At 40.2% G+C, this 514,856-nt stretch overlaps 4 protein-coding genes and 2 long non-coding RNA genes across 8 annotated transcripts; 3 read left to right on the forward strand and 3 right to left on the reverse strand.

The window, feature by feature from the left end:
• Positions 1 to 635: 635 nt before the first annotated feature.
• NAXD (NAD(P)HX dehydratase) lies at positions 636 to 48,349 on the reverse strand. Of its 3 annotated transcripts, none has more exons than XM_084515191.1 (12): positions 48,322 to 48,349; positions 46,581 to 47,387; positions 45,167 to 45,538; positions 41,666 to 41,816; positions 40,285 to 40,330; positions 38,435 to 38,523; positions 26,363 to 26,471; positions 13,564 to 13,614; positions 13,379 to 13,483; positions 12,891 to 13,011; positions 3,033 to 3,153; positions 636 to 1,167 (listed from the first exon to the last, which is right to left on the reverse strand). In XM_084515191.1, exons 1-12 carry the CDS (start codon positions 48,332 to 48,334, stop codon positions 1,017 to 1,019), a joined length of 2,136 nt encoding a protein of 711 aa, XP_084371317.1. In that variant the 5' UTR covers positions 48,335 to 48,349; the 3' UTR covers positions 636 to 1,016. The 3 variants fall into 3 exon arrangements, with proteins under 3 accessions (XP_084371317.1, XP_084371316.1, XP_084371318.1); XM_084515190.1 differs by lacking the exon at positions 48,322 to 48,349 and adding an exon at positions 47,937 to 48,298; XM_084515192.1 differs by lacking the exons at positions 636 to 1,167; positions 3,033 to 3,153; positions 48,322 to 48,349 and adding exons at positions 5,084 to 9,871; positions 47,937 to 48,298.
• Positions 48,350 to 81,871: 33,522 nt separating this feature from the next.
• Positions 81,872 to 106,410, forward strand: RAB20 (RAB20, member RAS oncogene family). Its single transcript, XM_084515306.1, has 2 exons — positions 81,872 to 82,113; positions 105,321 to 106,410. The coding sequence occupies exons 1-2, from the start codon at positions 81,942 to 81,944 to the stop codon at positions 105,839 to 105,841; spliced, it is 693 nt and encodes a 230-aa protein (XP_084371432.1). The 5' UTR covers positions 81,872 to 81,941; the 3' UTR covers positions 105,842 to 106,410.
• Positions 106,411 to 110,874: 4,464 nt separating this feature from the next.
• Positions 110,875 to 246,341, reverse strand: COL4A2 (collagen type IV alpha 2 chain). The gene is made up of 47 exons (XM_084515166.1): positions 246,079 to 246,341; positions 245,853 to 245,940; positions 208,956 to 209,036; positions 160,896 to 161,030; positions 160,769 to 160,813; positions 158,541 to 158,657; positions 157,787 to 157,858; positions 156,186 to 156,221; positions 156,025 to 156,087; positions 153,662 to 153,697; positions 152,950 to 152,991; positions 152,325 to 152,399; positions 151,168 to 151,212; positions 149,900 to 149,959; positions 149,051 to 149,095; positions 146,417 to 146,470; positions 146,077 to 146,143; positions 145,169 to 145,270; positions 144,611 to 144,766; positions 142,912 to 143,004; positions 142,450 to 142,616; positions 140,314 to 140,386; positions 140,122 to 140,228; positions 138,801 to 139,002; positions 137,969 to 138,028; positions 137,130 to 137,192; positions 133,541 to 133,648; positions 132,642 to 132,863; positions 130,232 to 130,393; positions 129,501 to 129,671; positions 128,237 to 128,380; positions 127,510 to 127,635; positions 126,977 to 127,158; positions 126,133 to 126,196; positions 125,693 to 125,767; positions 124,973 to 125,080; positions 123,905 to 124,012; positions 122,535 to 122,606; positions 122,003 to 122,128; positions 120,409 to 120,525; positions 118,707 to 118,868; positions 118,486 to 118,584; positions 117,706 to 117,852; positions 117,002 to 117,118; positions 115,997 to 116,188; positions 115,363 to 115,649; positions 110,875 to 112,620 (listed from the first exon to the last, which is right to left on the reverse strand). The coding sequence occupies exons 1-47, from the start codon at positions 246,120 to 246,122 to the stop codon at positions 112,366 to 112,368; spliced, it is 5,172 nt and encodes a 1,723-aa protein (XP_084371292.1). The 5' UTR covers positions 246,123 to 246,341; the 3' UTR covers positions 110,875 to 112,365.
• A 155-nt stretch (positions 246,342 to 246,496) lies between these two features.
• On the forward strand, positions 246,497 to 374,480 carry COL4A1 (collagen type IV alpha 1 chain). The gene is made up of 52 exons (XM_084515177.1): positions 246,497 to 246,698; positions 294,991 to 295,041; positions 319,297 to 319,386; positions 319,476 to 319,520; positions 321,110 to 321,154; positions 321,255 to 321,317; positions 321,417 to 321,470; positions 321,620 to 321,646; positions 322,572 to 322,655; positions 322,770 to 322,832; positions 323,858 to 323,893; positions 324,419 to 324,460; positions 326,055 to 326,144; positions 326,737 to 326,772; positions 326,911 to 326,970; positions 328,289 to 328,333; positions 328,539 to 328,592; positions 329,086 to 329,127; positions 330,014 to 330,107; positions 330,765 to 330,800; positions 332,343 to 332,507; positions 335,105 to 335,200; positions 336,152 to 336,235; positions 336,937 to 337,007; positions 341,523 to 341,714; positions 342,400 to 342,568; positions 342,792 to 342,884; positions 342,979 to 343,083; positions 344,556 to 344,653; positions 344,922 to 345,072; positions 345,405 to 345,518; positions 345,913 to 346,080; positions 346,661 to 346,750; positions 347,363 to 347,515; positions 349,790 to 349,888; positions 349,981 to 350,070; positions 350,989 to 351,128; positions 352,008 to 352,134; positions 352,241 to 352,321; positions 352,995 to 353,093; positions 353,590 to 353,640; positions 355,187 to 355,372; positions 356,061 to 356,194; positions 359,421 to 359,493; positions 360,177 to 360,248; positions 360,617 to 360,745; positions 362,162 to 362,260; positions 363,750 to 363,962; positions 365,246 to 365,423; positions 368,243 to 368,357; positions 369,347 to 369,519; positions 371,390 to 374,480. Exons 1-52 carry the CDS (start codon positions 246,636 to 246,638, stop codon positions 371,469 to 371,471), a joined length of 5,010 nt encoding a protein of 1,669 aa, XP_084371303.1. The 5' UTR covers positions 246,497 to 246,635; the 3' UTR covers positions 371,472 to 374,480.
• On the forward strand, positions 299,386 to 301,939 carry LOC311434812. Its single transcript, XR_014691743.1, has 2 exons — positions 299,386 to 299,485; positions 299,998 to 301,939. It is a non-coding gene; the product is annotated as an uncharacterized lncRNA (long non-coding RNA).
• A 126,736-nt stretch (positions 374,481 to 501,216) lies between the features above and the next one.
• On the reverse strand, positions 501,217 to 508,664 carry LOC311430107. Its single transcript, XR_014688568.1, has 3 exons — positions 508,537 to 508,664; positions 508,205 to 508,341; positions 501,217 to 501,624 (listed from the first exon to the last, which is right to left on the reverse strand). It is a non-coding gene; the product is annotated as an uncharacterized lncRNA (long non-coding RNA).
• Between the last annotated feature and the right edge of the window lie 6,192 nt (positions 508,665 to 514,856).

The raw sequence follows: 514,856 nt of genomic DNA on the forward strand, positions 1-514,856 counted from the left end.
TGATTTACAACTGCCTGTGTATCACTAAGAGCAGACAGATGCGTGCTGTTGTCTGCCTTTTCCTTCAGTTCCTGCTGGTTAATAAATAGCCACCTCTGTACACGTACACTCGTGCTCTGAGCTCCAGTCCAGCAGGCAATCTGACTTTTAAAAGCACCTCGCTCTGCCGCTATCCCCGCAGCCTGACCAGCTGAGTTAGGTGGCACTACACTCCTTACCCACCTAGCACCTCTCCCAAGGATAATTTCACACAGTTCGTCACGCTGAGCTCCAGGTGAGCTGAGACCAGCTAAAGGAATTCAAAATAGTTCTTCAGGCAAACACAATCACTGTTTCCTGCTAATATACCTACAGCGTGTCCTTATTCTGCAACGGGGGGATCTTCTCCCAGAAAGCAAGACGTGGCAGGCAGGGGTGTGCTGCTGGGAGGAATGCTGCCCCTGGGACTGGGAATGGAAAAAGGCAACTAGTTACATTCAGAATCTAAAGCAACTTCATGCGTTCCCTTTCCAACGAGGCTTAGTTTTGCTTCTTAAAGTAAATACACTAGCATGGCAAAAAATGAAGTGCAACAGTTAACTCTAGACAGACGGCCTAAGGATGAAATCATGACAAGCTTGGTGCAATCCAAGAAATTCAGTTGAGCTGGTGGAAGAATTTTATTCTTATCTAAGTATCAAGTGCATTTATTATTTATTTTTTTTTGCTGTTCAAACTTTAGTTATTGCTCAATAACTATCAAAAAGAACAGAGGAATACTTTCAGTTTAGTTTTATTATATTATAACAGATCTGCAACTACAGCTTATTTCAGCCAAAACATTTTCGTATTCCAAACTCTTAGAAAATATCTACATTAATCATATTTTTCTATTCTTAAAAATAAAAAAAAAAATCTACCTAGCATACCAATGCTGCTACAGCACTTGAAAGGGTGCATTACTTATTTCAATTCTACTGTAAATGCAATTACTCTTGCAGTCATTGTTCTTCCTCTTCTTCTGCGCTGCTTTGGCTTCAGGTTTCAAAAAGTTTGTTAAAAGCTGTTCCAACTTCTGAAACCATGTCAGAGGCAGTCATTGAACGTCCAAATTTTTGGAAGGCTTGGTTGTTACACTGCCTCGTAAGAGAGCAAGCTCCAAACGCAGCCACCAGGAAGGGATTTTGACTAAAAGGAAACAAACACAATTACAAACCATATCTGAACACTGCTTTTCTAAAGCAGCTTTGTGTAATTCGTAAGGTGGCAGGCGTAACCTTTGTACCCATAAACGTTTGTCAGCCCTGCTGGGAAAGACTCTTGAGAAAAAATCCTGCATTTCTTAAACTCTTGTGTTGCAGAGCATCCTTGGCTGGGAATTTTTTAACACACGCCTCTCTTCCCATGGCTCAGCACATGACTAAGAAACAACAGTGCTGAAGGATGCAAAAGGAAAACACATGTGCTCAGGAAGTGGGTCAGAAGGTGTTCCATGGCCACGGACAACCAGGTGGCCCCTCACGGACTCAGATCATGTGTAAACACCTCACTGACTGCACTGGGAGCCATCACGTTTCATTATATCAGCTTACAGAGAGTACGATGACAGCTGTGGGCCACACCAGAAATTAAGGCACACTCTCTTAATGCTTTCTACGTTTATGAGCTGCCTGACAGAGCATCTCCGTCCCCATCGCTCAGGCACTGAACCTCCCCTGGAGAAGCACAGACCTGGCACCTCCAAAGCACCTTTTACAGGCCATGGGAGCCACTTCTGCTGCTTTTGCAGTCCCGGAGAAGAGGAAAACAGCAGAATAATTCAGCAGCCAGCCCTAGGGGACAAGGAATGCTACTGGAATTTAAGACACCAACTAGAGAAAGCTGGGACCTGGAGCAAGGCTCTGGTGATTACTGCAGAGAGCCACGCTCAGTGGGGCAGCCCAAGAAGGCAAAACTCATGGTCAGAAGCTGCAAAAACCAAGAGCCCAAACAAAAACCAGGGAGGTCAGCTACATGCCTTAGCTCAGCACTGTGTTTAGCCCTGGACATCTTGTCTCCAAACAAATGCCCCTGAGACTGAACAAGGTCAAACAGGATTGAAGAGATACCTAGAAAACAACGGACTCCTATAGGAGGAAACACTGAAAAGAAAAGCTTTGGCAGAGACAAACAATGAGACAGTAATATCCGATTTTTTTCAGCAGAAGAAGTGGAGCTCTCCACATTGACTTCTCATATAATCTGTGATCTCATACAGTAGCAAAGGGCGTACTGCTACTACTGCTACTGGACTAGAGGGGCACGCAGTCACAAGAGACAACGTATCTGAAAGGTGTATGGGGAAATTTCATTACTTCAGACTGCAGTCTACAGTTCATAGCTCATTACTTACTGGGAAGGGACTGCTGCTCCCTCACTACTTGTCTTAAGGTTCCTTTCAGTGTTATTTAAAGAAGCTACTTTCACAGGAAGCCTACACAGCTATAGGGACCAACTAGTCAGAGTGGAACTGCCACCATTTAACACAAGAGCCAGCAGCCAGCTGCAGGTGGGTGTTGGCTTTATGTACGAGCAAACCAGCCTGCCCCTTGGCCTTAAGACGGTCACCCTCTTTGAAATTGTGCTTTGTTTCCCAGTTTCAACTTACCTGTCCCTCTGCCTTACTGCGGTACAATGCAAGGTAACTCACCGAGTTACAAAAACAAAACTAAATGACCTATTTTTGAATTACAGAAACATTACTGTGAGTGACCATCACTTATTCTTCATATTTTTTGCCTGCATTTAACTGTTTTGAAAACATATACTCCATACGTAAGTGTCTTTGGGAATTGAGCCAGGATCACACTTTTCTGCCTCAAATGTGGGAGATGTTAGTTTTTCTTACTGTAACAGTAACCAGGGGACTGCACTACAACACACTTACAGTTTTAAAAGTACACGGGTATTTTAGTCCCAATTTTATCTGAAAAGTTCTATGGCAGGTCTACAACAGCTGCCATAGGGGAACACAGACTAACGAGAATTAATAAGTTATTAATTAATATTCATACCCATTTGTTTTCTCAGCTCCAGCCATAAATGCCCAGTGTGCTAAGACTCCCAGAGAACCAGAAAGGAGGTCTCCCTGTCCTCCGCACCTCCGGCTGCTTCCTTCATGGCTGCACACCAGCACTGTGAACAGACAAACCAAAAACAGTCGTGCGTTTTTTCGTCCGTTCACAATAACAACGCTGTAGCTGCGAGGGCTCATCTCGGAAGAAATTCACAGGCAGCAGTACATGCTGAAATACACCACTCGTCAAAAAAAAAAAAAGTGTTAACATTTAAAAAATACTTTTCCAATTACTTTTCAGTCTTTACTAAGTAACAACACAACGCACACACCTTACGTTTTCCATCTCAGACATTCAGTCACTGATTCCTGTTGATGTACACTACTGATGCTGCCACAACATGCACACAACCCAAGCTGGACCACATCCCTCCACCAGCCACAGCACAGACGCAGCTCTCCAGAGCCTCTGACCTCCAGTGTTTCCAAATGTTAAGGCAAGGTGTTTCACAAAGAGCAAATGCTCTCTGAACTCAACGGAGCAACATTCTGAAGCCTCCTTCCATGTCCATCAGAAAGACACCACTCAAAGCAGTCTTTTCCTGAGGCTTTGTAAGAATACAGCCAAAAAAGGGATCTCTTTTTCTGCCAACCAACAGCACCCTGAGAGCCCATGCCTTTCCGTCAGCAGTGTCACCGCGGACAGGCTCTGTCAGAGTATCAGATGTTCTATTTCTGTGTTAAATATACAAAGGTCCTTTGTCAAACTGATCTCTGCGGAGCTTTAACTACAAAGAACATGCAAATATTGTCACTGAATGTAACTCCCTTGCTCTCCACTCTCAGCAAGCCCAAGGAAGAAGCCTGGAGGATCCGTAAGGCACGGAAAAAGAGACCACCACCAACTCTGCTACCCTTCTCCAAACTCTCTTGTGGGTATGTATCTGCCCTTAGCTCTCCTTGCTAGGCTCTGGAAGGAAAAAAAAAAAAAAAAGAAAAGAAAAGAAAAAAGAGAACCTTCTTCTCTCCTAGGAGAACAGAAGAGCTGATAATATCAGTAGTGGCCATGTAGCAACGTTTAGGATCTCCAGGCAGGTACTCGGGAGCTATGGGCTCTGCACATCATGGATTGTGCATTCCTGGGCAAGCTACGTACACAAGCAAGTACTTCAAGCAAGACACTGCTGGGACAACAGCCTTTACCCCAGTTTCCTGCAGTCACCTGGGCTGGGTTTCTCCAAGACGTATGAAGAGAGCAGCACAGGCGTTTTAGAGGGAATGCTATTCATATTTGTAGAGGGAACATGTCTCTGAGATAATGGGAAAAATCTGAAGGCCTTGCAGGTAAAGCCTTCTTAAACAGCGAGATGTTAAAAAACTGCTCAGCACAAGCAAGCCCTATCCAGTTGATCTGCATAGCTCATTTCTGCTTGCTGTTACCCAGCACAGCAGAGAATTGCACTTCGTTTCCATTTCCTACCCATTCTTCCAGCGGGAATTGCTGGGCTCGTGGGGCCAGGCAGCTGTGCACTTCTGCTGCCACTGGGAGGGCAAAGAGCCATCAGTCACCCCGCACACCACAGACACCCCGGCAGCGTTCCCCGCAGCTAATTTTCCCAATCACTCCTCTCCTCTCCCCTCCCCCCGTCCCAAATTAAGATGCTGGCTGTGTTCCTCGGTGAGCAGTAGTTAATGTCAAATTTCACAAGCGTAATACACTTCGGAGTTAGGTATCTGAAAAAAAGGTATGCCCTTTTAGGTGGATTTTTTTTTTTTTTTTTTTAATACAGCGCTTTGGAGAAATTACCTCTAATTCTGCTACTTTGAAGATGGTATCTCACAGGATTTTCACTTTGAGGTCTTGAACTCCTGGCAGGAGGCAGGATGGAAATCCTCTGTTCAAAAGCTTTGAGGCCTTCTGACTGACAGCCGAGCACAAGCCCCTGCTTATTAGCTGTATGTCACCATCTGCCACTATTCTGTAGCCCCGCAACCTTCCAGCCAGTTTTGAGCTGTGTAGGAAAGTAAGATCTCCTCAAACTAGGCCAATTATAATACCCTGCTACAAAAAGTGGTCTTTTGTTTGTGTCCCTTTTTTTTTTTTATGTAAGTAAGTCTCAAATATGTGCAGACTACCTCACAGGCAGCAACAAAGGCAGACCTTTGTACTCCGCACAGAGATGCTGGAAAACAAATCCATGCAATAGCTTCAAAGCAGCAGAATTACAGGAAATTCACTTGAATGAGGGGGGAAAGGTATAATGCTTGGCAAGTTCTTGCACAGAGGCTCGGTTCCTCAAAAAAATACCTCAAAATAAAAGCATGATGAACGACACGCAGTGTGGAAAGGAATGAAAAAGTCCTTTGAACAATCGTCACTGCTGAGAGCTTTTAAAATAAAAGAAGGAATCCCGCACTACCGTCACGACACAGTGGCGTGCTGCCAAACCCACAAAGGACAAAGTCTTCGAGATGCTTTTCTCAACTTTCTCCTCGAGCAATAAAAATGAACTGTTATCTTCCTCACTCTCAGCACCAAAACAAAATCCCTGACCAAATAAATGTCTGTGGCCCACTGGATCGAGCATTTATTCAGCGACCACGTGGGCGACCCCCCGATGTGTTGCACCGAGCAGCAACCACCAGTGGCAGCCTTCCAAGACCTCTGTTAGATGGGCACGATGGGATGTTCAGCGGTGATGTAGGGAAGGCAGATAGCTCTTCCCTGGAGAGATGAAGAATGATGTGTTCGCATGAGGATGAAGCATTTTTCTGCCCACTGCTCTGTGAGGCTAGCGATGAAGACTGTAAATGAGAAGGCCTAGAAAGCAAGGTTCATCTAATTCTGGAAGAGCTGAGGAGACCAAGACAACCAAATGTTGAACAGCAGGGACACTGGGAAGAGTGAAATCACCACTACTTGTCAATGCTGAAAGACAGCAATCGGGGCTACTTAAGGTCAAGTAGTCTAACATCAGTCCCAATCAAAGTAATGGGGAGGTTCACCTATAGTCCTACTGACAGGCCTTTACAGTAGGAACAAGCAGCTAACACCAGCCAAACCGGCTGCTGGGGCAGGGAGTCTGCTTTTGTTTCTTAATAGGTCCTGGCAATCAAATATGAAGGCTTTATTTCAAAGGGTGAAAAATTGAAAAACTAACTCACTATAACTAATAGGTAGAATTTTAATGAAAACCAATTTATGCCAAGCGACTTCCTGAAAAAAAATCCACAACCAACAAAGCAACAACTCCCTACCACCTATCCATGGAGCATCCAGAGACTGTAGTACGAAAAGGCCAGCTGAAATAAAATTGTTATCACTTGATGAAATCGCTGAATGAAATATGGTAAGAAAGGTCTGCTGAACTCAGAACAACCACAGCCCTATTTCAACAGTTTCAACATAGTCTCAGCGATTAAACAGCACATAAATATTGCCAGAGCTGTGTGCAGCAAACCCAACATGTTGGTCATACAGTCACCCAGATTTCTTGCTTTGCCTAAGTCCATTAAAACAATTTGTACTGAAATATGAGTGCCACAGAAACAAAAAATAAAAATAAAAATGAAGGCTGTCATGCTGACAGAATACTGGAAAGTAGAAATTTCTAGAGTTTTACGTATTAAAAAAATCAAAATTCAGCCCCAAACTTTAGGGGTAACAATGGGCAAGTTATTAAGTAGCTTCTATATATACGTAACGTACTTCAGGACATAGAGTAAGTTATCATCACTCCCTTTTCAACATACCTTGAAGATAAGATAAAAACTAGCATTTGGGCAAGCATTCAGATCACGGCTTCTTGCTTACCTACACCGCTGCCAGCAAGCCAAAAGTGCCAACAGCCCAAACTGTGCTGGCAAGTCAAGCCCCAGAAGCATGACAAATTTATGGCTATTATACATTTAATTAATAAAACAGCCTGTGATGTAACTGAAAATAGCTGTCTTGTGAGTTAAAAAATAAATAAATGAATGTAGTAGCTTTGCTGAGATCAAAGGCTGTGAATTAAATGGAAAGCATGAATTTTGATACAGCTCTGTACAGGCAGCCCTATTTATACTAGCTACTAAATGGGTCGCAGCTAGAAAACTGAAGGCTCATGTACAGTGTAAAAAGTAACCTATGTCTGCAATATTCTTGATTCACAATATTCACGGTAGTGGAAAAAAACACAGGCAGCTAATTTTTGATGTTTTTATTTAGAGTACAGACTGTGAAATATGGGAATGCTAGTTAAGGCTCAACACTTATTGCTGCTGATGATAATGAAGGCTAAAGAGTCCGTGAAGCACCACATTTTACTGAGTCTGCAGACCAAAAGACAGCCTGGAGATTAAAATTTTATTCATGATTTTCAGACATCCTGAACAAGTCCTCTGCACTTGTTTTCCTCTTACAAAGCAAGAGAATTGTACTTATCCTAAAGGAATTAAGGATGTGCAAATGAAAGGTACAACCATTCTGACTCCTCTATGACTCATCAGCTACCTCACAGAACAAATAATCTCATTTAATTGGAATGTTTTATGTTTCTACTTTCTATGCTGTATCGGGTGGCAAGGTTTTGATAGCGGGGGGCTGAAGGGGTGGCCTCTGTGAGAATCCAGAAGCTGCCCCCGTCAGATAAGGGCCAGTTTCAGCTGGCTCCAATGGGACCTGCCGCTGGCCAGAGCCAAACAAATGTTTGTACCTCTGTGAGAGCAGATTTAAGAAAGGGGAAAAAAAAACTTACTACACAACAGCAGCTGGGAGAGAGGAGTGAGAAGCAGCCCTGCAGCCCCCAGCTGAGTGCAGTGGGAGGGCAGGAGGTGCTCCAGGCACTGGAGCAGTTCTCCCATGGCCTGTGGAGAGGCCCCTGGTGGAGCAGGCTGTCCCCCTGCAGCCCATGGGTCCCACACAGAGCAGATCTCCACACTGCAGCCCCCCTATGGGTGGAGGAGCCCCCGGTGGAGCAGGTGGATGTGGCCTGGAGGAGGCTGCGGCCCATGGAGAGCCCCCGCAGGAGCAGGTCCCGGGCCAGAGCTGCAGCCCGTGGAGAGGAGCCCAGACAGGAGCAGGGGTCTGGCGGGAGCTGCTGCCCACCTGTGGGGGACCCGTGCTGGAGCAGTTTGCTCCTGGGGGATGGATGGACCCTGTGGGACAGAGCCGTGTGGGAGCAGTGCTTGAAGAGCTGCTGCCTGTGGGAGGGACCCCACGTGGAGCAGGGGCAGAGTGTGACCATGAAGGAGTGGCAGAGACGAAGCGTTAGGGACCAGCCGCAGCCCCCATTCCCTGTTCCCCTGCGCTGCTCAGGGGAAGGATGTAGAAGAGGGTGGATGGGGGAGGTGTTTGTGGTTTGTTGTTGTTTCTCAGTGTTTTAGCTAGTTAGCAATAGGTAATACATTTCTCTAACATCCCTATGTTGAGTCTGTTTTGCCCATGATGATAATTGTTGAGCGATCTCCCTGTCCTTACCTCATCCCTTGAGCCTTTCCATCACATTTTCTCCCCCTTTCCCTTTGAGGAGGGGGAGTGAGAGTGGCTGTGGTGGAGCTTGGCTGCCTGCCTGAGTAAAGCCACCACATATGCAACATAATGTAGCCAGCTATCAAGAACCACTTTGTTCCACCAAATGCAAGATTCAGGTTTAGACCATTACCAGATCTTTAGTAAAACCTTTTACCAACAAAACCATAATAATAAGAAATTTATCTTTTTCCTTTTGCAAGTTAGTTCACAAAGCTATGTAGCTGGAGACTGGAGACTCCCAGAAACACGTTCCAGACTGCATAAAGACAGGGCAACCAATATTAATGACCTGGGCTGGAGAAACCTCACTCAACTGATGTGGAAAATGTAAGTTGGCTTTTATATAAAGGGTGCTTATACTTTTGTATTCCCTAATCACACTTTTAAAACTTAGCTAGGTCCTTGAGTGCAAAACACCAGGCAAATTAGGTTGAAAGAAAATCTGAATTTTATATTCCTCTCCTTGGATAGGTGCAGGAGCCAGGGGATGGATGTGATAACAGACGAGTACTGCCAGGGAGGCAACAGGCTGGGCCACGCATGCAGTGACAAACAGGGTGGGATAGTGGACAGGAACCAAGACCTCCCTGTTTTGTTCAGTCTGCAGAAGCAGGAGTGGAGCTCAAGGTACTAAAATCTAGGCAGAATCTGCAGGGCAGCTGGACACTGTAAGAGCTTTTACCTAAGGGAACCAGGGACTGATGCACTGAGTAGCCTTATTTCCAGCTGTATGGCAGATTAACAGCAGAAATTGTAAGTACTGCTTGGGGATTTAGTGCAAGAGATGGCTTTTTACCCCATACTCAGTACTCAATACTTCCTCTCACATGCTTCTTTGCTTCTCTTGACCACAGCTGCAGCTGGGCAACAGGAGGGAAACACTGACTACTGGCTCCAGGTAAAAGTAGTCAGAGGCAGCAACTGGTTGGTTACCCATGAGGTCTGCCTTTTGGAAGGGAGGAGAGGACAAACACAGGTGCTGGGGAAAGTACAGGAAAAAACTTATTGTAACGTTAAAAAATAAATAAAAAAAGAGAAAACAACCAATAAAACAAATGATCTAATTCAAGGACCTAACCAAATTTTAAACATGCTAGGAACTATGACTGGTATAACCACACTTTATTATTGACCAGTTCTCCGATGATTAATAAAAAGAAAACCTTAGAGAGCTGTGCCGTAGTGAATAAAAGCTGACTTACCTTCTACCCACAGGCTGAGTACTCATTCCTACCCTGGTCAGTGATGGCACTGATATCACCTACCAAGAGCATGGTGAAGCTCATCTTTGTAGAGCAGGGAATCAACAAGTGTAGACCAAGCTATAATGTGAAATTGCAAAAGGAAAGAGAAAAAGAGTATATAAAACTTAATTTAAAATCTTGCTGATTACGTTTACAGGGCAGTTGGCAGCTCGTTACTGAAAGTGAGACATTTTAGAAAAGCCTCGTTTGTAGTGGACGGCTGTTACTGATTTCACAGAGGCTATGTATGTGATTCGGTTCTGATTTTAAGGCCACAAAGAACCACTTGGATGTGGCCTGTAAAAAATGTGATCTGTAAAAAACAACCTCAGAAGTGTCTTTTTTTTTTTTTTTTTTTTTTTTTTTTTAAAGTTTGGGAATTTATCAAGGTTCTAGCTATGCTATTCTAAGGATAATTTCTTTGACTCTTAATAAAATATGCCTTACTTGTCATCTGAATTGTTGATACCTCAGCTTCCAATCAGAGTTTATTGTGCCGGTTTGCTCAGATTAGAGTTGTTTGCTAACAGTAATCCTTCACCAACACCTTTACTTCCAGCCCACTGTCAAATCACTTGATAACCTTTCTGGTCTTAAACTAACAGAAGTAAACCTTCTACTCAATTTCCTACAGATACATGTACAAAAGTATTATGGCAATAGCCACTACAATCACTCGAAGCCAAGAAGTATTCACCAAGACACGGATTTCCCAGCTGCAAACCCTGCATCCTCAGAAAGTTTTCTTTCCACAACAGCCAAGCACTGCACACCAAAGATACATAGCTGGGTTTGCAAGTTTTGTTTTTTCTGGAGAGCATTCAGACTTCATTTTTCAGAAAGTATGCATGCATTATATGCCCGAAGGAGACAGTTTAGAAGTGACATCTGGAAACTGGAGTATCAGCGTGCTAAGCATATAAGATCAAACAAAAAATGCCTGAAAATAGGTAAGGCTTAAGCACAATAGACAGGTGACAATATGAAAAATAAGAGGCAAGAGGAGTACACAGATCTTTTCATAATGTTTCATTGTGCTCAGAGGACATTGGCCTGATCCAAAGATCTGGATTTCGCTCACATTGGAATCATCATTTGTGTTGTCTCAGCTGAAAAAAAATGACATCAGATCAAAAGAACAGACAGATGAAAAAAGCAGAAGTTAAGAGCGGAAAACCTGGTAGAGAATTCAAGGTCAGTGACACGACAACATGTTCTGCGTTACAGCCCAGAGCAGACAGTAGGATCTCCTTTCTCCATGTAATTTTGCATTTGAGCCTTTCAAAAATTGACCAACAGTAACTCCCAGACCCAAGGAACATTCTTCTTAAAAGGAAGCTGATGTCTTTAATTTCTGCAAAATTCTCAGGAACTTTCTTACAAGCAACACAAACGCTAAAATCAGTGTTTGTAGTCGACACTGTAACATGCATTAAACCTGGCAACTGCTTTCTTATTGCTCAGTAATGCTACCTGTAATGTCTGTAATCCAGGAGAGAGAAAGCATCAATCACAGAGCCAATGTAAGAACACAAAAACAGCCTATAGCTATATCAAACAATTGCTATAAAGCCACAAAATTGTTTTTTATTTCAAATAAAAAGCCACTTAACTAAGAGAAAAAAAAAATCAGTACACAAGACAAAGAGGAGGAGGGAAGGGGTAACAATGCAAAGCCCCCAAAGCACACCAGGCATACACCAAATTTGTGCCACGCCTGACCGTTCAAAATTGGAATTGCAAAGACTTTCAGATGCTTCCCCTTTTTGAATCCTGCGTGACAAGAGACAATGGATACTGTCGCCTTTCTCCTGCAAGCAGTGGGGGTACACTTATCTCAAGAATAGCAACTCAAAAGAACAGAGAGATGTGCTCGGTCTAAGGTGTCACCAATTTTCCTGACATTCATTACGAAGGCAACAAACCTGCATAAAAATAACCCAGTTGACACAAAAACACAGCAAGAAGAGATGCCACAGTGCTCTAAAGCTCTCTAGCTGACGTAAACTGGAGCTAGGATATTTTCTCCTCTGGCAGAGTTCATTCTCCCTTCAGCACGGACTGATGTCCAAGGTTACAAACCAAGCCTGCCATTGGTGCACACACGACAGCAGACTTTATGCAGAGCTACTTGGGAACTGCATGACCTATCGAAGCCCTTCACCACATAGGCGTAACTACATCATTTCCAGTCCCAGCGTGCTTCACAGTCTGCTACAGTGTCTGTACTAATGGGGGGTACCTGGAAGTGGCTCTGCTCAAACCAACTGTCATGTTACATGTTTTTTTTTTTCTCTTATAAAAGACTCCCATGGCCCCAAGTAATGAAAAATTGACTGCAAATACAAAAAGATTCTGAAAACGCATAAACGTTTATCAGAGATTAGCATTTCAAGTAATTAGGGGCAGAGCTGCTGCTTGTTATGTACGTGAAGTAATGCCATGTAGTCAAAATGGGATGAAGGCACTCATGAATTAATTTTATACTTATCACAGCAAACGATCTTAGCATCAGATAGGCAGCAAATTTAATTAAGTATACTTTAACCATATTAGTAAGTGACTGTTTTAAAAAGTTGTAATGGCAATCTAGAGCTAAATTAAAAAAAATATTGTCAGGGCTAACATATGAGTCGTATATACACACACACTAGTCTACAACCCCACGGTGGACAATAAGCAGTCCATGAATCTCAAGAAATCTTCATTTTTCAGACTCGCCAATATATGGTGAAACACCACTATTATTCTTCATTAGTTTAGCAGTGACATCTGCACTTAGACCAGCTCAGCTAAGGATTTTTAAACAGCTTATAAGAAGTGAGATTCTCAGTATGTGTTTAGTGTAAAACATTATTACAGTCATTTAAATGAGAAATACAATCATTAACTTTTTCGGCAACTAAGTTGCACTCTTTTAAAATATCAACTTACATAAAGCATTGAAAGGTTGATATTTTATGGTTTTTAGACAGCCTTCCCTCCCCTTCGATCATCAGGGGAACAGTCAACCAGTTACTATACAATCCAACCACTGGACTATGTCTGAAAGCAAACAAAAAAAATCACATTGCTAAAAGCAAAAGGTTTCACTTACCTTTATCTCCATCTGAAATAAGATCTCGTTCTCCCTTTTGAACAACTGTCAAATTCCCCATGGCTTGGCTGAGTCTTAATACACATCCATGATGATCACTACTGTCTACGGGGTCTCTAAGCTACAACACAAGAATTCCATACACAGTACGTATTTTATTACTAGAACAAAATATTCTAACACGTCACTTCAGCATGTGTAGGGAAAAGAAAAAGCATCACCATCAGCCTTCCCAGGTATTTTTATTCTATACCCATTGCAGTGCCAAAAATACCTTAAAAAGGGTCTTCTGTAAAAAAAAAGAGTTCTGTTTAAGAATATGCATTGTTGTGGCAATTATCCCCTGGAATAAAAACCCAGACAATGCTCATCTTGCATACGAGGAACAGCACATAATGTTTAGTCCAGTAGTAATGTGTTCATTTATATAAAGACTACAAGACTAAACTTGCACATACTTTAATTGAAAAAAAAGGAAAATAGCTCACCATAGCTTCATATAGTCTACTAAACTCCATATAGTTTGGAGTAAGAATAGCTCGCTGGTAGCCTTGAATAATGGAAGGCTGCTGGGAAATAAGCCACAGTCCATCCTGCAAAAAACAGTAAGAAGTACACTTTCTGAATAGATTCTTAAATGTCAAGCCACTGAATGAATCAAAAATGTACTTACAGCATCAATAATGATAGGAATTCCTTTGAGTTTCGATTTTTCTATAATACCCTGCAAGAAAAAATGTAGATAACTTTAAGAAGCTTGCTAATTTAAAGCTTGTAACATCCAAAATAAATTCTGCATTTTCTTCCTGTCTAGAAGGTAGGTGCTGTACAATAAATCTGGTCATATAAGTTGCTTTTTCAGAGTGAAATAAAACATTCAGTTATGGTCATCAAAGTTAGAGAAGATGTTTTCATATCAACTGGTAATTTTACAGCTGCTTTGGTCTCTCCCAGTCTGAAGCAGTGACAACAGGGTTTCTACAACTGACACCCTGATGTTGACATGCAAACAAACAAACAAAAAACAATCCAACTCACTCATCCTGATCTAGAAGGCTATATGCTAACTGGAGTCGTACATAGCAAACATATCTTTCCGAATTAAAAATAATAATAATCCAAATAAGTAATGTCATAATAAAATTCTACCCATAACTCTAGTACTAATCTTAGCTGTCTTTCTGATGATGCCCTCATTGCAGTACTCAAGTTCACATACAACAAACACCCCGAGACAAGCAGTACATCATACATGTCATTCCACTCATGACCCCAGAGGTTTTATGCCTTCAAAACAAAACAGAAAAGGTCAAGAGAAAAGACTGTTTGCAAAACTGTTTTTCAGCAAGCAATATGTACCAGCAGACTGCCTGCCCTTGTTTTCTCTCCTAACAGAGCAGTGGCAACAACTGATACTCAAGATTTTTAATGAGCAATGAGTGATAATCGAGCTTTTTTGGATGGTGGTCATTACCAACTTCTGTTGTTGAAGCTGGAGAGTTTATCTCTTCCCTGTATAAGATAACAGAGAGTGGTATCCATCCAGAAGTCTGACAGTTTTTGTACATTATTAGGCTTTTCAGATCAGCTATCATATGGCACCGAGCTCCACAGGTTATCAAGAAATTAGGTAAGGAAGAAGGAAGAAGCATTTAATTAACTTCCCAGGTATTGAATGTACCTTTGTTCTTGTATTGTGGTCAAAAACACAGCCCATGTTGCTTCCTGTACATTATTAATGATGGGATCTACATATCCTCACTCCTACCTGACTTTTTTTTCTCTTCAGTTTCAGTAGAAACGTTTCCCTTCTGTTTTTAAATGGATGACCAGAATCTAGCAGCAGGCTTTAACCCAACATTACTTTTGTTTGTTTTCATGTCCTAAGTGTGAGAGTGAAACACTACCCACTGCAACAAGCCTGAGGACATCTCTCAAAACACAGCTGCAGCTAAACTGGAAGCCACTACAGAATATAATCCTTTCCATTACATGCACACACGTGCACAGGTCTCATCTTGGGCGATGTTTCACAGCCCACTAGGTGTCCATCCTTCTTGGGTCTCCAGGGGATCACCACAAGTCTTTATATTCAGCTACTTAAAGAATTTTGAAGCAATAGCAAGTTTTACACAACCCATACTATCAAACTACTACTAAATTATTCAAATTTACAAATAAGCATATTTAACAGCTGTGCAAGGAGGAAATCTTAGAACGTACCTAAGAACTAGTTGTGGCATATTGAAAACTAGGCAGCCTTCCTTTCAAAGATTTTAAGAAATTTATGAGATGGAGTCATTTCTTTATTCGTTAATATTAATCAGCACAGATGTGCACAGCTCAGTTTTCCTTCACAGAAACTGTACCGCTTTGCCCCTACTGTGTTCATTAACAATTACACTTAATTTGACTCATTTGGTTATATAAAATAAGGCTGTGGATATGGCACCCTGTTTTTTTTCCTGCATAAATGAATGTTATACATCCAGAAGCCCAATTACTTTTGAAATGTCCTAGGCTCTTCTGATTAGATATCACACTGCACCGAACCCCAAAGGTTAGCAAGACACTCTGTAAGAAAGCTTTCAGATCAGCCCCCAGAATTTTTGGCGACACAAATGCCATTCACTGCAACCTTATTTTATAACCAGTTTTAATTAGACGGAATATTTTTGCTCATTGGCAGCTTCCCCAAACCCTTTCAGTACACTTAAATGATTGCTGTCCCATTTCCAATTAATACGACTCCTCAGTTTATTCCACTGTGTCGGTTTCAGTACGCCAATCTTCCACGACAGTTTGCTTTTTTAAAACCAAAAAAGATTTCCCCTAATGAAGCCTGATGCAAGACACAGATCTCAGAAGTCAATACCCATCCAAATGACTCTCCTAACTTCATTATGATCAATCCAGTGAATTAATTTGGCCAAATGTTTTCTGTTTCTGAAACAGTTAAAGGTTTGGCTGCTGCTGTTATCGTCTGGCCCCTTTTCATGTTTTCTCACAATTGTCATTTTGCCTAGTGGTTGCAATTTCTCTACATATCTAACAATAGGCTAAATCAATGACTTCTGAAGATCCACTCTCTACCTGAAGATTGTATGCTTAATTAAAAAAAAAAAAAAGTGGAAGCCACAAAGCACAGAAGTATATGTACGGGTAAATAGCTTCTGGAAGGTGAGGTCACTGGTACCTTCTGGAGAAATAAGGCATTTCTTCCTAATGATGTTTTGTGCTCTCACTTCTCTAACATGCCCTCCACGGTCTGTGAGAGACATCTGACCTCTACTCTGAAGAAAAAATTCATCTTGTTAAGTAAAATCTACTGGCCAAGCAACTTTTGTTGTGTACTGAGTCTCTGAGGTATCAATTTCTAATCTAACTTACTGAAGCGATCTTTGCTTTCTCTTTCTCTCCAAATAATCAGGGGATACAAAGTCCTTTGCCTTGTTTAGAAAGCTCATTTCTTATTCCACAAACACAAATCCAAAAGTAATTGTTCTCCTTTCCTCCTGTTCCTTAAACCCGGACAGAAGCTGCTTGGAGACAGACGAGGAACCTCAGAGACAAAGCCTTAGGGAGAGAGGGAGTAACGTGGTAACCATAAAAATGGAGATAAGAAAGCCCCCATAAGACAACCACCTTTTGAAGGACACCACAATCATTGGGGAACCTCTGCTTCATATTGACTGGGGACAGGACTCACCTCCTGCCATTTAGGGGTGAAATGTCTCACCATGAGAATGCCATTGGCTTAGGCACTGCATTTAGGGTGGGATGCATCACCAGCAGACGAACCTGTCCCTCCTCAGTTATCACAGAGAGGAGAGAAAACTTACTGCTCTGTTTCTAGACATCAAGAATTAGGTGAAACGAACCCCGCTTTTAAACACTATTACTGCAAATACTGCATACAGTAGTTATTTGAGTAAGAGGGGTACAGAAAATAATGGCTACATCCTCTTCTATTTTATTTATGGAAGCACAATGAATTTTCAGCCAAATCTGTCTCTTCATATCTGGCACGGACTTTCCTGTGTTAATACTTGTGGCATACAGAAAAATCTTCTCTGCTAATTGTATAATTAATACAGCTCAGACTAGCTACTTTCACACCAAAATCTATTTAATGGTTTCTAATGGGACTCTTTGTATGAGCAGGAGCCATCTGTTCACTTTTATCCTGTGTAACAATTACTTATATGCAGAAGGATATGGAAGAGAACATTGCTAATTAAAACTACTAAGAAATGCTACTAAGAATGCACCTGGTATCAAGTTAAGGCAGGTTTCCAAACGCCAGTCACATAAGTAAACAGCACCGCGTACAGGTATCAAGGACAAAACCACAACACTGCCCCTTCCCCTCAAATGGCATTTTGAGCATTAAGACTTTGGAGATTCGAGCTCCAAGATGTTCCAGTGGACTACACTTCCTTACACAGAAGCTATTATTCTGCAACAGCAGTGGTTCAGCTTTTTTTTTTTTTTTACCTACTCCCACTGCACTGTTGAAATATGTAGTTCCCTGAAAAATCTTCGTTCTGTGACTGGGCTTCTGGGACTTGGATGCAAGCAACCTACGCAGTAAGGACTGAGAAAGAAGTTGTGCCATAGTAGGAGTCACTGCTCTGTCTGGGTAAAGGTAACTCTTTACTGTGATCAGGAAAATTTGCAGAGTAAGGGCAAAGAATTTCTGTGTTTTACTACTTTTATTATTATGGATTAATATTTATTATTATTATTTCCTGAAGAAACACGAACTTAAGAGGGGAGTGGAGGGAACATTTTTTGGAGGGGGAATAAATTTCTCTGGATCTCCCAGGTACAATAAAAAACCCATCAACCAAGGAAGTCACAGAGCACAAGGCTCAAGTCCTGCTGCACGTGGAGCAGACACCAGGCAGCACAGTCCAAGTGAGCCTCCACAGCCTCGTGCAGAACTCTGCAGTTTGGACACCTCCCTGCAAGCCCACAAACCAGCAGCTACATACATATCCTGTTTACTCTGCCTGTGTTCAACAGTATACAACCTGGCCCTCCACGGCTCCTCGGAGAAGACAATTATGCATTGTTTTGCCTACACCTGACTTAAATATGTTTTTCAGCTTTTTTAATTAGACGTGGATTGGCGGCAGAATGCCTGCAATGATTTTGGACTTATTATTAGCCGTATCGCTCCTTGTGGCTTTCCTGATGAACTGGTTTAGCCACACAATAACCTTGGCATTCGGTATCTGCAAAGGGAAGAATCAGGAAATTGGAGCCAATGGTTTTAACAGAAGATTGAATTTTAATGAAATAAGCAGCAAACCACAAGAGCAGCATATGACTCAACAGCTATCCCACAGCGGTAATTAATTTTCGCTAAGGATACATCACAGCCATCTTTCTACCTTGCACAGGAGAGAGATTGTGGCCAAGGCTTCCTTTACTGACACCAGCAATGAACGCTGCATTTCCTAGGTCCCTGCTAAAGAGTCACGTCTTGGCTCACTCTTGGCAAAATTCCTTACCCACGTGTTCAGAAAGCAGCTCAAGCCTCAGCATGCTGGATAGCACTGACCACAACGACATCCAAACACTTCAGTAAGCAGCATAATCTTGCTCTCAGCTCACCAAAATGTATTCTAGTGCAATCTGCAAATGCCAAGCACGTTGTGAATTTTTCTGCTAGATGCTCCAAACAAAAGACAAAATGCATTAGGAGGGCTGTTAAGCAGGTGAGGTCCTTTAAACAACAGTTTGCAGGCCCACAACTTGTCAATAACCAGATTTCTAAGAGAGATGGCAGGCCCATTCCCTAAAAGCTCAGATACCACTTCTGAAATACTGGTTACACTGAGGTCCAGCAGTCCAGCAGTACGTGCTGCTGACCTGACACCGGGCTGTCCGACTAAGCTGGAGCAGCCAGACTCGAGGCAGCAACAATTCCTAGCTTCTGGAGTGGCAGGGACATGCAAAAGGGCATAATCTTGCCCTGGGTATGTATTGTACAACCACAAATGATCAAAAAGGCATAGCAGCCCCCTTTACAAATAAAACACTACTGGAAGTTGCTACCGTCTTCCAAGGGTCGGAAGGTGCTGCTGAAATGCCTTCTCTGTTTGCTTGTGTTTTCCACATGGACCCAACTCTCATCCACCAAGCCTAAATCCATAGTTTCTTCTGGGAGAAAGAGGTACAAAGGAAGAAATAGGCAGAAACTTCCCTGTAAATACTGCAGCTGGAAATGTTTCTGCAGCCCCCACCTCTCACCAAGGTGCCTGGGAGTTAAAAACAAGTCCCGCCCCAGCACACTGCACACCAACTCCTACAGAGAGGCACTAAAAACCCGAGGAAGCATTTCTGTGTTCCTGGCTTCAAACCTGGCATAATGCAGAGGTAGCATGGCCTCGGCTGCACAGAGGTCAGGATGCAGCTCTGTGGCAGAGAGGCTTGCAAAATGGGCTTGGCAAGCACAAGTGTGTAATCTTGCACAGCGAGGGGTAGGCACTGATTCCAGGTCCAAGCTGTGCTCAGGGCTACAGCCATGGTTGCTGGGGGGAAGGCAGGGAAAGAAGCTTCCCTAAATAGAGTAGATTTGATACAGAAGGTTTTGAAAATTGTTAAAACTGGAGTTTCTCTGCTTGAGGCTCTTTGCACTGGAGACACCTTTTCAGTAACTTTGAATGATCCTGTTTTTGCCTTTGTTACCTTAGTGTCACCCACAAAGTTAAACAGGAATTGCTCCTCCTTTCAAAATTCAGCATCAATCAGAATTTAACTTTGTAGCCAAGATCTATATAAATTACCTTTAGTTAGCTTAATTGCTTCAGTTTTCCTTAATAGGTTTCTGTATGTGTAACTATCACTGGCTCATTAATCATTCTAAGCTCTCAAACCTCACATACAAAATGATTAACTACTAACCACAACTCAGACCACCTGAATGAATCATTTAACAAATATCCCTTCATCAACACAAATAGCATCTTTATCTCATCATTTAAGCTAAATTCAATTTATCTGTGTCTTTTGCCTTTTACCTGTATTATCGTATGGCTAGGCCCCATTTTCCAAAATCAATTTTGAGGTGCGCAGGAAAGTATTTCTTTTAAGCCAGTGAAACCAACGGTGAAACCAACTCAAGAGTTGAGTACCCCAGTACCTCGGGAAATGTTAAAAGCTGTTGTTGCAACTAACAAAGCTGAAAATGCTGTAAGATGTTGGTTAATCAAAACCGTTCTGTTCCACATTTAAAAAAAAAAAAAAAAAAAAAAGGTAAGAGTGATCCACTTCTGGATTCTCTGTTTGAATTCAAGGCAGACCAGTTGCTGACTTGGAAGAAAACTGCAGCTTAATGTCTGCCTCAATCATATGTTAAATTTTAAAAGAAGTGACATAATCGAACATCACGTCTGAACACAAGAAGAAACACAAGAAAACAAAGCAAAAGCCTCTGAAGTGCTATCCCAGCTACGCAGAAGACAGAGTGCTCCTTTTTAGTTACCCCTTGTGAATTCATGCACAACTAGATACCACTTGGGAAGCTGTATTTATGTATTCCCACCCCTAAACCCATCCAAACCCAGTTTAAGCAATAATCCTGCTTACTCCAATCCAAAGTGAGAATTGTAAATCAGAATAAACGAATGCACTGAGTTTCCACATGCCGTTTCATCCACTGAACATTCACACTCCCACAGCAAACTCCTTACGGTTTCCAATTTATGGTTGGTTATGTTAATGTTAAATTTGGCTTGGGATATTCATGGTGAGCTGCTGGCGTTTTGTCTTAAAAAGAAACAAATAAACTTAAGTTGAACTGCAGAATTTATCACTGCCAATTTCTTTTTAGCCTTCTTAGCTGAATACTGCTCAGAAAGTTGAAAAGGTATTCAGTGCCAGCATTTTGCTTACAAATGCTTTTAAGAATCAAAATCAAGTTAAACAACAATATAAGCCTGCACACAGAAGGCAAATAAACATCCCACTTCACTGTGAATGACTTTCATCAAGACCCATTACATACATTAGAAAATAAATTCTGCTTGCAAGCTGCATAAACCTGTATTTAAGGTCCCGTTAGCATATTTTCAAACACTGTTCTTCTAATCAAGACATTTGTGAGGAAGCCACAGAATACTAATAGTTCTGAGCATAAGCAGTTGTAATTCGTAGCGTAACCAACAGCACTTTTCTGCTTAGAGCTGGTGTTCCCAAGCTTGATCTGCACCAAAAACAACTGCGTCAGACCCCAGGAGCTGCCTCACCTTAGGTGAAGATCTCCATGGATTCTGACTCTCATCAGGCTGTCTGAAAGCAATGACTCCTGGCTAGTTAGAAAGTATTTTCTCACTGGGTACTACCTGCAGTATATGCATCCATCTTAGGGGCTGTGTGGGGGCTGAGAAAACGATTTACAGATGTATTTTCACAGTGGATGCACATACATGCCCTCTGGTTTTTGTCTCAGCAGTACCACAGGCATAAGACTCCATCCACCTCACCTCCTCCTAGCTGAGGGCAGAAGACAGAAAGCAGCACGTCCTCGGCGCTACTCATGTTCCCTACGAACTGCTGAATCCCCACCGCAGGAATCTCCAGAGGATTTTGCAGATGACATAAACAGGGCGGGAAGCACATGCTCATGTTACACGTAGCAAAAAACTAAGTAAATAAGTAAAAAACTAAGTCAATAATTTTTCTGCTAATTTGAGTCCACACGAGCGGTGTTCCCAGAGAGGAACGCATCCTGCTGCTCACACTCACACACAGCAGTAGGCATCGCAGACAATGCTGATCTAACAACCACAGCATTAGCCTGGGGTGCTTCTCAGATACCTTTTAATAAATACAAGCAGAATCCAGTGTGTTTAGGTATCTGCTCAGATAGCAAGAGGAGAGCGCTTCTCAAAGCCCGTGGAGGCAGATTTACCTTAACAGACTGCTCTGACAACAAAGAGCGGCTCCATATTCTGTAGTCCTTTTCAGCTTGTAAAAACCAGTGCAGACAGAGCATACTGAAGCACCTGGTCCCTTTCTTACCATTTATTAAGGCTGTGAAGTGTTGAGCAAATCCTGAAGGCATGAAGGCCCAAAGGCAGGAAATTAATCCAAAACAACAAAAAACAAAGGCAGAAAGGCTGAAACCTCGTTTGAGGTGGGACTGAGAATCCATCTAAAATGGACCCTCTGGGCACACCCCACGGAGGTGACCCATGACAACGACCCAAACCTCTCTCATGCCTTGCTGGAAGTAATTAAAAGCAAGGAATTTCCATGCAACCATAACTAGCTAGTTATTCAAGAGGGGTGGAAGATGAGCTGTCTGAAATTTATGTCCTAGCAGATAGCAGAGATCTTCAAGGAGAAAATAATATTTGAATGACTGTCTCAGGAGCCTCAGGAGCTCAAGCCCTCGTCTTGGGGTAAGGAGGCTGGGGGGAGAGGAACAGAAATATTATCTTCCAACAGCAATGGGCAGAAATAGAAGCTAGGCAGGGCCTCAGTCAAAAGAAGAACCCAGGCTGGTATCCAGAACATTTTCTTGGAGCTAAAACAAAGATTGAGAATTGAGTAAGAGGCACAAGCGTGTGCTTTGAGAACCCAGTTGATCTTGCTATTAATCATTACCTCTCCTGCAGGAGGAAAGCAAGCAAGCTCTGCTGAAAACAGCTATCTACCTTTGCTGCTGCAAGACAAAACACAAAGAAGACCGGAGTGGCCAAATGCAGGATTCACTGCTACCAGTTCAGGGGAAGAGGCAATGAACCCAGTGACAACAGAAGATGATTTCAATGTCAAAGTCATGCTTCGATTAAGGATAAGGCTCTTCACAAGGCTGAAGGCTTTTCTCTGCCTGCTTCTAATAGTAACCACTACACAACAATTCCAATTCTGTATTGGTCCATCTGACCACAGGGCCAGTAATGTACCCCATGGAGATTCACCAAACTCAGAACCAGAAAATTTGACAGGAGTATCACATTCATGCCAGGAGGAGAAGGGGAAAGGAGACGACAAGAGGCTGGAAACTGATACAGGAACAGCTAAGCCCATAACTTCCTGATTACCAGGCAGCAGGCAGAATACAGGAACAGCCTGAAGCATTAGGGAGTATCATCTACCCTCCCAAAAGGCTCTGCAAGGAATACAGTACTCCTTTCCAAATTCTTCTAAGGAACTGCACTCATCATCCTGCAGGGCAGGAACTTGGTTGGTGGTACAGCTGAGGATTCTCCTGGTTCCAAACCTCAGGCTACAAGAAAATCAGATCAGACTAAGACCAGAAGTGCAATCATCATCCCTGGAATGGCTGAAGGAAGTGCTCTGCAGTGGGGACATATAATATGGGCACAACACCTCTTCTGTGTGAAATAAAAAGGTGAGTAGACAGTAGCTTTGGAAATATGCTGCCTCTAAGTACTGACAGAGGTCAATCCCAGGAACCTTGGCCTTGTTTGCACAAGACAGCTGAACTGTCTCAGGGTCTAAACCACCAGCAGCTTGCATACCAGCTGAGGTGAACACAAAGAAGCAGTGGTAGTGTCACTGCTGGCCAGGATCAATCACAGACAATGAAAAACAGATGGCCTGGTATTGCCTACAAGGAAGCTGGCTGTGGCTTTCTCTTTCTGGAGAATAGCCTGGAATGCTTATTTGCTCCAGAGTTGGAAGGTCTATTCATGCCAAGTCTAGAGCTGCCACACCTGCATGGGATCCAAACAAAAAAGGACCCAACAGAAGCTTTCTTTGGTAGATTTTTCTGAACCTGTAGCTCCTGGTCCTGCAAACCTGTAACTAGGGAGCTCTGACAGAGCATCAGACCTCATCCAGGTGACTGAGGAACAGTATGTGAGGGGGAATAAAACTTGTTGAGTAGCTTCTTGTAACAAGACTTGCAGATGGAATTACAGCCAAAAGCAGACAATCACAGGAAGCCAACAAGGACATATTCAGAGCACCACTCCACTCAAGAAAAAAAGTAGGAGGAAACCACTCACAAAGTGCTTCTTTTCCATCAGACTGTTGGAAAGCCCTTAAATGCCACAATGCATGCACATTAAGCATGAAGGAGGCAGATGATACCATAAGGACACTGAGAGAACAAAGGGTCCTGGTTGAGAAGATGCACCACCTGGTCAGCAAGTACACGATCTATCACTCTGGCCATATACCAGAAACTGCAGGTTGCTGCCTTAGTGCCTTGGTTTTGCAATGCTCAGAGGAGAAAAGTAGCCTGAACACCTGACTGTTTAGACAAACATATTTGCTGGCAATGTGCTGGCACAGTTTGGACAAGACCCAGACAAGAACAGCGTCAGAGAGGTGACAGACGGCTAGGCCTCATCACCTAAATGGGGCAGAAGGAGGAAGAGGAGAAGCCTCCTCCTGTTGTCACCGCCGCTCTGATACAAAACCCTGAAACAAAAGCAGACACTGATCTACATCTCAGCCCTGTGTTCAAATGACAGCATGCTGAGGTTAGCTTAAAGAGAGAAAATTATATACCCAGTCAGCCTCTTAGAAAAGTTTAAAATAGCAATGCTATCATCACTTGCTTGTTTTTTGGAAGGTGAAGAGTGATACAAAGCTTAAAATTCACTGTCGAAGCAAGAGGGAGGCTCAGACTTTCCTCAGCACAGAGAAACACCAGCCCTCCTCAAGCAGGTAACCAGAGTTCACTTTTCCCAATTACATGGACTTCTTAAAGCTTTTGGTTGAACGAAGAATTTAGAAGATTATGGTTGTTGGATTAAAAAAAAAAACAAACAACACACACACACATACAACACAACTGAATAACTAATGAACATTTACATAATTATAGTGAAGACAAAGAACTTGAGCTTTAATGTGGCTCGAAATTAACAAGGTCAGATCTACAGCTCACATAAACATGGCCCTAGTATGGAAGAGCTCCCAAACAGCTTGTCTTCTTGACTGGGTTTGTTTCTTTAACTTCATGAAAGCTCACGCAGGACACCCAGGCTGAAGTAAAAGTATGATTGTAATTCACCAAGAAAGCAAAAATTATTTTTAGCAATGAAGAAAAAAATAAAGGAATCTTCCACATACTATCTTACAGATAAGTACATGACAGATACTTAGAAAGCCCAGATGGACTGAAGAAGCTTATGTTAGATCTTGTAGATATTCTAAACAAAGCCTTATTTTCTTTTGTTTAAAGTTAATTTCCTCTAGGGGGAAAAAAAAAAGTAAAAATAAAACAAAAAGGAAAAATCAAATCTTTTTTTTTCTGCAAAAAGAATTCGAAGGAAAGTTTTCAAAAACCGTCTTTGCTGAAAGTTTACATTCATCATCAAATTTTATTTCTTCATCAGCTATAATAATTTTATTTATTGCCACTCTCCAAAGCCATGTTTTTTGTTGTTTTTTTTTTTTAGTTTTGCACCTCTACATCATAAAACAATCACTTTTTGAAAGCAGAAGGAGAATTAAAAGAGTGAAGAACTACAACAGCAACTTTCTCTAACAAAAGCCTAGCAAAAATGCCCTTATCAACCTCAAAGTATTCTGAATGTCTTGGATGTCAATGTGGTCTCCAGTCTCTTTCCTCCTCACTTGTAATTTCACTGTGCCACTGTTAACATTTCTGTAATTTCTATTAATTGCACTTGTTAGTAGCACTGATTAATTCAGTAACAGTCCTCAGAATTCTTTCTTACATTAGTGTCACTCTAATTTTGTGCAAAGTGAAATATGTACTTTGAACGTGCAGAGATCTATTGGTAGTAATACAAGACATCATCTGGAAGACTGTGTAAGTTCCTGTTAGTTAGAGCACAGAGCTATCTAAGCTCCTGTTTTCAGCTTTCCACTAAGACTTGACAGAAAATAGGATTACTTCTTTATCCAGAGTAGAAATCTGCAACATTTTATAATTAAGACTATTATTTCTTATTGCAAGGGGACACAGTCTCTGTTCTTTGGTCCCTTTCCTTTCACAAGCTGTCAGACACAGCTCCTAAAATTAGAAACTGAAATTCATATTTAGGTTCTTACAATACAGGTGCTCGGCACCTAGGAAAACACAGAGCCCTTCAGAGGTGCCAACATCTATTTCTTAATGAGCAACTTTCACAATCAAAGCAGAAGCAAATCAAAACAACTATGTGGGTGCCTGAACATAAAGCATCGCTCTTAATTTTAATAATGAAGACCATAATTAACAGCTGCAATTTTCTGTCAACAATATCCAATTAAACTCTTCCCTTTAAATTATAGCTGTTACAATAAATACTAACCACTCATAAAAAATAAAGTCTTCTTAAAAAAAGTAAAATACTTTCTGTAGTTCATTCTTATCACAGAGCCCCCTTTCAATCATGGAAATATATTGCAACAATTTTACTTAATCTGTTAGTTGTTAACCAGAAACATCAGTGTGATCACATAGATATGGAATTGGTTAATAAAATTCAACGTGAAGACATAGAATAAAATAGCAGGAAACATATTACCTTTGCGTTCTCAAGTAGAACTTCATCTCTACCTAAGCCAGGTCCTATGACAACTGAGTGCAGTCGTGGCAACCACTTCTCCACCTCATAGACAGCATTCGGACTATCACTAAACAAAATTAGGGGGAAAAAAAAAAAGCATGTTCAAAAAGGCTTCATTTTAGTATTCTCAAAATCTGAGTTCCAGGTGCAAGACATGAAGAGCTCTCTCATATCCTGAGTGTCAGGCAATTTTATCCTTCAAATTACCAAACATTTGTAGCCCAGGAAATGTGGCGTGGTTGTCCAAATAGCTAAAATGAAACATTTCTCTCAATTCATTCCTTAAGGGATACCACATAAAAATGAGGAAATAATTACAAGTATCCCCCAAAGCTATTACAAAATATTAAAAGAAAAAAAAATTAGAAGAAAAGGGCGGGGAACCAACAATTATTACAGTCTGTCACAGTTCCCTATTTAATGTTTCCCTGTAGAGATTACACCTGGGAGAGAGATCCACCATCTCACAAGTGTATACTGCAGCTTGCTGGGAATTACGCAATTATTTATTATTCTATATAGCAAAATGATAAATCTAGTCGTTTGCTTTTTTTGTCTGTTGTTTCACAAGCATTTGTTCCAACTGAACTGCAGCCAAACCGTCCCCTTTCCCAAAAGGCAAGAGAAGCAGCAAGCTGTTCGCCACGGGTATCATGGGGTCGTAGTGTTTAAGATCTCTGTAGTGTTTAGGTTTTGCCTGTGTTGGGAAAATGACATGAATACCCACTGCCAAATGCAACCACTGCAATCCAGCAGCTCACCAGAACCGTTTATGTTGTTTTGATTGGTTTTGTTGTGTAAATAGGTCAGAACATTTTGAAAGCACAGCTGGACAACGCCAAGTAAATCCTCACTGTCAATACGGAGGGGAAGTTTAGCCTCCCTCCCCACCTCCGGCACAAGTGGCTGATAACAGATGAACATTTTCACCCAAACATGGGGGGCAAAAGCTCCCTGCAGTCTAAGCCAGGAGGTGCTGCTAGATGACAGCACTCCTCAGGATATTTTCAGCTTGCGATACTTCGACAGAGCTCTGTGACTGCGGACAAAAGCCCCTGCATGTTTTTCATAACCGACAGCTGTACCGCTGGGACACACCACTCGGGAACAAGTGTTTAGCCCGGCTCTGGCAGAATCAGCAAATTCCACAGCGATTTCTGCAAGTGCCAGGCAGGAGCCAGCAGCTTGTGCAGCTGCGGCAGGCGAGGCGGCCTGCTCGCGCCTGGCCGCGGCCCAAAGGCCTCACCACCACCAAGGGCCGCTGCACAAATCGCCACACTTTTATTTATGTATTAACGTATAACGTAGAAACTGGTTTTAGCTTTAAGACCAGGAGAGCTGATCTACAGCAAAGCCCTGCTTCCCTGATGAGGATGTTTGAAAGGGCTGGATTCAAACCAGCTTTGGGTAGCGGAAGACGAGTACACAAAATAAACGTTACTTTAAATAGAGCGAGGATTATACCAAAACTTCCTCCGCAAATAATAAACTTTCTCATGCAAATAATCTCAAGGTAGAAAGTTTACTACTTTATTTATATTCAGACTTCAAATAAGATAATTTGGTCTCCAACCCAACTGATAATGTACGCTCTTCAAAACAAAGCCATCTCTCGGGAAATGAGCAGTCCAACACCAAGCCACTCCTGCTCACTTTGCCCCTGGTAATAATAAAAACCTACTGTAGAGCTTTTCATCTTCAAAGCATTTTACAAACATTACGTTTCACATAACTCCTTCGCAATTCCGCATCGAGAAGCAACCCAAGGCACATGAAGGGCCAAGAGATTCAGAATGGTGATAATGACTATTACACTGCAAAATCAGCTATTAAAAACATGCCGAAAAATATCTGATGGAATTTTATTCTTTATAAAAGGAAGCAGAATAAATACTGCCTCCTCGTAGCACCACACCACCCTCACTTCAAGGTACCGGATGCTCACAACAGCTGCAATTACGCACCTAAGGACACCTTATAAACTCTCTTGGCTCTGCTTGTCTGGAAGTGGAAGGGCTTATCACATCAGGTTATGGCTTAGTCCCACACACAGACATCAAAGCAGCAATATTTTAAAGCTGACAGAGTAAAAATGACCACCGTGTAACTTTCTTCAGGAAGATGATAAATGGGTATCATCTCCAACTTTCCTGACCACAGGATGTAGCATAGAGAAACTCTTTCAGCTCTTAACACAGCTACAGTCTACACACAATATTTAAACATCCCCAGATTGGTTTTCTGATGCAGAAGTCAACCAGCCCCTGTAAGGAGCCCACTGTAAGGCTTTAGAGCAGGGTTAACAACCAAGCTGCCTACCAGGCACAGCCCCTGGACTGTAGTAATTCCTCAGCAGTGGGAGAAGTCACTTAGGAAAAGCTACATGGCGTGGGCCAAAACCTTGCCCAGGATCATTTGGCAGCATGGATAATAATGCTTAGGTAACTGGGAATAAATATGCCTTGGCTCTGTTTAGTTTACTACTGCAGACAAAGCCAACATGTATTCTTGTTTCTCTGGGGATTAAAAAACAAACACAGAATATTTCAGAAGTACCAGCACAAAACACAAATCATATCATCAGCTGTTTGCTGGGTGCTGTACTCACAAAAATAACTGTTACTTCCTTTGTCCCTTCATGCCAATTGCTCTGTCTGATTCCTAACCTGATTTCAAACCACTCCATTTAATTATCGCCTCCACTGCCAAAGACATGCACATACAACTTAGATTAGCACCGTTTTTTTAAGCATCTATAAAAGTATGAGGTATGAAGATGATGTCCCCTTGATCAAAAGAGATGTAATCTTTAGTCTTAGATAGAGAGGGATCGAGTAAACAAGAATCATTATTGTCTTCAGGGGTGCAGAGCCATAAGATAAAGAATCATGGATTCTTTCCAGAACACGAATCATAAATGCAATACTCCTACTCTGAAGAGCAGAGCTAACACTAATATTAAAGGAAGTCAGAAGATCTATTGGGAGGCCCCAAGACAACAGCATCTGAACTTCTGAAAAGAGTGAGAGAAAGAGCTGTTATCTTCCCTGATCAAGACTTTGATTAACCAAAAGTTAGTGTTTTCACAGAACTACAGACTAGCCAAGGCTGGATGGGACCTGTGGAGGATATCTGGTCCAACTTCTGCTCAAGCAAAAGGAACCCAGGCCTATCTCCAGGCGGCTTTTGAAGGCCTCCAAGGAGGAGACCCCACAGTCTCCCTGGGCAGCCCGTGCCAGGGCTCTGTTACTCACACAGCACAGAGGTGCTGCCTGGTGTCTTGATGGAATCTCTTGGGTTTCAGTTTGTGCCCATTGACTCCTGTCATATTTATTTCCCAATTTTCTCTTGTCTTTTATTTCCCAAAATAATCTAACACAATGGGAATAATTTAGGAAGCTGAATCGAAGCCGTAACACTAGTAAACATGGATAGAGAACTACAATACCATTGTGCAGATGCATGCAATAAAACATTCTGGTGACAGATCACAGTTGCAGATTTGCAGGCAATGAACAAATCTTTAAAGAGCTATCTAATTTCCAGCTAACCACTATTATGTGAAATGTTGTCAGATACCATTTTGCAGGAAATCTAGATTATGACAGCTCACTGTTGTTCAAGCAAGCAACTAACCAAAACCCTTCCAAAACCCAAAGGCTTTGTCAAAGTCTTAGCTTGTCTGGAGAGCAACTGATAAAGCTCTGACTGCATACAGAAAAGGACTACTTACTGCAGCATAAACACGAAAATAACATCTGCAAGACAACAGAATTATTGTTTTTCAGGCAAACAGAAGAAGCTTGCATAAGCCATCTAATTCCTGTGAAGGCCAGTAGGCGAGGAAGAGTCTAAAGCTAGTGTCAAGTGTCAGAAAGATAGCCTCCTGTCAAACAATTAACTTTACACATTGTCCATTAGTCAAAGCAGAGGTAAATAAATAAGCAATCCTACAGTCTCACAGTGGGGCACACTATGAAAAAGGGCCCCACACATGTTTCTCTGATCGATCTTCCCTTGGCTGTTAGTGAGAGGCTGAGGAGACAAAGCCTCGCTCAGTTCATGAGGAGAGGACTGCAGTCTCTTGGGAAGGGAGACACAACAGCTTTATCACTTGCCTTCCTTGAACCCCCTCTGGAGACAGGGCCAAGGCATGGTGTTCAGAATCTTACATGTTTATCTTTTTGCTCTTTTTTTCTGCCTTCAGAATGTAGCTTTCATGGAAAATCCTAAAGAGATAATAGCTTCCCTTCAAATTTAAACACCACCTAGTCTCTGAAATGGTGAGGACAATTTTTGTGAATTACTGGTAACTTTAGATAACTTCTACCAAACTAAAATCAGCACATGCTGAAAAAAACATTCTCTTGGCTTTCCACTCAAACTGTTTTTACGTACAAGAACAGCACCGGTTTCGTTACTGTGCTTATGACAGTAATTGCTAGATTCAGTACTGCCAAGTCTCATTGTTGCCTCTTATCTAAATGCACAGCCTCACAGCCTTTTATATCTTTTGGTTTTGAACTGGTAATAAGGAAAATAAAAACTTTAAGCTTTTTGCTCTTCGGGACTCTTCTGTATTTCACTATCACACAGTAAAAAATGATATAAGACAGTTCTGTAGATCTTTATCTTGGTGAAAGTTTGCTGTAATAACCTTTCCAAAAAAAACAAAGAGCTTGAAAATAGATGGTGACTATTGCCCTAAGATCACCCACAGTTTCTAAACATCTTCCAGAGCAGTTTGTAACAGATATTTGATAGTTGCCATCTGCTTGAAAGTCTACTCGAGCTGGTCACTGTCCAGAGTTGGAGAACACTTGACAGCTAGGGCCTGAAACATAACTCCCCTCTCCAGCCCCCCAAAACAAAAAGAATTTTGCTGTATGCTGTATCTTATTCAAAGGGTGGCTTTCACCCAGTGATCAAAAGCTGTCAAGGCAATAGCTTTAAATTATCACAGAAAGGTCTAAACACAGCAGCTTTCCCCGTGAATGACAGTTACTGTCATTGCTTTCTAGAAGAGGGAAAAGGAACAACGATGAAAAGCTGCAGCCTTGTCAAATTCTACACGGAAACAAGAAACTGAAGCAAAGTCAGCATGGGTATAACTGGGAGCTACGGAAATAGTAGATAACCACAAATGACAGCGCGTACAGGAGGCAGCAAGACAGCAGCTTTTCACATTTGTTTTAGGCAGGTGGAATCACCTAGGTAATCCGAGTAATCTTCGGTTTGGGCTTGGTAAAATGCCAACCAGTGGGACCTCCTGCTAGAGAAGGTCAAGGGACACGACTGCTGTCACCCGATCAACCACACGGCTCCTCACAGGAGAAGGTATTTTTTTAAAATTCTGCTCATTATCAGTGTGCACGGGGAATGATTGAGCCCAACTCCAAATGCATTAAAATGTATCGTTGCAAAAGTCTGTTATGTAAATGCAGACAAAGACATTTTAAGTGGGCAGTTTCAAAAGCCAACCTGGAGTCTTATCTTCAAAGATGAGAAAAAGTCTCTGATCTGAGGATGAAAGAGTTTTGGTTTTGTTTGTCCAAGCACTGCAGGTAATTATATTAACGTGAATCAAATGCTAGACCTGCTGACATTTAGATCCTGTCATATTATAAAGTACTTCAAAAGAGCAAAAGACAGGACATAATGTGTAGCTCTAGAATTTAGGTGGTTATCTCAGAAAGCTAATTATTAACTATTGTGGTAAACCTCAGGTGAAGTCATTATTGGAAAATGGGCAAATAAGATAGGGAGAGAGATTATTCTCCAAAGGTTAGGTCAAAGGAATTACAAGCAAAACCAAACAGTGCAAAAAATGAGCATAAAATTAAAATAATCATATATTCCCAGAGTAGCTGTATTTCTTCATGTTTAAATCACTGTTCTTGTAAATTAACTCCAAGCTTCCAGAAGCCCAAACTTTTCACGTGGCATCTCTCAGCCCCTTGAACAGAACTGGAAATAACAGCTTGTTCTAGGAAACCTCATTGATCCCACAATCAACTCATGGGATCCAAGCACTTCTGCCAGGCAGAGTCAATCTCAGTGATGAGAGTGGTGTAAAGTTGGTTGGATGCAATTAGAGACCAAAAAGACGTATTTAGAGAAGTAAGATTAAAACGCCTAAAACAAAGTGACAGGGAGGAAAGTGACAAAAAATGAAAAGCAAAGGCCCTAATGAGGAAGGGATTGAATAATATTAAAACCAATTATTCCTTTTCTGCTACTGAATAAGCAGGCATATGTGATAGGCTTCATTCACATATTAACAGCAGGCAAGAACAGCAAGCCAGCAGCCAGGAGAAGCAGTGGTATTCCAGGTTCACGGCCAGAGACTGCCCTTTATATGCAGACACCACAGTCTTCACTTGCTGTATTCCACCTTCAAAAGAGCGCGAGGGTGGATTACCTATCAAGGTACGTATTTGGAAAAATGCCTTGGTTACCCTATCATACCTTTCACATTGTAATAATGACGACAAAACCCCAAACATAATCCAGAACTGCTACACAGACACCAAAGACCCTCATTTCAGGCACAATATCTGTCTCACCAGGCACTGGGCACGTACATTGTCAACACACTATAGGCATTGGAGCCAACCACAGCCTCATTAATAACAAACCTAAATACATTACACAAACAGGGTCACCTCTCTTACGCAGAGCAGGGCCTCATATCCTGCGAGAAAGAGCCCCAAAGGAGAAGCAGCTATCGCTTCAATCTATTTTCTGAGATTTCTCACACAGACATGACGACAGCACTCAAGGGCAACCTCATCCGGCCTCGTAAAGACACCACAAGTACCAACACAATTATTTCATGGCCTTCATTTAGATATATCCAAACCTTCAAAGCAGTTATAGTACATTTCAATCTCAATCACATTACCAATGTAATATTACATCACATCACCAACGTGCGTTGCAGCGATCCACCCCAAAAGTATCATGATAACCAAATGTCTCAACTCAGCTGTTTTCATATTTCAGAGTTAATGGAAGCAGTCCTGCCCTATTAATACTCCCTATAACTGACTTGGTAAGTAGAATCTGTCAAAAATCCCTCCAAACAGACTGCAATCAACCCAAACCTGTGATTTTAAGTGACAGAATGAAGCTGGGATGACAATGTAACTTTCCTCAGAAGGAAGCAGAATTAAGATGTCCCGGGAAAAACTAATGCATGTTATTTTTACTATGTTGGCTGATAAACAAAGTGACAAGTTTATATTACATTGATATCACTCTCTAGTTTACATTCTGCTCTTAAGGTACAGATGATAGTTGAATCTGTACCTGGAAGGCTTGAGTACTTCAAGTCAGCTCTCTACACCTGAAAAGACAGAACAAGTCTCAGCCCAAACATGTTTTGGTGATTGTCAGCTGGAAAAAAAGAATGAGATCCTAACAGCTTCAAATAATAAAGAAAAGCAAATACCATCATGCCTTTCTTTACTCAAACTCAAGAAAAATTACATACCAAAGAAATCAAATCGCAGTGTCAAATCATAGCAGCATAGCAAGTAGGAAGAATTAGCAAGAAGGATGAATTTGACCAGGACCTAACCTGAATACAATGCACCTACACATGTATATTTCTTTTTCTGACATATCAAGATACAGCAACAGCAGAGCGACCCCCCACAGTGCAGTCAAAAATGTTTTACTACATCTTCCATTTTGAGGTGATAAAACATCTGTAAGTTTTCATCTGGGATAAGGAGCACTGCCAACAACAGGGAGGAGAGGGGCTATAGCATGAGGTGAACACATCTCCTTTCTTTTACTCACTTGGCAGCACAAAGCAAAGAAACAGCAGCTTTTTTGAACAAAGTCAGTTTATCAGGAGCTCACTATCCATGATTCACTTTCACGTTTTTTTCCAATTATCAGATCATGGACAACATCAGGTAAAAACAAGTAAATACGTCCCAGCAACCACAGCCTAAGCTAAGCTTCTTCGTTAATGGTAACCGGTCTCATGAGTTTTATCCTCAATCATTTTTATTTCAAAGTGAGAAAAAAAAAATAAATCTTTTTCAAAATCCAAAGCAAGAGTTGAACTCTGCAATTAACTGTAAGACTTCTGGTAATTCTGTCAATCTTTCCCAGTCCATATAGACCCATAGCTATGACCAGCTGGGAGAAAGGTATTAGACCTAAATCTGTATTTTGTTTAAGGAAGTTTTTTTTGTTTTGTTTTGCTTTTTGTTTTTTTGAGAATGGAAAAACTGCATGAGTTCTTCTGGACCACAAGAAATGTATGACCTGACACCTCAGACAGCTTCTCTGATAAAACTCTGCGGAACAAGGAATATACAACTATTGACTTCACAAATACATTTGACAAGAAGGTTATAAGTGGGTTACTCAGTAGTATCTTGTTCTTTCTAGGCCTAGGAAGAAGGAAAAGATTACAACAAAAGTCCTCGTAAGAGGACTTAGAGGTGAACTAGCAGCATAGATTTACTCTTACCTCATTTTAAAATATAGCCAGCTCTGTTCGTATAGCTCATTTAACTCTGTGATCACTGACCTATCAAGACAGTATAAGCTAACCCAAGACACGTATCCAAGCAGGCTACTCAACCTGACCCAAGGCAAGGAATTAACAAAGGCAATATAAACACACTCCTGAAAACTGTCTTCTAGAAAGTTCCAAGCATTAAAGCAAGGAAGTCTGTACACATCTGCAGCAAAGATCCACACAGAAAATGACTGCCAAAAAAACTTGGCTTTTGCATTTCAATAAGTTTTATCTTGTCTGTATTTGTGTAGAAGTTATGGTAGGAGCATGCTAACAGAGAAAACGGAGAAACGTAGCACAAAACACAGGTGGTGGTGGCAGGAGCAAGGCAGCCATGACCAAGCCTTGGTATACTCCACTATTCGAAAGACCCTGACTTCTGCAATACATATTTCTCAGTTCTCCACTGGAAAGCAAAAAGTCAGTCAGCAGAATTACTGAACTGGCTAGCTGGTTAATTTTTAATTAATGCTTTTATTAATACCGTCATTGCTGAAGGGACAATAATGCCTTTGAGAGAACCCCTGACTAAGAAGGAAAAGCTGCTATTGATAATATTGACAACTCATTGTCCCACGAAATACAGCTATAATTTTTCAGCTCAGGCAGTGAGGACACAGAGCCAGGTGTTAAAGCTTCCTCTTCCCAGATCCCAGGCTGCAACATGCAGTTCTGGCTCTCTTACCTTCAGAGAATGAAGTCACGAGATAAAAATCACACAGAAACTTGCATTCTGGGTGTTTCTAGCATGGGATGTTACACTACAAACGAATCTCAGAATGATCTGGGGCTGCAGCCACACGGAATTGCCCTGGTAACACTGCAATGTTGGATGCCCGTTTTCATAACCCTTCTGCAATCCTACTCAATCCTCCTCACAAAACACTCTTCATATCCTCGAAGTGACAGACGTATGCCAAGGACCTGAAACACAACCGCACAACTTGTAGCTCTCACACGCCTCTGCTAGTCATGTTGTCACACACTGGCTACTGCAGCTCGAAGGAGCCCCTGCGTTCAGAGGTGCTCTCTCCTTAGGGCGATCCCCCCTGAGGCGAAGGCAGATACCCCCGAGAGGTAGCAGCAGCCAAGTCACCGAGGAGATGATAAAATGTCAGACTCCTGGCTGTACAAAATGGCAGTTGAACCCTGGCAAGGCGCCAAGTCGCTCAAACAGCGAATTGAGAAGTCCACAGGGCCATAATTATGATTAGCATAATAAGAGAGCGCTACAACAGCTACCTTGTTACTCTGAAGGGTCACGGAAAAATTATCACAAAGCAAAGTTTTAGGGAGGGACACAAAAGACAACAATGACGTAGCTGGGAGGTTTTTACCCGGAGTTTCTCCCATGCATGAAGCGTGGCCCGGGAGAAAGTACAAAGGCTGTGTAAGAGATCAGGCTCTGAATCAGGAGCAGCCAGCCATGCGAACACAACTCCAACTCCTCTTCAACTTATAAAAGATCATATGAGAAACGTGACACGGAAGACAAAAGGATTTCACCAGAAAAATAGGCGGCTTGTGTAAATTTGAATTAAATACGGGCTCAAGACAGTCAGGCAGGATTCTTTCCTTTCTAACTAAAAAAGGCTATTTTCTCCTTTCTTCAGATGAAACAGAAGAGATAAAAATAACAGAAATTTAACTGACAAAATTTGAACATTCTGGTATTCACATTTTTTCACTCTGAATGTCATATAAGCAATATTTACAGAACCACTGATTCATGCAATTAGCCAGCTGTCTGGGTGAAATTAATCAGTTATAACAAAAGTGTTAGACATTATCATTGATTTTCAGACTTAATGCTAAATGGCTACGAAAATTTTTAGATTCATCACACTTTGTACAGGAATTTATAGAAGAGCTGAAGTTTAAACTCAAAAGTTCTTTTTGCAAACAGAAGAATAAGGGTTTTCATTGAGATCTGAATTGCACAGAAGACACTGATTGAGAATCTGCATATAAAAACGCACATATTTAGCAGACACAGTTTGGTCCCGACAAGCAGAAATGCTACTGTTTACACGGTCACTTCCACTTTTGATTATGCTGCTTCTGTTTTTCCTGTAAGACTTTTCCCTTACCACAGATAGCTCAAACTAAAAATGCTTCTTGCGAGGCAAGGTCAACCATTCCCATAGAAGGCAACTGTACGCTGTATCCCAAGTGGCACTCACCAAGACAGCCTAAGTTACAAGCTAATATACTGCCATTAAGATTTTCCATCCCATTTGTTATGATATGGTATCAGACAAAACATCAACTCAAGATCTGCCTTTTGGATTTCAGAGGCTAAAGCAGCTGGACTTGTAAAAACCCTACCCTGCTATCTTCCCCTTGATCTCAAATTCCCTGTGTAAAATCCACAAAGTCAAGGGTTTTCTAATAAAAATAAAAATCAACCCTTGGCATCTGTTTGACTGACCTCTTTCTAAGCACCTTGTTCTACAGACAGGAAAGAAAACCACCTTTAGACTGTAATATACTTCTTTCAACTGCTACAGCTTCCAATTGTAGGCATCCCCATAAGGGAGATATTCTACTTCTCACACACCAAAATATTGCTACTGTCATAAACCTTTCCTGACAGAAATATCTGGCAAATATGGTTTTAAATATGTTTTTTTTTCTAGCTTTGCTATGTACACCAATGGACTTTAACACACACAAGCTAAGCTCAGGGCCATAAAGGTAAGGCACACATCCTAAATCTCATTTACACTGTTCACTGTATACCATTGCTACACCTCATTGAAACAATCTAGCCTGTTAAAATTTACCAACTGGTAGCACATTTCAGAATACAAATTCAGGGAAGTGCATGCTGATTTTCCCAATTAGGACAGCCGCTTATCAAACCTGTCATCTTCACGTTAATAAACCTTTTATTTTAAGTAAGAACATCCATTTATTCCCAGAATTGCTGCGTATCTAATGCAAGATGCTTACGAAGAAACATGCAAACAACTGCCCCTCTTGCCCAGTAATGTCAAGCAAAAGACTATAGACAAAATAATGAGAGGAAATATACACTACTGTTAAATATTTTTTGGACAGAAGAAGCAGGAGAACATACTCTATTTGTCTTTCAAATGCAGATTCTAAAATGCTGACTTGTAGTGAATCTTAGCTCTGGATTTTGCTACTGCTCACATTTAAATGCATTACAATCACAAAACACATGTCAGCAAGTAGTGGAAAGCAACATCGGATACTACTTTATAGTACTGATAGTACTCTGATAGTAATGAAAAACTTAACAACTGATTCAACTGATTGTTCTGCAACAAATATCTGTTTTTAATGAAAGGACAAAAACAGGCTTTTTTTTGTACTCTCCGTCTCACTCATACTGTAACTAAGAAAAAGAAATGACATAAACTAATGATATCAACTGTCAGACTGAAATGTTCAAACTAGTAATCTATACTTGTTCATTATATATATATATACACTCATTAAAAAAAAGGTAAGTCACTTACAGGACAGGATGAACAATCAGCTCTGGACTATATGATTTGATTACTGTTGCTGCATCTTTGGTACAAAACACGTGGGATAAATCTGCACCCTAAAAAAGAAAAAAAACAAAAACCAAATAGAATCATCAATTCTGTACTTAATAACAACTTAGTCATTCCAAAGCTTACTCAGTAAATAGTTCATCTACTATCAAATTCCTACTTCTTGGTGGTTGAAGCAAACTTTTTGTATTTTTTCTATTTTGGCTTATCACACCATGCAATGTTTTGGAGAAAATTTATACAATTTTTTTGCATCTACCTTCCAAAATGTGGTGGTTTTTTTTTTGTTTTTTTTTTTTTTTCCTGTTTCTCAACAAAAGGATGGCCAAAAACACAGATCTTGAACTTTTACTCGCTTGAGCATCGTTTCTCATTTCAGATTACCAAAGACTAAAACAGCACATGTACAATAGGAAAAAAAGGCAGGAGAACATAATTGAATAAGAGATAAGCTGCACTAGAGAGGAAAAGTAATACTGTAATATACTTGCAAAATATAGCTGTAACAATCTACAAGTACTATTCCAGTCCTACCATTTTTACTCAACAGGCCAAATCCACGGCAGATAAAGGCTGGCACAGTTTCAACAGCTTCCCTTCAGTTAAATAAAGCTGAGGAGTTTAGCCTCAAACTTCCACTATGAACTCAAAAAATCCAAAGTACACTTAAAAATTATGTAAGCAGTGACCAGAAAGCCTTGTCTGCTATTTGTCTTCCATGCTGCAATTTCACAAGGTTAAGGAAGTGTCTCCTCTGCTTTACTTCTACACGTTTAATATTTCAGGTTTCTATGCAATTCTTAAATTTGATCCTATGGTTCCTCCTATGCAGATGTAATGAGCTGCGACCACGCAACTTCAGTAGAAGACCTCCTGGTGTACTACTGTATTTGCACTTAGTGAACAGAAAGCTGAGTGCTTTAGCATTTTATAAGATGCCAATTTAATAGGATTATTAAATGATATCATTTCAGTTTTAGGATTTTTTTAAATCGTTGAGGAACTGCATCTTTTGGGGGGAAAGAGGGGAGAAAAGATCGAAACATGCCTTCAGAAGGAATAAACATATGCAACGAAAAGGAAGTACTGAAAGTGCTGGTACACAAATAGAATATGTGTATGTGAAAAGTAGATATACACTATATAAGCATGACTTGTTTATATTTGTATAATCACAAATGTATTTCAGTAGTATGCTGTAAATATATTTTTAGCCAGTTAATATGTCACTAAAATCACTTATAGGAAGAAAAAACATTGGGAAATACTTCTGCTAGAGCTTATAATGTAAATAAAATGTACTACTAAAAAATACATTAAATTTAACCAACTATGGTCAGACTTACAGCATCCAAGAATTTTATTAGCTTAAAGCTCTAAGTTTTGAAAGAAAGTTACTTCATTCAACACACTTAGCAAGTATGGAAAGAAATTCTGAAGATTTCTGACTGCCACACTGAAAATGTAACTTTAAACACTCATCTAAAGATATTTGAGAAACTATTTCAGTAACTTTTCAGATTTCCTATCTGAGCCTCTGATAAAACAGTTCTGCCCTAAAATCTTCATTTTTTTTTTGACTTAGCTCTAATTTTACCTTATACAGAGGAAATACTTCCAAGAAACAGCAAGTGACACACACTTACAAAATATTTCTACAAATCCAGAACTAAGAATTTTCTTTGTTAAACAGAAGACCTTTTAGAACTCCAATTTCAAGTACAGCACAGAGCAAATGCTTTTTAAAAATGGCACTAAGCCAACATAACTGATGAAAAGTTCACTTTGGATTGGTGTAGAACACGTACCGCTTTGAGAGCTGTAATTGCAGCAAAATATGGTGCTCCCGTGTATCTAGAATGAAATACAATTTAGGTTAGGAAGCACATTCATGAGGTTAGATAATCTGGAAATCACTCTGCCATAATGAAATCTCAAATTCAAGGGTAAATTAAAAAACAAACAAAAAAACAAACAAACAAACAAAAAAAACCAAAGCTTTCTCTTTTGTTTGCTGTCAAAGACAGACTAAATCCTGCTATACTGAAGCCAATCTCAAACCTTGCTTTGATTTGAAAGTAGCCAGGATTTCACCTTGGACACCTGATCTTTTCACAGAAATATTTATAAAGATTATGCCATAAAAAAGCAAACTCTTCTCAGACAATCATCTTAAAAGTTTAGAGACAGACAAACAAAACAATAGTTGAGCACTGTTTGTGAGCCAAGTCTGGGATCCTTGACCTAGATCAATCCCATCTGGTTTTAGATGCTGAACTGAAGTACCTAAACTGGGACTACAGTTGTCCTGAATTCTCTTTATGAAGACTGAAAAGAGGGATATGGGCAGAATCATCCTCCAGAGGTGTCTGCTTCTACCACCAGATAAGAACCTAAGTCCAGTAGACCAACAGGAAAACTAACTCCTGGCTAATCAACCTGGCTATAATATAGCACGTTTGCTCGTTATAGAATGTTTATTAATGGCAGATCTCCAGCAGCAGATCTCTTTTACAGAAGATGCCACCTCTATTTCAAAAGGGGAAAATGGAAAACAGGAAGGTATAGTGGTTCGTGCAAAGCATTGTGCTTTGAAAGTGACCAAGAAACTGAACAGAGGTTTTATTTCTTGGTCAGTACAACATTTAACTGGTATACATTGTATTTATTTATTTTTTTTTGAAACATTCTATTTCTAGCACTCCAAAACATCATAAATCAGGATATTGATAGAATCTAGGAAACACTACAGTTCATCAAAATAAAAAGCTCACAGTGACACAACATTCTATTCCTCATTTAAGAGATCCAGTTCCCAAGATACCAAAATACAACAAAGATCAGCTGTGCCACTGTCTTAGTCTATTTACTTCTACAACCTCATCACGCAATGGGAAAAGACATTAATACTGAAAGTAAAGACTGTTAGGGTAGTCAAAAAAGACTGAGAGGGTAGACACAGACACCAACCGCACTCAAATTTCAACACAAGTTTCAACCATATTCCCTGCCAAAGTTTTGCATCACAACCTTAGGGCAACGAGCTCTTTCATAAGCATGCACGGTCACAATGATGGACTAGTAAAGCCCTCTAGAAAATTCTCCTAAGGTGAGCTTGAATGGCTTCCAGAAGCAGCAGTGATATCTACAACCTCTTGAAAACAATGCTCAGATTTCTGTTTAACTTACTCTTGACATCCTCCAACAATGCCTATCCGTCCATCTTGACCTTTATGCCTTTTTCCTGTTAGAGGAGGGATAACGTTGCGCACCAGCTGAAAAATATTCTCCATATCCTTCAGAGTGTGTGTTCGGTGCAGTGAAAAGGTTCTCTCTATAACTGAAAAAGAAAGAAGTCTTACTGTAAAACATGTTCTTTTTTAAACTAACATGAGCATTTAAGTACTCAAACACCAATAAAGTCACTCGAAGATATACAAATGGACGTACTTGTAAAAACCAAAAGCGTTACCACCTCAAAGCCTTTAAAACACCAAGTAAATAGGGAAGGTGATCATTTTTTAAAATGAATTTAGCGTCAGAGGCGGCGAACATTCTCACTGCTCACAGTCCTAGCTTAGAGCTCAAGTACAGAGAGAAACAACAGCCCAAAATAGTTACATGTACATTTTGCAACTCAACTATCGTCAATCTGAAATCACTTCCATAATTAAGCTCAACTGAAATAGGTACACTCAGTAAGGACTAAGCACATCCAGACACGGAGCAAGCACAGAACAGCTCAAACCACATTTTATATTTATACCCTACCTTATTTTCACTTCCCCTTAAAGACTTCCACACCTCAGCAGAATCGGGGCCTAACTCACTGCTCTCATTTTGGCAGGTGGCTACGAAGCATAACGCAAAGTCTTTCTGCAAAACTATAATCCATTGCACTAGATGCAGCAAGCATTACAAAAATAACACAAACAAGTTTGAGCTGTAACGCAACTACTGATCTCTGATGCAAGGTTACATTTGACACTATGTATTAAAACAGCTATACACTCCAAATGCTGTATGCTCAAATTACTGTTTCAAAAGACTACGAAAATTGAGCAGAAAATAGTGTATCAGCAATTACAACTAAAGCAAATTAACGTTTACCTATCACGGGACAAAACAGAAGACCAGTACTTACATCAATGACGGTTTAACTATAAATTGCAGTAAATAAAGAATAAACTCCTGTATTTCAACAAAACTCATTTACTGTACAAGTTTGTTGAGAAGAGTGGTTTATTTAAACATTATATTTTACTTCTTCACTTTATCCATGTTTCTTTTTTTTTTTTTTTTTTTTTTTTACAGATCTCCAGAAGTATTTCAAGGAACTGCTGCATATTTATAGAAAATTACATAAAAAATAGCTCCCACAATTGTCCTGATTTCCACTTGCACAAAATTTAGTAATCCCACCCCTCAACCCCAAAAACTGGAGGAGAAAGAAGAGAAAAAGATGTGCCAGAAAATTTGGACATAATAATGAAAAAAAAAGTAATAAGCAAGAAAACTCTATCTGCACGCTATCAGCAGAAAGCATCTTTTTCTCCATCCTTCACAAAATCTAAACCTAAGCCTAATCATCAGCAATAAAATGCTTTAGTATTCAATAATAATAAACACTCCTTGCTATCTTTTGCTTCTAAAATCCTCCTATAATACAGGCATTCTGCTTCCACTGATGTAAAAATATTTATATATATATATACACACATATATTCACGTGTTGGATTACGGCCAATGTAGCATTGCAGCAACCCCTAGTAAAACAAAACACTCATCTCCTCTGGAAATAGGGCAGATTAATTTCTTTAAATCACACCTCGTACATTAACTGGTTTTCAACCTCACATTAAACATCCATATCGTACACCTTAGGAGGACTTGAGAAACTCCTCTGTTCCTTTGCTGCTGATTTTTGTTCGTTTGTAAATATAAAGTGATTATGTAATAAACAAGAAGAAAAGGGAATCATGCTGAAAGACATTCTTTGTGGAGCCCCACTTACCTACATAAACACTAAGGCATATTTAGCTATCAACAACTGCAATCCTAACTTCTTCAAAGATGTGTTGCCTGAAGCGTGATTTTTCACATTACAAACACTTTCTTTCACCTTCACCATTTGAAAGGTTAGGAACCTGAGTTTCTCATTACTATGGTTAAATATACATAAAGCATTTTTGCACAGTGTATTACAGCTGTACAACCTGTATGGTGAAATCCAGCAGGAGAAACTAGACTGCAGTTTCGATCCCATACAAATGATAAAACTCCTTCAACTTTTGGCAAGAAAAAGAAACATTTTAGAAGCAATGGTAAAGCCTTGTAGGTACCATCACCCCAGCTGAGCACCTCAAATAACTTCCTTGGAGATTTTCTAAAGCACTTTAGGTTTCCTTTCCTTTAAAAGTAAAAGCAGTGTTTGAAACACAAAATCCATAAACACGCTGTAATTTATCAATAAGTCTTTTGACATAGAGTATTGCTACTGATCAACTAGCCGATCAAGAAGAAACACAACTGAGTCACCTAGCCTAAACCTGTACAGGCCTGAACACACAGTTCCTGATCAGTTTTACAGGGAAATGCTAGAATATTTAATATAGAACTGAAAAGGTTTCAAGGTCCTCTCAAGAATCAGAGCATGCCCTTTATGTTCTGATGTGCAGGATTATTATTCTATGCTGTGGATTTGGGTGTTGTTTTTTTCTTTTCAAACCACAATTTCTCTTTCCAGCAGTGTGAACTTCAGAATTAGAACGAGACTTGTTCCAAGACAGCAGGCTACAACCACTGAGTCCCAAGCTGACTCTGGTTTCAGCACTGACAGAATACCCGTTTTCCTCCTGCCCATGAAGTCTACCTCCACACACAAAGAGACTATGATAAAGAAAAATGACACAGAACCACAGAGCTCAGAAGTCTGTTAATGAATGCTAATATCTGATTATCAGCTTCTGGGCCACATGTAAGTTACAGAAGAAAAGGTCTGTGCATAAACACCAAGTCTAGAGTTCTTGCTTTGCCTTCTTCTCTAAAATAAATTCAGGCCCCCAAAGAGTTTATAGATGAACTGGTATAGAATAAAAATACATGCCAGTATTTCCATCTTGTACTGCGCCTACTACAGTAATATGGTGTTTAATTAAAAGATAGGATTCAGAATACATATTTAAAGAAATTTATTTTAAAGCTGGACTTTAACATTTGGCTTACTTGAGCGTAAGCAAAATTCAAGTCTTTTCCCAACCCTGGAAAAATGTATGCATATCCTTAATTTCACACACTGAGTTAGGCTGCTAATTTCAATAGTAGCAGAATTTCTGCTACAACATATCCATTTCCACATCCTTTTCAGCAAACGTACTACTTGTCTTTTATATATAAAACTTCTCCTAACTTTGTTTTACAGACACGTGAATGTGGAAAGAACTCCCCGATGTTTACAGGGTTTCAGAAGTGTTACTTCACTCATTAGAGTTTGTTATAACTAACGCATCTATGTTATATAATCAGTACAATGGTGCAAGTGACAATTTCGCTTTACATCAGACAGACACCTTCACCACGGTATTAAATAATTCCAACTACCTTTTATTTTGAAAAGCTGCTTACTAACAGGGCTTTCACATCGAACCTTTAAAAAAACACAGCTTTTATTTATGCTATAGAAGGAAGTACCTATCGGTGGAGAAAGTGCTGCTGTCACAGCATTATAATTAAAGTTATCCCCATATGAGCGATGGTTTGCCCTCTGAGGTGGACTCGCTGGTATAGATTGTGACCTTTGTGATACCGTAGAAGAAATTCCTGCCAACATCTGTCCCAACATCTGTAACATCTGGAGCTCTCGAGCATGCTCAGCTTCACGACGCTTGTCCTCAATTTTGAGCCTCTGCTCTTCGTATCTGTAAAATTTCTCTTCTGTATCCACGCTCTGTTGCAGAAATTTTTCCATCATTTTATCCAACGTTAAATTTGCATGGCGTTTTTTTGATCTTTTGGGCTGATTGAGAGGTGGAGTAACAGTAGGAGCACTTATTTCTTTAAAGCCTAAAACAAGAAGAGAGAGAATTATCTTTCTGGAGGACTAAGAAGAAAGCACCCAAAAAATCTCCCTGCGAGATGTGGACCTAATGTGTCACTAAGTTGTTATTCTTCTCAGTGAGAACTGTAATTATTTCAGATATTTGTATTTCAGAGTACCAAAGCAAAAAACCTCAAGCTTCTACAAAGTCGCAAAGGTAGCACAAAAATCACGCAGACATCTTTTAATTGTTGTAGTACTAAACTTCAACAATGGGAGTCTTTTTGATCTCGTAAAAAGGTTTAAGTGAAGGCTATTAAACAGTAGAGGCTCATTTGTGCATTGCAGGTAATTACATTAATCTAAATTGAGTTTCAGTCTGTTGGCATTCTGGATTTGCATTTCAAAAGGACATTAGTGTAAACAACCCTTTGATGGGGTTTATGTGTAAAAAGAAGGTTGGTTAAACGTCAACCAATTGGCTGATTCCTCAGTGATGTCAACTGCTGAGGACAGGTTCACGTTTGTATTAAAAACACGGCTCTAATCTAGCTTCAAAACAAACAAATAACGCTGCCCCCCCACCTCCACGACACACACACAGAGCCGGGGGGGAAAGAAGGAGAGGGGAAGGGGCAGGCTTTATCTGAAGACTTCTCCTGTCTGCCAGCAGCCTGCTGAACTTGGAGGCAGGCTTTCCGAAACAACCCAAGCCGTTAATTACGTAAAAGCTACCCCTAGCTCTCTGGCCCGTTTCTGCCACAATAAGCAGATTTTTTCCAGGCATTATCTTCATCATCATCGTAATGCCGCTTAGCGGGACCGCACGTCAGCCGAAGGGAAGGGGAAAATCCTCCGGTGAGAGGCGCTCCCTGACGCCTCGCCTCACCTCCGCTGCCAGTCGGCTTCCCCCTGCTCAACCCCAGCCAAACCTCCTCTCCTCGGGGCCTCCATCCCAGCGGCGTCTCCCACCTGCTCCCCTCCCGGGCACCCTTGGGAGGCCTGGAGGAGGCGGCAGGTTCGGGAGCGAGGCAGAAGCGGCCGGAGGGGAGGCCGCCCGCTACTCACCGTCGCCCGGCGGCACCGGGATGGCGAAGGGGGGACACTCCACCTTGATGGGGTGGTCGGCGTAGGACGAGCACTCGCCGGAGTCCTCGGTGAAGTTGTCGCGGGGGGACTCCAGCTCGCCGTCCTCGTCCAGCTCCGTGTCGACCTCGCGGCTGTTGTGCGGGGTGCCCGGCGTGGGCGGCCCGCCGTGGGGACCCAGGGGCTGGGGGCCGTCGGGCAGCGGGGCGGCGGGGGGCTCGGGGGCTCCGTCGGGGCCCCCCCTGCAGCTGAGGATGCGGTCCATCTCGTCGTAGTACTTGCAGATCTTGCGGGCGTGCCCGTTCTTCTTCAGCCCGTCCCGGGCCTGGTAGTACTGCCTCTTGAGGCCCTTGATGCGGATGCGGCACTGCTCCGGGGTGCGCTCGAAGCCCAGCTCGGCCAGGCGGCACGCCACGTCCCGGTACACATGGCTGTTGCGAAAGTTGCCGTCCAGCGCCGACTGCACGTCTGCCTCCCCCCAGATCTCCAGCAGCGCCCGCGTCTCCAGGTCGGACCAGAGGAAGCCCCGCGTGTTGGTGATCATCCTCGGCCGGCCGGGGTCACCGCAATGGCCGCGCGCCGGGGAGAGGAAGGCAGGGAGAGGGAGGGACGGAGGGGAGGAGGAGGAGGAGGAGGGAGGGGGCTCAGCGCCCGCTCGCCGCTCGCCCAGGGGGCGCCTGCACCAGCCCCGGCCCGGCAAGCGGCGGGGAGCCGAGCCCCGGGACCCGCATCCCAGCCCGGGCCGCCGCCCGCACGCCAAACTTTTCCCGGCGCCGCCGCCGCGGTCACCTGCAAACAGGGAGGGAGGGTTCCAGGGGGGTGGGAGTGGGATACAAAAATAAAAAAATAAAATAAAAACCCCCTTCCCCCGCCGCTCGCTCGCTCGCTCGCCCTCCGCCGAGAACAACGAGGGAAGAAAGGAGGCGCAGCCGCCGCCGCCCCGCTCAGCCCAGCGCCGCCGCTCCCCCGCCCCGGGCTCCTCCGGGAGCAGCAGCAGCAGCAGCAGCAGCAGCAGGACGGCGGCGCTGCCCGCACTCGGAGGCCCGGCTCATGGCAGCGCCTCCCTCCTCCTCCTCCTCCTCCTCCTCCTTCCTCCTCCTCCTCCCCCCCGTTCCTCCCCCTCCCTCCGCAGAGGAGCGCGGCTGCCCACACGGGCACGGCCACCCTTGCACACGCCATCCCCTCGCACACCTTGCACACCGGGCTGCCCGCGGGCACACGCACACCCCCATTTTACGCCCACCCCCATCCCATCCCATCCCAGCAGGTGCCCTCCTGCTCCGACCCGCTGCGGGGACACCGCAGCCCCGCGCCCTCCCCCGGGGGCTCCCCGCTTACCTCGCCGCAGCGCGGGGCCACCACCACCGCCACCACCGCCACCACCCACCGCCGAGCGCGCAGGCAGGCGGCGCACCCAACTCATGGGCTCGGCTTCCGCCTCCGCGCCGCGCCGGGGCCGGGGCCGAGCCGCACCGGGCAGGGCAGGGCAGGGCCGGGCTCCGCGGCCGCCCCTGCCCGGCTCCGCTCCGCGCCTCCCCGCGGCGCCCCGCGGCCATCCTGCCCCCCGCCGGCGGCAGCCAATGGCGGCGCGGGGCCGCGCCGAGGCGGTGGCCGCGCCGGTAATGGCCGCCCGCGGCCCGCTGGCAGGCGGCTGCCTCAGGGCGGGCGGCCGGGGCGCTGCCCGGGGTTGTCTCCTCAGCGGTGAAAAACGCAGCGGAATTACCGTTTTTATTCATCGCCGCCAGCCTGGGGAAGCTCCTCGCCACCCTCATCTCCCCCGGCTTTCCGGGGAAACCTCCGATTCGGGAGCGTGATACGCGGCGGGGTTGCTATCTATATCCCAGACACGTCATCTTAGAGCAGGGTTCTTGTAAGATTTTCTTTAAAACGCGCCCAAGCCGGTGGAAATACCCACTAGTGTTCATCTCTGGTCCTACAGCACCTACATAGTCAGCGCAATACATCAAAATACAAGAAAAACCGAAATTTTTAGGCACGAGATACCTGAAACATTAAAGCTCAAAATATTCCTAATTTCTGCCCTACGCTTCTGGGTATTCCCAGCAAGACTGTTGTTAGTAGCTCAGAAGAGCTTCTGGCCTAATTAGAAGTAAGATGTCAACGTCTCGATCAATATTTTGCTAGGATGAAGACAGACAACATTGTCTTTTACAATTTTTCTTTACACACAGGATGTGGACAAACAACCTGCTATATTTGCCTGGACCAAACCCAAACAAATGATTTGTGCCCTTCAGCTTTGGAGGCATCGTTTTAAAAAGCCATGCTGTCTGCAAATTGCAAGACAGACGAGCTGGGCTTTTAATAATCCAGATCGGACAGTAACACAGGTACCGAAGCAGAAACTTGGATGACTGACAAGTGCACTGTCAAGTTTTAATTTGTTTGCTGAACAAACTCTTCTATAGGTCCCGGTATCTGATATGATTTTAAAACTAATACCAGGCCAGTGAAACTTGCCTTGTATTCAGTCAAGCACAAGTAATGCTTTTTACCCTTTGGTTATTTGACTGTACCACAAACTAAAAGATAGGTTCAATGGCAGATCATGCTTAGCTTTCACATGAATTCTAGCCCCCAAAAGAATTACCAGACTGTTGAACATCACGTTTCTTACACACATTTTGATTCCAACTAGAAGAATGAAGGCAAAGTAGATTTCCTGTAATGCCAGCACCAATTTAATGTCCAGGAAAGAGGGGGAAACGAACAATGCAGATGTCTTTTTTGATCCCATCAAGTATTTCTAGCTCCACTAAAAACATGTTTTGTGCCCAAAAAAAAGAAAAAAAAAAGAAGAGAGATAGAATTGTAATGTTGTTCTTCACTGTCTTCTCTGGTTTCCTTCGTAGCAGAGTAAGTTCTGATGTTTTAGAACCCTTACTATTTTTTGGGGGATCAGTGGTGTTTCTGGGACCCAATTCTCAAAGTGGAGAAGAAAACCTAAAGGTTGTACTATGTGCTTCCCATATGCCAAACTTGTTCATGCTGTTATACACAACCCTTAACATCAACTAATCTAGTCTCACCATACTTGAACTGTGCATTAGCAAACACGAGTGTAAAACCTTTGAACAAAACGTATTGCCACTCTTCCAACATTCTACTGCTCTGCATCTAACTCTAGTTACATTATTTTCGTATTGTACTGGCTGCTATTTCCATACATTGTACAGTGTGAATCCACAATTACTAGTGCCATCTCTGAGCCCAGCATCAGGACTGTTACTTAACTGGGGGATGAGGCAGGAAAAAAGAGCCATTTATAGAACTACAGAAGATAAAAGGTAGATGAGGTGAGAGTTCACATGCCCAACAGAGAGAAAATGCAACTGCAAGAGGCACTGATTTCTTTGGGTAAATACTGTGTGTGTGTTTTTTTTTTTTACTGAGTTCCCTTTTCTGACAGGTCCGTCCATTTGTCTGCTTGTTCATCTCTCACATGAAGGAAGGGAATGACTGTGCAAACTTCCCTTTCATACTTTGGATTAAAATCCTTCTTGCTTCATTGCTGGTTTCTCTGTTGCTGGCCCCTAGCTCTTGATGTCAGCTTTCAGTTCCAGCATTTTATCCCTTTTGTAGCTGCACTGTCACTGCAACATAGCTTTCTCATTAGTGGAATTATTACTGCAAAGAAAAGCTGGACATCATTGGCCTACCTGAGAATTTCCTACTCCTGCCAAAGCAGACAAGCAATTGGAAGTTTTACTTAGTAGTAGGTGGCCATGGTCGCTGACAGCAGTTGCTTGCTGAGAACAGAATGTATATACAGAGATGAGGTGAAATATGGGCTGTAAGCTAGATGTAGAGACCCCCAGATCATGATCACTCTGGACCATTGTTCTCATCTGCAGGCTCCTGCTGAATCTCCATTCACAACTGCTTTCTTTTTCAGGTCACTTTGTGCCTACTCAGTCCTTGCCATTCATTTGGATCCTGTGATCCTGCCTACCCAAGCCAATCCAAGGTGAACGTGGACAGCAGGTGGCAACAGCAGAGCTTGCAACATCCTTTGATTGCATTCTCCATTCAAATAAATGTCAACCTGTATTGCAATCACCGCTTTAGGTCAGAAAAGCATATCCATGTTAATAATTGCAACAGAAGGTTTAATTGTTTGTGTGGAGTGAGGGATTGGATGAACTCAGAAGTAGTAAGTAGCTTGGAGCTGCCCATAAAATATGACCTAAGATATTTTTTTTTGTTGGAATGGGAATGTGAAAGCATTTTTCATCATGAAAAACGTGAAAAGTCAAAAGGTTTTATTTCATCTGAATGTTTACCTAGTTAAATGAGGGGTTGGAATTGACAGTAGTAATAGAGAAGGCAGCAGTGCTGCAGGTGTTACGATAAAGAAATAAGGGGCCAATTCTGCAGGTGTTATGATCAGTTAAATTTACTGCCATGAAAGTGAGTGGAATGAGCATGTTTTACAACAAATGTTGTGGTTTTCTTAGTACAGGACAAAATGGATTTTTATACCGTTTAATTTTATTCTCTTAGTTTCGATGTCTCTCTAGGCTGTGAAGAAACTAAATGTTTTTAGTTGAATAAGACAACCTGAAGCTATAATTATTCCCACTATACTTCTGTGTGTTCTTATATTCAGGAGAGAGGACAGCAGCAAAGAATTCATGACAAGCACTTACTATAACACAACATACTTTGGTTTGCCTGCAACATTTACTGAACAGGAATACCACATGGCCTGAAGAGTGGAAAGGAAACTGTAAATGGGAACAAGTTTACTCACACTTGATTAAGTAGTTTGTAATAATTTAGTCTCTACAGTTTCTGTAATTCTTCATACTTTTATGAGTGGTACAGATATTTCTGCTTTTAGACATATTGAGTATGATAACATTTTGAATCCTGTGCATCACTAGATATTTTTTGTTTTATACAAAGTGGACAGTAAGGTCTTTTCATTTTACTAAGTGTTAATGGTGAAAAAAGCAGGTAACAAGGAAACTGTAAAGAGAGTATTTCTGTTTTTTCTTCTTCTTAGAGCAGTAAATATGAATGACCTATGTACTGCAGTAAAAGTGAAGATGTTTTTTGGGGGCTTACCCAACTGATTCAAACAAGTTCCTGATACCTGGTGCAAACAAGCATACATACAGTTGCACGACTCTTAAGCAACATCCAAAAAGTTAAAGCAAATGGTTTATTTTGGTAGCCTTCTATCATGGGGTTACAGCATTGGTGGATAAGGGTTGAGCAACTGACATAATCTACCTGGACTTGTGCGAAGCATTTCACACTGTCCTGCACCACATCCGTGTCTCTAAATTGGACAGACATGGATTTGATGGATGGACCACTCAGTGGGTAAGGAATTGGCTGGATGGTCCACTCAAAGAGCTGTGGTTAATGGCTTGATGTCCAGGTGGAGACCAGCGATGTGGTGCTCTTCAGTGTGGGAGTGTGGCCGTGGGGATCAAGCCCCATGGTTGGTGATAACATCAGGCTCTTACTGATGAGGCCATGAGGAACTTAAAGAGTTTAGAAGGAACAAAGAAGGGTGATTCAGGAGATGCCTTGCTCTCTGGACTGCTTGTTCTCCAGCCATTAAGGCATGGAAGTTGCTGAGTGTTTGCTGTTGCCAGGATGTGGGCCTGTGCAAACCTCATGAAGTTCAACTAGGCCAAGTGCAAGGTCCTGCACTGGGGCCGGGACAATCCCAAACTCAAATACAGGCTGGGCAGGGAACGGATTGAGAGCAGCCCTGAGGAGAAGGACCTGGGGGTAGTGGGAGACGCAGCAGAAGCTGTCAATGTGCACCTGCAGCCCAGAAAGCCAACCGTATCCTGGGCTGCATCAAAAGCAGCATGCCCAGCAGGCCAAGGGAGGTGATTCTCCCCCCCCCCCCGCCTTTCTTTTGTGAGACCCCACCTGGGGTCCTGTGTTCAGCTCTGGGGCCCCCAGCACAAGGAGAGCACAGGAGTGTAAGAACAAGTCTAGAGGAGGGCCATGAAGATGGTCACGACCTGGAGCACCTCTCCTATGAGGACAGGATGAGGGAGTTGGGGTTGTTCAGCCTGGAGAAGAGAAGGCTCCAGGGAGACCTTACAGCAGCCTTCCAGTACCTAAAGGGGGCTACAGAAAAGCTGGGGAGGGACTCTTTTTCAGGGAGTGCAGTGATAGGACAAGGGGGAATGGCTTTAAACTAAAAGAGGGTAGGTTTGGGTTGGAAGAGACCTTAAAAATCACCCAGTTCCAACCCCCCTGCCATGGGCAGGGACACCTCCCACTAAGATCAGGTTGCTCAGGGCCTTGTCTGTCCAACCTGCTTTTGAACACCTCCAAGGATGGGGCATCCACAGCTTCTCTGGGCAACCTGTGCCAGTGCCTCACCACCCTCTGAGTGAAGAATTTCCTCCTAACATCTCTTCTTCAGACTGAGCCTGATAGCTTAGCTTGAATATTGTACATACAGGAAAGTAAACCCCTTGCACAAAACGCAGTTTTCTGCGCCTTTAAGAGAGACACAGATTCTCAAAATGATGGACAGATTTGTAAAGTATAAATTGGTTTTACTTTAACTGACACATTTCACTTCAGCCTGGGAAACACAGAGTATACATTGAACATAACTGCTAGGAGAAGACTACAAGCTATATTCACAAAGGGATTTGAACACTGAAAGGTTCCTCTTTCAGGTACCTTGCTTTCCATTTTTTTTCCCTGTAATATATTGCTAGTCATCTCACACATCCAGTATATCAAATTTAGTGGTGTCCCCAGGTGTTTCTGGAGACTTTGTAGTAGCTTTCCGCATAATGCCCTAAACCTTGCATTTGTTGTCAATCTCAGATTGCTGCATGCCATGGGTGATGTCTTTGCCTCCAGCTGCTTCTAGAGCTCCGCATAATCTTGTTGCTCAAAGGGAAAAGCTGCAGTTCTCTTTTCTCCCTATGAAAGCTCTTCAGGTTACATATTCCTGAGATCTCGTACATGAAAAATATACTCCAGTCCTCAGTAAGTCTTCTCTTCAGTATACAAGTATTATAATTTAACACGTGTTCCTGAATTTGATTACAGCATCCTTTACTGGAAAGGTAGCATATATGGATGTGTATTATTTCACTCTAGTTGCCACAGCTGTATAAATGCATGGCTAGCAAAAAATCATTTTCTCAATGCTGAGGCCAGCTCTATGAGTTTTATTGGTATAATTAATCCTACTGGGGGAAGGGAAGGTCATTTAAAAATAAAAGCCAAAATAGGGCGAAAGTTGTAGGGTGCATGTAACTGTTGCTATAAAGACAACACATCAGAGCGATGATTTTCCTTGCTATATGGGAATAACTATCCCAGCATAAAGCACTTTCGTACAAATATGACCATAGATGTATTAGGAAGTTGGGATAGGAGGGGAATTTTATTACTTTAGATCTGTCATGATAATTAAAACAGTACCTGTTTCTGACAGATGAGCCCCAATTAACCTATGGAAATTTTAAATTACTTCATTTGGCCAATGCTTTTCCACACATCCCTTCCTGTGAAGTAAAATCAACTTTTCAAAAACACATTTCCATTTTCTGCCCTTCACTACCATTAACGCCTTTCCTAGGAAGGTGTACTGTGTCAGTGAACAGTGCTTTTCTGCTAGTACATTTGCACAAAGAGTAGATAATGAGGGTACAGCAAAGACCAGGAGGGGCAGAAATTTTGTGTGTAAATGTGGGAAGGAGAGTGTTGAAAGATGGTTCCCCAGAACTAGGGCTGACAAACGTCAGGTGTCCAGAAAGCTGATGTGTGGCTGGAGAGGAAGGGAGGTGGGTAGCTGCTCAGCCTGTGAGCTGCTGCTGCCGCCTCTGGGTTCACATTAGAAGTGATCAGGCAGCTCACAAAGCCCGTGCCCCATTCCAGGGTCATCACTCCTTACCAACTACCCTCCCTGCATTGTGCTCTCCCACTGTCTTTAAATGCTTTCCACCAAAATTGGCCTTGATCACAGGTTGAAATAAGATTATTAATTTTATTTTTGCTCTCAGTAAGTAAAGGGGAGAGGTCTCTGCATGAAATCTTGCTGCCTGAGGCCACCCCATGGTGTTGCCCAGCTCCAGAGCCTTTCCTCTCCCCGTGTGCCTGCCCACTCAGCCCTTTCCCTCGCTGGCCATGCTGCCAGCTGGCTCCAGCTTCTCCTGCCACACACTGAGGCTGTCCACTTTGGCCTTCTGGTCAGACTCTCCCCATGCAAGAAATGGCTCCAGCTGCAAGGAGTACAGCATAAACAGCCCACGCTTAACCAAAATCCACCAAGGCAGGACTCTGATGGCAGGAAAACATGGGGTGCATGCAGCAAAAAACAGGTGGTAATGGTCAGAATGTCTTGGGATGCTGAGGCTAGATCTCAGCTAGGGATGCAGAGCTCAAATAATTGCCAATACCATCATTTATCATCTTCAGTCTGCAATGTCAGGTGAACTCCTATCACACTTAATACATCTCTTCAAACCCACTCTCTTCTCCTTAAAAAGGAAGAGGGCTAAAAGCCCTTTTCAGGTCCCCCCACTCTGCAAACAAGGCCCCCAAGACCTCTTACCTTCTTCCTTCTTTAATTACACATCCCACTTCCTCTGTCTAGAGCTCCTAACTTTTGCATCCCCACCCTCTCCTTTTTTTCTGCTGAGTACTGCTGCCTCACTGCAGTGCACAATTGGTTCCCTGTTCTGCATTTGTATTTCTTTTGGATATATATATTTTTTTTCATTTATGTATCCTTTGGAAAATGGATCCCAGCACTACACTGAATGTGAGGGAACACCTTGCAGCGCAGCGGGTGCTGTGGCTGGGCGCCAAGGCTCACGCACTTTCACAGGACTGCTGTGCATTTCCATACAATACACTGCATGTGCCACAGGTGGGCCGTTTCTGCAGGCCACAGAAGAGGGCCAAAGAAATAGTCTGCAAGCTGCCTTCGTCCCAGTTGTCAGATGGTGAGTTACCTGCTGTAAAAAAAGTCTTTTAAAGCACTGCTTTCCAAGTGGCCATGAAGGCTTCCTCCCATTATACAGAAAGCAGATTATTGCTGAACTTATTTGATCCACTCCCAGGGAGCAATAAAAAACACATTTTTCTCAGTAAAAATTCCATCTGGTCTCTGAGATATATTGGTATGGCAAGCTTATGCCTTCCACCGTTGCTGCTCGCATTCCCCATCCAGCCACTTATCAGTTCATCTGTCAGAAGAAGCAGAAAGATTCCCCTTGCACAGACAAAAAGTCACCTCCCGGCAGCCTCTGGTAACTGGTTCTGCATCTATTCTGGCAACTGAAACAGCCTGATTTTATAAGGTTGCAACAACCTAAAAAGGACTTTAACAGGCTGCCCGTTCTGTTCAGGCATTCAGAACTGTCTCTACAAAGAAACTATGGGGTGGGGAGGGAAAGCACTGGAAAGAAAAATTAATCACCCTTGTGTTTTGCTTTTTGTTTGTTTGTTTGTTTCCTGTGAGAGGTCTTTTGTAATGCTTCACAGCAGATGGGAGTTTGCAGTTAGGAAAATCAGCAAACTGAATGCTATTCTTTTGAGATAAAATCTGATGCCTTTCATTTGCAGCTGTGCACACAGTCTTAATCCACCCGGTGGTTATCAGGTTCAGAAGCAGCTTTATCAAATTCACTGAGGAAAAAATGAGAGCCATCGGTTTGGGCCTAACTCCACTCCTGATACCTGTGGGTCAAGTTTGAGACCTCAGGTCTTTCCTCCCATTCCTGTGCTAATTAAAGCTGCTGACCCGTTGCAATTCATCGCGATGACACAAGTGACACAGTCACCTTTCAAAAGCATCACGTTATTTCCAGATAAAAACCACTGAAGAGTATTATCATTCTGGTAAATATTGGATGGGAGAAAAAATACTGTTTATCAGGTTTAACAGATGCTTGAGGTTATTAGTTCTTCTGCCAAGTGCATGCTTTCTGCATGTGCTTCCTCTAACCCTCTTCAGAGGTGCCCTGTTTCTGTGCCCTTCTCCCTCCCTGGTTTTTGTCCTGTTGAGCCAGAACTCACCAGTAATTTTCTTGAGGGCAGAAGGCCTCTCAGGCTCTTTTACCCACCCTAAGAATAATGTTAACTACTCTCCAGTAATTCTGTGATCTCAAAGATACAAAGGATGCCTATTGATGCATTAGCCTATGAACATCTCATGTGTGCACAGTCTGGAGATACAGACTTTTTTTTTTTTTTTTTTTCCTGGGCTTCCAAAGTCTGTTACAAAGCCTCTTAGCCTATTCAGTGTGAGTAAAAAGACTCAGAATTGGAGGTCAAAGTGACAAGGATGACCTAATTGTGGAGGTGTGTGAGGACTGTTTCAGAGTAGCGGAAAAAGTGGAAATAAAGGAGGTCAAATAGTTTCAGAAGATGCTTCTGGCTGAGTATTTTTGCCAGGTCATGAGCTGTGACGGGAAATATGGAGTGTAATTCAGCTCCAGATTGTAGACCTCTAAATTTAGCTGTTAAATGTAGGTAACTGCCTGTGAGCCACATACCTAAACTTCCATTTCAAGGAATGGAGATCAAGTCCTTAGAGTTATTGGGGCCTGGAGACCTACTGAGCTCATCCTAAATTAGACATCTTCCAGGCCAGTCAGTCAAAGACCTGCTCCTGCTGCTGCTACGGTACTTCTTAAACTTCGTCAAGTCTATTTGGCACTTACCCAGATACCTAGGGTACCTGAGGATATGCTGGGCTCCCTGAAGCCAGAGGAGCCACATGCAGCCCTCTGGTAACTGTGTTGGCAAGGGGAAATTATGTACCCTTTTGCCCACACAGGAGCATGCCAGATGGTTGGGACAGCTGAGTGTAATGCATCCTTCAGCGCAGGCCTCCTTGAATGTCCCAAAAGGGCATGTCCCAAAAGCTGCTCGTTTATTTGCTTGGTTTACATGGCAAACACAAGAAGGGGTAAACATGGCATCAGCTGCCCCTGGAAAGCTCAAGGGCTTCTTCTGTTCAGAGTCTTTCAGCCAGGCTGACTGATGTGGCTATGGGCTGGAGCTGTGGGACTCAGGGCTGTTTGATAAGGGTATCCAGATATGCAGCCACTTTAATCTGCAGTAAACAATATTAACTGAAAAGATGTGGCACACAACCCTGGCACCGTATAGGTATGGAGAGAAAGGGCAGTCTCATGTATTTCTCTTTTATCTTACTCTCTGCTCAGCCTAAAAGGTAAAAAACAATCATTCAATCTAACAAACAAACAAACAGCCCAAAGAAACCTACAGTGACATTATCACAGCTTATTCTTATCTATTCGTTTGCTGCCTTTGCTCACAGATTACAAATCTCCTTGATATATTACACAAGGAGTACAACAATTTAACTACTAATGGATTTTCACAGTAGAAGAGGAGTACAGAGCATTTCTGGAAATACTGTATGTTCATGCAGAAGAGGATATACACACAGACAACTGACTTGCACTTCATGAAGAAGCTTTTGGTCCCCCGCTGGTCATTGCCCGTTCCCTTCACAAGGTGTTCCTGCTGCGCATTGGCTTTAAAAACATTATCAGCTTTGTCTGTGCCACTGTTTCTACACAGTCATGTCCTTCCTTGCTGTTGTTAGGCTTCTGTTTGCAACTAAAGGCTGTTACTTCCATCTGCTCTGGGCAAAAATCTGCTTCTGAAAGACTCTTGTTGTCCTTTGGCAGCGTGCCACAGAAACGTTTCTTCACAAAAGCAGTAGCTGTCAGTTCTGGATTTTAGGGACTGCAGGATCACCTTCAACACGCAGCAGCACGCTGTTCAATTAGTTGTCATCAAGTCCCCCCCCGGAGATGAATTTTCTGGGCCTGGACACATACAGACAGCCTGCTGTTAATGCAAACTTTGAGCAGCCCAGTAAGTGGCAGTGCTATGAATCTTCTCCTTCCTTTGCTCTCTCTTTTAAGCAAGAACTACTGAAAGAGAAGTGATTCCTCTCCTGTAACCCACATCTGTCACTGTGCTCTGCTGTTCACCCAACAAAAGATTTCCTTGCTCCTGTGCCCTTTGTAATCATTATTGACAGTGCAATTCTTCTGACTGTTGATCAGATTTATAACTTGGGCATCACCTCCAGGTTGAACTTCGTTTTGAGTTCCTTCCATCTAAACTACACTTAAATCTTGCAAGTAATTTTTGCCTAACATTGAGAGGAAGTGAGCCTTCCTATCTGCTCACTCGAGCAAAAAGCTTGTTAAAGACAGATACAGCAATACCAGAAAAACAGTAAAACTTGCTGCTTTTGGATTTTTTTTTTGTAAGAATCCTTATCTGTAATTACTGAATTACTGGTGTGCTAGAAGCCCTACTTACTGATCAAGACTCTGTTGCATTAAGAACTGTGTAAAAAGGACAGGATCCCAGAAAAATGTTAAATCCATGTATACCGGGCAACAAGCAAACAGGAAGATGCAGAGACTCAAGAAGTCCTTATGGGTCAGCATGGGGGTGACAGTACTTACAACATACCTGTAGCAGAATTGTTTTAAGATCTTTGCTTGAAAGTTTTGAAAAGCAAAGTGTGTTCACTGTATACATGTTTATGGCACTCTTCTCCCATATGTGATGGCTGAATAGGAGGAAGCACCAGGCATGCTAGGAAGGTCCTTGAAAATGAAGACAAGGATATATTTCACGATAAAAAAGAGCAAAGAATAAATTGGGGTTCAAAGATAAGCTGATGGAGAGGAAACAAGAAACTAATGATCGACAGAAGTTGTAAGGATGCAACCTTTAGCTCAGCAAGTCTCTAAGATGCAGACTGGGGGAAGAAAGAGAGGAAGCCTCTAAATTTCTGGCTCTCTAGCTTGTGCACTGATTATCTCTGGGACTGCACAGGTGATTTTGAGGAGTGTGGGATAAGGTAAATGTGACAAAGGTCTTGCAAGTAAAGTTAGGTAAATATTTTGGAAACTGCACTGTCTATATATTATTCTCCTTAAATACACCTAATGACCAAGGTCATCAGTATAGATGCTATGCTTTTGCTATCAGGACAGAAGAGTGAAGGAAACTCAGCACCTCTTGCACTATAGCCCTTTATCCCTGGAAGGTCTCTGCCTTTGAAGCTGCTCACTTCATCTCAGCCTTTCTCAATAACTTTTGTCTGCTCATCTGAGAATCATTTGTGTTATCCTTAGCACAGGTTAGAAGTGGAGTTGCTGAGCTCTTGGTATTTTTGCAAGTTTGGAACTTTTCCTGTTTTGTAATAGAATAAAACCTGAGGGTTGGAATCTTTCTGCTAAAGGAAATACTGGAAACAGTTGTAATGGATCGTTTTTGGAGATATCATTTTCCAACTGCAAAATTCTCCCTCTCCCCAATATAGAATAAGTTTTGAAACAAACATCACTTACAGTGAAATTCCTTTCAGCTAACTCTTGTAATTTAAAAGATAGCCTATTCATCTAAAAGTCAATCTACTCATTCAGCTCTGGGTGACTGAATCCAGAGAGTGGTTCACTTCATCCCTTGAAAATAGATAGGCATTTACATTTTCTAAGATCAGATTGTAAGTCCTTTAAGATAAGACTTCAATTTTTCTTGACCTTGATATCAAAATGGTGGGTCATGTGTACTCCAAGGTATATCCTGGATTGCTAGACACCGATTGTGCACATTGAGGGATCTGTTGGCCTACATCATTGCCCCCTCAATTCTCATGTATCTAGATATTCCTTGGATTGAAAAGAGACTCTGGGGAGGAAAAGGAGCACAACCACCTGGCTTTCCCCCTAGTATACGATCAGGATAGAGAAAGAGTGTGTATCTGGGTCCAGATGCTCTTTAATCTATGACAAATTATACCAAAAACTTAATCTGTGACGTATCCTACCAAATACCCTCTTTTTATGATTGTTATGTGAAAGTGGTTGTATTTTTTGAGCTGTCAGACATGGTATGCAAATCTGCAACTATTTTACAAAGCAGTTCAGACAATCCAAGAGGGGGAAGAAGGTAATAGGATTGTGTTCAAAGGCCTTTGGCAGCCACTTCTGTCTAGTTCCTGTATCTTATAATAATCTCTTAAAATGTTATGAAGTTGTTTTCATATGTGTTTTCCCCATTTATTTCTTGAGAATACTTATATGTCTCTACTGAGTTGTTCATGGGTCTGGGTCTGGTCTTCTCACGATTCTTCTCATTTTTTAAATGTTCACCAATATCTTTTTTTTTTTTTTTTTTTCTTTCTCAGGAAAATAGCAGTGTGCGCAATAATTTACAGGCATGGTAAACTTCAGAAAAGCTGCTCAGGTTTCTGAGCTCTCAGTTTTAATGCTGTCTGTCCCTTTAATGTCAGCTGAACACTTATTACTGATGAGAAGACAGCTGGTTGCTCAGACATGGATGTACAACATCTGCTGGCTGCTGTATAAGCACGAGATTCAGAACAGCTTCCACTTACTGTGCACCTGACTTTTTTGAAAATGGTCCAGTTTTTGTGTTTATGAACTGATTTTGTGTCTTTATTCATGGGAGGGCTTCTCCTCATCCTTTCTTTATCCATTCTTGAATCTGTGCCACATCATCTGAAAATAACGATTGAAGAACAGCTCTTGGTGTTTAGCTTTTACACGGTTCTTCAAATATTTCTTCAGTTAAAACAAAAAGAAATGATTTTTGGAGTGCCTGCAAGCCTGTGTGTCTCTTTGTCTCACAGGTGGCAGAAGTGAGAAAATAAAACACCCAAATTTTCACAAGCTTGGAGCTGTGGGCAAGGGGCAGCTGAAGAATCTCTGTAGGGGTGAGGAGTCTCTGGTTCCACAGCAGCTGACCTATGAGGTCTCTGAGAGGAAACAGATAAAGCCTGTGACTAGTAAGTGTGACAGACAGTTGAGTTAAAACAGCAGCACTGGAAAACACTCACTATAAAGAAATTTAAAGAGCATCTGGGTCTGTGATTGTAGTTAAGTGAGCATCCAGCTAGGAGAAACCTCTGTAACCAGCATTCAGAATGGTACCTGTCTTGCTGGAGGCTTTAAGCAGAAAGCCGTAAGACAGTCTGCAAGTACTGAAAATGCAAATGTACAGATGGTGGCTTTCTAATTCTGTGAATTGCTTTCTTTCCAACACACAGTACATGCATGTCATTCTGTGTTGGTGTGAATGTGCTCATGCAGTTTGCTAAAATCATCCTTTACATGAAAGGGAGAAACGGGGAGATGGGAACTCTACTTACCATCAACACAAAAGTAAGCGGGGATGTATTTCATTGCTTATTTCCATTCCATCTCAGTCACTTTACCATGACAGAACCTACATGGGCATATGCATTCACTAAGAGGGTGGTCGGGCACTGGGACAGGATCCCCAAGGCAGTGGTCATGGCACCGAGCCCACTGGAGTTCAAGGAGCATTTGGACAGCACTCTTAGACATAGGGCTTGATTTTTTTTGGTCCTGTGTGGAGCCAGGAGTTCGACTTGATGGTCCTTGTGGGTTCCTTCCAATCTGGGATACTGTGTGATTTTATGAGCTGTCTAACTTCAAGCATGCAAATAAATTTCCAGAGTGGGTGGGAAGGTGTTGATATGCTCAAAACTCAAGGTTAAGAATTTGTAGACCCAAAGTTGTCCTCCTAGGCAACTGCATATATACATGTTCAACAGTGTGTTCTTACCCCGAATTCTTGCAACCATGTTTTGTGTCACATCACTTGGATATCTCAGTTATGCTTAATAGCTATGGCTATGAATACTTCATGAATGTGTCTGTGCATGTTCTGGACTGAAGTTAGCTCCCTGGAGTGTGGGTGAGGTGAGCTTGCTGGAATAAGTACCGAGTACTATCAAGTGTTCAGCACAGGAAGAGCTTTGGTCTTGCTCCAAACCCATATGTAGTATTGCTGAAGAAGCAATACCTTTTGCAACTTTGTCAAGATGTAAGAAGATTTGATGCTTTTTAAGGAAAGAGGGAAACTGTTATTTAGGGTTTCAAAGGTCTGTACAAAAGAGATTTTTGTTCTTTGTTGAGGCTTTGCATATTGACCCCTTGTTGAACTATATTCTTTGGATCATTGCCTAAGCTCTTTCCAAGCAAAGTTCATGAACAGTGCCATGAAGTGTTGGCATTTTAGGTCTCTGACTCACCTGCACTGGACCAAATAGCTATGGTGATTTAGACTACAACCATTCAGCAGCTGTCTGCTCCTTCTCTACGCCGAGGAGAACAGAATTTCTTCTTCTGTCTGGGCTACTCTAGCCGATAGGTCACGTTGGCAAACCCAATTTATCCACATTTTAGCTACAATAAAGTCTGAACTGAAACACTTCACTTCAAGTATGTGCTTGATTATGCTGTTATTTCTCTGTGGCGGTGTGGATGGACAGGACATTTTTTTGCTGACTGTGGTGTCCTCGCCAAGTCCCTTCTCCACAGATGCCTTATGAGGAAATATGGACACAACAATCTACATTTTTGATTGTAGACACAATCAGACTTGAACTTACATCAAGTGTCTTTTCTTGTGTACATGCCCCAAACCTCTTGTGAGGTACATTTCTTATGGTTAAAGGTAAGAAGAGAACTCATTTGCTTTAATTTAGGTGTCAAAAAGTAAAGTTTTTAACCTCAGATTTTCATTGTAGGCTCCTTTTATAATCAATAATGACCAAGCAAATGTACCATCAAAGGTGATAGGTGTAATCCTAAAATGAAGGAATGAAGGCCTGTGAAAAGTTAGGCAATTGAGAGAAAAGTCCTCTGTTTCTTTCCATTATGTTTAAAGAGAACTAGCACAGTAGGGTACTAGCTCAGACTTTTGCTCTCAAAGGTTGGTGGCAATAATTTAATGTTTGCTGTACTGGACATACCTCTTTGCAGGCAACAGAAGTAGAATATGATTCTGAAGGCATACAAGTAAGTGTCAGAAGGACTTGGGATAGACATTTGCAGTAACCATCAGGACTGGATGGCTCTCATCAAGGAGTGGTAACAACTGACTTGTTATAAAATACCCGCAAGCGATCATCTCACATAGGCCATGCTGAGACGAAACCCTAGCCCTGCCTAACTGTAGCCCTAGAAATACCAGTTAAGTTATAGATGTTTTATCTTGGCATTATCCTGAACAGAAATACTGACACTCTATTTGCTCTAAAGAATTTCAAGAGAAATACCAGCCAATCTATTCTTATTACTGAGAATAATTATTAGCAAATATTGAGAATGATGAAATCTTTAGATGGTTATGATTTGAGGGCAAACGGACATCTTTCATGAGGATGAGTTCTGACTAATTTTGTGTCTTTTCTTTTGGTAATAAATGAATAAAAGAAGGGATGAAGAAAACCACGCAAATCATTTACTGGCTGAACTTTCACACAACAGTCTGTAAAGGAAACTTGAAAACCACGGGATGGGAGGAACAGTTCTGTCATTAATCAAAACCTGCAGGAGAAAGGAAGCAAGGGATAATAGTATCAGTCTGGAATGAGTTTAAATCTGAACTGTTCCAGTGAAGAGTACCTGGAAAAGTTTCAAGTGTACTGTCATCAAGCAGATTTAAAAAGAACTAGCCCAGTACCTTAAAAAAAATGTGTATATTTAATTAGCAAAATGTTATAGTTCTGAAACATTATTTCAGGTTGGAGATTAGCAACTATTTTTCTCGGATTTCACTTTACCAAGCTATGCTGCAAAATCTTCTGACAGTGTTGTGCTGTTCAAGTGTCTCTTAGAGTGAAGGAGGATCCAGTTTCTTCATTCAAATCCCTGGAATACATCCATTTGCTAAGTTTCAGGTTCTGCATTTTTTGGTGTCCATGGAGTAGGATGGGAGTGCAGCTGGTCACAGTTGCTCATGCTTTATACCTCTTGACATATAAGAGCCTGAAAAAAGGCGGTGAGCAGGCCATCATGGGTATGCTGGCTTGAACATTTGGCCAATGGCATACAAAATGTAACCCCTAAGGTGCAACCCCAGCAAGTAAAACACACCATACTGCAATACTGCTACAGAGGAAAAAGAAAATAACCCTTAAGGTAACACTAAGCCATGGTAAAAATCTTATTCCAGCTTTAAAACTTTCTCTGGATTTTTGCATAGGTTCACCATCCGCTTTTTTTTTTTTTTTTTTTTTTAATGGACTGGTGGTAACAGAAGCTCAGCAGAACTGCACAGGGGATCTTATTCACTGAACAGTTGCACTGGCCAGGTGGTCCTGTGAGGTTGGCTGGGGACACAGAAGCTTCTTTTTACACTTTCTAGGAAGTGTCCGGATGCAATTAAGTGAGCCAGGAAAAAAATCTGTTCTTCATTCCTTGGAAAGCTGAGGGACTACGGAATAAATGCTTTGGGTTTTCCAGAACACATGCCTAAAACGGTTTGGTGGAGAAGCATGACCAAACACAGACAATCCAGTATTACGTGTTTGGAGGGGTCAGTGTAAGGGGGAACGATTCCTGTAATGTGGACACAACCTGAGGGTACTCGTTGTTGCCTTCTACACCTTGCGAAACCACGAAGAGGTGGGAGAGAGTCTGTCACCAGTAATCTTCCCACACCCTGCAGAAGCAGTTTCATTTACCTCTCCTCCAAACTGGCTACTGGGATTGAGTGGAGAAGGTCTCAGTGTGGGCTAACTTGTGCTAAAACTACTACATTGCTCCCAAAGATGAGAGCAGTTGGTCTAACTTGGTTTGACACACTCTTAGCTTCACTTCAATCCCGTTAAAGACAGGGTCTTTATCTTATCCATTCTTTTTACACATTTCCATTCTTCAAAACTTGGAAACAAACTGCAAGTAAAATTTAAGGAATATGATCATCATTTGTTTGTTTCAGCAAATCATGAGTTCGTGTGTTTCAGCAAATTTCACTAGAGATTGTGAAACAAAATTTTGAAGATCGGGACTGTATTATTCTCCTTATTGGAGACATGAACTGAGAGATGAAACGGTGAAGGAATATGAATAACAAAGAAGAAAGCCAATCCTAAGGTTTTGATCAGGCAGGCATATTCCCAATGAGTTAATGAAGACTTTGCAATAACCCTTTCTTATTTTTTATTTTATTTTTTTTTTTTTGCCTTCAGCTCAAAATGCCAGCTGAATGAATCAAAATTAGGAGTGTTCAGCAGAGCAAAAAAAAAAAATACTGCAGGGAACTGTTCCTGCTAAAATTAATAGAGATGTTCTGGAACCCACCCCACTCAGATGCATAAGCGAATCTGTAATTTCAGCTATCAAAAATTTGTTATATATGTAGCTCTGGGAGATTTAACAAGCTGTTTGGAAGACGGACAAGTATAAGATAAATGAAAAACAAATTAAATATGTTAGTTACAATATCATTACTTCATTTTGCCTTCAGAAAGTGACATGTATGATTTGGCTGAGCAGACATACAACAGTTTCTTTTGATCAGTCTGAATTACAACACGTTTTGCCTGCTGCAGCTCTCTGCTACTCCTTTAGCAGCTCAGGTTGCACACAGTTTGATTAATGTACATGGTTTACATTGGGGTCATTTTTTCTGTTACAGCCCCACTCATGATTATGTAAAAAGAGATTATCTATTCTGGATCAGAATTCCCTTATTAGAGAAACACACACACAGCCTTTTTTTTTTTTTTTTTTTTTTTCCTCCCCCCTGTATCTTTGCTCTACAGTTTTCAAAGAAAATAATTTTGAAGCTCATCACTTTTATTCTTCAATGAACATATGAATTTCTATTGGTCTACGGATCAGGAAGACCAAAACTCCAAAACTCCAAATAACTAGAAATAATTATCCAGAGTCTCTTACAGAATACTGACTTGACAGCTATAAATTTGGCCTGATGGATCACGTTTTTAATAGGGTCTGTCTCATTAGCCTTACAAATCTGATGATCTAATTTTAGGTATCCAAGTAAAAACAGTTATCCTGAACTATTTAGTATTTTTTGTTTATCCTGAACTTGCTATTGATATATTAGAACGAGTGTAGTGGAGGGCCACAAGCATGATCAGGGGCTGAAGCACCTCTCCCATGAAGACAGGCTGAGGGAGCTGGGGTTGTTCAGCCTGGAGAAGAGAAGGCTCCAGGGAGGCCTTACAGCAGCCTTCCAGTATCTAACAGGGGCTACAGGAAAGCTGGGGAGGGACTCTTTGTGAGGGATTGTAGTGATAGCACAAGGGGGAATGGCTTTAAACTGAAAGAAGCTAGGTTTAGATTAGATTTTAGGAGTAAATTCTTTACTGTGAGGGTGGTGAGGCACTGGCACAGGTTTCCCAGAGAAGCTGTGGATGCCCCAACACTGGAGGTGTCCAAGGCCAGGCTGGATGGGGCTTTGGGCAACCTGGTCTGGTGGGAGGTGTCCCTGCCCATGGCAGGGGCTTGGATATAGGTGATCTTTAAGGTCCCTTCCGAACCAAACCATTTTGTGATTCTGAGATTTATTTTATTTTATTTTATTTTATTTTATTTTATTTTATTTTATTTTATTTTACTTATTGCAATTGGAGTATGTGCAGTTGATTGTCAGAATACAAACCAATGGGATATTATTGTGCTAATATATATACACCACTGCTAAAAGACATAGCCTGGCTCCAGGCTATAAAAAGTTCAATTATCCCATTTCAATATGGAAAAAAACAAATCTTGTTTTGTAACTTCCCAAAAGCTCATGCAAAATTTAATTTCATCCAGACTTCAGAGATGTTTTGATCGTCATATAGATGTAACTCTACTGGCTTCAAAACACCCCACACAGAAGTTACTTAACTTCCAGAATTTCTGTAGTTGCATTGAAATTATTCAGGTTGTATAAACATTTACAGTACTGAAAATGGTGTCAGACTCCATCTGCTTGAAAGTAAGTCAACTTTTCAGCTAGTCACTTTATTTCTTTATTTCTAATGTCTTATAAGAGCGCACTGTATTACTATTACAAAGAAGTCTTGAGCCTGTGTTCAGTTAAATCCAGCCTTCTGGCTACATCCGAACCTCAAGTAAAGCAAAGTATCTGATTAAGAATCTCCTTTCTCTAATATTTCCAGTTATTTCCTTGAATGTCTTAAGACTGTTTGGAAAGCAATGATTTTTCCTGTCCTGCACTTTAAAGCAGCAGAAGTAAAAGTGGCTCTTCTTTTTAATAACCCCTTTACATGCAGTGTCACTGATAAATCAAAAAGAAGATGCCTCACTGCTGGGAAAAGCATTTCAAACTAACCGCAGATAACAGAGTAATGCTCACTTTGCAAGTGCTGCTCCCATGCCCAGAGCTGGCAGAGCCCTGGAGCAGCTGTGGAGAAGTTTTTACTCAGCCAGAGTAACATACACCATTAAAATACGTTTGAGAAACCACACATGACCATTAAACTTAATTAAAGATGGGGGAAAAAAAAAACACCTAAAACTCCCAGCACCACAGTTTGCGTCAAAGGAGATCTGGAGCTTATTTTTGCTTCCAATTGCTCTTTCTTTATTTTGACTTTTGCCATGCAAGTTACGCATTCTGGTTTGGGTTAAGACACAAGGATATTTCGACCATGGCTAACTCAGAATTATTTATATGCTTACTTAACATGCAGATGGCAGTATTTTTTTCATGGTGTCAGAGTACTTGATCCAGTCAGAAGGTAATTTCCTAGGTAGGTGAGGAAACAAAAAGTATGGGCGTTTTGTTACTCCATATACACTGATAGCGTGCATGAATATAAATCACAATTTGGGAATGGGGGATGTAGAGGTGAATAAAAAACACTGATTGCTGGCAGAATATCTGGGAGCTCATGATGCCTTTTGGTCCCAGCAGCCTATTTCAGGATGCCTGCCCATTCCCACAGGCTGCATAGGGTAACAATGCAGGGGAATAGGGCAGAGTTCCTCTTCCCAAAGCCACAAACACTGCCAGAAGTGAGGAACAGTGTGTGCTTTAAAGGAAATTACTCATTTTCACATCTTTACGGGATGCTGTCAGTCTCTATGCTTGTCAGAAACAAATAGCAAACAGGTTTCCCAGAAAAGTGAGTGTGATCTTAACAGTGTCTGACTGCACATGTGAACATTTTCTGAGTGCAATGACATTTCTATTGCTTTTTTATGTAAAGTATCCCCGGGAAGAGTACTCCGTAACAGAGAACTTGCTGTAAAAGCAAGGCAAAAAAAGACTGAAGGATGGAAATCCTCTCATTGCAGTGCCATAAGCACGGAGGTGGCTGTTGGCATCCTGCATGAAACCCAAGGGATCTTGCACTCGGCGCTCTTCAGTGTGGCATCCATTTAGAAGGGGTGTAAAGAGGGGTCTCACGCTGGTCCCCAAATCCCAAAAACCAACAGTCCTTGTGCTGTCATGACAACCACAAGCCTGTGGTGGCTGCCTCCGGATGCTTGTGCACACACCTGAGCTGCTGGCAGTGGGGTCTGGGACTGATCCTTTAGCATTAGCTGAACAGAGCTTCTTCCAGTTCAGAGGCCACGAGAAGTCATTTCCACTGGGCTGGTTATTCCTATTGCTGCCTTAATGGTACTTTTCTGATTAATGGTACCAGGCTATTCTGGGAAATAATGAATCAAATGACCTTTTTATCTATGGTCTAAAAAACCCTACGCCCTTCTTTGTTTCCCAATTTGGCAGTGGCCCCTAAACCTTTTCCTTCCTAAGTTCATGGCCATTTGTGATTATTACAGTGGTCGACTCTGGCCTGTGACAGGGAACAAGAGCAGCAATATCTAGAGCATGTCACCATCTCAGCATAGTGTGACAGCAATACAAATGGTTTGTGGGCTCCTGCTGTGACTATCCAGGGGAAAAAGCTCTCCATCTCCACCACAGTACCCTCAAAGGTCTTATCAGCAGAGCTTTTACCGAGGATGGACAACCTGAGCAATCTCAATCATAAATCTTCATTAAGTATTTCTTGCTGTGATAAGCTTTCTCTTTAATTCATGGATGGGGTCATTCATATTCAGAGTGGTGGTAGCAGAGCTGTACCCAAATAGGATAAAAGCTGGTCCCTACTTGCCATGGTGTTCCTGCAGCTCCATGATGCTGTTGTTGGGTTGGATGAGGGGGGTTAAAATACCCAATACTTAGAGGCAGCCAGTCTCCTGGGCCCTTGGAGCCAGGGGGCTTCCCAAGCTTCGAGCCCTGTGCCTGTGGGGCTAGCCACCTCTCCTCTTGGGTCATGGCACATGCTTTTCCCTTAACTGAATGGCTAGCTAGCAGTCATGGGCTTTTCGGAGGTCAGATCTGACTCTGTAGGTTTGCATCCAGCGGTGGGTCTGTCCCACTTCTCCTCACTCGCTTTCCTGTTAGCTCAGCACTCCAAGCACACAAGCTTGCAGGTGTGGTGGAAAGCTCTTCAGCCTCCAGGCTGGATTCCATCAAAGTGAGACAAACGGGCTTATTGTGAGGGCCCTGCACAAGGTCACAGGTGTGCCATGAATTTCCCTAAAGCCATTTATATTTGGTGTCATGCTTAAAAGTGAGTCTACAAAAGTGCATCAGAACAGTGTGGGCAGCTTGGCTGTCCCCCATTGTACCACCGAGAACCACTGGGATTCTGAACGCAGTTTATTGGCACACTCAAATGAGTGAGCAATAAATAAAACACTTGTTCCAGGTGACCCCAGCAAAAACACACATGAATCGTGCTGCTGAGTAGATAGATGTCCGGTGAACACACCTATGGACCTTCTCCTCTGCATTCACTCACACTCAGCCCTTTGGCCTGTCTAATTTGCTCCAGGCTCAAGGGGAACTTGTCTCGATTCCGCTGGTACATCTGCTCTGAAGTCAGGAAACCTGCACTCATATTAATAAAAACAAGGCTGGAAAGAAGGAAGGGTCCAGCAGAGCAGAGCCCCGGAACATCAAACAGAGCATCCCGCGCTGCAACCCCCACGGGACGCTGCCGGAGGAGCAAGCCCTCGATTATTAATTAAGAACTACCGATAACGAACGAAAAAAGCCTGAACGCTGCCTTGGCAGGAGCGCAGGAGCCCATAGGAGAATGCCTGCTGCCACCTCGCGGTGCCTGGGCTGGAACAGCAGCTCAGCCCCGCTCCTGCTCCTGCGGAAAGCCCCCAAGAGAAATCCCAACAACCCCGGAGGGCAGGGACCCAGGGCTTCGGTTTTTATTACAACGCGTCCTTATGCTGCTTCCCCTGACATCAACTGCCCAGGTGCCCTCATGGCCAGCAGTAGTCACCTCCAGAAATCATCTTTTAAACTTATCTGTGACCACACATGCCCCAAGTATTCATTTAACATGTTTTATCCTATGTTGTAACACAGATACACGTGTAAAGCAGATAACACATACTACGTGTTTGACAGAGGTGATTTTTAAAAAATGATGTCTAAGAGAAGTGGTTATCACTTTTTTGTCTTTGTAGGAGCTTGTTTCAGAAGTAATTCCCCCAGTGTAGGCTGTGCCAGTACTGCTGGTGTTTCTGTACTACATGGTGTCACCTGCAGTCTTGATTTCCCTACTTGTCCAGATAAAGGCACCTGTCCAGGTTTGCTGTGGAAAACCTTTGCTTTGTGGTCCTCCTGTCTGAACATCAAGTTTTCTTATACATGGGAAAAAGGACAGAAAAGGGGCATGTATGGTGTTTCAAGCTTGGAATCAGGACAAGAAATCTTAAGCATCCAAATTCGGCAATAGCGAGATGCTCCCATGCCCCATAACGCAGCCATATTCTCAATGTCCACCTGTGCTTGGACCAGTTTGTGTTTCAGGACATGACAAGACAAATTCACAAAACCCCCATGTAAAGTCCCCCATGTGTGGGACTATGCACCAATTTATGTTGCAAAGGGCAGCCACTACAAATCCCTTAGAAGTGCAGAAAGAGCATTTCACATCACCACCGAGGACGTAAGGGTCACAGTCACCAGACTCCCATGACTTTGGACAAAACCCTGTGTGTGAATTGTAAGCCATCTACTAGGGGTGGCATGTGTGAGTGGAGAGCTCATGCTTTCAGCTTCTGATAAAAAAATGTTCTTAGTCAGAGGGAGGAAGTTGATGCAACACATTGAAATCCTCACTTTCTTAGCCAAAATAGAAACGCCTCTATGGGTATGCCTACATTGCAGCCAAATTCACGAATGCAGCTCCAAGTAGTTCAGACTATCATAATTGCCACCCACAGACTTCTGCTAGCAGTAGTAAGGGGTAAAGATATATTGCCTCAGCTTTCCTCTCTCTGACATAATTTGGGTCACATGGAAAGCATTTTTTCCTTCTTCTCACTTACTGGAAAAGGTGTCAAGGAAATGACCTGGAACGTTCAACCCTGAAACTACAGTATCATGTGCAAATTTTTATCTCATTCCAAATTAATATCTTGCTGTGCATTTTAAACAAAAACATCTGGGAGTTCAGAAGTGAAACACACACTCTCAAAGGAAAAAATGCACAACAGAAATTAATAAAACCCCTACTATATTTGCCTGGCTTGGCCCCTGATTTATCCTGTATTTTTGATAACCTCATATAGCCAATCTTATTAAAGTCATTCAAAAACATTCAAAAATTTAGGCAGCCTGGTTCACGCTGGTACCTATGGTACAGGACCCTTTGTGGGACAGTTTCCATTGTGAGGAAGGCTAGAAAGATGTTCTGTTAATTTGGATAGACATTATCAAAACTGAAGGCTAGACTGCTACTCCCTCAGTACACACTGTTGAAGAGTTACTTCTACCACTACATTTGTGACTATATTATATTAATGCAGTTAACATGCACAAACAGTCTATGGATAATGAAGAGGCTATTTTATATATGTATATATATATATGTAGATATATATATATATATATATATATATATATATCTGCTATCAGAAACTTAGTTTGTCAAGGTCACAAGTCATTTTGCTTCAAGGCAATAGCTGATCTCAGACTGACCATACCAGCTTCCATCTACTGGTTAATAGTTAATAGTTCATTTCAAGTGCCAGATGAATTCTGGGTCAGAACGCCTGAAAACATCTGAAGGCTCAGAGTTAATGTTTATTTTAGCAGAGTGAAAATATGAGCCACTTATTTCTGTAGCCTCTTGTGATTTGATTTTATTTCCAGTGTGAAACAAGTGGGGCACAAGCAGCCACCTGCCTTGCCAGGGAGACCTAATAAAAGAGCTGAACAGAAAAACCTCTCAGAAATAGAAGACCAGGTGGGAGGAAGCTACAAAGACCAGAACAACAAGTTACTACTGCTATCACACAGTTTAGGATATAAAAGACCAAGAGCATTAATTCACTCTCTGACATTCTAGCATTGTTCCCTACTGTTTATTATTATTATTATTATTATTATTATTATTATTATTATTATTATTATTATTTTCATTTCTAGTTTTAAAGGAGATTTAGAAGAGTTTAAGGTCTCTCCAAACTGGAATGGTACTCCACTGATTCAGTTGTTGGCCCTCCTGCTGAAAGACTTGGAGGTATTGCTTCTTTAGCTATCTCCCCCAGAGAAAGTGGGCAAACATCTACCCTCATGCAAGTTTTTGCAGGACCTGTTCAATTCTATCATTCTTAAATATTATCTCTACAATTCTTTGCTTAATTCTGCTGTATATTATTCTACTTTCATAAATCTACACTACTTAATTTATTCTTTGCTTTCACCTATCTGGATCAAGTAATCATAAGTTTTATGACCCTTCCAGCTGATAACTGAGAAGCAAGAGAGCTTCTCAGTTATCAGATTGCTATTCAAAAACTCAAAAAATAAAGCTTTTGACATCTGGTAGCAATCAAGTGGCTCTAGTTTGTACTAGAGATGAGCTAGTTCAGAATCCAGGAGCCCTCTGTAGCTCCCTTCTACAGTCACCTCCTACCCTGATCACACCACTAAATCTCAGTGTCCCACAGAAGGGGCCAATCAGTGCTCATTTCCACCTCCTGACATGCCAGATTTTAGGTTGATGCTTTAAGACAAGCTGACCCAAACTTCAGGTTGTGTTTATATATAACTGCAGAGGTTTAGGGGCTGCTTCATAAAACCTTTCCTTTCCCAGAGGTGAGGATGATTCAAGTTCGAATGTGGGTGAAAATATAATGTGTATACAGATTCTCTTGCCTGGTATGTCTGAGAATCAGGGGTTTGGGGACTTTCTGATTTCCATTACTTACTTTGTCTAACCTTTTATAAACCTTTGGCTTCCACAAGGCAAGCAGTTCTGCAATGTAATTATGCACTGAGAAAAAACAACTACTTCCTTCTGTTTTAAACCTTCTACATCATGCCCTCAGTAGTGCTAGCTCCCAAGTAGTGTTTTTTTTCACCCTTTATATTGGCAATTTTAAGAGCGGAGGCAGTGAGATAAGTGTTTTACCTGGAGAACAAATTCACTTCCATTCCCTGGACTGCCTAACTTTTTTTTCCAGTTTAAATAGAGCTTGAGTTTCAAGTTGTCACGGTTCTTGTGACAAGAAAGGTTTATTACAAATCTTTCATGATCACAAAATGTACTTAGAATGAATATAAGTACATTGTGAAATTGCACGCCATATCCATCCAAACACAGACTTTGACCTAAAGCTTGCTGAAACTGATGGATTTTGTTCTTACCAGCTCTGAAGAACACAGCCAACAAGTGTTCTTTTTGATTTCTCCATTTGTGCAGTTTTTTTTTTTCCTTTTGTTACTATCCATTTTCTGCTTGTCTAAGAGTTAGCTAATGCATAACCCTAATAAAAACCTCAGAATTTGAAATCAAGGACATCCTTCCTCAGTGAGTAATTTTAGCATATGCTTTTAATGTTTGTATGCATTTGCTTAGATATGCTTTTAACTGTTAACAGTATTCTTAAGAGCAGAGAAAATACTTCTGACCAGCTGACTGTTAACATGCTATGAAATCAGGTCCCAGCTTGACACAGAGAATGGAAATCCTTTTCTATATTCACTGATGTCTTTCATCCACTGTGGATATTCCTAGTTATTTTTCTTTTACCCATTTCCATTCCTACTTTCCATGCACATATTCTACAGTGAAGCTTTCATTTTACGCTGTGTATCCTCTCTCTTCACTTTTGGATAAAACCTCTTTTGTTTCACCTTTTAATTTCAATTATTTCTTCCATTCAGTTTCATCTGTCTACATTAAATTAATTTTCTCCTTTCTCCTTTTTCTGATTTAAGAACAGCAATCTTGCTATGCTATTTTATAGTAATCTCCTCTGAGCTTTACAGAATTACAAGCATCTTTATTGGAATTAAATAGGAATGGGCTCACTCCAATAATAATATCTTCCATTAACATCTCCAATATGTGCTAGAAGTGTTCTTTACTTTTTGTTATTTTTACTCTTTAAACAGACCAGCTTTGACACAAGCAGGTGTTTGAAGTCAATTAGATTATATCATATTAAATTTGGAATGAGTTCCACCCAGAACTTCTGCTTAAATTAGGGATTTAATTTAAATATCAACACGCATAACAATTTCTGCAATTTCCTTTCACTTGTAGAAGTACAGAAAAAGATGTTTTCTTAAAAAAAAAGTTAAAAGGATCCACGTAATTCGCTGTCTATGAAAAATTATCTCTTAACGGAGTGTAACTTTTTCCTCAAGCATTTTGCTTCTTAATCCCCCCCTCCCTTCCTTCTTCCACTCAATTTTTGGACCCAAAATTTTGTGTCCCAATGGACCCAACTTTTCCCTCTGAGTTGAGTTACTTTCCCTGGGTGTGAAGGGAGGTTGGGATACCTTATACTCAAAAGCTTCTGGAACCAATCAATGACGTCAGGTGAAATATGGAACTGATTTACTCCCATAAGCCATTTTAGCAACATTGCAGTGAAGTTGGCATAGGTGTAAACTAGCACAGAACATATGGCCACAATTCTGCAGTGCTCTAAAAATGAAAATGTCATGAAAATACTGTGTTTTACTAATAATTAAAGAGCCAAAGAAAAGCAAAGTGCAATTATGTTTACTTCCCAATTGGCATTTCTCGCACATGGAAAAATAGCAAGCAAACAATTTTTCAAATCAGACTTTCAGCTCTGAAGCCCAAAGAGGAAGTACCAAAGCAATTGCTTCAGCAACTTGCTTGTATAAATGAAATCGCCAGCAACAAGTTTCATTTCTAGGTAATTTCCCAGGCTCCCAAGAAACACAGCAGAATCTACAGTCTGGAAAGATGTCAAAACAGTAGCATGCAATTCATTGCAGCTCAGAAACAAAGTGCCAAAAAATACACTGCATGAGCAATCATCATTTGTATCAAATTTTCCCATAGCAGAACTACATAGAGGATAATTGTATTATAACAGCAGAAAAAAAATTAAAAAAAATTCTGTGTCAGCTGCAAACAGTAGGCACTGTTTGTCAGAGGAGATTTTAAATTTTTTTGCTCTTGAATTTAGAGCAGGAATATATCTAGATAATTAGATGGGAGGGTATTTCTTCTGAGGTGGCCGAAGGTCTAATTCCATCACACTTATTTATATCTTTGCTATGAATAGTTCCATTGATCTCAATAAGATTTCCAGTGGGGTCCTCAAGGTGAGTGATGATGGAAAATACGGCTATAGAAAAGAAAGGGCAAAAGCAAAATATTACAGTTTTATAAGACGCATTAACAGCAAATTCATACACGCTGAAATTGAAAATGCTCTAAAGGCTGACACAGAAAGGAATTAAAAAAAAAAAAGGGATGTAAAGGGATGCACTCAGGAGTGGTGCATTTTATGGTAATTATAAATACACAGTTAAAGACACAGAAGACTAGGAAGAACTGAATGAGCTTTTATCTTTATAAAAGTTCTCTACAGGGTTTTACAGGGTTACAAAGGTAATGGTGTTTATATGCTTATGCCTTGTTTGAAACTATTTTAATAAACCTTGAAGTTGTTTCAGTAGGCTTTAGTGCAAATATATATTGTCTGTATAGTGAAAGTCCAACAAACTAGGTATTAATCCAATTATATTTACATATTCAAAATCCCACTTTGATCATTCCTCTTTCTCCTAATCTCCTATTTCTTCACACATACAGCTAAATCATTAATCTCTTTATACTTCTCACTACATTCATATTTCCTTTCTAAAAAAATCCTATTATTCGCCAAGACCTGGTGCATTCCTAACCCAAAGGCCAGACCTAGGTGGATGAGGCACAAACCCATGAATGGCTTCCCTGATTTTAGGAGAAAGCATTGCCACAAATTTAATTTCACAGTGATCTCTTTACACTTTGACGGTTACCACATTATCTTTCTATGTAAAAAGAGGGCGGCTGTTCTTTCCTGCCAGATTCAATCACATCCTTTAGACCTTTAGCAAGTGCCCAGAGGAGAAGTCACAATTACTGCCACATACTGCCCATCTGGGCTGGGAGGGGTTCAAAGAGGAAGGAAAAAAGGGATCACAGTGACTCCTCCAGCCCAGGGGTGAAAAAACAGTGTTAGCAACACGTCTAGAGGCAGGACAAAGCCTAACTGCTGACTGGAGCTGGGTCTGCCCTGAGGCTTAGACCATGACTGCCTTCAGTGGTCTTTTCAGCCCGATCAGAGCAGTACTGACAAGCCTGGCACCATGTGAATTCTTCATAGGGAAGCGTGGTGGCTGTGGCTCAGAACATAAAGGAATGAATTAAAATTGGGGTAAAACAATAATATGTGTAATAAGCATAATATGATGGCATTGCAAATAAAACTAAAGCTTTTCTGAGTGCTGCAAACCTGGATTGTGAAAATAACTTCACATTCAAAGGCCACAAGCTGTATTCATTTGGGCTCATGTGTCACTATTAGTCACTGGGCTTGTGCCATCTGATTCTGCCAGGCCTGCACTCAGCTTCATGTCAGCATGCTGCCTATGGGACTTTACATACATACACCTTAGACCTTTTTATCATGAACAATATACAATAATCTTCAAGGCTTTATAGCCACTAGAGCAAATTCTGTTTTATTGTCAGCAAACTTGATTGCTTGTATGATGCTGGAAAGAGTAAAAACCTAATAAATCTTTTTATAGGCCATAATTCTGTAGCTTCTCATCGGCATATGGACATCCACACGCGGTGCCTTGTTAAATTCTAGAAGAATAATATAATAAGGTAGGCTTGGATTGTTATGTGTTGATGGAGTCTGATTAGACTTTAATGTTGCAGTCAGAAAACAGAAATCTAAGGAAAGTTTGGACCTGGTGCTTAGGGACACGGTTTAGTGGGTAACTTTGGTAGTGGGCTGATGGTTGAACCAGATGATTTTGGAGGTCTTTTCCAACCTTAATGATTCTGTGATTCTATGCCAAACTTACATGATGTACACTTACCTGAACTGCTTGTTTTGTGGTTACTTTGAATCATGGTTTCTTACTTTCTGACTGAGGCCCTGATTCTCTATTGCCATGTGGTTAGGTGGGTACACCCCTGATTTGGTGAGCCTGCTGAAATTCAGGAAAAAGGTTCTTCCACTCTTTCATTTACAGACTGGCTATTAACATCTTTTTATAGTATGCATAGCAGAAAGTGTAGAAAAACTAGTAGTTCATTCCCAAGGTAGCACATATCAATGTATCTATGTGATTTTGGTGAGACAGAAGGATTAGTAAAGAGACAATTTGGCAGGGTGGTGGAGTGGGGACAGCAGCCCAGCTTCCTTCACCCTGTGCCAGCTGCTGACTGTTCACAGACTCATACTCCTTGCTGAAGGAACCTGATCTGAGTCCTCAGCTCACAGGCTAGAGACTAAGGTGAAACTAATTTTCACAGAAAGCCTGGGTGGGGAGTTCCTCCTGGGCCCCTCTTTCTGTCTTCATCTCTTGCATCTGTGCCTCGAGGAAGTTTACTGCATCTCAGTGACTCTATCTACAGCTGAAGCTGCCTCATGCTTTTTATTCAAGACTTTCTTTTCATATGCCTGTAGCACAGGCAAATTGTCATCATTCAAGTCAGGCTTTTCCATGACGAGGATGTCTCAGGCTGGTTGACTCACCTGCCTCATTTTCAGGGCGCTGTGATTCAGACACCCACCAGGCAGAAGTAATACAGCAATACGCTCGTTCCATTGCTGTGACAGAAAACTGTCCTACAGCTGAGGTGCTCTAAGGGCTGCGTGGTTTGGAGAAGGGCCAAGAACAGGGCCACCTTATGAGCTGCCAGGCCAAAGGGACCTCAAGCTTGTCGGTCCTGAATTGGGGCTGCCTCATCAGCCTCCTCCACACTGCCTCGGTGCCAACCTCCTGCAGATCATGAAAACAGCAGAAAAATGCTCACTTTCATTTCTGAGTTGTTTTTTATATCAGCTCCTCAAGCTCAGTTGCTCTGAGGAAGGGTAAAATGGAAGCCAGAACCAGCACAAGGAAGGAAAAGGGAAAAGGTGAGGGAGGCGGAAAAGGGACTGACTCTTGATTTGAAGTGCAGAGCAATTTTCCTTGATTAGGGAACCTAAGCTGTGGGCTGATCTGTGAGGTGAAGAGCAAGAATCTAGTCTATTTAGGATAAATACACATGCAGAGTAATGCAATGAATAGTACTCTTAGGCTTTGCAGAGAGTGCCCTGAGAGAGAGCTGTAGTTAGGGCTGCCCAGGAGATGAGGAGTGTGAATGTCCCTGTTTAATGAGCATGCACACTCATTTGTTCCTTTTGAAAAACTAAGTCATAAAGGAAGGCATTAAGCACAAACAAAGCCAGATATTGCCATGCTTCAAAAACTGCTAGCTGCTCACAGCTCTTGCAGTGACCTCACATCTCTCAAAGATGTGCAATTCATAAACCACTGGAGAACCAGCACGTTTTGAAGATGAAGAGTAAGCCTTCCTTATTGCCCTTCTCTTGTGTTCTTAAGACACTGGATAACTGAGGTACACACCCCTATTGTATGGATTTGTCTGTTTAAAGAGCAGCGTGTTTCTGTCAGCAGTTTGTACCTCTTTTGTCATCGCAAACAGCCCCGTTCAGCTCCCCCGTGATGTTTCCACGAGGCACTCTCTCTGGTGGCAGGTATTCAACATCCCAGAAGACAGAGACACTGTGAGAGGAGGAAAAAGAGACACAGGTGCTGACATCACTTGCTCGGTTTGTCCCTAAAAGAAGGTCAGCTCAGCAAAAATCAACCCTGTTCTGTGACAAACATTTCAACCCACGTGAACTTAAAAAATAGTGGCGGCCCCGAGGCTAAATGAGGCCCATGGGCAGGACAATGTATATAAATACCTAGGGAAGGCTGGCAAGGGAACAACTAAACAAGCTCTAATTTTCTCCTACAAAATTAGGCAGGTTTCATACCACGGGAGACTAGAAAGGTTGAGTTACCCTGACGCCAGTACCGTCATTATTGGCTCAGCTTTTTTGGCTGGCGTACAAGGCTGACGTTCCTGCTCTTGAGGGGATTTTACTGTAGCACAGAAATTGGTGGGAAACTTCAGTGTGTCAGCCACCTCTGTAAGCTGGTCCAAACTTCCGAATTCCAGGACATCTGGAGACCGACCACGGTGGCCATGTCAACGCTCTGTCAGGAAGGCTAATGAGCAACCTCACTGTAATTAAATGGTGTCCTCAGGTGCTCTAAAATTAAAAACAAAACAAACCCCAGACAACGTGTACAGCCTGCATACACGTGCTATTATCCAAACCGTAACGTATTCCATATGCCTTCCTATCAAGTAACTTCCTACCTTCTTCAAGCCCACACTTACTATCTTGGGGACCTCCCAATAAAATGCAGTGATTTGGGGAAACGATCTTGCAATAGGCCTACACATCTGAGGGCCAGAGAGCAAATTACAGGCTCCTAATGTTTTCCCAAATATCTTCACATATGCTCTGTTATTATCTATATTGCACTACAGTGTATCATGACCTATTTGACATTAACAACATACGACATAAATTGCCCGCGGAGGACTGGAGAGCGTTCATACAAAGCGATGTTGGCAGTCACAGCCACATGCACTGCACGGTGCCCGGTGGACCTTTCTCCTGAGGTCAATGGAAACTCAGGCTGCTAAGGTCTTCACAACCTTCAGTCCTCGGCTTACCTCAGGAGCCCTTCTGCATACCAGGAGCCTGGCCACATTACCAACTATTTTTCCAAAATCCTCTCAAGGGTCTGAAACAACATGCAGTACTCTCTGATCCTATTTGCATCCCATTGTTAGCCTGAAATGCTCATGCTGAAAAGTGGAGGGTCACAGGTATCTCTTTCAAGCAACTGTGGTAAACATCCATTAAGGGCATCACATTCTCTTTTATAGCACATTAATTAACAAAACCTAAATTCCTAGTTGCTCTTTCACCCGGTTATTGCATGTTTTCTGCAATTTTCCTAACTTTCCTGCATCACTGTTAGAAGCTGTTCATACCTGTTTCGGACACCGAAAAGAGCTACATTTCAGCAGCACATCAGTAGTAACTCAAGCACAGCAGAACCTTGGTAAAGTACAGAAATCATTGTTTTAAGTGCTGTAAATCAATAATCATACTTAAGCATTTAGGACTTTTTTTTATTACACAGACAGCAAATCCATGTGTGAGGTAGGAGTATATATACTGAGGACCCGGGAATACATATATGGTATATAAGCATATATACACAGGGGACCCAGAAAAGAAAAACAAAACAAAACACCCCCAAACTAGTTGCTTTGCTCCACCTGGAAGAAGCACTTTGAGCTGATGGGTTTCTTTTCCCCAGCTTTTGGATTACGATGGGAATCTAGGAAGGAAACGGGAATCAGAGGTGAAGGTGCCACAGCAAACTACCGCCATGCAATGATCAAAGTGAAATAAAGCCCACAGGTTTCGCATGGCTCTGAATCGCATTCAGCATTATTATTTTGGAGTCTTTTGCATTTTTTTTTTTTTTTTAAGGATTTAGCATCCTTTCTGTTTGGGTATCTCCAGAGGTTTGCTATCTGGAGGGTATGTAAACCTGAACTGAAATTAGGTATCTCCGGAGGCAGCCTAAATCGCTTATCTGGGCAGTAAACACAGAATAAGCAGGATTACTGGCACGGCTCGAGTAATACAGAAATACTGCTTTTTGAGCAGGTTTGCTTTGAAAAAAATCTCGCTGTTCTGCCTGGAGCCAGGCGGCTGTGAGGACGCCTGCCCCTTTACCCCCCTTCCCAGTGTGTGGGGGCAGCCGACAATAAGGTGACTTCTCCCAGGGACACCCCAGATTCGCCTCCCCTCTCCCGGCCCCGCTCTGCCCCGTTTCTGTCCCACAAAAAAACTTTCCCCGGAGCTTTTCTCCAGGCCCGGGGCCGCGCAGCTCCCGCCCGGGTCCCTCCCCCTGGCGCCGGCGGGGGCGGAGCGGGGCCGGGCCGGGCCAGGAGAAGGAGGAGGAGGAGGAGGAGGAAGAGCAGGGCCCCGGGGCTGGCGGAGCCCCGCGGCGGCGCCGTGTCGGTGTGCGATGAAGAAGCCAGACGGGAAGGTGGTGCTGCTGGGGGACATGAACGTGGGCAAGACCTCGCTGCTGCACCGCTACATGGAGCGGCGCTTCCAGGACACCGTCAGCACCGTCGGCGGCGCCTTCTACCTCAAGCAGTGGGGGCCCTACAACATCTCCATCTGGGACACGGCAGGTCCGTGGGGTTGGTATTGGGGCTGGGGGGGGGAGCGAGCTTGCTGCGGGGACGTGGCTTTTCCACCGCCGGGCTCAGCAGGGGGAGCGGGGGGAGAGGAACCGCTGGGGAGCCGGGCAGCAAAACTTCTCGGTAGTTTCCGAAGAAAAAAGGACTTGTGCTTCAGCAGGGACGTGTTTTATTGCGGTTTTTTTTTTCTAGTAAGCAGGACCCGCGAGGGTGGCTAGCGGTGGGCTGTGCTTCAGCGGAAGTATCGCCAAAGGCTGGCTTCACCAAGATGACTTCTCTTATGCTACTCTGCTTTTATTTTTAAATATATACTGCGAAATAATCGGGTCCGAGCTGAGCTGGGAAGCTGGAAAGCCTCCAGAGACTCTTCTCAGCAAGCCAGGCAAAGCACCCAGGCGATAGGCACCTTCCCGGGGGCTCAAAGCCTGGCTCCTTCCCCCCAGTTGGGGTTCACCCCACAGCGGGACCGCTTCGGGTGCTGCTGACCACGCAGCGCTGTGGCTGGAGCTCCTGTGGTTTCCTGAGCCCTGGCAGGGTGTCTGCTGGTGAAATGTGCCGTGCTGGGAGCTGTGGCTTCCCTGTTCTTCCCCCCGGTTGGGAATTAGCCTTTCAGAGGCAGGCACGGCTCCTGGAGGGTCTCCCTGTTGGCTTGGTGCTCCTGCGGAGTGGTGCGAGGAGCTCTGGGCTAGGCAGCACTGGGACCCGTGGGCTGTGGTTGATCCTCTCGTTAGTCTTCTGAGAACTTGTAGCTCCCAGGGCACGTACGTGCCTTGTTTCTGGTGAAGAAGTAGTGGACCTTGTGGGTGCTACAACTCTGATGGTGATAAGATTAAATGTGAGTTTTGTCATTGTTTGCTTTTTGCTTTTACGGTCCTTGTGCTTTTGTTGGCCACGACGTGTCTGCAGTCCTTGGTATGTGTGTATTACTCCTCCGTGGTGTCACTGTCATACCTCTACCAGAGGAGTGCCACCTAAGCTTTGAATTTTTATAGCAAGGAGGGGCTTAAAATTCAGTGCTGCGTTTGTTTATTAACCTGGCATTGCTTACTATTGAATTCTTATGAGGCAGTTACAGCGTAATCAAATACAGATACATTGTTCAGTGTAACTGTGTATGCAGAGCTCTGTAGGAGAACCCAAAAGAAAAGATCAGCCTGGAGATGCAAAATGCTCCAGCACAGCAGTAGCAAATGTATGTTTATTTTTGTTTTGGCTTATCAACATTTTTCTGGGCACTGCTCTCTCCGTAGAAGTCCTCTTTATTTTATGTTTAGTCCAGTCTGGATGTTGTTTGTTATTGGTAGGGGTTAGGCAGCTGCCTGTAATAAGGTAGACGTTAATAATAAACTGAAACTTTTTTTTGCTGTGTTTTTACAAGAGTAGACTTCAGTGACTGATGAGTATCAGTAGTGGCAATAGATCAAAAGTTACTTATGTGTGGATATTAGTACTACCTCAGTTCAGTTGCTGATCCTCTGAATTATTTGAAACATACCGTTTTTACTCATTGCTCTGGTCTTCTTGCTCTAGAAATATCTTACCTGTTTTCCATAATTAAATCTGCGTGCTGATGTGCTCAGGGTGCATGTTGTTGTGTTATCACTTAGTAAATCACAGAAATGCACACCTCACATCTACCAAGGGAAGTTTGAATAACAAATCAGCTCTCCTAGGTAGGGCTCCCCTCTTGGCTGTGCATTCCCACCCATCCTTATCCTGGAAAGATCAGCTGCTTAGTCTAATCTACATCTTTGATATTCTTATCCACAAGTCTTGTAAAATGGGTGTAAAGAAGTTGTCAGACTTTACTTTTTTTTTTTTAATGTAAATGCTCACAGCAAAGAACTTGACATTTCCAGTTTTCCAATCTGATGATTATGAAAGAAGTTGTTTAGAAATTGCATTGAACCCAAGGAGGCAAATAAGCTACACAAGGAAGAATACTTGGGAGAAGCACTGTGTGCTTGCTCTGTTTTTTTTTGTCCTCTTTCTTTTCTTAGCCACCTACTTTTGACTGTTTTTTCCATTGTCAGAGGCCTGGCTAGATGGTCCTCATGTTTCACCCAGTGTGGTGGAGCGGAGAATTGTTTGTTAACTCATATTCCCTGGATACAAATTATATTTACGTGTTTTGTTTGAGTCAGTTAATTCAAAGGAATTAAACAAACAAACCCCGATGTGCTTAAAGTATACAAAAGAAGAGGAAAACAGTCGAATTCTAGTGTTTGTTTTTTTCTTTTTTTTTTTTTTTTGAAGGGCTAGTCTGCTAGAGGGCCTTGGTCTCCAAAGCATCTGAGCGTGTGCCTCGAGACCTTCCTAGCAGTATTTTTCAGACCCAGGGAACGTAAGCAGTAGCATCAGCCAGAAGAACATTCTGCAAACGAATCGGAGGCTGAAGGCTCAAGGGTGTCCAAGTGTGTGTGTGTCTGTCTTCTAGGCAGTGCTGACAGCAGCTTTGGGGTAAACCAAAGCTCTCTGCTGGGTGTTGGTGGGGTGCAACACCATGCTAGTAGGTTCTCTCTTCTCTCTGGCAGCACAAATGTACCTTGAAGCTCTGGGTCTCGGTTCTGCTCTACCTTTAAAGGCGTGTGGTGTTTTTGCTTAACAATTCAGTGGAAGTGTTTGGGGATTTCACGTGTGTTTTCTATGTCTTAATATTTCAAAAGGGAAAAAATTGTTTGTATGTTAGTTTTTGGTCTTTTGAATTGGACATTTTTCAGGTGATGCCCCCAGAAGCAAGGCTGTTTAACTATTAGTGGTCAGGATCCATTGTGTTGCTGGCTTGGTATCAAAGCAGCAGGCCAGTAAGTTAATCACAAGTATTTAACAAAATTCACTTCGTGATGCTGTGACTGCATTTTAAGAAAGAAGCCGGCTTTTGAATTTACCATGCGGTGAGTAATGCAGCATGGTAATGAACATAAAGGTTAACTGGGAAAGTGAGCTTCCCTTCTCTTCCTTCCTCTCATCTTAAGCTAGGTGGCTGAATGGGAGAACTGATTTGATTATCTTCTGTGAGTATTTGGCTCTCAAAGAAGTAGAGCTTAACTGTAGCAGTCTGCAGTGGTGTTAGGTTCCTCGCTGACTTTGTCTTTGAGCCTCTTAACCTTGTTTTTGGAGGTGGAGGTCTATAGGGGGAGAAAAGAAACTACAGATGAGGTGGGTACTTGGGTTATTCAAAGCCCAAGAGGACCCTGAGGCAAGTGGGATGGCCCTTCTAAGCCAGGTGAAGGAGTGGCAGAGTAGCAGCAGATGTTGGATCTTGATCAGTGTTTAATGAGGTATGTTTGAGGAGGTTTAGAGGGTATTACCCCAACAAGAGTCTTGGGCAGCAAGGCTCATTCAGTGAGTCTGTGTGCCTGGCTGCGCTCAGGAGCCTGGAACTTAACAAGGTAGGAGACGAAAATCACAGAGGATAACCCGTCTTAAGTTTGTTGCCTGTGGGTCATACTCTTGGTAACTGGACCCTGAGCTGTCTGAATTTTTGCTTTTTGCCTCTGGGAAGATTATCCTGCAGAATATGATGTTGGCCTCTTCATATGATAGCTGAGGACCAGCGCCTTCATGCGCAGAGCTTCCTTGTGTATGGTTATAGTCCCCACATCTTGAAAAGGAAGCTGTCAGAATGGAGATTCAAAGAGATGGGGTGGTTAGCTGCTGAGAAAAATCTCCTGTGTATTTGGGGAAGCCAATGAAGAGAGTTCACTGTCACTGAGCTCTGTATCTAAAGCCTATGAAGCAGGCTCAGAAACAGGAATAAAGGTTTTGCTTTCAGACGTCCGCAGAAGCCTAGTTTTGTTGTTGTGAAACATTGCACTAGGGGATTTTTCTGCAATGAATCTTCTCTGAGAAGAGCAGAGTAACTTGGGAGGTGATTAAAAGTATGAGGAAACAATGAATTGTACAGAGAAAGTCCTCAAGAAACTTCTGTTTTTTGTGTCCTACAACTTGAGAATATAGAGATGCAAAAGTCAAAGGTGACAAATTCTGCTGCTGACAGAAAGTGCTTTTTTACACAAAAGCAGTAAAAAAATTGGAAATACCTTGTCACAGGGAACTGTGGGGAAGAAAACAAAAACGTGAACAACACATGGGGGACAAAATCAACACATTTTCTTCATACAGCTGCAGCTAACTCACTTTATTGACAGGGGATTATGTTTCTATTGTGTATTTTTTAGTACTGACTCTTGAGGAGGCAAGCTGTTGGAGAGGGTAGGCCACTTGTTTGTTGTATTTAATACAGGCCAAGATGAGTGTCACGTATGGACCTCTCTGGTAATGTCTCTGTTCAGACTTCCACGTTAAATCCATGCTTCAATAGTAGCGTGCAAAGGGACTCCACTAGTCCAGCCCGAGTGGGACACTGCCTGAAGGTTCAATACGACTCTCTCCAAATTGTATCGGTAACCTGGGATTTTCGCCTGGCTACAGCTGGCAATGTGTTATGGCACAACATCGCTAATGTTTATCAAGCCGTAGCTAAGGTTTGTGGCTTTGGAGTCCTCAGGAGCACCTCGACTTATGTGAAAAACGATGTTGTCTTTGCTTTTTAATTTTGGCCTGGAGTGGGGCCTGAGTTTTAGAGTCACACTGTAAAAGAGTGGAGAGGGATTAATCTTAACTGTTTTCAAGAGCATCTAGTGGGAAGGAAAACAAGGATGTGTTAGTCTAGTCTTTGGTGCATGATGTGTGTTCTTGTCTTCCTGTGAAAACTCTGCTTCATGTCTGTGGCTGATACGAATGAGTTTGTACAAGTCCTTGAATTGACTGAACATATTTATTTTCAAACCATGTTTTAAAGCCCCAAATCCTAGCTTGAAGTAGCACTGATAATCTTTGTAATGAAGAGCTTGTGCCTTTGGCATTGCATCCTGTCTTCCCTGCTTACTGAAGGAAGAGGTGTGTTTTCCAGATATCTCTGTCAAAATTGACGTGACAGCTGAAAGGTTAGTTTAAGTGATGACTGCCTGCTTAATGACAACACTGACAAAATGTTTGTGAGAGGGAGGCATAAAAGAGGGAAATGGCTAGTCAGACAGTGGAAACAAAATGGCAGACTTGCTTCAGGGTTGCTGACAAAAAATGCAAATGTATGAAAATTCATCTTGCTGGTGGATCAGAAGCAAGGTGGGAAAAACTGTAGAAAATTTCAGAAGGATGGCCGTGGACTGGATTATTTGCTTCAGTAAATTTGTCTGCTAGTAGGGTGTGTGCGAAGGCTTAAATAGGTATTTTGTGCAAGAAAGCAAGTCATTAATGCCTTGTTGCGCTCTTCATTTTGAGCTTAATATCTGTCAAATGCGTACCTGAGCTGTCTATGAACAGTCTTTCAACTATTTGGAGGTGGAGGGGAGGACACAGGGACAGAACGGGACGTGACACTCTTTTTTCCTTGCATCATCCTCTGTCTAGCTGGGTAAATAGTGGTGTGCTCCTGACACGTAGGCTAATTTGAGTATCTTAACTTCACGCTGTGATCACATATCATAGCTTAATTGTTTGGTGCACAACAATTATTTGCACTCAAGCCAATTGCCATGTGAGCTTCCAAGTGTTTGTTTTTTCTGTGGCAGCGTTTCTCTGGATGAACTGAAGGTGAACTTGGTAATTCCTTGTCCGAGTCACGTTGTAGTATTGCAAAACATCTAAACAAGTCACCTTTGTTTGGGTCTCCACAAAGAAAGACACTGAGACTGTGGTGGATACGTTCGGAGATGTCAGAAATTATGGAATAAAAAGAATCATTTTCTCTCCCAAGTCTGGCTGATTAGCTTTCTTCTGGGTGAACGTTGGGTAGGACCTTCTGGGATATGATCAAAAGGTGTCAGAGTTGTGATATATTACTTTTCCTGTTTTGTTTTTGTTATATTAACTATAGCTTCATATGCAGTGCCCAAAGATGTGCGGGCCTAGGAAATGGATTAAAACTTAGCTTACGTGAGCGGTACTGCTGAGAGCAGAGGTGGTCAGAGGAAATGAGTTTTGGCTTTTTCTTGTCTGAATTTGAACATTGGCTCATTAGAGCAAAAATACATCCTAGTCTAGTTTGTAGCATGGTGGACACTTCATGTACAAGACTCCAGGAGGAGGGACATTCAGAACTTTCAATATTCAAACAGGTTATAGTCACAAATTGCCTTACTGTGAATTAAAGCTTCTGTGCTTTCAGGTTATTTCTGTTTATTATTATTGAGCCCTCTCCACCCCCTTCAGTTCTTTCAATTTTGTTTTTGCCTTTTTTCTGTCATGAAAATAACTATTCGTATCCTCAGTTTAAAGAATATACCATTTTCCTTGTTTTTCTGGTCTCCAGGTTAATGAATTGAAGATTGAAACAATTATGTTCAGTAACCATTAAGTGTCTGACATAGATACCTCTCCCTCTTCCCACAGCATGTCCTCTCCCCAGTTGATCCAATGGCATTTCTCCCTTAATTCATTATATATTTAATATTCCTAACCACCGTTCTTATACTTAAGGATATTCTTATGAAATACAGGAAAAAGATGTTTTCCAGCCATCCAACTGCTCTTGTATACTTTGCTTAAAAATAATGGTTTTCAGTACTGCTGAAATAGCAGGGTGTATTTGTTCTACCATTTGTAGCTGATGACTACTTAACCTTAAATGTGTATGGTTGAATATTCTGTATGACTTAAGTATTTGAGTTTTTATTCTTCTCTTAATTATATCATTATCCATAGAGTGAAGGGTGGCTTAGTTGGGCATTCAGGGAAATGTTGTTCCTGTAAGAATATATAAACCAGGCACCTCAAAGAAACAGTTTGTGAGGTGGGGCAAGGTAAGTGAGTGTAATATGCTTTATGAAGAATGTAAAGTAGAAGGTTAGTACATGGGAATAGCCTTTAAAAGAAAAGAAATACTTAAATTTTGAACACTGGCCGTATAACAACTACTTTAAATGGAGACAACCAACTTTGGGATACCTGCTTGCACTCATGTTCCTAATGTACTGAACTGCAATGGTATAAAAACATACACGTGTGGTGGTGTGCCCTGGCTGAAATGACCTTCAGGTGAGCTCTTGCTCCCTTCCCTCCCATGTCCCGAGGGGTTTGGGCTGGCTGACTTCCCTGTCTGGCTGCGCAGGTTGCGACACTGCTGGGGCTGCGGATGAGTGCGGTTCTGTGCTTTATGCCATGAAACTTCTCAACGTTCGTTTTCTGTTCTTCATAGTGAGGTCTGTCGTCTGGATGTACAAATCTGGTGCTACTCTCTTATTAGCTCTCATATTTGGAAAGAAATAAGGCTCTGGGTTATTCAGAGGGTTTCTTGTTTGTTTATTATTTATTTCTACTCTGCTGTTTCTGACAGCAAACGGCAGCAAAAGATTTTGTTTTATTCAGAAAATTGGGAAGTTACAATATCTGTAGTGATTTATGGTTTAAAAAAAACACAAAACAAACAAAGCAAGAGTCCTATGTAATTTAGTCATCATCCTCCAAGCTTCGTAAAAGGGATCATCACATCTCTTGGGTGACACGTGGGACACGTTTTGGAAAATAGCTGGTATAATGAGACTGATTTTTACTTATTTTTTTCTGAAAAGCTGTTACAGACTGCTTATTTAAAAATAAATCTTTAGTTTCATGAAACCAAAAACACCTCAAACTGCTCACCTCTCCCTGGTCCCTGCCTGTGTGCCTGCTGCTTATTTTTATGAGGAGGAATAAACACTCTCTTGGACTCTCCTTAGGACGTGAGCTTTCCCTCCCACAACAGATAGCTGTCTGTATCACGTTCCTATTTCCCTTATCTCCTTTCCCCGTGTAGCATTGTATGCACCCTCCATGTTTCCACGTTTTCCTTCTCAACTGTTATTTTTTTTGTTAAACCTTGGAAGCCCAGTGGCAGTGGAGTAGTCGCTGCCTTCCTTCTAGCAGAACAGTACTTTGTGACCTAGGGTTGTTGCCTCATCGCTTTCTTAAGACTAGAGGGGAAAAAAAAAAAGGATGTAGCACATGCAAATCTGCAGTCAGTTCCCTTTCAGTAAGTGGCTTCCCCTCGTGTCATGAAGGTTCAATGGATGGATGCTGCACAGTGCAAGCAGATTGCTCTGCGTGGCATATGCTGTGTGTGAGTTCAGAACTGAGCTGTTTACAGGTCTTAGTGGTACTCCTTTTGTGCCAGGCTAGGGAGTGTTAATAAGACAAGATCAGTTTTATTTTACCATCCCTGTTTTGTGGTTTTTGTTTCTTTAATCCTTAAATTAATGCCTCTACACAGTGAATATTAAACATGCTCTTAAGAGTGCAGGCAGAGAAGCAAGAAGTGGAACTGGAAGGGAGAAGAAGTGCTGGAAACTAAAAGCCACGTCTTCATCTTCATCAGCAGATCTTCTGAAAACCCAAGCGCTGTGTTCCGTGATACGATTACCCAAATTCAGTAAACCTCTCCTGTTAAATCCCCGAGGCAGCTGTATGTCTGGCACAGTCTCCTGTTCATGGTGCTTGCTGAGGACAGCCCGCCGGGTCACCAGAACTTCCTCCTGCTTCTGACAGACAGCAGCTATCCAAGGGCATCCAGTGAGGGAGACTTCAGCTCAGTCAAAGCTGGTGGCAGCTGGTAATGAGCAGAAGCAATTGTGATTTTCTTGTGGATAAATTAGAACCGAATAAATTGTGTATGTTCTCAGTTGAGAATCTGCCTGAACTGATATTGAAACAAATCATTTAAAAATATGTCTGAGTGGGCCTAGGTTTATGTCCCTTGTTACTGATGCGAGATGATCTTCAGCAAATGAAATAGTAGATCTTTATTCGCTTTACAAGATCCATATCCTTCATTCTACCCATTCGACTTTCTACCCTGAATTACAATTTTTCAAATAGCTAGTGAAGGCTAGGCAATTGAAGTGTTAGAAACCAGGTGTTACTTGTAGTTATCTACTACAGCATGGTTTCATTTCACCATAAGACAGATCAACCTTAAATGCGAAGCACTTATCAAGTATCTGCTGGGGCAGACCATCTTTGGGTGCTTGCTGTTGGTCTGAGAAGGTAATTTCGTGAAGTAGTTCAGACAACTCTATTATTCGTTATGTGTGCAAGAACCATTTCTCAGTTTTAAAGCATGTGACACAAAAGGTCGCTTCTGACAACAACTGCCAGCTATCAAATGTTTTTTTTTCTCTTTGTGAAATCTGGTCTCTATATTTTTCAGAATCTGAATGTTGTATTTCTGCATGTTGACTTTTTTTTTTCCCCTCCTCAGTGGCAAACAGTGGTGACTACCAGCATTCAGCTGCTGTTTTACACAAGCTTCTAAAAGCTGTCATTTTGAAATATTTTAGCACTCTTCTTCCTGTCACGTAGTCCCAGTCAACTTGGAAAGGTACTGGTAAGATAAAAGATTTATGGAAGTAGTACTTGAGGTACCATCTGGATATGACTTAGCAATTAATTTTATCTCCAAAAGGAACCACGGCTGATATATTCAGGGCACATTTGGCCCTTTCTGTATGCCCTAGAGTGTCTGTACTGAACAAAGCCTTGTTGTGGAAGAACAGGATGATCTCTGGCTGTGGACAAGGGTAGGAAAGTGTGACCGGGTCACCCTAAATGTCCTCCAGGCTGATCACTGAAGGCTAAAAAATTACTGCTTCTGGTATCCTGGTGCCATGGTGGAAGCACGCCGGAGATCCTTGAAAATGTCTGAAGCCTGAACTTTTTTCAGTTTCTTTGTGGTTGGATACCTAAATTTAATTCACAGAGGACCTGCTTTCATTAGAGAAGAAAAATAGTGCATAGTTAAAGTGTTGCTGTCCTTAATTAGGATGTGTTTATTAAGTTTATGGTATTTCCTCACTCAAAGAATGGCATGATGTAAAATATTGTAGTGACTTGGTGTGTGCGTAGTCACCCGTCTTCAGCAAAATTTATGGGGAATTTCAATTATTAAAAGAAAAAAGTCTGTATAAAGATGACTAGGGTGAAAGTAAAGTATCTAATGAGGAAGCTGAAAAAACTAAGTAGACTTAAAACAGTGATAAAAATGAAGAAAAACAGGAAGCATTTCTCATTTGTGAGGGAACAGGCAGATGCTGATTGCTAACTGTCTTCACGGAGAGGAGGAATGACTAATAGTGCCAGGGTTTCAAAGGGTTTACTGATGTGCTTTTAGGAGAGCAATCTCAACCCCACCCGCCTCCGATTATTTTTTTATTATTTTTATTTTCTAATATCACACCTGTATCAATGTTTGCTTGGGTGAATTGGAAGCCAAGTTAACTCGCGGTTCTGTATTAAGTAATATAACACATCCAACTTGTCTTGAGTGACCTCCAGGGCCCTGCAGTGCTGGCTGAACTGTACTAAAACAAACCTGGCCCTGCATTCCTGTGTGAGCTAAGGACCAACTTCTCCCTTTGAAGAACAAACTTTGGGCGGGATCGCAGGCTTTGAAGTTCTCTTTTCTGGAGGTAAGGACCTGGTAACAAGCTCTGCTTAGCAATTGCACGAAGATTGTCTGCAGCACTGGTTCCTCTGTGGAAAGGAATTGCAAATTTAAGGAAAAAGTATCAGATTTTGGGTACTGGAAAGGGAAACAAGCTGCTTTTAGAGTTTGTCCTGTGGAAAATTAATTGCTTTTCTGTAGGAGTGACTTTTCTTTGAGGCGACGAACTATTGTTCCAGAGGGTGTTCTGGCGAAAAGGCTTCTTGCACAACCCAGAGCTGAGAGTCTGACGTGGCTGTGGTGGTTTCAAAGCCCACTTCACTTCTGTAAGTGGTCTCTTTGTTACCTTCACTGAGCAATAGCTGGCTTTAAGCCCTGCTGCTGCTGCAGTTAAGTAGTCGGCGTTATTGCTTCCTGCAGAACTCTTCCAAAGTAAATCCTAAGGTTATTTTTTTCCTCCTCATAGTTTGTTTCTAATCATATCTCTCCTTAAGCAGGTCATCTGCCAAATGACCAGTTCTTCTTTGAAGCAGCGGTTTTAAATTGCCTGTTAAACATAAAACTTCAGAAGAATTTTACATCTACATCGATGCTTACATTTTACTTTCTCAAATTCAGATTTCTCGATTCAGTCTTGCACTCCTGCTCACACCTGTACTGAAGCTTCCTGATTTTAATTCTCTAGTGCTCTGCCACCTATTCAGTAGAGGTGGTGTTGATACGGGAGTTCTGGCATGGTGTTTCCTCTTAGACAGAATGATACTGTCACATGAGTCTGGCATCACCTCATTTATTTTGCCAGACGTAAGCAGATAAAGCGTCTTCTTCTAAAACATCATAGTTTTGCAGGGAAATAGATAAATACCAGTGTCATTTTGTCAGTTTGTATTGCAGATACTCTTGAGATATGCTTGCTGGACTGGAAGGGCTAAGGTCATTTTTACATTTCATTTACAAGGCACTGCATTTCCAGACAGCTGAAAACATGTGAACTGCTTGAAGCTTCTGGGGTTATTTTCTTCTCCTAAAAAATACATATGGATCAAGAGAACTAAATATAATAGGTGGTTTGAAAAAAAGAAATCTCATTTAGCTAAATGAAAAAGTTACTTGGCGTGGTAGAGGTGTCAATGGGACCTTTAGCTGCAATATATATTTATTTACAGGGGTACCTATTTATATATATATTCACTTACTGGGATACCCAAAGTTTTTGTTGGCAAAAAACACACTAGATACTGTGGTTAGGAGCATTTTTCCAAAATGTTTTGTGTTACAATAATACATGGTTTAAATTTAAAACTTTGGATGGAAAGCATACCGGTAGAATAAAATTGGCCTGTCAATGGGAACTTTTGATTTTGAAATGAAAATTCTTGTGAGTTGAAAAGTTTGGGCTTAGTTCTAGTAATAGTAGGGTGAGTTTTGATTTGTCAGCAAGAAAAAAAAACAACTTACGAAACAGAATGGACTCCAGCTCCTCTTTTATCCCAGAGAAGTTGAAAATAGTTCATGGGCTAAATCTTGTGGATAATGGGGATCATCTCTGATAGTATTTATTGTCTTTTATTATAAGAGTTATGCAGCTCCTTTGTCTGGTAGACGCATTCCTGGTCAGATACCATGAACATGCATTTAGTCCAAAGACACTCAGCTGACAAGTCTATCTACAAAAAGACTATTGCAGTTAAAAACACGCAGACTAAACAAATGCGTAAGGTTACAAATATAGACTAATGGCCAAGCTAGGTTTTGTTTGCGCAACAATACGTGTTTTGTTGCAAGGTCCATTGAGCTGGTAGCAGATGACAAACCAAGCTCTTAATGTTTTGTGGTGTCCCAGAGCCCAAGAGCTGTTCCGAAACGTATGTGAAGCATAGAGATGAAAGTAATGAAGAATCGGGGTAACCACGCAGTGGTGGTGACTCTGTGCTACAGTCTTGGTTATAGAGTAATGCAGAAATGTTGGAGAAAAGAGCTACAAGCATGGCTAATGGATTAGAGGCAAAGAGCCTGAGTGTGAAAACTTGTTGACTTCTGTGGCCTAATTAGAAGAAAGTTAAGTCATATAGGAGTATCTTTTAGTGAAGAGTAGGGTTTTTTTTAAAGTGAATACAGCATAGGAATTTGTGGAATATTAACTCCTCTTTGGTTTTTCTATGAAGTACAGATTCTTCAGTTACAGGATGAGGGCTGAATGAAATCCTGTTGTTACACAGCAGATGAGACTCAAATGAGAATTACAGTGGCTGATCTCTGGCTTTACTCTGAATGTTTTTTTTTCTTTCCTCTCCTTTCTCCTTCGTTGGCTTGATCTCCTTAAACTTGTAAATGGGTCTGTCTTTGGGACCTGGTAAATGCTGGTAAATCTCCATTGCTGGTTATGGAATGAAAGTTTTCAAGGCTGGATTTAAAAAGTTTCTGGCTGAAACTGATTATTCTGACTGAATAATCAGGGATTTCAAAAGATGACTGAGCAATATTTATTTTATTGAGGATTGAGTGAGAGGATTTCATCTGCAGTAACATTTTTTTTGATACTTCTGTGGCTTGGTATATTCTGAAGGAGGTAACGGTGGATCGACCTGCACCAATGTAAGTTGCTAGTTACGTGGTTTTAGTTTAGCTGCCTTTAGAATGAGAAACTAACCATCCAAAAAAATAAAAAAATAAACCCACCAAAAAATACCAAACCAACCCCAAAGCCGACTTTTTCTCATTTTTGGTCGTGGACTTGTCAGAGGTGTGCTGGGAGTTAAGCCTATGTCTTTTGAGTCATTTCTTTAGCACCTCGGAAAAATGTTGTAACAAGATGTTTATTTTGGAGTTTCTACTAGTGTGTGCGTAGAAAGATAACCTTCTCAGAGGGTACAAAATAAAACTAAGCCTGTAGCAGAAGTTCCCATTACTTTCTGTTGTTGGAGAAAAGCGTATCACAACAAGCCATCATCTTCAGATAAAACTCAGATGATCTTGTAGATCATTAACCAAGTCTTTGGGTGTTTGGCATGTGACTCACAGTACGCTGTGCTGGCGTGGTTCTTGCGTAACTTCTCAGTGTGCTGTTTGTCCTACCAATAAAAGGCCCATTTAAGCGTACTTCTATGGAAAAGATCTCTTACGTGAATTGCGCCGAAATATCACTTCTGAAATGCAAATGGAATCAATGTTTTAATAGCTATTAAGCAATCAGTTGAAACTGCTTGATCGATTGGCATAGTTCAATCTTGACAGCAGATGCTCATCTCAGAAAGTATGGATGCATGAAGGCGCTTATTCCCCTGGTCATTCAGGACTGTTCTGTAATCACTCTGGGAGCATACAGCAAAAAAAAAAGAAAAGGAAACAAAGCCAAAATACAGTGATGAACATTTTTTCCTGATGGAAATCATAACAGCGGAAGGAAAATAAGGACAATTGCAGCTGTTCGTTTCAGCTTGCTGTTAAGGTGACTTTCCTTTCGGAAAGGCTGTAAACCAGGAATCTCTAAAGAAATATAAAACTTGAATCTCTAAATATAAGAAGCATTAGCAAAATTATTCATCCTCTTAAGGAAAGGCTCCTATTTTAGAAGGTAGGTGACATGGCTAAAATTATAGGACAAAATCTTTTCCCTATTTCATATTTGACAATCCCTTCTGAAACATGCCCTGCAAAACTTATTGGTGTATCTGTTATTTTTAGTTTAGTTATATTTAAAGGGGAGGAGAAAGAAGTAGGCAAAAAAAATCAGGATAAAATAATTTTTCATTATATTTATTAATATTTGTGGGTATAGAGTAATGAAATTTCTGTTCCCAGAAAGTAAAAGCCCCCTTTTTCAGATGCTTTCTAGTATTGCTGTCTTCCAGTGGTTCTTCTTGTATGTAAAGAGTCTGAATTGGTGCCTTTCCCAGCCATGCTGGTGGTGATTACAACTGGAGAAAAAAAAAATTGAATTCATATGCTGGGTTTGTATTGGAACAAGCAAAAAGAGCAGAAAGGAAAGAAAAAAAGGCAAAAAGGAAGGGGAATTATTGGATGGGAATCCATTTTTTTTTTTCCAAATACTACCATGTTTTCCTCTCTTTTTCCATGGAGACTATATTAATACCTGTTAAATATTTAGGCATAAATATGAAAAGTTACCCTCCAAAGATAATTTATGCTTCTTTTTTTAATTGCATTTAATTTTTAATTTAATTGCCTTTTCACATAGTCCTTCAATTGTTCATCACTGAATTTTTCATCTTTTTTTTTTTTTTTTTTGATTCTGAAAAAACTTTTAGGTTTCCTAATAACAGAGTTTATGTATGTTTGGATATGTTTTTTGGATCACTGGCGGCAGATTGCTGGGCTTCTCAAAAGTATCTCTTTAATATTTTTATTTACATAGACGGGTGCAGCTTAATCTCTCAGGATAAAAGCCATCCTGTGGTATCATAGCTCATAAACCCGTGATTACAGTGTCAAGGTATTTCCTGTTTTATGAAAACCATTCTCTGCCTCCAACTTGATAACTGGTTGGATTTTCTTGAGTAAGTTATCAGGCTGTTCGGACAAAATTAGAACAATAAACTGAATATTTTAATATTTGAAAGAATCCTCCTCTGTAATCTGCCAGTAGATTGTGTTAAGCTCTCTGTATGTGAATTCAATGGAGACTGGCTTATAGTGGGATAATGTAATGCCACATCCAGATTGGGAAGATAACATTTTCCTTTTGTACAATAGTGCACTGAGTTCTTGAGGGCTGCCTTTTATTTAAATGCCACTAAATTAAATGTATTTGAAAACATCTTCTGCTTCACTGTTTATAGTTAGTGGGGCTTTTCTGTCTCTGATGAGTAGTTCAAACATTGTTCTTTTGAGTTTGGGACTTGCCTCCATTTGAGTATTGTTCTCTATTTTCATGTGAAGATGCTTGTCCTGCTTGAAACAAACTTCCTGCCTGGACACCAGCTCTTAGGGCAGTACTGGAGCTCATTCAGCGTATTTCCTTTATTTATAAGGCAGTATAAATTCCTAAATGCTATCAGGCCTGAGGGGTTTTAAGCAATTCATAGCTAAAGATGATGCAGTGGATAAGTTGTAGTCTTTCTAGTCTTCACTTTTTATGTCCAAGTGAAACATTTGTTAACGGGGGGGTGTTATTTGTAGGAAGATAATTAAAGCTGCCTGAAGGACAGTGCTCAGGTTGAAGGCAAGACAAGAAATTGCAAAAGCGAGGAGTGAATGATGGCTCCTGCTTGTGTGGTTTTCATGCTCACACTGAAGGGCTGTGTTGCAGAGAGCTTTACAAGCCTCGGATGCTTCGTGTTTGTAGAGTGGGAACTTTTGCAGGGTGTTTGCCAAATTCTGAAGGAGTCTGAAATTCCATGGTTGTTCTTTAAGGTAAAAACATAGAGATTTAAGGGAGAAGATTGTCTATTTGGCCATTTAAAGTCTTCTTTTAATATGAGACAGATACCTCACTTAGCAACTGGGAGTAAGTTACATCTGGAAATGCAGTAGGATTGTCCCAGTCCTATACTACATACAGGTTGCTTTCCTGGCTGTTTGGTTCTGACAATTTTTCTTCAGAGGGATATACTGAAGAATCTTCCTTTTTGTTCTTTGTTCATTCAACCAATGCAGCTTTTTTTTTTTTGTTTGTTTTTCTCTTTCTACTTTACAAGATGAAAGTGAAGCCCTTTGGGTATGAGATCAGGACTTTCCTATGTTTACATTATGTTCTGCTGTGGCCAAGGCATCCATACACTTCATCTTAATAACTTAAGTAGGTTCTCATGAAGTAGGGCATAGTTCACACCTTGAACGTTGATTAGCTTCTGAGTAATTAATATAAACAAAATAAATGTTGTCTTGATCTTTTAGTAGAGCTAGAGGTCAGTTGTACTCTGAAACTTCCATGCACCCAAGTATATTCTCTCTTATACCATTGTAAATGTAAAATACCAGGTAAAGGCAAAGCGTAAGTGAATTTTCTAGTTACTCAGCATTAAATGGTTTGGTGTTTTGTTTTTTTCTTTTCCCCTCTCCAAAACTTTTATTCTATGGGGAATTTTGTCTTGGAGCAAAACCAAATGTTGACATTTCAAGTGGATCAGGAAATTGTGTATTCAAGCAGCTTCTGGGTATGTGAAAAAATTGAGCTCTTCAGTGTTCTCAGGCTCATTTGTTTCCGCTAATTCCTACTTATGTCCTCCATGCTAATCCTTTGTGATGGAGAGCTTTATTTTTATCCGCAGGTAACCACAGGCATAGTCCAGCTCTTCTTAATAGAGTTCCTGGCTGTAAGGGAAATGCGTTAAAGCTGTCTAGAAGGAATAAATATCAATATTGACCAAGAAGTGACGAACTCTGACTTCATCAATGTCAAAACTTTACAGCCCAAGTCACATGTAGGCAGGGGAATTTTCCTGAAGCCTTCAAGGACCTTTATTGCTTGCTTTTTGATAGTCAGCCTGTGTTTTGGTATACGTGTGCAAACAGAAATCTCGGTTTCTAGCCAAATTATTTCCCCTAATGTCAGTTAAAGGATCATAACATTACCGGTCTGTCTGCAAACAGAAGGAAATGCTGTTTATTAAGAAGGAGCTTCTGTGTATGGTCTTGTGATTACATGGATGGTCCTACTGAAGCAAATCAAGAGCATCAGGCCCACCCTTTGAACCTCTGTCTTGCTGCAGCTGAATTTGCGTTTCTTTCTAGTACTGTTCTCTGTGCTGTCTCATGGGTGTCATACTTCAAGGGAAACCAGCTGCTGTGATCTTTTTGGACTTCAGCAAGGCTTTTGACATGGTTTTCCATAGGATCCTACTGGACAAAATGCCCAGCATACTCCTTACCAAAAACATCATACGATGGGTGAGCAATTGGCTGACGGGCAGGGCTCAAAGGGTTGTGGTTAATGGGGCCACATGTGGCTGGTGGATGTCACTAGTGGGGTCCCTCAAGGCTCCATTTTAGGGCCAGTCCTCTTCAATGCTTTTATAAACTATTTGGATGTAGGACTAGACGATGTTCTGAGCAAATTTGCTGATGACACCAAACTTGGAGGAGTTGTGGACTCTGAGGGTGGAAAGGCCTTGCAGAGAGACCTGGACAGATTGGAGAGCTGGGCAATCACCAACTGCATGAAGTTTAACAAAGGCAAGTGCCGGGTCCTGCACCTGGGACGGGGCAACCCTGGCTTTACGTACAGACTGGGCGATGAGACACTGGAGAGCAGCGTAGAAGAGAGGGATCTGGGGGTTATGGTTGACAGCAAGTTGAATATGAGCCAGCAGTGTGCCCAGGCAGCCAGGAAGGCCAACCGTATCCTGGGGTGCATCAAGCACAGCATCGCTAGTTGGTCGTGGGAGGTGATTGTCCCGCTCTACTCTGCGCTGGTGCGGCCTCACCTCGAGTACTGTGTGCAGTTCTGGGCACCACAGTACAAGAAGGACATTAGACTGTTGGAGAGTGTCCAGAGGAGGGCAACGAAGATGGTGAAGGGCCTAGAGGGGAAGACATATGAGGAGCGGCTGAGGGCACTGGGCCTGTTCAGCCTGGAGAAGAGGAGGCTGAGGGGGGGGACCTCATCGCAGTCTACAACTTCCTCATGAGGAGGAGTGGAGAGGCAGGTGACCTTTTCTCTGTAAACACCAGTGATAGGACCTGCGGGAACAGTGTTAAGCTGAAGCAGGGGAAGTTTAGGCTGGACATCAAGAAGAGGTTCTTCACCGAGAGGGTGGTTGCACACTGGAACAGGCTCCTCAGGGATGTAGTCACTGCACCAAGCCTGTCTGAATTTAAGAGGCGTTTGGATTGTGCAGTCAGTCACATGGTCTAAACTTTTGGTCTAAAATTAGACCTGAGCAGTGCCAGGAGTTGGACTTGATGATCCTTATGGGTCCCTTCCAACTCGGGATATTCTATGACTCTATACTTCATTTTCTTTCCTGTTTTGGCTACCGCCTTAGGGCACAATTCCTGTTTAACTTTGCATGTGCTTAGATTCAGACTCTCTTTTAAAAGAGAACTAGAATTCAGAAGGGAAAATCTAGGTGGTACATTGTGTTTGTGCTTATTCCTCCTGCTCAAATTACAGTAAAAAGAAAGCCTTGAAAGAGATCTGGCTTTATGGGCTGTCTCAAAAACTTTCTGGACAATTTTGCACTTTTGTTTATTTTGAATACAGTACTAATATACTTCTACCACTCACCTTTGTAGTTTTCCACACAACATGTTTACTTTAAAAACTCAGAATTTGGGACCGTTTTCAGACTTAGGTATCAGAATAACATCACTTTTTTCAGTGTTTTCTGGAAGACCTTTTCGGCTCCTTAGTGTTCAAGGTGTTATATTCCCTCAAGACTTCAGGTAACAGCCTGTTTTGCATTCTTCTGTGTGCTCAGCATTAAGAGATTTAAAACTAGTTTTTCCAGTGGAAGATACCTTGGAAGTGTGTGTGGGAAGTCATGTTTAGAAGCTGCGGTGAAAGCCTTTGCAGAGGTGTTAGGTAAGGAACAGATTTAAATCTGGCTGGAGGAAATTTTTACTCTCCTAAACATCAACAGCGACTCCATAAGTGACCTGGGGTCTCATTCTCCAGGGTGGCCAGGGACAGAGCTCCAGGAAGCAGCTGGGGACAGCTGATCCCATGGCTGGGAAGGGAAGGGCAAGCTTGGTCAGGTTGTGGTCCTGTCTGGAACAAGCCATCAGGTGGGCTGCAGCCACCCAGCTGTAGGTCAGGCTGGCTAGATCAGACATAGGCCTTCAGTTCTTGTCTTAGAAGACTTCAGAATCACAGAATCATTAAGGTAAGCCCTCCAAGATCACCTGGTCCAACCACCCCCCTACCACTAATGTCACCCACCAAACCGTGTCCCCAAGCGCCACATCCAACCTTTCCTTGAACACCCACAGGGACGGTGACTCTGCCACCTCCCTAGGCAACCCGTCCCAGTGCCTGACTGCTCTTTCTGAGCAGAAATGTCTGTTTCCAATGTGAACCTCCCCTGGCATAACTTGAGGCCATTCCCTCTAGTTCTATCACTGGTTACCTGTGAGAAGAGGCCGACCCCAGCTCCCCACAGCTTCCTTTCAGGTAGCTGCAGAGAACAATGAGGTCTTCCCTGAGCCTCCTCTTCTCCAGACCAAACACCCCCAGTTCCCTCATCCGCTCCTCACAGGATGTGTTCCAGGCCCTTCACCAGCTTCATAGCCCCTCTCTGGACATACTCCGGGGCCTTGATGTCCTTCTTGTAGTGAGGGGCCCGAAGCTGAACACAGTGCTTGAGGTGTGGCCTCACCAGAGCTGAGTAAATCTGGCCTTGCTCATTTATCAGGCTGGCCTCTTGCAAGATCTGCTTTTCCCTTCTTTTTCCAGTGGGTTTCTTACAAGCTTTAGGGTCCTAAGGTCCATTTGGCTCCAAATTCTTTGCTTATGGCAATCGCCACAGAATTTTGAAAATGCTTCTTGGCTGTGCTGCTCCTGACTGGGTGAAGAATACAAGATTTCATATGTTTGCTGGAAGAGCCTTCGTGATACAAATGGTGCTGCAGGGAATGATACAGCCATAGGAGTTTTGAACTGCTTAAAATAAGGCAAAACATAAAGAAAAACTGAAATTAGTTTTCATTGCTTGGCTTTAAAAAATTCCCTAATATTATTCTTTCATTGTTGATCTTATTGTTCTTGCAATTCCTTTGATTGCAAATTATTTGATATAGTTCTGCCACTCTTCCCTGTTACCTTTCTTTTTTTGCAAGGGTGAAATTGTTTCATCCTTCGATCCAGGGTTTGCAGTTTTATCTAGCTGACTGTGTAAAAAGGCATGTTGTTGGAGTGGGACCAGGTCCTTCCAGACAAGGAAGTAACTGGTCCTAAGAGAAGGATGGCTATCTCTCTGTAGTAAGTTTTTCACATTATGTCTGATATTATTTTGACCTTCATTATATAGACTGAGACCTTGAGGATAGTTGAGATTCTAATTTAAATTCATTGCATAGTTTTGACGGGGGGAGTTCTGCATATTCCCACCTATGAGTGCTACCAGTGGTCTGCACAAGGAGACTGTGCAGAAAAGTAAATTATGCATTTTCTGCATGTTTATGTAGATTAAGATGTGTGGGTGAGCAAAAGACTGTCCATAATTCCTCCAATATAATTAATCCCTTATGCAAGGAAAATTCTTCTTTCTGCTTTTTACCCTTTTCAACAATATGTTAGTTGTAGGAATAGTCGGTTCGTGGTTAGAATGTAATTGTGTCGTGGTTTATATTGTGCTGTGCAAGATTAGATTAGCATACAAATTCCATAAAACAAGCAATACTATTGTTCTAGCATTCGGTTGCTGTAGCAAATGATTTTGGGGGCTGGATTTAAGCATCTCAAGTGGGAGAACGAGGAGAATATATGTTCCATTGTGGCTTCCAGACCACAGTATAATAAGGATTCTGATGAAAACAAAGTAGGTCATGGCACAGACTTCTCCTAAAAAAAAAAAAAATGGAGATTTCTAATAACTCACAGTGCAACAGAAAGAACAAATATGAACGTGAGATTTGAGGAGAAAGTGTGAAAGTACTGACCTCCTCCTTCCCCTACACCCCAATCTCCCTTGTTCTTACCTAGCATAATGAAGCAAGGGCATCTCTTCTTTTCTTTATTCCCCCTTATTTCTGATTTCTACATCACTGGTTAAAGAACTTTTTTTTCTGGAGGAAAACAAATCAAAAGTTATACAAAACTGCACAGATGCATAAACGTTGTGTAATAAACGTTGTGTAATGCTTTCCCAAAAGCCGTTCACTGAATTTTTGACCTCTAAAATGTGATAAAACAGCAATTTCCATTATTCACTCTGTAGGTAAGCATTTAAACTACATGCATGCTTTTTTTGATGGGGTATCCTCATTTTCTGTGCTAAGAGGAAGTAACCCAGAGACTACCCAGAGAATTTATAGACATCCATTTATATCCTTTTTCAATCATTCACCATCATTTTTGTTTTAACTATTTGATTATTGTTTATTATGAGTATTTTTACTTACACAAGTTTTCACCATTTCTGGGCATCCACACCATCTTCCTTTATACCTCTCTATATTTTACTCTGCATGCTTTTAGATTAATTTCTTTAGCGGTTACCAGAATTTCAGTCAGTGTTGAAGGACTCAGATGGATTTCATATTTTTAGTTCTGTTTTCCAGTTTTGTTTTACTGATACTTTGATACCTTTGATACTAATGTACTGATACCTTGTCTCTCTTCTGGCCGCCATGGAGTAGTGTCCTGAGGTTTCTCAAAGGACTGTGTACAGTGACTCAAAGGTCTATTTTAAATTCTGTTCCTGATGGGAGGTAGGCTCTAAGTTACCTTCATCATGTGCGTCTTCATGTGGCAGATATGTTTTCCTAATACACGCTGACCTGTGTCTTTTGGCATGGATTTCTACCTTTCCTGTTCTACAGTCATTCGCAATGATTTTGTGATACTGTAACTCTTGGTGATCAGTAGCTCCCTGAAAAAAAAACAACACACAAATGTAACCAGATCATTTCCAGATTTTCTATAAATGGAGGCCCTGTGCGAAGAGACCATATGAAAAGTGTTGATAAATGATGTTAAATGTTCAAAAGAGTGTAGTTGGAGTTGTATTCTTGGCTCTCTGTTATTTCCTTTGTTCGTTCACAGTTCTGTTCTGTAGCGACCAAAGGCTGGCTCCAATGGCTATTTGAAGTCTTGTGCATTTAATCTTTTTCTCAATCAAGTCTGGGGAAGAAAAGTGAAGGTGCTAGAGCAAAATTCCTTATGTCCTACATGTTTGGAAAAGTTGCAGTTCCCTGTCAGAAAGGAAAACACTGTTTGTCTGTCTTGAGTCTCATTTCCCTTGGTCCCTTTGCAGCCACTGAAGAGCAATGTTTCCTTCTCAGAGTTTAAGGTAGAATCAGTTTTGTCTTCCAAGAAACAAGTCAGAAGGAGACCATTGAGGCTTAGGTGGAAGTGATGTTAGGTGTTTGCTGGATGATGATTAGGAAAAAATGTTTTGCTATAATTTGTGGTTATTGAGTGAGTTGGGACAACTAAATTGAAAGGTAAATCACAGTTAAAGTGAAGTTATGGTTCATTTGTATCTGTTTAATGCCCTAAAAAGCATAAGTACTTATGATGGGACAGATGCATAATAATATAGACCATATACGGAAGTATTAAATGACAAGGAGTCTCTTCCTGTAAAGCCAGTGTACCTGAGAACAGTGGACATGTAACATAGCACTAAATTGCTTATGAAAACCTTCAAAATCTAGGAAGAAGTGGTCTTTGATCCAGATTTCTGAACTAGATGTACTTTGTAAAGTATGTATGTACTCACTTTGTACTGACTAATAAACTGTAGCAGAACTTGACACAATAAAACTTACTTTGTGTTTATAAATGGTCCAATAGGTGGAAGGAGACATCTGTGGATGCAATCAGGGTAGTTACTCACGTGACATAAACCAATGTGTTTTTTTTTTTTTTTTTTTCTTTTTTTTCTGCAACTCTGAATGCTTTGTCACACTTGCACAGTCGCTCATCTTTACAGGTTCCCTGCCCTGAATCAGTGTGCAGTGAGCTGAGCTGTTCTGTGGCACAGTTGCACTCTCAAGGAGAAGTTTAAAAAAAAAAGTGCTAAAAGTAACATATTTTACCTTCAGTGCTCTATCCCATTTTGTGAAATTGGCTTAAAATTTCTTAGACTCTTTTACTTGGTTAATGATCTAGCTTCCAGTACACTAACTTCTTTTGTGTTTAAACCTTTGCCAGGACGGGAGCAGTTTCATGGCCTTGGGTCTATGTACTGCAGAGGAGCAGCTGCCGTGATCCTCACGTACGATGTGAACAGCCTCCAAAGCCTGATGGAGCTGGAAGACAAATTCTTGGCGCTGACGGACAGTGCAAGTGCTGACTGCATTTTTGCTATTGTTGGAAATAAAGTTGACCTCACTGATGACTGTGCTTTGCCACCGGATGAAAATAGGCCTGAAAAGTCTGTTGCCAGCTGTGGCGCAAAGGTGCGAAAACAAGTCCGTGCAGAGGATGCGATTGCACTCTATAAGAAGATACTGAAATACAAAATGCTAGATGAGAAGGATGTTCCAGCCGCTGAGAAAATGTGCTTTGAGACCAGTGCAAAAACAGGATATAAGGTGGACTACTTGTTCGAAACTGTGTTTGAGATGGTAGTGCCAATAATTGTAAGGCAGAAAGCTGAGGGGCCACCGCAAACTGTAGACATTACTGACTACAAGCCAGCAAAAAGGACAAAATCTGGTTGTTGTGCCTGAAACATTTATGTGACGTAAGAAATGGGAGGGACTGTTCACTCTAGCAGACTGAAGACTAAGAAGTTCTTACAGTTCACCAGAAAACAAAAGTGAAAGAATAAATAGACTGTAATGGTTTATGTGGGAGAAAATAAAAAGCCCCACCCACAGCCAAGTCTCCTGAATATTAAATGTTTCTGGGAAACTCTGTGTATGAGAATGTGAGTGAAATTATGGAGGAGGACTTGCCAGTTTCCAAGGGCTCAGAAGGCAAATTGTGTTAGTACATTTGGTAAAGACAATCATTTGAACAGTTGTGAAGGAGTCTTATTTTTAATGACTCACCATTTCATGTTGCATATAAATGATCTATTTGTATACTCTATACAGTTTTCAAATGATAATCATCTTCCCCCTTGTGATTCTAACTTTGGAAGATTGAACACATGGTACTTTTTTATTCTTAAAGAGAAAAAGAAAATCCAGATATAATTTATATTTGTAGCTAATAAAGTGATTACAGTCTTCTTATGTCAGATATGACACTGTAAGATTCAGAAGCTGTACTATTAAAATCACTGTGGATATGTGCTCTTCGTATGGAGACTTTATTTACGTGAATTGTAATGCTGGCTTTCATGTATTAACAGAGCAACATCATAGATCTTGCTGCTGTAAATGGAAGTTGCAGAAGGAAGTTTTTTCCTTCATTTGTCTCGTGTTGTTTCTTTATGTGGAGAAGCAAATTTTTTTTTGTTTCCTTTCTGAGAAGGAGGGAAAGAAACGAGCATGATACCTCTTTATGGTGACTGATACCATAGTGTTGAAAACCTGGGTTCTTCATTCCTTCCAACTCCTCCTTGGCTATGCCCAGACAAATCCATGTATTTGATTTTTATCAGCTCTGCTATACTACCTGGGGGGGAGCGAGAACTGGTATTTTCTGATTTATAACAGGAGGAAGGGAAGAGAAGGTGCATGTTGTATTCCTTTGTGCAGCTTTCTATTGTACTAAAGAGGTGCATGGTGTCCCTTCTGACTGCAGTAGAGGACGGGTTATTACTTCATACTGCTCCTAGAGCTTCCCAACCCCCCCAGCTACAAAGAACTCATGCAGTGGTGCAGTATCTCACACTGAGACATGGTAACCAGAGAGAAGATGGTTAGTAAAAACAAAACATTGCTACTACTGGGGGAAAAAAAATATAGCTCATGTGTTTCCAGTTCTGCAAGTTCTTGTGTAGAGTCTCCTTCGTCTTCCTATGGATGCTTCTGGCTTCATTTCCTAAAACTAAAAGGTTAGCTGTTCATATGCTTTGTCATTGCCTTTTTCTGTCCCACCCAGCTCATGGTTGTGTAGTAGATAGGAAGACCATTGCTAAATAAATAAGAAATTAAATTATTATTAAGTATATCTTAAATATTTTTATTTTCACAAGTATGTCCTCTTGAGCAGTTTAGCTTCTCTGCAGCAAGTTGAAGGTCAAAGCAGCTTTATTTGCTGCTTTCACGTTAGCAGAGTACATAGTGGGGAAGAATGGCTTGTGAGAAGAGTCTCAGTCACATTTAAGGGTTATCTCTTGGGTTTGTTAAGGGTTTGCGGTTTAACACCTGCCAATCTGTCAGACTTAATTGTGCAGGCTCTGTGGTGTTTAAAACATCAGCTGTGTTCAATTAAAAACTTAGCAGTTATTAAAAAAAAAAAGTTCAAGGCCAGTACCAAGAGGTCTTTCTGGACTGGGAAGAGACAAAAAGGCTTGCTTGATCTTGTTTGTGACCAAATCGATCTGCCAGCACATCTGTGAAAAGTCTGCCACTAGCTTTGCTGCATTTGGTGACAATTGAACTTTGTGTGCTGGCGTGCAAAGGCTGTGCTGGAGCCTTTGGTCACTTGTTGCAAGATTCTTTACACCTCGAACAGGAAAAAATGTTTATAAACCTAACATCTAACACTTCATAAGGTATAGGTACTCAAAATTCAGTTTCTCCAGCATTTTATTCAAAGGAGATCTTCAGGAATTCCTACACTCTTTCCAAAAGCTATAACCTGGGTATTTTTACTGAAGGGGTTGAGACAGGAAGCTGTCCTGCATGCAGTACCTTTGCCTAAAGGGCTACAATTGTCTGGCATGATGTTAATGGCTTTTCTGGTGTTGCTGGCTATTGCTCCTTGAGAAATGCATGGGTTACAACAGGCGGTCACTCTCAACCTTGTGTTGGACAAGGGGGTTGCACAACAGAACACAGGAGACTCAGTAATGCATGGGGACTATTAATAAGATGTTAGAAGGGAATCTGGACTATTCAATGTACATGCTAGTCCCATTTCTTCACTACTTTCTGAAGTCAGATTGTGCCTCCAAACAAAATTGGAAGGCTTTTTGGGGTTTGATACAGGATTTTTTTTAGTAGTAACTTGAGTTCTGCTGCAGTTGAGCTCCATTTAACAGCACAGTGTTGATGCTCTGCTGCAACAGTGCCTATGCTGTCTTCATGTCTGCAAGTGTGATCACAGAGCATGATTCAACCCTTGATGCTGAAGTTGCACAGATTATTTTCCTGTTTAGTGGTACTTCTTTATCAACAGAGATATTTAATACAATACGTCCTGCTCTTGTGCTTCCTACATGTCCTGTATAAATTTGTTTATTTCCTTGCTGCTTCTGCAGTAGCATCCTGGTATCCCAGCACTGCAAAAGGCATTTTATACCCCCCTTCCTACATAATTTTACTAGAAAATTCTGCTTGGCTTAATGAGGGGGAGGAGTAGGATTTTCCCTGCCCTTCCAACCTTGCTTTTCCCACTGATAATTTTGATAGGAGGCCTGGATTCGGGCCTTTCGTGGCTGCATGGGGAGGGCTCTGCATGAGGGTTAGCAGTGGTGTATGAACCCTGACGGGGAGGGAAGCTTATTTTACAAATATTCATTTTTTCTGCTCTTCCTTGTTTTGCTAGACCAGATTATGTGGAGCGTGTAAACAGTGAAATAGTTGCTATTTTTTTGTAACACCACCTGAATGTGAGCTATGGGCCTTGCCAGGCTGGTGCCCATCTGCTTTGGCTTGGCTATGCCACTGTCCATGTCACGGTGGAAAGCACAGCACCATGGGAGCAACAGCATTCAGACCAAACACATGGCAAGTGTGTGTCTTGAAGGTGGTGTCAGAGAGAGGCCAAGGCAAGGTTTCAGGCTCTAGTAGCCAGATAAGGTGCAGCCAAACCCATACAGCAGTCGGTGACCACACCACCTCTCTGCTGGCAGCGGTCTGATACCGCCTGTTATAGGGTCATGTTTACTGCCTGCACATTGCTGATTTTCTGTTCCCACATGCCTTGGACAAGCCCAATCACTGTGTGAGAAGACATGACAGATTTGGTTAATACAGAGAGAAAACTTTTTGGTGTCAAGTAGCCAAATTGCATTGACTTCACTATAGCTATGCTTATACATGTATATTGATGCACCATTACCTATGGAGGGGAATATAACCTTGCTGACCTTTTCCAGGCTCAGCAGCATGTTACACTTCAGCATGTTTTCAGACAGAGAAGTGTAGGAAACAAGCAGAATGCTTGGAAGCAAAATTTTTGACTATTACTCAGAAACAGGCAAAATACTTGTGGTTTTCACATCCTAGGCTGGAGTGGTACAGTTCAGTGAAAAGATTGTTTTGAAAAGTCCTGTTTCCTGAATAAAAATGTTTTAACTTCCTGGGAGTAGGTGCTTTGGGGAGGCAAATTTATCTAGGCAGTTTCAGACAAAGCATTTCCCCTGCAAGTGCAGTGCCGTGCTCCAAGGTAGCTGGCAGGCTGAAACCCTCTGGCTGCTGCAAGCATCCCACGTGTTCGTGTGTACTTGCTCCCTCCCCTTCCCAGACAGTGAGTAAGCGTTGTTTGGAGAAATGTGTATAAGTACATGGACCTGAAGCACATGACGTACACAAAGAAAGTACAAAAGTTCACTGTGGTGTGGCATAGTTTTTTTTTTTTTTTCTTCTAACTTCCTGAGTGCATTTCAGCTCACCACTGCTGATGATACTGTGCTGAGCAAACTTGCTTAGAACAGCTTATGGGAGTCAGAAAACTAATAGACAACACAACTCGTGGAGAAAGACCTATCTGCTGAGGCTTTACACGCAAAAAAAAAAAAAAAAAAAAGCTGTATAGGGACATTATGCAACATAGCAGCCATTAAAGTCTGAATAGTTAGCTGTTGTTGCTGACATAATTGTTTTTTACAGGTTTGTATAACCTGTACTTGAATTCTGTTGAAAAAAAATTCACGTGCTGCACTGCAGGAGTTGCACGCTATAAAAATCACAAGTGATTTAACTGGTCATCCGACAACCACTGATGACCTGGAAGAGGTAAATTGATGATTATGGGGTGTTTGTTCCTGCAGTGTGTAATTTAAAAGGATTGGCAAATGTGGAATAGATTTGGCTAATGTGCACTGCAATGTTTTCAGTTCTAGGTATTTTATTTGGCTGAAACAAATACCAATGGAATTAATTTGTTCAGAGGCTGCCTTTCATAGCTAAAGCATGGCCAGAAAACTGATTTTAAGCTCATGTAATTTCTCACTTCATGGATATATCTAATTATACGCACAACTAATCTCAGCTAGAAACTGTGCTAGCTCAGAACTTTAACTGAAGTTACACTTTAAGTTTTTTGCAGAGGTAACACTTGTCAAGTCTGGTTAATGTTGGTTTCTTGAATGTTGTGGAACATGAATAATACTTTGCTTTAATTTGCAGCATCACAATTTATTGGCTTAAATTCCTCTTTCTAACAACAGATTAAATACTTCCATCTCCACAGTTCAGCTTAAAGGAGCAATTTTAGAACTGCACTTCCCTTCTGGAATGGTTTAAGTGCCACAAAATGTATTCCTGGTTGAAGAAGTAGAATGGAGCATTATGGTAATGCTTTTATTTTTCTTTCTGCCTTAGGTGCAAACAAAGTAATTCAAAAGAGCAGTCCATATGCATTTTATAGAAAACAAACAAACAAACCACTTTACAAAATGGCAATCACCAACAAATAGAAGTGTGGAAAAAAAACAGATTTTATTTATGATACAGTGAGGATGGAATGTAATTACAAAAGCCAATAAGCACCTGAAGCAGGAGTGAACAGTTGAAAAATCAATTGTCATTGTTATAGAAGTCTCTTTGATTTCAGTTTTTAGTGTTTGGGTATATAAGGAGATTGTGTCAATGGGAAGAGAATCATTTGCAGCTGTGCTTTTGCCCCCTCTCCTGTAATGGAGAGAGACAGCTTTGTGTTAAATGGCTTCTTTAGAAGGGAAGCGCTATCTGTTGTGGCCATTTCTCAAGCCTGGCATGCAATGACATGGTTTTCTATGGAAAAAGATTGTGCCAAATAAATGCTCTGCTTCCTTCCCCTTTGCTTTTGCAAGGAAGGATGTATGCAGGCAGATACGCTGGTCATCACATTGCCACACGTCCCCAGCTGCCAGGACTACATGCCCCCTGACAGACAACTGGCAGGTCTGCAAGTTTTGACCTTCAAGGTAACATGGCATTGAACAATAGGCTGTCCTGGAAGACCTACCCTACGTGTGACAGCAGCTCCAACAGCACATGGGTAAGACCTGTTTGTGATGAGTAACCTGGTTTCAGAGGGGAAAAGCTGCAATGCAAAAAATACTCAGTGATGTGAACTGAGTAACATGACACAGACCAATGTCCACAACACGGTGGAGAAGGAGACCTTTGTAACGATCCTTTGGCCTGGAGTATGTCTAGAAAAAAAACCACCGGACTTGTAAAATAATATGCTGATCTTCATCATGTAGTCTCCTAACCAAAACAGGAAGAGATGTGCATTTTCTGGTTACTCTTTTTGGAAGGCTTGTGTGCTTCTCTGCTATTTCCAGTGATTAAGTGCTAAAGAGTGGTGAAGCTTAAAAAAAACCAACAAAACACAACTATAAGAAAAAGATGATTGTTCTGGGTGTGTGTTTGAAATGCCCAAGCATAAAATACTGTCATTAAAGTTAGGTTTTAATGCTGGACATGAGCACCTTCCAGTGTACATTTTCAGTACTGTGCTAGGCTTTTAAGGCTTAGTGTGATCACAGTGTGTTAATTGTTTGAATGAATGGTAGCTGTTAGTGTTTAGTGTTGTGACAAATACAGTTAATAGAAAAGATGCATACTTTATCTTAAAGTAAATGCAGTGGGTATCTGACCAAGTTATTCATTTACTGCTGAAGTTTTTGTGTTTCAAAGCTGAGTATTTGTAACATTTGGCAAATGACAGAATGTTAGACTAGCAAAAAAATACATATATACTGTATAGCAGGAGAACACAACACTAGGTCTGTGTGTTAGACTTGATTTCTGTTACACTTAATTTGCTTTTACAGACACTTACAATTAAATTTCCATTCAGCTTTTGAGGTAATAAGTTAAAAAAAGCACCAACATGATTTATTCAAATGTCTAAACATCATAGAAGGTTTCATAGTACAAGAACTACAGGATAAGCAGGTTCCTTATACTATGAAAGAATTCTATAAATTTTTCATACAGACTTGGCATCTGCTGATATGGCTTCGGATGAGTCCTGCCTTGAGTGTATCTGCTGAGGGCTTGCTTTGGAAGGACTGGTCAATCGTAGTGAGCCAGAAGCTGTATTTATTTGCAAAGTAATGACAGGTTCCACGTGCACCGTTGCATTCGATGAAAGGAGTAGCTCTGAAATCTTCCAGGCAGCTCCCAGGAGAAACCAGCGACTGTCCTCCACCTTCATCACCAGCTGCAGTGTGCTAAGAGAGACAAGAAGGGCAGCGTTCAGAGTACAACCTCAGGCAACGCTGTCAAAAACTTACATGTGGGGAAAAGAGAAAAAACACTAGAAGTGCTCCTAATCCTTAACTCCAGAGCAGAGAGAAGGCTAATCCTGCAACCATGTAAGACGTAAGGGTTTGGCTGTCCTTTATACAAAGGAACAATCTCATATGCTGATGCCACTTCTGACAAACATCTTTACTATAGTTAGGATTTTCACTGTTTCTAGTCTTAGACCTGGAGAATCATTTGGGTGAGAAGCGCTCTGGCACTTGAGCCAGTTCTCTGCTCAAAGCAGACTCAGCTTCAGCGTCACACTAGGTTGCTCCAGGGCACTGTGGAGTTGTTGATACCTCCAAGGATGGAGTTTCCACAGTCTCTATGGGCAGCCTCTGGTTGCCATCATTAAGTAGAACATTTTGTCATATAGCTAACTTGAATTTCCCTCATTATAAAGCCTTATGTACTCTGCATTGCACTTAAGCAGCACTGTGGGAAAAAAAAAAAAAAAAAAAAAGCTTCTATACAGATAACTTCCCTGTATCATATATTCATTAACAGCACATTGTAACAGCATCATGCACCTTTAAACCACTCAACTGTTTCCTTTAACACGTACTGTGGTAACAAACTGAATGTTACTTACGTTCTGCCAAAGGGATCTCTAACAAAACAGGCATTTCCACAGTCCCTTTGAGGGCTGTACAGCTGCATATTTAAGTGCTGTTGCTTAATTTTCTGTTAAAAACTGAAGGTATTTGCAATACAAATGAAAGCAGCTGGAAAAGTTGCTAAATAGTTTTGTAAATGTGGGAAGAAATCTGTTGGCCTTGGTTTATGCTCAGAGGCCTGCTGTGTCCATATAAATGGGTAACACAAGCGGCCACCTTTTAATGGGGTAAAGGATCTGACCTCTGATCCCTTCTAGCATCCTTCTAGATAAACAAAGTTGGTAAGAAGAAGGGCTAAACTGTTCATAGTTTTGAGGCCTCTGCAATTGGAGCTGGAAAGCAGCTGGTACAAGCTGCACATGCTATCTAAGAAGTGGCCTGGGAGTTCGACAACCTCAGTGCAAGGGCTGTGGCCTTCCTGTGCTCAGTGTAGTCTCCAGCTTTGTGCCTGTGATAGCTTCTCATTTACTAGCCAGGGCTTCTTATCCCTCAGTAAGTTCAGTGCTCTCTCTGCATTAAATCTTACTGACTTCTGAGGTGGTTTGGGCAGGAGTCCACAGTGACTCCCTTCAGGATTGTACCTTAGCCAGGGGAAGGAGGTAATGAATTTAAGCCAAGAAGTAAAAGAACATGTACTCTGAAATAACCACAAGCATGCCGTACTTCTCCTTCAAGAGTTGCATAAGAAGCAAAAAAAATGTGTATGCCAAACACGTCATTTGATCTGAGCACTAGATGGGAAAATGTGAAAGCTTTAATCTTCTGAAACTCCTCTCACTGTACGTTCCTTGGTGCTGGCAGACTTTGTCCCTGCAAAAGCTTCTTGCTAAGGTGACAACTGTGCCCTTAACAATGCTGAATGTTTACATGGGCTTTACAAACAATCAATCCTTGGAATTCCTGTGAAGTAACTATGAGATCCGTATCGGGGCTTTTCAGAGAAGCAAAAGAAAGGTCAAACATAATACTGGACAAAAATTGGATCTGCCTTTTCTCAAATCTTTTTTCTACAACTAAATGAAAAATATCCAATTTCCTTTTATTTTTTTTTTCTTTCCTGAAAAGTTGAAGCTTTTGGAAAGCAAATAATCTGCAGGAAGGGCTGACTACAGCTATTCCATGATGTTTTCTGCCAGAAAAATCTTACTCTTTTCCAGCCTTGATTACTTCATCATTCAATCCAGCATTTAATGCATTAACACAATATGGACATATTGTTGCAGGTTTTGACTCTAGTGTGCATCAAGCAAGTCAAGTAAATTACTACCAGCCGGATCATTCACTGACATATTCTATGTACTGTTCACTATGTTGAGTCCTCCAATGCCTACATGATCCCTCTGTACTGTTCTGCGCCCAGAGGTAACTGTTTGGAGTGAGACAAAAAGAGGTGAATCTTTTCATTATGTTTTACACTGCACGCCTAATGTTAAGCTCTTTTGTAAGATCCCATTTCCTAATTATCTTGTAATCACACGATCTACGAGATCCTTTGAGCAATAGGATATACAGCTCTGCTCCTGCTGCCATTAGAGGTATGACACTGAAGATTAACTTTTAAAACAACAGGAGGCTGTCTCTCTTTCCAAACTAGATGAAACACTTTGGCTTCTAAATCTTCTACTAAAAATCAGTGATTTTCAGTTTCTAAAAGAAAGGGAAAAAATGTCTTTTTTTCCCCCTCCAGATCAGCCTTTTAATAGTGATGTTCATCAGTAACCTCCACTCTTTTTCTAGCTGTGAAAATGCTCCATAGACTACTGCCTACAGAGTGCAGTTTTACTGGGTAATTCACAGCTGTACCTGTGCTGTGCTCTCAAACACTATTTTGTACATAAAATAAGGGCTCCAGATGCTATTCTGACAAAGAGGCAATTTTCTCTGCGGTTCACAGAAATTTTGCTCCTCACTCCTGTTTCCTAGAAACAAGTTTCCCAGGATATTGCATAGTTTTGATGTTACTGGAGCTACGACAGAGCAGCCGTCCTAGGGTCTAAGACGTCCTTAAAGCCTAGTGCCACACACAGCGTGACGCTGAAGGACAAATACCATGAGGAAGGAATATCCAATCCACAAACTGCGCCAGCCTTCAGGGCAGCGAGGAATAGAAGCTTCTTGGCTATGGACAGCAATCGCCACAGCTGGGGCCTCACAGACTGAGCAGCGGCTGATATATGGTCTAATTTCTTCTTCTGCCACGGGCATCATTGGGAGAGGTGCTGTAGTTGAGAGCCAGTAGGATTTATCATTTCGATTTGCATAGTAACAAATATCCCCGGGGTTACAGTAGAGGAATGGCATCGTACTGAAACGAGCCAAGCATGAGCCGGCCAGCCCTGTTAAGAAAGAAAGAAAGAAATTATGGCAATCATTTTTGCAGAAGACAACGCGTGTTTTCAGTTTATTGCTCCTTCCCAAGTGTGTGTCAGTAAAACCTTGCAGTCCATAATGTGTCTCCAGCTTTCCTGTTCCCCTCAGATGGCACTAACAATTTGCAAAGTCTCTCTCAGGGATACGCTATGCAGGTGTGGTTTTTATCTTCTCATTTTGGTGCTTCCTAAATCTGGCTGTTGAAGTCCCAGCTTTCTATCAGTAAGCTCTATTTTTTTTTATTTTTCATTTTTTCCTTCTTCTCAGTCAGAGGGATGGAATTGCAGCTGCTGCCAGCAATACCTGCACGTACCTAGGTCCTGGTTGTGTGCTTTCTCTTGACCTTCGAAGTACAGGAGGCTGTACCCACTCCAGAGTTTGTTCATGCCGATCGGACACATGGGCTCTTGGTCGGACTGGCTGTGCTTCACCAGCAGGTAGCCGATGCTGACGCTGCGACCCGGCATGCCTGGCAGCCCAGGGCTACCAGGGCGGCCTGGCTGGCCTTAGGTAAAAGGGAAAAAAAAAAATACAGCTTAGTTTGTGCTCCCACAAGTGCTCTCGTGCTAGCTGGTATTTCAGCTAAGCTGCCCATGAACAAAGATTGATTGCACAATAACTCTTATGGTAAATTATTGTTAAAAGAGATGTAGCTCTAAGGTTAAAGCAGTTGATTTTGAAGTAGATTGGAGCTGGGTCAGGCTCCCTGGTTTCTAAGATATATCACTATGAGAGCCAGGGAAAGTCACATATAAGGTTGTGATAAACTTTAGCATACTTTGTACAATACAGATGCACATCTTTTTTCCTTCAAAACATTTTCTAAGAATAACCACTAGGTTTTGAATTGCTTCCATCTGCTTGATATGTTTAAAACTGTATTCTGCAAATATCTTTTGGTCTGTGTATTTAGTAGTCTTCCCGCTCTTTGACTAGATAAAGACACGGGTATTTCTTTCACAGGTACATTTTCTTAAATGTTGTTCTTGCAAGTATCACCTATGTAAACATCCATTTCTATGAACATAACAGCTAGTAAAACTCTATGCTGAAATAATTAGAGAAAACCAACATGAAAATGCACACAGATCAAAACAAACTCATTCACGAGTGGACTGCCATCTGCAGCTATCAAAACTTATTTTGAAAACATTGCTTTAAGCTACCTCTGTTGAAAGTTAGCTGTGCCTTGTGAAGAAGTTGTGAAGGAACAAGCCATCTCTCTCCTCCCTCCTCCCATCCAGTGATACAGTAACTACAGAATAATTATGGCATGGAAATAGGAAAGAGGGAAGAAGTGCTGTGTGACATCTCTTACCTTCAAATCCCACTGGACCTTGAAACCCCATTGCTCCTTGTTCACCTCTGGATCCAGGAGGAGCTGGAATGCCACCTCTGCCCTGGAGCCCTGGGTCTCCAGGTGAGCCTCTGAAACCTTGCACCAACAACAGTTATGAGCACAGTGGCTGCAGAGATATCAGCATGCTACTTGCTCTGATAACACGCGCTCTACTTGCGTGCATTCAGTCCTGTTTACCAGATTTACCAATTTATACTAAAAGTGATATCCCATGGTTCCTGCTCAGGCAAAAAGCACTAACTTTGGAAAAGGCTGCTGGAATTGAGACAACATGACACCCGCAACCTTAATCTCTCACTCTTGCCACCACCATGCATCTCTGACAAGGCCGTTAGCAAGAGGTGCACTGTGTCTGGTCCACGTATTGCTAACACTACATCTCCTGAGCCAAAAACACACCCGCAAGGACGTGTGCCTTTCCACAATTGCATCTATATCTGGTGTTGCTTTGGCAGTGAGTGTTGTCAGAGTTTATTCCTGTTTTGCTTAAGTTCTGAATGTTAGGAGGGGGAAGAAAGCCAAGCCCTTGGCTTTGAAAAACCCAACTTTGACTCTCATTTCTGACCTGTAGAATTTAGAGTTGAAGAGAGCTAAAGCAGTGCTCTGGAGCCCTCTCTCTGCTGAGGGCAACTGAGCATTTGCTACGAGTGTGCAATTCGTACCTGGATCGCCTGGTGGACCCTGAGGGCCCATATCTCCTGGGCTTCCTGGAGGTCCTGCGTTTCCACGGGGACCTGGTGTTCCTTGCTCAGCAATCAGCCTTGGAGGAACAGGCGGCAGCCCAGGAGAGCCTGGAGGGCCCTGAAAGCCTGTGATAGGAGGCAAGATGAGACAGTTTCATTAAAAAATATGCACATTTTCCTTAATATGCTTTCATCCACAGACATGTTGCTGTTAATTGGCTGTGTATGTGAAAGAGGGACCGTGATCTACAGTTCGCTACCTTGGGTATAAGACATATTTATGATCTTGGAGGAACATATGTGAGGATTGGGATTGTCTTGGACTGCACAAAGATAAGCAGAAGGAAATGAATGGCACTACTGCTTCCTCAGTTACAACGTAGGAGGTTGGGATGGTTTCCCCAGACAGCCAACAGCTCTCTGAGGTAGAGCACCATCTTTTGGTGGGCTTCTGGAGACACAAATACACGATGGCATAGATACTCCTAAATATCTAGTATGTCTACTCTGCAAGATTATTTTAAGTCAACATTTCTTTTTCTCTGAAAGCGGGTCTAATTTTGGAATTGGCGACTCATACAAAATAAATTACTTACAGCAAAAAGTTGACTACTCGTGTTAAATTCAGGCACCCATCCCCTACAATGGGTGCTCAATGAGCACCTACAATGAGGCTCAAAGCAGGGCCAGCTGGATCAGCTGTGTGTTCCTAAACAAAATGTGTAGAAAGGAGCCATGCACCTGACTGCACTTACTCACCAGTTAGTCCTCTGTCCCCCTTGGGTCCGATGGGTCCCAGATCACCTGGAAATCCTACTGTGCCCATAAAGCCAATGACACCTTGCTCACCCTTGCGACCTTTAGTGCAAAAAGACATATCACATTACTGCATTTCAGTACGGATCATATAAATTCAGAAGTCAAGCTGCTGTAGCATAGGGGGTTTCCCCCTGCAGATGATCAGCATCTCCCATCCTTACCTTTTGGTCCAGGGTACCCGGGAATTCCAGGTCTCCCTGCTAATCCAGGGTCACCTCTTTCTCCTTTTGGGCCAGTTTGTCCGCTCACACCTGCTTGCCCGCTTTCTCCTTTGCTTCCAGGTGGAGCTGGTACTCCAGGCTGCCCCTGTAGTCCTGGATAGCCTGTTTAGAGCACATTCAAGCTGTTACCTGTTTATACTGCCTCAGTACCTGGGCACAGATGAAACTAACAGATCTAATTGTATCCCATCAGGTTTTATGTCCTCAGTTTAAGCAAGGAGCTTGTGCTCAGTTGACCAACAGATGTATTCAGCACTCCTGGTCCTGCTCTCAGACTGGCATACCCTTCTGCTGCAGTGCCAGAGGAATCAGCACAAAACTCCCACAGAACCTGGTGTCATCTTAAGCAAGATTTCAGCAGCCATGAGATGCCTGCTGAGATGCGGCCTTTGGTGAGCTACCCCTACCCCAGCAAATGCCACTCTTCACTAGGTGCCTCCCTGCTTTGTCCTAAATTCTCCAAGCAACTAGAGGGAAATCAGATATCAGCAAATACCTGACTCGGCGCCAGGTGAGGTGGTAAATATGCCAAGGACTTGCTGTTCCATGTACTCTGGTACTTCAGTTGAACACCTGGATACAAATAACTACTTCACGCTGTCTTGGCAGTTACGGGAACAGCTTCCTTTTCCAGAAGTACCTGTTTTCTGAAGCTAAACCTGGCATGTTCCTACCTCTGCTGCCTGAGAGGAGATTTGGACCCTGTTTCCAAGGGGAGAAGGACTTAGTAACTAGGGTTTTCCGTGGGGCATCTCCTATGCGGCCTGTTTCAGTTGGATCACGTGTGGGTACTAATGCAGGATGCTTACGGCAAAGAGCCATGCCTATCAGCATATCAGGTGGCAGATGGTCTTCCTGTTCTCATCCCCCTCTCCTCACTGCTTCTATTTTTTTTTTTTTTTAACCCAATGACTGCCTAGGGAATGGGAATCAGTATGCAGAGTAAGGCCAACTAGCATTCTAGTCACATCTGGAAACCTAGGTACTGTGTTGGCTCCACAGCTAGTTTGCCTCCTGTAAGTTTTTGCTGAGCTTACATTAAATTTCCACACATCATAGAGATGATAATGGGACACCTGCAACTTCTGCTACAAGCACTGAAGTTTGAAATGATTGTGCAGTCCAACAAGCAGCAGGATTTTCAGCTTCTAAATGCAGAGCCACACTGTAGCTCTTTCATAGGCTTGAAAAATGTGGGCTCACAGAATGAACTTTCAGAAAGAAGAGCAGTTAATGCTCTCCTATGCAATTTCACACAGGAAAAATCTGTGAATGATTAAGAAAGTATTCTGTAGATTTGCATATCTGCCACAGATCTAAATTTTAAAGTAGAAAGTTAGCATAGTGCTTCTGAAAGTTGTTAAGGGAATTTTGGATGATCAATTAAATCTGTTATTTGCATGAAAATCAAGTCCTTCCATTAAGACACCCTGCAGGAATGGCCTTTGGCATCAGAGTTCTGTCCCTATTACCTTTTGTGCCATTAGTTGTGTCTAACAATTATACAAGGAGCATCGAGCCATGTACTTCAGTGTTGCACTTAATAGGGATATTTTACTGAACAAAGATTGCAGTAACTACTGCTGTTGCTAACTTGCTACTTAATCTTCTGTGTTGTCTGAGGACACAAGGCATGAATTACCTGGCACTCCGTCCAGACCTGGGGAACCTTTATCACCAGGATATCCTGATATATTTGAAATCCCAGGAGGCCCTGGAAATCCATCCTGCCCAGGAATGCCAAAGGTTCCTTGGATCCCTGAAAAGAAGAGAAGAAATAATCAGTACTGCAAGGAAAATGCACAATTGGAATTATAAGGACTCACCTTTGACTACATATAAAAATGGGATTTTCAAAGTCGAAACACCTGCAGTTCCCACTGATTTCCCCCCCCCCCCCCCCCAGATGATATGATGTGGAGGTTTTTCTTAAAAACAAAACAAAACAAAACAAAGCCCACAAAAGCTAGTTCTGTTTCAAAGCTCTCTGGATAGCTAATTGCATCTCACTGTGTGGAATGCTAATAATTTTGCATCTGCCAAGTAAAATATTATTTCAAAATAGGAAGTACTTAAAATATCCAAGGTATATTGAAGCAGACAAGAAAGCAGCTTTTTTTTTTTTTTTTCTGTGTCCTATTGAATCAAGGTGACAGACTTTTTTTTTTTTTTTTTTTTTTTTGGGTGGGGAGGAGGAATTCAATTAAAACCAGAAGTTCAAATTCAAGGAAATTCTCTAAGATGGAAAGTGTTGAATGGCCAAAAATTTGCTTCACCTTTTTGCTCAAAATTGTCCTTTTGAGCACATGGAAGTTGTCAGGAAGCCATAAAAACCCTCTTGTTTAGTCTTGTAAAAAGAAACTAATATATTTAGTTCCAACAAACAACAGGAATAAAATAAGCCAAAAAGTTATTTCTTGCAGGGCTTGGTACTAAATCTCTGAATGGTGTTTGGGACGACGCAGCATGTTAGCAATAATAAAGTAGAGCACCAAAGAGCAGATATTCAATGACACAGGTAAAAGCAGTAAGTTTATTTATTATTATTATTATTATTATTATTATTATTATTATTATTATTATTATTAATCTGCCAGTCCTTTTAGAGCCAAAATGTTAGAAAAATTTTGTAAAAAAAGTAGTAGTTGTTCATCTGTAACATGAGTCTGGTGACTCTGTGATGGAAGAAGAACTGGTGGTGAGCCATACTGAGGTAAGTGTTGCCTGCAGGTGGGTCAGAGCTGGAAAGCCGTACGCTTATGTTGCACAAGGGTGATGGTATGAGTAAAGCACTGTGCATGGAAATAGAGCACAGGAGCGATCGCAGGGAAAAATCACATGTTAATGGACAGTGAGGCTTTCAGAAGAAAGGTAAATATTGAAGGATTTGCAATGCAAAGAAAGAAAGAAAAGCCATAGTGTTGGTGTAACTGGATTCTCTTTATAAATATTTTGGGAAATGGTGGCTAAGAGCAGCATTTGCAGCGAGCTGAGCTCTGGGTGTGCTACAATGGGCTGCTACTGTGGGGAAGGACCCAGGCTGCCCAGGAGGAGCTAGCTTGTCCAGCACTGGGCAATACACAGTGCTGTTTCTGAGCAAGGTTTGGTTAATTAGCAGCAGGAACTCCATACAGTCTCTCCTATATCTCTGTCTACACTGAATTGCATTTCATGACATCCTTAATGCCCACAGGTGGAACAAAAACCAAGTAGCTCACATTCTTCAGGATACAGACCTGGAACACCTCTGTCTCCCTTCTGACCCGGAGGGCCTCGGCTGCCTTCCACTCTGCTCGGCTCTCCTGCTTCTCCTTTGTCACCCACGGTGCCTGGAAAGCCTGCAGAGCCGTAGCCATCCGGACCTGTTGTGGAGTAGTTCAAAATTAAGAAGAAAAGTTTCTGCATGTAATAACGTATCATCATGCTAACATACATGTAGAGGACGTGTGGGTCTACTGAATACCTGAGCCTAGGGTGACTCATTGAAAAAAAAAAGGAATAAGTAATGCTTGTAATGGAATAAAATGGTCTCGAGGATTTCACTTTGCAAGAGTAAAGAAACTATGACTTGAAGTTGTGTTTTAATTCATCTGTGTGGCAGCATGTAAAGTGTGTGAAGTGTTTTGCCAGTGTCCACAAGGAGGTAAATTCCACACTGGGCTTTATAGGGCACGGTTAGAAAAGTCCCGTTGCAAAAATCTCACGGACCTAACTTGCAGCTAACACAATGCACAACCTGTGAACTGGCAGACTAAAAGTCTCATTTACCTGGTGATCCTGGAAGCCCCTTAGTGCCCGGTAAGCCGTGCAGTCCACTGATTCCTCTCAAGCCAGGCAGGCCTGTTTTAAAGTTATAGTCATGATTATTTTAATAGTTTCTATCAGTCTGTATATATTCCTCAGCAGAAAACTGAAAACCTTGAATAAATACGATTCTGTGTTAAACTCTTTCATATTATATGCAAAATGATTAATTGCGATAAGCTTATTATGAAATACAGCACTCTATGTTTTTTCTTCTTTGATTAGCAATTTTGTTATTATCCAATAAGCTCACTATGAGGTATTTCTTAAAATATCTCTGATCTGTCTGGTAGCACACCATTAGTTCCAGTCCTGAGACCACAATTTTGTTAATAACCGTTTATAGTTTTCAAAAGTCTTCAAACAAGACAGCTATGGGATAATTGTACACTCTAAATGTGATTATAATGAAACCATCTTCAGGAGAAATTCGCCGTGGGTCATTAAAGAAACCAACACCAGTTAATAAAATGTCTAATAGCTGTCACTGCTGGTAAAATGTATCACATTTATTTGTACCTATCAAAAAGTTAAGCGTGATTTTAAAACTAGATGGGTACCATCTAGTTATCAATGGTAATCAATGGCCAGAGTTCTGGAGGACAATTAAACCTTCACAAAAATAAGTGTCTGCCTCTCTTCACTGTCTATAAAGGCAGCCTTCAAAACCTTATTAGCTTCAATTTGATGCAGATTCAGATAGATGAATCTCACTAAAAATAGGGCAATTTTTGGCTGTACTGTAGAGAAAAATCTGCTTACTTCATACATTAAGGAGTCAGGTAGCAGACAATGAGATTCTGCATCCTGTGATACAAACAGCTTAGTTCGAAACTACTGCCTTTATTTTGAGAGCAGAATTCTGCCTGAGCCATAAGTCAGATGTAAGTTATCCAAATACATAAAAACACCTGTGGGATCAGTTAGTGGTTTCTGAGGATGATGGAGAACAAATACACTGTTTGCTATCTAATGCCACATTATAATATTCTAATACTGTACATCACCAGTCTTGCTGCATTTTAAATATCTTTTTGCTTTTCTTCCCAGCTGTCATGAAAAATGAAAATGTTTCTTGAAAACTGCTTTCCTGGAAAAAAGAGAGGAAGCTCACAATCACTTAAAGTGATCTCAGTAGACACCAGTCCTTTAGAACCCATGAACCACACACACGGGTCTCCATTAATGCATCTGGACTTTTTGAGGAACACGTTTACTAGAGGGAGCTCTGCCACTGTGAATTGCAAAAAGTCCCCTTTCTTCTTCTTTACCCCAAAAGAGCAACAGCAAGTGTTCACACTGAAATGACTGAATAGCTGAAGTTGTATAAATACCTGCTTGTCCAGGTAAGCCAGGCCAGCCGGGAGTTCCCTTTTCACCTTGAAATCCAGGTGTCCCAGGGCTTCCTTGCTGCCCTGGGGGGCCAACCAGTCCTGGCAAACCTACGCGACAATGATAAAACATTGTTTTTGAGTGTCCTTAAAAACCAACAGCCCAAAACACTGGCTTGTGCTACCTTCATTCTCCCAGGTAGCAAAATGAAGGTTTCCCCCCACCAGTGTCATTATATGGCACTCCACCATACATCTGAGTGGAGGAAGTAAGAGAGAAAAGGTAGGATGGGCAAGGTGAAACAGAACAGTTAACTGCAAATTTCAGGTTTCTGACAACCTCAGAAATATACTGGGCTCCTCCTATTAAAATGATAGTTTTACATCTATTCCCAGTTACAATAATTAATTTCATTTGTGTGTACTTCAGTTTCCCCATCTGCCCAGGTTTTCTGACAGGAAAGCTGATCAGACTAGTGCTGTTTCTCAGTGAGGTGCCTACCAAAATGGCTCCAGTCTTGGATGGAGCTTCTAAGCCCTATCATTAAATGAGAAATGTGGAGCAACTGCTCTGCAGGAGCATTTTCGTGATCATCCTGCAATGAGACATGTTCCTTAAGTTGCAAGTTTATGATCCAGCCAGAGCTGGACCTCATTTCAATTTCCTTGTATTCTTGTACAGTCAGCCAAGGAAACTGGCTCAAAGGTTCCCCAGCTGGCTCCTGTGGGATATTTATTTCATTTATGGCAGAAAAGAGCATTGAAATGCCCACCTCCTTGCCATATTGAGACAGCATTAGAATACCAGCAAAGTAAGCCAGCAATGGCTTACTTTGACTGGACACAATTGCTATAAAAAAAGGAAAAACTGGAATAGAGTTATTCTTTTGAAATTTCCTCTTAATAAGTTCTCTTGGGAATTCCATGTCCTTTTTGCTGCTCTTTACCAACTTACAGAATGATCAACATTTTAAAAACTTAATGACTTTCTTTCCAGAGTGTAAGATTTTTTTTTTCTCCTTTCTCATCCAGTTTTATTCTTTGGGGTGTTAAAAAAGAAGAATATTTTACCTTCTTGTCCCAAGGAGCCAGGGACACCCTGTATGCCCTTGATGCCCTCAATGCCAGGGACACCAGGGTCACCCCCTTCACCTTTTTGTCCTGGGCCTCCTCTTAAGCCTGCAAAAGACACAAAAACACATTATTCTCTCAATAGTCTCTGTATGATAAAAGCTAACCTGCGTAACGTGAAGTTGGCTACTTGGTGAGTCCTGATCTTGCTGCATAAAGACATTCTTCAAGTCAGAGTGCTTGGATTATCTGGGAGAACAAATGTTCTTCTACAGTAGGTCAGCCAATCAATCATTAAATTTGTTTTTTAAAAGTACTGCTCATATTATGTGGAATATGACACCAATGTTCAAATGTGCTGAACGTGCAGAGATAGCTCAAATTTTACTACATTATCTAACCAACCCAATCAAAAATAAACCTGATTCTGCTATCCTCCCTTACATATTTATGGCCTTATATTCCTCTTTTGTCACCAATGGCAAAAAAAAAAAAAAAAAAAAAAAAAGGAAATGTTTTACTACAGCTGCATGTGACTGATATTTACTGCCATAACCGCACTTTCATTTGAAGAGGTAACGCAAGCACATATTCAAAGATGCACCTCTCTCTTCAGGAGCTCAACAGTCATCAAAAGCACACAGGCTAAGCTCTCCCTCCTTTCCTTTATGGACTTTAGTACATGAAAAATTATACTTTGAGTGACTGTGAAATGAGTACCTGTTAGGCCTGGCACACCGACTTCCCCTTTAAGACCGGGCATTCCTGGTAAGTTTATAGTATCTCCCGGCTCACCTGTTTCAAGTGAAAAAACAATTGAGTGGCAAGGCTTTAATTTAAATAGTATTTCCTGTTGTTTTAAAGGAGTTTGGCAACATCCAAGGCAAAATTCTGCAATAATTATCTTTCTAAATATAAAGAAAAATAAGTTTAAGGAAGAAAAACAGCCTCTAGAACAATGCCCTCACTATGCCCCCCATGTATTTATACATGTTGTGTGAAATTAACAATATCAACCTTTTCACAGCCTCTCACATTTACAATAACATACTCTAAGACTGTACAAGGATCCTTTAAGACTGAAAACCCTACAGAAATTCGTGTCGTGCACTTGATGATTAATGAATACAAACAATGCTCAAATAAGAAAACAAACTCACCTATTTCACCATGGGAGCCAGGAGTACCAAAATGGCCTGAAATTCCCGGGGCACCCTTATCTCCCTGTTATGTGATTGGAAACAGGTATGAGTTAATGATGATGGGGATTTATTCAACCTTCCAAACAGCATAAGCTTAGATATTGAACAAACATCTTTAAATTTACCTTTCTGTTTTTTTTGTTTCACAGTTCTTTATAAGTGGAGTCATTTGGTTGAAATTGGTTAAACCAAACCAGTGCAAACCAAGTCAGAAGCTGTGTTTGCAAAGTCTTAAATTTGAAATGGAGAGCTTCATGTTGCACATATTTGGCACTGCTTCTCTATTACATAAATGATATGTGTGAATTTACTGCCACGCCTTTTGCAAGACTTCTTTTTGTTTTCGTTGTAAGTCATTTTGCTGCCAAAGTGAATAACGGTGAATTGTGCTCAAGGAACTTAGGTTTTTAGACTTCTTACCATCAGGTGAGTGACAGTGAGCAATTTTTGGCAGTGGCACCATCAGTAGGAGAGAAAAAGAAGAATAAATATAGTGCTGAAAATATATATATATATTTTTTTTTTACCAACAGCTATGGTAGCAAAACCAGGGACCTTGAAGAAACAATCTGAGTCCTCATAGGCAAAGGGCTGGCACCTGAAATCTGGATGTCTCCCACTGAGAAGACTGTGCTTAATGAACATTGGAGGGATCAAGGAAAAAGATTTGGTCTATTTATTCCATTTTTATTGCATTTTAGTCTTTGCACTGTAGCTCTTTGGCACAATTTCAAGGGGTGAATGCCACTCCCTAGAGAAGCTGAAAAGGACACCGTGTTGCCACCCGTGGGCATGTACTCACCCTGCCTCCTGTGCTGCCAGGGAAGCCTCTGATGCCAGGAGAGCCAGCAGGACCAGGATACCCTTTCACACCTGTTGTTCCTTTTGCACCAATGTCCCCCTTCACACCAGCCACGTAACTGGGGTGCCCCGGAGACCCGGGAGTTCCTGTCTTACCGGGGAGGCCTGGCATTCCCTTGCTACCTGCAGGTGGGGAAAAGAAAAATAAAGAAGACTTAAAACACTAGAGCAGGGAAGGATGATAAGGAGTTGTTAGTGTGGAAGAAGTTTCATGGTAGCAGCCTTCCCTAAACATAGCATCACAACGTGCTGGCACAACAGGGTAGCACACATGAGTGGCACAAACACGAAGCGCTTTCTTTGGGCTTTCTCTCTGTGAAACTCAGCTGTGAGCTCAGCTTTTCTTGTCAACCTTGTGGGCTGCAGCACAGTGGTGCATTGAGGAGAAAATATTTTATATGGCAACTGAGAAAATACTTAGACACTGATCAATAGCTGTGAATGTGCTTTCTTTGCTTTGTTGTGACCACTGACCTTTCAAGCCAAAGAATCCCTTGGTGCCGGTTTCTCCAACATCTCCTTTTTCACCTTTAACTTCCATCATCATGCTAGGCTTAAGCTTTGGGGGCTCTCCTGGGGGACCCTGTTCCCCACGGTCACCTAGAGGGTAAGAAAACAATCGTATTTTAAAAAGCTAGTCAGCGGCACTGTGCTGGAGAAAGCAAAAACAGAAGAGTGAAGTTAGCAAAAAAGGGATTACTGGATAACCTTGCATAAGCTATGGAAAACCCATCTGCATAAAAAGTTGCCTGCATCAATACAACATGTCAGCAGAACAATTAAACATAAGAAAACATGAAAAATGAGTTAAACCTTTTGTACATACTATTCTGGGGATGTGGACACAGACTTCTTTGCGATGGATAATCTACCTCTCAGTAGATCAGTTATCTTGTGTTCATAAAAAAGAAACCACACTGGAGAAAGCACAAACAAGTTGGTAGTTCCAGTGAAAGGGAAACCCTCAGATAAACAGGGTAACGAGGTGTCTGTCTCCAACCTGACCATGTTCAGGATTCATAAAGCCCTCCTTGAGCTTAAAATCCAGGCCTCTGTGCCAGAGGCCCATGTGTGAAATAGGTGGAGGAATGTCTGAGCTAACCCGGCTATGTCAAAAATGTGTTGTCTTTGTCTGTGCACCCTTGCAAAATAGTTCTCCAGATGTGAAAAGCAAACACTGGTACCACCCATAAGCAAATACCTTTAAAGCCTCGTGCGCCCTGTGCGCCTTTATCACCCCGAGCCCCGAATGAACCAAATTCTCCTTTGATTCCTTTGATTCCTGGTCTTCCTTTCAGGCCTGGCATGCCTTTGAAACCATCAATGCCAGGTGAACCTTTTAGACCTTTAAAGAAAGAAGGGGAAGAGAAGTGTTACTTTGCTCAGCGTTCTGCAGACTGAGTAAATGTAAGCTAGTAATGCTCAACTAAAGCTGTATAAAAACTTCACTGCTGCAGTATCTACTTCTGGGTTCCTTGATGCCTAGGGCAATGTGCTGCTTTGTATTAGGCATCCAAGCTCTATGAGAGGTAGGTACCCAAACAAGACCAGGGCTTCACTCAGATGTGAAGATGGACAGAACTTGGCGTCATCTTCTGAAAAATCAATTCAACCCCTGTCCTACAGCTAGAGAAAGTTAGACTAAATTCCATGCAGAATTTTTAGGCAACCCCTTTTTCTGCTTGCACAGATACAATTGTAGGGCATGCCAGTCATAAACCTTTCTCAACAAAGATGACTACACTCCTCTTCTAAACAAGTAAACAAGAGGATGATGTTTTACATGGGTCATGCTAACAAGCAGATGATCACTCCTCTCAAATGAGAGCTAAGCAGCACTTCAGAATAATTTTAGGAAAAAAAGTCTTAGTTGAGTCTGATCTTTCCAACTGATGAAATTGCTACATGCATTTTTAGATATGCACCCTGTCTTCTGTTTTAGTTGGCTTCGCATGGAGTTGAACTTTGTTGAAACTCCCTCTGTGATGCAGATATAACACTTTTGTGACTAGAAAGTGTGAATCTCACCTTCTTTATACAAAAAGATCGGTATCCCATTAAAATTCAACATTGAGGTCTTGTGTCTGGCATTGCTCAGCATGCAGCTGCTAACTTTCGAAAACTTTAAAGTAAAGGTTTCGAGGAACATCTCTCAAATTCCACTGAGAGCTGGTAGGACTGGGACAAAGGAAAAAACTTTTGGAGAGAGCAAATAGTAAATACTGTATGTTCTTCAAAAGAAGAAATACAGCAGCCATTGCCCTTCAAAAAAGGGTTGCAATAGCTAGATTTTCACCAAACACAACACAAGGGAAAACCAACAGTGATTCTGGAATATACTAGGCCTATGAACATAACTCTTCTGTTTTAAAAAGGTAGCCCAGCAGAAAGCGTGGCTTGTTCTTTTCAGCACAGAGTAGCTTTAAAGAACATCATTTTTCCCAGTGCAGCTGTTCAGAGCTTACCTTTATCTCCTGGAAAGCCATCCATTCCACTGATGCCAGGGGGACCCATCACGCCAGGTATACCTTGCAATCCTGGGTGCCCCATTTCACCTTTGTCACCAGACAGACCTTTCAGGCCCACGGGACCAGGAAAACCTTGCTCACCATCTTCTCCCCTTGCACCTGGTGGACCTGCCATGTGAACATGTGAAAAGAGATTAAAGGTGTTTGGACATACATGATGATTTCACACAAGGTAGCTCAAGAGGGAGAAAAATACTATCATACCAGCTTCAAGTTGAGGGGGGGGGAAGTCTGGATTTTTTTAATCAAAGAACTTCAGAAATGATTATGAATGTAAACCAGTCTTGCTACCAGTCTGGTTCAATACTCAGTCCTAACATGACCTCCCCCTCCTCTTTAATTTAAGAATAACTCCCCTTTTCTACAAGACTACTCCTATTTGGTTGTTCTGTTCTCCCAGTCTGCCACTGGAAAGCTCTGACCTGGCCTGGAAGGTGGCTACAGAAGGAAAAGCAGCAGCTCTGCCAGTGAGGACCATCACCACCCCCGCATCCCATTTGTGACACTGGCACGATTCGCTACCACAGTACCTGCGCTACCTGACTGGGAATTAAAGCCTGGCACATGCCACAATCCCAAGATTAACTTTCCCCTTGGTAAACCATACAGTTGCCTTGCCACAGAGAAGTGGGAGGAGAAAGTGACACAGGACAGCAATACTTCCTTACCAAGGGGTCCTTGAGACCCAGGTCCTCCGTCTGGCCCGGGGTTCCCTGGTGGGCCTGGGAATCCGTGTGTTCCTGGTGATCCTGGCAAACCCATCAGACCAGGGAGACCCTGCAGCCCTGGATCGCCTTTGGCTCCTGGCAAACCTGGGCTACCATCCGCTCCTAAAATACCATAATCTTGCATTAGAGAGCATCAGTATCTAGACAGCTGATTATTACATGTAACTTCTCGAAGCAGGCATATGTACACTGTTCTTTCAGGTTATGCTTTTCCTCTGAAAATTAGTGAGAACAGGAAAAGCGAATTAAAAGACTGCTAATTAGTTTTTAAATGATTGATAATACTGGTACTAATCCAATATTTGCATCAGATAGGTTGAGAATCAGAGAATCAGAAAGGTTGATAGGCTCTTTCCACTTGATGGAAGTAATTTGCTACCAAGTGGATCTAAACGGAGTAGGTGTCTTCCATTTCTAACTCCAATAATTCTGTAATTTCTGATCTTTTCCTTTTATCACATACTTCTTTGTAAGAACTCGGTTGAGTAACTGACCAAAAGACAGAAACAATGTCTATATCTTTTCTAAAATATGATAGGCAGAAATGGAAAAATTTAAATCTGACAGGGTTCTTGCTTTGTGTTATTGTTCAGAACTTTTCAGGTAAGGTATTGTTATAAGATTCATACAAATTCCTAAGAAAAATGGCCCTGATTCTACACTTAATGTATTGAGTGAAAATTTACATCTCTACAAAATAAAAGCAAAGGGGTTGTAAAGCCTTCAAGATTTAAAAAGCAATGCGCACTTTGCATTAAGATTAGAGAAGCAATAGCATACAAGACTTTAAAAGTACATGGCACTTAAAGTCCAGGCCAACTGGATCTGTTTGTCTTTATTCTGATTTTACATCAGAGTAGGTCCATAGGCTTGAATGTAGCTAGATGTGCTTTATAACAGAGAGAACCTAAATGGTCACATACAGTGAGTTTTCTCAACAACAGGCTACAGAATTTAGTTCCCTGTTCTGAAGGGCTAAGAGTTTAAGTGGCACGGATGATATAAAGTATTCACTAACCACTTCATATGAAAGTAAAATAAAATAAAATAAAACAAAATAAAATAAAAGTCATTCATATAAAAAAATCACAAGCCTTTTCTTTTGGCTGTTTGACCAGAACTGTGAAATACATCAAAAATTGACAGACTAATAATGATTTTTATTTTACTGTAATTATTCTTTATAACTGAAAATTTAGTTCTACAGAAACACTAAGAAAGAAGGTGCAAAGTCACATATTTTTTTTTCCTTTTCATTCTGTGTTTCCCCTTGAATTTCTTTACATTTTCAGAAAAATAGTCTAGAGGCATTAGTGTCTGCCTTTTCTCAGACTTTCCAAGTATTACCACAGTGCAACAGAGCTGCCTTTATTCTATCACTTCACTCCATGACTCTACTGAAGATGAAATCAACTCCCCTCACTTCAAATAGCTCAGGTAAAATGGCGTGCTCTTTTCTTTTTCAATTTGTATTGCAAATCATGAGAAGAGTCTCCGAAATGAGTTCCTGTGACACACTACTTTGCTTTGAGCTAGTCACAAAATTACTTCTCCTTCCTCATTTCCACAACAGGGCAAGAGGGTAATCTTCAGTCTTAAATTTAACTGTGTGTCCAACTGCTGCAGAAACTGTGCAGAAGGAGATGCTTAACTCCCAAAGGTACTTTTGAAAGTCCCCCACTGAACTCAAGGAGAGTCAAAGTCAGATTTTGTGGAGAAGCTATGATTTTCTCTGTCTTCTGTATGGAGAAGACATATTTTTTTGTAAAAAAAAAACCTGTAAAATAACAAAATAAAATGAACACCTCAAAATTAAGAATAAATACATAATGCTATCCTTCCCTCGTTCCTGAACGTACAAAGACCGATCAGGTAAGACAGATGATTAACATTTTACTAAATATTATGTCCTCTCAGCTAAAATTTACAATTTCTGATGTGAAGCAATTTACTATTCTGCAAAGCCATGTGTTACCTAAACATTTTCTGGTGTGGGAAGTAAGCTCAGTACTATGCAGTATGTGAGTGAAAAGTCAGGAAAATTAACTACAATGGGAAAAACTAAAATGTGTGTCTGAACACAACAAAGATGAGCAAAGTCATGTTCTTTAGTATCCTATTGCAGCTGATTTCATGTAGTACAGTGTGAAGGAGTGTTGGTCATAAGCAGTGGATCTCCAGAAGGTTTATGGAGGAGCCAGGTCCTTTGGTAATAGGCAAGGTACATGGGGAAGGGATGAGAGACCATCAGGCATGGGTATTTGACACTGGGGTTATTGGTAGCTCCAGTGCATTTTGCCATGGTCTCTTACTACTCTCACCTATCCTTAGTTTGGGAAGTAGGCGTTACCTCTAACTCCTGGTACTCCTTGATCTCCAGGTGCGCCTTTCAAGCCAGGGAAGCCAGGCAGCCCAGCATCCCCTCGAGAACCTGCTGTTGCTCTCAAAACTTCACCAGGAACGCCCTTCTGTCCTGTCAGTCCTGGAGCACCAGGCTTTCCTGTAAGGCCTGGGTGTCCTTGTAGTCCAGGTAGTCCATTTAGGCCCCTGTCTCCCCGAGGCCCAGTAAAACCTAGAAATAAAACAGGGATTAGGCATCACAGCATTCACTATAGATGTTGCAGTGCAAATCCTAGATACACCAGATGTGTGGGGAAAAGCAGAGGCGATGACCCATCTCAAGGGACAAATGCCAATTTCTTCAAACTCTTGATAAACCATTGCCAGTATGCCTGTCTTCCACCCTGTAGGTGAATGACTGTGAGGGAGCAAGTCCCCATTCCCACAGATGATGGGAGGAAGACTGGGAAACTGGACCTCATTGTTTCAAGTGTTAGTACTCTGTCTTCAATATAATCAGTATAATTTATATTAATGCTGGAAAGAGTTAAATAGAAACACTAACACTACTAATTTCTTCATTTCTGCAATCATCATTCTATTTCATCTGGAATCTGAAATGTCTTATTACTGAATTTCCTTATTTCTACATCAACTTAATGAACTGTTGTATCTGTAATTTTGCACTATAAAGCAGATTGAAAAAGGTTGAAGTCTATTTTACTTTTCACCATTAGAGAACCTTCAGAAATTCATTTTGGCTTCAAAAAAGACAGTTTTTATAATAGCTTATTGTTTGATCATGACATGGAAGATAAATGAAGATGCATCTGGAATAAGGTAACAGTGCTCCTGTGACTGTACCAGAGGTCATAAGTACATAACAAATGATTAATTATTTCAAGATACCTGGAGGACCTGGCAATCCTTCCCGACCTGGATCACCTCGTGTACCATTGAGCCCTGGGTATCCCACTGGGCCTGGGTCACCTGGGAATCCTCTTGCACCTTTAGCTCCTAAATTATATAAAAGAAGTAAAAGGAAAGTGATGATCTAAACAAACAAAACAGAAATTTGCATATAATGTAAGCAAAGGTAGTGGTAAATATCATAATTATGTATCTCCACGTACAAAGATAAACTTTAAAAAATATTATGGGATTATACTGTGCTCAAGATCCCAAGAATAGATCAAAACTAAGTGCTCTTACAAACATGGATTAAAAGGACTGCCCCTGACTTTAAGACTAATGATAATGGTGCCTTTTAGGGTGAAAATCATCAGTTTCATAGGCTTTTTGAGACCTTTTAAAATAATATTTTGTAATTAAGCGTTTTAGCTTAAGGTTAAAAGAAAATGTCAAAGGAAGAATGCTCAACAGTAATGGGCACAGGTGAGATAATGTTGGAGGAACAATTTTTTCCCTTTCCTGCTAAACTGATCACAGGACAAAGCTGACTGGTTTAGATAACCAGAAAAAGAAATGTAAGGCTAAAGGTTAGATCTACTTATCCTAGAAACTGAATACAAATTAACTAGCCTACTTACTATTTTTGTAGTAGTGTGGGTTTATAGCTGTGCCCTGAAAAAGTGTTCCTCTGGCACTGAACTCATGTTCATATTGATTTATCTCCTGAGAGGTAAAATGAGACCTCACTTCCTCGTGGTGTAATACTTGACATCCGGGTAAGTACAAATATTACTGTTTCTTAACATCGCAAAATCTGGAACCATTTCATAGGATTCTTTTCTTTCTGTTACGTTTATAAAACTATTATTTGTGTTTTTTTTTTTTTTATTTTTTATTTTTCCCAAGCAATAATTTTATTACATGACTCTTGTCAATTAATTGTATTCCAAGATCCAGACATTTGGTGAAGTTCCTTCAAAATAATTCCTGGGGAATGCCTTCTTTCTCTCCCCTCCCTAGCTCCTTGAACTCTTTAAGTTCTCAGCTGAGGATTGAAGGTCAGGAACATGCTTTAACCTTTTAAGTGTTGTTGCTTAGCATCATCATGAATTACAACTCATTTATTTATTACACTGAAAGTAATAAATACTCAAACTATGACAAAACAAGGAAAATATCACTTGAATTTTGGTATTTCTTTCCACTTTAGTTTTCTGGATTTCTGATCTAACCATTGATTTTTGCATTTTTAGCTGGTTTGTGTGTATGTATGTGTGAAGCAGAGAAGGAAACCTTTCGAAAGCCAGAATTGAAAAGCACATAAACAGCCTACACAGTGTGAAAAGTATTTTCCCAGTGCAGTACAGGACTATTGTTCTCTCTCTTATATGAACAATAACTTCTCAGAAAGCAATTTAAAAGAAAATCCTAGGCTTTCAAGTCTCAATGAAAAATTCTAACATGTCTCTTATCCAAATGGCATCTTCAACTTGTTTCCCATCTGTAATAACTGACTTTCATTTATTCTGCTCATTATTGTTCTAATTAAAAAGCCATGCTAGAGAAAGAAGGCAGCAGATGGAGAATGCATCCGCTGCTAACATGTATTTCAGTAATTCAATATATGATGCTATCTGGTGTTAACATTGTGCCAAACAGCAGTAAGAAAAGTTTTTATTTTAGAACAATGTTTAATTTGCAAGCATGTTATCTGTATGTTTGAAACAGAAAACTTAAGCATCTTATTCAACAGCAGTTATGTAGGTCCTGAGACTACTGAATACGAGGATGTAACTTAGGATAAACTGTGCGTGTTGCCAGGAATTTCAAAGAAACACAATAACATGAGGGTGTGAGACTATAGAGATGACTTTTTGCTTGATATACTGTCATCAACAACTAGGACACTGAGAGACTTGATTGTTTATAGCTGAGCTCCATCCTGGCTGAAAAGAAGGCAGGAAGTCTTGAGGACAAAACCACAACACCCTAAGCAGAGAATGAAAGTGCTGTAAAGGTGTTGGTGCTTTTGTCAATATGGAGAATGTGGGCAGGAATTATGCCCTAGGAAATCAGACCAACACAGCTACAGTGACAAGAAACTGAAAAGACGTAAAATGTGTCCTGTACCTCTGAGTTTTCCAATTCCAGACCTACCTCCAGTTGAAAGAAAGAGAATGCAGCAGAGTTCTGCATTCTGATCAGCAAGGGCCTTTTTCCAGTTTTTGGAGGGCAGGAAGGCAAAATAAATCTTAAAGTTCATAAAACATATACATTGATGAAGATAGATTTGTTAAAGAGCTAACCGAAGCTACAAAACATAAACCACACAAATCTGTGATTGCAGCATCACCTGCATGCAGCACTCTTAGAGCTAGCAGTCTGACTGCATTCACTGAAAGAAAAAAAAACTGCCAAGTTCATATGAAGGAAAGAAGAAACAAATAATCCTACTTAGAAAGAAGTTACAAAGATGGCAAGGAAAACAACATTCAGAAACATAGATCCTAATGCCAAACTAAAGGCATTAGGACTAAGGTAACACAAATCAGAGATAGTCATCATCTTTCAATAGAGATAAACCATTCCCTTTTAAGATCAATGAATTTGTTATAAATCAATCCATGCATGCCATAATAAACCTTGTGCTGGGAAAAAAAGAAGTTGACCTTAAATGTTATAGTCCAGATCTCTGATATTGCCTGAAGCACAGAGGGAACGGTTCAGAAATGGGTACATCAAGAATTTTACATTTCCCAAACTCTGAATAACCCAGTGATTTATTTATTTATTTATTGGTCAGCTGGTGATAGAATTATTTACTAAAAAAAACAGCTTTATTGCTTAGGCTGTAAGTGTATAAACTTACAGGAACTTATAGTTTGTGGTGCTGGTCAGAAATTCCCTCTTCAAGGTTAATGGTTATGATTGCTCCTCACAACTTCTCTGTGGTTCTCTCAGTTCCCATCTCACATAGTCCTTCAAACCCTGTCCCCATGCCCTCTTTGTTTTGGAAAGTGGTGGGGAACCTGCAGTGCTGTGAAGGCCCAGGATCACCAGATGGTCCTTCTGGGCTTGGTTGTAGACCAGCTCTGCAAGGAAGGCACGTGGTGCACCAGATAGGGCAACTGCATTGCATCAATCTGGCCCATTGCACCAAGCCACATTAAAGAGATTAGGCTCACCCTTGCAGAAGGGACTCTGTATATCTCATGAGGAACAGTAAGAAGCTGTCACAGTCCTTCATTGCAACTTGTGAGGTGCCCAGTCATCTTGGAGAGACCTCAATACACTCTCTACCAATATATTTGTATATTTTCTCTCTTGACTTACTTGCACATGCAGAACAGCTTTTTGCTTTTTGTTTCATGTCTGACACTCATTAACACAGGCAGAATTAGTTTAGGAATGGTGCAGCCACCAGGGCTGTGTGCTGCTTAGAACCCTCTGCCTGCTTCAGGTCAGTACTTCCCTCCACTGCCATTTCTAAACTTTAACTTCTTAAACTTCTGACTTTAACAGGTTTGGCAAGATCTCCCTCATAACGTAGTGTATATGGGAAAAAAAGGTGAAGGCAAAGCATTACCTGTGGCTCCTGGCAGTCCTGGCTTGCCTTGGGACCCCTTTGGTGGCCTTACACAGCCCCCACCTGCAAAGAAAGATGGTTAGTCACACCATGTGTGCTCACATGCTGCCTCTCACCAGCTCTGTGCCTACAGTTCGGACAACATTGTTAAAGCAGGTGAATGAAATTAACAGGCAAAAGCCTAATTTTGTAAGTTTTATTCTTCATTAAAAAGAAAACAACAACAACAAAACATTGGTTATAGGTGGCATTTTCTGGGTGGCACTCAAGCTGAGCTCCATCCCAATAATCAGCCCAGCCTATTTTACAGAGGCTATGGTAACTGCTCTTGTCAGGCTGTCATGGGAAAGCTATTTCAGGACACCTGACTTACCAGAATAAGAGAGACACTTTGTTTGCCTGCTAGCAATTTGTACCCCTGAATAAACCAAGTCAATTTCTGGTACAACTGAAGGTTCTTTAAACATAAAATTGCACTAAAACTCATTACTCAAAGTTCTTCAGAAAAGTTTCTTAAATTCCCTTTGGTAATTCATTTCTGGGATTGTTGCCATATATTGCATAGTAATCATTATTTTATCGCAATAAACACTCAGGAAAAATGAAACAAGGAACTTCTGGATGGTGAAGGTAAAACTGCAAGAATTTTAGAATATTTTCAATTTGATTCAATTACTTTTGAGCTACATACTCTATATGCACGGTTATTTGTGACCTGAACTTCAAAAAGTTTTCAATTAAGAGTATCCAAACCAGTCATCAGAAAGAACTTATCCAGCTTTAAGAGTTCCATAAGACTAAATATGGAAATACATTCAAGCCACTTGTATGTTCAGTACCTGACCATATTGGTTCAGTTCCGTCTCCTCTAGAAAAGTCTTCAATGACCTGCCCACAGTCTACAAGCAAAGAATGGGAAAGGATAGTTATCATTTAAAAGTGGAAAATCCTAAAACACTCTCATTTCTAAACAAAATGTATATTATAACATCATATAAAGTGTTCTCTTATGTATTATGCATTGGAGAAGCTACTTAAAGCCTATTTGCTATAAAACACTGAAACTCTCTGTCCGTATATTAGTTAGAACTAGGCTTGCAACCTAAATTTTCAAATTTTCAAATTAGGAGCCTATATATCCCAAGCAACATATAGGGTTGGCAGGTTCCTGCTGAGGCTTTCATATTCTGCTGAACAACCTGAAGCCAAACAAAAATACTCCAAGTCTGAGCTTTTGGGAACATGAGAGGCTCAGAAAGTTGTGAAGATACTACAAAGAGCTCTGAGGGAAAAATACATGATTTTCTCTGCTCAAATAAAAGATGAGGTTGGATGGGGTAGACCAGACAAAACCCCCTGTGAGTAATCTAAAGGCAGTACATTGCTGCATTGCCTCCAGCTGTTCAAGACACAAAAGACTACTTGCTGACACAAATATATTCACTTATGCTGTTTCAATACTCTTATTGAAACCAATAAAACTACTGGGACTTCTGAAGTGTTTTTTTTTTTTTTTTTTTTTTTTTTTAAGATTTCTGGACAACTAATATAAGCAATCCCTTTTCCTCCATATAATCCTCCACCAAATGCTAACTTTTCAACACTGGTGCCACACACAGTTTAGTAGTGATCTTCCACGGATTTGATACAAGACAGAGTCATCTTTCTTACCTAGTTGGCCAGGCTCTCCTGGTGGACCGGGCAGACCTGGAGGTCCAGGGCTTCCATCTGTTCCATGGTCACCTGGAGGACCACGGTACCCTTTTGGACCAACAAATCCTTCACCTGGAAGACCCGTTTCCCCTGGAAAGCCCTTTGGGCCTAATTCGCCTGGATAACCAGGATCGCCTGGGAAGCCCCTGATAGTATCACCCTGTGGGAAGTGAACAGAGGTGATCACTCCTAACTTTGCTGAGAAACAAACAAAAATCAAACATAAAGTTCTCTCATGAATAACATCTTACAGACAGCTATTCCTCCTGAATTGCATCCCTGCTCTTTATATCAACATTGCAAATAAAACATATTTGAAATTATCAGACATTAATTTAGACCCCACAACACCAAGGGCATAAGAGAAACTCTCTTAGAAGGAGCATTGCCCTAAAAATGATGGCCAATGAAGAGCATTTGGACAACATGTGTCACTGCTGTGGACAGCCTTACTGCCCTTTCTGAAATGCCCTGAGTAGATTTGGGGGAAACTACATGCATCACTAAAGATGAATTAGGTTTAGTTCTGATGTGGCATTTAGTTCGTACATCTTGAGAGGTGCTGACATAAAACTGTGCTCAAATGGGTTGGTTCTTCTTGTTCTGCTACTGTAGTGATGTCACTGCAATGCTGAATCTACATCTTTAAAACATCACTGGGAAATGTTTCCATTCACAGAAGTAATGAAAGTACCATTTTCACTGGCAGTATAACCCACCGTGGTCCGTACTGGATGAAATGGCTCTAGCTCATCCTCAGATATGAGGCAAGAGCATCCCAGTGGTCCAAAACATTTGTGAGATGAGTCACTCTTCTTTTGCCTACAGACGGATCTTAGAAGACCAACTGAGACTACGTGTCTAACTGCTTGATGGCTACAATTACTTAGCTGAGGTGCTACCAAGTGCATATATGACAACATGACCTATGTTTTGAGGATGTAAAATTGTACTGATTATTGCTTTCAACTCCCTCAAATCAAATTGTCACACAGAATGGCTTACACAATGCTGGATAACAATAAACTGCTAATTATCACAAGTTAACCTCTAATACCAAATTGGCCTAAATGGGTTATATATTACTACATGTACTTATTTGCTTAAATAAAACAGAAATAAAAGTGAAAGGTAGCTCAAAAAAACCCTGAGGATAAGATCAATATTTGATATATCAATAACTAGCACAGCCAGTTTAGTTATGCATCTTTATGTGTGTGTGAAGGACAGCCTGGTAATCTGCTCAGAATGAAATGCATTAGTAATTAAGTGTACTTACCGGAAGGCCAGGCTGTCCCGGTAAACCATCTAATCCATCTCTGCCTGGAAAACCATCTCCCCCTCTGACACCAGGAAGCCCAGGGTCTCCTCGGATTCCTTTGGTGCCTAAAGTAGACCTTTCATTTTAAGACTGCTTTCTCATGAAAGGTATAAATAATGCAAAATAATGTGACACGAACTTTTACTCTACCTTTAGTAGTTATGTAAAAAGAGTCTCCCTTTTGTCCTTTTGGTCCTGGAAATCCTTCTTGACCTGACGATCCCTGATGTTACACACAATGAAAAAAACACACAAAAGAAACAGGAATTCTTAAAGAATAAGTATACATACTTGTATTCCCACTGTTCTACTTAAAAACTTGTTAAAAAAAAAAAAAACAAATCAAAACAAAACCAAAAAAACACCACCAACCCTCCTTAAATTTCACTGCTTTTCTGTTACTCTCCGTGTATGGTTTCCTCTCCAGTAATCCCACTCTAGTGCCTGAATCTTTATTAACATGTGCTAACTAGGACCGAGGTCTGTGTGGCATGGTAGGGTGCTTCTGCATGAGGATGTCATTGGAAGACCTGTGGGTTTTCATACATTCGAGTCCTGTAGATGACTGCAACTGGAGAACTGCATCAGTACTCCATCAGTCATTTTTCCCTATCTTCCTTTTACTGAATTTTAAGGCAGACACTGAATGAAGGGAATTCCTGGTGCATTTATTTTTTGTTTGAAATATTCCTTTGCCATAAATTACTTAATATGATATCTTTTGCATCACTGTCTTTTACTGACATTCTCCAATCTTCTCTGAAAAAAAAAAAAAGCATGGTGGAAAAAGCATTGGTGAAAAGCATGTGTGGAAACTGTATCTCAGCTGCAGGTCATCTCAAGAATACAGGTTCACACTTCTGTAAGTCTAGAAGGGGAGAGTAAATTTGAGCAAAAGGATCCTGCTTTACCTGTCTGTATTTTCTAGCTGTGGTGGACAGTGAAGCCCCATGTAGAGATGCTTCTTTTGAACATTGCTTTATATAGGCCAAAAGAAATATCAGGAACTTAATATGATGCTGAATTATGTCATTGACTATATAACTGCAGAAATTTTCAGCAATAACACTGCATTAATAGTATGATGTTCACTTTGCTATTTTTTGCTTTCAACGTTTAGATGTGTATAATGCAATTTGGCACATAACGTGTATTTGAAATGGTTTACAGCTGTTCCTAATTTCTCTTTCTCTACAGAAAAGAATGCCCATGGGTTGGGATAAAATTTTATTTTCATTAAATTGACAAAGATCTGATCTAAATGAAATGTATTTATTATCTGTACACAAAATTTACTGAACAAGCTCAAAGAATTATGAAGTCACTTCTGTCTAAGAATATGGACCAAAAATAGCTAAGGTAACTTGTTTTATGTTGAATTTGTTGCAAACCAAAAACTGAGATAAAGTGCTTTCCCGCTGGATGATATTTTGCTATAATATAACATGTCTGTGTATGTCTTAATTCTATAGAATTCTGTGTCTTAAACTCTGGAATTCTGGGATTTCTGGAACAGAAATCATTCATTACAAAGGCAAAAAATCTTGCAAATATGAAAAATTTAACCAAAGTTCCAACACTGAAAGTTTCAAAAATACTTTTGCCTTTTTTTTTTTTTCACAATTCAAAGAAAATAAAATTTTTCATAAAAGTATTTTGAATTTTTGGAAAAAAAGTTTGTAACTTTTTTTTTTTTTTTTTTTTTTTTTACATCAACAATCAAGCCAAAGTTTATTTTATTTTAATTCTAAAAAAAAACCAAACCACGAAAATCTAGATAGTTGCAAGTGAGTTTGGTTTATGTTCAGAAAGCCAAAAGCACTAACTGAAAGTACTACATTATTATTATTAGCAAAGCACTCTTTTCAGGGCTGTTGACAGTGTTTTTTAGGAAGACTGTATGCATTTATAAACAGGAACCTTACATTTAATCAGTTTGACATATACATCTTATTAGAAACAATTTGAAGGGACTACTGAAATTGTTACCCTTCTGGCCAGATCATAATCGGTACTACAGCTGCTTTAAAGTGTTTTGCTGAAACAGCTTTGTTTAAATGGAAAATATATTTTGGATTTTGTGGAAATCTTTTGCTCTTCTCAAGATATTCCATTTTCATCTTCATCCCAGCATCTTTTGGCTTTCAGTATTTTGTAGCAATCTGAAAACAATTGAGGTGGTACAGAAAAAACTACTTTTCATCATTATTTTTTTCCTGTGGAGTATAGCTGTTTTTAATTTTTCAGTAGGCATAAAAAACTGCATCAAAGAAACAAATATCTCACTTTTGCTCCAGGGTAGCCAGGAATACCATGTGGACCTTGATCACCAGGTTCTCCTTTTCTCCCTGGCTGGCCAGGGGTTCCTGGAAAACCAGGTGGGCCAGGGGGGCCAGTGGAGCCCCTTCTGAGTTCTTCACCCAGAAGGCATTTACTGCAATCCCCTTCTTCGCCTAAGGACATGTATTGGGAAAAGAAGAAAGAACACTCTGTCACAACAAATACACTTTCAGCTGTACCCATTATATATATATACATATACTTGAAAACACTCGAGCAGTTTATCAAATACTTGAGAAAAGTGCTTATTTTTTTCTTATAAGACACTAACAACTTTACTTGTGTTAGCCTCAGATCGAATGCATCACTCCCTGAGTCATAATTCAACTTAACTCAAACTGAATACAATGGAAGTTTTACACAAAGAATAACAGTAGAGCATCTTTATAGTTATGTATTATAAACTACCTTTGGGTCCTTTTTGTCCTCTTGGTCCAGGGTAACCTTGTGTGCCAGGTCTACCTGGTGTCCCTTCCCGTCCTTTTAATCCAAAGAGAGAACCTACAAGTTTATTTGAATAAAAAGATAAGTTAATGTATTTTAGATTTACTTTTCCTGTTTCCTCCCTCTTCAAGCTGGACTGCATCTGCCTTTTTTTCTGTAACCCTTAATGTCATTGTCTAACCCAGCTTGTTATTTTTGTTGTCTTGTCTTTTTGCTTGTCTCTGCATTCCTCGGTCCTGCTTGCTTTCATCTGCTTGCAAAGAATCCGCCTTTGGTACTGCTCAGCATGAACAGTCCCACCTAGACCAGCTTTGTCAGGCTTTTTGTCCCTCTGGCCATGACTGCACTGCATGGCTGGAGCACTCCAGTGACCAGGAACTGGCTGGAGCACATGTATTTGCTTGGCTGGAGACCAGCATGAGGGGTTCAGGGAATGTATATGCTCCGACCTCATTTCAGCATGGTTACAGGACATGGCCTTGACACACACACAGCCCCAGGACCCAGGTCTTCTATCACAGACCTTGTAACTTCTTCCCAGCCCCTTACTCCTCATTGCTTCTTCTGTTATGGTGGATGATTCTTTCAATTCTTTGGTCTCTTACACCCCAAATTCCTTTGCTTTTATCTCTCAGCACAACATACTTTGCAGTACCACAGACCAATGGATTACTTCCTGCAATCCTTTTCTCCACTTCCACTCCTGCACTGCAGTGTGGTGCTTTTCACTCAATCTCAGTTAGAAGTGGCCTCTGGAGACCACCTGGTACCTTCTTCTCAAAGCAGGCCCAGCTTCAAAATCAGAGCAGGTTGCTCAGGGCCTTGTTCAGCTGAGTACCTCCAAAGCTGAAGCATCTATACAACCTCTCTGGGCAACCTGTTCCAGCAGTTGACCACCCTGAAGGTGGAAAAGGATTTCATAATATCTACGCAGAATTTCCCCTGTTGTAACTCATGACATTTGCTTATTGCCCTGTCACTTATATTCTTGGTGTGTCTGGTTCCATTTTCACTGTGACCTCCTAAGAGGTACAGGAAGATAGCAGTAAGACTTCCCCTTAGCTTTTTCTTCTCTAGGCTAAGGGAGAAATCCAGTTCTTTTAGCTGCTCCTTCTATCTCACAAGCTTTAGCTCCCTAAACATCTTGTTCATCCTTCATAAGACTCCCTTTACTATGTTAGTATCTTTCTTGTGCTGGGGAAGATGAAAAAACAAACTTTTCCAGAACTTCTCATTTTAACCTCTGTTTGCTAAACTTATTATTTACAGTCAGTGTTCTCCATTCCAGACCCTTTCCAATCTACCTCTTATCTCTTGCACACTTACTGGGACACTCTTCCCAGAATACTGGCACATATCTTTTGTTTGAAATTTCATCTGTGAAAATTATTTTTACCTGAGCAGAATGAAGGTTTAAGCATGTCCATATCCCTCCACCAGCCCCAAACAGACCTCCTTTTCAAATTTTGCCAGGAATGTCTAAAAATCATGCAAGCCTTTCTTTCATCAATGCCCCTACAACGCTTCTACCCTATGTGTCTCCCTACCACCCATTTTGTTTCATTCCCTCAACCTACTTTTTCACTTTGCTTTGCCAACAACTATCTTTAAGATAAGCAATGGTGTTCCCATGAGTTCTCCTCACCTCTCTTCTTGCACTTACCGGGAGTTCCAGCAGGACCAGGAGGACCACGCTGCCCTGGTTCACCGTGCCTACCTGGTGACCCAGGTGGGCCTGACTGATAAGCAGGAGATCCTAATTCACCTTTTTCACCTTTTGGTCCCATTTCTCCAGGTAAGCCTGGCTTATCCCCATCTCCTGAAAGAGAAGCAGAATTGTTCAGAACTCAGAAAAATTTCTTAACAATGCTGCACAAGGATCTGTAATGTAACAGAAAAGACAGTTCATGCAAACTGCATGTAGCACTCAAGGAAAAATGGAGACATTTAGTGCACAGCAAAAATGGCAACCACACTTTTCACTTGAGCAAATCAATAGCAGGTCCTGAAGCAAGGCTCTGTCATCATCTCTACTTCAGTTGTTTTGCCAGAGTCCCCCTGGGCTAAAGCATGAACACAAAACACACCTCACAGTTAGTTATCTGCTACTCTGCACCACGTATTTCACCAAGTGCACATGTGTTTTCTCCACCTCAATCCTGTACCAGTTAAAATTTGCTATAAAGTCTAGTTGTTGGAACAACTGTTATTGAGGTATTACCATCAGAGAATCCAGGAAGACCAGGCAGCCCACGATCTCCTTGCTCTCCCGGTTCTCCCTGTAGTCCAGAAGCACCTGGAAAGCCTGGTTCACCTCTTGTACCTGAAAAACATCCCCAGTTCCACAAAACACATTAGTGTGATGCTGTTTGTGACCATAAACGCTGACTTGTGGTACACTGCAGATGTCCCAGTTTACTGAAATTCTCAAAATATTAAAGTTTTGAGAATAAAAACAAACTTTTATTTTGTTTTGTTTTGAGAAAAAAAAAAAAGAAGAAACTTCCTTTCCCTGGAAGTTCTGGTCTTTGCGAACTTTTATCACTTGATGTGGTTCTAGTCTGGTCACCCTGAGCCAACACAGCTCGGCACAACAGGTAACAGTGGGCAAAACAAGCCTACTGAAAGGATCACTGAAGATATTTATGACCCAAAGGAAAAAGACAAGTCCTCTTCTATTCCTCAAAGATTCTATTTTTTTTTTCTTAGCTTTTTTTTTTTTTTTTTAAACATTAGATTAGATGAATGAGCTGTCAGTGCTGCATTTTATCCAGAGAGTCTGAAAAAGGATACAGGACACAGACTCTCCATTTCTTCCTTTCACTGGACAACAGTCACACTCTTTTATTGTTTTAATTAATTAATTAATTAATTGATTTTCTCTGTGGACTCAGGAATGCATGGATGCCTTTTGTATAGCAATCCAGCTTCAGCAGGAAAGACAAAAAAGCCACCTTGTCTGCAAAAAGGTGATTAGTGATCTCTCTTGGAAGGAAATTCTACCTTCTGGAATAGCTTAGCAAACCAAAATTTCTGAAGGAGTTGAATTCTCAGTCTTTCATTCTTTTGATCTGTGTAGCAAGTGGTAAAACATGGCTAAGATAAGCAACCTAAGCAAAAGAGACCTACCTTTTCTTGGAATGGGGTACGGAACATAGACAGGTGGTCCAGGAGGACCCATCTCGCCCTGCTCTCCCTGTTAACAGAAGTTGAAGCATTGCATTTAAGCACACTATTCTAAAGATTTTCTTTTAATATTGAAACAAAAGCCCAAGAAACACACACACACAAAAACAACTTTCAAAAACACTACAGAAACTTTTAAGAAATCTGAGACATTTCAAGTTAGCAAACAATGTGACTAGTTCAACAGTGCAAACAAACTCTTTGACTGTTGTTACATCACAGAGAAGAAAAACAAAAAATACGTCTAGTTTATGCCTTCTAGCAAATGAAACTAAAGCAGTACCTTGGCACCTCTAGGACCGTATCCACCTGGTAGGCCATCAGGTCCTGAAAAACCCTGTAATACACATAAAAAGGGTTGACTTTTCCTTTAGCAGAGAGACAATAAAATTATTTGGTCTGCAGCAGCTGGCTTCCCCTGATGTTACCGTGAAAATTATGCAATAGAGCTGAGCAGTTTGCTTCCTGGTGTGTATCAATTCAGGTTATACTATTAAGTCTCTTTGTGCTTTAATGTTCCATCCATTAGACCAAACCTAGCTCCCATCAAAGGCCAGAGGAACTTGCTGTGGCACAGGTTCTGGCAACGGTGCAGAGGGATGGAGCAACTACACTTGCACCATCCCCTTGGACACTGCAGGGTGGGAGAGTAGAAGGAGGATGTCCTCAGTGCTGGTCAACCCTGAGGACCATGGACCAGACAGACAGAACATGCCAAACTGTTTCACCAAAACTAAATGAGTCTGAATCATGATGAGTGCACTTCACTGGAATGCAAACAGCAAGCAACAAAATAGCATGAAGTGCACAGGTCCTCTTTGCTGTTTTCCAAGCAGACGTAGTTGGTTTGGCCAAAGAGAAGTCCCCCAGCTCAAAGAGAAGAACTTGGGACCACCCCTGAACATGCCTTATTCTACCTCTCCTACCCTCAGGCAAGCTGTGTCCTAGAGAAATTTTCTATCCCCACCTGCCACAGAAAACATTTCAGTATCTAAGGTCCTACCCACTTCACTCACTTAAAATGGTCGAAACTCGAAGTGTGTGTATTAAAACACGTGGCAAAACACAACACATCCAATCAAAAGGACATATTTCAGCTGCTGGAGGTGCACAAGGAAGAGTGCAGATTTCAGTGATGCAGATACAGAAGAGGTCAGAACCTGTATATTGTACTCAGTTTCTTAAAAACCTTTGTTCTCTATAGAAGACATTGATAGGTACTCAGTAAAAGAACTGGGGTTAAAAAGGTGAGCTTTTAGTAGAAAACAGTGGCCAGATCCTCAACTGATATCAACTAAAGCAGTTTCACTGAAGCCAGTAGATTTGTAAAATTCACAATAGTTAGATTATTACCCAGCATTTTTAAAACAGCATCTCCTAATTTTCATAATCGGAACAGCTCCTACATGGAGCATTAATTTTTATAGCATGCTCTAAAAGGTATTTACACAATTCAACCACTCTCAGCAAGACACCATGAACTGAAACATAGGCATCAAGGACCTTTCTGTAATGGCAACTATACTGCAAGCTATCAGAAAAGCAGCATTAAGTATCAGGTGTAAAATCTCTTTACGCTAGGTGGAGCTGGTGGTCTAGAAGTGAAGCCAGCAGCTTCCTAATTAACCAATGCTTCATATAATGTGGGCAGGCAAGGCAACTATCCTCTCTGAAGAATCAAATCATTCAAAAAACAACAAAGAGGGTATTATTGTGAATCGCAAACCAACCAGCCTATTCATAGAATCACAGAATCATTCATGTTGGAATAGACCTCTGAGATCATCTAGTCTAACCTTTAACCTAGTATTGACAAGTCTACTGCTTAACTATGCTAATTAGTACTGCAGCTACATGTTTCTTGAAGACCTCCAAGGATAGTGACTCAAGCACTTTCCTGGGCAGCCTGTTCCAATGACGCACATCTCTTTCAGTAAAGAAATTTCTCCTAATATCCAACCTAAAAAAAAACAAACATAAGAACTATTCCTTTCCATGCATGTCCAAACCAATGTACATTTCACTAAAATTGTTGCCAAAATTTACTTTCAATAAAGGGAAGCCATTGACCATTTCTGACCAAAGTGGGAACCTAAGTTGAGGTCAATCATTTGGCTTTAATGGCTTTTGCATCACTCTCTCCACACATGTATTACTGCCACACCACCAAGTTTTGTGATCAACTGAATACTTGCACAACAGTTTCTTTTATTGCTTCATGTGCTTTACGTCCCATGTGTTTCATGTTATTATTGTTTTACCTTGGTGGCAGGACAAATTCATAAACCTATTAAAGATAGAGAAGCAAAGTCATGCAGCTCATAGTTATTTGAATACTTCATGGAAGTGATTTCTAATGCTGACTGAAGAAGCCTTTTTCTGAGCATAAACAGAAAGTATGAGCTCTTACTTGTCTGACATAATGCTATTTTAAATATTTGGGTGTGTTTCCATGGGGACAGAGATTTAATGGTGTATTGGTGTATTTATCAGTTTCCTTCCTTTTTTTTTTTTTTTTTTTTTTTTTTGATATCCAAGATGTAGCATAGACCACAGATCTCAACCATGTCTGTGTGTCTGCAGAAAGCTGTTCAAACTAGTAACTTTATGCATCTAAGAAGAAAATTATAGAAATCATGGTAGCAGTAAAAGAAGAAATGAAAAAAACAATTCCCCACAGCACTTTTAAAATGTGGTCATGTAGAAATGGAAAAACGAACTTTAATTACAGGACCATTTTTTTTCTCACTGATGAGTAAACTAACTGACACAAAATTACAATGATAGAAGAATCCAGATGATGCTTTCTAGACTGCAGTTGGTGGAATTACAGGCAGAATTTGTCCTCTATAATTTACTTTTCAGACAGATTGTCTACATGTGTGTTGGAAACAACAGTCATGTATGCAATACTCACTCTTTCTCCAATGAGTCCTGGATAGCCATCGATACCAGGTAGTCCCTATGAAGGCACATTGAAATTAATAAATATAAGTAACATCATAATAAATCTTTTAAGAACCATTACTATTTCTTAGACAAAATAAGTCTGACAATTATTTCGAATCTCTAAAACTAACAGTCAGAGTTCAGATACTTTTCCAATGTGATTCACGTATGCTGCAAACACGAAAGATCTGAAATTTACTCTGGTATTAGATTTTTATCTTCTTTCTCTTAATCGGGAGATTACAAATCAACCATGAAAATTTTAAAGTCTCTGAGATTTTTAAAAAATATATGCTGAGTACTGTTCTTAGTCTGTTTAAGCACCTTAGAAACAGTGCTCCCAGAGAAACATCCATAGATGCTACAAGGTAGTAGGATTTATTTATTTATTTAATTATGTTTCTGGGGTAACTGGAGTCAAACTCGTGTTTGCTGAACACAGTTTGAAGAGAGCTAATGTGGAAATCGTAAAATTAAGACTATGCTGGGGATCAGGGGAGGAACGATCCTCCCCTGGGGAGATCCATGGGGATCGCGGTGAGCGAGCACAGCTTTGGGTGAGTGATGCATGACGTTTCCCCGTGAGGGTGTAGTCAAACCTGTGAGTCATGTGGGGCCCTCCTTCTGTTACCATTTCACAATGCCATTTTTCTTTTCCTGTACCAGGGATTTCAGAGCTGCCCATAACTTGGAAGACATGGGCTGAAGGGCTCGCATGTCTGTGGCTTGTTAACCTATGTTTTGCTCCTAAAGGCAAAGTCTCAGATTGGACTTGCACATTTAGCAATACTAATTTTACCTTTGAGGAGTGACTCACCCTTTGTCCTGCGAAGCCCGTTACCCCTTTTTCACCTCTTTCACCAGTGTATTGTATACCCTAGGAAACATTACATTCAGATAACATATTTCTACATAAAGTGAAAAAAAAAAAAAACAAACAATTTTAATGGAAGCTAAACAGAAGGAAAAAAACATCATTGTAACACATGCATGATCTAATTATAGCTGCATGTGAAAGAACCAGTGTCTTTAAAGTAGAGTGCAACATGCTTGCTTCATTACATTAGCAGGATCAGGCCATTAGGCAGAGGACAGGGTTTCCCTTCTATCATCTCCTCCTTTATTTCTTTTATATCTGTGACTCTGAAGAGAAGCCAAAGCAATTGTTCAGCTATACAACCAATTAAGCAACTCAGCGTATGTCCAAATTATAGCTTTAGAGAACTATTTGGCAAATACAGGCATGCTACTACTATTAAAAAAAAAAAAAAAAAAAAAAAAAAAGAGGAGAAACATATCTGAAACATATCCCACTCTGCTACATCAAGATAAAATCTGTGGTTTTCCTAATAGAGTCACAACAAAATTCTGCATGTATAAAATATGACCATCAGCTAAAAATATGACTAGGAAGTGCATATGGAGGTCAGCAGGGCTTACACTGCAGGTTTCTGCCATAACCCATAACCTCATTGGGAAGTTAACCAGACTGTTTGAGAAAATAAAGCTCTGCAAAATGCCCAGTGAGGCATCCCAAGTTGGTGAAGACTGTATTTTAAACCACTCTGGGAAGTAAAAAAGAACTACTCAATAGTAAAGCTATTTGGACAGACTAGAGTTTGCATGTGAGTTAATTAAACCACATTCAGTCAAGTTCAATTGACAGCTCTAAAAGACACAGCAACACATGGGATTATTCTCAGTCAACAGACCTATGAGACCAAAAGTTTGTATGTGCTGGGCAGCAGACTGAGAAGGATTGAGAACATTTCCTTACATACATATTTAATGGGATTTAATGTAATTTTTAACATAGCAGACCATCAGCAGTAAAGAGATTTATTAATAGTTATAGCTAAAATTGAAATAAAAGTGTGAGGGAAAATCTTGGTAATTTTGGTAAACCAGCAAGAAGAGAACAACAGATTATGCTGTGAAGTTCTTACACATCATGTTGTTTAGATTTCCTAAAGCATCCAAACTGGTGCCCCTGTTTGTACTGCTCCATATTATACCATTTCAGTGAAGAATGCACCAGTATTAACTCTGATATTGTTTGTCTTTGATGTTCTCCACTTGACTTACTGGTTGTCCAGGTTCCCCTTTTTGCCCTCGTTCTCCTCTTTCACCCTAAAAATGAAGAAAAAGTGTTCAGATATGTTAGGCATTCCCATTTACATTTTATTAACTTTTTTTAATGCAAAGTTACAAATATTAAAAAAAAAAAATTAGATTTAAAAAAAAAATCTATATATTTCATAGTTTTTCTGAAAATATTTCTAGGAATAAGAACACTGTAGGATATTTCCAGGCTTGTTCATAAGATGCCTGGGTGATGAGTGCCTGGTTAATGCCTATAAATAAATCCACTTTCTCCAAGTTTTACCTATTGCTTATCTGTGAACTGTCTGATCAGATGTAAGAATTCCTCTTAGGATGAGAAAAATTGCAGCCTACTCATGATATTGTCTATATCTCTAAACTGACTACAAAGACTGTCCAGACAACTAGCTCACATCTCCCCTTAGTCATGGAAATTCCATCTTGACACCAAAGACATTTTTACATCTTTCAGTATCACACCAGTTTACTTATATTTCTGGAGCCACATGAACTTTGTAGCTTCAAATTCAGAACTGAAAACTACTGGTCTGGACATTGGTGCTCACCACAGAACATTCCTATATGAGGTATGACTATCTCTGCTCCCAGTAAGAAGCAACAGATGAGAATAAACTGTATCTTGCTGTACAGGATTTCTCCAATACCTATGGAGAAGCCTTTACTATAAGTATACAAAGATCTGCACCACAGAGATATGTTATATAAACATACACGACAATTCTGATTGCTTCCCTAAAATGTACTTCTTACAGGAGGATGATTTAATTCATTATTATGGAAAATGAGATACTGAATGATTTCTCAGCTGGTATTTCTGGTTGTAAAATCAGAAGGTGTCAGTGATGACCAGTAGCTTCACGCTTGGGTTTATTTAAACAAAATTAGCAAGTTTGCTATGATACCTTCAGTCTTACGTTGTGAGAAGTGCTTTCTCAACAGCCAACATAATAACAAAAAGTACTTTATGATTCAAGCTTCAGGAAAGCAGCAGATTTGTCTTCTGACAAACTAATGTCTTCTACGTACTATATGTAAAAGCACATTTGTACAATATTTTAGTTTTGATAGTAGAGAGCTCTTAATTCCTCTCACATTTCAGGAAAATATTCTCTAGTTACCTTGTGTTTGTCAGAGGGGACACCTGTCAGTTCTTTTGTAGGAAGCCCGGGTGGACCTGGTGGACCTGGTGGTCCCTGCAGCGAAAACGTAAGGGTATGTTTACTAACAGTTACAATACCTTGTCAAGTTGTTGATCATCACTGGCTGATGAATAGAATGAATGATGAGTAGAAAAAGAGGGATGCATATTTTCCCCTGCTAAGAATACAATTCTAAACCTCTAAATAAATTGATAGCAAGAAACAAGTTTACTTTGTGCTGTGACAAACATAAAGCAATATGTGCTTTTGCCCTGTATGCTTCCAGAATAACTTTAAAGGCTATTGCTTTATATAAAGGAGTCTGGCTCTACACATTTCGGAAATGTCACCTCTGATTTGTGTTGGTGGAAATGAAGGCACAGTTGGACCAAGACTAATGTAAAAGTTAGATGTAAAAATTAGTTCAGTTATGACATTTGTTATGGAGATTATCAAATATAGCTTTCAAAACTATGTTTGTTTTTCTATTATAATAATGTAATATAGTTGCCAACTGATAGTGTATTTAAAATAGGTTCCTTTATAAATAGCAAACAACATCATCCTGTCCTGTAGTGATACTAATTCATCAGTTTTTCTTTACCTGTTCGCCTTTTTCTCCATAGAAGCCAAGGCCCCTGTTGCCCTGCAAAAGCAATAGGTCAAGATTTACTAGAAGTACAACCTGGTTTTCAAATGCAAAATTCAAATTTAAACACACTGAAGGGCCTTTTCAGACTTAGAACTCTGTAGGATGCCACTGAAGAAGAGTAACAAGTAATAATCTAGTTTTACCTCAAAGTATTTTTAGAGATTTAGAAGTATTTTTATAGATGTAAACATCAGAAAGATGACTCTAATTGAAATCTCATGTTACCAGTGCTTCTTATAACAGACTTTGAGTCATTCGCTGAGTAATGTTGTGAAAAGATCAAGCACTTTAGCAAGTTTTTTTATGGAACCAAACATTAAATAGAAATACCTAGGTGGGTCAGAACAATTAACTTATATATTTATTTTTTTTTCCACTGAGATACAATTGAATATTGTGCAGACTGCAAGGATTCTCTGTTCATGGGAAGCTACTGTGACTACAGTAGCAAATTAAATCTGGCTCTAGAACTGGTTTAATCATTTCAGGGCAGCCGATCCCAGTGTAAGATTAACTTCTTGTGGTATGCAGCCAACACAGAAGGTCTTGTGCTACACAGCCTTTGGATCAGCCTGTGGTTCTTTATTTTACTGCCTCCAAGTGGGTCTTGGATAAACCTTAGTGACACAAAATCAACATGAACAGCTTTGAAACAAAGACTTACTTGTGGTCCTTGTGGTCCTGGGGGCCCTGGTGGTCCCTAGGGAAACAGAATATGTGAGAGCAAGTTACTTGTCACTTTGTAATCAATGCATGCAGGTCAGTTACTCTATGTCAGAAATAAAAGCATGTATTTGGAAAATAGTGTAATCCTTAGCGCTCAATGTACTATCCTTGATACATTAGCTGTGTTTATTGCTCTGAAAAATACTCTTCTAAATCATATAATAATCTTTCCTAACATAATAAAAGTCTCCTGGTTTATGAAATTCTGAAATTAATGAAATTCTGTTTTATTTCAAGTAATAAGAACTTGTGCTTTGGATCCTGACCTAGTAACATTTTAACTTCAGACCTAAAGTTAAGCACATCTTTAACCACTTCACTGGACTAGTGTCTTGGTACTGCATTGGTGTTTAAAGGGTGTTAAACTACCTTGAGTGTATATCAGATTCCCAATTTGGTATATTACAGAATGAAAAAAGAAGATGGTGGGAAATGAAACTAGAACAGACATAAATGCTTGTCTTACAATATAGTCTTACAAGAAGAGCAGTAAGGAAAGCTATTAATTGGACAGAAAACCTACAGTGCTTCAGTCAACTAGGGTAGTTAATAGGCTCCAAAGGATCCTAAGCATTAAAAACTGTCAAATGTGGGAGAGGTGGGGTGAATAAGAAGCATGAGCTTTTCAGAGAAGGAGATGGTGAATAAGAGGAATAATAAAAGTGAGACAGCTGCCGATGGAACTGACCACCTGCTGAGCCCCAAAGGGGGTACAACCTGGGTTATGCAACATCAACCCAAACTTACAGAAAAAAAGATCATGATGGTCAGGCGAGACCTAAACTTGTTATATATCTCTCCTTTGCTATGTGTCTTTGTGTAAGTACACAGTAGACTGGTTCTGACAAAACAATGCTAAATCAGTTTTGGTTAGTCAAGGAGTCTGTGAGCTGTTGCCTAATCTACAGGGCAGATGCACCGTGCGGGCATGCTGCCTCTGGAGGAGCCACGTTTGCCTTCATGTGGGATCTAGGACTCAAGGATGAGGAACGGTGCAAACCTGGAAGCATTTCCCAGGTCCCTCCCACAGGTCAATCACAGTTTCAGAGATGATAAAGATAGTTTGAACTATTTTGTTAATAGTGGAGATGGTGGGTATCCATCTACTGTGGCAGAGTGTTCAAAAGAGATGTTGAGATGATTGTAACCAGAGGGATGTACTCATAAGGCTTAGAAAATGCACTGTTCATGTCACTCTTTACATCTTACATCCAACACAGTGTCCTGGGAATAGTAGGCTGGGTCTTCTGTGTGAGGCTCATGAAACTAATGAGTTCACTCTAGGAACAAAGTAAAGGACTGAGAAGATTTTCTTTCAGGAGGTTCAGAAGAGAAAGGTAAGATGCAGCTTACCTGCAGTGATAAAGCAGACACTGCAGAAAATTAATTTTGGAGAGGCTTAGCATGCTGTGAATTTAGTCCTAGAATTTTATTTTATTTTATATTTTATTTAATTTATTTTTTGGGGGGAGGAGGCTGGGTGTCCCTGATAAAAGGTTATGGAGGTCATTTGTAAGAAGCCCTGAATTTGATTTTTTTTTTTCCCCAAAAATTAGTGATGTAGAGAAGGTCTGAAGTAAATGTTGACAAATAAAAAGATGAAAAAGTAAGTAAGTGCTATAAAGTTTCTTACAGGAAAATAAAGCAAGCCTAAATAAAACAAAATAAACTGAATTTGAATATCTGCTTTTCACCCATAAAACCGTTAACCATGGTAAACAAGAAATGTAGAAAATGATATCTGTAGAGAACACAATATTTCCAAAGAAATAGTCAGTACCAGTTGTCAACTCCAGTGCTGTAAATGTTGACTTTTGAAAAAAATACTGAAAAAAAAGTTTAAAAATAAAATGGTCTTCTAAAAACTAATAAAGAAAGTTATCTATTCAATCTCCTGTAGGAAGGATGAATAGCTGATAACCACATCCTTCATGAGCAGAAAAGATTACATATTTAGATTCTGATATCTCAGAGTAGGGGGGCGTAGATTCTTAAATGGACTGCAATAAATAATCTCTACAAAGAAAACTCTTTCAAGGAGGTTAAAGAAATACAATATAAATCAAGACCTTTAGGTAATACATGGTGAAAGAAAGTATACTTCTTTGTGCAATACTCATCACTGTAGAACCACTGTCTTAGTACTTTTTTCAAGGTTTTCTATCCAAGCACACCTCCTTGCTATTTCTAAATTCATTTTTTCTCTTCATTTGCTATGCTACAGTTCAACATAATGAATATTGCTGAGATGATTCTTTCATTAGGTTAATTTCCTACAGAAAATATTTTAAGCATACTTACTGGTCTTCCTCGTTGTCCTCTTGGACCAATAGGTCCTTGAACACCCAGTATACCTGGAGATCCCTTTAAATTGAAAAAAGAAAAACCCAAAACATCAATTCATGTTGTTTTGATATCAGTTACGGTTGACACTTTATCACATTTGCTGTACTATCACTTACAGGAAAACCACTGAATCCTGGATCCCCAGGTTCTCCCTAAAGAAAACAAAGAAGTAAAAAATGCAGTAAATACTATACACAAAATTGAATGAAATATTTTCTTACTAGCTTTTTCTTATTCCAAAAGCTATTTAAAAATCATAGTATATATTCCATATAAATCCTCATATACAGATACATTCAGTGAATATTTTGAGATAATTTGAGATAATGTGTTTTATCATAGATTGATTTTATACTTTATATAGTATAGTTACATACAATATACTTGGAAGGTACAAAGATGGTTAGTGAAGTTAGGGATCCAAACTGCAAGACTGAGACGGAATGTTTAATTCCTTTTTGAAAGACCCATCTAATCAGTAGCTTAATTAGGGATACAACATAAGCTGAAATGTACAAGTTAATTTTTCATGAGTTGCATGGGAATTACCAAATCATTTTGATTCTCTTCTGAGTCACTGAGAAGCTCTTGGAACATACCGTTTTCAATGACCACATATTTTAACTGCAGTACATGTTGAAATGTTTTTGGAAATTGGATCCAAAAATGTTCTAGTGCAAAGACCTTTCAAGCCCATAAATAATACAGCATTCAGTCCAGACACCTTCAATCATCTTAACTTTTTTTTTTTTTTTTAATATGTCTAGATAATTTGAGTTTAGTTAATGTAATGATCTGTGGAACCAAGTACTTTTTGAAATGAATACAGGTGCCAGTACCTATTCTTGACTATAAATACTTGAGTAGTTCTCCAATTACTACTAATGAGTGAACAGAACTTAAAGTTTCTGAAAGGAAAAGATTCCATTAAAAAAAGTCAAAAGACAAATATATTTTGGCACTCATCACTGGCATAAAATTTACTTAAATGAACTTAGCAGATCCCAGTGCTGAGTACAGTTCTAATGTAGCTTTGTACTTAAATTTGTCACAGTTTATACTCTAACAGTGTATATAACCACTTATCATTATCTGATATTTTCAACTTATACAAAACCATATATATGAGAAAAAGACTCAAGTGATCACAGAACAAGTTTTTAGGATTAGATAGAGTAAGGGCACCCAGAAGAATACTTGGGGATAACTAAATAACTGAATAATACATTGAAGCATATATTATCACAAGTCAACCAAATTCCTACATGGAAGTTATACAGAAAGGATCATAATATTAAATGGAATCATTCAGTGGAGAAAACTGTGAGAAAGGAATTATTTTACCAGGAATGATATATGGGTAGTCATCGAATAAAGAGGATAATACTTGAACTACAACATTTACCACTTTTATTTAAAAGTACAATGTTACAAATGTTTTAAAATCAACAGGTTTATGTCCTTGTCCAGTACCTCTGCAATCCACCTGCAAACTGTAAGTCCTTGCAAGTAAGCGAGTGGACATTTCCTCCCTGGATAGGCTTAGCTGTAACCAGAGACAGAAGAAGCTGCCTGGCAAAACCTACACAGAATTTAAGTGGGTCTCTAGGAACGTGTCTTCCAGAATGTAAGGGAAACTCATTCTCCATCACCTGTTTTAAAAACAGTATTGAGCATTGACTGAAAATTCATCAGCTTGAGGGAGTGACACACCTACCCGGTATTGGCTGGCAATGTCCGGTGGTAGTATATATGGCTCCCCCTTCTGGCCCTTTGGTCCTTGGACTCCCTGGATGTGACCGAAAAAAAAAGGAAAAGTAAGCTTTCATATCATCTGTGAATGCATAAACAGTTACGAGTAATGCAAAATATCTGTAAGGTTTTTCATGAGCATATATGTACAACTGTTTGAAGGCAGAGACTACGTGTATGTCAAACTCTGGAAAGCTGTGGTTCACAAACAAATTATAAACCCTTGTGGTACCTTTAGGAATGGATTTAAAATACAGGGGAAAGAACTCCCTGTTACTTAGGAGTGATATTATGGGATGGCACCTGCCAGATAGAGCCATGGCTGCAGCTACTTAGGGCTGACACATAGGCTGGTAAATCAAGGAGCTCCAGTGCTCATTGCAGCATGATCCTACATATTGCGCTATGGCAAGCCAGTATGTTGGGCATGGATAGGGAAGGAAAAGGTTACTTTCATCAGAAATTGTGAGTCTGATATTCTTTTACTGCTTTTGGATAAAGTTGTACAGGATTTCTTGAAGCAATGACCCTGCAGGACCTACATGATAGGTATGGCAGACCTTCCAGCCCTAAGTGTTATGAAGGTCATCTGGGTAAGTCCACAAGGATGCTGTGCTGGGCCAAAAGGGCCCATCAGTTTCCAACACACACTTGCATGAAATACAAGTACTTCAGTAATGATCTTCATTTTAGGTATCCATTTGCTGTCATCTACTTACAATGGTACCAGGGAAACCAGAGAATCCAGGAGTTCCTGAGTCTCCAGGGTCACCTACTGTCCCGTTACAGCCATCATGACCCGGTTTCCCCCTTGATCCTGGCTGCCCTGGATGACCCTGTTGAGGAAAAAAAAAAAGTGTTTATCTATCCATCTGTTTCTAGTTTTCCTTTTCCTGTAGTCACACAGTATTTAGACATTCTCACATTAAGCCCAAGGCTTGGATCCATGGGAAACTATGATTTTCAAAGAAAGAAACAGACAGTGCCTTTTTTTAATATAGCTGCAGCTTGAACCAGATGCCCCAGACAGTATGAAAAAAATGAGTAGTGAAGGACCTTTCAGAAAGGGTAAGAAAGCTATGTTCAATGCAGTCTCTGTTAACCAGAGAACTAAGCCAGATGAGACTGCTGTGCAGGGAGCCACCAAGAACTGAGATTGTTAAGAATTTCAGTGCTTCACACTGGAGGAGTGGGAAGAAAGGTTCATTACTGGCTTTGAAGAGCTTCCAAGCTAGGAAAAAAAAGTCACTGATGCCTTTGGAGCTAGGTTGGGTGCCATGATGAAGCTGTAAGTACAGAGATGGGAAGAGATCAGGTGGGCTCAAACCAAGGGTGCTGGGGATACTAAAGTTCCACATTGACCCTCAGGAAAGCAGGAAAAAGTTACTCCTGCCTTAAAAGGAATTTCCATTGCAGTGCCTATGTTCACCTAAATTATACTTATGATTGCTTTGCACTAGGATTGATGAGAAGCTAATCTGCCCTTGAGCAGCTTTCTTCCAGGGAGCTCAGTCAGCAAAAAAAACAACACAGAAACTAACATAAATAGAATACTTTTCTTCCTTCTTCACTACTTAAAGCAAGGGCTTTCTTTTTGCTTCTGCTCACTTTCTTAGAAGAAAAAAGAGATCTGTCCATGCCCTCACCTAGCTTCATCAAATACTCATATTCCTCACTCCAGAACAGACCCAGGTTTGTCACCCTCCTCTCTTGGCCTTTAGCCCCACATCCCAGCACTTTGCTGTTACAGTTCATATATGTGCCTATTTGCCTTCTCTTCTTGCCGTGGTCAGCGTTGTGCTTTGGCCTAAGAAAACTGGTTGGAGAACATAATCAAGTGGGAAGGGTGGAGGGCTTGAGGATGCATGCGGGTTCAAATAGTATCTGAAGGCATTTATCCCCCACAATGCAATTGCAGAGGTTGTGAAAACAGGGCTAAAAAAGAAAACTTGCTCAGGTAGCAGAAGCGGTCCAGCTATAGTAACATGGAGCTTCAGAGGAGAGTGATTTACTCGCAGGAAGACAGAGCACTGAGAAACAACTCAATGATGTGGTGGGGTGAATGAGATCCTTGGCTACAGAAGGTTTCTTCTTCCTTTAAGGGTGATAAGGAGAGAGAGGAAGAAGAGTGTGTGAGAGAAAGCTCTGAAACTCGATACAGAGCTCTTTAGGAAACAAAAAGGGTGAAAGTAGAGTGGATGTGGATGTGTGGGTTGCAGAGTGAGGCCCCGGTGTCAGAGAGCACTACAAAGGAAACCCAAGCCTGGGAACTCTGTCCAGGGATTCCAGTGACTCAGATTTCTTTGTTATTTTATGACACAAGATGTAAAGGAGTGTAAGCTGGGAAAATACTGTGCTGTGAACTTTACCCAGTTTTCCTCTTTGAACGCTTCAGTTTCATGGACCTGGACAATTTCTTCAAAGATTTTGAGATAAATAGTTTTTTTTAAGACCATCTCATGCAAGCTTTATGAGATATAAACCAAATAACAATGGTTAGTATTCTTACATTTATTGGTCTTTCTATGTACTTTACAATTCTGAAATAATTAAGGCATGACCCACTGGTGTCCTTTGCTCACTAGCCTAGGAGATGTGGAGAACTTATCTCACAGCTCTTTCCTACAAAAGAACACACTTAGCTGGGTAACCTCCAGGGACACAAGAAATTTCCTTCTGTTTTTGTCCCTTTTTACAAGAGGATTTCTCCAAAGGACAAAGCAAACGGACCTTAATTATCAGAGGGAATGAGCGGGAACACAGATTCTATTCTTTTGCTGTGCATCTGCAGTTCCACTTACTTTAGCAAATGCCCTTAGTTTAACAGCGCGTACGTGGCTGATGCAGAATTCAGCCCAGAGACTTTAATTAAAGTACAAAGGCATTAAACCAGTCTGCAATATTTGCAGTTGGTAGTTTCTTAAACATGAGGTAACCGGATACTTACAGGAACGCCATCTGCCCCTGGGAATCCAGTGACTCCTCTTAGCCCCTAGAGTGAAACAGCACAATTAAAATGATGTTCTGTCTAGTATTTTGCTCATTAGCTAAAACATCTGATATTCAAAAGTTACCATTTCTCCTTTGGGTCCACTTATTCCTGGATGTCCTCTTTCACCTTTGTGACCTTTGGGACCTTGCACACCTGGGATCCCCATCAATCCTGGTGGTCCAGGGAACCCCTGTGATCCAAGGAGTCCTGGCTGGCCCTGATAAAAGTAATAAAAAAGCATTTATTTAGGAACAGTTATGATGTGTGAAGCTGGGTTAGTTATCACTCCTGCAGTGTAGTCAATCTCTTCAAGAGAAAATAAACAGAATCTCTTTTCTTTCCAGAAGAGCAGATTCTGATGAATGTCATCTGGAAACACCATACATAAACTCCAGCAAAGTGACTACATTGTGCATGACAAAATGAATACATGGGAATGAACTCTCAAATCAGTATTCACTACTCGAACATTTGCTGCTACTCTATGAAAAAAGTGTTTTGTCTGGAGTAGGTAGAATGACTTCTCAAGAGAAGGAGGCTGATACTGAATGTCATGAATTTCTGCCTGCATTTCTGCCTTTTGGGGATGGTATTTCTATTTAACAGTGGAGCCTGAAAATTATTAGACAACACCATTAGGGTATGGCATCCACATAGGTTGAAATGTTGCATGCAGGTTTCCCTATCATTAACAGTTCCCTTCCAGAGCTGGTTTGGTAGAGCAACCCTAATGACACTCTTCAAGCCATTTCAAACATTGTTTAAAAATAATTCTCTGTTGACTGCCAACATCACAAGGCTCATCACAAGGGAAAAAAAATCATTTTGAAATGACACAATGGTGGTTTAAATAATGGGGCTGTGACAGTATGTCTGAGATCCGTGAACCAAAGTATTTGAAAACCATTCCAAATGCAGTGTCACCAAGGCACATATGTTTTGTATGCTCTGTGGTACTCACTGCATTAATGACAGTAATAGTAAATTGATAGTCTTTTCTGGAGAGAAATGCTTAAATGGCACAAAGCACCATTTAACAAGACATTCTAATGAAGCAGGTTCTAATGAAAGTATTTTTAAAATGCAGCTAGATTTTCACAGGTCATTCTGCAACAGCATTAATATCTCACAAAGCAAAAATTATAGGAAAACATGAACAAATAGATGTATATTTATAAAAAAAAAAAAAAAAGATAAAAAAATCAGTATAAAATATATAATGCAACAGTTTAAAAATAGTGTAAAATATATCCTATCCCATCTTCCTACAACAGCTTACTTCCTTTTCCACTCTCACCCATGCCTGGAAAGAAAGAATTAAAAAATGAATGTAGTCTCTCTCCAAGAAATGCAGTCGTTCAACTTCATTTAATGTCATTGAGATTGTCATTGAGAAGTGAAATAAGACAGCGTGGGGACTTGAAGAAGTGAACACGAAGATATCCTAATCCTAATTTCTTTGTATTCAGAAAGCAGTAGACAAGCTACCAAACAATGTTTAATTGATTTTAGGCGAACTTTTATTCTCCTATTAAAGGATAGGCCCACTTGTGACACAGTTTCAAAATGTATTTGTCAACCACGCAGAAAATCACAAAATCACAGAATGGTTTGGGTTGGAAAGGACCTTAAAGACCACCCAGTTCTACCCCCCTGCCATGGGCAGGGACACCTCCCACCAGATCAGGTTGTCAAAAGCCCCATCCAGCCTGGCCTTGAACACCTCCAGGGATGGGGCATCCACAGCTTCTTTGCCAGTGCTTCACCACCATTTGAGGGAAGAATTTCTTCCTAATGTCTAATCTAAACCTACCCTCTTTAGTTGAAAACCATTCCCCTTTTCCTGTCACTACACTCCCCAATAAGGAGTCCCTCCCCAACTTTCCTGTAGGCTGACTTTAGGTACTGGAATGATGCTCTAAGGTCTCTCTGGAGCCTTCTCTTCTCCAGGCTGAACAACCCCAATTCCTTCAGCCCATCTTCATAGGACAGATACTCCATCCAGCCCTTTGATCATCTTTGTGGCCTTCCTCTAATACACCCATGTCCTTCTTGTGCTGCGGGGCCCAGAGCTGAATGCAGGGCTCCAGGTGAGGTTTCACGAGAGCAGAGCAGAGGGGGAGAATCACCTCCCTTGCCCTGCTGGCCATGCTGCTTTGGATGCAGCCTAGGATGTGGTTGGCTCTCTGGGCTGCAAGCACACATTGCCGGCTCATGTTGAGCTTCTCACCTGTAGTTGAGAAGTTGAGTTGTCTTATTATCACAAACTACAAAATAAACACCATGACTGAAACATAGTGTACTTCTAGTTAAAAAAAATAAATATCATTTTTCATACTGTTTTTGTGGAAAAATGCTGTCACAATAGTTTTGGTAGTTTTTATATTTTAAACCCCATTATATAATATCAAACAAGTCCATACTGAGAAACTGAGATAACCAAACAAAGTACAAAACTCAGTGCAAATATTTTTCTTTTCTTTTCTTTTCTTTTCTTTTCTTTTCTTTTCTTTTCTTTTCTTTTCTTTTCTTTTCTTTTCTTTTCTTTTCTTTTCTTTTCTTTTCTTTTCTTTTCTTTTCTTTTCTTTTCTTTTTTCTTTTCTCTTCTCTTCTCTTCTCTTCTCTTCTCTTCTCTTCTCTTCTCTTCTCTTCTCTTCTCTTCTCTTCTCTTCTCTTCTCTTCTCTTCTCTTCTCTTCTCTTCTCTTCTCTTCTCTTCTCTTCTCTTCTCTTCTCTTCTCTTCTCTTCTCTTCTTTATTATTATTATTGTTATTATTATTATTATTATTATTATTATTATTATTATTAATTTTATTTTTCTGGGAAAAAGACTAGGAATGAACCAGTATGAAGAGTGAATTACATGTTCTTCCTCAGGGACAAGTCACCAGTATGGATCCTTGATCATGCAGATCTTTTGCTATACCATTATGATTAATTTGACAGAACTGATGGGTTAGGTGCATTACCAAAGGATACCATGGATTAGTATTTGAGCTGACACCACAGAAGATGATCTCTCTTGTACTTATAACCAAGCCTGACCTCATACAGCTTCTGTACTTGTAAAGGAAGTCTGCTTTTGGGGATTATTGACATTTAGAAGGCCAACATATTTCCATTTTTCAATTCAACGGATTGAGAAGAAATAAAGCTTATATGAGTACACACGCAATGATTCCTGTTGACAAAAGGTACACACATCTGAGCAAGTAGCAGCTCATTTTCCTACACCAGTCACAGCTGGCTACTACAGATGCAGCTTTCTCCACATAAGCAGTTTTCAGTCTTTTAAAATCAGTGAATCTCTGTTATCCTATGGAGGTGCAAACCCTTATCTAGCCATGTTCGCAATAGCCATACTTTTGTTAGTTACCTGCCTCAAATTGAAAGCTGCTGATTAGAAGCACTAGAATAATGATTTAAACGGGAACTAGTGTGAGCTCCAAGGTACAAGGTCAGGAAAAAGAAGCCTTTTCTGACTTCTTCTTGATTTACCTATCTTTAACTATAAAGGGATTGAGTGAGTACAAATGAACATATACCATGAAACAGCCTTTTTTTTTGGAAATTACAGATAATATTTCATCCATTCTAAAAGATGCACGGTAGTCTTTTTTTTTTTTTTTTTTTTTTTTTTTTTTTAGAACACCATCTCAGTATCTATTCTTATGCTCTTGCATAAGATTTTTATCTAGTTAAAAATTCCATCATACTACAAAGTTTTAAAATCTAATTAAATACTTAAGCGAGTTTATCCTTTCCCACATGTAGAAATCTGGGAAGGAACCTTTAAAATGGATGAAAAGTATCTCACACATCTGCGAAGAACATAGAAAAATTATTCAAATTCAATTTTAGGGATTTGAGTTGGCTCTAGTTTCAATTTAATCTTGAGAGGTTCTGGGAAGAAACATTTCAGTTCCTTCCACAAAGAAAGTAAACCATGGATTCTGCATACTGGAAAGGTCACTTCTTTATTATATTGAAGTAAATAAAAGCCAAAGGAGATTAATTTGACAGAACTATTAAGAGAACAGAATTATGAAAGGAAAACCAATTCCAGAAGCCACTCACCCACCTGAGACATATAAAATGACTTTTTGGTTCATATCTGCTTACATTTTTGGGGCAGCACACAGCAGACAGAATGAATGTACGTTTTCAGTTGTAACTTTTGACAAAATGCTGATTATGGTTATAATTATTGAACCTGTGCATAGCTTTCTGCAGGGAGTTGTAATACTCCAAAGCTGGCATTGCATGGGACACAGTTGTATCTCTAATTCATATATAAAATACCACCCCTATTGTTTGGGGTTGCACTCCCATCTTTTTGTCTGGTAGGGAGGAAGAAGTAAACAAGGAATGGAAAATGAGGAAGAGAGCAGGGCAGTGCCGGTGTCCCTTCCCCATGCTTTCCTGGTTATTATTAAATCACTTGTTTGTTGAGACACTTGGGTGGACTATTTAATATTAGTTGTAATAAAGACAAGGTAACCAATCCTTCTGGGACTTGTTCATCACGAGGCTAGAGACAGAGCTGGAGAATTAGTTAATATTATGACAGTTTGTGCAATTCTTCAGCCAGTTCACATCTTGGCTTATGCTTTATTAACCTTGGATTAATAAAGCTTGGATTAGCTTTATTAACCTTTGTTAACTCAGACATGTAAGCTTTTACTCTACTTTCTTTATGTTAAATCTTTTGTTGAACAAGTATGTCCTCTCTTCATTAACAAATGACCTAAGAACATGTGCTCTTCTGCAAAGGTCATTAGGGAGATTTAAATAAAGACAATCAATTTGAAAGGTTCAGTCAAATAAAGCACAACTCAATTATTAGAGTCCTGAATACCCCTGTGTAAAATATGCCATGCATGCTACTACTCTGGTTGTGCTCCTGGAGGTTCAGAAGTCCTAGAAAATTCTACAAAGCTGTGAAATTGTGTCTGGATTATATTTCCAGGTTAAAAAAAAAAAAAAAAAGAGGTAAGCCTATGGGAATATGTTGTACCTGGCTGTCATATTTTAGGTAACTCACAAAGCACTTTCTCTGGTGCTCCCTTTTCTCACCTGAAAAAGTATTGCAGAAATGTGTTCTGGCCCAAATGTCTCTCCAGAAGAAGGCTTCACATTTTGCTGGGGGGCACTGGAACTCTGCATGGCACAATTGCCCCTTACTGCCACTAGATTTACAGGCTGGAGCTACAAGGCTTATGGGAACATGCATAGCATACATGCATGGCATACTATGGCAAAACAGCTCAGAGGGAGCATGTGAAACGAAAAGGAAAAAGTGGGTGGATGGAATATCTTGAAGACCAACAAGGAATTTTATATTCCTTTTTGTTCTTGTACAGGACTTCCTTTACCATTCGGACACATTACAAAGCTACCAATGTCAGGATACACTCCCAAATAGGCAGTCCCCGCTCCGCTCTTCCTGTGACTCCAGCTGACTGGGAGAGGTCTCGCACAGTCCTTGTGGCCAGCACAGCCATGTGCAAAAGCTATTTACAGGGAGGAGCAGAGGTCAGAAATTTAGGAAGCCTGGAGGAAATCTTCCCAGAAAATATTTGCAATATTGTATATACATTGTCCCCTGTCCAATGACGTGCATGAAAGAAAACGCTGTCAGGGTTGTCATTGAATTTAATCACTGCATTTTGCAATTCAGTCCCAGTGGACTTAGAAGATCCTGAACAGACTTTTAGATATGTACTAAATGTTCATGTATTGCAGCTTGAACTTCAGTTTTTGTTTCTTGTAGGATCAGTCAAATGAAAGAGAGATGTTGTGTTGCAAAACTTTCTTCCTTCTAATTTACTGTGAAATTTACACCATGGAAACAAAACTGGTAGACGAAGGTGTGCTGATTTTGAAAACAACCAATTTTGGGGGCTTCTATACAAATAAAGGCATAATGAATGTCAGTTCCTGCTCTGGAGGTTTTAAAATACAAAATGTTCATCATGAATCACTGAGAAAGCTATTTACCAATGTTTAGATATAAAGAATGGAGAGAATCAGTGATTTGCAATAATGAAGAGAGAGAGAGAGAACCAGAGTTACTGCAGAGCTTCACGGTAATTGAGCCCATTTTGCTGTATTTCATTACAGCCTTTTATTTTGCAACAGCTTCTGGTATATGGAATGTGATGATTCAGTATTCCCCACATGAAAATGACCCTTGTAGACCATAATTTGTTTAACAGTGGACAAGAAGAAAGGAGGTTGATTCCCTGACATTTCAGAAAGGTCATTTGTGAAAGGACAAGTTCGCTTCCTGCGGGAAGGGGGATCTGACCGTGATGGCCAAGCATGAGCTCGGACTTTCGCAAGAGGGCTTGGCCTCGCACGGTTACTCTGAGAATGGATGGGAAAGGGAAGCGACAGCAAGAACCTCGATGCAGCCCCGCTAATGAAAGACATCAGCAAGCAGAACAGAAGGCAACTCACCAGGGAATAAAATCAGTTAGATGGGAAATTAACAACTTCTGAGCTGGTTTAAAGTGTTAATCCAGGAAAAGGCATTCTAGAAGGCACATAGGAAAGAAAGCAAGGAGAGAAGTGTCTGGAGCATCCATCCACACTGCTGGCCCGTGCATGGGAGCGGGATGCTGCCCCTTAGGTGGCACCAGGCATTGCCTTCAGGCACAGCCATGCAGGTGCAGCTGGAGCTATGGGCATTTCTTGCATTTATGCTCTGAATCTGCATCTTGCTGTCTGCAACCAAGTGGTTACCAGCATTAGGAAGGGGTGGACTTCTGTGATCTCACAGGAATATTGATTAGCAAAAGAGGCAAACCTTTCTCGTGTGCCTTAACCTGCTGGGTATTCAATGCTAAAACACAAGAGTAGCACTGAAATACTCAGCAGACTTTAAAAAAAAGTATATTTAAATATGTACTAAATATGGTTAAATATGGTTATTATGTACTAAGCATGGTTCATATTGAACCATATGGTTCAATATGGTTATTTCTGTTTTGAAGTTCTCTTTCATTACTTTACAGAAGGTTATTTAGCTGAGTTTCACATTCTAGCTCATTTTCTCAGAGAAAGCTTTCCTTCTCATTTGTTAAAAAGCTGTTTTATTTATATCAAAAAGTAAACAGAAAATTATAAAGTTGACTTTAAGTTAAAAATAACTGAAAAATGAAGCCAGTTCAGCCTAGTGGCATGGTAACAATTTGCTGTTCTTTCAACTATATTGTCTGGACATGCGACATTTTCTCTCAGGACAGTGGCGACCAAATGACATTAATGTTAATTCCAGAGCAGTGACTCAGCTTGCAGATTTTTTTTTATTTTTATTTTTTTTTGGTTAAGGAAGGAACAAACATTAAGTCTCCTTAAGAAAGAACTATGAAAGAAGCCACAGTCCTTTTCTGTAGTTAGTAAATGAAATAATTTTGTACTGCTTTCTGTTCCCACGGTTTGATCTAATTTGTGATCTTCCAGAAAGTTGCTATGTCACCCAAGAAGATAAAACATGCATAAAACAAAATATGTGCTGGAATGTGTAGGTCAAGCACTCAAAAGAACTAGTTAGAAGTTTCTTCATGTCACAAAACACATACAATTACACATCAGAAATGCTTTCTGTGCTTTGCAGAGCTGCTGCAGAAAGAATGATATTGGGACCATGTCAATGCTCTGTTGAAGATAAACACTGGACGAGTCTAGACAAAAAACAAAACAAAACAAAACTCACAAGGATTTCTGTCCTGTCTTCAAAAGGTCATTACATGGAGGAAAGGAGAAGATATAGGCATGAAGTGATGGGCAAGAAGGACATAGTGTTTTTGTCTGCAGAGTCAGCGAAGGGAATAACTCTGAAAGTCCAGAGTGTAGTTGCACAAGTTACGAGGTGGCAAGTAAATTAAGATTTGTGTTTGCAATGCACCAGGTGCTTGTGAAGCCTCCCACCATTCATGTTCATACTGTGCAGTAAATGGAAAGTTCCTTACCCCATCACCACTGAGAAGTCAGCTGCAGTAAGGTCAGCATGTATGCCAGCACTAGCAGTGGAGTTGGGGCTGACAGGCTGTAAATTCACATCCTGCTTTATAGCTTGGTAATTTAATGGCTTGGATATTTAGAAACAGAATTGAGATATATTAGCAAATATATCTATCTGGTGAGCACGTTCTACTGAATTATGTGACAGGACTTGAAAGGCCTTGAAAGGCATCATTTTTCTAAACAGGATTGTATTTACTGAGCACATGTAGTCATTTATCTGCCTACATTCAGTGTAGTCAGCCAAAGCTACATTCAGGCGAGGGTGAAATCTTATGGCATGGTATATCCTAATGTAGACATTCAAACTAGTCCAGATGAATACACACTGAATGTGGCCATTTTAATTCATTGTCTATAAAAGGAGCTTAGGTGCCTAGCTCAAATATTGACCACATTGTTGCTTTCTAAATTAATCCACATTGTAGCTTTCTAAACTGTGCAAGAAGGTAACACCCTAAAAGATCAATTGCATATTTGATGGTTAGGATGAAGAAATAAACTTGAGTGGGATAATTATGCTGCTTGAAAAAAAAGAGCTGGATGTAAATGCAATCAATTTACTGAATTTGGCAGGTAGTGATGCAAAATAGTGGGATTTTCTTGGAAGTTAGAAATGTTTCAACTGATCAGATGATGATAATGCCATGCGCTCAAGAGTATATTCACTTATTACAACCATATCATCTTGCCACTACCTTACTTCCTTTCAGGCTACTCATATTTCTTTTAGGCTACTAAGAGTCACATAAGTGCCACCACTTCTGCATAGTTTCTTAGCTCAATTTCTGTCATCCTTATTCAAAGCATACCAAAATTTCTGCTGACATCAGGCTCTGCTAAAGTTGTGGTAAGGGGCTCTAGCTGGAGGTTAAGGGGAAAATCATCACATTTCAGAAATGTGCAGAGTGAGCAGAGCTGGGGCTGGCCTGACACTGTGGCAGGTGCTTTGGGCTAGTATGAGAATGGAAGTGTGATGAATGGAGTTATTCATTTTATATTGGTGAAATGAAGAGCATCAGTCTAACACAGAAACAAACAAACAAACAAACAGACAAACAAAACAACCACACTTATATTGACATGTAAGTGTTGCCCCCCTGAGTTCCAAATAAAAGCTTTCTCTAAGACAGTTAACTAAAATAACGTAGAGATGTTATTTCAAATGAACTTAAACATCAGCAGTGAAGTTGAGCTCATGAGCTAGTGATGTTTTACAGAGCAATAAAATGGCATTGATTTATCCTTGCAAACATTCATTAGCATTTAATTAATTGGAGAAGGGTAGTTTTTAGTCAAACAAAAAATTCACTAGAGACAAAAAACATCTTGCCAAATTTGCTTTTCCAACCAGACAAATATTAAGATGCAGGGTGTGGAGCAGGAGGAAGCAGGGAACTCCCATTTACTTCGTGACAGCTGCTGTATCATGCTTATATAAAGGGGCAGAATTTGGTCATGGTACCTATCAAATGTTTGACTGAGTATTTTGAGGGACAGCAAATGCCTCAGACATATTTAGCGCTATGAGTGTGTTTTCAAAACAGAAGAAAATTCTGTTCATTCAACATGGGTTTTGACAGAATTACAAAAGCCAGACAATTTTCAGGGCAAAAAAAAATGTGTGATAATTCTTCAAGTCTGCTAGCATCTACATTGCCATTTTTTTTCCCCCTCTCATTTTATTTGGATTATTGTACTAGGATCAACTGTTTTTTATGCCTTTTACTAAATCACATCAAATCCTAAACCTTGCATAATGGAGGGAGCCGGCGCTCCTGTTTCGGGTAGCGGCACGGTTACTGCTTGGCCAGCCAGGCTCCTAGAGACAAGACAACAAGCAGCACCTGCTCTTGTTGGAACATTCAGTAATAGACTCGAAAACTGATCTGCCAGCCCAATTGTTTTCAAATGGCTTTTGGTGGTGTGTGTGGGAGTGTTCTCAAGATCCTAAAATTCAGGAAGTTCGACACAGATGTTTTTTGTCAGTAGGCGTTGGAAGCACCAATAGTAACATCTGTTCACTTTTTCATATTTGTGAGAACATCTTTTTTCTGTCCAAAAACCATTCACTGTTGAAATTTCTAAATTGTGCAACTGGCCAAAATGTTAAGCTCATTAGGCTCCATGAGTTTAAGACTATGTGAAAATTAAAACCCCTGCAGGAACTCGGTATGTCATATGCCAATCTTTCCATTCTGTGCTCCTCTTCTGGTTAGACAAAACCGTAACTATTTTTGTGGTGGGAACAGCTATCAAACTAACTTGATCATTTAAATGCAACTTACTACTAGCTACTTTAGCTGTAGAAAGAATTTAAATCCCTTACAGAGGCTGTGACTGTTTTAATAAATTCTGTGCTGAGATACCCTCTCCACACGGGAGCCCTGAACATGCTCTCCAGCAGCCAGCACAGGGGACTTGTTGCAGACCTTAGGCACCTTCATACTGCAGTCCTGGGAATTTACAGCTTGGGATGGTCTCTGAGTTCCCGGGAAGGCCAGGTGAGTGGCTCTGAACCACCAGGAAAGACTGGGGGCTCTGAGGCAGATGTGCACAGCGCTCTGAAGAGCCGCTGTTGATACAGAATAAGTGACATCTATTTTTCTCTTAACACTTCTATGGCCAGATGGTCCTTGAGAGCAGCAAGGTGCCGTGAGATCATCTGAATGGAGCTCAAACAGTTGTTTTCTCTATATGAGTTGCAAATCCTTATGTTAGTATCAATGAGGACGGTGTACAGATTTCAGCAACAGGGACTCTACTGAAGCCTAATGATGAAGCTACATGAACCCTAGGTCTTCCATCCAGTGCATGTGGCTTGCTAGCATAACACCATCACTTTGATGGTGAGCCTGGCTTCATGCTGGGCTTGTCTCCCAAAAAAATAAATAGTCAATGAGAGGTCTTGCCATCTTTAGGTAGTAAGTGGAAATACTGAAAACTCTCAGTTCTTTTTTTATATAATACAATTAGGTTTCCTGTCTTCTGTATGCACAACATTTTTATAATTTTACAGTACTACATCAAGCTAGATCAACTAGATTTAGGGGAGCTGAATGATCTGGGGAAATTATTATAGCAACTGATTCCTTGGAGAAGTCTCTGTAATCCCACTTTTTTTTTTCCCTCTTTTTTTTTTTTTTTTTCATTTTTTTTTCTTTCTTGTAATCAGGGAGAAGAGTGAAAATATTTTCCTTTGAATCCTAAAAGAAATAGTTCCATATCACCTAGCTGAAAAAAATACTCTTTTTGTGTAATGTTGCTTGTGATAGCAGTCCTGAAGATGGACCAGATTGGTATATGAACTTGAATAGGAAGATATAGTTCTCCAGATCCATTATGAAATCTAATTTTTCCATTACGTCTGGTTTTAGGTAGCCAAGTGTGCCCACACATCTTCTCTAGATTCCAAAATCTCGTCACTTGTGGGAAAGGATGCTCTGGAGAACATCATCAGCAGACTGTTCTACAGCTGTTCATGGAAAAAGCCTATTTATTATTTCAAACACTGATTTCAAAAACTATTGGAAAGTTTTAAAACTTTTACTGTAGACAATGCAGGCTACGTGGCTGTTTCACCAGAGGACCAGAAGAAGAATCAAAGCAAAACATTATTTTTGATCCTTTATTCCTTTTCTATCTGCAGATAATAAAGGGAGTTAAAGTACTATTAAACTGTAGTGGCGAGTTACTTTTTCTTGAAGGAGGTACTATTAGTTTGACAGGCCAGGGAAAAAAAATAAGGTTGATCTCTAACTGGTGGCAAATGCGGGTTATGTGAAGGAACAGAAAGGCCTTCCAGACAAGGAGAAACAGCAGAAGTAGCTTTCACATTCCACAGGAATAACAGAGGTTGTTAAAAAATTTGTTGTGACTACTAATCTGGCCCAATCACTGGGGACTAGTTTCAGGCTTCAGTTTGAGGAGAGCATCTTCAGTATTTCAGATTCTGGTTGTGGAGTGCCTCTAAGCTGTCTTAAACTAGTGCCTTCCTGGCAAAAAAAAAATAAAATATGATGTGCTAGCAGTATGAGTTGTGTCAAATAAATCAGTACTGTGTTGTCTTCATGAACTTGTGATAAAGTACCTCCATAAAGTGCTTCCATCAGACTCATAGGAAAGACTGCATTTATTGACAGGGAGCTTTGAATTGCTGGTGATGAAAGGCCACAGTGGTGCAGTTCACAGGTTAACCATAACCCTGAACCTCTGCTAGTTTGCCTCTTCTGCTTTACCCTTACTGCTACAAGCAAGGATGAAAGAATTAAAAAGTAAATAGGAAGCTATTCCTCCTTTCCTAAAAATTAACTGATCCTGAAACATGTGTCCTAGATTTATAGGTCCTGGATCCACTGGGAATCTGAAACCTGAATGGCCACCGGCAGCATCAATCATCTGTGTTTTTGACAATAACAAATGAACTTCATGTTCATGTTTATGTTTATGTGGCTCCTATGGACCTTTGACCTTCCTCCCTGCTTTCTCCACTAAAAAGGTTTCAACTCTAATTTTATAACTTCCTCTGTACCTAGGAGAGCTTATAGGTTTTACTTAGCTGCTGAAAAGAGCCAATGTCAGCTCTTCTACACAAGCTAACACCTGTATTTTATATTTCCATCTTTTTTATTTTGCTTTTATTTTGTATTTTTCTTATTTTTGTAAAGAGCCAAAGAACACATTATATGAAAGCACACAAACCCTGAGCAGTATCATTACTGAGTGCTATGGCACTCAGTACAGACTGTCGTAATGTGGATGGTCAAATGAGTCACTACAGCCTAGAGATCAAGAACCCCCAAATTATATGGAAAATAACCAAGGCTAACTAATAACCTGCCCTAGTTGACCCTGCTTGAGGGGGGTGATGGTGATGTGCACTAGATGATGTGAAGAAGTTTCTTCCAACCTTAACTATTCTGTGATTCAGAATATGTTTGATGTCCAGGATCCTCTCTGAGGCCCTGTAAATTAGCTTTTTACCAGATCTACTGTTTACATTTTTTCAGTGCTTAGATTTTTTCTTCTCTGTGGTGTCTGCAATTTATTTTTGTAATGTCTGTGTATGTATTTATTCTCCCTTTGGTTTGCTGTCTTCAGATCTCTGTGTATCTAACATAAGCCATAAAGCCTTCTAGTTTCTTTAAAACCGATAAGGGGTCATTCACATGAGGCACTATAATTTCTTCTTGTTAAACACTGATAATTACTATGAAATGCTCAGGTGAAGTCTGCATTATTAGTAAAAGCAAAGACATAAGTTTGTGACTATCTGCTTGTGGATATAACAATCATGGGCTTGCTGCAGTCATGTCTATGTGCATGTGAGATCTCCTACGTGTTTACAGATGAGAAAACCTAAGCTTCTGGTTCTACAACAGTGTAATAATGTTGGCTAAAGCCCTGCCTGTCACTCTACAGACAGTACTGCTTTATGTGGTACGTGAAGTTCTGAACTAGATTGCAGAAAGTCTCTGCTGCTGAGTTATGTGCTTCTACAATAAAACATTAGCAAGCACTCCTAGGAGAAACCTGTCTTTTTTTTTTTTTTTTTCTCAATACATACTAATTATTTCATTACTTTCTGGCACAAGAAATAACTGAAAGTGCATCTAAAATGAGAGATTAGAATAAGACTCAGAGAAAGCAAGATAATACAGATTTTCAGCTTTCTGTGCATGTTTCTGAGCTAGGGCCGTGCTTTTCTTCCTACTCCTGTGCCACCCCCAAACAAAAAACCCACAGCAGACTTTTGAATAGATGCATTAAAAAGCAAATATAGATGCATTTGTCTTAAAAAGGATGAAAGAATTATCAAGGGATACATATGCAGCAACAAATGTTGTATTAAATATCAATGAAAATTTATTTCTTGTCGTGCCAGCTGGTTAACCCAACAGCAATGAAGAAAAACTGTCTATTTGCATATTCTTTTTGGTCTTGATGATTTTGTCTGGTTTCTGCACATAGTAGATACCTTGAAAAGATGGAACTAATTTTAAAAGAATGGAGTTTATTAACCCCATGGGGATTATGCAAGTTAGGAAGAATTTTAATGAAGCATCATATAAAAAAAATTTGCATTATTAACTATGATAGAGTGTGGGCACACAAAAATATCAAAACTATTTCCTTTCAGCATTCAATAAAACTATTTTACTTCTGAAGAGAACAATCATTTAATACAATTTCTTGATTAATTTTGGTTATTTATAAAGGTCTGTCTAGACATGGAGATGTGGATGCCATAGATGTCAAACCATCACAGAAATTCAAAGTATTTTATTTATTTTGTGCAAAATGGTTGAGATTTCTGTAGAAAAAAACTCTTTAACTGAATTTTCCCCAACAAATTAAGATCTTCATACACAGAAAATCTGGAAAAAAAGGTGAAATGTATATTGAAAATACAATAGAAATGGTAAGGAAATAGATTTAGCAAAAGATTAGAGTTAGGATACTGCTTTTAAGCTGTTTAGCTAAGTAGCTTGCTGTTTCATTCAAGTCCTATCTTAGAGAAGAGATGACTTCAATCCCCATTTGAATATCTGATCTTTGACAGTTGAAATTAGTGACGATTTGAGAAATTAGTTAATTGACAACAGGACACAGTGTTCTGCACAGCATCAAGAACACTACTGCCCTAAACTACTGCTGATGAAACAAAGAAATGAAACTGAAAAATAAACCAGCTGAAAGTAGTTGGATCAGGCAAAGAGAAAGAGAAATGGTGAGGAAGACCCGGGGAGGAAGAGCATGCTTTGTCAGCACAGGGAAGGCAGGGATGCCTTGGCACAGCCTGAACTGGCAAGCCTTTGCCTTTGTCAGGATTTTTACCACCTGTACTGTTTACTTGTGTTGTTATCTTCTCAGTGGGAAACAGTCATTGCTCAAATTCCATCTGCATACAGTCTCAGCAAATTGTTATCATGAAGTTATAAAAAACCACCAACCCTCCACCAGGTCTGAAGCAAAGAATTTAGAAGTCACAGCCAAAGCATGGGTGCTTGAAGGCTCCTTGGTTCCCACAAGTTGGTATCTCCTTCAAACATGATTACGCCAGAGCTGTTTGGTTAACTGTTTTCTTCTACTCTTTTCTGTTCTGTGCTATTAATAAAGCACATACACTACTTTCATTTATGTATTCGTATGAGGTACAGCTATTAATTAATATGTTTTTAAGAAACATGGCTTCCAACTTACAAAGAGAAATGAACAGTAAAGCCTACAGCGATTCCTTTCATTCACTATGGATGAACAAATTAGTAATACTAAGGAAACATAATTTTTTTTAGGAAAAAAAATACCTAAACTGGGGCAAGAGATGCTTCATGAAGTCATGCCAAGAAACATAATCATTTTTAAAGCCATGACAGCCACCTATCAGCCATTAATCCTATTTGGAAATGTTAGAAATTATACGTCTAAGGTGGAGGGAAGTTGAGAAAAAGAGGTGAAGTTGCATGTAAACCGCTGGGAAGAAAACTGGGAAGAAAATTGATAGTGATCCCGGAACTTGATGCAGTTCAAGTACACACCTCCACTTCGCACAATGACAGTGCTGCCTTTGAGCCATGCTTCAGTTTTTGAAAAATGCAGGCTTCAGATGGAGTGTTCACTGGGTAAAACAGGGTATCTACTGAGAACAAAATAAAATGTAGGTAGATTTTTTGTTTTGTCTTTGCTTCTTTCTGCATTACTTTTTTTTTTTTTTTTTTCCCCTACACTGTTCCTTGACTAGCAGTTGCCAAACAGTAGTTAAATTGTAATTATTTTATTAAAGAAGAAATTTCGATAACATTTACTTTTACCTTAACAATTTCTAAGAGTGATTACAGAACAAACAAGCAAAGCTACAGGCATCTCATTCCCCAGGGAGCAGCAGCAGCACCCAGGAGGTTTGGTAGTTGGAGTACAAACTGTCAGTTTTGAGAGAGATCTTTTCACAGCAAAAGGATAATTGAGTTTCCTTGGACAGAGGCTGGACAGAGGCTTGAGACTGGGTTGCGCTGAGTTAACAGCAGTATCACTCCTGTGTGATGAAATGGAGATGGGAACCACACTTCCAGAAGAACCCTTCCCTCCAGTCAATGGCCAAAACCTCCTCGCGCTCCCAGTTGGGTATCATAATCCCTATGACACCTAAAAAGAACTACAGGTCTCAGACAAACCCCTCTACTTCTGCTAGTTTGGTATTTGCTAATTATTTTTAATAAGCCTCAGCACCAGCAGCAATCCTTCAGCACACAGATAAACAGGACTTCTTAAAATTTATGGAGAAAAATAAGAAAGAGTCTTGGAAGCATATTTCAGAATATGTTTTTTGTGCAGATTTTAACAACTTCATACAAGAAATGCTGAAGATATGTGCTTGGAAAATAACACAGAGTGACAAAAATGTAAACATGAAAAGACTAGCTATGGCTTAATTTAAGACTTGTTGAATCGTGCTAGCTAAAGCATGTTTGCACCATTATAATTAAAAAAAAATCTTGAAATTTAAAACACACACAGCAACACAGCAATGCATTGTCCCAAAGATGTGCTATGAAAAAAAAAATCATTTAAATCTTTGAGATTAAATAGAAAATATGCAAGCATGCATTTAGCACACTTTAAAATTGTTACTCAGTTCTTTCTCTAAATCTAATGGAACATGTATATCTTCAGTGAAATGCACCAGTTCCTGATTAATAAAACTGATCATACAGTTTATCTTAAATTTTGGGTCATGATTTAAAAAACACTATTTAAAAGACTAGATTCTAGCAGTAATCAATATGCCTTGTTCCACCTCAGGAACATTACAAGGTGGTGGTTTAAATACAATGTCCTAGTCAGACACAACTGTCAAAAGGGCACCTTGCAGACCATCTTCAGTGGAGACAAACAAAAGAAATCTGAGAATCACTCTGGCAGGTACTCATAGTCAAGCTGACCATCAACATTTTACATGGGTACATGGGTACACAGGGGGTCACTGAACAAATTAAGTGAAACTTGAAAAACAGTGTTTTATGGCCTTCAAGATATGGCCCAAAATATGCCTTTCTGCCTTTTCAGAAAACTTGAGTACTGTATTACTGTCAGTATGTGATATGATTGTCAGAGCCTCACTCAAGGTCATGTATCTTTGCAGCCACACCTACTTTTTTTTTTTTTTTTTTTTCCCTCAAGCAATGGGGGGTATCAGGGATGCATGGGAAAATCTACCAAGCAATTTCAAGTACTTAAAACTTCCTCTTTTTAAATGCTTTGAATATTTTTAACGTGCTTCTATATATCCTCTGTGAGACTGAAATGGTACAACACTGACTGTTTGTAATAATGTTGTGATATGTACGTTTCCAAAAATTGTATGTATTGTAGACACTCTTACATGACTGCTATGCCAATGAATAGCCCTGACGTGCAGCAGGGCATGGGAGAAGAGCCACCAGCATCCATGGAAGCTGCTGGCTATAGCTCATTGCCGTGGTAGGTGCTCACAGACTAAAAAATGCAAAGTATGAGTTACTTCTGGCTAAATTAAGCCCAGGCTAACTTCTTAGCCAAAGCCCATCAGTTCCTTTTAGGGAGAGAATGGGTGCTATGCAGAGTGGCTGCTCTCCCTGCTGTGCTTCTTAAGGACCATGGGAGACCAGTAGGAGTGTCCAACTCTAAAGAACAGACCAATTATTTTTTGCAGTGCCTGTTTAACAAGACAGCTCAAATGAACTTCTCCCAAACTGTTAGCTGCTTCTCACCATATATGCCAGAGATCTTTCCTCAGCTTTGTTAGGAGACAGAAATGAGGCATACACAGCCATCTCTTTGCCAGCTTTTTCTGAGTGGATTACCTTTTGGGAGGATGGAGGGGGTGGAGAACAGAGGAGACCTTCCTTTGTAGAGGCTGTTGATCTGCCTTGTATAAGGGAGTCTTTGGTGCTATCCTAGTGTGATATTTTCCTTCTGTTGGTCTTCATTAAGACTGAGAAGAATGGGATAGCACCCAGTACTTGTATCTCCACAGTTGTCATCAGTGCTGCCCATCTGCCTTGAGTAAAGAGGACTGTATCTCCATGCTACTGATCCACAATAGGCTCTACAAACATCAAGTATAGCTCATGCAATACTCATTTTTCTTTATGAAGTGGTATAAAATTCACCTAGTCATTTGAGAGACTCATAATTCTCTGCATGAAGACAACACCACTAAAAATGGACAGAAAAACTATTAAAAAATTAATGTCCCAAGGCCACTTACTATCACAAGCATGAAATACAGAGCTCCTTGTTTAAGTTCTCCTACACCATTCCAGTCTACTCCCTCCTCATTATCTCCACAGAAAGACTATTCATTCATGATAAGTCGGTTTGATTAGTTCAGATAATTTTCCATGGCTATTCACATGCTCTAGTCTGCCTCCTGCAAAATTACTTACATGTTGCAGAGTTTTTGACTCACTCTCATTAACTTGCTCCAAAATTTGCCTGCACTTCCCAGTGCCCTAAATCCACCAAAAATCATAATAATGTTTGCATACGGTACTACTAGTTATATATTTGAAGTTCTGAGTGGAGAAATAAGGATTAGAACTTCTAAGCAGTGATTACAGCCATTCTGGATTTGTCTGATCTTTCAGTTGTTGCTCAGCCAGACTATCCATGATAGGAGTGTGATAATCCTGTGGGAAAGGATTGTGGAAGTGAAATCCAAACAGTGCAGCCTATTGGTTTGAATGGAGAAAATAAGTGGGTTTTGTCAGTTTATTTTGATTATGGGGTCGGCAGAAAGAAAATGAATACACCTCAATAAGTAACTTACCTTTTATCATTGAAATGTATTCATTTTTGCATTACATATTTTTAACATTAAAAAAAAACTGTGGCTAAGAAAATTTACTGGCAACTGATATACTCTAAATATTTTTATTTACATTTTATTGGTAAACAATCTTCTGACACCTTTGTAAGTAAACAGGCTGTAAAGCATATCTCTAGAAAAATATAAATGTAGAGGGATAAACAGTCTGAGGGAAGAGGTTTCCAAAAAATCTCAAGCTGTCATGTAATATTAACAGGAATACAGTGTGTTCTCTGCAGCACTACTAGTGAAATGTTATGACCATGGATGGTAAAGCAATGAATAAGCTGCAGTTAGTCCTGTTCATGAACCACTGTGTTTGAAGGCTGCACACGAATGCCAAAAAGTCTGTGCAATTAAGTGCTACTAGTCTGACAGATCCCAATTAGGCCATATAAGAGCTTATCACTCTCACTGCTGTGAAAAACCAAACCGAAACACAAACTAAACCACGGCATGCTTGCAACATTTCTGGAATTACAGGGCTAAACAAAGATGGGAATATAAAAGCAATAACGGCACAACTTGCTGCACACCAGCCAACAATTTTTAGGTCAGTCAAAGGAGATTTGAGCACTGAACTTTAGGAGCCCTAAACCCAGAGCTGTTTAAGATTATTTCAATGAATGTTTTCTAATCATAAAACATTGATTTGTCAGAAATGATTATCTGAATGTCTTGTTTTAGAAGCCATTGGTGGTGGGGAATTGGGACAGATTTTCAAATTCCAGTGTGGAAGTCTTGGACAAAACCAGAACTGGTGCCAACCCTTGTGATGGTGAATTGCACAAAGGCTGCAGCACCCATGTCAGGTGTGTTGGTTCAGGTTTAAATCTAGAGCACGGCTACACTGCCATGCATATTTTTCATTCTAACCATGATTTTCCATCTCAGTCCTTAAAGAAAAATAATCTCAGTTTTGCCTTATTTAGGAATAAAGCATCTCAAGTCTTGAAAATACTTCAGGTAAGCAAAATCAGTTCTGTTAACATTTGTTCTGCCATACTCCAGCAAGTGAAGTTTCCAAGCTTTTATGCTGGAGGACGGTATGTTTGCATCTTGCTGTCTCCTGGTTTTTACACCTGCTATGCTGTGAATGGAGTTAATGTCACCAGGCTGGCTCTCCTGGCTTTATTCCAGCCTAAGATTTCCTTGTGTTGGAGGGAACTTCTTCAGCTGCTTCTGCAGAGCAGCTTTAATTCCCCTTACCTCTGCTGGAGTTTTGCAAAAGAGGACTTAACAGAAATCACATCTGTCTTATTTTTCATCTCTTTTCCAACAGAACTGTTTCTAACAGCTATGACTTTGATAACTAATGTGAAGGAGATAACAGCTTGTGCCCCTCCTTCATTAAAAGGACTTTTATGGCCATCTAACTTTTATTTTCCCTAATCTGCATGTGAACTGAACTACATGCATGCAGTTTATAACCCAGAACTCAGACTGGGTGAGATTTATTTCTAAAATGGAAAGGATATCCAAAGGTAGTACAGAGTGAATACAACGCTGGAATAGGACTTTCACTGGATTGCAGCAGTGGATGCAGAAAAGGTTTCCACTGCAAGGCAAGATTGATGGTGGAAGTCTGCTAGAATAAGGCTCTCTCTGGACCAACTTCTGGCCATTACAGTTTCTTTGTCAACAGGGTGTTCCCGATTCATAGATTTCTCTGCCTTTCATGATAAGATTTTCTTGATCTGAGATTATCTTAGACATGGCCATTGCCAGTATTTAAACAGTAAGTATGTTGCAACAAACTATTGCCTTGTCATCTCTGATTAACTCCACTGAGTTCAATTAAATCACTCCAGTATTAAACCAGTGCAGCTGAACTGGGAACAAATTTGGGCCTAACATCTAACAGATGTGCAATGGGAAAATTTCCAATGTCTCTCATTTTTTTTCTTAGAAAGCAGTTTATAATAAAAGCTAGTTTAACTCCAATTTCTCATAGCTCAGAATCTCTCACAAGAACAAGCTTTAGGAACAACATGGGAATGAAAGAAACCACACTAATATAACAAGAGGGAATAACAGCTCTACTTAAAATACAAACTATTTCACAAGCTTATTCATATCCATATTATATAGAATCCTTCCGCTGAAAGCATTCCAAGAATGTGCCATTTACCATTAAATCAATGAAGTCAAAGAGCATGGGAATGTACTCTTAGACCCCAGAAGAATCCATCCAGATTGCACTATCAAAAACCTGCAATGTAGTGCAAGGTTGAGACCAAGGCCGATATTCTATCCAAAAGCAGGGAGATGATTTTTTTTTCCGAAAGCCTCAAATGCATGGGTTTTAACAGTACCATTTGTGACCATTTGTCTCAGGGAAGCGAAGCAAAGTTGGACAATAATGCTTTCTTTAACAAACATATTTTATTTGTGCTTAATGTATATGCGAATATTTATTGGAAAGAAATTTTATGTGAGCCATTCTGAAAACAAACCCCTAAACATAAGTAATTGAAGCTTACTCAAATACATAGCAGAAGCAGGAATTTTGCTGAGTTATTACATGCTCAGCTTTTTCACTCCATGCCTCATCTAATGTTAGGACCCCAGCTTCTGAGATAAATATGATTCTTGTATAAACACATTCTTTCCAACAATATTCATCTGGCTCTTTGCGTCTAAAAGAGTATGAAACGTTACAGAGCTCTCAGCACTTCATTCTCCCTCTCATTCAGCAAGCAAAAATAAATCTTTGCTTTTTCTGCTGGTATATGATATGCAGTGCCAGGAGCTGCAAAATCCTTCCCTTTTCTAGTAGTGTCTAGCGCACTCAAGAACTCGTTGTTAGCCACAGACGTGGAGAAATGTTAAACAAAGTAGCTACTGCATGATCATCTCCTCCTCTGTAAACTCTTGCAATAGGTTTAGCACTTGCACTGGAAGAATATTCTTGTTGAGATTAATGTGGCATCATAGCTGGGCTGCTTGCGTAGTTTTATTTAGAGTTGCGTCAGCATCCTTGCTGAGAGATCCAGCTAGGCTATTTAAAACACATCTGAACAAGGCAAGAAATCAGATTTTTCGCAACTCAAGTCCTGGAATTTTCATAGGGAACTGCAGAGTTCAAGATTACAGTTGGTCTTCAAACTAAGAAGTCCTTTTACATGTAGGACAGAATCTCGTCCCTGTTTTTTAGCGTTGGCAAGGCAGCTAGGCTACATTTAAAGAGAAAGACCCAGCAGAGCTTCCCACCTCTTGGATAGAGATGCGGATCCCACCCATTTCCTGACTGTGTATTAGGATCAGACACAGGTGCACTTCACCTCCTTTTTCATCTTCATCTGCCCTACACTCTACTGGAAGAGCCCCAGGCTCATCAAGAATAAAGAAATCTTGTAGGGGTACCTGCACTGCAGGGCTGGCTGCAGGGGGACCTACAGTACACTTCAGCTTAGACACTACTTTAATGAATGAGTTGGTACCAATTACATGCAGACAAGAAACATAAATTCAGAACAATAGGATAATTTCATAGTTAAGAGACTGCATTAACACTTTGTGGACTTGAGTAGTTTAATTCTTAATTCCATCATGGATTTCTTCCTTAACACTGGCAGAGCTCTTAAAGCCTCATCAGAGGTTAACATGTCCTGTCTTCAATTGTTTGTCTCCTTTGCTTCAACAGGCAGCATAATGTGCAGTGGTGAAACTATATATTTTTCTTATTATTTACATTCCTTCTATGTATCAAGCAATCTTTTAGGATTAGGACCAAACTGCTGTGCTGATAATAATGGTAGTGGTATAACAATAACTCATAATAATTTGGAACTGTACATTAAGGAAGTCCAATTTTATTCTTTTGTTTATTTCATATTACAGAGAAGAAAAAAGGAAGCTTCACTAAAATTATTTGCATGACTTTTCTTACCAGTAAACTCATACCCATTTCAAGATTGATTTGTTCAGTAAAAGTATGAGTAAGCAGTCTTGCATATACAAATGTGCACTTGGAGACCTCTTTGTGTCATGCAGGTGTCCATTTTTGTGGAGGAGGGGAGGCACAGTTTTTTCACATTGGCTCATCATCCCTACTGCATGCCTGCTGAGCTCCATTCTCTGGAGGTCCATCTCCGGGGAGAGAAATGTAATACGGGAAGCTTTTTATATTTAGATCTGAGAACAACTGAGCAGCCCAACATTGGCTGCACTGAACAGCTTTTCTGCCTATTGCCATGTCTCCAGCAGCCGTGCAAATTCATGCTCTGCATAGCAAAGGACCATGTTTCTTTATCAGCTATGAGTTGGCTTATATTCCTATCGTGGTTTAACCCGTGGTTTAACTGAAAATTCCATTTTCAGTTGCAGAGCATATTGGTAATACTGAGACAAGAAAGTGGACAGATGAAAACCAGAACCTGATCAACAAAAGCATCCTTTTTAGACTTACATTACTCCAATTATAATAAAGCACTTCTCAGAAAATATTGGCAACATTTTTCTCTTATGGCCGAGTTCTCCATAAGTGCATGCTTCTGACACAGGGACCTAAAAAAATCTTTTCCTGTTTCTTTTGTCTGTGTATACCAATGTGTGCCAAAAGGAAGTATGTTTGGACACTATTATGTGGCTTGCTGAGAAACTATCTTAAATGTGAGGTTTCTTCTTTCCTACTAGCCATTATGATTCCTTATCTCAAGCATTCAAACTATTTGCTAATTAGTCTCTCTTCTGTTTTTTTTTTTGTACTTTTCTTTTGTTTTACAAAGTAGTTGCTATGGAAATAATAACTCGTGGATGTGAACATTATGTCCATTTTTTAATGTTAAAGTGTTCTCTTTCTATTGAGTAAGAAATTTAATAGAGTTCTGGTAATATCTTTGTAAAAAGCAGGTTGCTAGAATATTGCTGTGAGGTTATCTGAAAAGCTGGTCAAATAAAAAGACCAAGTCTTTTGTGAGTAATTGCTACCAGGAACTATTAGTAAGAGCTGAGTCATGCCATTAAAATGAGTAGAAAACACACTACATCTATTTGACGTTATATAAGATATGTGAGGTATAAAGGTTTCTTCTATACCACTTGTCTGTTATCTTGCTCTAACCCGAAGAAAGCCATCAAACATATACAAACATGCTTGTTCATATGTTAACATACTTAGGTGTCTGTTCAGACAAATAATGCTCACAAAGTTGTCAATGTGACTAAACACAGAGTAAAAAAAAAAAAAAAAAGGTGATCTGCATATAGGAACAAAGCTTTTGACAAGAGTTGTGCAGTGTTTTACCCTTGCTGGTGCTAGCCTTGCTCTGGTACTGCACGACTGAAATTCAGAACAAAAACATGGAGAAAGAGAGGTTGTTTCTTTTCAAAAAGGTAGATGCTATCAAAACCAACTCCTAAAATCTTCCAACAGAAACATCTTTCCATCTGCTGCTATAGTTTCTTTATCCTGAAATTGTTCTGTGGAATTTCCTGTTTACTCTCAATCTACTAATTTATAGATCACGTCCTTCGACACCAATGGAAGAGTTTATGTAATTCCCATTCACTGAATTCCTTCTTTTAGAACAAGCTGGATTATTATCTTAATGTGCATAAGTTCAAGAGGGCTAGCATTTCTTTGTAAGGAATATTTCTACAAACTTGAATTTAATTGCAAGTTTGAGCCTCTTACTGACAATTGCCTAATTAAGAAAAACAAACAAACAAACAAAATTAAATTCAAACTACTGGAGTAAAATTTACAATATATCATACAGAGTAACATTACCATTAGTTTTGAATTTCCTTACTTTTTGGCCACTTCTTGTATGTACTGGTTCTGAAACAGCAACAAAACATAATGTCTTCTCTTCAGTTACCTTCTATAAGAAATACTTCTTCTCATCACCTTTATGCCTGATCTCTAAGCTCTGGATCATCCTGGGTCAGACCTTGCACTGTGACAGTGGGGGGAGCTACAGGTGACCAACCACGAAGGGAAGAGCTTGTGAAGGCATCTGTATGGAAAATCCCTTTCACCTTCTCATGGAGTTGACAGGACAGGTGGCATTTCCATGAGGTAAGCTGTGGGTCTCTCCCCTACCTATACAGATATTTCATGATCCGTGGAGACTGGAAACCAGATCTTCCAGCCTCTGCCTTCTCGTCCATCCACATGTGCTTACCTGGAAGGTCTCTCTAGCAAATGACAGGCCCATGAACCCAGCCTCTGCAACCCTTCCTAGGTAGCATGGGAGGAGGAGGATGGGTAAGTCACTTTATACCTCCACCAGAAGCACACACTTCCCTCCTTGGCCTTCCTGTCACCTGGGAAAATGGCCGAAGGCAGCGATGGGAAGCTCGGCACACAAAGTACACACCACTGTGGCTCCTGGTGTCACCCAGGACATATTACAAAATCCACAGCTAGAATGGGCTTGGGAAATTGCAACTCAACATGCTTACTGAAGTAAGATTTATATCGCTAAGTCCTCACTGTGTTTCTAAGTGGTTTGTTGAAAATCTTCCAAAGGTTGACTTGGGAGCCAGATTCACTTTAGCTTAGCAGAAACTTATTTTAATCAAGTATGTAACAAGGAAAGGCTATTTGCTGTTGACTGGCCGAACTCAACTTGTGACTAACTAGCACTCACCCCCAGCGATGTGCTCAGTGCCCACAGCAAGACTCTGAACATGGCTCTGAACATGGCTCTGAACCACATTGACTGTGTGTGGTGGGTACGCTGGGCACTGCTGTAGCCTAAAGTGGCCCTCAGACAACCAAAGTGTTACACTGACAATATCCCAGTTCCCTGAGTTTCCAGCTACTTTATTTGAACACAGAGAGGAACACAAACTTCTGTCCCATGACAGCTTATCAGGGATCATGTCTACCACATAAACATTTACACAGAAACAACTTAAATTATCTTCCCCTTGTGCAATGCTGAGTCCTGCTGTGTTTTGACCGCTCTCCACTACTGCACATCTCCTCTCCAGCCTTAGTCCCAGCTATCCACCACAGGTTCCTAGACAAATCTCATTCACAACCTTCCTCCTTCTGTCTCCTCTACAGTCCACTCCCACACCCTTCTTAAATCTCTTCTTCAAAGAGCCAGTTGGCAAGAAGAGCATCTTCAGGTTCATCAGTTACACATTCCTGGAGAAAAAAAGGACTAGCTACAGGAGAAGGGTGGGGCTGGCATGGGGATAGCCAGGGAGAAAAACAAAAACAGGCAGTGAAAGGATAGGAAAGCACTCTAAAATTAGGGAGGTTCCTTGCCTGGTAGCACGGATGGCCAGCAGGGTTTCAGTGAACCTTGTAGTGAATAAAACATCCTGCCTCACTTCTACTCCATACCCGGGTCTTAAAAGAGTGAAAAGGAAGAAGATGGCTGGAGCACTTTGATGCAATTTTTATGGGCTGTGAGATGCTCTAAAATCTGTCACTGAAAAACAGCCAGAGAAACAAATAGCCAATTTGAGGTCTCGCATTGTTAAAGCAGCAGAAAGTACAAAACAGGCTGAAATCAAAGCTAATTTTCAGGAGACGCTGGGTGGTAAGAGGCAGTTGTGTTGTGTAAGAGTAAGCCGCCAAGAGGAAGAATGCATTCTACTTTGATTTTTTTTTTTTTTCTAAACATGGATTTGAGGTCAATAAAGGCGAATGAGCTCACCTCCCAGTAGAGATAAAATTCCACTCATACAACTGATAGCTACAAGACTGTCCTCATCATACTAAAACTATTCCAATCAAAAAAAAAGCCCACAAAACCTTCCCACAACCCCTAGCCCCCCACCCACATTTCTTAGTGAACAGAAAAAATAGCTGCTGACAAATGGGAGCACTGTCCATCTACTGAGTTTTCAAAGTGTTATGTTTTTGGTATTCACTGGCATGGTTACACTGAAAATTAACTTCTCTCTGACTGATATGTTCTAGTAAAATTTTGACCTAAGCGAAGCGTACCCAGTTATTTTGGCCAATTGGCAGTGGTTGATCAGATTCCGGTTATTTCTACTTTGTTTTGACTGGCTTCGAAAAGGCAGTCCTAAATAGGCTTTTTTCACTTTCTGGAATCACAGGGAGTTGAGGAGGTATCATGCTGCATGTGCATACAACGCTGTGCTTCCACACAGCACTGCGCAGTTACAGGCTGACACACATACACTAACACCTCCTTAATCTGATTTACTACCTGGCTATCAAAACAAGATGCACTGTTGTGCAAGCATTCCTTCTAACCTTTGATAAGAGAAATGATATTAAAACCCAAAGAAGTATACACACATTTCCATAACTGTTGGTGAATGTCACATTCTTTTCACGCTCCTCACCTTTTCCCAACTACAGACTGCAATTTCTGGCACTTTCTAGGAATATTCTGGGCCTCCAGGATGGTGCGAGGTTCTGACCTGGGACACAAGAAACCTCCTTGTGACAGGAAAAGAGAATTATTGTCATATTAACTGACTATTTTTACAGCATTTGTTGCAGACTTGTCTTATAGTCTATGCAATAGCTCTACACCTCCTGTGATTTAGCTCTTTCTAATAGAAATTACTTGGAAATAAATGGAATTGTAGCAAATATTTAACTGCAATGTTCAGATACATACATATTTGTCAAAGATCAAATTAAAATCTGAAGAGATGCCACAGCGATTGCATAACCAAAGACAGAAATGACAATTTTCTCATCTAGTGACCTTTTTCAATTCTGAATTGTTGAGTATTGTAGGCAGGCATATACATGTACACTGCATAAAATATATTAAGTGTCCCAGGCTCTTCTCAGTATTGACAAGCTCTTGGCCAGATGGTTTAAGTTCAGAACTGAACATAGCTTTTGGAGTCACAAGAAAAATAATAAAGAATGATCAGTGATACAAGAAACTTTGCATACAAGTAATAAATGTGAGAATTCAGACTGCAGTAGCAAAGACTAAGTGGGTACATAACAGCAGAGAGATACCAGCAGAGCACTTCAGATACGCTGACAAGCTTGCTGGGAAACACTGCAGAACCTCCATCACTGGAGATCTTTAAGAGAACGTTAGACGCATCTGTGCTGAGAACAGTAGCAGAGATGGCATACCATACATTTCATTAGGACATAAATAAGATGAAAAAACCTCTCAAATGTACTAAGTGCTTATAATTTGCACAATCTATAGAGTCTCAAAGAGATCAAGGCCTCTTTGTGACAGGCACTCTACATGCACATTAAATAACTATTTAGATAGCTTGCACTGTAAACAAGAGGGCTGAAGGTAGGAGGGAACTATTTTCTTTACTAAGAAAATATACTATATTTACTACATTTTCTTTACTAAGATTGAGAAGCTCAACCACAGTGATATTAAGCAAGAGACAAGAACCCAGTTTCCAAAATACTGGGTACCAAACCCTGGCACCAAGTCCTCTAAGAAGCTTTCAACTCCCAGATAGTAATTTTTCAGTAAATAAGTGTGATGACCAAAAATCAGGACATAATGGGCAGAACTAGATACATGTTTTAAAAGGTTTTATTTAGGTAACTAAAGAGAAGTGAGCTCCTGGAAGATTCACCTTACATGACTTTGCTTCCAACAGACCAGGAGTCTGCAGCTAAGCCAAGAAGGGAAGCGACATTTCCTGTGAGCCCAAGGCTACAAAGCAGGACAGCCTGCCTGGAGGCTGCAGCCTCATTTCTATTGATGTGCTGGCTGCACACACATCTCATATGCTCATTTAGTAAGTACTGTAGTAAGCTACCAGAAGTACATAAAGCTAGGCCAAAATCAGTGCTGATTCCCTGCAGTAGGGCAAACTGCAAGCTCTAGGAATACCTGCTGCTTCATAAGCTAGCTGCCAAACCCTCTCAGAAGCAGGGACAACTTAATATCATATATAGAGGATCGGGAAATACTTTTTGTTTCTTTTTTTTTTTTTTTTTTTTGTAATAACTTCTCATATACTCCCATGTTACACAAAAATGATGCTCAGTTTTTCTATTGACAAATATGTGTGTTAAAGTACCACATGGCCCACTAGGTCCGAGATCCCCAGAACGGTAAAATTTGCACTTATAGTAACTAAAAGGCAGTTCTTACATGTTGCCTATGGGCGATACAGAAATCTAATCTCTTTGGGGAAAGAAACCTATTTTAAAACCAGTGTTTCTGGTTTCATTTGTCTGTAGGGCATGGGTCAATCTGAAAGGAGAATTGATACACTATAGTAATGCCTGATTACACCCTGCAGTTTCTTGACTTGCACAGTTTACTGAAAAGGTTAAAATACCTTGATGCTAACAAAATCTTTTTTTTTTTTCTTTTTTTTTTTTTTTTTCTCATAGTGACAACTACAGTCTGAGTGACAAGAATATAAAATGAGACAAGCAGTCTTAGTGGAGATCATGGGTGAGGTGCTTAGCTGATATGAACTGGGTTAGCTCCATTTCCTTCTTGAAGCTGATGCTGATGTTCAGTAACTGTCCTGCAAGAAGGTCTAACAGATGTTTTGCTATAATCTGCTGATATAGGAGAGTCTTTCGAAGAAACAGGTGTGAGCAAAGGAACAGGAATGATAGTGAAACTACGTCCTTGGCATACTGACTGCAACCAGTCCAAAAAGAGAAAGACAGGGTGCTCAGAGGATTTTTCTTATTCCCCCCATGCTGACCTTCATTAGTTTCTCTCCAGACAACATGGAAACTCCAAAGTCAACCACAGGCTCATTGCAAGATTCAGAGTGGAAGTCAGGAACACCTAAGTTCTGTGGCCAGCCTTCAGATCAGGAGTGAATTCGGCAGAGGTGCGTGTGGACTCCGCAGCCACACAAAGGCTGCACACTAAGTCCTATAGAGTTCACTTACGCTTTTATTTTTTTCACTTAAGGAATCAGAGGGGACCGTTTTTACCATACAAGAGGACCATGAATTCGAGCCTTAAGTAACAGGGACTTGTTTGGTTTAACTTTTTTTTTTTTTTTGTTCATCACATTGTGTACCCTAAAATCTGGAGAAAACTTCCGTACTTTTGACCTGGGAGACTATAAATACATGTAGACAAAACACAGACAATAGCAGATGATTGCATATTTTTACGTTTATTACAGCATTTTATATGAAATTATGGCAATATTCTTCTTCACAGAAGTTATTTATTCCCTTAAGCTCTTGATAACTTTGTGTTTAGTGAAAATAGTTGTGCGTGTGTGGCACTTTAATGTAATGACACAATCTGTAAGTACAATAGCCTAAGTTTAAATAATGCTTCCTTACAAAGTTTCAGGCACACAACTAAGGAGTTAAGTAGTTTCCATGTTTGTTTTTCCTGGATCCTGTTCTGAGACTATCTTCCATAGCTGGAAAAGGTCAACATCCTACCATTAATACAACATTATTCCCACAAGTTTCTACAACAACAACAAAAAAGTTTTCATAAACAAAAGCCATTTTTTAATGTGGTGCATCAAGAGCCATGTTTACTTGTGCTGTTATTTTGCCAGTACCTTATGGTTTAGAAAAGATAAGGCTATTAATGGAATTTAAAATACATATTTTTTGATCTTATTCCACATTAGGAATGAAAGAAAATGTTACTAAACTGTCCTCCCAACTTCCTCTCTTGAGAGGTCAGACAACTTGGCAATCTATCATTTTTGAAAAAAGAACTATACATATGTATATTTGAAGGAGCCATGGCATGTAGAAAAAATATTATATACTATCATTCAAAATTTTCTGAACTTTGCTCTGAAAATAAATAATGTTGTGACGTGAAGAAAATTGTAATTATTTTATAGTTATTACAGTAAAACCCTACAAATCTCATAATCAAAATACTCAAGAGGAGTTTCTCTACTTTGACTTTTAACTCACTTTTTTCCAGTGCGCTAGCTGGCAAACAGTTCATCTGGGAAATGTGCGCACATCCGTCTAGTTCTCAGTTTTGTGTAACACTTCAACAGAGTGTTCAAGAACATGAGAACATGTACTGAAGTATTCATATGACATCTGGCTGAAAACGTAAAGGGACAGAATATTGAGACAAGTGAGTTTTTTCTTCATCTGTATTTTACAACTGCAGCATCTGTTTAGATAGCTTACTTGTTCACAATGCATGCAACTCACATCCATTTTCTCCAGAGAACCAATGTGCAAAACTGGGATGTACTATCCAAAACATGGATCCCACTGTTTATTTCCTTCAAACTTTCAAAACTTATGTGGAAAGAATGTATTGAATGGGGGTATCTGAACAAGAAGGTGTGGTGCATGGACGTCAGTATGTGATAATCTCAAACTCTGGAAAACATAAATTGTTATTATCTGTCATGCTAATTGATTCTGTCTCTTCTCTGTAACACAACTTCAATAAAAGAATCAGTGAGCTGGTACATGCAGATAGTTAGCAGTTTTAAATGAGAAATGCTCCCTCTTTAACCCTCTGACACTTTCCACATTGTCTGTTGATGCTGGGCCACGGCATAGACCTGCCCTGGTCTCTGGGCTTGTCTCTGTGGGAACTTATTTTTGTGTATGACTCACAAAAGTTGTGAAGGACTCTCTTCCTTTGCAACTTCTTCATTAATGAAAATGATTTTGTGTTAGGGAAGTATTTTTTGGCATTTGTCTGAAGCCTGGGCAAGCTACAGACTTTTGTAACATTGCATACACACATCAAAGCTTTTTACTTTTAGTGGCTGAAACATGGGACAATCCCACTGCTGTGGAGTGTGTCCAAACCCTCACAGCTCCTAGGCAGGACCAGGCTCTGTGAAGACTGAGCATCCCATGTGGTTGGGTCTGCTGCATACCCCCACCAGTCATTCATGTCATGTGGCATCAGCCTCACAGAGACCTGTGCATGCACTCATCCAAGAGCTGAATAGGTGTGGGAGAGCTTTTGCTAATAGATACTCTTCCAAACCAGCACGGGATTAGATATGAACATTTAGAGCTGATTTTCAGTCCATCCTGAATCAGCATTCAGGCAGCATGGAGCTTTCACCCAAGCAAGAATATTTGTTCACAAACTCACAGGCTCAGCCACTTAGAATATTAACAGACACTGACTATGCATCCCGCAGATTTGGGTTAAAGATAAGGAGAATAAAGTGAAATTGGACTACCCCTAGGTGTCTCATGTAGTTGAGATATGTAATAACCCAACCAAAAGGAGAGGGATAGACCACAGAAACTGATCTGGTAATACAGCAATAAAGTAACAGAGTCTGGGAGTGATTGCAGGAACACACATAGTAGCACATAACAAAAAGCAAATGTGCAGTTCATATTACTTGGGCACAACATCCACCAGCCACAAAGCAGTAAAAATATGAATCACGTTGACAGCGGCAGAGCAGATTACATCATTTCAGAGAGGCATCTGACTGGCTGCAAGAGAATCCAAAGGAGCATGAATATCAGACTAAAAGCTGGCAAGAGCCATCAGAGCATCACAAACATCATGGTATCATAGAAAGGCATATGTGCTGGCCACCAACTAAACTGCTCTAAGCTTTGGGGTCATAAACAAAGCATGGGACTGTTTCACAGCCCCCATAAGAATTTATTCTTAGCATATTCATCTGCCCAAATATTCATAAGTCAGATAGGAAATAAATGAAATTCATCATTCAGCAGCTGGCTGATGCTCTTGCATTCTGGAGTGTTCATGGGTTGTGCAATATTTCCGCTCCCAGGGAAAAAATACTTGTTACTAGACAAAATGTGTTTTCAGTCCTTGGTTCTTAGTATTACTTCATTGTTGAGGTTTTTTTTGCTCCTTCTTTGCTTACCTCATGACAGTCTAGTATCTAAATATTACTGGATAGTTTAAAAGATTGCCTTCTGCTTGGTTTATGTATACACCTTCTACATATATACTATATACACCTTCTACAATTTTTCTTTCTAAATACCATCCTTTCCTCCATCTAGCTCATTCTAACCAACTCAAGGAAACTTCTGATTGTTCTATAATTACAACAAAAGCTTTGTACCCATGGAAGGAAGCACTTCTAAGAAGGAAGTCTTGATGCTGTTTTACTTTGGAGAGTGGCAGATTGATATCTCCGGATAGTTTTATCTCAATTCTTCCTGAAAGTCAAATTTAAGCAAAGATGGATATTTCCTATTTCCATTAGAAGAAACTGAAAGGTTCTCACAGAAGGGTAAGATAGAAGCTGAAGCATTTCCCTCTTGGAACCTCTGGAATGCCCTACTTACTGCTGTAGGTTTGATTTAAAACACCTGGGTCTTCCCCTGGTCAAACACAGTTAAATTTATCTGAGATGCTTCTGCTGTCTTATGAAACACACTTTACATCTCCCAACAGTTCTTAGATGCTTAAAAAAAAGCTCTTAAAAACCCAAACCTGACCTCTTGCCAAATTTCAGTTCTGAAAACTAATCAGACCAGCAACAAATCATCACACCAGAAATGCCCCTCTTGCATTCCTTCAAACAAGTTGCGTGTTGTGGAAATTATTGTGATCTATTCAGAAAAGCCATGTCTGGGGTGGGATACCTCCTGGAAGTTTTTATATGTGCCTACAGCTAAAGGGATTCATTTGCAACACATGCTGGAAGGGAATTATACTCTCTTGGAGAGGCTGGCTAATTCACAGGACCCTAGGACTGGCTTGCTTTCCTACGGTCTGAATTCTGAGGAAGTTCTTCCTTGAGCTAAATCACTGCTTAAATGGTAGGCTTAAGTTTGATTTAAATTTCAGCTCTTGGTAAGAAAAGATTCTAATACTTGAGAAAACACAAGTTGACCAATTTTCTTTATGAAAACTGTTGTAGCTGCTTGAATAAACAAGCTACAAGAACAGATGAACAATTATAATATAAGTATTGAATTTCATTACTGGAATGCTTTTAACTGAATTGAAAAGAGATTGTACTCCATCAGACACAGATAAAAGATATGCAACCTCTAAATGCATGCATTTCCTCGGATCTTTAATAGAATTTAGTTTAGAATAACAGAATACAAAAGAGATTGTACAGTATGGAAGATGCCTACATCAGAGATCTCTTGAGGCAAAGGATTCACAAATGGCTGCAAGAGTGTTCCAGCAATTGTAAATACACAGCAGAGAAGTATGTTTATCCTGCAAAAGTGAAAAGGAATCCTGTTGACTTAGTGCACAGACGCAGGAACACATTCAGCTCTACAATCATGCCTTACTGTGTGAGGTTTATTCAGCCAGTTGGTGTGCTGATTTACACCATGCAAAACATCTTTGAAGTCAGTGAGGTTACATGACTTATAAATCAGAACAGGTATTTGCCTGGGACTAAGAATAGAGAAAGAAGGAAAATCCTTACAGGGAATATGCAGAACAGGGTGTCTGTTAGGGGGAGTAAACAGTAACCAACACTGCAGCTGTGTAAATGCACTGAGCTGCAGAAGCTGCAGACACTACAGTGTGTGAGCCTATACCAGAGCGCTGGGGCTTTTTCAGCAGACAGAAATATATTCTTTTTTGAAGTGTGCTTACTGAGAATGGTATTTAACATCAGTTTAGGACACACTGAAACTTATTCAGAGGTTTTTTGATGATTAAATACAAGTAACACCGGCTAGCAGTAACTATTGCTGTACTTAATAAAACTATGAATGCGATGACAACGCATATCCTTGATGGTGATATATGTAGTTTGTTCCCTGCCACAGCAGAGCAGTGTGCCCTTCCAGCCACTCACTGCTCACTGCAAAGATGAGGATGGAGGGGAAGGGAGTGTCTCCTTCCACCAAGGGGGAGGACCTCAGCCCCTTCCACATGTTTCTTGTTCTGCACACGCCATACCATGACAGGGCATGGGATGAAGCATGTCACCCCTTTGGACAGCGTTAGGCTCTCTTCTTGCTACTGTTCATGGGAGCGGTCAGAGGGCACCCTGATCCTTTCCATGAGCATTCCCTTCTGTGAGCTGCCACAGATCTGGGATAACCCCAGCAGACCAGTTCCCCATTTCCATGCATCAGTGAGTGCCTGTGGCAGCTCGGGTGCTGTGCTGGAGGAAGGTGGCTCAGGCAGCAGAAGCGAGCCCGTGCTCCAGCACACTTGACTGAGGTTACCACTGCAGAGCAGGACCTGGCACTCGCGGAGGTGCCCCGTGTGTTTAAAAGCACTGCTCCAACACATACCGTTCCCCTCCTCAAGAGATGCTTGAGCCTTTGTGCCAGACAGCAGATAAACCACTACACGCCTGCTGGGCCCGAGGATGTGGCTTGGGCTGGGCTCTGCTCCCCTCAGCTGCAAGCGCTGGGTATGGACCTCAGGAACCACCATGTCTCATCCTCCCCTTGCTGCCTGGAAAAAATCCTGACCCATCCCACCCTGCATGAGAGCACTGGCAGCACTGCAGCTGAGGGGAGGAGGATGGGGATGGAGGAAGCAGCGGGGCCCATGGCCTCTCACTGTTCAAGCTGCATACTGACCCAGCCACCGACCCGGGCATTTGGGTGCTTGCTCCTCCGCATTTCTGTCTGCGGGCACAGGCTCAGCTCATTTTCAGTAGAATTCTTTACTGTTATTTATCTGGATAAGCTGGCTTCTTTCACTTTACATTTATATTTCAGTGAACATCTGCCGCGTTTGAGAGTTCACTGCATTGATTTTCCAAACCACACCATAGGATCTTGGCAGTTACACATGACTTCAGAGATTTTATACACATATATCTGAAGCTCTGAGGAAGCAATTAAACCATATGGACCTCTCCCATACAGTAGGAAGCACAGCACAAGTCTTGTTGCTTGATTTATTATAACCCCACGTCATTTAGCAAAACTAACTCTGCAACTGTTTGAAAGAAGTAAGCCAGCGGAGAGGGGGAGGATTTGCACAGGGAGCTGTGGCTCAGCAGACCCTGAGCGGCTGCACTCAGCTGCAGCTGCATGGCGTGGGGAAGGCCACACTGGCTAGACCGAGTGTGGGCTAGCCAAGTTGAAGTCGTGTCATGGGGCTGAGCGACAAAAAGGTAAACAAAAGGATTAAATGGATCCATCCTCAGCCACCACACAGTGCAGTGCCTGTCTGCTTGCCTATCCTCCTTTCCCTGTGCAAAGTCTCTAGCAAATAAAAAGTGAAGTAAAAGCTGTGGAAAAGGGCAAGTTTTAACAAGGCAGTGTTAAACCACACACCTATACTGCGCACATGGAGGAGCATGCTCTGTCCTGAGTAGGGAGTTTGTCTCACAGTGGTGAGGGACAGACGCTGCAGGAGCAGTGCAGTCATACTGGAGCTGAAGCGTATGCCATGGAAAATTTGTTCTAACCATAAAGCAGCATGCCAGCTCATGCTCTCATTAAATACCAGAATAATTAAGGTACTTGGGTCCAACACCTTTAGCACAGGGTGGTGCCTTTGGGCCCTTTGCTGCTGGAGCTCCTGTCTACTTGAAGGAAGCTGTCACCGTGTCCCTTGGCGTGCTACTTCTGTTATTAACGTGAGAGTGCTAACAATGCTCTTGGCACTGTGCAAAGATCCAAAGGCAAACAGTTCCTGCCTCAAAGAGCTTACATCCTCCCAAAGACAAACACAGCTAGCAGTGAGGACCACAGCACCCTGTGTTCTGGGGGAAGAGTTCATCTCACTGATGATGAGCTTTGCTCATTCCTCTTCCAGGCTACAAAGAAGAAAAGTCCTTTACGGGAAACCTTTAATACAAAAAGGGTGTTGAAATGACAAAGGAAATGATGTTCTAGGTAATTTAAGGTAAAGTAGGGATAGTCCTGGGAGCAGGTCATGAAATAACAGAGAAGTAGAGGGTCTGGAAATTGAGAAACAGCCAAAAGCAAGAGGTAGCTCAGGTGGGAAAGAGGAATATTTGGATCAGAATAAATTAATAAGGACATATCCAAATCCTTAATAGACTGGGCAGAAAAACTCTATTTGCTGCTGTGCCCTGGATGGAGCAAAGCATTATATGTCCTGAGGACAGCAAGCACAGGACTTTTCATTTTTGTTCTAAAATCAGTACTATGCTCTGCCAACAACCTTGAGGCCTCATAAATCTACTTTTAAACAAGTTATAAGGCTTGATAATATCTCTTTAACCAGAGCTAAAGCAAAAATGAGCTTTGCTAACTATTAAAATAAGTGACAGTTATCATCAAACAGCCATGACCCTTACTAAAAAAAAAAAAAATAAATCAAAGAATTGTACTTCATTGGCATCTGTGATGATACCAGACAAAAGGGAATCTGACAGACTACTAAAATATTTTCACAGGAAAATAATTTAAGTCTGTGAGAGAAAAAACACTGCACAGACATATTTGTTCGGGCTTGCAGCTTCATTGTCTAGAGACATTTTCCATGCCTAAAACACAGAAGTCTATCCTTCAAGATCTTCTTTCTGAATACTCCCAAAGAAAGTATCCAAGTGTAAGGTATTTTAATGCTTTTCATCCTTTTCCAGATCAATGTAATGGAAGCACTTCCCTATATTTCCACAGTCCTGTTCATTATGTGAAGATACTTGAAAAGTATTCGGAATCCTTACATACAAACTGAGGTAAAAAAAGAATATTCATTCTTTTAAGTGTCATTAAGGAAATGCTGAGAATGGGCTATGTTAGCCTAGGCAGACACTGTACATGATGACAGTCTGCCCATTCCCACATTCCTGATCTGTCCAGGTCAGACTCAAAGGATTCCATTAATAGTTTGGTGCTTACCAAATAAGACAAAAGGAAAATGGGTCAATGCTACTTGCTCCCATGTGACAAAAATACAGAAAATAGAAACAAGCACTATTTGAGAAACTTGTAAAGCCTTGGATACATGTCATGAGAAACCATTCACACTCTCTAGAGTGCAATTTAAACATTACAAGATGACCTGCATTATCCCCCTTGGACGGATGTGTGGGCTACCCAGTTACAGAGCAAGGCTATCATCCACAGGCTGCACGGTCTTTCAACTACTGCTCACAGTAAGCAGAAATTGTAAAACTCGGCCAGAAGTATTTCTGGGCATTAGTTGCACCATCTGACTGTCAGAAATCAAAGCTTGAAGGTCTAGCCAAATGGACAGTATATTTGTCCTAAAACAAAGCCGACTGCATTTCATTTCCATAATGAAGTGTAATTCCTATGAGAAACACAAACAAAAATATCAATGATACATGAGAATGTACTGTGTTGTGCAGATACTATTGACCACAACGAGTGAAAAGATTACAGATGACTAGTTAATAACAGAATTGCTTAGCTGCATGTACTTGTTTTCTAAAGGAGGTAAAATATACCTTCAATATTTCCTAAGAAGACAGGAAGTAACAACAACAACAACAAAAAGAGGTGTTTAATTTTGAGTTAAAAGGTATGATAATTTTTTAAAATGATTGTGAGTAACATCTTTTACTCACAATCATTTTATCGTGAGGGTTTTTCTTACAGTTTCAGCTATTATAACCATGAGAGTTTTCCACTACAACAAGACAAGCTAGCATTGCTAAAGTTTCCTTTCATTATTTCATTGCTGCAGTTAAGTTTTCTACAACTAAATTTAAAGTCTTTTTTTTTTTTTTTTTTTTTTTTTTTTTTTATCTTCTGGTAAAACACTTTAGTGTGTTTTGTCTTGCTTTTGTTCTTCATCTCTCATTCAAATTTGTGATATGCAGATGGCCAAATCCACTCTTAAAAATGCTGCCCTCAAAATAAATTCCTAAAATACCAGTGAAATACCTTTTCAACTTACTATCAAACTACTGTAATATCTTATTTGATTGCAAGAAACCCATAAATCACGCAAATATGTAGCTAATGCAAAAGGCATTGCATTTGTGTCATTTCAAATACAAGAGCTGAACCTGTATTACAAATAGAGTTAATCCAGCACATTTACTTCAGTCCTAATTTTGTTTAAACGGCAACCTTGGTATTCATTTTGATTGATTATACTAATTCTTGAGCTTTGTCCAACACCGTTGAATTGTTCTCTAGTCACACCAGCTGAGATTGCAAAGGTTTTTGAGACAAGCTTGTAGGAAAAATATCTGCACAGCTCTAATCTAGGTCAACGGGTTTAAAGAAAAAGTGCAATATTTATTTTATTTTTTAACATTTCATATGTGGATGAAGCAGAAATGCTCCACAAAATAAAAGAAGAAAAAGAAGAAAAAAAAATATTTTTGGTCAATGCGCAGATTTTGTTTGATCTGAAAGAAAGATTTTAGTTTTATTTAAACTTTGAAAAAGACTTTAAAATATACTTTACATTTACAAATGAAAATGTGATTTTGGCTTATACATTTAATTGCATATGTGCACGTATCAAATCACTTTGTTTCTTTAATATATATATATATTTTTTTTTTTTTGGTCTGAAACTGGTTCTTAGAAAAATCATTCACTGACTCTTCCCAAATCTCTGATTTTGTGTAGAATGCATATGTGAAAGGCAGATCTATTGCTTCTTGCTCATGGGAAAGTTATCTAACCTCCGTCCACCAGTTCAAAAAGATCCCTGATGTTGATTAAACATGTATAAACAGAGTTGAAAAGGAAACATGCATATTTCACTTGAAAAAATGTAAGGACAAATGTACTAAAGGACAGCAATTAGCAACCAACATGAGTGTCTTGCTACATGACTGATTGATAGCCACTGTAGCCCAGGTTAGGCAATTTGCACTAAATAAAATATTAGGTTGTAAACTAGGCATTGAGTTTCAGACTGACCAAGTCAACTTATGTCAAGCAAACCTGCATCCTGCCTTTCTCTGGTAGCTAACTCAAGAGATTATGGAACTATTCACTACTAATAGTTCATGCTATTAAGCCTTAAACCCAAGATTTAGATGCCTATGGAACAATATCAAGAGTTTAGGGACTTAGGTATGCCAGCAGGACCTTATTAGGTAGTGTTATGCAAGTACAAACATAAACAAAAGCATACATTTGAAACCATATCCTCAGACGTGTATGTAAAAGGGAACTGTACTCTCGCATCTGAGAGCTGCGTTCAGCTTCAGACAATTAAACACTTTTTTTATGGTAACACTTTCTTCTTTTACAGTCCCTGGTAAGCTGTTCTCCACTATTATTTTGACCAGCCTGAGAAAAAATATATAAAACCTGATATACCACACTAGACTTGATTACAGTATTAAAATAATGAAAGGTGCCTTCCTGTCAATGCATAATGTTTATTAGCACTACAGGTAGTTTGCCTATAAATCTGCCACCACTACAAATACCTCTCTCAGATAACTCCCCTCTGAGGCTGTGCATCTTCCTGGCAGCTTTCAGGGAGAAGCACAATTACCTATTGCCTGTGAAGCAATATGAAATTTTGAAGTGTCTTCTTTTTTGGGGGATGAGGTGGGGAGGGAATGGGGTGGGAAGTATTTCATATCCATTCCATTGCAGAATCTGATGATACTTTTGACGATAAATGAGGGAATTCAATCCCAAAGCTTTGCAAACACAGAACAACAAACAGGAGACTTTTAAAATAATTACTTTTTGGGGAAAGAAGGAACAAAAAGAAAGAAAAGCAAGGGTAGGCTAGTGTAGGGCACATAAGCATGATGAATTTTTGGTTTATATGATCAGTAGAGTTTTTCTTGGTGGTGGGAGTGTTTAGATTTTTGTTGAGTGGCTTTCTGAGGATGTCTGAAGGGCATATGAACTAGCCAGGTGGTTCTTCATCCTTATGAAGTGCAGCTTGTAAAGGCTCAGGTCAGCTTGCCTTCTCCCCACTATTCCCAGGTATGTCTCCTCAAGGCCAGATCTTCCTTGTTGCTACTTAGCTTGATAATGGGTTGAGCAGGGAAAAGAAAAGTAATTCTACTCACCTCACAAATGAGAAGTTGTATTAATGAACCTTCAAGAGCTTACCTATTTTAAGCTCAGGATGCAAGCAGAAGCTGCACAACAGAGCAGACCACTCATTTTTTATTTTTATTTTTTTACACAGAGAAGACAATGTGTGTTATTACTAGCCCAGAAGGCAGGTTTTGTACGTGCAACCTGGCAGGGGTCCTGGATTTGTTCTCTACAGGCAAGAATGGCTGAGCTGAAGCAGCTAAGAGAAACAGGTTCAAGAGGTACTAGGGGGAGAACTGCTCTGTAATAGCTTTGCAATACAACTTGAATTTAATACTGTAGTCAGATGGAGTAAACAAAACAAATGCATCACACAGATATTCCATATCAAGAAGGGAATATACATAAAAATCAGACGAATAGTAAAAAACTGAAAAAGCGGTCCAAAATGTAGGAAGCCTAAAGCAACCTGGAGGCTTTTCAAAACCACTGTATTAAAAGTCCTGGTAAACTGTGTCACATATCAAAAAGAATATAAAACAGTTCAATAAAACTCTGCATAGCTCATAAAAAAGCTAAGAAGGCTATTGTAGGGAAAAAGGTTCACATTTAAAAATTTGCTGAAATGAACAGCAAAGCTCATAAAAACCAGATCAAGAGTAAATGGCAACTCGGATGGCTAAAAAAGAATGTGAACAGTTTGCAGAAGATCATCAAGCTCATAGTAAAAAGTTGTTTAAAGCAAAGCAAGAAGCCCTCAAAGGAAATAACAACAGTACATGATGCCAAAAGTTTAAAAGGGGCACTCAGGGACAGGAAGGTCACAGCAGAGAAACTTAGGGAAATCTTTGCATATGTCTTTACCACTGAAGGTGTTTGAGATTTGAGTCCCAAACCTAAGCTATTTTTTGAGCCAGATTAAGTTCAGGTAAATATACAGGAAGTAGAAGATAACATAGATAAGGCAGACCTTGGTAAGTGAGTAGAGAGTGGTGACATTAAACTAGACCTTCTGAAGGACCTCAAGTGTGAAATTGCAGAACTGCTGGCCAAGGTGTGTAACCCATTGTCACAAATAGCCACAGTTGGTGCCAACCCAACTCCCATGTGAAAAAGACACTCAGGAGTAGACTCTGGCAACTGTGGCTGGCTGGGCCAGGATGTCTGACTTCTCTGCTTGGCCAGGCAGTCATCTACCTTAAAGAATATCATAACTGAGCACACGGATAAGCATGGTAAAGGAGAACCTAGTAACCATAAAATATTTTCAGTATGGCTTTCGCAAAATTCTTCACCAAGACTTTTGAAAATAAATTCCCTTGGGGTTGGAAGAGAGGTGCTTCTATGGATTGAAGGCTAAAAGAAAGATTGAAGGAAGAATAGTGCTCGGCAGTCACATTTCAAAATGGAGATGCAACAGGGACTGAGCCATGAAACACACAAATTTGTAGATGACATTATCCTTTCTCAAGGTGTTAAACACCTTGATGGTGATGAGGAAGTCTATCACTGGGTGGGTAGATAAACTTCAGTGTTGGTAGGCCTCAGGAGCGGCATTGAGAGGAAAACAAGAGGGTATCAGTTTACTGCTAAGACCTTGGTGCACCCATAATCCTGCATGCTGTGTACAGTTGTGGTATCTCAAAGACCAGAGAGTCCAGAGAGAGAAGACTAGAGGGATTAGGGACTAGAGTGCTGTCTCCTAGGACTGTGGTGGTTTTACCGTGCTGGGCAGCTAAACCCCACAACCGCTCTCTCACTCCCCCTCCTTTAGATAAGGAGGGGGAGAAGTAAAGCAAAGAACAACTCACGGGTTGAGATAAGGATAATTTAATTAAAGGGAAATAATTATAATAATTAAATAAAGACTACCATGAACTAAACAATTTAACTAAGGGGAAATAAAAGGGAAAGGGGAAAAAGGGAGGAAAACAAACAAACAAAATAAATGAAAGCTATATGGAAGTGCAGAGGAAAGAAATTACTCTCTACTTCCCACAAATGAGCGATGATTGACCACGTCCTTGAAGCAAGGCCTCAACGCACGCAGCCGGTGTTCGAGAGGAGGACCGTCGTCTTCTCAACGAGAGCCCACCCCTCCCCTCTTCTTCCTGTTTCCACCTTTTATTGCTGAGTGTGACACCACATGGTATGGAATATCCCTTTGATTGGTTTAGGTCAGCTGCCCTAGTGATGTTTCTCTCCTCACTTTTTTGCCCACCCCCTAGGAGGGTTAGAGAAAGGCCCAATGCTGTGCCACTGCTGCTCAGCAGTAGACACAACACTGGTGTGATAACACTGCTGTTCCAGCTACAAGTACAGAGTATGGCACTGAATGGGCTGCTGCCGGGAAAGTTAACATTCCAGCCAGACCCAGTACACTAGGAGAGGCTAAAAACACTGTGACTCTTCCTTTTGGACAAGAGAAAGGCGAGAGGGGATGTCATTGAGGTTTACATTGACGTTTACATAATTAAGGGAGCAGGGAGTAAGGTAAATGCAGAATTGCTCCTTTCCAGATCTTACAGAACTGAAAATAGGGTGTATTAGGAAGAGATTGGCTTAGAACAGGTTGGATAGTAATTTTATATTGTTTGATTAGTGGAATCCTTGGTGCCACAGACGGCTGTAAAGACACACAGCAGCTTCAGAAAAAGATTAGACAAATCCAGGGAGAAACACAGATATTGAAAGAATATAAAAATATGTCACGTCTCTAACAGTACAATTTTAATTAAAAAGGACTGTACAAAGTTGCCAGATCTCTGTGCTCCCCCTAAAAAGCACCTCCTACCATCACTGCCGGGGACATAGTAATGGGTTAGATGTATTAGTGGTCTATGATGGGAAGAAACTTCTTGTGCTTTTATTTTGTAAAAACAAGCTAAAATATCAGATTTCATTAGATATATCAGTTTACACTAACCAAGAGTTAAAAAGGAGTTACTGCCATTATACCAGTTGAGAACCTGGTTAATTGTGAAATTCAAGAATTACACTAACAGTTAATAACATGTATTTACTGGATTTAACCATTTCCCTGAAAACACAAGAATGGAATTAACTTCAGAATAGTTAAGTGTTGTATTTTATTATTATTATTATTTTAAACTATGGAGAAGAACATCTGCTAGATCTAGTCTGTGTGTAAAGATTTAAACTGGTACAGAAAGTGCTTGTAAGTTAAGATCAGACACTAGATTTCATAGTTGCACTCAAAAACAGACAGAAATGATTATAGGTGAACTGGTAATAGTTTACCCTTGGCCATTGCATTAGTGAAAGCAATACAACAAATATCTGTATAGGAGTTGTAGAAATGTCTCATATCAGTCTTGATTAACAAAAAATAAATAAATGTTTTGGCATTCCCACAAAATGGCCTTTATGGGGACACGAAACTGTCCATTCATTTCAGTTTCCGTTATCTCAGCCCCTTGCAAAAATAAGGGCTAACTGGCTCAAGCAGTGCTAGACGCTTGACTCAGACAGAAAGTACAAAGCAAGATTTCAACAGAGCACATTTTCTCACTCTACAGAAAGATCAAAAAGATTTCTATTCACTTCCACTTTCTACAAAGTCCTCTAGGTTGATTATGAAGTGAGGCTGATTATGAACTTCAATAGGTCAAACAGTTGGCCATTGTACTGAAAGGAGTTACCACTTCCTACATAAGCGTATTCATGTACTAACAATTTTTAAAGGTGATATATTATACTCTGCCCAATATATGGTCTATAAATAACTTCAAATCTTAAAATATTAGGAGTTGCAATAAAAATTTGTAGAAAAAAAAAATAGATTTTTTTTTTTCCCCTTTAGTCCAGGGCCTCTGTTTTATTCAAGATAGAATTTCAATACAGTATCAATGCTTACCCGTTCTCCCTTCCTTCTTACGCAGACACCTTGGCACTCCTCACAGTATTTTCTCCACATGCTGCTTAGGGAGAAGATGAGACCACTGTCTGCCCTCTCCCTCCTCACCCTGAGCCCTCCACCACGTTTACATACATGTAGTTTCTTGTTGTGTGGATCTGGACACTCCTGCAGGAACTTTGATTCTCACTGTAACTCCACTGAGGTTTTTGCCAGCTGTGAGAATGGCCAGATGACTGACCATGAGGTATGGTCAGACCTATAAAGACTGGATATTCATATCCAGCTAACAATAAATACACACCTAAGTTTAAAGTGAAGTAACTAGCCTGCTGTCAACACGAACATAGACTGGAGTGTCATTAGACACTAGAGAAAGAACAACTTAAGAAAGCAGTTCCCTTTCTTTGTTTTGCTCCAAAGGTGTAAACTCGAAAGCAAGACAGGAGGTGGCAACTTCAAGGGGATCATGTGTGGCCCTGGGAAGATATGCCTTTAGAGAAACTTCCCTGAACAACGGCTAGGCATTTGCTGTGAACTGCAAATGTGATTATCAGCAACATCCTGTGATTTTCTGAAGGTTTGACTCAGAAATGAGGTAGAAAGGATGGAAATGAGGTAGAAAGTGCCTTTCCCATGTGTCTCCATAGCCCTGGCAGCAGGTCTGATGAGGGGTGGGAGCTTGCATGTTAGCCGCTGTATTTGCCTTGCTGCTGCAGCTCACCACCACCATGGCAGGCAGAAGATGGGGCTTCTCCTGCTTCATTTTCCCCACCCACACTGGACTTCATTGAGCTCTGTCTGAGTCTAGTGAAAGCTTCATGGCAGAGCCCAGCCAAAAAAGAGTCGAGGAAAAACTAAACACAGCCAAGTGATACCATAACTCTTTCCAGCAGGCTTGTTGGGTGCATGCACTAATTTGTGCTAGGTTGCCTTCTGTCCCTAGAAACTGCCTACTTGAAACATGATACAACTTCTGTGTGCCTTCATAGCTGGTGTTATCAGTCTTGAACCAAAACTGGTGTAGAGAGAACCACAGGGCTTCCAGCTGTCATGCATCTGGAGACCTGGCACACTTGAACAAAGTCTGTCTGAATCCTCACAAATCCAGACAGACAGTGCCTCTGAGCACAGAACCCCCAGAAGAAAGCAATGGGCATATTTTAGTAAAAAACACTTAAAAAAAACCAACAAAACAAACAAAAAAAAAAAAAAAAACAAATGCCATTGGATTAAGACAATACAGAAAAGCACCTTTATCTAAATGCTGTACCTTAAAATTTCAACTGCAACAACCGCAGAAAATGAAGTAGAACCTTATATAAATAAAAATAGGCATTTTTCAGACCTTTTCTACTGTCATAATTTTCAATAGTATTTGCTGTTCCAATGAACTTCATTCAGCAATTTCTGAAATGCATTCAGTAGCAGAAAGCTGAAGAAAGACCTTTTGTATGTCTGTATTTAGAGATCTGTTATGAGATTAATGTGTATTTTCACTGCATGGTAGGGCAACGGTATGGCAACTGGTTGCTGGCTCTCACAGTGCTATTTCTACCTGAATACCCAGAGACAGCTGTGTTGTACCTGACACGGAGAGCCACTGAACAAGCACAAATCTAGCAGACTTCTTCAGGCACTCTTACAAGTGCAAACACGCAATATGTCTATTGTGCATGTAATGAGTCACCTCAAAAAGAACATGTGTGTCGTGCCAGATTATACAGAGGTTTTGTGAAAATAAATATTCCCATTGAGGATTAGCATGAGACCAGAAGCTATGCCAAATTTGACTAGTCTCTAAAGGCCAGTTTTGTTCCTTAAAACAGATGTTTAACTGAGGTTCTGACATCTGAAGAGACAAGCAGACGCAAAATACATTTAGTGCATGCTGACTCAGAATGAGGTATACAATTTCAGAGAATTCAAACACAATTTTTGAAGTGTTATAAAATTCTTTAAATCACTTTCCCCGATACTCCTTCACAATTTCCACAGTAACCACAAGTAGCAAAATATAATTAATGTTTTGTAACATCCTCCTTTTCTCTTGTCTTAGTGTCTCTTTAACTAGCTTGATTAGTTACTGGGGTTACTCTTACTTCCCTGACATAAGCAAAAGAGTGAGAGTGGAGAGTATATAAAATATGCTCTTTTCTCCTTTCTAGATACTAAACATCTAAGCTTCTGGGGCACCTGGCTGATTCTCTACTTTAATAACTTAAAATTTTCAGCTTTTCTAACCTACTCAATTACTTCTGTTTAGCTACCTCTCTTCTCTTGCAGACGTGGTTAACTTGAAATTAAGGGTTATTCACTCAGTAAGGAAGGAGAAAAATATTTGGTCACAAATTAGGTAGTTTTCCCACAGATTACTGTTTTAATGAACTCTAGTAGAGAACTAGCAGGTCCATGCTTTACCTTAGAACACAAAATGTCACACTGAAGAAAGACACAGTAGCATCGTACTTGAGGCTGTTTCGCACAGCCAACAGTTTTTGTCTTTCAGTGCCCTTGGAGGGAAATGGCAGGAGGCACTCGCTCAACTTCACAGGCTGAGTGATCGGGGAAGGGCAATAACAGCTGGAGACAGCCCCTCCGGAAGCTGTGTCTCATGGGAAGGGTTTGTTTGTTCTCAACTTCATCAGCCTGCCATTAGGCTATTGTAATGGAAGGCAGATCTTGAGCAGGCCGTGGTCAGGCGTTGGGAGTATTGCCACTGTGGTGCTCATGGCATGGTGACCATGGGATCATCTGACTTCCACAAAGACATCAGGAGTTCTGCTGTAAACAAGAGTGTTCCTTGCCTTCCACCTACACGTTGACTTTCCTGCCACCTCTTCCTCCACTCAGACGTGGAGTCAAGCTCAAGGAATGTGATGGGAATGGGAACTGGCAGCCTGCTGCATGGAAGAAAGGCAGAGTGATAGCAGAAAGAGCATATGACCTGCTGCATCTCTTGCCTGGCCTATTCTTAGGGATGGGTGGATGGAAAAGGCTGAGTCACTCTCAGCTGCAGACGACCAAGCTGTACAGAAGGAGGCTGCCAGCCAGGGCTTCGAGCCATACAGGATAGGAACTGCCCTACTGCTGGGAGCTCTTTGGGCAGGTGGCTAATAGCCTCCACCCCATCTCCCTTCCTCTGCCTCTTAGCTCACTATTCCCCAAAATAAAGAAAAGGGTATCAGCAACAACCCAGTGCCAGGAAGTCCCAAGCAGTTTCCTTCAAGTGGGTATTTCAGGTTCTGCATAACTGGTTCCCTTCTGCTTTGATGAAAATCACACATACGAGGTATCATCTCATTGGATACCCTTTTGTTAGAAAGAATTCAGGAAAGTTACTGAGTGATTTTGTTGATATTCTTTTAGCATCATCATACAATCTGTACTGACAGATCTAACATCATGGGACAATTATCCGTTGAATTCTGACCTGATCCACTTGCCATGTCCCTGAGGTCCCTTGGCCCTCAGCTTTAAGAGAAGAACCTGCTATACTTGTCAAATCTATGAGTTCCTGAGGAAGTAAGATGCAATAACAGTAACTCCTAAGAAAAAAACACAATAGTTTGAATATTTACAGCACTCTGATGCAAGTTTGCCTCTAGCAAATGGTATTGAACTGATAGCATGAAGAACGTTTTGCAGGAAAAAATATTACTCACACGGCCTCCTTTTTCAGGAAAACACTGGCATCCTCCACTGCAGTCTCTTCCTCCACATGGTCCTGCGTAAGTCTTTGCACCCTGCACACCAGAACAGACATAAAACAAAAGTTAATTGATGTGAACTACATATTTGTGAACTACATATATTTGGCACAACACAATAAACATTAATTAGCAGAATCACTGCAAAGACCTGGATCAGATCTATGACTTCCAGGTGAAACTTCTTAAAGATAAGCTTAGAAGCAGAAGTTGGAGCCCTCCCGGTTCTTGGAGATCATCATCAAGAAATATAATGTTACTCTATTAATTTCCCTCCACATTTGCGAAGTGCTGCAGCTCCATGTTGAGTGATATTTCACACATCTTTTTGACACATGCAGCATGTATCATATCGCAGAAACACAGCTGCTTGGATTCTTCAGGGACACTGACTAAGTCCTAGATCACAATGCAGCACATCCTTCCATGCGTGCTCTAAATCATTGCTACATTTTGCAATATTTATTGGTAGACATAAAGAAAGACGTTGGTATCATGTTCAAAACCACAAGGCAAACTCCTGCCCTCTCCTTTTCAATGGCTGTCTGTTCTAAAGGCACCTAAAACTTGCTGGCAGCCAACCTCTGTGACCTAGAATTCAGTCCTACATTAAGCTGCAGTTACACCTGTCCTGCCTGTGTAGAAGTGCCTTGGCCTGGGCTGTGAATCTATCGGTCACAACACACACACTGCTACATGCAAATCCCTGGAAGGACTCGGGCAGGCTGGCTGGCTCAGATTACATCTCGCACACACTGGCTGCATGAAGAGCAGCAGCCACAGTCACTCTTGTTCAGAAACCTGAACAGCAGAGAAGATGTGCATGCTGTGGTGTAACTTTTAGAAGTGTAACCTAATAATTAGGAATATTATGAAGGCCAGCCTGTGGCCCACCTCAGCTCAGGGTTTCGAGCCCCTGATGAAAGTGTCTCAGCAGCCTGGTAAGGCATCTGAGAAGAGGAGAAAGGGATTTCTCATCACTATTACTGAACCAGTTTTGCCCCACAGAAAATAATAGCATCAGAAGAAATAGAAGGACTGAAGTCCAGCAGCTACTGGAAGTATGTTTTTGGAGCCAAAGCTCCTCATTCAGGGCTGCTGATAATTTTCACATGCACTGCTCAGAAGATAAAACTGTAAAGCACCCTCACTCTAGGGTTCAGAGTCAGGCTCCATTCCATTTGCTTCCCTCCTGCCTTGAAAAACCCTGAATTTGTTGTTGTGCTGGGGCAGGAACAAGGAGTTCTTTCACCCTCCCCATCTTCCTCATATTTGAGTACTTGGAAGGGGGGTGACATGGGTATAAAGCCTCCAAAACAAGATGAGTGCTCTGAGCTGCTCTGCTATTTCTTAAAAAAGCAGTAATGCTGCCGTTCCTGCCTCTAGCCCTGACTCAAGGACCTAAACCATACAGAGGGACCAACAATGCAATGCGTGGCATTCTTCAGGTAGCTCTAATCAATCCCCTACTCAACACGTGGGGCTGATTTCTTAGGTATCCACTTCTCGCTTTACACTATCAGGAACCTGAAAACACAGCTTCAGGCTTTGGATTCCACTCTGTGAGCTAAACGAGTACCAGGTATGAAGCAGGTAGCTAACAGACATTGCCTAAGCCCTCCTTTGATCATATTTGTACAGCTGGCTCTTAATCTCATGACAAGCGGCTATACCAAGTTTCCAAAACAAGTTGTTATGCTTCTCAAGAGGGGGTTCCTGTCTGTATCATAACTCATCTCATGTATTAAAATGATATTGTTTCAGGTTTATATTTACTTCTCACATTTAATGAAACAAGTAGGCTTTCCATGCTGACAGAACAGGTCCACATGAAAAACTGAAACCATGCCTCGAGCTATTTAAAGGTTAGGTGTCTGACTCAGGAAATTATTTCACAGAGGTAACAGTGCTCTACGTCATGTTCTGACTCTGTTTTTTCTTTAGACTATTATTTAGAGGAAATAACAAGCTAAAACCATTTTAGAAACTCAAGCAGCTTCCTCAGGTTGGTCCATTTCAGTCAAATGACTGGATGATTGCAAACTTATTATGCCTGTGTTTTGTTCTTATTAACCTATTTACAGATGTAACGTGCACCTCTCTTTCAGGATCCTTCATTTCACAGTTTCCCTCTTCCCCCCCATTCTGCTTTCATAAATGAAGAACTGATCTATTCATTTCTATGGATGCCATGCTGATATAATGCTTCTGTGAACACATTCCTCTGCAGGATGCACATCTGCATTAAGGTGCAATGTAATAAGTAGTGCAGCCACTTTCTGGAATTAATTCTGAACTTTTAGAGAGATGTTTTGGAGCTGCAAGTAACAGTATATTGCAGCCCAAGAGTAATAAACTGACAAATACAGTAATTTAATCAGGAGAAATTTCAATTATGCCTACTGAGAAAATAGCAAGGAGAACAATAAGTTTATTTATTTTTTAATTAACACAGTGTCTCTCAATTTGGTAAATTGTTGCTAAGGAGAAAATAGAGTATGAATCAGAGCTATGGCAAGATAGTTGTGCACTTGCAAAAAAAACCTGGAGGCTGCTAATTCTTATTTTGGCTGGAAGAAGTTCAAGGTCTATTGTTTGTGTACTATCCATCGTCCAACATTTTAATTTGCATGTTTTAACAATACCAGCAGCTAATGTGGGGACACAATTGTTTTCTTCTACAATCTGAGGAAGCTTTATTTTATTTTCTCATTTTATGTCCTTTAATGCACACAGATCCTTGAGATAATGAAGAGACAAATCAGGAAGACTTCTCCAAAGGTAGAGAACATAACTGGAAAACATCTGAGACTAGCATTAATATATTTACTCTGGATTACACTTGGTCTCTCTATATTGCTTTATTTCCACTCCTTCACTTTTTGACTGCTAGTGGGAGGGCTCTGGGAGCTTTCATTCTCATGTAACATTTTCTGTTTTATTATCTGTTACTGTTTCTAATCTCTTGAAGGCAGATAACTGCACTGTCATTTAATCTGACATTACCAGGAAGTTATAGTATAAAACATAGTTTAAGAATTTTTCATGTTAAAAATAGATCATTTAATGATCCTTGTAAAACCTTGAGAAAACCAACTATACACACGGACACACAACTGAGTTGAAAAGAAATAAAAGAGAGGTGTATCAGTCAATAATTAGAATGGAAAAAGCCCAACTTAAAACTCAGAAACGGGCTATGTAATTTTAAAGTAACACAAAATTGTTTATTTCCTGAGGAAAATACATTTGTAGGAATTCAGCACCAATGGTTAATCCAGATGTAGTTCTCTTGATCTGAGGCAGGAGCCATGACTACCTGTTTGGTCAGGGGGAGAACACCCAGTCCTAAGATACAATTCACCCCATCCTGATACTGGCACCTAAACTGATCACCTGCATTTCTCCCAGAAATTACCTACTGCTATCACTTAGCTGGAAAAGCTAGTGGAGGCGTGCAGCTTACTTGGAGACATCCACCTACTGTAGAGGTCTACAGACAAGGAAATGAATGTCCTGATTTGCTCAATATGAGGTTGAATGGTAAAAAAATGTTTGCAGCACAATGATGTTCTAGCATCTGTGCAAACAAAGTAGAAGAGTAGTAACAGCCCCAATTCTGAAGTTCTCTGGTGTGAAAACCTTCAAATCCAGGTCTCACTTATGTTTTGGATGATCTCAAATCCCACTAATGATTAAAAAATCCAGAGTCTAGGCAGAGTCTAGAAATGGGGTTTATATAACCTAATTTTAGATATCTGCAATATACACATCTACACTTGAACACAACATCTGTCTTGCTGTTATAGACTACACAGAGAATTTCATCAAAACTATTTCAGGCAGTTGAGATAAATCTTATCCCAGAAGTGCCAGGAGATGAGAAAGGCAGCCTAGGTTAACTAGTTCATATGTGTCTACAGCACAGACATCCAGTTTCAGGTGAGATTAATACTATGCTAAGTGTCCTAATCTCACACCCATTTATTGAACAGATCAGCACAGAAGTGGGAACAGTCTCCAAGGAATTGTGAACTAGTTCTCTGACTGAGAAAATCAAACAGGCATCTACCCTGGGAAAGCTCTAACCAGCAGGTCATGAACTAGGCTGGAATGGATACAGAAGGGGGAATGAGGAAAGAAATGAATAGAAAAAGAGAAGAGGGAATTTTCAAACTCTTCTTTTAATATCATTTGGTAACTCTGTGGTGGAATGTATATATGAGTGATAACTCAAGAAATTTGAACGTCACTTACGTTTAAGCACAAATAAGGGAAAACATACAATCTATGACTTTAAACATGTTTTTTGCCTGGTGCAAACAATTTCCCTTTTTATGTATGAAACATCAAGCATAAAATATCTATGTTGCAACAGAAAAAATTGTTGACCTCTTGCTTTTTCATAATTTTTTTTTTGTCCCAAAACAATATTACTTATGTTAGTATATCTTCAGCCAACAATTGTCAACTTCTCTTCCAAGAGTTCATGGAGTTTTGCTTTTGACTTAAATGTAGTTTCTTTCAGCCAAACTCCTAAAAAAAAAATAGAAATATATACCCAAGTCTCTTTAAAATTTTCCACCCATTAATGAATTTTTTATTACTGATCTTGACTACATTTATGTAATTGTTATCTCTGCATGCCCATTCAAGTATTTTCACTTTAGTGGTTGTTATTCTGACAAAGAACAAAGGCAATCAGAAGACAGAACTCAAAGTAAAGTTCTAAGAGTACAGAAAGACCTGGAAATATAAGCCATTTCGTTACATGCAACCTCACCCCCCCAAAAAAATACAGAAATTTTAATGTAAATATTGCAACCTGGAATCAAAACACTCTGCACACTGACATTTTCTTTGATAAAGTTTTACAGGTTGCAGTTGCGCCTTAACTTCTGCCTTGTCACAGCCTGATTCTGTGCTTTCCATCAATCACAGCAGCCCCTCCATGAAGAGTAAGGTTTACAAAGGAGATTTCAGAAGGTCTGGGAACTTGCTGACAAGCTGAACCATAGCTGAGGGTGCTACACACTGCGTGCTTCACTTCGCATGAGATTTTAGCCAGAAAGTCAAGTCAGAACTGCAAACCTGCCTCTGAGGCAGCACACTGTGTTGACTGGCCCATGCTTCCAGTACGAACCTCTTTTTCCATGCCTGACCTTCAGTTGTCAACACTCACTCTAATTTCAGATTTGGTCTGTAAGGCCCTGACATGGAAACATTAATCCTTTGCTGCCTTTGAAAGAAAAGAGAAAAAAAAAATAAAGTAAGAGTATGGTTGGATACTCCAGTTGCTGAGGAAGCAGACAGATAAGAACTTCATTGGTTTCAAATGTTACTGCACAGTTGTATTTGCTCAAAACAAGCTTTTCACTCCTTAAAAAGATGAAAACATTTGTGGCCTGGATGCCAAATTTATTTCTCTAGAAACACTCATAAACAATCCTTCAAAACAAATATGGAGAACGCTGTCTGTGGGGTAGCCTGGGTTAGCCAGCATTAAACTTGGTCTGGAAAATGCTCTGTCCTCAGAGAATTGCAATGCCAGGGGAAGAACCAAACGTCTGAAACTGTCTGCCTGCAATCCAGTAACTACGAGTTCACTGGATAGTACGACCACTGTGAAGACCTTAATTGGTGAGGGAAAGGAGATATAAATTGGCACATTCAGAGAGGAAGGAAAAGATGTGGGTGTGGATCCTTTTTCCAACTGTTCTGAGAATTATTTAGCTAAGAAATAATTCTTTCTTTCATATTTGAATGGGAGCCAGAATCTTTCTAGACTGGATGCATGGCGAGTAATTTAGTGTGTGACCTCAACATCATATGAATGTTTACACTTCCCACAAAAGCAGGGGGAGCCATGTATTTACATATCCTTCAATGAAAAATAAAATAAAATAAATGGAGCTGGAAACTGGCCCCAGGATGAACATGAAGAGACTTACCACCAGCCATCCAATAAAGCTGGTTGCTTCACTACTGCCTAAGGCAACATCCCTGGTGTGATGCTTCAATGCTTGTGGCAAGCACTTACGAATTTTTGATTTGTGTGGAGTTTCCAATGCCACCTCTCTTGTGATGGATTGTGTAGAGAAAACTGTAAAGCAGGTTGCCAGACATGCAAACAGCTTGCTTGACTTCTGGATCCTGATGGGCATGTGATTGTCAACAGACAAGGAGTATTCCAAAGCAGCACAGCTCCTGGGGACTGTCTGGGGCTGAGTGGATAAAGGATGAGAGAATACAAAGTGATGCTGTGAAGTCCCCAGAAGACAGAAATTTGTCCTTTCTAGTGTGTCTCTGCAAGTATGTCAAAGCTAGCAATGAGAAACGTGAATTCTGTACCTCTCAGATGTGAAGCTATAAAAGATTTTCCTCTTATGGACTGGCTTGTGGCTCTTGATTATATGAACTTTCTGGCATGCAGCCTTGATTTGAAGGCTGTATAGTTTCATTTCAAAGTGAAACTTCACAGCTCCACATCTCACTTTATTTGAGGTACTTCTTACCGTCCCCTCTTCAAATTAAAAAGCTCTCTCATCCCAGTCTTGAGACACTGCCTTCTAACAACTGCAGAAACCAGACGTGCTGCAGTGCGAACTTACCCTTCGCATTTTCATAAAAGCATTTCTAATTGTGTGGCTTTCATCCAAACACATATTTACCCAGAAAACCAGATGGAATCCAGAAGGAGCTGCTGCGACATAGTAGGCAGTAGAAGAAGAGGAAGGTCTTCAAGAGGCTTAGTTACAGCATAAAGCTAAAAAGCTGCCTAAATGTATAGCATGGATATTTGAATAATAGTCCAGTGGTCTTGCTCACTTGCCCAGCATGAGGCTGTTTTCAAACAGCAAACTTCCCAGCAAGCAGCCCACGCTGTGACATAGTTTTCTGTCAAGAATTCAGTGCATGGGAGTCTGGTATTCACAGGTAAAGAAGTTGGATTCAGCTGTATTTTGCATGTTGTTGTTTTTTTTTTTTTGTTCTTCACAGAGTTGTTATCTTAAGAAAGTGACTAGAACACAAGATGGGAAAACCCAGTTAAAACATTGTAAAATGTCAAACAATAATAAATGGTCACCTTTACATAAAAATTCATCACTGCTGTTTATTTTTGAAGAATCTGCAGTGCTATCAGGTAGGGAATGCTAAAAAGCAGCAGCTGGTCTCTACTCGAATACGCTGCAACTCCCAGGACCTAATGAGGGTGGGTTAAGATATAGATGGCTTTTCATAGAACAGAAATGCATCTAGAGGAGGAAAAGCAGTATCCTCTGCCACTTCCCTATTTGAGATAGGTGATTTTGTTCCTTAGAGGAATGAAAATTTTTTGTCTTAATGATCAAGTAAAGCTTGAACACGTGGTAACAAGAGACAAGAGAGGTGATGTTGCAATGTTGCAAACTAAGCTTTTTTTTTTTTTTTTTTTTTTTTTTAAGATGGTTGCAGCCATGGCTGAAGATACATCTTATTTCTTACAAAGGGGCAAATACAGTCATCAGTTGACACCTACAGCCTAGAGTGATTATAGAAGAACAATAAATGTGTTGCTCACGAGCACTCCATTTGCAGATGTACCAGCTTAAGAATCAGACTTGCCAACAGAAAAACCACAGATATGAGTCTACTAAGAGCTTGAAGTTGGAAATGTATTACTGAAGGTAAGCAAAGGTTCAGAAATTCATTATTACTATTAATTAAGGCAGGGTCATTGGTTTCCCCGATTATAATAGGCTCTGACACTTTGTGAATATGTAGATGCCTAAATTTAGGTGACTTTGTATCAACTGACTCCTTGTTCGGAAGGTGAATTTACTTCTTTCAGCTAAATCTGAAAGATAGATATAGAGGTAGCTGAAGGGAAATCTGGACTGGTAAACTAAAATTTGGTTTAATATCCTTTAAACTTGATTTCTTCTTTGTAAATGCTTGATTTTAGAGATGTATACTATTTCAGTCTATTATTGTTTCTTATGAGACAACAAGACTCTACTATCTTCTACCATCCAACATGGCACTCCTCATCTGGTAGGATGGTGGTCTTTAGCATACAAGTGTTAGGACATCCTAACCTGAGCCCTGCTTCCCAACACAATCTTCCCAGGAACAAAGTGTATCTCCATAGAAGCTACTTAGGTGATTTTCAAAGCTAGTATTTCAGGAGTCAGAAGTGTTTTCTAGTTATCAGTGATGCTGATGAAAGCTCTCTGATACGGTGAAGTAGACATAATCACTCTCTAGGGAGTCTGTGATGACAAAGTATACTGAAAAGCAGTCTGCCTCTCCCTTAATTTTTATTCTATAATTTTATGTTATGCAACCCCCTATGTATTTTGTATTTGACTTGCATAAGTGTAAATGCTCATGCAAGGTACAAGTCAGTGGACAGTGTAATCACCTCATATGTTCAGTTACACTGCACGGTGGATGAAAAAAGATTTTCCATAAAGGAATGAGTGTCAAGACACTGTCAGCCCTTAATCTGGATTTGGCTTCTGTCCAGTATCTTATATTACTGGAATAAAATCCCCCTTCTCATCCCCAAGCACAGAAAACCATTTGTTCACATACTAGTAGCATAATAATGAAATACAGCATCCACTCATTAAAGTAGCAATTTCTATATTTAACTTCTTTTAGTTTCCGAAGTTCTGGAATGACATCCAAATAATGATATCATTTGCTTCAAACAATAGAAAGTCTGGATGCTATTCTATATATGGAGATTTTTGTAGTCTATTTATAAACCACGCCAGTTATTTGACCTGTCTAGTTTACTCACCTACGTAAATTGACAGACTCAGGAAACTTGCTTTAGAACATATTATTCTTAGCAGTTGGTAAATCTGAAAGTTGTTAAATTATACTTGAGATATGAAACCAATATTTCTGAAAACTCATTTGCACCTTTTATGCTAGGAACAAACAAACCTGTCAGTGTAGGACAGATTTTTGCTTTTGAACAAGCAGCAGTGCAATTGCACTAGCCCTACTCGTGGAGAAAGGATTGATATAAAACAGCCGCACAGCTGTTTTCATGGCTGTATCGTCTATATTTGTTCAGTGCAGAGCAACAGAGCCAGTTTTTCCCGAAACATAAGCACAACCACAGAGGTTTGATTCCAGTTCCATGATTAATTATTTAAAAGTGCTTGACTGTGCATGCACTGCATTTATAAACCGAGTTAACTTGTTTTCCTCTAAGAATAGTTACATGTATTTACAGCCATAACCTGCTGACCTGGTTTGTATGCGTTCAGAGATCATGGGACCAGGGCACCGTTTTTTTCGGCTTGGGAGGGGTTAGGTTAATGACAGTTTTTGATGACCTTTTTTAAACCTGTTGTGCCTACAGAATTATATATAGCAGAGATAAAGAAAGAGTTGAGATGAAACAGAACTATGTACTAAATTGCAGTTTGTAAATAAATACACCAAGAATTGGGATTATGGAACTACTGAGAGCATGATTTGAAAGGAATGGATTTGCACAGGTTTATCACTGATGGCACTGCCTGACTGACACTGCTTTTATCATACATGATGAGTAGTTCTAGCCCTGTGTAACTCTTACAGTTGTGGCTCATTTTTCAGAGTTTGCTCTTAGACCAAGGAATGATCTGGAAATATTAAATGTGGAAATTCGGTACGCAACTTTTCAGAACAGCTTCTCAGGACTGGACTGGTATTTCCTTAAAAGTAAGAAAAATGGACAAGAGGTTTGCAAGCTGGGAGAAGAACTATATTTTATGATGGAAGTGTTTACAGCTAACTGCTTGGTCAGATGCAACACCCACCATTTCCTTTCTATTTCAGTCAAGAAAAAGCCCATGAGAACTAGCTTTCTAACTGACCCACTTCACTTTTCTGTTTAGATTTAAAAACTTAACCTCCTCACTGAGCCTGCTCCTCTCTGCTCTGTGTTAATCAGTGTCATCCCTGGTAAAAGATCTGTGCAAAGCTGACTGCTATAGGAGGTATAACAGAGAAACCATGTTAGAGGATCTAACGTATCAGGACTAAATGCAGACCTCAGTGAGTTTTCCTATTTGGAATGGAGTCAGGGCAGGTAATATAAAATATAGAAAAAGGTGTTGAGGTGAGATCTCTTTCTTTTGGATACAAAAATGGATAGTCACTACTAGTGATAATCTTATTTCTCACCCATATGCTTCTGTCTAACAAAACGTTTTGATACATTTTCACAAAAGAGGAAAGAAAGGATGCAGATTTTTTTTTTTCCTGTTGTTTGCAAATAAGGTGCCCCAATATGCACCTAAGACATAAGAAACACACTAAAAATCAAACAGGAGAAGCATTATTATCCTTTCTCATAAAAGATGTGTAATACTTTTTAATTCCCACTTGTACCAAAAAACTGTTTTATTTACTTATTATGTACTCAGGTGACAAAACTTATACCTCAATATAATGCTTATTTTGTATATTTGTAGTCTATAGATGTCAAAATCACAAACCTGGAATGGACAAATTAAGTGCTCCTTGATACTAAAGAATAAATAACAGCCAGTTTTTGCTTTGGTTATATTTTTCATACCCACTTCTACAGAAATTTCTTCAGATGGGTGGGGAAGAATTTTTGCAGGGGGAGGTTCGATTTCCTTCAAAATATCCAACTGAATGTACAAGAATGTTAGCACAAGCACACCATGAAACATTGGCTCGGGAGAAGATGATGCAGGATTTAGGTTTATCCAGAACAAGAAGAAAAGACTCATCGTTCCCATATGTACTACTGACTTGACACTTGCAACCTGCTTCTGTTCAGTTCAACAGCTGGGCGGATTTCTGCAGTACTGCAGACTGGAGTTGAACGAACTTTCCCAGAGCCATGAGTCACCAGTTCAGCTTGGTCTAGGATCTGAGACCTTGCTGCCTTCCAGTCCATTACTCTAACCAACAGACAAACACTGTCTGCATTGCTGTTATAAGTGTTGTGGCTCAGTTTCCACACCAAAAATGCTCTTATCACAGTACAAACAACTAACATACTGAGATTATAAACAACCAAATATCAAGCTTCTTTAAACTGACTTAAGTGATGTCACTTGGTTTTTCTTTCACATCCTTTTTCATTATGTGCTTCTCTTTGCAAAATGATCTATGAAAATCCAGAAGTGTTCATGCCTTGGCAATAAAGAGCAGAAAACAGATAAGAGTAAATGAAAGAACACAGCCATATTTCACTGTATCAGAAGTGAGACGGTCTTAACTCTTAAAAGAGGTAGGATGGTCCACGCAGTGCTCATCAAGCCCAAGTGTCTTAGTAATTTGTAAGCGATGTCTGATTTGGAATGTGTTTCCTGCATAAGTTGTACACCCCATGGACCTCAGAAGGAGAACTGATTTAGAAATTCAAAGGAGGCAACCAGTAGATTGGATTTATATACTAATCTTTGCTATAAACATATTTTTTGAAACTTCTCATAGGTAATATCAACTCAAGATGTTGATTTTGAGCCATAATGCCCGAAGACCAAGACTGGAGCTTAGAAACACTTTATCAGCAATATCATGGAAATAACCTGGGATTGCAAAATTCATGTTAAAGGGTCACAGTACTGCTTATCAAAAAAATCCAAGCTCTATCTCCTTGCTTGCCTCCCTGAAACCTCACAGGTAACATCTCATGGCTCTGCTTGGAAGAGATCTTTAGATTGGAGACCAGCAATGAGACTGTCAATGTCATGGGCAGGTACCACCATATTAGGGCAGTGATGAGGCCACTTTTAAGCTCCCAAACCTGAAAACCCTGTGGCTTTTACCTAACATAAGACACAAGACTGCCAAACTCCTGGTATGGGACAACAGCTCTCCATGTGTAGCCTAAGGTCTCTGGACTCCAGTGAATCTTTATCATGGGTATGCCTCAGCCACTGTCAGACTCTTCTCCAGGGGCTCTTTGCTCTCCTATGCAAAGCCACAGCTTCATTTTCAGGCAGTATGGGGTAATACAGAAAAAACGGTGTATTTATCTCATCTATCTTCTCCCTCATCACAGAGTTAACAATTTTTATGCTGTATTCTGTGAGCAGGATAGATCCTGAATGTGACACGTTTCTGACAGGACTGCTACTTTCCCCTCCTAGAAGATTCCTCTCACAATTTACTTCTACAGAAGAGATTCAGTGCTTGAAGAGCTGCCTCTTAACTAAATCTTTCCTTCTTTTATTTTATTTTATTTTTTTTAAAGCTCTAATAAAGTATTGACCCACACTTGGCTCTCACCAAGCATGTATTCTTTGAGGTGTTGAGCTTTGAGTGTGCAGCACCTGCTATCTGCATGACTACAACCTCATTCCTTGCCTAGTGAGATGAGTAGCAGTCCCCAGAAAATTTCCACTTTGTTTATATTGCATAGTTTGTGAACTCTTATATTCTGAAAGGTAAGAAGAGGGTTTTCCTAGCTGTCAGATCCTGGAACCTGTTTAACTGAATTGGAAAGATGCTAAAGCAAGTATTGGAGGCATTTGCTCCAAAACTCATCCTCCTTATTTCCTTAGTGTGTACTTACATACACACAGAAGTGTAATTCTTTTTCCAGCTGTGAAGTATAATATTTTTTCTTCTGGCTCTTCTTCCTTACTTTTCTCTTTCTTCTGATGCACGCATCTCTTGGGTTACACTCAGGCAACTGCTTCTCAGTAGCAGGAGATCCCAAATCAGCTGCTATCTTTGTTTCAATTTCAATTTTGCTGCTCAAGTACAATCTTTTAACACAGTTGGACCTTTTCTCTACAGCTCTGTTTTCATGGTGCCAGCTGTTCATGGTCCATTCAAAACACTTATGCCGCATTTTTTGTTTCTGCACAGTATTATAATTTCCGCAGACTTTTCTGACTGTTGCCCACTGCCTTCTTTATGCATATACATGCTTCTTCCTTCTCTCTGTACAACATGCAAGTCACCAGATCATTTGGAGGACTCCCTGGATTATAGTCACACTATTAACCCTTCTTTTATGCGTTAGTGATTCCTGATGTCCCCTGTTACACAGAACACTGGGTAGTATCTAAAGAAAGTGCTTCTCCCTCCTGATTCTCATGTGTTTCTGTATTACATGTGAGACAGATTTTGGAGTCTAGATCTAGGAATGCAAGACAACTGAGAACATGGGCATGACAAAACAAAACTTTGGAGACCTTGGAAAGGGAATAGCAAAGCACCTTAAGGATTTCCCCATCCCCTCAATTTACTGAGCAAGAGAAAGGATGTCTGTAGAAACAAGTTTCCTAGAAATTCTTGTGACTTTCCTGCATCCTGTTACTTCTCATTCATCTTGCAGTGGAAATAGCCAATAAATCTGAACTTACTGAATCCATCCATATTCCTTAAAGATGGACAAAGAGCCTCTTGTCACATACTAGAGAACTTCATCACCATCATGAAGTGTGATATTCTCAGCTGCAAATTCCTGGTACTGCGTGCACTAGATCCCATGGCAAAGAAGAAGTTTTTCCTGTTATTTATTTATTTTTAACTTTAGGTGACTAAAACATCAGTTCTTTTGTTTTCCTTATTAAGTGACAACAGTGATGTAAGAAGTTATGCTAAAATCTACTCTTAAAATCTCATAATAGCAGAAAAAAAATCTTCTCCACACAAATTTCCTTTTTTACATTTACAGACCAAAATCCAATTATGCTAATCTTTGTACAAAAGCATGGCAATTGTGCCTATTACCCCTTAGTAGTAACTGTCCAACTCACATCTTCTTCTAGCAACAGGAGACCTAGATGATACACAACTTACAATACCCTTACAATAGCAAAGACAATAGTTTATGCCAGATGCTAAAAGAGCAATGGGATGCATTACAAAAACAATTTTTGGCTTTTTTTTTTTTTTTTTGACTGAAGACATGTAAGTTATTAGCCAACTGTTTCCTATCATCCCTTTTTAACAATCTTCTGCTTTCAAGGGGAGAGCAGTACAGTGCCAACACGCTTTGCTGTGTCTATTTTGCTAGAAGTAGCTGACAGAGTTGGCAAAGGGGAGGTTAAATTTTTCTCACTTCCCCTACCCCCATCCACCCCCCATCCCAGGAAGGCAGTAGGAAAAAAGGAATTGTTCTTCTGAATTGCACATCCGTCCCGTCTCCTCCTGGGAAGAGACAGCTATTTCTTATCTTGGCTGTTTTACATCACTGAAATGTGAAGGGAGAGCTGGAAGGAAGGAAATGAGAGAAAAGACAGAGGGACCTCTATGCTTCAGAGCATTGGTGGGAATTGCTGTCTACCAGAAAAAAGAAGGGTGGGGTGTTGGTGGTGGGGATGGGAATGCGGTAGGTAATGACAACCTAGAAATCCTCCACTGATAGAAAAATAAAAATAAAAAATAGTGAAAAAGTGATCTTTGACCTTCTATCTGCTGTTTAGGCTTTTAAAAAATATGCTTAAATAAGTTCCTCTGCATTATTTCAGTCTGCAAATTTCTTTCAATAGCTATTGACTTCTGAGATCCTAGAGAAAAGATGTAGCTGTCCATATTATTAATGGCTCAAAGATACAGAGGAAAGAAAAACATCATTTCTGCACTAGTCTAAGATACACTGCCCCTGAAAATAGGGACCTATGGCTAAAGCTTGCATAAATAAAATCATTTTGTAATAATTCAACAAATAACAGCATGGTTAATTTAGCCTTCCTGCTGGGGATCACAAATATGCATATGAGTTCTCTGAGAAGACACAAAGAAATTTTGGTTATCTCATTTAGAAGAAGCTCTGTTTAAAAGACAAGGACTAGATAGATATGAGAGGGGTAAACTCCAAAAGATTGAGAGTTAGAGATAAGCACCCCAAACTCAGAGTACTTCTCTGAAGCTTATCTCAACTATTTGATGCTCTGTGAAACAGTACCAGAAACGTTGTACAAGCAGGCTCTCTGGTAATTTCAGAACTTCATTTCAGGCCAGAAACTTCATCAATTTGGTAGCAGTTTTCACCTCTGGACGTTGCTATACACTGAGAGTGTGGCGTGAGAAAAGGAAAGACAGCAACTTAGAAATTCCTCCCACCAGAGTGCTAACCAAGCATTTCAGAACTCAGAATTCCTCAGAATTCCAGAGTTTTGCCACTGCAGTAATGGAAGCTTAGAAAAATTCAACTATTTTTTTCCTGAGAAAGTATGTGGTCTGAAGAGCAGACATTTCCCAAGAACTCCAGCAGGCAAGTAGTCTTCTCCAGAGGCCAGAGAAGGAACAACATCTGTTGGCATCTGCTAGGAAGGACAGGGAACTGCATGAGATGAAACAACAGACAGGGCAGTATCAGGCTTATTCAAACTCTTATTTTTTAGCGTTTCATGCCGTTGTGTTAAAAACATCAAAGTTAAAATGTAGAAAAAAGTACATATGAACACATTTGTGAAAACTTGTGTAACTTCCCTGTGCCTGATATACCTGGGGTAAACAGTAGTCCGAGTAAGCTGTTCTAGTCATAAGAAGCAGGGACATGTGTGCATGTCGGGAAAAAGATTTCAAGATCTTCCCTCCCTCCCTCTTTTCTCCCTCTCTTCGTTCCTCCCTTCCTTCCTTCCTTCCTTCCTTCCTTCCTTCCTTCCTTCCTTCCTTCCTTCCTTCCTTCCTTCCTTCCTTCCTTCCTTCCTGCCTCTCTCCCTCTCTCTCTCTCCACTTTAGGAAAGAAAGAAGACTTAATTCAGCAAGCCTGTTCTGTGCAGCTGGGGCTCTGCATGGATGCTTGCATCACTGCACTTTTTGTAAAGGAACAGAAACACCATGCGGCCTGCTGCGAGGCAGGCTGAAAAGCCCAGCAAAGGGAGTTGTCAGGAAACTGGCTGGCGGAGCAGCAGTCACAGCTAGCAGCAGCAACTAATGGCCAAGCCAGCAGTGGAGCTCTGTCTGGCACAACATGTGCCAGGATTAGGGCCAGAGCAGGCTCGTCTGCAGACGGCGCCCACCCCTGTGACCTGGTCAGCCTGCTCCCACGGGGGATGAGGGCACGAGGGGAATGCAAGCCACCTCGGCAGCTGCTCACAGCTCCTGGAGGACGGCTTGACGCTGCCAATGCACCCGCGATAGCAGGTTTGCCTCCTGCTGTGGATTACTTAGGTTTTCCTAAAATGACGTATGATTAATTGGGAGGTAGAAAGAACAGGGAAGTGTAAAGATTTATTTATTTAAGCCCTTTCATTTGATTCATTGTTCCTGCGGAGGGAAGTACTGCTCAATAAGAGAGTGTAATTTAGATTGCCAGATTTCTGGGTGGAGGCTCAAACTGGTGGTGTTTGTTTGGCTCTCCAGTGTTGTTTTTTTTGGTAAGGAGAGTTAAAATTGATGCTGACCTATTCTGCTTCTTGCCAAAGGGGTTCCTCTTACGTTGAATTCCTTGTCGGGTTAGACATCAGTGCTCTTCCTGAATGACGTGGGCAGACACGGATGTCTGAAGAACCAATGCAGACAAGCATGTACCAAATCTAAAAGCATAATTATCTCATTTGTAGATGGGTGTGATGGAGAGTAATTTATCACTAGGACAGTTCGGCCAGGAAAAGCTGCTGTTGCAACTGTAAATGTCAAATCACAGTTCTGCCAGTGGAGTATTTTTATACCAAAAATATGAATTGGGAAAAGCACAGGATTTCCATTTCTGGCTTTATCTATACTAGCGGCTTTTGTCAGCAAAATATATACATGGAATCTACAAATGGCTGGATTACAAATCTGGCTAAAGATTGCTTAAACAGACCCTTACATTTAGCTAGGTAATGAACATGACTCAACTGAGATGTCCCACTGCGACGCTGTCCACTACTTCATAATAGTAAGCTCATCTATAAATATTACATACCATAATAACATTACTCAGTTAATTAGTTATTATTATGTTTAGATCTTGCACATTTTTGACTGAATTTTTGGTTTCATATATGAATTCTTGGTTTCATATAAATGATAATGTAAATTATGCTATTTTATCATGGATATTAATTGAGAATTGTTGCTTTTTAGAAGATCATTTCTCTATTTTCATTTTTGGAAAGAAATTCCGATGAAAACTGAAATTCCAAAGGAATTTGTTCTTTTTTGGAGAGCAAGCTCTGAAACCCTGCAGAACTTTCTACATTCCCATAATAAAACTCCCTTGACCTCTAGCACCAGAACTATCCGTTCCTCCAAGCGCGGAACACACCAATGAAATATTTACTGTCTCGGAAAGCTGCTGGCAGTGATTTTCATACCATCCGCGTTCAGTTCTCAAGAGCCGGGTGAGGGTGCCTCCTGGACAGCTGTCAAAAGCTGGGCAGAGAGTGCTTAGCATGCCACGGGAGGTGAAGGGCCTGCAGGGGAACCGTTACTGAGCTGCACCACCCCAGCACGCCTCGCCTGTGGCTGCAGCTCAGCCATCACCCTCCAGCTTCGACAGACACCCTCCTTGCTTACGTTCCTCTAGCAGCTCCAGAAGCATTAATTGCTTCTAGTTTTCAGTCCTAAAACTGTGTTGCTGTGCCAGTCCCTTTGTTTCACCCTGAAGAACCTCTCCTTCAGCAAGGAGGTACCTGCAGCATGTATTTTGTGGTGTGATTCATTTCCATAGCTGATGAGATGTACTTGCATTTGCACTGCTCTCCACATAGCTCTTGTCCAGCCTGCCTAAATAACTCCAGCTGCAATTTATATAATCCAAGGAACTGATTGAGATTGGTGCTACCAAATATTTTCATTATGCTGTTTTTAACAGCAAATTATGCTCCTTCTAATAATCATGAAGATGAAATAATGAAGCCAAAATTATGAAGTCAGACGCCTACCTGGGCAACCTGCTCTAGGGAACCTGCTTTGGCAGGGGGCTGGACCAGATGATCTCTTGAAGTCCCTTCCAACCCCTACATTCTGTGATTCTGAGAAATTTTGATACAGTGCCTAAAAATGCATTTATAAAGCTTTCTGTTACTGTGTTTTATTTTATAATTTTGGGACTCAAAAATAGTAAAAATTGTGTACAGTAGGAGACAGCAACAACTGTATCAAAACATATAAAAGTCTTTAATCAGCCAAGTCAAGGTTCAGAAAAAGTATTTACACAGGTGTTAATTTTTTTGGGGGTATGGAAACAAAATGTAGACTGGATTTGAAAGAAAGTATTTTGCAGCTTTGACTATGTTTTGGCTCTATACAGTCAGGTAGGTGACACACTTTCTACATAAAAGCAAAGTAAAAAACCTCCGTATCAAAAGGATAGGTCACTTAAGTTACTTGTTTCTCTTTCCTGAGCACAAAAGAACAGAGTAGGAAAAAAAAGTCTTTCGGGTATTTTTCAGTGACATTTGTTATGCATATTAGAAAAGTGTCTTACTTTGTTTTATCTCAAAAATAGCACACACTCTCCAGAAAATAGTAATAATATAAAAATCATGCAGCTTTCTTTTCCATGCCTCAATACTGACTGATGGAGCCTGTGCTCTAAGACATTTCCTCTGCCTCCAGGAGGCATGCCTAGCTCCACTGCGTTCAGGAGATCAGATAAACCCACGGGTTGAGCAGACTAGATCACAGGCCATGAAGAGTGGCAAGGCTGCTGCAGCTGTCTTCAGCGTACAGCAGGAGCCTGGGGACATGACTGCTGTAGCACAGCATTTTGCATGAGATCATGGGTCAAGCGGAGATGAGCTTCAGTGGGCTGCCAATGGTAGATTTGGTATTCATCACTTTGCTATCTGACCTCACTGAGATGTCAGAAGGAAATTAGGTCCTATTTCAGCTGTGACTGAATTTTTGACTTTTGTCAGCCTGACTGATGGACACTTGGCCTGGGACCCCGCTCCAAAAAAATTATCAGTAGTGAGAACCACATGCAAAGCCCCCTCAGAGACACAGCAATGAGGATGTGTTCATGTCCCAGAGTGTCAAGGAGGACTAGTGTTGGCAGCTGGAGAGGGCAGAGCATGCTGCCACCACTGAGGATGTAACAGCTCTGTTTGAGCGCTGCTGCCAGGCTCAAATTCCAGATGCTGAGACAGGAAGTTAACAGGAGAAGGCAAAGGAGACAAGTCAGGCAGTGATCCTTTCCAAGGCAAGATGTCTTTTTTTCACTAAAAACTTCCGCTGCATTGAAGCCTTTTTCTCCTGGCATTCAGCTGCTCCCCAGCTTTAGGACAGGGCAACACCTACTCCATGAGGAAACGGTACCACAGCAGCGTGTGTGGAACAGGTTCCTGGCTAGCAATACAGAGAAAAAAAAAAAAAATTATCTCTTTCTTGCTCATTTGCAAAAGAGGGAATACTGCTGAGAGCTCTCAAGCCTCTCTTATCTCTGAGACTGATCCTTGGAGAACAGCCGGCAGTGAAATGAACTTTGCAGGGAGGCTGAATAGCAAATAAATGTGGGTCGCCTGGACTAGAGAACAGCACCACTACATCTTATCTTCTTTTGACAAACAAGTTAGCATATTCTTCGTTCCTTACTTGACGAATGTAAGCAGACACAAAGGGTATGTAGGGACATAACATCATTTTCTTCCATTTCTTAAAAATAGCAAAGCTAAAAGATCTTCTCTCTAAGCACAGCATATTCTAAACTTAGAAATACAAAGACAGCAGAAAGGTTTCTAGGACTTATTAAATAATGCAAAAGACAGTTCCTTCCATCCTTCCTGTTTTCCTACATGTCTGTTAGCAAGTAGATGGGAAATGTTATTGTTAAGATACAGGGAACTGAGTTATATCCAAGTTAAAAAAAAAAAAAAAAAGAGAAGAAACTAATGAACTGAAAGAAACTGTATTTCAGCATTAAGGCAGAATTATGTAGGGGTTTCCCAGACTTGCTTGAATGATGGCAACAACTCTTGACTTCATGAATGGGTGTCTATATTCTCAACAATTCACAAACAATTCTGAACTCACAAATTCAAACCTGTGCAATCACTTCTTTCACTCTCCTATTACATACACTCACACCCATGCTCCAGCATCCTCAGCTGGAGCTGTAGATATTCTATGAGCTTCTTTGCAGCGTGCCTGTGCTCGGGACCAACAGCAGAAATGGGCATTTCTGATTTTACCCATGCATGGACAATGATTCAAGTGGGCAGAGCTGGAAGCCACCATCTCTGGAGGGCACACACGTACCACTTTCAAATAGTGTGCATATACGGCTATTACAAAATACATAGTCCGGGAATCACGCATAAGACTTAAGTGGAAAGAAAATGGAAGTTCTGCCCATTTAGACTGAAAAAGGACAGTCACAAAACATTTGGTTCCCTACAGCAGCCCTAGTCATGAAGCAGGCATCAAAACAGCTGGTTTGCAGCTTCCGTTTTAGTACTAGAGACCAGTTATGTATGTCATTTGTGTTGGCCTACGAAAGGAAAACATTCATCATCACTAGTCCTGAGACCTGTGTATGGAAAAACCACAACAATAAAGCAGATAATTTGGAATATTCATTCTGTATAAACACCATAAAGAAGATGCAGTTGTAATGGCAGCACTGGGTTGGTGAAAAAAAGTGTGATGACTTGTGGGAAGCAGAATTAGGAAACCTAAAATCTCAAGGAACACATTCAGAAAAGAAGTATAATTTGACTGCTACTGAATATTTCAATTGCACTAAAGAATGTCACATAAGCTAACTTCTGTGCTGCTGAGTCTTTTTAAGCAAAAGTATGCAAAGTAGCTTTAAACTTATCTCTTATCTCCATGATTGCTGTATATGGAATTTTCCAGAGGAATTTGTCTAGCAGATGTTTTTAACTAGAGCCCCAGTAGGGAAAATAAATAACAGTGTTGTGACACTAGGAACCCAGTTGTCATTATTAGTGATGAAGAAAGATAACTGCCTGCCCTGAGCAAGAGTGTTCTGGTGGTCTCAATAAAACTTGAGACAGAGGAAAACAAGCTGGGCTGAGCAGTCAGGGAAGTGCAAGTATTGCCTCATGTGCCTTCAACATACAAGCCCCAACCAGTTATTCACCAGTCATCAGTAGCACATTTTAGGAGTGCTTGCTATGTATCTGGAAAATAAAGTATCGAGAAAAAGAAATTGCCTCTCCCCCAGGTGGATGCTAAGAATGAAAGGCTGGGGTCCTCAGACCCTTAAGATGGAAAACATTTATCTTATAGACGAGTTCTTCATCATTAAAATACTGAAGATGGTCACGCGGGACATGGGGGCAGGGAGGGAGAAGGAGCTGGAGCCTGCACATTTCATGCTAACCATGCAGTTTTTTCTTTCCAGGCTGAGGAAGGAAAACCCCTGGAGGAAGAAACTGAGAGGAAATTCTACATGGAATTTTGAAGATTTTCTTCCTTTAGTTTTCACACAGAAGAAGGTGACCTGAATCCTTCAAAGTAAAATAAATGCTCCGTAAAGCCTCATATGAATCAACTTCATGTCAAAAGCCTGATCTTCTGCATGCAACGCTCTTTAAAGAGCTCCTATGGAACAATTTAATATAATTAGTTCCATGCAATCTGCAGAACTCCACCGCTAATGCACTGCTTTTGCAATACCAGAAGTAAAATTGAGCATGACTGAACTCTTTTCCTGCAATGTCACGTTGCTGTACAAATAGGAATGAGCTTCAGGCACAGCACAGCACTGCCCTTTGGGCCCAGGTTAGGCTGTGCAGGGTGGCTGCACTCTCAGGCCTCTTTGGAGAATCAATGAATGGACACGGTGGGTGGCAGGCTCTCACAGTGCTAATGGTCACAGAAAAAAATGAAGCAAGACAGGGGGCAGGGGAGGAGGAAAGGGAAAGCAGGACCAAGAAGTGGAAAACTATTATATTTCCACAAAGCTCAAAGGGAAACAATAAACAAAGCACTATTATCTCGGCTGTTGATGCTTTATTTTTTATTTTTTAAATTCATTTTCTCTCTCTTTCTTTTTTTTTTCTTTTATTTTTCACTAGATTTCTTTCATCTTCCTGTCTCCTGATCTTTCTTTAGCAAAAAAAATACCATATTGAGATGCGCTCAGGCTTAAAAATGATTAAAAGAAGCACACTGTACTTAGCCTCACAAGTGCCTCTTTGTGAGGAGATATCTCCCTGCCTTGCTGCCAGCCACAGGCAGTGGTACTTAGCCAGGTAGTAAAAGCATCTTATTTCAGCATGCATGTTCCCTTTTTCCCTGGACACTGGATGCCCACAGTGGATGGAGCAGGGGTGCCACACATTCCTCTGGAAGCCCCCCTGCCGCAGGGCTGAGCTGAAGAAGCCCTGTGGTGGGCTGTGGCAAGCACTAGTGCAGACTGGCAGCAGCTTCTGCTGGGGCAACTCACCCACAAGATGCATTTGGGAAGTCAGGAGGCATTGCTTGTTACAGGTGCATGAATGCAATGCAACACTGCTAAGCTGTGCCTGTGAGATCATTACAAATAAAAGCCTATAAAGGTGAGGGGAGGCCAATCCTTTTGCAAAACTGACTTCTCTGTAGCATCTCAGGTTGGACATTTACATTTGCCACTACTTTTTCCATTATGAAGAGGAAAACCTTATATTAAAGAGTTTATGAGGTTGACAATATATAGCAAGTTGGCAATGAGATTTTCAGTTGCCAAGTATCTTTCATTCACTCTTCCAGGCAATGTGAAGAAATTCTTGGATTAGCAGCAAGTAAAAAAAGTGATGGATGTCTGTGGCATGCATTCAGATATATGAAAAGAAATGCAAGGTGTTAGAAATGCATGCCTGGTAACATTTTAATTTATTTGAGAATGTATATTTTCTTGTCCTAAGTGTGAAATTAGTTTCAATAACAGTTTCCAGGAGATCCTATTATTATAACATAACCATTAAATTTATAGTACTTGTGGAAAGGCTTCCCTCTGTTTCTTGGGATACCTCCCAGGAGAGCCTGGCGCTGAAATGTCTGACTCAGTAAATACTTATTTTTTGGTAGTATAACCTTCTTTCCAGCAAATGTGTGATTTATGGTTATTTTTGTGGTAGAATAAGTTTGGAATTATCTATCTGCATGGTATTCTTTAATAGGCTGAAAAAAAATACTTTCCTTAAAAAATAAGACTTTGAAAGATGCTAAATTTTGTGAGTTATTAGAGTATAATCAAAAAATTCACAGAAGGGATCACTGGCTGTACAAGATGAATGACATATTAGACAAGCATGGACAGATAGGGAAAACTTTATTTGACTAGTCCATTAACTTTGTCTCAGGCAAGTTAACCCCTCAGGAAATACCTTTTTCTATACAGAAAGTAGGACCTCAGCCAAAAGGTGGAATCTTATGAAAAGGTTTTAAGTAGTCAGTAAAGCTGAAAATGTCCATACCGTGTTTTGTGAATTACAGCAAAGATTTCTATGTCGCAGTATATGCTAAAATTACCATTTCCAAAGAAGCAAATACTTTGTTGCATGATAGTCTTAAAAGTAAGACAATCTCTTGATTTTGAAAACTGTAAACTCATGAGAGGAAATAGCCCCCAAGCCTCTTGAATCCAGATACAGACTTAACAACATAATACTTTCCAATGAATGCTAATGGCAATTTCATCTCTTCAACAATTACTCAAGAACTACTTCATTTTCTATGTAAACTTCATTTGTTTGTTTCCATTATTTTATTGTGAAAATCTAAGTTAGGTAACATACAAGCTCCTCTCCCTATTCCCAGTGCAGTCCTTTATAAATGTAATTAAAAATTCTAACTCAAGAGAACTGTTTGTAAACAATGGTAAACAATTTCCTTCTTCAATGAGATGACCTCTTTTCCTAGGTATCAAGTATCACAGCTTGAGTTTCTCTCTTTACACTGTGAGGTCTGTATTAGGAAGCAACAAAGTAAACAATAGAAAGAAGAAGGAAAAAACACCAAGGTCTAGACCAGCTTAACTTAAAGAACTTAGCCTAACTTCAGAGAACTTGACCGAAATAGTGTGGTTTTCTTATTTCTTCAGAAAATGCTGCAGAGTCCCTAGACCCTGAATGCGTATAAAGAATATATATGAAAACATATAAAGAATAGATACTATACTGCAGACCATTCCTAAATTTATATCAGTCTCTTTTAACAGACCAATACACGACTTTTCATCATGTCAAAATTGTAAAGAAAATGTAACAAAAATATGAAAAGATTTCTGTGTGAGCTACAGCCTGCCTTTGCAGGGGTCCTTGTACTGCTGCACAGTGCTGGACTGAAAGATCTGCTTCTACCAGTGCTCTGCATCTACACAGAAGTTACTGTATTACCCCAAAAAGGGGAAAAAGACTGTTTTGTGAACAGGGATTAAACTCATACTTCCCACCATTGTGAATTTGACCACAATCAGCACGGCTACCTGAACTGCAATAAGATGTAGGATTATGCAACAGTATAAAGTAAAATTACACTGATGAAACTCTAACCTTAAAAATGTCAAGTTATACTGACCACAGTAACAGTGCCCCACTGCAGATCCAAGTAAGACAATGATGAAATTAACATCATCATGGTGATAATGTTACATTTGTGGAAACAGGTGAACTGATGAATGAACATATCTGAATTTCTGGATTTCCCCAAGTAGAAAGAAATCTCAGCTAAAACCTCATACTAGTGTTAGTTACAGGCATTTTTTCTTAAATGTAAACACACAATGAACCTAAGCTGAAATCGATAGGATTGTTGGTTAAATCATTCTAACCCACCACAACTATCTTATGACCAAAGAAAAATGCAAGAGAATTAACCGGAATTCATTACACTGTAAAGAGTAGACACACCAATCTTGAGTTACTATTTTCAGCTTAGTACACATAATAGGACAAGAGGGCAAAGGTAGAAATTAAAGAAAAACAAATTCCAGCCATCAGGAAGAATTTTTCACAAGAGAATCATAACTGTTGGAACGCTCTATCAAGTAAGGTTAATGAGGCTAACAGCTAGCAGCCAAGGAACATAAAATTAGATGGCATCATGGGTGGATGACAAAAAGGAAGCAATTTTGTAATTATCCTGAAGGCAAGAATGCTTCTGATGCTCCCTGCATACCAACATACATACAGAAACACAATTGCCTTTCAGTTACATCTGCAAAACCTGATTACAATCCTTAGGAAATTACACAGCATAAGTAACAGGATAACCTGGACCAGGGGTTTTACAAAAGGTGTATAGGAAGAGGAAGGGTTATTTTTCCTTAATGGTCTGCTGTTTAAAAACTAGGTTCATTTTTTCTGGTTTGTTGTATTTTGCAAATTTCTTATATTCACTTACAGCTTTCTACAATAAAATAATACCTGGGAACTATGAGAAAATCTACTCTCAAAACTTTTCTTGTGGAGCTGGGAGGGGACAGACCCAGGACAGCTGATCCAAACTGGCCAAAGGGGTATTCCATACCATCTGACATCATGCTAAACAATATATAGGGGTGGCTAGCTGGGGTGGGGAGCTGGCTGCTCAGGGTTAGGCTGGGCATCGGTCAGCAGGTGGTGAGCAATTGCATTGCGTACTTGTTTTCGTACTTGTTTCATACACATTATTATCAGTAGTACTATTATCACAGAATCACATAATCACAGAATTGAAGGGGTTGGAAGGGACCTCGAAAGATCATCGGGTCCAACCCCCCTGCCAAAGCAGGTTCCTCAGAGCAGGCTGCCCAGGTATGTATCCAGACGGGCCTTGAATATCTCCAGAGAAGGAGACTCCACAACCTCCCTCGGCAGCCTGTTCCAATGCTCCGTCACCCTCACCGTGAAGAAGTTCTTTCGCATGTTGGTGCAGAACTTCCTGTGTTCTATCATCAGTATCATCATTATTGATATTATTGTTATTGTTGTTATTATTATTATTATTAATTATTGTTGTTGTTGTTGTTGTTATTATTATTTGATGCTACTATCAATCTAGTGACACACCCTGCAGACACTCCAAGTCCTGTGACAAGCCCAACTGCCACTCCAACCCCTATGATGGACCCTGCAGCCACTTCAGCTCCTGCTCCTGCAGTCATTTCATTGCTTGCTGATGTTCCAGTTCCAGCTCCTGCAGCCGTTCCAGCGCCTGCACAGAAGGATACGTAGGAAGGGTATGGAAGGATATAACATTTCCTTCCTTGTTACTTTTCCAAGTTAAGAGGTATTACAGATAATGTAATGCAACTGCGTCATGGAAGTATTCTGTGGATGTTAAGGAGGAGAAGTGTTTAACACCCTGCTTATGGGCTAACAGGGAGAACAAGTTCCCTCTCCCCCTTGCTATGCACACCTTCTGCATCACGTAGGCCGGGGCCCACCTGCACTGTGACTGCAGCAAGACCAACACCACCAGGATGGACAGGCAGCGAGCCCTGACTTGCTCACACTCACTCACTGGTTATCGACCATGGCTCTCATGTTGGGGTTATGTTTTAAGACAGTCTTCTGTGTGGCTCTGCTGCCGCGGGGGCCGATGGACAGTTTGAAACTCATGCCTGAAGGACGAGAGACACGTGGACCTACAGTGGTCCACATTTCCAGGTCTCCCGCAGACTTGGTCCTGCAGCAGGACCCCTCAGGCACCTGCTCTCTGCTTCTACTTGTAAAATGCTGGAGTGTCCCTTTTGCTCAGGTCTCCAAGTTCTCTGGTATTTGTCTTGCTGCTTTTGGATGTGCGGAGATTTTGGGAACAGATCATCAGATCAAAAGGTCAGAAGTCTTTCCTGCTTGTGCTCTGGAGCACAGTCTTTGTGTACATTGCTCATCTGAGACACAAGGGACAGCTGATGTTCCTGACCAGACCCTTTGAAAAGGTTAACCAAACTATCTAAAAATTACACTCAGTTCTGAAGTGTCAGAAAAAAAGTAAATTTCTTCAAACTATGGCAAAAATGAGTTGGTCTTTCATATCAAAAAACAGAAAGCAAGAAACAAGCTTGTACCTGATTTTAATTCAGTACTCTCTCATTCCCTTTCATAGGAAAAAAGTACTCCCTTTTGACAGTCTGCAATCTTGGAAGTAGGAAGATACAGCAGAAATTCTGGGATTGAACTCTCTGGCTGAAAAAACTTCAGGGCAATCAGAGTGGACCACAAAAAGACAGAACAACGATCCCAGGCCTGGCTTTTCAACTACTGAGGAACAGCAGTTTCCTCAAAGAGAAGGGTAAGTTCATGTTTAGAGAAAAGCTGTATGCAGAGGGGGATCTTGAGATAAGATGAACAATCTTAGGAAAATCTCTCCTGATATGATAGGAAAACAAAACAAAACAAAATGAAACAAACAAACAAAAAAAACCCACATTTTTTTATGGATAAATGGTTTGGGGAAGATGATACTTCTGTACAGATGAATAGATTACCATGGGGTTACCCATTATCACTAAGAGGTGCCATAACCTTGCTGCAGTCTAAAATGTAAATTGTGAAAATACACGGCACGTGCACTTCCATATCCCTTTATCTCCTGAGAATGACGAACTTTATTTTCCCATTATGAATTTTTCTATTTGATGAAGTTAAATGTGTACTTGTCTTAATGCAATATTTATTAAAAAAACTAATTGGTAGCCCCAGATTGGTAGCCTCAAGGCTAAGAGTAAATAGCAGAGGCCACTCAGTCTACCTCTCATTCATAACAAATGATGGCTCTACCTCAGTTCCTCTCTCCTTCCTTACAAATATTAGTGGCTCTAAGGAAGATGGTGAATGATACACTAATAAGAGTGAAATCACATTCATGGAAAATGACATACCTTGAAGAGTTAGTAAAAAATTACACTATTCCTAATTGGGGGTGGTGTACTTCCAGTGAAACAGATGACCAGTCCAGACTATTTCATGGAAACTGGATTCTATATACAAAACGTTCCCAAAATGCCAGTAAGATGTTTCTGATCTGGTCACAGTAACTGTCCTATATCCTTCTTTGGGTAAAACAATAGACTAGGTGGTTGAAAGCATGAAGCCCTGCATACCTACTAAGCAACACAGGACCATGTTCACATGTTGCTGTAGGGCTTGCATGGATTCCTTACTCTGACAAACTCAAGACTACCGTCTCAATCTTCAAAGTGATTTATGATCCAGCCTCAAGCTACCTTACTAATCACCCATCTACTCAATGGCGACACTATGTAATATTGTGTCCCTAAGGGACAATACAAACCTCAAGCAAGCGATTAGAGTTGTGAAAGCAGAAGTAATATTTGCTTGAGGTTTGCTGACATCTCAGACTATTGAACACACCTTATCAAGAATGGCTCCAACCTTATCCCTTTGAAGGCAAAGAATTTATTCCCTCCTACACAGGAAAATAATCAGAAGATCAGTATTGGTCAAAGTATGTGTTGTATGGATGGTGTAAGATGTTTGGATCTTGATTTGATGGCATAAATTCCTCAAAGGTAATCAATATTCAAGAGAAACCTAAATTTTTCCAGATTGTTCCCTAGTCCATGGGCCATATGAGTTCATTTGGATAACCATTCCTTGGAGAGGGATTCAGGTATAGATAGTCTGATGACTGAAACTGTTATGAAACCGCATAAAACTGTTAACATGTTCTACGCCTTTGAGCCCATTTAAGCCTATTTACTCAAAGTAAAGGGGTACTGATTACTTCAGTCCCTGGGTCATTAAAAGGTTGAAGTCCCAGGAAGTCCTCTCCTTAGACTTTGGTAAAAGGTAAGCAGATTATCTTATAGGGATTTTTTTTTTTTTTTTTTTTTTTTTAAGATAAGGTAATATTAATAGTTTCATAGATAGGGCACAAAGGCTGTGACCTGCCAAACAATCCAAAACTGTTGCCATAGATGAGGACTGGAAAAGTAAGAAGCAAATCTAGACTGGAAACTGACACTGTGTGACTGATAACCAATAAGCCTCAGTTTACAACAAATGAGGACAATTAAAACCCTCGCCTTCCACTACTCACCCAGTCTCAACTTTAATCTAAAATCAGAAGGTAAAAGCACATTTTTCACATTCCCCTCATCTGACCACTGTACATAAATACAAAATCTCTAGAGAGAGGGAGACAGATGAAGATGTGCTGAGGTTCTCATACTTTCCAAGAACAGATGAAAGAGCAGTTGGGGAGTGCAGCATAAGCCAGAAAATGAGCCTGTAGCCAAGTGCTACGTACTTGAGTCACTTGGGGACTTCCTCACGTGGGGAGGATGATCTTTCCTAACAGTTGTGTACAATGAAGAGGACTAGTGAATGCTTTTTTAACTTGCTTTTGCATTTTTGTTTCTGACCTGTCACCATTTGCATGTTTTTACGTGCTTATTTTTGTCCATTATTTTACTTGCATGATGCAGATACCAACAAATATGATGTCACAACACCATGAAACATCACATAAAGCTTCAAACAAGCTATCAGGACAGGATTTACTTTACTTATTCAAGCAGGTGACATAGAAATACAGTTGTGAAGCAAGCCACAAGTATTCAGAATGTTAACTGCTGCCTGCATTTTCTCACAATTTCTCAGCTGCTCATAAAGCAACTTAGTTTTCATGCAGTCCTACACAGATAAAATTGCCCAACTCACTGACTTATGTGAGAAATGAGAGAGGGACCCTGATTTCCAGCCAATTAATCTGCACTGAGGTGTCACAGTCTGAGGCACACGTGCTATGTCTATGTTAATACGTTAAGTATTCCCATGCCCTGCAGCTCTGTAAGGGGCCATCATGGTTCAGTGGGTGGCATTGGTAGTAGGGTGATGGTTGGACCAGATGATCTTGAAGGTCTTTTCCAACCCTAATGATTCTGTGATTCTGTAATTCTGTGATTCTGTTTTGCAAACGAAGGAGGCTAATTACTAAGACTAATGACTATTATGGACATGGACAGACTGTGCCAGCTGGCCACAAGGGCAGAGAATACACCTGGGACTCTGCGGTTTGCAGTAAAGGACACAGCCAGAGAGGAAGCAGTCTGTGGGCTTTACTGAGTTAAGAGATACCAGATGTGCTGGCTACCACATAAGCACATACAGCAGAGAGAAGATTTAGGCAACTCTATATCTTCTCTGACAATGCACCTGCAAATCACCTGGGGAAAATTTAGCTTCAGTTCCACACCATGGGGGAAATGCTTAAATTTCCCCCCTTGCTTCCTTCTTCCAGCGAGTGCAACTGAAGATTTTCCAAGTGTCACGCAGAGACGCCTGGGCCGTTTTCCAGCAAGCTGTTTCTCTGGCTCCCGGCTTGGGGAGATATGCTGGCTTCCCATGCTCTGCGGCCCCAGCGGCTATTCCCAGCCCTGCGCGGGAGCGGCATTCCTTTCTGCCCACTCCCTGTGCTAAAGCTCAGCCCAGGACACGCCGGCAGCCCCGGTGGGCAGCTCCACTCTCCTTCCGGAGGGGCTCCCTGGGGCTTGGCTGGGGCACCGTGAGACTGTGACCAGGTGGCTGAACACCAATTGCCCTGGGGTCAGTGGGGCTGCAGCCCAAACGTGACATGCCTTCCTGCATCTGTTTGCAGTGTGCAAACGGGGGTTGTGCAGGCAGAGCAGGACTGAACCTCACAGAAAGCCAATGCTGTGCTTGCCAGTGTGGCAGGGAAGCCTGCTGAGCTCTCCCAGCTTCTCCCATCCACCTTAAGAAGTGATTCTACTCCCCACGGCTGCCAGGCTGCGGTTTTGCAAGCGCAGGCAGGACCTGAGCATGGTATAGGCAGCAAATCACTGATCTGTACAAACTTTTTTTCTCACCCCCCAGTCTGGAGCTCTGCACACCCGTGATGAAGAGCAGATGTTTTCTTGACCCCGTGTTTCCACAATTCAGACATGCAGAGAGATGGCCAGTGTCCTGCTAAACTAGGGGCTGCAGCAACCCAAGGATGAGAATGGGCAGAAAGACACCCGCATGGCTCTCTGCCTGTTGCACCAGCACCAGTGGCTGATAGTGGGCTCTACAAGCTTGGCACTGCGTGTAGCACTCATAAGCTCAGAGTTGGGACAGAGCTGCAATCTGAAACAGTGATACTTGTTTTCTAAAGAAACAAACAGAAATAAAAAGATCAACAACAACAACAAAAAGTTTTTGGCAAAGTATGACAAGTAGAACGTCTGTGTCATATCCAAAATTCTTCACTCCGCCTCAAATATTTCTTTTTACTCAGTCTGGTTACATTGTCAGAAGGTAATTTTGACCAGCAGAGAACCTTAAAGAGCCTTATGAAATAAAAAGGAAAAGCATAGCTGGAATAAAAAAATGTTACATGGCTTCATCAGTCAATGGTGAAGGGAGGTTTGGGCATGATCTGCAGCTAAGACCTGCCAAAAAACAAGCCAAGCCCTATTTATCTGAATGATCTTCACTTGCTGAGTTCAAAAAGCTACTTCAAAATAAAGGTTGGGATTACTTAGGAATAAATAGGACATCTGAAATATCCCAAGCAAGTGTACATCACTGGGAACAGATATGATCTAAAAATTCTTCTGATCTTGCACATATAGGATTATTTTAAAAAACACATGCCAATAATAGAATCCACAACACATTGCAAAATGCAATATATTGTTGGGAGGAAACAAACTTTGCTATTCACAAAAGTGGGATGAAAAAAACATATTCTGGAATATAAACTACCTGGAAGAATTTTAAAGACAGATTCTCTATGATGGACATAGTAACAGCATACGTCTTCCACCAGCAAAGTATTTGCAGTGCCTCTTGCATTACAGAGCAAAGATTATTTTATGAGATGGAGTGGCAGTTTGCAAAGAAAGAAAGCTGTTAATAGACAAATATATTTTCCTGTGCTACAAGGACTATTCTCAATGATCAGATGAAAGCTTTTTTTTTTTTTAGTATTTAGTTATGCATTAAAACAGATGTCTGATGTCTGACTGAAGACTTTAATGGAGATCCTTGCCTTGGGCATAAAGACATGGATTATAATGGTGAAAGGAAGACTCGGTGTCCAACCCCAGTAACCATCCCCAGCCTTGCTAACTGCTGTGGGGATGTATCAACCTGTGAAGCCTTCTCTGCCTCTCCACCCTAGTTGACATTTCCTATCCCCAGCTCCCCTGCCCAAAGCAGCAGCACCCTGCACTGTCTCTGAGTACAGAAAGTCCCTACTACCCCTCCTTCTTGGGCTACACAACCGTAATGACATAATGGTGGAACAGTAGAAACTGCACATTATTTTACTGTGAACTTAGTCAGTTGCTGCAATTTGTAAGAAAATAACTGTTAATAAATACCTGTAAATACTGCAAATCTTACTGAGCTTTTTGGTCCCTGGGAGCAAACAAGGTATTCCAAATAGTGTAAAACATTAGTTTCCTAAGGGAGAACATGGAAGATAAGCTGCAGCCTTTGGCAAGCAAAAGCGTCATAACAGTCAACGGCAAGATCACCTCTGAATCCTTCCAGATCTTGGATAAGTATACTGCAGTATGAAGAATGTTCTACTCTTTGCCTTAGAAAAACAAAAGGAAAGAACTGATAAAAAATACTGTAGTTTCAGGCAAGAAACTCACTCATGAAAAAAGAAAAAGATCCACTCAAACAACCTGTGTTCTAAACTACTCAATCAAGATGTTTATAACAAGTGTCAGTTTATAGACATAACTGAATAAGCCACAACAGTTTTTTATTTGGGGTAAGTCTATTCTGCTTACAGATTTATTTTTATTTTTTTCCACAACATTAAAAAAATATAGCTGTAAAGCCATAATGCATAAAGACTTCCTGTGGTGCAATTACTACACAACAAAAGCCAGGTATACTACTTTATAAGTTCATGGAAAATCAATGTTTAATTTTTGTAACCACTGCAGCTGCTTTCAGATAAAGGTGACAAAATAAGTACATCCTTTCATTACATGCTAATGTACCATGACAGGATTCTTGTCTCTCGGTGTCAACATTTTAACCTCTGAGAAATATGGGAAGCTGCCAAAACTCTGTCTCTTCTACCAAATACAGCAAAACATGAGTATATATTATGTCATTTAATAAATGTAAAAGACAGAATTACACTGAATATATTATTGCTACCATCCCTTGAGCGTGCTCCTATCTACTCACAAAAAAAAATGAGTCAAGAGTCTACACATGGCTTTCCACTGAGAGATTACAGAACAAGGGCATGTACAAGAACCTCTTTCCATTGTTAACGCAGTGAGACAAACTATATTGCTTCTGGCGTATCCAGTTCTTGCATGAGTAACTTTAACCAGTGTTACAAGATACGTCTGTATACAAAGATTGGTCTGATTTAATACATATAGACATGGCAGAAATCTACCTAGGAAGAATGATTAATTCATAAGAAATTAGGCTGAGCATCGGTTTCATAGGCATGACAGCTAAAAAGAATTTCACTAAGTATTTGAGGAATAATAAGGGAGTGTAACATTTAAGGAAATCCTCTTACTGATGAGTGGAGCAGACAGCATATGAGAAAGAAAGGACCAGAAGAAAGGAATTCATAGCTATAGAACAAGACTATTTCCATATATGTAATACTTACAGAGAGTGTGTTTGTCTGACATTGTAAAGATGCTGTCAGATGAAATCTTTGCTCTGGTAAAGAAAAAAATAATCCCATTTGGGCAGCCATCTAGAGCATGATGCACACTGTAACACTCATCATGATGGGGACACCACTGCCAGATCAAGGCATGACGGTGTCAGTGGAAGTGAGGGGTTGTGCCTACTGCAGCTGCCTGCAAACCACCTATTTCACTCAAGACTTCTCACAGTTCTTTAATGGAGTTGCTGCTTCTTCACATCTTTGTGGCTGAACACAGAAAGAGTCCTCTCCAAACTACCCAATAATTCTTTCAGGGTACAAAGAAATAGTGAATAAAGTGATCAGATATACTGGGAGGCTCCCCTAAATGATGTTTTTCTTTTTTTTCCACATAACATTATTCTGTCCAATTTTTCTTATAAAACACCACTGTTACTGAAAGATGAACCAAATTGTACACTCAGCTAAACAGACATGAAAAAGCCATGACTGCAAGCTAGTGGAATTGCCCCAAATTACCCCATTGCAACAGTGAAATGAAATTGTTCTAAAATGGAATTGCCACATTTCTCTTAGGGAGATTTCCTAGACAGAGCTGTTTCTGAAGTAGTGCACAGGTAAGGTGTCCGATATTTGCAGGAAGTGATGTACTCTGCATGCACTAAAGAGTGTAGCAGAAGAATTTGATAAGTCAAGTTGACTACTCATTCCTATGTCACCTGTGCAAGTACACATGGAATATCATATTTTGCACACTGTGATCTTGGTGCATGCATTTCCAGTGGACATGGCCAGCAGGGTGGGCTGAGTGATTGATCCACCCTAACCTCTATTGGCCTGGAAATCCTGGGTCAACAAAAAAAGTCCTCCTATTTCCACCAGATAAAGGTTTCCAGATGGAAACAAACGGTACACATCTGGGAAAACTTGGATATATGATAGCTGTAGTGCACTGACACATAACTTAGAGCATCAACTTGTGTTAGCAACCTCATTTTACTACAAAGTCAGCAGAAAGAAGTACATACCACTGTTGGCTTTATCCTCTCTTTTTAGGGCTTGTTGCCCTCTTTGATGCTATCCCCCTGAATATATCCCTTTACAATATCACAGAAGTAAAAAAGATCATATTCTGTACACTACTTTGACTCTATATTTTTTCTCCATAAATTTTTCTATGCATCTATATATGTTGTTCTTTTTAAATACCTATCAGTTGTGATCAGTTATGCATAGTTATTTTTCCAAATGTTATTCTAACTTTCTCTTGACTTTCTTTCTTTAGTCTGACATTCATTCCCTTCTTTTCTATGATTCCACTGCTCCCACCAGCATTTAGCTTTTTTAAAAAAGTGATTTTCATTAGGAGCAGTTAAAAAAATATACTAAGAGGGCACCAATGAAGTCATCAAATGTTTCAAAGCTATTTAGAAAGAAGTGCGCTTTGGGAAAGACAGGAAAAAAATCATCATCAGTAGAAGGTATATTCTCTCTGAAAAGAAAAAAAAAAAAGTATTTTGGATGCAATACACTTGCAGTGAGAGAAACAGTGAGAAATTTGTGAACTTGGCTAAACTTTGGGTATTTAACACAACTTAATTTTATTTAAGCCAGATGAACATTTATATCTACAATTTAGAACGGTTCCAAATTTATTTGAGGCCTTTAACATCACCAGCCAGCATATGCCAAAGACTGCTAAAGATAACCGGGGCCTGATCCACTCCATTTGGCTGTCTCCTTTAGTATTTCCATCCAGGAACTTCTCTTCCCTAGCTCTCTTTGAGCCCGAAGCTGGAGTCCTCTCCTCTGGCCAAAGATACCATTACTTCTGCCCTGATCCTCTGATATTCTAAACATCCTCTTTCTTTTTCTTCCTCTCATTTCTTTCTTTGCTCAGAAACATCCACTCCGTAGCAGCTACAACAGTCTGCCAGACATGGTGTCCAGTCAGATGTTCTGGGTTCCCTTCTTTTTCTCTTCCTCCTTTCTGGCTTTCTCCTTCATCTCATTCCAGTGTCCTCCCATGTATAATTTTACTCATTCAGCAACGCTTATCTCCACCAACTGGAACCTGTTCACACACATGGCTGTTGAATTCAGCTGCTATGCTTGTCTTATTACAGGCAGAACAATGATTTTTAAGATCTGTCTATAATAATTCATAGCGATTTTTGATGATGACTGCCAGTGCCCACCTGCAAGTACTCAGGTGCTGCTTCTTCAACATGTCTACTTTGTCACTTTGCAGACACATTCAGACGGGGGCTGTTGCTGCGAGGAGCGAGCTGCCCGCCTCTCACCCCCAGCTGCTGTCTCCCAGGGCTGTGACAGCCCAAGTTTCCATGAATGCACGTGGGGATCTGAGCAAGGCTAAAGTTAGCTCTCCACACTCTTCTCTTTTTGGGGGCTGGTTAGTTTAAACCAATAATTTTCCAGTTTAGCTCGCCACGTGACTATAGAAAGATCTGTGCTGGCTGAGGGAAGAGAGTGGCACTTGGGGGGAAAATGGGATAAATACTTTGGTAGCAATGTGGCTCTGATTCTTCATGGAAAGATGATCATACTGCCTCACTCACATGCACAGGAGTGTTTCATCTCCTAAGCAGCTGCCACTATAGAACTGCCCATCAGGGAAACCAGACATCCATGGAGGCCAACTTAATCTTCCGTGAAATTCTGGGGAAAACATCACTTTCAAGGAGATTCAAGGAACCTTGACTAGACTGCATGCACTAACTTGAGGAGGTAGCTCAGATACCTCCTTGGTATCCCTCTGCATTAACTCTGTAGCCTGCGGTCTACAAGCAAGAACACGAAGGAGAATAAATCATCCCACGCTGTGGCTAAAGCTCAGGTATCACACTACACGCTCTGCAGCACACCTTCAGAAAAAGAAGAGGCAAACCACAAATGACACCGTTTTAGGTCAGCTGATCCCAATGATGTCATTACTGGACCTAAAATGCTTTAATTGTCATCAGCCTGTTCTGGTTTCAATAGCACATGGTAGCATCATTCCTTTCGCGCAACTCAGCAGAAGGATGACGCCACCAAAAGATCATGGCAAAGAAAAATAATACATGACACTTGGGGGCCTCACTCACTGCCCTTCCTGTGGGGCTATGGGGCTTGTCTGCCAGCTTGTGCTTGGCCACAATGTGGAGAAACTCCCCCAGTACCCCACCTGGCACAACCAGCCATGCAGACCGAAGGGCAAACTGCAGCCACAATTGTGTGCCACAATACCTCCTGCAAAAGCCCTGATATTTCCTGCTTTTTAAGACATTATGCCATCTCCCTGTAAAGACATAACCACACCAGGTATCTACGAGGAGGGTAAAGTAATAAAAAATAAGGGGTAAAAACTGCAGAGAGTGGGATTAAAATATCAGTAGAATAGCTCTTAAAAAAGGTAATTGAGGTGCACCTTACCCTCGCATGGCGTTTTGGTGGCCTTCCAGCATCTACTCTGACGGCTGACAGCACCACCTCCAGCAGGACCAGCGCGATCCCCAGATCCCTGCACGGAGAAGGGAACAAGCTCAGTGTTGTTGCAAGCGAGCACAAACACAAGCACGTGATAGACTTCCGCGGCTCAAGGTGACAAGGCGACTTCGGAAAAGTTGTTCCCCGCAGCCCCCCGGGCGGATTTACTTACGGACGAACCAAAGCACTCGCGCTGGGAAGCTGCGCGATGTCCATCTTCGCTCATTCCCAGCCCGGGGGCTCCGCTCACGGCTTCCTCTCGTCGCCGGGCCGTCCCCTGCGAGCCGAGCTGAGCCGAGCCCGCTCCTGGCACCCTCCGGAGCTCGGCGAGGCGCTGCTGGGGGGGCTCGCAGCCGCCCTGCCCGGCCCGGCCCCTGCCCCGCTCCGCTCCTCTCCGCGACCTCCCGGGCGGCCGCGACGGTATGGGATGAGGAAGCGACGCCTCTACCCCCCCGCCGCCCGCACCCACCCACCCATGGCCGGCAGAGGAGGAGGAGAAGGAGGAGGAGGAGGAGGAGGAGGAGGAGGAACCGCGGGGAGCGGGCGAGGTTGCGCGCTCCCAGGGTCTCCGCCCGGGGGAGGAGAGGGGGCTGCCGCCGCCCATCGGTTACGGCGAGGCGAGTCCCTCGCCCTGAAGGCAGCCGCGGCCGCCACGGAGGGGAGAAGCACGGCTGTGGGGCCGGCCCCGCGGAGCCCCCACGCCCAGCCGCCGGCACGGTGCGCGGCAGCATGTGGCTGTGGCTGGGCTTCGGGCTGCTGCTCAGCGCAGAGCTCGACACCGTCGCCGCCGCGGTGAGTACGAGGGGGCTGCCCCCGCGCCACTCTCGGACCCCCTTTGCTGTGGGGACGGGACCCGAGGGACCGGGGATCCCCCGGAATCGCCCGGGGGGTCTCCGCGGGTGGGCAGGCGCGGCGGCCAGGTGGGGGGACCGGGGGGATGCCCGGCTGCCCCGCCGCTGCCCTGCGCGGGTGCGGAGCGGGACCGAGCGCGGGGCGCCGCGGGATGGCCGCGGGGTCCGGGTCCGGGTCTGGGTTTGGGTCCGAGCTCCGGGCACGGCCCCGCCGTGGTCTCGCTGCCCCCCGGCTCCTCGGGGAACGGCTCGGGGTTGGGAGGGAGGATGGAGAGCGCAGCCGGGACCTAAAGCAGCGCGGGCGCCCGGAGAGTGATAAACAAAACAAAACAAAACGGAAAGGTGAGCTTTTGTAGGGAAAAACAGCGACAAAAAATGCGGCTGGCTGCTTGGATTCAAAGAGTCGTGCTCGCTGCCTTTGACCCCCGCGATGGGCAGTCGGCCGGAGACCAGGAATGATTCTGATGTTAATGATTAAAGTTCAGTTCTGGCACCTTTCCTGACAGAGCGAGATTCAGCTGCAGACATGTAAAATCGAAAGTATGCAAGTAGTCTGAAAGTTTTGCTAAGGGAGCTAATTTTATCCCTGTGATATTAGCTACCCGCTGCCCTTAAGTTAAAGGACTCCGTTTCCTAGCGCTCCTGAAGTATTTTGCAGTGCCTCGGACCGTCTCTCCCCTAAGCAAAGGGAGTTGACATGATAACGTGAACTGAGTCATCTTCTCATGGTCTTTGGTTTCTTGCTTTTGGGGAGTTCGACCCCATAGCAGTGAAATCCAGGGGTGCAGAAAACCAGTAGCCACGGGCAGATGGGTTGTTTGTCACATTCCCTGCCGTAAATGTAAGATCTGGCATTTTAAGCAGTGAAGGAAGTAGCAGAGAGGCTCATTGTAAACTTGTTTTCTGCAGAAAGCAAGTTCTATATTGAACTGCTTTTTTCTGTGTGACCATGGGGATGGTATCTATGCCTTGGATCAGCTGAAGTCAGAAATGCACTGAACTTCTGACGTCTGATCTGTTGCTCCTAGGCTGATAGTATCAGGCTCGCAGTGATGGCAGTAAATCACTTGGTGATGCACCTTTGGGATGATTCACCCATCATTTGGCATTAAACTGTCTTCCTTTCAGGATATAATTAAATTTAATTAATTAAAATCTTTTGAGGTAAATCATTCATGTTTGAATTCTGAATTTGGTGTTCCTAGAGGTATAAATGTCTCTCTGTGAAATATGTTCCCACCTTGCACAGTTTAAGTGAAGTCATTGGGTAAACCCCAGCCGTCAGTGACAGACAGACAGCTATGTGACAAAGACCTGCACATTAAAAGAAAATTTGAGCTTTAATACTACTTATACAATTTCAAGTCTTCCATAGCAACCCTGAATTGTTCTAAAGTTGTCCTGTGTGTGCAGGATAAGTTGCTGTATTCACATCAAGGCTCCTAAATGCAATCTGGAGCTGTTAATTGCGTTACGGAGCTGTCACACTATTAACCACCCTTTCTGTGCTATGCTGGCTACAGATTGCTCCTGATTGCTCGGTGCCACCAGGAAACACAAGCATGCCACGGAAGCCGAGCTCCTTGAGGCTTTATTGCCATGGATGAACTTTCAGCCATGCATGGCTGGCCTTTCGCTGCGTGCCGTTCTGCCAGCATTGCCCTCAGCAGATCCCCAAAGGCTCTGGGGCCTGCTTCTCTCCGGAGAGCCCAGAGCTGGCTTGGTGCACCCGGGTAATGGTGGCCGAGCGGGGCTGTCACATACATGAGCCTCATTCTCCTGCTTTCTGAGGGTTGGCGGGGCTGGCCCTATGCTCACATTGTCCTGGGCCAAATGTGTCCCTGCTGCTCGGTTGTTCTGTTTATGTTTGAGCAACGGTTGTGTTAAAAGAGGGCCGTGTGGTAGGAGAGGTTGCATGCAGCGCTGGGGGTGACAGGCTGAAGGAATCAGCTGGTTCTTTCCTGCCCTGAAATAACTTGTATAATCTAGATGAAAAAATCGTTATGTTTGTGCAGCCACCGTCTTGTCATGCTCTTAGTCGTTCTGTGGCCTTCATCACAGAATCTCTGAGGCTGGGGTCACCTTGCAGAATGACTCATCCAAACCCTGCCCAGAGCAGGCTCACCTATAGCAGGCTGCTCAGGGCTGTGTCCTGTGGGGTTCTGAGCACCTCCAAGGATGGGGACTCCACAGCCCCTCTGTGCAACCCGTCCCATGTAGTAGACATGTTTCTTCATAGTTCTCCTTGTGGTTGTGCAGGAGTGACTAGCTGAAACTCGAGGTCATGTCTGCAAGGGCAAATGTAGCAGAAGCAGCTTGTGCTGTGTTGCTCTCAGGGATTCTGCAGAGTAACAGGGCCAACAGTAAAAAACTCTTTTTATCACTGACTTACTCATGATTAAATACATACAAGGAGATTTGGAAGGACTCCTCTCATGTCGGCATTTGATGCAGCAACGCCAGCCTTGAGCCAGCTGCTGTCAGGATCCCGTGCCTTAGTGCACAACAGGGGACCACTCCTTTGCAGCTCCCATGGGGACCTTGCCAGGGTGTGAAATGGCACTATGAAGTACACCCACATGTGACACTGGAAGCTCAAAGCATTTCATGTTCACCCATTGTCATTGAAATACTAATTATAGCTGATATGGGCTTTTGTACTGTTCCATGTTTTACTCAGGAGATTCATTTTCAAATTGTAAAGGGAGCAGAGCAGAAGACAGGTCAGCAGTTTATTGTGTTTTCAGGTCAGACTGAGAGAGAGCTCCCGTGAGGCAGTTACAGGAGAAACTTGTTTTGATGGATCTCTGCAGGGGCTCTCATTTCTGACACTCTTCAAGCTGCCGCTTCCTTTGGAGAAAGTCTGCTTCCTAGCATTAGTACTGCTTGGTTGAGGGATGACAATGCCATGGAAATCCTGGTTTCGTGTTTTGATACCCTCTCCACACCACTGCAGATGCCTTCTGTGTGTTTTCCGAAATGGAGCAAGATCTCCTGGCTGCATTTAAGTAGTGGGGCAGATCAGCCTTGACACGAGCAGGCTGGGTGCTGGTGGGAGGCCAGGAGGTCCCCAGGTGAGCCCTGCCTGGTGTGTGTGTCCTGGCAGAGTCTGGGATGAGGCTGCTCTGCCCTGTCACCCTCACACCTTCCTCTCATCACCCTCCTGTTTTGAAATCATAAAAACACAACCAACCAACCAAACAAAAAACCCCTGCTCCCAACTAGTCTGAATGATTTTTCTGTTCTGATTATGTTAAACACAGTTTATTGAGATAAAGGCAGGTAAGCCAAGGGCAGAGAAAAGAAATGACTAAAGAGGCCTGGATGACTGACAGCAGTTCAGGGTGTGCTTTTACTAGTGAAATCAGGCTATGTTGGCCACCTGCCTTCTGCAGCCTTTCATGCCTATCACTGTGACTGTCTTTGGTGTTGAGAGACTCAGCTCACCTCTCCCTCGAGGCCATTTGAGATCCTTGTCCCTAAATGACCTCAAGGACTTGTCTTGTTGACACTAAGAGCACGTCTAACAAACCTTGGCAAGTTTGAGTTCAGGATGGAGATGTGGTTACTGTAATTCAGAAGATGTGGCCAGAAGGAGAGACCCAAATGTCTTCCGCAGAGTTAAGCACCTCCCAGGCTAGAAGGCATCCCTGAGAAATGGGAGATGAGGGTCGATTCCCCCTGCCAGGCTATGGTGGGACACAAGAAGGTGTGAAGGACAGCTCTCTCCCTTGCTCCTGTAGGAGCTAGGTGGCCTGATAGGAAAGGGTGTGGGACTGGGGGTGGTAGATGGTGCACTACAGAGAGAGATGAGAGCATGGACATGCATGTGGCCTTCCAGCTGGGAGATTCAGATGTCATCTCCTCCCATGTGATGCTAGTGTGGTCTGTAGCCTTGTTGTTACAGGAACTGTACTTGCCCAGGAGGTGGGAGAGGTGGATGAATCCCTCTGGGCAGAAGGGGAATTGAGATGGGTTGCCCAGCTCCCCCAGGGACACCACTGTTGCATGAGAAGGGCGTAGTGGTGGCTGCTCCTCCAACCCTATGTCAGAGCAAGAGTAACCCAGTTCTGCATCCCTCAGGTATTTGAGGTTGGCTACTTGCATGTAGGAGAGGGATTGTGGCCTCAGAGCTGAGCTAGCACCTGATTGTGAGCAGTGGTTTTGGGAAGGGAGAGTGTGGTAGAGGGTCTAGAGAGGCAGGTTGCTTCAGGAGCACATAAGGGGTTGCTGCCGGCTGTGTTCGAGCACCACCAGCTGAGCACACCAGTGACGGAGATCTCAGCCAGCCTCCTTCCCTGAGCAATCCTGACTCATCTTCGTCAGCCCCTTCCCGCAGCCAGCTGTACAGCATCAGCAGACGCAAGTGCATTTCTGAACCGTCATCCCAAGTAGCACAGTTCTCACTTCTGGGCACTCGGGTGTGTTCAGTGTCTTCAGAACTACTGCAGTATTTCATCGCAGCTCATCTGCTTAGCGTTTGTAGTCCTGGGATATATAGTTGTGTTGTATGGGGTCTGAGGTTATGCTGGTTGTATATGCTGTCAGTTGCCATGATCACGTAGAGAAATGTAGGATAGCTGCTTTAGGCAGCTAAGACAATTGTTTAAAAACATCAGAAACCATCTCTAGGGATAGGCTTGTGAATATTGTTCTTTTTATAGAACTAGACTAAACACGATTCAACAACCTCAACATGAGAATAAATTGACTTACTTCATCAGTGTTTAAAAGTTACATAGTGCTCCCTTCCCAGAATTTCCGCTGGTATTACAAAGGCGTTTGACACCTTGCAAAATATGGCCAAAGGGAGAAATTTGGGCATGGGCTATAACCTGACTGAAATAGCAACCAGTGTAGATAGGGAGCAGTTGAATATATGAAGCACTGCTACAATTTAACGATGTTTGTGGGAAGATAAATTTTGACTTCTCAGGGTTGTGGCCGGCTGGGATTATTCTTGGTAATTTAATACATCAGAAAAGTATGTGGCATTAGCCCTCCAAGAGTCTTTATATAGCAGTATCTTGGACAATGTGGACATAAAATACAGAACAAATTAAAACATTGTTGACATATATCGGTTACTGTCATTGTGCCATTCTAATCTGCAGTGGCTTGCAGTAAAGAGAAAGGCAAATGTGTACTTTATAAATAATATAAGTAGAAAATACAAAAAAAAAAAAAACAACAAAAAAAAACATGGTTTGCCGTTACTCTCTGACATGTATAAACAGATAAAGAATAATCAAAAGATTTAATCAGAAAAAAATGTGTCTATTTCAGCTTGATGTTTCTACTTAGTATTGAGAAAAATACATGTATACAACTAATTAGGATTAAGTAAGTATTTCTGAGGCTGAAAAGATGACTGTTTAACCTCCATTTATCTTTGGCATATTCTCTTAGAGGAAGGCAGAACCTGGGTAAATATTCTAAAGAAGAAAAAAAAGTGTGTATTTAAGAGCACCTTTGCTTCCAGTTCCTTGTACTTCTGGATACTCTATTCTGCTTTAGATTCGGTTCTTACTGCTTTAGTTGATCAAATATCTCACCTGGGTGTTTCTTTGGAAACCTCTTGCAGCCTGCATCCCATTGTGCTTACCTCCATCGTATTTCCAACCCAGGCAAAAAACACAGGAAGCCTTAAGGTTGTATTAACTCTTTATAGCTTAGTTGAATGTGTAGTGATTGTAGGAAATACTCCTCCTCACCTTGGATTTGCCAAGTTTTAAGGATATGAAGCTTTGTACTGACAAAGTCTCGGTTCAGACAATAATTGTGGTGCTGCCTGTATACCTGTGCAGCAGAGTTTCAGTAACATTGGTGCATCGCTGGTCCAAGGTGTTGCTGTGTTGCAGCAGGCAGCAGGTGCTGTGGGAGCCTGGGAATCCCCTGGGATTGGAGATGAGTCAGCCTGGCCTCACAACCCACAAAAAAAGCTCTCTCTCTCTTTTTTTTTTTTTTTTTCCTGGAGGGTGTAATATGACAGAAAAGGCATGGCCAAAGATGAAAAGAGACAAGCCAGAAGAAAATGTGAAGATGATGGATTTTCTTCTTTTTAAAATGCCTTCTTGTAGCCACACACATTTTCTGAAATAAATGGCATAAGATTTTCTGACGTTGTGCCAATCTAATTCATAGAAAGTGTAGCTGTGTTTTTAACACAGTTATTCCGTTTGTTTTATGGAATATTATGTAGGTTGGGGTTTTTGGGTGGATCCAAAAGATCTACTAAACATCCTCTGTTCCCCTCCTTTCCTCTGCCTTTTCTGTCTGTGCACACTCCTGCTGCCTTTACCTTCACTGCTCCTGTTGCTGGCAAACAGCCCCTTACAGGGTCTAAGGAAGGGTGTGCATCACTAGCAGAACAATGCAGCACACAAAACACAAAGTGCTGTCAAGTGTGTGGGGTAAACAAATTGCAAAGTAATCATTCATTTTCTTTCATCTTTTTTGTGGCTTTCATCTGCTAGTAACCGTGACAGATACAACATTTTGAGATGAAGGTTTTCAAGATGGCTGAGAAGGAGCTGGTGGAATAAATGATAAAAGTTATAAAAATACCAAAATTAATTTCAGTCTCTACAACTGGGAAGCAAAAATAGGTTTTTAAGTAAGATTTTGTCACCCCAGTGGAGAACTTTGTGTAGCTGTTAAAGTAGTAACAGAAGCAATGTGCTAAAAAGCCTGGATTTATAGACTCTGTACTTCATGTCTGAACTGAGATATGATGAAAACCACAAATTAGTTCTGGATGTTGAGCTTCTTTGAAAGCTGCCAGAAGTCCAGTGGTATTCCCCTGCACCTGCTAGAAGAAAATGACCTGTGGTGGCTAACATTTCATCTCCTCTACCACCTATAAAAAACACGCCTTTTCTCTGCCCTGTTCCTTCTCACCTGCTGTGGAGTTCATGATCTCTTTGACCACATGAAGGGTCTGTGATTTCACCAGCAGGGTCACCTGTCCTTCTAGCCAACGTGCTCTGCTCTTGTGTATGTCTTCTTGTATTTGATGATGTTGCCTTTCCTTTGAGTTCTAGTTTAGTGGATGGATGATGGATGTGTTCTAATTCATCAGTGTAGTTGATGTGTTTTTTTTTGTGAAGATTATTTCTACAAATATTCACATGGAAATTCACAGTGAAGTATGTAAGTTTTCATTCAAATAATCACAAACTTAGAGGAAAATTGTGTGTGTGTTGTTTTATTAGCAGTAGTATTTTGATAGATAATCTGTGGAGTCCCTAATTTAGAAAACAGATGCCAGGATAAGAACGGCTTTTTTTTTTTTTTTTGTGTCACATCTCTCTTCAGGCAATGTTTCACTTGTAACTAAGGGATAAAACAAATTAGCCCATTTTCACTGGATAGCTATGTTCTGACTGGGTATTCTAGGTCTTTTGGTCTTACTAGTCTTGTTTATCTAGTGAAGAAAACTTCTAGTCTACTGAAGACTTCTGTTGAAATATTTGATAGCCTAAAAGCATTGAAACAAATTCTAAGATTGTAATGAAACCCAAATAAGGCTGAAAAAATATGCTGGCATGGACTTTTGGGGCCCTAAAGAATTAGAACAAAAGTATGAAGAAAAATTAGTACATTAATGGTTTGTATTCACAGTGCACATATTAAGGGAAAAATCAGCTAAGTGAGGTTGACTCAAACATTCCAGGAATTTTCATATTGTGCTTGAAGCTCTGTCCCTTTTATGGCAATGGCAAGTCAGTTATCTGCTAGTAGAATAAAAAAGGATAAATTCTGGCTGCCATAAAGCCCAGATGCATGTGCAAGCTGTATTCAAGGCCCAGACTCAGAAGATGGTTTAGCTGTAAATATTCAAACGTGTTTTTAACAGTTTGCAAGAACAGGCAATGAAGACTAAAACTATGTAAATGCTCATAATATTGCTTGAGTAATATATATATATATATATATATATATATATATATTTATGGAAACTACCGTCCTTTTTATCACAAGTCTACTAACTGTGTACTTGTTATTAGCTGGAATTGCTTGTTATTTTGGAATGGACATGGAAATACTTAGAGAAAACTTGGGAATAGCAAGAGGTGTAAATGAAAGTAAGAAGCAAATAAAAGGCTTAATGTTATCCTAGGAAGTTTATGTTCTTATCCTGTGTTAAAATGATGCAGTGGTTGTAAGGAGTCAAGGCTCCATGACTGATGCCAAGGGGCCAGAGTAGAAACCAGGGCAAGAAACATCCCAGAAGGCAGGAATTAGAAGAGATTGTCAAAAACTGGAATAAAAAAAATCAGGAAGAGGGAAAGGACTAAATGCTGGAGCCATGGACTTTATGTTTTGATCATCTGCAGATCAACTGTGGAAGCAAACTCCTGCCCCTGCCCAGTTGCAGGGACCCCCAGCTGGCTGTCCCAGTTTGGACAAGGTTGGACAAGGTTCTTCTTATGGCCATTCCTGGCAAGTCCCAGTGGGGGAAGACTCAGACATGGGTTCTGATGACGTTAATTCCTATGTGACATAATTTTACTGACTTTCTATTGCTATTTTAAAACTTACTTCCCATTATGGACCTTGGTGATATATCAAATGTTGTACCGATGCCTAACATCTTTGGGTTAAAAAATGTCTCAGCTCATGCCCTTGGGAATGCCAAAATAATAGTTCAAATCATGCAGAAAAACACATCCATCTTGCTGGGGACATGCCTTTGAAAATGTTCTGTGATTCACACTGGTCAGACAAACACTGGTGCTGACTTCGATGCATTTTCCAGGAATAGTGTCTGGCTGGTAAAGTGCTCATGATCTGGAATAAACTGGAAGTGTCATAAGCATAGAAAAGCTCAAGGTGGCAGCCCATGAGATGTGCCCCAGACAGTTGCTGACCTGGCAGTGATGCTAGCTCAGTGGCCTTAGTCCTGTCAGGTGCAGAGTAATCTGCAGATTGACAATGATTTCAGCTTCCATTGAATTTATTTTTAGAGTAACTGAAGTTGCTAAGGACATGGAAAATATTCTCCTAGATCACAAAGGAGGCCAAAGAAGATGATGCTGGTAGGGTAAAGCTAGGAAACTGTGTATGTCAAAAATGAGGAAGAGTTTAGCTAGGCTGTCACCCTGTACCATCAGGCCCACAAACAATTCTTTGTCTTTCTAATCTGCATACATTATTGTAGATTAAAGTCTAAACATTTCATGAGGAAAATGTGAAAAGTTCTGGATTTCCCTCTCTGCTTGCTCAGATGCTTTCTGTCATGGCAATGCTAATGTGTAATTATATGGAACGGGCTTGCATATGGCACAGAGTGTATGTATATTCTCCAAATGAGATGTAGGAAATTGATTGATATGGGAATGTGCATATGTGGTTATGTCATGTCTTATATTGTTTCTGATAATGCCTTTCAATTGCTGATAAATGTGGTTCAGCTGCCTAGAAAATTATTTCACAGTTCTAAATCTAAAGATACGTAAGTCATATTAAATCAGTCATAAAAACAGAGGATGAGTTCTCAGTGAAGTTTCATATGTTATTGGATGAAACATTGCTGAAGTGTATGTTGTGATGTATTTAAAGTATGAGCATCTTATATGAGTTTTTCTGTACCTGAAAACAACTAATGAAGTTCCAGAACTTTACTTCAAATGTAGAGCTTGGGTACAACAACACAAGTTTAAAATGAATTTATAATATTGGGTATAAAGTAATCTGTTTCTCGTCATTATTATTTACTGTGTTAGAAAGTGTCGAGTGCAGAATTCCTGTTCTTAGATTTATTGTATTACATGGAAACTGCCAAGAAAGCATTTTTAAAATCTGAATCACTCGATGCTACAGGCAGATTTATGATGGATCTTCGTAATTAACCAATTTCATAATTGTCATTGGTGGTGGCCAGCTCTGTATGCTTCCTTCTGATAACCCCATGTCAAGTGAGATAACTGGTCGAATGGTTGTCTGCTCACTTACTTGACTGGGTTTGGTATTTCAAAATAGTGCTTTTTATACTTGAAAATTTGTCTGGCTGATGGAATTACCTCATGACCCTTTTCTTAAGTGTAGAACTGGGTCTGTCATGGAAAAGCCTGATCTTACAAAGGTCTCCATAAGTTTCTTTGGACTGGATTTTGGTGTGTGTGCATTTGGGGAGGCAAGAAGGGAACGGGTCGTAAAACAGTCAAGATACTTTGCCCATTGTGGTGAAATGCTGCAATGCAAGCGAGGCAGAGGAATACATGTATTTCTCAAAGTATTGGCTGGGTAAGACCAACCTCCATGGTGAGATGTCCCCCAATGCATGCTGTGCTCCCAGTGGGATGGCTGGTGTTTCGGTCTTCGCTTTACACCTGCTTTCCCATGGTGTGTTGTAGATCAGACTGGAAGCATCACCAGCTTTTTCTTCCCCAGCTGTTTCCTCCTTCGTGTAAAGCCTTGGAGATGAACCAGCACCGTTTCCCTTGAGCTGGCTGCTGGCACCTGTGTGTTGAAGCAGGAGCACAGCTGGGCTTGAGCTAGCCAGCAGAGATGTGCTCCTGCCTCAGTGGCAACAGCTGCTGCCCTTCACCCCACGGGAGAGACAGAAGAGCACAGATATGCCAGTGGGCTGTTGCCAGTCCGAAGCTGGGAACTTCATGGCCACATCTGCTTCCCGTGAGCGAGAGGACGAGCAGCAGCAATCGCACAGTGTCTGCCAGGGCTGCAAAGGTTTGGTCTGCAGGGGCACATGCACTGGTCACACTTGTGCTAGGGATTGAGCTCTCCTGCTGATGGCTGTAGGTGATGAGAAAAATATCCTTGCTCTCATTGCTTGGCATCCACTTCCAAGTCTATAAGCGATGAGAAAGTGGAGAGAGCATGCCGCAAAAAGTCAGTATGATTTGTATGTCTTTTTTTGCTCATAGGGTGTTCTAGCAATTTGTTTATGACATGAGGAATGAGGTCTGTTACTTAAGAATTATTATGTGCAGAGTTAGCAGTCTAAATTCTCTGTCACTAGAGTGAAAAGGAGTTTCATCATCTCAGTTTTTTGAGGGTTACTTGGTATTAGGAGATGATTTGCCAAGCAAAAAAAAAAAAAAAAAAAAAAAAAAGAGGCTGGTGGGATTGTCTTTACTGCTTTCTTCCCTTACAGATGGCATTGCCCTGTTCTGTAGACTGAAAGTGTCATGTCTGTAACCATTTTTATTTTTTTCATACATGTTTATTTAGATGTTGGAACTTAGTAGCTATAGTCTGATAGCTTCCTAAAAATGAGTCAATTAAAATATAGCAGCTGAAAATGCGTGCTGTGGTCTAATGTCAGGAAGCCATTAAAAACCTCTGGATGTCTTGACAGCTGAGAAGCTATCCAGGTAGTGATCAAAGTATTTAGTAGTAGAAAAACACCTACTGAGGCTTTAAGCTGAGTGATCAAAGAGAGAATTTTTTTATATGATAAAGGCACATTAATATAGAGACAGCTTCCAAAACGTTATTGACAGAATACAAGGGAACTGGTTTTCTATAGGTTTTGTTTTAATATTTCCCAGTGTTAAGTAAACAGTATAAAGGAGACAGACTACTGGGGAGGATGTTTTAGTCCAGAGTTGTCTTCACAGAAGTGGGAATAAGAATGAGTGGTTAACTGAAACCCATAAAGGGGAAAAAATTCCTTAAATGTTTCAGAATAAAAGATAACTTTAGTTTTTCTGTTTTTTTTTTTTTTTTTTTTTTTTTTTTTTTCCAGGCCTTTTTTAGAAATACTGGAAAAGAAAATTCTGAGGAAAAAATTGAAAAGAAGTTTACATTATGTATTATTCTCAGAATAGGCAGTAAAATAATTGTTAGGATAATGATAAAAGTATTTGCACTGTACTTTTATTTATTGGAATTCTTTCTACAGTTATAAATAGTTTTGAGTAAACAACTTCATTTTGGAACCTGCAGTATCAGCCAGGCACAGTTCCTGCAGTCTGTATTATTCTCAGTCCTGTTCTACATATGCAATCATGTCTATATATTGCCATATGAAGTTTCTTGACTAAGATTGTTTTCACCAGAAGCATCTCCTTTATTTGTATGATTGAGTGAAGTACTTGTGCACATCCCTGTTTCTGAAATCTTCCCTTTTTGTTTACAAAACAATGATACTGCTGCTTTTTCTCTTTCAGTTTTTATTTTTATTTTTTTTCTATTCTAGTCATATATTATTGGTGCCTATTAACAGAAGCATCTCTTAATAGACCCCCCTCAATATTTGGTGTAGTATTCAAAAGTATTTTATACTTAATTTCAAGCAAACATATCTAGTACTGCTAAATCCTTTTCAGACTAACAGGTGTGCTATGCGTAATGTAATGAAACCTTATTTTGTTAATCAAGTATCTGTTTCAGGTACTTCTTCTGTTTTTCTGCACTCATCCCCTTTTATTTTTCTTTAGGAAAAGTGTGATCCCCACCCTGGATCCTCTCCCAATGCCTTTAAAACCTGCAAGAACTTCTCTCATCTAAGTCAGGACTATGGATCTAGATGGATAATCAAGGAAGAATTACAAGCTCCAATGAATTTCTGTTCCCTTGACAATAAACTCAGCATAGCCTAGATTCTGACTCTGTGGTAAAAATAAAATATACTTTTTAATATTCTTTTAGGTTAAATTGTGAACTTTCACACTGTGCAATCTAAGGATGCAGCCAGCATCCAGTACAGCCACAGGTGCACGTGGCTGGCTTCATGCTCGCAAACAGGAGTCTATTCTGCCTATTCTGCCACAAACAGCTTCTGCAGTCCTACGGAGCATTTTTAGCTTCTCTGTATCTCATTCTCCCCCAAGTGAAGAAAGGGTAGTAGAACTTCATGATATTCGAAACTAGATATAAGTCTGTTGTGCTAGCGATTATACAAAGCCTGAAAATGTATAATAAAAACTAATTTGATCAAGCTTGAAAATTAATTTTCAGTACCACCTTCAGGAATAGAAGTCACATGCATGTCCCAAACGGTGGCAGCTCATACTCATCACTTACCATGTAACTTTGCGTTGTCTAACATTTTGCTGTATTGGCCTTTACTGTTCTTGGGTGTTTTTATGGCAACCACATGTTTTATTGGCAACCCCAAAAACTTTATTTAAAGAGGCTAAACGTAAGAATGGGAAAAAAAGACATGATCAAAGGGAATTGTGTCAGAGAGTTCAGGATAGTGCACCAGATTAGCTGGGGATTTCCATCTCAAGCTTTATTTTGTCTACTTTTTCATGACCCTCTTTGAGAGAGAAATTGTTCATAACTGAATTGATTCTGCTCAAAACCTTAAAATAGAAAAGTCTTTTTTTTTTTTTTTTTTTTTTCCCTCCTATGAGAAAAGGCAAGTATTCACAAAATTATTTGGATGAGTAAAAGCAATGGATTTGAATTTTGATATCCAGTGTAGTGGAAGAAAATAAAAGTAACCAGACAGAATAGCTTTAAATCCACATGTCTTATGATGCCTACCAATTTGATTTGTCTGAGGAAAAAAAAAGAAAAGGTAAGATTTATAATCCTTAAGATAAGTTTAGTATAAAAAAATCTTTTGGAAGTTGACAATCTCATTCTTATTTCTTTTATATTTTTAAGTTTCTTTGACATAAAATTCCTTTCCAGTCAAAGAAAGGGAAATGAAGGAAATTAATAAAGAAAAGGCTTGCCAACAAATGATAATCTTTGGATTGTCATAAATACCTATAAAAATTTTAGTGTAATAAAAAAATAAAGTAATTTGAAAGCATGCTACCTGCTCTCCTCTTGAGTGGTGCTGACTGAAAGTAAAGGAGGAGTGATTTAATTCTTTATGATTACATTTACAGAGTTAGACAAGAGGGAACCTAGTCTGTTCTCAGCTGGATAGCAAACAGTAGAGCTATTCTTTTGGTCCCAAAGCCCTGACCTCGTAGGGAAAAGTGATCCAACTGTTTCCAAAATAGGCACATCTGTATACTAGAGTACTTTGTCTCTTGGTGATGCTTGGTGAACATCCCAGTAGTTGACATGACAGGATATGTATCACAGCATTGAAAATAATGCAGACTGCAGGGCACAGGAATTGCGAGATAAATGTCGAGCTAGAGAATAAAAGGCATGAAGCTGTACGTCACCCCCAAATCTAGGAGCCCCTATGTATTTTTTATTTAGAAAGTTGTGTCTATTCTAGGAAGTATAGCGGACAGCTTCTGTTCTTCATTCTCCTCACTACTTGCAGTTTCTGGTGGCCACCTAAATAGCTTCACCTGTGTTAAATATACTTACAAAGACTAAATCACTCAAGTGTCATTATAGAATATTTTTTTCTGTGCTCAGATGCTGAAATACAGAAATAGAGATGGAAGTACAAGGAAAATGACTGCTGTTTGCTCTCACAGTAGGATTGGGAGAATAGGCTGGCCACACTGGCAGCATACTGGCAGTCAAGAAGTGGGATCTCTGCTGTAATTTCTCTGTGATTAATTAGGGGTGGAGAGGACAGGGGAGTAGGTTGCGGGAACTTTGCTGGCTGGTCCTAAAGTGGCAGCATCCCGCTGCGAAAGAGATGCTTCCTCTCCTTTCCCCGTGCCCAAGTGTTCACTTTGCTGTAAGCGGGAGCCCAGTCAGACAGGCTGGCCGCAACATGGAGGCCAGCACGGGAGCGGGGCCAGACCGCAGCCCTGAGCGGTGGCGGGGCCTTGGTCGGTGTGCCAGGAGCTGTGCGAACCACAGCTTCCAGGTGTGGTTTCACACCACGCCTCAGCTGGCCTTGAGGAGGGGTGGAGGATGCCTGGGGCCAACCTTCTGGCAGCCGCTGGCTTCCTGAAACTGCAGCCGTGCTCCCGCTCCTGTGTCTTTGAGTCTGGAGCAGCAGTGGCTGTTAAATATGTTTGCATGATGTACAGCCAAACGTATTTCCCCTTTACTGCTGCCTGAATGTTAACATAATGTTAATACGTCTTCCTACAGAGAAAATCCTTAAAGAATATTCTGTTTTTGCAGTTGAGCTCCAAAAAGCTAGGAAAGCTCTGTGCAGCCTAAACACAGGCCCTTTCGCATCATGCTAGCCTTTAATTGCTTAATTTAATTACCAGGACCCCATCTTATTCAATGCACAAAACAGATTGTGCTCACTGAATGAGTGAAGATGCAAGGTTTTTTTTTTTTTTTGCTTTACTCTTCAGTTTTTGGACTTGTTTCTTTTTTAAGATCTGATAATCAAATCACCCGATAAAGACAGCATAACCATCTTCAGGTTCTTAAGAGCTTCAGTTGGCTTTTATCACAATCATAGCTGAATGCTCCAACAAAGCGTGCACTGATTTCTTGAAACCTACTCGTGTTTAAGGAGGCGGTGTGTGGCTGCTGGCAGTTGTTTCATCCCATTCTCTTTGCATGAGCCAAAGTAGTGCTAATAGATATTTCCTAGAGATTTCATAGTTATTTATTGACGATTTGAGAGAGGATGGATAGGAAATGTTAGAAGTACCTCCTAGTTAGCATTTTATAGTCTGGTTGGTTATGCTTTTACCACAGTGACTTCAGCTGAAACCAGGTCTTCAAGATCTTTGGTCTGAGAAAAGACCCTAGACCAAACACATAGAAAATGAAGAATGTGTGATGAGTGGCTGCCTGTAAAAAGCGTGGAAATGATTTTTGCAGTGTGTTCAAGGGATTTCGTGGTAGAGGCAGGGACCAAATCTCATCCTCCAGGACACCACTTCCAGGACACAACTTCCTTAACCAGGAAAAGTCTTTGCAGTTCTCTTCCTCAGGTCTCTGTGCATCTTCTGGTATCTGCAGCGACAAAGCAGTAATCATGCAGAGAGCCTTAGAGAGGTAGCAGAGTCTAATGCTGAGACCCCATATTCTCTTTAAATGGATTTAAGTGGGGTGGCACTGACAGGGATGGCCATGCTCTCCTTACAGCTTGTTACTTTTTTTCAGAGAGAAATGTATTTTCAGCCAGACGGTTCCTTGCTCTGGCTTGCTAGACAGCAAAAGTGCAAGGGAGATATGGTGGTGCCAGCTTGGATAGAGCAGGCTGTCATGGAGAACTTGGGTGGCCCCAGACCAATAATAACTGAATGAGTTTAGCCTGTGCAAGGAATGCTATTGAGCTTCTTGGAAGACAGTAACCCTCTGCTCAAGGGAGGGCTTATGTGGAGCTTTCCCAGAGGACTGTAAATTTGCATTTTCTGACTTGCTTTACCTTGGAATGAGAAGATTGAAAATCTAAAACCTTCAAAAATAATAAAAAGAAGAAAGAGAATTGAACAAAGAGAAAAATGTCATTATGTTTCCATTTTGACTCTTTCAGGAAAGTAAGGTTGTGAAGCATAGTTCTACCACAGAGATTTGTGACAAGGTCTTGGTTCTCTGCTGCTCTCAGTTATGCCATCACTTTCTCTGGGGTTAGGAAGGTGCAGGTATTTGAAAGGTATTTGAAATCCTGTCTCAAAGTCATCCTAGTTATGGAAAGTAGTGGCAAAATATGGATTGCTTTTGACATATCTCATCCAGACTATTATTTCACTACAGTAAGGAGCCTACACTCTGATTTACATGTTTCTTCTCTGTCTCTCAGCCCAACTTCTTTGCCCTGGCTGTATTGGTTATTTTCCTTTTGTTATCTGTTTGTCATCCTTTTTTTCCTCACTCTTCTGTCCTTATAGTCCATTTCCTGTGTGTTTGACTATCATTTCAGTCTTGCCCTTCACTATTCATGTCAAGCCAATTGAACTTACGTATATTGCCAGCACTACTAGATTTGCCTCTAATAAGAAAAGAAAAAAAAAAGTGAATGCAGTAAACCAAAGGTTTTCGTATTAACATGGCAAGTACTTGACTATTTTGTCTTTTAACTGCTGATGAGCAAACAGTTCCCAGTTTACAAGCTGCTTAATCTGTTTGATGTATCCATTGCAACATCAGTGCTTTGTCTGTGCTCCTCTTTTGGTGTTCCTGTCTTTCTATTGAACTGTTGCCAGATACAACTCGTATGCCTGAAAACATGGAAAGAACTGATGGAATAATTGTGTTTCTTTTTCCCTGGAAATTGTTCAGTCAGTCTTTGGTTCAACAGCTTCTGTGTTGTTTTTATAGCTGTCCTGTCTGGTGCTTAACACTGCCATGAGAGCAGGGAAAGGTCAGATGCTGCAGGACCTCCTTGTGAACCTGCTTTGCATCTCATGAATATGAAGCTTTTAAAACTAGCTAAGAGCTTTGTGGGAACAACTAGAGAATGATAAGATCTCTGAATTCAGCTGAATAACAGTAGAGCTGCAACACTGTTATTTTTAGGCTTTATATAGGCAGATGCAGGTTTTTGTAACCCATTTTGAATTATTGGTGGTAATAGAATATTATGTGTTACTACCTAATATATAATCCTTAAAGTTCCCTTAAGCATGTTTCTAATTAGATAATATCTCTCAGAAAGTCAGTGTTGGCATTATGACAAGTCATGTACTTCTAAACATGGTGCCATTCATGTCTTGTTGGTTGTACATAGCCCCTGCTATTTACTGGATAACAATGAGCACCTCAGAACTAATTGCAAAGCTGGCATGCATTACAGATGTATTAAAAACAGAGTGTATTTTTTTTTCTTCCTCCCAACTATCTGTACTTAACTCATAACAAAATGTCTTGGTTATCCAAAAAGATCTTTGTATGCTTCTCCTGAATAAAGTACTTTGACAATGTGAAGCTGTATAAGCAGTGTGATGTAATCTTGTACAGCCCTCAGGACAAAAAGAAATATGTAATTCTCAGTCTTCTAATAGTGTAAATACAGTAGAAGGGGAAAATATGAGGGTTGAGTGTAAAGTTATAGCAGGTGTTTTATAGCTTGTACATGCAGCAATTTCAAAGCGTATGAAGGCAAGTAAGGTCCCCATGGGTTCAGTGAGCTTTAGGTTAAATCTTAAACATTAATAGGTCTTAGATCTGAGTTAAGACTAAGAAATGAAGAAAGAATCCAGAAGAAACCTAACAGTCAAAAGTTCTGGAGTTCTGTGTTTGTATTTTGCTAACTATGATCAGCAAATATTGATGAATAATCTGAGGACTGATGGGGATGGCTGCTTTGGCTGCTGGTGGTGTTTGAATAAGAACTGCTGTCTTGTAATTCAAAGTGAACAAATATTAGAATTGCATCACATGTCTTTTAAGTGTTTGTGGGTGTCATGACTTCCATAATGCATAAAACTGCAAGGAAAATAAGTTGTGCTTTTTGAACAGCAAGATTTAAAATTTCACTGTTGGCTTTCACTGTTTTTTAGGATATTTTCTTTTAAGGAGTTTTGCTTTTAATATAAATGAGTAATTGTTTTACATTTTCAAAGGAATAATAATGACATTGTTGCATTCAAGATAGTTCGGAATTTAGGAATGCGACTTTTATTTTAAGGTTGCATGGGATCTCCCAAAGGCATTTCACTTTTGACCTTTAGATGAAATAAATGGATGTTCACTTTTTGTAGAATGGATGGAGTCTTCTGGTGGTGTGTAAAGGCATTTCTTATTTAGCACAAAGTCAAGCTTTATGTGGAGAATTAGATATACAGATTAAGCACCAGCTAAAATCCAGTAATGCCAATATAATGCCAATCTTGTTCTCACCCTAAATAAGTTTGCATCCTTAGATACAATTTGCTAATGTGAATCTGTGTTACTAGTTCTTTAAGCCTTTAGTTTCTGTGCTTCTAATTTTCTGTTCGTAATTTCCTGGCAGTAGAGACACCTGTTTGTCTACATGTGTGTAAAAGGCCAAGCTTTGTTTCTTCAGAAGTCTGGGGGGCCTGCCATGTGTGTTAGCACACACATTTGTTAGCAGGTATATCTAGTTTTCATCGTAGAGCAGTTTTGATTGCAATTAGCAGGAAATAGAGGCTAAGATTATGACTTCTGTATTACATGGATTGTAAAATATGTCTTCATGTTACTATGGTACTTACAACATGTTAGTTCTTCCAACTCTTCCTCAAGAGACTGTATGTGCAGCAGTTTTGTGTGGTATTACCTTTTTAAATAAATCCCTGTGCCATAGTTGGATTTCAAATATTAGAAAAGGCAAAGTCAAAAAACCCGCTGCCCACTGGAAGCAGAAGGTGGAGATTTATTGTGATGCTCTGTGGATCCTCTGGCAACATGTCCCTGGCTGCAAAGCAACCTGTTTTAAGTGCAGAACTAGCCAGCTGGAGCAGGCTGAGGGCTTACCACAGGGCTGTCCAGCTTTCCAGCAGTAGGATATGCTGAAAAGAGGCGATGAAGGCTTCCCTCGGCAGCTGTGAGAGCTGCACTGTGCAGCAGTACCTGTTTGAAGCCCGTTCCTGAAGAAAGGCTGCAAACTCAGCAGTGCTACCTGAGGTCTCTGTCTGCATTGAGGTTGCGCTTGAACAGTATGTGCCGCACAGAGGAAGCATCAACATTGTTTCCAGTTATTTACCGTACATACAAAGTAGGTCAAAGAGGCACTTGGTTTAGATGAAACAACTGCAATACTTGCCAGCCCTCTTCCTCTCCATCATCCCCCTCTGCTGGACCTGCATAGCTTGGGGAAAAAGTCAAGACAAATTACAGAGGAAAGCATTAATCACTGTCCTGGAGCCAGCTGCTTCGAATCCCAGGTGGCATGGGGCAGAGAGTATGGCACTTCTGTACTGAAGCAGAGTGCATTTACTTTTTTGGGCTAGCTATAAAAGGATTTCAGTATTTAAATGGAGTGTTGCTCGGTTAAATTATATATATATATACATATTCACATACATATATGTTTATATATATATGTATGTGTATATGTATGTATATGTATACAGATAAACTTAGGTCCAAACTGAATCTTGCACAAGCAAGATTGTTGATGGAGCAACAGTACCTTTGGGCCTGCTATGGTATGTCATGGAAGCCAGGCTTTTTGAAGAGCAGCTGCTTCTAAAACTTAGAGAAGACTGAGCCCTGAATGGGCTGAGTTGATGCAAACGAGTGCTTTCTTTCACTGAGCCTCCTCACCCCTGTAGCTTGAGCCCCTCTTTGTAATCGAAAGAATTGCAGAGAAAGTTAAAACTTACAGGCTGCAATAATGCCTGCAGAGTTGCTTTTGTAGGTGAAAGATGGCTCCAGCTGATGAGCCCAAAGAAGATGCCTTTGTGCAGGCTCAGGTCTTTGCTGCTTTCCTCTGGCTTTTTGTGCTCTTTTCTTCCTTTGCCTCTGGCTGCTTGTTCAGTAGATGCACTCTTTAGTGCAGTGAGCTCTCTGTACTGCTTCCTTGTAGTCACTCAGCTCCTGTGGTGTGACGGGAAAGGATTCTTAGCAATCTTGCTGTCACCAGTGTATCAAATGTGGAAACAAGAGGGAGAGGGGTATTTCTTTTCCCAGTCTCCTCCTCAGCAATGAAAGTAAGATGGATGGAGCACCCTGAGCAGCAGCTGTGTCTACTAAGTGGGTTTGGCTAGGCACCGGTTCCAGCCTTCACTGGTAAGGACACAGAAAGAGGTCTTTGTCCTGGTTATTTGCACTGTGGGCTTGAATTAACGTGCATGATTTTGTCTAATGGCCAGTGAAGTTTTGATCTTGAAAAGCTGTGTGGATACTTCTGTGCAAATGTTTGGGCTGCATTTAGCTTACAGGAAAGTGGAAGGGGGAATTTATTTGTAATAAATAAATTCTCACCAACTTTTTTTCAATTACAGGCATATGAATTTGGGGAGGATTCTTACTTTACTTTCAACTGAGTATGCCTGTTCTAGAATAACCAGGTAGAAACTTGGAGAAAACAGCAGAGTTTCCTGTTCCCTGCATGGTGGGGGGAGACGGGGAGAACAAAACATGACCTCCCAGAGGTGGTGTCGATCGGCGTGAATCAGATGCACGCAAAATACAATTTCCTGTTCGACAGAAGCAGTGAGTTCAGCGACTGCCCTCTCTGTTGGCTGCAGAAAAAAACATTCTTGAGCTCTTCCGAGTATTTAACCCGTTGTCCAGTTACAGTTGTGAGAAATACAAAAAGCTTAGGGCCCATAAAAGGAGATAATTCGAAGTTAATGGAGGCAGCGCTATGTAGCACATAAATGGAATGCGAGCAGTCGTGTGGTTTACCCTTGTATTCTGCTCTATTAAATTATTCTAATCTGCCAGTTTAATTCCTGTCTGTGTTAAACAAAGCTTCACATGACATAACAGAAAAGCGCTTGTGTGTCTGCCTTGTTGCCTTGGTTCTTTCATAATACTGCAACTTTCTGTGAGCCTGAGGACAGTGAGATGAGCCTCAGCGTGGGCTGAAAAGCAGCAGATTGAATAGTTAAAAAGATTGAATAGCTAAAAAGTTTGAATAGCTAAAACTCAAGGGTTGATTAAAGGGTTGGCCAACATGCCCACCCCTGCTTCTGTTGTTATCCCTGATACATATTAACCTAAATTGGTTAAATACACTACTTGATTTATGAAGCACAAAATTGCTCCGGTGAGTGAAAGCTAACAAAGTCCGTGGAGGTAGGATATTTCACCACTCTGCTTTCTTGTTTTCAGTTAATAAGTTAGGACGTTAGTTACTGAAGTTAATATGGAGTGCAATGAATGAAAATGTCCATCTGAGTACATCTGAGGCAGGGACGAGAAGATCAAGTGAGTCATGATTGCCCCTATTGTTTAGGGCAGGTGGATTTTACAGCAGAGAATTCACATGTTAAAATCATATCTTTAAACATTTGAAACGGAGATTGGAGTGGGCACAGCTGTGCCCAGGTAGCCGTGGGCCATGATGTTGGGGATCACTGGAGTTTGGAGGCCCTTGTGTGCCCTCTCCTTGTGTGCTGCCTCCTCTGTGTTGTTTAGCATTAGGCTGCTGGAAGGCATAGGGCCTCTGTCTGCCCAGAGGTAAACCTGTTTTTAATCAGAGGGCTACCATATACCTGATATCAAAAAATGAGTGGTAAGGGATAGAAGTAAGCCTCTGTTGTGTCCTCTTGTCCCCCAAATGAGCATCCTGTTGCTGGTGTGGGGAGGAGGGTGGCACTGGGGACTCAGAGAAGGGAGGGGAAAATGACTGGTGATTGCGATGGTCCTGTAACCCTGTTTTTAGCCCTCCTGCTCCAGCTTCAACTGCTCCATTATTTTCCTACCTTTGTGCACACAGAGATGCACTTCATGCAGATCTCTGCAGTCCAGAGATGTCCCTCAAACCTTCCTGTCCCCAAACCCTCCCACTTGAGAGCTGGCCTTCCTCTTCCTCCTTACCAGCATCCCTCTGGTGCCCCAGCCAGATTCACCTCTCTTACCTAGCCCCAAATCCCTCACCACAGCAGGTTCCCTCATCCTAAACTCCCCCAGCTCTCAGTGTACAGGACCAGGGGCTCCTGATGCTGCATTCCTTCAATTCCACTTGATTTTGAGACTACTTTCTTCCCATGTCTCCTGTGTGTAACTCCCATCAGCTGCTGTACCAGCTGAGCATCACACCCTTTCCTCCCCCTTCTCCCCAAAGCCAGGTTCATATTTCTAGAGATTTTTGAAAAATAACCTACAATTGCCAGAGATCTGCCAAGACAGGACCATAATCGGAAAGCAAAGACAGTAGATTGTCTTTTAAGTATATATTTTCTTAGCCTTGTGCTGGTCCAGGGTGACTAATGCGTGAAAGACTGATGGTCAGATTCCATCATTGATCTGTTAATTGAAGATGGTTTTGCCTTAATCTCCTATATTGCAACATGGTTGATATGTGCGTCATGAAGTGTTTACTGTTGAAGATTACTGATGTTCGTCCAGGCTGCCTTGTGTATGCTCAGTTTTGAAGACTCCAGCACAATTGCTCCACTGTGAATTTTAGAAACATATGTTGAAGAATATATATATCTTCCATTGTCCATGTGTGCAGCTGCTAGCAAAAACTTCGTACTATCTCTTGAGGGAAAAAAAAAGAACGTGCTGTACCCATGTATGAGTCATGGTTCGTTTATTTTCTGTGAGAAATTTTAAATGTTCTATTGCATGACCTTTGTCATCTTTGTGTACTGTGGAAAAATATACCAAGCCAGGAATATCAATGAAAGTCTTCTCAATAACCAAAAACAGGCAAGTAACTTTCCATTGGACCTTTTTTTTCATGAAATGGATCTTCACTGTGGAACAAATGATGATGACTGCCTGAGAATTTACAAGCTAAATAAGCTTTGAGATCATACTAACTCCTTGACTAACCAGCATTCTCTGATCTTACATCAAAGGAATGGGGCTTTTTTCGCTTGGCAAACGGAGAAAGAAGCAAACATGTCTGTTTTTATGTTTTAAAATGAAAGCATTGTTTATTTTATACATTCATCATTTGTTAGTATGTGTAATGCATTAATTGCAAATGGTGGCTGCAGATACGGCCTGTCTGCTTGGTTCAGTACTGCACAGGGTAAAAAATAGCAAAGAAAATTAAAAAAAAAAAAAAAGCATACCTAGGCCTGAAGTGCAGCTATCCCATCTAGGACAAGGTGCATCTACCAGGTTCCTTTGCCCACATGGTTCAAGTAGCATTATTACCCAGCGAGTTGTGTAATGCAGCAAACATTTCTCACCCGCCTCCTTCCCCCTGGCATCTTGGATTCATTTTCATTGAGAGTTAATGTTTGGCTTGGTGCTAACCTAACAGCTTACTGCAGCTTGCCCTGTGGAGCCCAGCATGCCTCGTAATAGATTGGATACGCGTCCTTAGAATAAGAGGGGCAATGTGCCCGCTGTCCAGTGATATTTGTGGGGGTGGCAGAGAAATCAGAATGGACAGGCAATAAAATGCTCTTTCATTCACAATATTCGTGAAGCTTCATAATGCTGTTTTTGTGAGTACTTCATGAGTCTATCTCCTTGTGTTACTTTTTTGTTTTGTTGTGTTTTATTTAGTATCCTGTTTATTAACATACATTCTATAAAAATGAGCCCTAACATAAGGATACAGCATTTGCCTTAAGAAAACAGGAAAGTTAGAACAGCTTTTTAAAACAAAAAAGGATTAAATATCAAGGGAGTATTTTAGGGGTATTTTTCTCTTAAGTCAAATTTTATCCTGTGGGGAGAAACTGATAGAGATGATGAAAATGGTGATGAACTGTGAATTATGATTGATGATGATTGTAAATTATAGTTTTCATAATTTCCTAGAAAGAAAGAAGTAGAAAATAGTTGGAAGAATACAGCTGAAGAAGATTCTCTTCAGTAGCCCCTGGAATGCTTATGTAAGATCCTACTGTAAGCAAAATCAAACAATTAAAGACAACATGTGATACCTTTAAGAAAGGGAAGCAGCATAAACAGTTTGGCCACAATGGAAACAAGGAAACAAGCAAAAATTAAAAACAAACAAACAAACAAACAAAAAAACACTGAAACATAATAGGAAACTAAATGAGGGCTTCAATGAAGAGATGAGTGGATTGAAGTTCATTATCCAGAAAATATCAGTGAGACCAAATTGCTAAGAATCATTGCTAGTAAGTAACATGGGCATGCATGGGCAAACTTGGAAAGGTCAGAATGAGATAAAATGAATGAGAGCACTATCAAGAGAAATTATTAAATGTGCTTGTAAGCAGTAAGAGAAAACCACAGGCAAGAATTTGCCTGTTGGTAATTGGAGAAGAAAACCTCCTGATGAGTGAGGCGTATGTGTTCAGGTGGTTAACCCATCAGCAGGAATCTGAGCTAACTTAGGGAAGGAGCAGGCTAGAAACTACTTAATTTAGATGGATATTTTAAAATTAATCGACCCTGGTGACTCAGGCTCATGGCAGCACTCTGTCTAGTTTGTTTAAGCTGCACTGCCTTGAGACAAAGCCATCTTGCTCTGTCCTGCCCCTTCCCACTTGCAGGAGCTTACTCCCACTCTTGAACTCTGCCCATTCCTCTGCTGCCGTGGGGGTTCATCCAGTTACATGGCAGAGCAAATTAGGGATTTGATCTGGCTCAAAACCAGCGAATTTTAAAAAAAATCCTTTGCAGTTATTTTTTTTCAGAAATGAGCTTCACCAACCCAGTCTGCTGCACGCTTGTGCTGCTGGCTGGAGGGGATCAGTGGGATGTCTGCTTTTGATGGCTATGGTGGCTTCAAGCGTTGGTGGACCTACAGCATTACCTCATGGACCCAAGGCTTAACACAGAGCCTGTAAGAGCTATGGAAGTGTAGTTCTCTCTGAGATGAGAGGAAAGAGAAAAGACACAGGGTTTGAGGTATATAAAAAGCTGTTGAGAATTGGGTAGGAAGAAATCTCTCTGTTCTGTAAGTGAGAGAAGGAGTCATTACATTGCCAGGAGAGGGATTCAGGTTGGGCATTAAATGGGCAAGTTTTCAGATAATGACAATGAGGAACAGGTATAGTTCATCCTTCCTTGAGACAGCAGCCTTAAGAGCTTCTTGGGTTTTCTTTTCAGATACTATTTTTATTTATTTATTTATTTATTTAGCTTACAGAGGAAACATGGTGCTTAACTGCTAATGCACAGCAGCAGAAATTCAACATGTGATATCCTCAGAGAAATTTTATTTTGCTTCAGAGGAACTGAAAGACTGCTGGGCACCATGTCTTGTTTTATAGCTGTTCCAAACATTGCAAACTCAGTTGCAGTGTCTATCAGTGCACACTTGGAAAACTAATCAAACCTATTTGTATGTTATATTCATATGTTTCTTTGCTTCCCATCTCATCCTTTGTACGATGTAAGAGGGCAGTTGTTTTTTTTTTTGTTTTGTTTGTTTGTTTGTTTTTTGTTTTTAGTTTAAAGACAGCTTTGTGAGATGGTTTTAAGTAATTTTGGGCAAGATTTTACATTCAAGCAACAATTTTCTGTCATCTTCAACCCTGCCTGATGTTGCTTAATCTCATTTAGCCTGGAGTAATGATGTACAGGGAAATAGAAAAATGGCTTTGTTTGAGTGGACCTCAAACTGAATGAAAATAAATGTACAAAAGGTTTAGAGGATCCTTTTAAGGCTGTACACCAGATGTAAAGCCCAGATGCCTGTTCCTCCTGACCTTTAGTTTACTTTTTTTTTTTTTTTTTTTTTATCTTAGCAAAAGAAAAGCAGAGACAAAAAAAAAGTTTTTAATTAAGAAAAAAACATCAGCAAGGGTCTTCTTTCATAGGAGAAACAAGAAGTTTTAAAAAAGTGCTTCATAGAAAGATCTTACTTCTGTTTGATGCTATTCTTTTTTAATAGCTAAATTTACCATTCTCCCAGATCCTTCATATTGCCCTTAACTGTGGGTTCTTAATCACTGTAAGACTGAACGTGCATGGAGTTAGGAGGAAGTTGTTAAAAACTGCAGTGAGCACAGCTGAACTGGGTGAGGACCTGTTGTGGAATAGAAAGAAGCCTGATGGCACTTGAGAGGTCTGTGGGACCATAGGGATTTTTTTTGTAGGTAGACGGATATATTGTTAATATGCTGGTCAATGTCGAGGAAAAGTCCAGTGTCTTTAAAAAGGCTCTTTCCTCAACCCTCTAGCTTGCCCTCCCACATAACGCAGCTTCTCAGTTCTGCTGTTTTTTTGTTCTTTTTTTTTTTACACAAAGCATACGTACTGGGGCAGTTAGTTGAGAAGACAGAGCCAATATATTGTTCTCTTAATTTACTTAGCATATGACCTTGCATGTATCTGTGGTTTACATTAAATTACATGAGCCATGGATTTAGTATTTCTGGGCATTTTTTAAGCAAATATTTGTTACAGAGATAATGCTTCCACTACTGGGAAAAGGAAGACCCTATTGTTACAGTGACATGTCTTTGTAATTTGAGATTACTTAGTTCTATTCAGAGCTTAGGCTTTATGTGTGTAATTATAATAGTAAAAAAACAGATCCTTGATACTCTAAAACACAAACAGTTCAGTAGAGGGATGCAAAAAGTTATTTTATTTTTAGTGGTTTTCCTTATTACTTAGAAGCCCTAAAGTTGAAATGTTACCCTGTATTCCTCCCTATGTACAATTTACAGAGGTCTGAGGTGCTGATTCATGAAATAAAGTCAGGCTGAGATGGATTTTGGATGGCAAAATATGTGAGCAGTTGAGGGTTAAGATCGAGTGGCAGCCCTGTGTGTGTCCACACACCCAGGTTAGAAGAGCCAGGGGTGAGTAGGGAGACCTCTTTACAACATGCCTTCTCTTTTTGGTCCACAGTGTTGACCCAGTTTTAATTTTCAGCTGAGTGCTGACCCACTGGGGGGATACAATACATGTGCAATACATGCTAGGCCTGGGAAGGTGCTTTATTTCGTCTGCTAGTCCAGTTAATCATGGTCAAAGGGATTTTTTTTTTTTCTCTGATGACTTCACTGAATTCTCTTGTCATTGAATTTTGTTGGTACCTGTAGCGTATGCATGTTTAAAATAAATTTAACAATCTTAATGTGTGTTGCTAGAATGACTGCAGAGCTCATCCCATTTGCTTTGCAAATGAAGGAGCTCATGCCAAGCCTGCACTCTGAAGCTGCTATGCTAAGGAGCATTAATGAGATCCATGCTGTTTTTTCTTAGGAACACGTTATCTCTTATCTTTGTAAACCATGTAAAATAAACTTTATGGAGAGTGATTTGTTCTGAATACTGTTTCAGTAAATTGGTGATAATATAGTCAGACCATCTGTTTGTCTCATAAGTGCAATGGGAGCTTACCTGATTTGTGATTTTGGGGGAATTCCTTGAAATTAAATGTATGGAGTATGAAGGTTCACAAAATGAATGCACATTTTTGCTTAAAATGAAATCTTCCATCAGCATGACTTAGCTGGTCAAATGAAATTCTAGCATCCTCAATAAAAAGAATACATTAGTACTTATTTTTCTCATTTTGATTCCTAAATTTGTTATTGTGATTCCTTCAGTAATGAAATATAAATGTGCTACATAGTTTGGAAGTGTACTGTAGTACACTTCCAAACTATGTATTCATGTAACCTGGTGATGACTGCGGTGTTAACAGAAACTGTTCTCAGGCAGCTCTCCTAAAGGTTGGGTTGAAACACTGCATCAGCAAACGTTAACAGACCATATTTAAGAAAATTTCACAGTGTCAGTTGAACCAACATAGAGTTTCAGAGTGTCAGTGTTTCAGTGTTTCAACATAGAGCGTCAGAGTTTTACAACATTTCCTGTTTTCAGTGCTTTGTAATTGTAATATAATTTCTTCTGGTTTGGAGGGGAGATTAAATCATTTTTGAAAATTGAAACTACGTGAATAGTCAGCTGGTTTTGCTTGAAAGTGAAAATATTAAGTGAAATAGAATAGGCTTGTATTTTGAAGTGAAAATATACTGGCAAGTACTCCATAATTCAGTGCAGTCATTTAAAAGCAGTTGTTCAACATACACCTGTAAAATGCTATTTGTTTCTAGGTAAGAGCAAAGACTGTAGAAAATCCATTTCTGTAGTAATCTGTTTCTATAATCCACTTCTCTAATACAATAAATACTGCTTTTCTAAATCACCGAAGTACCTTTCAAGAATTCTTAAGCTAGTGCACGTGGCTGGCATTTATTTTTCTATAGCCATCTTATTATGGGATATGCACTTAGAGGAGTTATTATAAACAAAATAAAATATTTGATACCCGAATGTCTAACATACTGCCACCATTTATTTAGAATAAACAAGTACAACTCAAAATCAAGTCTGATAATCCTTCATTAGAGGCACATGTGACTCTCCTTAAGCATGCATGAAGCTGCTCTTCTGACTTATACTTACTTTGCTTTTTATACCTCATCATACTCCTGTGCAAGGGTGCCTTTTCTCTACTTGATAGGTGTTTGAAATCAGTTTACCACGTCTTGCAGTATAAAGGTGGCTGATCTCAAAGAACAAAATGTTTTTTGCCTGAGGTAGTGCTGTGGTTCAACATCCTGCTCCAGCAAAAGTCTGCCCAGGGAAGGAACTTTTGGGCCAGTCTTAGGGGCTCCCTCTGCTCTTTATTCCCTCTTGGGCTGAGTCTCAAACCACGCAGGAGTTTATTGCCAATAGGGCACACAGTCCTATTGTGAGAGAGATGAAATTGTACTTATGTGCAGTGCGCAAAGTGCAGAGCAGTTTCTGTATCATACTGCAAATTACTTTGAGAATGGGAACACAATCTAAACAGCAGGCTCAGGAATTCCCTGTGCATTATCCAGGTGAGCAGCCTTAAATTTGCTTTGCTAGACAAGCTCTTTCCACTTCATGTTCATCTCCTTCATGTTCTGTCCAAGTCTTGTCATAGCACTCAGTTAAATAGCGTGGACCCACACCCAACTACTAATGATGCTGCATGCCTTTGAAAGGTGTAACAAATAGGTCATACTACTGTACAGTAAGCTATACAATAAAATAATGTCTCCAGGGACTTGTCTGTGAGATGAAAGTCTTCACACAGGACAGGCTTAGTCAGGGCACACCACAAATTGCCAGGAGCAGGGCTGGGGTGTGAGCTGGCAGTGTCTCCGTTGCACACCCAGACCCACAAGGCACTTCATGTGTGTGCCTGCATAGCACTGTGTGTGTGGGGGGAGTGGTTCAAGGGGAGGGAGTTCTGTGGAGACCCTCCTTGCTCTGACTGTATGGTACGGATGCCATGAACACCATACAGGCTAACCAGCTGCCAAGGCATACCTTAGCTACACGGACACATTAAAGTCAAAGAAGCTAACCTGGGGATTCCTCAGAGAAGAGCAACTTCAACTATTGTCAGCCAGTTTGGTCTGTCCTTAAACTTTTCACCGCCAGCAGTATCTTTAGGTCAGCTTTCTACTGCCAGTGGTGTCTTCTGGTCGGAAATGATCAAAAGCTTCCCATTCCTTTGCACATTTTTGTTAAAGCCTGTTTGAAGTTTGCTTGTGATTCAAGTATTTAAGAAGTTTTGGGGCAGGTTGCACGTATATTAGAAGTAGCACTAGAAACAGAAAAGGACAAAAGGATTTACAAGGAGAGAAGAAAATGCATAAGTCAAGGTTCCTTCTGACCTGTACATTAAAATAAACCATGTGGTATTTGAAGTTAGTCACCATCATTAAGAGGAATGCACGTTTATGTAGGTAAGACTGAAATATTCCAATACCTCTAATTCTTATGATTCATCACTCCTCCACAATGATTTAAAAATTCTGGAAAAAAGAGAGAAGACCATTTAGAAGGTTTGCAAAGATAAAAGTCAGATGCCTTCTTCTTTACAAAATGGTGACACATAGCCATCTAAAAGGAAGGAAGGATGTGAAAAATAAGACCAAAGGAAGAAGGCTGCTATCCTAATGAGTATAACAGAAAATGCTGTGGTGCTAATTTCCTAAAGTTTCCATCTTCCCACAGAAGCTATTTTTGTATAGAGTTTTTCCACAGGATGAAATGGTGATTCCATGATCTAGAAAGTGATATGAGTTACTGTTACATCAGGCGTTGATTTGGGAAGTGTAAAGGCATTCATATTTTTAATATGTGTCCATTTCAAGAAGATTATTGCAATACACTTCGTGATGACATGCTCCTGAGCTAAAAACAAAAAATATTTGTTGTTGTTGTTGTTGTTGTTGCACCTGACATTACTGTTTTTACCCAAACAACTCTTAACTTTCGTTGTGGCATTTTGGATCTTTTCAGAAAGTCTTCCATTGTGGAGACACAAGATGACTTCATAACTTGCTGTTTTTAAGGGAAAATGTAAATTTTTTCAGATCAGAAATGAAACTGCTATGTTAACTGCATACTCATTAGGAATAAGTAGCAAAGACAGGAGGCTACAATGGAGGTTAGAGAATTTTATGGTGTTCTTGCTTGATGCATGGCCATTTGGAGTGCCTCTTCAGTTCTTAAAGCTCTTTGACTTGGAAAATTATACAAAATCTAATCATATTATTGCATAAACGGAAGACCAAATTTCTGCTCCTCCACCCAAATATAAATGAGCAACATGATTTTTCAAAATTGTTGGATACTTCAGAGTTTCTGATCATATTGCTGGATCATGTAGTGGGTGCAGCACTCTGTCAAAAGAATCTGCTGCAATGATTTGGATCTGTATAGTACTCTGCAATTTCCAAAATTATGAAGCTTATTTTGATTTGTACAGAGGAAATACTAATATTAACGCTAATGCTATTGCTAAACAAAGCTTTGCCAATGTTTTCCAGTTTTCCAATAGCATTTCTCATGACTTTTTTCTTTTTTAGACTTGAAATCTCTAAGAATTGTGCCTCTCCAGCAATCTTCTCATTCAGCATCTCAAAGCTTGTTAGATGTTCAGAACCCCCCAAAGGCCTTTTGACTCACATAGCTTATTTGGCATCACTGTTGTCTCTTTTTTTGAGGAATTGTGGCAAGGAGTCAGATACTATGGGTGCATATCAAAAGAAACCAGCCATCTCTTCTTTCAGCCTGGGCACATTTTCAGTTTTACCAAACAGTATTCATGCTCATAACCATTCTGCTGCTGTGTATGGCTTGTAAATCTTTGTGGGGTATGTTTGTTCGGGGAGGTACTGTGGGATGAGCATGTTTGTGACTAGAGATGCTTGGATTTGAAATTCTCTCAAATACTCTCAATTAAAAATTAGTTCTGTCTTGTTTAGTTGTAGTTGAATGAAAAGCCAGGTACAATAAAATTGCAATGTATGAGCTTGGCTGTGTTCCTGCAGAGATGTCTGCAGGTTCTGGAATCTCAACGTCTTTCTTCTTCTCCTGGGCAACCCATCACTGTTCTTCGTACCACTGTGTCAACCAGAACTCCTAATCCCACATCTCTACGCTTTTTCCTCCTTTCCTTTCTCCACTGCTGGAGTGCTCCGAGTAGTGCCAGTCTATGTTGATGCTCTAGATGTCATGCTGGACAAAGAAATGAGAGAAGGGTTAAAAACCCATAGTTAGGTTTTGTAGGTGGGAGCACTTTTGCTCCACACATTTCCTGGGCTTCCAGTTTTCTTCATGGGTAATGATAGAGATGTAAACTCTTCCATTTCTGATGATTCTGAGAACTACTGCAGGCTTCATAGGTTCATTATTAAAAGCCTGTTAAATAAAGTAACTTCTGTTTCTTTCTAGCACTATATACAACTTGGATGAAATGTTTTGTCTTTATCTTAATAGGGTACTTTGTAACCCAAATTATTTTACTTGAAGATCAAATAAACTGTTAGAGACAGGGAACAATAAATATTGTAAAAATATAATATAAATAAATGCCTCATTTAAAGAGAGCACCAGTGAAATTAAGGGACTAAATCTCTTGTAAAATTTTTGCTTACATTAACTCAGGTTAAAATATGCTTATGATAACTTTATCAAACAGACCGAATCTGCCCTAAAAGCTTGAATTATTTCATATTTGACTTCTTTTTGTTGTTTCAACTTCTGAGTTACATCAGTTAGACAAATGATCCGTGAGCAAATCCAAACGGAGTTACCATTATCTGTGTGCATGAAATGTGAGCTGGGCTCCAAACAACTGTGACTGTATCTTAAAAAGATTTTTGTTTGTTTGTTTACTAATTATCCTCTAGTTGCTTTGAAATTTGTCAATTTTTGATCTTTAGGTTACGGATTTCCAATCTATAAGACAGTCAAGACGGATGACACTTTTAATTAAAAAACAAAACAAAAAAGCAACTAGAAGGTTTTCATGAACTCACATAAATGCAGCCTAAAGAAGAGTGCCAAAAACCAAATGACCCCGGGTAGTCGTGAATATTTGTGACACATCTTTAAGGCACTAGTCACAAATTTAAGGTTATGTGTGGGCAACATTGATTCCCTTTCAGTTAATGAACCACTTTTACTAAGTAGATGTAGAGCTTTTGAGAATGTCAGTTTTCTTTTAACTCTTTGTGTGGTGTAAATATGTGGTTGTTTTTTTTTTTTGTTGTTTGCCTTTTTTTTTTTTAGAAGTGTTATTTGGATGTGTGGTTTAAAGTGTGGTCTGTTCTAGGGAATGATTTGGGAATACATCTGGCGCATTAAGGATGTTGCCATGAGAATGACATGTTCTGAACTTTGAGTTTTAGTACGACTTTTGCAGATGTGCTGGCATTGAAAGGCGGTCTCGTGATGTGGCTTTGGGTGGTTTTGCTTACATTTATCACTTTTATTCCTGTTTTTTTGAGGACACTTGTTACTCAAAATTGTCAATATTTGCATGTCTAGTAGCGGAACCGTTAAGCTGAACATTTTTTAATTAGTTAATCGTAGTCAGAATGTTCTGAAACAGCCAGACTAATTTATAGCTTGTAAACAGCTTTTCTCCTGGCACTGAAATGTCAGTGAAATACTGTAGATCACAAGGATATATACAAAAGGATGCAAACTCAGGTTTTCACAATTAGAAAATTTTGGTTTTTTTTAATCAAAATTACAAATTCTGTGTTCGGCTAGTGCTGCCCATGACATGTCTTCCAGAGTTATTCACGGGCTGGGAAGTCTCTAGCAAAGAGCACTGGGAAACTCGTTCTCAACATCCACAGGAGTGCCCGGAAATTTGCAAGTTATGGCATGAAGCCAGGTTGGTAATGCCAATGTGTATGATCATTTCTGACAAACTAGAAGCCTATCAAAGCTTGCAGTCACATTACAATTGACTACTGCAGACAATTCTGCTCTTTGGAAATTAAATGAAGTTGGTCAAGCTATTCTGAAAAAAAAAAAAAAAAAGAGAGAGAACACCATGTCTTACAAACCAATGTTGAAAGGGGTTATGAAGAGAAGTCATATAGGTTTAGAAAATGGGAAGTAACTATCAAATTTGTTCAAGAAAAATTTAGACCAGCTTAACTTTAGAGATGCTTTCAACCTTTCACTACTACCACTGAAAATGGAAGTATCTTTGTTAGTAAGTGGAAGTTACACTCTTGGAAAAGGAATTATGATCAATAATATTTCATTTAAAAGGTAAACTCAGGGGACCTCCATCTTTTTCTAATACAATGGCATGCAGTAGCTCATAAATACATCAGTTTAACAAATTATCTAAGCGCCTGGTATAACTAAAGTGCTGCAGAAGCCTACATTAGTTTTACATCAGACTGATATAAAGCACAGGTCCTCAATGGTTCAGTTGCTGGTTCTGCTTGCATCACCTTGCCCCTCAATTGCGGCACCATTTTTTGGATTGACCTTAGCATGAAGTTACCTCAAGAAGCTAGAATAGGCCATTAAGAAAATGAGGGAAAACGCCACTGTATTTAGTCCTCATGCAGTTTAGTTCCAGGATGAATTTGATGCATGTCAGTGGCAATGCAAAAGTGGGGATAGGACTGTAGGAAGGAGAGGACAAACCTGTGGCAGGTCCCACCAAGACTGTATTCCATGGCATTAGCTATCAATAACCACCCTTTCAGTGAGTCGTGGGAGGAATAATCTTTCTTGTGTGCTGCGTGTTGTCCTTTGGGTACCTTGAGCCTCCTACTGGGAGGATATTTTTTGGAAGAGCTCTGGAATTTACACTTTGCCCTTTTCTGTAGTAACCCATGTTTATTAATTTCTTATATATATTTGACAAATAATGAGATCTTTAGTGCTTATTAGTGCATTTACTGGATGGATGAGCTTACTCGCCTGTATTTGTTTTTTAATTCTAAATAACGTGCAAAGCTCTTGAAGCCTATTTGAGTCTGCTTGCTTGTCAGTGGAAGAAATCTTATTGCTGAACATGGCTTCTTTTTACTGTTTTTAAATAAACTACTCACAAAATATTTACAGCTCTATGTCAATCTTCATCAATGTTTGCAGTCCTCCTGACCTTTACATGTGGAATGCAGGTTAGGCAAATGTTTAATTATACTCAGCTGTAGCTTTTCCATCACTCAGGAAGTTGCCACAGAAAAGAATGGATTCTCTTCTATATCACGTTATTTCCGTTTCTGCATTAAAAACTATTTATTTTTATTTTTGTACTCAGTTAGTTCATCATTCTTGTAAACTGTCAGATATTAAACACTTTCCTGGTTGCTCATGAAGTAGGTTTATTTACTGAATGCAGTCAGCAACTGAAGTGGTACAATAAAAATTACGTTGCATGTTTTATAGGAGGAAAATAAATAAATTTTTGTCAACTTCCTGTCTAGGCAACAAAGAAACATAAAAGAAAGAGAGGTCTGACAAGTTTGTTTCCTTTTGCGTCTGACAAATGTTGCACACTAAATATTTCCTATCTCTATTTTGCTCTACTGTGGTCCTGTTCCAACATTCAAATTTTTACTGAAACTGGATTTCAAATGTGGATTTTGAAAAATGTAATTTCGAGAAAACTGTGTCTGTTTTTCATTTGGGCCAGACAAGTAAATTAGAGTACACATGGCTAGTACTGATTTTTTCTTGTGGCTAGGTTTTAAAAATGTTGAAGGACTACCCATTGACTAGCCACATTGCTCAAATTGAGTTCAACAGCAGAAAAAGAAAAAAAGTAAGGTCTTTGAAAATTATTCTAGACTAGTCTTGAATTCCTGATTTTGAGACAAAATTATCTTTAATGTATGCAGTTATTTACAGTTATTTACAGTCTAGGTGCAGTTATCATGCACCTAGAATTTTGCAATCCAATAGCAAGTGAAAACATTTTCTGGAATTAAGACCTGATTTGTATAGAAAAACTGATGAAAAGCTACTGGTGTATTGTGAAGAGAGAAAGCAGTACATAGTCAATGATATCCTTAAAAGGAGGAAAAGATAGAATTGATTGGCCTGTTAAGGTGCAAAGGAAAAAAAACTCCCAATTATGGATTTTTAGGAGTCCAAACAGAGGTCTGGCTGATGATTTGTTGCAAAAATATTAATTTAGCTGAACTGAAGTTATAACTTTAAGCTTTAGAGAAGATGACCTGGTAGATGTTGATTAGCGGTTTGTTAACATAGTGGAGAAAAATGCATGTAATAAACACCTGGTCCTGCTTGCAGTCCAGAATTTGTGGTAGGATTATAATACAAATACCCCTAAAATAGATTTCACTTCAGGAAATTTATTAGGAAATGATGTTCCAATTTTAAGTCCGCTTGCTATAGAACTGGCTGTCCACAACAACTGGCTGAAATCTTTCACTGTAGGAATTAAAAGCATCTTTTTATTGTAGCAGTGGTTTTGTTATAGGATGAACCTATTTGGAAGAGCTTTTAGATCTGTGTGGAAAAAAAGGTGGGTTTATAAAATGAAATTTTGTGTATGTGTATATTTTGGCTGGCTGCTAAGCAGACTAAACATGCTGCATGCATTTGAAATCCAGTGTTTGACAAGGATGTTGGAACTGCTGTGGTTACTGCTGCTGTTTCCAGAATACCTTTTGGTTCTTAAAAGGTATTAATTGCTCATTAGCAATCTTATGACTCTTTGTTGAGTCTGCCGTCCAGAGTGAGGCTACCACTGTCACTTCTTCACAGTGTTACTGAGACTAGTGAGCTAACCCCCTATCTAGAAGAAAAGAGACTTAATGTGTTTTCTTAATGAAGTCTTCTAGACTGTTCTGATAATTTATGCAATAAAAATTGCATGCAGTCTAGTAGGTTTTGATAGCCTTCAAATATTCTAGCAGACTGTCCTCTTTCGATTTTACTCACAAATTATATATGCTTGCACTATTCCATGGAGGTCAGTAGGGATTTCCCTTAAGGCTTTCCTTTTAGAAGCTGTGGAATTTCACAAGTAGGGGCAAATCTTGTTTGCTGCACAGGATGCTGCACCTCTTGTGAAATGGGGCTGTGTGGGATCTCTCCTCCGTGCAGGTTTAGCCACAGTTTCAGGGAGCAACTGCATGAGTTGTCTGCTCCTGGAGCAATCTGTCTGTCCTGAGAAAAAGGGCGTAGAGCCCTTACTGGTACTTGGACTTGGAGCTGGGCCATGGACATGTACATGAAGCTAAGTCTTTTCAGGAGTCACACAGAATCAGACTCAGGAGTGGGGAGAGGTAAAGGATAAGAAACTGGTTATAGTGAGTAGAGGACTTAGAAGGTGAAAATAGATGCCATTCATGCAGTATATGGGATGTGGAGGCAGGAGGCCTCCTGGGCAAGGAGTGTGGTTCCCTGGCAAACCTGCACATGCATATAACCTTCCCTGGTGAAAACTGGAGTTGCGTAAGTTAAAACACAGTACTTATAGCCCACACAAAGGAAAGCCATGCTCAGGCAGGGGCATTTGTTTAAAACACAGGTCTTTATCTGTACTGGACTGTAGGTCACCTGGGTTCATCCTCAGGGCCCAGGCCTAGAGGCTCAGGAGTTTTTCTTCCTGGGCCTTTCTCCCATTCTTCAGTGCCTATCCCCACCAGGAGGATTTCGCCTCTCTGTTTATTTAGTCTAGGCAACCGGTAGCCAAGGGAGAAGCCCTCCACTCCCCAGTGCTGTACTGTTTTCAAGTTGTTACTTTCAAATCTATTTGTTTATGTTGATGTCCGTGTTTATCAGCTAACGGAAGGGAAAGCACCGCTCACCAACTCACTGTAAACATTTGCAAAATTGCTCTACTGGCTTCCTGCACATCCTTCCTCCCCCGACATGTCTCCTTGGCCTTGAGGTTTACAGAAAAGCCTGGAGATGGGTAGGGTCGCTGAAGGTGGCATCTCCACTGCATACTCACCCTTTCTCCACCATCCCTGATGTAATCAGGCATTGTAGGTGCCAGGAGAGTACTGGTTATAAAAGTGAAAGCCCAGCAATAGCTCTGGACAGACACATGGCCCAAAGGGAGGTCACCTTTCCCTCAAGGTAGCGGCTGAAAGGGGAACAGCCTTAACAGGATGCCCACCTCGCATGTCATGGACCACCAGGCACATCGTTCTGTCCCTGTGCAGCGCCTTCACTGCTCACGTGGATGTGCAAAGACACATGGGCTCTGAGGGTTTTTTGGTGTCCTGCAAACCACCATGATCAATGAAAACACAAGTGAGGATGCTGGGTGGTTATGAAGGATGCCTTCTCTCCATTGGAGGTGTTCTGCCACACAGGAGGTTGGCCTGTAGCCACATGGCTGCAGAGGTGGCACTTCTGCAGCACAATTTTCTGTCCTTCCTGCAAGACTTGTTTGTTTAAGTTAGCAATATGGGGTATGGGAGCTTCTCATCTGTATCTCCTGGCTCAACTTTGCCTCTTCACAAAGTAGAAGAGTAGGATGGGAATTATAGGCAGTGGTTGCCATAACTGAATTAAGAGAGGATCATGCCTTTTGGAATGTGTTCCTGGAAATGCTTTTCACTGAATAGAAGGTAGTCCCAGATTATACTCTAATTCTCAGCTGCCGATGAAGAACAGTGACTGTTGTACCAAAGGATCCACCTACTCTTGTGTGCTACTGAAACCTGGAATATTTTTCACTTCTTTGAAGATATAACTAAAAATGGAGTTCTTAAATAGGAAAAGGGTACAAAAACAACTGGATAGACAGTAGTCCCTTGGTAAATACAGTAGTCTCTGTTTGCTGGAGGCTAAACAATATCTGGTAGTCTGTGGATTTAGATCTGCTTGTACGTTTACTGATGGACGGGTTTGTATTATAACGATAATGAGATTAGTTAGTATTTGCATTAGTTAGTATTCTGCACAGTTTGAGCTGTGCAGAACAGAGTGGCATAAGGTGATATTTTGAAAACTTTACTAAATAAGCAAATACCTTGATTCTTGTCAGAGCTTCCTGTAAAGGATTTTAGTTTGAGGAAATGTTTGCTTTAAATGTCATTTTTGTCCAAATATGGAACAACAGGAATAGCTTTATATTTCCTGTGAACTGACTGGAAGCCCCCAGGATTTGCATTGCTTTGTGAAAATGATGTTCACAGCAGCAGCAGGAAAGTCGTGTTCACAGAGCAGCTTTCAGGGGACTCCCATGACCCTACCTCCAGGACAGACCATTGGGGAATTTGGAAAGGAATGTCAGAAATGAGGTCCCTGTGATGAAACATTTCAGATCCAGAAATCTGGGATTCATTTGACTAAGATGTGACTGTTCATTTATTACAGCTTTTTACTGAGTACTTCTACCAATGCTAATTTAAAAAATAAATATTTTCTGAAATAATTGTATTAAGTATTAAAAAAAAAAAAAAAGAGACAATATTTTTTGAGTGGCCAAAATACACTGGAGATCTCTGATAAGTATCTGTGGTCTGTCTGCAGTTTTTGTGTGAACATCCTGAAGGATTCTGGTAACACTAAAAACAACAACAACAAAACAAATACAGCCTCTGGCCAAACAGAAGAAAAACTTGCCAAAATCTACAAACAGCCCCTCATGTCCCAAAAGCAATAAAGAATTTATTTCCAACTATATTATATAGAGATTTATTTGTAGAGAACCAGTTTTGTGAAACTTGTAAGAGGATTTTAAATAAAACCAAAGTTGAATTGTTGTAAATATTTCAAATTTCATTGTCCATGATGATACTTCAGACAGTAAATTCTCATTTCTTTCAGTTATATGCCAGTTTGGGTGAGACTTGCTTAAAGTTTCCCTCAGATTAAAAGTGGTACTTGCCTGATGCATTGACAACGGCAGTGCCACAGTTTTCCACTGTGTACGATTGTTACAGGACATTTCTTATCTAGTCTAAAGCTATTCCTAGAAGATGTGTTAGGAGAACAACTCTGCATTAACAGAGAGCAAGTGGGGACCACTTCTGTTTTTTTCTGTCCTACCCATGTACATCAACGTACATCCAAGGGAGGTCTTCAGCAGTATGAGAATTTTAATTCTTCTTATGCATGCAAGGTTTAATGAGTCTACAGAAACTGGGTTGCACTTATTACTGTTGCTTAAACCTAGGCATCTAGAACCATGCGAGAGACTTATCAGACATGGCAGATACTACCTGGGACTGAGGGGAGAGCTGTTGCCACCTGGCTTGGAATCTGGAGGCAGGTGGGATACCACAGGACATCGTGAATGGCACTATTCTACTGTGCTCTATGAATACTGGATTTACAGAAAATAGAAATGACACAACCAAGGATTTTAAATAGCTACTACATGACAGAAACTTTCAGTTACTGCTGACTAGAGCTGAACTTAATTTGGAGACCTAGAGGTGGAAAGCTGTAAAACCAATAAGCCATCCCTTGGTTCAAGGAATTCCCAGAACAGTCGTAATAGTAGTCCGTCCTTGATATGCTGGGTAACAAAAATGGACATGAAGATAAGTTGCCAAGTTTTTAGGTTGTTTGTGGTTTTTTTTTGACTTTGAAGAGAAGGAAAGAGACGGAAAGACTGGACATTATAAATATTATAACATTATAAAATCATAAAATATCCTCTTCTCTCTATTATTTATCTGTCTAGTGATATCTGAAATAGGTGTCTTTACAACTGAAATGAGAGCTGTCCTGCATTTCTGTTCTCTGCTTTAAGTCCTGAAAGTGAAGGCATGACAAGCGTTCCTCTTCCTGAACCATTTTGTGGGTTGAAGTTCATCTGTCAGTCCAGGACAGTTGGCTTCCTACTAACTCCTGAAAAGGGCAGACTTCCACTGTTTAGGCATATGATCAAGGCCAGTCTTTTAGCACAGACATCGCCAAAAAGCAGCTACCCCTGTCACAGCAGAGCGTATGGGAATAACTGAGTTAGTGACTGCACCAAGTCACCACTCTCTCTCAGCACTTTTGACAAAGCTTGAACTGCTAAATCCCCTGTGTGTGAATCTTCCTCTGCTTGCCCACAGTACTTTTCTAATGCTTATGCCAAGGTTTCCATTGATGAAATATACTTAGAATAAGTAGGCAAACAGATACCATGCTAATTATCAGTTAAAGCTAATTGTCATCAAAGTAATATGTTGTATAATTAACTTCAAGCTAGCCTTACAAGTTGATTCATTCTGAAGTGAAATTTTCTGTTCAGATGCTACAATTAAACTGACTGTTTTTCTGATGACAAAAGAGGATACATCCCAATCTACATTGCAACAATTGCTCCATTTCAAACACTAATGAAGGAAAAGTATAACCTTTAAAAATGAAAAGCTGGTAGATTTTGATCAGGATTGGGTGAGTTTGTCAGCAAGTTGGTGATTTGATGAAAAATACGACTTTAGAATTGGTGAAATAAAAAATGTAAACCATATTCAAGGAATAAAACAGTAAAAGAAATTATTAAGAATAACAATTTTTTAAAAAGAAATCAGAGACATTTTTGAGAAATGCTTTAATAGTGCACTTTGACTTGTTTGATTTTTCATCATTTGCTAAGAGCAAAGAAAATATACCTGGACTCAGAAAGGAGTTGCTTTTTCATTATGGTATTTCCTTGAATTTTGAAGATACCCGTGTTCAGTGTAGTCAGGGGGTTTTGAGTACCTGCTTGACAGCCTGCACTTGGGATATCTACTCTCACACTGCTGTAGTGTGGTTCCATACCCAGCTGTTGTGGAGGCAGGATGAAAGCAGGTGAAAATGCCTTTATACTCCACTGCTTTGCACATTGAGGAAGATGCTCAGGTTCCCATCTCCGATCTAATAAGATTTCAATGTGCCATGTGAAATGAAATTATTTCAGTGGAAAAAGGGGGGTCAGTCTTGCCTTTGAAATGCTCCACAGCACATCATGTTTCTTGTTCTTCTGAGAGAAATGAACTCAACCCTCTGAGGCAGGAGGTAATGTATAGCACAACTTTTAAGTCTGGGTCAAATACTTCATGCAAAGCTCTGTTTTGAAGGAGGAATATGACTTTGAGGTGTGGTAGTTCTGTGTTAGTGTTTTTGTTGTTGTTGTTGTTTGTTTGTTTGTTTGTTTGTTGTTGTTGTTTTTTTGTTTGTTTTTTGTTTTTTTTTTGTTTGTTTGTTTTTCCCCTTAATTATGGCAAGGAAGAATTGTGTTCTTATAATGAACAGTCGGTTTGCTTTGTGAAAATCCTAGGAAAAAACGTAGGCAGGAAAAAAAATCATTTTCTTCCACAGACTTTCTATCAACCAGGAGATCAATACATAAATTAACCTTACAAATATAATATTTCAACATGTACTTGTAGCTAACACTTATATTAATACTGATCCATACCTTATCACTGTAGTCTGTAAAGACCTAGAAGTTCATAAGTTAGACATTTAGGTCCTTTTTAATAGATTAAATTGGATGTTTCTTGCAAATATTTTTATCCTTTTGTATAAATACAGTATGGTGAGATAAAGAAACAATGAAGCTTTTCATCCTGCTATATTTATTTCAGAAAAAAAAAAAAAAAGAAAAAAAAAAAAGAGGAGAAGGAGTTTATACTCTTCAAGTATAGCAACCTGTTTCCAAAATCTAAAATAAATCTAAATCTAACATTACAGGGACAAATAAGACATTCTTTCTTTTCTTGTTATCCTTTTTGTTCTAGCTAGATGCAACTCAGAAGTTGTAGCAATGTGATTTTTTTTTGAAGTTGTTAATGGACTGAAAAATCAGTTAAGAAAAATATTTTATCTGAGTGTTGCAGTTAACTGATTAGTAGTGATTTCCTCTGATGATATTTTACATACAAAAAGAACAGTTCAGCTAATTCAGTGCAGTTCTATCCAAAGGGTAAACATGGGAATAGTAATGCAGCTAGGGAGCTATTTTGACATTCTGAAGAGAAGAAAATATGTGAAGAATTTGAGATAAGTATCCTGCTGTTGGCATCACTTCCCTGTTCCCGTATTTGGTGGGATGTGAAACTGAAGACATCTATTGATCCAGTTCTTTTGTCAGCTACATGAGCTGTACATATGTGTGCGCAGGTAGAAGTGCAGTCTTTGCTATGTAGAGATAAATCTCTGCTGTGATTAAGATAGCACAGGGGAGGAAAGATTGTCTGGTGGGAGGAGGTTGAGCTGTCACTTGAAGCTGTCACAGAAACATCCCACTGACATAACCAAAATTGGTGTTTGAACTGGGAATTGGTGCTAGGATGCAGTCCAAATTGGGATTTGAACTAAAGCAAAGCAGACAGGGAAATCTTTACTATTCTCATCAGAAAACATGATCAGTGTAACGTCTAAACACAAAATGACATTTTATAATGAATAAATTATGAGATGAAATAAGTATTTTTGCTTGTTGAAGCATTTCAGATATGAATTAGAAACGGTGAATAGTCCCAGAATTTTAACATCTGTGCTAGCCTCATTGGTCACCTGTTCACAAGGTTTTCAATCACTGGCAAGACATTGCATTTTGGTATAGGGGAAGTGACTATGTGCCCTGGAATGCGATTTTCAACACAAATAACGTTGAGTAAACAGTGAGAAACATATCGGGTATCTGCCTTATACCTGTGGTGTACAATGCAAGACTGGAACTAGACTGAGGCCAATGCAATTGGCCTGTGCCTGCAGGAAACTCAACCAAGGCTGGGCTGATATTGTGGGATGGGAAACTGCATTCTGTCGTGAAAAAAACACTTGTGCGAGAAAGACGAGTGTCCAGGAACCAGCTCTGCCTTTGTGCCCTTTGGGTGCTCTCTGCAGCCTCCAGACACGGGGCATTTCCAAATATGGCCGCCGTCTCCCTCGTAGGCTGCTACTCTGGCTGTTTGTATTGTTCCTGTACGTGTTCCAAGCAATAGTCCTCGACTGCCAGGAAAGTAGCTGGACGGGGAAAAATAGACCAAAATGCGAAAGTCTGTAGTCTGACAGATGTGTTAGAAACGGAATTGCAGAGCAGAGTTTCTCCCATCCGCTGCAGGAAGTTTCAGCAGTGCTGCTTTCAGGGCTGAGCACCCCTGAGGCCTGAGTAGGCAGGGGCTGGGCTGGGTGCTTTTAGGGCTTTCCTTTAGCATGATAGTAAACAAATGTCTCTCCTTTAGGCAAATATTCAGTCTGCATGAAGCACGTTCCCACACGTGATGTTAAAATGGCATAATCTTTTTTGTAGTTTTATACTGATTTGCTAGCGTGATTCACAAAGCTTATCAGTTGCAGACAGTCTGGGAGGAAGAAACAGAACGGAAATGCTTGTCAAAAAATAAAGCAATTTGTACTGCTAAAATGAGCTTGTGCTTCTGGGCTAACTGGTATTTTGTGGGAGGAGTAAGAAGAATGAATGCCACCAAATATTATCTAACAGGCTAGCCTGAGCTGCAAGGGAGCTGTGGCTGTTTGAAACCTGCTAGCTGGCCATGCAGAGTAGGTGCATCTGGCAAAGATCTTTGGGTCAATCTAATTAACTGCTACACAAGGAATAAAGACCCTTCCTTTTCAGTGCCTCCCCCACTACGCATTATACTTCCTGCACAGCACCATTCCTTCTCTGTTTTTTTCACTTGGAGGACAGCAGTGATTGCTCCAAGCTCCATGCGGTTCCTGGAGAAGACACTGTTTCAAAGAGGATGCCTAGGAGATAGGACAAGAATATTTTTCCCATCTCTAGCCATGTGTGGTGGGAAATCACAAACTGGATTCTTCATATTAGACTTGTTCTAAATCAGAACAATTTCAAGTAAGAGTAATAATTTGCATAGTTTCATCTCACTTACCTTGAGATGATTATCATTTTTCCTTCAGGATGAAGTTTCACATTTAGGACTTGATTGTGCAAGGTTCATAAGTCATTCCTAAATGAGCTTCAGAAATGCAGATCTCCATGTTCACTGTTCAGAAGATACTCAGATAAATTACAATACTTTTTGAGGAATTAGGAGATATTATAATTCTCCATCCCTGTAGCCCTCTGTATCCCTTAGCCCTCTAATTGTCTGTGTGTGTACACTTCGCTCTCCATTTTTACCCTTGTTCTCATATGTAGCCCATACTTGCTTATTTCGGTCTCTCCTGCTTTGTCCTCCAAGGTGTGATTCATTGACATTGAAAGCAAACATCCGAAATAGGTGAGATGAATCCCAGCCCAGAAATGCCTGTTTCTTACTGTCAAATAAAGGGAGACTGCAGTGAATAGATGTTTGTAAGCACAGTAGGTCAAATTAACACAAATCCTTATTCCTGTACCTGCTATAAACATCTTGTTCTCCCAGTTTCCCACCTCATTACTTAAATGCCCCTTTGACCTCCTTAAACTGACATTTGATCCATAAGCTTTTTCCAGTCTGTGCCTCCCATCTTCCCAGATGACCAGGAGGAAAAAGTTCATACTTCTTCCTAGCATATGCAGAATCTTGTCACATCCTTTAGATTCAAAAATAGGCATTGGTAGCTGCAGATAATGTTATCCAGTAGAGATTGTCATTGTTAGCCAATCTTCCATCTGTTTATAAAGGTTACAGTCAGTAACAGTAGGAGATGATGCTACTGTAAAATAAACATGGAATTTTGGAGTACAGGTGGCGTGCTCTGGCATAGTAGGTTACAGCACTTGACTGCAAATAGGACGTTATGCAGCTGTGCCTCCTGATGCTCTGTACTTTTTTACCTTATGTTTTTCTAAACTGAGGCTTAAGAAACAGGAAAAATGGAATATAATGAAGTCATTTTGGGGAGCACAAAAGGAGACCTGAAAGCACAAATCCATTCTTCTGGCCATGCCAGATTTAAGAACAAAACCCAACTGAAAATAAATAGCAACATACCTTTTTCTAAAATGGTGCATGTTAAATAACAGGCTGAAGGAAATATGAGGGGATTAACTTGAAAACAGATGTTTATAATGATACAATGACGTATTTTAATTGCATTCCCAGATGCAATTAAAACAGACTTCTTCTGAATTTAAGGGATGTGTTGATACAACTGATAACATTCTACATGATGCTGGAGGAGGAAGTATGAGCTGCAGGCATGCGTCCTCCAGCTGTGATCTCATCAGGTCTGAAAAACTAAGAGAGGTTGTATAGGGTCAGTTCTTGAAATGGGAGGCCCAATGCTTTTCTGGGCAAAACCATGTACTGCAAGAAGTGAAGTTGATTATTCAGAGAGTGGCACTTTTCCCTACTGGTCAGTACTGAGTTGGCGTTGTAGCATGTGTTGGCATTGTTTTCAGATCCAATTGTCTTTCTACAGTATAATGTAAGAGAAAAATAGGAATATTGTTGCTTTATATGAATGTGGAGAAAATTTAACATCAAACAACAAACTCAGCAGATCTACATATATATATATATAAAGATAGCATCAAAAGCAACAAATGCTTCAGGAGCTGGTATTTTAGTTTTATTGGACAGCCTTTAGTAATTTTATTTTAAGCATTAAAACCCAAGTTCTCTTTGATGCTTTGCTTTAAAAGTAAATGTACTTAAAAAGTGTTACTGTATTATCAAACTTTCCTGAGTGAGAATGTTTATTGGTCTCTTTCCAAATTTAGAACAGTTTGGGTGCATTTGCTCTGACTTCCCAGCAGCACTGAGGTCCCTGTAGCTTCTGTATTCCGTAGGCATGAAGGGATGGACGCTCAGCATCCTTGCTGAGAGCTCATTCTGGAGAGATGCTGCCCCTGACTGCTTCCAGTTAATGGCTTACTAGGACTAATGAAGTATCTCATGTGCATTAGTAGAATATTCAGGGATATACATTTTTGCTTGTTTTCCTCGTAGTTTGTTTCTGAGGGGCACAACAACTATAAAAGTGATAGACTGCCTGAGTTACTCACCAGCTGCTTCATGACTATGAGGAGGAGAAGTAGGGAGTAGTCCAGATGTACTTGAGAGTGCAGGAGTACTTTGGTAACACAGAGCAACCATAAGCTTTCACTTGGGCATCAGTTAATCTGACTTCTCTCATCTGTTACCAGCTTTCATGTTTTGCAAAAATATGAGCGTCTCTTCATGAGTATGTGATAGAAATCTCAACCATTTAATTATTATTGACTTAGAACAAACAAACAGACTTCCAAATCTCTCAAGTCTCTCTCTCTTGGCTTATATGAACAAAAGTGTGAAAGCTTTTAGTAGCATTTATTCTCATTGAGCTCCCATCCTCAAACATCTAAAGCAGGAGTCTCTCTCCCTTACTTCTGAGGGAAGTTACACTTTGGAGTATTTCAGGTGTTGAGATCAGCTGTCGGGACTAGCAGAGCCAGCTGCACAGTGCACCGCCCTTCCCTCCTGAGATGAAGACCCCCCTCTCCCAAATTCTCCTGTCCACCTGGCCTCCAGAATTTTACTTTACAGAATCCAGATAAATTTGGGAGTCTGTCAACATTTATGCTGAAGTACTGACATTTTCTGGAGGTAGAAGTTAACTGCATCTAGACTTTAGTTTATGTAGTGTAGAAACCCCATAAGGTACTGCTGTACTGAGAAAACAAAATCTTTCAGGAAAAGAATCTCTGCAGTATTGACTGGAAAGGAATTCAGACTGGCTATGCTTTTCTTTACTCATGTGTTTGCATACATTCTTCTGCTGCAGTGAATGTGCTTTTCCTAAATGGAAGATTTCCCATCATAATGACAATTACAGTTTGGCATTACAGAAAGCAAGAAAGGAGATCATCTGAAATGTAAAGTAGATGTAAGAAGGGACCAGAACCCTGGAGATAGTCATTGCCAGTCCAGTAAACATTAACAATTGTCTCCTTATCTAATGTTTAAGATTAGGAGCAGTTTACCCTTTTGAAGGCTGTGGTTTGGCTTGATTTTGTGAAGTATTTGCAGATGTGCTTGTTTAGATAGTGTACCATGGTAATTATACCAGTATTTTAATTTCCTTTAAAAACCTTTTTTTTTTTTTTCATATCTGAAGACTGCAAATCACTGATTAAAAAATTGAGTAAATCAATATCAAGATCTCAGAGTAAAGACCCAAAGGGTATAGACAATATTTTGCATCTTCAAAAAATAACCAAAGACTGTATTTTTCAGGTCTTCTGTTTTCTTCCTTAACTGTGGGAGATAAGTCATGAAATACAGTTTCCCCATTCCTTTCTCCTCAAAGCAATGACATGTATTTATAGAGATTAAGTATGCGTGCAGCCATTTATTGATGAACTGGTACTAAAGAGATGCTTCTAAGAAAGGATTGATTTTATTTAAAAAAATCTGTTGGGCTTTGAATGTATAAATGCAGAAGAATCCTAGAGGCAAGTTCAGAAGTTGTTTTGAATTGGGACTTGAGACTTTCATATTGTTAGATGGAGAATATGCATGTGTTCTGGAATAATGATTTATATTGAAAATGCTGGCCCCGAAATACAATGATTTAAAAGCAATACAGCATTTTTATTAATGAGTAAAAACTACAGCTTTTTTTTTTTTTTTTTTTTTTTTTTTACAAAATCGTCTTTGACTGTGACAGAATGTACGTCTGTATAAAGATAGCAAAGTACTGCATTGGGCTTAAGTGGACATTCCATGTGCTGACCACCCTGCTGATATCCCTGACTTGTTGCTGTATTTTTTGACTGTCACCCAGTTCAGACAATTAATCTTCTATTTCTGTTTTATTTTCAGGGTTGTTCCGGTTGTGGAAAATGTGACTGCAGTGGAGTAAAAGGGCAAAAGGTGAGTATGTCAGCTGTCTCTGCTTCATTATCTCTCTTACTTAAACCACACAGTGTATAATCTACTGGGCGGCAGGTCATCCGTGGGTTTCCCTGGGCATTTGTATCACCATAGAACATTGTCAGGCCCTTTAAGCAGTGTTTCCAAAATGCTGCCGCCTCAGTATCTGCAGTGGCAGGGGGCTGGAGGCTTGGGGTGGGAAATGCCTAATGCCATCACTGTTGGGTGAAGCCCCCAGCCTGGTGCTTAGCCATGCCCTCTCTCTGTCCCCACTGAGCGTGATGCTGACCCGTCAGCCTCACCTTTCTCGTGCCTCATCTTTCCCATGCCTCACCTCCAGACTTCCAGTGCAGATCTTGGTTTGACATTCTTGACCACCTTTGGGAGAGAGGTGAGCACCTCCATTCAGAAATGGTCCCCTCAGTGCTTTCCAGGAAGTCTGTGGGCTGTGATGCATCATAAGCAACATACCTTGACCAGGGGTCAGGTAACCCCAGAGGCAATGACATCCAGTAGGAAGAAGGAAGTTGATAATAAACTCAAATACAGAAAAATATTTCAGATCAAGGAAAAAAAAAATTTCCTTTTTTTTTTTTTTTTTTTAACAGAACCTTGCAAATCTGTTCATTCAGCTGTGCAAGCTCTTTCTGTGTATGAAACAAAAAATATGTATTAAAGGTTTCTTTTGAAGCAAATAGCAGTGAAGAAAAAATACAGTGTACTTAAACATTCCATGAATTCCCTCTGCAAGTTACCTACTTCAGTAAATATTGTAGACACTCAATCACTTTCCTTATCTCTTTCAATTTTGCTGTAGAGATTTTAATCTACACTATCTTTGGTTGTGCATGCACACGTACTGTATATCTACCATTACAAATGAGTGTAAACCAATGGTTTTATCATCCTGTGATTGCAGTGGGTACATTTTTCAAGGTAAGTTGTTTAGGTCACCCAAAGGAGTACTTAGAAGAGTGTTTTTTTCTTTAATTGTTGGCTTTTTTAATATGTAAATACACATCCAGTTTTCTACATTGTCTCATATGCGATAGCTACATATTTACAGATGAGGATTTTAAGAATGTTTGTTGGTGGCTTTTCTTTGGTGTTCTCCAAAACAGAGGAACGTAAGTGGCTTAATTAGAAAATAAAGCAGAGATAATTTTATTTGTAGCAGAACGTAGATTAATGTTCTGAGAAACATGAAATGTGTCAAGTTAGAAAACATCTTTAAGATGAAGTCTCCTTTTTTTTAATGACCAATTATTATCTGTTTAATAAAAGTCAGCCATCTATTAAAAACAAATAAGGCAAAAATTAGCTAAGGGTCTGGAACTCTGAAATTGTTCCTTAATATCTTGATCTTATTTTTCAGTTATAAGTACAAATGAATTGTAGAAACAGATAGATATTATATAACAACCCTCATGTTGAAAGCCATTAGTTTGCAGTTCATAGAGTATGCCAGCATCTTGTAACTAGATCATTTTAAAAAATGATAGTTTGGGGAAATAAAATGTAAAACACTTCAGTTGTTTCCATCTGTGTTCTGTGAGAACAAAAATATTGTTTTTGCACAGAGTTACATTGTTTAAAGGTAAATTGTTAAATGATAGTGTTTGTCACTCCAATTTTATGAGTACAAAAGCCAAATGGTCCGTACCAATTAGTACAAGACCTGAGAAGAGTCAATGAGATAACAGGAAAGCGCCGCCCTATGGTTCGTAACCCTTATACCCTCCCTGATGAGTAAAATCCCTTATGAGCACAAATAGTTCAGCGTTAGAGATTTAAAGGATGTCTTCTGGGCATGCCCACTGGATCCTGAAAGTTGGGATATTTTTACATTTGAATGGGAAGACCCAGAAACAGTCCATAAACAGCAATATAGATGGACTGTTTTGCATCAGGGATTCACTGAACCCCCTAATTTGTTTGGGCAAGAATTGGAAAAGATTTTAGAAACATTTCAGATTCCAGAAGGGGTGAAGTTGTTACAGTATGTAGATGATTTATTAACATCTGGGGTAGAAAAATCAGAAGTAAAAGAAGCCACAAACAAACTCCTGAATTTTTTAGGAAAACATGGATTAAGGGTACCTGAAGATAAAGTACAGTACGTAGAAAAAGAGGTTAGGTATTTGGGACATTTAGTCTCTGAGGGTAGATGAAGAATAAACCCTGGAAGGATTCAGGGAATTGTGCAACTTCCTCTCCCTAGAACAAAGAAGGAATTGAGAAAATTTTTAGGTTTAATTGGATATTGCAGACTGTGGATAGAGGCATATGCGCAGAAAACAAAGAAATTATATCTCAAATTACTGCACAAAGAATCCAATATAGTGAACTGGACTAAAGAGGAAAAAGTAGTGGAAAATTAAAAAAAAAAAAAAAAAAAAAAAAGATCTTATTACAGCACCAGTCTTAGCTCTTCCCGCCCTAAAGAAATAAATCTTTTTATAACTGTAAGTGAGGGTGCTGCTTTGGGGGTCTTAACCCAAGAGTGGGGAGATAAGAGGAAAGCTGTAGCGTATTTGCCTAAATTATTAGACCCCGTGTCCCAGGGATGGTCAGAATGCATTCAGGCAGTAGCAGCAACTGCCTTATTAGTAGAAGAGAGCAGGAAATTGACCTTTGGAGGACAACTGATTGTTGTTACCCCTCACCAACTGAAGACTGTTCTCACTCAGAAAGCAGGAAGGTGGCTGAAAGACTCCAAAATAATAAAATATGAAGCTATTCTAATTGAAAAGGATGATTTAACTATAACTACAGAACCTGTTTTGAATCCTGCCTTCTTCTTGTCAAAGGGAATTGAAGATCCAATGAATATGGAACATAAGTGCTTAGGTCTAATAAATTACCAGACAAAGATAAGATTAGATTTACAGGAGGTGCCCTTAGAGGAAGGGGAAATATTGTTTATAGATGGATCTTCTAGGGTAGTACAAAGGAGGCGATGCAATGGTTATGCCATCATTGAAGGAACAGATGGGAATGTTGAAGAAATGGCAAAACTGCCTAGTAATTGGTCAGCTCAAACTTGTGAATTATATGCATTAGATCAAACATTAAAGTTGTTAAAAGGAAACAGGAAACTATAAATACTGACTCACGATATGCATATGGGGTGGTACATACATTTGGAAAAAATTGGGAAGAAAGGGGCTTAGTAAACAGCAAGGGAAAGGAATTGGTCCATGAATAATTAATTAGACAGATTTTGGAAAATCTGTTACCACCAGAAGAGATTGCTGTGGTGCACGTGAAAGGACATCAAAAAGGAAACTCCCTACTTGAATGGGGAAGCAGAATTGCAGATGAAAAGGCTAAAGAATCAGCTTTGCAATGACAAGTAGAAGCGAAGCTGCTTCTTGTACCTGAAATAAAACCTCCACCTGAAAAGCAAATATTCAGTGAAAAAGAGGTAGAAGCCTTCAGGGAGTTAGGAGCGAAGGAGACTGAAGGACGGTGGATTCTCCCTGATGGGAGAGAAATGGTAAATAAATAATGAGGGAAATTTTAGCTGTTCTACATCAAGGAAGCCATTGGGGAGTCCAGGCATTGTGTGATGCTGTATTAAGAAAATATGTATGTATAGGCATGTATACCATAGATAAGTAGGTGTGTAATAGTTGCATAACATGCCAATGAGTGAATAAGAAGGTCTGCAGAAACAGCCTCTGGGTGGGCGGGAGCCAGGACTTCGACCTTTTCAAAGTATCCAAGTAGATTTTAACTGAATTACCTAAAGTAGGTAGATTTAAGTACTTGCTAGTATTAAGTGACCCTTTGCCAGGATGGGTAGAAGCTTTTCCTTCAGTATCAGCAACAGCTAGTGTGGTGATAAAGGTAATCCTGGAACAAATAATCCCTAGATATGGGGTTGTTGAAAATATAGACTCAGATCAAGGAAGTCATTTTACTTCATCTATTTTTCAAGAATTAACGATAACCTTAACAATGAAATGGGAGTTTCATACTCCATGGCATCCTTCCTTCTCCAGAAAAGTAGAACGAATGAATCAGACATTAGAGAAACATCTGTCAAAACAGGTTTTAGAGGCTAAGCTTCCCTGGACAAAACGTTTACCTTTTGCAGTTCTCAGAATTTGAACTGCTTCTAGAAAAGATGTAGGAGTTTCACCATATGAGATGTAGTTTGGGCTACTGTACCTGGGTAGAAGCAGTGAGATACCTACTTTTGAAAATAAAGATATTTTTCTTAAAAACTATATACTTGGATTATCTTCTTCCTTGGCACCTCTCAGGATTCGTGGACTTTTGGCTCAAACCCCACCTTGTACATTCCCTGTAAATTCATTCCATGCAGGAGATTGGGTCCTGATATGTACCTGGAGAGAATCAAAACTCCATCCTGAATGGGAAGGACCATTCCAAGTGCTACTAACCACTGAAACAGACATAAGAACTGCAGAAAAAGGTTGGAGTCACTATACTCGAGTGAAAGCATCCGTTGACCCTAGTACCTGGGAAGTTGTTCCTACAGAAGACTTGTTGGAAGTTAAAATCACAGAATCACAGAATTGTCTAGGTTGGAAGAGACATTAAGATCATTGAGTCCAACCTCTGACCTAACACTAACAAGTCCTCCACTAAACCATATCACTAAGTTCAACATCTAAACATCTTTTAAAGACCTCCAGGGATGGGGACTCCACCACTTCCCTTGGCAGCCCATTCCAATGCCTCACAACCCTCTCAGTGAAGAAGTTTTTCCTAATATCCAACCTAAAACACCCCTAGCACAACTTTAGCCTGTTTCCCCTCTCCCCCAGGCACGTGGGAGAATAGACCAACCTCCACTTCTCTACAGCCTCCTTTAATGAGCGATAATCAAAAAGAAAAAAATCAAAATCAAAAAGAAAAATCTCATAATAGACTCTGAGCAGGATAAAAGCTTACAATTGTAAACTAACCTTTTTATTTTCACAGGTAACCAGTAAATGTGACTTGAGATTGGGAAAAAGGACTGGACTATACAGAATTGGAGTGCCTCCGAGGCGTTTTTATTCTAGTAACAGTGTGCATCTTATTCTTTATATTGATAATTATTTGGAAACCTACGATTTAAAAATAATGACAGGGAGAGGTCAATTATTAATTTTTATTCTGGTGATTGTATGCCTCAAAGAAGGCCTTGGCCAGCTGGCAACATGGAAAAAGGAAGACCAGATAATAGGAGCAGCAGGATACCCTGTCAAGATGTAGGTGAACGTGACAAAAAACGAAATACCACAAAACATCACATTTTATGCTTGTGAGGTGTTAGCTTGTGGAGATTTAAATGCCCAACGACAATTAAGCAGTGAAAACAAGTATCTGTCCTGAATCTAAGACTAGTGGGCTGTATAAAGGACTCCTTTGCCCAGGATGGAGTAATGTATGGTGCATAACCACTTATAAAGGATGGACGTATACACCCAGTCCAAGTAATAGTTTAAAGGCATTAATGAGCCAGATTAACATATTTAAAGGAACTGTTCAGTCCAACTGTCACCCTCTACAATGTAATCCCATAACTATAACAATTAATAAGGCTGGTGGCCTTATTAACTGTACTTTCGGTCTCGGAGCAGATGTGAGTGGGAAAGACCCAACATCCAGATTTAGGATAGCTGTATGGGATCCACCCTCTATTGTCACCAAAGGTAGGGAGAAACGAGGAGAAAGCAAGAGGCCTTCTTCGAAATGAGGCAGTTGTGACAGTTAAATAAATAAAAGATCTTATGCAAACAATTGAGATTGAAACAGGGTATTGGAATGTGAATGCCTGGATAGAAAGGGTTAAATAAACTGTCCAGAGTCTCAACCATAGCAATTGCTATGCTTGTGCCTCAGGACGACCGATTTCCCAGATAGTGCCCTTCCCATTGGGGTGGACCAAGGACTCCCAGGGAATGCAATGTATGATTGCATTGTACCAAGAGAAGACTGCCTGGGGAAATGAGGCCTGTAAGTCTCTCTCTTTGTTATTCCCTTCCTTGTATGATAGCGATACCGGGGTTCCCCCTGTATTCTCCACAGCTGTAGGTAACCATACAGCTTGCCTCTCACGGCAGGGTGTGAGTGCTACCCAGCACCTGGGAGAGTTTGCCTTGCGTACAAGGACCTTGAATGCTACCAAGGACTTGATGGGAAACTACTCAAGACTGGAGATCCCTAGGGCAGATCTCTGGTGGTACTGTGGAGGAAAGATCTTATGGTCCACCCTACCATCTAATTGGGGAGGTACTTGTGCAGTTGTTCAATCAGCTATACCCCTCACCCTGGCATTTGAAAGACAAACAGCCGCTGGTTGTTGCATTATTCCCTGTGTAAGAGGACTAGTCCATCAGTTAATTGAAACTGCACTATTGAAACAAAATGACCGTGGAGCCACCACCTTACTAAGATACTATGATGATATTAGAGGAGATAGAAAGCAAAGAAAGTGAAGAAGAGGAAGATATCTGCCAAATTACACCTTAGAGAAAGTTTTGCAAAAATCACCAATTTATAAAGAAGAAAAGGGGGGAATTGTGGGAACAAAAATGTTTTTGCACAGAGTTACATTGTTTAAAGGTAAGGAATGTGGTATTGAAATATGCTTGCAGTGATAAGAAAGCTTAGTAGACGACCTTGTAAAATGCAGACAACTAGACTCCTTAGAGCAATTAGGTGAAAATAATGGTGTCAAGTCTCCGGCAACTGAAGGCCATGTATTGTCTGTGAAGCATTGGATAGGTTGTGAACCTGGATTACCCAATCAATGGGGTAACAGGGGAGGGTCCTGGGTGTTGAGAAATAAAGTATATAAACTGTGCTATGTGACTACCAGGTGTGCTTCTGCTTGTGTCCACCATTGCAATTGTGAATCAAATTGCTACTTCACTGAGATCCTTGCCTGAGCCTACGTTACTGGCCACAGAGTGTTTCTCACAGTTCCTGCCTTTGCTAGAGCTTCTCTTGCTGACATTTTCTATTTGCGTAGCTCAGAGACTCAGAGAGTCCTATTTCTTGAAAAGAAATAGGTGCTTGCCTAATATGATCAAAGCCAAAACAACCTCAGATTAATGTCGGTCATTTAAATATGTGGAAGAGTGTGGTGAGACACTGGAACAGGTTGCCCAGAAAGGTTGTGAATGCCCCTTCCGTGGAGGTGTTCAAGGCCAGGTTGGATGGGCCCTGGATAACCTGATCTAGTGGGTGGCATCCCTGTCTGTTGCAGGAGGGTTTCAACTCCGTGATCTTTAAGGTCCCTTCTAACCCAAGCCATTCTGTGGGAGTGTGGCCATGGGGGTCGACAAGCCCCATGGTTGGTGATAATATTGGACTCTTAATGATGAGGCCATGAGGAATGTAAAGAGTTTAGAAGGTACAAAGAAGGGTGATTCGGAGACACAATGCCATCTTGGGTTGCTTGTTCTCCAGCCATTAAGGCATGGAAGTTGCTGGGTGTTTGCTGTTGCTGGGCAAAGCTGTTGACCAATGAATAGTTAGTGGAAAAGTACTGCTGTGGGGCAAATGGTATAAGAAAGGAGCCTGTCCTCAATAAGTGAAGAAGTTATGCCCTCCATAAGAGAGAGAGCAAGTTACGTCCTCAATAGGAGAGAGTTGAAGTTATGTCATCAATAAAGTGGTAGCAGTTACTGATCCTGAAAGAACCATGTTGCCCGTGTGGTCTTTACGCTACACCATTCTATGATTCTATGCTATCAGTCTGTAGCAACAGAAGTCAGTAAATTCAAGATCTCATGCCAACTTGTCCAGCAAGTAAGTGTTAAATCTTGACATACTCTCAGACTATGTAGGGAAGATAATTTTAACAAAAGAGGCACCTGAACAAGTGAACAAATAGTTATGCCTAGAAAACCATATCCAATAAAATAGTTTGAAATTATTTTGAAATATATTTAAAGGTAACTTCATTCACATCAATATCTATTTAATCGTGCTTACTATGTTAACACTGTAAGTCTTTCAAACGTGTAGATTGGAGATCGAACTGAAAACTGCAATTTATTTAAAAATATCTCCCCCCCCCCTCCCCTTCCCCCCAGCCCTTGTTTTAGCCTACTGCAGGTTTGAGTGACAGTTCTTTACATCTAATGCCCATCTAGAATAAGGACAGATTGGTACCCAGTCCCAGTCCCGAAGAGAGGAGAAGTTGGTCAGGCAAAGCAAAGGAAGCATCCTTCCCAACTTCCTCTTTAATGTTTCTAGAAATGGCCTCTCCAGCCAGCACATTTGGATGTGAAATGTGTCTTTGGTAAATGTGGTTCCCATTAACACTCACATCAGTAGAGGTACCTGTTGCTTCAGAGATCTATGTGAATATTGTTCAATCAGACTGATTAGAAGGACTGATCCAAGCTAGGACCCAGGACATGAGAAGGCTGCCATGCCCAGCCCATAGTGGGACCCAAGGTGATCACATTAGAGAACATCTGCTCTCCACCTCTCACGTAGCCTCCTGCGTGGGAAGTACTCATCCATTCTGCCCTGCGCCATCCACAGCCAACAAATTGCCTGTGCTGGAAGCCCTTTTGATCTGGCTCCCATGTTGTGCAGAAGTGCACACACGCTGAAGGGCCCTTTCCAATCCACCCACACTCTTCAGCAATGTAACCACAGTAGTTTACTGCCGTGGGAGCTTAGGCAGCTGCGGAAGTGGGTGCTGGGTTTACCCTTTAATGCCTTAATCATTAACATCTGGAGATGTATTTCTTACCGTAGTGTGGGAAGAAGTTCCAGACCCTATGGTTTATGCTTGGAGGGTGGGTATTAATTAACATATATTTGATGAAGTAGTCGTATTAATGATCTCACCAGAAAAAGTGCTGAAAATAGTATTTGACTTAAAAGCTGTGAAATGCCCAAGGAATGTTACTCAACAAAATTACGGACATGGAAGAGTGAGTTATACTGCCATATTTTCGTCCCTCATTTGAGACTCTTTTCATCAATATGACCATTTGGATGGCCATATTTAGAATGCATTCAATATGTTCTCTCATTAGACTGTTTCCATGAAAATTACATCTCTATGCCAAACGCCTTTAAGATGACTCATAGTTCTTCAAGGGCATATAATTGACAAAGTTTAAAGTTTTTCATCTCTTTCAGAAAATCTCAGAAAGTGAGCATAATTGCAACAGATGGCTCTTATCCTATAAAGCCTTTATTATTACACTGAACATCAGGCTGTTATTTTAACTAATGTAATATCAAGCATCAACTTTTTGCAGAACAGAAGGTGCAGAAATTTTAGAATAACACTATATTGCTAAAATAATAAAGTAATAAATAATACCTTGATGTTTTCCATTAAATAGATTAACCTAAACCATCTTCAACTGTTTCCTCTTGCACTTTTTATTTGTCGGTCTACATATTAACTGTTCTTTCTGACCTCATTGAAGTGTGAGCTCTGTTTAAACTGATTAGACTTCTGAATGCTTGTCTACATTTTATTGGGTTACTCAGAAGTAGGCAGAAGCTATATTTTCTCTTTTATCCTAGCTAGACTTTGCGAACAATTTCAAGCAGCTGTGGAGATAAGAAATTCTATCCATTGAAGTGTATAGAAAAAGCAGGTTAAGCATTTAATTGCTATTTAGAACAAAGGCTGTATAGACTGGAGTAAAATTCCTTTTGTGTGACTGTTTTCAATAATTCATGCCCTCATTCATGAGTATTTACACTCATCTTAGTTCATACAGAAACATGCATAAGTAGAGGTAACACTGCATTTTTTCTGTCACTAACATAGAATTATTAATCTTCTAATGTTTAACAGTTAGAATGCCTTAGAGTACAAATTCTCATTCTTTACTGTAAATATCATATGAAGATTCCCTTGCCTCTGCATTACCCAATAAAATTTAAAGTCACAAGAATCTTAAATGTGATATTGTCCTTGCACACTGAGTAATGCATTAAAAACAAACAAACAAACAAAAAAAAAACACCTCTGTTAGGAAATTCTGAAAGAAAATAGAAGAGAATTAATTACTTATATAACTGTTACTCCCAAGGGGTTTTGTTTTAGGATGCAACAAAACTTGAGCAAATCAATTTGTACTGGTATTTTTTGTTTGCCTCATTCTGAGACTGTACGCATTATTATACCTACATAAAAATGACTTTTCTGTTTCCCTTGATGGATGCATCATTCCTGTGTGGATTGACCATGCTGCAGAAATGCATGCACTGGTTTATCTGGAGCCATATTGGGTCTGGAAACCAGGCAGTTCTCTTCCTGGCTTAGGTGAACAATCAGTAGGTCACCTTTGTGGCCCCAGTCAACAGCAGCAGCAACCGGTCTTTCCTCTCCTGCACTCTCTTTGTACAGTCTTAAAAGTCACCCAGGATTTCACTATCTGCAGGTGATATGGCTTTTCTAGTTACTCTCCGTAATGGAGAGTCAACTGTGCCCTTTTATTTTATTTTATTTTATTTTATTTTATTTTATTTTATTTTATTTTATTTTATTTTATTTTATTTTATTTTATTTTATTTTATTTTATTTTATTTTATTTTTTAAGTTAACCAGATTGTGAGGATCTTCAATGCTTTTCCTGTCATTTTGGGCATGAACAGATACAGCAAAAATATTTGTGATATTGACGAGTTAAATCAATAACCCTCTTCAGTCTCTTGCTGGAGAGAAGCTCAGGTAGTCAGTGAGCAGATCAACTCTATGTAGTTTGGGGTTTTATTTACAATATAGCAGATGGTAGCAGGTCTGGTCCTTTCATGCAGCAAGTCAGTAATCTGTGCTTTTCATGTTCAACCTATATTAACAGCATCAAGATCTTTTTTTTTTTTTTTTTTTTTTTTAACCAAGAATGTACATTTTAATGTTTTTCATCGTTTCATTGGCACTATATCCTGTAAATGCTTAATATTTGCTTTTCATCCCTTCCTCCATGGTTTTGCTGAGCGTTTCTGCATAAGTGACTGCTGTAGAAACGTTCCTCATTCACAGCACCTGCTCATGTCTGAGTTGGAGAGACTATGAGTGAAGACACCAAGGAAAGCAGAGCTAAGTTATACACCCTGGAGAGGGACCTAAAGTTGAAAGAGAGGTGGCAGGCAATGTGGGAGGAAATAATATGTTTTCTGTAGGGAAGGGACTAATAGATTACATGAAAATATCTATTCATTCTTGAAAGGGGGAAATCAGAAGATTATAATGAAATAAACAAAGATATTGATCAGCTGCAGATCTGATATACTTCAAGGAGACTTGTGGTTCATAAATATTTTTGAAAATCAGGCCATTATCACAACGTTTGTGCCAATTCAGCAGTGGCACTACTGTATTTTTATTGATTTACCCTTTCTCAGAGAAAAATAATCTTTTTAGTTCAAATCAAGGAAAAAGAACATCTATATTTCATAAAGAGAGCCCACAAACAAAGCTGCTATTCTTGAAAAGAACAAGCTGTCAAAAGACTGAATAATACTGAGTGAGATATGATAAGTATTGATAAGTACAGTTTCCCAGTTTGCAGGCCAAACTTTTAAGTGGCATCTGGATTCATCAGATTTTCTTTGTTTGAAATAGTTACTAGGAAGCGTTTGTACCATGTGCCCAAATGGGACTGAATTTCTCTGGCAAAGTTTTCTATATTGAGGTGTATAGATTAGTAGATTACCTGATGATTTTATCTCTATGGAAATAGTGCTATAAAAGCATATAACCCAGTAATACTGTGTGGCAGGCTGTGTTCATATTTAGTTTTCAGAGACAACTTCTAAAGGTTTTCACACAGTAATATTTCAGCTGGCATAATATAACTTTTTCAACAGCTGTTGCGAGATGCATATCTGTGCTTGTGAAGATGTTGGTAGAATAATCTCAGGCATTTCATCATGAAATAAAGCATACTCTATAGCTTCACAGTATTTGATTTTACATTAGTACAACTGTTGTTAGTGTATGTCTTCATTCTGGTTTCTTAAAGGATTACAGGGCTTTATCTTGATCTGAATCATGTAAGCCTCCAAAGAAGTCAGTAAAGTTTCCTAAATGGGATGTCAAAGTAAGTTCAGAAAAGACCTATAAAGTCTGCACTTCTCTGAAAGCCACATGTTCCGAAAGCAGAGCCACCCAGTGCCTCTGCAATATCCATGTGTAGTTTGGAATCATCCTAAATTTTAAATTTTGTCCGCGCAAAAAGAGTCATGCTTTTAGTGTCTACTGACAGCACAGGGATTACTAAAACTTTTGTATCGGTATGCAGGTGTTTTTTACTATCTGGTTATATGTGACTACACCTGCAGTCTGCTTCTGGTTTCTGTATATTCGTAAAATAGCCCATAACACGAATACTCCATCATGCAGACAGCATTCTGTGGGCCTGGGACAGCAAACGTCTGGGGAGCAGCAGTAGCTGCATTTTGTAGTTTACCCCTCAGGCTTCTTTAAATCATTCTTCCATTCAATTTATATTGTGTTTACTGGGGATCTTAGACCAAGCCAGCCAGTATAATTGGCGGCTCTGTGATATGTCAGTTCCCACACAAGAATTTAATCATACTTGATACATCTAATCTTGGATCATTTAATATATCTCTGCCTACATTTTCTCTGTAGCAGTATTTACAACAAGCAATCTTGTATGTATAATTGTTACTAGGGAACCACAGTAATCTCCTTAAGTCACTTGCTGGTCTTCCTGGCCAAGAGCAAGAAGTGGTTTGGTTGGTTTTGTGGTTTATTTTATCTTGTACTGGTGGTAGTTAATTGTTTGGTTCTATTAGCTCAGCCACCTCCTACTTCAGATTATAGAGCTACGTTTTCAGTGAGAGGTCATAATTTAGATTAGTCATTGGAAACAGCCAGCCATATGGTTTAAAGAAAAGGAGATCTAAATTCTCTTCAAGTTTGGGTTTTATTGAGAAAGGGTATCAAGACAAATTTCAAACAAAACACTAAAAAAAAAACCACTTCCATCAGGAGCAATAGCAAAACTTGTAGCCATATATGCTTCAAAGGAGATAGAGCAGTAGGAAACGTCATGAAAGTGGAATGTCCAAAGAGGAAATTTGAAGTAGCTGCTAAAAAGGTGATAATAAGGTACTTTATCACCCAAACAAATTCCTAACCAGCTGAAGAACCTCTTTAGTTTAACCACAGAAGAAGCTCATGTCACAGAGGGAGCAAGGACAGCTGAGAAAGCATTTTCAAGAGATGCTAAAACGATTTAAATTTTCTTTCAGGTAAACTGAGAAAGTTCACAGAGCAATGAGTAAATTGAGTTATAGACAAAACAGGAAAGAAAGTTAACTTAAATTATGAAAATAATTATTAGCTTTCAGTGACGGGTAAAGTCTTCTTATATATCATCTTACTATCAGAAGAAAAACAAAGTTAAGGTGAAGCCAAGGGGAAAGCAACTCAGATTCTTGTCTGGAAAATCATATTTCTATTCCTTAGAATATTTCAAGAGTAACTAGAATGGTAAAACCTACCCATAAATTTTGTAGCTCTTAAAGAAAGCATGTGGCAGCTTCCACTAAAGTTCAGCTGGAACATTTTTAAATGTTTTGATATGCCAACAAAAATAATTCTCACTGAGGCTTGTGTCAAAGATCACCATGTACAGTTAAAGTAAATACTGAGTTGACCAAGTGAGTGAGCACAGACACTGACATCAAACTGGATGTCTTCTCACTCTTTCCTCATTTGATGCTGTTGCTGACTATAAACTTATGAAAAAAAAAAAAAAGTAGTTGGTGGATAGTTAAAGCTTTGGGGCTTTTGCTGGAACAGTTTGATCAACTGCCAAGAGAAGGCTGAAAGGCAGCAGAACTGCAAAACAAATGGGTGTAAGTAGCAGGAAGGGAGCATAGGGACAGTAGGGCAGGAGTGGAGTCTTAAGTGCACTTAAGTGCACTCCTGATTCTGAAGTCAGGAGTTATTTGAAAAAATGAAAGAATACCGAGGGCTTGTATAGGATAGCAGTGAAGAGAGAAGTCATTGTTGCCCAGAAGTGCTGCTGCCAGCTGTATGCAGCACCTTTAATGGCATTTGTGAATTAAGGATGCAATTACAAATCTGCAACTCAGATTTCTTTTCTGTCTGCTACGGAGATGGAAGATGGCAATCCAACGGGGACACACACAGCCTTGGCAAAACTCTTATGAAGGGAATTCTTTAGGATGTTCTAGGTATCAAGTGCAATGTATTTACACCAGTACCAAGGCATGGGAGTTGAGGTATGCTTTTTACCTCAGAAAAAAAAAAAAAAAGAGAAAGGATAGTGGAAAAGTGAAAGTCTCTAAAGCTATGCAAAGTACAAGCCTCAGGCAGAAAAACTTTCATTCTGCCCTGCCTGTCACTGGGTACAACCAGATTAGGGGAAAGAGCAGTGAGCATCAGCGTTGCCACTGTGAGTGGTACCAAAGGGGAAGAGCTGGTCCATTTGAGTCACAGCCTCGGACCAGCTCTCACCAGGACAGATTCCTTGCTCCAGTGGCTGTTTTCCTGTGAGTTCCTCTGGGTGGCAGCAGTCGTACATCGCAGGTTTTTAAGTTTTCTGACATGCTGCCTTTTTTTTTTCTGACATCAGCCTTTTTTTTTTTTTTTTTTTTTTTGTCAAAAAGACAACCTTTAAGACACCTAAGCAGTACAGCAATTTCTGGTTGGCATTCACTGGCAAGTAACAACTGATTGATTATGCTTATGACCTCCATAGTGTCAAAATAAGGAAAATATCTGTTTTATATATTTGTTAGCGATTATTGCATCTTTGATAACTTAATTGGTTTAGGTTGCATTATGCTGAAGGTGCTACAGAAATTATATTGTGCTGTCTGTTCTCTAATGCTTCTGGTTGAGTCAAGAGGCTACAGGTTAAATTGAAGAAACATTGCATTACACTTTGAGGTATAGTGTTATCTGCCTTGTGGTCTTTTTGTGATAAAAACTCAGAAGCCAGAATATTTCCTCCAGCTTTTTTGGAAAGATATCTTACTTCTATGCAACTTGTAAAATGTTTAAAACTTTTGAAATGCCATTTCAAACCTAACCAAAAAAAAGTAGCTAGAATAGCACTGTCTAGAATAGCACTGTCTGTCATGTACTCTTTAAGATATGAGCTACTTCATTATGAGAACTTTATTGCAGTCTGTACTGTCTAGGACCAGCTGCCCATGTTTTTACTATTTATGGAAGAGATTATTTTCTGTAAATATGTCCATGTCAAACCTTTGGCAAGAGAATAAAACTCACATGTAACAACGTCAAATTTCATTCCAGGTCTAGGATGTGAACATTTCATTCCAGGTCTAGGATGTGAACAAAAATAAATTAGAAAAACCTGAAAAGTTCAAACCTTTTTTTTTTTTTTTTTCTGCTGTTTCATCTTTAAATGTGAGCCTTTAAACAATGCCAAATGCAAACAAATGCTAAATAATTTTCACTAATGAAGAAGGAAGGGTGTGGAGCATTTTTACCCCTTATTTTCATGGACCTTCAACAGTGGAAGTGACTTAACACAATGTGCAATAAAACAAAGGAAGAGTTACTCAGAAGTAATGAGTTCAACAGATGATTAGAAGGGGTGGGAAATATAGCACCCTTTTGATTCAACCTGTCTCCAGGTGATAGAATTTCCTTTTTTTTTTTTTTTTCTTTTAACACTGCATATGCATTTTTCCTTCCCACATCCGCTTCTCTTGAGGCTTTTTGAGGTTGTTCTGTTCCCTAGGGTGATTCTAACTTTTGGAAAAGGACTCCTTGAGCCAAGTTTGATTTTATTTTTATTTAAAGTTTTGGAAATACACCATGTACACCTTCGGTGACAGGTTTTTGTGACTTCCTCCTGAAGCATCATGGGATGTGTCTTTTACAAAAATCAATAAATGTTTAAACATGAAGACAGTGAAACACATGTGTTGGTGTTAAACTGCCAAACACTGTTCAGGCAGACTTCCACAGTTAGCAAATGAAGCTCACACGCTGTCTGTTGGCTTCTGCTCTCTGTTATTCTTGCCTTCATACTCTTGTCATACCATGCCCTCCATCATGTGTTGAGGTAGACTACTCCTAGCTTATGAAATGGTGAAATTAGGGGTCATGAATTAAAGTGTTTTGTTTGTTTGTTTGTTTGTTTGTTTGTTTTTGTTTTGTTTTGTTTGTTTTTTTTGTTTTGTTTTTTGTTTTTTTGTTTTTTTAATGGAGGCAAACCAAGCATGTCTTCTAAATCATAGTTTTGTGTAAATAGAAATACACTCCTTCTCAGCATCCTACCTACTTCTGGGTCTGCAACATTTGTCTACACTGGAGTTAAATACACCACAAAATATACAATCGCCAAAGACAAACAATGTAAGGAATCACTGAGAGCTTAGTTTAACCTGGCTCAGCAAGTCCTAGAAAGTGAAATGTAGGCGCCTTTGTTGAAAAATCCGAAAAGCATTTGGAAAATGAGAAATAACTATGAGATGACCAAGAAGAGGAATTGTATGAAGCACATAAGTTAAGTATGGAGGAGCCATTACTTACAGCTGGTTTAGCTGAAATTGTACAGTGCTGATAAGCAACCAGTTGCTTGACACTAATTAAGTAGAAGTTGAGATTGTAACAGTGACCGACTTCTGAATATTAATTTTACTTGACTTGGCTTATTTTAATTCTCCTTCAGCTACTAAATCAAATTCAGACACACTGCATACCCACCCACTTTATTTGCAGACAAACTAAGCACGTCAGTACAGATATGTAGAGGAAAGGATACACAAAGATCATTATTTCTATTTTTATACTCTTGGGAAGCACTTAGCAACTTCCTGAGGAATGCTCTTTGCAGCCATCAGGCGACACTGATATACACTTCCCACCTAAGCATGCTCTCCGATTTGGAAGGCAGAGGCACAGACAGCCCTCAAACTGCCAACCTGAACTGCTCTCTAACCAAATTGTTACACTGATTGATTCACTACTGCAGCTCTGAGTTCACTGTGGATCACTCTGCACAGGTTCTTCGGTGCTGCAAATTTACTAGACTCGGGAGCAGATAATTGCATAGCAGGAATGACAGCAAAGCCAGCAAGAAGCTAGTGCTGTGTGAGATGCCATCACGGGGTGACAAGAGTGCACTTTCCACACTTGTGTATACAAGTCTGTGTGACACTGGCTTTTGCACTGTCACTGGGTGCTTTTCAGTGTTCCCACCTCAAAGCACAGCTCAGGAACTGGTTTAACTGGGGGCTGAAGGAGTCCCATGGGTAAAGGGCACCAGGGAGTGGACAAGGAGAGATGGAAATGGCAGAACCAGCATCGTGACAAAAAGGGCATGACTGGAGAGTGTTGTTCACCAGCAGCTGCTGGGAGAGCTCTTTGTGTGTCTGCATATAGCCTAGAGCAGCCCTTGTAATGCCTCAGGTTTTCCAGGGGACTCATCCAGCCCACAGCCAGCCCGACTGGGGAGCTGTGCAGGTGATGCAAAACAGTCATGGCTGCCCCTTCTGTTAGTCATGCTGGATTCATGTTTCCACATGAGTGAGTTTTCTCAGATTCTTTCTGGCAGTGCAAGAATCCAGATTTTGCTGATTTACATCCCCTCTTCCTCTCCCTTCCCCTCTTTCCATTCTGCATTCTGTCAGCCCCCAAACTGCTGGGAGAGCCAAGATGTTTACAGAGCTCCTGCACAGATTCTTTACATGTCTTCACAGTTATGTTTGTGTAATTATTTACTAGTTACTCGTGTGGCTTCAGAACTGTATCTCTATAGTGTAGATAGATTCTCACACTGAAGAATGTGCCGTGGGAATTCTGTAATGTTAAGCATCCGCAGTGCATTTAAGGACTCTTGTGCTGTGAGCGTATAGCAATAATTCTGTTTGACTGATATCCACTTCACACTTTCAGTAAAATACTGAAAATGGTAAGTGCAGCTAAGGACAAACAGATGATATTTATTGTACACGTTTATTTTAGACCTGAAAGATATTCGATGCCGGTACTCCCTCTGGTGGTTAGAAATACTCTTTTAGTTAAGGATTTGCTATTCCCCACCATTTCTTCATGAAATCAGCCCTGAGCCAATTACAGTTCTGTAAAACGTGTTTAGAAGAGTGTGGAGAGAAACACAGTGACTCAGGAGCGCTACTCAGATCCCACAGTAGTGTCTTCCACTGTGTATTGTAATTACAGGTCTAACACTTCAAAGCCAATTCGCTTGAGTGCATGCAGTTATATCAGCTGAAGGAACAAACACAGAGCCTGCATTCACCTCTCACGTGGTTTGGGACAGTCTGTCTAGAAACCGTGTAGGTCACTGCAAGGCTGTTGTGTGTTGCTGTGGATTTTAAGACACCAGAGCATCAAGGCATGATGAGAACTTCAGGATTCGTGTGAATGGTACATTTTTCATTAACAATTACACCTGGACCTCAAATTAATCTCTATCAAAAGCAGCATTTGAGACTATTTCTAAAATCACACTAAGAAAACAGAAAAATAGGGAAGAACACTGAGCTGTCAGGCCCTGTCTCTCTCTTTTTGGAAAACTGCACCCTCAGTTTTCATATTGAAGCTGTTGCATTTCTTTGGCATACATGCCCTTGGTAGTGTTTCAGTTCAATGCACGTGAGCTTTGGAAAGAGGGATGCATGTGTGCTTGTGAGAGAGGAAGCTGGAGCTCAGAACGGATGTTGGACTCGGCATTAATGCTGATCTGAAGATGTCTGTCCTTCAAGTTCAAGCATTTGTTGGCTCTGGGCTCAGTTCCTCCTGCAGCAAAGGCACAGCTGAGGAGCTCTGGTAGATGAACTCCATCCAACCTGCCGTGCTGCTGTGAGAAGTTGTTGTTGCAGCCTTTCCGCCCTGCGTTGCTGTATCCTCGCATCAGTTTTGGCAGCCACCTCGACACCTGATGGGCTTCTCAGATCACTGAGGCCGGAGCAAGCTCTCTCACCAAGGAAAAGTGTGTGAATTTAGTGAACTGGTCTGGTGCAGCGGTGCTGGAGGGAATCATCAATGCTATAAAGAAGGGCCAGGAGGCAACATCCATTTCAAAGGAGCAGGAAGAGGAGCAGAGCCAACTTTGCTAACTAGACCAGCTCAGCTGCCTTTTAGCATCTCACCGTAAAACCGTGTTACGTGTTTTCAGCCAAAGGGCAGGCACATGTCTGTTCTGCCGTCTCTACCACGGGATGATCTACAGCAGAGGCAAACCGAACAGGAGAAGCCAGCTAGGGGCTGTGTGATAATCTCGTAAATGCCTCCAGAAAGCTCTGCACATTGTTATTCACCACATGATTTGGTCTCTGGAGAACTGGAGAACACAGCATATGTATGGGCCCAGACATTGTGTGAGCCCACAGCTCTGCAAACATTTGATTTATATCCATGTTACCAGTCTCTCAAGACTAACATCTCCCTGCCCAATAGTCCCTAGACGAAATAATAGGGGAAATAATTTATAATGTAGTTCTGGTTGTTTCCTCCCCCTCAGCGCTTGATTTATAACTCTTCTGAAACTACTTTCTTCATGTGACTCTCCTCAACAGCCATCTGCAGTTGCTCCATGTGTGAAACAGTATTTCATGGCTAATTTGGAAGGATGGATGCCAGCAAAAATGTCAGCGCCTGTAGCTATGCTCTTAACAGGTTCACCTCTCTTTAAAAGTCCATTCAGTTGCTTTTAATTTGAACTATCTAATGCAGAGGCATTTGGAAGCATTTCACAAAAGCTGGATTTCAACAGGCATCTTGCTAATCAAATGAGTGCAACAGTGACTGAGCACTTGCTGTCTTTTTACATAGCATCTCCGTATTTTCGACAGCAGCTGAGAGGCATGATATTCATCTTTGTGAGCTGAATAATGTATTCTCCTTTGTGTTTTCTGACAGTTTGCATTGAATCAGTGGAGGTACAGATGACTCGGTTACATCTGTTTTAATTTCCGAGTCTCATGAATTGATTTGTAAGAAGCAGAAGCTCTTTTAATATTACTTGCCAAGATTTTGCAGCTGTGAATATTGGAACTTGAACAATACATAGCACTTAGAGTCAGAGTCTCATGCTCTCCACGCGTTGCAGCTAGGAATCTCAGTGCTGAGCAAAGAATAAGTGGGGTAACAGCAGTGATCTAGTGCTTGCCAATTTATGTAGTGTGGATGCTTAATGAGTTGCAACATAAATGTAGTGCAAACACTGTTGGGATGTTTGGCTGGAACACCGGATGAACAAAGGAACTGGGCAGGCAAGCAAGGAAGGGATGCTGCTCAAGTATTTCCTTGCAATGCAAAGCATCCTCAGGACACGCATATGTCTGTACTGCATGGTGTAATACATGATAGCTTCATCTGAGCTTGCAGTTCTAAATAAGCCACTTTGGGTAGGAAAGCAGCAGTACAAATGTTGCTACCCCAGTGATCTCTGCAGGATAATACCCAGTCAATGTAGGACACATGGAGCTCAGCATTCACATGAGTTTACTAATTCTCATGACAGAGTTTCTGTATTCTTTTGTTCAGTGTAGACATTTTGAGACTGATAGAATTTTACTGTAATCCTGTAATCAGTTTCACTGATGCCAAAAAGACATGGTACAGTGTGAGTTGGTACTGTCTGGGTCACTGAAGCATTGAAGTTAGATCTTTGTTTGCTAGCGATACTTCTTTCCTTACAGCCTGACACATGGAGTAAAAAAAAGGCCTGGAAACCAGGCCCCTAGGTCTGTCACTGGGTCTGGCTGGAAAAGGTTGTCCTAACTCTTGTGAGTTTCCATGGATGGCATGGAGAAGTAAGGTCCCACTGTATGTCTAGCCAGAGACTACAGAAGGTTGGGCTACTGATTCAGTATTTTGCAGTGGCATTAAATGGGAAGGCAAAGTAGAGAGAGGGGTGTAAGCAGTGGGTAAATGCATGCTCCCCAGTTAGCATGAGTGGCTAAGGTGGCTAGAATGTGGCTGTGAATAAAATGCTAAGGTGGCAAATTGTGTGTAGAGTGAGATCCTGTCCTGTGGTTCTCACACCCTCAGAGCCAAGACTGTCAACAAACTTTATGTTTTTTGTTTTATTTATTTATTTATTTATTTATTTATTTATTTGTTTACTTCCCTCTGGCAAATCACAAGCAAATATACGAGCTCAGTTCTGGTGTGAGAAACTGTGAGGCTGCAGTATTTGCGATGGGAAAGACCTCCACACACTCAGGAGTTGCGCTCTCCAGGCCTCTGGGCATCTGGCAGCTTGACTGGGTGTCCAGAAGCCCTGGACAAATAGCCATTTACTTTTCTTCCTCTTGGCCTAACAGTTCAAGTCAGTAAAAGACAATGTTTCAAGGGAAACCTGGATCTATCTTGGCTCAAAGTGTCCCTGTACAGTCTCTGACCTGCTTCTGCAGCTATGTTTAACCCCTCAGAGAGGGCAACCTGGGAGTCTGAAGATAGCTTTGCAGAGCTGGCTCTAATTGTCCTGGAAGTCCAAGCTTTATTTATGTCAAGCCTTAGGTTAATGTCTTTGGCAAGACAAAGTGGTCATTACCTTAGTGAGTGATTTACAGGCACATAAAGGGCCTTTTACAGTGCCAGAACAGTCTTCAGGGAGCCTTAGACTAAACGAAATCTCTAAACCTCTGTTTTATTTTTCCATGAGAATGGCAGAATGAATATTTTCCTGTGTTGCAGGGTGCAGTGGTTCAAAGTGCATTGAAAGCCTCTGGACAGAGCTCCTGAGTGTAGAAAGTATTAGCTGGCTTACATATGACTCATACTTCTATGTAGGTGTCAGAAAAATCTTGTTTTGTTCATGTTGTGCTTTCCTTCAGCGATGGAAAACCCTGTTCTATGTATTTGAGTGTCTTCTGCCTCCTTAATAGATCTCCCGGCAGGTCATGAAGGAGAGTGCCCATGGTTCAGAAATGTGTCCACTGTTCTTAAATGATTACTTCAGAACTTGGACTTTGGACATTTAACAGCTGACTTAGAAATATGTTTCTTGATCTGTTGGGTTGTTTGCTTTGCTTTGCAGTGTTTTATAATAACATCACAACAGGATTTTGGTAACTAGCAAACTTTATTATCAAAGCACGACAATGAATACTGAGAAGTAAATAGAGGAGATTGTGCCGTTTTGGTGCTTCAAGGAAAAACTGTTTGATTGCCTCACAAAGTACTTTTTTTAATTGAAAATGCTATTTTTCATGGGAGCAAAGAGAGGAGAGGCAACGTAAGAATTTTTCCCAGTGGAAAATTTTAAGAAATGAGTAATATTTTGTTTATAGAAGTACCATGTCCCTCAGTTTGCATGGGCAAGGACTGCCATGACAGCCAGTCCAGGAAACATACCACAAAGAGGCGAATGGACACTTAGCATGCACAGACATCAGCTCCATCAGCAACCCTTGCAGTAGCATTACAAAACCAAATTATTATGTTATTTGACCTATCAGAAATTTCAGACTTGCTCCTTCTCTGACTCCTTCCATTTTTCCTCCTTCCCCTTCTCAGCAAGGTGCAGGAATGGCTGCACAAGCTTTGGTGGGACTGGTTGTTACCGCTGATACCCTGCTCACACTAGCATGCCATGGGGCAGGGGCTGTAGGTGCTGGGTGCATCTCTGTGTCCTTTTCTTTGAGACTTGAAATATAAAGTACATAAAATAGAAATTATATAAAATATAAAGTATATAAAATGAAATGCCAAGATCACATTTCCACCAGACCTGTAGAAACTCAGGCTGGCAGGAGCAGCCTCAGCAGGGACACTGAATAGAGCTGGTACCAGTAGATCTCCTTTATTTCCACCAAAGTCACTTCTCTGTATTAAGTGGTTATTTTGCTTTAATTTCCCCTCTACTTCCTCATACTTTTATCATTGGCCCTTTCATCTTACCCATCAGTCACCTCTATTCTTTTTCTCTTCATCTGAACAAAAGCCTACCCTCGTGGCCAACTCCATCATCTTCAGAAACTAACAAGCGCCACATCTGTGAGTCATCACACCCCTTCCTCTGACTGCCTACCATAATGTTTTCCTTGCAACGTATCTGTTTTACCTACTTGAAGAGTGAGCTCTCCAATCTCCAGATGTTGTTCTTCACTTATTTGCTCAGTCCTCAGATGACCCCCACCAGCTACTAGAATGTAGCTGGTAATCCTGAGCAAATGGGAGAAAAGTTTCTTGCTCCTCACTAAACTACTCACCATCCTAAATTCGCAGTACCAAATCATTTGTTAATTACAAATAGCACGGTCATCTCTCAATGTTCTGCTGAAGATACTGAAAACTGAGTAGCTTCCTTTTGTGTGTTTGGAACTTTGTTGATTTTATTACCTTGTCTGTATTCCATGAAAATTGGTCTATTTTTTGAGTTTCTAAAACAGATGTCATGTGTTTTAGTTCTTGACCAAACCTGTATACCTTTTCCTTTTATTTTATTTTTTTTTTCAGTTGCTCACTAATGTTTTATTCATTCATATTACCACATTTTTGGATAACATGAGGTGCTTCTCCCTGTTTCACCCTACACCTTGAAAAGACAACTCTAGTTATTTCCTATGTGGAACATTTGGCTTTTAATTTGCTTGATTTGCTGTTTTCAGACTTTGATATATGGATACATTTTTTTTTACCCTCTCCCCTATGTGTAGATTTTTTCAGCCTTTATTCAGTGTTCCTCTTGGTTTCACTGGGAATGTAACAGCTGCAATATTGATCTAGAGCGTGGATGGATTTTATTTTCTGCCTCTAGGTTTATGTGTTTTAAATGCATTTGGAGTAATAGGGAGAGTGCAGAAAACATGTATATCCCATATGACTATAAACAGGAACCTAAAGGATGACAGATACAGTCACTGTGTTGAGCTTCTCAGAAAGACCCTGTATCTTGAACCACCTCTGATTCTGAACCACCCTGAAGCTCAAGACTAAGTGACAAAGCCTGCTGTCCAAAATCTGCTGTTGTGAATGACTTGTAAGACAAAGATTCGTACTGGTCTTTCATATACTAGTGGCCGAACAGTGATGTTTGCAGTTTTCAGGAATATGACTGCTAACTTGGGGTATTAGATTTTCTGGCCTTCCTATTACTAGGGGTATAAACATGCTATGAATAGTGCTTTTCTGTCATGCCACAATCACCTTGTGCCAACTTGTCATCAAACAAAAATATTTCTTTGTTTATAATAATCCTCCTTTCAAAGACTAGAATGAAATGTTGGTTGTCACATTTAACTTCTTACTATTTTCAGTGGTGTTGTTGCTAATGCCTATTCTTCTTTCCACAGGGAGAAAGAGGCTTGCCGGGTCTACAGGGTGTGATTGGGTTTCCTGGAATGCAAGGACCTGAAGGTCCTCCTGGGCCACCAGGGCTTAAGGTAGGAATTAAGCTTTAATATTTAAAACACTCAGATTTCCCTAAATTGTTGTCCCTAGGAAAGACAAAGCTATCTCTTTTCCTTTACAGGGTGATACTGGAGAACCAGGACTGCCAGGAACAAAAGGAACAAGAGTGAGTTCTAACTTACATTTTTGTAGTTTATGTTTGTATGTCTTTCATGTTTATATGTCTTTCATGTTTTCATGTCTTTATATGTCTTTCATGTTTATATGTCTGTTCATGTTTATATGTCTTTCACTCTTCCTAGCTGCCTTCAAGTGGATGATGGGGTTATTCTCTTCTTTGCGTTAATCAACTGCATCCCCTTGTGCTGCACAATAATTCAAGATTTTTGCTCTTGCCTTTGAAGTTCTTTCTGCATTGTGCAGTCAGTGATTTTGCCCATTTGCATTTTCCCCCATTACTTATCACTGCATCAACAACTCTGGTTTTAATATTCCTTTGAGAGCCTTCTGACCTACCAAGAGGCTTCATTCCAATAGAATGTGAACCATGTAACCTCCTTGAAGTGCTCCAGCAGAGATGCTGACACACTCACAAGCATGTATATGTAAAAATTTACACAGGGTGTAGAGACAAATTAAAGCTGGGGCTTTCATCCCCCGACTTCTTCAGTTTTAAGGGAGGCCCTAAACACGCCTTCCTGTAGTAATTTCTGTTTAATGTGGTACTTACAAAACACAATTAGTATATTATAGTAGCCAGGGCTGTGTCTTCTTGTGTTTTGTCAGATGCCAAGCTCATTCTGAGCATTTTCACATGTTGTAATGTACTGATGAAAGAGAATTTGAATGACTTGATGAGCAATGATACATTTTAAACTGTGCCCTCTTGTCCATAGATTTTCAAAATGCTGTGTCAGTTTGTTCTCCATTTGCCTGCAGCACACAGAATTTACAAAATCAATCACAGTGTCTAGAATATTATAGAGAGGTATTCTGATAGATCAAGAAATCCTCATTTCAGTCCATGAGGTTCATGGTATCCTGTATGTTAACATAAATTAGCACCTCCTGGCAAATCCATTCATGGTTTGCAGTGCACGTAGACTGTACTTTTGCAATGGTAAAGTTTTGGAAGATGCAAATATGCTATCTGAGCTTCTGGAATCTCATACATCTTTTCTGTTCCACAATAAATAAACTGGTAGGATGAAAATGAAGTGCCAAGTCAAACTCCTGATTCATTACACTGGAAAGCTATTCAGGGAGAGAGAGTTATTTCAAGTCAGTTGTTTTTTGTTTGTTTTTTTTTTGGATGATAAAAATGAAATTGACAAACTGATGTGGCTGATGAAAGATGAAAAAGCATCTTTACAGTGACTTAGCATCCTCCTCTGCTATGAAGAGGTGTCTACAGTAAATTTCACATTGTGAACCATGGTTGTGAGAAGACAGAAACTCTGCATTCCTTCATTATGCCTGTGTAAGGTTCCGATGCAGTTTCAGTTGAATAAAATGCATATTGCTGCTTAAAAATTACAGAAATATAAAAAAGTGCTTTCAGCCACCAATTGCTAAAATGCTGTGGTTGGGAGGTTTGGAGATTAGGGCTATTTTCCCAAGAGAGTTTAAAAGAAAGTTTTACTCTGATTTTTACTGTCCCCACTGGAAAGGAGACCAGACATGCAGCTTGTCATTGTTGTTTTGTGGTTTTGTCATTTCAGTTTCCCAAGTTCAATATGTTTTTGTCAATTGCAGGGCCCACCAGGACCATCAGGATTTCCAGGAAACCCAGGCCTTCCTGTACGTGTGAAGTATATGTATTTTTACAAAGAATGTCAAAAGCGAACATCAGGTGATGTCTGACCTGGATTGCTAATTTCTTTACTTCCTTTTTATGTAGGGCATTCCTGGACAAGATGGCCCTCCTGGTCCACCTGGCATTCCAGGATGTAATGGAACAAAGGTGACATTTACATATGTTTATAACATCATCTCTGTGTTGGAATAAAAACATCCTTCAAAAGTGTTCCCTAAACAAAACCAATTTCTCTGTTCTCCTTAGGGTGAAAGAGGTCCAGTAGGTCCCCCAGGGTTACCAGGACTGACTGGGAGCATAGTAAGTAGATTCTTCATGCTTCATTCACTTCACTTGTTTCAACTCCGATTCTTGAAATTTAGATATAATTATACGGCATTATATAGATTATAAAATGTAAAATATGCAATACTGAGGAAAAATAACATCAAATATGTCTTTTTCCACAGGGACCCCCAGGACCTCCTGGAATGAAGGTACATTTTGCTCTAGATGTGATCATACCCTGTTTCTAATGAAAAGAATTAGAATGAGCTCTACGCCCTCTAAGACTAGCAGTCCTTTGTTAAGTACTAAAAAACTGTACTGATGTGCTTCACTTTCTACTCTGCTCTGCAGTCCTTCTAAATAAAAGCAGTGGAACAACATCCAGTTCATAACAATTAAACGTTTGTGTTGTTCCATGCAGGTCTTTAAAGTGTAAGTATTTTATGAAGCACAATAGAAAAAATAGTACATATCATTAACTTTGCATAAGTATTGTGGTGGCCACAAAGTTGTGCATAAAGATTTAGATAGGTTTTATGTTTCCAACATTTGTTTTCATACTGGCATTTCATTTTTCAAAGTAGTTTAACATAGAGAATGTTTGTGGAAGAAAGTCACCCCTCAAGTTATAGCAATGTTGTACAAAAATGCAGGAAAAAAACAGGATCTTTTGCTATCAGAAAAAGAGGCATAAAGAAGCAGGTAACAATTGGAATAGTTTTCCAAAATAAGAAAGACAAAGTGTATCTATTTTTTAAAGAAAAAGGAGAGCTTTGATTTCAAAATTAGTTTTAAGACTAAGATCTCATTCTGGAGAAGAGACTGCAAAGTTACCAATTCCATTAATAGCCAGGCCAGACGTTCTCATTGTCTACTAATGCTGTAGTAGTGATAGATTGGTGGGAAAATCTTTCTGATTACACATTACAGTGCAGAGAATAAGAGTATGAATGATGATTTGGTACTGGAATCTCTTAGATGTTAAGTGAGGTGACTCTTAAAAGGGAACTTTCCAAATGATTCCAGATTTTACATAGCTCTAACTTTCTTCTTACCTTAACATTTTTGAATGTGTTTGAATGGATATTAAAGTACTATTGTTTTTATTTTATTTTATTTTATTTTTTGTTATAGGGAGATCCAGGTGAAGTGATTGGTCTTTTTCCTTCTAGTGTGCTAAAAGGTGATAAAGGCGTTCCTGGCCAACCTGGACTACCTGTAAGTTTAAATGATGTTTGAATACCAGAGAGTTTCAATTAAAATTATATAAATATCATGAAATTGCCAAATACATATCACTTTTTAATTATGCCTTTTCTTTTTTTTTTATAGGGTCCACCTGGAACTGCGGGGTTTCAGGGACCAATGGGGCCACCAGGGCTTCCAGGCGAACCAGTAAGTTTCCTGTGATGGAATCACATGTAATGGTGATTTGCACTTCACCTACAGGAAAGTCCTACAAGGTGTTAGGATTTAGGAAAGACAACCTGTGGTTTCAGGCTGTGTATTTAGTCTCCTAGATTCTGTCATGGTAGGATTGCATAGGTACATAGCTATTCAATAGCACTGCTCCTAGAGTCATCTTCTTGGAGGATTTGGAGGATTTTATTTGTGGGAAAGGGGTTGTAATATACTTAATCCTCCTTTTCTGTCTTCCCGCACTTAATCTATAGAACATAAACTACAGACCTAGCAGCCAGATCTAAATCAAAATGTATGCTAAGATTATTATTATGGACAGTTGAGTAAGAAGCACTGTGGAAAGCAGGACAGCATCAAATTCATATTATTCCTAATGCTGAAGTCATTTTAACTATCTGAAATGTTGTCAGATCTAATAGATATCTAATGTCTTCTCTTCCTGTGCTGGATGCGGGTAATGTTCATAGGGATCAGTTACTTCCATCTGACGAAAGTCCACTCAGTGTTTCTGGCTATTAAGTGAGCATCTGTTTTCCTTCTGAAGAAAACTGAAAGTGGTCTAAAGGAAAATGGTCATACAGTTTAGTCAGCACTTGCACTTGTTGATGTAAAAAAGAACAAGTTTAATGAAAGAAAGGTGAGGATTAATGTTTATCACTGTCTATTTATGTAGTTAGTAGTGCACAAAACTGTGGAAAAAAAAGTCATTAGTGAAGTTATTTTGCAGTGCAGTACCACAGATTTTCTGTGACTGTCTCCTGTCTACATGCTGATTAGATCCAGCACTCTTAACTGTAAAGCAAGCTCTGATGAAAGATCTTTGACAGGTTCTGTTTATTTTATTATTTAGGCTAAGTTGGGAGCTACGGACAGTAGAAGAAAAATACTTTAGATCTTGGTTTAATGGAGAGATTTGCATTTTTGATCTCATTATAGAATAAGGAATTATTCATCCTAGCATACTTTATATATGTCTGCTGAAATGTACTGTCTTGTAGGGTCCCCCAGGGCCACCAGGACCTCCAGGCGAGAAGGTAAGACTTTATTATAAAGATTATCTGTTTGTTTAGTTATTTGGCACATCAGTTACCCCCCAAATTTGGAAACTAATAGTCCTAAAGGAGTGGGTTTTCTTGCAATCTGGGGATAAGTTGATGAGGCATCACAGAGAAAGCTTTTTATTTTTTCATTTATTTATTTTATTTTTAATTAGATCTGTTGCCTCAGTTGATCAAGTCAGTAATAATTACAACATTCTGTGATTATTGGGACTCATTTTAAAATGCCAAAATTTAACAGTAAAATGTTGAAAAAAGAGCATGATGACACTAAAATTATGCAATAAATTTAATTATATATATATATATTTCACAAATTGCTGTGACAACTGGAGGTTTAGGACATGATTTATTTGTTTATTTAATATGTGCATTTAAAAGACCTATCTTGTCTTTCATACTCTCTTTACTTTAGCCATGTACAAAATATTTCTATATGTGTGTATGTATGCACATGTTTACTGCTGATGAAAATTTACTATGTTTAATTTTTATTTTCAGGGCTACATGGGTTTGGGCTTTCAGGGTCCAAAAGGTGAAAAGGTAAGTCTCTTCTGAAGAATTAGAGAACAACTTCCATAAAATATTCTTGAGACAATTTGTTTTAACTAAATAAACTTCTGGAACTAATCTGTGAAGAAAATCAGCTCAAAGGCATTGTAAGTTTTAGGCAACTTGAGTTAATCAAATCTGTAACTCATAGCTAAATGAACAGAAGTCCTAAACAGTTACAGATTTTTATCTGTAACTGTTATCCTGTTTTCTAGCTGTGACTAGTACCAACTGCCTTAGTTTATCGTAGGGAGATCTGGAAACATTTACTCTGCATATTAGGACTCATCCTGAGATTAATTTGAAAACAATTTCGTTCTGATATATGCTGTCTGAAATTGTCGGAATTAGTTGAGATAGGGCTCTTGAGGTCCTGTCTGTACCACTGCTTTAGAATGAATAGAGGGTGTGATTTTGAGTCAGATCTTGCGGTTGTCCCCTGTGTTTTGGCTCAACTAGGAGCATTTTTGAGAGAGTGCAATCTGGTTTCCTTTAGCATGAAACTAAACATGAAGCTGTTCTTCAGGAGCATGCTACAGTCAGTGCTGAGGGCTGAACCTGTTGGAAGAGAGTGTGGTTAGTCCAAAGTAAATTGCCCAAAACACATACAGTGTCAACACTGATCCATCTCTATCAACCCTTTTGCCTTCTACATGGGCTTCTGTTGTGCTGCAGTACCTGCTAAAGTGGAAGAGAGCTGCAGCCTTGCTGGTGCTGTGTGACTGCAACTGGTGATGCAGTTATTTTCTTAGTTGCCAATGCTGCCAGCTTGTTCATAAATATGGTCAATGTCCCAGAGTGCAGCGTGAGACTTCATGCTGTCCAACTCCTAGCCCTTTGCTGCAGTAGTACCAAGCAAATGACCTTTCTTATTTTTGCCTTGTTTGTTGATTTTGCTGTGATGACTGATTTCCTGCCTGCTGCATGACTGTTTCAGCATTGATGCATTGCTGAGTTACCATGTATTACCTTTGGTGACTGATCTCATTTATTCCCTTAGCCAGCATCAGGTGAGAGGTAATGCATCATAAAAAGATGCATAAAGTGCTCTATGTTGCATTTTCAGGAGGCAAGAAATGCTTGGAGTCATAGGTTATTGGGTAAACTGCTAATGTGTCTGAGCCCTTCTCCAAAAGCTTCTTATGTATGTCATTGGCAGAGACCTGTGGGAGTATAAGTAAATCATTACATAGGCTTTTTTTTTTTTTTTTTTTTTTAAGCATACTATTCCTACTGGATAGGATTTTTCATGACGTGGTACATCACTGAGATTAACTTTTTATCATAGAATTGCTTGAAAAATTTTGATAATAGAACTAAGTATGTGGAGATTTCCTGGACACCTTAGGCTTATCTTTAGCAAAAAATAAATAGTATTGATATGTGTTATTTTCTGGCAGAAATGCATCAATCCTCTTTGGAGGTGTTTTACCATGAAAGATAGTCATATTGCATTATATAAGCATATATGGTTTTTACTCTGTTGTGGATGCACACACAATGAAAAAATATGATCCACACTTGTTTTATTGAAGTTGGTCTCAGTAATGTTTTCAATGGTCTGTCCCGGATTTGGTGTTGACAGGGAGAACAAGGAGTCCGTGGTCCCCCAGGGCCACCAGGACCTTCACCACACGCGAAAGAAAAAGGAAGCGAAGTCATAAAGGGAGAAAAGGTGAGACCTTAAATGATCAACCTTCAATACAATGTAGTCGTTAGAACTAACGGTAAAAGAGGAAGAAGAAAATAATGAGTCATCCACAGCCAACTATTCAAAACTGTTTGGCTTTATGTAATACATTTTGATTGTCTTTCTGGAAGTTTCTCTGAAAAATATGATGACAAATGTATAAACAATTGCATACAGAAGTAACACAAATAGCAGAAGACTTTCTGAAGAAGCAGAATTGATAAACATTGTAAATCCTAAATTTTATAAAAATTTGAATTAAGTAGCTTACACTGGACTTTTCATTTACAGAATCACATCCATGGAGTATGAGTGTTAATGAATTATCATTAATTTTCAGTTATTGAATTAAACCCTCTAAGCAATATATAGTAGCATAAAAATTAGCTTAATGGATTCATGTTTTGTGTTTTGTCTAACCTCTTTTTGCATGTCATACTATTAGGCATAGTTCTTGAAGTGGAGAACAGTATTAAACGTGCTATGTCTGATATGAAGAAGTAAATGATTTACAGCCTAAATGAATTATGGGTAAAATTTTCCTTACTAATCTACCTTTTTTTTATAATTTCATTAGGGTGAACAAGGTCAAAAGGGAGAACAGGGAACCCCAGTAAGTATTTGTAGATTTTTTTTATTACAATAAAAATACTGAAGAATCTAATGATGGCCCTGAATATCTTTATACCTAAAAGCAAATTTACTTTTGAATATGGCAGTATTATTAATCTGGTATGTATTTGCCTTCCAGGGATTGCCAGGCTCAGCTTTCAGAGGAGAAAAGGGTGAACCTGGGGCGCCTGGTCCACAGGTAAGTATCAATAATGTGATTACAGTCATTGCATTTCATCCCTAAACTAATTAAACTTAGTAACTATTAGTGAAACATTAAATTTGGTATATATCAAACAACAAGGGCAGGTTTACAAGGCAAGATAGTGATAACGTCCAGTTAAGTTAATAGGTAACATGCTTTCACGTAACTAAAGACAGTGGCTGCAGTGCTGAAGGCAGAGGCAAGACTCCCATTGACTACCAACTGAAGCAAGGTAAGGTCATTCCAAAACAGAAGGAAAAGCAAAGCAAAGCAAATCACACTATATAAATGACTTTAGCCAAGTGTTGAATTTGTTTCAGATACTCAGGAATGGAGCAAAAAAAATTAGATGACTGATAAAAGTTAACTTGCTGGTTTCTAGCCTGACCATAAGGCCACAATGTCTGTTGCGTTTGCCTAGTTTGACCTATATCATAGTCTCATCCATACAATTTCTGTGAGCCATGCTGTATCTTTCACAGCTGAGCTGGTAAGCAAAAGCAGTTTCTACATGAAAATATATCTACAGTTTCTCAAATTGTGGGTCATCATAAACCATTAGAAAATGACCAAGCACAGCTATAGGCATTGAATTGTATTGCAGTCTGAAAGAGATCTTCCTCCTTATTTCCTACTATACTTCAAGGCTGAGTGTTCTGTCAACCCATCAGTAAAGGTGCATGACGGAAGTATCCCTGCTATCAGATATATGTTTTTACTCCTACAGTAAATGAGGGTTTGAAAGCTGGAAGGATGGGTAAATGTTGGCCTGGAGCCGGCTGGGGAAGCATCTTTGCATTGTTCAAAAATAAATCTTTCGGGTTCTGCAGAGTTCTTTGAACAAAGCTTCAAAGATCTTTTAAATATAACTATTGCTCTTCAAGGAAATCACAGCTACTTCTGAAATTAAGAAAAGGCACAAAAGATTAGTCAATACTAAGATCTGATATCGTAGTTTTATGGAATTGTTTGACTACCATATGGCTAATTCCAATCAGAGAGAACATAAAAAGATTCTCCTGACCTCCTTGGTCTGGTGGATCTTTTTCATGTCCTTCTTGTGCTGGGGGTCCCAGTGCTGAATGCAGAAATCTAGGTGGGATAGGATATAATTTATAGTATGTTGAGTAGTATAAGCACCAGGCAGTCACAGTTTGCTTGTTTTTTACCCTCTACACCGTCAGCTGTTTTGGCACTCTTAATGAATGCATTACAGTAGTGATTATTTTGTTCTAGTAGTTCACCCATCATATTTAGAAATTGTGTACCAGTGACCATCTGCTTAAGCAGAGTGGAACTTGCTGTTTTACAGGGAAAGCCTGGAAAAGATGGCGAGCCAGGACCAAAAGGACAACCTGTATGTATTTCACTGAATTATACTATTTCTTACATTCAAAACCAAAGAGTTGTCTGTGTATTATAAGTGGTTGACATTTTCTAGCCTTCCAAATTATTTATTTAAAATTATTGTGCTTGTTGAGTTTAATTTAAAACTTGGATGCTGTCAGAGCTAATGTGCAACTATGTTTGTCTTTTTTGGTGTCACTGTCTTCTACGTTCAGGGTTTGCCTGGAGGGTTTGGGATTCCGGGACGGCCTGGGGAACCTGGTGCTAAGGTGAGTCAGAGCCTGTGCTTGTCACTACAGAGTGAGGAGCTATGAGCTCGTATGGCCAGTTCATATGTGTGTATTGAAACATCACATGTATGTAAAGCAGTGTTAAATGAAAATTGCTATGTTGCTACATTGTAAAGTCATCACTCAGAGACTACAAAAAGTCAAAGTCAACATGCTTAGGTACCCCTGATTTAGTTCTCCTATATGAATTGTTTAACACAGCCTTTATTTTCACAATCTCTTTGCTCAGCCAAGAAATGTACTTTTCTAAAAATCCCTGTTTGTCTTTATGCAGTGGAAAGCAGTACAGCTCCACCTGCTAACAAATTATTGTTTAGTATGATATTCCAGGTGCTTAGCATTTGGATTTCGTGTGAATCTGTGTCAAAGAGTTCATTTGCTAAAGAAACTATTATTGTTATTATTATTATTATTATTATTTTGTGAAGAACATCTGATCTGGATTTAAAGCATAACTTGTATTTTCCTTTAGGGTGAAAAAGGTGATCAAGGTCCTCAAGGTCCTCCAGGAAGAGTAAGTAAAACAAATTCTTGTTTTATTTTAAATTTAAATGAAGATAAAAATTTTGAGAAAGTCAAAGCACTCAAACATAAAGAAAAAAAAAAAGAGAGAGAGAGATTATGCATATTCTGATCTTGTTCAAATCAGTTATGTCCTCAGTTTTTCTTAATGGAAACAAAAGCCTTATTTCTGAAGTATGTTAGAAATTTGGGAAAGGAGCTTTCAAAGAATATGAATTTTGAATGTTTTTGAGAATGGAACTATTAGGCATTGTTAATCAGTACACACTAAGAGAGAGTTCAAAAGAATACATCTGTCAGCATTGTAGTCTATAAATTTTTTAACACTTCAAATAAAAAATGGGACTAGTTAGCAGCAGACATATCTTTGATGGTGCTGCTTTCCCAGCAACTGAAAAAATTCCCAACATCTGCTCATTTGTTTTGAAAAAAGGTGTGTACTTCTTGAATATTGTATTGTAAATGTTAGTATCTTCTATGTCAAACTCAGATCAACAGTAGAAATCACTGGAGTGGAGTATTTTAAGATGAAAGGTAACACAAACCCAATGGATCAGTGCTTAGAACATACTGAGGTTTCTTTACATCATCTTCATTCAGAAAGGTGCTATCAAGTTTTCCACTTAAGCATATGACTGATATGAAGGAGTTTTGGTAGAATATGAAATCCTTATTTTCTCTGGTAATTCCTCAGCAGCTACAACACTCTCACAGCAATTGGTACCTGTCAATGAGATTGCCAGTATGACCAAAACTGCTCAAAGCTGTTAACACAAAACAAAGTGGCTTCTGTGCCATCAGGTTGGGATGGATGACATACAAACTACTAAAGCACAGTTGTGTGTTTCTAGTTTCCTCATCTTTGTCCTACGATTCAGGTTATAGATACTGGACCAATGGATGCTTTTGGTGAAAAGGGAGACCCTGGAGTTTCAGGTTTGCCTGGACAAAAAGGTCAAAAAGGTGAAAAAGGTATGTATTCTCTATTGTCTTTATGACTGAGTTGTGCTTTTCATTTTCTTGCTAAAGGAAATTAAAATCCCACTGTCTGTGGGCTCAGCAGCTCTATGTAACTGTGGAATGTTCCAGTTTTTCATGTAATTGCTTTCAAATTATTACATTTTTTCATAGTTTTAGTCAACACTTCTTCTCATCATTAATAAGACAGCATTTCATTAATAGTTTGGAAAATAATAAAATGGGGCCTGGGTTTATGGAGGTTGAAAAATACAATGAGATTTTTTAATAAAGAAGTGAATACAATTACAAAGTGGGTAATAGTGCAGAGAATCTTGAAGAGATGCCTCAAAAAAAGTCAATAGCTAAATTTTAATTCTTTAAATGGACTTGTGTTATTTGCAAAATTCCTCAGTAGACAGGAAATTCCTATAGAGAGCATTCTCAATTTCCCCATTACAGACATTTCCCTGTTGAAGAAAGTCCAATGGAGAAGATGGCACACCACAGGGACTTTTCACTAAGTGTATTGTTTGCAGATATCTATGAGTTATTTAACTTTTGATACAGAGAATACTTGCTTATAATGTGTACTTAATATGTGATAGAATTGCATTCATGATAATAGCATTGCTGACTTGATTGCCTAATTGAAAACCTCTCTTTTTAAAGGTTTTCCTGGATTACAAGGAATCCCAGGAACTCCAGGTATGATTTTGTTCACTTTTTTCCTTTGTTCTTCTTGGGTGGAGAATCCTGAGAGGTGGTCTCTGCTTTCAGCCTGACTTACAGGGTGCCCAGGTAGTGGCCTCTCTGAGGATCTAATCTCCACCTCAGACCATTCCTGTTGATTGCTTTTCTGGAATCTCTGCTGTGATCTAGCTTTGCTCTTTGTGTAGAGCTCTGATAATTCTTAAATCTTCTGTGATCACTGCTTAAATCGAGAAGTGTTAGTGTGCACACGTCATCTGAGAGAGTCCAGAGAGTATGTCTCCATTGGGCATGAGGAGCTGTAGAATGTGAATATGCGTGTGTACCTATGTATGTATACTCTTGCACAGATAATCTGGTTTGCTTTCTCTTCAGCTTTATATGCATTTGCATAAATAACAATAAAACAAGATTTGCTGGAGGAAATACTATTTATTAGTCAATTGACAAAGTCATTCCTGAAGGCTTCCTGCTATTTTTTTTTTTGACTGTGTTATTTGATCTAATAAAAGTTATTTCTCTTGCCTGCAAATGTTGCCTTTTTCATAGTCTAACGTCTTTGCATACGTGCCCACAGTACTGTTATGCATATGTACATGTGTATGTGTTTGAACTAAACCACAATATTTGCTTTTTAAAAATGAACCAAATAATCTGTAGAAACGTGACTCCAGCACATCCAGTAGTGATACTACCATAATCTCCTTTGCTCATATTTTCCATCTTGACAGTTGCTATGTATGAAATTATTGTGAACCAAAGTCAGATAGTTGCCAGGAATTTTTTCACAGTTTAGGGAGGAGATACTATATACTGCAGGCAGTAGTAATCTCTAAAGAATTCCGTATGACATAGAAGAAGAATGGTGGCTCTTTGTCTGTTATTACCCTACAGAAATTGAGATATGTGTGACTTAAATATCTTCACTACAATGTTGCAGATGGCTCAAAATGGTTTAGCAGTCAAATCTCATGATTAATTGTTAATTAAAATAAGTCATTGAAGTAGGAAGACCTGTGTGACTGCAAATAGCTAAAAGGAGATCTTGAGTAATTTTTTTCCTAGTTGTTTAACTCTCTGCCTTTATTGGCTGCTGTTTACTTATTATTCCTACAAACAGTTTGGGGTTTAGCATTCCTGAAAATCTGCTAGCATCATTGAATACTAATTTACTGAAGTTCTTACAGATGCTGTTCATTTCCAGGTGTGTTTAAGATTTGGCTTATTATGAGAAGAGCATAATGGCTTCTAAGTGTAATAGCTACATGAACTCCTTTGTCACCATTTTTTCTTAGCCAGCAAAAATTGGTTCAAAAAATAACTCAGAAAGTTACTTTTCCCAGTGTTTGCTCGGGGACTGAATGGAAGTGAGTTATTCTGAGCTGTAGTGAAAATATGCCCTGAATTTTGTAAGTCACCAATAGTAAAAATACAGTTCCTCTTTATTTTGCACTAGCATTTTCCAATTTCTCTCCAAAACTTATTGTAAGCTAATGTGTTGATAATGTTACTATCATGTATGTTTTATTCTGTCCAAAGGTCGACCAATTCCAGACAGAGTAGGATCACCTGGTGTCCCTGGACAGAGAGGTGAAAAAGGTGAAAAGGGTTCTCCTGGATTCCCTTTACCTGGACCCCCTGGAAGAGACGGCTACCCAGGCCCTCCTGGGCTCCCTGGCCCTCCAGGTCCTCCAGGAGTAACAGGTAAGTAAAGCACTTGGCTGCTTTGCACAATGAAGTCTCAATAATGCACATTGCATGCACTTGAAAAAGAAAAAGGAGACAAGATTATAAAAGCTATAATTAGGATGCATTTACATCTTGGAAGAAATGTATCTTACCTGTTAATGAATAAAGTGAAAAAAAAAAAAAGATGCTAATACTATTCATACCATAAAAGATAGCTGTCCAATATCGCAATTTACAAGTCTTCAGCACCAATATATATAACACAAAAGATATACAGACTAGGGGATGAGAGCCCCATAGAAAGGGATCTGAGGGTTTTGGTTGATGGCAAGTTGAATATGAGTGAACAGCGTGCCCTGGCAGCCAAAAGGGTGAACTGTACCCTGGGGTGCATCAGGGACAGAATTGCTAGCTGGTTGAGAGAAGGGGTTGGCCCACTCTGCTCTGAATTGTGGGCTAACATTGAGTACTATGTACAGTTTTGACCGCCACTGTAGAAGAAAGACATGAAACTATTAGAGAGCCTCCAAAAGGAGGGTTAAAAAGATGGTGAAGGGTCTAGAGGGCAAGATGTAAGCAGAGTGGCTGAGGTCGTTTGGTTTGTTCAGCGCAGAGCAGGCTGAGGGGAGGCCACATGGTGGCCTGCAGCTCCCTCACGAGGGGAGCGGAGGGGCAGGCGCTGAGCTCTGCTCTCTGGGGACAGCGACAGAACCCGAGGGAACGGCATGGAGCTGGGACAGGGGAGGGTCAGGCTGGGGGTTAGGGAAAGGGTCTGCACCCAGAGGGTGGTCAGGCACTGGGACAGGCTGCCCAGGGCAGTGGTCGCAGCACCGAGCCTGATGGAGTCCAAGGAGTATTTGTTCAGTGCTCTCAGACATAGGATTTGATTTTTGGGTGGTCTTGTGTGGAGCCAGGAGTTGGATTCAGTGATCCCTGTGTGTCTCTTCCAACTCGGGATATTCTGTGATTCAACTAAACTAGACATTACACTAACACTCCATTTTGGACAGTACATATCAGACAGCATCAAATATGTAATATAAATAAAGAGGCATGTATTTTAGGGTTAGTTGTTACCCAGAGACATTAAGTAATTATTAGATAAAGATGTCTGCAGTTTATTCCTAATACTGTATTTTATGATTCTGTTACTGTATTTGTCATGCATACTTTTTGTGAACCCTAGGCCATCTATACCTTCAAGTAATAGTTGCAAACTAATTTGCTCAACATGAAACTTTAATATTTAATCATACTGCTTTTTTTTTGGTCCCTCACAGTGTTCATTTGAACTTTATATTGCATAACTGTAAATTGAGCTGGCTTGATGTTGTTTTTTAACTAAAGGACAATGATGTAAAAATAACAAGGGAAATACTAAAAGCATAAAAGAAAAATAAGAAATATAAAAAGCAGTGTTCTGCTTTTGCTCTACAGTTCTAGGTAAATGCTTAAAATTAACTTGCCTTACCCATTTTGTTGGGCTATAAACCTTAATATAAAAATGACTGGTTTGTTTTACGTACACAGTCAGTGAGAGGAAAAGTGCTGTTTTACTTACATTTCTTTAGCAGATTTCAAAATGTTTAGAGATGACTGGAGTAGAGTAAAACTTTAAATAGTATGTGCAGGTGTCATATATACCATATGCAGGCAATGTTTCCTTTCTGTTTTGTCCTATAGATTTTGCTGAAAATTTAAAAGCTCTAGTGTTTTTCCATAGCTGTGATTTTCTTAACCTTTTTAAAGATTAAATATGAAATAGATGATTCCTGTTAAAAGGAACATTATTCTCTATGGAATTCCTAAACCAAAATTGTTTGCTAATGAATCAGTATAAAATTCAACACTTAGAACAGGTAATTAAATAGTGAAATCTCACCCTGCCCCTTAAAGTAATAAGAGCAATAAGAGCAAATCCGTGGTTTTTAATAAATAAAAATGTTTCATGTTTCTTTCACTACGCCTTCCCCAGACCCTTCTTTAGCTTTCTTCAGATATAAAATCGGAGGAAAAAAGAATCCCTTCATGTTTAACTGTTGTTTGCCAAACTTCACATAAATATTTTGACTATTGACTTTGGCCAAAATGATTAGGTTGGAGCCATAATATCAAACAGAACAAGCACAATTTGTATTCCTACATTAAGTTTGCTGGGTATTCTTATTCGTTAGCTATTTCAGTTCCTACTACCTGTAGTTTCTTGTTTTCAGAAAGCTTTATTGGTGTGAAGAAGTTAAACATATTTTAACAAGCTGCTTTTGACCTAGGAAGTTTCCAAGAACTCCAGGCTAGGTACAAAAAACTCGACATAAAAATATCTACATACAATAATAATATGTTTTGTGTGAAAGCTGTTTGTAAACTCGTTATAGCAGAGTCATCTCTTTTTCTGTAATTCTGGGGGTTTCTTAAGCAACATATCTGGAATCAGAATGCAGAATCCCAGGTGTTTTTTTTTTTTTCAGATTAAAAAAAATAAATAGAAAAATGAAAGACTATCCTCATGTACCACTACTCTCAGATAAATTCAGCTAGGACATTCATAAATGCATCCCTGTGATAGAAACTTGCATTTGCCAGACAATAGCTCTCTTGCATTTCAATTGCAGATGGAATTGATCAATGCCAACAGGGGCAACCTGGTGCACCAGGTATACCTGGACCTCCAGGGCAACATGGATTTCCAGGAGAGATGGGAGAGAAAGGTAATAATATTTAAAATGAAAGTGTGGTTGCTTCCATTGCTTTGTACCCTGGGGCTTGGATATGTGGAGGTACTGAGCCAGTTAACTGGATCCAGAGAATTGGTACTTAATATTAGTTACGCTAACAGTTCATGGATGTGCAAGATGTTTCTTGAGTCTCTGGTGAATAAAAGAAGGATACTGTGTATTGAGTTGTGTGACACAGACTTTACTTACATTTCACTTCTCTTAGGCATTGCTGGTAAGTGATAAAAGATGGGTGATTTCAGGGCCAAAAAAGTATCTGAGAATTAAAAAAGACTTGAGTATAGACTAATTAAGTATAAATTGAACTGTTCATGGCAATTTAAGATAAGGATTCTGGGATGAAGAATTAAATGGGAAGATGATTTGGGAATAAAGATAGTTTATGAATCAGTACCTTGACTAATTGAAACTAAAATTGCCACACCTGCAAGTAGTACTGTCAACTGTGTGGTTTAGCAGTATCAGCTAAATGGACATATACAAAAAATGAACGGCACTAATTTACATATCATTTGATTCTTCCTAATCTCATTCTGCTCACTTCTTACTGCAAAATTGCAGTAGCTGTCGAGTTTCTTTTTTTCTACTTTAAACTTTTCATATCTTCTATACCCAGTGTATATTTCTCTTCTTTTTGATCCTCTTCAGCCTGGTTCCATCTAACCCTCCTATTAAATACTGTCTGTAGAATAATACATAAGTTGATTTTAATGCCATTCCTTTAAAAGTTTTAAAGACTTTTGAATATCAGTTTGCTGATAAATTCTCTTTGAAGCATATAGTTAGAAATAGCACATTTATTTTTATTCCTTCAACAAGAAGTGTATTAAATTGACATTTGCTACTGGATTCCGCCTGATTGCAGCTCTCTTAAATCTTGTCATTTTTATTCATTACTTTTTTTTTTTTTTTTTTTTTTTTCAGGTGAAAAAGGAGAAACCTGTACTTTATGTGATAAAGTAGGACCTCCTGGACTTCCAGGACCACAAGGACCACCAGGTCCAGCAGGTAAAAAAAAATTAACTACCTGAGAATTAACTGTTACGGCTAAAACCTAAAAATACAGTGTACATTATGTGATAAATTATTTTTTCTCCCACTAATAAAATTGCTTGTGAAACTAATGAAAAAAAGATAGAATATTCTTATTTTTGGCCTGATTCCTAATTCCCACTGAAATTGACAAGGAAGTAGAAATAGGCCACAGTGAAGTATCTTTGCAAACTGTAGACCAAATTGTGAAAGTGAAAAAAAGTGTGGGAAGCATTTTCCCTACATGCTCAGGCTTGGCAGTAGCTCATACATATGTTCCCAATCCTAGGATCAAATTGTGTGACCCAAAAGAAATGATTTGTCTGCTGCCATGTCAGAGAATTGCCACATGCAAACACGGATAATATTCTTAATGTTTTTTCCAGTAGTTGTGAAGAAAAATGAACATGTTTTAGGTAGTTTGAAGATTGCAAAGTTTGCACGATAGATATAAGTTTAATCAATTCCAAAGTCAAATGCCTCATCAACTTCTGAGCTTGGGAGTGCAGACACAGGGAGCACACGAGCACATGAATACAGACATCTTCACTGACTTTTTATTATATTTACTGGGGACAGAATTAAACACTTTGTGAAGAATCACAAAAGCTTCACATACAATGATCTATTTTTAAACCATGTAATGAATAGAATTCTATTTTTCTGTCTCTGAAAAGGTTTTCCAGGACAATCAGGTTTCAAGGGTGACAGAGGCTTACCTGGACTTGAAGGCCTTCCAGGGTTACCTGTAAGTAATGCCTTACCAAATATTGTGTGCTTATTTCATATTAGATGTTTGGTAAGACAACATTCAGTGTCATTGTGTAATAGTTCTGATTAAAAATAGACCAACATGGTGATATAACAAAATTAAAGAACTGGCTATACTTAGTAAAATAAACTAGGAAGCAGTATTGTCTAGCTATGAGATGAAAAAAGAGCTGTTGGAAATGGGTTATATTTCCATGCTTACCCATCAGATGAATTCAGCAGTGGAGCTGGGTAAAAAGTAGGATTTTGCATGAAATAGATGCAAGTCTGCCCTGACCTTGTGTAGCAAGGTATCTTTCCAATAACTCTTTGGTATGTGAACATAATATATTGTGAGAGAGATACAGTGCCATCTAGTGTGATGTAAGCAGTTAGTCAATATTAGCAATCAGTATACTTTAGCAGTTTGTCTGAATTTTGGGAAATGTGTGCAATGTATTCTATGAAATCTAATTTTCAGATATTTAGCAGGGAAGCCAAGTGGTTTTCAAGAAAGAAAGAAGGTCCGTGAAAGCATCCTTAATTATAATGGGATTACTTGAAAATTATGTTGATGCAGCATAACGCAGTTCTCACTAAGGCTGGATATTAGAAGCAGGAAAGCCTTAATTATAGCACATGCTTAAAATGGCAACACAAATCACTCCTTGATGAACACTGTACTAGCACAACTACATTTGATCTTGTCAGAGTTCACTTGAGTGTCCCCGCATACACTGTGGTAGGCTGTGAAGACCTACATTAGCACACATGTTCCTATAGCATAACATGGATTTTGACACCATAGACTCATGGAATCCTAGAATGGCTTGGGTTGGAAGGAACCTTAACGATCACCTTGTTCCAACTCCCCTCCTGTGGACAAGGATGTCACCCACTAGGTCAGGTTGCCCAGGATCCCATCCAACCTGGCTTTGAACACTTCCAGGGATAGGGCATCCACAACTTCTTTGGGCAAGCTGTGCCAGTGCCTCACCAGCCTTGGAGTAAAGAATTTCTTCCTAACATCTAACCTAAATCTCCCCCCTTTTAGTTTAAAACCGTTCCTCTTGCTTTATCACTATACCCATGTAAAAATTCACACTCCATCTATTTTATAAGCCTCTTTAAGTACTGGAAGGCCACAATGAGGTCTCCATGGAGCCTTCTCTTCTTCAGGCTAAATCCCCAACTCCCTCAACCTTTCTTCTCAGGAGAGGTGCTTGAGCCTTCTGATCATGGCCTTCCTCTGGACTCATTCCAACAAGTTTATGTCCTTGTTTTGCGAGTCCCAGAGCTGGATGCAGCACTCCAAGTGGCCTCATGAGGGCAAAGTAGAGGGAGACAATCACCTCCCTCTGCCTACAGCCCTGGTTGCAGTTGGCCTTCTGGGTTGCAAGCACACACTGCTGTCTCATGTAGAGCTTTTTGTCCACCCAAGAACCCCCAAGTCCTTTTCCACAGGGCTGCTCTCAATGAGTTCTCCCAGTCTGTACCCAGATCTTGCATTGCCCACTCCTCAAGCTTGTCCAGGTCTCTTTGGATGGCATCCCATCCTTCTTTTGTATCAACTGCACCACTCAGCTTGGTGTCATCTGCAAACTTGCTGAGGGTGCACTCTATCCCACTGTCTATGTCACTGATAAAGATCTTAAACAGCCCTGGGCGCAAAACAGACCCCTGAGGGACACCACTTGTCACTGACCTCCACCTGGATATTGACTGCAACTCTTTGGGCATGGCCATCCAGACAATTCCTTATCCATCGAATGGTCCACCCTTCAAATCTTTTTCCAATTTGGAGATAAGGGTGTCATGGGGAACCATGCCAAAGGCCTTACAGAAGTCCAGGTAGATGACATCTCTCAATCTTCCTTTGCGGACTGATGCACTGCGCACTGAATCATAGAAGGCCACTAGATTCGTCAGGCACAATTTGCCCTTGGTGAAGTCAGTCTGGCTGTCTTGGATCACCTCCTTGTCCTGCATGTGCCTTGCTTGCAGGAGGATCTTTTCCATGATCTTTCTAGGCACAGAGGTGAGGCTCACCAGTCTGTAGTTCCCCAGATCCTCCTGTCTACCCTTTTTAAAAATGGGAGTGATGTTTCTTTCCCTTTTTCCAGTCACCAGGAACTTCACCTGACTGCCAGGACTATTCAAATATGTTGAAGAGAGGCTTGGTAACCCCATCAGCTGTTTCCCTCAGGATCCTGGGATGCATGTCATCAGGCCCCATAAACTTGTACCTGTTCAGTTTCATCAGTTGGTCTCTAACCTGCTCTTCACTTACAGTGGGAGGGACTTTGCACCCCCAGCCCTCATCTACACATTCAGTGAAACAAAAGATGTGGGAAGCCTGACTGGCTGTGATGTCTGAGGCTACGAGTACTCTCTCTGTTGAGTACCTCAGCCTTTTCCATGTCAGTTGTTACCAGTTCTCCCTTCTCATGTATCAGAGGAGGTACACTCTCCTTTGCCTTTCTTTTCTGACCAACGTACCTATGGAATCCCTACTTGTTATTATTTGCCTCTCTTGCCAAGTTCAGTTCCATTTGTGCCTCAGCTTTCCTCATCCCATCCCTACACATCTGAATGGGATCTGGACACAATTCCTAATGTAAGTAGAGTGACTGTCAGAGTCTTCCCAGACTTTTTTTTTTTTCCTAAAGCTGTTTTCTCCTTCCAGCTGAGCATTTTTGGCAACATAGCTTCTCAGTGGTGTTCATGTGTGCTGACTGTAACACACACTGGAATTATCCAAGCACCCTCTACCACCAATGGTGAGAGATAGGCACCTTCAGAAGTTAATCCAACCTACCTATATTAATTCCTTACTCAAGGAATCTATTTCTTGCCCTTGAGTATGAATAAAGCCTAGATACCCTAATTTAGGCAACAAAAGTTAGCTGGGATGGGAAAAACATTCTCTGTGTTTCCACATTGATAAACAGGATGGTATTACTCAGTGACTGAACTTACTACAATACAAATGGGTCCCTGAAAGAAGGAATGGAGAAAAAAAGGAGAGATAAAATATGAAAGAGACAAAAAATAAAGACATCCTAACATATTTAAGCTTTTGTCATGTTTGGCATTTGTTCTCAGCACATTTTTGCCACATCTTTACATTTTCCTTTAATTGCCACTCAAGTTCTGTTCATGTCTTTCATCAGACGAGGACTGGTTGTTCTTCTGAATATTTTTAAGCTTATCTTTGTCTTCAAAATTCAGACAGATGGTGATCCAGCCTATAGTTCAGTTTGGAAAAACTAGTACCTAGAGGCCATCTTTGCAAGCCTACATTGTTCCAATCCATTCCACAGCATCAAAGTCTGATTCAAGATCCACCAAAGCTAAAGGAACTATGTTCTAGTTCAAGTTTAAATGAAAGGTACACTTAAACCATAAGACATTGGCTGTGAAGTTTGTGCTTTACTATCCTAGTCCTGATCCAGCTGAAAATAGAATAAAAATTCCAATGCAAAAAGTCCATACTAGTCCATATGTAGGGAAAAACTGGAATTCTGGACATCCTGTAGGTGTATTGTTATTGTACATATACATGTACATATATGTATATATATATGTACATTATTATACATATACATATATATATATATTATTGTTATTATAAAGGACTTCTTCCCTGGAAAGCTTACAAACTTCTTCTGATCATGTGTATAGTATTCTATGCAGCAAGAGATTGTGAATGTTAATTGCACAAAATCAATGAATGTTGGTAATGATGTGAAATGTATATTTTAATCAGCCAAATGTCATAAATAAACTCGTTCTTGTGCAAATAATACTTGAATTTTATATAAGACAATGAATTGAATTTAGTAGGCAATCTATGTATTTAATGAATATTTCAGTTGATTTTAAAGTTTCTGAAAGAAGCAAACTCAAGAGTTTTGGGCTTGTATAGGCAGTTTAAACCTGTACGTTTGGCTATGCTTTTCTTTGCATAATTGAAGCGTGCTCTTCTCATGTATTAGTACTATTTCTGGTATTGTAAATTATCCTGGAAATGTAGGATGCAACCTTAGTTGCATTTGTATCATAGAAATAGGGTCTGCAATGTTACAGAGTACGACTTTGGGGGCAGATGTTAGCTCTGACAAGGCCTTTTCAAAAAGCCTAGATTACTTTGATATAATATAAATATATGTAACTAAAATTAAGTATGTAGTATATTGAAAATTCAGAGTAGATTTTTGGTGGCAAGACCTGCAGCTTTTGTGTAAATAGTGAAGTTTTATATTGATTGTCAAAAATGATGTACCTGTGGTATGATACAATGACAGTGTGGTCAAGACAGGGAAATTTGTACTAATTCCTTATTTACACTGCTATATCCTGGAAGATATTCTCATTTGATTTCCTTGGTTGAAAACTTAATGTTTTATTTGATTTGGGTCTACTTTTTGATTTCTGAAGATCTGTTTTCTTTATTTTATCAATTGAAAAGTTGATAGGGCAATTGATGACATTTGAATTTATAAAATTTCAGGGGCCCCCAGGTGCTCCAGGACTTATCGGCGCCCCTGGGGCAAAAGGAGAACCAGGAGATTTTTCTTTTGATTCTATCCTGAAAGGTGAAAAGGGAGATCCTGGTTTCCCAGGACAACCAGGTATTCCTGGAAGAGAAGGAACACCAGGAAAAGATGGATTGCCAGGTCCACAGGGTCCAAAAGGAGCATCGGTATGTGTTATTTCTTTATGTTTGCACTGTCCTGCTGAATGTTTCTGTATTTTTACATATTGTCCTACACATGCTTTATGTTTATTGTCCTCATCCATTGTTCCATATGTGATCCAGCTCAGACATATTCAGATTACAAGGCTTGCTGCTTTCAGGACTACAGCAAGGTTACTTCCCCCACATTGTGGGTGTGGGCAATATTTTTTTTCATTTCTCCCTTTCTCAAAGTTTTATAATGAGAACTGGTGTGGATGATTTAACTCATATCTGGAGACGATTGAAGAAATGCAGTTGTCCAAGTACAGATAATTAGGATGAGGTTCAACTCTGTTCTAGCAGACTTATCTTCTTGTGGAAACTAATGTTTCAAAGTCTTGCCCAGTTAGAGGGTTCAGCTGATGTGGATGTGGAGCTGGATCTGGAGCTCAGATTTGCTCCCAGATCCACGACTGGGAAAATAGTCAAAATGATCCAGTTACCTGCATTGCACACTAGGTATGATTTCCATGTACTTTTCTACATGGAACACAATTCTACTTCCATTGAATTCAGTGATAAAGGAGTTACAGGTAGGTATCCTGTGCTAAATCCAGGTTACAGTATATTCACACAGATGGAAGGATGTAAGGATGTGTTCTGTCTTGCCAATCACACAAGGAGTACATTTATACTGTCTACAAATTAGGGTACAGCTGGCTTGAAAGGAGAACGTGGTCCCCCTGGCCAACCTGGATTCCCTGGAGTACGTGGTGAAAGAGGTTTTCCTGGCCCTCCTGGGATAGGCACTGCAGGGCTACCTGGTGACAAAGGAGACAGAGGCTTTGCTGGAACCCCAGGTTTACCAGGCCTTCCAGGTAATGCTATAGTATTTATTTTTTTTTTTTTCTATCAGGCCAAACAGGATGGTTTAAAGTTATCCTAAACCTAGTTCATTGTAGTTTTCTATGGATATTCTATAAAAAAATTCATAAAAAGTCAGTTTTAATGGTGTGGAGGGTCTAACACTGCTGGCAAGGTGAATGAAACTTCTCTGTTTAATTTCATCGGTTTGGACTTAATACATCTTTATGTTCACAGGGGCAAAGGGTGAAGCAGGACGAACTATACCGCTCCCTGGACCTCCTGGGGCAGATGGCCTTCCTGGGCCACCTGGTTTCCCTGGACCCCAAGGTACAGTGTTCTGTTAATCTTTCTCTGATCTAATGTTTCTGTTTCCAATAAGTTAACATTGGTATCAACGTTTGTCTTGTTTTCACTTGCAAAGGTGACAAAGGGAATCCTGGGCTTCCAGGGATACCTGGCCTGCCAGGAGAAAAAGGTGCTGTTGGACAGCCGGGTATAGGGTTCCCTGGGCCTCCGGGACCCAAAGGTAAGATAAAGTTATCCATCTGACAGGGCTGGTGTATCTTAAGTGTGGATGGAGGACTGCACTGTTATCCAGTCATGGCTGCACAAGGAGATCTGCAAGGTGTAGCAGAAGAACTTCCCTTGTGAAAGTCCACAGACACTTATCAGGATACTTTCAAGGCACACCTGCTTTGTGCAGTCATGTGGTGCAGATACAGGCAACGCTACTGCCAGAACAGAAAGTGATATAGTGCATCCTGTGTTGCAGCAACTGAGGTTGCTGATAGATGAGATGGCCTTGCTGAAAGATGATTTAGGTTGCTGAAAGATGACTTAGGTTGGTCAAAAAAACATGCTAACATAAGTATGACTTTTTTTTTTTTTTTTTTTTTTTTACCAGAGCTCACAGGTCTGTGGTGTCCCAGGTGAATGGGAGTGTTTGGTCAAATACCAGCAGATTCAGTAAAAGTTTAGGCTTCCCCACATGGCCATTGTCAGGGTGTACACATAGTTTAGAGTCTATAAGATCATACCCTCATTTTGGATTTTTGGGAGACGTATTTTGTAATGCTAATGCTACTCATTCTGGACTAGATGACTGAGCTTTCAGCAGCCACTTGAACCGCCATTCTCTCTATCTCACACACCATGAACTGGGAGGGTCAGATAAATTTTTAAATAAGAAAAGGGAAATCTTTACCTCTAGTTCTTACAAATCTGACATGACACAAGCCTGAACAGAAAAGTTCCATAGCATCTAGAAAAGGATTGCTATACGCTCTTAAATGCCAGCAATAAAGGAATGAATGATGTATCAAACCCTTTTATTTCCAAGACACTTTCTTGAATGCAGCTCTGCCCCGTGACTTTCCAGGGGCTTAGTCTAAAAGCTGGATTTCCCACTCTGTGAGACCTTTGTGAAAGAAGCTTCATCTCAGTTGAGTGAGCATTATCTTTAAGTGATCTTCAGAATGTTGGCTATCTTCCTTCCTGAATTCCTGAGGGATGTTCCTTGTGCCAGGTGTGGTATAGAAACATGTGACCCTCAGGAATATGTGTAGGACAAGTCACATTACATATATAGTACAGAAAGTGTTGATTCACCAAGATGGCTTTTGTTCTGCATCCCTGAGTCTTATGCCTCACACATTTAGTTACCCCTCTGAAAAAGACTCTGGAAAAACATCTTTGCAGGTAGAATATTTCTCAATGATGTGAACCCACAAGGCTATTAATTAAAGAACAGTCACTCCATATTTGTTCTTTTTGGGTTTGAAGCTCAATGTTTAAATATCTGTTGAGAACACTGACATTTGGGAGCTGCCATTTTTTTCTCTAGGAATTTGATGAAAGAGACTACACAGACCTTTTTGAACATATTCCTCCAAGGATGTGAACAGTTCAGTTAGAAGTTTGAAGAGACGATAAGGGACATTTAGAGGGACAGACAGCAATAATGTGAGTTTTATTTTTTTATTTTTTATTTTTTTGTAGGTTTTCAAGGTCAGCCTGGCTCACCTGGTCTACCGGGGACTCCAGGAACTCCTGGCCTGGATGGTTTGCCAGGTACACCAGGTTTACAAGGTCAAAAAGTAAGTGTCTGCTGCTGATACTGTTTCTGCCACTTCATGTTAACAGGAATCTGAGAATCTGGGAAAAGATTCTGCTTCTTTCAAAAACTGCCCGTCATCTTACGTTTCCCACTGTATATGCAAAGGAACAAAGTAGATGAATGTTTTATGTTAACTCTGAATGGTTCATGTATGTGCAGCATTCTTTCTGAATGATTTAAATACAGTCAGCGAATGAGTTAGTGGTTTTGATGTATTGATTCCCAATCTGTTGTGTTTCTGTGACTAGGGTGAACCTGGTGTAGGTCTCCCTGGCCCTAAAGGATTACCAGGCCCCCCAGGCCCAGCTGGCATCCCTGGAGAAAAGGGAAATCCAGGACTGCCTGGCTTACGTGGTGAGCAAGGATTCCCAGGCATACCTGGACAGCAAGGATTCAGAGGTAACATTGCTGAAAAAATAAAGATACATCTCTGTATTTATATATATATTTTTTTTATAGTTTCTCCCCTGTAGAGGGAACAAAAAGTCTATTCACCACTTAAGTCCTACTGATAACTAAGGGCATTCTCTTTTTTCCTTTCCTTCTCCTCCCTTTTGCCTACCACAACTGCTAATAAATGGCAAGCAACGAAAAGCAACGATTCCCCCAAGCCCAGGCAGGAGGTATTAGAGGCTGAAATGAGGCTTTTGTTGGCCACATATTTCCTAAGCATCTGTCTAGCACCTTCTGGAAACAAGATCTCAAAGACTCTCATCTCTGTCTCCCCACAGGTGACCCTGGCCTCCCAGGACTGCAAGGCTTGCCAGGCGCCCCAGGTGCACCAGGGGTGGGCCCACAGGGATTGCCAGGGCCTGCTGGACAGCCAGGACCCCAGGGACCACCAGGTGAGAGAAAAATGCTCCTATGCTGATGCTTGGAAGTGGATTTTTTGGCATAAACATATGTTGGTGTTCATAAATTGCTTGTGCTTTGTGGGTGAGGTGCAGGAAGCATGGCAGCAGACCTCATCCATCTGGTCCAAAACACAAGGCAAGGGCTGAGAAAATATCTGCCATTTTGTTCAGTTTCCTTGGGTTATTGTGGGTAATATGTACAGGATCGAGGCTGCGCACAGGAAATGAGGAATATTTCTGCTCTCTTGACGTTACAAGACAAACTGTCTTTGGGTCTTCATGCCACATAATTTCTAAACCATGGGAGGACATTTTGGGGTATGCTTGTTAACTGTGTTTCCTGTGTTCTGCTAGGGACTAATTCTATATCTTCTCTTTTTCCTAGGATTTCCTGGAATAAAAGGAGAAAGGGGTTTCCCTGGTATCCCGGGTCTAGATATGCCAGGACCAAAAGGCGATAAAGGTAGCCAGGGCCAGCCTGGAGTACCAGGGTCTGTGGGGTTACCTGGCCTGCCGGGTCCACAAGGGTCTGTTGGACTGAAAGGATCAGAAGGTAAACATGCTTACTGCTGGGAAAGTAATCTCCCTCCTTGGAAATTGGCATCTTTGGCAACTGTTTTATTAAGTCCTGGTAGCATTCCCCTTCACTCAGTTAGGAATTGATCCTTCAAGGAACCTGAGCTTGAGGAAAACACGTGGGCTTCTATCAGCAAAGCCACTCTGTGCATGTGTAGCTTTAAACTCATACTGAAGTCTTTTGGTGGATCAAATCCAGCTATATGCAGGAACTAGGCGTTAACGTGTAGTAATGGAAGATGATTATTCTGCATAGTTTCAGTGATAGAATGCGGTTTTAATAATGCCTTTGTTAATAACAGCATTGTTTACTGTAGTTGCAAGTTTTAAGAATCTGTCAAAAACCTATTACAAACCATGTTTTATTCTGTATTTCCTAACACAATTTTAACTGCTGTTTTATCTGTCAGGCTATTTAGATTAGATCATCCTCTTTATCCCTTTTTTCCTTAAGTAGTGTAATTCCTGATATAATTGGGAGTAAAACATTCCACTTCTCATACTTCTTTACACTGCTTGCTTTATTTCTCTTATTCACTCTTCCACTTTGGTTTCAGGAGCCAAAGGAGAAATGGGAGTTATGGGAACTCCAGGACTGCCAGGGACTCCTGGACCAGTTGGAGATCGAGGGTTGCCTGGTGAAAAAGGTAAGACAGAGACTTTCTTAAATTCTTCTCGTACATTTTAAAATTGATGTTTTTCCCAACTGAAGTCTGGAAATAACCAAATATAGAGAGTATGCTTGGCCTAAAGGATGTTTTATGTCAAATAACTTCCTTCTAAGTTAGAAATAATGTAATCTAGAAAGCCATATCCTAGGAGCAGTTGTATTTGGGCACTGAGCCAGGAGTTTTGGTCTGTTCTTCAACAACATAAGGGTTGGCTGTTTGAGAGCATGCTATGGATATTACTCCAATAGAAACACTGTGTTTGAAGTTATAAATAGCCAGCAGGAAGGACTTAATTAAATCCTTCAAACAGTGCCCTATATTTAAACTCTTCAGCTCATATTCCTATTGTTTTGAGAGGGTCTCAAGCTAATGTCTGTGAAGCAGGTAAAAGATACCAACTTTTTCAATAGTTATTGTGAAGTCCTGGTATAGAAAAATCTGCATATGAGATAAAAGATGTGGGTGTTCAAGAGCATGTTAGCCCATGCTCAAAATTTAATAAATAGCTTATTTAATTTGTTCTTGTCTACTAAATATTTTTGCAAAGTTTTATATACCTCTATAACATTCTGTGCTATTACTTTATAGGTAGCCCAGGGTTCAAAGGGGTAGTTGGACCACAGGGTGATCCAGGTGTCAAAGGGGATAAAGGTGAAGCTGGTCTCCCAGGAGTACCTGGAAGCATGGATACCATGGACATGGTTAGTCTCAAAGGCCAAAAGGGAGATCCAGGAGAAAAAGGTAACTTTAATCTCTAACTAAAGTTAGAGTGGCAGTACTTGGAGTTCTGTTGTATCTTAGTTTAGACATCAAGTTTCAAAACAAGATTAAAGAACTTTACACAACAAAGCAGATATTTTTCTAGCATCCTCCAACTCCATAGAAACAAAGATCAATCAGACTTAAAGGGTTTTGGTTGGATGGAAAAGGCTCAATTTGCTATTATAAAATCAGTTTTTACCTCGTTTCTCAGAAGACTCTCTGAAAATAATAATAATAATAATAAAAAACTTAAAATTAGAAACTAAAGCTTGCTAGAACAGTAAAGCTTTCTTTCATGTAAAAAATATAGTTTTCACTGTTTTCACCACGAAGACCAACTGACTCTAAGAAAAAGTGGTCAGCCTTTTTTGGTGTACAATTGTTTCTTTGGGACCTGAAGAAATTTCAGGAAAGACACATGTGAATGCCACTGATACTGAAAGACTACCTTACATCAGACTGGAAACACCCGGAAATATACAGGAGAAAAGCAATCAGCTTTTTATTTAGAAATTAAAAAAAATATATTTTATATATTTAAAAAATATATTATATACATTTTATTATTTGTTCTTTTTATTATCATGTACCTTTTATTAAAAAATCCCAGTAAGAGTTTTTGATAAATAACTTTTTATTTTATTTTCATAAATAAATTGTAATTGTTTTTTTTGTTAAAACAGAAGTGTAGAGCTGGAAGGGAGCTACTGGGATCGTGTAGTCTGCCATTTCCATCAACCAAATGCTTCAGCCTTTCATTGTGTAGCATGTTTTCTGAAATAATTATCATTCTTATTACCCCTTCTGAATTCTCCCCAATTTGGCTGCATTCTTGTTACATTGCATTGTGCTGAAACAACTGAAGGACTCAGGCCCTGCTGGAATAAAACTTACCAGGGTTATGGACTGAGAGGAAGGGCAGGAGCAAGTGTGGAGTACATCTGCCTCTAAGCTGAGATTCAGCTTCTGACCACACTTGTGAATTTGTTGAAGCTCTCAGCCTGTAAGAATTTCATCTGGATTCCTTTCTTTCATTTGTGTCTGATCTTGATGTGGTGGTGTGAAAAGCCTTAAAACAAGGCTACATAGGTTGTTTTTCATTACCTCCTTTTCTGCAATTGATCTATAGGTTGACTGGTTGATAGTTTTATTACCTTTCCAGAAATCAAAATCAAGCACAGTGGTTACATGCGTATAAAGAAGCCTATGCTGAAAGGTTCAACTGGTTTATTTCTTTTGTTTCTAACTCCTTCACCCCTCCAGCACTAATAATGCGCACTTCCAAACTTGGATGTTCTACCTTTCCCTGATCCCACACAGTCTGCAGATTATCCTGGCTCATGCAGCATGGAAGGGTAGGCTCCAAACAGACCCCAGACTGCAACCTTCTGCTGTTGTTTGTCTGTCTCATCCTCTTTAACCCAGAGATAAATAGTACCAGTAGAGAAAAAATCTAGTTATATTCCATAACTTTCCTCATCTGTTTGCTGCCTTCACCTCTCTAGTCATGAATATCACAGTAATGTTTTAAAAAACTTGTAACATACAAGCAAAAATAGAGTATTTTAATGGAATGGTAATGTTTAATAAAAAGGTTGGGTTTGGACATCTTGGGATTTTTTTTTTTTAATAAATCCTCTTACTTAAAAGCATTCAGCTACCTATCTTCAGTAACGTATTGTCCAGCATTTAGATACAACACTAACAAAAAGGATTATAACCAGAAAGCTTGAACATTGCGGTTGGAGAAGAGGCATGCTGCAGAATAAGAGATAGAGCCTTCTGGAATGATGAAGTTGCTTTAACATTAAATAGAACTGAAGAAACGGAAAAATTCTGCCTGTGAACTGGTGGCTCGCGTTTACCTACATAAACAGCAGAACAGTCAAATCAATCATTTTTGTTAACACCTGATATTGTCTGGCACTTCAGAAATAACTCATTAATCTAACTCAAACATAAGTTTGCAAAACACTGAGTTTCTTTTAAAAATATAATATGTCTTGTAATCTGTGCAGACACCTGCAAAATTTATCAGTTTGTAGCCTTCCTTCAATGCTGGCTTGAGTGGAGAGTTGTTGCTCAAGTTTCACTCTGCCGTACAATGTATGAAGCTTGAATTCAGCCATTCCCTTGTTAAGCAGAGAAGCAACAGAGATTAAAAAAAAAAAAAAAAGTAATTAGAAGGATTGTTATATGACATTACAGTAAATTTTGATAAAACTGATCAGTGTTTGTTTTATTGTTGTCCAGGGGACCATGGACCAACAGGAGAAAAGGGGTTACGTGGGGAGTATGGAGAACCAGGAATTCCAGGAAAGGATGGTGAACCTGGTACTCCAGGACATCCAGGTATGTCGGAAGCTAGCAAAAGGAGATAGTGTTAACCAGGTATCTTAAATGACATTAACTATCTGGACTCTTAATTTCTCTGCTGTCTCTAGGACCAAAAGGTGATCAGGGCCCCCCAGGGTTCCCAGGAGAACCAGGAATTCCAGGACAAAAAGGATCAGTTGGTGAAATGGGTTTGCCAGGTACTGATTGCTGGGATTTTTTATTTTTATTTTTTTCTTCAAGTTAATCTGGAGCATTGTTACAGGCCTATCTAGAATATTAGGTGGTGTTGATCTACTAACTGATTGCAATATTTACAGTGCCTGAACTGTAGGCCTTGGGAACACTGCTTTTTTAATCTTATTATGATATACAAATAATTCACGTTAAATAGCTTCCTAACTTTCTACATGTGCGTCCTTTAGACAAATGTAAAATGATTATTTGTGCACCTCAGAGAAAGGACATATGTCAGATTTGTGTTTTTGTTGCAAGCAGGCAGTTTTTCAAGTGATCTCTGCCTGTCTGCCCGTCTCTGTCTCTGCCTCTGCTAAAGTGTGAAGTCCTTTAAGCTTCTTGTGTATTTTCCCCTTTTTAAAAAGCTCTGTGAGTTCCAGTGCATTGCACATTATTGATAAACTGTAATGCTCTGAGAGGAGTGTTGCTGGGGAGGGGAATGGAGAAGAACATATATCTCAATAAGAGAACTTTGTCTCCATTCAGATGGTCTTGTGCCTAATGTATTTAGGAAATCAAAGACAGAAGACTGAAGTGGGGGTGGGGAACAGAAAAAAACTGCTACGGCAGAGTTCCTTTGTCACTGCTTGTCTTGGTAGACATTTGTGAAATCAACATCAACTTTTAGACAAATAATATTTTTAGCAACAGTTCTGTTTACTATTAATCCAAGATTATAACCTTCTTTTATCAGGAGAGCTTATCTTCCCATAAAAAGACCCCTTTAGATGGTAAATCTCAAAAGTGAATTTATTAGCTATTGTAGGGAGTTGCTTTGTTTTTCTAGCTCTAAGTAGCTAAGGCAACCCTGAAAAAACATTGGCAACACTGCTAAGGTGCCACCAGCTCTGAAACACACATTTTTCCTTTTCTTTTACTAGGAACACCTGGAGAAAAGGGTCTGCCTGGAGTACCAGGTTCACCAGGCACACCAGGGTTCCCTGGGCAAAAAGGTGAAAAAGGAGACAAAGGAGCAGCAGGTTTTCCTGGAATTGGCTTTCCAGGGTCTCCTGGTGAGAAGGTATTTACACCCCTAGGGATTTAATTGTCTTGTCTCTGCTGAGTATCTTATCTGAAAAGATGCCTTTGGCCTTTAAGCTATGTAATCTCTATTTTCTATTATGCTCATTTAAATACTTGATGAGAAATTTGAATGGTGTGTATATGCACAGGTTTAGATGCATTCTGTTTGGTGGGACCATTGTGTTCAGCATTCGCATTTATTCTGTCTCTTTAGCTCATACTAAATTTACATTGCTAGAAATTTGGGGGAGGGGAAGAACTTTTAAAAACGTTAAGGAAATAAAATGAAATGGGCTTCATGCAAACAGAGTAAATAGGTGTACTGAAATACAGTAAATACATTTTTAAGATATCACTTTTTTCAGATTCACAATAAAATGCTCAAATATGAGTGGAAATACAACTGTATTAATACTGTCTGTAAAGTTAATTTCACTTCTAATACTATTCTAATAGGATTCTCATTTGTTTCACATTGCTTTTCCTAGTTATACCATGACACTAATCCTGAATTTATAAGTAAAAATAAAACTTAGTTACTTGGTAGCAAATTTACTGAAGATTTAGAAGAGATTTTTTGAAGATGATTAAGTGTAGTAAGTTATGAGGCTAATTTGGAAAAGCCTTTGTAAAATCTATTACAAAGATGCAGAGAAGACTTGTCATTTTCATATGTAGTTATTAAGCAATTTCTAAAGAGTCAGTACTTCTGATAGTGCTAAATTTAATCTTAAATTGTTTTGTTTCTAAATGGAAAAAAGAGTGAAATTCTTTCTAAGTCCAAAAGATAAGAGGGGGTTACATCTACCATTTTCAAATAGTAAAAGGTGTTTCACAATTAATGTGTGGATTTTATAATGTGTGCTGCTTCTTCTAGGGAGAACCTGGAAGAACAGGTAGTCCAGGTTTATCTGGAGACAAAGGTGAAAAGGGAAATATAGGAATTCCAGGAATACCAGGTGCCCCAGGTCCCAAAGGATCTCCTGGCATGGCAGGATTTCCAGGTAAGTGTTCTTGAGTTAATACAACAGAAAATGCAATGCAAAAGTTATTGTCAAACTTACAGGTTCATATGCTGGATATTTCTGATGTCTTCTTGTTTTTTTTTAGGGAGCCCTGGCCGCCATGGAGAAAAGGGTGAAAAAGGACTTCCTGGCTTAAGTGGCATCCCAGGTTTAAAAGGAGAACCAGGTAGAAAAGACATATAAAATACTAAATGCTACTTAAAGTATTGTTTATCTCCAAGCCGTATCTCAAAGAAATAACATGATCTACTACCTTCATTCTGGCTCAGATGTTTCCTCTTAGATTTGTTCATTTCATAAGTGAACAAAACACTATGCTGTTTCCCAAGTAAATCTGAGTCAGTGTAGTATAGGGCTAGTACTTCTTTTGTAGTGTTAGTGGAAGAGATACTACTACCTTCCTCAAGACTGGTTATTACTATAGCCACAGATGTTAAAGAGAGAGTAGAGTAATTCCATTGTTGTCAGGACTATAACAACAATTTTGAACATTGAACCTTGTATTCTTAGTTTACTGGCTGAAGGATACATCATCTCATTGGACATGGACCATGCTATTCACAAGTATTTGCAGGAGTTCCTATGCTCTAAACTCACTGAGATGTGTGATAATTAACTATATGAAAATCTGTAGTACTTGAGCCCTGTCTCACACTAATTTAATTCAGAAGTAAGCTCAGAGAAAAGTCACACTTCGGTCATTATGCAATAAATATTTGGTCTTTGTGGGAGCAGAAGAAAGAACAGGTTAAGTTTTTCATTAGAGAAAAAAAAAAAAAAAGTAAAAAAAAAAGAAGTGATGATTCATAGTTGCAATGAATATGGTGATGATTTTTCAGGTGAACCTGGTGTTCCGGGTCCTGCTGGTTCCATTGGTCAGAAAGGTGAACCAGGTTATGATGGGATTCCGGGTGCTGCTGGCGCAAAGGGTGAACAAGGTACTGTGACTGTCATGTTACGTTGATGTGGTACAAAAACACACAGACAGACTACACAAGAGCAGCTGGGAGAAGGGTGTGCTGGTTTTGAGATTCTTTGGACTGGAACCTTTACAAATGTCTTGCAAACTATAGACTATCATCCATCTTTATAAAGTGGATTATATAGATTACACTGATTAAACTGTGTTTAATCGGTGTGATCATGAAAGAATTTCTTTCACAAAAGCTGGTAATACTTTAAAGAAAATATATGTTTTGGAATTTCATTTTGCAAGTTAGCTGGGACATAATATCTTGTCTTTCCTCAGTGTAGAATTTTCAATCATGAAGTACCCATTGTACTAAAAGCATTACCAATATGTAACAGTCTCTGCCCTGAAGAACTTTTTTCTAAACCACTTAGATTTTATATTTGCTGAATGGAGTTTTGTTTGTTTAGTTTAAATGTAACTGTAGTTCTGTCTTCTCATTTTTTGCTGCCTTTATATTCCAGGTTTTCCAGGTAGAGGATTTCCAGGATCTCCAGGTGCAAAGGGAGACAAAGGTAAAACTTCTTTAAACAAGCAGCTAACCTCCCTTCCAACATACTACAAATATAATTCTGTCATTCAGACATACTTTATGCTTCATTATTTTACATGCTATACCTTTTCAGAGCAGGCAGAAACTCAGAGGCTCAAATACTAATTTCTGTTACAGTGGAAGCATCTTGGACATGAGTTAGATATGCCCTAAAATAGGTAATTATTAATAGTGTGGAATTTACTGCAAGCTGTGCTGTGATGAGGTAATATAAATAACTCCCTTATTTGTGTGCTGTGCTTTTGATTCCAAGTATTTATGTTTTCCTACTAATTTTATAAGAATCAAAGTCTAGTGAAGCTTTATGCACTAGATAGCTAAAGACAATAATTTTGTTGCCAAGATACTACAGTATTTTATTTTTTTTACCCGAGTCTGTTGTACAGCTCTGATGCAATCATATTTGTTGCTAAAATAGGTGTTCTCTGTAGCTCAGTGGAGCATGTCTAAACTATGCACAGGAGCATGGTGCAGAGGTGCCAAAAATAAGAGACCAAGTGTGGTCTTACTGAAAACTGTTATAACTAGACTCAGGACTTACTAGCTTGAGTACAGGCACATAGCTATGACAATTTGAAGACCACTTTTGGTCTTCACAGATCTGTCACTACACTGTGAATGACTTGATTGGCTTGAGTCCATGCTTGTCCAAGGTGTCTGTATGCACCATGTTCCATTCTACCTGATAAGTATGTCCTAGATACTAGACTGCAGTAGACACAAACTCACAGCTCAGTAAGGCAAGTAAAATGCTAGACTATGAAACCACTTTTCCGACCCCACTCATCTCTTCCATTTTGTTAGCACAGCTCATTTAAAGAGAACTGGTCTTAGAGTAAATATATATACAACTGACATCATTTGTGTTCCAGAAGTATTGTAGTTCCAAAAAGCAAGTCCAGGATTTAAAGACCCCATTCTGTTTAGGCGAAGAGCTGGGAAAGTGTTCTTTATACATTTTATTTCTCGTATAGATTAGCTTGTATAAAATATATTATTTTTCTTCAATCATGATCGAAAATTCAACTAAATTGCAAATATTTACTATTTGTACAAGCTTGAAAATAAATACTAAGTTTTCAAATCTAGATCTTAGTAAACAAATTCTCTTCTTCTCCAAGAGCAAGTCTGTGTACTTACCTAAGCAAAACATCCATGACTCGCATATGACAATAATAATTGTAACAGAATAAGGATTTGAGGGCTTTGTTCCTTGTGAAGGGCTGACAGAGATGTTCATTTATTTTTATAGTGAATGAAAATAGTCCAATAATCAGTTTAGTTAACAAAAGGTCTGTCAGTTAACCTACTCTTTACCCCTCACTTTATGTCAATAATATAAAGGATAACACACTTTTCCTGAAGTTTTGCATTTTAATGGAAATATGTAAAGGTGAGGTCTATAATTTCTTAAGTAAAAAAGCTTACTATGAGTGGACAATAAGACAGAAGCTTTCATTGATGGTAATCCTTTCTCTAATCAAGTTTTGGGGGTTGTTTCAAAATAGGTGCGAAAGGCGATGTGGGTTTCCCAGGATCCCCAGGAAGTCCGGGGATACCAGGTCTAAAAGGAGAACCAGGATATGCTGGTCCACCAGGCCCTAAAGGCAACCAAGGTCTTCCTGGACTACCAGGAATTGCAATGGAGGGCCCTAAAGGAGACAGAGGACCCCAAGGCCAACCTGGCCTTCCAGGTAATTATTCTTCTTTGGTATTAATCTCTGTTAATCAATGCTAAACAGGTCTATTTATAATATAATCAATATTTCATATCCTTGTTTCTCCTCTTCTCAGAGACCAGGCAAAAGCTGTCCTTCATAGGCAGCTTGGCATCATGTCCTGCAACAGACAGATATGATGTCCTCAGGGTGTTTGTTTTGACCAGAAGTCTTTCTGACATTGAAAACCTTGCCCTCCTATTTTCATGTGTTTTCCTCTGAGCTTTATTTACTGTTGTGGGGCAACCATAGCTGCATGTTCCTATGTCCTGGTGTGTCAATGTCTTTAAAAATAGCTCAGTGTGGCCTTACCTTGGCAGGTACTCTATGCTAGTGGTTAATGAGGAAAGTAGAGTAGAGCTGTAGTAAGTCTCTAGCACATTCACACCTGAGAACATACAATATGTTTTTCAGCTCATGTAAAACTCTCTACATTATTTTCCATCAACTACAGACAAAATAAATGATAGATACCCAGTCATGTGGGTGGGTATTCATATAGACCTCCCTGCAACAGATATTCCTACATATTTTCTTGAAATGTTGTTATAATTACTTCAATTATGCCCATATGTAGTTTGAGCCAGCTCATCCTCCTGCAGGTACTGCTTTTGTACAGAACAAATTTTGCCACTAAATACGTTCTTCCTCTTCTGGTTTATAGGTTTACCAGGTCCAATGGGGCCACCGGGGCCACCAGGTCTGAAAGGGGCCAAAGGAGAGCAGGGGAGCGAAGGCTGGCCTGGGACTCCTGGAGGTCCAGGAGTCAAAGGTGATCCAGGTTTCCAGGGTCTGCCAGTAAGTTACTTTCAGCACACTATCCAGACTTGTTGAAACCTGGTTCTTGTAATTAATGGATATATTTCTTTTTCAAAATAATGATACTTTATGCTCAAGGTGCCTTTGGACTTACTGCTGATAGTGTAAAGTCAGTTTCAAAACATTTTAACTCTCTCTTTGAAGGCTACGTACCAATGATCTAGTGAACTAGTGAGCTAGTGAACTTATTAAGAAGACATTTATAGACAACGAATGATAACATTCAACACCCAGAAAGTAATTTACAATGTATTAACAGTACAGGATGGCTGCAGCACATCCATAAATCCTGCAAATGTATTAGTAATTAATTTTAAAAGTTGCTTATTTAAAAATAACTTGCCTTCTGAAAATATCCAAACTGCTTGGTTATGATATGAAACCTTTCAAACAAAGTGCACTTTCTGTACTGTAAGTAATGAGATATAGCTGCTGATTTAGAAATACAAGCAGGAAGTGCTGTTAATACATTGTTGTCATATATTTTTCATTTTTCCTGATATAAAACAGTCCCTTTTCTGTGTATTAGGGAGAATTAAGAAAAATAGGGCAGGCACACAGAATAGATGGTACTCTATACTTTCTCTCTCAGAGTGTCTGCCTTCTTTTTCCACAGTAGAAAATATATTCTGTATTTTAACTTGTCATTTCCACTGTCCTACTAAGAAAATAATAATAAAATTATGGAAGAAGGGATAAGAAAGTAGGTAAGTATGACTCAGCAATTCATAATGTATATAAGGAAGGAAGACTCAAGAAAAAGGTCCTGGTGAAAAAACAAGATACTGATAGTGGACTTAAAAGATCAGATTCTTGATAATGCAAAGATCTATTGCAACCTTTTCTGCATCCAGGAGTCAGAAGGGACACCTTCTGTCTTAGAGAGCATTGTATCATAGTAGTTATGAAGATAGTAAATTTCAAGATAACATTCTTTTTCTATTCATTTCATTTCTATTCATTTCTATTTCAAGATAACATCTTCATTGACGACCTTAATGAGGGAATAGTGTCTGCCCTCAGCAAGTACGCCGATGACACAAAGCTGAGAGGAGTGGCTGACATGCCAGAAGGCTGTGCTGCCATTCAGCAAGACCTGGACTGGCTGGAGAGATGGGCAGGAATAAACCAAATGAGATTTAATAAGAGTCAGTGTAGAGTCCTGCACCTGGGAAGGAACAACCCAATGTATCAGTACAGGCTGGGGGATGACCTGCTGGAGAGGAGCTCTGAGGAGAAGGACCTGGGGGTCCTGGTGGATGACAGGTTGACCATGAGCCAGCACTGTGCCCTTGTGGCCAAGAGGGCTAATGGGATCCTGGCATGCATTAAAAGGAGCGTGGCCAGCAGGTCAAGGGAGGTGATCCTCCCCCTCTACTCTGCCCTGGTCAGGCCTCACCTGGAGTACTGTGTCCAATTCTGGGCTCCCCGGTACAAGAAAGACAGGGATCTCCTGGAAAGAGTCCAGCGGAGGGCCACAAAAATGATACGGGGCCTAGAGCATCTTCCCTATGAGGAAAGGCTGAGAGACCTGGGTCTGTTCAGCCAGGAGAAGAGAAGACTGAGAGGGGATCTCCTCAGTGTATATAAATATCTGAGGGGTGGGGGACAGAAGGACGTAGCCAACCTCTTCTCAGTGGTTTGTGGGGATAGGACAAGGGGCAATGGCTGCAAGTTAGAACACAGGAAGTTCTGCACTGACATGCGAAAGAACTTCACGGTTAGGGTGATGGAGCACTGGAACAGGCTGCCCAAGGAGTTTGTGGAGTCGCCTTCTCTGGAGATATTCAAGGCCTGTCTGGACACCTACCTGGGCAGCCTGCTCTGAGGAACCTGCTTTGGCAGGGGGGTTGGACCAGATGATCTTTCGAGGTCCCTTCCAACCCCTACAGTTCTGTGATTCTGTGATTCTGTGATTCTGTGATTCTGTGATTCTGTGATTCCCATATACTTTCCGTAATTCAACAATTTGAGGGAAGTTCTAAAGCTTTTCACAGGTTAATATTCTACTCCAAGACTACCTGTTTTTTAAGAATGAGAAATGCCAGAAGATTTTGTTTCTTGTCTTTGGTCAGAACAAAATGTTTTACTCCTTCAAGAAATAACACTCCAAGGATAGGATTTCTTTTGTTTAGCTTTGGAAATCTTACTGCTGACATCCATTTTTGAGCTAGCCATCTCTTCTCCCTTTATAGGCAGTGAAAAGAATTAGGCATTTGTAGGGAGTCATTCTTCTCACCTTAATATAAACATCTAATCCAAGTCAGTTGAAAAATCACCTTTGTGTGTGTTCATTCTATTGCTATTGTAACATGAGATTATTTCCCAACATTAGTGTTATTTTTCACTGAGTACTTAATTCACATCTCCAACAGGTTATGTAGCAAAGGGTCTTTGTTTCTTACCGCCACGTTTTACACTATGTTATATATCAGACTCTCATTGCCATGTTGCTTCATACTAGGGTTAGCAATTTGTTGGGGAAAACTCTAAGGTATTCTTAAAAGCTTTTTGCACACGATGTAATAGACAAAAGAAAAAAAGGATGTTGGCCGTCAGTTAAGTGACTGTTTATAGTGTCTTTAGAAATATAGGTTTGATTTTCCTTGAAGTGAAGCTATGATGAATTTGTCATTAATTTCAGTGGAGCAGTTTTTAATAGTGAAGGCCAGAGGAGTATTTCACATTATGTTTGAAGAGTTTAAGTCCTTATGTATTTTAGCCCTATTGAAAGATGAAAGTCTTCAAAGGATTATGAATTCTTGAGTACATTTAATTTCATTCCATGTGTCAATGTAGAAGTTTTTAAGTTTGCTATGGTTTAGAATTACCCTGTGTGATTATCCTCTGGGGATAACCGTCCTCTGGGGATGCACTGAATTTATTTTTTTAAATTGTAATAATCAGTGCTTAGTGAAGCTTTTCATAACAGTATGGTCTATGGTTGAAGACCTTTATATTACCTATATTACTTGTGAGACACCTTATTCTGATCTAGTATTTTGTAAGGCAAAAAATACTTTAGTAATGTGACAAACTTGTTCATGCAGGAGCAGCTTCTCCTCTAATAATTGTAGAGAAGAACCATTAAACTTAATTCTTCCCTCTTACTAGTTTTTCATATATTTTCAAAAATAAATTGCCTATTTGAGAGTTATATTGTAATAGTGTAGGATAACTTTGCTTCACTTTCTCTTTTGTACAGGGTAGTCCAGGTTTACCAGGAGATATCGGTCAAAAGGGTGATCTAGGGCCTCCAGGAGTTCCAGGAGTTCCAGGTGAGAAGAAACTTTGCCCTAAAAAGCATGCAAAAATTGTTTTTTCATATCCTTCCTCTCTCTCTCCCTCAAAAAAAAAAAAAAAGTGGACTCTGTGTTACAAAGTAATGCAAGCAGAACATTGAAAGCTGTGTCAAAAAATACATGAGAAGAATATTGGGATTTTTATTCAAGTTTTTTTTTTTTTTTTTTTTTGCTGTTTCCTTGTTGTCTTGCTTTGGCAATTTTAAGTGCATACTTGCTTTAGAAGATGGGCGTAAAATCAATTTTTTGGACATTACCAGTCAAGAACCATCAGGATTTTCTTGAGAGTGGGAGGGGCAAGTGTTATTTGTTATTTGAGGAAACATGGGTTCAATATATCTCCATTGTTGACTAAATTGTTGTTATTGTCACCATCACATACATGAAAACACTCTGTGTATAAAAAATGCAATTGCTAATAGAAAAAAAATCTAATTTAAAAAGATTATTAATTAAGAAAAATTTGTTTTCAGTCACCAGTTCTTTGGTGACTTAGTGCATTTGTTTTTATGTTTGTTCTTGAAAACAGTTTAAAAGTACTTGTTTGAATAAAATCATGGCCCTTATATGATCATGAGTTCACCCATGATAATTCTGAATATGTCCTTCCAAGTAGAGAAATTATTCAATACTCATGTAAACATTTCCTTTGACTTCAGGTCCAAAAGGATCTCCAGGCTTCCCAGGCCTTAAGGGTGAGCGAGGTGACCAAGGTCTTCCTGGATCTAAAGGTATAATGCAAAGACATACTTTTTTTTTGTTTCCAGATTTTGTTGTTGTTAAAATGGTTATTTGTGACTAATCAATGTACATCGCCTCCCATGGTTTTATTAGGCACAAAAAGGTAGAATCTGAAAACAGATATCGTGGTATCAGCATCCAAATATTCAGATTAGGTTTTAGTATTGGGTAGCTTTGGGTGGAGTATTGTTTTTTTTTTCTTGAAAATCAATATTGAGGATTTTTTTATTATTATTATTAGAGTCTTTAAATGGTAGTAGAAGGCAACGTTGTTTTCCTGTTTTATTTATTTATTTATTTATTTATTTTTAATTATGCCACTTTACATATGTTTTGTTTTGCTTTGTTAATTTTCTAGGTTTACAAGGCCCACCGGGCCCACCAGGTCCTTTTCAGCTTATCAAAGGAGAGCCTGGTTTACCTGGCCCTGTAGGACCAGTTGGTCTCAAAGGGTTCCCAGGACTTCCAGGTCCCAAAGGACAGCAAGGTGAGAAAATTTGTAATTTGCCAGTAGTAATGCAAAAATATGCCAGTGTCAGGCTAGACACTAGAATATTTTTGGTATAATGATACCCAGCTTTGTATACTCCGCTCAAATTATGTTGGACAAGGAGGAAGAGCGTACTTCTCTTTGAAGCTTATCCAAAGGAGTACCAGAAACAGATGCCTTCCTTGTGATTTTTATAAGCTTCCTCTCTGTACTCATCACATAGGTATCTAAGATCAGTGGTAAGCAGGATGACCTGCATCATTCCCCAGAATGTATTTGGTTGAGTGTCTTCTGTCTTTAGTGTTTAATCCAAACTTAATTACTGTGTATCTCTGAGAGAAAGCAAACCTAAGGAAAAACACCTTGATCTTGGAGTGGAAAGTGCTCCCTGCGGAACCTTGTTCTGCAGTTCTTGACTTCCTCTCTTAGACCAAACATTGCAATATTTAAAAGAAAAGGTGAACTGCAAAAATTTGACACGGAGAATAAGGGAATGGAGCAAAAGCTTATGTGAAAGAAATGCTGACACAAGGGTATGTGTCCTTCAGAATGACAGGGCATGGAGAGTGAGAGCTCACATGCATTCTTCAGCTATTAAGATTTTAAGGGACAGCTTTCTTCCTGGATATTTATGAGAAGGTGATGGAGAACTATGGTGGAATATAATTAATATTTTATTTCTAATTAATACAATATGTAAGTTTGTTCTAGAAAGTAGAGTTAAAACCCTGCAAAGACCATTAGGAAATAGCTGTGAAATAATCTCAGTGATTAAGCACAGCATGGTTTGCTTGTATGGGATCTGTTGCTGTTCTCTAGCAGTCAGTTCCATAGAATAACAGAAAACTGCCTTTTGAGTGATCACTAAGAGGACAGCTGTGACTAATTAAAGCTACTCATCTGCCACAGAAAGGTTGGTATGGTGCCAATCGTGTCAGCTTATTTTTAGCAAAGTCATAGTTACTGAGTTTATATAGTACTCAGAGCATCCGCTGATGTGGAAACTGATGAAGGGAAGACATAATATATGTTTGAAAACCTGTTTGGGAAGAAGAAGTTAAGAGAATACTGATTTTCCTGCTGTTCGTTACCCTACTTTTTATGGTCTTCTTTTGAAGGAGTCATATAACAAGTAGCAAGAGATTGCTGTCCTTCCTTTTCATATTCCAGGCAAATGCTAGTGTTTTAGAAACACACACACACTACTTATTTTATTTTTGCCCTTCTCTACTACAGTTATTTTGCCTTCAGTAACCCACATATTTCCTCTAGATATTGAAGTATGCACTCTGAATCTGAATGAGCTTAGTCTGTGCTGAGGTGTGACAGCACTGTACACGGTATCAAAAGACAAAAAGTCAGAATTAACATGGAGTAACATCCAGTAATAACTATTTCTTTTTTTTTAAACAGGGATAACAGGACCTTCAGGTGTACCTGGACCGCCCGGTAGTCCAGGGTTTGATGGCAAACCTGGGCAAAAAGGAGAAGTTGGTCCTTATGGTCCCCCAGGTAAGTCCATGAGTTTTTTGAAGACTTCTTAGAAAAATAATATAGATTAGGTGTGAAAATATGTAATCTCGGTTTCCTTTCCTTTCCTTTCCTTTCCTTTCCTTTCCTTTCCTTTCCTTTCCTTTCCTTTCCTTTCCTTTCCTTTCCTTTCCTTTCCTTTCCTTTCCTTTCCTTTCCTTTCCTTCCCTTCCCTTCCCTTCCCTTCCCTTCCCTTCCCTTCCCTTCCCTTCCCTTCCCTTCCCTTCCCTTCCCTTCCCTTCCCTTCCCTTCCCTTCCCTTCCCTTCCCTTCCCTTCCCTTCCCTTCCCTTCCCTTCCCTTCCCTTCCCTTCCCTTCCCTTCCCTTCCCTTCCCTTCCCTTCCCTTCCCTTCCCTTCCCTTCCCTTCCCTTCCCTTCCCTTCCCTTCCCTTCCCTTCCCTTCCCTTCCCTTCCCTTTTCCTTTTCCTTTTCCTTTTCCTTTTCCTGGACTGAAAATGAGAGGTATAACTGAGAGAGAAGGAAACCTGTCTGTGTATATTCTTTCATATAAAACGCGTTTTGATACCTAGGAAATGTCTGCTGTTTGCATTACATTAGAAGTAATGAAGTAATGCTTGCTTCAAGTATAAGTAATGAACAATTTTGTAGATGTTTCTCCCTCAATCATACAACAGAAATTAGCATTTGAGACATTGGTAAATCTACAAATCAAGGTCACCTGTAGGTACTACTGGGCAAGCTTGAGGACCTTGTGATATTAATATAAGCCTTTCTCTGTGTCTGCAGATCTATCCCTTTCCTGCAATTGATAAAAAAGGAATATCTTTGTTTCCTTCTATATAAAGGCTGTAAATTCCCCACAGTGTTCATTGCAAAGGGGAGAACATTATCCTGCACACAGAATCAATCTTTTGTCTGAAGTTCCACTTCCATTACCAAATTTATATGGCTGTATTATTTATACATATGTAATATAGTATAGTACGTTATATTTATATATGTAAGTATACATATATAAAGGGGGCTCATAAGAAGGACAGAGAAAGACTTTTCACCAGGGCAAGAGAGGAATGAACTAGATGATCTTAAAGGGTCCCTTCCAAACCATAACATTCTATGATGAGAAAGAGAGACAAAGGATAAGTAATAAAGTCACAATATCACTGCAGATATTGTTACTTCCACAAATTTACTGACATCTGAGTGTTTCAACTTCGGTCACAAAAGATAAGTTTTAAAAATTGTGATATATTGTGAACAGGTCAGTTTTTGTTTTGTTTTTGTTTTTGTTTTTTTCTGATGTTAATGACTAACTGGGAAACACCGATTAATGAGATTCCATTACTTACTGTATAATTTCAGCCCTGTTAGAATTCAAAATATTTTTGTCTGTAGATGCTCTCTAATGCATTTTAGTAACAATGCAAATAATGAATCAATGATCACTGCTACCTGAGTCTCTGGTAGCAGACAGTGTCTGTAGAGATAAAAGGAGATTCTCTGTATTGTAGGGCCCAGAGGATTCCCTGGTCCACCTGGTCCTGAAGGTTTGCCTGGGGCTATGGGCCCACCAGGTGCAGCATCTGTTGCTCATGGCTTCCTTGTTACCAGACATAGTCAAACCATTGAAGAACCATTATGTCCTTCGGGAACAAGGCTCATTTATCATGGCTACTCCTTGCTTTATGTACAAGGCAATGAAAGAGCACATGGCCAAGATCTGGGTAAGTAGAGACCAAATTAGAATTCAATTAAAACTCATTATAAGTGTTTCTTTCATTTGTAAAACTGTATTGAACAGAACTGTATAATTATTCTTGGGTAGCTGGTTCTTTATGCTCTCTGGGTTGGTACGAATAATAGGTTGGTTTATAGGAGGATAGGTGTCATTTTATTTAAGAAAGGTTTTATCAAAGCCTTTGGCATGGTCATTCATAGGATGCATATAGACAAATCAGTGAGATATGGGTGGCTAAGTGGATGATAAGATGCATGGAAAATTGGTGGGTTGAGAGAAGAACCTCAAGTCTAGTAAAGACAAATGCGAAGTAGCATCCCTATGATGAAGTAACTCCCTGCCACAGAACAGACAATGGACTGACTGCTATTTCCAGTAGCAGTAGTAGAGACTGCTACAAAGCAGCATCACACAAAAGGGCCTGGGAGTCCTGGTGAGCAACATATTGCATATGAGTTAGCAGTGTGCCCTTGCAACAACTACCCACCTCCCTGCTGCCAAAACTGCTAGGCTTTATTGGCCAAAGTACAACCAGCAAGTGAAGGGAAGTGATTCTTCCCCTCTATTTGGCAGTTGTGAGATGAGGTCTGATATATTGTGCCTAGGACTTGGGCCTTCCAGAACAAGGAAGATACTGATATACCAGAGTGAATACAAGAGCTGACTACTAAGATGGTTAGTGGGGGCTGGAGTATGAACAGTCTGGTGGAACTGAATTTGCTGAGCTGTAACTGAAATTTAAGGAGAAGCTTTTATTGATGTCTATAGCTACCTAATGGAGGGGGGCATAGAAAAGGTGGAGCTCAGACTCTTCTCAGAGGAACTCAGTGATACTAGAAGAAGCAATAGACCCAAGTATGAGATATTCCAGTGATATATATAAAGAAAATACTTTTCACCATAGCTGTGCTCAACCACTGGAGCAGGAGCCCAGGGACGTTGCATCTCTCTATTTGGAGACACTCAAAACTCTGGCTATGGACCTGAGCAACCTGATCTAACTGGCAAGGGGTTAGGACAGGAGACTTCTAGAGATCTAGTCCAATCTACATTATTCTGTGATTCTACAGGAAAGATTAGGCTATTCCTTCCCTTGCCCTATTCCTTCACTCTGAAACTAAGAGAAGTCACTCCCTCTGAGAAAGCTGGGCCCTCCAAAGCAAATGTGGTTTTAAAATGTTTTGGAGTTGCTACTGAAATATTTGTTGGGCAACTGGAAATGTTTTAGCGAAAATGGACTAACTAGCAACCTTTGACTTAACATTTCAGGCACGGCAGGAAGCTGTCTTCGTAAATTTAGTACTATGCCTTTCTTATTCTGCAATATCAACAATGTATGTAACTTTGCATCAAGGAATGACTATTCCTACTGGTTGTCCACGCCTGAACCCATGCCAATGAGTATGGCTCCTATCACTGGGGAAAATATCAGGCCATTCATCAGCAGGTACAGTATCATAAAATGAGGAAGCCTGTGAAAGTCATATTTTCTTTCAAAAGACTTGTATTCTATATGTTTTTATTTCCTCCCTTTAAATTTAAAGTTTGAGTTGTTTTGGTGAAATGCTTCAGAGTACATGTATTCAGTTTAGACTTTGATCAAAAATAAATCCATCTTGGAGGAATCCCAAACAAATGAGGTATTCAGTTTTGAGTCTAATTTAAACAAAAATATTTACTTTGAAATTATGTTTTGTGATATACATTGAAGGAGAAAAAGTTCTGAATTTATTCACAATTCCTGTCCAAAACAATTCTTTTTTTCACTATCCATAGCTAGAAGCTTTTCAGGGCTCAGTTTCCTTTCATTTGCAAATGGTAGCATTATTTATCATACAGTAGAGTGCCAGGCAGGCTTCTTGCATTGCTTTGGATAGACTGCTTGAATACAGTCACTACTATCTGCCTTATAGGAAACAGTTGCAAAATCATTAATCTATTTTTCAATAAATCCAGATTCTCAGCTAGCAGAAATTATAGCACTTATATTGGATGTAAGTGTTGTGCATCAATCCAACATGTTAAAATTCTGGTCCATCTCAAGGTTGCTAGCAAAAAAAACATCCTGGCATAATAGGCCTAGTGCTGAAGGCAGAGGGGTGAGCAAAAGTGTGGTAAACTGTACCACTGTCATTAAGAGTCTGACAAAGGAAGCTCCAGCTAAAAACTTTGATGATAATCAGTAGATCTATGTGTTACTAAGATTCCCATCATTGCTTCTAATGTGTATCAGCAATTTTGGTTACTCTTCCTGCCATATAAAGTGGATAGGAATGGAGGGTGTTGGCAGTGCTTCTTCAGGCTGGTATATACCACCTAAGAGAAAGGACAGTTAACATCATCTGAAGGTTGTAGTCTTGACATATTGATACGTTCAAAAAACCTGCTTCATCGTATCGTACTGCAAAATATTTCATATTTATTTTGCATAGTAGAATCCATTGTGTATCTGTAGTTGTACTCTGTACTCTAATAATGGTTTAGTGGCAAATAAACATATATGCCTTGAAAATTAGATGGGCAGATTGAGGCCAAGATTCTCAAGAGTGACTACAGTTTTTGTTGGTCTTACATTTTTGGTTGTTAATTTGACATGAATGAAAAGGGTTTGACTTTCAGAAAGATTCAAATGACCAACCAATAGAAATTCATGTTCCTTTTATGACATCCATGGTCAAGCACCCAACATTTTGCACCTTTGACTATCACTTTGGAAAATTTTCCTCAATGAGGTACCTAGTAGTATTTTGCTTTATTATGCATATGGAGTAGTTTTTATACCATAAAAATGTATATGTATATATGTAAAGGTGTGTGTGGAGTGTATATATATCTGTATATATATACATTATCTATGCTTATTTAGATATATGAGTTTTTCTCCTTTTAGCCATGGCAAAGAGTGACATAATTGCTGTACACATTTTTTAAAACCAGCAAGGAATCTGAGAAGACTATTCTTTTAATTTATATTACTAGCTGAAATCTTTAAACTAACAGTTTCCCCTGACCAAAAGTTGAAAAGGCATAGAAGTATCACTTGCTGCCTTGGGTCATGAGACTTCTTTTCATGTATACTGAAATACCAGTAATCTCTTGAAGCAAAGCAGAGCTCCAAGAATAGAGGCAACTTTTACATTCCTTTAACTTACTCTTTCATTGATGTTTTTCTAAAATAACTGTTTTGCTTCTGCACTAAAGATGAAGGCAGTAGGTATGAAAGCAGTCTTCACAAGTCAGAAATAGAAGGCTTTCATTCTGAATTCCTTTGCTTTTGTGCATTTTCCAGAATCCAGCTTAATCCATTTTGCACTTGATTTATGATTTTTTTTTTCACAGCTTTGATAATAATATTCAGACTGTGTACTTCCAGGTATTTGGTTTGCATCATTTTCATCATTGCTTACTGCAGTAGCCAGTTCAGGAGTTGTACAAGAAAAAAATGATTGTATCTATTGAATTCCTTACTACCAGCCTCAATATCATAACTGTCAACCCAACTCACATTTCTTATAATTCTCCTGTGAAGTCATGAGTGGTCTTTGGATTATTCAGTAACCTAGCAGTTCTGAGACACGACAAATTTATCTGAAGCAAAAGAACTGCTGCAGTGTAGCTTTCAAAGAGTTGCTTTCAGGTATGTTATTCAGTTACATTGCTAGAAATCTCTTATAGGACATAAAGACCACAAATGTAAATAAAAGCCATTTTTAAGGAAAACGCATAGGGAAGAGTCTGTGTTACATTAGATTAGCAGCGATTGTCTTTGTAAGACATTTTCCATAGAGATGGCTTTCTCTCTGGAAGCCACTCTGAGCTATGTTTAGGATGATGAATTGCTGTTATTTGTCTCTGATCACAGTAGACCACTTTATAAGTGATACCCGCTGCGTTGCAATGTTAGGCTATTTGCCTCTCATGTTCATGACATTGAGCACTTTAAGAGCACTTTAAGAAACAGTACAAATGGGACTAGCAAAAGACAAATGCATTCAAATATTCAGATAAGTCTCTTGTTCTGAGCTCTTAGGAAGGCCAGTATGAGTAATACTCGATTCTTAAGCAGTCCCTAAGTAAATGAGAAACAAAAAAGAAACAGGTGTTTTTCTGAATGAAATGCTTGGATTTTTGCCTTGCTTTTTAAGGTGACAACATTTTTGATTCAAACTTTCTTAATGAAAGTAATTTCTGAAAAAAAAAAAAAAAAAAGAAAAAGTTCAGTCTTAGTAGAGTGCATGTATCTCATTTGCATCTTGGTCTTTCTAGATGCGCCGTGTGTGAAGCCCCTGCTATGGTAATAGCTGTTCACAGTCAAACAATTCAAATACCACCATGTCCTGAAGGCTGGAGTTCACTTTGGATTGGTTACTCCTTTGTCATGGTAAGTGCGCTGAGCTGAGAAACTATGTGTTTGATGCACACTCCTGCTCTGGGAAAGTTCATACCTGACTCTGTCAGTTTAGGTCTCAGGAAGGCATTAGACCTCTACCCTTTCTGTTGATTTTAAATGGATTTGGGCTAATTACTAAATGAGAATAATGCAATAGCATTTTCTTGTTAATTTTTCGGGAAATGCACACAGCATGCTGTCTTGTTTGCAGCTCCAACAAAGGATCCAAGTGTTGAATAAAGAAGCAAATAAGCATAATTGTCTACCGTTCTTCCTATGCTGCATCAGCTTCCTGAGTACAGCAGTGTTGTGCTGCCATACTTGTTCCCATTTTTTTGATAAATAAGCCTTGAGTTTTCAATTCGTATTTTCTGCCTTTCATGCCGTTTCCTCAGATGTATCTATACTAGTAAAACAAACAGGGCCAGGGAATGGTCTGAAAAGCCAGTCCATAGCTCTCCATAGTGGTTAGTTGTTAGCATGCTGTCATGCTCACAGCCTATAACAGCCACTCTCTCAGGTGTGGTGTGGGCATGATCTGAGACAGTGTGGGTCCAGAGGTGTGAGCACTTGGCAGTGGGAAAGAGGTCACTGTGATGTGGGGAAGGAACTAGGTTTAACTATTCAGATATAAACCATACTGGTCTGGTATGGACCTGAGAGACGGCCATGCCCTTTGGCTGCTACATGGATATCTTGGGTCTTACTGTCAGTCCTGAAAGATTTCTGTGCATAGAGCTGCCCTGAGGTTGGTGTTGGTGGTGTGTTGTGCTGCCATTAAACTAATCAGGCTGGTGCCACCTCAAGAGCCCTGCAGCTATGCCCTCTTGCTCTTCCCTGAGCAGAAGGTCAAAACAGCAGACAGACACAACAGAGGACAAGGAGGGCATGTGAAGAAATATTTGTGCAAGAGTTAATAAATGTTGCAGCAGAAGAGACGAAAAGTTCCTTTCTCACTGATGTTTTTTTCACTTTCCTAGCACACCAGTGCTGGTGCTGAGGGCTCTGGCCAGGCCCTGGCATCTCCTGGTTCCTGCCTAGAGGAGTTCCGCAGCGCTCCCTTCATTGAATGCCATGGCCGGGGCACCTGCAATTATTATGCAAATGCTTACAGCTTCTGGCTTGCCACTATAGAGAGGAATGAGATGTTCAAGTAAGTTCATGATTGATTTATCAGTATTTGAGACTCAGTCAAACCTCGTCATTGAATAACAGAAGTATTGTTTGAGTGTAATACATGGTTGAAGTACTGGCTGTACCTCAGCATGCTTATTATGTACAGTTAGTGATTTCATAGCAAAAAGGAAAAATGGTAGTAGTTTTGGGGGGGAATGAATGAGTGTATTCACATTTGTGAACGAGTGTATTTACAGACATTAGTGTTTACAATTTGCCATTTGCACTTGGCATTTTACTCTTCAGAATTATCTAAAATGTTTGCATTTCCACTATTTTGATTGTATTCGTTGAATTGTAACTGGGATAGGCTGAAATTTTGATTGAAATTAACTCAGACTATACCATTCTCCCTAGTGAATGTTAACCTGTAATAGAAACACAGGAAATTAATGCAGATGTTGACCATGGAGAGGGAAGAAACTAAGCGAGCTGAGAAATTGTTTACCTCTCCACAATGATGGAAGAAGTATGCCTGAATAAAATGCAAAGGCAGAGACCCTAGGTATTTCTTCAGTCCTGCTGAGGTTCTAATTTCAGGAATTAAGTGCTAGTAGGCTTCGTTCTAGACTCCTGCACATAACTGTATTTTTCAATGTGGTCTCATTTGTTCCATCCAAATTTTATTAGCTATTAGTGTATAGATGAGTTCCCAGGTCTGCAAAGTTTACCCGATTAGTAGGCACTCCTCTGGAGCACAGGCAAACATCTTCTTCCACAGAAGTCCAGGCTGCCATTTTGCATACCCTTTATCTGTCCATGTCTTCTACATGTGAATGCTCATCAGCCTGTCTCGGCCAAAACGAAGCAGGCTGATTAGCCAGTTTTGACTGTTTGTCTATAAAATAGTTGTCAAATAAGTAGGTGGAAAAGTGGAGCACCATGACTGACAAACACTGGGGCTGTGATAATCTAATCATCAAGAAAAGTTTCTACTGAAAGAGCCCATGTGCCAACACTGGAGTGAGCACTAGCTCCCTAGGAAGGAGGAAAGCAGGTCAGAGGAAAATTTAGAAGAGTCAGCACTACAATTGTTTGTATTCATTGAGTTCTATTCAGAGACGTCTCAACTTCATATCCTTTTCTGGCAACAAACTTTATCTCAAATTGCTAAAATAACCCCAGATTAAGATAACTGTTCTGCTATTGTAATCCACAAGTACTCTTCAGTGTCCCATACACTCACAATCCTTTCTCAAGAAAAAAGTCAAATGGAAGCACACTTTTGTCTGAAAATGCTTTATTTCCAGTTGTTAGGAGTAACTCCTTATGACATGTTAACCACTAAAGATTTTGTTTTGTCTTTCTGTATCACACCACTTCACACACACCATTTCCTTTGCTTGGTCTTCATTATTCTGCAGTCACAAGGATTACCAGAAACTCATAAATAGTCAAATGTCTCCCATTTCCTTGCCCAACTTTTCTTTTCTTTCTTTCTTTCTTTCTTTCTTTCTTTCTTTCTTTCTTTCTTTCTTTCTTTCTTTCTTTCTTTCTTTCTTTCTTTCTTTCTTTCTTTCTTTATTTTAATGCCTAAATTTCAGCATGTTTTCAAGCTTCTGTCTAAGCAGGTAGTTCCTTCTGCTTAAGAAAACCTTCAGCCTAGCGACAGAATTCTAAATTAACTGAAAGTGGACGATGTTTGTCGGTAATCCTGTGATAGTTTGTGGTTTAGGCTTGTGAGTGAACAAAGAAATCAAAGAAATTAGGGATACCTTCTTAATTCAGCACAGCTTGAAGAGGCACTTGGTGGCATGCAAAGTTTGCCTTGTAAATTGTAAACCTGAAAACTGACTGTTTGTATTAACAGTTTTTAATGGGTCTTCCCTTTTCTTTATTTGTAATAGGAAACCGACTCCGTCAACTTTGAAAGCAGGGGATCTGCGCTCAAACGTTAGCCGTTGTCAAGTCTGTATGAGAAAAACATAATGACTTTTGAATTTCAACTAATTTCACACAATATGGTGCTATTTGTTTAACAGCAATGAAGCCTAGACATATATCATATGTACCTCATTGTTGTCCAATATGAAAACAGTAAAGTGCCTTTTAGGAACTTGCATAACTAACACACACTGCTTTACTGGCCCTGTCCTTGCTGAAGAAGAAAAGAGACAACAAAGATAAGCTTCAAATGTTGACATGCCAAATGGCACTTTTGATCAAAAAATATATATTTTTTATATAAATGCAATGCACTGATAGAATAAAAAGTCAGCATTCATCCAGAAAAATGCAAAGGTGCTAGGAGGTATGCAGTTCTGCCTTATACTGTTTGACTCCCCTTTCTTATTCTTGTATTATATATTTAGACTCATTTTTCTTCCCCAGATAAGTTTGTTGTTACCATTATTTAGGTGTCTCAAAATCCCACACTCTTGGGTATGTACTTATTGTTCCTGTACAAAGCAATACTAATGTAAAAAAAAAAAAAAAAAAAAAGAGTTTTGGGATTACAGACTGTGGTTAACCATCTTTTCAAAGCATAGATTGCCATCCTGCAAACCTTTGCTTCTGTTGTAGTCCTTAGTGCTATTGGTTTTAATGGGACTACATCTGGAAGAGATTGCCAAATTGGGTTCACATATAGGCAAGTAAGTGTTTCTGCTATGTTGGTACTATGCAGCTTCTTTATGCAGTAGAACAAACTTTCCTGTGGAATAAAGAATGATCCAGCAATGATCAAGAAAAAAAATATATATAAATATTATAGTAATTTATATAGATATCAACCATTAGGCTTTGAGTTTACCATTTTGAAAAGAAGCTTACAAAAGTTTTCTTCTTTTCAGTGTCATAAATTAGATGTTAAATGCCAAAATATGATGTGAAATGTTCATTTTACATAGGTCATTTCAATGCCAAAGTTGCAGATACTGAACCCAGGTTAATAGCTATTTGTGTTTATTATAGTAAATCCTGCTTTGAGCTTATAGTCTTTATTCTGTATTTAATGTTTTTCAGGGTTTTAAACACTACTCACACACTGAATGACTTGATATTGAAAAGGATAAGGCCTTAATTTTGTTAATATTGTGCCAAAAAAATCTTCAAAGTAGCCTCAAAAATATTTCTAAAGGATTTCTATGCAGCAATAACAATGTTTGAGCACATCAGCATCCAAAGGTGTTTTATAGTCTATAACCATGAAAATACCAAAAGATTTTTGCAAATGTCAAGGCCTTTGTGTAATTTCTTAAATGTGTATTATATCTTAAGAGTTCAAGTTTGTAATAAAACTATTTGTGTAAAAAACAAAAAAGCAGAAGAAAAGAAAAAAGTTTTTACTAATTTGTTATTAGCATTCATTTACAGCAATGAATTAATTTTGAATAAGCCACCAATAAATGCACAAGCTTAATGCAATCACAGATTATTTTTGTTTTGCACATCTTGCAGATGTACAAAGCATCTTCAAAAGGGGAAAGCAGGACACTGTACTGACACCTCAATTGTTACTGTGTAAGAACTGGTACTGATAGACAAAGCATGGATTATGCATCTGTTACTGAAATGTGTTTGATATTAACGTGTTACAGAAATACTCAAACTTCATTTTAGCTTATGGGAAGCAGTCAAGATACAGATTTTTTTCACTCTTCCTTTGAATTTTTCTAGACAAAATGGAACTAAATTGTACAGGGTGAAAATCAAAATATCTGATATAATTTTGCTTGTAAGCAATGAAGGTGAATCTTTGCTCAGGTTGTCTGAAGAGGAAATGGGCCGTGATATCTTTTTCCTTGGCAAAAGCACATACTTTGTTAATGTTGCATATTGTTTTCCCAAATTCATGGGTAGGCTGCTGCTGCTGCTGTTCTGATCTCACTTTCACTTAAAATCCTTGAGAACGTTGGCTGGCCAAATGACTGAGTACCCCTGAACAGAAATTGGCCATTTCCTTCAGTTCTGAGTCTTTCTCACATGGAAGAGTTCTGACAGATGATCCTTTCATTTATAAATGACCAGTCCTCACAAAAGTCCTTTACCAGCCTATGAAGTACAATAATGTGTTCCTGTCCAATCAGCTTGGTGCAGGGATTTCCAAAGTGCTATATGTTTTTCAGAGGAAGAGGAGAATAGAGGGTGATTCCAAACAGAGGGTGATTCTTGTTGTCTAGGAGGCAGACATTCAGCCTTCTCCATCTTAGAGGATCCAAGCTACTGGTCAGACATCTTAATTGCACTTTACAGTTTATCTCCAAGGGGTTATCTCAGCTAGGGATTTAATTTGATTGGTTCAAATCACCTCAGAACTGATAGATGGTTGATTTTTCAAGTCCTACATGCATGTTGGAATCAAATTTGTGCATAAGAAAATAATTGCCTTTGCTGGTAAAGGGACTACTCATTGCAGCTGGGTGTGTACTAACCTGTATTTCCTTAAATGGGAGCATTTTGGAAACAAGGTCCTTTGGAAAAGAAAAAAAAAATAAATCAAAAAACATTTGAACTATAGTTTTATGTCATACTTACCTAGTAGGAATTATTTATTCCATAACCTCCAGCTCTTAAAATGACCTCAACCTCTGTAATGCTAGATATGCTGTTTCTACTTAAATCAATGAGTAAACTTTTCAGTGGTTATTGAATATAAATCAGATCTCCTGAAAATATTGTGAATGCTGGATTTTGATGCCCAGCATGAGGAAGAGCCCACATACAATTGCAGAACAATTGTGAAATTCTTTCTTACTTTAAAAAGTCTGTAAGTATCCCATATTCAGTCATTCTTGGCCAGCTTTGTTGCTACAGTACAGTTCATTGTGTGAACAGGTAACTGCAAACACATAATTTGTTAAAATTGTCTTGCATAATCTTAAATTTCAGGAAAAAGCTTTCTTAAAGAAGTACAGCTTGTTTAGTAGGCCTGACTGTTTTTGAATGCAGTACTTGAAAAGTAACTTTAATGACCCAAATAAATACATTTCTAAAACAGCAGGTGGTGCCCTTGCTCTCTTTATGCTAAGAGTGGTACTAACAACTTCAACAAATAATGTGTTCTCCAGTTCACCAAAATGTAAAGCAGGGTGGCAGTTCTCTGCTTTCCTGAGTCTCTGTCTTTATTCCTACATGTTCTATGCACCAGCAATTTTCTTTTTCAAATATAGGTAAAGCAGTGTTCAGTAAAAAATAAATAAATAAATAAAAAAGGCAGATTCTAAAACCAGGCAAAATAAAAATAGAGTAAAATGAAATAATTTGTTTCAAAATATATATTTGATTATCTCTTAGCCTGTGTATCTTTTCTGGCAGATGCACATTCAGTTCATAATTATCTATCTTTTTCTTTCATAGTGGTAACTTGCTTGATAAAACACGTTTTCCTCTTTTTCTTTTTCTTTTTCTTTTTCTTTTTCTTTTTCTTTTTCTTTTTCTTTTTCTTTTTCTTTTTCTTTTTCTTTTTCTTTTTCTTTTTCTTTTTCTATTTTCCTTTTCCTTTTCCTTTTTCATTTTTTCCTTTTCCTTTTTTCTCTTTCTCTTTCTCTTTCTCTTTCTCTTTCTCTTTCTCTTTCTCTTTCTCTTTCTCTTTCTCTTTCTCTTTCTCTTTCTCTTTCTCTTTCTCTTTCTCTTTCTCTTTCTCTTTCTCTTTCTCTTTCTCTTTCTCTTTCTCTTTTTCCTGTCTTCTTCAGGTCTCCTGAGAGCAGTATTCCCTTGTTATGATCCCTGAAACAAGATTGTATTGAAGCCATATCTTTTTACATCTGAAATCATAAACCTGTGTGACTTTCTGAGAGTTCCTTTTCTGCCTTTCATGTTTTACTAATCTGGAGTAATCTACACTATTTACACAAGACAAAACATCAAGCATCTGTAAAACACAAGGCCCGGCACTCGGGTCCCAGAAGACCCACTAAACACAGTAAGCAGAAAATATGGCACCTGGCACAAAGAAAGACCCCTGACAATTTGATATGTTGGTATCTCTAATAATGATGATCATCAGATAATATCTGCGTTTGGGCATTCAGGTGGAATTTAGTGTCATTTTTCTTGATGCAGCAGTGGAGTTACCTCTGTCTTTGGTGTTTACATAGCAGCAGCGATGTGTTACTCGCTGTATTTCTACCTATTCATACAGAAATAATCTTTCCTATGAACTTCACATCCTGAATTAGATAACACAGTGAGAAAACGAGACCAGCATGGATGCTTAAATGCATACCTCAGGCTTGGGCTAATGCTGAGACTAGTGATGGACTGGGATATAATTAATCATTATTAAGAAAAGGTATTCAGTGACCAAATGGAAGCATTCAGCCTCTCTGTTTTCAGGCTGAGGTAAGAGTGTGCAGAAGAGGAAATTGTTCCATCCACCCACTAGTTATGCTATCGTTTATTTAAAATGAACTCAATATTACTTGTAAATGTGTAATATTGGTGAGATATGCACAGTCTGATTATAAATCAAAAATAATATGCAACCATTTTTATTGCTAACAGCTGAGCAAGAAGCACATACTCTTTGTGAAAGATGTGCTAACAGTCAGAAAGACCTCAAAAATAATTTCCTGGAAACAAGCAAACAAACAAAAAAAATTGTTTTTGTGTGGTAAAGATGCTTCACCCAGGCTTACTGACACCACCTTTTGTCTTCAGATCCCACCATAAAGGGGATATGTCTGAATTGAATATTCTTACTTATATGTTGATTTCTAAATATTTAATCCTTTCCAATTTCTTATTGTCTTGAACCCAAAGAGAACAGAACATTGCTTTTAGGTAAACAATCAAAAGATTTACAAATGCCTGAATACCTTAGTTGTACATACATTAGAAAGCTGCCTTCATTTTCTTCTGGCTATACGCCATCAGCTATATTTATTATAATTGGCATGCAGAGGACAGAAGACTTGACAGAGTGAAAGTTATAGATGGAACATGATCATTTGATGCTCTGTCAACTTCTGTCTCGCCTAAGAAAATGTTACATTTCATGCAGAATTGTGGCAGGCTTCATTTGTCATCTCAGCTCCATGAAGTATGATTTACGCTGTAGTAAATAAGCATGTAAAAGGGCCTGGGCAGGGGAGAAAGCCCTTGTAAAATAGTTTAAAGAGCGTTGATCAAACCTTTTTATTATTCTTAGAGCACAGCTTTCATACTGGTATAATTCACTGTATTCTTGCTCTAGAATATACCTCTTGGGCTTTCACCAACGTGGTTATTTCTCACCACTGGTTCCTGGAAGAGGTTCAAAATGGAGAGTGCTAGCACATGCCCAGTGCTATCTTTTGCCAAAGCTTTTGTTATCCTTGTGGGCATTGTGGCTGGCACTGGAAGGTGCTTCCCTCTTCCTATTTCCTGTAAATAATTATAGCAACATTTTCTTCCAGCCTAATTTTGGAACTGAACCTGTCTGTGAGATGTGATCAAAGTGGCAACCAAATCACAGAAACTTGAAACGCAATCATATGTCAAGAATTTTTTGTGTACCACTTTTAAAAATGTTTCTGGGAAATTCCCAACTATACACAATGCTCAGGCGCTGATTCCCAGGCAAGTCTAAGTATTGTTTTATATTTACATGGAGATTTACCTCCTATTACCATAGCATGGAAAATGTGCCGCAGCAGCATCTGCACAACTTTGGGACCAAGGACACTGGCAGGTAAGAATGTACATACCTGACAGAAGTGATTGCTGGCACTTGATAGCCCAACAGAGACATGTAAGGATGATAGCACTGGTTCCTCTCTTTGCCAGAGATGCTACAGCTTTTTCACAGATTTTTTGGCCACCTTTGATCAGCAATTGGGAACTATCAATTGTCTCTGATCAAAAGCTGTTTGTAATACCATCCAGGCTTTTTAGCATTGTCCCTGAACCAAGAAAAGGAGTTAGCCCAAGGCAGTGAAAGATACTCCCTATCTTATTCTCAGCCCTGCCTTTGCTAATACAAAACACATAGAAAAAAAAAAAAAAAAAGTGCTGGCATTCCATTAAAAAGAAACTGCAGCCCTCTTCCTCTCTTCAAAGACAAATCTCACTCCAGGGAAAGGTGGTGAACTCTCTCAAATGGGAGGGAAGGAAACCCGAAACAAAAATTTGAGAAAATTCTCTAGCGGATATATTCACATTATAACAACAGAATAAGAAAGGCGATTATAGCATTTCAGATATTGCCTACAGTTATGAGCTAAAAATGGGGATTTCTTAACAGGACAGATACAGAACTTATGAAGCTCAAATTGAAAAAAAAAATAAATACAGGAATCAAATTGGCTGAGTAGTCTCTCTGTAACCACAAGCTTATACATTTGAAATAAAAATCGTATGCTGATTCCAAGAGTTACTGTGATTGCTGGTGGTGCAAACCAGAAGCACTGCATTTCCTACAGGAAGACACCATGACCCTAGGGTCACAGATCTGAGTAACTGCAGAGAGAATAATTGAGATTCTGCTCAGATGAGGTGCTTCAAAGCATCTGCAGGATTCCAGTTACAGCCACTCTCCTTTTCAGAAAAGTGGCCTAAAAAAACTGGAGTAGGTCCTATTAGTCAGAGCCCGAGAATCTGAAAACTGCATTTGTGAAGAGGATCTGGATGCTGTGGCCAAGTGCTTGATTCACTGATATGAAAAATCTGAGCTCTTCTAAGTAGCTTTAGTACCAACACATATTTTTTTGCCCTGATCTATTGTAATCAATCTAGCCAACACATGTAAAATAATAACTACTAGCAAGTAGATTTCTTTTCAGAAACACACAGTAGAGTGGAATTTCTTTAAGTTCTTTTCTTCCAGGCAAATTACAGGGGATTACAGAGCGAGGGAGAGAGATTTTGTAGTTGTTTGTTTGCTTTTGCAAGGCACAGAACATGACCCCTTAGGAATGTGTAGGAGAGGAAATGAAAAGCAGACGTGGGAAGCTGAAAAAGCAGCACTTCTCCTCTATCATTAAGTGTATAATAAGGCAGATTACATCAGTTGTTGGCCTAGTCTCCCTGGTGAACAGGTGTCATAGATACAGTACTGCCTAATCAAATATTAACTCATCATGTGGCAGCAAGTGCTAAGAGAAGGCACATGTAAGATCATCTACCTCCTTTTGCATGCAGCCAACTCTTCCGGGGGACAGTAGGGTTCCGTAAAGGACATTCCCGTCGTGTTTATGGAGTGAATCTAATTTTATACGGTTGCATAGACTTGTGACAACCAATTTCATTTTCTATTTCCTATAAGAAACTGTACTGGATACTGACATATGAAGAGCCACAAACACAGATAAGTGGTTTGTTTACGTACACAGTTCTAAAATAAACCCATAGGAGTTTAGAAATAACCATCTTCAACAATTACTTAGAATAAACTGATATACAAGAGTTTTGATTCATTGTTTAGAATAGCAAATAAATACCAGTGCTCCCATTTTACAAGCAAGAAGAAGAAAAAAAAAAAAAGTAACATGCAGTAAGTAAGAGAAAAGGTCAGTCTTTTAAATTCTGGGCCAGGATCATGCTCTGCCCCAAACTGTCTGGCACTACTGGATAGTGACCAAAAATGGAAAAAAAAATTTTTTTTGCATGTTCCATTGTATATGTTAGACTTTACTTATACAACCTTACTTTATACTTACTTTATACAACCTTACACAGAATCCAAAGAGTTGCAGTAGTTGCAGCTGGATCACATATACCAGTGTTGTACATAGGATGCCAAGTAACTCAAGTGTCCCTTTCTGTCTTCTCAGTTGCTTTCCTGGAAGAGAGGAAAATTACTGAAGTATGGTGTTCAAAGTAAAGTCTCCAAAGCAAACTAATGATAGATGAAATGAAGCAAGTATACTAAAGACAGCATATTACTTGCTCTTTCTCTGGGCTCCAGGAAAGTCCGTATTGAGGGAGAAACAATGACTAGAAGAGGATTTTTAGGATGATCAAGTGTCCTGGTGTATGGACTGTTACAAGTGGCCTCTTTGATCCATCCTAGCTCTTCTTTTTCTGAGATGAGAAGTGCAGAACTCATCCACACATTTTCAAGGAAGGGGCTAAAAAAAATCTTCCTGTTTAATAGAGAAGGGACTTAGTGCATTGGGTGTAAAATGACCATGAAAATTAATCCTGGAGAATCCTTTATAACTATCAAAGGAGGTAGATTTGGAGCTGTTTTGTGTTTTGGTTTGGTTCGGTTGCAGTAGAAATGTTGGTGCAAAAGTATGTTAAGGCCTGGCAAATTTGCACAGCTACCTGATGGGATTGCCTGGGCTGGTAGGACTGAAAAACTAAGGCACTGTCCAAGCTGTGGTAGCACTTCCTGAAAAGAAATGCACATCTGTTAGCCATACCCTGTTGTCAGATAGTGTCTTTCTATGTTCTAGTGGGATTCTTCATATGGATAATACATATATATTTTCAACAATTATTTGATGTAGATTTTACATCTGAGAGCTATTACCCTATCATCTGTACTACTTGTCTAAAATATTATTAAAATTCAGCCGACAGAAGGAAGAATCTGATGTATGAGTTCCTGTTCTATAGTTTTTAATTACTCAATGGAGGTGGGAGGTGTGCCAAGAGCTGGACAGATCTAGGTGGAAATTTTAGCTCTGACTCAGCTCCACCTTGAACTGAGATACAGGTGCAGGCTGTTCTCTCTCCACCCCACTTCCTTTTGGAAAGAAGCCCAGAGGTGTAGGACAGGGATCCAGCAGATTTGTCAGTGAGGTAGGACTGGCAGGTGCATCAAAGGGAACATTTGCTCCGGGACTGGGACGTGGCCAAGGTGCATGGTCTACAAACACAACACCTGCCCCACGGTGCAAATACACCCAGCATCATCCTGCTCTGCTTCAGCTCATGTCAATGGGAGCAGAGCTGGTGAGGCTTGAGCACCTCAAAAAATCCACAGTGATTTATTTAGGGGGTTCAAAAGAAGCACTGCTAGGCCACCTGTTGATGATAAAGCCTTGTCGATTTGAGAATAATTGAGGATATCTCCTTCAGTCCTGTATTGCGCCAACTGCAACATATTTTGGATGCCCTGCTGTCAGTGAAAATAGGCAGTCTTCTTGAACTCTCACTTCTGAAAATGAGACCAGTAAGAGCTTGTCATCGGTTTTTATTAACACAAAATATTTTAGCAAGCTCTTGCCATTTTAAGTATTGTGGGGAAAACAAAGCATTCATCTGCCTCCTCTAGCAATTTTCATAGCTCATGAGACTAATCGTTCCTGTCAGGTAGCTGGATAGCTTGTTCATTCTTCATAGCTGACAACCTTTTTACATTCGGTATTGAAGCACAGGCTTCAGCCTTATGCTGCAAAGAATATCCTACATATTTTAATCGCTTCCTAGAATCACTCACCTTTTGAAAGCTGCACAGCACTGTGCTGAAAAGCACAGAAAGGACAACATTGAGTCTACAGGATTCATATTCTGCATTGGATTTGCTGGCAGAAATGTAATGCTCTCAGCAAAAGGCATCGAGAATGGGCTCTGCTGTAATCTTGGTGAACTGGTGATCCTTACTTTTATTTCATACTCGGCATCTGCTGTGATTTGATCTAGATTTTAATTTAAAAAAAAAAAAAAAAAAGCAAAAAAAAAGCTATATTGTGTTGATGGGTCCTAGAGGGCTGGTTAGAGGGAAAGAAATACAGAACAGGAATATTCTCTTGTTTTCACAAGGAGAAGCAGAGTTGTTACCAGCAAAGAGATTCTGCTGCAGTAAACTTGTCCTGGTGGGACAGGTTTAAGCACTTAATCCCTTTGCTGCTCCTGTTATAACAATTCCTAGAATATGGCAGCACTAACAGGATGTTTTCCATAGAGATTAAAAAGGATTATTCATTTTAGTGACTCATCTCCAGCCAGTCCATTGTTGAAAGCTGTGGCTGATTGTACAAACAGTGTGTTGTCCTGATGAAAGGAAAGCAAACTGAAGGGACCAGCTCCTTTTCAGCCACCATCTATTCTGACCTTTGCTCTCTGTTATCAGTATAGTGACTAAACATCCCAGCTAACTCTCTTTGGTGTGTCCCATGTGTTAACCCAAGCATCCATCTCTCACTGTCCCTGTCCTTTACAGGCTGCTCAGAGACAAACAGCACAATGTCAGGTGATGGTTACCCCTCTGTTTTGTACCTGAGTGCTGTGCAGCCAGTGTGCCAGCACTAAGGGCACATCTTGCTCTGGTACTGCTTAGGAGTTAACTCTGTGAACAACAGGCCCATGAATATTTTCTGCAACAGAATAAATCCTCTTTTCATGAAGTACCAGGAGCAGCTGGGTGGCAGCACGAGAGCAAGTAAACTGCTACACACACACAAATATGCAAAGGTGTCTTGATTTCTTATGGTAAAGCAGGGATTATGGTGCTGAGCAAGGCTTTCTGCTCCGATGTTCCTCTACTATCTACAAAAATGTCTGTCACTTTTCTAAGGACAAAGTATAAACTTTTGATTAAATTCGTTTTTCATCCTCAGAGTCTGCTTGGAATAGGTTTAAATAGCAAGGACAAACAACAAAAGCCTTTGCTTTAAAAACAAACAGCCTAGCTTGGAGTGTTTCTGTTAATATTAACTTTCCTGGCACAATTAAAGAGCTTTTTACCCTTTCCTTATCACCAAGGGTTTCTCTAGGGTTTCTCTATGAAAAACTTGCCACAGTTTTTTTTTGTTTTTTTTTTTTTTTTTTTTTTTTTTTTTTACTAGTTGGCAAGGTCCCTGGCTTTCTAAGAACTACTTTTAGTCTTCCAATTTTGTAAGTCTTCTTCTGGCTTGCTACATACTGCTTTATGGCCATGAACTGCAAGAAGTTTTTGAAGCATAGCAAATGCATATTATTTGAGATAATATTTTTGTATATGTTTTCTGAACAATTAACTGTACCTAGTAACAAAATGTAGTTTTCTTATATTGTAAACAAATGTTTATAACGTTCATTTAAACATCATGGAGCAAAAATTGCTTGGATGAACGACCTTCCTGTGAAGCAGGAAATATATGTTCTCTTGACTTCATTGACACGGTACATGCTGCCATCTGGGTGTCCTGAGAAAGCACCTGGCTTGCTTTCTTAACTGCTACTCCATCCTTTCTCAGTGGTCACATCAAAGGGCACTATACACACAAAAAAATGTCACCAAATGCCAAACTTTCAACCTTACACAATGCTGTTTGCTCTGGGCTTTTGCAATACGATTGATCATCCCTGTTTTGCAGGTGGAGGAGCTGAGGCAAAAATGCCTCAGAGCCGTGGGCTGGGCATTTATATGGCATGTGTGCCAAGCTCCTTCACACATGCAGTGCCCACATCTGAAAGCCATGTCCACGCACATTGTTGTCATCATGTCCACAACTACTGCCAGTGTATACTACCAGTACAGATATATAAAAATATTCCTTCAAAAGCACTGAAGCATCTTAAGAGATCATATGGTACTGCTACATTTACATCATGATTTGATGCTGATGAAGAACCTGATTTTACACATGTTATATGATATATGTCTATGTGTAGGTCACAAAGAGTACATTATGAATGCAGTGACATTTGTCATTCAAACTAAAGGATCCACTAAGCCACTGCTAGTGATAATTATTCTCCAAGGGACTGCATGCCGATGGTGAGACACCAAAGTGTCTCATGTTGGTGTACAGCCAAAAGAGGGTGATTTTTTAATGATTTTTTTTTTTCCACACTAGGACCTTGTTAGATGGGATTATGCTCCTCAGATACATTCAGATTAATGTGAAGACACTTTGGGTACCAAAGAAAAAGAGGGTAAAGTTGCCAACTGTTGGCTCTCCTGTGTTTTCTCTCTTTGTGGCAGATTTCTGAGGTTCCTGGTGGTGCACTGTTCAATCTTTCAGGAGCTGAGAGGCAACAAGCTGTTTCAGTGCTCGCTGGAACTCAAAGGGATTTGTATTACCGTCAAGTTGCATGAAGACATTTCAATTGGTGCAGTTGCCAGGAAGCTCACAGAACTGTTTAAGTCTTTGTCATGAATCCGTGAGTTTTTTCATAGCATAGGCTGAAGGAAGAACCACAAACTGTACTAAAAATCAGTATAATTTAGCAACATGTCAGAACAAGCAGAATTTTTCTAGAAAGGGAAGCATTTTGCAACAAATTGTTTGTAGACTACAGCTGATGGCTTAATTTCCATTTCATTCAGTGAACAATAGGACATATGGCCAGCTGGGGTTTACTAGATACTTCCAAAGCATCGTTATTTCCAGTTAGAAATGCTATCCACTGTGAAGTCAAATCCCCACAGTGAAGGCTGCTGAGACTTTGCACGCTGCCAGAGTAAAGGCACTACCCTGATCATATGTAGTCCAACTGGAGCCATGTCTGTGTCAGGAAACTGGGCAGAGACGGGGCGGTCTGGAAACTCTGTCCCTGGTCATTATGTTCGTTGCTTCTATAAAAAGACTTCAGTCAATTATGAATTTTGTCAGAACATTCTAATACAGATGGAAAGAGAAGGTCACTTTGAAAATAGCTCCTATTTATTTGTCTGTCATTGCTCATAAGAAATTATACACATACACCAGATGCTAGACTGGCTCTGCCCTTTGTTCATAACACAGGCAATTAAAACAAAAAAGAAGAATGCCCAAGTGGTATAGTTTTAATAAGCCCAAAGATTAGCAACTAATGCCAAACCATAATGAATTTTCCATCAGCGTGACTTGTAGGTCTCTGTCACTATAAATCTAGCCCAGCGAAGCCCATTACCTAAAGGAAGGTCCATGGACTGAAGAAAAACAGAAGAGAAGCCAGGATCAGTAATGGAAAACAAAACAAAACAAAGCATTGTCTGGAAGGTGTTGTACTGGCAACATGTAGGTGTCAGTAGACTAAACTCAACTTCTACTCACATACTCTGCAAGGTACATACCTTTGAGGAGGTAAACATCCCTCATCATTTCCATTTACTTCACTTTCTGTTCCACACCACTTTAATAATAAATACCAACTCTTGCTGCCATATGGCTGCTAGAGTCCTGGTCTTTAACCATAAATATTTTTGACTGTTAGGCCTGTTGGGTGAAAATATGAGGACTTCTGCTAGGGTGCCTAAATTCTGGACAAAAATGTTCCACCTTTGTAACCCTGTAGAGAAATAGGTGTGTGAGGGCAAGCATTTTATTGAGAAAATGAAAAAGAATATATCCTCTGGTTAGGGCATGCCTTTGCTGAGTATGTTGTGTGAGCACTGCCAGCATAGCATGAAATACCAAAAAGAAAGTCCTAATTTGCTGTTGTACCTGAGGCCAGAGCCCATACTAGACTGAGGTTCTAGTGCAGATGAAATCCAGAATTGTGATCCAGAAGCTTTCTGTTCAGGAATTAATTTAGCAGGGGGGAAGGGATCATGCAGGATTACTTTTAACTGTGTTGTGACTAAACACAGTTATGAAACCATGACCAGAGTGATTGTCCAAAATATTATTAAAGACACTGCGGTGTGAACAAATGAACATTTGACATTGTCTATTGTAATCTGAGTTAGGCTGTTATAATACGTATGAGAGGACAACCAGACTGGTAAGAAACTAGCTGGATGGTCAGGCTCAGAGTGTCAAGGTCAGCAGGTCATAGTTTGCCTGGAGCTGCAACAAGGCAGGTACTGCATTGTCATGGAGTATGCTCTCATCAGATTTGCAGATAATTCCTAGTTGAGGGTGGCCACTCCTCTTCAAGGCAGGGCTGCCATTCAGAGGGATCTAGAGGAAACACGAACCTCATGAAATTCAAGAAACCAGAAGCAAAGTGCTGCACCCAGGAAGGAATAACCCTTTGCAAATATGTAGTCTGCAGACAGACTGGCTTGGCATCAGCTCTGGGGACAGTGGCCTGTGGCAGCAAGCTAGGCAGCAGCACCTGAGGCCACCTCCAGGAGATGGGACAGGGCTGCCCAACACTTGCCACCAGCCAGCTCTGTGCCCCCAGCACAGGGCTGGTGCTGATGGCTGGAGCAAGCTCCCCAGGCTCAAGCAGAGGCTGGGCCAGTGGGGCTCATCCAGCCAGGGCAGGGCAGCCCTGGGGGCACCTCACATCCATCATTACATGTGGGGACGGGCCAGGAGGCAGCCAGGCCCTGCAGGGCCGCACATGGCCGGAACACAAGGCTGGGCAGGTATGGGCTGGAAGCACAGGGGCTCAGGCTGGGTGTGAGGAGGCCTCTGGCAGCATGAGGCTGCCAGGCAGAGGGATGGGCTTAGGCAGGATCTGTCCTTGGGGTGTCCAAGAGGAAAGCCCTGAGCAGCTTGGTCTGGTCTCACATCTGGCCTGGCTGTGAGAAGGGGGGCATGAGGGGCCTTCTGAACACGAATTATTTTGTGATTCCACAATTCTAACCAACAATATTAAGCGTAGGTGCATGAAGAATATTTTTCCCACTGTTACACTATTTCCATCCAGTGTTGTGCTTGTGATAAATCCTGGCTGCGCATGGTGACCCAGACTTGTGCATCTTGACCACCGTCATAATTTAGTGTACACTTTATTGACTCAGGACTACTTAAATATCATAGTATAGAACCATAGAATCACAGAATGGTCTCGGTTGAAATGGACCTTAAAGGCCACCCAGTACCAACCGCCTGCCACAGGAATGGACACCTCCCACCAGACCAGGTTGCCCAAAGCCCCATCCAACCTGGTCTTGAACACCTCCAGGGATTGGGCATCCACAGCTTCTATGGGTAACCAGTTTCAGTGCATCACCACCCTCATCAGTGAAGAATTTCCTCTTTGTATAATACAGTAGATGCTGTTGCTCATTTCTTACTGTGAATGAGAACTTTATCAGCACAGTATGGATGACTTATATTAGAGTGTTTCCTCTCAAATATGGACCATAGAATCCAATTAAGAGTTCTGTTTTGTTTGTTTGTTTGTTTGTTTGTTTTTGTTTTTGTTTTTTTTTTCAGTTACTATTTACAGTTCAGCCACAGTATCCTGTAGGGGAGTAGGGGACTTGAGTGTGACTTAAAGAGTACATTTTGCTTCTAATGTCTTTTTTTTTTTTTTTTTTTTTTTTTTTTTAAACCTCTTATCATTTTAAACTTGATTGCTATTTTGGTACAACTGGTGACATTTCACTGGTCAGCAGTTTCTGCTACCTCCTCCCTTTTTAAAATTAACACCAATCATCACTGACATTTTTCTTTCCTTCACATATTTTAAATGTTAATTTTGAGGATTTATTTATTGCTCTGTACCTTTAGAAAAATCCATTGCATTGTTCATTGTTGTTCAACCACAGTATTTTATTTAGCTTCTAAGTAGTTTTTAAACACTTTCTGGTCTGATTTTTTTAAAGCACTTCTACCTTTAGATGCACATTCCAGTCTATTATGCTGCTAAATACTTTAGGCATTAAAAATGGCTATTTAAAGCTTGATAAAGTATAATACTGATTAATACCAGTACTTAGTCAACTAAGTTTAACCAGATCCTGGTCTATATATAATAGTCTATAATGACTACTATAAGGGCTCAGTAATTACCCGTACCTAACTCTTCATCCAGATGTAACAGATGCTAGAACTCACAGTTTTCTAGACTCCCATGACAAATGTCTAATCTAAATGCCATCTAAAAAGGTGAATTCCTTTTTCTAAGTGTTCCTAAACACAGTTAACACATCGACAAGACCTTGAGAGATCCCTTTAAACCACAACATACTAATAGTACCCGTGATTTCCCCAGATGTGTGTTCAACATTTATTTCAGTACTATCCATGCTCACTGCTTCCAATTCTGTGCAACACCTATCATGTCATCTTTTAACTGCTTCTCACTAAGCACATTGTAAATGGAATATAAAAGCCTGTGTGCTTCCAAGACCCTTGAACTTTGACAGAATTGCTGTTCATGCAACTGAGTTTCAGGTTCAGAAGCTGTGTCTGATACCTTATTTAGTCAGCGGGATCCCACAGACATGCTGCTTTAGACAACAACACTGGTGCCACAACCTTTCTGAGCCCCTAATTACCAAGGCACTTTTCCTTGCTTGCTGGGGAAGCTCTGGTTTCTGGATAAATGTAGAGCAGGGTCTGTGGAAGAGAGTAAATTGAACAGACAGGAATGGAAAGTGTAGCACTCTGAAAAATAAAAATGTTCTGTGAAGCCCCTCCAAGTTTGATCTCACCCCTCTAGCTTATCCTTGGTTTGATCAGTGCTATTGTGCTATGTTGTCATTCCTTCCCCAGCACGATTTTCTGGCTAGCCTCTATCTTTTCCTTACAGGACTAGTGTCCAGGTTGCAAAACCCACAGCTCCTTTCCTCATCAGCTTTCTAGGAAAACAAATAATATATTGAAAGACAGTAACCATCATTCCTGTTTGGAGACGTGGGATGCTTTGATAGCCCTTGATGTCTCTGCTGCCCACCCCAGCTGTAGTCTTCCCACCAGGGTACAATGCCTGTGGCATGGTGTGGCTTCTGCAGCTCTGTGTTCACTCTGCTGCTTCTCCCCCACTTCCCACCAGCTGCTTCAACCCACGGGTTGAGGAATTGCATTCTCAGCATTTTTAAATGCTCCAATAAGTAAAGCTTAACATGTGTAGTTAATCATTGATTTTTATTTTTATTAACTTAACACTGAAGGTTCAGAATAAGAGACTCCTGAGTCTTCAGAGGAATAGGGAGGCAGGGGGAGGCAGGGAAAGGTGTGCTCTCCCCATTACTGACCACGTTCCAGCCACTGACACATTGCTGGGTGTAAACTACAGCAACTATAGGAAGTACTGTAATGCGAAGCCATTTCTCAAGGATTTTCCACTGGCTTCAGATCCTCCAGACTTATGAGCTCTACATTTGTTCCCCACTCCACCTTGGAAACTTTTGTACTGGCTTGTGAAAACAGCCACCTATTTTGGCCTTAACCTACATTTCCTGGATAGAATCAGCTCCCTGAGGCTCATGCAAGTTCCCTAAATGCTGCTTGATTACAGGGGAATATGTGGGAGGGATGCCGAGTTGACCCCTTCCAGTTTCTTACTTGTATACATATGTGGTATACAATGATACTTAAGAATATGTGTATTACCTACCATGGGTACCTATGAATAATGTAGCTTTACCTGATCTCAGATGCAGACTGCATCTGTGCTTCAATATGATAAGGCAGCTCCCCTTTATGAAGCTGAGTTCTGCCACATCGAGTGAAAAAACAGCGGAATTGAGTGGGGTTAAGAGAACTTGCCACCCATGCACTGTCTGACTGCCATCAGCCAGAGGTTTCAAAACTTTCTGGGCTTGTAATCAAGGTTGTGCAGATATCTGTGATTTTGAGGAGCTGGACAAAACATGGTGAACGAGGATAAAAAAAGATGAACAGGTTAAAAAAAAAATCTTATTGCAGTGACAGTTGATTAGGGTGTTGTTATTTGTTGTAAGGTGTATGGAGTAACCCCAAACCCATGAGAGAATCACCAAGAAGCAGTTGGAATCCAACCACACAGTGTCATGTTTGAATCAGATTTCGAAGTCAAATCTTATGGGACAAAGTTACCCTTGTGATGCAAAGATGCATGAAATAGAAATGTTTGTGCATAGATGTAGCATCCAATGTAAAGGAGACACAAACAAACTGCAAACAAACCATCAAGCACAATATATAATACAAAAACATTTCCTGTCTGCTTCATTTCACTAAGTAACATAGGCTGTACCTTACCTGAAGGATGCCTCCATAATGAGCGGATGCATCTTTAATGCATTTGTACCTCTTCTCATTTAGAAAGCATACTCCGTGTTTTTTGCAGTCTTAGAGAGGAGATGATTCCCTGTTCAGGCTCTCATTCCCAGATGAGACATGTATCTCCCTGTTGTGCAGTGCTGTACACTTGTACTGCATCTCACTGTCATTAAAAAGAAATGAAACAGCAGCACAGAGGGGATGCCTGGCAATGGAGTTTTACTATGTGTCAGTGTTGTAAATTGCAGCAAAGCTAAGGAGTGGCTCTAGCCCCTGGATCCAACTGCCTACCACAAAATAAGGCATTCGGTTGCCATTTAAATGCACCTCTACACTTACAAGCTTTCCCAAAAACCTTCCCAGTATCAATGTGATCTGAAGGGAAGCTCCTACCATCCCTTTGGGCCTATTTGCTTACATATGTAATGTGTGAGTTCATTAGGAAAAGGAATATTGTGGAAGTTTTAAATGACTTAGAACAGCCAATTGAGAGACAGAGAACAGATGAACCAAAATCTGTCTATCTTCACCCTGACAAAGAGATAACCTACACAGCTCAGGCACCTGACTTGAATTAATTCAGACACCTTGGGCAGTACAGAAATATACTGAGCAAAGATGCCTTTATAATAGACACATTTATGCTGATATGTTAGATTTGATGTTATCCCTACATATTGCTTGGAATTGCTTGCTAATTCAAAAACATGTATATGAAGTCACTCTTTTAGCTTCTGTGGAATTCTAATGACTATTGAATAATATATCATGGTGACTTTACTTCTAAAATCCCAAGGTCCATATTATTTGGGTCAACCCTATTAAATCAAAGGGTTTATCAAGTGAATTTAGTCATACCTTTAAGAATCCCTAGCAAACACCGTTGAAACTAGTTGTCCTGCATTATGCAGAAGCTCACTTTACAGAATGTTGATCATTATGTAGATGCTAGACAAAGCAGACCTCTGTCAGAGCCCTTGGCTCAAAGTGGTTTCTGAAAAACACACACTGTCTGGGAACAAAATATTACCTGCATGAAATACCCTGAGTGGCAGAATGAAGTAGCTAAAAAAAAAAAAAAAAAAAAAAAAAAAAAAAAAAAAAGGACACAAAACCAATAGAGTTGAAATTTCCTGGAAATTTGGAAGGCAAATGTCTTGAACAGTGCTTCATTCTGTATCTGTATTTTGCACTGACGAATCTGCTAAGTTTTGTCATATATGCCAAAAGTAAAAGCCAAGTGAAGTGAAAGAGCCCATGCCGATGTCACTGAAAAAAAAAAAAAAATCAGACTCTTGGAGCAAAGGAGACAGATTTGCTTATTAAGGAACATAAAGACTAGAAAAGGTCTCTGGATCTTCATTGTGCTGTATGGAAAAATATATATACATATATACTTATATATATGTATATAAATATATATATTTATCTGTGCTTGTGTACTTGTTGTAAAATCCAATTCTTGCTTCAATGACATCATCTTACTAAAAAACACCACAGTTAAAAGAGGTGACGTGGTCCTGGGCAACCTGTTCTGTGTAGCCCACCTTTAGCAGGTTTAGAGGTTGGAGCAGATGACCTCCTGAGATCCCCTGGCTTAACTCTGAGTTTGGGCATGAATTAGCTCTTTACACCAGACCCATCTTTGAAGCCCCAGACTGGGAAACACATTGGAAGATGGCAAGAACCACACGCACGAGACTGCTGTTTAGATCAGTTAATGAACTGGTTATAAATATCACATTAACATCATGTAACCATTGTCACTTCTGTTATCTCGAGCTGGGAGAAGAAAGCTCTGGGAATGATATTTTCAAGGGATTTTTCTGCAGCCAGCTGAAAGTAGTTAGGTTACACGCAGGCTTGTGTAATGTGGCACTGCCGGCTGGGGCCCAGACGTGCAGTCAAAAAGACTTTGTCAAGCCTTTGGCTCTGATGGATTGGTGAGGAGCACACAGGTTATTTCTAAACTTCAGCAGCTACAGTTAGCTCACTTCTACGTGCAGTCTGGACACTCCTGAAATGTCTGTCACAGGACATAAACATTTATGATTCCTTTAACGCCAAACCCTTGGGCTCAGAACCAGTGAAGGTTGAATGAATACCTGCTATTATTCTTAGCTATTGCAGCTTAAAGTAAACTCGGCATGCTTAGTTATTTAAAAATCAGTTACTTCATGCTTTCATTGAGTGTGAGGACAATCCCGCCTGTCTAGCTGGTCTACAACAGCTTGCCGATAGCCTCAGTGTGCAAGTGTGTTCAGGGCCACCCTTACAGGCACATGTGCTGCTGCTGTGCAACTTTGCTGAAGTGGCCCCAAAAAACCCTTCACAAAACATAACAAAAATCCCAAACCATTTGAAACAGAAGAGGGCTGGAGGAGCCTCTCATCCAACATATTCCCTAGAGTTAGGATCTGGTTCCTGAGCCTTGGGTGTAGCTGTCTGCTCCATGGCAGCGTCTCGCTCGCCCGCTCGTTTGTTCTGGCTTCACGCCTGCATTTCAGCTCCTGCTTCTATAGCACTCAGTAACACAGCACGCAGACCTGGAGCTATGCAAGTCAGCTTTACGTAGTTATATGAGGGATGAAATCACTAAGCAGCAGTCTCTTTCTTGAATAAAGATTATAGGTTCTTTACAATGGGGCTGGAGAACTTCTATAGGAAATAGCTTTGCTTAACAGGAGAGTTTTTTCTGGATGTTTCAAATCACAGGACAGCTCTCAATACATTTGTAACATCCTCACAATTTTTTTTTTCTGTTTACATTGGTTTGTTCATGCTCAAGGAATTATCTGCAAGACAGTTTTTGCTTGATGTTGTTTTGATTTTCCTTTTATACCAGGAGTCTTTATTTCATGAGTGCTTGGTATTGAGCCAGATTTCAGTAGTACAACATCAGTGATTTTACCAGGGTAAATACCAACTATTTTTGTGTTCTGATAGACTTCAGACTATAACCCCACCTTTTGAGGCTGAGTTGTGCTCACTCTGTGCTCTCAAAGAGGACAAGTCAGGTTACAGTGCTCACTAGATTAACCAAACATAAAATGTGAATGCAACAGTTCACAATCACAATGAGTAAATGCCCTTGAGAAACAAGAGTTCCGCTTTAGCAGAACAACAACAAATTAGCTTGTGATGAATAACATTTACAATAACTTCACAAGTAAAGTTGCCATTCTGTTCTGCTAAATATATAAGACGCGAAGTCACAAGGTGAAACTGCCAACTGCTAGAAAAGTTAATAAAATTCAGTCGTTTACATCAAGGCTGATTAAAAATAACAACTATTGCATATCAAATTTTTTTAACCTGCTGTTCCTCAGCTAAAGGTCCTTTCTACCAATGACAGTTTTGTAAGATAAATCTTGCAGGTGCTGATCTGCAGTCAAAATGCACATAGTACTTTGCAGACAGACAAAAGGTGAACTTAAGGAGTCAAAAAGACATAATCTTGAAAACACGTGAGTTATCTCTTTAATTTCAAATGGTAGTTGTAATGTGATTAAGTTTTCTCATGTGCATATGCATTTGCAAGTTTAGGCATAAAACATGAAACAATACCTGATTTTAAAAAGAAAAAAAACAAAACAAAACAAAATATTTTTTTAGTGGAAGAAGAGAGGAAACAATGACTTTTAGGCTTTACTGACCTTTTGTATTTTTCTGCTTAAACTATATGTATGGGTTAGTGGTTTTTAATTTATGTGTATGGTGGAACAGAGATCAGAGTTGCAGAGACAGGTAAATAAAAATAAGAAAGACTGCTCATGTCAGAGAGGACTAATAGGGGTGCAGGGTCTTGTGTTAGGAAGCAGCCAGAAGGCAAGGCAACATCAAGTTAAAACTATCTTTGCTGATTTTAGGGATGGAAGGTAAGGCAACAGATTTTGCAAGTAGAACTACATGTGGAACAGTTGTTGCCTTGAAAAATCCTAAACCAAGACACATGCAAGACAGTGGTCAGCAACATATTCATGCCCCCTCCCCACACTGTGATTTACTAATGTTAGTTTAGCTGAGAAAAATGTAATGTTTATCTTTATTATGCTTTTGAATGGGATGATTTCATCATGAAAACAACACATTTATATCAGTAGCAGAACATCTGTCCAGAGGCCAGACTTCACCACATTTCCTGCATCTGTGGGCGGGCACTGACCTCAGTGTAGTCAAAAGGGCTAAAATCACCTTATGATGCCTTTTCACACCTGTGCAGATGCTGTTTAATTCTTGAGAGATGAAGTTGGAGCTAAAAATTGAACAGGATGCAGGACAGGAATGAAAACATAAATGTGGGAAGATGACTATTTTCTGAAATACCATTAAAAAGGAGAGTAAGGTAAACCTATTTTAGCAGCAGCATGTTTTGGTCAAGGTATGAAAAAATACAGAGACTACAGGGAAAGTGATTAGATGTAGAGGTCAATGTGAGATTAGCTTTCAAGATCAGATTGAAGGATTGACTGATTGACTGAATCTCACCCTAAACCGTGTTTAGAAAGTGATAGGTAGATGCCTAAATTGTGGTGATGGCACTTAGGTGTCATGTAGGAACCATTCATCTAAGCTCACACTACTGTCAGCAGAGGTTTAGTCAACAGTATCCAAAGAGAAATTCAGCAGACAAGTTGCTTGTGACATGATTCAGCTGTCTAAGCATAGATGTCTAATGCCAGTTGAGATGCCCTAGGCTATGCCATCTGTCTTACAGCTGTCTCTCCTGAAACAAGTAGGACAAACAGGTCTGTGCTGTGTCTGCCAGCCAGCACAGATGTCTCAGATACCTGTATCCATCTGAAAAGAACACTTACATCTACATCTGACCTAACTAAAACAAGTCCTAGATGCCTGCTTTAGAGGGAGCTTCTAGGATGCTCTCCAGAGTCTCTTAAATTTGGGTATTTTAAATCTGATAGTGCTTCCAAAACTAATGCTAATTCCAAGTTAGTCATCATCACCTCCCTCACAGGTGTATATATATCAGGCTCTTGATGAATGTGAGCTGTACCATTCAAAAATGGTACTCAAGATTTTACTGGAGGATATCCACTGGTACTCTCCACCATATATATCTTTATTAACTGCTAAGGGTGTTAACACAGAATAACTTGCACTTTGATATCTGAATGCTAAACATCTGGTGAAATGAAACCCAAGCTAGGGAACTGGTTCCAGAAGAATTGACAGGAGTCAGGTCTGGTCTACACAGGGAAAAAAAAATATTTTTCTGTAATTAGTGGTGCAACTTTATCTGAATGATGTCATACTGGTGTGAACACTTTATTCCTGGACCTTTTTCCAATCTCATTTATACTGCATGTGAGAAGGTTGGGGTAAATAGTTCCAGGATAAGTGTGCCTGTGTGGCATAACTCATAGTGTTTCACTCTGGAGGCAAAGTCTTGGGGATAGAAGAGAGGAGAAAAGGGCTGATAAAACCAGTGTCACAGGGAAGGTTAGTCAAACCACGGACAATTGTAGTAAAAGAAAGCACTCATTTAAATTCCTTCTGATTGTCTAATAGTGATGATAAAACGTTGGCTCCATTTACTTTGTTTTTAAATGGTTTGTGTTTTTGTACTTACTGGCTGTTCCTTTCATTCTGAGCCCTTTGTTTGATACAAATTGTTTCAATATGGCTTTGAACTGCCTGTCTGAACACACTGTTTAATTCACTTCCATTTTCAAGAACAAAGTATTTCAAGCACTCAAAAAAGTTTAGAAATAACTCCACACTCATAAAACATTAAAATCTTTGCAAGCACTTGGAGTAGGAAATGCTGCTAGATGTGCAGTCTATTTGAAAACCAGTTGCGTACTTAATTTAAAATGGAAGGATATAAACAGTTTGTTGGTTTAAAGCAATTCTAATATAAACTGTCCCTTAAAATTACTTCCATCCTCAAAACTGCTTCTTTTTGCTGCCATTATTAGCAGCCTCCAATCCTGCAAATAGCTGTGCATGATAATTGCAGTACTCTAATTGACTTCAGTGGGACAACACATAAGAGTAATGTTATGTGTGATAATTTTTGCATAGGCAGGGTTGTTGTAAAGTATTCAAAGTTCCCAACTGAGGGACCTAACTTCAGTTTTCTTCTCTCTGTGTGTGTGGTTATCAGTTTCCTATATAGGAAACCAGGTAAGCACATCTTAGAAAAAGCCTACTGCAATTACAGTACAACATTTTAATCCAGCATCCTATTAAAATGTCTATCAAACTCAGTAGCCAGTTACTGCACATGATGATACAACCTTTCTTCTAAGGATGGTATGGATTGTGGTCAGAAGAGAATTAATTTCATCCTAGGGTTACAAATATGCTCCAGGACATGTATCTATAATAATGCTCAAAACAAACAATATTTTGTGTTATCAAGTACCTATGGCACAGTTTTATAAAAAGGTCTGGTAAAAGATATTGTAAAAGAAGCAGAGAAATTATTTTAATGTTTAGTTTTCTGTGCCTTGTTTCATTAGCACTTCATCTTTGCAACGTTAAATTAAAGTTGCCTTTGTATATATATATGTATATGTATGTGTATGTATATGTATATGTGTTCTTAAACATTTCATTTTCTCAATGAGAAGCCAATCCAATTGCTCCCTCTTAGGAAATGTTTGAAACATTGTCTTTAATGTGCAAACAAGAGGAGCCTCTGTCACCTTTACTAAGGGATCCCTTCTACAGAAAGTTCGGAAGCTTTACAGTGTGATTTGCTACACTGGCTGAGGTATTTTTGTTTCATTAAAAACAGATGCTATTCCTTAGTATTAAGACAGATTAATTTCACAGATACAATGGGATCCTACTATAGCAATCTGGTTTTGTTTTTAAACAGAGCAATTTCATCATATGCATGACGCCTGGCTATAATATAACTGTTTTGATGTGCAAATGGAAATCTGGGAATCTGACTTTCTTACAGTATATGTAAAAGGTGGCTATATTTGTAGTCCATAAAAGTAGATTCAACTCTACAAGTGTTTGGATATATACCATCTGTGTTAAACATACGCTCTTTTTAGGCCTGAGTTTGCCACTGCCATTTTTTCTTTGAAATGATCATAATGGACATCAAACTGACCAGGCATCTCCAAATTCAAGATTAATTGACAGCCATCTTGCAAAAACTTGCAAAAAATTAACATATATTGACAGTAACTTGCACTGTAAGTAATCAAAATAAAATAAAATAAAATAAAATAAAATAAAATAAAATAAAATAAAATAAAATGTTTGTGGGATGAGATGTATTCCATTGCCCAGTCCTTTGAGGAGAACTTAGTGTGGCTCAGGATAGAGTCAGGACATGCACAAACTTAAGCTTCAGAAGCCACAAGGAAGGACCTCAGAAACATGACCACAAAATACTATAGAGAACAGGAGCAGCCTACATGTAATATTGTTATCACATCTGGTCCCAGATTATGGGAATGATTGAAGGCCTGTTCATAAACAGCTGAGATATGGCACTGTTCTTTGGTCTTCTCCAGTGAGGTATCTTTCCAGTGAGTAAAAGCTTAATTATGGAATTTAGATCTCCTTCAGGACCATCTGTGACTTGTTTTTCTAAGGGCAGTCCACAAACAATGTGTTATGTTGGGAGAAGAAAGAACAGCTCAGAAAGAAGCTTAGGGCTTTAGGAAAATGTGACAACTCACAAGGAAGAAAAATAGACAGAACAGCCACATCACTTTTTGATAGTGTGTCATGTGAGCAGGTCCCAGAAATTACATGTATGGCATAAAATGAAAAGTCGCTGGATATTCCATTTATTATACTCCATCATAACAGCTTGAGTCTTTCCAGCACTGGCTTTGATCTTACTGTTTGATTTATGTGAGCTGATTGTAATGCCGTGGATAACCCCAGCTGAAATCAGTTTGGCTTTGTAAGGGTGTAGACGGTTGCTCTGCAGCTCAGCCTGCAGAATAGGAAAATAGTTTCATAAGATTAAAAACTGCTTTTTTGATTTGTTGCTATGAAATGTCAGACTCATGTACTCAAAATTTTCATTTTCATGAAAGCTCTTGTTTGTACATGGCTGGAGAATGTGAGTTTCTGGAACACCAGACTGTATAAGTGCATACTTCCCAGCCTGTACACCACTGACCCACAGGGTGTTGAGACCGCTGTGTGGATTGAAGAGATCTGAATCTAGCACTATAAAAACAAATGAAGGGTTTGAAGCATGTTATACAAGGAGAGGCTGAGCGAACAGTGACTGCTTAGGCTTGAGAAGATATGGCTCTGGGGCAATCTCATCAATATGTATAAAGACCTGATGGGAGGGAATGGAGAAGAGACAGACTCTTTCCAGTGTTGCTCAGTTATACAGGACAAGCAGCAATGGGCACAAATCAAAAACCACAAAATCCAGTCTGAATGTAAGAAAGAAAAAATATTGTGAGGGAAGTCAAACATAGGAACAGCTTGCCTGTGGAATCTCCATCTGTGAAGATATTTAAAATTGAACTGGATACCATCATGGGCAGACTTCTCTACCTCACCTTACTTGAGCAGTGCAGTTGTACTAGATGATCTCAGGAGGTTCCTTCCAACCTCTACCATTCTGTGAGGTTTCATAATAGTGTTGCTTCCATGCTTAATCATATTTGATTGCCAGATACTAAAATATCTCTCTGGAATCACCAGGTATAAGAGCAGATGCATATAAGGGTCATCAGTCAAAGCAAAAGCTCTTTTACTACTACTTGCTTCAAAACCTACAGGAACTTCCTAGATCACAAAGGGAAAATTGACTCCCTCAGAGTGACTACTCCCCAGGTTTCTCCTGTTCTACATCTGCAGCTCTGCAATACAATGTGAATGATACTTGCCAGTAAAATAGACATTGTAGCTATTTGGTTAACTACTTGAAATGAGCTCAAGTAATATCTCTGGAGGCAGGTTTTAAAAAAATGGGCTAAGAGTAGACCAAAAGCAGAGAGGTATACAGCTATCACGTAGGATTTCTGCTTTTCTTCCTGCTATGCGGTTATGCCAGGAATTCTGTCATAAGGGCGATGTGTTATATCAATTCTATAGAATATTTTCCTTTTATGGCTATGCTTTGTTGCTCATCTAGCTGCTTATATGAACACTGCCCTGCCTGCTTGGCAGTGCATTATAATTAATATTATACTAAGTACCACTGCCTTTAAACCAATGTTTTGTAAATGCAGTTATTAGTAGTAGAAATAGGGTTTCACATGTGAGATGAAAGTAGTGGACTGAGTATTTCGTAGTATTACGTTCTATGGTTGTTTGATGGCACAAACATGTTTTATTAAGGTAAGAAAATCTCTTAAATGACCAAAACCAATTGAGTATATCAGATACTTCATGTGAAGACAACTAGTTAGATGTTGTCACATAAATTATTTCCTCTCTCAACAATGTTGAAGTAGATACTGTCTTTTGTTTGTAATGGGTTTACGTGGCAAGGTTTTGGTAGCAGGGAGCCATAGGGGTGGTTTCTGTGAGAAAGATCTAGAAGCTGCCCCATGTTTGGGAAGGGCCCCATTGTTTTCCAGAGCTGAGCCAATAAGCGATGTTGTTTTGCGCCTCTGTGAGAGCATATTTAAGACAGGGAAAAAAACGCTGCGCCACACAGCAGCCAGGAGAGTGAAGGGAGTGAGAAAACAGCCTTGCAGGTGCCAAGGTCAGTGTAGAAGGAGGGGGAGAAGTGCTCCAGGCGCCGGAGCCGAAGTCCCCTGCGGCCTGTGGTGAGGACCATGGTGAAGCAGGATGTCCCCCTGCAGCCCATGGAGTACCACGGGGGAGCAGGGTTCCACGCTGCAGCCCGTGGAGGAGACCACGGTGGAGCAGGTGGCCCTGCACCGACGGAGGCTGCCGCCTGTGGAAGACCCCTGCCGGAGCAGATTCCGGGCCGGACCTGTAGCCCGTGGAGAGGAGACCACGCAGGAGCAGGTGACCTGGCAGGAGCTGCTGCCCATAGGGGAGCCAGGTTGGAGCAGTTTTCTCCTGAGGGATGGACCCCGTGGTACGGACCCATATCTGGAGCAGCTCCGGAAGAGCTGCTGCCTGTGGGAAGCCCACGCTGGATCAGTTCATCAAGGACTGCATCCCGTGGGTGGGACCCCACAGCACAGGGGACGAGAGTGACCGAGAAGGAGAGGCAGAGAAGAAGTTCTGTAGACTGACCAGAACCCCCATTCCCCCATTCCCCTACGCCGCTCGGGGGGAGGAGGTGGAAGAGGGTGGATGGGGGGGAAGGTGCTTTTGTTTTTTTTTTTTTTCCTTTGTCTTCTCACTTCTCTCGCTTGTTAGTAATAGGCAATAAATCTTACTATCTCCTTATGCCAAGTCTGTTTTGCCCGTTACAATAATTACTGAGTGATTTTCTCATCCTTATCTCAACACTTGAGCCCTTTTCACATATTTTCTCCCCATTGCTCTTTGAGGAGGGGGAGTGAGAGAGCGGCTGTGGTGGAGCTCGGCTGCCCACTCGAGCAGAACCACGACATTGTTCTTTCCTAATGCTCATTTATCTGTGATTTCAGAATCACTGCACAGAAGCAGCAACCGCTTCCATATAGCTGAAAAAAAAACAAAAAAACAAAAAAAAAACAAAGATGTAATTGTTTCTGGAAAGAATCATATTTACATATTTACATGTTCTGTCCAGGCAGTCACTTTCCAGAAATACTGGGCTGTGTGACATATGCACACGCACTTGTGTTTGGGAAATCCCAGAAAGAAATGCAAGACACTATATAGGTGTGTGTCCTCTGAGTGACCAAACCAGACCTCTATACTCATTTCAACACCCTCCGCTGGGTCTAGTTGGAGGCTGGTAGCTAGCATTGTCTCTTAGGAGTCAGTACTGGGTCCAATCTTATTCAACTTCATCAATGACTTGGATGAGGGGACAGTGCACCCTTGGCAAATTTGCTGATGACACAAAACTGTGAGGAGTGGCTGATACAGCTGAAATCTATACTGAAATCTATACTCAGAGGGACCTCGACAGGCTGAAGAGTTGGGCAGAGAGGAACTTCATCAAGTTCAACAAAGGGAATTTGCTGAATTCTTCATCTGAAGAGGACTAATCCCATGTACCAGTATACATGTATGATAGGGGAGGGTGTCAAGAGGGTGGTGCCCAGCAACAAGATAAGAGGCAGTGGGCACAAATAGAAAAACACAAATATGAATATGAGGAAAAAAATATTTATTGTGAGGGTGAGAGAGCACTGGAACGGGCTGCCCAGAGAGGCTGTGGAGTCTTCTTCTCTGGAGATATTCAAAACCTGTCTGGACCTGATCCTGTGCAACGTGCTTTAGATGACCCTGCTTGAACAGGGGGTTTGGACTAGATGATCTCCAGAGGTACCTTCCAACCTGTGACTGTGACTCTGTGACCCTTACCAGACAAAGCCCAATCTAAAGATATTGCTGCCTGCCACAGACCATCAATACTTCCACCCTATCCAAACCACTGGCTTCTTCCCTTACTATCTAAAATATTCTCCCCCTGATTTGTTCACAGAGTACAGACCCAAAGAGTGAGTCCCAGATGCTGTACCTAGAAACAGATAGTACTGTTTTGGATGTTCACTGCAAGCACCAGGGTTGATGAGAACAAAACTGATGGTATGCACTGCTGTGGGTCACTTTGCCATCCAGAATTTTTCCCTCTCAGTCCCCAAGACTAATAACACATTTATGGCTCGTTAGTCAACTGGGAGGCTCTTATAAATAGATCTACTGCTTGTTTATTACATTGCAGGTGAGAATCTATAAAGAAATGTAAGGTGCTTGGGTGCTGGTGAAATGTAAGGTGCTTGGGGGTTGAATTAGTCATGATCTTTGTGGGCATTCACACTTGCAGTGGGACAGTGCTCCCCTCTGCTATTTTTATAATTCTAGCAAATACAATGATAGGTAAGGGAGAAAGGGAGTCTTTGCAACTCAGAGACACTAGGAAAGATGGCTTTGGAGCTCTACAGAAATTACAGGTGATGGGAGAAAAAGATTTGAGGCAAAATGAAGAGAAATGCAAGACCTTAAATTTGTGTAGAATTTGAAGCATGTGTTTGAATGCAGTCCCAGTTGATAGGTTTTCTATCCTAATGATAGAGGAATGTTCCTCTTAAACTTATTGAGATAAGGTTGATGGGTACTTCTGACATCTTGGCAGCCAAAAGTAGTGATCCAGGTGATGTTTTGTTGCTTGCAAGAAAACATACCTGTTGTCTGATGGGAAGGGAAGGTGAAAGTTCTTAATCTGGCCATTCTTAGCCTCCAGGCTTCTAGTCTTTTACTTCTTCTAGCCATTCTTGTTTCCTCCTCCTCAAGAAACAGTCTCCAAACTATGCCCATTTCCACCCTTCCACTTTCCTTCCCATTACTCCAGTCTTCTGCCAGATCCAAATCTCCCTTTGCAGGCCTGTTCTGTGCAGTTATCCTTTCTGCTTTACCCTCCCATGTCCTGCCTGTGGGGCCCACAGTCCCCTACACACGCCCTGCCCTGAAGTCCTTTCCCTGACCTGGACTCTGCAGCTTCAACTCTTGGTTTCCTTTTTGGTTTTGCCCAGGTAAAACCTAGGTCCTGCTCTGCCCTCTGCAGCTTTCACCTGGAATGTGTGGGAAGGAAGCAATTTCTAGGCAATTAGCTATAGATTTCTAAAAAATAGGTGAAATCACAGTTTTTCAAAGGTTTATAACTGGACCATAATGAGTGGGATAAAACAGAAGATTTTTTACATGTAAGCCACTCATCCCCCTTTAGATTTCAAGTGCCTTCTCTGAACCCCTATGTGTAAGAATAGCTTTTAAGAGTTTAAAAAAATGTATAAAACCCCACTCTTTCCCCACACATGCTCTCCTGGGTGGCTGGACCTTGCCGTATCTAATCTTATGCAAAAATTCAATGTCCAGTGTCCACCTCAAACTGAAGTCTTCCTTACATGTAGCTAGAGGTTGACAAATCCTATAATGAGAAGTCTTATAAGAGTATTGTAGTAGAAAGTGCTGGGCTGGCTTCCTAAGAGGAATAGCTGCCAGCCACACCTAGCACAGAAAAAAAAAAAATCGTTTATTGATTTAAAACACTGACTATGAAACATTCTACAAAAATATGCTATCCTGACACTATGTTTTGGTACCTCACCCAAGACTTAATTAAGTCAGCTCAAAAAAGATACTGACTTCAATTAGCTTTGTATCAGATTCTGGCTGAACAAACAAATGCTCATAAGAGATACGAGAGATAATAAACACAGCCAGCCTTTATTTTTGACGTGCATTTGGAGGAGGGAGGGAATAATAGGCTGAGAAATGTTTCATTTCTTTTTGTCAAGGTGAAAGAAAGGAAAAATACACCCAAGATGTCTCTTTAAAAGAGCCATTTAAATGGGACCACTGTTGAAGGAGGTAATTTTTTTTTTTTTATCATAAAAGCTTGACAGCCTCCTTTTAGGGCTGAAATGCAGAAACAAAATGAAACCTTTTGTATGATGGATTGAGTTAATGCACAGCAGCTTTCTGAGTGGGAAAACCAGAGAAGTGATTAGGTTATTTTTATTACTTTAGCTAGAGAGACTGGATACTGCTGTTACAACTAGTCACTGGGGTATAATTAATAGACCATTTGCTAATAGAATATAGAGCTTTAAAGGCAGATGCCATTTGGGACTTCAGCTGTCTCGCTGGATCCCAGAGGGCTGTGAAGACTACAGAGCTGTGCGGTGTGGTCCAGGTTGTTCTCCAGGGCCTTGCAGAGTTAATATGGGTTGCTCAGAGAGACCTATGCAGCGCAGAGGTCTGGACAGGCCACAGGACCTGCCTGGCTGCAGTGGCTGGGCTGCAAGCCGTCTGGCAGCCTGCACACCAGGGTTTGTGTGCTCAGCTGCCAGCCGTGCTCAGTGCCAGAAAAAGTCCCAAACTCAGCTCAGAAGCTGGGAGAGGTGGGGCAGTTTTGGAAGAGAAAAAGAAGACATTTTCACCACTCTGGGTCAGGTGGTGAGGGGCTGTCTGGAGAAGTGAAGAGCTTCACAAAGCCTTCATATGAGCTCTGACCTACAGGTACGTGTTGAAATCTTGGAGCTCCACAGACAGTTTCTCTTTCTGCTGTCGTCTCAGAGGTAGCCCTTATTTTTTATCCCATAAAGATGTTCTCCATGTTGTCTGCTAAAGCTAATCCAAAGGTAGCAACACAAGAACAACTTTCCAGCACTGCTGGGCATTACAGCTCTTTGCAAGACAAGGAACAAGGGAGGGATCTGGTCTTGTCAGTTGCATTGCATGTCTAGAAAGTCCAAGGGAAGAAAGAAGCAAAGTCAACCAGGAACTTGAAAATAGTGTGTGTAAGGCAATCTCTGACACAAGCAGACTGTACACTGGTAGGATATATCTCAGTATTCAAGATATCTTTCAGCCTTTAGGATACATCTCAAGTGCCTTCTGTGAACCTCTAGGTATAAGAATAAGTTTTTAAAAATTTAAAAAACTATAACTCTCCCCCCCACAAACAACTAAATTATTTGTTGTGAATATAGTGTAAACTTTGAAGACACACATTATATTTCACTGCCTGTCTGGTATGATGCGATTCAATAGTCTCCAGACCTTTTTTCCATTTTACTCTTAATTGTTTGTAGTAGATGTCCCTGTGTTGATTATACATACATGTTTAGAAATTTTCTCCCTGGATTTCTGTCTGCAATTTGTTAGGAAAAGAATATATGCTTGTCTTCTTTCTTCAGTCTTAAGTTGCTCCTCTACTGTCCACATAGGTCTTGTTTCACATTTTCCATTTATGAAAATAAATGGAAAGCCTTGTGAACTGCATACATTGTGGGCTTGCTCCCTTTCCATGTGTGCTTGGCTTTGTAGGTGTTTGTTAGAGAGTTTAGGACCCTTTAGCTGACAGGGAGAAATATGTACATTTTATTCCATAATAAGCAAATTTTGCAGGGATGATGCCCTCACCTGCATCCAACATTTTTGCAATGGAAGTATGTTTTAAGGGAATGGATCTGTGTAGAGCATGTGCTGTTCTGTTTTCTGAACGGGTGCCCCAGTCTCCTAAACCCAGCAGTGGACATACACCACAGTCACTCTCCTGGGTGCTTTGAAGAAGATGTGGCTCCCAGCAGGCTGGAAGGTCTCCCTGGCAGGTGCTGCTGGAGCCCATTGGTGTCTCCCTCCATCCTAGGGGTTTGGCCACCTGGGCTTCTGGCCAGTGTGTGGCTGTGTAACCTGGAGTCAGGTGGCTGGGAGAGCTGTGAGAAGTCTCCTCTGGGGCCTCTCCTGGCTTGGGGACTGCTTTCCCAGCTGTGGTCCTTGACTGAGCTGTGCTGGAGCACAGCTGCACTTGGCCTTGCCAATCCCGACCCTGGCTGGCCAATGTGACGTCCCAGCCTGGTCTTGGCCTTGGCCGGTTCCTGTGGCTCTTCATGGCCACTCCAAGGCTGTCCCCGACCCTGGTGACCATCCCTGGACCTGCTGGGCCCCAACACCATTGCCTTCAGCTTTACTCCCCTGCCTGCACAAGGACAGGATAACAAGTACCACCACAGAAAATACTGTCTGTGTCTTTTGAGATTTACCACAGCAGACTCAGATGTACAATTAACTTGGTTTCCGGAACTTAACTAGCTGCCACCCATCAGCTGCCATGGTAGCTGCCTTTGTATGTTCTTAGTCTGCAGCAAATGCAAGATAATTCAGCTTATCTTAACTCTTTATTACTGCAGGCTCAATTAAATCCAATTACCTCACATTTGCTACAAGATTACACACAGAGGATTACTGCCACTCAGCTGATGGTGGGGAACCTGACGATGTCTGAGCCCAGCCTAAATATTTCTTACTACTCTTCAGGATCATTTACACTGGTCTCTGCATCTCTTCTGAAGGTTTTCCCCCAGAGTCTTATCTCTGAGGGAAGGTGGAATGCTTCTAAGTGCCAGCGGCTGTTAGTAAAGGAATTCACATTAGGGTGAACTGGTGACAGTGGAGAGGAAGGACCAGGCTCCACAGCACATGGAAAGCATTCGCCTTGGCTTACATTACATCCAAGCACTGCATGGTTAGGGAATTCCTCTACAAGAATCCCAGGCCCTACACAGTTAGCCAGAAGCTATCAGGGGTGTTTCTAGGGATGAAGTCATGCAATATTTTTCTGTTACTATTTAATGTATTTCAACAGGAGACAAATTAAAGCTCAGATCTCCACAATATGTTCACAGTTACGTTTTGGAGAAGTTTACTGCTAAGCAGGTATACAAGATGAAAAACTTAAGCAAAAGGGATGGAATCATTCCAGGTATGCAGGAAGAAGGATCAATCCAGCAGAAAGCAGTAGTGGTGGGAGAATGGCAATATTGGTGGTCTCTGAGGAGACACGAAACTTTCTATGAAAATTAGGCTTAAAGGTTATAAGAAAAAAACAAAAAAACAAAAAACAAAAACAAAAACATTTTAATAAGGTATATATTCTGAGGCTCAGATGAGTAAGATAATTATAGAAAAAAATTTTGCACAGGTGATGCTCTGCCCTTTGCGACTTAGTGACGCCCAGAAATCTGCTACTTAGGCAATTCATTATTCACATGATATAAGCATATGACAGTGGTTAGAAAATAAGGTGCACACTTCTTTTTTTTGTAAAACAAGGTTAGCATGCATGGTCTGGAGGGCAAGGTGAGAACAGATTACCTTTGTACATAATATTAGTAGCCAGCTTTTCAGGTAAGGTAGCTATGGTTTGTAACAGTATATCTGAAAAAATAAATAAATAAAATAAAATAAGGAAACGTTGTCTATTTCCCTCAGACATATTTTATGGGTTTTGAAGAGCTAATTTTGTACCAGAATTATCTTAAGTACCATACTGTTAGCACTCCAGAAAAGTATTCCAGCACCTGGTCTCACACAGAATTAGCTCTAGCTATACCCCTAAAAAGAGGACCAAATGACTTATACTATCTGCTATTAATTTCGCTTGTATCTCCCAAGAGCCATGATATTGCAAATAGTCGGCAGTTTCCATTCGCACAGTAATTGGAAGAGGTACTACAATACATTATGGGCAATTTTGATTTCAAAATAAGTAGAGACACAAATGTTTGATGTAGATATAACAGAAAATGCTTTTAAAATATACAATCCCTACAGTTTTGGTTATTGTCCAGTGTCAAAAACCGAAAACTAGAAAAGAAACAACTATGTCCATGTCAGTTTGTGTAAACTACCCTTTTTAAGCATTGTGATGGATGGTGAGTCAAATGGCATGCTCTTTATGGTTGGCCCTATTTACAACATGGATTTCAATAAGGTCAAAACCAGTAAGGTAAACCTTGAAAGCATTTGCTATTTATAAATCACTGAACTTCGAACAAGTACACATCATACATTGGAATCTGACCTTAGCAGAAATAAAATCTAAAGGGGATTGAAACTCATGCAGTCATTATACCACTTCTCACACAATATCATATTTAAAACAAGTTATCCTAGGAGCTTCTTCACTGAATATAGTTTATAGGTCAAAACATTCAGCTCATTTTATCATAGCCTTAAATATACAACTTCCTTGAGTGTGAGTGGCTTTAGACAAAAAAGAAAGGACAAAGAAAGGAATTGGAAAATAACAGCAATGTATTTGTCAAGGTAAAATCAAAATCAGCCTGATAAGTATAAGTCTGGGGTCCAGTTCAGCCCAATTCCCTCCTGCCAAGTGGCAGCACTGGGAAAATCTAGAAGATTTTACAGGTTAAATCTGATTCTATCAACAATCAAATAAACACAAATAAGTAGTGATTTTTATTGTTCATCTTTACTACTAAAGGTTTTTTAATACAGGATTTTCCAGCTGAACTCTGGGAAGTGTCAGACCTCACCTGCTTTCTGTGGTTTTACATCAGATATACACTGAATGTGCCCAGCCTCATTAACTGCAGATATGATGCAGAGTCACAAGGTTCACAGGTGATTTTAGCTAGGTAGGACTGCAAAAGTCAGAACATCATTCAGAAGCCTGTGCCATATGCAAACTTTCAAACTCCCACAGGAGCTTTGGATAAGGGAAGTAAAATAAGACACCCCTTACTCTGTCTGTGCTGTGGTAACAAAATGACTGGAAGGGAGTGGGAGCTGATATCATCTTCAGCTGACCTAGATGGATTTGGAAGAGGACATATGTCTACAGCTTCAGCCAGGGGTTATAAATATGAGATTAAGTTCCCATTCCTTTATACTACACTTCCATCTAGGAAAGCTGAGTTACCTCAGTGTTTCCACAGTTCTGAAGTACCAATTTTTGCCATAATGACTAAATAGCCACATTTCCATTGCAGAGCTGTCTGTCTATCATTTATAGGTCACCCATTACAATGACCTCTTTAGTGAGATCTTCGTATAGCAATTATATTTGGGAATCTTATCTTTTTGGTGTCTTGATTTCATTCCTATGATTGGCACTCAGTAAATGAAAGATATGATTCAGAGTTTGAACACAGAGAGATGAAAGTCTCTGTGATCCTCTTAACAATCTATCCAAAATGTGGATAATATATTTAGATAAAAAGAAATGTTGCAGCCCTGAGAAAGATCTATTAAGCTGTCCGAATGGAAAAGAAATTAGGGAAATGATTGAAAGGGAATAGAAAATTGTATTATTCATGGGAGCATCTTCAATCCATTTGCAGTGTCCTCATCTCTCTTCATGCACAGTATGAAGCCCAGCTGTTGATCAGACACGCAAATGGTGGATGTGACTTTCCCTCCACATTTTAACCATGTCAAAGTGACTCTCAGCAAGCACTCTCCATATGTATTCCTGTAGAAAGGAAGGAAGGACAAAATAAAAATAACACTCCCATCTGAAGAGAAGGATTTGGACTTATATTGGAGATGGCAAACTGGTCACAACAGACACCACAGTGAATAACTAGACCTTATGTGTTCATCTAGAGGTGACTCCTTTATCCAGCAGCTGAAATATTCTCTTGGTTAAGGAGTAGCTGCTGAGTGACAGAAATCATAGGTTAAGATGCCAGAGGGAAGGGCTCGCTTTACAAACTTGGTCTGTTAAAAATGTGAGATCTCCCTGTAGCGTATTTAAAAATCTTCATAGGCTTAATTGTTCCAGTCTTGTCAGTCAAGTTCATGTCTCCTATCCACAGGTAGATAGGAGAAAGAATAGATAGATAAATGCTTGGATGGAGAAATTGGACAGGAACAAATCTACTGGGGTCTGCTGTTGTACTGCTGCCTTGCAGGAGGCAGGCTTTGGGAAACTAAAAGCAGCAGAAGAAACAGTGGCTTGTGTCAAAATATACCCTTGCTGCACAGCCTGGCTGTTCTGTCAAATACTGGTAGAAAAACTACAGATGCTGGTTTTTCTGCTCTGCCTGAAAGGACAGAACAACCTTCTGATATTAGGCCATTTATGTTAAGTTTGATAAACACCAGGGGCCAAAAGGAAGGACTGTCTGTGCTGAAACCTGGAACCAAAAATACGACAGGCATTTTATTAATGATTTCCCAGGGTAAAAGAGCCCTCAGAAAATCTTTTTTTTTTTTTTTTTTTTTTTTTTATATCCCTTTATAATGTGAGCAATTGTGCTGAGATTCAGGGAAAGATGAAGTGATGACTTTAACAGATAGCGAGCGAATTGTAATTTGGAGGTAAAATATGTCCTCCTTCCATTAATAATTTACAGGGATAAAATTTACATTGACTTCATGAGGGATATGCCCCAGGTAACACCACTTAAAGCACACTGAGGCTTGAGCCCTGGACATTTGGAAGCAATGAGTTCACAGGGAAAAATTCTGCTGTTCACTTTGCATTCCTGATTTCTGCTTTATTTCTGTGATTAAAGGAGTACCTGCCACCTCTGCCCCTCTTTAAAGTTTCAGTTTTGTAAGATGATTATGTCTTTCAGAGTGTGTGGAAGGGTTACCTACCATCTGAAACACAAAGATATTATTTTCATGCTGACAGGAGCAGCCTGTGATCTTCAGTATCCCTAATTGTGAAGTGACCTATAGTTACCTGATGACATGTGGATGTATTTACTTTCCAGTCAGCTTTGAGTGTCAAATGGTAAATGCAACATACAAAGACATTAGGTGACTCTCTAACATTTTCTCGAAGAATCTGGATCCATATACTAATTAGTAGCCTTTTGCAAGCTTCACGAGCACAGTGGTTAAAAAAAATAAGTTAAATTGAGATTTACAGAGTTAAATTACCTGCTATAAATGAGTCCAAAGTGGAAAAGTTGACAAGACTCAGTAAATGCCCAAATGGAGGTGCATCCTGGAACAAGAAGAGCCTACAATCAAAGCAGATCCAGCTACATTGACCTAGGGTAAGTAAATTGAAGTTTTCCAGCACCAGGCTCTGAACAAACCCTACTTCAGAGCTGACCCAAACTGCATTGCATTGCAGACTCTGTGCTGGGATGGAGCTGAAGGGAGAATTCACTCTACCATCATCTTGATATGACTGGTATTATCTTATATCTTATGCACAGCTTTTTGCTCACTTTAGGAATCTGTAGATGTTGTAAGGTCATTGACTCTGTCATGTGCATTGCATGCACTTTTAATTCAAGGAAATTTGTTCTTTTCTGTCATGTGAAGCACATGAGGAGCATAAACCATCCTTTGGCAAGCATCCTACCCATCCTTTGGCATGAAGTGGGCAGAAGGTTTCAGTGTTTCAGAGCTCTTTCTTCAGAGAAAAAAAACTGACCTGGCATTTATAGGAGCAGCTTTCAGCCCAGCAGTGACCTTTAAATAGATAGTCACAGGGAATAGGATTTGGCTGGGTGTTGACTGCAAAAGAAAAGAGGTCCAGTAACCAATTCTCAGCCCAGGGCTATTTGCCACAGACTGGGATATGTCCACCCAATCTAGGGCTAGCTAATACTAGACACTATTAGCCCTAGTGATGGAAAATGGGAATTGCTTGAAAGAGAGCAAGGGAGGGAGCTAGGAGTGAAGCAGTGGGAATGATCAGGTGTCCAGGAGCTGAGCCTGCTCACTTGTCCTCTTGCTGACCAGCAAGGACTGCGCTGGTAGCTCCCAGGAGATGTGTTGCCTTAGAAGGGTAAGAGATCTTTCTGTTCTATCCCTCTCCTTCTGTAAACTAACCTTCAGAAAAGAGTACAAAAAAGTGTAAGTGTTGCTTTTAGAGATGCCAGCCTTCCAGGAACTCCTGGAGCAGTGTTTCTTCACATGGCTCTTTTTCAGTGAAGTGTTTATCCCACCTGATTCACGCAAAGCAAAATAAGTATGAATCTACCTACTTGTCTTATCCCACCAGGAGCACAGAAGCAGTTTTGGTACTTGCATATGCCTCTCATTTCTCCCTGTGCAGCAGCAGAGCCTCACCTTCAAACTGAAAATGTAAATGTAGGGATATTGAGCATCATCTTTAGCCCCTGGCTTTGGATACCCCAAGTTTAGTTGTGCTCTGTGCTGCAGAGAGGACCAATTTGCTAGCACTCTTGTCTGCTTTTCTATTTTTGGTTTGCAACAATATTTTCTTTGGGATTTGTTTTCCTCCACCACCACAGAACAGTGGTGGTGTTCTGTTGTTGTTGATCTTCTGTATCAGTTGAAGGAATTAAGCAAAAATGCTTTATTTGTCAGGCTGGCAAATGGAAAGAAAGAGAAAAGAACAAATCCAACATCACAGGATGCTAAGAAAATGACTTCTATTTTTAGCCTGGTACATTTTCAGACATGTAAACACCTCTGTTAATCGCAGACCCTGCGGCAGTGCTCTAGGGATTATTGAATTGCTTGGAAAGCTGGCAGCCCTATATGGCATACCAGTGAAGGACTTGACAAGGCTAATTGTGTTCCAAGTTGTTTTCAGCACCAGTGGGAAATGAGGTCTGTGTCCTGGATGTACTGTACAAACTGAGTAGTAATGACGGAGGAAAGGGAGGTGGGGAGAGCGGGGTGCTGAATAAAGGTAACAGGATCTATAAGCATATGACATTTCACTAATATATTTGGCCTCCGGAATTTGAAAAGCAGTTGCACATTTAAAGGGAGTATGATGTGCTCTGGAGAGTGACTGTGTTTCCTCTGGAAGGTTTAAATGGCTGTTAGGGCTTGAGTACATCTTTCTACCTCCCTTCCCTGTAACAGTAAGAATATGAAATTCATTATTAATGAAATTCCCCCTCTAGATATGAGAATTTTCACATCCAGTGTAGTTAGTTTTTTTTCCTTCCATACGCTTACCAAGACTGCAATTTATATGTACGAAGTTTCAAGCTCTAGTAATAACATTTCAGGATTGTCCTCTTTTAGAAATTCCCAGTAGTAGCAAATGATTTGCAAATACCCTTTTGCTTCTCATCTTCAGATATAGGTTTCCCCCTAATCTATGGCTTGAGTGACTTATCTCCTGTCCTGTGAAGTATTCCTTAAAGCGTACTTAATTCAAAACCTGTGTGAGCAGGTGAAACTTCTGCAGTGTTTGCACCTGCTTATCTCACATTTAAAATTGGCTCTGTTCATCAAGTTCAATATATTTAACCAAACAACTTTCACAGTATTTGGCATGCATTCATCAACCATTTACGTGACTTTCTGGATTCTGGTGGGAGGAGGCAGGTAACCTTTTATGGCTCACAGCTCCTGGAAAACCAGTTTGCTTTCAGTGTCACAGGAACAAACATGCCATGAAAACACCTCATTGCAACAGATTTAACAACGTTTCCTCTTTTTATGAACTTGGCAGTAATTTGTGCTAGGTCTGGCTTTGGTGTATCCTTGTTCTTTGCTCTGAGATATACATCTCCTGCAGAAAGTGAGCTGTTTCTGCTTTCTTAGGACTTATCTTCTGGTCTTACAGTGGCAATTCATCGTAAGATTGTGGCCATGCTCAAGTGTGCTAGTTCTTAAGAGACGGTGTTATGAGCACTCTGACTGAGAGCTTAATAACAGGAAATTTTGGGGAATGCAATCTCAAAGGGAAATCATTGGCATCCTGGGGCTCAGGAATAATCTGTCTACCAGAGTAAAATGGAAGCCAGATAAAAGGATGAAAGGATATGAGAGGAGGTATGGAGGAATGGAGGCTTGGGGAAAATAGCCAGGAAATGAGAGAAGGTCTGGAAGAATATCAGGGGTGTGATGGAAAGAGATTGCGAGGAGAAGTGTTTCCAGAAGAGAGAAGCCTGGCAGAGAACTGTGAAGTGGTATTAAATGGAGTGATGCATGCTCTGGCTTGGGGGCAGGAGCAGACTGAGGCTTGCAATGTGAGCTCTCTCCTTCCAGGGCTCTGTGCCAAGCAGCAAAAGGATTTTTATGTTTGGGAGCAGGCTGACAACAAACTATAAGCCCATCTTCCTAAAGGTATTATTCAACCTTTTGTTGGTACACCTAGAACAAACTATTGAGAATGTTACTTTCCATCAAACTTGTTCAGTTAGATCTGGAGTGGGCAGATCCAGAAGGGTATGTATATCCTACTAAAAAAATGCACAGGGTAGAGGGTGTTCTCTTGCCCACAAAGCAAGTGGCAGTGAAATGAAGGGGCTAAAATCTCTCTTCTGTCATCAGATAAGCTCTTCCCATTCTTGCTGTCTACTGGAAGTTTTGACCATGCTTTACCTCATGCCTAAATATTGGCCAGCAGAAGTCAAGTCATGCCAGGGAGTATACCAACCAAGTGGCATACCACTGTTTCAGCATCTGCTATAGCCCTATTTAGTTTTCCAGTAAAGTCAGAACCTCATGAAAGTACAGTGGGGATCAGAAAACAATGGGGTGAGGATATCTTTCTGCAGAGAACTACGTGAGTCATTCTTTAGCTCTGAAAATGAACGTGAAGTCTTCAAGGGATGGTTCTAGTCTGTGTAGGTTTTCTTGTTTTCTGCTACACTAGGCACAAACAAGATCAGCATCTAAAACCTGCACCAAGATGAGCATAGAGCTTGTCTCCACTAATTTCCCCTATCACAGTAATGATAACCAATTGACAGGGGTGCCAAATCACCAGGTGAGATTTGTGATGGTGCCAGTACTGTGACAATTTTAAAAATGTTTGAAATACATCCAAAAAAAGTTAATATAGGGTTGTCAGGTTCAATATAGGGACAGTTCCCTTCTGTGGGGACCCTGAATATTTAAAACTGAGTTAATTGATGATAGAGAGGGATTAGAGAGATTGGCCCCAAGACACTAAAATGAGCATTTATAACTACCATGCAATGCTACCAAGAAATTAATAGGCAATCTGTACTGGTGTATGTCATAGTGTAAGCTGCAGCATGGTTTCCTGATGATCAAATCTGGGGGTCATGGTTGGAGAACACATCTACCCACATGCCCTGTCCTTTAATCCCTGGTCTTGGGGATAAAATGGGGAAGGAAAGTAAGTTGTGTGTCTAGGAGCTAGGATGTAGCCAAAGAACTTGTGCAGGAGCATTAAACGAAGAATACTCAAATCTTCCAATCATACATAGAGCCATAGTCAAACTCAAAACTCTTATTTTGTTAAAAATAAGTTCATGAGAATCTGCTCTGAGAGAAGCTGTAACTATCAAGACCAAGAGCTGCTATGATTACTCCACAGACTTCAGCACAAAAATGGCAATATATTCTGCCAACAAACAATGTGCTGTTCGATTGCGGTAGGACTATCAGCCCCAAATTGCCATCTGTGTCTCCTGCAGTGTTCAGTGTCCCATGTGGCTAATTAGCTGGCATATGCCATCATGTGAAAGAAGGAATTGTTCTATCTCGTTGGAATTTTTTTGTTCTAAATGTAAGATGTTTACGCTTGTTCATCTAAAAGGTAGTATTTGTAGAGCTTAGGGATATGGTAGTATTGTAGAGCTTAGGGATATGGTTTAGTGGAGGGCTGTTAGCGTTAGGTTGGAGGTTGGACTCGATGACCTTGAGGTCTCTTCCAACCTAGAAAATTCTGTGATTCTGTGATTCTGTGATTTTTTTTTTATGGTGAACCATAACTGTTCTGTATACTACACAGAACAAATAGGACATATAATCTTGACTATAAAGAATTTATCTAATTCCAACAAAAAGCTTAGAGGGGCAGGTAAATGACTAGTCACACATTTTCAAAATTGCTTCAGATGGAAAACTGGGTTTTCAAGAACAAAAATTCACAAGAAATCCTTGCTTCAAAATGACTTGTTGGTTAGAAACCAATCACTAATTTCTGTTCAGATATTCTGCTGCAGTCTTGCAAGAGTTATAGTTAGGTTGTTTGTGTTTTCTTTCTTTGTGTGTAATTCCCCTCCATCAACTGAACTCTGGTCCCACAGATGCAATCTCCTCTTTTGCTAATAGGAGACCATGTGGCATCTCATGGAATATGTAGGCTAAACAATAAACCTTATTTACAGAGAAGAATGCACAGCAAATAGTCCGTAGCTCCCAGTGGAATAGAAATATTTAAGAAAAGAAAAGAAAAAAAAAAAGAATCACAACAAATTTTCACAAGACAATTTCATTTCATTGGTTTAGTCTGCCTTTCCCTTGTGGAAGGGCACTGTCTCAAAGCGAAACAGACATCAAGGAGCCAGAAGGGTGGGGGATTTGTAGTTGAAAAGATGAAGAGAGGAGACTGCTTGCTAAAATACTTGGAGCTGAAGATGCTGCTAATAATCTGGTGCTGTTTTTTAAAGAATTATAACCTGGCAGATTCATTCAACTTCTGCTGACTTTAGAAGGTTATTGAGATAAATACATGGTTGCTTACTTTAGCAGTACAGATTCGCCTAAATAATTTTACAAACACTAGAGAGAAGAAAAAAAAATTGGCCTGAGACTGGCAATTTTGAACTCAAGAAGCAATGAAACCCTGCCTAAATATAACTAACCAAAATTATTATTCATAATTAATACATCTTTATTATGACTGAACTCAAATCTAGCTCCTGTTACAAGTACTCTGGGATACAAACCACCTTTTTCCATCCAGAATCTAAGGGCAGTACTGATGGATTCCTGTTTTGTGCATAGAGGCTCTGATGAAAACAAAATTCCCAAAGAAGCCCTAGATGCAGCAGGGAAGGTGGGATACAGCAGCAAGGGTCCTTTGGCAGGAATTTTCTTGTTACTTCCTTGTGGTACAGAGTTGGTCTAGCACAGATCTGTATCTTCTCATCTGAATCCCATACATGAAATAATTTCCTGCTGCTGGTGGTTTAAAATGTAACTATTAGACTGCACTCAGAGAAAGCTCAATATACCAGAAAACTCTTAAATAGATTAACTGTGAGCAACCATGATCTCTGTGGAGACCGTGCCTAGGTAAGGCACACTGATCTTGTTCTGCACTTTCAAATGCTGCTTGCAACTCTAAAACTACAATAAATCTGTAATAATTCACCTCAGAAGCCTCTCTCAGGGGCTTTTAACCCAAGTAGTTTGCCAGCTTTCTTAAGCATGCTTTACTGTATGTCGACACTTTGGCTTTTTGGGTATTTCTGTTTCTTTGCCCATATGAACCACTCCTTAAAATGGCCCGTTTCCCTGGCACTGGGAATGAAACTGGAACAGCTTGTCCTGGCAACTGTTGCTAGTCTACAGTAATTGGATGTATTAAAAATAAAAACAACAACAAAACAATTGTTTTTCCTCATTCCTTCCCAGTTGAAATCAATTAGTCACAGCCTTTATTTAGCACATGTGACATTTACCTAAGCAAAGGCAACTGGTGAGCCGGTTTTGTGTAACAGTCCTGGGGAGCACAGGTCTTACTCATGCTCCAGGCCTTGCTCTGTTGTCCTGGTTGTCACCAAGAGTTAGTCATTATGCAGAGCAGCGCCGGGTGTTTCTGTTAATAGGACAAACCGCTACAAGATCCTGCTGCCATGAATTTGGAACGAGCTGGATGGGGGAACTGTTTTCTTCGCTTGCTGTTGGAAGTGCCCTCCATCAGCACACCATGCAAAGAGCTTCCCTTGCTGGGCTTCCTGCCAGGGCCTCAGCATAAGCTGTCACCTTCGGTGCTTGCTGGCTGCTGTCCACCAGATCTCTATGTGTGCCTGCTCACGCAAGGGCTCACGCAATAAATCATGCAAACACGCACTCGTTCCTCCATCGAACAACACCTGCCTGCCTCCCTCTGCATCCAAGCCCCAGCAGCACTTGTCCCCAGTCTCAAGGGGATGTGGGGAATCATTTTATATTCCTGGCAGACCCCTGTGTTTGCAGTTCTCTTGGCAATGCCGCTCAAGTCAGGTCGAAATTCAGCTGGGGGGTGGAAATGATAATAATGAAAGTCTTGGTTTGGTTTCCAGGGTTTCGTTTTGTATGAACCAAATTTCATAGAAGTTGAGGTCCAAGGGATCTGTTGCAGATTTGGCCTTATTGCTCTTTTGGGGCTGAGGTCACTGTGCTTCATCACCCATGTGCAAAACAAACACCTTTGCCACCTGGAACAAGGCAGATATTCTCTTGATACTTCTGAAACAATGCAATTTTTTACCCTCCAACCTCTATTGTATTGGTATGCATTTGAGCAGTAGTAGTACAGCTAGGGTGTAGGCCCTGTCCCCACATGGTATGTGCCCTACTAACTGCTGGTCTTCCTCTGCTGCAGCCTCCTGACAGTGTTGTCACTCCAACTCAACATTTCTATTGTATTTATTACCAGCATCAAAGACAGAATTGAGTCAAATGAAATGTTGAATGCAACATGAAGAATTTTCTCAAGGCTTCCTTTCACTTCAACAAGAAATATTAGGAGTAATTCTTGGTTTGTGCCAAATTGATTTATTCTTTTGATTTTACCCCTATTACTGTCACATTAGACATTTTCACTGTCTCAGTTCTGTCCAGCCTTGTGTCTTGCTGGTGTTTTGAGGGGCAGTTTCTGTCTGTCATCTTTCTCACTCAGAAAAGGAAGCTTTCTTGTCTCTGACATTATCTTGAATGAAAAACAATGTTCTCACCCCTCAGTTTCATCTAGGTATCACCCTGCTTCTGCAAAGCAAGCTATTTTGGTGGATACATTCACACGAGGGCATTCTTTAACTTTATCAGCTGGTGATTAATCATTGCTTAGATTTAGAATATATAAAAATTTTATTTTTAAAAGTTACAATGCCATACATAAAAGCCTCCAAGGGTGACTTTGAAGTTTGAAGATAATTATTTGGCAAGCAATGTGGGGTCTGCTGACATGGTTGGTTAAAGAACATATTGTGCTAATTTACAGTTACACTAACAGAGATAAGAAGCTTGAACTACAGAATTGAGTACAATCAGGGGCATGAAAACGGGACCTATGTTATGTCTGCTAAATCTCCTGAGGTTCTGGCTCCAGTTTAGAGCATTTCTTTACTTAAAACCCCGCTGTTGGAAAGAGAGATGTGTTGGATATTCCAGAGGAATTTGAAAGCTGGAAGACTTTCCAGAAAATGAGATTTTCCTTTAATGCTCAATAACATGATTCATCTATTGTTACCTGCTTTTCCTCTCCTGACTAATTGCAGAAGGTATGAATTTTGTTCCCCTTTTTAATACATCTACCAGTGTCAAATATTTTACTGGATGGATTGATAGGTTCTGAACTTCACAAAGACTCCATAGTCAAGGGGGCAAGGCAGCAGAGAAGTGTAAGGACATTGGTCTAGTTTGGCCTTATTGAGAGAACCTCAAGATGAACTTTGGTTATTTGTGTAGGAGTGATTTAAAATTCCTGCTCCATTTTTCTGCCAGACATTATTACCCCAGTAGCAGAGGCAGCAGAAAGGGTGATATACCCTTCTCTCAGCTACAGAGGTCACAGCCTGGTGTATTCAGTGAAACTGCAATAAATCTTAGCTTTTGGGTAGTAACTCCTGTCTGTGTGGGCAGGCAGCTGAGAATAATAACCTCTTAAATTACTCCAGCGTACATTGCAAGAACTCATTTAGAGGCAGTGTGCATAATCCTGGGCCCAGATTTTCAAAGGTGTATTTCCTTGCATAAAGCTTTACATACAGGCTATATGTTTGCACATACGTGTGGTCATTAGGTTTTGTCTTTGTGCATGACACTATCAAAACAGCATGCATGAATTTGTCTTGCGTAGTGTGGGTGGATACTCATAGTGCTACTGATCACAGAAATGTACTGTTGCCTTTGGAAATGCTGCTCATCTGCCTATGTAAAATGGCTGATACCAGCACTGTGCTCTGTCACATGGCTGGGAACCCTGAGATGACAAGTCCAAAGTCAGACACTTCTTCAAACCAGAGGTCTATGTCATGCCAAGCTTTGGATGTATGTAAAACCCTTGGGTTTTCCTCAGGGAAAAGCAGTTCTCACAGAAAGCAATATCCTTCTTTCCCAGAAGTTGGGAGCTACTGTCTCTCACCAATGCACCTCAGGATGCCATGTCCCCAGGCCCTGTGTCCTGCCCTGCTGCATGCCACTCAGCTGCTTACATACATGCCAGGTTTGTCACCTGTGCCACTAATTCCTGCTCACAGGTGGAGGTGCACAGTTCAGCAATCAGCTCGATTACTGGTAACATCACTACCATGCCTCTGAAAATACCTCATGACATGGAAGCTATGTGGATTGGCAAGAAATAGCTATAAAACTGTGATCTTTGTGTTCATTTATTTATTTTTGGTTAGAGGGTTAATTACATGCTGTAATCTCACATAATTACTAGATTCTTAATGGAGCCCAATAAAAAGATTAATAAAGCTATTCTGAAATAATTATTTCAGTACCCTTTATGTAGAGAAAGCAAAAGTAATGAATTCAGTCTAAGAGGCAAGCAAGAGCTATGGCAATCTACATATCACCTCACCATCACATCCTCTGCGGGTCTAGTCCCTCATTGAAAGACTTTAAATAGGACTGTGAAGTCACATTGACCTTGGCTGAGTTTGGACTCCCAGAATTCTCTAAATGGATATTAGTTGCACCCTTAGTTCTTTGTATTTCCTTAGAAATTTCTGATTAGAGTGAGGCCTGCATCTTCTTTGATTCTAAGTCAAACTATTCTTTTCATAGCTTTCATTTGTTTTTAATAAGTGTTTATTTATAAACAGCTGTACTTGACATTTAATTTGAGATGGAGCTGGGTAGTGTTTTTCTTTTTGTGGTAGATATATCTCTTCAGGAAATGCCTGCTAGCAGCAGGACTTCTGGGTTTGTCTTGGCATATTCGAACTGGCACTTGGAAAAAATAACTTAATTCATGACTCTTTAAGTTTTTGTTGTAGCTAAGGGTTTTATGATTACAGAAGTATAGTATGCATGCATGTATGCTTGAGTACAGATACAATACTAGTGGAGTTGTGTATGGGGTTTTGCAAATAGTTATCTGAGAGAATGGTTAGTAGGCATGTTGACGGATATGTGAGCCTCCATTCACGTCCATATGGCTTGCAGCTGAAGTCACATAGGAAATATGGTTAATATGAATCACCCTCAGTTAAACTTTAGTGATCATACATGTCATCAAATCAATAAAAATGCTGACCTGATTTAACCCAGGTTGAAAACCATTGTACTCAGGTTGACATCTTCAGTTAGAGTGGCCTTGCAACATTTGAAAACTGCAAAGCCGGTAATGACAGAAGCCTACTTTAACCTACAAATGGCAGGTCCTTTTGGTTCTGTGAGGATTATTTTTATCAGATCTGTTTTCTGGTTTTGATTTTATTCCTCAGAAAATGAAGTCTATTAACAGCCCAAGTACATATTAAATTTTGAAAGCGTAGATGTTTCCTTTTTTCCATATACTCTTTGGCTGCTTCTGCCTTGCAATGTTTCTGTTCCCCTCCCTCTACCCTGAAGAATTCTAATAATGGGTTTGGGTGAAGTCATCAGAAAATAAAAGTAGTGAAATGCATGAAAACTCAGAAGGGTGTCTACTTTTTCTTGGAATGCTTCCTTTGAATAAGGTCTGAAATAATTTAAGCAAAACATGATCTTTTCTTCTTTTTCCATTAGGGAAGGTCAGTTTAAATATGACTTTACATCAGTGGGCTATACCTGTGTAGAGAAGTTACCTTACCATAATTATTATTTTTACTCTTATTCGTTAAGTTTACCTTGTTGAGAGCTATGCTATGTTGTATATTCCATGTAATCATAACAAAATTATAACATTATCTGTAAGCACAAGATGTGGTTGTGATTAGAAACTTTAATTACTTCAAGTTTTCTTCCCAATTTCTCCCCTCTTTCTCTTTACTCGGCAGCAGATTGCAAATACTCCAGTAAATAAAGACTCAAGCTATATATTTCTTCTTACAAACAATGTTTTTATGAATATTTCTGTCTTTCTTCTAAGAAAAAGGATCTGTGGCAGATCTGGTACTGAAGGTGATTCTCCTTGTAGCCCTTCCCCCAGACTTCATTCGTGTTCCACTTTGAACCCTAAACCTGTTTGTAGTGACTTTTCTGCTATAGTTTCTAAAGATTCTACAGTTTCTAAAGATTGTGTGGTGAGGATGGTTGATGCAACTGAGGATGTAGAGGTAGGTATCTGGTGCCTGAAATACAGGCATACTGTCTTGGGAATTGCTGTAAACCACCTGCACTGATTTTCAGGGTAGACATAAGAGAGGATTTCTATCTGCACATTGGTCCAGTGTTCAGAAAACAATCTAGCTTTCTAATTTACTAGCTTGCTAGCTCACTAGAAAACTGACTCCTGAGAATCAGTTAGCGATGGTTCATGTATCTTAAATTGGCACTGCACTGTGGAGCGCAGCCATAACCTTAAGAGCCTTTAAAGGATGAGTGGCTATTACTGATCTATAAAACATTATTGCATAGCAATTTATTCCACAAACACAAAATGATACAAGGAGAAACTGTATTCATTACATAAACAGCACACTTCAACAAACAAGACTGACGTTCTATAAGCAGCACACGTGTAGGAATAAGAACTTTATAAAACAAATAATGAAAGGAACAAATTGTTACAGTCTGATGTAATTTCAGTAATTTTGTAATTGAGAATTTCCACCCACTACCCATGAAAGGGAAAGTACACATAGTCCTGCACACCCATTATGTATTTACTTCTCTGATAGTGGCAAACACGTTAGATGTTGAAATAATGGCTTTGGTTCCTTTTCATTATTCCATGACCCTTCATAGAGGTGTCATTACTTAAAGTTAGGAAGTGGAAAAATTTTATTTTGATAAGTGATATTATTCCTAATTGAAATAAATAATTTTTTTTACCAAACCCAGACCAGCTATTTAGATTTTTTTTATTATTATTTATTTATTTATTTATTTATTTTCTGCAGCAAGATAAAATAAGCTTATTGGGAGTAAAGCTGTATGATAGCTTACAGCTGATTCTTTTCAGACAGCAGTAATGGAAACTGTCCTTTTGAATATAATTACATGTGTGAACAATCATTGAGATCTGCCAAAGTTTTCACTGCTGTGAAGTTAATCTTTCATCTTTTAAAACATTTATTTATAGATCCAGATCAGTTACATGGAGAACAGCAACAACTATGGCCTCAATTATAAATGTTTGTACTAATTGGTAGAAAAGTGTACATGTACATGTATACAAAGACACATATCAGTATTCCAGACACACACCAGAGATGTCTGCACTCCTAAAAGTAAAATCAAACTCATATTTTCCATTTCCATTTTTGAACCTACCTTTCTGTTATGCTGCAAATTGTACTGACTTACTAGGTTTAGACACTGCTTATCATTCAAACTTAGGTTATTCATACAAACCAAGCCTGAACACCAGATATTGAAAGGTCAATTTTTGGCACTGTGCTTTTGGAAAGATGTGAACCAGTTGGAAAGAATCTGGAGGAAAGCACGGGAATGAGCAGAGGTCCAGAAAACATAACCCATGAGAAAAGATGAAGGTATTGAGGTTGTTTAGTCTAGAGAAGAGCAGACTGAGGGGAAAAAAAAAAAAAAAAAAGGAAAAAAAAAAAACTTTTTAAATATCTGAAAAGCAGCTATACTTATCTATTTTCCAAGCTGATGGCTGATAAAGCAAGAAGGAATGGTCTTAAACCATGGGGTGGAAGAGACAGATGAAACACCAGGAAACACACTGCAATGATATAGCCAGAAAAACACTGGAAGAGTGCTGGAAATCTCATCTGGAGATTTTAAAGGGCAGGTTAGAAAAACAAACAGCCAAGAGTAGAGTTGGGAGGTGGAAAGTGGAGTGAGAGGGTTGAACTACAGACAATTTTGAGGGTCTTTTGAAAGCATGTTGTTTCTGGATTATATGATTTCACATCCTGGGCCATTCTAGTAGGGTACCACTAGAATGGGTACCCTTCACTACCCTCTTATGAGTTCACAGGAATGGACAGATCTCCTTTTCCAGATCAGGAAACACCAGTGGAAAAGGTTACCACCTCACATTGTTGCATGCAGCAGGAGCATACCATCTCCTCATTTAATTTTTCCAGACAGATATCGGAGTGTGGATGATCAAAACCATGTCAGTCAAAATAACTAGATCAGCAAAGACCTATTTAAAGTGTGTATGCTACCATGGCTGTATCATTTGACCAAGCAGCTTCAGCCAGAAGGTCTCCAGCAAGACCAATGACAAGTACTGGGTGAGGCTGGGCTAATGGGTTGAGCTTGTTTTCTTCTCTCCACTTAAAATGGTGTGGACATTGGTCTGACCATAACTGCCCTGGTAATTTTGCTGCTTTCCCTCCTGCCATCCTTTCTTCGGAAAACAAATCTCTTTACCATTTCCTCACGTCCAATTCATTTTTAAATAATTTTTGCTCTGTCGGACAAAACTTATGTATCATGGGTTGTAACTCTGACATTTTTTACTAAACATAAAGTTAATATATGTTAGAATAAGCTACAGTCAGGGCAATATAGAGAGAAATTGGAGGCTGTCGTTGTCCTCAGAAAGAAATGGACAAGGTAGATAATGTTTTACTCTTGTTTTAAATATCACACTCATTTTGATGTATTGCCTTTCTGGCAAACCAGGTCCATTTCTTCAGGAACTGCCAGCATGAAGCTGATAATGCATTACACAGTTCAAAATCAGTCCAAGAAGTTATAGTGGTAACTGGCAAGGCCTCCTCTCCATAACAGCCTGTTAATATTTAGAGGGTAACTCGGACATTGCAGCTCTTTGCTAGCTGAAACTCAGGACACAACTCCAGATTCTGGGGAAGAAAACAAAACCTATTAAGAGACTGATTAAATGTTGCTTCTCAGAGGCTTGCACTGAGACCTAAGGGGGATCAGAGGCTGTGTACTTTGCTTTTTTGTGCCTGGATTTGAGTTATATCAATCGGCCTGAGCCAGGTGCTTGGTCCCACTGTTTGGTGTGTGGGGAGAAGAGAGCACCTCAGAAGAGAGGGAGATGTGAACGCCCATGAGCAGATCAGCAAACCACCCCAGCCAACCACTAGAACACATGGTGGTCAGAGTCACCCTGAAGATCCCTGTTTCTCCCCCCAAGCCTGTCCTAGCCACTGCATTAAGTTTGGGATGCTGTGAAGTTCCTTCAGGATCTTCTTGAATGTAGCTTCCAGGAGACAGGAGGTGAAAATGAGAGGCCAGGCCAGGGAAGGATGCTCACCTCAGTGAGTGAGGACATCTGGGATCTAAACTAAGTCTTACAGCTATGACATGTACCAGCAGGCTGACAGATGCCCCTATCACAGGTGAACGTGTAAATTGTTCTCTTTCCTATCTGGTGCCTCCAAGTGACTCTGTAGTTACTATACCCCTGTGGGCTGATTTTGGTCAAAGATGGAGAGTGCCTTCAGCCTTGTGTCTACTACATCCCAGAACTATCCCCTACCAGTGGAGTCTCTGGTCAGGGAGAGGAGACTGATGCCATCACCTTCACTTCCTCTAGCTACACCTGTGAGGGAAGAGTCCACCCCTGTGCTAGTTTTGAAAGAAAGATAAGGAAAATATTCAGGACTGGTTGCAGTATCACCAGCACTGGCCTCCTCAGAGACAACAATACTTTACTGGACTGAAGGAAGATGATAGGAAAGATTCTGAATATGTCATATCTTAGTTACTATCTATGTTTTTTTTTTTTTTTTTTTTGTTTGTTTGTTTGGTTGGTTGTTTTTTTTTTGAGAGAGAGGAGAGCTGTGTTCTTTCCAGAGGCAGTCTTTTTATTATATGGATACTTTGCTAGGGTCCTCATGAAACTGGACATGTTTACCAATACATAATGTAGATCCTGAGACTGGTAAACCTGTGTCCATGACTGCTAAAAGCTTAAAATAAACCCCAAATTTTCTTCCATTTTTTTGAGACTTTGCATCCATCTGCCATATCTCTTGCCCTACCTTTCATTTCTGGACCCTCTAAAATTCCCAGGGGTGTATAAGCATGACTCACACAAACTCCATCTGCTCTGTAGTCCATGTTGGGCATAACTACCTTACATCACTGCCACAAAGCCAAAGGGCTTCCTTCAAATGAAACACACTTTTTGGGTGGGTATAATGTCATCTTAAAGGGATACTCATATCTGAAGATTTTATTGCACTTACATATAACTGTTTGGAAAATGAAGAGGGCTATAAACATTTGTAACACTTTTTTTTTTTTTTTTTTTTTTTTTTTTTTTTTTAAATCAGCAATGCAATGGAGGATGAAATTATATGCCAAAGACTTGAGCATTTTACAAGAGTTCTTCAAGATTTCAGATTGTCACACAACTTAGCATGACCATGATCAATCTTAAATTACAGATTTAAAGTTGCTCTTGTTCTTTGTGATATTTGCAATTGCTTATTTTACAAAGATAGAATGTAGTTTTTGCAAGAGACACTGTACCATTCTGTAAGTGCTCAATTTACAGATTTACTCATGCTGATCTTATGAAATTTTACATGATAGTTAAAATTATGTTCATAGTTTCTTTTAAATAGATCCTTCTATCTGTTAACAGTTCTGGAAACACTCCTTGACAAGATAAGACTTAGAAATCAACGGTAACGTGTGCATAGCAGGAGAAATCAGTTAACACTTATTAAGTAGGACATTATTTTGCATGGGTACTGGTCAAAATAGAAAGACATTTACCAGAGCAAAACACCCTATCTAGAAATACAACTCTGCCTAAAACATTTCAGCAACACTGCCAAGGAGTAAGTGACTTCAGGAAATGAGAAGCAACTCTGGTTTTGCTCAGGAAAGTGGGCTCCTTTTCTTGAAACAGTTTCATAACCCTTCACTTGAATATAAATTGCAAGTAGCAAGACACTTGTAAGAGTTGAGAGGCATGCTTGTATGATGAGCAGCCTCCTCTCAGCTACAGTTTTTGGAGTGGGGGGGTAGGGGTGGGGAAAGACAGTAGCAGCAATCTTCTTAGGGTCTCCATTCACACTTCAAACGAGACATATATGGGAAACAGAATAACACTGGTGCTGTTCCAAATGTATATTAGAAAGCACCAAAGTGGATATAATTTATCCCTATGGTATCCAGATGCCATGGAAACCCATCTCATGTAAGCCAGGATGTTTCTTTTATGATTTAAATACCATTTCTTCTGGTCCATGTGAAACATATGAATACCACCAAGGGAGAATTTGCATATAAACTACCAAATGCTTCTTAACAATTTCAAACCTTCCAAGGTGACAGTAAGATCATTTGTATGATCCCTGTGTACATTTTCAGTCCTTTAGCTGCTTCAGGAAGAAGCAGAAAACTCTTTAATGTAAATTCTTATGTAAAGCTCTGACTATGACATTTTAGGATGAATGCCCTTACACAAAACCAAACTGCATTGTACTCCCACTGCACAGAGAAGTGACCAGCACAGAGTCCTTAGATCATGCAGACCTAACGAAGACACTGTTTCCTTACAGAGTGACTAAAGAGAAGGCCTTAAAAGTTCTTAAGATTCTGCTTAATGGTTCAAACAACCTTTTGTCGTCCCTTTTTGTGTCATGGCTCTCCACCTCTGAAGGCTCCCAGTTGTGAGAAAGGGAAGTAGGCAAGTCCTATGCTAAAGAGGAGCAAGATGGCTGTGCTGTTGGAAATCTAACTTTAGTAGCAAAGTTGCATCTAAATTTTGTAGGAAAGGAAGAGACTGCATGGCAAACTCTGAATTGTTTGTAATATCATGACTAGCTGAAACTTGATCAGCTTTTTTGTATTTTTTTTTTCAGAGGCAAATAACCAAAGTGACAAGAAGTGTCTGAACTCTCTCATGTAGTTTCTGATACTGAAGAAGACTGATGCTATCTCTCAATCACTTATCAACCTCCAACTATATCCTTCAGTCCTTCACAAATCTGAAATGAATCTTACTGCACTAAAGCTTTACAAACTCCTGTCCTTAAAAGTGTTTCTTGTTAGTAGACAACCAGTCCTTGCTGTCTCTGCCTTCCTGTGCTGTCAGTAACTTTCCCTTGTACTACCTGTGTCTTCCTGTCTCAGTGCTGCAATACTTGCAGTCATAATGATTCTGCTCTTTTACTATCTGCAATAACTGCATCAATGATAGCAATTTGTGTGTGTATAAATATGTGGGGAAAAACAGAGTGCCATGCTTAATGCCCTGGAGGACTTTGACAATGACAACTACATATCTATTCTCTTTGAGGTTGGCCAATAGTTATTGGTAAGGTCCAGGCATGAACTGCTTCTGTCAGCATGTTGGGAGCTATATTCTTCAGGAAATTTTATTCATTTATAAATTCTAAACAGAGTTTATTCATTAATATTGTTAAAGTATTTCATTACAATTTTCTTTAAAGTAAATATTTTCTTTAAGTCCTGAGGCCAATACTCCTTATAGCCTACCATGTATTCTGTGCCTACAAAGGCTATTGTGGTAAAGTCACTTTTCCTTTCCCTTGCTGCTTCATTCCCCTGTTGTTAAAGGGCTCAGGCAGAGGGGGACTGGAGCATGCTATGAGGCTAGCCTTGGATGTGACCACCACTAAGCACCTGCATGAAGATGGTCAGCAGAGCAGAATGTGTGCCCACACCTCAGCTGTTCCAGTTCACACTTAAGCTGCTGACAACAGTGTATTTGTGTTAAGATGCCTAAGTGCAAAACTGTATTTCTTTCTGTCTGGCTTCTTCTGTGACAGTGATGGTGACCACCAGAACAAGAAAAAGCAGCTACAGAACAGGGACGACCCATAACATCTTCGGTTGCTACAGATATTGACTAGCGCCTGTGATCATCTGCCCAATGACCTGCAGTCAGAGCTATCACCGCAGGTTGTACAGATGTATCTGAACACCCTTTGAAGTAGCTGCCTTGGATACAGCCTGACAAACAGCTGAGGCAGCACAGAGTCCAGTGTGGGCTGTTTCCAGTTATTTATTCAGCTTCTCAGGTGGTTTGCATAACCCAGGCTGAGTTGTGCTGCCATAGCTACGCAGTAACAGCACTTCTGCTAGTTTCAAGTTAGGGTGGGTTTATGTGCAGGAGCACCAGCCATGGTTCCACACAAACAGAACAGTTCTGCCTTTATTTGCTAGTACAGTGGGGCTTCAATTCCCCATTGGTATCTTCAGGCACTGCTGCAATAGAAATGATAATGAATCATTAATAACTTCTGCTGAATCATTTGAAAACTGTTCACTGTGCAATGGATGTTTATTTATTAGCACAGAATAGGTGATGCAACAAAAGATGGCAAACAAAATGAGCTGTGGGCTGTTTTGCTCCTATTCATTGTACATTTTCTTCTGGGGATAATTATGTCTTAGAATGAAAGCAAATTGTGTGCATTTGTGGTTGGAAAGATTCCCCTTGCCTCTGAATATCTTCTCAAAGTGCCTTTGTTTATTAGTCCTGGTAATGCTTTACTATTAATGTACTACTGATAAAATGCCTGGAGAGGAGTGTGTGTGTGTTTCTTTCTTTCTTTCTTTTTTTTTTTTTTTTTCTTTCTTTCTTTCTCCAAAATAGAGTTATGAGATGTCAGAACTGGGTATATTTTGTCCTTCTGTTAGTATTTCATGTTCTTCTGGCATAAATTCATGCCAGCCTCCACCTTTGGATCCAGAACAGCTAGATGGAGCTCTTTCCTCTCTAATTAACAGGAAACTGTCTTAAAGAACTAATTTAAAATCTTTGGCCTAGTCATACCAATGAAAATATTCTCATCTTTTAAATAAGAGAGCTCTGAGTAAGAGCTATATAGGAAGGTTTTGCAAGATCCAACCCAATGGCTTAAGCTTGAAAGATACTAATACTGTGCACATGAACAAAGCAGGTTGGATTATTGACAAAAAAGATAGCACGAAAGAGAATAAGAACTTGAAGATTTCCTGCCAAGTGGTATCTTTGTACTTTATATACATATATATGAAAAAAGATTGGATTAGGTGTCGTATAAAGGTCTCTCTTTGTCTCTGAGTCAATGGATCTAGACAGATGTCAACTGCAATGGTCAGTGAAGATAGCTGAGATGCTGCTTGTAAATAGCTGTGTTGAAACAAGCCAGGTAGTAGTCCTGTGATCTTGAATGGCATTGCAAAGGCACAACTAAACATTGTCCTGAAAACACACAAAACAAGGCTGCAGTCCCAGATATTCATGTTACTTACTCTTGCTAAGTTAGGAAAATACGTCCTAGTATGCAAGTTTAGGGTAACCATCATTTCCTGACCTGTCTGACACACATAAATACAGATCTGTCAACCCTCAGAAAATGAAATTAAATGAAAATGGAGAGCCATTTGCTTTAAAACTATGCACAGTAAATAAATGCATCATTCATATGTTTAATTAGATATTACATTTTGGAAGATGGAATATAACTGTAATAAAGATATAAGGATGCTTATTCTTTGTTGGCCTTTGCAATACATATACTTATGCTGGGATTGCACTAAAACCTCTTAGAATCAGTGGAAGTGTTTGCCACTGGTTTGGAAATAAACTAAATCACATAATTGCTTTCCCAAACCATTCACCAAACTCCACTCTCAAAAGCTTTTCTTCTGTTGATCAGTGAGAGTTTCTGCTTGCATGCAGAGGCAAAACTGAGCTACCTGCTTCTTCTTTAGTCTCCTCTTCATAGTCTATCAACACCATAAACTAACAGTGAGGCACTCAAACATAGCCCAGCTTCAGAGCACAGGCTTTTTCCAGAGGCTACGACAACCTCCTGCTAGTTCTTCTATCTAAGGCCTTGAGCCTTTCTTCCTAGCTGAAGTGGGGTGGGCATATTTGCTTCCATTAAGTACCTTCTTTTCCATGGTCCAGGATGTAGGACTCCAAAGCAGAGCCTGTGATTTTCTCAGCTGTATATGGCACTGTGGGCCTGAAGGAGTCTGCCTGAGCTGCAGAACTCAGTCTTGTGATGCTACAGACAGCCACAACATCTAGCCTGCTTTGCCTGAGTAGCCTCCAGCTAACAACAGTTGCTGGTTGTTGCCACAGCTCCTACTGGACAGCTGTTCCAGGATCTCACTGTGCTGAAGATTAGAAATCTTCCTCTAGCCTCCGGATATAATTTATTAATAGCCTGTTTGTACCTATCTGTTCTTGTACAAATATACCCGAAAGATTAAATACGTCTTCTCACTCCATGCTGCTAATGGATGGAAAATGTTGGCTCCAGCAGCTATTCTAGGACAACCAGAGTGAACTGTCACTTACACTCTTGGTTTTCTGTTTGCTGTGACTAGTCCAGGCTTGATTGGTGTTGAACTGAGACTATTGGGACTGCATCACCATTGGAATGACAGGTATGAAGCTCCCCGCTGCAGAGAAACACCATCAAAAATCTCTCCTGTGAGTGGGTGTCAGGACCTTACCACCCTTACATGAAATTTTGGAAGCCGGCATCTGAATTCAGAATAGCATCATGAGCCCTGTGGAGTCTTACAAACTTCAGAGCCTACTCTGTGGCTAATCAGTGTGAGACGGGCAAGTCCATCATAGGCCAATACAGTGAAGCTCTCCAAGATCATCTTCCACACCTGCTTCTTTCATATGGTGCAAATAGGTGACATTAGCAAAGTCATTCAGACCTTTACACTTTAAGGGCTGCAGGTCTGTGTGTAGGGTGGAGGAACAGGGTAGAGCCCATCTTTCTCATCTACTTCCTGGATTTCATAACATGAAAGGGCTACCACCACTTGCTGTCCAGACCCAAGACAGGACAAGATACCTTGACAGATTTCACCAAACGGACTCAGGGTACTCATGCCTTACTGTCTCTTATTCCTTCTTTACAAATTTTAGGAAAAATCTCATGTGTCTTCTGTACCTAGACTTCTGCCTGAAACGGTCAATTCACAGATGGACCAAGCCCTTCTGGCCTCACAAGCAGCCCATGTTCCTTGCCCCAGAGGGACTTAGAGCTGGACCTCTTCAGTCCCAGAAACTGTGCTTGCTCTCTCACACATGAAGCATTTGGAGTCTTAGATCAAGGTGAAATACACATAGTCAATCAGAAAATTGTTAGCGTAGGCAATTTCATTTGCTGAGAAGGCTGACAGGCCCCGTCACTTTTAACGTGAACAGGTTAAGGGGTGGGAGGGCCAACATGGCTAAGAACTGCTTAGGAGCAAGTACAGAGGTAGAGAGATGGGGAAGGGATGCAGGGGGTGGGGAGGAAAACTCAGCCAGAGGCACAAACTTCCCCCTGGGGAAGTGCACACTGTTGTCTCTGCCGTAACACAACTCACCGGGGTAATGGTGGTAAAAGCTGGCTAACATGGCCTAGTCAAAAGGCTGACACAATGCCTACAGTAGTGCCTGCCTAAGAGAGGAGAGCTGTCACCATGCTGCTCAGAGCTTGCTCTCTCTCCACCACGGATGGTGTGGAGGTCTCTCTTCAGGTCTCTTCCTCCTCCAGCTCTTTCATGTTGCAGGAACCTGGCCTTGAAGCTCTGAAGAGAAGTGGAGGAGCTGCTGTTTCTGCTACTTCTCCTGTTTCTGAGCTACTGGTCCTTTTAAGCATCCTGAATAGTCCTTGCAACACCAGATCAGAACTCTGCCTTCTCCTTTCTCAGGGCTCACTTCAGCCTGAGGCACTGCATGGGATGCCTCTTTACCCTCTTGTTTTTGGGATGTGAGGGCAGAGGAAGGACAAGGCAACCTCTGTGCCTCATCTTCATGAGACAGTTATTGGAGGAAGAGGAAGTAATTTTGTCAGTCCCTCTGTGCCTGTGAGGGTACAATACCCTGTTCTGCTGCCTGTGATCATCCTCTCCACTGTTCTCAAGCTGTCAAGAGGATAGCTTTCTGGAAAACTGGAACAGACCCACTTCTTCTCTGACAGACTCATCTGAGAGGCAGATGAAGACAAGGTCTGACTAGCCCACCAGGTATTCATTAATTATCTCTACACTGTGTCCAGCACTTTGACAGAGTCTCCTTTGACAATGTCTTCTGTATATAAACTTGTCCAAGATGCTCCTCCTGCCAGAGGCAGGAGATGAAATTTTTGGTTGCAATGAAGGCATCCCCTCAGGATTTGTCACAAATCTGTTTGATGTCTTGCTATATCTGTCAGAATGAGGAATGGTTTGGGGCTGTGTATCGTAGGGCTGTGCAAACTCTGCTGGGTGCTTTCTTCAGTAACTAAACACCTGGAGCTGCTGCTGCCAACATTTGTCCACTTTCCCATGTCTCTCCACGCCATAAGACACCATGCTGTGGACTCTATTAGAAGTGATGGTGTGTCTGCAGATATGCAGAACACTTTTCACTCTCCATTTATCTTCCAGGAATACAATACTCACACTTTATTCTCTATTTCCAGGCTGTCTGTTCACATAGGAGACAAGAATCAATCTCTGCCCTAGATACTCTCTCCCTGGGACCACATTTTCTCCAAAGGTTATCATTTTGTGCCATAAGGGATCTCTATGAAATGACAGGCATGGCCATGGGAAGTTCTGAAAGGAGGAGGGCATCTATGACAGTGGGGAACCATGAAGCTTCTTTATCAGTGTGAGAATGTGAAAGAAAGATAGAGGAGTATGGTAGCTAGCTGCTATCCCAGTAGGAGCCTTTTAAATACATCGAAACCCTTTAGCATATACTTTTCAGCCTTGTGGATGAGGTCAGGAATGGGAGAAATAAATGTTGTTGTGCACGGTGCCATTACTACATCTTCACACAATAATGCGGTGCACATGGGAAGGGACCATGTGAATGTGTCTGTCTCTTCAAAAGGCTAAGAGGGATGAATCGCCATGGTGTGCTGCACTTCCAGCTTGCCTGGGTGCCTGGACTTGAGGTGGGTGCTCTTATTGGGTGGGACTGGATGAATGGTTTTGGATGTAGATGGTTGTTACATGAAGGAATTCTCTGGCAGCTAATTATTCTTGGACAATAGTTTGCAGAAGTGAATAAACCAGCAGTGTGCTAAACCACAGCTTTAAACATACAGCTGTAATTCTGCCAGAGGTTCACTCCTTCTCCTCCCAGCCTAGAAACATGAACAGGAAACTCTATCCTTACCCACTCTACAATTAGCATGGATGGAGGTTGAGTGTTAAAAGTCATGTTGGGAGCGGCCAAAGCAGAAGCCCCTCAAAATGCACACATATATCATCTGTCCGGGTCTAGGAATGGGATCTCTAAGTCAACACAGGCTTGGTGGCCCCATGACCCAGGGAATGGAGAGTTTAAAATAGGCAGACAACTTTATGGTGGACTCCCAACCACAGAACTCCTCAAGCTGTCTGTACTGGACACACATCTTCTGTTGTCCCCACAATGTGATTACTGTCTTCAGAAATATTCCCTTCTGTTTCTGAATGTCATATAATATTTCTAACAATCTTCTAATAGTGATCATTGTGTTATTCAACTGCCCAAGAAGTTTTTAGCCTTTTCTTCTCATGATTTTATGAATGGTGTAATTTCCTAAGGCTCTGCGAATCTTTTAGGAGAACATACAGCTAGCTGATACTTTGACAGACAAGACAAAGGTTGCAAATTGGAAAAAGAAATGAGGGGTTCTTCTAGGCAGGGTCACAGACAAGGCTGGATAAGTAACCAAGTGAAAGGGTAACAAATTTAGAGGAGACTTCAGAAGATGAAAGGGCATTTGCAAAAACAGATGAGGCACAGCATTCGATAAATGGAAAGGCAAAGATGGCACTTGCTTCTTTGCATGGCAGGAGGGACAGTTTTGGGTGTTATGGGATCTGCGGAAGTGTCAAGAGCCTCCTTGTAGAATAGGTATTTTACACAATGCCTGGTGGTGATGTGGCCCACATGGAGGTTCAAAACCCACAGTCTCCATGGAGCACCAGAGCACTTCTGAAGTGGATATTTCTTTTCATTCTTCCCCAAGTGGAACTTAACTTATGCACACACAAATCACTCTGCCAGATGAACCAAGACACCAGAACAGAGGCAAACAGGAGAGAGTCTCTTCAGAACTGCATGACTGCTTCAAGCCACAGTGTCTATGTAGACCTTACCTCACACCCTCTCAGCCTTCAGAGGTTGAGGTGAAACAAGCTAAGATTTTCGTGTTGGTGTCCTGAAATGTGCATCTGTAGTTGGTGCAGTACCTATAAGATCTAGTCTGCACGCCAACTTTCTCTTCTAGGTAATTTATGTATAGGGAGGCTTTTTTTGCATCTGACCCACTCCAAGGTAAATTTGGTATCTGCACCTGTGAACTTGGTGGCATGTTTGGGCTGGCAATAGGGACATGATCTGATGGCTGCCTCCACTGAACCTGCCATGTTGCATGACAGTTGAATGCCTCCTACAGTGTCCAAAAAGAACAAGGTTCCTAGTGAACATGCCTCCTTAGATATGTGTAGAGAGTGCCTTTATTATTATTATTATTATTATTATTATTATTATTACTATCATTTGGCAGTATGTGATTCAAGATGTCCTCCAGAAGTCCTACAGTACTGAAAAGATTGAAAACAAAACAACAAACAAACAAACAAACAAACAAAAACTAAGTGATCTGGGAGAATAAACTTACCCCACTGGATCTATGTGCTTTTTCCACTTCTTTCCTAAAATGGTGTATTTGAAACCAAACAAAGTGGAAAAAGTAGACTGGAATTTTTTATTCCACTGAAGTGTAACAAAGGGCTGTGGTTTAAGCCACATCTGTTTACTCTCTTTAGGAGATAATGTGCACAATCTTTACACATAATAACATACATTTTAAAAACAAATATTTGACATAGAATTATTATTATTAAGAATGAAATGAAAGCTTCCCAAAAGAGAGTCTGGCATTTTCCCTTCACCATTTTGTATGTTCCGGTTGGATAAGCATCAATGAATCATCACAAGGAGTTTGCCTGAGGTTCAGCTGTATGATCACATCTAAATCTGTTCCTCACAACCTGAGGGATTAGCAGGAGCATAAATTAGGAGTTACATCTACTTGAACCATTAAGAACAAATATTCAAGCTTTATGTATCTTTTCACACTTATTGTGTGAGGATAATCAATATGGGTTTTTTGTCTTGTTTTGCTCTTTTGATGTATTGCTTTGGAAACAAGATACTCTAATATTTCAAGATGAATCATTGTTAACATTTTGCAGACTACCAGGCACCAAAAATCTCCTGAAATACCTGACAAAAAGTATTTACAATCAGACATGCTTAATCCTAAATCAGTCATCAACCTCCATTTCTATATAGGCTAGGAGAATCTTCAAACTAACATGAAGGTGACAGGAAGCCAGATTGCCAGATATTTGGATAAAGTAAAATGGGATTAACCAAGTCTAAGAGATGTTTTGCAAAATGAAGAAGAGTAAATGCCAGTTTGGAGTTCGGAACAGCAGGTGAGAAATAATATTGCAGACTGCCTCTGCTTTGTCCTATTAATAGCAGGACCTGAGGAGAATAGTCCCTCTACAGCCATTGGCTTTGCAGAAAGCTGCTATCAGAGTCCAGCTACACACACTGAAGAAAACAAGGCTCAGGGACTCCATCTGGAACTCAAGGAAGTTGTTTCTGGCATGCAGGTAGTCCTGGTTGATTGGCAGAGCCATAGAAGAGATACATCAAAGCAATTCCAATTTTAAAATCCCTGTGTAGTCCGTGCCCTGCAGCACTAGTAAGAGTCATCTTTGGTGTCCTTATTTTTTCTTCTCCCATTTTCAACAGCATAAGGAACAACATGTTCCCAGGGTAGCTTGTGAAACTGTCTGCTACCTGCTCCTCCTCAAGCCCTTCTCTCAGGACCTTGTACTGTGACCCTGTAGGAAGCCACTGACTTATAATGTTCATGGGAATTTCTGCTATTAATTAGTTAATGTTAGAAACAAAACTTCACTCGAACTGGCTTCCTATAGTTTATGTACATTCAGTTACACTCTTAGAAATATTATGCTTGCCGTCCTCCTCTTTCTCCTATTGTTTGTAACACTCACTTGTGTTATTTCCTATGCTAAAACGTAGGATGTTATCAGATGTCTGTGGAATGGAGTGAGTGTGTCTATAAAGGGATATTCTACATAACTAGATGCTTCTCTGAGGTGTGGGAGTATACTGGCATAACCACGTGTGCGTATGAGCCTCCTCTGATTCCTTTCAAGCCCCTTATCATATCCACATTCCTGTGCTTCTGGCTCCTACAATGTTTTTGAATTTGTAAATGAATATTAGCCACTTCCTATTTATTGTCTCAGATAACCTGGTTGGGGATAGGGTGAGGAAAACAAATGGTGAAGACACTATGCCACATGGAAAACAGAAACATTAAAAAAGTTGTCAAACTGAAATGGATCATGCTTCTACAGGCAGCAGCAAATATCAGACGCTTCAGGAAAAGTCACGTGTAATATCCACAGAGCTGGTTTCTAATGCTGTTATTGGTATTCTTTCCTGATATATTAGTGATTTTTAAAAAATCCCTATCCTTGTGTATATCTGTAAAATGAGTCCCAGAATGGATCAGGATGTTCTAAAATAGAAAATCAGGAAGATGTTACTCCAAATGAAAACATTGGGATTAACCTTTGTGATGATGCTGATAAAAATGACAGTTGTGAAATATCATCCTCAACGATACCTGTAAATTAGCACATCTGCACTCTGTTAGGTAAACGTCATATTTCCTTCATTTTCTTACCTTATTAGATTGTTTTCTTTCTTCCTCCCTCCTTCCCCTCCCCCCCAACCTCAGCAAGAGACCTAATGTTGGGATGTAGAGAAGGCAGGTAGGAAAAGAAAGAGGAGACAGCTAGGGGAATGGTACAGCTGGGCAGGGTGGCATGCAAATTAGCCAGATGATGGATGATACCGAGGAATGTTTGCACGCTGTGCCTTCTTAATTGCTCTCCATGAAGTAGTGAACTGAAGAAGGAAGGGCTGTTTTTATCTTAGCCTGATTTGTTCACGTCACCCATGTTTAATTTTATCAGATCCTTTTCCTCGTCAGCTTGAGCTCCATATCAGTCTATCAATGAATATTCTCACTTTTTGTGCTTTTTATATATCTTATACATTTCATTATTCATCTTTCTGAATAATGATTGCAAAGCAGGCTTGATGGATTCAAAAAGGGAGCAAAATATGTGCTTACTTCTTTGAACTGCATACTACCTGTGGGAGAGCAGAACCAAACACTGCCCATGTTATAAAAACAGAGCATATCAGAGTAAATTAGTTGAGAGCCTATACCCCCACAAATTCCATACACTCAGTTCAAGTCTTAGAGATCCTAAATAGGCATTTGATGGATGCACTCTGTTATCATTTTATTCCTAATGAAGAACAATATCCAAAACTTCACTTAAGCACAAGGTAACATAAGGAACAGAAGGCAGTGACTAAGAGTGGTGACTCCAGTAAGCTCCCTGCTCAAGACATCTTTGCTGCCCCTCTTTGTGGGCTGGAGGTGAGGGTGATTGAAAAATAGTTTCTGAGCAGTCTGGCAGAGGCAGCGTGTATGTGCTCTTTCCAGCTGGAACCTCTATGTTTATTTGCACAAATGTAGGGGCCTCTTCCTATTTTAGATCGTGCAACTTACAGTGTGTATTCTGTAAAATGACTTGGATAGTTGCAGCACAATCCCACTTTGTTAATTAAACCAGAGCTGTGTTTAATTCATTTTGACAGCATACTTCTTTCTCCTGTTATGTTTGTAGCAGCAGGAATCCTACTTGCTGGCTAATAGTTCCACAGAAACGTGCAATTACAGAAATTGCCTATCAGTCTTCATGTCTCTTGCTGTGTCCAATGCAGTGAAAGCAGTGAAACTTATCTGACCAGATGTGAACTGAGTGTGTGCCATGGAGGCTTTCCTGTCCCTCCAGGCAGTCACAGGCAGCACAAATTTGTGTGGTAGGAAGGGGACAGTAGCACAGCTACAGATGTTCTTACGGCTGTCAGATTGCTCAGTCGTGCTTAGAAATAAGCACTATTCTCTTTGATCCCTGGGGCTAACTTCTAGAGTAGACTTAACTAGTTACATAACAGAACAAGTGGAAAAGGGAGTAGGTGTATGGTGTGAATCCATGGTGATGCACAGACTCGTTGTTAGGGTAAGAAAAAATCATGTTTCCTTCCAGTTTTCAGCTAACTGTGGGAACGGTAACTGGCAAGAATAATGTAGGTGAAACTGGACTCTATAGGAGTGTGTCCATTGTGACCCATCAGAAAAAGATATAAACAATAACATCTGGATTTGTAACAGAGAATAAGAAAAGAAGCATTGTTCTGGGCAGAAGGAAAGTCAATGGTTTCCCTCCATCCATATCTCAGCTTTCTGTGTCTGTTGCTTTCATCACCATTACCCTAGGACCATTGTCTTTGAACAATGGTCCATAAGAACATTCAAAATTCTAGAAAAAGGTTTGAAAGTCCTAACTTTGTTGGTTATACACAACATTTTAACCTGCAGCAGAAAATATAATACTAATATTTATTAGATGCCATTACATCCCTGGAAAACAGGAAAGGGTTGTCTCCTCTATTTTGCAGATACAATAAACAACAGCAAATATTAACGTGCATGTATAAACCTACAGGATCTATAGCAAAAGCTAAAACACATTGCAACATTCCTCAATGTAGCCATCTTCTTCCTTTTAATGAGTTTACCAGTTAAAAAAGAATGAGGAAATTCAAGTTAATAAAACGTAAGGAATTATTCATGTAGGATACCTGCAACCTTGTACATCTAGTCTCTCTAGAAACTGAATAGAGACGGCTAGGATGAGCTGCCCACTAAAGGAAACTCTCTCCCTTTTTCTCATCTTCTGAATCCAGGTGGCCAATTGCACAAAGTTCATAACCGGTTCGAAGAAGACGCCCATGTGAGAACAATATTAAATTCTTGAGGTTACACAAGGAGTTGAGGCTAGAGGGCAATCCAGATCCTGGAGAGGGGAGGAGGCTGTGGACTCCAGCACTGGCTTTCCACATCCCATTCCCATCCCATGGTGAAGCAGACAGACCCTTGGTGGAAACCACCTCTTTCTTTCTAGGACCAGCCCTCATGGTCCTGCTCTCCTTGGGTCTCCTATGTTGTGTGGCATGTACTTTATGGCTCTTGTTCGTGCAAGTACACTATATGGCTCAGATTGGCAGGAAGACTGATTACTCTGGGATTGTTTAAGAAATTATGCTAAAATTAGCTGGGAATCTCCCTTCAGGGTGAGATTTGTTTTGTTTTTTTTTTTTTTTTTTTTTTTTTTTTTGTTTGTTTGTTTTTAAGACTTCTGATTTTAACTAAAATCTATTTTTAAAAGTGTTTGAGCCCCTGACAACATGAGAGTTAAGCACCCAGATACCTTTAAATATGTGGCTCCTAATCTGTACTGAATATGCATTACCACCTTAGGCGAAACAAGACACTTGGAGGTTTAATGTTTGATCTAGGCCCTCAGCAGACGTTTATCAGAGCTTGGCAGGTGCCCATTCATTTACTCTTTTCCCGAGAAAAGGATTTTCCTTGTTTAAAACAAATGATTTTCATTCTGTTCTGTATTGGAAGAGTTGAACTGAGGAATACTAGTTACTTTGCCTTCTTCTCTGCCTCCTGCACTGTTTGTGTGTGCTTGTCCGTCTTAGTAAGCAAAGAGAGCTGGGACGTCGCCGCCGACGTAAAAGCGCAACCCTTTGTTTCTTTCAGTGTACAATGACTTGCTCAGTGCCCTGGAAATCTATTTCCATGACAGCCTCCTTGAATGGCGTATTTGCCATTTCCAGTTTACTCGGCGCATGTTTGCGTATGCTCGTGTGAGTGTGCGTGTATGCCAGTGGGCGGGCGTGTCCAGAGAACAATTCCCATTGATGAGAGAGGCAAGAAGGAGGTATTTGTGAGATGTTATGAAAGGCTGAGGAGGAAACAGTGCAGGTAGCTGCCAGAGCGAATTAATTATTAATGTTTATAGTTTGAAAGTTTTTAGAAGCCCAGCTGTTCAGGGTGTGTGTGCGTGTGTGTGTGTGTGTGTAAATATAAAGGTTAATGACTCACGCTCTGTTTAGTCAATGAATGAGTAAAAGTGCCCAGGCTTCAAGCAACAACTAGCAGACATGCCTGAGAATATCCACCCTAGTAATCATCACCCAGAATCGGTAAACATTGAAATTTCACTTGCTTGGGACTTTCTGGCAGCCCTGCTATTATCACTGCTCTGTATTGAGTCCCTTATGAAGTGACAGAAAGGCACGTTGCTTTTTTTTTTTTTTCAAAATTGTCCTTCATGTTTACAGGTGAATGATAACACTGAAGACAGCAGACAGCTTAATTCCAGGAGAAGCCATGAGGCTGGTTTGCAATGCTAGGAGGCTGGTGTTCCCAGAAATGACCTGTATTTAAGGAAACAGTTGCACAACTAGCCAACAACTGGCTTGGCATGAGAACTCATTTTGTCTTCATCTCGAAATACCTTATGGAAAAATTTCATATGGAAAAAAAACTCCTTCCAAACCCAAACAAGCAGAGAGAGAGAAACAATTAAAAATTTAAAAACCTGAATTAAGACTCTATAGCCAAGCACAAAAAGTGAAATCTGATTATTATTTTTTTTGTATAATTTATTTGAAAAGAAGAAAAAAATATCTTTGTTCCATTTTTACCCCTTCCTCGGGACTAACTGCTTTTGTTAACAGCACAGAAGGCCTAGGTCCTGCTTTTGTCCCCATTTAAGTGGATTTGCACCTGGACCTCCAGCCCCACAAGCAGTGTGTCTAAATATTCTGAAATAAACTATGTAGGGCTGGAGCTTTCCTCATCTGTGTGGGATCCTGAAACAAGCACTGATCCTGGTATTTGAAAACATGCATAAAGATGTCTAAAATACCCAGGAGTTTATTCTCTCTGTGCCAATATGAGTATTTAAGCATGTTCTCTCTATTGAGAGGAAGGGGTTCACATCTTTTCAGATGGGGGAATAAATTGAACCTCAGATTCCCACATCTTTGGTGGCTGAAAATGTGATGTTAGATTTTTTTTCTATGCTATTTTTGTGGTCAATGCTTACGTCTATCCTTTCTTTTCCATTACCTCATTGTTGTTTTTAATTACCTTACTTGGAAACAAATGAAAAGTTTCATTTGATCTAAGGTTTTGACTTTTTTTTTCTTTTCTTTTTTACTTGATCATTTCAACAAGTCAAATGGGATGTTTTTACTTGTTCATCTCTTGGCATTCCCCAGCTTTTGCTCTCAAAAACTTGGCTGCACCTGTTATATTTGCTTTGCCTAAAACTGCAGCAAACCAGGGCCTGTTGCTGGCCAGAGCATGTGGTCCCTGACTGTGCTGTGCACAGGAAATAACCTGGCCACATAGAGCAATATCACACCTTCAGAAGTGGTTGCAGAAAGGGGACAGAAAGGACCCATCCTCAAAGCTCTGAGGTCCTGACTTAGAGAAAAAGCAAAAGCCATGCTACCAGAATTTCAGTAATTCTTCAATGCTTTATATGAATCTGTAGAATTTTTGGATTCACATATATATATATGGAGATTTTTAGTAGTAGTCAGCAAATTCCAGAGTTAAGTTTAGGTTTCTTTCTTCTCTGTCACTTTGCCAAGTTTAATCAGTGGTTAAAGCTGAAACATGTACACTCCTGGTGTGCAAGGTTCATGCATAAGGAACTGGGGCAGGGGGAATTGCAGCTACTGCTCCAGCAAACACAGCAGCATGCACTCCTGGGCCTGGAAAATAAGGAAAGCACAGACATGTCTGCATCTGAGAAGAGCCACTAGCACTAAGGGTGTAGAAACTAAGCACAGCCAGCTTGTGTAGACGTGATTAGCATCCAAGATTTGCAACATAGTGGTTACTGTTCAGAGGAGGATTAGGTATGGTTGCACCCTCACAAGGCTAGAAGTTGGAGGGCTCTGTGTTCCTATCTAATTACATTACAGGCTGCAGCTCCCAAATGTCGCTAATTAGGCTTCTGAAGTCCAGGTAGCCAATTTCTGTGCTGTGTATGCATGTAATATACACAACATCTGGAAGGTCATCTTCTCCTATCTTCACTTTAGGACTCTCACCTTCAGGGGTAAGGTTGGCAGGCCAAGCATCAGTGAAGATGAAGTCTTCATCGATGCCCTTCTAGAAAGACAATGTTCGACCTTAGCTCATGTGTGTCTCTGTGTGTTTGTAGAGATGAGAGAGCAGTCACCACCGGTGTGACAATAAATACCCACTATGCCATAATCTAGGGTGGTTGAGAGGAGTTTGTTGAGAGCTAAAGAACAGTAATGTGGGACAAAAGCTTGACATTAAGTGGAGGAACACAGCATTCCTCACCTAGAGGGTTTTCTTAAAAGCCACTTTCGACACAGAACAGCCCTGACACGTCAAAGCTGGGTTGTATCACCATACCAGATATCATTACACAAGTGTTAAAAACCTGAGCAATGCAGTGCCAAGGATCCACCATGCACAGGTGAAACCTGCTGAGCCCACACTGTCGGAGGTTTCACAGTGGAGCGCAGCAGTCCCTTGGAAAAAGGGAGGTGCCTTACACTCTGTACGGTCATAAATACCAGCTTCTGTCCTCACACTTTATCAAGGAAAACTCAAAAGCCCTTGGAGAAATTTCTTCAATATTCTTGATCAGGTGGATTGTATGTAGGGGTGTTCAGGGGCCTGGGGAGCCTGCCCTATCCATACTTTAGAGGTATTTGCAAAGTGATGCCTAGGTACCTGAAAAGGCACAGAGTACCTTCCATTTTCACAGCAGTGCAACTCCCTCCTCAAGTTGCTTTGTGTTATGATTACACATACTGTTTATGAGGCTGTTAGCAGAAGCAAATTAAAATTATAACAGACCCACCTTCATCAACACCTGACCACCTCCAAACGACTGGTGGTGTGAGCCATGGGTGCTTGTTGGTCTGTAATTCCTTGACACTCAGCAGATGCTTTTTCTCCTCCCACCCATTCCTCTCAGGGCACTTTCTACTTGAAAAGCATCGTATGTCTGGGGCAGAATGTTACCACCCCTGCTGCTGAGCCCTGTCTTGGCAGCAGATAGTCATTAGATCAGCCCTGCTGCCAGCTGTACAGTGGCCTGTTTTTCCATACAGTCCCCTCTAACCATACGGCCAAGAACTCACATATCCCACCAGTTTTCCCTAAATTCCTACTTAGCCACCTACAAAGCAAAAATAATTAAAAAGTCATTTGTCACTTTGATCACTGAAGCATGTAAAAATTAAAATGTCCATCGACACACATGACTCTGATCAAAAATCAAGGAGGTAGCTGGGAGACTGTACTTTATACAAATGATAGTTAACGCTTGTTAATAAAGTATAACAGATTCCTGGGACTAGGTTTGGGATAGTAATTCTGAGGTATACAAGGAAGGATAGAAACACGAGGCAGTGTATTGAAATCAGCTTCTGTACCAAATAATATGATGGCAGTAAATGCTGAACCTCTCTTTAAAAAATATCATAAGGGATGTTCCTGAGACCGAAACCAGAGAAACCAGTTCTTCAATAACAAGTAAATTAATTGAAGCAGCAACCAAAATTAGAATTATAAAATGCGGTAATGAATGTAACATAACAAGGGGCAAATAAGCACAGCCTCTACCAAAACAAAATGTTTGTGAGAGCCTCAGCACAAAAATAGATTACAAGAGATGGGACAGACAAAACAAGACAAAAAAATGTATGGAAAATAGATGTTTGACCAATCTGTGTCCTTTTAACTTTTTGTTGAAATCCAGGAACCCCTGGTAGAGAGGAGATCCAAGCAAACAACCATAGATGTGCGATCATAAACTTTGACACTCTGGGTATGAGCCCTGACTCTACATCACTGACAATTTTGAGTTGTATCTATCTCCCTGTTCCACATACACACACACAAATACACTTCTTTTTGTCACAATTTCATGTGATCATAATGCACTCAAAAAGGTTACCACTGAACGCCTTTGTAGAAAGGCAAAACATTTTAATTAAAAGTTGAATTTCAAAATAAAAACATTTTGTTGAAAAACTCCTAACTATCCTTAATACAAAAGTGTGTAGTCTTGGCATTTGAACTGCTTTTATTAAAGCCTGTCACAGAAGTTTTGTAAGTGTTGCTGTGTATGACAAATGTACGATGCTATCTATTTTGGATTAAACAGAGCTTCTAGGGATTGTTGGAATCTAAAGTGACTGTCAGCACTCAGGAAAAAATTGTTTTCACCACCCAAACTGTAATGAAAATCTCTGTTCAGAATGTAACACTGGTAATAAAAATCAAACAAATCTAAGATAGACAAGAAGATGGAGAAGAATAGGGTTATGTAAATTGACAGTATGCCAAATTATGGTAGTCACATCTAATAACAAAGCAAAGCAAAACAAACAAACAACAACAACAAAAACAATTGGAGTTTCATGGCAATAGTCTAATAACTTGAGGCTTATGCAGAAACCTCCACATTGCGAGAGTGAAAGATAATTCATACTAGGAGAAAGACAAGTAAGGGGAACTATGAGAGACAGAGATAAAATATTGGGAATTTACACAGACAGAGAATATAAATTGGGAGCTTCCTTTTGTGGGTCTCATAATAGGAGAGAAAGGGGGTGGTCTGTGAAATTGGGAAGAAACGTGTTTAAACATGGTTTAAAGGAAATGCTCTTTATGCAACATATAATTATCTATTAGGACTAATTGCCAGAAGATATGGAGGCAAAGAGCTTAGCAGGATTTGAAAAATGGTTCAACATCTATACAGATAATGAGGACATTCATAGTTAATTAGATGGCACAAAAAAATGTACAGAATATAACCATGCTGTGTTAACAGTGTAAAAGAACTACCAGATAGTGGAGGTTATGTGGATATTTCCCCCATGGCTACATTATTTTGTGCTTGTTCAGTCTGTGTTTTCTTTCTCCATTTTCTGAAGCATTTCAGAAAAATTGTTGTCAGACACAAGGTAACAAACCAGTCCATGGATCAATGCTGTGTTCTCAAACGATAATTCATGTGCCACAAAGACAGTAAGGTTAAAAGAATTTTATTTGATCAATTCTAGGATCTGAAGCTCTATCTGGGACAGAAGAAAACCTGTATAAAAATGATATTTTACACGCTGCAGAGCACTTGGGGATTTGGGTTCCCTGGGCTTCTTTCCAGCCCACAAACCTTGGTGTCTTCTCTGCGAAACCAGAGAAGTGGGAGACCGATACTTTACTGCACCTCATCTCACAGGTCTGGTCCATCTGGGGTCTGCCTATAGCCCTTACCTGGAACCCGGGGTTCAGAAGAAGTCCCTGATCTGGTAACTGAGACATAGTCTCAGAGATGTAATGAATCATTTAAAAAGGATGAAAATTTTCCTTTCATATCTCAGCCTGGTCCACAGTGAGACTATGAGTTTCTCCACTTCTATAGTACAGGTTTCTTTTAATTTTCAGGGAAATGTAACTGTAGAGAAGACAGGAGACATTATTATTATTATTATTATTATTATTATCATTATCATTATCATTATCATTATCATTATCATTATTCATTGACCTAAGTTACACAAAATTTACAGCAATTTTATCACCCAATAAATGTTGCTATTATCACAGTACTAACCTACTTTCCAACAGCATGGGTGTGCTGGGACTAAGGGCAGGATGCTCCTCAGAGTGACAGAAGAATTCAAGTCTTTGGAAAAAGGCTGGATTTTTTTTTTTATTTTTTATTTTTTTAGAGAAAATGAGAAAAATGACAATTAAAATAGTAAAATGACTATTCTTGCTAAGCTTTCTTACATGCAGTATTGTCAAGTGGATTATAGTAAATATTTAAGTAGACTGTATGGCTTTCATGGGTCATTCTGCGCATCTTAGAGAAGGATCATAGAATAATTGAAATTATTAGATATGGTACTCTATAGGCTGTTTTACCAGAATTTTGGCCTCACATGATTTTAGGATCATTCTTAGAAGGTTATGTAGATGTGAAAAATTTGCTGTGTAGTTTCTGAGAAACTCTTCTTGTTTAATGTTTCCTATGTCTTCTGCACTTAGGTATAGAGGTAGTAACAGAGAGCACTGTATTCTGAAAATCTTTGAAAAAGATAATTTGTATTCCAAAGTTCTTAAGTCAACTGATTTTTTAAATAAATCTTTTATCTTAAAACTTACACTGTCAAGGTAATGTTGACAGCATATGCTTGACCTTAAAATTACTTGAATTCTTGCAATAACTTTAAGAAATGTATGTTCATGGCTTGTATCTCAAACTATATCTTGTAACCTTCTTTGCAATAAATAAACCATGTTGATTACAAATGTCATTGTGGGATCATTTTAAGTTTAGTGATAGTTTAGTTTATAGGGATTGGATACAATATATTATTATTATTATTACATTATAAATAACAAAATTCAATATTATTATTACAATATTATAAGTAACACAATTCAAAACATGGATACACAGATTAAGAAACACATAAAAGTAGCATAAAATGACTTAGTTAAATAATATAGTTAATATTATAGTTAAATAAATCATATAGTGAAAACTCACTGATACGTGCATATACTATGAAACTGCATGTACATGAAGCATAGATGTTGCTGTGTAGATTAAGGCTTAAAATCTGCACATGAAAATATAACATCTTTTGAATAAATGAAGAGTAACCATGCTTCTCTGCATATTTCCACAATAATATAAAATAGTACAAAACTTGACTTTTCTTCACTGTGTACATCTAATTGACAAGCTTGTTTTTCTGCTACTTTCTTAAAAGAACAATTGAAAATTTGGGACATGACTGTATGAAAATTCATGTTTATTTTTACAAATTTGTGCTTTCAGCTGAAATCCAATGTACCATAATATAAATTATATCAGAGATTTAGCTTTCTTGTTTACATGTTTTCAACAGCTTCTATTGTGTGCCTGTGCAATTTACATGTTTCTGGTAAACAACAACATGTTTTGAAACAGGCAAAGATTTGAATACCAGCCCTGTCTAACAGGAACAGGATACAGAGACATTTTTATGATTTAATTACAAAGGATAGGGTTGAGTAATCTCAAATCCCCTTATTTTCAGTTAGGAGCAAATAAAATGGGGCCAGATGTAAATAGGCACCTGTGACCGACACAGCTCAGAAGCTGTGCTTTCTGAGAAAAAAGTAATTCAAACACATCCAAGCAGGAGCTCATTAAATGATATACACACCTAAAACCACAAGACCTTTTAAGGAGCAGCTTTTTACAAATGGATCTCAAATGACTTCCTATGAGAAGGAGTGTGTGTGTGTGCGCGCGCGTGCGCGCACGCGCACACAAGCTATTTTAATTCTTGTATCAGTTCCCAAAGAATTCAATTGCAGCCTTTGGAGTAAAAACCGCCCGGGAGTTGTCCTGCCACTCAGCTGTAATCTTTCAAGTTGTTCTCTTGAGGTTAAATAAATGATTTAAAATCTCCTTGAAAATGTTTTTGAAATTAAAAGAACAAAGTTTATACCGTCATCACCACTTTTGCTAATATTCAAGCCACTTGCTTGTTACTACTATTGCTTGAGTTACAATTAACTTAAAGAAATCTCATCTGTGAGGAACTGACTGGTCTCACTGAACAAGGTATTGTCCACCATCAGGAAGGGAATCAGTTCTTATTTTAAAAATTGAATATTTTTTAAAAACACATTTTTATTTTAGGTATTTAAAATGCTCTTTTAACCTCTATCTGTTAAACATATTTTATCAAATTCTTTTAACACCCTTCTTTGTCTGTGTACTCTATTCTCACCACTTGTCTTTACTATTCATTACCCAAATGTGGGGTGATGATCTTTCACTGAGCCTGGGGAATCTAAATGGAGACGAAAAGAGCCAGAGGATAAGGGAGAGGGCAGCAGCAACTCAGCAGAGTGTGATTGTGTTTTACCAATAGACAAATCAGGCTGTGTTTGAACAGATTCTAAACCACAGGTTTAGAGATAGATGATAATTTCCCATGTTCTCTTGAACCTCTTCATAAATATCTGGCCATGTCAACATTAGTTACACAATATGATTTTTTTCTGTATAAGTTTCTCTGTTTTCATAAACACATGAATTTCAAGCTGTTTCTTCATCTTCCCATGGGTTAAAATTTGACATACTTTTTAATCTGGCTACTTCACTTTGTCTCCTTCAGAGGCAAGCAATGAGGACTCCACAAGTGTCTCTCCTGGTGAAAACCGGTCCTTCCTCAGAAAGAAAGCTTTATCGGCTGATCAGGTAACGTACAACTTGCCATGCTGTTGCAGATGTTTGAGGTTAGCCGTAATCATGCAGTTATATCAGGGCAGCTGGCCCTGGCCCTGCTGTGTGGTGCCAGCTGTGTGCCTCTGCCTTGCCCCTAGGCAAGGAGTGCTGCGGGCAAGGGGCTGCCTGGCAGCTGTGGTTTGTGAGAACAAGAAGGCAAAGTTCACCTGGAAACTGCCAAGTTATCCTTCAGCGATGTCTCTGTTTCCATCCTGTTTAGCACCTGTGCGCATGTTATTTTTTAATTTGACAGAAAATATGCTTGTTCTCAGGGTGCTATGCATTTTGCAGTGATGGATGTCTTCATTTTTCTTCAACCATAGTTTTATGTAGCTCAGTTCTGCTGGTACTTCTGGTAAAGGTGATGGTGATAAACATTAGGTTGTTCATGAAAGCACAGTGAGAGGTAATTCAGGATATGGCGTTTTCTAGTAGGTTGAAAGGAGGTAGCTATCTCCTTATATGACTCTTTTTTATTACTGTACATATTGTGTAAACACAAACTCTTTTATGTCTAGTTACTTTGTTCATCATATGGCTGCTCTCTTCATATACTTACACAATTTCTTAATTAAAAATTGCAAAATCTTTACAGTTTCTTCTCCCTGGTCTTGTCTCAAAATTAACCTGATGAAAGGAAATGCTGCTATGCCAGCTGTGTGTTTTACAAGGACTTGAATAACCGAGGTGGCTCTGCTGCACACTCCCTGCAAACTTGCTAAAGAAAAGCAGGTTGAAAAATGCATTTGCCTGTGAATTTTTTTTTTTTCCATTTGCCATGGAAACTCTATTTTGCTAGCTGGTTCAAGCACCCAGTGCTGATATTTGGAACTCACAGGATGGTTTTATCTTAGAATAAGTAGCTCATTATGGATCGTGAATTTCTTTGGTATAGTATTCATATATATAACAACAACAACAAAATCAAAGTTCTGTTCTCCTAAACACTGTAAAACTAAGCAGGAGTCAGCTTCCATTTTCAGGAATTCAGACATGCCCTTTCAGTTAGCACTTTTCCCCGAAAACCATCCATTCGCCCAAAAAAGCAGTGCCTGAAGGTGACACACACTACTGCATTTCTTTACCTCCTGGCATTGTAGTCACTTTCTGACTGTCTCAAACCCAGCTGCAAAATAAATCAGTACTACCAGATCCTGTTTCTGCAAGCAAGTCCCTGGGAAACCTACCAGTTCACATAGCTCAGGTTTTGCTCTTGCCTCGCTGGGCATTATCTTAGTGTTACAACTGTCCCTGACCAAAGGAATGTTTAATTGCTGCTTCAGTATGCATCAACCGAAGGATGTTTGGTGTACACATTACCTTTAAGCACACCTATGACTGATGCTAACTTCCAGCGTCTTTCAGCTGGACTTCTCAAGTCTATTCTGCCCCAGTGCACAAGGTGCTGTGTATTAGTCCATACCATAGGAGCTGCCCTGCACTTTGGACCACCAGATCTGAAAGATCTCTCCTATGCATGTGTTGTGGGAAGGGAGAGGCTCTGATGTAAGGTTGTAGCCTGGGAAAAATACATTTGAGGTTCTGCCTGTGTCTGGTATGATCATCCAGCTGACCGTGGAAGAGGTAGACCTCTTTTTGGATAGAAGATAAGCTGTGCATAAATTCATGGGACTGGGCCTTTGTGGTGGGGAAGGTGGGAATCAAATGCTGAAATCAAATCAGATTGTAAGCTTGCATGGTAGACTCCTGTCCTTCATTGCAGTATGTCACCAGACATACTAAATAGGTTAACACTTGCTTTTTGCCACCCTGGTTAGTAATGTTTCATTTTTGCCCTGAACTGTAAATAAAAGTTATCCTCAAAGATGCCAGATTGATAATGAACTCTAAATGCACATACAAAGGGAACCACTCTTATCTTCTTAGGAGATATGTTACAGAAGAGATGAAGTGCACCCATAGGTACCTCACCACTACTCCTGCACCCCTCTGTAGGAATTCTTCCTGTGATCTGGTGGGTGGCTGATCAATCAGCTTTCATCATCACCTATGGCAGAATATTTCCCACACCTACTTAATCCCAATGTAACATTTCCCAGAGACAATGAAAAGGATTTGATTTCAGGCCTGGTTGAGGCCTGTTTTTTACCAGCTGGTTTAATAAAACTCATTACACATCCCTACAAAGTTTGCCCAACCCATCTTTTGGCCATTCCTTCAACAGCAATACAAGTAAAGATGTCTTTGGCTTATAAAGGGCCAGAATCAAGGAACTATGCCTCCTTACCCCTTACAAGTACTCCTCTTGGAGTTGAGCATCTGGACTTCTCTAAGGACAGCTAGGCTTTAAATGCAGTATTAAGTGCACAACAAATGGTGCGCAAATTAAAAATAAATTTTTAAAAACAAATCCTAGAGAAGATCTTTGGTTGTTTCAACTGCAAAATGAGTTCCTCAAAAGACTGTTCTAGATGTGGGCTCTTGTTCTATGTAAGTAATGCAAAATATAGAATTATATTCCAACTATTTATTATATTCCAACTATTATATTCCAACTATTATATTCCAACTATTCCAGCATTATATGTTGGCTGGAGCTCTGTCCCTGGTTTACCAGGCTAACATTAGACTGTGAAGTATCATTTTTATTTTCATCGACTAGGTTAACTATTAGCAATCATATTTGCGTGGTTGAACTTTCCCAGAAATACACATTTATGTTTCATGCAACTACTCGCTTATGAAAATACCACCAAGAGGTGTTAATTGTATGTGTTTCTCTCTCACACCCGGGGGTGCCAGTTTGCTAGGTACCACCTGGCTGAGCCCAGAGTAGGTTCAGTAGCAGAAACCTTCCCTTTAAAGACTGTCAGGTCTAACAGATTTCAGCTCCAAAAGCCTGATCACACATCCTCTGCTGACTGCAGCAACGCCACAGTGGAAATGCTTGACGATCCCCATCACTGTTGCCTCAGCTGATCTGCTTGTGCTAGCACTCTTTACCCTGTTTCAGCTTTAACCTGGCTCATTTGGACGGATCTGGGTCAGAGACTGACTATCCATGTAGCTCAGCAAGCAGGTCTATGGAACAGTAATCTCAACAACAGAAAATTGTTGCTGTCTGGCACCGACAGACCTTAAAGGTGGGCTTTTTACCTCCTCTTTCCCCTACAGTTAACAGAGGAGAATGTCACCTGATCCTGGAAGATTTTTTTTTTCCTTTTTTTTTTTTTTTTTTAATGTTTTTTTCCTCTGAGTCCTCTTCAGCACAAGAAATACATCTGGCAATGTAGTGGCAACATGGGCTAGGGGACTGACGTATGAATTTGTATCGGAAAGAATATTCAGCCTGAGAATATGGAGGGTTTATTTTTCCAGGCATTACTGAGATTATCTAACTATGGAGGAGGACTGTTTCCATGCTTCCCTGAAATTCTCTTCTGAAGCTCATTGAGCTTCTGATTCATTCATTTTGTGCAAAGCAGAGTGATTTCAGACTTTAAAAGCCTGTATCTTTATTACTGTGGGTGTACTTTTCCCTTTCTTTTTTGTTGCTGGGTAAAAAGAATGATTTCTTTAATTTATCTTTTAGTTCAGAACTCATTATGCACACATATTAACCACTATTTCATAACTTTTAACAGACAAAGCTTTATCTTCTGAGGCGTGCAAATGTCTTAACAAAAGTATCTTTACTTTTTTTTACTTTTTTTTTATTTTTTTTTTAAGGAACAGTCACTGACATTCTGTTGCTTGGGGATCAGTGACAGAGGGACCCAGATTTCTTCCTTCTTGACTATACAATGACATACCTACATAAAGACCAACTGAAGCTTTCTTGGGAGAAGCTGGCAGCTCAGGCATAGTGGGGAGAGCAAAAGGCCTGGGAAGTAGAGAAGAAAAGGAAAAAGTAAGTGGTTCCTCAAAGCAGTGTCTCCCACCCAGGTCCTGCTGCAGTACCACAGAAGGTGAGCAGGCAGGGGGTAGCACTGGCCTTCTGTACTGGGAGTTGACTGGTATGTTAGTACAGGATTTCAGAGAAGGCAGCTGGTTAACAGATGCAGAACATGTTGTCTCTGCATGTTTTCTGCATCCAAACAAATCACAGAAAAGTGAAAGAGAGAAGTAGCTGGGGAAATTGAGGCATAAGCATACACATTTTTCCATTGCATGAAGCAATTTTGTCCAAAATCACACTGGGCCAAGACCTGTTGTCACCTGTCAAACTGAGGTTACAACATGAGGGTAGTGCTGCAAAAATGGCATTATCATCCCTCTTCATTCAAAATATTCTAATGAGAAGTATGCAAATGTTTCACTTGCACATCAGGTGCGTGGTCCTCAGGTAGCTGTGCCAGGGCACAAGCCACCCTTCTGAAGTGGGAAGAGGCGGCTCACCCCTCACTTCCACCAGCACAAACTTGTCTTACCTTTTCAACACCATTGAAGCATGATGCCACCGAAGCTTTCTGCCAATAAATATCCCCAGGATAAGGCTGCTTACAAGTCTCTGCCATTCGTGAAATTCTCTAAATATTCACTGTCATGTGCAATATTTCAAAGGCATAAAAGTAAGAAAATGTGTGCTATTTTACAAGGGTGAGCTAAACACATTTCTGTTGCCCTGTGCTTGAGATGAAAAGAAAACAGGCAATTAAATAAGGAAGTCTGAGGCCCATTTTATGGCATTGTATGTGACCGCAGAAGGCAGGGTGGTAATTGCCACTGGTGTGTGATATCCTTTAGCAACCTGACTCAGAGACTATCTCTGCATTCTAGAATGCTGGCATTTTATAAAGCCTGCAGGCATATCAGTCTTCAATAAGAGAGCTCACCCCATTAAAGCATTTAAAATTAATTTCAATCCAGGGAATTCAATTCTTGCCTTTAAGCCTTTATGAACAAGTTTAAAGCTGCCATGTACCATAAATTCATGGTGGTCTACAGAGTGGTTGTTTTTTTTTTTTTTTTTTTTTTTTTCTTTACAAGCTGAACAAAGCATAGCAATCACATGGGGGACTCAGCAAGGCCCAGTTGGAGTGTACAGATAATACGCCTAGAGAAGAGCTCTTTCTGCCTTTAATAATGGCTGCTGTATGGATAATGTCTACAGGAAAAATGTCACTGTGATAACTACTGTCCCTTAAATCAGGCGTGCAACAAGGAAAAGATTTGTTCATAAAGCAAGCAGGTATCCTATCCCAACATTATAATATAGGTGCAGTTTGTCATGCTAAAATTTGTGCTGTTCTGCTACAAAATATGGGAAATTCTGAGGCTGCTTCACTTCACACATTGCTTCATATTGAAATGTACAATTACCCTATTCAACCTGTAATGTTTGTAGCTTTGAAGATGAAATAACACAGACCTTCAGCTATTGCCTACTTCACCTCTCAGTCCTAAGACATTGTGCTGACCATGGCTAACATGCAAACAATACCTCACTAACCAGGTTTTGTTTTCCAGGCTGTTCTGGATTTCTTCATGTTCGGCCTCTTTTCTCATATAGTAAGGTAACATTGATTCCCACCTCTTCCGTCCAAGACTCTGCCCTTCACGACCTGTTATGTTTCAAGCAAGCACCGTGTGCTGCCACAGGTGTTATTTCACCCCCAAAACACACCATCATCGGAGGAGATGGTGCTAAGTCCCCTCCCTGGAGCCAGCACATTGACACTGCCACTCGTTGTGTTGTGTCCCTGCAGTGCTGTTGTGCTCTTTGGCAGAGGTGCCCTGCTACAACCGCACTGGCAGCGATCTGATTGCACTGGCAGGTCTCTGGCTGAAGCACCAATAGCTCACGGGATGCTGCTCACCGCCCCATCAGGTTTGCTGATCCAGCTCCCAGCAAGCTTACATGCCAACCCCGAAAAGTGAAATGACCCAAGCTAACTGCCCTCCCAACACCGTGCTAAAAATAGTGGTGGTGGTTTTTAAATAGGATCACTTCTTCAATCCTAGAAAGAAGTAGCTGAAATGGAAGAAGGAGAAGACATCTCTTAAACCTGCTTCCCTTCTGCTCATTTATTTTCTGTTCTATGATTCTCTAGGTATTTACACATTGACCCCAGTCATAATTAAATTGCAAGCTCCTTAGGGCAGAGACTAGCCTTCTGTTCCGTGTTAATTAACAGATCATTTTTTTTTTAACAAGACCTCTATGATCGGACTTCTGAGTGATACAAAAATCAACATCTTATATTTTTCAGGTTCAGGGCAGTTGTCACACAGAGAAGATTGTCAGCTGGTCTAGAATGATAATACATGCACACGAGTTCAATGCTGCTGCTAAAATGATAAACAGTTATAAATCAGTGGATGCTAAAGCTTGAATTATCATATTAAGGATTTTGAGTCAGTACTCTACTGTGATAAACAGTCCCATCTCTCCATGCTTTATTTCAGGCTGTCTGCACAGTCAGTAAAGGAACAATGCATTGATTTACTCCCAGTTCATATTTTTAGTGTCTTCTGGAGTGGTTAGGGTTGGAAACATATTTATTTTCCTAAGTTAAAGCTTGGATTCCTGGGGGATTCCAGTGGGCTGCTAACTTGGTAATGGCTGCCAGGAGCTACTGACCAAGAGGCTTCTGGCTCAAGTCTCTGGGTCAGTTAGAAAACAGTAAATATTGTCCAACGTTTTACAAAAGAACTGCAAGAATGTTTCTAAAGGAAAAAAAATCAAGTATATTTCGTATTTTCTTTGTGAAACTAAAATTGTTTGATTCTGAACACTGGAAATGTTTCTGGTCTTTCACTGGTTGGTCAGAAAAAGTGAAAGAAGGAAACATGCTCTGTGAAAATGTTCATTTCAAAGTCAGTTTTTCATTATAGCCTTTACATCCTCTGTATTTGTGACAAATAGAAACCACATGGGGATGTAAGTTATTGTTTGTGTAAAGTGTCAGAGAAAGAAATTTAGAACTTTTTCCAGGCATCAGAAAATGTTAGGAGTTCGCAAACTGTCACCAGTCTCATTAATCAACCTGGACTTTTAAGTATGTAATTTTAACCATGCTAAACAATTAAATCAAAGTTAAGGCCAAAGCTTGCCTCTGAATATGCATACACAATATCCATTTAAGTCAATGTGAGGACAAAATTTAGCTCTTAAACCTTTTAACTGATAAAGTCCTAAAATAGCTTTATAGGCAAGAATTTCCTGGCAAGAGTCGAGTTTTGTAAATCTGAAAGCATGCAATCATATTTCAATGTAAAATAGCATATAAATATCAAACGAGATCTTGAATTGTAGCCAAATGCAACACTATATCAAGCATGGCTCAGAAGTGCTATGTAGAAAATTAATGCTTTGTCAAGTTTGTGTGTCAGTACATAACAAACACGGAAATTTGCACATACATATGTATCATTGCACAGGATGCTTCCGCAGTTCTTTTTGACTCAGTTACACGCTCTTTTGCTAAAAAGAATATAGCATTTAGCTCTTAAAGCCAGAGCAGAAGTAGAGATTATTTCAGGGAGAGTTTTAAGGCCAGGCTGAGATAAACTTAGCGCCGTTGCATAGTGCTGTATCCCTCCAGCAGCCATGCTCAGCTCAGTCATTGGCTTCCTTTAAGAGAGAAGTAAAGTACTTCTGAGTGTGAGCAGCAGAGAAGTTTTGATAAAAGCCTTTTAAGCCACTCATTTGGGTAAATCAAAAGCCAGCAAGAAATTTTGACATGTCAGAAAGTAAAATACAATTAATCTTTTTCAGAAGTTCCTGTTTGGCTATTACAGATCTGCCTATGCAGATCCATCCTTATTTAACATTGTATGCACTACAACTTTTCATTTCCTCTCCTAAACCTGATGTTTAGTGTTATCCATTGCTGGAGCACCACCCTGGAGGAAGCTGCAGTTCAGCAGTGGAGCAAGTGATTTCCTTGTAGATGAGATTTGAAGTGCTTAGTGACTGATGCAATGGAGAAAGCAGAAGCTGTGTTGGGATGCAGCTCGGAGGATGATGTTGTCATAGAGATAAATCAAAACCATCTCCGCAGCAACATTATGAACAGATGTTAGTGGCTCTTACTGAGGCCAGAGAAGAGGACTTTGAAGCAGTCAGGGTAATCAGAGCCCAGATTACTGTTTTAGCTGTATGAATGGAAAACAGCAGAAGGCACAGGACCAAAGAGGAATAAACTCCAAGGCTAAAGGGAGTGATGATGCTACAGATAAGTAAATTTTCTTTCCTTGACACAGGTTTTCTGGGTATACATTCATTTTGTGTGTGCATCTGTAAGATCAAGGAAAATCAAATTTTCTGTCTACCTCAGCCATACCCATGATACCCTCAGCTCCATGATTAAGATTCCCAGAGAGACAAGGAGATAAAGACAAGAGAAGAGACATTGGTGGAGCCTGACTAGAAATGTGAGGCATAGCTGCAGAGACCTGAAGATATGCCTTCAACTCTGATCCCTGATGAACCCCTTCAACTTGGCTACTTGAGCTGGGTGCTGACCTGCCTCAGTTCGCTATGTAAACTCCTCAGGGAAATTAAAGCTAGTGACAGCCACCTGGCATCACCCAGAAGTGTTTCTAGGGTGGTGTCACTGATGGAGGTAGTCTACCCAGACCCCTGCTTAAAGAAGAACCAGTGTTTTGTTCAGTCAGGATCTGAATATTTCCATGGATGGATTGTCTCCACAACCTCGCTGGCCTCCTCTTCCATTGTTTGACCACCCTCATGGTGAAAATATTTCTCTTGTATCAAGTGGGGAATTTCCAGCGTTGCAGCTTGTGCCCACCACACCTTTTCCTCCCACCTCACCTCACTGGGAAGAGTGTGGCTGCATTTTCTCTTCACCTTCCTATGAAGTGGCTGCAAGCAGCAGTAAGGTCTCCACCTTCTCCTCATAAGGATGTGCAAATCCAGTTCTTGGAAGTGGCAGGCCAGAGGCTGCGTCTAAGCACTTCGGCCACCCCCAGCTATGCCAACCCCACTCCTGAATCAGAGCCCATAAAGCTGTCAGTGGGGAAATAGAATCTTGTTGCATCTTGTTGTTCACTGAAACAAGCCTTCCTGTGAGTTCTCCATGTAAACTAATAGTTTATTGTAACAGGAAAAAAATATAAACAACAAAAAAACACCAGCCTTGTATCTATGATCAAGTCCTTATTCCAGATACAACAGCTGTCAAGACACATATTACAGAAAAACCGCTAGCCTTTCCATGAAATGGAAGAAAAATGATATGCTCATTCCTATAATTCCTGCAGTTTGGTTTCTAGAAGCAGTAGCATGGCAAAATTGTCTTTCAGTGAAAAGTAACTTAAAATAGAATTTAATTTGCAAATGTCTTACCTGTTTCTCCTGGAACATTTTGAATTTTTGCACCAATTATTCTGTGACAAAATCTAATCCTAAGGTATTTTTTTCACTGTACTGATAGGAAAGAAATTCCAACATTCAGTCTTTTTCTTAATGTATTTTTTCTTGCAGAGGAGAGTTTTTTTGGCATTCCTGTTTCCATATAACAGTATGTAGCAACACACCAAGAGCCCTAAAACACATAAAAAACCATGCTGGTTCTTTCCTATTTTTTTCCCAGGTAAATGAATTCTTCTTAACAAAGTCATATCCTCTTGAACAGACCTCCATCAAACACAATGGTTGTTGGAGAAGACAGTTGCATTGTCTTCTTCAGACAATGCCTGTTCTTATAATCAATATTCAGAAACATAACTTTTTAAAGCAGATTGAATTAATTTTATGGAAGAAATTAGAGTCCTTCCATATTGATTAGTAAGTCAGTTACATTGGAAATTTGTCTGCCAACTGACCTCATTTCTAATACCAAGGCATGGAGTCCTTGCTTCATCTTTCACCAATACTTATTTAAGAATGGCTTAATTCTGTCAGCTCCACTGAGGCTTTCTTGTCTTACCCCAGTGAGAGTGAGAAAAAAAAAGAAAGAAACAGGTTTATTGAGTCTGAATGCAAGCACACATGAGGATTCATACAATTTATTATTATATATATACACAGAACATACATAGAAATGTTGGTTTTAAATTGCTAAGGTAAACTTGCATTTCAGTAGAGTCCAGATTTTTTTTTAATTGTATTTTTTATAACACCTAGTTTTATTATTTTATGTATTTTAAGAAAATCTTTCGGAAGGTCTAACAATTAAAGAAGCTATAAATCCCCTGCACACTTGTCCCAGTCAATTCACACATCCCTCCCACTTATGACCTGGGACATTCAAAAGTTTGTCATTGTTATGCAGACACATTATGGTCTACAGCTACTGATTTTCTCTACTGTTTTAAACACACACAAAACTTTCTGAGAAGGACACTTTCTGGTGACATGCTCAGTTATGTCCCTGTAACCACTATTCCCTACAAATTCAGTTTTATGCTCGGGTAACAGTTGGACTTGATGATGTTGAGGTCTTTTCCAACCTAAATGATTCTATGATCAAACAGTCATCTCTGATGGCAAGGTTTTAAGAGCTCTTACCATCCCCACCTTTGGCTGCTCATGTTTCCTCAGTAGTGCTGAAGCAATAGTTGCCACTCCATGATACATCACTAAAAGGATCCAAAGTTTTTGTTTTGGTTTTTCTTTTAAATGCAGTTGTGTTTTATTATTATTATTATTATTAGTTAATTTACTTTATTTTGCTATTTGATTGTACCCAGTATGGTGTCTGGCACATCTCTACAAAGAGTTAAACCAGCACAACTGAGGAAGCAATCAATTGTAGCTATGGGGCAGGAATAAGCAGCAATTGCAGGAACCTCTTAAATCAGCTGCCACCTGAAAAAAAGTTCCTGTAACTCCATCATTGTGTGATGTGCTGGGGGAGTAGAAGAGTATTTTTATGAATATAACTGCAGTGATTCATGTGTTTGGTGTTCTGGAATGTGTTGAGCATATGGTATTGCAGGCTTTATGTAAGTGACCTTGCAAGTTTGTATTTTTAAATCTATTATGGAACAACTAATGAATAGGTTCTGATTTCTCCTTCCCACTGATGCAAATCTTGAGTTTCTGATAAGTATACTGCCTGGGACAGACCCCACAGCTTGTCCTCGAGGACAAGAATTTCTTCCATCCCGATGAAATGAGGAGTTCTCTGCAACAAGATCTCTTGGGAGATTTTTGCTCCTGGCACACGCTACCTTGGGTTTTTCCGTGGGAAGAAATTATGTGAGCCATGATAGCAATGAAGATACATGCTGTGTACAAAGTCTTGTCATTTTCCAGGAGCACAAATAAGCTAGAAATCATTCTACTGTTCCTGTTCCCTGACAGAAATATAAGGCTGTGACTGTACTAGTGAGCAACATGCTGCCAGGGAACATTTCTGGACCCAAAAGCTCCTTCATCTCTGGTGCTGGTGGACATTTCCATGGTAGGATTTTGTCCTGGCATCCTGTGGATGCTGTATTGAAGAAAAGAACTTGGTTAGGAGTTTTTCATCTGCTTGTTGATCCCCTCAGAAAAAAGCTGGTACCTACGCACGAAGGTCAGCTGAACTCTTCTTCCAAGTTTTGTAGTTTAATGCAAACACCCAGCATGTCATGGCAAAAACTATTTTTCTTACTTTAGACCATCAAGGCAGTATATCGTAGGCAAATGCATTTCCTCCGTATTGTGCTGAAATTCCTGTGCTAGGCATTTAACGACTGCATACTGTGTTTAGCTGGCTTGTAAAGAGTGACCTAAACATGTGATAACTATATATATATATATTTTAAACTGTAAGTGGTTAATTCTAAATATTGGATCAAATAATCTTGAAGCCTTTTAAGTGAAAGGCATCAATTAGTACTTTGTGGAATTCTGGACTGCCTTTGGTGACACATATGGTCTGTAAGGTCTCAGATGCAGAAATTGATCAGAATAGCTCTTCCAAAATAATTATTCCTCTGAGCTATTCTGCAGGCACTAATCCAAAATGTAAATTAGCATGTTCCAGAAAAATTACTCTCCTTATAATGCAGGGTAAATATCCTAAATGATTTCTATTCCAAATTAGACTACCTATATGGAGGAGTCACTGTAGAATATAGGAGTAGCATAAAAATACATAGACTGTGTTAAGATTTTGATTACTCATATAATCCTGATGTCAGTAATTTTACTAAAAATTGCTGTATTCCTACATTTCTAAAGGCATTTAGTGCGTGCGCAGTTGTTTCTGGCACATCTATAAAGCTAGATGATTATGTCACACATTTTTGTCCCATATAAAAAAAAATAATAACGAGATTGAGTTCCCAGGTTTGCAAACTTCCTGTGGAGATAAGGACTTTTATAGTTTGAGTACAGCAAGTCCAATGCAATCAACAAGTTTACTTACCTGAATGATAAATCAGCTAAGGCCCCATTTAGATGAACAATTATTTGTCTGGCAGAGTGAGTTCACGTTGTGAGTCCCTATCCTTATGCTCTCCCGCTCTCCCATTGTACAGCTGCAGAGTGATCTAGGCTGAGGAGCTGATAACCCAGAAAAACACCTAGAAAAAAAGTATATCTTTCTAATCTGTATTAATATCTTGTTCCACATTTGGGGTCTTTATTTGGCACCACATAGTTGTGCTGCACATGTCAAATGAATGGAAAAGAATGGCAGGCTTACAATACACATCCCTTTTTACTTTGATTTCCTTAGAACCTTCCATTGCTTTATCTAAACATAGAAAACTTTCTGCTGTTAAAAGCTGTAACTAATAATTTTAAGAGCAAAAGCCAGTGTGTGTGCGGGTACCCAGTCACAGTCATTCAGTCCAAAGGCAGCTTGTGAAAGATCATATTCCCTCCACAGCTTTCAGTATCTGTATTAATTAGCACTGTGTTTAGAACTACAGTAGTTTTTATTTTTGCTTATAGATACTATGTTGACTTGTCAGTATTAGATTCTTTTCTTTCCCCAGTGGCCTCCAAGAGTTTGGTTCAGGTCTCTACAAGTAACATGGCCTGCTCAAAATTATACTGCAACACCACAGTTCTAATTATTTGCATGCAAAATTAAAATGCAAGAGAATAATTATGCCAAAAATGTTCTCTTGTCTAGACAAAGCCTTTTAAGGATGGCAGGAGTGAGGAAGGCTCCTGTGTTTCTCTCCAGGGAATCCTGCACACTTACCATGCAGAACAAGCACCCTGAGGTCAATGCCTCTGGGACACGTCAGACCTGCTGAGTATCAGTGCACGTGCACCAAGACTGTTAGGTTTTGACAGCATCAGGCTGACTACTCATAAGGTACTGACTGTATGCTACATGTAACAAGACTAACATGTCCTGCCTCTGCTGGCTTTACTTCATACCTGACTTTTGCATGAAAAATAACCACTGTTTAAGAAGAGTCTTCTTCCACCAGAACAAAAATTCTGAATGGTAAAAGGCAACTGGCCTAGAAATCCATGGCTATATCAGGTCAGGCCCCATAGTAAATTTAATCATAAGAGAAACCTTTTAGATCAAATAATAAAGTGTAGGAAAAAAAAAAAAAAAAAAAAAGTAAAGAAGAAAATGTCTTCTTGAAGGCATCCTGCTAATTAAGGAGTTGAAATTCAGGCAACTACAACCTTAGGAAATGTTTCATGAATGTTGGTGCACATCTTTGTGCATGTGCCAGACTTTTGAATGTATAGCTTTTCCACTGCCAGGGATATGAATGTGAAAATGTCTAATAAGTAAACCCTGAGCCAAGCAGAAATTAGAGCCAAAAAAATCTGGCTAACCCAAAACACTTTTTGATATTTCTCTTAAGAAGGCATCTACAAAGCACTAAATTTTAGGACCAAGGCTTTTTACCGTTACTGAAGTGTTAGCAGGAATAGTTCAGTAAAAAGCTGGGGCTAATAAATCCAAATGAAAAATTGTTACCGAGCAGACACGGAAGCCAAATTAAAAATAGGACTATCACCGCTTTATTAAGAGTCATATTTTTAAAGTGCCTGCAGGGTAGTGCTTCTCGTATTTTCACCCCAAGACCAAATCTTGGTTCTGCCTGCAGTTATCCCAAGATAAGTATGCACCAAACACTTGCAGCCAGCTTTATTTTAATATGCACACATACCCTGAACAGCAGAAATTGTACATGCCATATCTTGTAAAATGTATTCTGTCCACAAGCTTAAGCAGTCTTCACAGGAATGCAAGTACAGGCTGTGCAGTTACTTCCATGACTGAGTATAAGCCACCACGAACTGGGTCAAGTGATGGGTGGCAGGGGTCCAGGGTGCTGGAGTCATGTGCCTGATGTGCGTGCGTGTCTGTGTGATGGGGGCAGCTCAGGGCACTGCAGATCACATGCTGGGAGGGAGAGAGAGGAATGAAGGCTGTCCTGCTGGTCTGCTGGTCTGCAAGATCCCTTGTGGAGGCACGATGATAACTGGGTAACTAAACAACTGGCTCCTTACCAGGTGAGGGATGCCAAACACCAGCTGAAGCCTGAAGTAGGAGAGTAACCATGGCACTCTGTGTATGCATCATGTTGGCTTGCCCAGGCAAGAGAGCACTGATGTACAAACACAAGGCTGTCAGTTTCTGACCTTTAAATCATGCTCTCTGTTCCTTCTCTGTGCTTAAGGAAGGATTTTTTGATGGGAAAAGACAATCTTTTGGCCACATGCTCCTTGTGAGCATGGACTTTGTAACAGCTGCCTGAAAGTGAGGAAAAGGCATTACAATTATCTAACAGAAAGGACTTGGTTCTTAAGATAATAAGATCTAAAATTAAATCTCCCTTCCTCATATGAGGATGAGATGTCTGTTAGTGGCAGCAGAGAAAAGGCCTGAGACTGTATTTGGGACCCAAAAATTTCCTGGAAAGATGCTAGGGCTGGATGACAGGGATACTTCAGTGGTCTTGTTTATCTGACGGCTATCTGACCCATTTCTTACAGTGTGAAGTGTGTCTTAGTGCTGTTTCCTACTTGCTGTGTCTTTCATTGTCACACTTTCACAAAACTGGCTAACATTAAGCATAGTAGAAACTTCTTACTATGAGAGGAATAATAAGAAGGCACTATTACAAATCGGGCTTGATATAAGACAGGATTTAGGGATCAGAATCCCCCAAAGTGAAATGTATAGGACCAAAACTGCAATTTTAGATTCCAATTTCAGTACTGTCTTGACTTGCAAGCTCTGTGGTGGGAACCGTGGGCATTTCCTGATCACTCTTTGTGAGCACTTCGGTTCTCACAGGTCTGATTGAAATCTAGCTGCTCAGCTTTACTGCACATAATTACCCTGGGGATCCTAATCTATCAGACACTATCAGAGCACACTTACAACACTCACTGGATTGGACTCCTCAAGTAATGTTATTGTTTCTACTTAAAAAAAAAAAACAAACTGGATGAAGTAATGCTTCTCTTTCATAATTCAGTGGTCAAAGCATCCACTCAGGAAATAGAAAACTCACTGCAGTGCCCTCAAACCAACATCTGACCATGTCATTCTCTATCAGCTTCTCTCCTGCACCAGTTAAAGCTATGCCACTCTAAAGAAAAGATTTCAGCTGTAGCGAGGAATGAGATAGAGATACATACTTATGATATTGCATCTTAGTGAACACAGCACTGAGCTGAGAACATGGAGTCATTTGTTCCTGTTTCCAGCACAACTTCTGTATGTATTCTGATGGCTATTTTATTTAAAATACAAAACAAAACCTGTGAAAGGAACTGTAATTTGGATGCTCTCTGCTCTGCCATCAATGATAAGCTGAAGAGTAGCTCTTTTGTCTGTATTACATGGTCTCTGGCCCTGCCATTTCTGTGATAGCTCCTTCTTCACCATTCACTGCAAGGTGCATGAAAGGTGACAGCCTCCATGGAGAACAAGAGCAATAGCCTCTGGAAAAAAAAATAAATAAAATAAAAAAAATAATAATAATAATTTGGAAGCTTCACAACTTGACTTAGTGACCTGAGAAAGGGTAGAGCAGGTTCTCACCCCCAACTCTCACACACTCTTGGTAAGCTTGAACCACAAGTGACTTGTGGAAAAGATTAGGGAAGGAGTTGGCCTGGAGAAGGGATTGCAGTTGGCTTGCCTAGACAGACAGAGAAAAGTGACATGGGAGAGACATCCTGTGCTGATGAAAAGGCTGGAGCAAAATCCAGAAATACCTGTATGATAGCAGACTTTTCCCAGAGTTAGCAGTCACAGAACATGTTTGTCAGAGGAGAAAGCAGGCAACAGTTACACTCCATCAGAATCAGAAGGGGGAAAGTCCCATGACACTGTCATCTCAGAAGAAATTCTCTAGCAAGTGTCCTCCCTACCAGCACTTTCATTAAAAATCCGAAGGTCAGAAATGACCTTGAGACTGTGACCTAAGGAGATAACATCGTTTCAGTTACTTTTGGTTTGCTTTATGTCTTCACTGCCATTGTGTGGGAGAAGGCGAGGCACAAACTTCCTTATTCCTTGAGAAAAGAAGACATCACAGGTATTTGCACTGCTTGCATGGAGGAAACTATGGTAAGATGGACCGATGGAGGACAGTCTATGATTTCTTGTGGCTGTAAAAACAATATCACATCACTGCCAGAATGGGTCATGACTTAGAGCAACAGAGTTCAGGCCCCATGTTCATCACTGCCTGCCACCAACGTTCTCCCCTTCTCAGATCACGGGGGATGAAGAGACCCAAATCTGCAGGGAAGACCTGGAGGGGCAGCCTGGAGACGATATCAAATTGTGTCACTTCTGCTTTCTCTCACAGCTGTTGTGGCCTCTTGGCTTGTTCCTCTGCATCCAGGCCAACAGGACTGTCACCTGTTGTCAGTATTCAGGCTCTCAAGCTCTTTAAGCTCCTTGATGAAAGATGCTTCCCAAGTGTCAGCTCCAATTGTGCCTGAGCCACACCAGTGAAGGTGCAACCCCAGTAATAGTATGCAGAAATTACATGGAAGTGATAAATACTTGAATGATTTAATCATTAGTCATATGATTATCTTTGATAATCTAAGCAAGAATAGCACTGCTATCTTGATCCGGCCTCTGCATGGAAGTAAAGAAGCTACTGCAAAATGTAAAGGCAAGCAGCTAACCTAGAGCCTGCCCTCCCTGGATTTCAGGCGGCCTCCCGACTGTTTGCTGAAGCCATGTCACTTTGGCCTGCCTTCTGTGTTGGTGACACCTAGGCCTGACCATGTCCTGGCCTATCCTGAAGGTACACCCTAGGATCTGTCATTTGTAGGCTGCAAGGTAACCTGTATCCCAAAGAAAGCCAGCTTACTTTCAGCAGTAACATGGTAGCTATGCTCCCCAACGGTCTTCCAAAGACCATTAGTGAAGTGTTTTTGTTTGTTTGTTTGTTTGTTTGTTTGTTTTCTGTATACCGTGCTATTCCCTTAAAAAAGCCAATAAAGACAGGGCAAATAGAGTGCCCATGCTAATGACTGGCTAATGTAAGTGACAACCAAGGTATAGTAGTATTAGCTATTGAGAGACAGACAGCAGCAAATAGTTGCTGCTTGCTTACATGTTAGTGTGTAAATCCTGCTGATGACTGAGATAAGCAGAGAATTGAATTGTATGGTCAGATGGACTATGTGGTCACCTCACTCATTCCAGTAACCCTAATTCTCTCAGCTTCTCTAAAACAAGAGAGCATCCTTGAAGACCTGGTAGCAAGCACTTCCTTAGAGCAGTTGAAGTGCTGCTGTGTATGTGTGGTCAAATATATATGTGCACGTGCATGCAAAAGTGTCTGTAGTAGAGACAATTATATCAGTACTGTAAGAGGAAGGTAGATGGCCTTTCTTGTTTGAGTACAAGTAGTCCTTTAAGTAATAGCAAGGTTGCATAACAGCACGGAAATTTAAAGCTGATCTCTGTTTGCTCTAACAAATGTAAGGCTGGCACCTCGTCAGTTATGACTCAAGTAACACATTATAACACTTCAACCATATTCAACTGTGCGTCACCAGAAGAGTTATTTCGTACTGTATTTTCTTACTTATGGAGGAAGAGTAAGTAACAGAATGGATTTTTTTTTTTTTTTTTTTTTTTTTTTTTTTTTTTTTTGTGAGCTGTGGGTTTCCATTCACTTTGACCTGGATGCACTGTAACACGATATGACTGCAAGACTGGCTTTCTTACAAAAACACCTTATACAAGTAACAGTGTTATTTCTAAAGAGGAACTGTGCTTTACACAGTACTCTTTACTGTAAGCACTGGTGAGGTAATGAGGTCATAAAAAATCATCAAAAGAAAAAGATTTAAGGGTTTTAATTTCACTGTTGACCAATGTGAGGAAAATAACTCCCTCTCTTTTGCTTTCTGCTTTTCTGTAGGCAGGTCTGCAGTCTCTGTTACTGAAGACCACGGACTAAGAATGGAGCTGGAACAGCTGTGACTTCCTTCATCTTTTGCTCTACTAAGAGGTAGAGCAATCATATTCCCCAATATTTTCGCTATCATTCATAAAGCTTTGCAACACATCCAAAGCATGCAACACTTCCAGTTTTCTTTCCTTTCCTTTCCTTTCCTTTCCTTTCCTTTCCTTTCCTTTCCTTTCCTTTCCTTTCCTTTCCTTTCCTTTCCTTTCCTTTCCTTTCCTTTCCTTTCCTTTCCTTTCCTTTCCTTTCCTTTCCTTTCCTTTCCTTTCCTTCCCTTCCCTTCCCTTCCCTTCCCTTCCCTTCCCTTCCCTTCCCTTCCCTTCCCTTCCCTTCCCTTCCCTTCCCTTCCCTTCCCTTCCCTTCCCTTCCCTTCCCTTCCCTTCCCTTCCCTTCCCTTCCCTTCCCTTCCCTTCCCTTCCCTTCCCTTCCCTTCCCTTCCCTTCCCTTCCCTTCCCTTCCCTTCCCTTCCCTTCCCTTCCCTTCCCTTCCCTTCCCTTCCCTTCCCTTCCCTTCCCTTCCCTTCCCTTCCCTTCCCTTCCCTTCCCTTCCCTTCCCTTCCCTTCCCTTCCCTTCTCATGCTATTTTAATCTTAGAATTTTAGGCAGCTTCTTGTGTTAGCCATTTTATCTTTTGTTCTGAATAACAAATCTTTTTCCTTCATGCACTTATTGTCACAATTTTAAAATCACTTTTCCTCTTTAATGTTGCAGGCTACTATACTCATGCGTGTTTTAAGTGGCTCCCTAGTCTGGTTTTCACTCAATACGCAGTTAAACCTTTTTTCCAAGATTAGCTTGACTCGCAGAGTAAGTATCCTACATTCTTCTCCTTTTGTTCTGTCAAGAGCTCTTTCTCTCTCTCCCTCTCTGTGTATGTGCTATACAGTAACTCCATATTCTGCTACCAAAAGATGGAAGTGAAAGAAAAACACTGTGATTTCTTTCCCCTTGTTTTAGTGCCTGAAGCAACACTGGGCAGCCATTTTCTCTGTTGCCCTGTATGGTCATTCACTGGGTTCTCCCTTACCTGTGGTAACCTTACAAGAAGAAATAGGAGGAGATAAACCAAAGTGTGGATGTTGTCATCGGCATTAAGAAGCAGGATCATTTTTGTGTAACTTTAAGCTATAAAGGAGGCTGTACTCTACTTCAGGTTGTCAACAATATAGAAGAAACACAGGTCTAAGATAATGAACTTAGTTTTCAGTACTTTGGAATGATTTATACAGTTGCAGTATTGCAGTATACCATGCTATCTTCAAATACTAGTCTGATGTATTCCTTTACAATCCCAAGTAAGTGATGCTACTGGTAAATTATGCTAGCAATAACAGACAGTCGTATTTCACATGGGAATGTTTGAGGCAGAATGAATGAATGAACAAGGGTTCCTCAGTCCTGAGGGGTTGCATTTCCAAGGATGTTTTAAAACCTGTCTTAAAATCATTCATAAGTGGTTGTTGTGATTGCTGGTAATATGCGACAGAGTCTCTCAGTCATAAAACACCCTGAAACTTATTAATATCTGAGTATCATTGACTTCAGCTGAAGACTGTTTAAATCTGGGCTTTGATCCATGTTTAAAAGAAGACTTAGCTGGAAAGTGACCATTGTCTCAGCTGTCCACCCTTCCCAAAGTTTCAACCACAATAATAAAGGGGTTTAAATGGGATTGACACCTAGTCCTCCAGTGTTGTAATATCCAGCATGATATATTATTGACATTAATATTAAACCACTATCAATTTTGTTTGTGACTATAGGACAAACTGTAAAAAGAAGGTGATTTAGGTATTTGTCCTGCTCAGCTGCTGCTGACAACAACTGCCAGGAGAGGAATGAGATAGCTGTGGGTGAAAGCTGCCTCAGCTATCTCAGCTGAGTTGGCCAGTGAACACAAGCCTGAGCCTTTTTGTTGTAAATTTATTCCACCAAAGCTGGAGGTGTTCATGTATCTATCTAGAAGCTCTATTCAAGGAGATCATGAGTTCTCAGACAAGCAAGTAAACAAGTCCCAATAAGACTGACAGTATATTTCAAAGGCCTAATTATTACAAGCCTTGCATAAAAGATGCATATGTCAAAAAAATCAAAATTAAGAAAAATAAAAGAAAATTAGGGCAGTGAAAGCTTTGACAACAGTTGATCTTTCCAGTGACTCAGGCATTTCTCCTAGTCCTCTTATTCTTTTCATGGGGAGTCCTGTTAAGGCTGTAAGATAGCAGCTTTGGGCTATGCCCTTTCAAATCACACCTACCACTCATTCCTTCCTTACTTATTCACTGCTTCATCACTCATCTGCTCCCATCTATCTGTTTGCTAATGTCATTCACTACCTCCTCCAAAATTACCTCCCCATCCACTTTCTGAACAAGGGATTCAGATAGGTCATACATGTAGAGTTTTGTTTTTTGTTTCTTATTTTCCTACACTCCAGAGGGTTTCCTCTCACAGGGGCAGCTGCAGAAACCTGCAGAGCTCTGCAGGAATTTGCTGCCAGCACAGTCTTTACTCTCCAGAAATACTCTACGGTATGGAGCTGTTGACCCTCTCTGTTTCCTCCCTGTGGCCATTGGATATCGGAACTCCATAGCAGCCGGATGAGCCTCTCTGCTACCATGAGATTTTTCACTCACCACACTTACAAAGCATGTGCTTGGCTCTGAAATACTCCACACTGAACTGCTAAGGTTAGTTGCGTAAAGAAATTGTAACATTTGTAAACAGTTGTAATGTTTGAGCTCAAAGATTTTCTGCAGTATGCTCCCCTTCAAAATTATTTTATAGAGAAAACTCCAAACCTTAAAATTTAAACCTCTTGAGCTTTAAACTCCAACATCAACATTTTTTTTGTGCCAAAGTGTCAAAATTATCTCTTAGCACAAAGCATTTTCAAGTATTGAACTCAGTCCACAATTCCAAAACTTTAGATACTTCAGATTACAAAGCTTCCCAACATTGTGCTCTTATTTAAACACTGTTTCCCTTAGCTATAGAAGATTCTCAGGTTTTTTTATAGTTTTCTAGCTGTCATTCTAATATAGACTTTTAAAAAAGCTTAAAGATAGATATAAATACAATGAACTCCAAATCTATCACATATAAAGTATGATGTTTAAGCCAATTTCATGTATTTTGGCTTGACATGTGATTCTTGAATGCTGTGATTGGCAACACTAAATAAAAAAACTCATTAATATTCACCTTTTTCCTACCAGTCTGAGTTATTTCCCTTTTTATATTTCCAACTACAAGAATCCTTTCAGAGTTGTGAAAATCTCAGTTGTAGCCCACCCCTCTCTGTCTTATTTCTTAGCTGGTTTTAAAATTATTTTTCATTTCCTGCTTCCAAAGGACGTACCTGAATAAAATGGGAAAAAAAAAAAAAAAAAAAGATAAAAAAAAAAAAGATAGTAAAAATATCACCTGGCAGCATATTTGAACTTTAGAGAAAATTTCTTGAGCACTAAAGAAAAAGAGAGCAAATATCAAATTTGAATGAAACAAAAGAGAGGGTGCTAATTATGGACTTGCTGCCACCATTTCATCTTCCACTTGCAAAATGCAAATATAATTCCCACTGAGTTGTTTAAAAGATCACACGTCTGAATTACAAAACGGCATGTGCCATAGCCTTCTGAATAATCATGTTTGCTTAGGATCAATGTATTGAGTGACTGAAGGAGATATGTCCGTCAGTGTGAATGTTATGATACACTGTGCATCTGTTGACAAAAAGCACTCATGTTTACAGAGCTGAAGCCTGGTTGCTTTGTATCTCCAAGTATAATGTATAGCTATGTTTGCAGTTGCTTCAGGTCAGGAATATGCTAATGAATCACGTTCTGTGACCACAGGTAATGCTTAAGATGACTTACAGGTAGATAAAAACAGTTTTGCAAAATGCCCTGATCAAGGAAAAGGTAGATTTCATGCATACTTTTCTGTAAGTGTGCTGGCTGGAACTGGGCTCTGGACAGCAGGCCCTTAAGGGTTGCTGTGGAAGTTTCCTAGCTGGTACTACCTCATACACATCATATAGCTGCCTTGGGTGGCCTAAGGGCAGAAAACAAGCTAGTCTTTACCAGCTTCAGCTCCCAGGCTCAATGGAAGGCCTTTTCTCCTCCATTTATTTTCACCAAGTCCCCTCAGATCTCACTGCAACTGTGGTACCACGCTATGCGCTCCCCCTCCGCAGCCTGCTGCCCACATGTGGGTGAGCACAGCCAAGACCGTGTCCAGCAGCTCCCTCTCCCTCCTGAAGAAACGAAGTCATGCCTGTATCCAGTAGCTCCCTCACTGAAGAGACGAAGTCACAGCAAGCTGACCAGAGGAATCGCCTCACAATGTGGGGCTGAGCCTTCTCCTTGTGGCACCACCGCCTTTCTACCTCTGCTGCAGCTTTGCATGGGGGTCACAATTTACCTTAGGACAACAGCATAAATAAACCAAAATCCAATGGATTTTCAAGATTTTGGTAGGTGTTTGTGTTTTGGTTTTGTTTTGCTGGTACAATAGCAGGAGACGCTTTCCTAATAGCTTTACTTTGCTTTACCTATCAGGTCTGCAGTAGTACACTGAAAGCTTGTAAGCCATAGGCCGGAACTATGAGGTAGTGTAAACTTTTGAGTGAAATCTGTGAGACTTTGCCAACGAGCCCCTGGCCAACCATACGTACTCCAGCAGCCAGAGGAAGCACTTGGTGGGACGTGCGAGCAGTGGCGTCCACCTGAATTACACGGAGCCCTGCCCCCGCCTGGGCCCAGCCAGCAGGTAGGGAGGACATTTTTAGCTCACTGAGGGGAGCTGCCACTTCTGGCTGCTGGGGAGAGCCCGAGCAGGAGCCTTGGCTGCACTCCCTGGCTGGACTCGCACACAATGAGCCCATAAGGGCTCTGCCAGCTCCCCACTGCTGGCTGGCTGCTGGCTGGCAGATGTAAATGGCTCCTTAGCTGGAGGGTGACCCTGGTATTCAAAGCCAACACACAGACACACACAATGAATATTTTTATTCCCTCGTATAAATTGTTAGACGTTTGCTGGCAATTATTTGCTAGAACTTAAGGCTTGAAAGCCTTTTGCAGTATTTTTCTAGCTTTTTTTTTTTTTTTTTTTTTTTTTTTCCTCCCCCAAAATGCAGCACTAATCTTGTTTTGGCTCTGAGTGTTTTGCATTTTATTGTTTTTGTTTAAGGTGATATCTGGCTGCTGCTACTTTGTTTATATGGTAGGAAGAAAATTTGTTTTCCCAGGCAAATGTTTTACCTCTTACACATGCGTCGTCCTGTTAGGAAATGAGGGCCTGATCCCACCAGGAGCTAGGTGAATGGACCTACTACTGCGGGGACCCCAGAATGAGAGTGGTTGACATTTTGGCACAACCAGGACCCCTGTCTGCGTCGAGGACTACAGGAATAGGCAAATGTGTGACTGAAAAATGCAGACAACAGTCCTGTCCTTCTTTGGCACCTCTTTTGAGACCTAAGGGCATGAAGTGTTATATAAAAAATAAAGTTTTGTTTAATATTCTGCTGCCTGTAAAATCAGCCAATGGTGTGGATAGACATTTGGCTCTCCATTTCCACTTACAGAAAACAGGGAAGAAGAGAATAAACCTTTAGTTTAAGGAGATAATTCTCACTATTGCAGGCATCATGACTGTTGTCTTCTTTGCTTTGCTAAAAGAATCTCTTAAACCCCGTACTCCAAGTACCTTTCCCTTTCCCTCTAAAACTTAAGTTATAGTGTTTTGACAGAGTTTTTATGTACTTCAGAAATTCATTGACTTCATGTTGTTCCTATTCTTCTTGGCTGTCTTGTATGATGACAATTACAGAGGCCTCTTTAAGTTTTATTTTCCTCACTAACATTGCTGTCAACATACAGGATGAGGACAGCAAGCTTTACAAAGTATACTTGGTCTTTTAACATACCAAGAATGTATTTTTGAATCCTCAAGTAACTTGTAATTTCATACTAATAGTATCTTCAGGGTCTGCAGAATTTATTTCAGCTCACATTTATTGCTTTATTTTTTCTTTCTGCTGAGATAGGTGGCCTTCTAAATTTATAATGCTACTACCACTGTGAATTTACTACCAGCCAAGTACTTACAATTAAAACAATACACAAAACATGTACACAAAGCTCACTGCAGGGAAAGTATTTGATTCCAAGTCTGTGCAGACAGGGAGAAAAAAGGGGACTGAAACTGCCGAGTAACTCAGTGTTGTGGAATAAAGCTGTAGACAGGCGCACTCCCTAAATGCAGCCTTCTGAAGAAGGGTTCTGCAGTCAGCAGTCCAAGGGTATATTTTCTTGAAGCAATATCATACTTGGTTTGCATTAAGGACTTTGTACAGTTTTATTTAACCTTTATCACCTCATAGAGTCATTATACATAATACTTACTGCCAAAATGATCCTACATATATCCATACCCATAGCTCCCAACAATCCCTGATTTCTAAGCAATGTCACTCATTTTAAACTCGATGAAACACATAGTACGCAAGCTCAGTGTCTGCTGAATTTTGCTGCTGAAAGCTGTTCACTACAGAAACAAGGAACTCCATGAATTCATTGTGGAAAGAGTGGGGGACACTTTGTTAATAAAGGGAATTGATCCCCTTAATAGTTTAAGCTTGTAATATCAGTGTGCTGTGCCTTTTATACTGCTTGGGCTTTTTCTGCCAACCACATCTCCACTTTAAGCTTTGAAACATCAAAAGGGATGTCCATAACTTCAGTTGCTACTCTCAGTTTCTGCTGGTATGAGAGGAATGCTGGCCCTGCACTAGAAACCACATCTCTCCTTTTTAACCCCTACTGATAAAGCAGTTCATGAAAATCATGGATAGATCTCTTACTTAAACACATTTGGTTTGTTTGAACTGGAAACTATCACAGCTCCCTGACCTTTTAATAGTTTACCAACAAAAATGTAAATAGTGGCATTTGTGAGCAGATGCACGTCAAAAATAGTACATCCTGGTACAAAATGCATCCTAGAAACTTGTCTTTGCATTCTCTTGTGTGTCTAAAGGAAATAAATAAGAAGATGATGATAAGAAGAAGATGAAACTTCTGTTTCATCTTTTCACCAGCTGGCTTTCAAAGCACCTCCATATTTAAATGTGAACTCTAGATCTTTAGCTGAAATGTAAAATTCTGGGCTACAATAGCAAGAAATAAAAGGAAATATACTCCAGATTGCTGATAAATGCTATGTAAATTCATACACATTCTGTGTGTGCTGGGTTACTATTTGGTTGTGACTAATTGCTTACAAGGATTCATACATAAAACTCCTGTGATTTCAGTGTGAGGCTTCCCTTATTTAGGAAGGCATTGACCAGGTATCAGGTCATTGATCAGGTATTGACAAGACTTGTTCACATAATACCTTTGGTATTTGCTTATTTTCTGCATACATATATGCATGAGGCTGTAGAATAAAACTTTTATTGGAACAATTGTGGAGAGACCCTACTTACAAATGTAAAGCAGCAATGTATGACAAATAAGTGTGTCACAAATGTGTTACACAGATGAAGTTAGCATGTTTTAGAAGATTTTTTTTTTTATGTTTATAGAGTTCTTTTTAATATTTAGGGTACATCCCTTTTAACAGCTGGTGCAACGCAGAGGGGGTTTTGACTTGCTGAGATGTATTACAGCTCTAGCACCATATGTCTACATTGCATCTTTACCAACAGCGATGTTCATGCCAATGGTAGGGCCTTGGCACACACAGTGTGTGCATGGCAGGTGACTTTAAGCCCATGCAGCAGGTGAGGTGTGCTGGGTGGTGATCCTCTGCGTTACTCCAGCCTTGGTTCCCTCAGGAGCAAAACTGGTCTGAACACCAATTATGTGCTTGTTTGTATCTCTAAGTATAAACGGAAGGCAAACGCATACCAAACCCAACCTCCTCCAGCACACTGAGTCAGTAATATAGATGTACAGAATGCTTTTTTGTGTTCCGTTATCAGCCTTACAAGTGTGTCTATACATGTGATATAGTCCAGTAATTTTCCAGGGTATATCAATGATGATATTACACTAAAAGCCTTATAAAGATCTCTCATACAAAATCAACATATATGCACTTAGCTATTTATGCATAGTGAAGTGCTTGGCATGACCAAATCTTCTACAATGAGAAGTCATGCTTCTAAAGTCATATTTTTACTGTATCCAGTGGGACTAAGTGCTGTTATGTGGTAAGTAACATTGAAAAGCAGTCCACTGACATCTTTCTATTTATGATAGGAAAATAGGATAGGAATTTGTTTTGCAAATTATGGAATTTATTACTCTTCAGTGATTGTCCAAAAGCAAGATGTACAATATATTATAACTATTGGTAAGATCTATGATTTCAAAAGATAAATAGCCCTGTTTGTTGGAACTTGCAGGTTGCATGATTTAAAAATGGCAATATTTAATAATTTATGACTTCGTAAGGTGATTTTGTTTCAGAGTTCAGACTCTGTTATTGTATGCCAAAAGTCTTTCGAGATCATGATATGTTCAGAAGACTTTTAAATATCTGTATATTTCCAGGTGGCAGGTGTGTCAATTTCCAGAATAATAAATAATAAAATTATTATTATTATTATTATTATTATTATTATTATTATTATTGTTATTTTGCCACAGTTTAATACAAACCATATAAGGCAACTAAGAGTTGATAGATTTGCAGGTATTCTGGTTAATGAAAGTATTATATAAACAAATTAGCCCTTCTAACAAGAGTAGGAAAAAATCTATAGGCAAGGGACAATCTGTAATGTAGTAAGTAATTGACTTACTATCAAATGATTCATGTCTCAGCTATATGTGAAGTACAGATAGTAGATATTCCAGAGCACAGCACACACTGTTCCCTGGGCTGTGAAATAGCAAAAGTCCTTAGGCCAGAAAGAGCTTATGAGATAGACACAAATGCTTTAAGCGCTGTTATGAACGGGGGAGGACAACCATTCCAGATTTAAGCTTGCTGTAACCGTAGCCCCCATGCTCCATGGAAACTGATGCCTCTCATGTGACAAAGGGTAACCTTCAAGACGCTGACACATGCCAGGCAACTAGATGCAGAATGTAAAGTGTCCCCTACCAGATTCTCTGTGTGGTGTGACGCTGGTACCCCTTAATTGAATTTCAGTGACTTATGTTGTTTTGTCATTTCTAAGATCCATGCATTTTTCCCTTTGAAAATCTACCTCAGAGTGACTAAATTAAGGATACATAATTAGTTTTTCTACCGAACGTGATGAGAAATATTGATAACACAAAGTGGAAATGCTCATCAGAATTCACTCTCTCTCTAAATAATAGTTTTGTCAGCTTTAAGCAAAGAAACAAAAACTGATAAAGCTTTCCCTGCTGGACTCATCTGACAGACACCTATAACACTTTTTAAAGAAGAATTGAGTGAAGCACCATTTAAAATTTTTACAAATGCAAGGCAATAGTGTTAAAATTGTTGCTCAGCTCCAAAAATGGTAAATGAATTTCCTAGCATGTTACCTACAAACTCATTAGTGTCTGGGGGAAGGGAAATTAGAAAGGCATTTCTAGGCTTCCTTATAGTGACAGTCCTTCTCATGTAAAACATTACTTGAGGCTTTGACCTTAAGCCATCACTGTAGTTTTATTTCAGGACAATTGAAAGTAGTCCAATAAGCTCTCTGTAAAACAAAACATATTTAGATAGTAATCAGCAGGAGTTGAAAATTTTGCTATTCCCAACATGAGCAATGAGTGGCTGAGGTAACTTATCCACATCTGGTCCTTGGAAACATTTAAACTGCTTGCCATGTACCTTAATTGCAAGAAGGCATGGGGAGGTCTGCAAATAAAGTTAAAGGGTTAGCAGCTGACATTTCTGATCATTGAAAGTTTGGGATCACTATTTTCTGATTCTTTTCCTTACTGATTTCTTTATTTTCCCAGATTTTTGCGAGCACAAAATGGGAGCACTTGCCTGTGTCTTTCAGCTGAAGTTGCTGACTTCACTAACCTACTCCTGAGGCCCTTCTGAGGTGCTCCTCTCAAGCATGATTGCTGGAAATATCTGTATTTTCAAATACATTAATTCCTTGGAAGTTCAGCCTATTCTTCTCATTACTCTGTATGACAAGATATTTCAGACATGAAGCTGGTCTTATTTTTACCAGCCTCCATATTCCTACAGGATGTACTGGAGAGGAATTAGTTGTTGGTGACATACATAAGCACCATCTCCTTTCAGATATATTTGTAAACGGATGGAAAAGCTATTTGCGGTAGTGCTTGCCACAGTGTTTATCCAGAATTATGGCTTTGTCAGTCTGGTACCTTTCAGAAAACAATTCATCGTCCATGGAGAAGCAAGAATGGTTGTTTGGTTTCTGAAGGCTCCTACGTGTTCTGCAGCAAGGACATTCTTGCTGTCAGGGGATTCTAGCCAAAGTGCTGCCTTTCAGAAAGAAACTGCCAAGCTCCTACTGCAAGACTGGAAAAATATTCTCAATAGTTAAGTCCTCAAGTGCAACAAAACATGGGAACTAAAATTCCTTTCCCAAAGTTCCAGGTCGCTGATTTTAGATAATTTATGGCCTTGTTTTCTCCACTCCTGCTCACATTGGGTTGGTTCAGAATGTGCTGGTTGTTGTGAGTGAGAAGGGATAGGATGAACAGGAATCTGTATGTAGACCCTCAGGCGAAAAATAAATTCACTAAGCTGTTGTCCACACCTGTGGACTAACAGACTTCACTCTGTCTGCAGGTACAGGTTAATACACATTCTTTGAAATCTGGGATCTATTCTGTTTTACACCAGTCAAGAATCTTGTCCTTGAGCTATCCATTTTCCTTGTTCTACAGGATCATCATTAGTATCTGGCTTCTAATAAATTTCAGTAATAAGCAGTAATCTATGTATAAAATGTATCATCATAACTTTTAGCAAAACACGCCCTAATTTTTCAGTTATAGACAACCCTTAATACTTACTGAAGCTGTTGGGAGCAAACAGCATAGCATTTCATAAAATGCTCCTAAGTTTTAGTAACTAAAATGACCCATTGTATGCCATTCCATACTTACTGAAAAACGTCTTACATAACTGCCTACTCAGCATCATGACTCAGCGCTGGGGAAACTGAGAATACTATTCCTAAACATTAATAGAACAGTGTCGAGCTTTTCACTGATACCTGAACAGGAGCTATGGTGATCCCTGTTCAGCTTGCTGAAGTTTTTAAACTTAGCTTTTAATCTGAATCTAAATGAGTAACATTACTTCGCAGCTAGATTTTGAAGCAGAATATATTTATTTGGACGGTCGTGCTGATTTTTTTTCTAGTTATAAATTTAGAAACACAGGACATCTTATGTTTTTATAAATCATTAGTTTTGAGGTTGCTGGAAAACTGGCTTAACTCCACGGCTTCTAGGTATTTTAGAAATAGTTCTCATTCTGTTTTTCCATGGGTAAAGGAATATATTTTCTGCCAGCTATCTCCACAAAACAATTAATTTATTTCACAGTAACTTCATTTGCTGTCTGCAATGACTCTAAAATCTATCTGGTCATGCTTGCCAGTAGTGTTTTGCAAGTTTAAATTAATTATTTCTCCTTTATTTATAGAACATGCCACTTTCTTACAGAGTTTCACAATGTATACAAAAGGAAACTGATCTTTGTACATCAGAAAAGTTGCCTGAGACAGACTAAAATCCATAAAGAATAATCTTTGCTGTCTTACCTTACCTTTAGGAATTACATAAACAACATCTAAATATACTCTATTTTTTCTTTGAGGGACTAACGAATTTTGACGTGTCAGTCTTTGACAGTTTATTCCCAACTGGTATTCCATGGTCCTTGTTTTTTAGAAGAACTTGTGATTTCTGGTCTTTTGATTTGTCTAATATATCTGAAAATTAGTACGTTCAAGATGTAGTTTCATGGTATGCAGATCTCAGTGTGAACACTGGCTTTAGGTATTCTACTCCTTTTCTCCTCCTGCTGCATGTGGCATGCGGCTGAGGGCAGACCCTCAGCTGTGCTGAGAAGTTATTTGTGGCACCACACCTTGAAGTTGAACATGGCACTGAAAATCTTGCAGATAGGCTCTTTGTAGTGTGAAACCATAGTTCAGAAATCACCTGTCACTCTAGACACTGCTGGTCTTCCTGTTCAAGAATTTCAAAAATCATCCTCCTCTGTTTTTCCATTTCTAATGTTTTTTCTTAACAGGATAAAGACAGCCATGACCAGAAGGAGGATCCACATAGTTGCATTGCTCTGTGATACAGAAGGCAAAAGCTTATGCATCATGGCATTCTGTTCTTCCACGGTAAATTCAAGCCTGATTAAATATTTCTAGGGGGTCATTCACTGTCAAATGTTCCATATGGGAGCCACAGCACATGGTGAATTACATAGCACTCTTGGCTAAAGATAACACACAGGGCACTAATTGGTCTATGACAGTGACAATCATAACCTTGTCAAAAAATAACCTTTGCTTAAGCAGAATTAAATAAGAATATTTGAATATTTCTGCCCACAAACGCTACTCACTGCCCTATCAACTGTGTTCACAGATATGTCATTCAGAAAAATCATAAATATTTACTTCTTTTTCTCCATCAGAATGACTTTGATATGTTAACTTAGCTATTGCATTTGGTTGTATCCTAGCATTGCATCTTAGCACAAAACAGGATAGATTAAGAATCACAACCATTTGTGGGGCTACAGCCTGTAAAAGAATAATTACTAGAAAATTAGAAAACACTAATTTGTTGGTGCTGATTTGCTTCCCAAGAGGACATAAGATCATATCTTTTTCTATTAACCTGAGACACTGTGCTTCTAGCCATAATCCCGAGGGTGTTTTGATAACAAAAGTCTAACTATGTTCTCACTGATACATGTTAGCAAATTACTTAGGCTTTTTATTTATGTGGATTGATAGGGCTTCTGGGAAATAATTGCTCATTAGGAGAAAGCTGACATAAATGTATGAAATAATATTTTAAGGTATGACAAAAGCATTATGCAAACTGATGACATTAACAATGACTCTAGCAGCTATTTGATTAATCTATGGCAAATGAGCTAGTGTATTTAATTACAACTTTTATGTGCTGTTGATACTTTTGCTATAAATAAGGGAATTACATGTGGGTCACTCTGGTGTTTAGTTATGGAATTGTTTACTTGACATACTGATGTCATTAAATGATTATTCCAGATCACTGGATAATCATGGTGACTTTTTACAAGAAGGAATCAACTTTTTATTGAGTCAGATTCTAATTCAGTCCCTGAATTCCTTTAGTTCCAGATCTATTTTAAGTAAAATATACAGAGGGGGTGCAAGTGTATTTGTGTCACTTGCATCTCTTTGTGCAAAATTCAAGTATGAACACTTTGTTTTGGCATTGCAGTTTCTGGATCCTGACCTAAAGCCTGCTGAAAGCTAAGGGAGGGCACTCAGGTCTCTTTCTATTGCTTAACAAAAGTAGGATAAGAATCAGCACCTGGCTTGAAGCCCCACATGTCACTGCTGTCCTGTGCACACACTGTTTCAGATTTGTCCCTGTTACATACGAATTGCCTGAAGAGAGCAAGATGTGACACTCTAGTGCAGAGGCTGGGAGTGAACCATCAAATCAGCTGTGGAATGGTTAAGATCAGGACTAGAGCCCACTCTGTGGCTCTTGGTTATGTATCATGGTGTACCTTCACTGACCTCTATGAGGTTTGGTTTAGACATTTACAGCAGTGTTTTACTACTGACTCACCCGGTATAATATGAACCGGGATGCAGTCTTGACTGACATTTCATTAGCTCGTCATGGAATTTATCCCCTTGTTTGCACTAAATGTAAGAGAATGAGAGCTTGATGTGTTTAATTTGACTAATACTAGCTGAAAAGCATGGCTGTTCTAGCTGAAAGGTGAGTAGATTCAGTTTTACAATAGCTCCTCTTCAGTGGTAAGACCAGTTTAATGAACTCCCATCCTTTCTACTCCTCTCATCTCTGTCAACCCTTTTCTGCCCCCCATTGCTCATTCCCACACCCTGGCCCCTCCAAAGCAAATGTTATTTTTAATCCAAATCAGTTCAGTGATCCAGTTTAGATTGCAGTTCCACAAGCAGTTGTGTTGACACAACTGTGGAGGTGGTACAATATGGGGAGGCAGAAATAAGTGGTTAGGGACAGCATATTGTGAAATGACAGCTTGGAAGTGACACCTGGAAATGAAAAGCTTTTTATATTAGACCTATGGAATATAGCATAGCTACGGAATTATAGCATAATTATACATTAAAAAATTAGAACATAAAGCTCAGTAGAGAAACTTCAACAAAATAAATCAACTTAACTCCATATAAACTCTAAAGTTGGGGAGTTCTGGTAATCTGCCTTTTCTTGGCTTTAGTTCTGTCAAACTAAAGCACTAGCTGAAATGCTCAAGACTGTCCTGAATTATAAAATGGGTTGCATATGTTGTTGTTTTCCTCCCCTCCTCTCCACTCCCAAATGAGTTTATCTTTCATTTTGACTGTTTATGTCGAACTCTCTGTCATTCTGCTGCCCATCTAATTCCTCATTCAGTTTTATAGTCAAGCAATAATTAGAAACTATCGCTAGGGAAAAAGCATATTTTAGTTATTTGTTGTGATACAGCCTCGTATAAAATATAAGTTCTCCAAAAGTACCAGTAAGAGAATTGCAGAGGACCCATCATTACCTCAGTTTCAAAATAAAATGCTAAACCCTGTAACTTGACAAGTGTTTCTTCTCATAAGCATCTCCAAACACAGTACAGCAGCATTCAAAATGGAGAAAAGGAAGATTATGCTTCTTTTCTTAAAGAGTTTGAGTGAAAGAAACTCAACAGAAAGCACAATAAAGTGGGCAGCTGTATAACGAGTATGACAGATCCTTCCTAGATCTCAGTGCTTCTACAGACCAAGCCCTGCAGTTTAGTTTGTTGATGGACACATTCGTCATGGACAAGTTGATGTAACAGTGCAAATAAGTTTCTCCGGTTCCCCAGTCTTCTTCACCACAGAGGCACCAAAACATGGGTGGGATGAGTAGGGAAAGAGCCGATGTGTGTGTGGTGGGAGGCATTCCTGCCTGAATGCCCAGCCACTGCCTTTGTGAAGCCCACCGCCTGTCTCTGTGCTGCGAGTGTTGGAAATAGCTTTCCATCCTTCAGAAAATCTTCCAGCAAAAATGAGATCCTATTCTTTAAAGGTGGAATAAAACCAAACTGATTGGTTCCTTATTTATTTATTTGTTCTTTTGTTTGTGTGTTGTGTTTTTTTTCTTGTTTGTTTTATTTTTTTTTTTTTTAAACAGCTTTACCTATTCATAAAATAAAGCAGAAGGAAGCAAATGATTTATTTTCCCCTTGGGTGCTAATAGCCCATGGAGACCCACAAGATAAGAGAGAAAGACAAGCGGTGAGAGTTACACATCAAACCCTGTTCTTTTTTTAACCAGGAATGTAGTGGGAGCAGGAAGCAGGCAAGATCACTAAGCTTAAACAGAAACATATTTGCAAGACCTTTTGTCTCTAGAATCTTTTCTGTGACCTTTTTTTTTTTTTTTTTTTTTTTTTTTTTTTTTTTTTTAACAATAGCTCATTTTCCCCTCCTCTCACATGCACGGTGAAATGCAAATTTGACTTTGCATTTCTGTTTCCATTGTGGTATGTTTATTGGTTGCAGTAACATTGTGATTGCTTTTCATTGACTTAGAGGAGCAGAATATGTTTTATTGCTACATCGATATTTTAACAAATGGTGTTCAGCAAACTGTTAAATCTGCTAGTTTTTTTTCATTGTAGTTCTTCACCTAACCCATGGCAAATGAGTTCAGGCAGAGTTATTTTACATTATTCTCCCTCACCCCATCACTCCTTGATGAGATTCTCAGCCTGTCATGGCTCTGAGGGCACTGAGGGCCTCCTTCTTCCTGCCCACCCCTGGGGCTTCCCTGTACTGCCCAGACCTAGGACCCTACCTGAGCCCTGTGGCTGTCAGCTCCAGCCCCAGCAAGGCCCCAACAGGGCCAGGCTCCAGCTCCACACAACCCTGTCCTGCCTGGCTATGGGAAACAAAGGGCTGGGCCCAGCCATGGGCCCATGTTGGCCTTGGCCTGGCCCTGCCCATGGCCCTGCTCTGCTGTTCCCTCGAAGGGCCTGATCCTGAACACCATTTGCAGGCCAGCGTCCTGGTTTCACATGTCTTTGGCCTTGCTTTCCACTTTATTCTTTCTCATGTAATGCTTTACCTAAAACAGTCTATTTTTTACCTTTTCCTTAAATAATTTTACAGAACCTCTGCTCTTCCTCAGGGACTTTGGGCTATACGTTCACCAGTTTGTCTTGAATTACCCAGATATTTCTTCGTAAAGGAGCCACTACCAAAGCTGTCCACATTTAAATGTAAACCTAAAAACGTTACCACTCAATGTAGGTAGGTACACACTACATGCCCATTCTCCATACCTAAAGGCCAGGTGTTTCCAGGATTTTCCTTGCTTGCTGGGGTCCCAGCCATAGACCAAACAATCTCTTTTTGACTGTTGTTATGTAATGTGTACATAAATACCATTTCACAAATTTTGTGAATTGTATATTCAAGCTTTTGTCTGTTCTGTGTCAATTATCTCACACTCCCAGACGGACAAGAAGCTACGCAAGAAAAGGTTGTTCACAATGGTGACCAAAACCTTATTCTGAAGCAAAAGAATAAATTTTTCAAGTAAAAAGTTCAAAGGCAGCCTTAGAAAGCTGCAAATTCAGTAGACAAGGAGTAAACTGTAAGTTTGGTTCCTAAATCTACTAACAAATTTTATAACAAATAACATACAAATAACAAACAAATAAAGAAAGAAATTTTCTTGATGAATAAAAATGCCTGAGTATTCAGTGGATTTTTAGAGCACTCTAATATGTGTGGGTTTTCATAGTTATTACTAAATTTGTTCTTAAGATTTCTTTGCACTTCTGGGTTTCTGCATCATAGAAAAGTAGAGCTCCAGTTCTCCAGAGAAGCAACTAAAACATACAGCATCTAAGGATGGAGGTCCATGATCAAGCTTCCTTGTGACAAAGTTTTCCTCTCTAGCTGCTTGCTTCTGTTCCTGTGTTGATGTTTATCACTTCAATTCTGCCAGTGCAATCATTTATAAGATTTTACTCAATAGGATCAGCAAAATGTTCTAAGCTAAAAAATAAAATAAAATAAAATAAAATAAAATAAAATAAAATAAAATAAAATAAAATAAAATAAAATAAAATAAAATAAAATAAAATAAAATAAAATAATCTTTTCAACCTAGATTATTTCACTAATCTAATTTTGAGCATGGCACTGAACATGTATTGTCCCGGAATGCAGGTACTGCTCAGGAGGTGATAAATTGTGCTACAAGGGAGGGGGTGGGCAACTGGGGTGAGAAAGGATGGAAATCTATTAAATTAGTTTTGCCACCAGAGAAAATGAAGTCTGGAACTATGCTATGGCCCTTCTCTGAGTAGGGCTGGACAACATGAAGATTAAAAAAGCACTGATAGCTGCCAGGGGCTCATCTGTATGAAGAGCCTGCTGCCGCAGGAGCTATGAAACAGCCCAGAATTTAAATAAAGAAACAAAGTGACATGAAGACAAGGCTCCAAGGGTTAAGCATTTTGGGGTTATGAAATTAAAATAAGTCTACTCCACAACTGCAAATCATCTGTTTTTCTAGTGGAAAACCAGAACAGGTGTTTTTAAAGGAGATCTTCAGGTGTGTGAATCATATAAGTGCATCCAGGCTGACTTTGCAAGAAGTTTATGAGAAAATCACAAAGGGAATTAGAATTGAGACAGTTAGAGTTTGGAACATAGTGGGGAAAATGTTGGTTTATGGAGCTAGAGGAGGAAGAATTTTGTGTAGGTGTGCGCGTTAAAGTATTAGCCGACTCCTGTAAGACTATGGTGTTTTCAGTGTAGGTGCTGATTAAGAGCTTAAACTTATGATTACTTTATCAACAGTCACGGCAGTTTAAGATGTTTACACCTGACACACGATTAGCTGGTGGAACCATCCTCTGACACAGGTGTTTTAGGGATCTTGGGCTGATCAGGTTACTGTCTACGTGGGTGCCTGTGGCAAGGCAGGGGGAAACACGCTCCTGGGCTATCCCTGATGTCAGCTGAGCTCTAGGGAGAAGAATTTTCCACTGAGGATTAGTAACAAAGCACAGAGTGGCTAATTTTAAGCCACAGTTAGATCCAGAAATGACCACCTCTGGCACCTTACAAACCAAATAAGCTGGTAGATCTGCCGTGCTGCACCCTGGTCTCTTCCTGCCTCAGTTGCACTGAAATGAAACATAAAAGGGTCTGACTCTCATCAGGGTTTAGGAAATTAGCCTACTGAATGCTAGCCTTGAACTCAAAAACTTCCAATTGTGTCTGCAATGATAATATGTAAACCAGAAAAAAATCCGTGAAATAATAGTAATGCTATTATTGGCTTTGCCATTGGTAAAGTGTATTCATTTATCAGTGCTTACACTGAGCAGCCATGGCCTCTAATAGACTGCAGAATTGTCGACTGCTAGTTGAAAAGGAGCTTAAAATGCATACTGATTTGCGGTAATTTATTATTGGTCATTCTAGGAAATAGCATGGAATCAGCTGAATACTTCTGTCATTAATAAAGTTATACCAAAATGGGATTCCATAGGATTCTGCTATCATTCAAATAATATTAAACATGCTCTTAATAACCTTGCACTGTTAATAACCTTTTACTGTTAATCTCTGTATAATGTGAAACTATGAATTAAGAAGTCTTTTCATGTACAGTGGCAGAACTTCATTTAAAGACATTGATGGTGCAAGAAGCAGACTGAAATAAATCCATATTGCAAACAGTCAGCTAATGGATGCAGAGATAAAGAAGGACTTGTGAAGACAGAAGCAGAGCAATGTCAAATCTATTTTTTGCACAATTTCCTATACAAAATATTCCCATTAAAAGCAGGAATGTAGCAGCAAGTGAGGGGTTTGTGCAAGGTAAAAAATGTAAATGGCAAAAAATGATCGATGAGTCTGATAAAATAAAATTTATTTATATTTAGTCAGACAGAGAATGAAGATTAATAGACTCTGATTAATCCCATATTTAACTTTGGAAATCCACTCACTTGGCAATATTGAATATCCTATTCACTTTTTATTTTAATATCAAATTACAAGCCAAACTTTACACTAATTTTATAAATGCTGTTTGTACTTATCTTAATTTACCGTTTGTGCTTATCTTAATTCAATGTTGATTACGTTAAAACCAGACCACAGTATTGATGACTTGTATTCTAAATTTTCATATAACTTTTTTCTTTTTCTCTTAAGTGCAGCAGTCTGTTTTATTTTAATAGCGTAATTGAAATTCACTGAAATAAAAAGGCTTATTCAGCTAACCTGTCCAGTTAGTGTACCCCTGCCACACAGCCTGGACAGATCTCAGCATTGGCAAAAACATTTTTCTGGCAGCAATCCTTTCAGAAAAAAAAAAAAAAAAAAAAAAAAAAAAAAAAAAGCTTTCTTTTGTTATTTTTTGGGTGGGTGGGGTTGTTTAACACAGAAAAAAAATCTTTTTTTTTTTTTTAGAATACGTGCTTATGGGGCAAGGTGCTTTATGGGGCAAGATGATTTTAAAATTATTTGTGATTATTTTATGCTTAACGAAAAAGAGATTTTCTTCCTACAGACCCTACTGCTCATGTCCTTAGCCCATCCCAGCTACAACATTACTGCCACTGTTTTCATAACAAAGTAGTGGAAGAGCACATACTGTTCAACGCGTTTGTTTCATGCCTGACGCTAGGCAGGCAGGTCTGCGGAAAGAGGAGGGTCACACCCTTCAGACAAATATTGGCAGGTCATCCTGTCCCTCATGGGGACCTGCTCTAACCATGCAGCCCTGGAGGAGTGTTTCTGCTGAATAAGAGGACCAGGGACCAATTCCTGCTGCTGGAACCAAGGGGCATCCTTCAACAGGATAGGTACCCATGCCATGAAATGTTGCCCTGTGAAGGCTGCTGTGGTCTGAGGACGTATTTACCCTGTTCAAGTGGGAATTTCTTTTGGTTTTAACAGTCTAAAGTAGTGCAACAGTTGCGTTGCCATCCACTAGAGTGAAGCAGCCTCCTCCATTTTGGAGGATGGAGTGTTGCCATCCCCTGGACTGTGCCCCAGACATTAGTTACACAGAGATCCAGCTGGAGCTGGGCAGGGAAGGGAGAGCCAGCGGTGTCGGGGATGAGATGTCTGGCGCTCAGGTTTGGCATATGGGCCTCTTTTATTTAGCCTGGAGGTGGGCCCGTGCTGACTAGAGAAGTATAAACGTGCCACTCAGTCTAGGCACAGTCTATCAGATCTTGTTCATTTTGGCAGGGTACCTGGGGAATGGCTCAGGTTGTACCTGTTGGTGTTAGAGATACATGAAGCATCTAGCAGCAAGCAGCCCCAAAAGTCAAGGCTCCTCCAGCCAGGAAAGGAAGCACAGGAATTGCATTCATGCAGGGAATGAGTCAAGCTGAACAGTGAAAACAGCCTGTATCAGCTTGGTTGCAAATGTTGTGAAGTGTGTCATGAATATGGCAGAGAACATCAAATAGAGGCCTTTGGGTCACTATGTTTTCTTCATTTTCTGAGTATCCATCTTAAGACACCCAAGAGTCTACTCAGCCGAATGCTAGGCAACAATAATCACAGCAGAAGTGAACAGGAACAGTACTTTGACCTTATGAAGGCCTAAAAATTGCTAAGTACCCTGAAAAAGCCAGCTGGAAAGCATGTTATGTGAGGGAAACAAAATTAGAGGACAGTTTTCACTTTTCAGTGTCTCCACTCACAACACATAAGAGGAGGATAATAATACCACCAGGGTGTTGGGAAGATAAATTCATTAATATCTGTGGAGAAATAGAGTACCACAATGAGGGCACCATTGAAAAGCCCATGAGAAAATGAGCGATTTTCTATTCAGTGCAGCATTCAGATGGTGTGCAGTAAATAATGGATGGGGCACACATTGAAAGATGAGTCTGAAAAGAAATATTGAACAACTGCGCACACTGAGCTCTGTTCATCCTTTCCCCATTCTACTATCTGCACCTCCTATGAAGTATGTAAAAGGAAAATAAATGCTGTCTGACTTTGGAGCAGCTGGGTAGCCTTAATCTCACCTAATTTTAGCCTATAAAATAAGATGTCTAGTCTGTGCTTCCTCTGCAGTCAGTGAAAAGCGATGGGTACCTTAGGAAGCCGTTCATCACACCACTTCTGACATCCGTGTTAGGATGGGGTGATCACTGTCTCGTGGTGTCCATCTCTTTTCCTGGACACACTGAGGGAGTGCGGAGAAACAATTTCGCTTCAGACTCTAGTGTTGAGATAACTTCAGTGTTTAGATTAATCCCGCCCTAAATCTCAGTCTGGATGGTACAGTGTGCCATCCCAAAGCAAGTAGATCATTTTAACTGCCTTGTTTTCCTTCTGGTTTTCTGTGAATCATGATCTGTTTTGCACTGTTAAGTAAAGGTGCTGAAATTTGCATTAGACTGTCACTGACAAGATGCTTCAAAGATGCCATGTGTGTGGCAGCTGGAGAGTGATGGAGTGATGCCTGATTAGATGTGGAACAGCTGCTTGTGGTGACTGGTATTGACTGATCAGAGAAGGATCCTTCCCTCTCCCTATCTCACTGTGTGTACAGGGTTCCTTTTTTAAAATAGCACTTTAGTTTGAGAAAAGTACATGATTTAGAAAGATCCTATTTTGCATTAGGAGACAAGTACCCTTTTTTTATCCTGGACAAATTATTTTAATCATTCATATTACAAATTTGACCTTTGTATTATGTCAGGATGAGAAATCAGATGTATTGCACAAGTCTGTCAGCAAATAGTGCAGAACACATGAAGAAATTTTATTTTGTGATTAAACTTATATTTTAAATCCAAGATGAAGCAGAGAAATAAAAGCTCATAGGAAACCAAGTTGGTTGCATTTGGATAGGAGAAATGAAGATTATTTCAGGGATAGATTTCTTTTTAATATATGTTTGTTTGTTTGTTTGTTTGTTTTTAAATAGAGCTGTGAGGGCTTACCTCTGTATTATGAGGACCATTAGCTTCTGAGGACTGGGCTTCTAGCTTTGAAAAAATGGTAATTAACTAGCCCGGACTTTTTTTTTTTTTTTTTTTTTTTTTCCTTGAAAAGATTTCTGAATTCAAATCCAGTTCTATTATATTTGCCATTCATTCCTTTTTTTCTTTCCTTTTTTTTTTTTTTTTTTTTTTTTCTGCATTGTTATTACAAGAGTATCTCTTGTGAATGAAGTTCATGTTCATATTTTTTGATGGTTAAGCTGGAAAACTTGCTTTCAAAGGACAGTTCAGATTCTGTAGGAAAATGTAGAATAAAGAGGTTAATTAACAGAATGCTCAACAATCAATCATCTTCAATTAAAATTTAGCTATACTTAATGCAGTCACAAGTCTATGTCAGTCTCCGTGCTCTAGGGACAAGTCAAATACATAATGCAAATCCACCCTACTTCTCTTCATAACATTAATATTCATTCTATAAAATTTTCATGGTAGGTGAAGTTCTGCATTTTATTTTCTAACAGCAGCTCAAGATAGCAGTTTTATGCAGTTCCTTACAATTGTTTTCTTCATTCACTGAACGCTTAGGTTTCTTGTGTCCCTGATCTGGCAAATACTTTGCCACCCGCTTACACTAAGTAGGTCTGTTGAATCCTATAACAGTATTGGGAACTAATAAATGAGACAGCTGACCAAAAGAGATGTTATCAAAGGTAAATCCTTGGTGCTCAACATTCACCATGGCTTTGGAGGCCACCTTAATAAAAGGCAAGGTGGGTTCCAATTATCACATCTGGTGTCTCTGAGAGTAGAGGTGGAACTGGCAAGGATGTACATTAAGTTCCATACTTTTAGCTATAGCTAAAACGTTGCTGATCCTACACTTCTGCAGTGACCTGCAGGAAGTGATCACTTATAGACAGGATAACCAGTAGTGAATTTCAATGGACTGATTTCAAAAAGTTGTCAACTTTAAGTTGTCAGAAAGCTTTTTTTGGAGGTTAGCATTTGGAGATACTGGAACTGATCACATGAATACACCTCATCTGCTCCAGTGAAAAACTGGTTTAAACTAGCTTAAATGTCTTTATGCTGCAGTGGATGAAAAATAGACAGTTTGCTCTGCCATAGAAGTGATACCTCATAGAGACGTGATGTTAAGCAGCTAGAAAGTGAAAAAAAAATGTTAAGTCCATGCGTTCTGCAGTGAATATCTGTCCATGTTCAAGTGGCCCCAAACACATCAAACGGTGTGCTAATGAAAAACTTTCTAAGTGCTGGAATTTGTTTTCTGTCTTTCTGTGTGTCTCTAAGGTGATGTTCTGCACAATGTCCAAAATACGTAACAGCAGCATCTATGTTCCATCCATGATCTGAGGAAGGATCACCTTGTGCCAGAACAGCTGCCTAAACAACCCTCAGTGGCTGCAGAACAGTTTAATGCAGAAAGGCTGCAAGAAAATAAGGCATTGTCATAAATGTTGGTAACTGACAATATTAATTTGGATTCAAGAATCTATCAATATCTGATAGCTTCCAGAACAGTTAATGGTCAATCACCTCACTTGCCATCATTAAGCAAGTAGCTTGATAGCTACTTGTGAACATGAGGCAAAGCTTGGACTTTTATAATGTGGGTTTGTTGTTGCTGATTTTTTACTTGCCTTTCTTAAATGTGTTTTTGGTCAGCTCATTTTTTATTTCAGCTTTTGAGAGTGGAACAATTAACCAACTGGTTAACTCATAGACTTAGGAAATAGATTATATAGATAAATTTTAATACACTATAGTTACTCATCAGTCCTAAGTTACCTAATACTCCCTTTCTGAAAACTTGTTTTGAAAATCAGATATTTTCATTTACTGGCAAGGTCTGGACTGGGGAAAAATGTTGTCTTATGTGGTGAACTGTAACTGAAATTATCGATGCAGTGGCTGTAAATCAAAACTTGGTAAACAATTTTGTTTAGTGTGTAGACATTTTTCTCCATGCTTCAGGGCCTTAATACCGATTTCTTTTATGTTGACCTTTGCTCCTCTCAATTGACTCTTCTGTCACTATCTGCCAGTTTTCCATAACTGTTTATGCCCCATATGCTGTCCTTTCTGCTGTATTTTCCAGCTATTCCACAAAGTGTCCTTCTTTCTCCTCAACTTTCCTTCCCTGAATGCCTGGAGGAGACATCTGAATAAGACCCCAGCTAAGGATAAGAGAACTCCACTTTTTTTTTTTTTTTATTATTGTTATTATTTATTACTGGAAAGACTTAGAGATCTTACAAAGTGTTCATTCAGCTTACTTCCTCTTTCTCTTTCCTGCTCTTTCTTTCCCTCTTGTTTTTAAAACTAGTCCATGTTAAACTGCATTACTTTTTTTCTCAGTGAGTTAAACCTTGGGGAGGATATGTTGAGGACTTTAGGAAATCTGGACTAAATTTTGTCCATGGATGAATTATGGTTTTTGAGTGAAAACAAGGTAAAAGACAGAAGCCTTGTTTAATTAGATATGGATTTCTTCTGAAACAGTAAGAAAATGTTCCTGTTTTTGCCATGCTTCCAAACAGAATGATGTGAAACACACTTTCTTTTCCTGTTTTGAATCAAAGTATGTTCTGAGTTGCCAAACAGGAGAATCAGCATACAACTAATGTTATTCCAAAGTAGATTTCTGAGTGACATTTTGAATTATGTATTCCCACTATTGTGTCTAACCCCCTTCTAGTCTCTAATTGTGGGTCCCTTTTCATGCATGTTAAGTAGTTTTTCATCTTGACTGAATTCTAATTTTATCTGAACCTTTGCAAGTATGTATGCTAATTGCAGAAAAAAAATATTTTGCATTCATTTTGAAACTAGAACATATTTACAACAAAATGTTTCCATTTCATAAACGTGAAATTGCAACTACTCCCAGCTTTGTCACTCAAAAGGATTTTAAATGTTATACTTTTAAATATACTTGAGATACACATTAAATTTATCATTTATTTTCTGTAGTTTATAGCAGTGTTCTTGTTAATAAGACAAGAAACACTTAAAACATACATATGTTTATATTTCTAACACAAGATACAGAATAAGACAGGTGAATATAAGGGTTTGTTTCTTTTTAAAAGTAATACTCTGGAGTAATTTTAAGGAATCATTGTGCAAAAATAGTCAGAGTTCCTTTTATTAATTTATTGGAGCTCTCAAATATAATTCCATTTAATTTTATATATTTAAAATGATCCCACTCTACTTATGATTACACACATAATAATAGGTATTATTTTAAAATGAAAGGAGCCCCAAGAAGATAGCCTTCTAATTATTTCCTACCTAGTACTGAAAAGGAAGGACAATGAAATACAAATGATCACTTGAAGATTTAAGTGCTTAGATATTAAATGATTGGAAGTATAAAGGAAGTAACTAATTTTAAAGTCGATTTGAAATGTAATTGCCCATTATGCCATCAGTGATCTAGGCATACTATGATTTACCAATGAAAAATTCAGCCTTGTATTAAGAAAGAGAAGAAAGGTCATTAGTTGCTACACCTCATTTGCATAGGTTTTCAGCAGAGATAACATGACGCAAGCTGGATGCAGTGCATTGTTTTGAACAATTCACAAGTTGTTTTGCTTTATTACAGAGCTTTAACAGTAAAAATAAATAAATAAATAAATAAATCCGCTGACGTATGCATTATCTTTTGACTTAAGCAAATTTAGTTCCTGCTATTACCATGGTTCTTTCATAACTAAACTTCACCTGAAATTCTCTGGTGACTAGAAGTCATAGTGTTCATAACTATGAAAATACAGATACTCTAATGTCTTCCCAGTGAAATGTGACATTTCACCATTTCATGAAATCAAACACTTAACAGGAAAAATAAGGCTCTGGAACAATATTTTAATATGTATAAGAGGGACTCATAACTTAAGTTAACTTAACTCTTTTATAAGTACGAATGCCAATGTAACACTGGTGATAGCGTTACCCGAGTATTGTGATGAGGTTTTAATGGTGGCAGAGGATCCTGACAAGAAGACGCAGGCAGGTTGTCTGTTTCCATGTGTCTATACTGCCAGTTTTATAGTTGGGAAAATTAAGTCAAACATATACACTCAAGTACACTGCATGTTATAAAAGTTTCCAAGCTACAGTATTGAGTACAACAGTGATTAATAGATGGGAATGTGTATGCTGTTCAGACAGTTAAATAGTAATTATAGTCTATTTAAACTTCCTTGTGAACTAACAGGTATCTTTGAGCAAATATTTTTTATTATTTATTTTTTTTTTAGATTTAACATACTTTTAACCAACCCTATTCAGGGCCAGAAGGACAAGCCTAACTTTTTAGCTGGCTATTCCTGTCATGAAATTCTGATCTATCAGTTCTAAAGATGTACTCTTCTGGCACCAGATATGTGAGACAGTATTTTGAATTGCACAATTAACATAAAGTCAGCATAATATCATAAAAGTCAGCCTGAACAACATTTTTTTTTTTCTGAGTAGTTCAACAGTTACGATCCTGGACCCATGATTGATCCAACTAACATCTCTTTCACTGGGTGATACAATATAGAGAAGCTATATTATTTATGACTGTGGAACCACCTCATAAATAGCCCAAGATTTAGAATATTTTGAATTCCAGATTTATTTATTTTTTTTAAATCTGAATTTCTAGAACTGTTATACTAGAAACTGCAGGGCTTATAAATAGCAACTTGGATACATACAGTCTTTTAAAAAATATTGTTCAAAGGAAGTTTTAGCCATAGAAGTTTTAGACCAGATTTTTTGAATACCAAGTCACTGATCAGTCATTCTGTTGGGGTGGTGATCTGAGACTATACTGTTCACAAAAGTGGTGATTTTGTCCTGACAGTGCATTCGTTTCTCCTCTGATCCAGCTGAAAAACAGCCTTATATTTTTGGTAAGATCAGTATTTGCTGAGATCAACAAACTGATCATTGTATGCCAGCATGGGAGGGATGGCAGGCACGTGTGGCCAAGGGTGAGCAGGAAGAACTTGCCCCATCAGTGGCAGTGACTTTTCAAATTGGCTTAAACTGACTGTGATACTGTGTCTCTGATGTGATGGCAGCACCTTTCTCTGATTGTGTGAGTTTCAAACTGAGCTTTGATGCATCAGTGAGCCCTTCTCCTGAAAGTAATAGGGCTTCTGCCAGCATGGTCTTTTATTATCTTTCATAGACTGCCAATCCATTGCACTGAATTGAAAGAAATTAATTGATTGACACTTAGCTGATGGGTTTAAGAAGTTTTTTTTGTTGTTGTTGTTTTGTTTTGTTTTTTGTCTGCCTGCTTTTTAAGGAATGTTGCCAGTGATTTCTCTGAAGCAACACTTGGAAAAGACCCGTTCTTAAAAAATTCCCCCTCTCTTAAGTGTGGAGAGAAGTAATATGTGATGTTCCTGTCCAGGGAACTAAGGGGCAACATTCTGTCTGAATAGTAAGGAAGAGAGAAACCACCTGAAACCCAAATGTTAAATAGATCAGCTCAGAAGTGGCCTCTGTCTAGACAACAGAGTAACCATGGAGTTCTACACAAATTTTGTTTCTTTGTTTGTTTGTTTGTTTGTTTTTTCGCAGCAGTGCTCATTTCCCTAGTGTTTCCCAGTCAAAACATGTTGTGTAATGGAAAGAAGGCACACTGTACTTAACGTTGTATCGACTGATTCCTTGGGAGGAAGGTATTAATGTGAGTTGTTAGTGAAGACATAGCCTGTGTCTATGTTTCAGACTGCACAGCTTCACATCGCTATATTTACGATGATGGTAGAGTACCAGACCCACCTTCTGGCCTTGTATGGCCACGCAAAGCACCATAGAGGTAGCTGTGTTTGCACAGTATTGCTGGGAAAAGGTAAGTGACATCAACCGGCAATGCAAAATAGGAGCAAATAAAAGAATGCTTTAAAATGAACAGAGTTAGGGCAACTTAGAAAAGTATATTGCTCCTGTTGGCTGCTCTGCTTCTTGGAGAGAAATTTTCACCCTTTGTCATCTGACAGAACAGGAACTATGCCTGACCTTCAGCTGCCACAGTCTCACACTTGGTGTACTGCCTTAAACATCCATCAGTTCCAGTTAAATGTAATGTGCTGGGCCATGGGCTGGTGTGGCTGAGAAGCAAACACCCTGGTTGTGTTGTAAGCATGGTAACCTCCCCAGAGAGCTGCAGAAGAGGGCTGGGGGCACTACCTTCTGAAATCATGCCAGCACGAATCACCACGTTTCCTGGTGGTACCCTACTTCAAGGCACGCTTAGGAAGTTGGCTTGCTGTTGCTCACAAGTAAAATAGCCTTTTGCTCAACTCTCTTCCAGAGATTTAAGTTAGCATTAAAGAGCCTGTGGCTTGGTCTCCAGCATTTCATGTGGCAAACAAATGGTATGTGTGGTGACCTGGACAATCAAATTGCCTTCACATGGTAGGCGACTCATGCCTCCAGAGATCACATGTATTTTCTTACCCACTCCGTCTTTCTTTTTCTGGGCCTTACGAGAAAAATAGCTCTAATGAATCCTTCTTCTGAGAAGGTTGGTATGTTCTCATAAGACCAGTGTTGTAAAAGGTCTATTTTGTGGTAAATTGCTGAAAAATAAGAGGCAGAACAAAATTAAAACTGAAATTTTCTGAAGGCTTTCATCTAGTTCCTCTTCATTGGCAATTTAATCCATCCTGTTCATATATTACCTTTCCTATTAGGATATTCTTCCTGAGTTGCCAATTTACTCATAATTTTAGACTACGAATCCATTTTGGCTTGTCTGAAGTTACAGTTAGAGTCAAATAGAATACCTATTAAATTTGGCAAAATATTCCTTCTTTGTTTCAGTGGGTGTCAACCCTTAGGCCAAGATCATTTAAACTGGTTTATCTGCACCAGTGTAGGTACAACCTGAAACCCTAAAGCAAAACTGGAGAGTGAAGCTTGCACACCAGCTGTGTAATGGGATTTAGGACCTCATGTCATGTCATTTGGTCCTGTTCTTGCCACTAAATATTTAGAGGAATGGCAAGTGAACTGCAGTATTAAAAAATGTTATCAACTGTAGCTATTTGGTCCTTCACAATTAATTTTCTCTCTGACCAAGATGATAACCTCCTCAGGAGAATGGCAGTACAGAACACCCAGACGCTTTGCAGCAGAGTTGAGTATCTCAGTGTCAGTTTTTGACACAGGTGAGCTTAAAATAAACTGTCAGGTTTGGGACTTGATATGGTAACATGTGGACTTGTATTTGATCCACTTGACTCTTGTCTGGGAGGTGGTTTTCTGTCTGAGCAGTTGTTGCACAGGTCATGACACTGCTTTTAATGGACTTTGTTTTGCAAACAGCAGCACACTCTGATAATGTTTTAATCTCCTAGATCCTCAGTATCCTTTCAGGGGAGGCACCTCTCTGTTTTCTGCCATTCTCCTTTAATCTTTCTTAGGTAAAACTGGCTTGGTTAACATATCCTGCCAGTACGTGGCTATGGATGATATTAATTTCTGACACCACAGACAGACTTGGAAAAGGATACATGATCACAAACTAAGGTTTTTAACTGGGGAGCAAGGGTGACCAACCTTGGGCAAGATGGAGCAATTCCCAGCTACAGTTCTCCTTTCCCACCTTTACTGCGGGGATTACTAAATTCTGAACGATGTTGCTAATGGCTATGAATTAAAGACCAGGCATCAGTGCTGGGTTATTTTGACAGGTCAAAAACCTTTGTTTGCATGGCTGCTTCCCAAGAGGTCTAGCCCTTTCTGCAGTGGAGATAGTAAACTTGAAAGAGAGGAGAAAGCTATACCAAAATAGATGACTGTGAGCAGGAAGCATTACAGCCATGCCAGCTTAAGCCATTCCTGCTCCTGAGTCAGAGTCCTGTGTGAGCATGAGTCAAATGCCTTAATTGTTGCAGCACAACCACAGAAGATTTCTAGCTATAGCACCTTACTAAGGCTACTAAGCAAACCCTAATACAGGGGGAAAAAAAAACAAACAAACGAACAAACAAAAAAACACCTATTTAAAAATTAAACAGCAGACAGAACTGAACTTTTTCAAACTGGAGCTAAACCACTTTAACATCTTGAAAAACTGCAAACTTCGTACAGGTCTGCTTTAAGTGAGGAAAAATATCTGAAGGTATATGTTTAAAAACAGTCACCTTCCTATATGTATGTTTATTATTATTATTATTATTATTATTATTATTATTATTATTATTATTATTACTTTCCCATGCTTCATGCTGCTGGAACATTCTTAAAGTTCTTTAAAAAAATGCATCCAAATATGCCTGGATGCTGGCTTGTCACTCAGTGATAGCAGTGATTTCAGACATGCACACACAGAGAGAATTGCATGTATAAAATCCACTTGAGCTAGTAGGATGAGTAGAAAACTGAAAACGAGTGGTGTGAAAAAAAAAAAAAAAAAAGTGACAGAAGGAATGTAGTGATTTTAGTAGGCATGCACTATTTTCTGTAAAGTATGAAGGGGTAATCAGGCATTTTTTGGTGACTTGGGGTCACCTAAACTTGAATGAGTTTTTCATATTCTCATGATTCTGTTTTCCATATGCAAAATGAAATGCTCTTGAAATGTATGTAAATAAGTGTTATGTACAAAGACGGTCCAGCCATAGATGTAATGAATCCAAATAGATTTAGCCTTAGCTCAGTTCAGTGTTATTTTCCAAGCTCCTCTCTTCACATGCAAGAGTCATGCATTTAGAGCAGGCTGCCTGAGGTCATAGACAGGATTTAACGAGTGCAAGCCTGCTTAAGGAGGCCGATTTGAACTGAGTGGATACAGAGCCTTATTTATGACACAAACATAATCTGAATGAAATTGGTTTATGTCTTGTTCATGTTTAAGAGTACTGTGCTACCCTTATGCAATATTTGCATTGGAAAATAAGAGATTTGCATGGGAGTGAATCACTAAAATTATTCACAAGGCATTACAGGGCTTTACAGTGGATCTTTCATAAGGGAATCAGGGATAGATACTGTGGCACTGATTTCAAAATAAAATCTGTGTGCTCTCTGTGAACTTTTGTTAATTTCTTTTAGTAAAAAGACTATCACGTTGAACTAAAAATACAAATTCTCTTATCTTTTGCATAATAACTTTTGCACCAGAAAGCTTGCAACCTATCTGCCTACATCACGGTGTCAGTGCAAGCGCTGAACATGAAGAAATGATTTAAGCAGAATGAGAAAGCAATGTTTGGAGCACATAAGGTCATCCCTTGAATAGTAGGATTTTCTGCTAGCAGCTGGCACTGCTGAATCTGACCAGTGACTAGAAGGCATTGTGCCAGGAGCTAGGACTTAAAAAGATCTTCAGTCTGGGGAGCACGAAATTGAAATGGAGAGGAGCTGATCAGCTTTTTTCTAGTTTTAAAGATAGGTCAGGGAGGTAAGTGAGGCAATGCTTGATGGGGTTGGCACTTCTGGGTTTGTCTGTGGGGGAAAGCTGCACTGAGGTAAATTTAATTAGCTTTGAAGCCATGATAGTCACTGTAGTGCCTCTCTGTGTTTTGTACCTTCCTGGTATAGGAGGATGTTTATCATTTTTAACCTGTCAGTAATATATTCAAGATAAATCAGAAAAATCATTCTTATACTGTTATAGGAGTATGTACATGAAAGTTTCCACTGGTTAAAAATTAGAGCCAAATCCACACCAGGAAGGAGTTACCAGAATAGCCTTCCCAGTGAGCACTCTTAAGACAGGGATAGTCTGTATAAGCAAGTAAAATGCTTTCCCTATGTAACATACACCAGGGCAAAAGCACAAAATAGGCTGTACCACAAGTGGGTGCCACAATAAGTGGGTTTCCCCTTAGGCTTCCATTGGTATCAGAAAGATGCAAGAGAAAGCACCTCACTGGTCATCTGTATGACTGCCAAGGTTACTTATTACGCCAGCCTCTGTCTGTTTAAAATATTACAGCTCATTTTATACTGTCACTATCAAGACTAGTCCTACATGTACATACAGCTACCACCAGCCAGACAACTGTAATGCTGTGTCCATAGGGTGGCTACTGATCATATTCTAATGCACAGTTAGCACAAAGAAGAACATAGGTAACCCATGGTTTTGCAGAGATACCATAATGGAGAGGGGTCTATTGATTTCGACTTTTCTCCACCACTAAAAAGATTAACTCATTTATTTTTTTCAACCTCAGAGAAACCAACGTGCGTCAGCTCTCCTGTGGTAAAACCACAGTGAAGATAAGGTGCTTTAATTTTGTATCGAGGTCAATTTTCCAAGGTCAATCCCAGGCAAGAGGACAGGGCTGACCTTGCTGAATGAACCTTGTGGCAAAATTAAAGTATCCAGCACTTGGCTGTATTTCCAGTTTAGTGTATCTATCAGTGATTTAAATGCAAAAATATCATATCATTTTAGTAGCAAAGTCTTAGTCTCTAAAATCTCCTTTTCCATTCCCTCAGAAGCAATTCTGTAGTTCATCTTCCGTATAATGCAGAGCACAAGATTTATCAAAAGGACCTAAATTCTACATGCAATTGAAATTTGCTTTGGACATCTGCATCTACGATAAGTCCTCTGAAACAGGGAGCAGTATGTCCAGAGGGCTTCGTTATCCTCGGTGATGCAATTTGCGTTTGGAATAGTCATGTCTACACAGTGCTCTGGAATAGCTGTGTCTCCACTGCTCTTACAACACTGCTGCTTTGCATTCTTGGAAGATTCCACAGTTTATTGCTTTGCCCTTCTGTTTTTTTCCATGCTGCTCATTGTGAAAGATCCCACCAGAAGCTAATGGAGTATTTCCCACGATTTCTCTCATTTCATTGCAGTGCTAGAAGTGAGCTGCATTTGCATTTTGCTTGCATTTGTTGGGCACCGGGCAAGAAGCACTGAAGACCACTAGGATGTTCCTGGTGCTATTTGTATATCTTTAGGGACAGGGACACGTGCATAGCTGAAACTGAGCAGAGACTGAACTAAACTAATCTGACTAAACTAATGCATGAAATGGTGAGGCTCAATGGTGATGCAGAGCAGGGACAGCCAGCAATTTCAACAGGGTTTGAGGATATTAACTTTCAAGAGCCTTAAATGGAGAAATTGCCCTACAACTCTAAGAGTGGAACATGTCATAAGAATTTCTCTTGGCACAGTGAAATATAATCATCCATTTTCATCTGAAGTCTCACCATTCTCATTTGGTAATCATTTCTGTGGAGATAAATCCACAGGAAAAAAAAACAAACAAAAAAAAAAAAAAAAAGGTCAGGATTACTGAGAAAGAGTTATGTGCAACAACTAAGAAATTATCTGGTTTATATGAGTTGGCAATGCACAGGCATTTATTGATGAATGTCAACATTTGGAATTAGCTAATTATGTTTAGGACATTAATATGACCACTGTGGCTATTCTCACTTCAGATCATACTTAACAGAAGGCAGGATTTTTCTATAGTGTCACAAAGACAGATGATCACTGCAGGAGACTTGCTAATATTAGAATGATGTGATGGATATGTCCAAGAAACCTACATTTTTAGAAACACTGGGCTACTTAATGCCTTTTTTTTTTTTTTTTTTTTCCTTTAAGGGCAAATATAGAAATTGGAAGTGCTGTGATTATTCTTGTCTATCTGATAGACTTAGTATGCTCATAGTCCCATCTTTCCTCTGTTTATTAAGCCTTTCACTGGATGCTGAACAAAAGAAAGGCTCAATTATTTGAAACCTACTTTTGACTGTGCATTAACAACACTGAAAAACTTGATCTTGGATAGGCAATATTTACCTCACATGAGAATTATTTCCTTTATGTTATGCAGATTATTTTAGAGCAAAGTGAACAGGAAAACACCAAGACATTTTGAATAGTAGAAAAAGTAGTGACAGTGCATTCTCCATCTGGTCAGGAAGGCAACAGCCAGAAATGTCCTACAATTCAAATATGAAATGAAAGCAGATTTTTGAATAAAATGCATACCCTCTTGGGGCAGAAGTCAGGACATTTGTATATAGAAAGGGTTTTAATATATCACATAGGGATTTTATTGAGTTCTGCAAAGCTTTTTATGTCGTAGAGCTGTGGTATGAAAATCGTTTCAGAAGTTGTAAGGTAGTTAAGGGCAAGAGAAAAGGGAGAAATATTCTGTGGAATTATAGAAAGAACCTATGTCTTTGGGTAGATAAGTGTGCTTATGGTATCTCACACTATGCACATTTACTTGTTGCTTTGCAATATGGAATGTGATAGGACAAACTTGTACCTGCAAACTGGTGTAAAAAGCTTCCACCTCAGAGATTTACAGGGTGTCCAGGACCATGTCCAGGCAGCTTTTCAAGATCTCCAAGGATCTTGTTCCAGAAGATCTCCAAGGCAATTTGTTCCAGTGCTCCATCAGAAGTGCTGCCTGGTGTTCAGAGGGAGCCTCTTGTGTAACAGGTTGTGCCCCTTGCCTCTTGTCCTGGCACTGGGCACCTCTTGAAAAACCCTGGCTCTGCCTTCTCTGTACCCTCCCTTCAGGTATTTACAGACATTGACGGATTCCACCTGAGCCTCCTCTTCTACAGGCCAAACAGTCCTACCTATCTTGGCCTTTTCTCACAGGAGGGGTGCTCCAGTACCTTTATTGTATTGGTGGACCTATGATGGACTCTTTCCAGTATGTCCATGCATTGCATTTACTGGGGAGCCCAGAACTGGACCTAGTACTGCAGGTGTGGCCTCGCCAACACTGAGGGGAAGGATCACCTCTCTTGACTTGAAGGCAACACTTTGGCTAATGCAGCCCGGGAGGCTGTTGCCTTTCTTTGCCATGAGTGCACATAGCTGGCTGATGTTATCCAGGACCCCAAGTTGATCCTTCTCAGCAGAGCTGCTTTCCAGCTGGGTAGCCTTCTGCATGTCCTGGTGCCTGAGGTCGTTCCTCCACAGGTGCAGGACTCTGCCCTTCCCCTTGTTGAACTTTGTAAGGTTCTTTCAGCTCACTGCAGTAGATGCATTGTTAGAGAAAGGCTGACGGACACAGAAAGTGGTGGTTAGCCTTTGAAAAAAAAGTGTATTTAGACAGTGCTCTGTCTCCTGCAAAGGCTGTTCCTGAAGTCCACAGCCATTTTTCTTCTCCTCTCTCCTCTTAACCATGCTAAATTTAACTTTCTTCCACCTTTTTATCACAGTTGAGTTGTGTACATAAAATCAGTGAACATGCCATCCCTTGATTTTCTTTCCTTCTTGCATAGATTGGACAGGTGTTCATCCAGTGCAGGCACCTGTGGCCACAGTTGCGGCAATGTGGCATGGGTGGGAAAGATAGAAAGGAACAGGTTGTCATTGCCCAAGAAATATCCTCTGTGCCAAGAATAATAAAATATTGCTCTTTCCTTAATTGCTCAATATCCATTCCAAAATAGAGTATTATCTTTGCCGGAAGCTTTCTTTTCTAATACCTGTAGGTCAGTATAGTCATCTGTTAAATAAACAGGTAAAAAGGTAAAAATTATTTAAAATCTCTGTAGTTATTAAAATATTTGTGTAGTCTAGTGTTTAAACTTTAAATTTTAAGCACATTTAGAACCTAAAAAACTGTAAAAAAGTAACATTTAAGTAAAGTAAAAATTGAATGAATTTGTTATTTGAAATAGAAAATGCTTTATTAATTTGTTTAGTATTATTTGTTTGGCATACAGTAACTTTAAAGATCAGTAGTATATATTTATAATCATTACTTAAGTGCAAAGCTGTTTAGTTAAGAACTTTAAGTGCTTTCATAAAATTTAACTAAAATAATAAAAAACTCACAATCCTAGTCCACTTTGTAATTTTTTGTAAAGAAAAGCTATTCTTTTAAGTAATTTTTGTCAGCTTGAATATGCACAGGTGCAGTTGTTTGTTCAAATTTTCCTCATGATTATATAACAATAGTTTCAGTGAGGAAAAAAAATAACAACCTGCAATATGGATGATCAGATGTATATGTGGGAAATGCAGAGAACGAAATTAGGACTAATCATCCTGGTCTCCCTTTATTATTTTTTTTGGGGGGGGGGCACTTTAAGGCATGATTCATTCCATTCTTATGTAAACATCCAAAATAGGTCAGATTAATTGAGCTCTAAAATATCTATTTTTCTCTGTGGAGAGAGGCATGGTCACCCAAGGGAATGACTAGTTTAGGTGTGGTTATTTAGTTATCAAGTAAGGTGAGATGATTTGCACCCCATGTAACTGTTGTAGTCAAGAACAAGTATCTATAAAGAAAGAAATGTTGCCTTTACAAAAAGGTTTCTAATATAATAATATGTGCTCAAGCTCTTGTTCCACATTCCCTCCAATGCCCTAGATATTCTAAAACTTGTAACTTGAAATTTCTGTCACAAAGTAGAACATGTTGTAATACTGTGTTGTCCTTCATTCTGACTTACAAAAGCAATTGGATGCTAAACTTGAAACTAGCACTTGCCAAGAAATACATGGCACTGTTCTGATTAAAGATGTGCACACAGAATTCAGTGTTCATTCATATGTGTACGATAATTACTGCACAGAACAAGGCAACAGTGTGTGTATATATGCATGTACATGTGTGTATGTACACATACTAATAGAATGGTTGAAAGACAATTATAGGTAACAAGTGTAGTTAAGAAAGCAACTGAAAGCCAACAGACCCATAAATTAATAAATGTCATACATTAATAAATGCAGTATAGCATTATGCAAACTGTATCTACACAAATATAGGGATAAAGATAATAAGAACATATCTGTGCTTCATGTAGGACTATCAGGACAAAAGAAACCCTAGAGATGACACAGTTCCATTGCTAGCTGTGGAAAAGAAAGATACATTCAGTGAATATTTTTGATTTGTACTTAGAAATGAAAATAGAGTCTGTATGGCTAAAATGACATCTATTCTGACATTCCTTTAAGTGGATGGTAAAGAGCATCTATTAACTTTTTCAATTGGCAGGACAGGATAACTTGATTTAAAGCTTTTAAAAGGAATCTTGTACTTGTGCTTTCTGTCAAAAAGTCTTGGCATACTGGAGAAGTCCAAGGGGCCTAGAATATCTCATGCTGTGCAGATATTTCAAAAGTGTAAACAGGGTAATTGTAGATGAGTTAACTTGACCTTGGTTCCGTGTGGAAGAATGGAACAGCTGATATCGGACTCTATCCATAAGGAAACAAGACATGGTAATATAATCACTGCCAGTCAGCATGACTTTATGCAAAACAGGTTAAGTTAAATAAATGGAATAGTATTTTTATGAGGTCAGAATTTTGATTATTTGATTTGTTTAATAAAGGTAAATATGCTGACAAAATAATGGCTTTCAGACTCATGTGAAACATTGATATTGAATAACATCCTGATTAAAATATTAACATCAGAGCAAAATCAAGAAGATATTTATTAAATGAGATTAAACTGCATAATGTGGACATTCACCATGTAATTGTTAATGAAAACCTACCAAGTATCACCAGTGCAGTGATCAAGAGAGAAATTATGAGGAGAGATTACAAGCAGGAAGTAATCTAAGATGGATTTCCAGCTGAGCAGAAACAATACGGATACTAATATCGCCAATTAAAGGCTATATATTTGGAGAGGAGGACACAGATTGCACTTGCAGGTCTGAGGAGTGTAATGTCTTTGAAAAAATGGGAGGGCAATGGTTGATAGTCAACTTTTTAGTGTAAAATGACATGAACTTGGTTAATGTGATAACTCTGGAAGGTGTCAGAGATGGTCTTGTAATGGGACAATGTTCAGACCAAATTAAGCTCTCCATAGAGAAAGGCAGAAACAGTGAAAGCTACCACTCAACTGCCACATTTTACTCTGCTTTGAAATATATGAACAGAGCAGTTTCTTTGGGATACAGTGCAAACACAGTGGAAGAAGAAATAGTTAACAGGGGTTATGTACATCTGCATATGTAAGTAACAGAACAGGAGGGAGTATTTCCTTGCTGTTTTTTGTTTTGTTTTGTTTTGTTTTGTGTTTGTTGTTGTTGTTGTTTTGGTTTTTTTTTGAGAAAGGAGACTTTGGCTACATTATTTGTAAATAAGATTGCACAGCTTTGCTACCTTTTGTGGTGGCTTTTTCGGTTTTGTTTGATTGCTTGCTTGTCTGTTTTAAAGCTTTTTGATATTTAGTAAGCATAAAGCAAGTCTCAGAGGGAATCTATAAGCTCTAGACAGTGCTGAAGTGTTTGAGATGTTTAATGGGAGACATGACAGTTTCCTGCTTATTTTCCTGTCTTCTGGTCCCCAGAGTTTTGCTGCACAGAGGTAGAAAAGTCCCTTGGTCCCTTCCAGGGCAGTCATCACTGTCATGAGAAGACAGACCCACCTGTCCTCCCTGTCTCCCTTCTCCAGGAGCATCAGAGAAATGCTTTCTCTGCTTTCTGCATTTCTGGAACACTTTGAAGGGGAAAGAGGTTAAAGAATTGCTGTAGGTCTCACCCTACTTTTTGGTTTGGAAAGGAGAAAGCACATAAAAAGACAGTTTGATGCTAACTTGTGAAGATAAGTCACATTTTTGGCAGAGTGTATGCTGCTGGTCGAGGACCCTCATCTCTCAATATTGTCCAGTCTCCACAGTCAGGGTTTCAGATGGAAACCAGAGAGCAGGAAAAGGGGCCACTCAATATTTAGGTCTCATTTCTATATGGAGCCAAACCTCAAGTTCCAGCTTGGGATGCTGAAGGTCCCTGGGATTTGCCAATCTGGTAGTATTAGGTAGGATGCTGTAGGGAAGCAGAAGTGAAGATGAGGAAGAATAAGTGGGGAGATATGTATCTGTTGGTATTCCTCAGTGCCAGTAGATAAAATAGTAGCAATGTCTGGTAATGTGATGGGGAATCAGAAAGGTGCATTGGGTGGTGTTCAGAACCTTCATGCTGCCCTGCAATAGGAACATATACCCCATATGCCTGAGGGCGTGAAGTCACTCACTGCATTAAGTTTCTGCAGCCAGTCCTCTCTGACCTGACATGTGATCCAGTATCTGATCAGTAAAATTAGGGTGTTTTCCATCAGCTGTGTCTAGCACATCAGTTCATGGAGCAGAGGACTGTGCAACAAATCCATGTGAGATGTGGGCCAAATGGAGACAAGGGTCAGGCAAGAGCAAATGTAGAAATCTCATGGTTAATGCATGAGAGAGACCGGGAACAGAGAGGGGCAGGATTAATATCAGGGCTGGGAGGCAGCCCAAAATCACCTAACCTAATAATCACCATCATTCCTATGATTCCACAGGAATGAAGATCAGTCTAGATGAAAATGGATACAAATGGACAGGTTACCTCTGAATAAAGCACCAATGAACCTATGGCTGGAATACCATCCCTGCCCCTCAGCATCTTCACCACTGTACTAAAGACACTTCTGGCTTCTGTTTTTAATCCCCCCTTCTAAACAGCCTGTAATTCTGCCCTTTCTAAAACAATGACCCAACAGCTGGTGCCTTCCTTCTTTCTCTATCATCAACAAACAGTTTGTGAGGAGGGAGAGGGAAAAAACGAAATGTCTTCATTTTGCTCCTCTCTGGCTTCCCTTGCTGGCTAAGCATCTGTCCCACAGCTGTTGCACAGCACTCAGAGAGCAATGAACAACTTTAAAGTACAGATGTCTTCCAGTTTTCTGATTTTCAGCAAAATTGTTAGGGTTTGGCCTCATAATGCCTAAAATGTTTCCTGAAGTTTTCCGTTTTGTTTCTGATAAATTCCAAACTGGTCACATTGTATCCACACAGGCGAGCAAACAAATGCATGTATTTCTCTTAGCCATCTAAAAGGAAGGGGGCAAGGGTAAGTTAGTTCTCCAGAGTCCCTTTACAGCAAGCGGAAAGAGACGTTTATTTTCTGATGGAAATATGTCATGCCTACTTTAGGCTGTCAGTTTGTGATCATTAATACCAGAGCTGAACACAATTGGACAGAAGCAATATAAAGCATATCTTGAACATTTCTTTTAACATAAGTTGAATGTTTTTGTTAAATGAGCAGAGCACAGAGTATTGAGTCCACAATGGCATGAGGGTTTCAAGCTGCCTATAGAATCATCAAAGATGCCCAGCCTGGCATAGAGCTGAGCACTGACAGTGGATGGTATCTGACTAGGCATAAACTTCCTCATACAAAGTTAATGTTGCAACTCTTTGTAAATTGAGATAAATTAGTAGTTGCAATTGTACAACCAATACCTACATTATGTAGCTACAGATTATATCCTCCAATATTAACAGTAATATAAATCCAGACTCACTATGCTGTGAATATACTCACTATAAAGCTTCAGATCTACCAGTAGAATGGATGAATGACTCTCCCTTCACCACATTTTGAGGAACTCTAGAGGTTAAAATGCATTAGCCATCCGACTTTTAGATAGCTGAGATGAATTTGACCTCACCAGACATCCAGGAGGATTCAGTCCAGCTGAGCTTATAGAATCTCTTCACTTATGGATATAACTTAATGGCCACTTGAGGTCTGCATAGGAAGACTTAAATATTATGCTGTAGTTCAATGACAAGTTGTTTGTGCCATGGAGGACATCAGATCACCAAACCCCCAACAGTTTGCTTTGAAACCCATGTTGCTGTAACAGACACAACTTGAATTATGAATATCTATTTATAACTGACTCATGAGACCTAAGGAAAAAGTATAAAATTTGTTCAAGAAAATCAATGTGCTTGTTGAGAGAAAAGAGGTCGTGTGGACTGTGATGGTTTTCAACAGCTGTAACATCACTCGTGGACATGCAGAGCAGAGCTGCTGCAATTTATGTAAAGTACCCCCAGTCTGTACAGCACTAAAAAGTGTGTTCTCCTGAGCTTATTCCTAAAAAGGGACAGAAATTAATTTACTGGAGCTAAGTAACTTGAGACAAAATATTGTCAATCCTGTTGGCTTGTTTTCAAAAAGAAGGGAACCTCATCAATTGTGTGTTCCTGAGTCCTACTGAAACAATTAAAATGGAATGCTTTAAGATTTTTTAAAATTATTGAGTCCAACTGGAGGCAAGATATTTCTTTAAAGTAATCTGTAAATTTGATGTGTGTATGCAGTGTAGTTACAAAGTTGAACCTGCACATGGAAAGAGCAAATTGAAATTAATTATTATTATTATTAAAGACAGCCTTCAGAAGTGAGAAACTCGACAATCTGCTTTTTCCTAAGCGAAAGTAAAAAAGTAACTAAAATCAGCAAGTCATTAAATTGGGTTGCAAAATTATTTCAGTATTATCAGTCTAAAGGATTAGTAATGTAAGGATGTCTGAGTGTGAATGTTTTGGGGATTGCGATTTTCAACTTGCTGGTATTTCTTTAAATGTAGCCAAGGCAGGAGAGTGGCAGACAACTGTTGTTTTTAAACTTGATAATCCTGCAAGAGTATCTAGATCACTTACCCACAGGCATTTTTCAGCAAATGTTCAATTAACAACTTGACAGCCATCCACTGACTTTAAAACTATCTGATCTTTTCACAATCGATACCTCGCGTCTGTGTAATTTATACCACTGTGATGCAGTTAGATGTTTAGCACATTTGCTGTTCTGACGCCTTTCTAAACAAAGAAAAAAAGGTCCCGTGGTTACCAAGAGGGACACTATCCCAGGGCAGCGTTGCAGAGGAAACTACGGGGCAGATACATCAGCTGGGAAAGGTAAAACAAAGGCCAAGCTGCTACGCTATCCAAGGACCTTCCCTCAGGTCCGAGTCAGTTGGGACAAAAGAAGTTTTTGTTAGCAAACAAACCCAGGACGTTTTGTACCAGAAATGAAAGGCCCTTTCAGCTAGCTGGAAGGTGTGAGAAAAAGATACCTGGGAGGCTGTGTTTCTGAGGCTTCTGCCAGGTCCTTGTACAGCTCCAGCTGTGGGAAGAGTTTTCTTTGCTGGGGTCACTAAGAGGAGGTGCACCGGGTCTTGGCTGACGGATCCCCAGCCATGACAGCTGCTTTCTAGAGACAAGAGCAAAACCGACAACATCTGGCTTTGGAGTTATTCACCTTTAAAAAATCTACTTCCGTAGCCTTGAAAGGTTTCACAAAGTCAGCAATTCCTTAGCCAAAAACGATTACAGTCCCCCATCGTATCACAGAAATAAGTGAATTTCTAAACTCAGATGTATCCTGAACTTCCTATATGCAGCTTACCTCTCCTTATTAGATGGTCTGAATAGATGGAAGAGTAATCAAATGGACATTTTCCATTCCCTGTGGGTTTGGGGGAAAATATTCCAAACCTCCTTTACTGATGTAAGACACTTGGGAGAAAATAACACAGTGAGGAATAGAACTGAAAGACAAAAACAGCAAAAAACAGAAGCGTGTAGGAATGAAGTGGGGCACCCAGAAACATTTTCGTATTGTATGATTAAATAGAAGAGATGAAATTAAAAACATGTTAATTTGCCATGATTACCTCATACTCTCCTGTTGTTAATGCTGTCTAATTCCCTTTGCAAAATCAGCAGTTTAACTGAAAGCACACTCTTCACTTGTATTTGATTTTGCAGTCTCCCACTCCACTAATGAAAATGTAATGTTCACATGAATATTTTATTATCATAAAGTGACCGTTTTGTTCTGTGTCCATGAGCACTCAACAGACCACACATGACATCTTTTTTTGTGTGTGTGTGTGTGTGTGTGTGTGTGTGTGTGGAAATTACTTGATACTAATTATTGTAGTAACTTATTATTTAGACATACAAATTGCCCCCAAGCATGGCAGTGCTTGCTATTACAAGGATCTTGGAGATAACCACTCCTCTTTGTCCTGCCCCACCATCCAGCCATCCAGAGTCTGCAACAGTGTCTGTGGTGTTCTTGCCATCAAGCCCATCGTCTGGGAGAAGGTTTTATTCAACCTCTGGTGTAGGCACAAGAAACTACAAAAATTTCTAGTGTCATAGTTTCGGGCTTGTTTTGTTCGGGTGCTTAATCTTTCTGAAATTAATAGCTGGTTCTAAACTGCATAGCTGAGAAAATATGGAAAAAAAAAAAAGAAAAAGATATTCCACCTCTTCCTTCAGCACACGTGCTGCCTTTTGTGCTTTCTTCATGCATCTGAGCACACCAGAATTTGTCAGGTTGGCACTTTTCAGTTCTTCTTTAAATCCTGAGCATGCCTGCAGTGTCCATCAGTTAGGCAACTGGCAGGCTGAAGCTTCTCCTTGTCAGCCATACCGTTTATGGGGCTGCAGAATCGCCTTTCCCATTTGACTCCCCACGTCGGCAATCTTCCTCAATTCATTGTATACATACAATATATACATTAAACAAAACAGAAGGAGGCCCACCATTAATTACTCATCCACACAATGTCTAACACAATGGGAGCCTGGGGCTCCGCTGAGTTTCCCAGAGCTGTCTAAATAATGCAGATAGATGATAACACTCCTTGAAAGCAGCCAGTCCATTCCGAGGGCAAGCCTTCCTCATTTTATTCACATAAAACTTCCACTGAAGGGGTACACTGAAAGAAGCAGGCAAGGATGTAGTGAATATATTTCTGCAAATGTCTCTTTATCTCCCTGGCGCTCGTGTGTGCACAAATTAAGCCAGCAAATGCTTTGCATGAGTAAGAATTGCATCGATAGCATATTCCTAACAGTAAGGGTAAGGGGACAATTCAGAATCACAATAACTCATAGTTTTATGCTCTTTATTTTGCACCATCAAATAAGTAGGCAGAACAAGAAAAGACATACAAAAAAGAGAGAAGGCTGTTTTTTTTTCCCTTTTAGTAGTAATAAACCTGGGGCTATTTATAAGGTGTATATATCATAGAAATCCAATAAAACAGGACTGGGAGTAAACATGAGATCATCTAGACTATCACACCGCCCTGAGTCAGGACAACTGTACTAGTGTCATTCCCGATAAATATTTGCGTAGCTTAAAATGCTCCAGTGATGGGGACTCTATAAAAATCCCTTGACAATCTACCCCAGGACTCCATTACCCCTGGTGCTAGGAAAATTATCCTGGTGTTAAGATAAATGACTGAGGAAGTCAGGCTCCCTTCTGAAGTTAAAAGCAAAACAACAACAACAAAAAGAGGAAAAAAAGAGTACCTAAAGGAGATGCAAAGGCCATCTGAAACAAAGACAAATAGCCAAATGAATTGTAGGGTATAGGGGAAAGCTGAATGCCTGGGATTGTTTTGCTGGGGAACAGCCTCCCAAAGCTGTAGGAAACAAACAGACAGAGGCCAGAGTAACCTGACTTGGGAAGGAAGCAAATGAGCAGACTTTCAAACAGAAGCTACCTGAAAAGAAAGAATTTGAAAAAAAGCAGACCAGAAACCAAACCAAACCGAACAAAACAAAAACTGTTCTGCCAGAGTCCCATCATGCTTGAGTGAATTTTCTGTAAATATTGCATGAAAGGAATAGTGAGTTCTATCATTAGGCTCTTCTTGAACAGAAATAACCTGAAAGACCCTAGATCCCGGCTATCCCTGCAGCTCTGCAGAGTACATAGAAAACCTCTTGGGAAAAAAAAGTAAAAAAAAAAAAAAAAAGGAAAAGAAAAAGAAAAAAAAAGGGCATTGTTTCCAACGAGTCTTAGATATGTGCATGTTCTTCTCCTGTGCAAGAGTGGTAGAGGATTTAACTACTGTTTGCAAATATTTGCTCCTATTGCTTCACGAACCTTCTTCCTAAAACAAGATCGGTGATATTCTATCAAGCTTTTTTTCTTTAAAATAATAATACTAATAATAAACCAGCATTGTTTAGCCTCCAGGTAGCTCCAGAAGGCTGCGTTCCCCCCTCCCGGAGCATCTCTCCCCCACCCGCGGGGTGCCCGCAGTCCCGCAGTCCCGCCGCAGCCAGCGGGGGGCAGCACGCACCCGCGACGGGCCCCGGGTCCCCCCCCGGTCCCGGGACACCCCCGGGAGCCCCCCGGGAGCCGCTGGTGATGCCGTGGGTGCTCCCTGAGCGGCATTTTTTGGGTGCACCTGTCGCGGGAAGAAGAACGGTCTCCTGGCTCGCTGCTTGCTCCGAAACACGGCTGCTCCAAACTTTCCTCTGGCAAGGCGAGCGCTGAGATGGGAGCGATCTGTGCACGGGGAAACACCCAAGGAGGCACTTGTCGAAAAGTAATAAGCTGGAAATAAGGCATGCCCCGGATTCCCCTCCGTTTTCTTTATCCCCTCCCACGCTGGAATGGACAAGCAAACATTCCCGTTGTTTCAGTGTGTGTTTAATGCAATTAACACAAGTCTCGGAGTTACTGAGTATGCACAGAGTTGCATAATTGTAAGCCCGATTTATTTAACCTGGAATTGTCTGGAAATCTGCTGGCACAATATTCTCTCAGAAAAGCAATCCCTACTCAAGAAAGAACCATTTTCAGACCCTACAGCTGCTGACTCTCTCCGCTTCACTTGCAAAGCCACCCGTAACCGTTTTCATAGGAAAAAGAAACAAGGAAAAAAAAAAAAATTGGCAGCCCCAACCTCAGGGGGTGGATCCCTCTGAGCTGCTCTTGCTACAGAGGCGTAACACACGCCGGTAGCTGATGCTAGTGAATGCGTAGTATCAACAAACAGATTTATAAAACTGCCCGGAGAGATGGCCCGTCCTCCCGGCCAAATAACACAGGCTTCACAACCGGGTAGTAGCTCGGTCATGGTACATTAGCCCTCAAAGGAGCTGAGAAAGGTTAGGGAGAGAGAAAGACGTGGATGGGAGTTCATGTCCTCTCACGGTAAGGTTATGAAATGTATAACCAGAATGACACTGTATCAGAAGTACGCAAACAAATGTACAAGGGAATAAACTGACTTCACCTGTTTATGTAGAAGTTCAAGGACATCAAAATATAAATCACTCTATTTTGTTGGAACAGATAACTGTACTCCTGATAGCACAAGAAAGTGTTGCTGACGTACATAATCTTTCTCCACACTTTTCCCATGGCTTGACTACCATCAGCTTTGTGATCCTGGCAACAGGTAGAAGGCAAGAGCCAAGCCAAACATCGAGCACATCCCTTTCAACTCTTGCTCCTTATCCTCAAATGGAAAGATGTTTCAAAATGAGATTTAGACTAAGAACAAACAAAAACGAAGCACGGGACAAATTCTGAAATTCAACCAACTCCTGCATCCTGCCTCTCAGAAGGTTTTGAGTAACCTGGCTGTGATCTGGAGCAATATTTAAATATACCTACATATTCATAGCGCCTGGTGCTCTGAAAAAAAATGGATCCTGCATGTGCTGGGCTTGTAGAATCAAGCTTCTGCACGTACCTAAAAACAGCTGCGTGTCCCTAGAAGTAATACTTTTATCTGACCAGGTGCAGGCAACATTTAACTACTGTTCCAGCAAACAGCCTTCCCAAGCACAATTCACTCACAGCTTGCGAAGTTCATTGCCTGCAAATCACAGAGTTGCTGGCCACTGTTCACCATCTGCCCATATAGTTTAGTAACCAAAACATAGAGTCAAAATACATTTATAAATAAATGATCACCTGTGTTCTTTTGACGTATAAGGACCCCAGATACTCAAGGAGTGGAAGCATGAAATCAGTAGGGCTCCGTGCTGGCAAAACTGTATTTGGTATCTCTAAAGACAGCTTCATAAGCAAGGTTGGTGTAGTCCTTTCTTGGCTTGTCCGTGCCAGTTGAGGGTGGAAGGAGGAACATGTTTCGACTGACATAACTGTGAGCAAATGCCCCTAACACAGATAGTCCATTTTGATAAGTCTGACCATTACCTAACACAGCTTATTTTGCTTGGAGGACAAAAAAAGAGAGAGCTGGAACACGGTATGCTGGCAAAAGCACAGTTTAGCAGGCATGAAAGTTGTTAATATGAGCACTATTTTGTTGGTCTACTTCATATATTGGCAAAGCATTCCCAGAAGAGACTTCAAGCTAGAAGATAAATGTGTTGAAACAGAGATGGGGCAGGGTGATATGACAGAAGAAAAGGAATGGGAGAGGTAAAACAAGATTGTTTTTTCTTTCATCATGATGGAATTATTCTTTGGAGATGATTTAAGCAATCATCCTCTGGCAAATCTATTGCAGTTACTGAAGATGCTGCTGTCCCTATTTGCCACCCTGTGTTCTTCCTGAGGTGGCTCAGTGGAACAAGAGAACAAGTGCTATGCTTCAGCCACCCAAATTCATAGCCTGCCTCATTGAAAGCCCACAGAAATTAAAGCTAGTATGCCACACGACACATGGAAATGGCTGATGCATAAGATATGCCAGCCTGTAGGAACAGTGAACTGTGGCAGAGAGATGGGATGGAGCAGTGGTGCCTGTCCATTTGTTTCAATTAAATGCCCCCGTAATTACACTGAAATGACTGGGAAAATTTTCCAGAAGGGGGTATAGTTTTGAAAAACAAATCAGAGGAGTTCAAAGCAAACTCTGAATGAGGTAGATCACCTATGTAAACTAGGGTCAGTCATTCTAGAGGGTCGGTCATGCAACAATAGTTGTGATTTTGTTGTTGTTGTTGTTGTTGTTTTTACCTGAAGTTTATGCACACCTGAGAACCACTTCCTGTGTTTTGTAACAGTTATACATGAAAAACAAAACAAAAACAAACAAAATGTTATTTTAGGGAAAAAAAAGAAAAAGAAAAAGCTTGTTATGCATCAGCCACTGCTAAAATTAAATGATACAGATACTCTTTATATCAATGTCAATATATAAATCAATCCTGATTGCTAGTCTATCTCAATGCCTGTCATACAAATTGTTTGCTTAGTTCTGCTGTTAGTCAGTACATCAAAACGTTTATTGAACGTATCGTAATGACTTACATATATGAAAATACCATTTAGACAAATGAATATTCATCTTCTTTAGCATGTCAGATGTAAGAATGCGTGCGTAAGGTCACCAAGTGTATTTCATAAACGTCTGGAAAAATCTTTCCAAATTTGCAAGGGGTTTCCAGACAAATGACTCCTGACTGCGTTTACGGGCCCAGCTCGCTCGGAGCGGCAAGAAATTGCTCACCTAACGCCCCTGAAGCCTGCAGCTGACAGCCTGGCGGTAGCACAGCCACTGCGCCTGATTTTCCATGGGAAACCTTCCGCGCTGAGGTCCGCCGTGCCATCGCAACGCGTCATCTAAAATTCACAATTCCCTGCCTCTTCCACGCATTTTCCAGACGCGGGAGCCGTCGCCCGTTGCCAGGACAGCGAGCAGGGTCAGCACGCCTTGCTTTCGGCTGGGGCGCGGGGAGCTGGTGAGGACCTTGCCCAGGGTGACCCGCTGCATCAGCAGCGCACAGCGGGCACCCTGGGGAGAGAGGTCAAGGCCTCGCCCCCCCCACACACCTCCTGCCTTTCTCCCCTTGCTTCCCCTTCCCCCCCAAAAAATAAAACACAACCCAAACCCCGCCAGCTCCCAGCCAAGCCTCTCCATGGCAGCCTCCCAGCACTAGGCACCACCGCGGTGGTCTCCCCCTGCCTCTCCCCCTCCTTCCCTCAGCTGC

Source organism: Aythya ferina, assembly GCF_964211825.1.
Source record: "Aythya ferina genome assembly, chromosome: 1".
Taxonomy (NCBI): domain Eukaryota; kingdom Metazoa; phylum Chordata; class Aves; order Anseriformes; family Anatidae; genus Aythya; species Aythya ferina.

Coding starts and splice junctions, on each gene's coding strand:
- COL4A2 (XM_084515166.1), bottom strand. CDS start 246,122: ATGGACATCGCGCAGCTTCCCAGCGCGAGTGCTTTGGTTCGTCC. Junction 143,005..144,610: donor TGGTCCTGCTGGAACTCCCG/GTAAGTGCAAGA, acceptor ATAAACTTGTAG/GTTCTCTCTTTGGATTAAAA. Junction 130,394..132,641: donor AGGAGTACCAGGAGTTAGAG/GTAACGCCTACT, acceptor ATGGTATTTTAG/GAGCGGATGGTAGCCCAGGT.
- NAXD (XM_084515190.1), bottom strand. CDS start 48,021: ATGAGTTGGGTGCGCCGCCTGCCTGCGCGCTCGGCGGTGGGTGGTGGC. Junction 47,388..47,936: donor TGGCCCCGCGCTGCGGCGAG/GTAAGCGGGGAG, acceptor CCCTGTTTGCAG/GTGACCGCGGCGGCGGCGCC. Junction 13,615..26,362: donor TTCTACTTGAGAACGCAAAG/GTAATATGTTTC, acceptor TTTTTCTTGCAG/GGTATTATAGAAAAATCGAA.
- COL4A1 (XM_084515177.1), top strand. CDS start 246,636: ATGTGGCTGTGGCTGGGCTTCGGGCTGCTGCTCAGCGCAGAGCTCGAC. Junction 336,236..336,936: donor AGGACCACCAGGTCCAGCAG/GTAAAAAAAAAT, acceptor GTCTCTGAAAAG/GTTTTCCAGGACAATCAGGT. Junction 362,261..363,749: donor TGGTCCTTATGGTCCCCCAG/GTAAGTCCATGA, acceptor TCTGTATTGTAG/GGCCCAGAGGATTCCCTGGT.
- RAB20 (XM_084515306.1), top strand. CDS start 81,942: ATGAAGAAGCCAGACGGGAAGGTGGTGCTGCTGGGGGACATGAACGTG. Junction 82,114..105,320: donor CTCCATCTGGGACACGGCAG/GTCCGTGGGGTT, acceptor AACCTTTGCCAG/GACGGGAGCAGTTTCATGGC.